The sequence below is a fragment of the Canis aureus genome, chromosome 29, assembly GCF_053574225.1.
Source record: "Canis aureus isolate CA01 chromosome 29, VMU_Caureus_v.1.0, whole genome shotgun sequence".
Taxonomy (NCBI): domain Eukaryota; kingdom Metazoa; phylum Chordata; class Mammalia; order Carnivora; family Canidae; genus Canis; species Canis aureus.
The window spans coordinates 39,368,263-39,919,714 of record NC_135639.1 but is presented as its reverse complement, the minus strand read 5'-3'; the positions used below and the strand labels follow the sequence as shown (position 1 = coordinate 39,919,714).

The window sequence follows — 551,452 nt, the reverse complement described above, 5'->3', positions numbered from 1 at the left end:
GCAGCATAAATAAAACTAGAGGTTTTAATTAAAACTAGTGAATGAGTGAGTGGAGACCAGCCTGGCCGCTTTGCTCTGAGCCTTGAAGCAGTAAATAATGAAAGTGTCACACAGCAAGTGATGGGTTTTAGCAGAAGTGTAGGGCCAACAGAAATGAGGCCACAGAGAGCTCCTCCCCCCCAGGTGCAATTTCCAAGTCGGTAGAATCCCCATTTTAGTGTTAACGAATTCTGCAGGAACTGCCCAGTTTTCTGGACATTCCAGAAAAAAAAAAAGGCAAGATCAGAGTAGCATGCAGGATGCCCATTCTTTGCATATCCTTGGCATGCTTTCACAGGGCACTACTTAATGTCCTGGTCCTCGCAGAGGGGAGCAGGGGACACCACAGACATTTCTTGGGCCAGAATCTGGAAATCTGACATTCTCAATGTGTAGGATATAAAAAGATTTGTTCTACATCCCACTTGACTTTCAAATGCTCTGTAGAGATGTATATAGATTTTTTTAAAAAAACTATAATTATCTGGGATCATACCTGAACTCCATGTAATCATAAAGTCCCTTTTGCACAATTTTACTAAGGACATGTAACTACCATGTGGGCAAGATAAGCCAGGAGTTTCCTTGACAGCATTTTAAACTCCTGACCCAGTGGCAACAGCCCTCTTGGTATCCACATCTCGAGTATAACACCTGCATCAATCCTCACTGTAGCTTGTCAATTTTAAGGTGATTCCACATACAGGTACAAGCATGGTACTATTTGTTTGCATCTGAGTGTGGGTCTGCCCAGGTACTTGCATGTTGAAATGAATACGATTTTATTATGAATAATAATAATTTCCCTTTTATTTTACTCAGTAGGGCATTATACCAATTTTTTAAAAACTATGTATAGGAGATATGAAGAAATATTTGTTATAGAAATGGGTGCATTGTATCAAATGAGTTGGAAAGCCACTGTTTGTGCCAACATGTGAGTATGACAATCATTGAGAGAACTTTGGAGAACGTACTCTCTCACTTCTCTTCTCTGTCCCCACTGCTTCATCAGCTCTGATTCACGTTTAAGGGGACTCCCAGAAGCCATTTCCAAGCCCCTGAAGCAGCTCCTCAGCCTGAGCAAGTTGTGCCAGGTCTAAACAATCCGTCTGGCTAGCTGCCATGCTCACTTCTTTCCCCAGCTCTCTCCCCACACACCGTACACCCCTCCAGCTCCCATGAGTCTTGCAGAAGCCCGTAAGTGTTCCTTATTTGGTTTTCCTTATTCTTCCCACTCACTATTATGTCCAGGGGTTTGAGGCTATGAAGGTAGGGATCCCAGACCTGGCCTGGACACCAGGACAATGTGATGGTTTTCCCAACACATTTCTGAAGTATGCTGGTTTATACCCGTGTGAGCAGGTTATGTTATATGGCACCACTAACATTAAAGCAGGGAGATGTTTTATATGGGCCTGATAAAATCAGCTGAACCCTTTAAAGGTAGAGTATTTTCTTTGGCTGGTGGCAGAAGGAAAAGTCAAAGATTTGCAATGTGCCACTGCTGTATTGAAGATGGACAGGGCCATATGGCAAGGAATGCAGGTGATCTCCAGGAGCTGGGAGCTGCCCCCAGCTGACTTTTAGCAAGGAAACAGGGACTCTAGTCCTAGAACCACAAGGAGCTGAACTCTGCCAACAATAATAACATTCATGGAAGTAGATGTTTGCCCCAGCGCTTCCAGACAAGAACTCAGACCTGCTGACACCTTGATTTCAGCCTATGATACTATGCACAGAGTCATACTCTCTTGGTCATGCTGGGCCAGACTTCTGACCTACAGAGCTGGGGGCTGATGGTGGGTGCTGTTTAAGCTTCTAGAAATTCAGAAATTGGTTTTGCAGTGATAGGAAATTAATGCAGACAGGCACTATTTTCCTGAGGGCAAGAGAGCGAGATATTTGGAAAGGAATCTGAGAAGTAGTACCTGTAAGGAGTTCAAGCCAATGCCTGGCAGAGATAGAAAGGACAGGGCAGGGACACAGTCAGAGACCAAAGGCCAGCAAGATTGAAGGTCTAAGTGGTGGTGGCAGGGGGAGCCAGCTTAGTGTGTACTGCATTGACAGGGTACGAGTAGCAGTGTCAGTTCTCTTTAAAATGTATGTATATACACACACATACATATGTTACATATTATATATAATAAATAAACATTTTTATTCTTAACTATATTATGATACATATATCAGCTTTGTTATAGAAAACTCACCACCAAAACTGTAGTAAGAGAAACCCAGGGGATCCCTGGGTGGCTCAGCGGTTTAGCACCCGCCTTCCGCACAAGGCATGGTCCTGGAATCGCGGGATTGAGTCCTACACCAGGCTCCCTGCATGGAGCCTGCTTCTCCCTCTCTCTGCCTGTGTCTCTGCCTCTCTCTCTCTCTCTCTCATGACTAAATAAATAAAATCTTAAAAAAAAAAAAAGAAAACCTCAGGAATCCCAACATTGACAGACAACCATTGTGAACTTTGGTTTACATCATTTGGGTATCTATGCCATATGGAGGTAAATAATTTGACATAATAATTATAACTAATTTTAATCAATGGCTTACCATAGGTCAATACTCTGCAATTAGTTACACATGGTAACATTTAATTTCCACAACACAGGAGTACTTATGTATTCATATGTACTGATGAGGTAAATATAGTTCTTATCCCCATTTTACAGCACATTCACTGAGGCCCAGAGAAACTGACTCATTTTCCTGTGCTTACCCCACCATAAGCCCGGATTGGAACTCAGGCCATTGGACTCCAGAAGCTGTACTCTTGACTGTTACCTCTCTACTGCCTCGTGTGAACAGGATTTTATGATGGATGTGATTTTACAAACTGCTTTTCTTGGTAACAAGTCATGGGCAGTATCCTAAGTTGGGTCCCACTGGAAACAGATGCTAAGGCAGATTTGTGTGCAGGAGACTTACAGGGGATGGAGGAAGTGAGACTGAGCAGAGGGGGAAACTGGACCACAGTGCACTGTCAACACAGGCCTTGGTTTATTCTATGTGGAGCCTTGGAATTGGGATAGCCTTACAGATTGAGGCACAGGGGCACTACATTTTGCCTTTTCCCAAGGATGCAACACTATTTGTGATTCACTATCTTGACTGGAGATGGGAGGCAGCAGTTTCAGAAACTCCTACTTGGCCCCCTCCTGTTGGAATAGCTCTTACTCCACAGGCCAAGAGACCACTGTGGGCATTTCATCAACCACCAAGTATGTGTCTCCCAATTGCCCATTTGGGGGTTGGAGAAGTAACCATGGGGTGGGTCTGTGAGGCTTCCACAAAAGTTGTTAGTTCAGCTGACAGAAGCTACTTTATCTAATGTCTAATGACCAATTCATATACAGGCACAGAGAAGAGCCTCCATGCCACAGCTTAAACATCTACAAAGGTCCGGTCTATCCCCAGAACTCTTGGGGATTATTTCTGCCTTTCCTGCAACTGCATTTTCATTTGATCTGCTTCCCTCTGCCCCGTTCCACTTTCCTCAGTTCCACACTGTGCAGTTACCCAGAGCACTTCCCAATAAACTCCCTCTGACTGAGAGTCATGGAATCACAACCTAAAACACTCGTATTCAGCAGTGGTTCAAGGAAGCAGACTCTAAAATGGTATTTTAGGATTATATCACCCACAGGCTGATGAGGAGGGACCCATAACTGAGTTAGGAATAGACAGCTCCTAGCAGGCCAAAGCAGTGCAATTGTTAAAACTTACACCAGTCATGCACTGGAATAGGGCAATGGGAAAAGGATATTACAGGTGCAATGTCTCAGGCTTCTGGAAAGGTCAAGAGAAGTAATGGTCATAAAGACAATGAAATTGGTTGGCTCTTACTAGGCACTCAGATCACATGCTCACTTGCTGGCCTATGGCTAAGTGTACAGTCTCTACTAAGACCCCATAATAGGCCAAGGGCTGTTTCTTAAAAGGAGAGTAGTTATCTCTGGAGGGTTGGCAGGGCTTTGACCCCAAATCCCAAGGGTCTACATTTAAATTCACCTATAGGGACCTGCCAAAGTCTCCAAACCACATTCCTATCTGCCACTGACATTTCAGTTATTTTAAAGACTGGATTTTAGGAAACAGAGTAGATAAGCATGGCACTTTTTAAAAAAATTTGATTCATAGCTTCTCCCATGCTCCATAAATAATACTTTAAAAATACAGCTTTTATCAGTGTGAGCATGGATCACACCATGTTATAAGGCCTGCATATGTGTTCCATTCTTACCCGGCCTGAAGACAGGGATAGAAAGAGTCCATTAAACCCTCATATCCTCCCTGCCAAACAAAATGCCTCAGACATGATTCTGTTTGGTGTTTGTGAGATGGATGGGAGGCTGGCACATAGGGTCCCTACGGGATCTGCCAGGGTTTCCTTCTACCTCCTGGCTCTAGCACACTCTTCTCGCTCTCTCTCTTTTTTTTTAGCACACTCTTCTTAGATTGGAGCAGCAGTTCAGTTCTCAAATACACATCAGTATCATGGATGTGGTCATTAAAAGCAGATTCCCGGACTCGCTTCTGACCACCGGAACTGGGATCCCCAGGAGTGGGCTGGGAACAGGCCTGTCTCCCAGCTCCTCGGCACCTGCCACATACTGAGTGGCAGCATCCGGAGCTCCAGACCAGAGGAGGCATTTCTGAGTCCTCCACCCTCAGGGAAACTCCTCCCCACCTTCATTCTCATTCTCACTGTGACCTCTTCCACATTTGGTTATTTTCTTTCCTCACACTTATCTTCCTTTTTTCACAGCAGAATGACTATTGTGAAGTCCAGTGGTAATATTTTTCATAGTTACACTGTCTCACATTTCCCACTCAGGAAATGTGGTATTTTATTGGTAGCTGGCTGTTCTAGCCTGAGGTGGGACAGAACTGATATAGGTAAGGATCACAGCACAAAGGTATAGAAGTCGGCAAAGGTCCCAGGATAAATCCTAACTTCACAAAATAATATTCAAGAAAAGAATGTGAAACCCTCTCAAACAATTAATGCCTTGGGATTGCAACTTTAATCTAAATTTTTCAAGTTCTTATTGACGATAGGAGTTGGGAATCACGGCCAGTGTGATATGTGTTGTTTTCTGACTGATAGAGGTGTGAGGCCTTTGGTCCAGGGGAGAAAATGCCAGCTCAGCAAGATTCCAAAGTGGAAGCAATTTGGAAATGGTTTGGAAATCAGTTCCCTGCCCAAATGGGCTAAACAAACCCAAACCAGAGCTTTTTACACAAATGATTAGAAATGAAAGCAAAAATTTCATCAAAGCAAAGGTGTGCATGCAACATATTGGCCCCTTGGTGTCATTTGAAGGAAATTAATAGGAGGGCCAAAGAGATGGAGTCTGCAATATGTAATGCTCCAGAGACCTGCTCGTGATTTTGTTCCTAGTGTAGCAGAAATAAATGCTCCCAGCAAACTTTCAGGGAAAAATAAGACATGTGCATAAGTAAGATTCATCAGACCTAATGAGTCATCTTTGACGTCATAAAACTTGAAAAATATAAGGTTGTAGCCTGTCAGATCTTTGCATGCTCAGAAGAAGCAAAATGAGGGCTGCCCAAGTACACAGCTGTGGGCAGCTCTTGAGCACATTGGGCCTAGCAGAGCAGAAGAAACAGAAACATGGCTCCATTGGGGGATTATTGAGCTACTGCAGGGACTTGGGGTGGGGTGCTGGGGTGGAGAAAATTGAAAGTGTGGGGGCTCATGTACCTTCTATAGTCAGGAACCACTTTTCTTCTATTCAAATGGAGTTCCTGGGGAGACTGTGTTTCCATCCAAACACACCATCCACCAGGATTTCCTGGAATGCAGCGGCTCTTTCTGAGAGACTAAGGAAAGAAGGGTCACAGAGCATGGCCAGGACAGGACCTCCATGGGGCAGGACCTTCAGAAGTCTTCAGACCCCGAAGAACAGTGTTTGGTGTGGTCTTATGTCTGCCTGAGCTGCCAAGAATTGGAGAATCCGCTTCCATTTGGCATCAGATCCTGCTGGCTGCCCCCACTTAGATTAGCCCTGTCTCTCTGCGATGCACCCATACCTGCTCACGCACAGCCGCAGCCACAGCTGTTACTTCCCCCGGGCCTGAAAATCTCTTCATGTCTCTCCCTTTGCAGCTCTGATTATGCCCAGACTCAATCAGGGAGAGGCTGAGGGCCATGTCCTTATAAATTACAGGCCCTTCTGGGGGCCTCAGGTATCCCACCTCTGCCACCTTTAGCCCTCAAAATACCAAACCTCCTCTTCAGGGAATCATGGTTGCATGGCAAGCCAAACCATGGCTTCTTGACGATACACTCCCCCAGGTACTTCCTGGGTTTGAAAGCTTTCTCTAAACGCCCAGAAAACTGAGATCCTCCCTCCCTCTGTTGACCCATTCCATGTCAACGATGGACAACACCCCTCCATCAGTCCTTGAGAGTCCCTCATGGTGAGAACCTCTTGAAAGAACAGCCAATCCCCTCCACAGTGTACAGCCAGGTTCTTTGGGAGCAGTGTCCTCCCTTCAGGGATCACACCACATCACGTCAGCACTGGCATCTGACCAGCATCTAGACCTCTCCAGTCCTCTGCACACACTGCCAGTCCTGCAAGGTGCAGCTAGATGTCTGGCTTATTCCATAAGTCTTAGCTGCAGGACTCAATGTTCTGGGCACACAGCACCCCCCCACACACACACCTCGAGTGGTGGATCCCGGAAATCCTTGGCAAGGGCATCAAATATGGCCCACTTTCCTAGGTATGTGCATAGTCCCTGCCCATGCATACACCTAGAGGAGAGGTTTCTGGGATCCTTCCTCATGACAGCCATTGAATATATGAAAAGACATAGACTTTGAGGCCATGACAACCAGCTTGGCCTGGTATCCTGGCTCAGCCACTTATATGTATCCTGGGAAATGAGTTAATATATCAGAACTTTGGTTTCCTCACCTTTTACTCATTCAATGATTATTTACCATTCCTATTGTGTACTTGCTCCATTCTAGGCACTGAGGAGACAGCAGCAAGTAACAAAGTTGCAATATCTGCCCCTCTGGAGCTGAGCAGAGAGGTCTAAGGTAGAAAAATAAGTTTGGAAGTCTTCAGGACAGGATGCCTAGGTGGCTCAGTCAGCCAAATGTCTGCCTTTGGCTCAAGTCATGATCTCAGGGTCCTGGGATAGAGCTCCACATCAGGCTCCCTGCTTTGCAGGGAGTCTGCCTCTCCCACTCCCCCTCTGCTTGTGCTCTCTCTTTTGTTCTCAAATAAATAAATAAAATATGTTTTTTAAAAAAGAAAGTCTTCAGGATGTGGATGGAATATGAAGCCATGAGATCAGATGAGAGCTCCTGGAAGTAATGTATAAATAGAAGAAGATGAATCCAGCTCTAGAACATCCAACATTTACAGGTCAAGCAAGAGAAATCAGCAAAGACGACTGAGAAACTGGGGAGAAAAAATGGGAAAGAGAAAATGTCACAAAAGCCAGGAAAGAGAGTATCTCAAGAATCAGGGAGTAGTCCTTTGTGTTTATAGCACACACTTCATAGGGCCAAATGGTAGAGTATATGCAATAGCACCTATGGGCCATGCCTTGAATGTCTACCTTTTACTATTAAAAGTAAATTGTTGTCTACCTCTTGAGCCTGCTTCTCTCATGAGGCTCTTGTGGGCCACTGTGACCCAAACTGCTTTTATAATGATTTTATGATTTTATAAAAGGAAGAGCAATCACAGCACTGTTTCCCTTGGGAAGTCCACTATAAATTACAGTGATCATTGGGTAGCAAGAAATTTTCAATGGAATGGACCCAGAAGGATTAAATGAGAGAGAAGAATGGAGAGAGGAATGAATAGTCTGTAAACATCATGCCTGAGAACCAGAATTTTCACCAAGGATGCAGAAAACAAGTTTTGCCAAAGAAAAAGTAAAGGATTATTCTAAACCTCATTAAGACACTGAGACTAAACATTAGTCCTGGTTGCACATTGGTTGATAAAACAAGTTATCTATAAAGCAATTGGGTTGACAAGAGATGTAACTTTCAGACCTTTTGTAACAGAGCATACAACCTGAAACCACTATTTCAAAAAGTAAAATAGCCCAGTAGTTTCCAAACATCTCTATTGCTTCTCCATGTCTTGAACAAACCACAAGAAAAGGCTCACAATAACCATAAGCTTAAAATGCTTGACTTGTGCGTGTGTGTGTTTGTGTGTGTGTGAAAAAGAGAGAGATAGGGAAATGCAAAAAAGGAGTCAAATTGGGGGATAAATTAACCTTTTGAAGATCATATTTCTATGTGAAATACTGTATAAGATGTTTCTGTTCAAATCTTTCTTCCTTCTCTCAATCCCTCTTTCTATCTCCCGCTCTCTTTCTCTTATGTCTCTCTCTCTCTCCCTCTCTCTCCTTCTCTTCCTTAAAGTACTATTGGCCTTGAAATTTGACATTACAAATACAGCTCCACTTTGACCAAGCAAAGTCCTACATTCTATCCCTTAAACTAAGTAAAAAGAAAAGCCAAATAAATTGTGCAGATTATTTTGGATTCTCATAGATCCCAAGCTTACCCCAAGTATCTGATCTGTTTAAAAGAGCCAAGGCCAGGGATGATTGGCTGGCTCAGTCAGAAGAGCATGATTCTTATCTCAGGGCCGTGAGTTTGAGCCCCACATTGGTTGCAGAAATTACTAAAACAATAAAAAAAAAACTCTTAAAAATAAATGAATAAATAAATAAAAATAAAAATAAAATAAATAAATAAAAGAGCCAAGGCCAAAGACAAAAATTAGTAGCTGGTTTCTACCTCTTGCTGATGCTAATCTAACTACCACCCTGGGAGGAAGCACAGAGGTGCCTGTGGAGCAGCCCCACCATATCAGGACTTCACACAGACCTTACACTCTCATGGCCTTGCTCCTTTGTTTTGCTTCTTTATTAAATACCATAGAGCTGCCTGGTTAGTTCCTATGCCCGTGTCAACTCTCTGACTGGGTCTAGATTAGCTCTTTCTCTTTCTCTGCCATTACACTGGACTCTAGTGACTGTCCAGTGTCCTCTAGCCTTTTCCTAGTCTTTGGTTTTCAGCTTTGTCACCCTGTATTGGTCCTCAACTCAGTTGTACCATGTTCTGCTTTTAGTCAACCAATTATTCACTAACCTACACACAGCACACCATCCATCCACCACCCCTGCCCATTTGGTGAACATTTATTGATGACCTTCTGTTCCAGATCCTATACTTGATGCTGAGAAGTCAGAAATAATGAGGAAATAATAATAAAACAAAACCAGATTTTGAGAGGAAGTAATAAAGACCTTATTTATCTTCCCATATGGAACAACCAAAAATCCAGTCAAAATATATGAAACAATGGATTTCAGCACACTGGACACCAGGCCATGAAATATAGAGGTGGAAAAAAAATCAAGATGAGCCCTAATATTGCCTCAGCTTTCCACTTGAGAGCATTTCCAGGCTGTGATACAAACAGGAGGAACCAAAACAGAACCAGAAGACATTTGAGAACATGGAGCTGAGAGTCTTGGACAACCAAGGTAACTAAAGTTTAGAGGGCAGAATACCAGAAAAGAGTCAGGACCACAGAGACTTACAGACTTAGAGAGTCTCCCTTGAATATTTAGCAGAGTATTGATCAGCATGTTTATGTAAGGAAATTACTCAGGTCTGGGAAACGAGCCATCTAAAAAGATTAGAGGTAACAATGCCTATGCTTACACAGTGGCTTGAATATGCTTGTTCCTACCAGGCAGACTGGAAAACCTCGTAATTCACAATAGAAGTACTCAGAAAGTCTTGTCTCATAATGTCAAATAATTTACCCAAGACTGGATACTGCTCCAGACCCACCAAACAAAATAAATCAAAATTTAAAGAATCAAACTGTCTCTAAGTAAATTATACTGCATCCCAGGACAAAGCTCAGGAAGATTTATAATAATAAAATATATTCACATTCAACAAGGCAAACTCATAATGTCTGACATTCAAAGATTACCAGACATCCAAGAAGCAGGAAGACATGATCCATAATGAGGATAAGGAACTTATAAAAATACCCAAGTTAAATTCCGGAGATGAAAATTGCAACGTATAAAATGAAAAATACAATGGATAAGATTAATGGTAGAATATAAATTGTAGGGGGCAAAAGATTGATGAAGTTGTAAACATTTTAATAAAAGCTATCCAAAATGAAACAGAGAAAAATACATTTTAAAAATGAACAGAGCAGCAGTGAGTTATAGCACAACTTTAAGCAACCTAATGTGTGTGAATTGAGTACCTGAAAGAACAGGAGTAGAAAACATTTGAACATTTGTAGTAGAAAACATTTGAAAAATAATGGCTAAAAAAAAAGGAAGAAGAAAAATAATGGCTAACGTGCAGAAGAATGAAACTAGACCATTCTCTTACACCAGACACATAGCCAACAAGCACATGAGAAAATGCTCCGCATCACAGGCCATCAGGGTAATACACATCAAAGCCACAATGAGATGTCACCTCACACCAGTGAGAATGGGGAAAATTAACAAGACAGGAAACAACAAATGTTGCAGAGGATGCAGAGAAAGGGGAACCCTCTTGCACTGTTGGTGGGAATGTGAACTGGTGCTGCCATTCTGGAAAACTGTGTGGAGGTTCCTCAAAGAGTTAAAAATAGAACTGCCCTACAACCCAGCAATTGCACTACCAGGGATTTACCCCAAAGATAAGATGCAGTGAAAGGGCAGGATACCTGCACCCCAATGTTTATAGCAGCAATGTGCACAATAGCCAAACTGTGGAAAGAGCCTTGGTGTCCATTGAAAGATGAATGGATAAAGAAGATGTGGTTTATGTATACAATGGAATATTACTCAGCCATTAGAAATGACAAATACCCACCATTTGCTTCAATGTGGATAGAACTGGTGGGTATTATGCTGAGTGAAGCAAGCCAATCGGAGAAGGACAAACATTATATGGTCTCATTCATTTGGGGAATATAAAAGATAGTGAGGGATCCCTGGGTGGCGCAGCGGTTTGGCGCCTGCCTTTGGCCCGGGGCACGATCCTGGAGACCCAGGATCGAATCCCACGTCGGGCTCCCTGCATGGAGCCTGCTTCTCCCTCTACCTGTGTCTCTGCCTCTCTGTCTCTCTCTGTGTAACTATCATGAATAAATAAATAAAATCTTTAAAAAAAAAAAAAAAAAAAAAAAATAAAAGATAGTGAAAGGGATTATAAGGGAAAGGAGAGAAAATGAGTGGGAAAAATCAGAGAGGGTGACAAAGCATGACAGACTCCTAACTCTGGGAAATGAACAAGGGGTAGTGGAAAGGGAGGTGGGCAGGGGTCCCATCTCCCTTTCCTGACTGGGTGATGGGCGCCTAGGGGGGCACTTGACAGGATGAGCACTGGGTGTTATGCTATATGTTGGCAAATCAAACTCCAATTAAAAAAAATGTACAAAGAAAACAAATAAAGAAAAATAATGGCTGAAAAGTTTCCAAACTTAATGAAAACAGTGAGCCCACAGATCCATGAATCCTATCAAACCCCAAGCATAAGAAATATGAAGAAAACAACACCAAGGTATATCATAATCAGATTGCTCAAAACCAGTGTAAAAGGGAGACTCTTAAAAGGGAAAAACTTGTTATGTACAGAGGAACAAAGATGACTGAAGATTTCTCTTTGGAAACAACGAAAGCAGGAGCACAGTGGAGGAATATCTTTAAAGTACTGATAGAGGGGATCCCTGGGTGGCACAGCGGTTTGGCGCTTGCCTTTGGCCCAGGGTGCAATCCTGGAGATCCAGGATCAAATCCCACATCGGGCTCCTGGTGCATGGAGCCTGCTTCCCTCTCTGCCTCTTTCTCTCTTTCTCTCTCTCTCTCTCTCTCTCTCTCTCTCTCTCTGTGACTATCATAAAAAAAATAAAACAAAATAAAATAAAGTATTGATAGGAAAAACATCAATCTAGATTTTTATACCCAACACAAACATCTTTCAAAGACAAAAGTGAAATCCTTTTTCTGACATAAGGAAACTTAAAGAATAGAATCATGAATAGAGCTGCAGTGTAAGAAATGTTAAAGGAAATCCTTCAAACAGAAATAAAATAATACCAGATAGAAATATGGATTTATAAGGGCACTTGAGTGGCTCATTCAATTAAGCATCTGACTCTGGATTTCAGCTCAGGTCATGATCTCAGAGTCATGAGATCAAGCCCCGCCTTGGGCTCTGGGCTGAGCATGGAGCCTGCTTAGGATTCTCTCTCTCCTTCTTCCTCTGACCCTCCAATCGCTCACTTCCATGTACACACTCTCTTTATCAATCTTAAGAAAATAATAATTAATTGATTAAAAATGTAAAAATGAAATCTGGATCTATACAAAGAAACAAAGAATATCATAAAAGGTAATTTTATGGGTAAGTGTGTAAGACTTTTTATTATTTAAATTGATTTAAAAGATAGCATAGTTTAAACAGAAATAATGATAATGTATTATAACACATGTAAATTAAAGTGTATGATAATAGCACAAAGCTAGGTGAGAGTAGGTACACTTATAAGGTTCTTTATCTTACATGTCAAGGTTTCTCAATCCCTCCAATGTTGACATTTTGGACCAGATAATTTTTCATTGTGAGGTGCTGTCCTGTGCATTGAAGGGTTTTTAGCAACATCTCTGTCTTCTACCCACTAAAGGCCTCTAGTGTCTAGACATTCATTGCCAACTGTCCTCTCGAGCACAAAATAGCTCCAAGTTCAAAACCAGTGCTCTGTGTGAAATGGCTTAATATCACTTGAAGGTAGACTATGATGATTTAAAGATATATACTATAAACCCTAGAGCAACTACTAAAATCACAAAACAATAAGTTAATAGGCCAACAGAGAATATAAAATTGCATATTAGAAAGCACTCAATCCAAAGAAAACATGAAAAGAGTTAAAATGGAACAAAGATAGAATTCACAGAAAACAAATTATAAGATGATAGATTTTAACTTAACCATATAAAAGAATCATATGAAATGTAGGTAGTTTAAACAGTTAGAAGACAGAAATTGTCAGAATAGGTGAAAAAGCAATAGAAAAAAATACATACTAAAAGAAATACACCTTAAATATAAAGACGGAAAAAGATTAAACATCAGAGTAGGAAAAAAAAAACATATCCCAAAATAACACAAGTCAAAAGAAAACTTGAGTGGCTGTGTCAACATTAGACAAGACTCCAGGGCATGTAATATCAGGGGTGGAAAAAAAAATCAGGGGTGGAGAAGGTCATTTAATAAAGATAAAGGGGACAATTTATGAAAAGACCAAAATGACCACAAAATTCATGACCCTAATAAGACAGCTTTAAAATATATGGAATAAAACTAACAGAACTTTATTGAAAAATAGATAAATCCACATTATACTCAGAAATTTTAATACTGAGAAATTTTAATATCCCTCCTTCAAAATTATAGAACTGGGGCCCCTGAGTGGGTCAGTAAATTAAGTGTCTGCCTTTGGCTCAGATCATGATCTCAAGATCCTGGGATCGATCCCCACATCAGGATCCCCACTCAGCGGGGAGTCTGCTTGTCCCTCTCCCTCTGCCCACTCCCTCCCTCATTCTCTCTCTCTCTCTCTCATAAATAAATAAATAAATAGATAGATAAATAAATAAAATATTTTTTAAAGACTTATAGAACAAGCAGACAGAAAACCAGTGAAGATACAGTAGACTTAAACATTCTCAACCAATTTGATCTAGTTGGCATTTATAGAATGCTCCACAGCAAAGTATTCATTCTTCTTGAGTGCTCATGGAACACTTACCAAGACATTCAGGTCTATAAAATAAGTCTTAGTGGAATAATCATATTTCTTTTTTATTTTTATTTTTTTAAAGATTATTTATTTATTTATTCATGAGAGAAAGAGAGAGAGAGAGAGGTTGAGACACAGGCAGAGGGAGAAGCAGGCTCCATGCCAGGAGCCAGACCGGGAACCGATCCTGGGACTCCAGGATCGCGCCCCAGGCCAAAGGCAGGTGCCATACCGCTGAGCCACCCAGAGATCCCTGGAATAATCATATTTATAAAGTCATACAATTTAAAACTACCTTCTACCTTAGTCCCTACCTGTTCCAGACTACAAACTTCCAGGAAGCCTGGAAGATGAGGTAGGTATAAAGAACATACCTTCAATATCTTCTAGTTCTTTACTCACTACCACCAATAGCTAGACTATGTTGAACCAAGAGGGATAGATAATTAACGTAAGGCACAAAATGCCTGGTCATCTAGTAAAAGAGGCCCCTGGATACCAGCTATATAATTGCCAATGTGTTCTCTCACTGGGGTTTGTGTAGGTTCATTGATGGTACCTTTTTGGGGAGGATCATCCTTTTAAGAGCCCAACAAGGGTATGAAGAATTATGGCAAAAAGAAAAAGAAAAAAGACCAGAGCCTTGGAATCAGGGATGGCATCTCCTTTTTACCTTCCTACAGACTGGGAACCCAGATGAGACGGGGACCAAACTTCAATTATGAAACTAGGGCATTCATTCTCAAAGTGTGGTCCCAGACCAGCAGCTTCAGTATCACCTGGAAATTTGTTAGCAACTAAGTTTTGGAGTGCATAGCAGACAGAACTGGAAACCCTGAGAGTGGGGCCCAAGTCTGAACTCAGGGAAACTGTCCATGATTCGGTCATATTGCAATAGCTGTCCTTTCCTGGGTACTCAGAACAATTCATACTCTCCACATCTGAGCACCTATCCCACAGCTTCTGAGCGCCATAGCCAGGATCTGGACCATAGGAGATCCAACATGATACCAAGGGCTCTTGGTCAGTAACAGTGCTTCCTGTCATACCTCCAAGGACCCACAGGGAGTAGGGTTTAGCACCTCCCTCCACACCATTCTGCTTAAAATCAACCAGCTCAGCCGCTTACAGCAAAAAGCATTTGTTTCTCCTTTCAGGTGGTGAGCAACTGGGATTGGCTAGGGTTGACTCCAGACTAGGACCAATGCCAAGGGGGCACAATCTTATCAAGGAAAAAGCAGAAGCAGAAGATTCTAAACTACATGATGCAAGCATATGAAAGCTTCTGACCACAGTTCCGTTGGCCAAACCTCACCCAGGAGGGGCAGAGAAGTACCCTCCTACAGTGAGCCATGACAAGACAGGCGCATAAATAGCACCATGTAATACAGAATTCAACTAAGAGTTAGTCTTGTCAACCCCACTAAATTTTGGGACTATGTGAACAGACTGTATATCACATACTTTTATTGACCTTCACTCTCACCCCCGGCACTTAACTCAGTGGTCTGCTCATGGTGTGTTAGTGAAGGTAAAAGATACTTTCAGACAAAGACAAATGAAATCCTGCTTCTTTATTTGGGAGACTCACTTCCTCATGGGCCTTCAGGTACATCTGTGCTCTGAAGCCCAACCTCTGACCTTTTCTAGTAGCATTAGACCCTCCCAACACCTCATGGTGTAGGCTGGGGATGACCTATGAATGATCGTGGATCAAAGTGGAAACCTCCGAACACAGAAGGGTCCCAGAGCAACAATCCCCAAGTCATTTTTTTTTTTTTATCATACTGACACTTTACACAACACTTAATCCCTTAAAATAATCCTCAATAAAAATAAAAGGGCTTAGTCATCAAATAAGTATAGAAGACACTAAATTCACTCATTAAGGTTTCCAAGAAGTTCTACCATCCAAATCCAAACTTGTTTAGCTTTGTTTAATGTAGCGCAGGACCCTGTTCCTCATCCTCAATCTGAAATATCTTCAAAAAATGATGTACCCACTGCCACAAATTGAAGCACTTAAGGAATTAGAAATTAAGGAAACCAAAGTCAAATTTCAATAACTAAATAGTTAGGCATTGGGTGGGGGTGAATGGGTGACAGGCACTGAGGGGGGCACTTGACGGATGAGCACTGGGTGTTATTCTGTATGTTGGCAAATTGAACACCAATAAAAAATAAATTTATTATAAAAAATAGTTGGGCATTTAGCATCAGCATTTCCCCAAGCCCAAATAAAACAATGATACTTCTTGCTATGATAGGCCATAGGAAATGCCTTGGGTGGACTAAGCACAGCTGGGAAATGATTCTTCCTTTCCCGGATAAAGATGGACCATAGACTATACCTTTTTCTTAAGCAAGGCAGGCCAAGACCTCTATGTGTCTTCTGAAAGAAAAGTAGTCTATGAATCTGCTCTGAGAGAGGACATGTATCTTCTGTTTCAGATATTTGAAAGCCCCTTTCCTTAAAATCCCTACTTGTTTTGTTTAAAGAACAGCTTGAATGAGTTATGTATCACAAAGACATGATTCATTTTTGAAAACTTGCTTGTTTACTCTTTTGATACATTTCTTAAATAAATTGAGGGAAAGAACTTACTTCTTTATGCCCAAATAGAACTAAGGAGATAGATATCAATCTTACAGCTGTCCCCATGAACCTACAATTTTGCCTCAGAGACAGTGTTGCTGGTCAGAACAATCCCCACCTTTTGCTAAAACAGCTGCCTAATTTTCCTTAGAGTGGTTTGACTAAGGCAGCAGGAAAACCCAATAGGTCCCTCGACCCCATCTCATTGAAAAACAAACCCTACCAGCTTCACAGACCAGTGCCAAGTGTGTAGATTGTCTCTGAATCCCAGCCGTCCCCACAGATAATGCCTGAATGTTATATGGTGCTGTGTAGATCTGGGCACACAGGAGTGAAAACCTCAGATGACACTTGGTCTCCAGATGGTCTGCTATTTCCATTTCAAGGAGAATGAAGCATCAAAGTATAGTCTAGCCTGGAAAGAAACAGATACAGCCAAGGTCTTTGCAGATCCTAAAACACCTAATATGTGCCAGGGGCTTTACAGACCTTATCTCACTAAATCATCAGGAAATGGAATATCAGTAACTTGCCCAAGATCACACCACAAGTGGAGAATTCTGAATTCAAATCTAGGTTTTCCAACTCTGATGATTTCAGATTTCTTGGCTCATTTTAGAAAGAGGCCATTTGGGATGCCTGGGTGGCTCAGCAGTTGAGGGTCTGCCTTCAGCTCAAGGGCATGATCTTGGGATCTGGGATGGAGTCCCACACCAGGCTCCTTGCAGGGAGCCTGCTTCTCCCTCTGCCTATGTCTCTGCATCTGTGTGTGTGTGTGTGTGTGTGTGTGTGTGTGTGTATGTCCTCATGAATAAATAAATAAAATCCTTAAAAAAAAAAAAGAAAAAGAAAGAGGTCATTTCATAATTCAGAAATTACCTACACAAAGCAGAATATTTTGACCCCATCCATTTACCTTCAGCTACATTTTGGTCAAATGTCCTTGTGGGGGAGATTATTATAAATAGTCAACACAAAATACAACAGGTAAAAAAGCATAGACAAAAAATTTAACTGATTAAGTAATTGATTAACCCTCTCCCAAAGAAAATTCATGGAGGTAGAAGTTATATTGATGAAATTTTATATGATTGGTAAAGCCCCATGGATAAGTAAAATCTTCACTGAAGAATTTACAAGGAAAAGGCTTCATCTCTGAAATACTTTCAGTGAAATAAACATTAAAACCAAGAGCCAGATGAATGGATGCATAATTGACACATCAGAGACAGAGCATGTCATTCTCAAGAGTAGCCAGACAGTGGCAGCAAAGACCAGTAATGGAATCAAACCGGCCAGTGGCTCTTCAGGTATGGTTTCAGAACCAGTTTCCCATTTGGGAAAGGGATAAGATAATTTCAGGCAAGGGCAAACAAAGTCATGCTGGGAATTTGTTAAAAATGCAGATTCCCACACCCACTGAATCAGAAACTGGTGGGGCCCAGTACTCTGCATGTTAACAAGCACTCCAGGTAACTGATGCCCACTCAGGAAAACTGTAGCCAAACATGAGTCAGTATTCCCCTTTCCATGTGCCCTCCTGGCACATCCTTTCAAGGGAGGGAAGACAGTAAACATAATCTGTAAACTATGCATATGGGGATTCACAATGGAAAAGAATAAAAGCAGCCAAGAGGGTTAAGTGCCGTGGGCAATTTTAAGCAGAATGGTCTGGGAAGACTTCCTTAACAAGTGCAGATCAGAGGGAAATGAGGAAATAGGATGTGCAAGTGGGTTACTTTCCAAGTAGGGAGTGAACTCATGCAGAGTGGAACAGCCATGCAGAGGACCTGCCAACTGGTAGTGAGGGTGAGAGCTAGACCTCAGGGCCCAGAGGCCACTGGGAGGACATGGTGCTGATGTCTAATCTTCAGAGGGTAATAATTAAACAGATGTGGTTCCTCTATTAGATTGTTGGTTTTTAAAGGTAATGACTCTGGTTGCTGTCAGTTGGAAAGAGGCACCTCATCATGGGAATGGAATCAGGCATCATGCTTTTAGAAACCCATTGGCTTTATGTATTAAGAGATGTAGAAATGGTTCTACCATTTGGACCAGTCATTCCACATCTGGAACTGTATCCTTTTTTTAATAATAATTTTATTTTTATTGGTGTTCAATTTGCCAACATACAGAATAACACCCAGTGCTCATCCCGTCAAGTGCCCCCCTCAGTGCCCGTCACCCATTCACCCCCACCCCCTGCCCTGCTCCCCTTCCACCACCCCTAGTTCATTTCCCAGAGTTAGGAGTCTTCATGTTCTGTCTCCTTTTCTGATATTTCCTACCCATTTCTTCTCCCTTCCCTTCTATTCCCTTTCACTATTATTTATATTCCCCAAATGAATGAGACCATATAATGTTTGTCCTTCTCCGATTGACTTATTTCACTCAGCATAATACCCTCCAGTGGAACTGTATCCTTAAAAAAAATATAGATTCTTATTTTGTTCCTTTCAGTTTGCTACAGAAAACTAGTTGGCTCCCAGGGCCTTGGCACACAGCAAGCACCTCCAGCCCCAGGGCTTTGCATTTCAGCGTTTCACTCCCACAGCCAGCCCTCACACACCAGTCCCCACCTATAGCATCTCCTTTCAGAGTAGCCTCCATCTTCTCCCTGAACAGCATTTGTCAGGGTGTGCCTCTCTCCTCTAACCTCTGGCCTGGGACAGCCCACTGACACTCCATCTCCTCTTACTTAGGAAAGAGTTCTCTTCCTCTCTCTTTCCAAAATGCCTGGGGACTGATCCTGCAACAGATGCCTCTCTCCACCCCTCCTACAAGAGTCTGAAGCTGAGCCTCTTGGGGGGCAGGGGGACAACTTGAGCATCTCTCACTCCCACCATGAGCAGAGGTCTTATCTAGTGGTCCTCCATGTGGGGTACAGCCTGGACCCTTCCTGAGCCTCTTAGGAGTATTCATTGGGTCCCACGTCTCACTAGGGATGGCTGAGGAGGGCTACTCAGGTGAATGCTTGGCCCTGCTGTTCTCTCTCTTTCTGGCCACTAGAGGAAGAACAGCCCATCAACCCTTCACACTAACTCACAAGGTAAGCTGAAATTTGCTCACTATCTGGGGTCAGAGAAGAATTACATTCCAGGTCATGTAATCTGCTATCAGATGGCATCTGGGAAGTTCAAGTGAGGAAATGGCACCTGTCCTCCTGTCACTTGTTCATTTAGAAACCACAGACTGTCCACTCTTTGTTAGTTTGGCCCAGCCTGGAGCCTGCATGGGAGACAGGTGCAGTACTTATGAGAGATCTGTGCATGTGTTATCAAGAATTAGTGGGTGATTCAGTGGTTGAGTGTCTGCCTTCGGCTCAGGGCATGATCCCAGAGTCCTGGGATGGAGTCCCCAGCGGGCTCCCCACAGGGAGCCTGCTTCTCCCTCTGCCTATGTCTCTGCCTTTCTCTGTGTGTCTCTTGTGAATAAATCAATACAATCTTAAAGAAAATTAGTGTGAAATGGGTGTGGCACAGTCAGTTGGGAATCCTACTCTTGGTATCAGCTGAGGTCATGATCTCAGGATCATGATCTCACAGTTGTGGGATGGAGCCCCACATCAGGCTCCCCACTTGGTGTGGAGTGTGTTTGGGATTCTCTCACCCTCTTCCTCTGCCCCTCCCACTCTTGGTCTCTCTCTCTCTCAAATACATAAATCTTTTTAAAAAATTAGCTTGAAATTAGCATTTTAATTACCTGAGGAAACAATGTTCTGGTTAGTCGTCCTGAGCAAAGTTGATCGTGTTTTCAACTCAGAGTGCCCCTCACAGTTGCCACCCCAGTGTCCCAGTCCCCACACACATGTGGAGAGAGGGAAGCCACACCTGCATTCATATCCGCAGCTATAAAATCTTTGTGTCCCTGCCCATGTCACCAACTGGAGCTCCAGGACTAGTCAAGGGATCCCCTCTCCACTCAGACAACCCTAAGTCAAGCTTCACTGTAGAATTAGACTCATGTAGCCAATACGGTCAGAGGTAGGGTCAATCAGGGGTGTCCTTGGCCACTGCCCACACCCCATGGGACCATTTCTTTACATCAAGATATCGTTTTTTTCCTGAAGAAACTCCCATGACATCACCAGAAGTTTGAAGGTTGGAATACCCAACTCTCCAGCTCAGACTTGCTCTCTTAGGAAGAATCCTCTCAGCGCCTCATCTTGCCACATGGCCACAGACAGGCCTCTGAGTTTCTTCAAATGTGTTTTAATGTCTTCTTACCTCAACAAGACGGGGCTCAGAACTCTGGTCACTTTCCTCCCTGCAAACATCTCCAGAAAAAGCCACTTTTTATTAATTTTTCCAAATGTGCCAGACATGGTGCCAGCTCTTGGGGATACAGTGGTGACAGATCTGAAGGGGTTATAGCTCTTGTATATGAAGCATGGGCTATGATCAATCTTCTCCAACATCCCATCCCTGCTCTACCTGGTCCCAGCCTCATTCCCTAAGCATGGACCACAGGCGAGAAGAGGATCCCATTATCCCTAATTTTGGCACAAGCTAACTATCTTCTCACTTCCAGAGGTATGAGAGTAGCACTTTGGGCAGAGTCACCCTGCAGCTGTAGCTCAACCCTAGAGCGGAAGCGATGCTCCAGCTCTTCCTTTCCTGTTGGCCACTTCCCAGGGGTGTGCAGGGAGCTGGAAGCCACCCCTGCAGGAGGCTCAGTACAGCCTCCTATCTACAAAGCCACATTTGTGCAACTTGCAAACATGGGTTTGCCTGAGTTAAAATCCTGGCTCTTGCTTTCCAGCTGTATGATATGCCTTTTTCTATCTCTGTTTCATCAAATATAAAATGGAAGACAATAATGGCATCAACATGATAGAGTTGTTGTGAGGAATAAGTGAGGCAGTGCAAGCTTTTCAACCCATAGGTCACCAACCATTTGCTGGTTATAAACCCAAGTTAGTGGGTTATGACCAGCCTTTAACATAAGTATAGTAGAAACAAGAGTATGCCACAATTGGGATAGGTCAGTATACATATCTACATAAATGTGTGGCAGAAACCATTTCTAGATGCTTTTCTTCCTGTGAGGCCCCATTGTGGGCTTGAGAGATGTTAGATGGATTAAATACAGGCCAAAGTGGGGAGAAGACATGCAATCAAATCCTAGAATCCCTCCTGGCAGTGCCAAGGTAAAGGTATGTGCACATGGGCCAGGATGCTTCTCATGGTTAATAACCCATTCTAATGGGAAAGAGAACATGGACAACAGTGGAACCAGGCATGGCAGGACCCAGATGCAGGCATGTGGGATCAGGCAGGCAGCCATGTGCGCATGGCAGGGAGTACTAGTATAAGCAGCATGGGGAGGAGCTGGAGACATATACCAAAGGCCCTGAAAGCCAATTATTAGCTTGTGAACTTAGCCCTGGCAGTGGGAATTTAAAGCTGAGCATGTAGAGGTGCTGGGATGGCTCAGTTGGTTAAGCATTTTGGCTCAGGTCATGATATCAGGGTTGTAAGATCAAGCCCTATATCAGGTTCCACACTCAATGCAGACTCTGCTTGAGGTTCTCTCTCTCCTTCTGCCCCTTCCCCTGCTTGTGCTCTCTCTTTTTTTTTTTTGAAGATTTATTTATTTATTCATGATAGGCGCAGACTGAGAGAGAGAGAGGCAGAGACATAGGCAGAGGGAGAAGCAGGCTCCTCGCAGGGAGCCTGTTGTGGGACTCGATCCCGCATCCTGGGATCAGACCTGAACCAAAGGCAAGCGCCCAACCGCTGAGCTACCCAGGCGTCCCTTGTGCTCTTTCTCTATCTCTCTCTAAAATAAATAAATAAAATCTTTTTTAAATAGAAAAAATAAAATAAAGCTGAGCTTATGAACTTGACCCTAGGCAATGAGGATTTAAAGCAGGAGGATGACTGATTTAACAAATATCTATTAAGTGCCTACTGTGGGGAGAGTTTATGTTTTAAAAAGTTGACTGTGGAGGATCAGGAGCTGGTGGTAATACCAGAGCAGAGTGATCTATCAAGAAGCTACGGCAATAGTCCTAGTAAGAGATAACAAGTACAGAGGTCAGAATGCCTAAAGAAGGAACAGATATAGCCTCTATGCCTGGAGTTGAATGGTCCCCAATACCCAGAGGATTATGGCAGCCATGGGTCTACACATGGGTTGTGGGGAAGAGCAGTGCTTTGAAGGCCACAGAAAAATTCCACAGACCTCCGGAGAATGGAAGCCATGTGGCCAAATGGATAAACCCATGGACATGAATCAGACGGCCAGGTGACCTTGGCATATTACTCAACCCCCTACACTGCCAATTTATAAAACAGGGCCAGAAGATTTAACTCATAGGAATTTTATGAGATTGAAAGCCAATAATGGTAAAAGCCTTTCACAGCATCTGGCATACGACCAGGGCTTGCACTAGGGCTGCTTGCTGACCTCTCTCTTACATCATAGACATGCCTGGAGAAGGCCCTGGCAGACAGCCTGAGAAAGCACCAACTTCTGGCTACTCAGACACAAGTCAAAGGAACAGAGCTGACTTCATAGTGTCCCTGCTCCCTCCAGGCTCATGTTTGAAACTCAGACCCATCCATCCACAAAGACTTGGAGGCTCAGGATGGTAAATAGTAGGCAGTCCCTGCAGTGACAGCCTTCTAACCAGAAGGGCCAACTCCTTGCATCTCCACTGTGTACACCTGGGTCCCCCCTGAGAAGGAATTTATTTTCAGAGACTTCAAGACAGATGATCTTGAACCCATGGTCACACTGAGTACAGAGGATTTCCACAGTTCTCAGTGAAGATGGTCACTACATACCCATTCAGAACAATTTACTCCCAAACATGTATCTCCCCTAGATTTTCAGAGCCCTTCTAAGTATAGAGACTGTGCTAGATGCTGGGCATATACTGATGCACTCAAGCCTGGTGCAGCAAGCATCTGCAAGAGACATCCTCTGGAGTAGCCCTTTGTCCTCCCTTTGTGCAGGGCTCTGAGATTTTCCTATCCCAAACTTACACTTTTCCAGTCTGAAAATGGGAATGACTCTGACTAATCAGTGCTTGCATTTCCAATCAAGACAAGCCTCTAAAAATGAAAAGAGATGGCTGGCAGCCTTCATCTATCTTCCTGATTTTCCCAACCTAGCCAACTCTGACTGTAAAATGTAGTTTCCCTTAAATATCTTTGCACCTACCCAACTAGTCAATTATAGGGGAGCTTTTCAGCTAGGCTGCAGTGTCAATGTGCCTTAAGGCAAATCTGTTTCCTGGATCTCTCCAAGATACATCTTGGACTTTTTTTCAGGTAAACTTTAGGTTTTCTCTAAGTGTCCCTCTGTCCATTTCAGGTTCAACAAAATTTTAACAAAACAAGGAAGTTCTATTCTTTTTCAAAAGAGACACACAGCTTAATTCTGCCATTGCACAGTCATCTACTGGGGTACTGTATACCAGGTACTGACTGCAACCCACCCACCTCAGACCCTACCCTCTGGTAGAAGAAAGAGACAGGTGAAGTGAACACACCTTCATAACACAGTGTGACAAACACAGTGATAGATACATGGTCTTGGCATATGGAAAGAGAAATCAGTTTTATTTGGGGAATAGGACAAAGAGACTTGATTTGACCACAAAAGACGTGTGGAATAATCTAGGCAGACAGGAGGGAGAAGAGTTAACGGCATCAACCAACTTCACAAGGAATCTCATTCCAAGCCCTGTGAGGCATTGTCAATGTACCCATTTATAGACATATTAGTAAGGTCTGAGGAGGTTAAGTAACTGCACAAGGTCATGGAGTTAGAAAATTGCAAAGAAGGGTCATCTGTATGCTTTTTTAAATGACAAAAGCTAGATCCAGAGCATTTAAGTAAATGTGCTCAAAGTTAGACAGGTAGAAAGTGATGGAATCGGCAATCAAATCTGGGTATCATATTGAGACCATAGAGGTAGATGGATTATAGAGACCCTATTATGTCAAGCTAAAGAATTTGGAGTCTCCCCAATTGACGATGAAGAGGCTTTGAAGGTTTTTTTTTAATTTTTTATTTATGATAGTCACACAGAAAAAAAGAGAGAGAGGCAGAGACACAGGCAGAGGGAGAAGCAGGCTCCATGCACCGGGAGCCCGACGTGGGATTCAATCCCAGGTCTCCAGGATCGCACCCTGGGCCAAAGGCAGGCGCTAAACTGCTGCGCCACCCAGGGATCCTGGCTCTGAAGGGTTTTAATTGATGTTGCAATTTCACATCCACTCCAATCTATCCTATCCCATATGCATAAACCATAAATTCTAGTAGTGAAGAAGTAACAATGTTTTTCAGCCACAGTGGACATGTCCAAGGAAAATATTTTATTTAATGAAGTTATTCTATATAATAATGACATTCTATATAATGAACATTCCTACAACTCAAGAAGAAAAGAACAAACAGCCTAATAGAAAAACGGGGAAAGAAGGTAACAGGCAATTTATAAAAAAGGAAACACAAATGGCCAATAAACATAAGAAAAGATACTCAGCCAATTAAAATAATTACCTAATTAAAATAATATTGAATGCCATTTTTCTCCTGTCAGATTGACAAAAGGGAAAAGGGCAGAAAAGAACAAATGTTGCTAGGGTGTTGGAAGTTGTGTACTCTTATATACTACTTGCAGGGATATTCATTTATGCAGCCATTTTGGTTTTTAAAATTTTTTATTTAAATTCAATTAACTTATAATGTATTATTGGATTCAGAGGTAGAGGTCAGTGATTCATCAGTCTTATGTAACACCCAGTGCTCACTACATCACGTGCCCTCCTTAATGCCCATCACCCAGTTACCCCATCCCCTCACCCCCGTCCCCTCAAGCGACCCTCAGTTTGTTCCTATGATTAAGAATGTCTTATGATTTGTCTCCCTCTCTGATTTCCTCTTGTTTTTATTTTTTCCTCCCTTCCCCTATGATCCTCTGTTTTGTTTCTTAAATTCCACATATGAGTGAGATCATATGATAATTGCGTTTCTCTGATTGACTTATTTCACTTAGCATAATAGCCTCTAGTTCCATCCATGTTATGCAGCCACTTTGAAGGGCAATTTGGAAATTTCTTTTAAAATTTAAAGCACACACAGATTGCTGAGATCAACTAAGGTGTTCATATATCTCCTGAGAAAATGCTTCCACCCAAGCACAAGGAGATCCATTACATCATCATTGTGTCTAAACATTAGAAATAATCCAAATGCCTATCATAGGGAAATAGCTGTAAATACTGGGGTATGTTCATAACAAAAAATACTATGCAGCAGCTAAGAAAATTGAGCTATTTTTTTACAGACTAAAGCGGATATATTCTTGAATGAAAAAGGAGACAACTGCAGAATGATACATATATAACAACCTTTATGTTAAAAAATATATATATTTAAACATAAAGGTTGCTTATGTTATATTTTATATGGGTTCATAGATATGTCTGGAAAAGGGCTTAGAAAGATCTTGGAAAGTATATGTAAAAACAGTAACAGTGGTAGCTTCTGAGAGGGGGCAGAGAGGATCAGGGCTGGGGACCACAAACAAATATTCATAATGTTCTAATTTCTATGAGCATTTCAATAACCAATTCTATTCACATATACTTTCATGATTTTCATTTTAATAAATGTAGAGATAGATTTAAAAACCAACGTCATATCCATTCCCATGCAAAGTGCTGTGGCTGGTGCTCTGAATGCATGACAAGCAAATCTTGTTATTAGACACACTAGGCTGATATTGCCTTCAAGGAGCTCTCAGGCTGGCAGGGGGGAACAGGTCCAACATGGTGTGAGATGAATTCCTGAAGAGGGGTAGAAAAATGCAGTCGGAGTCATGGTGGGGGTAAGGGGTGTCCACAATATTTTAGGAACCAGGGAAGTATTTATGGCAATCAAGGAAAGGCAAAGCTGAGAGAACTTCAGGTTCAAAGGTGCAGAGGCGGGAGCTCCAGGAGTCTGTTAGGGAAGACAAGGAAGACAGGAAAAGTTGGGGACTCATTGTGAAAAGTCACAAAGCTTGAATAAGAAGCCGGACAGCAGCAGCAGAGTGCCCTGTGAGGTCTGTAATCACATGGGAACTTGCCTGAAAGTTTACAGAAAAGAAGTTTGGCATCCATGCAGGGATGGATTGGCCAGATCAGGAAGCAAGGGACAAGTTTGGGAGGCTATTGACTGTCCCAGTGTGAGGTAAGATTAGCTTTAAGGGAAGATAAGGGGTCTGGGCAGGGATGATCTCAATGGAGGAGAGAGATGAACCTGAGAAACTCATTGGATTGGTTGAGAAGAGTGGAGGAAGCATAAATCAAGTGATTATGAGGCCCTGCTTCCACTTCGTGAGAAATGTCAGGAATCAGAAGAAAAGCAGGTAAGAGCAGCTTCTTCTCTGAGATCTGCAGAGAGTTGTTCCAAGTCCTGCCCACAGTACAGGAATTTCAGTCCCCTTATTCCCCCACTGGAGCCCAGCTATGCAGCGCACAAGACAGGTCTGCATCCTGAGGATGTACTAGCCAAGGGCAGGCAGGCAGGCACGTAGTCCTTCTGGCTTTCAGCCACCAGACTCACAGGCTTCCAGGAAAAGCTGACAGGGGATGCTCTGTTCCTTTGAATCTGAGAATATGTGACTGAAGACCTAAATTAATTAAGTGATTCTGAGGCCCCGAGGCCTTCCTGAGGAAGCACACAGGGTGAGTAGTGAGACCAGCGTAAATGGTACCCCCTCCCCTAGTATTGGAATCCAAAGAGGCTTTTGAGCTTCATTGGAACTAAGCCTGCACTTAAGTGCTTCCAGGGAGACAAAGAAACAATAAATCAGGAGCAGGTGCCCCGCCCACACACTGCCACTACCGCTATCAACCTGCTTCTCTACAGAAACATGGTCATTTTGAGTCTCTGAGACCATATGTCTCAGTGAAGCAACAAATGACACAACCTCAGAATTAACTTGGCCCACAACCTTCTAGAAAAGAGTCCAGGGTGGGCTGATACCTTCTTTCAAAGCAGCACCCATACATACAACTCCTTCAAGATGCACCCTGGGGTATACACACCATACCTCATCTAGGCATAGCCACAGGAAGGCTATCCTTCCACACCTTCCTCAAGCTCCCATATACCAGGACTCCCCAAGGCCACAGCAAGTAATCCAAGCTTGAGGAAAAGACTTTGTTCTAGCAGATGAAGGCCACAATTGTATTCAATGGATAAATGAGAAGAAAAGTTGTCAGCATGAAATGACCAGCTGTCTCTGTCCATACAAAACAATAATAATTAAGCTCCTACTAAGTATCAGGCATTGAGCTAGATACTTTCAAATAAGTCGATTCATAATCTTCAGCCATCCTGGAGCAGGACAGTATGGTTGTTGAGAGCCGGGTTGCTGGGGCTAAACAGTCTGCATTTGAATTTTGTCTCCACCACCTATGAACTCTGACTGTGGATAAATTACTGTCCTTCACTGTCCTTGCCTGTAAAAAGGTAATATGAAGGTTGGTAAGAGGATTACATGAGTTAATGTTTGTAAGTTGCCTAGAGAGAGAACAGTGCCTAGAAATTGTAGGCACTTCTATGTGCTTAAAAAATACATTCCTTCCTTCCTTTATTCATTTGACTTACCTTGAGTAACAGATATGTACTCTGTAGCAACAGTTCCTATACCTACTTGAGAAAGCAGAGAAGAAAATGCTGCCATTTTCTCCAGCACGATTGGATGGGAAGTTCTATTCTTCCTGTAACTTATGATCAGAAAGAGAAATCTCTGGAAAGGAATTTGCCAGAGTTGAAGAGGAAGCCAAAGACACAGGAAGACAGGAGGCGCAGGGCCGTTTTGCAAGGCTGTTTGGCAATCCAAGAACCAGCTGCCAAGCTGGACCAGCACCCTGGACAGCTCCCGACAGGCCTGCGCAGGAACTGGGATGGTTCCCATGTTCTGCCAAGGATCAGGCCCTAGCCTTTATCTGAGACAGGGGGTCGGTCCTCAGCTCCCTGAGACTCCTGCACCCGAGTCCTTGGGGCTGATGATTGACGGGGTAGAGGACTGCCTCTGAGCTGGATGCTGGAGGCTGTGTCCCAGAAGCTTCTTTAGGGAGGCTTCTTTCCAAGAACCTTCCTCCTCCCACCGATCTTCATCTGTCACTCTCCCTTACACTGCCAAGAAGTGACCACCTTGCAGATGGAGTAGCGGAGGTACAGTGAAGCACAGGGAATAGGGAAGTATCACAGGGACCACAAGGAAGGTCCCACCGCCTTGGTTTAAATCCAGGCTCTACTGTTGGGATCTCAGGCAAGTGACCCAGTTTCTCTATGCCCAACTTCCTCATCAGTATTCCAGGGGAAAGGACACCTAACCTCCGCCAGGATTGAGTAAGATTAGATGAAACAGCACACATAACACCCTTGACATACAGTGCTTAATATATGAGTCTGTTTCCTGCCATTGGTGAGTGGAGGACTGAAGAGTTGAGCATGATCTCAGAAATAACTTGACTCCATGCTCAAGTGCAGTCATGAATTATGAGGGCTAGCCAGCTGGGAGAGAAGTCTGCACCTTGAAGTTCCTGGGAAAATTTCTTTTCTCTAAAATTCCACTAAGTTCTAAATTCTTCAGCCACTAGGCAGAAAAACATCTGCTTTAAATCTCACCTCCCTTTTAAAATCAGGCAGGGCAAACAATATATGCATAAATAACAAATGCTCTGCAGGCTGGAAGACTGCCTCTTTAAAGGTCTCACAAAGGGAGCATCAGAAGAGGCTGGAGGTCTGCGCTGGGAAGCTGGAGCTAGTGTACTGAATCAAGAATATGCAGATTATGGGCAGCCCAGGTGGCTTAGTGGTTTAGTGCTGCCTTCAGCTGAGGGCGTGATCTTGGAGACCCGGAATCCAGTCCCATGTCAGGCTCTCTGCATGGAGCCTGCTTCTCCCTCTGCCCCTTTCTCTCTCTCTCTCTCTCTCTCTCTCTCTGTCTCTCTCTGTCTCTCCCTCTCCTCTCTGTGTGTCTCATGAATAAATAAAATATTTTTTAAAACCATTAAAAAAAAGAATATGCAGATTATGATGAGCTGAAAGAGGAAGCATAAGCCACCCACACCCCAGCATCTGAGCTCCCACTCTGGGAAAGTGAAATCCATGGGGTCACTTCAATTGAAAGTGTAGTTTCAATACAACCATACAAAGGAAGTAGACTCACAGATTTACTTGTTATAGATCCCAGAAGTGGGAGGGGGTGCTTGGGGGGTGGCTACAATGAGCAGGCGGAAGGGCAGTCCTCTGTCCCAGATCACCAGTGAAGAATAGACAGCAGGGTAGCAAGCACTTATTACTCATAAGATGGTTGGGATGGAGGTCATCAACATTTTGTGGGCTTAACTCCTAAGTAGTTATTTTTAAAGGTACCCCAGGAAAAGCCAAATGAGAACTTAAGTTAGAAATCCTAAACTCGGGATCCCTGGGTGGCTCAGCAGTTTGGCGTCTGCCTTCAGCCCAGGGCATGATCCTGGAAACCCGGGATTGAGTCTCATGTCAGGCTCCTTGCATGGAGCCTGCTTCTCTCTCTCTCTCTCTCTCTCTCTCTGTGTGTCATGAATAAATAAATAAAATCTTAAAAAAAAAAAAGAAAGAAAGAAATCCTAAACTCGGAGTGCCTGGGTGGCTCAGTCGATTAAGCATCTGCCTTCAGCTCAGGTCATCACCTCGGGGTCCTGGAATCAAGCACCGCATCAGGCTCCCTGTTCAACAGGGAGTCTGCTTCTCCCTCTCCTTCTCCCTCTGCCCCTTGTGCATGTGTGAGAGCTCTCTCTCTCTCTCTCTCTCTCAAATAAATAAATAAAAATCTTTTTAAAAAATCCTAAACTCAAGCCCTTATCTAAATGTTCATACTCTGGGTGTGTGTAGGGCTATCAAACTGTAAAATGCCTAGGCAGCAACTTAGAAAAACAAAAGTTGTTTTTTCTTGAAAGTTATTTTCCTCATCACAAGGTTTCAAACTCAAATGACTGGAAAGCTAGGCAGGTGACATAAATGTGCAAATGTCCCTCAGTTGGAGGGACACTGTGGTAAGCTGAAGAGTGAGTGTGTGCTGACTCAAGGCCTTCAAATAACATTTAAAATAGTTCTGTCACCCTGAAGAGCCTCTTTCCAGTACCCACTTCCTCAGGCGGAATGTAGTGAGTGGGCTTTTCCCTCACCCTTTACTTAACAGAAACAAAGGCTGGAGACTGAGAGAGGCTGTGACTTGCCAAAGGTCAGTCAGAGGCAGATCTGTCCCCATACTGGGGCTCTTTCCCTCTCTCAGAGGGCAGTTTGGCCACCACAGAGCAGGTGCTGGGAACTCTTTAGTGGAAGAGTTTCTCCTCCTTCTTGGGATGCCTGGGTGGGTGGAGAGATTAAGTAACAGGTACCAAAGCCTCTGTCTCTCACCCTGACACCCTGGTCCTATCACCTCATCCCACAGCCATTTCAGGGGCAGCAACTTGCCAATGCCTCCCACCAGCTAGGACAGAGGCTGGAATCTCAATGCCCACCTAACCACAGGGACTAGCCCGGAAGCCAAGATGCCCCTGTACCTTTTACCTGCTCTTCACAAGACCCATTACTGTGAAAGGAAGCTAAAGAACACATTTTACAGACAACAACAAGCACTTCTATCACTCTTACTTTGTTATGTGCCAAGTACCCTAAGCACCAGTTACTCTTATTACATCATTTTACAAATAAGGACACTGGAGGACAAAGAGGTGAAGTAATTCCCTGGCACCCTAACTAGAAAGTGTCAGAGCTGGGAGCCGCCTCGGTCGTCTGTCTCTAAAGCCCAAGTCTGTATACTGCGTCACCCCTGCCTCGTTCTGGGTGGGAGCACACGTATAGAAAGAAGCTGGATTTATGCTAATTTACTTTTGAGACCAAAAGAATGGGAAAATTCTTTCTGACTCTGGAAAAGGGAAACTGTAATCTTAAAGACACAAGTCTCTCAATCTCCACTGCCTTTCTCCTGCCAGCCGGCCGACTGGGAACACAGGCTGGTTGTGCCATCCAGGGTCATTGTTCTTCGGGGGACACATTAGGCCCAGCTCACCGCCAGGGCAGCTCAGGCAGTGTGCAGAGAACGGGGTGTCTGGGCGGTGGGGGCCCTCTCGGAAGGTGAGCTTCCCTTGAGCCTCGGGTCAGAGGAAAGCTGCCGGATCCTGCCGTGGGAGTGGGCGCGGCGCCCACTCGGGCTCTCTTACAACTGCGAGAGAGGACCCCGGCCACGTCACGCCCGGAGCCCACCGGAGACTTGGAGGCAGCTTTGTAGATTTAGGGGCAGGGGTCTGGGGAGGAGGGGGTGTGAATGGGGGCGGGGGCTCGCTGAAGCGGGTGGAGGGCTAGTTCCAGTGCCCAGAGCACCTGGAAGGAGTTACGGCGGGGCGGGGGTCAGGAGGAGGGCGAGGAGGAGAGGCGGAGCTGGGGGACCCGGACGGCTGAAGCAGAAAGGGGGAGGACCTGCCGAGAGAAGGTGGCGGAGCAGTACCGGAGCGGGGGCGGGGCCGGGCTGACATTTAGGGCCCTGGGGGGAGCGAGGCGACTTCTCCCCTCGGTCCCCAGAAGCTCGTAGTCAGGGATTCTCTGCCGTGACATTCTCCCGAAGGGCCGGTCTGTCGGAACCCGGCCCAGCAGTCTCTGCGTCTCCCCCTCCCTTCCTGGGGGTGAAGGGGCCAGGGGGTGGGGCCAGAGAAAGGGCTGGGGGATCCGTACCGGCCCCCCACCAAGCGCCGCCCCGCCATGCAGCTGCGAGAACAGAGGGACGCAGCCACCGCTCACCTCGGGGGCTCTTTGCCCGCTGTGCGCGGAGATCCAGGCTGAGGCGGAGATCTGCAGCCCTCGGCGCCCTCCTCCAGCCGGGCGGGGGAGAGCGGCCGCTGCGCGACCCCTGGGGAGGGGGGCAGAGAGGGCGCCCCCCGCCCCCCGTCCCCCGGGTCCTAGAACTGGGCAGGGGCCGGGGAACAGACAGCCCGCTCCTAGCGCGGCGCATCCATCCTCTGGGGCTTGGCCAAGACCAAGGGGTCTTCTTACCAAGACCCTTCTCTAGGGTTCCCAGTCCCGGCGCCTCCGGGAAGGGGACCCCGGCCCGGCCGCGCCCCGCCCCCGGCCCCCGGCCCCCGCCCCGCCGACGTCGCATTAGCATGAGCGACGCAAGTGGCCCGGGCACCACTTGGGGGCCGAGACTCGCCGCGTCACAGCCCCGAGTGGAAAGGAAAGAAAGGAGGCGGCGGCGGAGGAGGCAAGAGCGCACGCGAGGGGAGGGAGAGCGGCGGCGGGCGGCGGGCGGCGGCATCATGCCCCTCGGCCCGCGCGGGCGGCCCTGCAACGCCTCGGGGACGGCTCCCCGCGAGCCAGAGGCGCGGCGTGCTCGGTCGCTGGCCCCGGCCCCTCGGCTCGCCCGCCTTCCCTGAGCGCCCTGAGGCCAGCGGCGGCCGGTCCCGGCTCGGCTCGCAACAGCCGCGGCGTCTCGAGGGGCAGGGTCTTCGCCTTTCCCGGGACACAGGGCCATGAGCCCCGCAGCCACCTGAGACTCCGGGGGCGCCGCGCCGCGCGGACCGCGCCCGCGAACTTCCGTGCCCGGGTCTCCGCGCTGCAGGGCGCCCGCGCTCGGCCCGGCGAAGGCGTCCCGGGAAGAGCGGCGGAGCAGAGGCGATGGAACCCGCAGCGTCCGCGGGCCGGGGCCGGGGCCGGGGCCGGGGCCGGGGTCCCCTCCGAGCTGCCCGGGCGGCCGCCGTCAAGCTGTCCGAGGCGGCGGGCGCGGCGCTGCAGGATCCCCGGCGGCATCGGCGCCTGGTGCTGGTCATCGTGTGCGTGGCGCTGTTCCTGGACAACATGCTGTACATGGTCATCGTGCCCATCGTGCCCGACTACATTGCCGGCATGCAAAAGGCCCGCAGGCCCACCCCGGGCACCGAAGTGTCCACTCCGGCCAGCGTCAGCGCCAACAGGGGCAACACCTCAGAGTCCCCGACGGCGGCGACGGAGAATGAGGACGTGAAGATCGGGGTGCTGTTTGCCTCCAAGGCCATCCTGCAGCTGCTGGTGAACCCCCTGAGCGGACCCTTCATCGACCGGATGAGCTACGATGTGCCGCTGCTCATCGGCCTGGGGGTCCTGTTCGCTTCCACCTTGCTGTTCGCGTTCGCCGAGGACTACGCTACGCTCTTCGCTGCGCGCAGCTTGCAGGGCCTGGGCTCGGCCTTTGCGGATACGTCCGGCATTGCCATGATCGCCGACAAGTATCCCGAGGAGCCCGAGCGCAGTCGCGCGCTGGGCGTGGCTCTGGCCTTCATCAGCTTCGGCAGTCTAGTGGCGCCACCCTTCGGGGGCTTCCTCTACCAGTTCGCGGGCAAGCACACGCCCTTTCTGGTGCTGGCCGCTGTCTCGCTGCTCGACGCGCTTTTGCTGCTGGTGGTGGCCAAGCCCTTCTCCGCCGCGACGAGGGCGCGGGCCAACCTGCCGGTGGGCACACCCATCCACCGCCTCATGCTGGACCCTTACATCGCGGTGGTGGCCGGGGCACTCACCACCTGCAACATCCCTCTTGCCTTCCTCGAACCTACCATCGCCACGTGGATGGAGCACACGATGGCGGCATCTGAATGGGAGACCGGCATGGCCTGGCTGCCAGCCTTTGTGCCGCACGTGCTAGGCGTCTACCTCACCGTGCGCCTGGCGGCGCGCTACCCGCACCTGCAGTGGCTGTATGGAGCACTCGGGCTGGCAGTGATCGGAGCCAGCTCCTGCGTGGTGCCTGCCTGCCGCTCCTTCGCTCCGCTAGTGGTCTCGCTCTGTGGCCTCTGCTTTGGCATTGCGCTCGTTGACACGGCGCTGCTGCCCACCCTCGCCTTTCTCGTGGACGTGCGCCACGTCTCGGTCTACGGCAGCGTCTATGCCATCGCTGACATCTCCTATTCCGTGGCCTATGCGCTCGGGCCTATCGTGGCGGGCCACATAGTGCATTCGCTCGGTTTTGCGCAACTTAGCCTTGGCATGGGCCTGGCCAACCTGCTCTACGCGCCCGTCCTGCTGCTGCTGCGCAACGTGGGCCTCCTGAGGCGCTCCCGCTCGGAGCGCGACGTGCTGCTGGAGGAGCCACCGCAGGGTCTGTATGATGCTGTGCGCCTGCGTGAGCGCCCGGTGTCGGACCCGGACGGCGCACCCCGAAGCCCTTCGGGCCCCTTTGACGAATGCGAGGACGTCTACAACAATTACTACACCCGCAGCTAGCAGCCCCGCTACTCCTCCAGGCCACCCCCCCACCCGCCCACCCGCCCACCTCTTGGGTCAAGGTGGCTTCAGGCTCAGGGCCGGCCCCTTCCAACGAGTATTCCACAGCCTCCACAGCCTCGCCCGTCTTGACTTCCTCGTCGGGGTCCCCCGTCTATGACCCTTTCTGTGTCACCCTCCCTCCCGTCCAGTGGGGCATAGAGCACAGAGGCATGCGATGCGATACTGGTCCTGCGGAGACAAAGAGGTGCGCGAGGCGCCACCTCGGGGCTCCTCTGTGTAGAACCGTGCGTCTGTCTGTCTTTCCTCCCATTTCTCTCAGTGCCAAGTTGGCGCCCTGCACCGCGGTGCTTCCGGCCCGAATCAATAAACTATATCTGTTCGAGACCGAGTCTCTTTACTGATGAGGGTGGGCGGCCGGGCACAGGGCCAGGGCAGAGGGGAGGGTGAGCTGGGTCTAGCCCTAACACAGGTCTGGGCCTGGCAAGCACTAGGGACGCCTGTGGCTCTTTTGCTACCTAGTAGAGGAGGTAGAAATAAAGCAAATCCAGCAAAGGCTCCCACCTTCGGACACCACTTCCTTTTAGCCCGCGACAGCCCCTCCCTCCCAGCCCCAACGCAGCGCCCCAGGGTGCCGCCCGGGGGAGCCTGAGGACCCGCTATCTCCGGGTGCGCTAGGCACCGCCCCTTGAGGACACTCCCTGTGTCAGTCACTGGGCTTTGAAGCGTCAGGGGTGGGCCTCCCTTTAGCGTGGCATCCTGCCGGGTCCAGGCTCGGTGAGGAGTAGGGGCCGACCTGTTCCTGGCAGAGGTCGATCTCTGTCATGTGTGTTTGTCAGAGAGCTAGGCTCTATCCTGCGAGGAGTGGGGGAGAGGTTGGTGTGTCTGCTATGACCTGGCTGTGCGGGTCTGAGTCGTAAGGGAAGAGGGTGCCAATGTGGGAGCTGGCGCCACCCCCTTTACCCCCACCCTTACCCCTGCCTTGGTGGAAGCATCTGGCCAAGGCTGTCAGAAGTCTCCCCACCTTGAGTGCTGGTCTCTGGAGCTGCAGGCCCCGGTTTGCAGGCCACTCCCAGTCCTGGAGTCTGCGGCCTGATTGAAGGCCGAGGAGCCCTACAATTCTGGCATGGAGAGGCAGCAGAGTTGGGGTACACCTATGTATTAATCAATGCCTCTGAGAGTCCTCACTACTGGTGTGTGCACATCTGTCCTCTGATCGCGTGTTGGGCTGGGTGTGTGTTTGGGCAGGGTCTGTCTTTGTGGGTCTGTCTGTGTGTGTTGCTGTGTAAGGATCTTTATCTGGGGTGGGGTGGGGGAGGAGTGCTTTGTCTGGGAGGACTGTATGCCTCTGGCTGCGTGTCTGTAAGCATCCCCAGGTCTGTATCTCCACTCCTCCCCACCCCCTCCTCCCCATAGTGCCAGCAAGGAAGGAGGACCTCCAGTGATCAACAAACAGAATGATGATGATGATGATGATGATGATGATGATTATCATTTTGAAAGGATTTGTAGTATGATTTGAGCCTGGCCTAGACGGCGGGGAGGGGACAGATTTCCCCAGACCCAACCCTTCCCCCAGGATTGTGCGGACGCAGCCGGGGCTAGGATAATGGAGTTGGGAGAGCACAGGGACTGGGGAAGGCTGGGCAGGGGGCAATGAGCACGGGCCGGGCAATGTTCTGCACCCCGTTTTCCTGCCTGGATTCCGCTGCCTTGACACAAACTCGTTCGGGGAGCCGTCCGAGCCGGGGCAGGGGGCCTGGAGGTGGGATCGCCGCAGGCGGCGGGGGTGGGGGCGAGGACGGAGGAGCGGGAGAAACGGGGTGGGGCTGAGGGAGGGAAGAAAAAGAGACGGGAGGGAGGAGGAACAGGACGCAGGAGAAGGCAGGCGCGGCCGGTCCGCTGGCATCCAGTGGGGAGGCCGCGGGGACGGCGACGTCGGAGGCTCGACCGCGGACCGAGGCCCCCACCCCCGGACTGCTGACGCGCCCCTGGATCCCTTCCGGCCGACACTCCCGCGCCCAGTCTTGCCTGGTGCCCGGGTACGGTGGCCAACGCGGCGGCACCGGGAGCACAGGTGAGAGGGGCTGGGCGGGAGAGCGCCGCGCCGGGAGCGGAGCGCGGGGAGCCGAGGGCGGTGGAGGAGGGCTCCGTCCAGGGAAGGCGCCGGGGCCCGGAGGCCCCAGGATCCGCGGCATTTGCCGAGGGCTGAACCCAAGTGGCCGTCGGGGAAGCGCCGGGAGATTGTGGGATTCCGCGGCTCTGGCGCTTCCCCACGGATTGTGGAGGCAGAAGGACCGGGAGCAGGACCGGGAGCAGGACGGCGAGAAGTTCGGGGGAAAGGGCTTGGAGAGGCTTGGTCATCATGCTCCGCGCCTCCACGTGCGTGTCCTCACTTCTCTATTCTGGATCCCCATCTGCTAAATGCCAAGGTCTGCATTTTGTGTGCCCAGTCAGGGCGTCTGCAGGCCTCACCGGGACCCCTCTGATTTGCGGGTACGCACCCGACTGGCGCGGAGGTGGGAGGTGGGGAGCAGCCTCAGGTGGCAAGTGTGAGCTAGGTCCCAGGGAGTCCCTACATGGTGCCTGTGTTGAGGAGGCCGAGCTCCGATTGGGCCTCAAGTTCAGAGGAGAGACCCCCCCACCCCCTTCCCGGCAGCCTTGGGAAGCCAGGCTGGTGGCAGCATGGATTGGAGGGCATCAGAGGCAAAAAGATACGCATACATATCCGCATTCACCGCCTAATTCCTGGCCCTGGGGGGGGGGGGGGGAAGCAGCCCCCTGCCCAGCAGGGACCAGGCCCTCCCATTTGGTCCCCAGGAAGCCATAGTGCTCCAACCTCACACCTCTCCAAGATATGGGGTGTCCAGTCACACTAGGACCTTTACCAACTTGACCTTGCCCTCACTGACCTTTCCAAATTCTACAGCCCTGCTGTGGACCCTAACTTGTATACCACTGTTTCCATTTTGCTGGGTGTAGGGGCAATGACAATGCTGTTCAGCAGGTCTGGGGACCACCTAGTGCACAGCATCCTGGCATGGAGTTCATGTAGGTTCTGTATTCTCTGCTAGTACTGCCAGGCAGCCCCAGGCTTCTCCATTCCTGAGCCTGATTCATCATCTTTCTGGAAGCTCTGTCCTTGGGTCAGCTGCGCCTAGAGCCTAGCCCCCACCTGGGCTATGCTTGCCTGGGGTGGGGTGGGGTGGGGGTGGGGGATAAAATGGACTAAACATCAGCTTTAGGCTCTTGGGAGAGAATAGGGGATGGATGAGTAGAAATCATGAGTGTGTCACTCTGAGGCTCTGCTTTGGGAATATGCTGAGGGTAGAGGGTAGTCTTAAATAGGCCTTTGCCCCTCTTGTCTTGGGTCACTTCTACTGCAAATAAAAAAATTAATCCATTTCTCTCCAGGCTGAGTCAGGTGACCCCTAGAGTCCTGGACTGCCCAGCTGCCCTGTAGCATCTCCTCAGTGTTCCCATGCCACCTTCACTAGGGGCCTGCAAACCAGAGATTGCCTAAGTCACAGTCCATCCAGCAGGCCCCAGGGACCTCCACCACAACCCCTGTCTTGGCCACAGGCCAGGCTCCCGGTCAGCCCAGAGAGCCTCCTGGAGCCCACAGCCTCAGAGGACATGTATTCATTTACCCGTGCATTCATGCAAGCATGCGGTCCTTCAATTCAGCTGCCCAACACTGATCCTACTCCATGCTAGTCACTGGCTAGGTCCCAGAGGTGAAGCCCTGAACACAACAGGAGAAGCTCGCAGTCTAGTAGGAGAGATCTTAATCAGCAAAACATGTATCTGTTGAGTCCTAGGCAGGAACAAAGCAAGTGCTCTGCCAATGACCCCTTTATGATTTGGAGTGAGCAAGCCCAACAGGCTCCTTCCCATTCTGGCCTAGGGTGGTCAGTTGAGTCTGGGTGACAGTCTTATGGAATAGGTATCAGCTAAAGACTTGCTTTAGACCCCACTCTAACTTCTTTGGGGACTCGGAAAGGACACGTGGTTAGGGAGGCTGGTCTGGAGGTTGGGAGATTGGGACCTGCAGTGAGGTCCTGTGTGACTGGGGCCCATGTCTAGCTCTGGCTTCCTTACAGGGTAGGGGTGGAGGGTTAGACTATGGAAGGTAAAAGGGTCCATGACAACTCTATGTGGCTATTGTACTGATGTCTCCCTGCTTCTTGGTCCTCAGGTCTGCACCTCTGCTTCCCCAGCCAGGAGTCACCAAGATGCCTATACTGGAAAAAGCTCCCCATAAGACAGCAACAAAAACTCCCAGCAGTGAGGAGGAGCCTGTGAGTGACTTTTAGAGTCCTGTCTCTCATCCCTGCCCTCCCCACTTACATACCCCTGCTTCCAGAATAGTCCTGTATGGGACTGGCCTCAGCACTTGCCTGGCCACTAGCCCTGTCCTCTCTTGGGCATGAAGCCCAGGCTGCAGTCTTGCCCTGAGGCTGCTGAGGATCCTGGGAGAGCCTGGAGGGCCTAGGAGTGGCTTCAGGCAATGTTGAAGAAATGCTAATAGCCACATCCTTATTCCTAAGGCCAGGAAGAGCCCCTGACCTGGGCTAGATACTCTTCTCCCTAGGCTTTTCCTTTCCCCAGGTTTCACTTCCAAAGGCTTTGATTCTGGTGGAGTTGTTAGGGTAAGACTGAACTCTCTAAGCCTTGTCACATCCCAGCCTCAGCTGCTGGCTCAGTCCTGGAGCCTTAGGCACCATCTTCCCCACTGGCCTAAGACACTGCCACTCTCCTTAGGTAGGCATCCTCCTTCCCCACCTTCTTAAGCGATGGAGCAGCACATCTGATCTCCAGATTGTTGAAGCATCGGCCCCTCTGCTACATTTGTCTTCTTGCCACCTCTTTACCCGGGGCTTCATTTGAAACCCTAATCAGAATTTTTTGGATTCTCCCCATGAAATTGCTCACCATGTTGCCCTGACTTTTACAGCTCACGAACGTGTCTGTTGTTGAGTCTGGTCCATGGCATGCCCTTTCCTTGAGAGCAGGCGTTCTCTCTCCATTGTCCCTAAGTACAGTCCAGGGCTTGGTTCACATGAAGTGCCTGTGAAATGTGTACTGACCTGAGACCCTAGGGTCCAAAGATTCTCAGTACATGTCCCTGTCTCCAGCCCCAGGCCTCGGCTAGAAGCCCAGGAGAATCTAGAGAGAAGCCCCATGGGACTGAGATGTATGAGCCAAGATTTCCTGCCTCATTCCATTTTACCCATCACTGATTCCCTATGACTGAGCCCCAGAACACTATCAGAGCCCTGAGGAAAGGTACCCTGTCTCTAGCACAGACTCCAGACAGGCCTGCTGACACTCTTGGCAAGGCCACCATCTGGGCTGTGCTTGCCCACTCCCCCACCACACAGACCCCCAGACCCCAAGAGAAGGAAAAGGGAAACAGAATGGCTGGTTGGGGGGCCTGAACCTGGCTTTCTTGAAGTGGACTAAACAACCTAGAATGCTGCCCAGACCACCCTCATCCTTGAGCATTCGCTGGGGCAGGAGCAGCCCATAACTGGCAATGACCTCTCCCTTCCTCCCTCTAGGGCAGTGAGCCCTAAAGACAAGATCGGGCAGGCAAGGACTCCCATTCTTTCATCAGCACAGGCTCCCATACTGGTCCCTGTCTGCTCAGGGCTGCTGCAGCAGGAGCCAAGCAGAGGCAAGCATTCAATGGGTCCCTTTACTCCACAGCCTGGCCCCACCACCCCAAGGAGAAAAACCCCTGAAAGAAGGTGGCCCCTACCACCAATTTTGTAAACTTGAATCTGTAATATGAAAAGTTGTGGTTTCTGACTGTGACTAGCTCAGTGAGGAAGAAGGAAAAGGAGGAGATGTAAAAGAGCCAGTCTCTCCTTGAGTATAACACCCTTTGTGTCCAGAGATAAACTAGCTTCTGAAGCCCCAGCTGGGAACAATTCCTAAATTAACAGTGACCAACAGCCAATATCAAGACCTATTCTTTGTGGTTTAAAAGCATTTTCATATAGGATCTCTTTGATCCTATGAGAAGTAGAGGCTATTAACACCCATTTTACAAGGGAGGAAACTGAGGCACAGAAGGGAGGTGGTTTGCTTAAGATCACGCAGCTTGTCAGCATCAGGGTCAGTGCATGAACTCAGTACAAACATCAAGGTCTTCTCCTCTACACTTTATCCCCTCTTGGGGGCAGGGCTAAGGTACCAGAAAAAATGACAGGAGCTTCTTAAAGTCAGAATTCTGCTGAGCTGAGCCCTGGAAATAGGCAAGACTCAAGATAGGGAACAAGGATGGGGACTGATGGAGACACCAACTGGAGACCAACTTGGGGACAGGCATGGTCTAATGCCCACTGATGGGCCCCACATAAGAACAGGCATAGAAGGTGCCTATGAACTTTCTCTTCCAGAAGTTGCCAAAACTTCCAGTGCCCCCACTGCAGCAGACCCTGGCCACTTATCTGCGATGCATGCAGCACCTAGTACCTGAGGAGCAGTTCAGGAGGAGCCAGGCCATCGTGCAGCAGTTTGGGGCCCCTGGTGGCCTTGGTGAGACCCTACAGCAGAAGCTCCTGGAACGACAGGAGAAGACTGCCAATTGGGTAAGAGTTATTGAGAGGGGCAGACTGCAGGGAGCTGGCAAGGGTGCAGTGCAGACAAGGGACCCACAGGGTGGGGGACAGGGAGTAGACTTAAAGACAGGGATTTGGATGAAGGGCAGGTAAGCAACAAAGATGGGACAGATTGGGGGAGAGGGAAGAGAAGAGAAACAAGGGTATTGCAAGGGGCAAAAATGAAGGACAGACAGGATGGGGACCAAGAAGGGACAGATGGGAATAGAGTTGAAGTGATGGAGAGAGACAGGGTATAGAGGTGGAAGACAATGGGGGTCAGGGATGGGGGAATGGATAGGAGAGCGTAAGAGATAGAAATGGGGCAACAAGGTAAGACAAGGGACAGAGATGGAGACAGACGGGGGACAGAGATGGGACAGCAGAAGATGGGGATTAGCTCAGGGAAGCAAAGAAGAGGGCAAAGCAGGAATAGAGCACACGTAGGATGGGCAGGGGACAGGGATGAAGTACCAAACACCCAGAATAGGAAACTGGGATGGAAGAGAGAAATGGCATGGGGCAAAGATGAAGGTCAGTCATGGTGGACCAGAGAGCACACAGTTCCCCTAGCACATACCTGGGGCACAGTGTGTGTTTGTAGAGCGAATGAATGAGGTGTATGATCCAACAAAGTGTCCCAATTGTCTCGTGGGGCTGCCAGGATGGGACTGGCACTCTTCACAGGCAAGGTGATCTTGTTCAGAGGGGTGTGTATGACCGCTGGGAGTAATGGCGCCCCTCTCATTCTCCCCAACAGGTGTCTGAATACTGGCTGAATGACATGTATCTCAATAACCGCCTGGCCCTGCCTGTAAACTCCAGCCCAGCAGTGATCTTTGCCCGGCAGCACTTCCAAGATACAAGTGACCAGCTAAGGTGAGGCCACCATGCTCCTAGGTTCACAGCTTGAGAGTCTGCCTGGGGCCTAGCCCCAGCACCAGGAAGAAAAGATCGAGGCTTGTGCCTTGGCTGAGCTTTCTAAGGCCAAATGCCCCTGAGACAGAGGCTGTCCAGGCTGTGGTCCAGGAAATAGGTTAGATGAGGTTGCTATGTGAGTGACAAACACCCAGTCTTTCTCAGAACATATTTATTTGGGGTGGGGTGGGCACTAGAGGAGGTCATGGGCTCCCAGGTGTTCCCATAGCATTCTCCACCTGGCTGAGGCTCTGGAAGGAGGTGTGTATCCTCTGACCCCACCAATACTTGAGGCTCGGACTTGTCCCTTGGATGCACTGCCCCAGGCTGTCTGAGACGACCTCTGCTGTGCCCCCACCAGCCCACAGCTCTCAACAGAGGCTCCAAGGGGGTGGAAATGGTTCTTTCCTGCCAGCTGCCGCCACCAGAGCCTCTGCCATCTGCTGCAATTTCAGGGCTCACTGAGCCACTGGAATGGCCTCTGGGCCCACTGATGTTGACTGGGGGGTTGCGGGGGAGCAGGAGGGGCGATGAACATATACACAGGGATGTGGCAGGGAGGAAGGGTCTTCCTACAGTGGTCTCGCAGATCCAAACCCAATGGCACAGCACAGGGACAGCTCAGAGAAGAAAAGAAAAACAAAAACAAACAAAAGAGGAGGGGCCTACATTGGCCTATGAGCAGGACTCAGCTGTGCCAGGAAAACCCTCATCCCCTCCTTCCTCATGGGGACTAGCCCAACCCAGCTGCTGGTCAGACAGCCTGCAGCCTGGACCTCCCATGGGCAAAAGGAAGTGTGCAGATAGATGGATGAACAGCTTCTGAAAACAATTGTCAAGCTGCATCCAAGGGGTCAGGGTCATCATCCATGGACAGTTAAGATGACACAGTCCTATGGCACAGTCCTGTGGTGACTTTTCTTTCCCCTAGCACCCACTTTCATTTTCATTAGCACTAAGGGGACCAAATTATTGACTTTTCCTAGGAGGCTGGATTTCCCCAAACCTGGGTTCCCGGTCTAGCTCAGCCCCAGCACAGGCCTTTCCTAGGGACAACCCCCACCCCTGACCATCCAGCCTTCTCCTGCCTGCTCTGTGGCCTCTCCCAGCTTCCTCTCCTAACTCTTCTCCTCCTCCCCATTTACCCTCCAGGGCCCCCTCCTCCTAGTTATCTCCACAAGACCATTTTAATCCAAGGCTTGTGAAAGACTGGCAGCATGCCTGCAGCAGGGTCGGGGAGGGATGGTTGAGCTTGAGAGAGGGATGTGGAGTAGAAGGAGAGGAGAGTGGGAGAGAGGGAAGGAGCCTGAGCCCTGATCTCTCTCTGCAGGTTTGCAGCCAGCCTGATCTCTGGTGTGCTCCACTACAAGACGATGCTGGACAGGTAGGTTGGGGCCAGCCTGGGAAGGGTAGTGCCTGAATTTGGCACAGCCTGTTGAGTCATCTGTCTCCCTGCCACACTAGCCACAGAGCTCCCAGAAGGCAAAGACCTTGTCTTTTTCCAGCCCTGGATTCCCGGGTCCTGTCACAGGGCAGGTAGACTCCTCACCCCTTCCCCATCCCAACTCCTCCAGCATCAGGATAATGTTAACCCCAGCTAACATGACTGAACATTAATGGTTCCTTTTCCTAGGGTGATCACTGTCCTTCCTTGATCTCTTTAAAATGCTATGTGCCTCAGGAATTTAGGGGATGCATGAGAAGGCAGAGAAGGAGTCATGGGAGTGAGGTGATGGTGGATTCATCCTTGCTAGTTGCCAATTGAGGGGAATGATCTCCCCACGCTGAGCCTATGTACCAGGCTTCAACCTCTCTGGTTTCCTCTCCAGCTTGGACAGGTGTTCCTCAGATGATCTGTGGTGAAGGACCAATGTATTTTTTAACTTTATGAAATGTAAAACACTACAAAAATGAATTCACAGTAAAATGGTACAAAGGCATAGAATACACAACCACATATTTTGTTTTTATTTTAGATTTAACACACATAGAATTCCTCAGTTAACTTGCTATAAAAGTTTCTGAGAACTGCTTCTGCTTCTTAGAGTTCTGAGCGGCATCTGCACTTTGAGCAGCAGGGCCAGGGACACCATACCCTCACTCTGCCCCAGCTAATCTCAGGGCTGCCTCTTATCCTCAGGGCTCAGTTCCCACCTGGTCCTTGTCACCCTGTCTCACTACCTGAAACCCTCTCATTTATCAGCTTGCTGCTTGTTGTCTACGCCCCACTTACACATCCCAGGATCTGTGTCCCATCACTCATGTTTTGTTTGCCACTATAACCCCAGATCATAGAAATAAATGTGCCTGGCACAGAGGAGTGCTCAATAAAATGTGTTGCCTGAGAGGGAGGGAAGGAGAGAGAGTGGAGAGACAGAGGGAGAAGGAGAAGGAGCAGGGAGGGAGGAAGGGGAGAGAGCTAGAGGGAGAAAGAAGGAGAAGAGAGAGGAGGAAGTGGCAGATCAGAAGGGAAGGGAGCGAGTAAAGAACACAAGAGATGCTGAGACCTCAGAAGAAAGAACTTTCTACCTTGAACTCAGAGAAGGCTTCTAGAAGAGATGATGGAAGAGTAGGCTCCTGAAAAAGTAGGAGTTTTCTGAACACGTTCGTTGAGCACAGGGGTGGGGTGAAGGCATGCCAAGCAAAGATCAGCACGAGTGAAGTCATGAGGGCAAATATGAAAGTTCTGTACATGTAGTGCCCGAGGCAGTGATGAGGAGACTCCCAGAGGCTTGAGAAAACCCTGAGGACCCCTCCATGGGCTGTGGAAACACAGGACTCCACCACTTCAGAAAGTGGCTCTTTGACTGCCATCCTAATGCAGTTCTGGTGTTTGTGCCCTGCTTTGCCTAATCAAGTCAAGTAGACCCAATTCTGATCCCCTGCTTCCCTCGCTGCTCTCCAGCCACTCCATCCCTCCTGACTGTGCTAAGGGCCAGCTGTCAGGGCAGCCACTTTGTATGAAGCAATACTACGGGCTTTTTTCCTCCTACCGGCTCCCCGGCCACACCCAGGACACACTGGTGGCCCAGAAGAGCAGTGTCATGCCCGAGCCAGAGCACATCATCGTGGCCTGCTGTAACCAGGTAAGTGGCCTGGCCCTCTCTGCTGCAGCCTCTCCGCCCTGGGGAGGATGCATGAATACATATCAGTTCCTGTTTCACCAGGGATGCTCAGCCTCCCCTTGGAGGCACTCAGTGAGTTAGGATAGAGTAGGTTCTCTCAACTCCTGGTCAGTCCCATTTATCTCCCATGAGTACAAGGAGAGTCATCGATTGAGAATGACTTCAGTGGGCTCCCATTTTGGCCCTGACCAGCCAGGTCAGCGGGTCTGAATGGATGGTGGGCTTTTAATGAGACCCAGCGTGGCCTCAGCAACTCCTCATGAATAACCCAGGTGGCGGCCTTCCTGGAGACCACACACAGAAGATGGACACCTTTACGGACTGACTGTCCAGACCTCCATGTCCAGGTGCTAGGCTCAGCACTTACTCATCCCTCCTGATTCAGTAGTGACCTGCAGAGGTGCTTGGAATCCCCATCTGACAGAAGAGGAAATGAGGCCTCAAACAAGTTGAGTGGCCTGTCCAAGGCTGAGAAGGCCTTATAGGCCTGGCCAGTACCGCCTGCTCATACCCTGCCTCCTGCAGCTCAGGTCTTCACACTGGCTTCCAGGAGCCCACAAGGGCCCGTGAGGACCCAGGAGACAGGCTAAGCATGTAGGTTCCTGACCCCTTAGCAGCACTCATCAGACTATAGATTCTCTATATTGAGCTTCCACCTAATTATTTCATCTGACAAGAAGCTGTTTTGGGGGTTCTTTGTTTTGTTTTGTTTTGGTTTTTGTTTTTGTTTTGGTTTGGTTTGGCTTTGGGTTTTAGTGGGGTTTTTTTGTTTGATGTTGTTTTTGTTTCTTTTTTTTTTCTTCTAAAACCCAAGTTTGACACCTACTCTAGAGATTCCCCTGCTATTTGTGCTACCATGTTTTCTTCTTGGGTTCACCTGGCACTTTCAGTCTAAGATAGAAGCTCAGTGAAAGTCTGCCATCCTAGGTTGGCTATTCCCACCAGAAGCCTCCCTGATGCAGTTTGGCCACAAATAAGAACTTTTCTCCATCTTCATTAAAAAGTCAAACTCAGAATTTCCCAGCTCCTGGATGCTGTACTATTCATCCATTCCAGAAATACTCTCAGGGCTCCTGCTCTGGACCAGGCCATGTATCTGCTGCTCAGGGCATGAGACCAGGCACTCATATCAACTGGCAGAAAAGGGATCTTGACTTGGGGCTAGGGATAAGACTTTTCACGAAGCCCAAGACCTTAGCTTCAAAGCTCCTGAATGACAGACAGCTCACAGGCCTCATTTGGAACACACACATGCACACATGTATATGCGCACACATAAGGATAGAGCATTTTGCATGTTTTCCATTTTAATCTTCCTCTGCATATTATTTGCTAACTTGCTTTTTTTCTCCACTCACCATTGTGTTTGATGTCTATCCCTGTAGCTGTATCTAGAACTAGTTTATTCCTATTTATTGCTGAGTGGATGTGCACTAGATGAATACACTACATCTAACTTAGCTGTTCCTCTGCTGAAAAATATTTGGTCTCTCTCTACTGTTTTGCTATTGCAAATACAGCCTAAATGCACACTCCTTCACATGTCTTCTGGGCATGAGAGTATATGTTTCTTCAAGCCTTAGGTTAAAGTATGTATTTATAAGAGTAGTTGCTGCTGAATCATAAGGTATGCACAATTTAGCTGGACAGACATTGCCCTCCAATAGTAGTTGTAGCAATTTATACTTAATTCCCCACAAACATAATAGTTTTACATGAAGTGAGAACCACAGAAGAAAGTTTTATTTTAGCTAAGTTTAATCTGGCCTTCTTTGATTTGGGGAAGCCTGGAGTCCAGCACAGTCAACAGCATTGGGTAGGTCCCCAACTTGTGACTGTTCAGAACCATCACATACCTTAAGATCCGGGGCCTGAGTATCCCCCACCTGTGCTCACAGGTGAAGGCTCAGTGAAGGCCCTTCACCTTGGGCCAGCTGCTATGAGTGACGTGTTTGACCTGTTTCCCCCACAGTTCTTTGTCTTGGATGTTGTCATTAATTTCCGCCGTCTCAGTGAGGGGGATCTGTTCACTCAGTTGAGAAAGATAGTCAAAATGGCTTCCAACGAGGATGAACGCTTGCCTCCAATCGGCCTGCTGACGTCAGAAGGGAGGAGCGAGTGGGCTGAGGCCAGGACGGTCCTCGTGAAAGGTTAGCAGCAGTGCCCAGCACGTCTCCACGCTCATCTCATCATCATGCCCATTGGCTTTCCTTCCTCTACAGTCGGGCACCATGCCTCATCCCCATTTGCCATAGCATGGGGCGCTCAGGCCTCCCTCCAACTCAGGACCTGACAACAAGTCAGCTGAGGATCCTGGAAGCTGACGGCACATTTTGTACCCTCATATTTCATTGGGAAATATTCTAGCTTCCTGGGTGAGACTGGTGAGAGCTTCCGGGTGAGACTGACTAGCACTGGAATCTTGGGATGTCTGGGAATATTGAGGGAGGAAAGATTTTGAGCTGGAGGAAGGCTGGCTACAATTAAGCAGTTGTGCTTTACTGGTGGGCAGGGATGGTACTCGTTTTAGGGGTCCGAGTCACTGGGAGAGCTGTCACATGGAGATATGGGATAGAGCCCAGATCTGGGAGGGTGGCTCACTGCCTTCTTCACGTGATTTCTCAGTCCTCAAACTTTTCATCTTCAAACTGACCTATCCTTCTGGATGGCTGCTGCTCTTATGAAAGTTTCTAAGCATTCTCATAAGAAAGCTGATAATAGTCTTAAATCTTTTAAATCATCCTTCTGGAAACTAATTTTCAATTCCAAAGCCAGTTCTATTCCCAGGAATTGGATGGAATGCTTTCCTTTCTTGTCTACATTAGAGATTCCAGGATAAAGGTGAGGCTTCCATGTTCCTCCAGAGGTGGACCTCCATCTGCACCTTGGGCTCTCATTTGACCAAGTGTCCATTCAGACTTCCTGAGGACCTGGGCTAGGCCTGGAAAATATAAGAGGCAGAGAGGATGAAGCCACTGCCCCTGAGCAGCTCCCTGGACAGTGAAAGGAAAGGCATGGGAATCAGATTCAAGTACACAGTAATGCAGCATCTACCCATGTAAAGCAATAAGATAGCAAGTACCAATAAGTGTTCCAGGACTTCATCAAGAGGAGGGAGCCCTCCTACTTGGGAGGCTTTTGAAAGGTTTCATTTGAAAAAGTGGGAATTATGCAAAGCTCTGAGACATGAGTGAGAGGGGCAGGAAGGAGGGGTAGCATCCAGGTAGGCAGACGGTCTATGAGCAAAGCTAATTGGCCCCAAGGACGTGCCTGCCCTGCCTGGTTCTGCAAGGAGAGCAACCAGCAGACAAAGATGGCCATGCTGGATGTATGGAAAGAATAAAAAGGTGGTAGAGTCTGGTTCTCTGGCAATAGGCACTTGCATTTTCTGATCCCTCTCCTTAGAAAATTATTTCATCAAAGGTAACTAGCTCCTTGCACCATCCAGTGCTCAGCTCAGGTGTCACTGCCTCAGGTCCCCTAGAGCATCCCCCACTCAACACACTGTCACCTTGTCCTGCTTTCTTACAATGATTGAATTTGTCACTCTGAATTTAGCTTCTCATTTGTTTATTATGCGTGCTGATTATCTGCCTCCCTTCCCTAGTCTCTAAATTCTAGGAGAACAGGGGCCTTATTTGTTTGGATTAACTTTTTAATCTACTTTGCCAAACACAGTGGGGCCCCAGTTATATTTGTTAAATAGAAGAACGAATGGTTACTAATGATAGTAGGTCCCAGGCTTCTTGCCTACCTACCAGTTAATTATTTCTTTATTCAATCATGGGGCACTTACAGAATGCTCAGTCCTAAATCAAGGGCTGCAGGGGCCACAAGGGGGAATGAGAGCTGACCCTGTTCTCACAGACCCAACTACCAAGTTGGAAAATTAATAACTTACCATTAGAAAGTGAGTTAATTCCCTCAGGAGATCATGGTGTAATCAAATCCCACTGTTCTCCCCTCCAGGGACAGAGACAGGCATCAAACAATCGCCTCTGCTTCCAATACAGTTTCCACTTTATTAGCCAGCCAAGCTATCTCCCTGTAGGACTGACAGGGATTGCCTTGAGGTTTAAGTGCTTGGGTTGTGCTAATCGGAATTAATTTGTTAATGGCACTTGATCTGGCTTTCTGAATGGAAGTGCTGTTTCTGAAGGAAGCGTGACAGAGAGGAAGGGCCCACACGCCTCTCCTTCAGAGATCTGATTAATCTGTGTCATCTGCACAGCAGGAAACCAGTCCTTCACAGAGCCCTCCTCCCCAGAGCCTCCCCTACTCATGGAGGGGAAACCATTTAGGAAAGGATTTCAGTATAGATGGCAGCTTGGACTAAGTTTGATAGTAAAGATGAAAAGACATGGGTGGGGTCCAGATATACCGCTAAGTAGAAGTACAAGGAGGAAAAGAGAAGTGAGGAAGATTCCTAGATTTTTAATTTAAGCAACCTAGTAGATGGTGGTACCATTCACTGTGATGGGAACCAGGTTGGCAAAGTGGCTACAGAATGAAGCCCTTTCTAAGTATGTCAGGTTTGAGATGCCTTGAGTCATCTAAGTGGAGATGTCAAATTAGATCTATGTGTCTGGAGCTCAAGAGAGAGGTCAGTGCGGAGACATAAATTTGAGAGCTATCAGCACATAAGTGATATTTAGTCATGGACCTGCGTGAGATCATCTAGAAATAGCAGAATGGGTCCTTGGAGGTCAGGTAGAGAAAGATGCAAAGGGGATTGAGAAAGAGCAGCCCATGAAGTCAAGAGCAAACCAGATGAGTCATGAAGATCCAAAGGGAAAGAGGAAGCAGCCAACCACTTGGAATGTTACTGGGAGCTTAGGGAAGAGCTGGACAGAGATGAGACACAGAGCTTGGCAACCCCAAGTAATTGCTGACCTTCACTGAGATCATACTGGGGAGTAGGAAGAATGAATGGTTGTATGCTAGTAAGTATGATCCAACAGCAGGAAGAAATTGATGAAACTGTCAATGAGTAGAATCAGTTAAGCATGGATGACTGTTTTCAGATATTTTGGTATTAAAATAGTAGAAAAATGGGGCAGTTGCTGTGAGAAGATGAGGGTCAAGAAAAGCATCTTTAGTAGGAGAGACAAGTGCATAGTTGTATGTAGACAACTATATTGGAAGTACTCCAGTAAGAGAAATCATTAATGAGGACAAAGGAGAGGAATGGAGGCATGAGATTCTTGCAAAGGCAAAAAGAAATGGAACCCAGAGAATAAGAAGCCTTTGCTTGGTACAGGGGAAACTGAAACCTGGGCCTGCAGTCCATGGGCCTATGGCTGTGGTAGTGGGGATGTGAGGAGGTTCCTGACTGATGGCTTCTGGGTCTCAGATCAGCAGAGCCATGGCCCTGGGTGGAGAGAGGTGGGGGTAGGATTCTCAAGACAAAAGAGAACAATGAAATGGTCTCTTGGAAAACTTGATGAGATTTAAGGATTCTGCTGAGCTCTTATTTAAGGGCTTAGGGGTCATACATTTTAGAAATCAATTTGCTTTGTTTTGCAATTTTTTGCCTCACAATGTACATCTTCTCAGGTTCAGGCAAAGAAAAATGGGTCACTAGGTTCAGCCTTGGTTAGAGAAAATAACCGAGGGAAAGAGGTGTAAGTATGGCAAGGGAATGGTTATAAAGTTAGAGTCTGAAATGAGTAAGGAAGTGTAGTAGCCTGCTTGGTCCACCATATCAAAGTACCACAGACTGAGTGGCTTAAACAGCAGAAATTTATTTTCTCACCATTCTGAAGGCTAAAAGTCTGAGATCAAGGTGTGGACATGGTTGGTTTCTTCTGAGGCCTCTCTCCCTGGCTTGTAGATGACTGTCTTCTCCCCGTGTTTCCCGTGGTCTCCCATCTGTGCATATCTCTGTCCCAATTTCTTCTCACAAGGTCACCAGTTATGTTGGATTAGGGCCTCCCTCATTTTACCTTAATTACCTCAATAAAGATCTCACCTCCAAATACAGTCCTATTCTGAGATACTGGGGAGTTAGGACTTCAACTTGGGGACTTTGAGAGGACACAACTCAGCCCATGACTGGAGGGAAATGAAAGATGGAGGTGGATGATAGATAGGGGGAAGAGGTAGTGATGTCAATGGTTTTGAGGAGTCAATGAGATGAGACATGTTACAGAGGAGGGACAACAGTGTGTGAATCAGAAGGTTGGAAGTGTGGTCAGAGTATGGGATGCTTGAATCTGACACTTCAGAGGAGGTCAGTTCTTGGTAGTGATGAGATCCCAGGTGTGACTGTGGGAGTGGAGGCTAAGGTTAGACAGTCAAAGGTGGGAGATCAAGGGGCTGAGAGAAGAGGGCGAGTGTGGGCTGGGTCCCCCACACAGACATTCCGGCTGCAGGAATGATGGCTGGATTGGTGATGGAGAAGAAGGAGGTGAACCAGGAATCCAGATTGGCATGATGGGGAGCTGTGAGGAAATCAGGGGAATGTAGAGACAAGGGGGACAATGATGATGGGGGTGGGAAGGTAGAAGTCTAATACCTGGAGCTCCAAAGGGAAAACAGGGAGGAGCCATGTAGGATCAGGGACAGGGAAAAATACCATCTACCCCACCTGGCCCTTGGGGGCATGAGTGTGAAGGAAAATATTCTCCTGGAGAGGGCACAGGGAAGTGTGTCCCTCAGGGAGGGCCTCCCTCCTGTTGAGGCAGAGGGTGAACAGAATACTCGCTGAAGAGATTAACACTACAAGGGGACCCTCCATCACTACTCAGATGTCATGAAAGGTTCGAGAAGGGGAAAAGGTGAGGAGTGAGGGATGAGCCCATGCAGGGGACACTGGAGCAGCAAGCATGGGAGTGCTAGCCAGAGACCCAGGGATGGTGGTCATCATTGCAAACAATGCTTCCAAATCCTCAGCCTCTAGGGAGGTACTCTCCTGGTTCTGGGTGTGGTTGTAGGGGCTGGGGTAGGGTTCTGACTAGCCCACAACAGTATCACAGTTAACACCATGGAAAGCTGAAGTCCCAAGGTCTCCACCTTCCTTCCTGGGCACTGGGCCCAGGCAAGTACTGTCCAGCAGGAGGCTTCGACCAAGCTGAGCTCCTATTGTCCTGGTAGAGGTCTGGACCAAGGCACCTGAGCTCACACAAAATCTGAATTCTCACAGGGTCAACTGACAACCAGTGGGGCAATTGATTTTATCAACCCTTTCTTTTTAGAGGGACTGTCTCTGATCCTTCACTCTGCTCCTCAACCAAAACAGCTCTCTCGTCACCCACAGGCTCCTCAGCCTAACCTTCTGCTGTGACAGTGAGAGGGTGGAGCTCACAGAACTGGAGCCAGCTGTCTGCCATAAAGCCTGTGCTCCCCGTCTGTACCCAGGGTCCCCATGCCCCCTAGAGCTCCTGACACAGCACTTTTAACACAGAGCTCTCTGAGACTATGGTGCAGGATAAGTGAGTGTATTGTCATCTCTACCTGCAGCCTAAACACCCACAGCCAACACAGAATAGCCTCCGGGGGATCCAAGGGCTCAGAGACCCGGCAGGACCATCACTGCTCCCCAGAAGACCGTGGTCTTGTTGGGGACACCAGAACAAGCAGAATTGTTAGGACAAGAGCAGACAGGATAAAACCAAAGGAGCGTCTCCACTCCAGGAGTCCTGAGGGAATTTGGGGACCTCATAGCCCAACCTGTCATAGCTTAGGAGGGCTTCCTGTGCCAGGTGCAACATGAGGCTAAGCCCAGGTGGGTTGAGGTGGATGTGACTGGGGCTGGCTGACAACATCAGGATCATCTAGAGAGCCCCTTAAAATAAAGATTCTGGGTTTCCAGGGATTTTCCAGTGGGATAGGAATGAGGCCAAAGAATCTGTATTTTTAAAGTACCTTCATATGTGCAGCCCACGTGCAGCACAGATTGGGACCAACCGAAGCAGATATTAGCAGCTCTGGTGTATGGAGGTACCCCATGATGCTGGCCTTATCCTGGGCCCTGTTGCTCTGAGTCTTCAGTATAGCCCATGAGCTGGGGATTTTTGAACTAGAGGTGCTGAGTGGTGGAATCAGGGCATCTGTCTCCCAAGCCCGAGATCCTCAGGGCCCGGCAGGTGGGGTGGGGCTTCCGGCCTTAGGAAGGGCACAAGTAACCCCTCAGGACCTTCCCTCCCCACAGAGCCTTGGAGCTGCGGCCTTCCTGAACCCAGGAGGACCGACACTGTCATCCTGGCCTGGAAATTTGATTAGACATTCAGCCCCGAGTCTGGAAGACTACAGCGCTTGTCAATTTGTAGGAAAAGGATAGCCAGCTCAGAGAGCCCCCACCCCCACCCTGGAGCCCGCTGGCTTTCCTGGGTGCTGCACCGAGATCCTGTGGGCAGACTTCAGGCAGATGCTTCTGTTTACACAGCGCCGGCAATATTTATCTCCAGCAGCCAATTAGAGCTGAGCCACTGCTTCAAGGTGGGAACTGACAGAAGGCCCCTGAGTCTGGAGAAGGCCTCGGTCATGGTTTACAAGAACCACTCAGGATGCGCATTTTGCTGCTTAAATATTGCCATCCAGAGATAGACAAGTCTGCTGATTTTAAAACCAATTACACATTAGCAATAACAGCCTCTCCTCATTTAATTGGCCCAGAAATACCTCCTGGGCTGCCAAGGCTGACTGCTGTTTTCTTTCCTCGGGGTGGGGGGTGGGGGGTGGGGGTAGGGGGTTGGGGGGGTGCGAGGGGGGGCTGGAGGCTTGGGGGGCGGGCATTGTCTCCCTCTCACAGTGGCAGCAGGAAGGCTCTCCTGTATGCGGGCATCCAGGCCGGAGAGGCCGGTTGCCTGCCTCAGAGGCCTGGGCTTGACCTGGCTGTCCTTGTATGCCCTGGAGCTGGCTTCCTAGGCTAGGACACGGAGGTGATGGACCTGGCCTGTGGCCAGGACAGGGAGGGTGTGGAGGAGCTGCAAAGCAGGTGGTCTGGTGCCTGGCTCACAGAGGCTGTTTGCTAAATAATAACTCTTATTAAATTTGAGGAAACATTGTGGGGATGGTTTGTCCAAGTCTCACAACCTCTCTGGAAAAATCTGGTGAGCTGCAAACGGGCACCTGTTGAATATCCATTCCATCAGTGACAGTGACTCGTGGACTCAGACTGAATGGCCTGCACTCCTTGTCCCAGAGCCCTAACCCTCATTAACTCTGGGGTGCTCTTTTGCTTCCCCTGGGCTCCCCACATGCCACATGCTCCAAGTGTGCACACTGTTTTCTTTCATTTCTCCCCAGTAGCCGTCTCTCTGGCCCTCACTTTCCATTTTATGATATTTGGGGTAAAAAGTGGGTGGAAAGTTTTTTGGTTTTTAATCTCATGCCCCTTTCTACTCACCACCCTTCTCCTAATTCTGGAAGTAAGATATCACTTGAAATCTGCCCCTGTGGGAAGGGTGTTTCAAACCCAGAAGAAAGAGTAATACTTAGTTCTTGAATTTTTTTTTCATTAAATTAAACTTATTTGGGTATAATTGTAGATGCACATGCACTTACAGGAAATAATCTCACCTGTACCCCTTTCCTACCATGCTAACATCTTGTAAAATACACAAATACAGTATCACAACAATATTGACATTGACATTAATACAGTCAAGATAGAGAACATTCCCATCCCTGCAAGGATCCCTTATGTTGCCATTTATGGCCACACCCACTTCCGTTCCAACCCCATCCCTCCTTAACCCCTGGCAACCAGGAATCTGTCTTCACTTTCTATACCGTTACTGTTCTAAGAACATTGTATAAATGGAATCGTACAGTATGTACTCTTCCGAGACTGGCTTTTTTCACTTGGCATAATTCTCTGGAGGCTCATCCACCTTGTCCCATGTGTCAATAGTTCTTTCCTTTTTATTTATTCCTTGGTATGAATCACAATGGTTGATACCATTTATCTGTTGAGGGACACCTGAGTGGTTCCTACTTTTTGGCTATTATAAATAAAACTACTATGAACATTACACACACACACACATATAGATGACTTGTGTGATCATAACTTTTTATTTTAGGAAAAATTCCAGGAATAATATTGATAGTGGCATGTTTAGTTTTTAAATAAACCATTAAAATGTTTTCCAGCTTGGCAGCTGTGCCACTTCACATTCCCATGAGCAATGTATGAGTGATCCAGTTTCTCTGCATCCTCGTCAGCATTTGCTGTTGTTCCTTTTGTTTTGTTTTGTTTTAGCTATTCTGATCGGTGTGTAGTAAAATCTTATTGTAGTTTTAATTTACATTTTGCTAGTGACTAATGATGTGGAGTATCTTTTCATAGCTGATTTGCCACCTATATATCCTTTTTGGTGAAATGTCATTTCCTGTCTTTTGCTCATTTTCTAATTAGATTGTTTGGGTTTGGGTTTTTGTTGTTTTTTTACTGTGAGTCTGAGAGTTGTTTATATACATATACTTTTTTAAGATTTTATATATTTATTCATGAGAGACCCAGAGAGAGAGGCAGAGACACAGGCAGAGGGAGAAGCAGGCTCCCTGTAGAGCCAAATATGGGACTTGATCCCAGTACCCTGGGATCATGACCTGAGCTGAAGGTAGATGCTCAACCACTGAGCCACCCAGGCGTCCCATATATATTCTTTACTAGCCCTTTTTTGGCTGTGGTTCTAGATTTTCTCCCAATCTGTAACTTATGGTTTCATCTTCTTAACATGATGTTACAAATTAAGTAAATGTTTTCAGTTTTGATGAAGTCGTTTGTCAATTTTTCTGTTAATGAATCATGCATTTGGTGTCAAGTCTAAGAATTCTTTGCCTAGCCCTAGATTCCAAAGATTTTCTCGTGTATTTTTTCTAAAAGTTGATATTACATCAGTACATTTAAGTTTATGATCCATTCTGAATTAAATTTTTTATAACGTGTGAGGATTTAAAGCCAGGTTTTCTTTTTTTCTTTTTTAAAATTTTATTTGTTTATTTTGTCCATAGGTTTCCAACTGTTCCAGCAACATGTGTTGAAAAGGTCATCCTTCCTCCACTGTATTACTTTCATGCCTTTGTCAAAATCAATTAGGCCTATTTATATGAGTCTATTTTGGGGTTTTCTATTCTCTTCCATTAATCTCTATGCTCATCTCTCTGCCAATAGCACATAATCTTGGTTATAGGCTATATAATAAGTCTTAAAGTTGGATATACTGATTCCTTCAACTTTATTCTTTTTCAAAATTGTTTTAGCCATTCTAGTTCCTTTGCCTTTTCCTATAAATTTTAAAATTATCTTGTCTGCATCTACAAAAAATTTGCTGAGATTTGGATGGAAGCTGTGCTAAACCTGTATATCAAATTGGGAAGAATTGACATCTACAATATGTTGAGTCTTCCTATGCATGAACATAATACATCCTTCCATTTCCTTAGATCTTCTTTGATTCCTTTTATTAGTGTTTTGTAGTTTCAGCATACAAGTCTTTTCTTTTTCAGCATACAAGTCTTATACATTTTTGTTAGATACACTCAAGTGTTTCATTGTTTTGCATCATTGTAAGTGGTATTACATTTTTAATTTTAGTGTTCATGTGCTTGTCACTAATATACAGAAATACAATAGATTTTTGTATGTTTATCTTATATCTTTCAAACTTGCTGAACTAGTTTATTAGTTCTAGGAGGTTTGGGGTTTTTTTGGGGGGTATATTCCTTAGAATTTCTACATAAACAATCATGTCATGTGAAAATAAGGATTTTTGCCCCTTCTGATCTGTATCCCTTTTATTCCCTTTTATTGCCTTACTGCTCTGAGCAGAACTTCCGGTACTATGTTGAATAACAGTGATAAGAGTGGGTATCCTTTCTTTTTCCTGATTTTAGGGGAAAGGCATGCAGTTTTTCACCCTTAAAATGATATTAGCAATAGCATTTTTTGAGATGTTTTTTATGAAGTTGAGGAAGTTCCCCCCAATTTTTATTTTTCTGAGATATTATCATGAATAGATGTTGAATTTTAAAAGTATTGTCAAATCTATTGACTGCATCAATTGACATAATCATGATTTTTCTATAATATGTTAATATCGTGGATTATATAGATTGATTTTCAGATATTGAACCAGGCTTGCATTCCTTTAATAAGCTCTACTTCCTATATAATTCTTTTTATGTGTCGCTTAATTCTATTTGCTTATATGTTGTTCAATATTTTTGTATCTATATTCATGAGGATTGTTGGTTTATAGTTGGTTAGGTGTTGTGGCTTTTTTTCCCCTTATACTGTTTTCATCTTGTTTTGGTATAAGAGTAACGCTGGATTCATAAAATGAATTAGGAAGTGTTCTTTCCTCTTATGTTATATGGAAGAAATGGTATGGATGGCTTTTAATTCTTCTTTAAGTATTTGGTACAATTCTCCAGTGAAAACTTCTGGGCCTAGAGATTTCTTTTTCTGGAGTTTTAAACTTATAAATTCAATTTTCTTAATAGTTATAGGGCTATCCAAAGTATTTATTTAGATATGGTACATTGTGGTAGTTCATATTTCTCAAGAGATTGCTCTATTTCATCTAAGTTGTCAAACTTGTGTCTGTAGAGTTGTTCATAGTATTTCTTTATAATCCTTTTGATGTCTGCAGGGTCTGTGGTGCTACCCCTATTTCATCCTTAATAGTGTTCCCTTCCTCTCTGTCTCTCTCTCTCTTTCTTTTGCAAGACTTGCTAGAGATTTGATTGATCTTCTGAAGAAACTAGCTTTCTTTTTATTGTTTTTGTCTTGTTTTCAATTCTATTGGTTTCCAATTCTTGTTATTTCCTACCTCCTGATAGCTTTATTTTGCTCTTCCTTTTCTAGGTTTTCAGGTAACAGCTTATAGAATTCATTTAAAAATTTTCTTCTTGTCTATGTAAGCAATTGTGCTATACGTTTCTTAGTGCTTTAATTGTGCCCACAAATCTGGGTAAAATGTATTTTTATTTTCACTCATTGCAATGTGGTTTTCTTAATTTCCCTTAAGACTTTCCCTTTCTCCTGTGGATTACTTGGAAGAGTATTGTTTGGTTTCCAAATGTTTGGAACTTTTCTTGTTATTTTTCTGTTATTTATTTTTACTTTGCTTTCATACGTTAGAGAATACATTTTATATGATTTCAATTCAATTTGAAGGTGTTTTATAGCCTAGAACATGGTCTACCTTGGCGTATATATTCCATGGGCACTTGAAAATAATGTGCATTCTGCTATTGTTGGGTGGAGTGTTCTATAAATGTCAATTAGATCCTGTTAATTGATAGTGTTGTTGATTTTTTCTATATTCTTGCTTTCTGTCTAGTTGGTCTATCAATTATTGAAAAAGGGGTGTTTAAGTCCCCAAGTATAATTGTGAATTTGTCTATTCTCCCTTCAGTTCTGTCGGTTTCTTCTTCACATATTTTGTGGTATGTTTGTTACATACACACTTAGGATTGCTATGTCTTCCTGGTAGGCTGATCATTTTGTTTTATGTAATGCCCCTCAATGTCTCTGGTAATTTTCTTTGCTCTGAAGCTTACTTAATCTGATATTAATAAAGTGACTCCTACTTTCTTTTGATTAATGTTTGCTTGATGCATCTTTTTCCTATCTTTTACTTTCAAGCAATCTGCATCATTTTATTTGATGTGAGTTTCTTGTACATGGAATATAACTAGGATGTGTTTTTATAATCTACCTTGTCAATTTCTATCACTGAAATTATTGATATGCTGGGATTTAATGCTGCCATTTTGTTTTTTGTTATCTCTGTTTTTCAAGTCGTGCTTTCTTTTTCCTGCCTTCCTATGAGTTACCTGAACATTTTTTAGAATTCCATTTTGATTTATCATAAGGTTTTTAGTATATCTGTATATGTTCTCTAGTGGCTTCTAAAGGTGTTACTATATATATATTATATATATAGTATATGTGTGTATATATATGATTTATATATAGTATATATAGTATATGTGTATATATATGATATATATAGTATACAGTATATATATATATATGTATGATTTATCACTGTCTACTGGTGTTGAAGTTTTGCCAGCTTTAATGAAATGTAGAAAGTTTACCATCCCTTACATCCCTTAACTCTCCCATATTTATAATATAATTCTTTTAACTATTTCCTCTAATATAAATTTAGAGCCACATCAGGCAGTGTTATAATTTTGCTTCAATGCTGAAATATAATTTTTAAAAACTCAAAAATAGAATGAAAATTAATTCACTAAAATATTTACTCTTTCTGTTGTTCCTTCTTCCTTCTTGATGTTTCAATGTTCCTTTCTTTATAAAACTTACTTTTGTGTGTGGGGGGAGGGGAGCGGAATTCCTTTAGCTTTTCTTTTAGGGCAGATACTGGAGACAAACTCTCTTAGTTTTTCCTCATCTAAGAATGTCTTGATTTCCCTTCCTTCCTGAAGGATATCTTTGCTAAATATAGAATTCTGGGTGGACAGTACTTTTCTTTCAGCACTTAAAAAAGTTGTGCCACTTTCTACCAGTCTTCATGGTTTCTGATGAGAAATATACCATAATTTGAATTGTTTTTTCTCCTATAGATAAAGCATTTTTCTCTCTCTCTGTGCTTTCAAGATTTTTTTCTTTGTCTTTAGTTTTCAGTAGTTTGACTATGATAATGTCTTGATGTGGATTTCTTTGAATTTACCCTGTGTGGAATTAATGAATCGTGAATCTTTAAGTTTATGTCTTTTGCCAAATTTAGGAAATTTTTGCCATTATTTCTCTGAGTACTTTCTTGCTTTATTCTACTGATGCTATCTGTGGAGCAACTGAGGTGGTGATTACTACCCAATGCAGATGGATATCCCAGCTTCTATCTGAGACCATGCCTTCTCTGATACCATCAGAGACTGACATGCTTCATTACAGACTTGTTACAAGTCTAGGCCCCACTCTGCCTTTGCTGGCATGGAGGAAGGATATTACCTAAAATTTCCTTTCTTGCTAGTTATTCTTTTCCCGGGCCCTTTGACTGAAGAAAGCAGGCTTTTGTTGGATTTTTTTTTTTTTTTTTTTTTGTCTACATTTGTTTGTGTTTTATTTTACTGGCTATTTGAGCTCTGGGATATTTTACATAAAACAGAAAACCCGGTGTATTTGTTTGTTAGGACTACTACAACAAAATACCACAGACTGAGTGACTTAAACAACAGATATTTATTTCTCACTGTTCTGGCAGCTGGAAATCCAAAGTCAAGGTGTTGGCATATTAGTTTCTCCTAAGGCCTTTCTCTGTTGCTTGCAGATGACCAATGGTCTTTTCTCTGTGCACACATGCGTCTCTTCCTCTTCTTATAAGAACAATGGTCATATTGGTTTAGAGCCTCACCTTTATGACCTCATTTAACCTTAACTACCTCTTTAAAGGGCTCACCTTTAAATACAGTTAAAGCTTCAACAGGTAAATATTGAGGATTAAAGCTTCAACAAATGAATTTCAAGGTGGAGGAGACACAATTCAGTCTAGAACAACCAAGGAACTCACCATCATTTTGTTCCTTGGGTCCTGAAGTCCGTAGCCCCTCTCTCTCCATCTTTCAGAGTCTTCTTATGTTTGTTTTAAATATAATGTCCAGGGGTTTTAGTGGAAGTGATAGAGAAAAGTCTACTTGATGTTCTTGGAAGCAGAAGTTCCTCCTTTTTGAGCTCTTTAAAGAGGTTTTTGTGACTCAGATAAAAGCAGTTCTGATTTGCAAGAACCAGATTTCACTGGGCAAGAAATACTTTTGCTGAAAGTATTTCCCCATAGCCTCTGAGGACTGGGAGCATAAAGATTATTCCATAAACCATAGAGTAGTAGAGCGGAACATGGGATGTGTGATGGCAGTTTCCCATCCCAAAAGGAGATACAATCCCTTCATCTGGGGAAGAAAAATCCTCAGATGGAATTGACAAAGGTTTAAAAGATCTAAACCTCAGAAGAGGAGCCTAGTGTTTCCATTTCCTTAGACCATGTGAGGCAGGACAGTAAGAATCTGACTTGAGCCAAACTCCCAGGTGATCAACTGGAGAAGGCAAGTGTCCAAGACAGAGCTGTGTGTGTGTGCTCATGGTCATAGTCTGTAAGCTTTCAGTCTTTAACGGAAGCTCCAGGGTCCTCCAAGGCCTTGTGGCCTCTGGAATTTCCGCATCACCAAAGCTATCAACTCTCCAGGCATGGGTGGCAGAGCAAGCTCCTCCTATTACTCAACTCCAAATTCTCACTATTAAGCAGGGGCTCCTTGAGGAAGATTGATTTACTACATTAAACGAGCCTCTGTGTGCTCGATGAGAATGTCACAAGACAAACGGCTCCTGCTGCATGCCTCCAGCCCACCGCCCCCTGTTTCCATTATATTTGGGCCAGAGTCATGGTGGATGAGTTTGGTGTAGTTCATTTTCTGCCTTACATGATAAACTTGTCAGCCTTTGACCGATCAGCTACTTGTATGCAGGGAGTTCATTTGCAAGGCCACCTGGCATCCCAGCTCGGCTGTCCTGCTCCCATTTCATCCTGCCTAATGAGCCAGGACCTGGTTACTATTGGTTGGTGCTGAGCTCTGGGGCCCTGCACAACCTGCATGTGATGATGATGGCTCAGTCCCTCCTTGGAGGGCCTTCTCTCCTGCCTGGAGGCGGCTGGGGCACAGATGCCTAGGAAGCTGTCCTTGTTTGCTGTCAGCTTTGTTTGTCCAGCTGGGAGGGAGTGTGCCAAGCCTTCACTCTCCTGCCCAAAGGATGTGTTAGGTCTATTCCCCAGCATCCTGACTAGACAGGCCTGCTATGGGTTTCCTGGAGGAGCTATAGCCTGCCCACTCCACATTGGCCTTGAAGCTGTTACTAAGGAAATTTTAGTTAGGCAGATACTCAGCCAGGGGTCTCAGAGCTCACTGAGACCTGATCAACAGGGCCTAGATGTGCAGCACTGGGGCTGCCAATGATCCCTTAACTGCCCACAAGGCCCACATCCTCCCCAAACTGCTAGGCATCCTAGACTGCTCTGACCACATCAGCCCCTGCCCAAGATACTTTGGTGGCTTCTTGTCATTGCTCATGAAGTCCACTTCCTGATCCTGCTATTCACAGCCCTTGATGATCTGTCCCCAGCCTGGGCATTGAGGTTGCATATCTGGGATCAAGTCTAACTCCCTCAATTTGCTGGATGCAAGGTGTTTAGCTTCTCTGTGAATGGGGATGATAAAAATTATTATATCGTGTTCATCAATATGAGGACTTAGATTGATGCCAGGCATGTAGTAGATGGTCGACAAAGGTTAACTAATAGCATCACTTCACTGCATTCTTCAACCTCACCTAAATCCTTTATGCCTTCACCTATAATGAACTGCAGCCAGGGGTGGTCTTCTCACCCACAAGCTCTATCCACAAGCCCGGGTGTCTACACCTTAGCCCTCAGAACCTTTTCCAGCATTGTTATCTCCTGACATGCTTCTCCCTTCCTCTCTTCCCATTTGAATTTGATCCCAGCCTGGCCAAGGACTTCTCATGCTCTGAAGTCACCAGCCAGCCTGGGAGCCCAGAGGAACCCCCAGAATAGCACACAGGGCAGGATCAGGCACCAGAACCATTGGCAGGGACTCCTATTGGAGCAAAGAGGACCAGGGCTGGGAGCCTCACAAAGGATAAGGAATCCCTTCTCTATCTCCATCCTCTCCCAACCTCTCGCCATCCCCCCATCCTATGAGACTCCATGCCCCAAAGCCTCAAGCCCACTGGACTCCAAGATTCCTTCTCTGAGCGTGGACACAAGTCTCAGCCTCACCTGTCCATGGACACTTTCCTGTACCCACGTGGGCAACTGAGGCGCCACCCTCTGCAAGTTCACAGACATGGGGGAGGAGACTAGATCAGGGCTTCTGGGGCTGGACTGGCAGTGTTTGAAACATGGGGATGTCTGAAGTCAGCAACAGGGTCATGTGCTGTAGGAGCATGCACAATGTAGTAGGAGACAATGGGTACAGAGGGGACTGGTCCAGCCCTGGCCCCAGGTGCTGTACGAGGCCAGCCTGATGAACAGAGCAGAGGTTCCTTGTCTGCATTGAATAAGCAACTGGCATGCTCTGGATGTGAGGAGTTCTGGAGGGCAAGAGCTCTGTCTGGGCTGTTCCTACCTACATCAAACATAGGGTCAGCCCTGTTAGAGGATCGAGGAGCTTGGGAGGGGTTTATGAGTGGAACTTTGATAGGCAGAGAAAGAGAAGAGCCCCTATCCAGGAGACATCCTATGCTACGATGAAGAGGTGAATGAGCCCAGGTGTCCAGAGAATGGTAGGAAGCATGAGATCCCTGCAGAGATTCAGGGGAGATGACCCTGAAGGGGCAGCATGGTGAGCCATGGAGCCCAAAGGGCCCTATTTAGACACAACCTCATGGGGAGTAGAAGTTATTTCAGATTGAAGATGGTGACACAGTGATTACACCACACTTGAGCAGAGGGAAGGGGAATTTCCCTAGAGCATCAACCAGGTTACCTTTACCTTTAGATCCTGAAGTCATGGCCTAAAGCCTTGGAGTTGATCAGACTCCAGGAAAGCACAAGAGGCCATGCAGAAGATAATGAGTCATCCTGGCCCCATCAGGATCAAGGAGGGTGTGTCTTGAAAATATAGTGCTCTCCAAGCCCTCATTCTACACAGGAAATGGGGAACAGATGACCCAATGCTGGGCTGGCTTGCTCTTCATTCTCCTCAGAGCAGAAGGCTTTCTGTGAGAGGGATTTGCAAGAAGTGGGAGGAAGGATATGGGTGGGGACTAGAGATTTTGTTCACATGAGATTACGCATGGATACCTCTCATGAACTGGAGAAACCACATGGGCAGAGCAGGGACCAGCAGAGGTGGGCTTAGCATTGTGTGCCTAGCACATGTTGAGGAGGCCCAGGGAAGGGTCTTAGGGACTGCCCCACTCAAGGCTGACTGCACTGGGAGGGGGAAGTCACCACATACCCCAGGGAGGGTCAATGTGAGGCCAAGAGCAGAGAGGAACAGACAGGACCTCATCGAAGGCCACCCTGGGTCCCTAGCTAGACATAAGGAAGGACAGGCTCCCATTGGCAGTGTCAGACTATGTATGGACTTGGCCTCTCACTGCCTGAGGAAGGTAGTGTTGTGCCTGGCTCTAGCCCACAGGCAAGACCAACACTGATGCTGGGGGTGTGGAAGCCACACCTGCTCCCACATGTTCCCTGGACTTCAGGAAAGCAGATTTCAGATGGCTGTGAGAGATTATGGGCTTTTTTTTTTTTTTTTTTTTTTTTTCCCTTTGGCTTGAGGCTCTGGAAGAAGAGAAGCCTCCAGAGCCAGGGACTCTGACAGAGGCAGTTCTGACTCAGCAGGAAGTGGGATCCCAGTCAGGAGGGGAAGGGCAGGAGCAGGGCGGTGGGGGGGCGGGGGGGTGCCTGGGCTTGGGCTGACTACAGTAAATAGAAGGGTCAGCACTCAGGACCAGGGCCTGCCCAAGTGCCTGCCTTGATGGGACAAGAGGGAGCAGGGAGGGTCCTGACTGTCATCTTGGGGGACTCCTCAGCCTGAAGAATGTTTCTCTCTGACAAATGGCCTCCTGGACAGGGACCTTGAATTTCAATACCTACAGGGACCAAGGGGGTTGAATGAATGAGAGAAGACTATGGTAAACCAAGGATGCAGCTTCTCAGCTCCAGCTAAGTCTTGCGGTAGGAGAACGTGCACCCAACATCACCAGATGGGTCAGTTAGGATTACATTTGGCCACATATGACAGAGGACACAAAATAATAGTGGCTTAAGGAAAACAGAGGTTTTTCTCTCTCTCTCTCATGTGTACCAGAAGTAAGTCACCCAGAGCTGATACATGGTGGCTAGGATTCTTCTATCTCCCTGCAAGGGTGTGGCCCACATCCATATGATCCAAAATGGAGGCTAGAGGTCCAGCCATCACACCTGTGTCCCAGCAATGAATAGAGGAAAGTGGGAAGGGCAAAGAAGACATGCTAGTTATTTTTAAGTAAGTCTCTTGGAAGCTGTCATATAGTGTTTCTAAATTTTGTTAGCAGAATTTCTATGTGTGGCTTCCCCCTAAGGGAAGCTGGGCAATGCAGCTTTAGTTCTGGTTCCCCTGTGCCAAGCTAAAACTGAGCACTCCATGACTCAAGGGAGAATGGGTATTGCCATATGCAGCTAGCAGTCTCTTCCCCACAGTGCACCCTTGCTTCCAAATACTTTGCACCCCATCTTCCATGCATAGGATGCTCTGAGACTTGGCAGGGACTTGGTAACCCTGCACCTCATCCTGTAACAGCATCCAGCCCTAAAGTCTGGTAGAGGAGGTGATGGAGGTGGAGGAGGCTGCCCATCTGGCTGGCCCAGCTCTCTTCAGGGAGGAACCCTGTACCCAATTGTCCCCCATGGAGAAATCAAGCAGCCTTGGTGGCACATCTCTGGCACAACTCAGTGGCTCCTAGCCTATTTGTCCTGAGGAGTTCCACATGCCTGAAATGACCCAAATGGGCTCACGTGGATATGGCTTTGGGGCAGCCTGGCCCTTCCATCTGCACTCTGCATTGAAATAGTTGCTGAGGTGGCAGGAGGCTGGGAGAGCAAGACTTTGACTCCTTTACTTCAGCTTTTCATATGAAGAGGACTGATTTTTAAATTTCAGCACCTAATATTTAAAAATTTTAGTTCAGGACCCAGATGCAGCTCTCAACTGGTGCAGTGGTAGGGGTGGGGGGGTATCAGGGAGCAGTACTGTTGGATGGAGGAATTGGAGCTCCTCCCCTGGCAAAGGCTGGCCTGAGGGTCTAATGTCCATGCAGAAGGCCCCCCATGAGTCCCTTCATCCTGGAAGGCAGGTCCAGCGACCATCCATCTGGGGAAGATCTGGCCACAGCTAAAGAGTGAGTGGGATTCTTGCAGAGACCATGACAGTAAGCTGGCTGCTGGGATTAACACAGAAGTTCAGGACAGTCTGTCTGATTTCATGGCCCACCCACTGGATTTGGGAGAGAAGTCAGGTCAGGACTGACTCAAGGGCTGGGTGTCCATGTGTGTGCCTGCCTGTGCTGTGTGAGGTTCTGTGGAGGGGACCTCAGACCTGGTTTGGAGGGTAGGTGCTAAGGCCTTGTTTGCCTGGCCTGCAGACTCCACCAACCGGGACGCCCTGGATATGATTGAACGCTGCATCTGCCTCGTGTGCCTGGACGCCCCAGGAGGTGTGGATCTCAACGACACCAACAGGGCGCTCCAGCTCCTTCATGGTGGAGGCTGCAGCAAGAATGGGGCAAACCGCTGGTATGACAAATCCCTACAGGTAAGCTTCCCCAGTGGCTTGGCCAGGGGCCTGAGTCAGCAGATGCTCACTCCCTGGCCTATGCTGCATCTGGGGCCAAGGGAGCTGAAGGCACTGGAAATGTGCCACTGGTATCAGCCTCTGGACTGGCCGGAACTCTTCTCAGGAGCAAGTGACCAAACCCAACTCAAACTCCCAACCTTCCTGTAGCCTGGGCCAGGAGTGTGGACCTCTGGGTCAGAGCTGGGGCTCATTCCCCATCTCCCAGCACACACTGTAAGGTGGGGGTATCCTGGGGGCCCGCTCAACACTTCCTCAACACATTCAGCAAGAATCATGTCTGATGCCCAGAGAGGCCAGCTTTTCTGAATCTCCATCGCTCCTACCTGCTGGCCATTTCAACACACTACATTCCATCCCTGAGAAGTAGGACAGTCCAGCATCTCCATACAAGGAAAGTCATAAAATGAAATAAAGCAATTCATATATTTTTCATTCTCATGACATCAATTCAGAAACATGACACTCAGTTTGACCTGGAGAAAAATACTCCAGCAGGTGCAGGTGAGGTCGAGGTTGGGTCCATTCTTTTCTGTTCCTCCAACCTTTTTTCTCCCGTGTCAATCCTGAATTGAACCTTGTTTATTTTTAAAGCCACCCCACTTTCACAATGACCACATTAAATAGCCAACGATCGCTATGCTTTGGGCTAGTATCTCTCCCACCAATAAGCAACATTTCATTTTTCTCTTTCTCTGGCCCCTATATGCTTTTTATTGGTTTGCATATTGATTCTACTATTTCTGATGAGTTCTCTTGCTGCTGTGCTGGCTATTTTAGCCTCCACAGTGGTGCTAATGGCTTGTTATCTTTCATGGAGCAGCTATGGGAATGAAATGATATAATGGAAGTACAGAACCAGAAACATAGCAAGCCAGGGTAGTGGTTTTCTTTTCCTCCCTTTTGTTGCAGTGGCAAGAACAGAAAAGCACTAATGCATGAGTGGGCACAGTCTTCCCCTCCTGCCTCACATGGGTGACTGTGCCCACCCCTGGACTCTTTTCAGAGGCAGGACAGATGATCAGATGAGCTGGGAAAGCCAAACAGGCTCCATGGACCTGAACTGAAAAGATCAGGAGCTAGTCTCAGGATGGAGAAGCAGAGGACATTGGGGAAAAAGAGAAAAGAACCTGCAAGGATCAGCCTTGAGAAAGACCATGTGGGGAGGTCGTTTAAAGAGTAGGAGTAGGGATCCCTGGGTGGCGCAGCGGTTTAGCGCCTGCCTTTGGCCCGGGGCGCGATCCTGGAGACCCGGGATCGAATCCCACGTCGGGCTCCCGGTGCATGGAGCCTGCTTCTCCCTCTGCCTGTGTCTCTGCCTCTCTCTCTCTCTCTCTGTGTGACTATCATAAATAAAAAAAAAAAATAATAAAAAAAAAAAAGAGTAGGAGTAAAGATTCGGGCACACTATATACACTGGCACGTGAGGGACCGGAGAAGACATCAGGGGAGTCAGCTCACATGTGTTTGACTGTGCCAGTGCCCTAGAAGAGCATCAGTAAGAATGCCAATAGCTTGTTTGTTTGCTGGTTTGTTTGCGGATGGTGGACTAGACTCTCTTGCATGTGACGCTGTGCTGAGCTGAACTATGGGCAGCCTCACCTTATCCAGGTCATACATTAACAATCAAATCTCACATTCTCATTATTTTTTCCCAGCATTTCTGTATGTGCTGAGTATGTCCCTTTTTGAAGTTAGCTAAGTACAAAGGCCGTGGACCTTTCCTATACCTTCTCTCCAATCCTCCTATCAATCCTGTGAACTGGGTTTTATTGGATCCATTTTCAGTGGGATCACACTGAAGCCAGAGAGCTGAGATGTCTTGTTGAAGATTTCCCAGCTGCCGGGGTGTGTGGCAGACCTGGAGTCCAGGTCCCTGAAGGGAAGCCCAGGCAGCAGTTAGTGGAGCATCCTCAGAACACCTTTCCTTCACTCCCTTCAAATGACAGTTCATTTCTCCCTAGGAATCTGCACACCATCCAACTTGGATCATTACCTCTCATTCACTCATTCAACCAAGTTACTGAGCACCTACTACCAGGTAGACCCTGGTCTAGATCCTGGGAATAAAATCAATGGTGGCTAAATGCACAGGTTCCATTTAGACACATGATCACACAAGGCTGTGTAGGATTGTGGCCCTGTTACACACCATGAGGGGGAAACAGTACTTAAGCCAAAGGAACTTGCCCATGAGCTAAGGAAAGTGTGCACAGCTTCAGTGTGAGCTCTTAGGAGTCACTGGGCTCCTTTAGTCACAGAACTTTGGCCTCCGGCCTCACTGCCCAGATCATGTCTGGGAAGGCGGTGACATCATAGAGCTATCTTGAGGCCATATTCTCAGGTCATGGCAATTTCATATAGCATTCTTTTCCAGAGATAACATGCTTTGGTATCCTTGGAGGAGAGATCCCCTTTAGAGGCCTGGAAGACCTGGCCTGGAACCAAGGGGCTAGTCTGAAATGCAGACTCTACCTGAGATCCACTCACCTTTTTCTTCCTTGTTGCAGTTTGTGGTGGGACGAGATGGCACTTGTGGCGTAGTGTGTGAACACTCCCCATTTGACGGCATCGTCCTGGTTCAGTGCACAGAGCATCTGCTGAAGCACATGTGAGTCTGGGGGCAGGGCCCCTCAGCAGCAGCCATGGGAGGCAAAACCAGACTGCCAAGGGGCCTCCAAGCTGACCAAGAAAAATGTGGGTGGCCACCGGGGGGCTGCATTAGTCTGGAAAGTGTCTTAGCAAAAGATGGATTTGAAAACCAATTTGACATCATATACTTTTATCTGCCACAGACAGAAGGGGCAGACAGGACCACAGTGAAGGCAGTGAGGGGAAGCATGGCCAAGAATTCTCAGCCAAAAAGGAACGTCTGCTTTGGCCCAGGGAAGCCCAGATCCATACCTAGCACTTGTTCTGAGTCAGAGCTGGGCCGATTGTTGATCCAGCACAAAGGAGGGGAGGTCTCTGAGCTGCACCTCCTCCATCTCCTTGGGCTGGACCTTCCTCCCTAGCTTCCAAGCTGGCTGGACTGAGTGCTTCTTATCCCTTAAACACACTGGGTTCCTTCCAACAATTTGTGTTTTGCTCATTCCCTCCTGTCCAGAATCTTCTCCCTGAATCTAAGTTCTAAATCTCTTCCATGCTTTAGGAACTCTTTAGAATCCCTAAAAGCCCATACCAGCCCTCATAGACAAAACAACACAGTTTGCTTCTTCAATTTTTCTCCAACTGTTTCCTAAGTGTCAGTTGTAGAATGTGGTGGAGCAGGAAACGTGAAAGTAAACACCAGGCTCTGGAGTCAGGTGGAACTGGCCGGAATCCTGGCTGTGCCATGTGCTTATTTGGGTGGCATCTCCGACCAAGCGTCAGTCTATTTATCTGTGCAGTCGATCCAGGGGGGCAGCTCACTGAAGCTCCACCAGCTAGGAGGACTGCAGAGGGCAGGAACTGCTGCCTGCAGCCCCCAGCTCCGGCTTCAGGTGGTCGCCTCTTTGTGCCAGCAGGGTGAAGAGTGGCAAGAAGCTGGTCCGAGCCGACTCTGTCAGTGAGCTCCCGGCCCCTAGGAGGCTGCGTTGGAAATGCTCCCCAGAAATTCAAGGCCTCTTAGCCTCCTCGGCGGAAAAACTTCAACGGTAGAAAGTGCAAGTCTCTTTGAGGGTGATGCTCTGGGGTCACCCCATGTCCACCCCCACCCCAGGCCCCTCCAGTGGGGATGATGAGGCACCCTGGAAGCTTCCCAAGACCCCAGCTCTTCTGCCTCCCCTCGCCTGCCCCCTCATGGAAATGTTAGTCAAACTAAAGGGGAGTTTAACTCTTGGGGAAATAACATTGCAGAGGTCTCCATCATTTCCATAAAATGCAAACATGGAGCTATTTTTTCATGGGTTTCACCTGCCTGAGCAGAGTCAAGGTGAGGAAATCATTCCCTTGCTTTCGGGGGGAGTAATAAACAACTGGTTTGAATAGGTCATTTGAATCCAAGCTATTTCAATTTGCTTGAACTTATACCGCAACTAGACAAGGGGGCCTTTCTCCCCAAGGGCTGAGAGGCAGTTCAGACCCCCGCGCAGGAGAAGGGGACCTGCAGGAGCACAGTGGCAGCTGCAGGCTGGCAACTAGATTAGATCTGGCCCTTGGTTGTTCATTCCCTCATTCAGTCAGCGAACAGCATTCATTCATTCATTCATTCACTCATCAAACATGTGAGTGTGCCAGGACTATAATAGAAAGGCTGAGGACACAGAAACGAATATGCCACGGAGCCTGCCCTCCACACTGCAGTCCCCCAAACTAAAACATGTGTGACACAGTAAGCGCCCAAACCAGAGAGAAAGGCATACAGGCCCGAACCCACAGAGGACACAGGAGTGGAATTCCACCAGGACACTGTGGGAAGGCTTGGCAGTAATGGGCTTTGAGGGATGATAGTTCACGGTGCGGGCAGCTGGAGAAGAGGCAGAAAGGCAGCTTGTTCAAGCTTGTCCAGGTTCATAGAGGATCCAGGCTGTTTTTGAAACCAGCATGTGAGAGAATGGCCGGAACAGAGGCACTAAAGGGAAGTTGAGGCCACGTTGTGAAGAGCTGTGCTGGTCTTGTGTTATGGGGAGGAGCCCCTGCGGGAGCTTCAGGGAGCCAGTGAGGAGACTGTGGGAAGAGCACGGGTGAGCGGGAGCGATCATGGTCAGGCTCGGAGGGCAGGGAGGACAAGTCTGCTGCAAGCTGCTGTGGGGGCTGGCTGGCTGTGGCAGGAAAGTCGGAGAGACCTTGGCTGTTCATCTACAAATCGTGCTAATATCCAACCTTACAGGGCTATTCTTGGGATGAGCAGCCCTCTAGGAGAGTGGGTTGGTGGGCGGGCCAGCCCGGGATGGAGAAAGGTGCCCACTCTACTTTCAGAGATCTGAGTCGGGCCCCTAAGGTTCTCTTTCCAGAGCTGGAGAGCCAAGAGAAGCCTGAAAGTGGGAAAGCAGGAGGAGCTGCCTGAAGGGGCTGAGTGCACAGTCTGAGCAAGAGGTTTCCAGGTGTCTGTGTGACCATGAGCTCAGCCTGTCCAGGGACAGTCAGCTAGAAGGCTGGGGACTGAGGGATGAGTCTCCCTAGGTCCCCTGAACCTGGCACGGCCCCCTGAGAGCTCAGCTCCCATGAGGCAGGGGGAATAATTCAAGGAGAGCATCTGAGTCCTGAGGAAGTATGTGAGTGGAGGGTTGGGGTTGCCTACCCAGGGCTCTGCATTCACATACAGCCAGTGGACAGATAGTGTGGACCCTGCCAAATGTTGCCCCAGTGGACAGTCAGCCCAGAGCCCAGCCTCATCATGGGGGAGAGACCGGTCAATATTGGTAGGGGGAGATCAGTGCTCAGGGGTCTCAGTGGAGACTCAGGGAATCGACCTATTATTCTGACAGTGACTCATGGGCAGTAAAGACCTGGGAAGCTCAACAGTAGTTTCCAGGTAAAATGGGTTCACAGTTACCAGCAAAGCCCAAATGAGCAGCCCTTGCAGTGGTGACCTTGACCACCAGGGAGGCTCCAGGCATTTCTTCTCATAGAACAACAGGGAGGACTCTTCTGAAGAGATAAGGCTTATCTGAGAAATGGGCTTTTCCTTGGGCAAAAGTGGTGTGTCAAGTCTGCAGAATGGCCAGGATGCCAAAAGAATCAGGATGTGAGACAAACACCTTCCTAAACAGATGCATTGCCTCTTTCAGGCCCACTTCTGTGAGCAATGGGCTTCTAGGATTTTGTTTGTGGGCAGTGTTCTCCCTGCCCATGCAAATGTTTCCCAGGCCCCAGTGCCCCCAGGCCCCTCCCTGCCCCCAGCCACCCCCACCCCCTACCCCCAGAAGCAGGGCCACTGCCCTGCCCAACGAAGCCTCCTCTTCAGCTCAGAGGAACCCTGATCTGGCATGCCATCTGCCACTTCCGTATGTCAAGGCCTGTCTCTGACACCTGCTATGTTCCTGGTGGGCAAGGACCGTGTCCTCGAGAGTCATAGATCAAGCTTGAGCAACTTGGTTAGACTTTGCAGTGTGTGCATTCTATTTTGCATGTAGTAGCATCTCTTCTGTTTCTTCCACAGAATAGTAAAGAATCTCGACTTCACTGTTTACAAGTTTGACATCTTCGGGAAAACATTCATTAAGAAGCAGAAATGCAGTCCTGATGCCTTCATCCAGGTGGCCCTCCAGCTGGCCTTCTACAGGTGAGCAAAGCCTGCCAGCAGAATGACTCTGCTCAGGTGGGCTGCCTGACAAACTGCTCTAGACTCTAGAGACTAGAAGCATCCTGGAGGGAGGAACGACTTTCTGTGAGCTTAGAAGATGGGACAACCAGGGCAGGCTGCATGGAAAGAGGTGCCACCTGAACTGGGATTCAAAGTGTGAATTCAATCCCAGAAAAGAGAAGGAAGGACTCACAGTCAGGAAATTGCCCAAGCAAAGGCCCATGTGCACAGAGCTCAAAAAGCCGGAAAACTGAGCTAACAAGGTGGGCAATGGAGACTGCTCCTGCTCCTGTCCTCACCCAGCCCACGTTGGCCCCTGTAGCTGTGCCCTGTTTCTTGATAAGGACATGGAACCACCATCCCCCTGTGGGTCAAGTCAGAGAATGTGAACTCATCCTTGATTCATCCCTGTCTCTCCTCTCTCACCCATGCCACCCCCATGTTCTTCCTCCAGATGTCTCTCAGACCCACCCTCTATCTTCCAGCTCCATGGCTACTGGCCCTCTTCCTAATCAACTCATGCTTGCTTAGCTGCAGCATGTTCCCCCAGGGAGCTCTGCTTCCCATGCTCAGCTTCATGAATCATAGCCTTTGAAATATGCAAATCAGATTCTATCACTTACCACTTTGAACCTTCCCAGTGGCTTCCCACCCTGTGCAGAACAAAGTCCAGGTTTAGAAAGGCTCCCTGTGAACTAGTCTCTGCTGGGCCCTGCTCCCAAGCTCTCTCCTGCCTCCAGCCCTTTACTCTGGCTATGCCTCGGTGCACCCACCCACCTGCTGCCACCACCACTCTTCACATGCCAGCTCCTCCCATCCCTCAGGTCTTTGCCCAGAGGGTGTCAGCCCTCAGAGGCCTTCCATGACCCATTTACCTAAAGCAGCCACCTCAGACCCCCTCACCACCCAGCTTTCTGGCCTATCACATTGTTCTCTCTTTTTCTTTCATGGCAGTTGTTGTTCATGTGAGCTACCTTGTTCATTGATTTGTCAATTTTGTTTTCTAGACCATTTCTCCCAAACCTGACCCTCTGGGTATCTCACACACCAGGCATAGAGTAGGTATCAGGGACTGAGTCACAGACCTGAGAAGACACTACAGGAGTATTATCTGGGGGTGACACAGTCCGGTCTGTGCTTTAGAAAAATCTCTCTAGTGGTAGCTCTGTGTTGGGGGAGAGAAAAAAGTAGAGATTGAAGACAAGGCAGGAAGGCCAAATGGTCTTTTATAGGAGACTTAAACTAAAATGCACAGTAGATCATCCTCAAGACAAGGCTGATCCTGTTGGTTCCACTGTTCCCAAAGCAACAGCTCATACACTGGCACAGGACCCCACCAGGACCTGTTTTTATTTTGCATATATGGGGGCAGAGGGAGCATAGAGTGACCTTGCAATAAGGCCAGGGCAAGGAGGTCTCACTAGTGAGCAGATAGCACCCATGTGGGCACAGCCACTCTGAGCACTGGGACTCCTTGGAGAAGATTGATGTCACTCCACCTGATCTGTTCTTGTGGTGGAGACACAGTGATCCCACTGACATTGAGCTGTGGCAGCACCTGGTGTCTAGAACCATGGTCTCCATTCTCATACTGGCATGTGGCTGAGATGGGCCATGACGTCCAGGTCCTGCTGGAACCTGTTCCTTCAGAGAGCATTTCAGTTCCAGAGATAGGAGGGGCTAGTGGACCTGACTCAGAGCACCGCCTCCTCCACCCTCAAGTGATCTCTGTGGCACTCGACTTGGCCAACAGTGGACATGGCCAGAGGCTCCTGGGCTCAGCCAACAGCCAAAATAGGATCTGCTTTCATTAGAGAACATTCTTCAGAGTCCAAGCCATAACAAAAAAAAAAAAAATTTTTTTAATCTGCCCCTAGATTCAGCAGAAACCTGAAAGCTGCCTAAATTGAGGTTGATCAGTGACTGGCCAATGATTTCCTCTACTTTTGTGCTCAGCATGGCATTTGCCTCCAGGGGCCATAGAGATACAAGAAGTGAGCTCCTTGCCAGAGTCCTTCCTGGAGGAGGAAGGAGACAGAGGTGTACAGAAAGTTATTCACGTTCTCACCAAGATACAATGTCAAGCACTGTGCTGAACCACACTTGGCCCTCCTCCTCCTAGAGCTGACCCAACATGGGAGATACATGCCCCAATGAGGCCAGCATGCAGGACCATGACTTGTGTGTGATGTTACGCTGTCACTACCCCTCTGTGATTCTGTGTCTTTCTCCTGCCCACCACTAACACCAAAGACTTTACTGACTGATAAGAAAGATGTGTGCCAGGCAGGTGTGCAAGCCTTGGAGTGCTCACTTGGTTCACATGCCTAAGCAACGGACTCTCCCTAGCTGGTGTGGGGAGCCTGTCACAGACAACGGGGAGGAGAGGCACAGCCATGGCACCCATGGGTCTGTTGGAAGCTCAGCTGCCCCGGGTCAGGCTGGTCTATGCAGCATTCTCCACTCATGATCACTAAAGCCCCCTCCCTGCCTCAATCCACAGGTCATGCTTGAATTATTCTAAATAAAACAAGATTCCCTCAAGGGTATGAATGATTAATTACACAAGTATTCCATTCTGTGCTTTCAATCAAACACTCATCAGGTCTCAAAGAAAATTCTAGGTTTCCCACCAGACTGGGATTTTTTGAAAAGTTGCCAGTCACTTATTTATTTTATATCCACACAGTGTCAGGAGTATATGAAAGCATACATAGCTCTTCATATTACTGACTCCCTGACACTCATCTTTAGGAAATCTCCTCTAGAATTCTATTAACATTAAAATGAAATACTATGCCAAGTAGAGTCAGAACTGTAAAAATAAAGCCTGCAGAGGCTATTTTTCTTTCAGCGTTTATGGTTTCCTGAGACTGCAACACCATTTGCCATTCATCTTTCATCTTATGCAGGCTCCACAGGAGACTCGTGCCCACCTATGAGAGTGCATCCATCCGCCGATTCCAGGAGGGCCGTGTGGACAACATTCGATCCGCGACTCCAGAGGCACTGAGTTTTGTGAAAGCCATTACTGACCACAAAGCTGCTGTGCCCGTGAGTCCTGCTCCGCCTGAGGAGTCTCTAGGAGGCCAGCAAGGCAGCTGTGGGCTGCCTGTCAGCTGGACTCCGTGACAGCCAGTTCCTGTAGCTTGTTTGTCACTGAGTAGCTCCTTAAAGCCTTATTTCTGGTCTGTTGACAGGATTCAGAGAAGCTGCAGCTCCTAAAGGATGCCATCCGAGCCCAGACTGAGTACACAGTCATGGTGAGTGATGCAGTGCCTCTTCTTGGGGGAGCTCATGACTGTAGGCTGAGCCCAAAGCTGGATCTGCAGGCATAGGGCCATGGCACAGGACCCGGGTGGGAGCTGGGCCACCAACTAAACAGCAACTTAGCCAAAGCCATGTGTCTCAGAGTCTTTTTCTTATTTTTAGAAACTGGGTAACACAGCACTCATTTTTACATGGATTTTATAAGAATACAATGAATGGGGGCAGCCCCGGTGGTGCAGCGGTTTAGCGCCGCCTGCGGCCGAGGGTGTGATCCTGGAGACCCGGGATCGAGTCGCACGTCAGGCTCTCTGTATGGTGCCTGCTTCTCCCTCTGCCTGTGTCTCTGCCTCTCTCTCTCTCTCTCTGTCTCTATGAATAAATAAATAAAATCTTTAAAAAAAAAGAATACAATGAATGGTCTTTGAAAAGACAATAATGATAATAATAGCACCATATATGTATAGCACCTTACAGTTTATACAACAGGAGAAGTCAAATGTGAGGGATGGTGGCCAAGCCTGGCAAACTGTAGTGGTTTGTACACCTTTCATCTTTGCAGGTGAGGCAGTATTTATTGCCACCTAGGGCTTGTTTCGCTTTCTTATTTTTTTAATTTATATTGCTTATGAATAAAAATTCTTTGCTCAAGATTAATAGTGAAATCAAAATTTTATTTATTTTTACTTTTGTTTCTTTTTAGAGAGAGAGAGAGCAGAGGAGGAGGGGTAGAAGAAGAGGGAAAGAGAGGGAATCTTATGCAGGCTCCATGCCCAGCATAGAGCCCGGCACAGGGCTCAGTCTCACAACCCTGAGATCATGACCTAAGCTGAAATCAACAGTTAGAAGCCTAACCCACTGAGCCACTGAGGCAACCCAAAATCAAAATTTTAAAGGAAATGGTTTGTTTAGGGAAATAGTTTGTTTTCTAGCATGGCAGAGCCATAATTTCCATACAAACAACAGAGAATAAGCTACTACTTGGACTGGTGATCAGTATATTAATTGAAAATCATTCTGATATAGCCATTGAAGGATCACATAACCTATGAAAAGGGGTTGACTGGGATGCCTGGGTGGCTCAGCAGAATGATCCTGGGGTCCTGGGATTGAGTCCCGAATCGGGCTCTGTATGGGGAGCCTGCTTCTCCTTCTGCCTATGTCTCTGCCTCTCTCTGTGTCTCATGAATAAATAAATAAAATCTTTTAAAAAACAAAGAAAGAAAGAAAAGAAAAGAAAAGAAGAAAAGAAAAGAAAAGAAAAGAAAGAAAAGAAAAGAAAAGAAAAGGGGTTGACTGATTTTCACTCTATATACTTGAAAATAAGTACAATGCATTATCTGGGTTGTAGAACTAGCCAATGTAGACTTCTTTCCAATTCAGTTACCAGGTTCCTAATTCATCTGAAGAGTTAAGTGTTCATTCTGTTTGGGGAAAAAATCAAGCTCACTCTCATGTATTTTTGGCTTTCCTGCTTTATGCCAGACAAACACTGGGTTGTAGGAATTAAAGGTGAAGTCCATAAATCCTGTCCTTAGGGAATAACTGGGAGGAAAAGCCCTTAAATGATAAATTTCATCCCATGTGAAAAGAATTCTCAGGAAGTAGAAGAGAGCATAGAGGGGCAAGCTAGTTCCTCTGCTTGGGAAATCTAAGAAGACTTCCCAGAAGAAGTGGTACTTGATATGAGACTTGAAGGTTGAAGAGGTGCTTGTCAGGTGGACATAGAAGAGAAGAATGGCCCCAGAAGGGAACATTATGTGCAAAGGCAAAGAATCTTGAAAGCATAAGACACATTGGAGGAAAAGCAAGTAGTTCAGTGTGTGCAGCTTGCAAAGGACAGAGGAGCAGAGGAGTTTATGATATGGGATATTTCTGTCACAAGGTTTACTCTGGTGACCAGGTAGAAGAAAGAAAAGTTGGAGCAGGGACGGTCTGTCAACACTCAGTGACACTAATTAGGAACCTATGTAATATTTTGGTAGAGCTAAGGACTGACATAGAGCAGGGGCAAGAGATTGAAGAGGAAGACACCAACTTCTGTTTAAACACAGTGGACATTAAAAATAAAAAAAAAAAAAGAGGGATCCCTGGGTGGCGCAGCGGTTTGGCGCCTGCCTTTGGCCCAGGGCACGATCCTGGAGACCCGGGATCGAATCCCACATCAGGCTCCCGGTGCATGGAGCCTGCTTCTCCCTCTGCCTATGTCTCTGCCTCTCTCTCTCTCTCTGGCTATCATAAATAAATAAAAATTAAAAAATTAAAAAATAAATAAACACAGTGGACACGGGTTTACTGTCACTCCCTCTGAAATGCTCAAAAATATCAGCGAAGGAGTTTTCTTAAGTCATGAATACACTAGGCAAAGAGAATGGGAAAAGAGGGAACAGCAAAATTTTAGAGTTGGAAAGTAGAAGAGATGACAAGTAACTTAGCAAACCAGAGGAAGCTGAAACCCAAGAAAATAGTAAGGGAGACCCAGGAGCCCAATGAATCGTACTGCAGAACCTCAGAATGGCTCAGTCATTGGAGGTACCCACCAAAAATACAAGTGCATATAGGGCTGAAGAGGATTGGTTGATGATCTATTTAAGAAGCAGTTAGAACCTCAGCTCCTTTCTACTACCCCATGCAGCCAGGCCCACTACCTTCCTCTTTCTCAATGGTAGGCTAGAAGCTCTGGAAAAGTTGAAGACAGAGGACTCTAGATTTGGGAACACCAGCTTGAGCTCAGGGAAAGTTAATCAAACTAAACAGGGTGATTAATCAAAGTCTACATATTCAGCTCCAGGTATACCAGGAAGCACTTTTATTACCACCTCTCCCCAAACATGAGGTTAGAGGATTTCTCAGTGGTGAGACTAACCAGGCCAAGAGAAGAAAGTCACAGACACTGATAGTTAGGGTGCCCAATGAAACAGCCTGGCTGGCTCACCTCCCAGTAAAGTCTACCAGATGGCAAACACAGGCTTACACATGTATCTTCTAATCATCCTTCTTGTGCTTTATTCTGAGATATAAACAAATAGCCAAAAATCATCAGACATTGAGGAGATCTGCTAATATAAAACATGGAAACCAGTACAAACATTTCTGTGTAATTTTTAAAATTTTGTTTAATTTTTAAAAATAATTTAAGAAAAAAACTAAAACTAAAAATAAAAATAATTTAAGAGAAGCTTCAAGGAAATTAAAACAAGGCAGGAAGCAGGAGAACATTTTTAAAAACTATAATTGAGATCCTCTGAAGGATAATGAACTTGTTGCATTCATTAATAAGGACATGAAAATAAAAAAATCTTTCTGGAGGAAATAAAAATAACTTTGGGGAGAAATACAGTAGAAAAAGATGCAATGGGGGCATTGGGAGATAAAAATGAAATAATCTTCCCAAAATATCAACAAAACAAAGAAATGAAATACAGGACAGGAAAAAAGGCTCAGTACCGGAGGATCAAAACCCCAGTAATAAATGTCCAGGAAGAAAAAATGGGCGAAGAGAGAAACAACAAAATAATTCAGGAAAATTTCTCAGAATTGGCAAGACATGAGCTTGAGTCTCATTGAGAGTCTCAAGACATTGAGAAACTCTGCCATGTACCTTGCATAATAGATTAAAATATTCATACCAAGGAAATTTCACAACACAAAGGTCAAAGAGAAGATCCTAAAATCTCTCAGAAAAAAATCAAGGTCAAAGATCAGGAATAACAGTGTAACTGACTTGATGGGATGAGCACTGGGTGTTATGCTATATGTTGGCTAATCGAACTCCAATAAAAAATATACTAAATAAATAAATAAATAAATAAATAAATAAATAAATAAAAGTGTAACTGGACTTCTCAGCAGCATCAGTGGAAGGTGGAAGATAATGGAGTAATGTCTTCAAACTCTGAGGCTAAGTGATTTTTAATGCATATTCTATACCCAGCTAAACTATAATCAGCTTTGAAGACAGAAGAAAGTTTCAGACAGACAAGTTCTCAAAAGTTTTACTTATTAAGCGTTCTTTCTTGTAAAACTATTGAACGATATAGACCTAAAGTAAGAGATAAAATATAAAAGAAATCATGGGCTCCAAAAATCAGAAGGTTCAACACAAGAAAGAGAGAAAGAGGATGAAAGTAAAGGGAGATCCCAAGTTGACATTTGTTCAGCAGACATAGGGACCATAGAGAAGCAAGAAGTGAGAGGTGGGATGAAATTGATAAGCTATCTGATTTATTTGAATGTATTAAGAAAAGTTTTACACTTCTGACTGACAGCTTAGGAACCAATTAGTTATAGATACATAGAAAGCTAAGCAAGTGAGGGAAATCATAATTTAATCATTTAAAAATTGTCAATTCCAAGGAAAACCAAAGATGAGTAAGAAAGGAAATCTAATCATAATACACCATGAGACTCCCCTGTGAATACTTGCATAATTATAATCATGTCAACACTGAACACCGATCAAACAATGAAGAGTTAAATGTAATTCTATTGAGAGAATGGGAGAATGGAAGAATATTTGGGGAGCAAGAGTATAAAAGAGGCAGAGTTTCATCTTCTATAACAAGAAGATATAGATAAAGCTGGAAAATGTAGTGATGGCAGCCTAAGACTGTTACTTAGAACTAAGAAAATTAAATAGCTAAAAATGGTTGCCTCTGTGGAGTAGGAATCAGACCTGGCAAATTGACAGAATTCTTTAGCTTCTTTGGGGTTTTAAACTATATAAATATATAATTTTGGTAATAATTTAAATGCTTATGAAAGATTTAGAAAAATATCTTGTAAAGCCCTAGGGTTCGACTGTATTAACAATTTTAAGTTGACGAGAACAGCTAAATAAAAGAGATGGGGGTGGAAAGGGCAGGGCTATAAAAATGCTTTGTGCTGAGTCTGGTGCCTGGTTGGCTGAGTCTGGTGCCTGGTTGGCTGAGTGGAGTAAGGGACAGGGGAAAGAAGCAAGGAAAGCTTTTGCTCTCTGACAGCTATATTTGGTTGTGGTAGTGGGAGAAGGACATCCCAGTGAAGAAGCAAGTGTGTTTCAGAGACTCCATCACAGATTCTCACAGCACCTTATGCTTTTCCTTCATGACACCCTCCACCCCCAGCACCCAGAAGCATTGGGCACATAGTGTGATGCTCAAGTAAGATTCCCTGAATGAATGAAGGACTGAACGATGAATCATTTTACTCATTACTACTCATGGCCTTAATCCAAACAATCTGTTAAATCAACCCCAGTTGCTACAGCGAGCTCCAGGTGGGGAAGGCAGGGAGATGGCTGCTGCACAGAGCAGCTGCTTCTATAGATCTACACAAATCAGCAATTAAGCAGAGGTCACCAGAGAAATTAGAAGTCCACTCACTTTGTAGACAGATTCTGAGTTCATCCCCCCTGTCCTAACAGGGCACGTCTAAAAGTGAGCTGTGGTTGTATAACATGGCTTTTCAGCCTATAATTAAGTGCATCTGAAGAGACTGGGGCCTCTGAATCATCTTTATGCATTCATTCTCCACTGAAAAAGAACAGCTGTCAAATCCCAAAACGTGCCTTGTAAACTTGAACAACGTTCATCGTGATGAAGGCTTCCTCCTAAGTGGGGCTTTAACAGCTTAAGTGGCCACCTTACATAACTGTGAACCTCCCAAGATTTACAATTACCCTGATGTGGAACAGAGATTACGACTGTAGACCAGAGGTAGTCAAATCTCCATCAGCTCCCAAAACTGCCCCAAATAAACATGTAATCCAAGCAAAACCAATTTGTGTGTACACATGCAGCCTCAAGTGGGAAAGAAATGAAATGAGTACCATGGCCCCACTGCCCAACTTCCAGCCACACCACCACCTCTGAGCTCCACCCACATATTCATTCTGGAGTCTCCACTGCTATTATCTTATCCTTTGATAAGTGTTCAAGTAGCTTGTGATAAAAAGAAAAAAATCTTTATTCATTCAATAAGCTTTCCCCTTGCAAACATCAGCAGAGCCTCTGCTGAAATGTCTAGTTCCTGTCTCAGAATGATTACTTTGATTGTAAATCCAGTTTAGTTGAACTGATTTTGAGCCCATGAAATAGGAACCAAGATTTAGGAACAGACCTTAATGTTCTCTATCCCTCATTCCTTGGACTCCTGCTGGAGGATTAAGTGTTGGTTGTGGTAAGAGTGCCCAGGGACAGCCTGAGCAGCCCTCTCCTTGCTTCACCAGGGCCCACACTCATCTTCCTCCCCAGACTCCTCCTCTACCTAACAAGTAAGTAGGGGTGCCCACCCCACCCCTTCCATGTGAGTGGTCATACGCAGTGTATGGTCAGCAATGACCGTGCGGGGGTTGAGAGGCAGGGGATACTGAGACTCATAGACCTTTAACTCAGGCATGCTCATTTTAGAACCCAGCCTGCTCTGGATTTGCCTTGTGCACATAGGAAGGGTCTGAGTAGTAGAGTGGTCAGTCCTGGGCGGCCACTCACACATATTATCTGCAGCAAGCACTGGGTAAGTGCAAGCTGTGGCCCTAGCAGTAGCTATTAGCATTGTGGACTAGAGAAGGGGTGGGGGCAAGGGAAGAGGGCACAGGAGCCTCTGTCTCATTTCCTGTCCTTTGTCCCCAACTACCCAGGCCATAACAGGGATGGCCATCGACAACCACTTGCTGGCGCTGCGGGAGCTGGCCCGGGACACATGCAAGGAGTTGCCTGAGATGTTCACAGATGAAACATACCTGATGAGCAACCGGTTCATCCTCTCAACCAGCCAGGTACAGCCCTACTGCAGCTGTCACCCAAGGGGCCACTTAGTGCAACCAGTGGCCTTTCTAAAAGACCGTTTAGCATAAGTCAGTGACTACAGCCCACTGGCTGGAGGCAGGCAAGTCCCAGCTCTGCTTCTCACAAGCTGCGTTACCTTTGGTAAAATGACCTAAGTGACCTAAATGCTCAGAGTGCTGGTTTCCCAACCATTTAAATGGGTGTAATCACGGATGCCACCTTAATAGAGGTGGACTGGATGGGAACGGGTGTCCTAACTATTGTACTACCTTTCTGTTACTTGAGGGGTGGTGTTCCACCATGATGGCCACAGGCTCAGAAGCCCAACAGGTCTAGAGTGAAGTCGTGGCTCAACTAAAGTGACAATTTGAGTAGAAAGCCTAGCCCAGTACCTGGCATGGACAGGACTCTCCAAACAGGTCATGGTCATTATTGTGAAGGGCTGCACCACCAACGGCAGGTGGATTAGCTGCCAGCCCCACGGTCTCCTAAACAATGCTACAGGCCCATCCTGTGGGAGGACCATTGTGACAAAGAATAAAATCCACCAGAGAAGGGCAGGCAGTTTAGGAAAGAACCCTCGAACATCAGCTCCCTAAAGCTTCATCTGCTAAAGGATGAACCTGGGCAATGAGAAGGATTGATAAAAGCCCACTCAGTGATTTGATTTTGACATCACGGCAGCGAGCTCACAGAAGCGAATAAACGAGAACAGTACACACAATATAAATTCTTCAGGAAACCATCCATGGGCAAAAAGTGCTTTGGAACGGTTTTACAGCCTTCAGCTATCGCACGGCAAATTTATCTGACAAAGAGGTGACTCTATTAGCAAGACTAATGGTTTGTTCTGCCCCATTAAAATGGCCAGTGTCAGTTCTGAAGGCCCGACTACACAGTGCCCTGGTGTAAAAACAAGCTCCACCCTGCAACCACCCAAGAATGTGTTCTATTTTTCCCCCTAAGACTCGTTAATAAGATTAGCCGGTATGGTAGTTTGGTGTTTGTTTGTTTGTTTGTTTGTTTTCTTTCTCCCACCTGGAAATGAACATATTTATGGCTTGAATGCCATCCGAGACATATTTCCCTGATTTGTGATCCTGATTACAAAATTTCAGCTCTCTGAATTCAAAATGTATTAGGTGCATAACTAAAACTCCAGTTGATGGCAATCCCTGAAATGCCCAACGCTGGGTAATTGTGCATGGCCAGGCTGTGGGGAGAAAATCAGACCAGCCAGGCAATACTGACAGTAATTAAGGATGTGGGGAAAATCGACAGAGAAGACAGGCCAGATTTCCTTCTGTTCATAAATTACTCCCTCTGGGAAGCCATCCAACCGTTGGGTGCCACCAGGGTGCCATTGAGTAAATTACCTTGATTGCCTCGATGCCTCCAACAGCCCCCAGGTGAAGGAGAGACTCAGCCTGAGACCCAGCACAGGTCACTCTGGGAGATTCTAACCCCACATGTAGAGCAGTTTTCCCACCAGGGAGTGGCTTATGGACCCTCTTCTTGTGATATTGTGCAGTTAGTTGGGTTTGTTATTATGACTCTGGCTATGACCATCCATGCTGAAGTAATTGGTTCATTTGGTTCAGTCAAATGCCCAGGTGGAAAATAGAGATGTAAATATCCCATTGAGGCCTCAGGGTCATTGAAAATGCCCTGTATTCTAGCAAGTTCACAGGTTACGTTTCAGAACCAGCAGCTTCTGACCTGTCCTCTCCTCCAGGTGCCCACAACCATGGAGATGTTTTGCTGCTATGGTCCTGTGGTACCCAACGGGTACGGTGCCTGTTACAACCCCCAGCCAGAGAGCATCCTTTTCTGCATCTCCAGTTTTCATGGCTGCAAAGACACCTCTTCTACCAAGTTTGCAAAAGCAGTGGAAGAAAGCCTCATTGAAATGAGGGACCTCTGCAGTCTGCCACAGTCTACAGTGGGCAAGCCACTGGCAACAAAAGAAAAAGCTACGAGGCCCATCCAGGGGCACCAACCTTGACTCCTGCCATGATGTTTCATTTCCCCAAACCCAATATTCTTCAGCTGCTAGACCCTACCAAACCCCTGCTCCCAACCCTCTCCCTAGCTTTTGGTAGCTCCCCTGTCCTCAGGGCCCAACACAGAGACCACACTGAGGCATCACGCAAAGCAGGAGTCTTGGGAGGAAAGTGTCCCTCATTAGACATTGAGACTATCCTTATTTGTCACACTGTCCTTTGGCCTGTGTACTGGGAAATAGACCAGCCTGGCTCTGAGGCAACCTTGGTGAGATGGGGAAGTCTACACCACCTTCCCTCCATAGCCTCAGAAGCTTAATGGTGGTGTTTTCTTCTCTAGCAAGAACTGAGGGTCCAGGTGATGTTTTGCCCAAAAAAAGAATGAGTCACCCTATTACATTCAATGTACCAATGTACCTACATGAATCATGAAGAAAGAGGTTAACTCAGGTCATTACCTCTTTTCTCTTGTGGAGGAGTAGGGAGTATTGTTTTCAGATTCAAAGCAGTGCAATCATGGCATTCAGGGTGGCCTGCAGTGAGCCATATAGTGCTGTAAACACCCCATCCCCTATACACACACACACACACACACACACACAGAGTTAATTTAAAATATAGTGACCCAGGCCCCAGAACGCATTTCTCCTTTCGTCTCCCAGGGGCAGCCTTCCATTGAGTTCGGAAAGTCTTGTCCTGCTATTCTGATAGGGGGGAAAGACTCATCCGCCATTACACTGGAGTAGTGTTGCTCTGCTTCGCTGGGGCCACCAGCAAGTCCTGGATGAGTAAACAGCACAATGCCTGCCAAGCAGCAGAGATGGAGGAAGGAGCAGTCTGCTTCCCCAAGAATCCTGCCACTCACATTTTTCCTGGTTGCTTCACCACTCCCCTTCACAGAATCATACCCTTACAGGTGATCTGATTTCTAGAGGAGAAGAGAGAGGGTTGCTTTGGGGATTTTCTGTTGCTGTTTATTTGTTTTGTCTTATTCATTCTTAAGGGAGGCTTTAAAAAAAAAAACACTGTGACATTAACTTCAGAAAACGATCTCAGTGGCCCAAGCATCCACCTGCAGACAGCTGGGCTCCTTTATGTGGAGGATGTTATCTAGGGATTCTAACCAAATCTCACATGGAGGAACACAGAGCAGGGCTCTCCCTGGCCTGGCAGTGGGTGGGTAGGTAGGGTGCAGTTATGGAGCAGTTTGAAGAGACCGCTGGAGGGGAGCAGGGCCAGTAGGAGAGAAAGACTATGTCCAGAGTCAGCCTTGAGAGGCAGATCATGCACAGAGCCAAAGTTAAGTTTGTCCTGAGAGGCTGTGATCATCCAGGACATATGAGAGGCACTCCCCATTGCAAAATATTTTTATGGTAAATCTAAAAAGTCAAGGAAGTCAGAAAGCAACCAGAAAATCAAAACTGCAAATAGCTGAGGCAGTCTGTCTCTGTCCAGAGGAGGTACAGAGCTTGGCTCTCACCACACTGAGTTCTGCTGTGCAACCTACTGGGGGTTCCTGAAAAAGCCCCCTCGCCCCATTTTCACTGTGCTCTGCAGCACTCTAAGCACTGCACTCTGGCCCAGGGACCCTGCACATGTCCCTTTGGGCCACTGAGTAAGCTTTCTGCACTTTGACCTGTATTGAAGGCAGGGCTGAGATGGGGGCAGCTGGCATTATGACCTTTGCTCAACTCTTCGAAAACACAAACAACCCCAAGCAGTCAATTTTTTGAGCCCTGGTTTTAGATTCAGGATCCCTATTGGATGATCTGGAAGATTTTGGCACTGTCTGTAGGTCCATAGTTCTTCCACAGACATCCACCTTCCTGCTCTCCTTGGGAAGTTGCAGACCAAGAATCCTAGGAATATCTGCGGAACTACTGTCCACCTGCTGTAAGTTGACCCAAAGCCACTTGTCTGTTCTCACCAAATGGCCACAGTACAGATCTGAGTTCTCTTCTGGTTCCCTCCATGGATTTGAGGGCAGGCAGAGAGATCTCTGATTTGGGGGTCAGGCAACCCCATGGATCTTAACCAAGAGACTTAAATGCCCAGAGACTCAATTCCCTCTGTCATCAGATGGAGACAAGAATGTTCCAAACTTGCAAGGCTTTGAGGATTGTAGAGCACATGTGTAAGGGGCCTTGCGCAAGCAAGTGGGCATTCATGTTCACTGTCAGGAAGATGTTACCCCAGTGGGCACTGTTTGGATGAATTTGTTTCAGACTTTTTACACTGATTTGAAAGAACCAAACACATCTATCATTCTCTGAGCATAGGGAAAGGAAACTGACTCTGTATATTCAGATATCAACCATACACTGCGAGGGCTTCAAGAAGTGTAGGATTGTGGACATTTGGCAGGAGGGAACACCTCCTCTTTCTGAGGAAGAATCTGGAAGCTGGTCTTCCCCCTCCAAGAACAGGTGAATGCACTGAGTCTTTATGCAAAGGCAATGCTAAGCCATGGCCATGGGCATCCCTCTGGGGGATCCTGGTAATAGATATTGTTCCAAGTGTCCCCAAAGAGATGGAAAATGATATCTGAAGAGAGTCACACTGGGGTTGTGATGCATAATAAAAATGCTTGTGGCCACCTTACAATACTGCTAAGTTGCCAAAATATACAAAGTTGACATTTTAGTTCTATTTTTATAAAATTATTCTAGATTTATGGCAATATATACATGTGTATTTATAGCCTTTCAATTTTAAGTTATAGTTCTTTGTGCTTTAAAGAAATATATGTATGACTAAAGAACCGTAAATTGAAAGCACTATATTCAAAATATTTCAAGACTGTAAATCTGTATTCAATAAAAAGTAATGCCAAGAAAGATGGTGTTAGCCATTGTTTCTACCCAGAAATGCTATAGATTTTGTGAATTCTGTGAACTGGGTCAACGATTCCTTTGGCATTGTCTGAGGTCTGTCAGCAGCAGTGATGGATGTGTGAAAGATACAGGGGCCAGGAGAGAAAGGGAGGAAGGAATGTAATCTCTCCTAGTGTGTGGCATGGGGAAAGAGTGAGGGGCAGAGAGGTTCACAGGCTGTTTGTGATCAGGTTGGCAGAGACCTGGGTGTAGAGATGGGTGTCTCCACTTAAACCTGCACAAACATGCACAGACAGAATGGAATGGAGGGAATAGCACCAGGCTCAGAGGTAGGATGCCTGAAGTATAAAACCAGTTCTTTTTTTTTTTTTAAAGATTTATTTATTTATGAGAGAGAGAGAGAGAGAGAGAGGCAAGAGACACAGGCAGAGGGAGAAGCAGACTCCATGCAGGGAGCCCGACATGGGACTCGATCCCGGGACTCCAGGATCACACCCTGGGCCAAAGGCAGGCGCTAAACCGCTGAGCCACCCAGGGATACCCTATAAATCCAGTTCTATCTCTAACTTTGGGGATGTCACTTCACCTCTCTAGCCATATTTCTTCATCTGTAAAATGGTGATGTTGACATCAGCACTATCCACTTCCAGGGTTGTGATGAGATGACATAGATTGTCCTTGTTTGAAAACTTAGAAAATGATGTAAAAGTCTCTTACTGAAGACTCAGGTACATGGCACACAAGTTCCTTCACTCTGCACAGCCCAGAGATATATTCCAAGCTGCAAGATACATTCCTCTGCAGCCACAAAGATCCACAGAACCAGAACTGAGATTCCTCCAAAAAGAAGCCCAAATGCTTTCCAATCAGAGCCTAAAGGAACCTTAAAGTTGTATGAATTTTTGTAATTGGAATGCAGAAAAGGCAGTATCCAAAAAGATAATGGCTAAGAACATTCCAAGAGGAATGGTGGGATTAGGAAGGAACAGGATCCAAGTAATGTGGGTTTGCTCTTATTCATCATGTATATACATGTGGCCCTAAAATAACAAGATGAAGACAATATAGGATTCCAAACAGGCAAACCAGCCCCCAACATACAAAATAATGCAACACCCTCCTTGTCGTCTCCGGAGGTCCTGTAGGGTGGAATTTGGCATATTTAGCTAAAAATGCAGAAAAGAGTCCCTCCCAGGTTCACGAAAACAACCAAAAGTTCCCCAATTAATCCTAAGCAGTTCTCCTTGGTAGTGGGAGGGGGGGTGTAGAACCAGTGCCTTGAGTTCCCTTTATAAATTCAGCTGATCCTCCTCCTTTTATATTTCTTTTATATTTCTCTGAGTTTTCCTTCCAAAGAGGCCTTCTGAGTCTGCAGGATGAACGATATGCTATCCCTGGGAAAAGCTGGCCTCACATCACATAAGAGCCTTACTAAAAGCTGTTCTCCCTGTTTCCTAAAGACCAGCCCTTTCCTTGTTCTATTTCTACTGTTTCTCCCATCTCCTTGTGGGATTTCACTTCCTATTTCTGTCCCTCATCTGTCACTGGACCCCAGGGTTCTGTCCTTGACCTCTATTTCTTATATTAAGGAGCAGCAAAATGGGAGACTGAAATGATCAGAAGGGTTTCCTCCACCTATAGAAACATATGCACAGGGGCACCTGGGTAGCTCAGTGGTTGAGCTTCTGCCTTTGGCTTGGTCATAATCCCGAGTTCCTGGGATTGAGTCCCGCATGGGGCTTCCCACAGGGAGCCTGCTTCTCCCTCTGCCTGTGTCTCTGCCTCTTTCTCTGTGTCTCTCACGAATAAATGAATAAAATCTAAAACAAAACAAAACAAAACACATAAGCACAAAGAGAAAATTCTTTAAATATATAACCAAGGTCAAAGAAAGAAAATAAATCCTCACATTACAGAGAAAAGAATATCCAAAATCAAGCAGCAAACAGGAGCTAAAGGTATGTCAGACCAGACACAAACTCAGTGGCTGACCTCAGGGTTTACCACCCCTGCAAGCTGAGAGAACATGACCTCAGTCTACGCATGGTGGTAGATGCAGCTCAACTCTCTGCACAAAACCAGACCCTCATAGAGGTGTCCCAATCCTAAAAAGAGACTGGAAATACTCTTCCCATCAGCCCAGGGAAGTTTGGAAGAATAAATTTATAAATTTGTGCCATATGTAGATGTGGAATCTGGGTTTATACAACTTATTTGTAAAGCAAGAATTCTAAGCCAATGGTTTAAAAAAAAAATCAGTAAGATTCGAAGGGCCTCAGCAGAATCAAACAGAAAACCACCACTTTCCACAACCCTGGAAACACCAAACACCCAGAGAGGGAAAACACTCTATGGAAGATGAACCCATGGTCAAAAAATACAAGTAGCACAAGAAATGACTCACAGGTGTGTATTAAGTAAAGCAGCAGATAAGACAAATAGGAGAATCAATATCACAAAGGCTGGAGAGAATAGATGACTCATAGAGAAGCTGTAAAATTGATCATTATAACAAAATAAAAATACAGGGAAGATACATGTAAAAGTTCAGGAAGAAGAGATAATAGAGAATAGGGGGAGAGCATTATTCGGTGAGAAAATCATTAGGGATATTCCAGAATCAAAGAACTACATTATTCTAAAATTCTTGGGTCAAAAAAGAAATAATGCTGGAAATTTGGAAATTTAGATACACTTCAATCAGAATGATAATAAAGTTACCTGATATCAAAACCTCTGGGATAGAGCAAAACTGATGCTTTGAGGAAAAAATTTACCTTAAAATACATCAGAAAAGAAGATAGACTAAAAATTGATGAGGTAAGTATAACTTACGAAGCAAGTGAAAGAGTCCTATGGTAAACTCAAAAAAAGTAGAAAGAACAGTAAACTCGAAGAAAGTAATAAGACAAATATCAATGAAAGGGAAAATAAAACATAAGAGAGAAGCTAAACAAAAGAAACATGGGTTCTTTGACAGTGCACACGGTGGAGGCTGGGGAGCCGAGCCAGAGACATGGCCTGTACAGTGGTAGCAGTTGGATTGACTGTTGCTACTGCAGGATTTGCAGAGCATTATGTTTTGCAAGCCATAAAACAAATGGAGCCTCAAATAAAACAAGTTTTTCAAAATCTATCAAAATCTGCCTTCAGTGATGGCTATGATAGAGATGAATTTGAACCCAAAATGACAAAACAAGAAGCAGCATTGATACTAGACATAAGCCTTACAGCCAATAAAGGAAAAATAGAAGATGTTCATTGATGAATTATGCTTTTAAGTCACCCAGAAAAGGGAGGATCTCCTTATATAGCAGCCAAAATCACTGAAGCTAAAGATTTACCCAAAGGCCAAGCTAAAAAATGAAGTAAATGTGTGATGAATTTTAAGTTCTTGTTAGTTTATGTGTACAAGTGTCAGGTTTTTATAATAAAATGCCCCAAAGCTACAAATTTTAAAAATGATTTAGCACAGGCTAAAACAAAGCTTTGGTATAAGTCTCTTCTTTGAATTTGAGTATTTTTAAATCAGCTTATAGACTATTTAGAGATTTAACCCTCAGAAATAATGGATAAATACATATTATTTGAATAAAAATATTGTTCATTATTCATTTAGCAAATAATTTGTTACCTATTTCCAGGCAAAATGTGACAGTCCCTGGCTTTCAAGGAGCCTCCAATCTAAGGGGATATTGATAAACTCATAACTAAAATGTAATGTGATAAATATATTTTTTTAAAGTTGGTTCTTTGAAAAAGAATAACAAAATAGACAAGCCTCTGGTAAAACCAATTTAAAAAAGAGAGAAATTCTGAAATAAATAGTATAATGAATAAAAAGTCGATACAACTACAGTAGACATTATAATGATAACCAGAGAATATATCAACTACTTCATAACAATAAATTTGAAAACTTAGATAAAAATTCTTAGGAAAATATAACTTACTAAAACTAATGAAAGAAGAAATAAAATTTCTGGACCGTCTTATAAATCTTAAATGAACTGAAGCACTAGTTTAAAATCTTCCCACTTAGGAAAGAACGAAGGGAGGGAATGTAAAATTTTGTAGACATACCCTTGAAAACATTCAAAGAAGTGGTGATTTCAATTGTGTATAAAAATCAACAAGGGGATATTCCCTCTTGCATATACTCCTTTATTTATTATTCTCTGAAGCTAGTATAACTTTAATATCCAAATCAGATTTGGAAATCCAAAATGAAAAACTTGGGGCACCTGGGTGGCTCAGTGATTGAGTGTCTGCCTTTGGCTCAGGTCGTGATCCTGGGGTCCTGGGATCAAGTCCCATATCAGGCTCCCCACAAAGAGCCTACTTCTCCCTCTGCCTGTGTCTCTGCCTCTCTCTTTGTGTCTCTCATAAATAAACTAATAAAATCCTTAAAAAAAAAAAAAAAGATGGGATCCCTGGGTGACGCAGAGGTTTGGCGCCTGCCTTTGGCCCAGGGCGTGATCCTGGAAACCCAGGATCGAATCCCACGTCGGGCTCCCGGTGCATGGAGCCTGCTTCTCCCTCTGCCTATGTCTCTGCCTCTCTCTCTCTCTCTCTCTCTGTGTAACTATCATAAATAAGTAAAAATTAAAAAAAAAAAAAGAAAAACTAAAGATCCATTTTACTCACGCATAAATATCCAGAAATCCTAAATGAAACAGTAGCAAACAGATTCTAACAGTATATAAAAAACATAATACACCCACCACTAAGTCAGGTTTAACAGTAGCTAGTATTAATAGTAGTTTAATAGTAGAAGGTAACGAGCACTGTGATGTATGGAAATGATGAATCACTATATTGTACACCTGAAACTAATATGACACTGTATGTTAAGTAACTGAAATTAAAATAATAGCTTAAAAAAAAAGAAAATAGCTAAATGTCATTTACTCATGAACAGCTTAAAGAATAAAAATATAGGACTGCTCTAAGAGATCATGAAAATGCATTAAGTAAAATTCAACAGTCATTCAGAATTTTTTTAAAAAACTCATTATAAAAGGAATTAGAAATCAGCTTGACATAGAACATCTGCATAAAACATGCACTATATACCATAACAGAAATCAATTAAAAAGATCAAAGTCACATATAAAATCAATATATAAAAGTCAATTTTATTCTATACACCAGTGGCAAACAATAAAATCACAATACAAAATACATGATTTATAATAGAACCTAGCAATAAATCTAGCAAAAGACATGAAGACCTATACACAGATAATTATAAACTGTATTGAAAGACACTGAAGAAGATCTAAATAAAGGAGAGGTTCTTCAAGGTCATGAATATGAAGGCCTCAGAAAGATGTTAATTTTCCCCAAAGTGATCTCTAGATTCAATCTCCAATCTTCAATCTGTGTCTCTGCCTCCCTCTCTCTGCCTCTCTCATGAGTAAATAAATAAAATCTTTTTTAAAAATCCTAAAAGAGCCAACTAGATCAATATCAGAGAAAGGATGAGAGTAAGTAAGCATAACACTGGCGATGCTTTTACTCTGGGGCTATCTAGTGATCTTGAATAAACAACCTAGAAGATAAGATGCAATTTTGAGTCTTTGCGGGGTTAGGCATACAAAAATGGGACTCCAGCACTACCCAGGGGGAGTCCTGGCAAGCCACCACCCTCTTTGGGGCTAGGAATGAGGATAAAATACAAATGAATCAACCTCCTCATAGACTGCAGCCCAGTTTCAAGCCATCTGGATGGCTCAGATAATCTCAATCCCTGAAACTGTATTAAGATAATCTATTAAAATAATCCTGGCTTGCTGGTGTTACCAGGAACTGGCAAGCAGTGGGACGGTGGGGTGGGGGGGGTCTTCTATTGAGAAAGATAACATCACCCTTGGCCTCAAATTGTTCCTACAAAGAATTTTTTGTAAGGCAATGTCCATCCAGTACACAATTAAAATAAACCAAGAACTATAGACAAAATAAGCAGACACCAGCAGAAATAACAACAGAAAAAGACACATGGGGTCTCCAGATAGTGAATTCTCAAGCAGACTATAAAATAAGTATCTTTACTATGATCAAGAAGATAACCTCAAACCTAAAAACTCAGCAAGAAATCAAAAACTATAGAAGATGGCATGGCAGATTTGAAAAAGGATCAAACTAAATTCTAGAATTAAAAAATTAATACCCGAAAAAAACCCAACCATATTGATGGCTTTAATAGCAGTTTAGACATGGCTACAGAGAAAATTATCAAACTAGATTACATGTAAAAACGAATGAATGTATGCACACATATATACATACAATGCAAAAGAAGAATGAAAAGAGGAAAAACACAGAGGAGACATAAAGAATATAGTCAGAAGGTCTAACACATATTTATCTGATGTCCCTGAAAAGTGAGAAAATACAACCAGAAGCAACATGTGAAGAGATAATGACTCACATTTTTCCAAAAACAGAAGGACTTAAATTCGTTTCATGAATCTCAGCAAATCCAAGGCAAGATAAATAAAAAGAAACCAATAGGGACTCGGTCTGCTCAGGTCCTGATGTCAGAGTTCTGAGATGGAGCCGAGGGTGGAGCCTGGCGTTGGGCTCCAAGCTAGCAAGGAGTTGGCTTCTCCCACTCCCTCTGGCACTCTTCCTGCTGGTCATGCTCTCTCAAATAAAAAAAGATTTTTCAAAAAAGTCTGTACACAGGCACCTTACAAGAGTTTCCGATCTATCCTACACCTGTGGCTTACCTGGGAAGGTTACGCGGCCCCTCTGATCCACAGTTTTGTAAATACAAAGTACGAAATACAACCTCCTTCATAAGGATGGTAAAATAATGAAATGAGATAATACATGGAAAGTATTCAGCATGTCATCTGATACATAATTTCTGTAACCGGCTATAAATGTTGGCTATTGTTATCTATCATTGATACTTGCCCTACCGGGCAGAAATGTCCTGTTTACCTGACTGTGAGGGTGAGAAAGCAAGTCGCCTCCGACTACCACCACCCGTTTCTTGCACTTGGTAGTGGTGGCAGTACAGGTACCCGGGAAGGGACCTCCCTGCGCTCAGCAGGGGACAAGGCTCCTCAAGCCCCACCCCTTCCCGCCCTGGCCCCGCCCACCCCGCGGGGCTGCACCCACTCCCAAGGGCCTGTCGCCGGTTGCCAGGCAGTGTGTGTTGCGCCTTAGCCCACGCTGGCGGCGGGCCATGCCGAAGGACGCCGTGGTCATCGTGCGCTACGGGCCATACAGCGCGGTCGGGCTGCCTGTGGAGTACCACCTCTTCCGCCTAGAGGGCCTGCAAGGTGGGCAGCCGAGAGCCAGAGGCCACCCACCTGCATGCGCCCGGGTGCACCCCAGCCCCTGAGCACCAGTGCAAGCTATGCTCTCGGCCCATACCTCCTCCCTCCTCAGACCCAGACCGAGTGCCTTAACCTCTGGAAAGTCTTCCCACTGGGGAAACAGGCAGTTTACACAAGTTCTTTGGGTGGGATGGCTTATGTACCCAGCTTTATACATTGGGAAACTGAAAATCAAGAATATTAAGTGACTTTTCCAAGGTCATATGGCTGGAAAATGGTGGAGAGTCCTTACCTTCAGCATTCAATTGTGCAACAAACCTTTCCTGAGCACCTAATATGTGTTGGACATTCTTCCAGGTACCAAGGACTCACTGGTGAACAAAGATACATGTCCTTAAAGTGACCTTCTCATTGCTGACTACTAGTTGACAGTGGTGCCAGGCCTCCAACAGAAGAACGTAAGCATAGTGGGACCAGTCACTGGTCATAATTAGAGGGGAGAGGGGGAAGTCTGGAAAGGTTTATTCACTGGAGTTGAACTTTAACGAGTAAGGAGAAAATAACCAGGTAAGGAGAAGGAAGAACATGACAGACAGAGGAGCTGCAAAGGCCAGAAGCATGGGCAAGTGACGTATTTGTTTAACTGTTGGGAGGATGAGACCAAAATGGCAGGGACAGATCCTGCAGGGCCATATGAAAGTTTCTAGCAGGGGGGCTGAAACTGGCTGCCGTGAGGAGAACAGATCAGAAGGGACCAAGAATGGAAGCAAAGAGACAAGTCAAGAGGCTTTGGGGCGCTCCAGGGGAGAGATGAGAGTAGTCTGGACCAGCCATCGAGGGGGTGGATTCAAGTAAAAGCAATGGTACTTCCTAAGATGTTGGAGGTGGGAAGCAAGGGTCAGGAGGACATCCTCCGGATGTCCGGATCCAGTCTGCGTCTGGCTTGAGTGAAGTGCTGATGTGTGGAAGTACTCTACACTAAAACTGACAACACCACGGATGGACTGCAATTTGGAAGAACATGTTCCTTTTTGGCCATATCAAACTCCATGTGTTTTCAGCTACATACATGGAGGTGTACTGAGCTCCACAGTTCTAGAGTTCAGAGAAAAAGTCTGAGCTAGAGATAGAAAGGTCTGAGTCATGGATCTGGGGACGACAAAGGGAATGAGAACAGAACCCAGGTTTGAGTCTTCAGTGCTTTTAAATGCTCTAATTTCCCAATGCAACCTTCTCATCGGCTTTCTTTTTCAGGCTTCATGAGGTTTATTGTATGTCTCAACAGGCTTTTGCCCAGACAGCTATGCATTTTTCATTTGCCCTCATGCTACACACGGCTTTTCCACCCTGTGTGAGCTCTGCATCAGGTGAAACAGAGACAAGGGCCTTGTACCAGTCCCTCAGGTAGCCCCCAGACAGTGCCGCACAAACACAGGAATTTGCAAACAAATCCCTTTAGACACAGGAACCAGGGCCCACATGGGGGACAGGGGCCACTGTCTTCAAGGCTGTCAGCAAGCTGGGGATGAGGCAAGTTAAGGTGCCACAAAGTTTTCTTACTACTTTAAAATTGCCTTTACTCTTTTTGCCAACTCTATTTTCCAGAATTCTGACAAAGTGGCTTCTCACAGTTTCAGGTTGTTCTGTTAATGTCTCTGCGAAGGAATGGGAGTTTGGAGTGCCTGCTCCATCATTTTGCTGATGTCTGCAGATGCTTTTTAAGTGTTTCTTGCCATAATCAGCATGACTGAGTTCAATTAGATCATTTACATACCAAGCATTGTATTAAAGGAGAATGCATAAGGACTTTGTTGTAATGTACAATTTATAATTTACAAATATTGAGGCTGGGGGGACTTCCCATCTAGTTTGTTCACAAATCCCATTGACTCAACTGGTCACCTTTGGTCACTTGTCTCCTACTTGCCTTCTCGGCACTCTTGGCAGAGCAGAGATTAAGCACAAGGACTCTGAAGTCCAACCAATGTAGTTTTGAATTTTCTCCACCATTTAGTAGCTGTGTGGCCGAAGTCAAGATCAAGTTATTTACCTTTCTGAGCCTCAGTTTACTTACTGGCAAAATGGGAGCAGAACCCTACCTCCCTGATGTGAGATTCTAATGAAAAATGCACACAGAGTCCTAAATACTATTCCTTCACATAGTAAATGCTCAACAAACATTATTTCTTATTATTGCAGGACAGGCATATTACTAGGAAGGGGATGAGGGAGCAGCCTGGGGCACACTGGAGAGCAGCAAGCAGTCAGGTCTGGCTGAAGGATGCTATGTAATGAGTCAGGCCTGTTTTACCCTTGACAACAGGGAGCCAGCAACATATCTTGAGCTAAAGAATGATGAGATAAAGGATGTGCCCTAAGAGGCCAATTCTAAAGGAAGAGATTTGGGTAGGGGAAGTGAAAGAAGATGAATTATTGAGAAGTATCAAGAAATTGGGGTGCTTGGTGGCTCAGCCAGTTAAGTGTCTGCCTTCGGCTCAGATCATGATCTCATGGTCCTGGATGGAGGCCATGCCAGGCTCCCTGCTCAGCGGGGAGTCTGCTTCTCCCACTCCTTCTGCTGCTCCTCCCACTTGGGTATTCTCTCTCTCTCAAATAAATAAATAAAATATTTTTTTAAAAAGAAATATTAAGAGATTAGAATCTCTAGATTAGATCCCCACCTAGGGGATCCCTGGGTGGCTCAGCGGTTTAGTGCCTGCCTTTGACCCAGGGTGTGATCCTGGAGTCCCAGGACTGAATCACACATCAGGCTCCCTCAATGGAGCCTGCTTCTCCCTCTGTCTGTGTCTGTGTCTGTCTGTCTGTCTGTCTCTCTCTCTCTCTCTGTCTCTCATGAATAAATAAATAAAATCTTAAAAAAAAAAAAAAAGAAATTATGTCCTGAAGTTCAAGGGAAAGACAAAGACTACCTGAGTCAGAAGTACTTGTGACCTACCAGTGGATGATACAAATTTCTCTCTCCAAACAGGACCTCTCATTGTCATTGGGCTAGTTAGTAGGCATCTCAGACTAGTATGTCCAAAATTTCTAAACTGGCCTCCTCATACCCAGCCCACCCCAGCCCATCCTGCATTCTTCCCATCTCAGTGCACACAGCTCCATTTTTTCAATTACGCAAGCCAAAAAGCTCACAGGCTTCTTTCTTTTTTAAAAAAAAATAAAATTATTTGAATTCTATTTACTTAACACATAGTGTTTATTAGTTTCAGGGGTAGAATTTAGTGATTCATCAGTTGCATACAATACCCAAGTGTTCATTACATCACGTGCCCTCTTTAATGCCCATCACTCAGTTACCTCATTCCCCCATCTCTCTTCCAGCAACCCTCAGTTTGCTTCCTAGAGTTAAGTCTCCCTCTCCGTTTTCATCTTCTTTTATTTTTCCTTCCCTCCCCCATGTTCATCTGTTTTGTTTTTTAAATTCCACATACAAGCGAGGTCATATGGTAATTGTTTTTCCCAACTGACTTATTTTGCTCAGCATGATACCCTCTAGTTCCATTCGTGTTGTTGCAAATGGCAAGATTTCATTCTTTTTGATGACTGAGTATATATTGTCTATATATATTGCATCTTCTTTTATCCATTCATCTGTCGATGGAAATCCGGGCTCTTTCCATAATTTGCCTATTGTGGACATTGCTGCTATAAACATTGTGGTGCAGGTGCCGCTTCCCATCACTACATTAGTATCTTCGGGGTAAATACCCAGTAGTGCAATTGCTGGATTGTAGGGTAGCTCTACTTTTAACTTTTTGAGGAAACTCCATACTATTTTCCAGACTGGCTGTACCAACTTGAATTCCCCCCACAGTATAAAAGGTTCCCCTTTCTCCACATCTTCACCAATATCTGTTGTTTCCTGAGTTGTTCATTTTAGGCATTCTGACCAGTGTGAGATGGTATCTCATTGTGGTTTTGATTTGTATTTCCCTGATGCTGAGCGAGGCTGAGTATGTTTTAATGTGTCTGTTGGCCATGTGTAAGTCTTCTTTGGAGAAATGTCTGTTCGTGTCGCAGGTGTCTTTTTGTGCTTCTTCTGCCTCACATCATCACAGCCACCATCATATCCTGCCTGGACCTCCTCACTGAGCTCCTTGTGATCACCTTTGTCCCCTTCAGTCTGTCCTCAGCACCAACGCCAGGTGATACCTTTAAACTGAGTCAGAGCATGGCTTGTGCCTCCAAGAACATCCTGGCAACTCCTAGCTCCTTCAAAGGAGAAGCCAAGGCCTTACACTGGCCCCTCAGGCTCCTGGTGTCCTCCCTAACCTCATTTCCTCCACCACAACCCACTCCTGCCCCTCACTCACTCCACTGAGGCCACAATGGCCTTCTCCCTGGCCTTTGAACACCCCTGGTGTACTTTGACCTCAGGGCTTGGCAGTTCTCCACATGGAATGCTCTTTCTCCAGATTCCTGCCTGGCCCTCACTCTTCACTCTCTCACAACATGGCACGGAGGTGTTTCTCAAAAGTGACCTTCGTCCACAGGCGCTCCTTGAGGAAACCCATTGAAAATGTCAACACCTCCCTCTGCCTCCCTTTTCCCTGTCTCCCTTCCTTCCTTGTCTATTTCTTCTTAGTACTAATTCTGTCTAATTCTTCTTAGTACTCATAGAATTCTGTCTAATTCTTCTTAGTACTCATACATTTGAGCACACTCTTTTTCTATACTCTCATCCATCATGAATTTATCTTTTTCTAGGCGAAACATACACTTCACAGATTTACCTCGTTATCCTTCTCTTCTCCTGGATGTATACTTCAGGGAAGCAGGCATTCTTGTCTGGTCTATTCTCTGCTGTGTCCCCGGGTCCAGGACTGTGCCAATTTGTTTGTTTGTTAGATTTTATTTATTTTGGAGAGAGAGAGCACTTATGCAGGTGTGCATAAGCAGGGGGAGGTACAGAGGGGAGGGAGAGGGGCAGGCAGACTTCCTGCTGAGTGCAGAGCCTAAGTCCTGGGTCTTAGTCTCAGGACCCTGAGATCATGACCTGGTCTGAAACCAAGAGTTGGATACTTAACTGACTCAGCCACCCAGGCTCCCCTGTGCCAGGTCTATCTTAAGGGTTGATAAACATTAGTTAAACCTGAATAGAGCTGAACACTGGATCCACAGGAGGTGAGACTTTAGGAGAAAGCAAGGAAAGACAGAATTGGAAGACAGCAGGACCTTGGTAGTGGCCCCTCTGGGAGACACAGAGGTAGGAGAGAACCCAGAGGCATTTCACCCAGTGAAATGAAGATTTCAAAAAGAAAATGGCTAATGGGCACCAAACTGTTAAGTAGGAGTCATTTCTAGAAAAAGATGAATTCATGGTTGATGAAGGACATAGAAAAAAATAGTCTTCAAAGACTGGCGATGAGCCTCTCGGTCGTCTCCGCTCTGGGAGCAGCTCTCCTGCTACAGCCCCTCATCCCCTGAAAATGTAGGCCTGTGCAAAGTTCGTCTCCACCCCCTTCTTGGTCCGGAGCACCTCTCAGCTGTTGAGCCGATCACTGTCTGCAGTGGTGCTAAAACCACCAGAGACACTGACAGATAAGAGCCTCAGCAGCCTGACAGCCCCACATCCCCTGACCTCACTTATTCCTAGCCACAGCTTCCAAACCAGCGCCATTTCAAGGGACATTGACACGGCAGCCAAGTTCATTGGGGCTGGGGCTGCCACTGTAGGGGTGGCTGGCTCTGGGGCTGGAATTGGGACTGTGTTTGGGAGCCTCATCATTGGTTATGCCAGGAATCCCTCTCTGAAGCAACAGCTCTTCTCCTACGCCATTCTGGGCTTTGCCCTCTCGGAGGCCATGGGGCTCTTTTGCCTGATGGTGGCCTTTCTCATCCTCTTCGCCATGTGAAGGAGTCGTCTCCACTTCCCATAGGTCTTTCTCCCATGTCTTGTCTGCCCTGTATGCCCTGTATGTTCCTTTTCCTATACCTCCCCAGGCAGCCTGGGGAAAGTGGTTGGCTCAGGGTTTGACAGAGGAAAGACAAATAAATACTGTATTAATAATAATAAAATAAAATAAGAAAAATAATAAGACAAACAAATACTGTAATAATAATAAGAAAAAAAGACTGGCGATGAGAAGGTAAAATGGCACAGAAACTTTAGAGAGCAACTCGGCTGTGTCTTAAAATTTAACCATATACTATAGAATCCAGCTATTCCATTGCTGAATCTTTATCATATATATATATATATGATAGATGATAGATAGATAAATAGATAGACTCACACGTGTACATGGAGGCATCCCAGGAATGTTTTCTGCAATGTTCTTGCTGATAATGAAGAATTGAAAACAACCAGTCCTTTCTCTGAATAAATTGTAGTATGTGATGTAGGAAAAGACTTTAGAATTCAAAGCTGACAGCCAAGAAAGAATTCTTGAGATGTCTTTGGTGCAAAAAGGTGATTTTATTAAAGAATGGGGACAGGACCCAAGGGCAGAAAGAGTTGCCCTGAGGTCATGAGGAATGGCCCATTATACACCTTCAAGTTGGAAGGGGATTGGGGATAGCCTAAGTATCTAAGGAATTTTGGAAGCAAGGTTTCCAGGACCTTCAGGGGGCTAGCTATTGTTGGGAAAAGGTCATTTATTACCTTCTAATAAAACCTTAGTCATGAGACCCTTTAGATGTATATTGGTGGGTCATATATTGGAGGAGGATTGTCAAAATATATCTTGGGGAGTAGAGATAAAGGAAATTTCTAAAGGAATTTTTAAAAATATTTAATTTATTTATTCATGAGAGACACAGAGAGAGGCAGAGAGAGAGAGAGAGAGGCAGACAGGAGAAGCAGGCTCCCTGCAAGGAGCATCCAAGGAGCCCTATTTGGGACTCCATCCCAGGACTCCTGGATCACGCCCTGAGCCAAAGGCAGATGCTCACTCAACAACTGGGTCACCCAGGTGTCCCTCTAAAGGAATTTTTGTATGTTAAAGTAGACTTACAGGATTCTGGGGGGTCGGGCTAAGATTGCCTTTTGCTCTAGGCAAGGTATTAACACGGAGGCAGTTGAGTCCCTAGAGGAAGGTCACTCTGCCTGTTTCAAAGATTTGTGAATGGGCTGTGGGTAGCAAGGAAATTTAATAATTTCTCTTCTGCCTTTGGTTCCCACATCAGTATATCCATCCCATATAAATGTAGGGCAGCAGGTCCATGTGTATTGAAAGGGCTGGATCACCACAGCTAGAGGTAAGGGAAGGGGGTGTGTTTCTGAATTCTGCCTACAGTGCCTACACTTCCACTAAAAACAGCAAAGAAAGGAGGGGGATGAATTCCTGGTGATTTAAAATCTTTGTCCTATAATTTCAAGGTTTTTAAACACTCGTGGGTCTGCATTACCTTTATAATCTGATAAAATTTTAGAGTTTAAAATAGTTTGGGATTGTTGTCGTTGTTGTTTAACCAGCAAAAGTATTTTAAAGAAGTAAGAAAGGAGATAAGTCAGAGTGTCGATCTACTAAGAGGGGTGGGGAGAACTGAGTGAGCCACTGACCGTGCTGATGGCGCTCCACCTCAGAGAGCACAGGGTCAAGAGAAGGTGGGCTGGAGCTTCAATCCGCAAGAGGTAAAGAAGCAGGGAGAGATGAGGAAGGCAGGGGCACATGCTGCTCTTCCCACAGTAGGGGAGGGGAAAGAGTATCTTGAGAAGATCAAGGGGAGAATTTTTATGGGGGAAGGAGAAGAGCATTGCAAGGTATCAGCAGGTGGTTGATTTTTAAAGTTAGTGTATCCCTGAATGATAGTTCATATAATACCAGCAGCCAACACTTACTGAGCACTGGTGACAAATGCTAAGGTATTAACAAAAGCTAAGCGGGAAGTATCTGCACCCCCTTCTCAGTCTCCTACTCCCCTCCTCCCTGCCACTTTAGAGTCCATACTAACATCACACCAAGCACAGAGTGGTGCATTTGCAGATCCTCCTCTGTAAAATCTGCATCTGAATTCTTTGAAAATCATAGCCCTTTATCACTTCCTGAAGCCCTGCTGGCTTTGGAAATTTGTCTGATATTTCCTGAACTTACTGTGCCTTAAGAAACCTGAAAATTGAAAGAAAAAAATCTGAAAATTATTCTTTCTTTATTAATGACAAATTATAATGGTTCAGCAAAAATGTGTCTACTATGGCCTCAATATTGTTGAAATTAAACTAATGCTAAACAACAAGTCTTAAGTAATTCCCTGGCCATGGTTGCTCCTGCTCTGCTGTCCCTAATGAAGTCTGCCAAATAACCTGCTGCTAAAAGGAACTAAAAGGGATTGAATCCGACCCCATAAAAATAGGATCCACCCTTATTTAGCTAAGATGCTCCCTGTACCACTCTCATCCTAGCTATGCATTAGCCGCACACGTTATGGTCATCAGCATTGCAACTGTGCCTAGCGCGGAGGAGGGGGAGTTGCCCGTCTGTCCGTTTGCCTTCACTTCCTGACTAGCAGCATTTAAATCTCTCCCAGATGGTGCACAATTCCGCCAGCACTGAGAACAGGGAGGCTTTTCCGTGTTCCTTCAGTTTACCCTGATCCCCCTTGAAGAATGAGGTGCCACTTCAAAGAGGCAGGCATTCTGCAGGTGGCCTTACAGCTTCTGGTTGATTTATGCTGGAGTTTAGCCACTGCCGTTGGAAAGACTTTGTTGCATGGAGTATATTTATCTGACCTTTCTTTGAATAGACAACCCCATAGCAGCTCCTAGGGAAAAAAATGGGTCCTCCATGTAGAGAGGTGGCATTTGGATGAGCTGCAAGAGGAATTCTGGTGCTTAAGTTTGATCCCTTAAGCCTGCCCTGACCACCCTATAGCTGGGCTCAATACATCCTGGGCTGATGAGAAGGGGACAGGCTTCCTAAGGGTGAATATATGACACGGACTCTGAAGTGGCTCATCACTTTAATAAGAATCAGACTTAGGTCACTCAGTGTCCAAAAGAGTCATTGGAGGTGCCCAGCACCATTAAATTGAGCTTGTTTATTTAACAAGCTATATTAACACTGGGCACACTGGGCAGGGGTGGGGGGATTGTGGTCACTGAGGGAGACATGTACCCTTAAAGGCCCTGAGACCCCATGTTTTATATAGAAGGTGAAGTGAGGAGTGATATGTTCTCTTAAGAGGGTTGCTTCTTGTCAGGCTTCATTGGCTTCAGGATAAGACAGATTCTCATCATTTGGCATCACTGATTTCTATAGGGTAGGCTATTTGGTGAATCAAATCCTGTTTCTTAGATATTCTTTGCCATAAAAGAGTGCTGCTGTTCTCATAAAACAAACCCCAAACCCAGGTGCTCCATGAGACTCCATCAGACAGAGCCCTGCCTTGTAGGGAAAGAAAACACCATGGTGGGCTGTGGGGTGCACACCTTCTTAGGGGCTCCTTCTGCAGAACCCCTCCTCACTTACACTGCAGTCACAGTGAGCAGCTCCACACAGAGCCTATACCTCCTTCTCTCCAGAACTCCCAGGCCTTAGAGAGTGGGTGTTGTGTGTTAGAAGGATAGAGGTAATACCGTGTCTCCAGAGATAGGGTGGGAATGGAGAAGCTGTTTTGTTCCTGATTTTTTCCTATCACATTGAAGTACATTTCCCAGGAACATCTTCTAACAATGCAAAAAGGTCCTGGAGGCCAAATTGCCTCCTACCCACTCACTTGTAGCTTTTCCCTCTGGAGCTACATGTCCCCACTCCAGAGGGGGTTCCACTGAGAGGGTGTATGATCCCCAGAAATCTCCTCCTATAGGCTGCCTTTATGTTTCTTAGACTATCCACTGGCCATCCCAAACTGCATGGACTGCTTCATTTAAACAAGTCATTGGTCCAAGCTGAGTGCCTTCCTCCAAAGATGTTTTAAGACAAGACACTTAAATAGGAAACAATAACATAAATATGTCAAAAGAAAAGATGCGGGTGTCCCATTGAGAGAGGCATTAGCTGGTGCAGGGTCAATTAGGGCCACCACTGGTGCCTGAGGAGTGCTATCTTGTTAATGGAGATCCTCACTGAGTTACTCTCTGAAGTTCCTTTTAGAAGTGAAATTAAAATCACGCAATTAAAATGTTCACAGTTGGGGCTGGATGTTCTTGAACTGATTGAAAGATGAAGAAGTGGACACGTCAACATTTTGAAACAGCAATTGTCTCTAATTAAATGCAATTAACTGACATAACTGTCTGCTTTTCTGCACGTAAGACTGATTGAAATGCTAAGACTTAAAAAAAAAAAAAAAAACATAACCTTCCTCTGATTCCTCTTCGCATCCTAACCATAATTCTCACCAATGTATGAAGACCGCCAAAGATGGTGATTTGGCACACCAACTCCATCACTAATATTGCAGGGTAAACATATTAAAAAAACTGGAGAGAGAGAGACATTTTAGAGAAAACAGAACTCCATGATGTTCAATGCAAATCATTTCTCTTACATGCATATATTTCTGAATTTCCACAATGGAGGATACATCTAACAACTTTTGATACCACTTCCACTAGAGATCAAATGCAGCTTCCACAGTTTAGTTCATTAGCTTTTTATTTTAAAAAAAAAGCATTTTGTTTTTTATTATAAAAAATCTGGAAAATGCTGAAAGAAAAAGAGAAACAGGTTTCACATAGAATTGCCACAGAGAGATACCCACTGAGTATTTCTTTTTCTTTTCCTATGACATATACATAATTTAATTCGTTTGAAAATGTATTTTCATAGATACTGTATATGTACCTCAATTGTTTGCTAACGTTACAAATATTTTTCTTGCTATTTAAAAAACTCATAAACATTTTTTGAAATGTTTGAATAAAACCTCATCATACGGACCTATCATCAATTGCTTGACCATCCTCTTCTGATTAGGACAGTACGTTATTCAAAGTATTTTCTATTATAATGCTACAGATAGGAACATCTTGTTACCAAACTCTGCCTGAATTTCTGATTTTTTTCCTGGAGAAGCTTTTTATAAGTGCAATTTCCCAGGCCAGAGTTCATTTTATAATTCTAAATTTTCTTGAGGCTTTTGAGGCTTTTGGTATGTACTGCCAAATTACCTAAATTTGATAACCAATTTATATTTCTACCTGCAGCATAAGAAGTTACTTGATTTCCCACATGCCCTCCAACATTGAGTATCCTCTCTGTAAGAAAAGTTCAAAAACTCTTCTTAGAGGCATCTCCTATTTTTATATATCCTATGGGTCTGGGGCAGATTGTAACCAAAATCTGAATTACTCAGGTCCCTGGCTGCACTTTCCAGCCAAAGTGATGGCATATCTGGGCCAGCACCAGGTAGGTACCCACCACAGCAGTTGAGTCACGGCCAGAAGCAACTGGAGAATAAGCCAGCTGCTCCATCCATGAGGACATCTACATATTAGGTTAATCTAGAGCCTGTTCGCACATTACCCACATCCCTCTCCATCTTTTCCAGCTGTGTTGGCCAGAGATGGACACAAAGTCATCCTAGAGAAGATAGAAGACTGGAATGTGGTTGAACTCATGGTAAATGAAGAAATCATTTTCCACTGTAACATCAAAGATTTGGAGTTTGGTAAGTCCCTCAGCGCTGCTCCCAAACAGCATTTTTCCTCTTGGAGGTATGCTCAATTTCGAGTTGAAGTGGCCAGTGGGTTATGCCCAGATTCAAGTTGAATTTTTTTCTGAGTCTTAAATTCTTACTCAAAACCCTGTGCTCTGTGTTACATGAAAGAACATATCCTAAATCACACCGAATAAAGTGCTTGTTGCTCTGGACTTCTCCCCAGGACACGGGGAACGAAAGAAGGACAGAAAGAAAAATGAAGTTTTAGCCTTAGATTTCAAATGATATCATGGGAATTACGGGGTAACAGTTTTGGGGTTTTTCTTTTTCTTTTCACATTTTAACAATGTGTGTTTTATTATGATTTGCCTTCAAAACAGCTTTTGTTCCATTTGATTATTCTACCTAGACTCGCTAAGACAATGAGAGTTCTAAACCAGCGGTGCATGACGTTATTAGTGATGTTCTAGAGATCTCTTTGACCTGGAGACCTTCCCACCTGGCAGGCTGGCATCATGCATACCACACTCCACTCAGAAATAAAAGCTTTTGCAATCCACTAGTACTCCGTTAAAGGCTAGTTAACAATTTACATGCCTGTGTACTTTGAGACTTGTCTTCTAGTAGAAGCCCATACATGTCTTCTAAGACATGACATTGTATCAAAAACTGGCCAAAAGAAGGGCACTTGAGAGGCCCAGCGGTTGAGCATCTGCCTTTGGCTCAGGTCATGATCCTGGGGTCCTGGGATCAGGACTCCTGCATGGAGCCTTCTTCTCCCTCTGCCTGTCTCTGCCTCTCTCTCTGTGTCTCTCATGAATAAATAATAAAATCTTTAAAAAAAAACTGGCCAAAAGAAAATTATATCTCTTTCCCTAGGAGGTGATGGCAAACTAGACCCGCTGTGTGAAGAGGCCAGGATAGCTGTCCTAAATGCCTACTGATCTCATCCAAACAGGCATCTGAAGTCAACAGAACAGCAGCTGCCTCTGGCCCTTCTGTGCAGCAAACAAAAGCAGCCACTCCAGGCCATGGATGCTGGGCTCTAGCAATCAAAGGTAATGCCAGCCCGTCCTTCAGCCTGCTCAGCATAGTGTCTCTCACCTGGCTGCAAGGAAACAGGGCCCACAAAAATAATAAAAGTACATCATCTGCAGCATCTTTCAATCTCAACCCATAGGGAAAGCCCTCTAATATCAGGTACATGTTGAGGAGAAGGAAATAATAAAATGCAATCTAATAACAAAGCGCCATCCCATACTAATAATACAGAGTTTGCCAGAAGCATCTGAGATTCCATTCTATAGTAAGAAAAGAGCTAGAAACAGGTAAAATTAAAGATTAGGGGGAAAGGGGAGCAGGGAGGGAGAATAGTGGCCCTTGGAAATCTGAACCAAAAGTTAATGTTGGTATTTGGAAATGTGGCTATTTCCACAAATTGATTTCCTGCTCCCTGGCTATTTCTACAGGTTAATTTCTTGCTCCCAATGCAATATCACTTTAAATGTTCAGATGCAAGTATCTAAAGTCAAATCATCAGTTATTCTTTAAAACAAGAAAATCATCTGCCTTCTTCTGCATTAGCCAGTCCAACAAGCCGTTCTGAAAAGGGTCTGAAAGAGCCCAGGGCAGAAGGCTCCTTATCCCTCTGGAAGAAAACAGCCCTGCAGAGTTGAGGAAGTATTTTAGTTATGGTCAGTGTAGAAATCAGCCGTGTCAAAATTATATTCTTTGTACTTTCAGCTCCTACGCACCCAATGATAGCCTACATTCTTAGCTATAGAGAAAGGCAGGTATTGATCTAATGACGTTAAATGTGAGGTCATGGTAAAAGGCATCACACCTTGTAGGAAAAATAGGAGAAAGATGGGTTCCTTCACAAAAGACTCTGGGAGCCCTGGTGCAAGAGAAGAGCTTTCAGGGCTTCCACAGGACCACCGGATGGCTCGGAGCTCACATCCCACAGGCAGCCACACGGCTCCCTGTGGCGTCACTGCACCTGAGGAGCCATCCTTTCCATCACTCCAGGTGGCCTCAAACACTCTGCCCCCAGAACTTCAAAGGCATCTGTGAGGCAATGAAACTACTTGTACAAGTTCTTTCTTGCATGTGAGGAGATGGGGGATATAATTTTCATTTTCAGCCCAAGGTTCACTTAGCAGATTTTATTCAGAGATTACAATCATTTGGGACTCTGGAAATATTTAATCCTCTTCACTGTGAACCCAAGGCTGAAAAACTTTCCTCCTGGTGTCTGGTGCCAGTTTCACACGTCTTTTGTAACCTAGATTTAGTCTGTCTTCCTCAAAGACCAGTTTATTATAGGTGTAGCATTCTGCTTTCATAGAAACACTTTAAGAGAAATACATTTTCATTACAGTATAATGGAAAAATATAGGTAAGGATAAAGTATAAATTTGATAACATTTTGGAATTTTTCAATTTGAGTGTCTTTTATTTATGTCTGATTATTCATTAAGAGATAGATATATAGGGCAGCCCTGGTGGCTTAGTGGTTTAGCACCGCCTTCGATCCAGGGTGTGATCCTGGAGACCCAGGATCGAGTCCCACGTTGGGCTCCCTGCATGGAGCCTGCTTCTCCCTCTGCCTGTGTCTCTGCCTCTCTCTCTCTCTCTAATAAATAAATAATCTTTTTTTAAAAAAGAGATAGATATATAGAAAAATTGATTTCACTAACTCAGGATCACATTGTATGTACCCAATTATGTGTCTATTTTTTTTAACTTAACATTGTATGTTGACCCTCTTCCCATGTGACGAAAACGTTTGTCTAAGCATTCTATTGTAAATCAGGACGCTTCTTCCTCCTCGAACAGTATTTTCATTGCCGTAACTTTTTCTGCTAAGAAATAAAATTGCAAGCTCTCCTATCTGCATTCACTACAGCAACTTCAGCTCCAAAAACTGTGGCCCCTCCTCAGGCTCTACAGCGCCTCCCAACCCTCCATCCCCCTACTCCCCCACTCCCCCACCTTCCCCCTATGTTGAGAAAGCGCTCCACCAGGCAGCTAGCTGCCTTGCCCTCCCCTGATGTGCCCCATCCCAGCCTGTATTTGTGCCCTCAGAGCCACCCCAGCCACCCTTCCACCCATGCTCACTGCTCTCTGCTCTCCTTCCCTCCCTGACCGGAGCAGAAGGGTAGGGAAGGCAAGATTGCACTTGATGCTAAGACAAACTGCAGTGCACGGTGCTCCTGGGAGATGCCTGTGCCCAGGGGGCTGTGTTCCCGTTTCAATCAGAGCTAAGTGAGGTATGAATCAGCATTACCAGAAAATGTCACGGGGTTACCTCTGGATGGTAGGCTTGGGGGGCGGAGGGCTGCAGGACTTTCATTTCTTCCATATTGTAAATGTTTTCAGTGGTGGGATTTTTACTTTGTACAGTGTGAGTGTGTGTGTGTTGAGCTTGTGAGTGCTTTTCAAATAAACATTTAAAATAAAATTAGGCCCCTGAATGGGTTGGTTGGTTAAGCATCTGTCTTCAGTTCAAGTCATGATCTCAGGGTCCTGGGATGGAGGCCATGCCAGGCTCCCTGCTCAGCGGGGAGCCTGCTTCTCCCTCTCCCTCTGCCACTCCTGCTTGTGCTTGCTCTCTCTCACTCTCCCTCTCTCATATAAATGAATTTTTAAAGTCTTAAAAGAAATAAAATCAAGAATTTGATATAGAGCTCATCTGTCCCTATAACCTAGCCCTTCTCCGTCATTAATTAAGAAGAGCTTTCTCTTTGGAAATGTAATCATTTTTCAGTCTAAAGAAATTTGCCCAAATCCTCCTTCATCTTCTTCTGTCTTATGTCTTCTTGAACATCTGTCTCCCTGCAAAGAAACAGGAAACATGGCTTGCTCCTGATTGAAGGCAAGAGCCCTCTGCACTTCAATAAGCTAGACATTCAGGTGCCTTTTAATGCTTTTAAAATGCCACTTAATTAACTCATATTTTAAGCTCATTAAGATGCCAAATCAATTTCATTGTGTAACATGAAAATGTGTAAAGAAAGTGTCTCTTTAGGAAAAGACATCTTTATTTTTAATAAAATTAGAAAGACAGCTCTAACTTACTATTTTGAGTGAAATTCAGAATCTCTAAGCCTATTTCTTCTAATTTTAAAATTTAAAAAGAATGAAGTTTTTAGGAGCCTCCCTGGGCTTGCTGCCTGGGGCCTCACTGGCTAAACCTACTTTCTTGGTGGTTTCACCCTTAAAACCTTAACAAATAATATGCGACAAGTCCATATGTAAGAGAACTGTGTTAAAAATCAGTTCCCAAGGTAAGCTGCCTGGACATTTGAGCAGTCGGTGTACAGGGATGCCCCAAAGGACTTTGCATACCCTCGCTAGCAAAGGCTGCTCCCATGCATGCATATCCCAAAGTAATCCTGGGACTTGATCCACAAAATTTCCCCTAGAATTTCCCCACAGGAGGAAATTCTCGGGGGACATAGGACACCCTGGGGGTGCCATGCTTCCAGGAGGAATACATCGTTGACCAAATACCGGTGAAAGACAAGAAAATGCTAGCCCAGGTGGCTGACATAAAGCCTAAAGAAATTCTCATCCAAATTCTTTGACCATTTCAAGGGAAATAGTCGATTTGTGGGTATTTGGACAGCACTGTGACCAGGTGCTCCAGTCCTGGTGGTAAGCTGATGTTTGGAAAGGAAGGGAGACCTGAAGTGTCCTCCAAGGGGTCACCCCGCAGCCCAGGAGCCACAGAGTCAGGACAGCACAGGCTGAGTGGCACTAACGCAGGTGAAAAGAAACCAGAGGACCGTGGGCATGATGACAACCTTGGACACTGGCCACAAGAGGGATGCTGAGGGAAGTAGGGACCACTGTGTTGCTGTACAGGAGGAGGCAGGCCCCATGGCATTAAGGCATTAATGGTCTGAGTTTCCTCGGTAGAGTGGAAATCTAGATTTTTAAAAAATATTTTTTTTATTTATTTATTCATGAGAGACACAGAGAGAGAGAGAGAGAGGCAGAGACACAGGCAGAGGGAGAAGCAGGCTCCCTGCAGAGGGACTCCATCCTAGACCCCAGGATCACAACTTGAGCCAAAGGCAGATGCTCAACTGCTAAGCCACCCAGGTGCCCCAGAAATCTAGATTTTTATTTGAAATTTTGTTTTTAAAGTGTGGGTTCAATTTTTTGAAAACCACAGGGCCAACCAAAAGGCAAAATGAAAACTATGACATCTGGCCCACTAGCAGGATAATCATCTGTTCCTGGTTGCCTGCAACTGCTCCACGTTACACCTTCCAACGGGCTGTAATTATCCCATAAACAACCAGGGCACCCTTCCCCTGAGGCCCACGGGCCCTCCCGTCCTGGTGAAACCACTTGACTCTGCTATTTGATTATGCAAATGAAAAGCAAAGACTCTGTTTTTGGATCTCTAAAAGGAAGACATTTGAGAAGCCAAGCCCCTAAAAAGCCTTCTTGTTCTCTGTGATCAGGTACTAGGGGGCCCAGTTGTAGGTAGAGCTGCCTCCCACAGATCACATTTTCTGAGGGGAAATGCTCCTTCTCTAAGTGAGGTAGGTATTGGACTGTTTGCCTGCATCACTACAGACCTTTTTCAAAGGCTCCTGTACAGAAGAGGTCAAGAGTGGAGATCCAGAAGCCTAAGAGGAATGGTGAGTCCCAACCTTTATTTCGCATGAGAGTATCAGGTTGGGGGAAGCTCAGTCCAGGCTGTATTACTCATGTACCCCAATATCAATATTTAGGATCCAAACCTTCTGACTCCTTAAAGGACTGCACTGATGTTCTCCTATGCTCTGAGTTAATGAATCTGGGAGATTAACATTTGAATCTGTCGACTGAGTAAACCAGACTGCTCTCCCCAAGGTAGGTGGGCCTCATCTATCTGTTGAAGTCCTGAATAGAACAAAAAGCAGGATGAAGGAGCATTCACTCTCTCTGCCTGATTCCCTTTGACCTGGGACATCAGTCTTCTGCTGCACCTCAGTTAGAACTTAAACCACTGGTTCTTCTGGTTCTCAGGCCTTCACCCTAGAACTGAAACTACACCACTGGCTCTCCTGGGTTTCTAGCTTGCCAATAGCAGACTGTGGAACTTCTCAGCCTCCATAATCATATGAGCCAATTATAATAAGTTTCTCTCTCTATATATATTTTTTGTATATATGTATGTGTAATATATATATATATACACACACACACACACACACACACACACACACACACAAATGCATACATATCTCCTTTTGGTCCTGTGTCTCTGGAGAACTCTAATACAGTAGTCCAGGCTGTGGTTACTCCTCCATCACCAGAAACCCCGACTCCATCTTGCTCACCACTTCACCATCTTAGCATTAAGTCTCCTGTCCATTATGGCTACTGAATTGCAGCCATCAGGTTTATGTTGCAGGCAGCCAGAAAGAGGAAGGGACAAGAAGAAGGGTTTTCCCCTTCTTGAGCAGGAGCAGAGGGAAGGGTCAGAGGGAGAGGGAGAAGCAGACTCCCCACTGAACAGCAAGCCCAATCTGGGGCTCCATCCCAGGACTTTGAAATCATGACCTAAGCCCAAGGCAGACACTTAATGGACTGAGCCACCTAGCCCCACTCCCCTTCCTTTTAAGCAGAATTCTCAGAAGCCCCACATGATCCTCCGTTCACATGGCCAAACCTTGCTGCAAAAGGAACAGGGAAATAGGGATGTTCAGCCAAGCAGTAGCATGTGCTAAAACAACTTATTAAGAAGATGGAAAGAACAGCTAATGTGAGGTCTCAGGCACACATGGGCACAAAGTAGAGGCTCACAGGATGTCTGCTATAAGCATTAAAGGGGTAATCACTGAAGGCTTATCATGTCTGGTCTCTGACAAGCTGAGTGTCGTAGGTCTGGGAATATTTCTAGGCAGTTCAAAAGCCTCTCTCCTCATACTGCCCATCTCCTCCTAGACATTATAGGTAGGCTCATCATAAAACATCAACTTTCCCTAAATTAATCTATATATGTCATGTTAAATAAAAATGCCAACAGGCCTTTTTAAAAACAAGAAAAACTGATTATAAAGTTTATATTGAAATATAAAAAAGCAGTAGTGAAAAATACAATAGAAATCTGAAACTGACAGAGGAATGTAGGGTATGATAAAGGGCTTTTCCAGTCAGTGGAAAAGAGTGTTTCTTCTAGAATTGTTATCATAGACACCTGGGTGGCCATCTGGAGGAAAGCTGGATTCCTATTGAGCGCTATTTAGAATAAGTTCCAGATGGATCAAATATTTAAAGGTAGGAAATAAAATCACAAACTTGAAATATTTTTTAAACTTGGAATCCAGAAGACCTTTTTAAGTATGGCTCAAGACCCAAAGACGGAGAAAAACACATAAAATAAATTCAACTTCATAAGAATAAAAATGATTTTGTGGTTTTTAAAAAATGCAAATAACATTGAAGTTAAAATACAGATAGTGAAAAGCATTTTCAATTGTATCTTCAATCTAAACAGAGCTCCCACAAATCAATGAGAAAAGACCAGAAACCCAACAGAAAAAAGGCAAAGAACATGAAGAGGCAATTCACAGAAAAGGAAATATGAAGGGTCCTTAAACATAGGAAAAGATGTTTAACCTACTTAATAGATTCTTCAGATCCTAAAGATACATATTCACACATGTGAGTTACTATATGTATAAAAATCAGTTACAGGATGGCTTATAATATTAAACTGCCCCATGTCCACTAACAAGGGAACTGAGTCAATTAACCATAGTTCATTCATACAGTGGAGTCCTGTATGTCCTAGGAGAAGACAGATCTTTGGACTACTGTTATGGAAGGATCTCCAACATATATTGTGTAAGTCAAAAAATCATGAAAACAATGACTCATAAGAGTGTATGTACTATGCAACAATATGTGAAAAACAGAGAAAGAACACATGTATAAACATATATGTACATATGCATATAAATATGTACATAAAACACCCAGAAGCAAGAAGTAGCTACCTGTGGATCAGGAGGCCTGGGGTAGCACAGGGACAGCAGTGAAAGGGAGATCTTTTCACTATACAGCCTTCTTATCTATTAAATTTGTATTTAAATTTAAATTTTTATATGTCATATTACCTATTCAAAAATAGCATTTTTTTCAAAAATTACATTAAAAAAAATAAAGCACTTGGGATTAGATCAACAGAGGTACCAGATCCTAGGAAAGCAGAGGGTTAATAGAGACATAAAAAACAAGAATTAACTGGGAAAAAAGATCAACTGAAAGATTGGACTAAAGAGAGAATTCGGTATGTGGAGAAAGATCCAAAAGTCCATTCCCTTAAGAAATGATGCTGGGACTACTAGATAGCCACATGCAAAAGAATGAGATTTGTTTTTCTTTTTTTTAAAGATTTTATTTATTTATTCATGAGAGACACAGAGAGAGAGAGAGAGGCAGAGACACAGGCAGAGGGAGAAGCAGGCTCCACACAGGGAGTCCGACATGGGACTTGATCCTGGGTCTCCAGGATCAGGCCCTGGGCTGAAGGCGGCGCTAAACCGCTGAGCCACCCGGGCTGCCCAAGAATGAGATTTGATCCCCTAACCTCATACCATGTACAAAAATTAACTCAAAATGGATGAAAGACTGTATGTTAAAGCCAAAACTATAAACCTCTTAGAAGAAAACATAGGAGTAAATCTTCATGACCCTGGATATGGCAATGGTGTCTTAGATACAACACCAAAAGCACAAGCAACTAAGGAAAAAAACATGGACTTCATCAAAATAAAAAACTTGTCTGTTGAAGGATACCATCAAGAAAGTGAAAAAACAACCTACAGAATGGGAAAACCTTTTTTAAAATCATAAATCTGTTAAAGGATTTGTATATTGAATACATAAAAGAATTCTTACAATTCAGTAATAATAAGACAACCCAATTTTTAAATGGGGAGAGAATCTGAGTTAACAGTTCTTCAAAGAAGATATACAAATGGCTGACAGCACATACACACACTTGCTCAAATCATTAGTAATCAAGGAAATGCAAATCAAAACCACCATGTGATATCATTCACACCCATTAGGATGGCTATTATCAAAAAGTCAAGGGGTGCCTGAGTGGCTCAATTCTGCCTTCCGCTCAGGTCATGGTCCCAGAGTTCTGGGATGGAGCCCATTGAATGGGCTTCCTGCTCAGCGGAGAGTCTGCTTCTCCCTCTGCCCCTCCCCTGCTCATACTCTCTCCTGCTCGCTCGCTTTCTCTCTCAAATAAATAATTAAAAATCTTTAAAAATAAAAAAAAAATTTAAAAGGAAACAAGTATTTGTGAGGATACAGAGAAATCAGAATTCTCATACATGTGGTGGGAATATAAAGTGGTGTAGCCACTTTGGAAAAAAATCTGACAGTTCCTAAAAAAATAAAACAGACTTACCCAGCAATTCTACTCCTAGTCAATGTCCAAGAGAAATGAAAACACAAAAAGTTGTACCTGAATGATCATAGCATATTTATGCATAACAGCCAAAAAGTTAGAAATAACCCAAACGTCCAACTGATAAACAGATAAACAAAATGTGGCTTATCCATACAATAGAGTATTGTTTGGCCATGAAAAGGAATAAAGTGCTGATAAATGATACAAAATGGATGAACTTTGAAAACATTATGCTAAGTTGATTATAAAATTATTAATATTATATATATTATTACAAAATTACTTAATTATATTATTCCTCTCATATGAAATGTCCATGTAGGCAAATAAAGAAATAGAAAGTAGTTTAGCGGTTCATAGGGCTGCAGGTTGGAGGATTAAGGGTGTGATAGAGTATGGGGTTTCTTTTTGACATAATGCAAATTTCTGTAATTGTGGTAGTGGCTATACAAGTCTGTGAAAATACTGAAAACCATTGAATGGTACACCTGAAATGGGTGAATTGTATGACATGTGAATTATATAGCTATGAAACTGTTAACAACAAAAAAAAAGTTAATTGCCTCTTACCTCCAAACTATTTGTAGAATTTTAAAAAGAACAAGACACTGTGTATATCTACCTATAGGGGCTGGTGTTGCAAAGATGTGCATATCATATGGCCTCATGTGAACAATTGTGCCCTGTGTGTATAGTGTGTACACACACACTTGCACAAGTAAAAATAAGTCAGGACCCTTGACCAGGTTTACCTAAGAAAGGCAAATAAGTAGGAGGGAAAGTTTCCTTTTTACTTTATATACTTCTATGTTGCTTGAATTTTTTACAACGAGCACTGGCTATTTTGTTAGTAAACAATAAAAATAAGAAAAGGCAACAAGTGAGTTCCTTTACAGACATCTATCAATTACTCAGTCCTTGCTATGTGCCATTCACTGCTCTGATCTCCTGGTCTGCTGATCCTCAAAGGACCCTTACAAAGCCCTACACGGTAAGCACCCACTCTTAATGGGTGGGAAGACTGAGTCCCAGCAGAGTGAGGGACTCTGCCAGGCTCCCTTACACAGGCAAGAGGTGGTCGTGTGGGGAGCAGAGAGCTCACCCACAGGACCCCAAGGCTGAGCATTCCACCTCCACCCTCTTTACTGGAATGGAATTCAGGCTATTTTTATAATTTCCCCAAAACAGACCTCCTGGGAGTCTACTTCAACAACAGTGCATGACAACAATAACCCAGTTAAAGTGCACACATGAGGGATCCCTGGGTGGCGCAGCGGTTTGGCGCCTGCCTTTGGCCCAGGGCGCGATCCTGGAGACTCGGGATCGAATCCCACGTCGGGCTCCCGGTGCATGGAGCCTGCTTCTCCCTCTGCCTGTGTCTCTGCCCCCCCTCCCCTCTCTCTCTCTCTCTCTCTGTGTGACTATCATAAATAAATAAAATTTTTTAAAAAAAGACATAAAAAAAAGAACTTAAAAAAAAAAGTGCACACATGAAATCAACCAGGTTGGAGCAACAAATTTCAAAGTTCACCAAAATTAAGTAACAGCCTAAATAACACCAAAGGATGCTCAGAGCAGCTGGTGATCAGGCTTCAAAGCTTGACTAATTCTTGTCTTTAAAATGTTCCAGTCATTTAAATATTCATTAGGAATTCAGCATCGCTGGGGAAATGGAGTAAATGAGCTAAATACCTAAGTCATAGTGGAAAAATATCCAAACTACTTGTTGATTGATGTCCTTTCTGAAACAAGCAGTGGAGTGGCACTAAAGCCAGGCAGCCCACTGGCATTGAAGTAGAGTGTACTTTCTTGGAAAGTGTCCTTGGAGAGACCTCTATTTTACCTCAGTTTGAAAAAAAATGTCTCCAAAGTGTCTCTGTTTTTCTGTAGAAATTAAAAAAACAAAATAAAACAAAAACCACTTGCCTTGGTGAAAAGTGTTTAGTATGAATGGTTGCTGAATTTCTTGGCATCTCCCTTCGTACATCAGTTGACCTACTGGAGAAAACTGTCTCCCCAGGTTCCTGGTAGCTGGAAAAATCTCTAAAACTGTGGAGCAGAGAAAAATTGGCTCTCTCCTTTGTAGTGAAGAGTGGTTTTTTACTTTCGTTGCCTCCCTTCCACCTTCCTCCAGCTAAAAGCCCTGTTGTTTTAGGAACCCACCTCTCCCCTACTCTTAGTCTATGTGGTCCCACTGAGATGCCACTCTTTGCCCTGTGGCAGCTGAAACTCATGCCCAGCTAATCAGAGCACACCCCACCCCCCACCCCAGGCGACAGTGATTGGCTTTTCACAGGCCAGTGTGAGTTTGGTTTCCTATCACTTGGAACCAAAATGGTTTACACTAGATCAGCCACCAAACACAATAGGGTGTTCAGAAAAATTAAATAGCCACTGCTTTAGCAGTTAAGAGCAGCTGAGGGGCCTGGGCCACCTCTCACACAGGAACTGGAGCAGCTCCCTACACCTCCCAGCAGCTTCTAGCACACAGCACTCCAGTGTGGGACTTAACCTTCCTGCCTTTGCCTTTCACTTTATCTTTCTCTTAGGGCATCCTCAAATAACCCCACTCACCCAGAGGTAACCATGCACAGAGTAGAATTTAAAGAAGCTTTCCTGGGAAAGAGGGGACAGCTTCTATCTCATACCCCACAGCAATGACTTTAGAGGTCTTCATCACATGTCTGTACTCCCCAAGGCTCTTCTCTGTCTCCCCTGGCCAGGCACATCCTCCTCCTCCTCCTTCCCATTCTCCCAGGGGCTCTGCAACCTCCCCCTTGCAGAAGCAAACACTTTCCTATTTTCTCAGGCACCAAACTCCTCCTTTTTCCTAATTCCAGGCAAAAATGGACCTTAGGTCATGAAGCTTCACTGTGGTACCTGTTTTGAGTGAGGAAACCATATCATGCTCATCACATATGTTAATGAGCTCTCAGAAACCTGTGAGCTAATGAGCCTTGCTCTCCAGATTTTTTTTTAAACACTGTTTCACAGAGTGAAGCAACTTGCTCCTGGCACAAGGCTGGCAGGGGGCAGAGTCAGGATTCAAATTTACTCTGCCTTTGCAATCCAGATTAAGCTAAGTAACTGGTGTGGACAAGCCATGTGCTGATGATGGAAAAGGGAGAGAGGCAGCAGAGGTGGCCAAGAGCACTTGGATTCTCTTCACTAGGTGTGAAGGTGCCCAGATATGTTAGTTTTGGGCAAAGGTACAGAAGTATATGTTGTGGAGCTTTTCCTGTGAAAATTTATTGTAACGTTGATTTGTTTGGGAAAATTGCACATTTCCCAATTTGTTGTTCAGTTTGTCACAGTGATTGCTGCTATTTTCCAGACAGCTTGATTTGCTCAAAGCATGAGTTATGCCCGCCCTAGCACGCAGGCTTACAGCATGGATGGTACCCTTATTGTGTAAACCACACATTTCAACAGGCTGTAAGGTCTCAGCAAAAAGTGTCCCCCAATCCCCATGTAGGCAGCCATCTCCAGACCATGGACTTCCCCCAACTTCAGAGACAGACTTATTGCCAAATCTCCTTTCGACTGGAACATCCTCTGCACAACCCAGGGAGCCCCATCTAAGAGTGTCAGAACTGGTCTTCAAGGAAAGCAGTTGGGGGTTACCCCCTGGTTATAGATCCCCCACTGTCCCAGCTCTAATTGGGCTCTAAGTGGCTGCTATGTAAATTCAATCTCCCCTGCAAAAATAAAAAGCCCCCTCATTCCTTTCCCTGAACAAGAAAATCCTGGGCACACATGTTTGAGAAAATGTTTTGATGGTATGCATATCATGTCACAGACTGGGGGCACTTAGGAAAAAGAAAAGATGGCTTTTTCTTTGTCAGCAACACCATAGGCATAGTTCAGGGTGGAAATTCAGAGCCTGGGTGTGAATGCTAGCCCTCTCTTAGAATCTGTATGGATAAAAAAAATTACTCCCCCTCACAATCCTCAGTTTTTTCATCAATAACACAGGCATGGTAATGGCACCTTCCTGATGGGACTATTTTAAGGATAAAAATGTAAGACTATAAGGAGCAGAGCCCGGATCCCGACACACTGCTAAGCTATCAATAAACATAAGAGATTATTATTCCTTATTATTATCCTGAGTGTCCATTTTTGTTCCAAGGATATATATTCTTTTTCTCGTCGGGAAAAGGATGAAGCTTGGTTTTTAAGATCCTCTGCAACAAAGCAGCAGCATTTATTCTCTTTGGCCTTCTTTTTGGGCCCAGTGATTCTGAAAAGGATGTGACTGCAGGGTATTTTCATTTTGCACTTCAGCTAGAAATAAAGGCTGCGAACAGCATGGGAAACAGACAATTTGTAACACAGTTCAACTCTGGCCTCCAGTGTTTAAGAATTCCCTCTTATAACAAAACTTTCCTGGGGTATTCAAAATAAAAATAGCTCACGTTATCATCTCTCACTCTCCACATATGGAGGAAACCTAGTGAGTCCCATTGACCTACATTGGCCAACTTGGTCAGACACTGAACAAGCACCATAGACCAAGTATTGTTAGGTGCTCTCCCTGTACCGTCTTAATTTTCAATCAAGTGTATGAAGACGTGCTTAAGTCCAGAGGCAGTATGACTCAGTGTCTCAGAATATTAGACCCTTCCAGTTGGATGCAAATCCCAGCTATGTGACCTTAGGAAACTTGGTCAGCTTCTCTGAGCCTCAACATCTTCATCAGTAGCATGAAAGTAGTACATGTCTCATGGGGTGTAGGGAGGATTTAGAGATGTTATTAGATGGAAAAGACAAACAACAATGACCTGCACATAAGTACTTGAAAGTACTTGATAAATATTAGCCATTATTGTTCTTCCCCTACTTAGTGGCAGAGTAAGTAGAATGGGCATCTGTACAACATCTATATTCCTGTCTTCTAGAAACCACACCCAATTTTATTTTGAGTTTCCTCCTCCATTCATTGCACATAGCCTTGGATAGGCCGTCAATCAAATTAATCCAAGAAAGATATGGATGGCCCAAGAAATGCCAGTCAGACATTCTTTTCCAGAATTTGACTCAAGGATAGTAACAAAATGAACATGATTAGAAATCTAGGAATTCATCTTAGTAACAACATGGACTAGGAGCTCTATTCGTTTCTTCTGCCCAAATCAACATATCTATTCTGGTCATATCCTGCTACCCCATGTGCAGGTCTCCTATGTGCAAATTCCAGATGTAATTTCTGTGGCTTGCAATGAAAGCACTCTAAAACATCCTTCAAGATTCTATATTAGCACAGCCCTCTGCTCCAATACATAACAATGACAGATAAAACTTTAAAAAGAGAAGCACTCTAGGATAAACTTTTGGGACCAGAAACAAGGCAGGAATGCAACACTGTAGATGATACAGAAGGTAGAGCCTGCTAAGCACTGGATCCCAAAGTAGGCAAGGTACCTGGGAGCGTGGCTTTTTTTTTTTTTTTTTTTTTTTTTAACCAGTAAGGGAACTAAAAATTTTTCATGTGAAATGGAGAACTGGCTCTAATTCCTCTGCTTAAAGTCAGGTGTTGGGATGTAGATCCCCTGGTGGGGAAATAAGGCTGAAAAAAACTCTGACCTACTTCATGGAGCACAGATTTATTTGAGGTTCTGGGTCTCAAGAGAAGCTGGACAAAGAACATAGAATTAATCAAGGTTGCTGCTGGCTTTTGTCTGGGTCTAGGATTCATCTAGCATTACTAAAGAATAGAATCTGTAGAAAACTGATATCGTTCAAACACAAAGAAAAAAAAACTAGAGTAGTTTTATTAATTTTACACGAGGTAGAATTCAGAAGAAGGAATAGAGCAAGAATAAAGAAAGATATGATGATTCAAGACTCAGTTCATTAAGAAAGAAATCCAGGAGTGCCTGGGTGGCTCAGTTAGTTAAGCATATGACTCTTGATCTCAGCTCAGGTCTTGATCTCAGGGTCATGAGTCCAAGTACCATTTTGGGCTATATGCTGGGCATGGAGCCTACATAAGAGAAAAGAAAAAAAAAAAAGAAAAGAGAGAAAAGAAGAAAAGAGGGGAGGAGAGGGAAGGGAAAAGAAAAGAGATCCAAATATGTATGCATCTAGTAACAGAGTTCTAAAACATAGAGGAAAAACAGAGCTAAAAGGAAAAATAAACTAAACCACAATTGTATTTGGACATTTTGACACCCATGCATTAACTGATAGACCAAAAAAAAAAAAAAAAAAATCAGTAAGGATATAAAACTCTTAAAAAAAAAAACAAAACTCAACACTAGCAACCAACCTGTCCTAATTGGTATTTCTGAAAGAGTCTACTCAACAATAGAATAAACATTCTTTTTGAGTTTATGTGGAACATCACCAAAATATACTGCATTCTGGACATAAAACAAGTCTCAACAAATCTGAAAAGGATTGAAATAATACAGATATGTTCTCTGACCAAAACAGAAGAACAGAAGTAACCTAAAAATCGGGAACAAAAAATTATGAAAAGAATCCAAACATTTGAAAATTAAATCATATATTCCTAATTAACCAATGGGTCAAATTAAAAATCACAAGGAAATTAGAAAATATTTTGCACTAAATCAAAATAAAAATACAGTAATTAAAAATTTATGGGGGGATCCCTGGGTGGCTCAGCGGTTTAGCACCCTCCCGGGATCAATTCCCACGTCAGGCTCCCTGCGTGACGGGCTCCTTGCAGGGAATCTGCTTCTCCCTCTGCTTGTGTCTCTGCCTCTCTCTGTCTCTCATGAATAAATAAATAAAATATTTTTTAATTAAAAAAATTGTGGGATACAAATAAAGTATTGCTTAGAGAGAAATGTATACCATTAGCTATTTATATTAGAAAAACAATAAAGGTCTAAAATCAGTGATCTAAACATGTACCTGAAGGAACTAAAAAAAAAAAAAAAGGAGCAAATCAATCTTTTTTTTTGCAGTTTTCCATTTGTTTTTTTTATAATAAATTTATTTTTTATTGGTGTTCAATTTGCCAACATACAGAATAACACCCAGTGCTCATCCCGTCAAGTGTCCCCCTCAGTGCCTGTCACCCATTCACCCCCACCCCCACCCCTCACTCTCCTCCCCTTCCACCACCCCTAGTTCGTTTCCCAGAGTTAGGAGTCTTTATGTTCTGTCTCCCTTTCTGATATTTCCCACACATTTCTTCTCCCTTCCCTTATATTCCCTTTCACTATGGAAAATAAATCTGAAAGCAGAAACATCAATGACATAGAAAATGGAAAAAAATAAAATCAGTAAGAAGCACCTGGGTGGCTCAGTCAGTTGAGCAAAAACAGACTCTTCGTTTTGGCTCAGGTCATGATCTTGGGGTTGTGGGACTGAGCCTTATGTAGGTTCCGGGCTTGGCAGGGATTCTGCTTGGCATTCTCTCTCTCTTCCTCTTCCTCTGACCCTCCCCCCACTCATGCTCATTCACTTTCTCTCACACTCTCAAATAAATAAATATTTTTAAAAATAAAATCAATAAAACCAAAGTACATTTTTCGAAAAGTGTTTTTTTAATTGAACAACTCTACACAGATTTGCCAGAAGAAAAAAAAATTGCCAAAATCAGGAATGAAAGAGCCTGCAGACAAAAAAGAAAGAATATTAAAAGAATACTGTGAACAATTTCTTCCCACTTGTTAAATTGTAGCAAAATACATAAAAATTCACTATCTTAATCATTTGTAAGTCTACACTTCAGTCATATTTGAATACATTTATAATATTGTACAACCATCAAAATCATCCATCTACAGAACTCTTTTTTTTTTTAAGATTTTTTTTTTTTTAAGTGATCTCCACACCCAGCATGGGGCTCAAACTCACAACCCTGAGATCGAGTTACACTCTCCAACTGAGCCAGCCCAGAGTCTCTCTTTTTCATCATAAAACTGAAACTCTATATGCATTAAATTATAACTCCCCATTTCCCATTCCTGCAGCCTCTAGCAAACACGATTTTACTTCTGTCTCTATGATTTGGGCTACTCTAAGAACCTCATTTAAGTGAAATCATACAGCATTTGCCTTTTGTGACTTGCTTATTTCATTTAGCATAATGTCTTCATGGTTCATCCATGTTTAGTGTATGTCAGAATTTCCTCCCTTTTTAAGGTCAAATATTCCATTGCGCATACACACACACACACACACACACATTCTTTTATTTTTTTAATTCCAGTTAACATAAAGTGTTACATTAGTTTCAGATGTATAATGCAGTGATTTGACAATTCCGTACATCACCTGATGCTCATCACAAGTGCACTCCCTGGGACGACTGGGTGGCTTAGTGGTTGGGTGTCTGCCTTTGGCCCAGGGCGTGATCCCAGGATCCAGGATTGAGTCTCACATCGGGCTTATTGCAGGGAGCCTACTTCTCCCTCAGCCTGTGTCTCTGCTTCTCTCCCTCACTGTCTTTCACGAATAAATAAATAAATCTTTAAAAAAAAAAAGTGCACTTTTTTATTTATCCACCCACCAATTGACATCTGGGCTCCTGTCACATTTTTAGATTTTGTGAACAATGCTCTTATGAACATGGGTGTACAAATATCTCTGAGACCCTGATTTCATTGAGTATATAACCAGAAACTGAATTACTGAATCATATGGCAATTCTATTTTAAATTTTTTGGGACAGGAACCTGGGTGGCTCAGTTAAGCATCTGCTTTCAATTCAGGTCATGATCCCAAGGTCCTGGGATGGAGCCCCACATCAGTCTTCCTCTTCCTCTCCCTCCCCCTGCTCTCTCTCAAATAAATAAATCTGTAATTTTTTTAATAACTGTAATTTAACAATGTATTCTTTAAATTTTATTTAAATTCAATTTGCTATATATAGTATAACACCCAATGCTCATCTCATCATGTATCCTCAATTCCCATCACCCAGTCACTGCATCCCCCACCCTCCTCCCTTTTAGCAACCCTCTGTTTCCCAGAGTTAGGAGTCTCTTATAGTCTTCCTCTAATTTTTCCCCACTCAGTTTCTCCCTTCCCTTATAGTCCCTTTCACTATTTCTTATATTCCACATATGAGGAAGCCATATGATAACTGACTTTCTCCAATTGACTTATTTCACTCAGCATAATGCCCTATAGTTCCATCCAGGTCAATGTAAGTAGTAGGTATTCATTCATTCTTTCTGATGGCTAATATTATATTGTGTATATATATCACATCTTCTTTATCCAATCTTTAAATCTTTTGAGGAACTGTCATACTATTTTTTTTAAGATTTTATTTATCTATTCATGAGAGACAGAGGAGAGAGAGAGAGAGAGAGAGAGAGAGAGAGAGAGGCAGAGACACAGGCAGAGGGAGAAGCAGGCTCCATGCAGGGAGCCCACCGTGGGACTCGATCCTGGGTCTCCAGGATCAGGCCCTGAGCTGAAGGCAGCACTAAACCACTGAGCCACCCGGGCTACCCTGTCACACTATTTTCACATTGGCTATACCATTTTACATTCCTACCAAAAATGCACACGTGTTCTAATTTCTGCACACCCCTGCCAACACTTGTTATTTTCTTTTTTCTTTTTAAATATTTATTTATTTAAAGGGATGGGCAGAGGGAGAGGGAGAGTCTTGAGCAGATTCCACACTTAGCACAAAGCCCAACATGGGGCTTGACTTCATGATCCTCAGATCACAACCTGAGCTGAAGCCAAGAATTGAATGCTTAACTGACTGTGCCACCTAGGTGCCCCTTTCTGTTCTTAATAATAGCCATTCTGATGAGTGTGAGGTAGTATCTCTTGTAGTTTTGCTTTGCATTTTGATCAACAATTTTATGCTAATAAATTCAACAACTTGGTGAAATGGACAAATTCCTTGAAACACCTAGCATTGCTTTGCTAGTACTGCCATAACAAAGTACTAAGACTGGAGGTCTTAAACAATATGTTTATTTTCTCATAATTCTGGAGGCTAGAAGTCCAAGATCAAGGTGTCAACAGGGTTGGTTTTTTCTGAGGCCTCTCTCCTTGGCCTGTAGATGGTCAACTTCTCCCTGTGTTTTCAATTGGTCTTCCTCTGTACCAGTCTCTGTCCTAATCTCTATTTTTTAAGGCTTATTTGTTTATTTGAGAGAGAGAGAGAGAGAGAGAGAGAGAACAAGCAGGAGGGACAGAGGGAGAGGGAGAAAGAATCCCAAACTCCTCACTGAGCTTGAGCCTGATGTGGGGCTTGATCTCAGAACCCCAAGATCACAGTCTGAGCTGAAATCAAGAGTCAGATGCTCAATCAACTGTGCCACCTAGGCACCCCCTATTCTCTTCTTATAAGGACACCAGTCATATTTGATTAGGGCCCACTCTAATGTCTCATTTTAACTTAATTACCTCATCAAAGGCCAGATCTCTAAATACAGTCATATTCTCAAGTTCTGAGGGTTAGAACTTCAACATTTTAATTTGGGGAGAACACAATTCAGCCCATAACAAACTACCCAAAACTCACTCATGAGAAAACAGATAATGTGAGTAGCCCTAAATGTATTAAAGAAATTGAATTCATGGGGTACCTGGGTGGCTCAGTTGGTTAAATATATATGATCTCAATAAATGAGGGAAGAATTGCTAATATCCTATATTCATCCCTTATAAAAACTGTCAGCAAACCAAAATAGAAGCAATTTTGCTAACCTGATAAAAAGCATCCAAGAAAATACTTTGGTTGATATCATGCTTAATGATGAAAGACTAAATGCTTTCTAAAAAAAGGAATAAGGCAACTTCTTACAACTTTCATTCAACATATTACAGGAGGCCCTAGCCAGTGCAAGAAGGCAAGAAAAATAAGTAAAATGTGCCAAGATTGCAAAGGAAAATATAAGACTCTATTTGCAGATGATATGATTGTCTTTGTAGAAATCCAAGGAGATCTATTTTTAAAAAGCCATTAGAACTAATAAGCATGATCACATCCTATAAAAATAAATTGCATTCCAATATAAACAATGAAAAAGTACAAATTAAAAAATTTTAATACCATTTATGATGGCTAAAAAATAGCATTTATAATGGCTAAAAAATTAATTCATATGTGATATACCTGTACTGAAAACTACAAAACATTGCTGAGTAAAAACTAAAGATATAAATAAATGGGATATAGATATAGAACACATTCATAAATATAGAACACATTCATGGATTGGAAGGTTTTTTTCCTGAAATTGATACATACATTCAACAAAATCCTATTCAGAGTCCCAGTAGACTTCTAGTATATTTTATAACAAGTCTTAAAATTAGGTAGTGTTCTAATTTTAGTGTTTTTCCTTTAGTGTCCTTCCTTTTCAATGTTTCCTTGACTAAGTGTTTACATATAAATTTTAGAATCAACTTGTCAATTTCTACAGTTGAATTATAAAACAGCTTAATATAATTTAGATGGGGATTTTACAGACTATAGATCAATTTGGGGAGGACTGATTCTTAACAACATTAAAATATCTAATCTATGAACATGGTATAACTCAATTTATTATATCTTCTTTATCAGTAATATGTTATACATTCAGTAAGTCTTACCTTTCCATATTCTTGATGCTATGTAATTGACTATATACATGCCAAAAGTGCAAAGTTAAATCAATGAATAAAGGATAGTCTTTTAAACAGATGATACAGGATCAATTTGGTATCATATAGAAAATACTAAAGCTTGACCCTTACACCTCATACAACCTGCAAAGTAAGTAAAAATTATATTTATAGACTTAAATTTAAAACTACGAACTGTCTAGGAGAAAATCTTTTGGACATCCGGTTAAGGAACAATTTTTTACTTAGTATATAAAAAATGGAAACCATTAAAAATGATAAATTGGACAACATGAAATAAAAATCTTTCACTATTAGAGAAAATTTAAATACCAGCCATAGACTGATGATATTTGTAAAACATCTATCTGATAAAGGACTCATATCCAAATCATATAAGGAGTTCTCACAACTTGAAAACTGGGAGCAAATAATTCATTTTTTAGTGAAATTTTTATATTTGTTATAATTGTACAATTGCATGTAGTTGTAAGAACTATATCCCATGTAGTCTTTATCCCGTTTCCATGATAACATTTTGCAAAACTATAGTATAATGTCATAACACAACTGACATTGTACTGTCAAAGAACATTTCCATCACAAGACTCCCTCATGCTTTCTCCTGAGATTCCTATTACATGCATGTCAGAACTGTGGAATCGTATTCCATATCTCCTTAAAGCGTCATTTAAATCTTTGTTCATAGTTCTACTTTTTTTGGAGAACTTCTTGACCTTATCTCCAAATGCATTGTTTTGCATTTCAAAATAGTTATTTTTTAAATAGTCTGTTATTATTTCATAGTAGCAATAGCCCCCTTGCCCTCTGAAATTATTACAGTTCATATAAAGCTTTTGTTTGTTCTATGAGCTCCATTTTACTCCCCAGCATTATTAGTTCTTACTTTTATTTATAGAGTTTGGACCCCTCATCTCATGAGGCAGATTTTCCTCAGTTCAGTGATCTTGGCAGTTGATCTCATCAGCCTGTGTGTGGCCTTTCCACACTGAGAGTGAGGAAGGGGCAATGTGTGCTACAGGCAGGACACCCCAACCATCCATGTCCTGAGCATGACGACTCCTGCTCAGCCCAACTGGGCTGGTCACAGCCCAACTGCAAGGAGAGCCAAAACCACTGGATCTCCATGGAGCCAGAAACACATGATATGGGAAGAGCTTATTTCCCAAAGGAAGCAGTGTGATCTTATGGAAGAGGCCAAGTCCACTTGGTATGTGACCCTCGGCAAATCAACTTCACGTGAACCTCAATTTCTTCACCTATAAAATGGGCATATTTCCAGCATGCAAAGTCAAGGTGAAGGTTTAGCAGTATTAAGTAACGTATGCAAAATGCCCAGCAAAGGGCCCAGGACACAACAGACACGTGATAAAGGCAGGTGTAATTATTTATACTTTATGTCACATAGACTATTCCTGTGTTGTGGTTCAAAGCATATCCCAATAAGCTGTTTTTGAACCTGATGGAACTTAATACACTGTTATCCAATTTCAGGATGATGGTTCCTTGAGGTTCCCCCACCCCAACCCTGTGGTCTGTATTTCTAGGTCTGCTCTATGGGAGATCCATCTCTCCCAGTTCTCAGGTAGGACTCTTCTTCCTTTGAATCCCATCTCCTCCAGGAAGCCCTCCTTGACTCCCACAACCCTCTGCACTTATCTCCAACATAATTCTCTTACCCAGGCCCCAGCATCTAGCATAGAGAAAGTACTCTAAGAAAGATAAATGAACAAATGCTTTGCAGAAAGCAAAACATCCCTCCTGTGCTGCAGCTTCCCCAGCATCTTTGCGGGGAAGCAAAACCAACCAAAGGCTAAAGAGTGGACATGCCAATAGATTTTGAAAATACTGCCTAGGGCTCAAAAGAAAATCTGTCCAATGGAGGCAGATATTTTACCCTCTACATGTTTAGTTTTTTTCTTCTTCCCCATTCTCTACCCTCTCTAGACCATAAGCCTCTTCCCCAATTTTACAACAAAACAGAAACAGAAAACCTCTCTTAAGCATTTTTTTATTTCTCTGTTATTTAGTTTTCTACTTTGGTACATATGAGCTGCGGTTATATTTCACACAGAAGCTGACATATCTCATTATGACACACCCCATAAAACAGAGCACATATAAATCACCTGGCACGGTTTTGCTTCACCTGGTTGTTATTGCTGAAATCTTTATTTCTAAGAGCACAAAAGGGAACATTCCTTGAATCTACAGATGAACAAGGACAGGGTAAGCAGCAGCCAGATTTGCCAGGATGAGAGAGAGGGACTAAAGACATGGACTCCCACATGGCTGTCTGCAGAGACATGAACAGTACAGATGGAGAAGACAGACAAAAATTTCAGAAAGACCAGGACAGTTCCAAACAACTCTTCTGAATGACAGCCCATATATCAGACCTCTCTGGCTCGCTCAGTCCTAAGAGATTCTGACATAAACACAAAAGCTCAAGGTGGCATAATCCCGAAGCCAGCAGTGCCTACTCTTTGGCCTTAAACACTTACGTGAGTATTGTTTTATCCTGGAGCTCTAGACAGCCCCTCCCCTGGGCAGGAACACCATCCATCCCTCTCCTTATGAGCCCCCATGTCCCCAGCCAGTCCCACAAGACCCAGCTAGGCCTTGCCAGCTCTAAAATGTCTTGCCCTCAAAGACCTGGAGATTAAAGGCGGTATCCAGAAACTTCTTCAGAGAAACCAGGTGAGTGTTCCTGTTTCCTGTGGCTGGTGCAGCTGCTGGGTCACGGCCAACGTACCTAGAGGAGAAGAGACAAGTTAAGGGTAGGTCTGGGCCTGGCCTAGCCACTAGGAATGCATCGGGTCTAATCCTGATCATCATCCCGCTATAGAGATGAAGAGCCTAAGGCTCCTCCAAGACGCTAAGTGACTGGCCTAAGATCAAAGGACATTCTCTCATTCAGTTCTGGCTGCCAAACAAAGGTTTACTCTCCATACGGCAGAACTGATGGGGTCTATGATCTGTCACCAACAGTCACAAAGCCATTAAGAACTAGGGGACCCATTCCCTCAATTTCCAGTGTGGTCCACAGAAGGGCAGAAGTTCTGGCTCACACAGCAAATGGGGCAGGCAGAGCCAGAATGATGCCTCAGGCCCCCAGAGTCCCCTGGGTCCAGAGGAGGCCAGGCACAGATGGCAGGTACCCCCACACTCAGCCTCATACCATATGGGCCGTGCCCGGCTCAGGATGGTCATGAAGCGCGGGCTGATGTAGTCATAGTAGCCCATGTTCTTGTGCTCTTCCTGGCACCACACCAGTTCTGCGCCTGGGTACTTCTCTGCCTCTGTCTTGATCAAGTCGAAGGGGAATGGAGAGATCTGGGGCAGGCAAAGAGAAAACGGAGTATAGCCAGGGGACGGGGGGGTGGGTGCCATGCCAATGGCCAGCGCCCCAGGAGAGCAACCTGTGATGCCCATCCTGGCCCTGCCTGGCATGTTGCCCAGAGCCAGGGGGCTGGCGATTTGACCCTGTCCATGACTCTGACTAGGCAAGAGGTTAGGGTGCACCTGTTCCAGGCGGGTGATGGCCACTTGTTCCTCCAGGCCCTGGCTGCTCCGCTCCTTCACCAGGTCATAGTACACCTTTCCAGTGCAGAAGATGAGCCTCCGTACCTGCTCAGGAGCCTGTGCTGCAGGCCCATCCTCAGAAATCACCCGCTGGAAGCTGGTCCCTAAAGGTCCGACAGAGTATGGCAAGGGCATCAGCTCCCAGAGGTGCATCAACTTGGCCAGATCAGCTTGAGAACCAGATCCACATCCCTGCCTGCCCCAGACTCTCCCTGGCCACTGAGACTAACCCCAAGATTGGATCTGTGGCTGCACTGGATACCTCTTGAGCCAAACCTTGGCAGGGGACAGATGACTCCCTGAAATGTCACAGGGAGAGAGGTAGACATGGGCTAGAGTCAAGGACAGAGCCCTGGGAACATGAACATTTAAGATGACAGGCTGGGGTTGGGGGGCACTGTGATGGGGACAGCTTCTGGAGGAGACAGAGAAGGTGGCATTAAATCCCCATCTGATGGCATCAATGTGTGTCCCAAACCTGCTCCCCATCCTGCATGTGCGCCAACCACCGGATCACCAAGCGAGAAGGTGAGCAGATGTCTGGGAGGCTGCTGCACATTCCTCCCTCCTCTCTCACCCCTGAAGCCAAGCCCCCATCTCAGACAGCCCTCACAGGCTCACACCACATGCCAGGCACCAGACTAAGCATACTGCAGAGAACCTCTAAGGAAGCCACCCCAATGTCCCCAAATCTCAGGTGCAGACACTGAAGCAGAGAGAAACTGGCTGCCAGTCCCCACCAGAGAGAAGCTCGCACCAGGTGTCAAGGCCAAGAGGTCCACAAGCCGATGTCAGAGCTCAGTCACCTGCGTACCCAGAGGGGGTGCCCAAACATACATGGGTAAAAACCCCTGTCCACGCTGTGGGCCCCTTCCCTGCCAGCAACTGCTGGCTTTCCTCGTAGTACCCAGGACTGTTTTCCCAGGTGGCTCTGCTCTAAGCCTCAGGGCCCCACATTATCAGCCCCTCCGCAATCCTCCCCCGGATCACAACTCAATTCTAACACTGGTCCTTCAGATATTTTATCTGACCCTCAATGCCTGAAAGCTCCTGGAGGGGCACCGGGTCCCTAGGGCCAGCAATGTCTATTTGGTTCAGGAGTAAAAAAAAACCTGGATGAGTAAATGACGACTCTCAGTGCTCCTGTTATCCTAGGCAGACTCCTGCCAGGTCTCCCACCTCTCGGCTCCCCGAGAACAGCCAGGGAGCCCTGCTGCTTGGCTCACATGACCCAAGCCGGACCATATCTGAGGGATCCCAGGCTAGCTTCTCAACCTGGCCACAGGTGGGGACTGAGCCAGGAGCTACTACAGGGGCACAGACACAGGAGAGGACAAGGGTCCTAGAAGCAGAGGGCCAGGAGCCACCAGGCCCCCCAACAGCCACCTCCCCAGCACACTTGAGCACTTACCAGATACCATCTGGTCAAAGCTGGACTTGGCCTCAGGGTGCCTCAGTAGAGATTTGGGTGTGAAGATGATCAGCTGGAAGGGAAACATGTGGCCGGCTGCCAGCTGCCCCACCTGGCCAGGGCTCTGCACCTGGGCCCAGCACTGCTATGCTGACCAGAGCGGGCAGCTCACCGGTTTCCGGAAGGGCAGCAGGACCTGGCGACGCAGCACATGGAAGTAGTTGGCTGGTGTGGAGCAGTTGACCACAATCCAGTTGCAGTCGTAGAGCTGGCTCACTTCAAAGTCCTCAGTGAACACCTGGGAGACCAGGGTAGGGCTGGGAGGTGGCCTGCCTGTGTCACCCGTGCCCTGACCTTACCCTGGTGGGGGAGGGCCACACTTACAGGGTAGGCGTCGGAATCATCATTGCTCATCTGCAGGAACCTCTCAGGCCTTGCTGAGGAATGCTCTGGTCCCTGAAACCAAGTGCCAGACAGCACAGACTGGCCTAAGTGTCCCACAGGACAGACACCTGGCTCTGCAGGGGCCCAGGGCCCAGGGGGAAGTCTGGGTGGCTCCTTAGAGGAGCCAGAACCACAGTAAAGACCCAGGAATGTGGGAGAAGAAATAGAGAGGATATCCTCAGAGGAGGGTCTGGTCAAAGCCAGCACATGTGAACCGGTAAAAAGGCCAAGGTGAGATGGTTTTTCCAGAGTGTTCTGGACTTGGCAGTTGTCATTCACTGAGTACCTGCTGTGTGCCCAGCAGAGCTCTATAGACCCCATTGACATTGTTTACTAATCTTGAAAGCAGCTCCATGGTGTAGACATTTGTTACCTCACTTCATAGATGAAGGTGAGTAGCAGCGAGATTAAGAAACAACCCCACGGTCACTAAGCCACAGGGGGCAGCCTGGAACCCATGACTGACTCCTACTCCTGCCCTCACCCATGTGGGCAGCAAGACAACACCACACCGACCTCCAGGGTGGCTCCCCGTGAGATGAGGGTGATCTGTCCCATAGCCCTAAGGACCCAGAGCTATAAGCACCCGTCAGACCACACCAACCTTCCCACTCCACCCTGTGCCTTTCCAGCTACATGATCTTGGGCAGATCACTCCATTCCTTTCTTCCCGTGTGAACTGGGAAACAGGACTGACCGCCCAGTCCAGCTGCAAGAATTCCACAGGATCACACACACTGTGTAAGATGCCCAGGAAGGCCAATCCTGGCTCTGAACAGCCAACTGGTGACAACAGTAGTGATTAGTCCCTGACTGGATGACCAGTCCAGGCTGAGTAGGCCCTCAGGGACATTCATTGATTCGTAGCCCAATCATCCAGGGTGGGGAAGGCCTTTGCCCCAGGTCACAGAGCCAGGCAGAGGCTGAGCACACCCTGCTCCTAGCTGCCCCTGCAGCTGGCACAGTCCCACTCATGCCCCACCTGGTCAGGCTACAGACCCACCAAGGTGTCTCATGGGCTCTCCCTAGCCCTTCCCTCCCTCACTGGCCTGCACACCCTCCATCCTCCCTCTGTGTGGCCACTCTCAGAAGACCAGAGGACAGGCAGTACTACACAGCATTACATTCAGATCTCAGCTGCTAGCTGTGTGACTTTGGACAAGCCACTCTACTTCTCTGCCTCAGTTTCCTGTATCTGGAAAGTGGGTATACAGGACCTACTCCATTAATTTGTTGTAAGGACTGGAAGCGTTAACAGAGAGTTTTAAACAGGACCTGGCACAGAGCAAACCCTCAGACATATTGGCTACTTCTATTGCTAGTGATAGCAGTGCCATCACAGCAGCAGCAACACAGATGTATGCAGGCCCCGCTCTGAGCAGATCCATGTGTTCCAGGGGCCTGAAGGAAAACACCCCCCACCCCTGCAAGCAGCCAAAGGTCTACCCACCCTCTCCCAAGCACACCAGAGCCTTTCCGGGCCCCAGCCACCATGCAGCCCTCACCATGCCCTCCATGCCGTGGGGCAGCAGCAGTACGATGCCATTGTGCCGCACCCACTTGGCCTGGCCAGTGCTGATGAACTGGTCGATGATGCACTGGGCCGTGTTGTGGAAGTCACCAAACTGAGCCTCCCAGAGGACCAGGGCATTGGGGCTGGCCATGGCATAGCCCAACTCAAAGCCTAAACAGAAGACACAAAGAGCACACCGCATACTGTCACCAAGGGGCAATGGCTCCACTCAAACCCAGTCCTTGTTCATTCACTCTCCCTGTCCTCACCCCCTTCCCAGCAGGCCAGCAAGAGCCAGGGGACTCCCTGGGGCCCAAAGGCCAGAACCTCCCTGCCAGGGAGCTGACAATATGCTCAGAGATGCCACCCTCAGCCCTAACTTCACGTATGGCCACCTTCTAGACCAGGAGCCAAGTCCCAAGATGCCCTGGGGAGGCAGCAGGAGCCGTCTGCCAAGAATAACCCCTCAAAATATGTGCAGTACTGCTGAGGGGAAGGGGCGGGGTGGGGGCTGCTCTCTGCAGGGTCCTGCTTCTGGGAGGGGGCAGTCAGGGAGGAAGCAGGCCAGCTAAAGGTCAAACCAAGGAAGAAAGAATAACAGGGGACACAGTCCTGGGAGCCCAGAGACTGGGGAGGGGCTCTAGAGATAGAGCTGCTGAGTACTGTGCAGGAGTGGTCATAGTCAAAACAATAAAACAATAGGACAGCTTGGGGTGCAAGACCCTCTCTGGTCCCCAGGCATCTCAGGGCCTGCCTGACTTGCAGGCAGAGTTCTGACCCACCCAGGACTCCATACTCTGAGAGTGAGCTGTTGCACACAGTGTAGGGGGCCTGGTCAGGCCAAAGGTGGTTCATGGGGACACACGTCCTCCGGTCAACTTCCTGGTCATGGAGAACGTGGTGCCGGTGACTGGAGAGAGACAGATAAGGAAGGGATGGAGGGCGGCGGATTACCACCTGTTCACCCAGAGCAGGTGCACCAGGTAGCAGGAGGCAGGCAAGCCTGTCACGGTGCGAGAATTCCATAGGATGGCGACACCAAGAAGGCCCTGGGAAACCAGAGCAATCCAGGGAGCCTCCCTTCCCAGTGGTAATCCCACAGGGTCAGAGAGGTGGCCCAGCAGCCCTCTGATGTCCTGACCCAAGAGCAGGGGCTGGAGATGCTGACGGGTTACCTGTGACTACCTCAGCCATATAAGGGCTCCCCAAACGTGGGCCAGGGAAAGGAAGAAGAGCCAGTTACACTCCAGAGCTCTTGGGCTGATTCTGATAGACCCCAAGCACAGATGAGCTCTCAGCAATCCTGTGGGGTCAGGGATGACCAGGCTAATGCTCACCCAGGGCCGAGAGACCACTCTCACATCCTCACCTAAATGTGCCCCTCTCCACATCCTGCCCACTGAGCCGCACGTGGATGCCCTCCTTAAGCAAGGAGCCAAAGGCCATGTACTCCGCCAGGGCCCAGTCCACTGTCTGTTTCTTGGTCATGTCCGCACGGCCCCGTAGGATTCGAGAGAGGCCTGCAGGGATGAAGAGCCACCCTGAGGGACGCAGAGGCCTGCAGGACGGCCCCAGCCAGGACGGCCATAGCACCAGGGCTCTAGCCCAGCTGTGCATGTGTTCATTGTATACCCACCCCCCACCCCACCCACACACACACACACGCAGCACAGGGCCTGGCAGGCTACAGGAGCCCCAGGGCCAGGCAGCCCTCCACCAGCACCCCCACTCCAAGAGCAGGTCTGAGCCCCCCTAACTTCCCTCCCTTGGGGAAGAAGGAGCAGGCATCACTAGGTGAGCCTCTGTCATATGCAGACACTGTATACCCTTGAGTCAGAACCATTCCTCACAGGTCTCCTGCCAGAGAGTGCTGCTGACTGTCCCCATTCTCCAGAAGAGGAGACTGAGGCTCAGGAGAGGGAACTAATTTACAAATGACCACACCCCCATAAAGATGTCTGGATCTGAGCCTTGGCACCCAGCCCAGGTGGGGCTCCTATTGACCCTACACCTGTACCAGTCCCATGTGATGTGCACACAGAGTGGGCACCCCAACACACCCGGGCCACTATGCACATTGTGGAGGAATCCCTTTGGATTCGAAGGGTCCATAGGCATCCAGTGGAGCCCTCCAGACTGCCCAACCAGGATGGCCACAGCCAAGAGGTATAGCCAGCGACCACCAACTGGCCTAGGCTCACCCAGGAGTGGCAGGCTTGCCCTCTCTCATCCATCCAGGCTACCATAGGCACCGCACTCCTGCCCTTTCCCAACATTTCAGACTCAACCGCCCCCTCCACAGAACCCTTGCTCCCCTGCCCTCCTTCTGTGTGAGCCATGGACAACCCCAGCAAAGGCACTGGGAAAATCCAAGATGCCTGGCATAAGCCTTGTGACTGGCACCCAGTAGAGAACATGGCTTCCACATCTGCCCACCCTGAAAGGAACCTGTTATTATGGGCTCTGCACAAGAGTGCAAAAGAGGCTCCAAGAGCTCAGCTGACCTGCCAGCAAGCCAGGACACAAACCAGGCTTCCCTGACCCCTGAACACCATCTCCCGCAGGGCACATGCTAGAGCCTGCACAGCAACCTCACCGGTGTGGATCTTAAAGTCCTCCAGGGGCACGGAGCTAGCCACTTCACCGATGTGGGTCAGTACGTCCTCAGGAATGCCTGTGGCTGGGCATGTCATGCTCTTGGGCTCCCCGTCCACATTAAAGAAGCCTGAGAGGGCAGAGATTCTGTGTACTTCTGTGTGGTCAGGCCTCAGATCCCCTGGTCGGCTGCCTTCCCAAGACTCAGGGGCCCCTCTCTTTCTTAACCCCACCTGCACTCAAACCCTGACTCACACTTGGGATCTGTGACACCCAATAGCCACAGCTGGGCCCCTGTGGGGGCTACTCCCTGTGCCCCAGGTCACAGCCATCTAGCTCCATCCCACGGAGGCCCTCTGAGCACCCCTCCCCCAGGCTCTCTCCACTTTGATGTGCACCTGCTTTAGCTCAGCCCTCCCCTTCCAGAAAACAGCTGGTCACACAAGCTCACAGGGTGATACCATCTCTCCTGAACCCCGACCCATCCCCACATGTAGAAATCAGTGCCCCCAGCCTCAGGAGTCTCAGGGATAGAACACTCAGCCTCTGGACTGGGCAACGACCGCCCTCACCCAGGACCACTGCAGTCCGGTCCCAGGCCCAGGCGAATCACTCTCAGTCACAGACCTCTCACTTACCGGGCCATGGGGAATCCAGCCAGTGCTTTATATGCAAGATCTTTTTATCCTTGGACCTGCCATATGCCTCCTCACAGATCCGGTCATATTTGGCTATTTCTTCCTGAAATCAGGGTGAATGCAAGGACTGACACAGTAAGCCCTGGAGAGCCAAAGGCTGTATCAACCTGGATTTGTAAGCCCTGGTGCCCTTTGCTACATTATAGAACTGTCGGCTGGCCTGCAGGGACCCTGTGGCCAGAGGCCAAAGTCTCAGAGTTAAGGGGGATCCCCCCGCTCAGCAAAGGACTTAGAGGAAGCTGAGAAAAGACTCAGAGTGCTTGCTCTCAGAGCTCCCTCAAGGCAGGAAGCCCAAGGCATCCATAAAGAACTGTGGGAACAAACCAGGCTCAGGGCTGCCTCCTGCAGGAAGCCTTCCTGGACTCCTGCCTGAGGCTGAGCTTTCCTCACATGGCAGCATTCACTATCCCACCAAGCTGTAAATGTCTTTGGTTCTCTGTCCACCTTGACAACTAGGATCTGTTGGGGACAAAGACCATAATGGCTACTTCTTGAAATCACTGCAACATCAACAACTACCCCAGGGTCCCAAGCTGTATTGGAAGCTTGTCCTAGGCAGCCACGTGGCCTGCCTGCCCACCTCAAACTCCTGCAGGGTGACTGTGCCCTCAGTAATGAGCTTGTCTGCATACTTCTTCAGCACAGGCACTTGTCTGTGGATCTGCTTGTACATGAGCGGCTGCGTGAACATGGGCTCGTCCATCTCATTGTGGCCACGCCGGCGGTAACAGACCTGCAAGGACAGCGTGGGGAGGGGCTCAGCCCCTGCCCTCAGGCAGTGCAGGCATAGTCACTGCACAGCGGGGGCACAGCAGGCATGATAGGCCCCTGAAAGCCCCCCACTACCACCTACCACTAAATGCCCCGCATCCAAGCCTGTGCACAGAATGTTCTTGGTGGCCCTAAACCCTCCATCTGGAAAGCACTCCCAGCCCTCCCTGCCAAAGATACTACAGACCTGGCCCACTTGGCACAGCAGGAACAGGTCACACACACACCCTACCACAGCCCCAAACCCACCAAGTCCACCACCACATCTTTATTGAAGGTGTTCCTCCACTCAGCTGCCACACTGCACACATATATCACGGCCTCTGGGTCATCTGCATTCACGTGGAAGATAGGTGCATTGACCACACGGGCCACATCGGTGGGATAAGGTGATGACCGGGCCATGCGAGGGTCTGTGGTGAAGCCAATCTGCAGAAGCAGGAAGAATGGACAGAGCCTCTGTAGAGCCAGACAGGTGGTACCTGCCCTGGAGACTAGTGGATCAAGGGAATGAGGGAGATCTTTGCCTCAAGCTTCATTAGGTGTGACCAGGAGGTATGTGGCACAGAAAGGGATGAGGGTAAACGGCCCCTACAGGCACAGTGGCGGGTCCTATAGTGATGGCAGCATCACCAAGGAAATCATGCCTGCTCTTGTTCTGCATGTCATACTGTGGTAGGAAGAGCGCAGGCCTGGCTCACTGCCAGCCCCAACAACGGCTCTGTGTGTGATGCTGAGCCAAGTACTTAAATTCCCAAAGCCTTGGTTTCCTCATCTATGAAAAGGACTCATTAAATACTACCTCACAGGGTTATTCTGTGAAGATTAAATGACTTAATACAAATAAGGCAATTAACTTAGGGCTTTTTAGGCTCAGAAGAGCTATTAGTAAGCACAGCTGCCTAAAGAGCAAAGGCCTGTGACAGCTGTGTTCTAAGACTGGTTCCTACAGAACTAAAAGTAGCATCTAGTTTATGTCCAGCCTCTGTGGTAGTTACACCTGTCTTCCTCTGTCCTTACAATGTTCTCCATGGGACCTGTGTGTGCATGTGTGTGTATTTACATGTATATGTATACGTACAGGCACACACCAATTTCACAGACCAGGCTGGGGAGAGAGCAGGGATCCTGCCTGAAGTCATACACTGGGGAGTGGCAAAGCAGTGGGATCAAAAACAGAATCATCTCAGGGCACCTGGGTGGCTCAGTGGGTTAAATGTCCTATTCTTGGTTTCGGCTCATGTCATGATCTCAGGATTCTGGGATGGAGCCCCACTTCTGGCTCCACACTCAACAGGGAGTCTGCTGGGCCTTCTGTTCCTCCCCGCACCTTCTCTCGCATGTTCTCTCGCTCTCTCATAAATAAAATCTTTAAAAAAAAAATCTAAAAAAAAAAAACAAAAAAACACCCCAAAACCAGGATCATCTCACACTTCCCCCAAAAGTTCCTGGAATTCAGAAATGGGAGACATTGACAAAGCCCACCAGGCAGCCCAGGTCCTCACCTGGTTGTTGACGACCACATGCACAGTACCATTGGTGGTGTAAGAGGGCAGGTCACTCAGGTGGAAGGTCTCATACACCACACCTTGGCCAGCAAAGGCAGCATCCCCATGAACCAGGATGGACATGACCTGCAGGGCAGGATGTGAGGCAGGAGGAGCCTGAGCCTGTGCAGCCCAGCTCTGTGCCCTACAGTGCAAAGATCCAGGCCCTATGCCTCAGAACCCAGTCCCTCAGAACCCTGTCCTCCCAGCCCACCCCTCAGAAACCATTACTGTCTCAGAGTTCAGCCCTCAAGAGCCCATCACTCAGAAACCAGCCCTCAAAGCCAGTCCCTCTTTTACCATTCCTCAGAGCCCAGCCTTCAGATCCAGCCCCTCTGGGAGCACCCTTTAGGAACCAGATGAGTTTACCTTCTTGCCCTGGGCATCCCCTCGGTAGAACTGTTCTGCCTTTGTCTTTCCCTGCACCACGGGGTCCACAGCTTCCAGGTGGGAGGGATTGGCCACAAGGGACAAAGTGATATTTCTGTTGGTGACCCGGTTGATTCTCTCATGGTACATGCCAAGGTGATATTTGACATCTCCAGAGCCCTGAAGATTAAGGTGGGCCATGGTGAACCCACCCCTCTCACCACAGACAGGCAGACAAGTAGATATGCAAGCTCACAGTAGGGCTGGGACATTTCCCTGGATTCCGCTCCCTGAGAAGGCTGTGCTATCCCTGACCCACATCCTCTTCCTGCCCTCCCATCACCACACACAACCCCTCCTTGAGGAAGGCAGGTAGGTTCCCCTGCGCCTTGGCTCAGAGGACAGATAAGCCTCCTCATCAGAGCCCCTCCGCATTATCACCTATTGTCTTCAGCATTAATGACAGTGCAAGCAGGGAAACAGAAGGTGGTGTTAATAAGACCACGGCATGGCCTCTGGGCAAATTTTGGAGCTGAACCCCTACCTAATTCCTAACACCAAACTAACCAATAATGTATAGACGGCAGATGAAGCCACAATACAGCAGAGAAAAATATCATGTATTTTATGATCTTAGAGCAGGGAAGGCCCTTCCAAACAATGTACAGAGCTCTGAAGCTATAAAAGACAAGGCAGCTAAAATTTAACAAACTTGCCAGAGGGAAGCAAATCCATGGCAGTGTTAGGGAGGAAAAATCAAGCAGAGAAAAATATTTATAAGACGAATATAGGCAAAGGGCTAACATCCTCAATATATAAGACTCTTTAACAAATTAGTAAGACAAAGTCCCAAATCCCATAGCAAAAAATGAGCAAAAGCCATGAGAAGAATTTATAGAAAAAGAAATAGACATGGCCTAAAAACATGTGAAAAGATACTCAATTAAATTTTTGCATCAATCATATTGACAAAGACAGAGAGATTCGACAGAGTAAGGGAGGACAAGAGCCTGGGATCCTCACACATGCTGGGGGTGGGCTCACTATATCCTCAAGCTCTCTGGAGGGAAGTGAGTCTGGCCACTGCATCTCTCAGACACCATCTAACAGAGTACTCACACACGTGTGCAAAGAAACTTAGTCAGCAACGTAACACCCATCATCTGGAGAGGCAAAAACCAGAGCACATTCAAAGCTCAGGGAGCTCCCGTGTGCCGCATGAAGCAGTGACAACTCCTTAAGTGAAAATAGCAAGGTGCCAAGTGGCATCATGAGCTACTCCCCTGGCCTTTTACAAAGAAGACTGTACCGAGTAGATAGGTGTGTTTGTACCTGCATGGAACATTTCTGGAAGTACACACCTTAACACAAACAAAAACTGGCCACAGTGGAGCCTCTGAAGAGCAGGCTAGGGGTCTCATGAGGGAAACTTATTCTCATTGCATATGCTTTTTTTTTTAAACAATGCTCATACTTTTTTTTAAATAAAAAGAACTAGTAAATACTTTTTAAAAAAATATCCTTTGGCCAGGCTTTACACAGTTTACACGCATCATCTCTTTGATTCTTCACAAGCATTTTGGGGGCAGGGAGTTTCATCCCCATTTTACAGAAGAACAAACTGAGCCTTGGAGAGATGAAAGTGCCTTTAGAGCAAGTGCTATGATCTTTGGTAAGCAAATGAACAGCATCTTGGGAAGATTCTGGGCTATAAGCCAACAGATGCAGATTCTAGTCCCTGCTCTGCCTTTTGTACTGGATGACCTTGGAGCAGCCATTTAATGGGATTCATTTTAACAAACCAAGCACTTTTGCTGGGGGCTGGAGCTTCGGGGATGAGGTCCCTTCTCTATCCTGCTACCAGCCTAGAGAGGAAAACAGATATACACACACGTGCAAAGGCTGGAAAAAGCCAGAAGAGTACCGAGGGAACAGAGGGACAGAGGAGGGAGTGATGCAATGGCTGCCTAGAGGACCAGGAGAGCCACCCAAGGGGAGACAAGCAGGGCTGTGCAAGAGGCAGAGAGCAGTGGAGAGAGGAAGCCTGTCTACATTCAGGCCCAGCGTGGGTGAAGGCATCAGGGGACAAGGCATGCTTAACATACATGCATACCAGCAACAGGGGTGTGAGCAGAGAACTGTTTCCTCTGCTCACCAATGAGCACAAGAAGCTATCCTGGCCTCCCCGGGCTGTTCTGGGCAAAAAATGAGTGAAGAAACCCTCTGGGCTGGTAGACAGGACCCTGTGCAGAGTCAGGCCACACAGCTGAAGTAAATGCCTTTTAGGTCACTTCTCTCCAGGCCTCACTTTACCTAGCTGAAAGCAAGAAGGTTGGTCCAGATTACCTGACGGCTCTCTCAGCTCTCAGAGATCACAGCACTCACTCTAAAACACCTTAGTGGCCTCACACAAACACACCCATTCTCTCCCCCACTCTTCTGCATAGCCATCCACATCCAGGTCTGTTTGAGCCTAGATGCTTCTGGCCCAGCTCCTTCCTAGTTCACACCCCAAATATCTGGGACAGGGCTTGGCACTTACCTCGTCTGCTGCCTCCAGCTTGGGGTCAAATTGGCAGAAGATCTGCTCCAGGTCCTTGCGGATCACATTGGCCAGCACATTCAGCCTGCCCCTGGAGCCACAGGTGGTGGGACTCTCACCTGGCACAGAGGCCACCTCCCCCATTAGGCCCCAACATCCCCACACTCCTGCCCACCTGGGTCTATCAGAATTAGCATGGGGGTCAGGGAAACCCTCCCCATACAAACCACAGGAGGCCCAACCCTCTCATCCTGTCTCAATCTACAAGGCATGTGAGTGGTTCTAGCTGGCCAGCTCCCCCAGAAACTCTGTACATCTCACTAGGACTCTGGAGGCCCTCATAAGCAGGAGCCACCCAGCCTCACTCATGGCCCTCATAAGCAGGAGCCACCCAGCCTCACTCATGGCAGGATGCACACACACCCATTCCCCCCCACCCACCCCTGCCTCCCTGTCAGACCCCATCCCCTCCCCCCCACCTCACCAGCAAAAGTTGAGCCTAACCCAGTACCTCAACCCCAATCTGCTAATGCATCACAGTCACTCATATGTGATCCCAGCTCAGCCAGCAGTGTCTTGCAGCAGAAGACGGGACTGAACTAATCCTAAGGTCAGGAGTTACCAGGGGACCTGTCCAGGGAAGCTGAGGTCTCAGGTTAGGGGTAGGAAAGCAGCCAGAGACCAGGGACTCTAGTCGAGGCCAGACTTCCCATCAGGATGCAGTTTATTCAGGGGTGGGTACCAGGCTGATCTGGGCACAGGGGAGGACTCAGCCCACCCAGCCCACCAGCAGATACTAGCCCCAGGCCTGCACACCCTCTGATCCAATCTCTAGCCCCACGTGGCCCTGTGACAGAGGGCAGCCCTCTTCCAGGTGGGCCTCTCCTACGTTCTGCAGAGGCAGAGCTAGAGGCCAAAGGAACCACATGAACAACCCTCAGTTCCTCTGGGCAAAGCCCTCCAGTCTTATACCACTCCCACCCCCAACTATGGAGACCTGGCCTAGAACAGCCCTTCAGCTCCCAGAGCCCTCCTCAGGCTGGGAGCCGGCCCAGTACCACCACACAGTCCCAGAACTACCCCTGGCTGCCCAAGGCCATCCTTCCCAAGAGATCCACTGAAGCCACGAATGTGGGATCTCTGACAACTGGGCCAGCTCTGCTTGACCCTCTAACGAGACACTGGGCATTTCTGGGCCCTCAGAGCAAGGAGCTGTAAGAGACAAATCCCAGGCTCCTGGCAGGCCAGCCCGCAGGATGGGGGCCCTCCCACACTGCATCTGGATGCCTTGACACCCCTCCTGTTAGTGCATCCAACACTGGCCCACCCGTGAGCAGATGGAAACTGTCACAGAAAATGCTGGGGCTTTGCCTCCAAGACCACTCCCGTTCCGCAGGACCCCTGGCCACCTTGTCTCTGTCCCCAGGCTGTACTCTTCACCAGTCCATGGGCTCCAGTTCAGAGGTCAATGCCCAGCTGCCAGGCCAGCCTTCTAAGTCTATCAAGGTCTCAAGAAAACGTGTAGTCAGCTTGTAGCCAGGGGGAAAAACTCTCAGCTCACCTCCAGAGACCACCCTCCTCCAGGAGATGGCATCACAAAGCCACCTGCCCAGGCCCTGTCCTCACTTCCCTGGAATGTACCCCTCCACAGGAACCTCAAGAGGCATAGTACATCCCTTTTCTGAAATATTGACCTTCCTGGGGACAGCGGCAACATGGAAAAGAGAAACTGAGTCTGAGGAAAGATGGTTAGTCCCTGCCTCCATGTGGCTTTGGGCCTAGGGCCCAGGGACTGAGAACTTTCTAGGTCATCCTACCTTTACCCCCAGATTCCACCAAAACCCCTGCTCTGATTTTCATCCCCTCCCTTCTATCTCATTCTGCTGGGCCTGGAGAACAGATAGGCTATGGAGGAGCAAGAAGGGGGCCCACCTGTGTGGCATCCCCAGGATGACATTCTCGATCCCCATTTCACTGGATTTGTCGATGATGGTCTTGAGGGCGGGAATCATGACCTCACAGCCCTCCAGGCCAAATCGCTTCTCGGAGGACCACTTCCGGGCCAGGAAGTCTTCAAATCTGCTTGGTGTGAGGAGAAGGGAAAAGACAGAGAGGCTGGGGCTCACAGGGACTATCCATGAGGACCACAGCTAGATGCCTGAGAGAGAGCAAGCTGCGAAGTCACCTCCCTTTGCACAGACAGGCCCTGCTATTAACATACAGCAACAAGGAGCATAGAAAGGCCAGAGAGGCTGGGCACCCTCCCAACCTAACCAAAGACCTCTGCCTGCACCCAAACCCAGTTATCACCCTCTCTCCCCCTTCTAATCAAACTGCTCCAACAAGCCACCTCCCGCAGCTTCCAGCTCACCATCCTGCACACACACACTGCACAGGGCTCCCTCTCCATGTCCCAGAGACCCCTTCACCATTCAACTCAAATTCCAGCCTACACCTCACCACCAGGGATCCATTCTGCACCCAGCAGCTGAGCCCCATGCTCTGCTAGGCCTCTGCAGCCCCTGTATACCCAGCTTCAGATCCCAGTGGCAGAGCCAGGTGGCACCCCACCCGTGGGCAGGCGCTGGTACACTCACTCCTAGAGACGTCTTTCTGTCCACACAGTCCCACAGCCACTTTCTGCCACTTCTGTCCCTGTGGTCATGTTCTCCTGGAACCCAGCCCTGCCCACCTACCCCCCATGCTGCTCCTCCGGGCTTCCCCTAGGCCAGGGGATGAGACCCCCTCCGGGCTTCCCCTAGGCCAGGGGATGAGACCCCCTCCAGTCCCAATTTCCCCTGCCAGTGATCCTAGTTTCAGGAACTAGATGTCCTGGGATATTCTAGACAGCCCTGGAGCAGACCCTGCTACCACTCCAGCCATCCGGGGTGGGGTGGTGCTGAGGGCCTGACCTCATGGAGCGCACCAGCCGGGCCAGCAGCGTCCGCTTCTCCTCACTGGAGAACTGCATCACACCAGGGGTCTCGAATTTCTTCCGGATCCACTGGCACTGCTCCACGTCATTGATGAACATGAACTCCAGGCCGATGTGCTGGCAGTAGGTGCTCTGAGGGAACAGGTAGGGACTCCACCAGGAGCCAGGAAGAGGGAAAACTGTCCTGGCATCTGGAACACAAAGGCAGAACCCTCCTTCCCTCTAGCACACTCCAGAGTGCCAGCAGGTGTGCCTTACATGCCTGCCTGTGCTTACCTCCAGGCGCCGAATGATCTCCCGCAGAGAGAGGGTGTGTTCAGATCCCCCAATGAAGGTGGTGGTGGGCAGCTGGAACTCCTTATCTAGGTCAGCCTCCCGCAGGTCATAGAAGGCTGAGGCGGCACACACGACCGCAGCAGCAGAGGGGAGAGAAAGGGCTCAGGCCCCAGGGGGTGCCCAGCAGTACCCCGGACCTCCTAACAATGCCCCCAGCACCCTCCCACCAGCCTACAGCTGGAACAGGGAGACAGGGAAAGTAAAAGTCAGAGCCCAGCCTGTACCACAAGGTGGGGCTTGGACAAGTCTCTCGAGCTTACGGAGCCTAGTGCACCAGCTAGGGAAGAAGGGGAGACATCACAGTGAGGCAGATGGGCAAAGGTCAGAGGAAAGCCTCTAGGGCTGACTGATGGGCCCCAGGCCTCAGACACATGTCAGTCCCAGAGCCCCTCACCCAGCCACAGGCACCAGCTGGCTCTGGTGCTGCCAAAACAAGAGCTCTCACCCAATTTATCAATGGTTGTGATTAAGTCTGAGGGCACAAAGGAGTCCAGGTCTGCATCCAGAATGCCCAGCGGGTCCAGCTGGGCCACATGGTGGCCCCGGATCTGGGAGAAAGGGAAAGAGGTCAGGGCCAGGCTGAAACACAGATAGACAAATACTCCCCGAAAGCCAAGTTCTGGGCCCTGGCCCCTCATTTCCCACTTCAGAATTCCAACTTTCCACATGTCTACAGTACCAGCCACTGCACAGTTGCCTATACCATAACCACTAAGTTGGCAGGAGCTCAATTCTCTTTAAAAGTACAACATGCAGGGATCCCTGGGTGGCGCAGTGGTTTAGCGCCTGCCTTTGGCCCAGGGCGCGATCCTGGAGACCTGGGATCGAATCCCACGTCAGGCTCCCGGTGCATGGAGCCTGCTTCTCCCTCTGCCTGTGTCTCTGCCTCTCTCTCTCTCTCTCTGTGACTATCATAAATAAATAAAAATTAAAAAAAAATTAAAAAAAAAAAAGTACAACATGCAGCTTTCAGAAATAAGGATGCACACACAAAAGTATTAACTACAGTATAATTGGCAGTCATAAAATTCTAGAAACTTCCCAAATGTCCATCAATAGAAGACCGGAATATGGATATGGAAAATCCACACAGGGGAGTACAAAGAACTGTTAAGAATAAAAAAAATCCCTATCCGCTGCTGTGCAGTAGTCCCCACAAAACAGTCCCCCCCAAAACAGTGTTAAGCAAAATAGCAAACTGTAGAAGAGTATGTGTGACAAACTATCCATTATCTAAGAAAGAGGAGATTCAAATAAATACATGCATTTGCATATATTCATATACACACAAATAAATATATGCATTAGAAAAATACATCATAAACAAGAAAAAGTATTATCTGTGGAAAAAGAACAAAACAGGGTATAATGCCAGAGATAGAAGCTAGACTTTTAAGAATACATTTTGCTTTGAAGATTTGATTTTGGAATCTTGTAAATATTTTATATCACTATCAAGCAAAATTAAGTTTCAAAAATTAAAATAAAACAAATGAATTCATACATTCATTTGATCACAGTACTACCCAAATGAATAACAGAATATCAAAAAATAAAATAAAATAACAGAATATCCCCAAAAGACAAATAGAACTCCAGGAAAAAAATATTATAAATTCATTTCTATTACCAATCAGTAGTGGTAGTATTAGAATTATACTGTAAAGCTATAGTATGTAGACTGTGGGAAAATCAAGTAAGTCATTGTACTGATGTCTTCGGGAATCTCTACTTTTGGCATCTTTAAAAGATGACAATGACATTGAGATTAATGAGGTCAAGGGATCCCTGGGTGGCTCAGTGGTTTAGCACTTGCCTTCGGCCCAGGGAGTACCAGGATCGAGTCCCATGTCAGGCTCCCTGCATGGAGCCTGCTTCTCCTTCTGCCTGTGTCTCTGCCTCCCTCTCGGTGTCTCTCATGAATAAATAAATGAAATCAAATAAATAAATAAATAAATAAGATCAAGAACAAACCCTAAGTCTTGCATCTGAAGTATGTGGAAGCATCAGTATAAACCCATAAATGTGTTATCTTTAAAAAAAAAAAACATATTTCCCAGCTCTAACCACTGAAAGAGCCCAGAAGTCCTGATCAGACCATAGCAGTGACTCTTCCAGCACTCCTTGAGGAACTGGTTGGTCCAGATATGTACAAGATGAGCTCAGAGCATCTTGTCATACCAGATAGCAAAGGGGTGCTCAAACACTGCGGGGGCAAGGAATAAGGACACATTTGGACAATGAGAAGGACGGTATCTGTAACAGATGAAAAATCATCAAATAGGTTTAAATTCATCCATTCATATCATACTAAATAGGAAGAAAAGTCTTCATTGACCATCTTTGGAGGGGACTAGGGAACCACACCACACTTCTGAAAATCAGTCAATAAAAAGGAAAATCAAGCACTGATCCTGCCTTTCCTACACAATTTACACCAGGATAAATGGAGTTAACAAAGTGAGCTTTTCAAAAAAACAAAAAACAAAAAACAAAAACAAAAAAAAACAAAGTGAGCTTTTCCTGATAGAAGTATTTCAGATAATAAAGAAAGAGAGGTAGAAATAGAATACTGTCACCATTTTTACCACTCTTAATGAATTAATGTGTCCAGGAAATAATCATCCAGAGCTGCTAGCTGCTAACCATCACCCCTAGGAAGCTGATTATGAAACAAAAAAAATCAAATCTATGGTGGATAAAGCTTCTAGATGTAAATTACCAATTTACAGAAATTAAATGGGACAAAGGAACAGATGAAGACACCACGGGGATGCAATCAGCAAAATCCAGACTCAGGAAAACTCTACACCACAAAACAACCTGTTTTTTTCCACAAACATACACACATACAGACACACACACACAGAGAAATCTGTAACATACAAGAGACTTAAGACCTGGATCAACTTATCACAACCTGTGGATCCTGATTCAAACAGGCAGTAAAATTATAAGGCAAACAGGTAAACATGAACACCAACTGGTTGTCTGATGACCTTAAGGATTACTGCTAACATTCCCACATGTGACAGTGCTCTTACGGCACATTTTTAAAGAGCCTTTATCTACAGAAATACATGCTAAAAAGTTCGATGAATGAAATACTATGTCTGGGATTTGCTTCAAAATAATCAGTGGCCAACAGGTAAGGGATGGAGGTGGTAATAAATGAATCAAGACTGGCCCCACGGGTGTTGGGATTTGCTGCACAACTCTTCTACCTCTTATGTGTCTATAACAATAAGTGTGAGGATTTTTCAGTACTGTGTGTAGATGAGTTAAACAAGAACTCTTGCTCCTACAAGGCTGCAAGGAGCCGCAGCCTGCCTGGTGAGAGCTTATTCACATCAGGCACAACCTTTGGCAGATTTTTACCCTACAGATCCACAGGAACATGCCTGAATCCAGACACTAGGCCACTCTAAGGACTCTCTGGTGCTTCATGTTGGCTAAAGAACTAAATAGCAGCCGAAGAGCTGAGAACCGTGGGACAAGGCCCTCAGGCAGCACCATGAATGTTACCTTTATTTAACATGGAGTTTTATGTTCTTTGTTCTTGGTTTTCAAAGTAAATTGTTAGATCATTTTTCTGACTCAGCCACCAAGAAAAATTACTACTGTTTGCTTGCAGGTGGCCCACAAATCACTGGTCCTCAGGCCAGTAAGGAAGCCCAGTCTGCTCACCTTCTCTCATCCACCCCAGCATAATTGGTCCCCAGAAAGTACAGCTGCCACCCAAAGAGTGCCTCATTCAGAGGCAAGGCATTGTTTCCATTTGCTAAGGCCTCCCCCAGACCCCATACTCCCACAGGCTCCTGCTGTGGCTTGCTGCTTGGTCCCATGGAGTCTCTGCCAAGAGCCCTGGAATGCCCTGCATTCTGTCTGACAAGTTTCTCTTACAAAATACTTTCTGCCACTGATTCCCAGAGAGATCCCAAACGATTACACTTGTTATGAAGGGAACACCCAGAAAAGCCTTCCAATTAGTCCTGTTCAGTCAAGACCAAGAAGGCAACTTCATCAAGATGCTCTGTCAGAGCAGGGGCCCAGCCTGGAGACCCAGCAGGGGAAGAGCCTAAGTCTCCAGAACAGAGCAGCTGGTAGAGAAAGAGCTGTTTACTGAACTATCCACTAATTCATTCCGTAAACCCTAATTAAGCACCTGCTATGTATCAGTCCCAGTCCTCTTGGAACGCTTAGTCAAGAAGAGATAACAGACATTAACAAAGGTCAATCTACTCAATTTTCATCCAACATTTACTGAAATCGATTATTTAGTACTCCTCTAGATGCTTGGAGCATAGTGGTGTGTGAGACAGACAGCACTCGGTGAGAAAGACCACAGACAAACAAAATACCAACATGTACACAAAAATACCAGGGGGCAGTTAGTGATATGAACAGTTATGTGACAAGTAAGAGGAGAAGCAAGAGCCACCCATGGAGGACTTAGAGAAGGGCTGAGCCAGATCCCTTCCCATCAGCACCTGGCTGCATGCCAGAAGACATTTCAGCCTACAAGCCCAGGCCCTGCCAGCCACTCACCTGGTAGGCCCGGATCAGGGACTGCACAGCCAGGTGGTCCTCTACCAGCTTGCTGGTCTCAGTCCGGCTCGACACTGCTGGCCTGGTCTCGGGGAACGGTGGCTGAGCCGGGTCACAGGTGGCTTCCTCATTGGCTTTTCGGAAGAAGCTGTCCCAGGACTGGGCAGAGGCAGAAGCAAGAAAACAGTCAGCAAGTCAGGGCCTGAGGGGAGGAGGAGGTGGTCCTGCCCAGGGGGTCCCAGTGGGTACTGGGTGTTCCTTCACCACTACAGCTCTTAGGACCTGCCCAGGCCCCTGCCGAGATCTCTTACAACCAGCCCAGGACACCCAACCCCAAGCCTAGATCTCTTCAGTTCCCAGCTTTGAAGGGTTTTGGGGGAAGGCTCTAACTTGTGACCCAGGGGCTTCAGCTGTGAACCGGGCTTCTACCCTAGGGGAAACATGCCCTCAAACACATGAGGGAGACGTTGCTTTTGTGTAAATGGGGGAACTGAGTTATGTTTGCAACAAATTTACCTAAAGAAACTCTGAACAGATACAGAAGAAACTAAGAAAAAACTGGAGGACAGGCAGGTGGGAGCTGAGCAGATAGGAGATGGATTGGGAGGGAGATGTTTTACTGTGTAACTCCACATTCTGTTTTTGAATCATGTTATCTCTTTCCTCTGAGAGTGAGTGAAGAAGGTGAGGGCAGCTTCATTTCTCACTTTTTGCCCCGTCATCTGATTTATTTATTATTTTTTTTTATTTTTTATTTTTTTTTTACCATCAGCAGGCATTTATTTTATCAGCTCAGTATGTATATAAACACTTATGCCCCGAACTACATAACAAAGAGCCACCTGGAAGCAGCATAGCATGAAAAAGCGGGCAGGGGCAAGTCTGAGACCAAGTGCAGGAGCAGGACATGATTAGGGCTTCTCGGGCCAGGCCACCACCCACTGGCTGGTTCAGCAACAAGAAAGCAAGAGGCTCTCTTCACCCACAATGAGGACAAGGCTTTATAAATAGGGACGATGGAGGACCTGAGAAAAGAAACCTGTCCAAGATCACATAGCAGGCAAGCTACTTCTCTCCACTCTCCCTCCACAGCCTGGCTCCAAGAGGTAGGGAGGAGGCGCCAACCTTGTGGACACTCTGGGGATTTTCCAACCAGGCGAAGTACATCTCCTCCATGTAACTGGAGCTGCCTCCACGTTTGCCACTTGGGAAGGTGGCCGGTGGCCCAGATGACCTGCTGGGCCGGTTGAACATCTGGACATCGTGTGGGGCCAGGAGCCTCGAGGCCCGTGCTCCAAGCCAGGATGGCAACAGCCTCAGCTGACTCATTCTGGACACAGGCAGAGAGAAGAAATGTAAATCATGGGACCAGAACAAAGGCTCTGGAAGCCACTATTCCCTCATTTGGCATTTGCTGGTTCTACTGGGCAGGTGGCCCGGAGCTAGACACTGATGAGACAGAGGAGAATGGGACAGTCGGCTAGCCCTCCCAGGGTCACTGCCTAAGTGGGAGATCCCAGCTCAGGAAACTTCAGCAACAGCTATTTAGCATCCCTGAGCTCCCTTCCTGCTGTGCCCCACCACCCCAGCCCACACTCCTTCTCTGCTGTCTCCCTAAGCCTGATCTAGAGACAAGTACCACCCAGGCCCTGCCTCGGGCAGCATTCAGCCTAGGTGCTGGAGCCCACCCGGAAGGTCACAGGGCACGTGGAGGCAGTATACCCAAGAAAGAGTGGGCCACGCAGCTGGCCACCACAAGACTCAGGCCACAGTCCTCCAGGGGCTGGGATGTGCTGTGCCTGGTCAAGAAAAAGCCTGAAGAAAGGGTCTGACTGAGCTGCACTATCTCAGGAGTCCTACGGCACTGCTGGGTTTCTGGTCACTGTGACCAGAAATGACCACTGACTTCCTCTGACTGCAAAACCAGCACAAAGCACTCTCCCAGGCCAGAAAGCCAATGACACAGGCCTCAATGAGCCCACTTCACCGTAGGGAAGACAGAGGCCCAGAGAAGGGAAGGGCACTGGGGAACAGTGAGAGGCAGACCAGAAGCCTAGCCCCATGCCCAGCCCAGCCCCCTCAGCTCCCAGCTGGAGCTACCCTCTCTTGCTCCACGACCCTCCCCAGAGTTTACACTCAGAACCAACAATACTCAGGACAACCAACAGCTCAGGGGGGTACATCCAGACTGGAAGCCCACCCAGGCTGGAGGGGAACAAAAACCTGTAGCTCATCTCACCCCCATCATGTCACCTGCCCTTGGCCAGGGAAAATTTCTGAATGACCAGTTTTAAATACTGCTTCCTCCTCCCCATTCCCCTCCCACCCCCGCCCCACCAGAGGACAGGTTCTGAGAACCTCCTCGAATCCTGGCAAGCCCTGGGGCTCCCTATCCAGGCAAGATGGGGGTTGACAGGGCCCACTAAGGCCACCTCCTCCTACACAGGATTTGTAAAGTAGGACCTCTGTGCCCCTACCCCCAGTCACACAACTAGGAGCAGAGCCCCCTCCTCTGCTCCAGCCCAGCTCTGCCTGGACACAGAATAGCTTCCACTGAATCCTCATTAACGCCCTTCTGCCCAGAGAATCCCAGTATAAGTGGGGTGCAGCACCAGAGCCAACCCACCAGAGGCCATGCAAGCAGGAGCATATGTCCCCTGGTACAACTCAGCCCTAGAAAACATGTCCTCTGGGGTACAAAGGGTTTCCAGGTCCCACCTGGCCCTGAGCCAACGCCCCTAGACAGGGTCCCCGACCCTACCCATGCCCTTTAGCTCAACCAAGTCACCGGAACTATCTGTCTGGCCTCCTACAAGCCCTTCCAGCCTGCCTCCTCTCCTCTCCCTCCAAACTCACATGAGGCAAAGAGAAGGAGGTAGTCTTCTCAAAGGAGGAAAGTAGGCTCCTCAGCGCAATCAGCAGGAAGTCTAAAGAGAGTAAAATTAAAAAGCAAAAATATAGTGCAGTGAAGGGAGGAAGAGCGTGGGTTCTGTTGGAACCTAAGCTCACAATGCCCCAAGTTTCCCACATGCTCAACCCCTGAAGCTTCCGGCTGCAAGCCGAGCCCCACCAGCCGATGATTCCAGGCTCCACAGCAAGGGCCTCTAGGGGCTGGATCTCCCTAGAAGGGTGCCCCAGCTCTGAGGTCAGAGTACAGGGTCCCAACCCCTGCTCTACCTCTGACTGTTCTAGGCAAATATAAGTATACGGCTGACCTCGACCATATGGCCATAAGAGAGACAAAGGATATACTGGCCTAGAACATCAGAAGACTCTGAACAAGCCAGGGAGCTCTATCATCCCCATTCTAAAGCAAAGGAAATCAGACATCAAGACCGTCCATTGAGAGAATAAAAATAGGAGCACACAGTCTGTGAGCAATGATTCTGCAGTAGACATTATGTTCATTTAACCCTCTCCACAATCTTATGTGGTAGGCACTTAGAGTAGCCCAGTATAAAAAGGAAGAGAGACGAAGCTGGTGACAGGGCTCTGGGTGGCTCCAGAACCTGTGCCCTCCTCACTGTAGAGTCAAGATGTAAACCTAGTCTTTTCTTAACAACATGCACTTTCCAATAGACGCAACCACCCTCACAGGGGAATGGGATAGCTCAGGGTGGCAGTGAGAAAACCTGGCTCTGTCCAGAGCAGTCTAGTACAGGAACACTGTGTTTTACAAACACTGAATGATCTGGAGTGGCTGCTGGACACTGCTGTGGGCTTCACCCTGCCCCTAGTAGGAGGGCAGCCGGTTAGCCACCCCTGCTCCCATTCCAGCAGGGCTTGAGAATCCAGGAGCCCTGGATGGGTGGAAACAGAACCAACCTCAGCCAGGCCCCAGCCAGCCCTGCCAAGTCCTGGCCACACAAGGAAAGACAGCAGTAAAGAGTTAGTCAGGCATCCTATGAACCACCTGCCCAGCCCAGTCCCTAGTGGACTAACAGGTAGGTTGCTCTGGGCAGCTCTTAGAAGTCTCCCCTCTAGGGACAATGAGAGTACCATCCCCACCACCACTCCCACAACCAGATCAACTGCAGACATGCTGTCCAGGAAGCCTCCCATATACAAGGCCCTGTCTGGGCTGCCCCAGTGAGGATTGCTCTACAGCATGTCCATTGTAGAGGTCAGTTAACCGAGGTCCAAAAAGAGGCAGGGCCCTCCTCAAGACCTTGAGGCCAGGCAGCAATGAAGGCTGGACTTACACTGCTACAGGCCTACTCTGGTCCCACATTCTGAGAACTGAGTTGACTTTTCTCGGGAATAAACCCAACTCTAGTTTGCTGAACCCAAGAGACAGCAGACTCCAAGGAAAAGAGCAGAGCAGGGAGGGGCGTGCTTATTGCACTGGCAGAGAGGCCTAGGGCCTGAGCTCAAGCCCAGAGGTTAATAAAAGTAAAAAGGTAGTCGGGTCCTGTTCCAAGCGGCTAGTGTAGTGCGTGTGTGGGGAGGACTTGCAGAGCAGGGGCTGCAAGGGCAGGCTTGGGCCCCTTGGGGAAGGGGCTATCGGAGTGAGGCCCTTGGAGTCCAGCTTATGCCCGCTGCACCCCACTGCACCTTCTCCTCTCCTCTAACATCTCCCTGGGGCTGGGAGAAGCACCTCCCAGGCTGACTGCAACCTCGGGTCCATCCTGCCTCTCCCACGGCCTCAGTTTCCTCATCTTGGTTAAAGCAGTCTATAAGGGCATTGCCCCCAAGAGGTTCTGAGACTTGGAAACGTATTGGGTGTCCCGCCAGGCACGTAACGCTGGACGCCCCCATCCCCAGCTCCACGGCAGTCCAGTCCCAGCCGGGCGGTCCACGGGTCGCCTCCTTGAGAGGGCGAGGGGCAGAGCCCGCACACACCCCCGCCCCCGCCCCCGCCCCACGGCCACTAGAGGCCTCCTGGGCAGTCTGTAGTCTTCGCTGACGCCTGAAATCCCACCGTCCACGAGACGCGCCTTCACGCACAACACTGCATTCACCCAACACGCGCGAAGGGCTGGGGGTCCCCCAGGGCCGCAGCCGAACAAGGGCGGGGCCAAGGTCACGCTCACTTCCCCTCCCCGCCCCCCCGACCCGGCCGGCTGAGGACCCCGGGCAGCGGCTCCCGGGACCCGAGAGCAGAGGGCCGCCGCCGTGACGGCAGGGCAGGAGGTGCGCGGACCCGAGTGGCGAGGCCGCCGCGCTCACCGGGCCGGCGGGTCCGCGCAGCAGCGCAGTCCGGGAGGCCGCAGGTCAGGGGCCGCGCGCAGGGGGTGCGCGGCTCGCCCAGCCCGGTACCCGGGTCACGTGACGCGGCGGCGCCGGCCGCTCCGGAGCGCGCGCCCCGGAGACCCCGCGCGTCGTGACGTGTCCGTGTACGCCCCGCCCCGCCCCGCCCCGCCTCGCCCCGCCCCGCGACCCGCCGGCGCTGTCCGCGGTGCTGTCCGCGGTGCTGACCGCCCAGGCCGCCCAAGCCTCTGGGGCCTGCAAAGAGTGAAGATCCCAAAGACCGCCGGACCACACAACTGCGTATGGCCGGGACACCTGCTATACTGCTGAGCCCCTGAATCCCAGTGTCCAAAAACGAACACTAAGGAAAACGTACCAGAAAATGACGAGCCATTTGTGTGCGTGGGAGGATAGTTTCCGTTTTACTTCCTGTAAAACTGCACGCTACTAAAACGATCATTGTCTTAGAGTTGTTTTGAAAAGTCGAGATAATCCATAGAAAGTGCTTATCACAAAGCCTGATACACATTTTACCCTTCTCCCTATTGCCACAAACAATGCTTCAGTGAACATCTTCCTATATATTGTTTTACGAACCTATGTGAACATTTCTCTGGAATATAACCAGAAGTTGAATGGCTCCGTCATGGGTATGTGTAACAACTCAGCAGTGTCACATTGGTGTTCAATTCTATATTCTCATTAACAGTGTAAGAGAACTTTTAAGTCCTTATATCCCAGCCAACACCAGGCAGCACACAGTTGTAAACAGATGTCATATAGTTGTTTTCATCTGCATGTCTCTGAATATCAATGATTTGCCTCTCATGTTTTCTGTTAGTTTTGAGGGTTTCCTGCTATACTTTTCTTGGTTTTTGTTCTTGTTTATACAGAGGAAGTTTAAACCACCTCCTGTGTAGGTGGTTTAACCACCATCAACTCTTCCATGGATAATTGCCAATGCCCTCTAACTGGCATCCTTGCTTTTACACTTGCAACCCTGAATTTCATTCTCAACACAGTAGAGTTTTCCTTATAAAACACCAATTCAAATAGTGTTTGAAGGAAACACCTCTGCTCCAAACCCTCAAATGACTTCCCATTTTACTAGAAATAAAAGTCAAAATAGATTTACTTGTAAGGTCCATTATGTCATCTCAAACACTACAGGCATGCTACCATACTTAATGAAGAAAATTGGAAAACTACAAAAATATATGACATAATATTCTTTGTGTTTATTAAAAGCACATGCTCATAAAACTACACTATACTTTTCACAAGAATGCATTTATATATATATTAAACACGTGAATATACTTGCCCGTTGTGGGATATGTATATGAGGTAATTAATGGATTGCCCATACCAATACTGAAAAGATACCATGAAAGGAGGAATATGATTAACTCTACCCTCTATATGTGAAGTCCCACAAAAGTTGTTTATTTGGAGATATTTTAAGGTCTATGTGGCCAAAGACCATACCTGTCCAATTTACTATTATATCCCCAAATGGACACTTAATTTGGATCCTGAAGGATAAGGAAGAGTTTGCTCCAGAAGGTCAGAGTTCATTGGGATTTCTTTGATTAAAGCCTTAGAAAATTACCTGGCTAGCTTATGCCAAAAAAGAAAAAGAGTTGATAGGAAGATTGCCAATTCATATAACCAAAGGTAAACTGAATAATTTGTCTCAAGAAGCAGGGCTGAACCAGGAATGGATGGTCTTTTCAAGGCTGTTATGATTTTCAAAACTCAAAATCCAGGAACAGAGAATCTAAAAGATCTGGTGTGGCCTGAAATGAAGTCACTCATCTGAAACACATGTGGGTTAAGAAACAAAGCAGATAGTTCTTGGGATGCTAGTACAACAAGAAATAGGAATGGATGCTGGGGAGGAAAAATCAATACATGTGCACTAATGACCTTTAGCAGGCAAGCATCTATGCAAAGGCAGAACTGTATGAAGAGCTAGGGGAATGGGAATTGCCTACATGCATGCAAGGACTGATGGCCTAAGCCAGTGGGATGGGTCTTTGTATATCATGTCAAGCATTTGAACTCTATCCAGTAGGCCATGGGACATCAGCAACATTTTAAGCTATAAAGGACATGGTCAGATTTTATTTTTACAAAGCTTTTCTGGCAACTGGAGAGAGGATAGAGTGGTAAAAGGTGAGAGTGAAAATATATCCAGGTGAGAGACAACAATGCACTGGCAGCAGAAATAGAGAAAGCGATATCAGTGTGAGAGACATTTAGGAATCAGCTCTGCAGGGATGCCTGGATGGCTTAGCGGTTGAGCATCTGCCTTTGGCTCAGGGAATGATCCTGGAGTCCCAGGATCAAGTCCCATATCAAGCTTCCTGCATGAAGCCTGCTTTTCCCTCTGCCTGTGTCTCCATCTCTCTCTGTGTGTCTCTCATGAATAAATAAATAAAATCTTAAAAAAAAAAAAAAGAATCAGCTCTGCAGGACTTAGTAGTTGATGAAGCTTGAGTGGTGGGGGCAATGATAACTCATAGATTTCTGGCTTTGGTGAGGTATGAGGGTGGGTGGGAATGGAACCTCTCAGTAAACTGGGAATCTGAAGGAGATGCAGGTTGGGGAGAATAACAGAAAAGTTTACAAGTTGGATCCATCAATGAGTCTCTTAAGAAAGATAGAGTGTGATGTGGATCAACAGGCAGGAACAAAGCCCTAGCAAATCAAAGGTCTCCAGAGTCTCCCATTTGCCCACAGTGGTCTTTAGAGTTCATGAGAGAAAAATAAAAAGCCATGGATGGAGAGAGAACCACACTAGGGAGGGAAGCAGAGTCACCAAAGAGGCTGGGCAGGGCAGCCAAGAACAGAAGACACTGCTGTGGAAGACTGCAGGGCTGCCAGGTCTTCCAGCCTAATTGATGTTCTGCTAATTACACTGATTAAAGCAAACATTTGGGGCAATCAGGGCTCCCATGAGGATAACTGCCATTCTCAGAAGACTGAGAAGCTTTGAGGCATGGCCACAGTGTGGTAAACATTTTTACAAAACTGTCTGTGTATTACGACTACTATACAAATACACATTTATGAAAACATTAAACAGATCCATGAAAATATAGCTCTGCAATTTACTTCTTTTTCCTCCCTTGTCCTAAAGATCTTTTTAATCTCAGTATGCGTAGGGCTACTTCATTCATTTTAATGGATATGTTGTATTCATTGTAGGGGTGTATAAAGATTGTATTTAATTTCTCTTCCATTGAAAGGACATTTATATTGTTTTTTATAAATATTGTATTCATTTATTTATTTGAGAGAGTGAGACAGGGCAAGTGAGCACAAGCTGGGGGTGGAGGTGAAGGGGCAGAGGGAGAAGCAGACTCCCCACTGAGCAGGGAGCCCTATGTGGGGCCCAATTCCATGACCCTGAGATCATGACCTGAGCCAAAATCAAGAGTCAGGTGCTTAACTGACTGAGCCACCCAGGTGCCCCGACATTTACATTGTTTTTGACATTTACAGGAATAAAAGTCCTCCTACATGTATCCTTCAGCATATGTGCAATTTTTTTTGATAACATTGATTCCTAGAAGTTTAACATTTGGGCTAAAATATATGCATGTTTTCCATTTTGATACATACCGTGTTCAGTAACACCACACCTATTTATGTTTCCCATCAACATTGGAGAGTTCCTACTTCCTTACATCCTTGCCAAGACTTGCTATTATCAGCATTTTCAATGTGTGCCAATCTAATAGATGAAAAAAACATCAGTTTGTTTAGTTTGCATAAAACTGATATCTTATATGTTGATAATCTTTTATTCCCTTCCCATGAATTTCCTATTTGTGTTCTTTGTCCATTATTCTATTGGATTGTTTACATTTTTTATTGATTCACATATACTCTATATTTTCTGAATAAGAACTTTTTGTAGGTTATAGATGTTGCAAATATTTATCTCTCCTCTGCCACTTGTCTTTTAACTTTGTTTACAGATGCTTTAGCCATATGGCAATTTGTGCTTGCCATGGGTTGAATTGCATCCCACCCCCCAAATTCATACTTTGGTATCCTAACCCTCAGTACTTCACAATGTAATCTTATTTGAAGATAAGGTCATCGAAGGTAATCAAGTTAAAATGAGGTCTTTACATGAACAGACATTTCTCCAAAGAAAACCTACACATGGCCAACAAGCACATGAAAAAATGCTCCGCATCACTTGCTATCAGGGAAATACAAATCAAAACCACAATGAGATACTCCTGTACACCAGTAAGAATGGCTAAAATTAACAAGACGGAACAACAAATGTTGGCAAAGATGCAGAGAAAGAGGAACCCTCTTGCACTGTTGGTGGGAATGCAAGCTAGTGCAGCCACTATGGAAAACAGTGTGAAGGTTCCCCAAGAAGTTAAAAATAGAGCTACCCTATGACCCAGCAATTGCACTGCTCGATATTTACACAGCAGATGTAGTGAAATATCAGGACACCTGTACCCCAATGTTCATAACAGCAATGTCCACAATAGCCAAACTGTGGAAAGAGCCACGATATCCTGCGACAGATGAATGGATAAAGAAGATGTGGTCTATATGTAGAATGCAATATCATCAGTAAGTTTGAATACCTACAATTTATAACTGCATGGGTGGAACTGGAATGTATTATGCTGAATGGAATAAGTCAATTGGAGAAAGACAATCATCATTAGTTTGACTCGTATGTAGAATATAAGAAATAGTGAAAGAGACCATAAGGGAAGGGGGGAAACTGAGTGGGGGAAAAATTAGAGAGGAAGACAAACCATGAGAGACTTCTGACTCTGGAAAACAAAGGATTGCAGAAGGAGAGGTGGGTGAGGGGATAGGGTAACTGGGTGATGGGAATTAAGAAGGGCACATGATATGACGAGCACTGAGTGCTATACTATATGTTGGCAAATCGAAGTTTAATTAATTAAGTAATTAAAATGAGGTCTTGGGGTAACTAGGTGGCTCAGTGGTTGAGCGTCTGTCTGCCTTTGGCTCAGGGCATGATCCTGGGATCCGGGATCGAATCTCCCATTGGGCTCCCTGAAGGGAGCCTGTTTCTCCCTCTGCCTGTGTCTCGGCCTCTCTCTGTGTGTATCTCATGAATAAATAAATAAATAAAATCTTTTCTAAAAATAAAAATAGAATAAAATAAAATAAAATAAAATAAAATGAGGTCTTTACGTGGGTTCTAATTAAATATGACTGGTGTCCATGTAAGAAGAGAAAATGTGGACACAGATGTCTGCAAACATATGGGGAAGACTATGTGAGAACAGAGAGAGGAGGCAGCCATCTGCAAGCCAAGGAAAGAAGCCTCAGAAGAAACCAACTTGATATTGGTTTTCTGGCCTCCAGAACTGAGAAAATAAATAAATTTCTGTTGTTTAAGCCCTCTAGTCTGTGACACTTTGTTATGGTGGCCTGAGAAAATGAATACAGTGCTAATGTTGGTGGCCCCATTCCTTAATTTGAGAACCACTCAGAACTCCAGGGTTTACCCTTAATTCCATCTTCTCCTGGGGTAGAGTCCCTTCTATCCTCAGGCAGGATAGGGATAGTCCCATTTTACCCTCTCTGTTAGCTCCCCACTAAAGTCTGCTTATAGTTTATGAGTAAATTTCTTTTGTTCTTTTCCTCTCCCATCTCATTATATTATTATTTTGAAGAGAGAGACAAAGGGAACAGGTCATCAGCAAGAGGCAAATACTGTTAGCTTCTGGGCAGATTTTATACTCATTTTAAAAATGTATCTTTTATACATACAGTTGAGATCATACTTCACTTATTTAGGATAACAAGCATTTCCTATGTGATTAAACATTTATAAACCTGATTTTAATTACTGCAAGCATATAATAATATATCATTTTTGGTGCTTCCTACAATACAATTTTTTTTTAAATTTCAACATGAGTCATTCTCTGTGGCCTCTGGCCAGACTTCACACTCTTTGCTTTGTTACCACTGTGATTACTGCTCCCCACCAGACAGCTGGGTTAGATGTCACAATGAATCTTTACATTTAAGAGATGAAGAAACTGCCATTTGCAGAGGTCATTTACAAACAACCACATAGGTGGAGGCAGAGTGATGTTCTATGTATTAATGAAGAAATATCAGGTTAGAACTCTGAGACTTCCAGTTCTAGTCTCAACATTCATTTACTGGAGCTGGCAGCTGAGAACCCACTGAGGTTCTGTATTTGCATAGGATCACAGAACATGGCCGGGGGCAGATGCCTGGCCTCCTGCCTCCTCATCCTGGCTGTTTCCATGAGACAGCATGACTGTCACATGCTTCACACCCTCACCTAGAGAGGGCACAACCCAAGAGGTACCAGGCTGTTCAGGACTTCTCTGGACAAGCCTCTGCCCCAGAGGAGTCCAATTTCCTACTTCTCCAAACTCTCTCCTTTTAGTGCTTGGTGGATGGTGAACTATGCATGAAAGAAAGCTTCATTAATTCAGATCCCAGTAGCTCAGAACCAATCTATCATCCTTTAATTTCAAGATATGTTCAAATTAAGCTTAATCTATGCACATGGTTGTCTTAAAGCATATTTATTAAATTTAGAGATATGGATAGGGGAAACTAAACTTCTTGTTTTGACTTGCAGATTCACTTGTAGTTGTAAGAAATAATACAGAGAAATCCTGTGTACTCTTTACCCAGTTTCTCCCAGTGATAGTGTCTTGCAAACCTATGGTACAATATCACAAACAGGATACTGACATGGATACAGTCAAGACACAACACATTTCTGTAACAGGAGAACCCCTCGTGTTGCCTGAAACTACATTTGATGAGGTCACTATTTTTTTTTTAATTTTAGCCTTTCCAATGACTATACAGTAATTTTATGACTTTACTTTGCATTTCCCTAATGGCTAATGAACATCTTTTTGGAGCTTGTCATCTGTTTATCTTCTTCAGTGAATTGTGTCTTTTATCCCCTTTTCTAATTGGATGCTTTTTTTTTTTTTTACTGTTGAGTTTTGAGAGTTCTTTATACAGTCTAGATACTAGTCACTGGTCAGCTCTGTGATTTGCAAATATTTCCCCAGTCTACAGCTTGTCTTTTCATTCTCTTAACAGGGTCTTACACTGAACAAAAGTTTTCAATTCTGGTGGAGTCCCATTTTTTTTATTTTTAACTTTATGGTTCATATTTTTGGTTTCCAGTATAAGAATTTTTTTTGCCTACCCCTAGATCCTGAAGATTTTCTCATTCCCCCCCCCCAAAGTTTTCTATTTTTACATTTATATTTAAACTCCTCATCCATTTTGAATTTTTGTATAAGGTGTGAGACTTAGGTTGAGATTCTTTTTGTTTGTTTTGCCGATGGACAGGCAATTGCTCCAGCACAATTGGTTGAAAAGACAATCCTTCTGATGTAGGCTGACCAGGTCTGAGGACCCAGAGGGGCTCCCAAAGGACAAGTCAAGAGGGTTTGTGGCTTTGCATAGAGTAGGAATCAGACAAAAGCTGAGAGAAAGTGAGAGCCAAGGTTATTTAATAGTGATACAGTATAACAGATCGAGTGTCTGGGAGATTCAGAAAGGAAAGGAGAGAGAGTCTCATCTTTGCTTGGGTCCTGGGGTTTTTATTGAGGATGGTGGCTTGCTGTATGTGTACTCTCAAGCATCCAAGAACTGGTCAGAACAAGGATGAGTGTTCAGGTGTCCTCCATAAGTCATTTATGCCTGGAGCCAGGGTCTTGGCATCAAGGTGTGTAGAGTTGGTGATCTGGACAAGACAACCTAGGCACTCTTATGGTATATTAATGAAATATCACTAATTGCTTGACTTTTATAAGGAGGACATAGACTATCTGTGCTATAAGGCTGGTATAAGGTGAGGAAGCAGGTCCTAGCAAGAGTAAAGGCAGGAAAAGGAGCAAAAGCAGTCCTTCATGGGGTCCCTTTAGTTTCCCTATCTCACTTCCTCCATTGAATTACTTCTAACCCTTGTCAAAACTCAACTGGGCATATTTGTGTGGCTTTATTTCTGGGCTGAGTTTGATTGCTATATACCATACAATTCACCAGTTTAAAATGGTTTTTAGTATATTCCTACAGTTGCACAAAGCATCATCACAATCAGTTTTAGAATGTTTCATCACCCCAAAAAGGGAACTAAAAAGGGAACTTTTACCATCTTAAGAAAAACAAGTTGTTCCAAAACATAAAGCAGGGATGCCTGGGTCGCTCAGTGGTTGAGCATTTGCCTTTGGCTCAGGGCATGATCCTGGAGTCCTGGGATCAAGTCCCGCATGGCGTTCCCCACGGGGAGCCTGCTTCTCCTTCTGCCTGTGTCTCTGCCTCTCTCTCTGTGTCTCTCATGTATAAATAAATAAAATATTAAAAAAACATGAAGCATATTAAAAATTATCTGCATGTGCCCCAAAGTGGAGAATAGGCTCTCTTTGATAAACCTGCAATGTAACATCAATCTGGGCACAAGCCTGGAAGTGGTCAGCTCCACAGGAAGGCCCCAGAAACACTTTGACTATTTCCCCACAGACAGCTGCCTCCCACAGGTTTCAACTGCCTCCAACATAGGGCCTTGGCCTCCAACCTCCCAGAATCTTCATCCCTGGAAGATGGAACCCCTGCTGCCAAGAATCTGCATCAAGTCTCTATCTCAAGTGCTAGCTCTCCCTCTATCATAAAGTGCTTTATACTCTGTGTCAGGGCAGAGGGAGCTGACACAAAGCCTGCAGTGACTGTGGGTACTGTTTTGAGCAGCAGAGTACAGATGCAAGGTTAGCCTCCAACCCTCTGCAGCCTCCTCCCCTGCAGCAGCTAAGGCCTCCCACCTCTCAGAGCAAGACCCCAGGGCCAAAGAAACAAACAATCCAATCATGAAATGGGCAAAAGACATGAACAGAAATCTCACAGAGGAAGACATAGACATGGCCAACATGCACATGAGAAAATGCTCCGCATCACTTGCTATCAGGGAAATACAAATCAAAACCACAATGAGATACCACCTCACACCAGTGAGCATGGGGAAAATTAACAAGGCAGGAAACAACAAATATGGGAGAGGATGTGGAGAAAGGGGAACCCTCTTGCACTGTTGGTGGGAATGTGAACTGGTGCAGCCACTCTGGAAAACTGTGTGGAGGTTCCTCAAAGAGTTAAAAATAGATCTGCCCTATGACCCAGCAATTGCACTGCTGGGGATTTACCCCAAAGATATAGATGCAATGAAACGCCGGGACACCTGCACCCCGATGTTTCTAGCAGCAATGGCCACGATAGCCAAACTGTGGAAGGAGCCTCGGTGTCCAACGAAAGATGAATGGATAAAGAAGATGTGGTCTATGTATACAATGGAATATTCCTCAGCCATTAGAAACACAAATACCCACCATTTGCTTTGAAGTGGATGGAACTGGAGGGTATTATGCTGAGTGAAGTAAGTCAATCGGAGAAGGACAGTGTATGTTCTCATTCATCTGGGGAATATAAATAACAGTGAAAGGGAATATAAGGGAAGGGAGAAGAAAAAGACTCCTAACTCGGGGAAATGAACTAAGGGGGGTGGAAGGGGAGGAGGGTGGGGGGTGGGGGTGACTGGGTGACGGGCACTGAGGGGGGCACTTGACCGGATGAGCACTGGGTGTTATTCTGTATGTTGGTAAATTGAACACCAATAAAAAATTAATTAATTAAAAAAAAAAAAAAAAAGACCCCAGAGGAGGTCACAGCCAGGCACTGGAATGAAGGAAACAGCAATCCAGGCCTTTCTCTGCCTCCAGGCTCTGGCACCTGCCACAGTGCCCTCGCAGGCAGCTGCACCTCTTGGTCTGGTGGGCTTCTGCTCCTCTGTGTCGTCTTCACCAAGTGAAGGATTTCTCTGAGGAGGCCTGTGGCAGTTCCCTCCTTGGGAGTCCAGAGGCAGGTAGAGAGCAGGTGGCCAGCATCTGGGCTCCCAGCCAAATAGCTCATCACCACCACCACCAGCAGCGTCTTCCTTGTTTGCTATTCCGGGTGTGGACTCCGCGTGGCAGGCATCCCGCCGGTGAACCAGCGTGGTCGCAGAGGAGCTCTTGGACGCCGCCGGAGCGCTGACCTCGGGTGGGCTAGGTGACATCAGTCGGCGGAACTAGGAGCTCCGGGAAGCCCTCCTGGGGTAGAGTGGGCAGGGATGGGGAAGTAGGAGGGCCTTGGGGCTGGAGCCCTGAGTCATGAGTTAGACTTTTACAGGCTGTGTCCTGGCGACCGCGGGCAGAAGCAGCGGGAAGGAAAGCCCTAAGGAGGCCACCTTGCCTAGCTGTTTAAGGGATGCGGGGTCGTTTCCTAGAGCGTCGGTTCGGGAAGAGGTAGAGAAAGGAGGGGAGGCTGCAAACGCCGGCTGCGGCCAGACGTCCTCCCCGCGTGTGAGCACGGGCAGGCGATCCGGGGACACGGCACGCGAGGCGAGCTGAGCCAGTCTGGGTGGGAGCTCCGCGCGGCCGCGGGGTCGCGCTCCGGGGTCGGCTTCGAGCGGCCCCTGGCGCGGACGCCTCCCATTGCACTCGGGCCGCCGAGCCTCGCGCCCCGTAAAGACCTTCCCACTTTCTCCGGCGGCCGCGCTTCACTCCCGGGCGCTCGACAGCCCTTCAGCCTCGCAGCTCGCCCGCCTGCGCCTACTGCCCGACGGCCCTGCCCTGCGCCGGAGCGGGCTACCCTGTTGAGAGTGGGGGCAAGAGGCCGCGGACCGATTGTGGAAATGGGCGCCCGGGAGGCGGGCCCGCGCCCCCTCTGATGACTTCCCCAGGGAGTACCTGGAAAGGTCCAGCGCAGGCTCCCGATGTGATGTGCGAGACTCTGCCTGCGCCTTGGGAAAGCCACATCTCTCTGAAGAGGGGCCCGAGTTCCCTGTGAAATGGAGACAGGCAGCTCGAAATCCCACACACCTTATGAGCCCTGGGTATGAGGACGCTCCCAGGCAGGGCCAGGCAGCCTGACCCCTAAGCTTGCCCTCTTGGGGCCTGGGGAAGAGAACAGATGTATCAGAGGCAGCTTCCAAGACAAGAAGGAAAGAATGTTGGCATGAAGACAAGGGGGAGTGTTGTGGACAAAGGCCTGGAGAGCAAGCGAAGGCCAGACGAGTCTGGGCAGGAGTGAGAGGAAGGGGCAAGGTGGCTCTCTGTGGCCCAGCATCCAGTGCTCTGGAGCAGGGCTGGCGGTTGGAATGGAGACATCAACCCGGCCCAACAAAGGGCCTCACTGGTTCCATCTGACATTCGGATCAAAAGTATAGCATAGGGAATACAGTCAATCATATTGTAATGACCTTGTGTGGTGACAGACGGTGACTACACTCACTATGGAGAGCACGGAGTAATGTATAGAATTGTCCATTCACTACCTTATACACCCGAAACTAATATAACATTGTATGCTAATCCTACTTCAATAAAAGGAAAGCAAAACACAAAGGTCTGTGGAGCCGCTTTAGGGTTTAAGTACGGGACATTGTCAGATTTTATTTTAAAAAGATCATTCCGAGGGATGGTGAAGGGCTGGCAGGAAACAAGGCAGAGGCACGGGGGTTGGGGGCCCTCAGTGGAGGCCTGTGTGAACTGAGTGTCCCAGCCGAGACCTCCTCAGAGGTCAACCTAGCACAGTAACACGCAGGTCGGACAGTTTGGCTCTGGGTCCTGAGGGAGAGAGAGCCAAGGGTCCAGGCCCCTGGTGGTTTACCCAAGACCTCTCATGCCTCTCAGGAAGAGGATTCTCATAGTTAGGGAGAGCCCTGCAAGGCTGGGCCTTATTACTTGTTTCCTCACTACCCTTGGAAAACTACTCTGAACTCAAGAGGAGAGAGACCCAAGCAATCCCGGCTTTCAGGGTGGTTCCAGGATATAGATCATTCTCAGGAGGTTCAGTAAGAGCCCACAGCCCTGAATATTCAGAGAAGGCAGGACAGAGACCTAAAGAATAAAATGAAAGGGAAAAACACTGAGGTGATTAACAAATCAGAAAGAAAGCAGACACTCTGAACTGAGTTGCTTTTTGGAGTTGAGATTTTTTTAATTGCAATGCTAATACCTGCTCATTATAGAAACATTTAAAAGCATCAAAAAATGTTAAGAGGAAAAATATTCATATCCTCCCACTCAAACTCTCCTACTAGTTGAGTTTATCATTTAATGTTTTCCTTAGTTTTCAAACTTTTAACACAGTTGTTATATTGCCTTCTCAATTTGCAGAGTCCCTCTTCACTTAACGATATCAAAAGTACTCTCGTTATGTAATACATTTTCCTGGGTCATCTTAAAATTTGCAGCATTGAACAAATCACCTTAATACTGGTATGCCAGGTTCAAGCTAATCCCTGACCCCAAATTCCAATTAATTTACAAATTAGGAATGCAAGTACTATTGGTTTACTTGCCTTTTACATTATAACAGAAGTTAAGAATCCTAGCTTCCTGATTCTTTTATTTTTTTAGATTTTATTTTTTTTAACTAATCTTAAAAACACCCAACATGGGGCTCAAACCCACAAGTCCAAGATCAAGAGTTGCATGCTTCACCAGCGGTTCCAGGCAACCCTCATCTCCTGATTCTTATTAACCCCCTTTTTTTGTTTTCCTGAAAAATATTTAGGCAACTCTAAGCACAGTGACTTAGAAATAAATTATAGTGGTATAGTTAACTTCCAGTAGAAGCAAGGAGGAAGTGTGAGCTGAGGTTGGTTAATAAGATTGGGATAGTCTCCTGTATTATATGAAGCATGTGAGCTAGAGTAATAGCCTTAGGAAATAATCAATGCCATTTTTGTTGGGTTCAGATTGATTTCATAAGGAAGAACTGAGCTACTGAAACATAGTCACATAGAAACATTGCCTCATTATTTAAAGTCCACCACCCAAAAAAAGAGTTTGCAGCATCTTCTCAGTGGTTGACCTGGGAGCAGGAAGGAGATATTTGTCATTCTTCACACTGTGAATTACAGCTAGAAAGAGGATCTCTGCTGACCTTAAAGGAAACCTTAGGGAATAGGCCTTATGTTTTGAGGTCAGAGACAAGGAACATGAGTACTCAGCATCTTATAGGAATTGGGTTCCATCATTGACATGCCCTTGCTCTTCAGGTTGGGGTCTACAAACAAGAGACATTAACCTCAGATCTCCTGAATAAGGATCTATATTTAATAGCATCCCTCCGGGTGGGGGCAGGGGCGGGGGGGGGGCACGTGGGTGACTCAGTCAGTTGAGTGTCAGACTCCTGATTCAGCTTGGGTTGTGATCTCAGGATCATGAGATTGGGCCCCACTTTGGGTTCTAAGCTGGCTGTGGAGTCTGCTTGGGATTCTCTCCCTCTCCCTCTTCCTTCCCTCGGCTTGCATGTTCTCTCTCTCTCTCTCTCTGTCCCTCAAAAACAAATAAATGAATGGCATCCCTAGGGCACCAGGGTGGCTCAGTCAGTTAAGCTGTGGACTCTTGATTTAAACTCAGATCATGGGGCAGCCCCGGTGGCGCAGTGGTTTAGCGCTGCCTGCAGCCCAGGGCGTGATCCTGGAGACCCTGGATCGAGTCCCACGTCAGGCTCTCTGCATGGAGCCTGCTTCTCCCTCTGCCTGTGTCTCTGCCTCTCATTCTCTCTCTGTGTTTCTATGAATAAATAAATAAAATCTTTAAAAAAAATAAAATAAAATAAACTCAGATCATGATCTCAGGTTCATGATATCAAGCCCTGAGGTGGGCTCCATGCTCAGTGGGGAATCTACTTGAAATTCTCCATCTCCCATAGCCCCTCCCCTCAACTTCATGCTCTCTCTCTAAGATAATAAATAAACAAATCTTAAAGAGCATCCCCAAGTTATATGCACATTACATTTGGGAAGCACTCCTCTTTGTAACATCATGAATTCTTTTTTTTTTTTTTTTAAGATTTATTTATTTATTCAGAGAGAGAGAGAGGCAGAGACACAGGCAGAGGGAGAAGCAGGCTCCCTGCAGGAAGCCCGACATGGGACTTGATCCCGGGTCTCCAGGATCACACCCTGGGCTGCAGGCAGCGCTAAACTGCTGCGCCACTGGGGCTGCCCACATCATGAATTCTTTAGCCCTTTTCCTTCAGAAAAGGTATGACTACATGTTCAGGAATTCCAATCTTTGGGAATATTTTTCTTTTTCCTCTTTCCAGGAAGCAATTATTTTTCTTCCAAGTGCCACTGGGTAGTGTTTTCTACTATGACAGTTATGCAAGATTCCACAGGAATATGAAATATAAGGACCTTGCCAGTGTATGATTCACAGATAGAGCATGTCTTCCCAAAAAAGGTTTGCATTGTACTTTTAGTATACACATTTTATAAAAAGATTTTATTTATTTATTTGAGAGAGAATCATGAGCAGATGGGAGAGACAGAGGGAGAGGGAAAAGTAGACTCCTCGCTAAGCAGGGAGCCCAATGTGGGGCTTGATCCCAGGACCCTGAGATCATGACCTGAGCCCAAGGCAGATCCCCAATAGACTGAGCCACCCAGGCACCCCTTTAGTAATTATGGCTGGCTCTGTTTCTTCTCTTTGGTTTATCATCTTTCCATGGTCACATCATGGACCAGGTCCCAACTCAAAGGAAGGGTCAGATTGCTGCTAAAGGTACACAATCTCCTTGTTGAGAGCATAGCTAAAGAAGCAAGTCTCTGGGAGACTGATGAACTGTGCTCTTTATTCCTTGGTAATTTAGGAGATGCTGAACTCATCACTTCCAACCTGTTAGAAGCCCCACTCCTTTGCCACAATTAATCAGTTGTTATTGCTTTATCATAGAGGAAAACCCATGATACAGGGGGTGATTGGGGACTTAAATGTAAACTGTAGATCTGCCACCAAGTCATTTTGTCCAATCACAATCTCCAGCGTGTAAGTTATGTGATGAAATAACCCAATGTGACATATTGGGTGGGCCTAGGGAATGGAATAAACAGTCTGATAACATACTACTTTTAGTTACTAAGAGCTGAACATTTCTGAGGGTCCCTGGGTGTCACAGTTGGTTAAGTGTACGACTCTTGGCTTCAGCTCAGGTTGCAATCTCAGGGTTGTGAGATGGAGTCCTGTGTTGGGCTCCATGCTCAATGGGGAGTTGGCTTGGGACTCTCTCTCTCTCTCTCTCTCCCTCTGCTCCTCCCCTCCCCATGCTCCCTTGGGCACTTGTACACACCCACTCTCTCTCTCTCTCTCTAAAGTAAATAAATAAATCTTTAAAAAAAAAAAGACCCAAACACTTCTATTGTGAATAGATGGCAGATGTACAATGGCTTTTGCTTTGATGAATTATAGTTTTCTTTGCTGTTTCTGAGAATATTGTAGCTTAGCTGCTTCTGAACACTAACACCAATTTACAAAATAACATGAGTCATGATGAAAGAGACCCGAAAAGGGAAAACAGGGCTTAATAAACTAGTCTCTGGGTCAGAGCACAATCACATCCTTCTCCAAAGAGCTGACCTAAGCCTGTAGCCAGACATTAGTCAGTGAGTATCAAAGAGGTCTGCACGGAAAATGTGAGTGCCAACTGAATGTATTAAGGCTCTCCTTTTCTTGACAAGTAAATTCTCACTTTCCTGAGACTTCACTGTGTGCCAGATACTGTGCTGGGGACAGTGAACATGATATTATCCCTGCCCTCAAGAGGCTTACAGTCTGTGCTAAAGAAACAGATAAGTAAACAGGAAATTGTGAGCCAGCATAAGTCATGTCTGATGGCAAGTGCATGGCTGGGAGCCAGAGATGAGAAAAGTTAAAGCTGGAGTTAAAACACATAATATGAAACACACACACACACACACACACACACACACACACACACACACAACATGAGTCAAGAGGAAGAACAACAGAAATCTTGAGTAGTGATGCACCTGGAACCTATAAAAGAAAAAAAAAAGAAAAATTACTTTGCAGAGGCCAAAAGGGGCTCCAGAGTCCCCCATACACAGAAAGTGTATTCAGGGAGCTGGCCCTTCATGTCAGGTTCAGGAGCAAAAGAGGAGTTAGGTTTGTCAGGTTTCCACATGCAAAAGAGGAGTTATTGGGGGGTCCTCATTTTTGGTCCTGGCTTGAATTCTTTCTCTGCCTGGTATTTCTGGGCTCAATTTCCCTGTGTGAAAATAGAGTTAGACCAGATTATCTCTGCAAGTTTCTTTCCAGGTAGAATATCTTATAGCTGATTAATATTTTAAAGTTGTACCATCTCAAATGCTCACTGTAAGTCATCTCCATGTGTACATTGTATTGCTTTATTATTTAATTTTGTTCCATTTGTTACAACCCATTAAGAAAACTAGAGAAGTGTAGATGTAAAAAACAAAACAAAACAAAAAAGACAATCCAGTGAGAGAAGGAAAAAGAGAATGGCTTAGAGAGGTGACCTTGTTGAAAAAATGAGACCCTTTTCACTCCTGAGTGCTCAGCCTGCAAAGAGAACCCCAGACTGTCCCAGGATGAGATGCATGGAGCCACTCATCCTTCACAAACTTTGTTCTTCTTCCACCATCCTCATACTACATGTAAAACTAGGATATTCATTAGATAACTGGAACCTAAGGAGGATGAAATCCAAGCCCACCTTCATTGGATCTGAGCCACACTCAAAAGATATGAAGCACATAGAGTGAGATTGAGCACTGGAATCCTCAAGAAACTCAGCAAGATGCCAGACCCTTTATCTTAATGAAGCTGCAGGACCACATGGTTTGTATCTTTCTTTTAAGAAACTGTTTCCTGAGTTAAAAAGCAATTAATAGCCCATGTATGCCTTAAAAGTAAAAACACCAAAATTGGGCAGCCCCGGTGGCACAACGGTTTAGCGCCGCCTGCAGCCCGGGGTGTGATCCTGGAGACCCGGGATCGAGTCCCACATGGGGCTTCCTGCATGGAGCCTGCTTCTCCCTCTGCCTGTGTCTCTGCCTCTCTCTCGCTCTCTCTGAATAAATAAAATAAAATAAAATAAAATAAAATAAAATACCAAAATTAAGACCCCTGCAATAAAGAAGAAAAAAAATAGGAGCATAAAAGTCTATATAATGGTTAAAAAGATGGGGAGGGGAAGCTAATGTTAGCAAGTGTGGCAGGGGAGGGGTCATCATCATTCAACAAATATTCAGGGTTTTCCTCGTGGCTCTGTGTTCAGTCAGTGCTGGGCACTCAAAGATGAAACAGCCAGTCGCTGTTCTGCTCAAGCAGAAAGAGGAGACAGATAGATACACACAAATAAGAACAAAACCCTGTGCTAAGAATTCTACATTCTTACCACTCAAAAATGTTGCCCTGGATCAATCAACAGCATCAGTGTCACCTGAGAGATTGCTAGAAACACTTAAGTCTTTGGCTCCAGAGTCAGAATCTGCATGTCAACAGGAATACCCAAGTTTTAGTAGCACTGTTCTGTATAGTGAGGGCCCATGGGTACCATGCAGTTGGAAAGAGAAGGGCTGACTCTGCCTGAGAAAGTTTAGAGATGGCTTCCCCAAGAAAGTCACTTTGGGGCTGGATTTGCAAAGATGAATAGGAACTTACTGGTTTGGAAAGAGAGGAAGGAAATTCCAGCAAAAAGAAGGGGTTAGGATGAACAGGTAGCCTACTAAGACAGATGAAGCCAAATTGGAAACATAGGCTGGAATCTGATTTTGAAGATAACTTATCCACCATATGAAGGAATTTATGGGTTTTTTTGTTTGTTTGTTTCCAAAGGATGGAAATCAAGTAAGAAAGGAGAACATTCTCCAGGCACCATACTGATGTTTAATCAGTGCCAAGGTGTTCAATGCACATTAGAGGCACTGATGACCTTGTTCACAGTGAGAATATATTTTCAGAAGGAAAAAAATCAGAACAGATTAGTGTCCTCCAGGTTTGCTCAGAGAGAATGAGTGTCCGTGAATTTGAAGGAAAATTGAAAAGAAAATTTCCATCTAAAGACTTTTTTTTCTGAAGGCAATAAAGGCAAGGAAATTATGAATTCCTCTAAATGGTATTAAACTGAAACACGGTGCCAAGAGACTTGGAAATTAATTATTCTTAGAGGGAAAGTAGCAGCTGTTTAATCTTTTAAACAACCTCATGAGGGCAGCCCGGGTGGCTCAGTGGTTTAGTGCGGCCTTCAGACCAGGGTGTGGTCCTATAGACCTGGGATTGAGTCTCACATCAGGCTCCTTGCATGGAGCCTGCTTATCCCTCAGCCTGTGTCTGTGCCTCTCTCTCTCTGTGTGTGTCTCATGAATAAATAAATAAAATCTTTACAAAAAAAAACTTCATGAAAAGCTAAAGTATATAGAGAATACTTAACCTCACTTCAGCTGAAATTTAGTTCTAGCTCAGGACTCAAAAGTCTGGTGTTCTGATAAGTATGAGCCAGATCAATTGGATGTTGAATAGTTGCCCAGGATTCTGGCTCTGGGTGTGATTATCATCCCTATGTAGGACCAGGCTTTTCTTCATCTTCCAACTGGCTGGATCCTCTCAATGATGAGCTGGAGAAAGCCATAGGGCTTTTAAAAGTGGCAGAAGTCATTTGTCCTACTCACTATTATAATGATTATTGATTTCTTAACTGTCCTATATGTGTGGAATAAGATACTGTGTCAAATCTAGCAGGGATAATTCAGACAGCTCCCACTTTTAGGGATAAATTTGTCCTGGTACCTGAAAGTGACTTATTGTAGCAAAAGTCCTTGGGCTATTGGGGCTGTTAATTGGAGGGTAAAGTGTGTGAGAAGTAAAAAGCAGAGCATTAGTAGGTAGGACAAAATCATGCTGCAATGTGTACAACTGGCAGAAAAGGTGAGGCACCCACTAAATGCTGTCACTAAATGAATGCTTCACAGTGTTCACCTTTAATTAATTTCATACAAGATAGCTGTCATTAGCTCCAATTTCAAATGATGAACCTGCGGCTCAGTGAGGATGATTGTTAGGTCCCCATAGCCAGGCTGTGCAGAGCTGGGATTCAAATCTGGGTCAGACTTATTGTGACAATCGTTAACTACCCTTGTCTTCATGGAGTGCACTGCACTGCCACTCAGAATTCTGTCTCTGAAAGCCTGCAAGTTTGCTGCCCGTTTGTCTAGTCTTCAGAAAATTCACCAAAACAGCAGAACAGACAAGAACCACAGGGATAAAAGAAGTTATTGAACAGTGACCATTAAATTATATAAAATATATAAAGCATATGTAATCATATATAATAATGATTGTTTTGCTTTAAAAACTTCCCTTTACAAAAGGCTTCAGCATAGATTTTACATATCCAGCTTCTAAATACACTTAAGATAATCTGTTTATAGATATTGAGTTTGTAGTTTCTCCAGAACACAGTTATCATGTACAGATGAATGAATATTTCACATAAGTGCAAATTTACCCATCCATTTGGTTCCTTGAGATACTAGTAATAGTAAATCAATAAGCATTTATTTATCATTTATTCCTTGCCAAAGATGCTGTACTAAATCCTAGAAGAGAAACAATCAGGCACACAGTCCTGCTCTCTTTAGAGACTTCTTTAAGTCTCTCACCAGCAGGAGAGATGAATCAAACAAATGCAGAATTAAGTCTAAGAAGTTTTTTTTTTTTTCAGTGTTAGTGACAATAGGGGAAAAATTATAAAGAGAGAAAGGTTTTACCAGACTGAAAAGTATTCAGATGATACTCCTTATAGAGACTCAGAACGAAGTAATACAATCAGGTTCAGGAGGGCTAGGGAAAGCTTTGCAGAGCCAATTCTTGTTACTGGGTTTAGAAAGGAGATAAATATGGAAAGGCGAAAAGCAAATGTACTTGTCAGGCCCAAACAAACATTTAGAGGAAGATGTTAGTTAGGGAAGAATAAGTGGACTGATTTGAATTTGAAGAAACATGTGCAAATGGACTCTGGACTATTAAATCAGAAAAGGCAAGCTGGAACCAAATTATGAAGAAAGCCTTGAAAGACACATGCAGTCATTTGGATGGCTCTTTTTAGGTATGGCAGCCACCAAAGATTTTCAGTCCCATTAAAATTCTTCCTTCTTTTTCAGTAATTGGTGCTGGACAACTGAATATCAACATGCAAAAAAATGAAGTTGACTCTCCGACCTACACACCATATGCAAAAATTAACTCAAGATGGATCACAGACCTAAATGTAAAGGATAAAACTCTTAGAAGAATACATAGGAGTAAATCTTTGTGATCAGGGTTAAGCAATTCTTTCTTTCTTTTTTTTAAAGGTTTTATTTATTTATTTGGGAGAGAGAGAGAGAGAGAGAGAGCACAGAGGGAGAAGCAGACTTCCCACTGAGCAGAAAGCCTGATGTAGGGCTCAATCCCTGGACCCTGAGATCATGACCTGAGCTGAAGGCAGATGCTTAATGGACTTAACCACCCAGGAAGCCCTAAGCAATTATTTCTTAGGTGCTACACCAAAAGTACAAATGATAAAAGAATACAAAGCTGTGTATCCCCTAAGATCAGGAACACAACAGGGATGTCCACTCTCACTGCTATTCAACATAGTACTAGAAGCCTTAGCCTCAGCAATCAGGCAACAAAAAGAAATAAAAGGCATTCAAATTGGCAACGAAGAAGTCAAACTCTCCCTCTTCGCAGATGACAGGATACTGCACGTAGAAAACCCAAAGGACTGCACCCCAAGATTGCTAGAACTCCTGCAGCTATTCGGCAGTGTGGCAGGATACAAAATCAATGCCCAGAAATCAGTGGCATTTCTATACACTAACAATGAGACTGAAGAAAGAGAAATTAAGGTGTCAATCCCATTTACAATTGCACCCAAAAGCATAAGATACCTAGGAATAAACCTAACCAAAGAGGTAAAGGATCTATACCCTGAAAACTACAGAACACTTCTGAAAGAAATTGAGGAAGACACAAAGAGATGGAAAATATTCCATGCTCATGGATTGAAGAATTAATATTGTGAAAATGTCAATGCTACCCAGGGAAATTTACACATTTAATGCAATCCCTATCAAAATACCATGGACTTTCTTCACAGAGTTGGAACAAATCATCCTAAGATTTGTATGGAATCAGAAAAGACCCCGAATAGCCAGGGGAATATTAAAAAAGAAAACCAGAGCTGGGGGCATCACAATGTCAGATTTCAGGTTGTACTACAAAGCTGTGGTCATCAAGACAGTGTGGTACTGGCACAAAAACAGACACATAGATCAGTGGAACAGAATAGAGAATCCAGAAGTGGACCCTGAACTTTATGGGCAACTAATATTCGATAAAGGAGGAAAGACTATCCATTGGAAGAAAGACAGTCTCTTCAATAAATGGTGCTGGGAAAATTGGACATCCACATGCAGAGAATGAAACTAGACCACTCTCTTTCACCATACACAAAGATAAACTCCAAATGGATGAAAGATCTAAAGGTGAGACAAGATTCCATCAAAATCCTAGAGAAGAACACAGGCAACACCCTTTTTGAACTCGGCCATAGTAACTTCTTGCAAGATACATCCACGAAGGCAAAAGAAACAAAAGCAAAAATGAACTATTGGGACTTCATCAAGATAAGAAGCTTTTGCACAGCAAAGGATACAGTCAACAAAACTCAAAGACAACCTACAGAATGGGAGAAGATATTTGCAAATGACATATCAGATAAAGGGCTAGTTTCCAAGATCTATAAAGAACTTATTAAACTCAACACCAAAGAAACAAACAATCCAATCATGAAATGGGCAAAAGACATGAACAGAAATCTCACAGAGGAAGACATAGACATGGCCAACATGCATATGAGAAAATGCTCTGCATCACTTGCCATCAGGGAAATACAAATCAAAACCACAATGAGATACCACCTCACACCGGTGAGAATGGGGCAAATTAACAAGGCAGGAAACAACAAATGTTGGAGAGGATGCGGAGAAAAGGGAACCCTCTTACACTGTTGGTGGGAATGTGAACTGGTGCAGCCACTCTGGAAAACTGTGTGGAGGTTCCTCAAACAGTTAAAAATAGATCTGCCCTACGACCCAGCAATTGCACTGTTGGGGATTTACCCCAAAGATACAAATGCAATGAAACGCCGGGACACCTGCACCCCGATGTTTCTAGCAGCAATGGCCACGATAGCCAAACTGTGGAAGGAGCCTCGGTGTCCAACGAAAGATGAATGGATAAAGAAGATGTGGTTTATGTATACAATGGAATATTACTCAGCTATTAGAAATGACAAATACCCACCATTTGCTTCAACGTGGATGGAACTGGAGGGTAGTATGCTGAGTGAAGTAAGTCAGTCGGAGACGGACAAACATTATATGTTCTCATTCATTTGGGGAATATAAATAATAGTGAAAGGGAAAATAAGGGAAGGGGGAAGAAATGTGTGGGAAATATCAGAAAGGGAGACAGAACGTAAAGACTGCTAACTCTGGGAAACGAACTAGGGGTGGTAGAAGGGGAGGAGGGCGGGGGGTGGGAGTGAATGGGTGATGGGCACTGGGTGTTATTCTGTATGTTAGCAAATTGAACACCAATAAAAAAATAAATTAAAAAAAAAGTAAATTAAAAAAAATGATAAAAGAAAAAGCTGAATTTAATAAAAACAATTTTAATTTTAAACTTCAAAGAACACTGTTAAGAAATGGAAAAGATGACCTAAAGGCTAGGAGAAAATATTTATATGTATGTCATATATCTAATGACAGACTTATACCTAAAATATTTTTAAAAACTCAATTTTTACAACTCAAAAATAAAAAAAAATTTAAACACCCAAAAGATTAAAGTTGAGTATTTTTTCAGAGAAGGAATACGAATGGACAGTAAGCACCTAAATAGATGTTCGACATCACTGGTCATTAGAGAGCAGCAAATCAAAATCACAGCGAGATGCCATCACATCACACACACTGAGATGTCTATAATAAAAAGAAAATTGGGGCACCTGAGTGGTTCAGTCAGTTAAGCATCAGACTCTTGATTTTGGATCAGGTCATGATCTCATGATTGTGAGAGAGAGCCACACGTGTGGCTCTTCTCTCAGTGCAGAGTCTGCTTGAGATGCTCTTTCCCTGTCTCTGCATCGCCTCCTGCTCACATGCACTCATTCTCTCTCTCTCATAAATAAATACAATCTTTAAAAAAAAAAAAAAGAAAAAATTTAAAAAGCCAATAACAAGTGTGGGTGAGCACGTAGAAAAACGAATCTCCATATGCTGGGAATGTAAAATGGTGTGGCCACGATGGAAAACAGTTTGGCTGTTCCCCAAAATGTTAACCATAGATTTACCATTGACCCCGAAATTCCTTTTTAAAAAAAATCTTCCAACAGAAAAAGAAAATGGTCCTGCAATGACTTGAATGTGATTGTTCATAGCAGCGTTATTCACAATAGCCAAAATAGCGAAAATAACCCAAATGGCCACCAACTGGTGAAAAGATAAACAAAATGTTGTATATACATACAATGGAATATTATTCAGCCACAAAAGGGAAATTAGTACTATGCATGCTACAGCATAAATGAACCTCAAAAATATAATGCACAATAAAAGAAGCCGACATAAAAGACCATATATTGTATGATTCCATTTATATGAAATGTCCAGAAAAGGCACATATCTAGAGACAGAGGACTAGAGGTGGGTGTGAGGATTCATGAAATCATAACATTTCTTTTGAAGTTATGAAAATATTCTAAAAATTAGATTGCAGTTATGGTGCACACCTCTGTAAATATACTAAAAATAATTGAAATAAACTCTTAAAACTGAATTTTATGGTATGTCAATTATACCTCAATAAAGCTGTTTTATTTTTTAAAAAACCTATCCTTCATTCCTTCTTTTCTCCCTTCCCCCATCCTGCCTTTCTTTTCTTCCTTTCTCCTCCTTTCTTTTTTGTTATTCCTTACTCTTTGTTCAAACTCTTAAACACAGATAAGCATTTAAAACATAAATGTTCAGCAAGCATCCATACTACCACTATTCTGGTAAATTAACTGAACATTTCTAGCTCAATCACCACTCCCTCCTTCACCTCTAAATACCATATTCTAGCTTTTATGAAAACTGCTTTCTCATTTTTCTTTATAGTTTTTAACAGTAAGTATGGACCTCTAAAATATGTGATGTTAGTTTTGCTTGTTTTTGAAATTGACAGAGAAATAGAACCTTAACCCTTATTTCACCCCATTTATAAAAATTAGCTTGAAATGGATTATAGACTTTTGTGTAAAACTTAAAATTCCAAAACTTTTAGAAAGAAACATAAGAGAAAAATCTTTGTGAATGTTGGTCAGGCAAAATTTTCCTAGATAGGATACAAATAGCACAAACCATTAAAAAAAATTTTTTTTTGATATATTGGATTCTGTTACACCTTAAAACTGCTCTCTAAAAGCACTACTAAGAAAATGAAAAAACAGAGCAGCCCCGGTGGCTCAGCGGTTTAATGCTGCCTACAGCCAGGGACATGATCCTGGAGACCCAGGATTGAGTCCCATGTTGGGCTCCCTGCATGGAGCCTGCTTCTCCCTCTGCCTGTGTCTCTACCTCTACCTCTATCTCTCCTGTGTATTTTCATGAATAAATAAATAAAATCTTAAAAAAAAAAAAGAAAATGAAAAAACAAGCCACAGACTGGAAGGAAATATTTTCAAAATACATATCTGATTTAAAGAACATAAATCCAGAATACATAAAGAATTCTCAAAATTCAATAATACCAAGTAGCATGGCTAAAATTAAGAATCCTGACAATACCAAGTGTTGGGGAGTATGCAGAGCAAATGTCACTCTCATATATTGCTGGTAGGAGGACAAACCAACACAGATATTTTGGAAAATAGTGTGGCAGTTTTTTATAGAGTTGAACATACATTTACCATGGAACCCAGTGATCACATTCACATATGCCCAAGAAAATTGAAAACACATACCCACGCAAAATCCAAATGTTTATAGGAACCTTATTCATAATCACCCAAAACTAGAAACAACCCAGTGTTCATCAACTAGTGAATGAATACACAAATATGGTACCTCCATACAAGGGACTACTACTCATCAATAAGAAGGAATGAGCTATTGGTACACATGCTACAATATGGTTGAATCTGAAAAACATACTAAGTGGAAGATGTCAGATAAAAAAGGCTATACACCAAAGGATTACATCTCATTCTGGAAAAAGTAAAACTATAGGAGTAGAAGTCAGGCTACAGTTTGCCAGGGTCTGGAGTGAAGTTAGGGGATTGACTTTTAAGGGGCGAGGGAGAATTTTGGGGGAGGTCACTAAAATATTCTATATATTCTAATATTCTCTTGATTATGGTGGCAATTGTTTACATTTGTCAAACATTCAACTATACACCTTTTTAAGGGTGAATTTTATATACCTCCAGAAACTTAACTTTTAAAAAATATTCATTCATGTTGTTTTGTGTAGCTATCACTCTTAAATTATTGCTCTGGATGATTATGATTATTATTATTATTATTGCCTTTATATGAGTATACAATTTATTATGATGGGCACTGAAGCATTTGTCATTTTGGGGTATTACAAATAATCATGCAGTGGACATTCCTTTAGGTATATCCATTTCCCAGGTACACGTGCATGCAATTCTGTTGAGTAAATACTTAGGAGTAGAGTGCTGGGTCATGAAGTGTGCTGGCTTCAACTTTATTAGATAATGCCAAACTCACTTTATGAAGTGATTGTAAAAATTTACACTCTCATCAGCAGTGAATGAGAGTATTCCTTGTTGTACATTGCCAGCAGTTGGTATTGTTAGTCTTTTTTCTCCTGAAGAGCCAATGTAATGGATGTGTAATGATAGTTCATGGAGGTTTTATTTTGCATTTCCCTGATAACGAATGTTATTTAGCACCTTTTCTTGAGTTTATTGGCCATTTTTGTTTCACCTTTTGTAAATTGCCTGTAGGGGGTTTCTTGCTCATTTTTCTCCTGGGGTTTGTCAGTCTTTTCCTTACTGATTTGTAGTAGTCCTTTATAGTCTGTCTCTTTGTTGACTATATGTGCTACAAACATCTCAGGGGTTTGCTCTTTCACATGTAATAGGTGTCCTTTGATAAAGCTAAGTCCATAATTTTAATGTAATTCAATTTATCATTCTCTTTCATTATGTTTGCTGCTTTCTCAGGACTTAAAAAACTTTTTTTTTTTAATTTATTTATTTATTCGTGAGAGACACAGAGAGAGAAAGAGAGAGAGGCAGAAACATAGGCAGAGGGAGAAGCAGGCTCCATGCAGGGAGCCAGAGGTGGGACTCGATCATGGGTCTCCAGGATCAGGCCCTGGGCTTAAGGCGGCGCTAAATCGCTGAGCCACTGGGGCTGCCCTTAAAAAACTTTAAAAAAAGATTTTATTGATTTATTTGAGAGAGAGTGTGTGAGAGGAGTGGCGGGTGGGGGTGGGGGGCGGCACGAGGGAGAGGAAGAGGCAGACTTCTGGCAGAGCAAAGAGCCCCACGCAGGGCTCAATCCCAGGACCAGGATCATGATCTTAACCAACTGTGCCATCCAGGCGCCCATGTTTGCTGCTATTTATTTATTTATTTATTTAGCTGCTTTTTAAAGAAGTTTTCTTCTAATCTAAAGTCAAAAAGTTACTCTCCTTTCCTGAATTCTAAATGCTTCATAATTTTCACTTTAACATTTGTGTTTAAAATCCACCTTAAATTGATTTTTTTTCTGTATAATGTAAGGTATGGGTTAAGATTAGTTTTTATCTATATGTCTATTCCAAGCACCACTTACTCAAAAAACAACATTTTCCCTTTTATTTATAAACCAAGTGCCCATGTGCATATAAGCCTAGGTTATTGCGTATTTAAAACTGCTTATCTATAGCATTAATTCTTGAAAGATAGATTGGCTAGATATAAAGATGGTTCTGCTTGTTTATTTACATTTAGGGTGGTCTACCTTTTTGTGACTTAGGTGAGCTCTGAGCTTATTTTTAATTACTGCTGCACTCACAACTTGCTTTGTATGTTTCTTTTGGAAAGTCTAATGTCAGTCTAATTCCCTTGCTCTTATAAGTTGTTTGTTCTTTCCAGACCTGGAGGCTCTAAACAATATTTCATTTTAAAGTCTAATACTTTCACTAAAATTTATCTTAGAGAGGACCATTGTAAATCAATATTACATGGTGCCCAGTGGGCCTTTTCAACATGTTAATTCAAGCTTTAATTTATCTCTAGAAAGTTTTCTTGGATTATAGTTCAAATGTTAGTTCTGTTCTCTCTCTCTCTTTTTTTTTTTTTTTTTTTTTTGTTGTTGTTGTTGTTGTGGTTGTTTTCTCCTTCATGGATTCCTAATATAGGTATTTTGGCATTTTTTGGCCTGTCTTCAATTTAAACCATTTTCTCTCTGTTCTTTTTTTTTTTTTTATTCTCTTAACCTCATTTTAAATGTTCTTGGTTATAGTATGTCACTAAAGAAAGCCAACAAACATGGGAAAGAAAGCAAGGGAAGAAAGAACAGAGCAGATCTATAAAAACAACCATAAAACAAATAAGAAAATGGCAATAAGTACATATCTATAATAATTACTTTGAATATAAATGTACTAAATGTTCCAATCAAAAGACACAGGGTGATGGAATGGTATAAAAAGCACGATATCTATATGCTGCCTACAAGAAACTCATTTTAGACCTAAAGACACATGTAGATTGAAAGCGAAGGACAGAAAGGTATTTATCATGTATATGGAAGTGAAAAGAAAGCCAGGGTAGCAATACTTATATTGGACAAAGTAGACTTTAAAACAAAGACTGTAACAAGAGACAAAGAAGGACACTACATAATTATAAAGGGAGCAAGCCAACAAAAAGATATAACAATGGTAAATATTTATGCACCCAACATAGGAGCACCCAAATACATAAAGCAACTAATAATAAACATGAAGGAATTATTTGGTAGTAATACAATAATAGTAGGTGACGTTACCACAGAACTTACATCAACAAATAGATCACCCAAACAAAATCAGAAGGGAAACATGATTTTTAATGACACATTGGACCAGATGGATCTATCAGATATATTCAGAACATCCCATCCTAAAGCAGCAGAATACACATTCTTTTCAAATGTACATGGAACATTCATGGAACAGAATAGATCATATGTTAGGCTACAAAATAAATCTCAGCAAATTCAAGAAGATTGAAGTCATACCATGCATCTTTTCCAACTACAACATTATGAAACTAGAAATCAACCACAAGAAAAAATTCTGGAAAGAACACAAATACATGTAGGTTAAATAACATGGCATTAAACAATGAGTGGGTTAACCAAGAAATCAAATAGGAAATAAAAAGAAATTCATGGAGACAAATGAAAATGAAAATAAAATGGCCCCAAATCTTTGGGAGGCAACAGAAGCTGTTCTAAGGGGGAAGTTCATAGCAATACAGGCCTACAAGAAGAAGCAAGAAAAATCTCAAATAAACAATCTAGACTTACATCTGAAGGAGCTAAAAAAACAAACAAACAAACAAACAAACAAAGCCCAAAACCAGTAGAAGAAAAGAAATAATAAAGGTTAGAGAAGAAAAACAGTGAAATAGAAACTAAAAACAACAACAAACAATAGGACAGATCAATGAAACCAGGAGCTGGTTCTTTGAAAAGATCAACAAAATTGATAAACCGTTAGCCAGATTCATAAAACAAAAGAGAGAGTCAGAGACAGGACTCAAATAAACAAAATCAGAAATGAAAGAGGAAAAGTAACTGACAACACAGAAATACAAAGGATTATAAGAGAATATTATGAAAATTTATATACCAACAAATTGAACAACCTAGAAGAAATAGACAAATTCCTAGAAACATAGGACCTCCAAAACCAGAATCAGAAATAAGTAGAACATTTGAACAGTCCAACTGCCAGCAAAGAAATTGACTCAGTAATAAAAAAACTTCCAACAATCAAAGGTTCAGAACCAGATGACTTCATAGGCAAATTCTATCAAACATTTAGAGATGAATTAATATCTATCTTCTCAAACTATTCCAAAAACTAGAAAAGGAAGGAAAGTTTCTAATTTTGTTCTAGGAGGCCAGCATTACCCTGATACCAAAAATAGATAAAGACACTACAAAAAAAGAGAAATACAGGCCAATATCTCTAATGAACTTAGATGCAAAAATCTTCAACAAAATATTAACAAACTGAATCCAACAATACATTTAAAAAAATCATTCACCACAATCAAGTGAATTTATTTCTGGATACAAGCAAATGTGGTTCAGTATTCACAAATCAATCAATATGATGAAAGAATAAAAACCATATGATCATTTCAATAGATGCATATAAAGCATTTGACAAAGTACAACATCCATTCATGACAAAAGCTCGCAACAAAGTAGGCTTAGAGGGAACATACCTTAACATAATAAAGGCTATATGTGAAAAACCCACAGTGAACATCATACTCAATGGGGAAAAACTGAGAGCTTTTCCCCTCAGGTCAGGAACAAGACAAAGATGTTCATTCTCGCCACTTTAATTCAACATAGTACTGGAAGTCCTATCACAGCAATTGGACAACACTGAAAAAAATAAAAGGCATCCAAATTAGTAAGGAAGAAGTAAAACTTTCACTATTTGCAGATGACATGATACTATGTATAGAAAACCCGAAAGACTCCACCAAAAAACTACTAGAACTAATAAATGAATTCAGTAAAGTTACAGGATACAAAATCAATGTACAGAAATTGGTTCCATTTCTATACACTAATAGTGAAGTAGCAGAAAGAGAAATTAAGAAAACAATCCCACTTATAATTGCATGAAAAATAATAAAATGCCAAGTTACAAATTTAACCATGGTGTGGGTGGATATCCTTGTACTCTGAAAACTGTAAAACATTGATGAAAGAAATTGCAGACAACACAAACTAATGGAAAGATATTCCATGCTTATGAATTAGAAGAACAATTATCATTAAAATATCCATACCACCCAAAGCAATCTACAGATTTAATGCAACCCTTATCAAAATACCAACAGCATTTTTTACAGAACCATAACAAATAATCCTAAAATTTGTATGGGACCACAAAAGACCTTGAATATCCAAAGCAATCTTGAAAAAGAAGAACAAAACTGGAGGTGTCACAATCCCAGATATCAAGATATAGGTACTGGATTAAAAACAGACACTTAGGTCAACAGAACAGAGAGCCCAGAGATAAATCCATGAATATATATGGTCAATAATGTACAGCAAAGGAAGCAAGAATATGCAATGGGGTAAACAGTTTCTTCAACAAATGGCATTGGGAATATGGGACAGCTGTGTGCAAAAGAAAAAAACTGGGTCACTTTCTCACAACATACACAAGAATAAACTCAAAATAAATTAAAGACCTAATGTGAGACATAAAACCATATTTCTCTGACATTGATCATAGCAATATCTTTCTAGAAATGTCTCCTGAGGCAAGAGAAATACCAAAAATAAACTATTGGGACTACATTAAAGTGAAAAAAGGTTCTGCACAGCAAAGGAAACAATTAACAAAACTAAAAGACAACATACTTATTGGGAGAAGATATTTGCAAGTGACATATCGAATAAAGGGTTAGTATCCAAAATATATAAAGAACTTTTACAACTCAACACCAAAAAATTAATAATAATAATCCAATTAAAAGTAGGCAGAAGACATGAACAGACATTTCTCCAAATAAGACATACAGATGGCCAACAGACACATGGAAAGATATCGAACATCACTCACCATAAAGAAAATGAAAATTAAAACCGTAATGAGACGTCACCTCACAATTGTCTGAAAAGCTAAAATTAAAAACAACAAACAACAAGTGTTGGTAAAAATGTGGAGAAAAAGGAACCTTTGTACATTGTTGGTGGGAATGGAAACTGGTGCAGCCACTCTGGAAAACAGTATGGAGGTGCCTTAAAAAGTTAAAAATAGAATTAACCCTATGATCCGGTCATTCCACTACTGGTTATTTACCCAAAGAATATGAAAACACTAATTCAGAGTAATATATACTTACATGCACCCGTATGTTTATTGCAGGATTACTTCCAACAGCAAAAATATGGAAGCAACCCAAGGGGCCATCGATAGATGAATGGATAAAAAACATGTGGTATATATGCAATGGAATATCTCTCAACCATAAAAAGAATAATGTTTCAACATTGGCAACAAGATGGTTGGATCTAGAGGATATAATGCTAAGTGAAATAAGTCAATGAAAGACAAATACTCTATGATTTCACTCATATTTGGAATTTAAGAAACAAAGAAAAAAAAAGAGACGAGCCAAAAAACAGACTTAACTGTAGAGAACAAACAGATGTTTACCAGAGGGGAGATGGGTGGGGGGATGGAAGAAATAGGTGAAGGGGATTAATGGTACACTTATCATGTTGAGCACTGAATAATGTATAGAATTGTTGAATCACTATATTGTATCCCAGAAACTAACATAACATTGTATGTTAGCTATACTGGAATTAAGATTTTTAAAAATTCTTTTTAAAAAAAGTATTTTACTTATTTATTTCAGAGAGAGAGAAACAGTGAGAGAGTGAGCAAGAGACAGCATGAGCAGTGGGGAGGGGCAGAAGGAAAAGGAGAAGCAGACTCCCCACCAAGCAGGGAGCCTGATTCAAGGCTCAGTCCCAGGACTCTGGGACCATGACCTGAGCTGATGGCAGATGCTTAACCAACTGAGCCACCAGGTGTCCGTTTCATGGTTTTAGAGAGGTTTTCATCAATTGAAATATTCTGATTCTCCTTTTCTGTTTTCTTCTCATTGTAGCTTTGTATAGATGAAAACTACGTATATATATATGCATTCCACAAATAGGACTGGTAGGTGTGGGTGGATTCTTAACTCAAGAATCCTCTCCCTCTATTGTCAATGTTGCTAAGAGTATTTTTCTTAATAGATGGCTTGGGGGAAGGATACATGTGAGGGGGAATTTAATAAACTTTTGACTTTTTGGCTCTTTTGTCTTCCAAGATCCTAATTTCCCCTTCTGTTTATTTATTTTCTTTTTACTATTCAGACTTCAAAAGTCATTCTTCCTCTTTTTTCTAGCATTTTTGTGAGGATGTTAAAATACACAGAAAAGTTTAAATAATTTTCCTGCCAACAATCATATATTTATCACTTAGATTCTACAACTAACATTTTATAATTCTTGCCTACTACATATTGATGAAATTATCCATCCATTAATCCATTTTATTTTTGATAAATTTCAAAGTAAATTGTCCACATTACTCCTTAAATATTTTATCATGTATCATGTACAACTATTTGGTATACATTTGCTAAATTTTAATAATTGGCGGATGCCTGGGTGGCTCAGCGGTTGAGCATCTGCATTCAGCTCAGGGCATGATCCCGTGGTCCTGGGATCGAGTCCCACATCAGGCTCCCTGCATGGAGCCTGCTTCTCCCTCTATCTCTGCCTCTCTCTGTGTGTCTCTCATGAATAAATAAATTATTTTTAAAAAATTGCATACATCTGTGCAACCCAAACTGCTACCTAAATATAGAACATCACCATCATCCTTTGACAGTTTTCTTATGCCCCTTTCCAGTAAATCCTCTACCCCTTTACTCACAGACAACATTGTCCTGATTTTTCACCATGGACTGGTTTTGCCTGTTCTAGAATTTTCTATAATGGAAACACATGGTATGTCCTCTTTTGTGTAGGTTTATTTCACTCAGCATGTTTTTGAGAGTCATCCATGTTGTTTTTACCAGTAATTCATTCCTTTTTGTTTCTGAGTAGTATTCTGTTGTATGAATACGACAGAGATTATATATTCTTCTGCTCATGAACTTTAGGGTTGTTTCCAATTTGAGGGCATTAGGGAAAAGTTGCTATGAATATTTTTGTGAAGATATTTTTGCATACATGTGGTTCTTTCAACTAGGTAAATAGGAGTGGAATTATTTGCTGCAGTATATAAAAATACAATTGATTTTTAGAAAATATTAACCTTATATACTATGACTGCAAAATTCACTTACTGGTTTTGTTAGGGTTTTTTTTGTTGATTCCTTAGGATTTTCTCTGTAAATAATCATGCCATTTGAAAATTGACAGTTTTACTTTTTCCTTTCTTATCTTTATTTTTGAAAGATTTTATTTATTTATTTTATTTAGAGAGAGAAAGTACACACAAGGTGTTGAAGGGCAGAGTGAAAAGGAGAGAATCTCAAGCCCCCCAGGTGTAGGCCTCCATCTCACATCCTTGAGTTCATGACCCCAGCCAAAACCAAGAGTTTCACACTCAATCAAATGAGGCACTCCTCCTTTCTGATCTTCGTATCTTTCATTTCATTTTCTTGCCTTAGTAGAATAGCTAGGATTTCCAGTACAATGTTGAATAGAAGTAGAAGTAAGCATCTTTGCCTTGTTCCTGGTCTTAGGGGAAATATTAAATATTTCATCATTAATATTAGTTGCCAGTTATTCAGACATGTCTTTGATCACTTGGAGTAAGTGCCCTCTATTTCTATCTTGCTAAGAGTTTTTGTCAGAGAAGGATATTGTATTTCTTCTTAAAAAAATATTTAATTTATTTATTAATGAGAGACACAGAGAGGGGTGGGGGCGAGGCAGAGACACAGGCAGAGGGAGAAGCTGGCTACCTGTGGGGAGCCTAATGCAGGACTTGATCCAGCAATCCTGGGATCATGCCCTGAGACACTCAACCACTGAACCACCCAAGTGCTCCTCCTTTCTAAAATATAACCCTCCTCTCCTAGAAGCAATGCCCTTCAAAGCTGCCACCTAGAGTCCCATAAACTACAACGTCCCTTCCCTTTATAGTGCTCTCTGACCTGATGAGACAGTTTTTCAGAATTTAAAAAATTTAAATGGCCTCAATGACATGTAATTTACATATCATACAATTCATCCATTTAAATTGTACAATTCAATGGTCATTAGGGTATTCACAGATAAATGCAACTATCACCTCAATTTTAGAACATTTTCAGCACTTCAAGAAGAAATCCAGTATCTTAACTATTATCCTGTTACTTTTCCATTCCTTGTCCTCAGCCCTAAACAACAACTAATTGACCTTCTATCTTTATAGATATTCCTATTCTGGATTTTCTCATAAATGGAACAGAATGTGGGCATTTGTGATTTCTTTCACTTGACATAATGTTTCTTTTTTTTGACATAATGTTTCTATATATCAGTATGCAACATATATGACCACTTCATTTCTTTTTATGGCCAATAATATTCAATTGTATGGAATATACTACATTTTGTTAATCCAATCATTCATTGATGGATGATGGAACTACTGTGAATAATGCTGCTATAAATATTCAAGTACAAGTTTCTGTGTGAACATGTGTTTTTATTTTTCTTGATTTATTCCTTAGAAGTAGAATCCTGTGTCATATAGTGACCTTCTGTTTAATTGTTTGAGGAACTGTTTTCCAAAGTGGCTGGACTATTCTTACATTGCCAGCAGCAGAGTGTCAGGGTTCCAATCTCTCCACAAGCTCATCAACCATTGCTATGTGACTTTTCAATTCTAGCCCTCCTACAGGGTGTGAAATGGTTTCATTGTGGTTTTGATTTGCATTTTCTTGATGACTAATGATGTTGAGAATTGTTTCATGTTTGCCATTTTTGTATCTTCTTTGAGAAATGTCACTCAGATCCTTTGCCAATTTTTAACTGGGTCATTTTTCTTGTTATTATTGTGTTCTAAGAATTACTTGTATATTCTAGATACAATTCCCTTATCAGGTATGATTTGCAAAAATGTTCTTCCATTCTGTGAGTTGTCTTTTCACTTTCTTGAAACCCCCAAATTTTAAAATTTTGATGAGGTCGAGCCTATATTCTTCTCTTACTGTTTGTACTTTCGGTGTCATTTAAAAATGCTTCATCAAATCCCAGGTCATGAGAAGAATTTTTTAATTTTACCTTTTTTATTGAGGTAAAATATATATAAGTTTAGCATCTCAACCTTTTAAAGTGTACATTTCAGTGGCATTAAGTACATTCACGTTATTGTGCAACCATCACCACTATCCACCTACAAAACTTTTCACCATTCCAAATTGAAACTGTCTGCATTAAACAATAACTCTCTAGTCCTTCCTCTCCTAGTGCCTGGTAAACACTTGTACTTTCTGTCTCTATGCATTTGACTACTCTAGGTACCTCATATAAGTAGAACCAGACAATATTTGTCCTTTTTATCTGGCTTATTTCACACAGCATTATCCATGCTGTAGCATATATTACAATTTCCTTATTTCTGAAAGCTAGACAATATTCCACTATAGGCATATACATTTTGTTGATTAATTCATCTATTGAACATTTGGGTTATTCCCACCTTTTGGGAATTTTGAATACTGTTACTATGAACATTATTGTAAAAATATCTGTTCAAGTGCCTTTTTTCAACTCTTGTGTCTGAACACAAGTAGAATTTCTGGATCAAATGGCAAATCAATGTTTACTTTTTTGAGGAACTGTAAGATCATTATGGTTTACTCCTATATTTCCCTTTCAGAGTTTTTACAGCTTTTGCTTTTATGTTTAGGTCTTTGATCCACTGAGGTAAGGTTTCAACTTCATTCTTTCGCATGTGACTATCCAGTTGTCCCATCACCATTGTTGAAAAGGCTATCTTTCCCCACTGAGTGGTGTTAGAACCCTTGAAGATAATCAGTTGACCATAGATGTATGAAATTATTTCTGGACTCCCTATCCATTACACTGATCTATGTATCTGTCTTGGTGCTAGTAAGTTTTAAAACTGGGAAGTGTGAATTCCTCTACTTTATTCAAGATTTTTCAGGATTGGCTATTCTGATTCCCTCGAAATTCCATGTGAATTAGAATCAGCTCATCAAAAAAAAAAAAAAAAAGAATCAGCTCATCAATTTGTATGAAGAAGTCAGCTGGGATTCTGATAGTGATTACACTGAATCTGTAGATCAGTTTGGTAAGTACTGTTGTTATCTTAACAATATTAAGTCTTTTGATCCACGAACAAGTGCTTATCTTTTTGGTTTTTATCTTAAGAGTTAATTAAGTTATTTATGAGTGAGACAACAAGCAAGAGAGAGAGTATAATGCAAGTGAGGAGAGGAACAGAGGGAGAGGGACAAGCAGACTCCGAGCTGAGCTCAGAGCCCAATCTCATGATCTTGAGATCATGACCTGAGCCAAAATCAAGAGTCGGACAAAACTGACTGAGCCATCCAGGTGCCCCAGTGGTTAGTTTTATAAAATTATTTAATCTTTTTGTTATAGGTCTATTCAGACAGTTGGTTTCTAGCTTGAGTCAGTTTTAGTAGGTTGTGTCTTTCTGTAGTTTGTGTGCCACCACATTCCGAAACACATTCCCCTTTACACTGTTTGTTGGCAAAAGATTGCTCATAGCATTCCTTTATAATCCTTTTTATATCTGTAAGATTGGTAGTAATGTCCCACTTTCATTTCTGATTCTAGTAATTTGAGGCTTCTCTTTTTCCTTTGTTCACTAAAGATTCATCAGTTACATTGATTTTATTTTTAAAAAAAGGTTTTTTATTTATTTGTTCATGAGAGAACATAGAGAGAGGCAGAGACATAGGCAGAGGGAGAAGCAGGCTCCCTGTGGAGAGCTTGATGTGGGACTCGATCCCAGGACCCCGGGATCATGACCTGAGCCAAAGGCAGACGCTCAACCACTGAGCTACCCAGGCATCCAGGTATGCTGATCTTTACAAAAAGCCAGATTTTTGTTTCAGATTCTTATTGTTTTTCTACTCTTTATTTCGTTTTTTTCTGCTCTAATCTTTAGTATTTCCTTCCTTCTGCTTATAGCTTTAGTTTGTTTTGCTTTCTCCCATGTCTTAAGGTTGAGGGTTAGATTATTGATTTGAGATCTTACCCCTCATCCCCTGCCCTGTAGTATAGGCATTTACAGATACAGATTTGTCTCTGAGCACTGCTTTAGCTCATCTCATGTGTTTTGGTACATTGTGTCTTGATTTTTATTTAGTACCAAGTATTTTATGATTTTCCATTTGATTTCTTCTTTGACCTCTGTTATTTAGGACCACTAAATCATTTAGAATATATATACTTATGTTTTCATTGCTATTTCCATACTTTGATTACTCCTGAAATTCTTAACATGCATATTAAACATTCGTGTGCAACAGTGTCTCATACTATCACTTGAAAAATATAAGAATATCAGAACATTATTCTTGACTATTTTTCTCCAAAATTCCATGCTATTGCTATTCAATATTTTTATTTTTCTATCTTATTTTTAATTTCACAAATTGGGCACTAATGTTCTTATTTTTTTTAAAGATTTTATTTATTATTTATTCATGATAGACAGAGAGAGAGAGAAAGAGAGAGAGAGAGAGGCAGAGACACAGACAGAAGGAGAAGCAGGCTCCATGCAGGGAGCCCGACGTGGGACTTGATCCCAGGACTCCACGATTGCGCCCTGGGCCAAAGGCAGGCGCCAAACCGCTGAGCCACCCAGGGATCCCCTGTTGTTCTTATTATACCAACAACTTTTAGAACTATATTTACATTTATATTCCCTCTTTGCCTATGTCTTTGCTCCTCTCTGTGTGTCTCTCATGAATAAGTAAAATCTTTTAAAAAATGGTATTGCTTTAATTTCACATTCCAAATGTTTATTACTGGTATATAGCAAAGTAATTGATGTTTGTATATTTACTTTCTATCCTGCAACCTTATAATAGTTTATTAGATCCAGGAGGTTTTCTGTGTTTGTGTGTGTGTTTTGTTGGTTGGTTGGTCTGTCATTTCTTTGGGATTTTCTACGTAGATAATCATGTTATTGGGAATAAAATGTTTTATATTTTCCTTCCCGACATATATATGTACCTTTTACTGTCACATTGAATTAGCTAGGACTTACAGTATGATGTGGTATACAAGTGGTGAGAGAGATCCTTGCCTTGTTCTGATCTTAGCAAGAAAGTTCCTCAACATTACGTTATTAATTGTAGATTTTTAAAAAGATTTTATTTAATTATTCATGAGAAACAGAGAGAGAGAGAGAGAGAGAGAGAGGCAAGCAGAGGGAGAAGCAGGCTCCATACAGGGAGCCTGACGTGGGACTCGATTCTGGGACTCCAGGATCAGGCCCTGGGCCGAAGGCAGGCGCTCAATTGCTGAGCCACTAGGGCTGCCCTATAGGCATGGTGTTAATTCATCCTCAAACAGTTGGTAGAATTCTCTAGTTACACCATCTAGACTTTAAGATTGCTTTGTTGGAGATGTAAAATTAAACAATTCAACTCCCTTAATAGTTATATGGTTATTCAAATAATGTATTTCATATTGAGTGAGTTCTTGTAATTTGCATTTTTTGAGGAACTGTTTCATTTAAGCTAAGTTGTCAAATATATGTGTAGATTGTTTGCAGTATTCTATTATTATCCTTTTAATGTTTGCGGGGTCTATAGTGATATCCCTTAATTCATTTTTTTTTAAAGATTTTATTTATTTGTTTGAGAGAGAAAGAACAAGCAGTAGAGAGGGCTGACAGATAGAAGCAGATTCCTTGCTGAGCAGGAAGCCTGATGTAGGGCTGGATTCCAGGACCCTGGGATCATGACCTGAGCTGAATGAATGAAGGTAGATGCTCAATCAATTGAGCCACAAGGTGTCCCATTTCTTTTTTCGTATTAGTAATTTGAGTATTCTCTATTTTTTCCTTTCAGTTTTGTGAGAGGATTGTCAATTTTATTGATCATTTCAAAGAATCAGCTTTTTGAGTTCCTCTATTGATTTTTCTTATTTCATTCAATTCTGCTCTTTATTAATTTTTGCATTGTTTGAGTTTACTGGGTTTTCCCTTAATTCCTTCAAGCTTAGTTTGAGATCTTTCCCTTTTTCTAATGTATACAATTAATGACTTGAATTTTCCTATCAGTACTGCTTTAGTTGTGTCCCACAAATTTCGATGTTTTTGTTTTTTCCAGTTCAACATATTTTTCTTTTTAAATTTCCCTTGAGACCTGAACCCATGTATCATTTAGAAGTGTGTTTAGTTTCTAAGTATTGGGAAATTTTCCTTTTATCTTTGTTATTGATTTCTAGTCGATCCCATTGCATTAAGAGGACACATTTTATGTGATTTCAATTCTTTTAAATTCCTTGAGGTTTGATTTATGATCTAGGAATGTTCTTAGTTTATGTTCCATAGGTACTTGAAAAGATTTTGTATCTGTGGCATTTAGATGTTGATTGATGGGATAATGTAGTTGAGTTCTATATCTTTGGGGATTTTCTTTCAAATTGTTCTAAGAATTGTGGAAGTCACTAAATTGTAGATTTGTCTATTTCCCTTCATTTCCTTTTTTAAAAAGATTTATTTGAGAAAGAGAGCAAGCAAGTGAGCTGCAGGGAGGGGCTGAGGGAAAGGGAGAGAGAATCCCAAGCAGACTCCCCACTAAGTGCAGAGCCTGACATGAGTCTTGATCCCACAACCCTGAGATCATGACCTGAACTGAAATCAAGAATCAGATGCTTAAAAAAAAAAAAAAATCAGATGCTTAACTGACTGAGCTATCCATATGTCTCTATTTCCCTTCATTTATATCAGGATTTTTTTTTTTTTTTTACATATTTTGTGCATAAATGTTTAGGATTGCAGTCTTCTTGGATTGGCATTTTTATCATTATGTAATATCCCTCTATGTCCCTAATATTCTTTCCTCTAACGTCAACTTTATTTGCTATTAATATAGCCACATCTGCTTTCTTTTGTTTGCACGGTGTCTTGTATTCCATCCTTTTATCTTTCAACCTACCTATATCATAATATGTGAAGTGAGTTTCTTATAGACAGCACATCATTCATACTGTTGGTCATACATTTTAAAATCCACTCTGCCAATCTGGTTTATATTTAATGTCTTTACAGTTAATGTAATCATAATGTATTAGTGTTTAAGTCTACCATTTTTAAAAAAAATTTCTGGTAGTTCTCTATGTTTAACATTTTCTCCCCCTTTCCTATCTGTAGGTTAATTGAACATTTTAAAAAAATTCCAGTTTGATTTATCTATAGTGTTTTTGAGTGTACTTCTTTAGTCTTTAGAGTAGTTGCTCTGCTATTACATTATAAATATGTAACTTATCCAAGTTTTTCATGTCAACATTTTACCAGTTTGAATTAACTATAAAAACTTTATACTCTTTTACCCTTCCATTTCTACCTACAGTGAACATCACAACAGGTAGGGTTTTTTGTTTTGCTTTAACAAACCAGAGAAATCTCAAGAAAACTGTGTTCTATTTATCCATATTTTTACTTCTTTTCTTCCTTCCTGATGTTCCAAGATCATTCTTTTATCATTTCCTTTTTGTCTCAAGAACTTCCTTTAGTCATTCTTTGAGGGCAGTTCTGCTGGAGACCAGTTCTCTTAGTTTGCCTTCATCCGAGAATATCTTGGTTTCTCCTTCATTACTGTAGCGTATTTTGTTGGATATAGAATTCAGCATTGATAGTTTTCTTTCAGTACTTGAAAAGTGTGCACTTCCTTCTGGCTTTTGTTGCACCTCATGAGAAATTCATGGTCATTTGAATTGTGTATGTTATGTGTCATTTGTTGCTGCTTTCAAGACTGTTTTTCTTTGGTTTTCAGACGTTTCACTATGACGTTTTGGTGTGGGTTTGGAGGTTTTATCCTATTTGGAATTCACTGAGCTTCTTGGATCTATTGCAAAATCTGGGATATATTTAGAGATTATTTCTCCAAATATTTTTTTTCCAGCCCTCATCTTCTCTTTTTTTATTTTTATTTTTTAATTTTTTTCAGCCCCCATCTTCTCCTTCTGGAACTCCAATGTCATGAATGTTAGATCATTTTTTTATAGTCTCAGTTGTCCCTGGGGCTCTATTTATTATTTTTCAGTATACTTTCTGTTATTCAGATTGGCTAATTTCTATAGCTATATCATCAAATTCATTGATTCTTCCTTCTAGTCTGCTGTTGAGCTCACCCGTGGAGTGTTTTCTTTAATTTTGTTTTTTTTTGGGGGGGGAGGGGGGTGTTCTAAAATTTCCATTTAATTTTTCTTTATCTTCTATTTCTTTGTTGTGACTATTTCCTTGCTGATTCTTTTTCATTTATATCAAAAGGGTTTATAATTATTTGTTAGAGCATTTTTATGAGAACTGCTTCAAATCCTTACCAGAATATTCTAAAGATTTATTTATTTTAGAAAGAAAGAGCATGAGCAGGGGGAGGGGCAAAGGGAGAGGATCTTAAGCAGACTCTCCACTAAGCATGAGCCTGATGTAGGGCTCAATTTCATGACCCTGAGATTATAACATGAGCAAAAGTCAAGAATCAGATGCTTAACCAACTGAGCCACCCAGGTACCCCTTTACCAGAAAATTCTAACATCTGTATGATCTTAGTGCTGCAGTTGTCTTTTGCTATTCAAGTTGAGATCTTCCTAGTCTTTGGAATGGTTAAGTGATATTTCATTTAAAGCTGAACATTTTGGATATTATGAGATTCTGGATCTGATTAAAAATCTTTTATTTCAGCACTCCTCCTCAGATACCTTTTGTAGCTAGCCTCCATTACCACTCCAATTGAGGAAGGGTGCCTCATTAGAGCAAAGTGAAGATGGAATTTCAGGGTCTCCTCTTTGTTTTGAATGACATACAAGAGCAGGGAGGCTCCTTCACACTGCTGGGTAGAAGTTGAAGTTGAGGCTCCACCTTGCTCCTCTTCCCCATATATCCTCCATTGACAATGCAGGATGGTAGATGGAAGTTTGAGAGTGGCCTCAGTTCTGCTGAGCAGGAATGAAAAGTCCTGACTCCGTTACGCTCATTTGATCCACTTAATGTGAAGGGGGAGGCCAGCTACAGCAAAGAGGAAAAAACCTCTGTGCAACCCACATTACTGAGACACTTTGTTATAACCTAGAAAGGGTGGAAGTCTAGGCTCTACACATTATCACTGCTGGTGTTGGCTGTTTTTTTCTGTGGTGTTTGGTTAGAGTAAAGCAGTTATTACATCAAAATTTTCAGTCTTGTTAGGCTGCCTCTTTCCTGATCCTTTGGCTAGAGAGAGCAGGCTTTTCTCAGCATCCCCCCCCCCCTTTTTTAAGACTTTATTTATTTATTCATGAGAGACACACAGAGAGGCAGAGACATAAGGGGAGGGAGAAGCAGGCTCCATGTAGGAATCCTGATGTGGGACTTGATGCCAGGACTCTGGGATCTTGCCCTGTGCCAAAGGCAGATGCTCAACCGATGAGCCACCCAGGTGTCCCAGCCCTTTCTTTACCTGCACTAAGAATTTCCAGATTGCTGTTTTCTCCAGTAATCAGTATGGGATGTATGAGAGAATAAGACATTCCAGGGAATTCACCACTGTATTGTTTCTTGGTTCCAGGACTCCCCTAGCCAGTCCGACTTCTCTTTCATGTTTCAGATTCTTCTTATGTCAGTTTTATGTATCACATTCAGGGTTTTTAGCTGTACTTAGTAGGAAGAATAGGGCAAAGTCTGTGATTCCATCTTTTGGAATAAGAAATCCTTTCTCTATTATTTGTGTGTGCGGTGAAACTGTGGTAATGACTTTTAAAAACAATGATTTATAGATGGAACAATGTCTGGGATGAACTTCAAAATAATTTGGGGTGGGTAATGCATAGAAAGACAAAGCAAGTGAGATTAGCTATGAATTGGTAATTGTTGAAGATGGATGATGTGTGTATGGTAATTCATTACTCTATTTTATTTTTGTGTACGTCTGAACTTCTTAAAAAGAACATCATTTCCTGATTACCCAGTCTAAGTCATATAACAGGCTGTCTGTATTCTCCAATACAGTATAAATTTGGTAACAAGGACTCAGTCTATCTTGGTCATAATTATAGCTCCAAAGCTTAAAAGGGACTGGCATGGAGTTGGCACTGAAACTACCATGTTTCCTCAAATATAAGATGCCACAGATTATAAAGTACCTTTATTTTATGTATTATTTTTTTAAAAAATGCCATAGGGGCACGGGGGTGGCTCAGTCAGTTGAGCATCAAACTCTTGATTTCAGCTTAGGGTCATGAAATCGAGCCCCACATAGGGATCCACGCTCAGTGCAGAATCTGCTTGAGATTCTCTCTCTTCTCCCAGCGCTCCTCACCACCCTCTCATGCTCTCTATTTTAAAAATAAATAAAATCTTTTAAAAAACAAATTACATTATGGAATAACATCGACTTAGAAGTACTTGAATTTCAGATGCTACAATGTGGGGAAAAATGTTCATTTTATAATTAATGAAATATGGTATTTGCAAACGGTTTTAAAAACATTATGAGCAGCTATATGTCAATAAATTAGGCAATCTAGAAGAAATGGATGCATTTCTGGAAAACCACAAACTACAAAATCGGAACGGGAAGAAACAGAAACCTGAACAGGCCAATAACCAGGGAGGAAATTGAAGCAGTCATCAAAAACCTCCTAATAAAAAAGTCCAGGGTCAGATGGCTTCCCAGGGAAATTCTATCAAACATTTATAGAAGAAACAATACCTAGTCTACTAAAGCTGTTCCAAAAGATAGAAAGGGATGGAATACTTCCAAACTTGTTCTATGAGGCCAGCATCACCTTAATTCCAAAACCAGACAAAGACCCCACCAAAAAGGAGAATTATAGACCAATATCCCTGAGAAACACAGATGCAAAAATTGTCAACAAGATACTAGCCAATAGGATCCAACAATACATTAAGAAGATTATTCAGGGATCCCTGGGTGGCACAGCGGTTTGGCGCCTGCCTTTGGCCCAGGGCGCGATCCTGGAGACCCGGGATCGAATCCCACATCGGGCTCCCGGTGCATGGAGCCTGCTTCTCCCTCTGCCTATGTCTCTGCCTCTCTCTCTCTCTCTCTCTGTGACTATCATAAATAAATAAAAATTAAAAAAAAAAATTAAAAAAAAAGAAGATTATTCCCCATGACCAAGTGGGATTTATCCCCAGGATGCAAGGCTGGTTCAACACTCGTAAAGGAATCAACGTGATAGATCATATCCACAAGAGAAAAAACAAGAACCATGTGATCCTCTCAATAGATGCAGAAAAAGCATTTGACAAAATACATCATCCATTCCTGATCAAAACTCTTCAGAGTGTAGGGATAGAGGGAATATTCCTTAGCATCTTAAAAGCCATCTACGAAAAGCTCACAGCAAATATCATTCTCAATGGGGAAACACTGGGAGCCTTTCCCCTAAGATCAGGAACACAACAGGGATGTCCACTCTCACTGCTATTCAACATAGTACTAGAAGCCTTAGCCTCAGCAATCAGGCAACAAAAAGAAATAAAAGGCATTCAAATTGGCAACGAAGAAGTCAAACTCTCCCTCTTCGCAGATGACAGGATACTGCACGTAGAAAACCCAAAGGACTGCACCCCAAGATTGCTAGAACTCCTGCAGCTATTCGGCAGTGTGGCAGGATACAAAATCAATGCCCAGAAATCAGTGGCATTTCTATACACTAACAATGAGACTGAAGAAAGAGAAATTAAGGTGTCAATCCCATTTACAATTGCACCCAAAAGCATAAGATACCTAGGAATAAACCTAACCAAAGAGGTAAAGGATCTATACCCTGAAAACTACAGAACACTTCTGAAAGAAATTGAGGAAGACACAAAGAGATGGAAAATATTCCATGCTCATGGATTGAAGAATTAATATTGTGAAAATGTCAATGCTACCCAGGGAAATTTACACATTTAATGCAATCCCTATCAAAATACCATGGACTTTCTTCACAGAGTTGGAACAAATCATCCTAAGATTTGTATGGAATCAGAAAAGACCCCGAATAGCCAGGGGAATATTAAAAAAGAAAACCAGAGCTGGGGGCATCACAATGTCAGATTTCAGGTTGTACTACAAAGCTGTGGTCATCAAGACAGTGTGGTACTGGCACAAAAACAGACACATAGATCAGTGGAACAGAATAGAGAATCCAGAAGTGAACCCTCAATTCTATGGTCAACTAATATTCAACAAAGCAGGAAAGACTATCCACTGGAAAAAAGACAGTCTCTTCAATAAATGGTGCTGGGAAAATTGGACAGCCACATGCAGAAGAATGAAACTAGACCATACTCTTACACCAGACACAAAGATAAACTCAAAATGGATGAAAGATCTAAATGTGAGGTAAGAATCTATCAAAATCCTAGAGGAGAACACAGGCAACACCCTTTTTGAACTTGGCCACAGCAACTTCTTGCAAGATACATATACATCTATGAAGGCAAGGGAAACAAAAGCAAAAATGAATTATTGGGACTTCATCAAGATTAAAAGCTTCTGCACAGCAAAAGAAACAGTCAACAAAACTAAAAGACAACCTACAGAATGGGAGAAGACATTTGCAAATGAAATATCAGAAAAAGGGCTAGTATCCAAGATCTATAAAGAACTTATTAAACTCAACACCAAAGAAACAAACAATCCAATCATGAAATGGGCAAAAGACATGAACAGAAATTTCACAAAGGAAGACATAGACATGGCCAACAAGCACATGAGAAAATGCTCCGCCTCACTAGCCATCAGGGAAATACACATCAAAACCACAATGAGATACCACCTCACACCAGTGAGGATGGTGAAAATGAACAAGACAGGAAACAACAAATGTTAGAGAGGATGTGGAGAAAGGGGAACCCTCTTGCACTGTTGGTGGGAATGGGAATTGGTACAGCCACTCTGGAAAACTGTGTGGAGGTTCCTCCAAGACTTAAAATTAGAGCTACCCTATGACCCAGCAGTTATACTGCTGGGGATTTACCCCAAAGATACAGATGCAATGAAACGCCGGGACACCTGCATCCCAATGTTTATAGCAGCAATGTCCACAATAGCCAAACTGTGGAAGGAGCCTCGGTGTCCATCGAAAGATGAATGGAGCTGAGTGAAGTAAGTCAATCGGAGAAGGACAAACATTATATGTTCTCATTCATTAGAGGAATATAAATAATAGTGAAAGGGAATATAAGGGAAGGGAGAAGAAATGTGTGGGAAATATCAGAAAGGGAGACAGAACATAAAGACTCCTAAGTCTGGGAAACGAACTAAGGGTGGTAGAAGGGGAGGAGGGCAGGGGGTGGGAGTGAATGGGTGAAGGGCACTGGAGGTTATTCTGTATGTTGGTAAATTGAACACCAATAAAAAATAAATTAAAAAAAAAGAAAGATGAATGGATAAAGAAGATGTGGTCTATGTATACAATGGAATATTACTCAGCCATTAGAAATGACAAATACCCACCATTTTCTTCGATGTGGATGGAACTGGAGGGTATTATGCTGAGTGAAATAAGTCAATTGGAGAAGGACAAACATTCTATGGTCTCATTCATTTGGGGAATATAAAAAATAGTGAAAGGGAATAAAGGGGAAAAGAGAGAAAATGAGTGAAAATATCAGTGAGGGTGACAGAAAATGAGACTCCTAACTCTGGGAAATGAATAAAGGGGTAGTGGAAGGGGGAGGTAGGCAGGGGGTTAGGGTGACTGGGTGACGGGCACTGAGGGGGGCACTTGACAGGATGAGCACTGGGTGATATGCTATATGTTGGCAAATTGAACTCCAATAAAAAAAAAAGAAATATGGTATTTGTAGAATAAATGAATACTCTATGAGGTCAAGATCATGATGAAAATGCTTCACACACGTTCAAGATCAGGGTTTAACCAATTTTACAGTGAATGTATTTCTTTCCAAATATAGAAAATTTATGTCCTTGTTTATAGGTTACTGTTACAAACCTTAACAGAAAATGCAAGATTATGTCTGACATGATGGTATCCACCTTTACTACCAAGGTCACTGTATTTGGAAATATTTCGTTATTAAGTAAAATTCATTTTTACACTAATTTTTTTTCATTTTTCATAGATTAAAAGGCAGTATTAAATACACAGTATCTAATTTCATAGATTAAATATATAGTATTTGAATATATAACTGACAATATAATGCCAGCTAAAATAAAACTTGACTTTTTACCTACTTTACCTGGACTCACTAAAAGTAAAAGTACATTTCCATTAGGAAATCTACCTTCTAGCTTCCAGTGCTACTTTCTCAGAATCTAGGAACCAGTGGAATCGAGATGGCAGGAATCAAGATGGCAGGCCCTGGATGCCAGCTCCAAATTAAGTCAAGAAAGGGCATGAAGGTAGCCTATCTTAATGTTACATTATAAGTTAGCCCATTTGTTTACACAAATCTCCAACAGAGGAAATTGTGTAAGGGAGTTCGACATTATGGTGAACTGACATGGTGAAGGTGTCTATTCAAGTTTCTAAATTGACAGCACATAAATTCAATTTTTTTTTTTTTTTTTTTTGTAGGTTTAACTGGAACAGAGTAGTGGAAAGAAAATACTATTTGTGGAGTTTTAGGTCACTTACCCTGTGTGTCAGTTTAGATCTGAGTACAGAGGATAAATCATTCATCTTTGAATCCCTGAGCAGAAAGTTTCAGTGCATACCCACAGAAGACACCTGTGTCTATGAAAATGTGAATGGATGGAAGGAGAGTGGTCCTCAGAACTTCAAGACATCTTTCCTGTCCCTGATTTGAGATGTCTTGCCAATGGAAATTAGGAAAAGGGAATGAACACCAGGAAACATGACCTTAGGAACCCAGCTGAAATGAATAACTAATAGAGCCAGAAATTCTCTTTACCTTTGGAAAGTTCCTCATGCCAGTGACCAGCATCTCTATATGCCTAACTCCTAACATGGAATAACAAATCTACATGTATAGACTTTCAGCAAATGCCTAGGACATACTCTATAGTTTATGCACATGAACATCTCAAAAGTGGCATAATTATTTGAGAAAAAAGAGGGGGTGACATGGAATCAGAATTTCTTTATTCTCATCCTACAAAAATCATGTAAACATTAGCATAGACTTTTCCTTAACCCTAAGTTCAAAATCGTCAGGAGATAGTGACCCTACATTTAAAATAAATAGTCAGGAAAAATAAAACCAGTCCTGTAGGGGAAACCTGCTCTGGAAGCTCAGTAGATCTGTGTGAAAATCTGATGAGGAGAGACAAAGGGCACTCTGTCACAGGTACAGAGAACAGCAGTGTGTCTGTGGATTTTAGCAGTTTGTTCCAATAAGTATCACACTGGGGCCTCCTTCCAGCCCCCAAACAAGAACAGGATTAAATATTTGGGCTCAAGGGCCAGCCAACAGCTGGTCTTTCCCTTACCTCCAAAAACGAAGGATTGAGGCTGATCCACAAAATTAAAAAAGGACAGACCTTAAAAATTTTACTTATTTTTAAAGCAGACATACTAGGATTCAGGTTTTCCTTACATCAGAAAAAAGCCATGAACATTAGCCACACAGATTGGAAAAGACAGAAAAAAATCAGGTGAGAATCCATACACAATTGCTTCTCTTCCTGTTTAAGTTTTAAAGAATACAACCCAGCTACTTCTTTGTTCTATCATATTCTTGCATTGGGACAGCTTAATCAATATTTGGTTTCTAAAGCAATAAACATTGGTTAGCTACCTGGCATAGCAATCATGAAGACTCGTTAGATCCTTTTCAATCTCCCCATTAAGTATCAGTTTGGGTCGGGTCGGCTTGCTCTTTTTTTTTTTTTTTGGGGGGTCTGCTTGCTCTTAATGTCACTTCAACCAGCAAGAAAGAAATAATTCTTTCAGAGACATTTTAATGAACCTCACTGATAACTAGTCATTCATTATGAAGAATAACTTATAGTAGGTACTTGGTAGAGAATAACAGTGTCACAGCCTTTGCTCTATCAGATCTCCTCCAGAGATGTTAGAGTATAAGTCTCCTTTCACAATGAGCTTTTGGAGGTTCAGATGGTATTCCCTAACCTCTGGGCATCTGTTAGGCCATAGAAAAAATGGGCTAAAATATGCAAAGTACCTAATAAACAGTAGGTGTTCTATAAATGTTTCCTGGCCAACTATAATAGTTGACATTTATTGAGCACCAACTATGTGCCAGACCCCATGAGCACTTCTTTATATATAGTATTTCCTAATAACTGTTAATAGTCCGTTTTCTAGATGAGTTAAATAAGGCTTAGAAATTCAGTTTATTTAAAGGATTAGCAAGGGATGTGGCCAGCATTTGAGCCCAGTTTGTCTGATTTAAAATCTCATATCCTGTCCATTACTCCACATTGCTTCCTAAACTGTTTGTTATGGCATTTGAGTGAGCTAGACAGAAAGTATAAAGCAAGTGAGCTATATTAACCACATAAGAATTCTAAACTAAAAATATCATTTCATGCCTCAACAGATGAAAGGGAAAGGTAAACAACATGAAATGAAACAATAAACCCCTAATGGAAAAGAATAAAAAGATGCTATTAATTGTTTTAGAATAGACAAATGTTAAATAGATGTCTGATTTTTTCCCCCCTCTTTTTACAGAGGGCATTCCTCCTGCCTCAAAAAATGGAGATCGGTTCTCTTTATGTTCCATCTGATTAAAATTGTCCCAATCCTGGAATGTACTGGGACAAAGCAGGCAGGTTTTATCCTTGGAAAAGCCTCAAAAGAGAGAGGCACTCAGGTAGATGGCCGGGCACTAAGAGTTCAGTCTTAGATCCTATGTTCTGGAATATTAGGCTAGGTGCTTTTCTTACCTGGATTTAATGATTTTTCTATCACATAAACCATCCTATGTTCATGTAATGTTTTACAGAACTACTCACTTAGTTTTGGGGCTGGGTAAAAGGAAAAGCTATAAAGACAGAAAAAGAAATGAAATCTAACTATGAATGTGTAACCAAAGCTCAGAAAGGGTTGAGATGGAAACAGAAGGCTTTAGTATCACAGAAATAAAGCCAGGCACCTTGGATTTAGGGAGATGATTAAAAATCTTAGTTACTATGGTAAAAGACTTCGTTAACTTTGTTAATGGCAAGTAGCTGCCATTATTCTCTCAATCTCTATGCAAATAAAAATCTCAATCTTTATACAAATAAAAAGAGTTGCAGACATTGGCCATAGTCTCAGTTTTTCTTGCCACTACCGACAGCAGGAGTTTGGACCATCTACCAAAATTTCTTATTACTAGGATTTGACCTCCAATAGCATTTTCTGACTGCTGACCATAAACTAGAGCTTCAATAGTGTACTTGAGGATTATTTTAGAAATATGAATAAATGCTTTGCGATTAAACTCTACTCTCAATTAATGCAGAACTGGCTTTCATTTTAACCTCCAAAAGACATTATTATTTATATTTGACACCAGTTTTAAATGGACACAATTTTAAATAAATGATTTTAAACAGAGCCTCCAATTAAGCCTAAACCTAATCATTTTCCATAACTCCAGTTTTATTTGGTTTATATATTTCTGCTTGCACACAGACACACTTAAAATGTATATATATATATATATATATGTGTGTATATATATATATATATAGATGATATAGGAGTTTCTGACAGATGATTTGTTAATGAAAATTTATTAACTAAAAAAAAAAAAAAGAAACTTTATTAACTATATAACCTTTGAATACCAGAGAAACTGCAATATGTACAAATCAACATGAGTTCCCAGTTCCTAAACTTTGGTTATATGAAATATGCACCTCAAGCACCAGAGAACAGACAATAATTCTAATTTGGAAAGAAAAAAATCCCCAGAAACGATAAATCCTGCAACTCTCTTGCATCTTTTTTAAAAAACACATTTGGGGAAACTCTTTTATTGTACATTTCCTTCCATCTTGGTCAGTTTCCAAAAATAGTATTAATAAAAATTGATCAGGGAAGAAAGGACTGACAAACCATTACAGATCAAAGTGATGTCTCAAAAGAACTATACCCGGAAATAATTCTGTCTGAAATACAAAATTGTTTTAACCTAGGAGATTTGCATTATGTAACATGTACGAAAAAAATCCCCAACTCTTAATTTTCAAAATTCAAAAACCCCAACAACACAATCAGAGCAAGAGTTGGGGGTGAAGGCTTACAGGGAAATCTTTAGCAAATTCAGTGAAAAAGTTCTTGGTTTTCAATTTCTTCCCTGGCATCCTTGGCAACTGCTAACTGCAGAGGCAATGTGCATAATATACAGATATCAAAAGAGACCTGACAGGCTGAGCACAACCTCTCATGGGTTTTCACCGGAAATCTGATGAGCAAAGGAAAGAAAAACCAAAGAATGAAGACTGAAATAGAAAAAAAAAATGCAAACAAAATATATCTATTTAAGCCCATGTAAGTTGGGATGGAGAGGGCTTACATGTACAAACTGACAAATGCATGTGTGTGGAAGGGATTGCATCCTTGCCCACAAACTGGATTATATACACATTTATATTAAGTCAGTTCGTATATTACACCTGACAATTCAAACAGGATGTTTCTGGTGAGAGGTGGAAGGAGGTTCTGGTTACTCAGCTCCTCAGGCCCCAGTCCTTTGACCTGGCTGGTTGCTGGTCTCTGCACAGGATTCAACAGCATGATATATGAATGGATAAAGCTTGATGTCTGGTCCAGGGGTGGAACAGTTTCTGCATTCTTCATTGTAATACCGGAGCAACAGCTTATATATTTCTCCTGGAAGTAAAAGGCCAGACCAATACCCACATTAAGGCATGTACATGGATAGAACTACTAAAGAACACTGCAGTTTTATCTTAATCTAACTAACATGTACTCACTTTTGACTTTTGAAAATAGAGCATGAATGCCATAACCCTGGAAGGCTTTCCTGATATGAAGTTAAAAATTTTTTTTTAAGTACCTTAAAGAAACTACTTGTAAGTTCATGATGACAACAGGCTATACACCGTACATCAGCCAAGTATCATTTTGGGAGTTTGTGGCAACTTTATTTCTACATTCAGCTCCCAGGGTGGCAAAGCCTTTCAGGTCAAGCTGAAATATAGCAAATGAGCAGGCTGTTATATCTGATAAATATGACTCAGAATGAGGCCTCTTAGACTTGAACTTACCCTCCTATACCATCCCTCTTATAGTTTTCTGTATGCATACATGTAAAAATGGATATTAAACTCCAGCTTCTTAGCCTTACTTTAATAAGCTGACATACTCATTCAAGATAGATGAAACTTAGTCAGAAAAAAGATTCTGCAGATGTTCTTCAACTAAGATTTTGTCCACTATTCTTAAAGTCACACTTTCATTTTTTCTTATCCACTTGATCCATCCAGATTTAGCAAGTGTTTGTCCTGGATGGTGGACAATCTATCTAGATACCAAATGTCAAGACTATTTCCTACTTACCAACAGTTAGTTTCCTTTCAGTAAGGAAAGTGTGCACACTGTAAATGTCTCTCATCAATTCTGAGTCCCCAAAGGTGAAATAAACCACATCACGGTCAGCTACAGCAGCTGCCAGTATCTGTATTAAGGCTGTAGGCAAAGAAAAAAAACAAAACACAACATAGCTATATGATGACACTTCCATCAAGACACTTTTAGTTCTTGCAACCAGCTAAATTATAGCTGGTGTGCCATAGCTTTATCCTGGATTAAAGATTTATAAACCTAACATATGTGTTATTAGAAATGGCAAATACAGATGGGTATAAATCATCTACTCGTGTGACTTTACACGCATGCTCTGAGAAGATCATTAAGACACAGAATTCCCACACAAGGGAATTTTTTTCCTTTGTGGGAAAATAAAGGAAGCTACATCTGAGGTAGTGCAGTCAAGGCACTAAGGTGGTATTTTCTTTTACTTATATTAATTTGGAACTAAACTTTTTGTTTGCTTGCTGTATTAATTACTTTGTCTTATTATATAGTCACTGATCTTCTGTATCACAGGAGTCTTTGTGATGTTTCCTGAACAATGCACTTGGGAGACTCTAATGCTCTCATTAACCCTATAGCAAGCATTTTCAAAATGGGTTAGAGACTATACCTTCATCCCTCCTGTACTCCCACTTCCACCCAATTGCTGTAGTATGGAGTGGGAAAATCACTGAGAATCAATTTCCCCAAGAATCAAAGTTACAAATCACTGAGCCTGAAAAATATGTTTCCAAAAATGAAGGTCCTTTATAACTTTAATCTCAAGACAATATTTATTTCATTTTTAAAATTTTTTGAAGATTTTAAAATTTTAATTTCATTGTATTTAATATATAGTACACAATGTAGTGATTCATCAGTTCCATATATTACTCAATGCTCATCAAGTGTACTCAATCCCCTTCACCTATTTCAACCATCCCCTCATTCACCTGCCCTCTGGTAACCATCTATTTATTCTCTATAGTTAAGAGTCTGTTGGTTTGCTTCTCCTTTTTATCCCTTTGTTTTGCTTCTTAAATTCCACACATGAATGAAATTTTACAGTATCTATCTTTCTTGACTGACTTATTTTGCCTAGCATTTATATACTATAGCTCTAACCATGTGGTGGCAAATGGCAAAACTGTGTATTCTTTTATATGACTAATACTATACACACACACACATACACACACATACGTGGAATATATATACCACATCTTCTTTAGCCATTCATCTTTGGATGGACACTTGGGCTGCTTCCATAGTTTGGCTACTGTAAATAATGCTACAGTAAACACAAGGGTGCATATATCCTTTTGAATTAGTGTTTTCATAGTGTGATTAGTGGATCATGGGTAATTCTATTTTTAATTTTTTGAGGAACCTCCATACTGTCTTCTACAGTGGCTGCACCAGTTTTCATTCCCACCAACAATACAGGAGTGTTTCTTTTACTCCACATCCTTGCCAACACTTGTTTCTTGAGTCTTTTATTTTAGCCATTCTGATAGGTGTAAGGTGATGTCTCATTATGGTTTTTTTTTTTTCATTATGGTTTTGATTTCCCCAATGATTAGTTTATGTTGAGCAACTTTTATATGTCTGTTGGTCATTTGTATGTCTTCTTTGGAGAAAGGTCAATAAATACAATTTATTTTAAATAACAACAACAAAACACCACAGGTATAAACTGAACAAAACAACATAGGTATAATTCTTTTCTAGTTACATATCTTTTCCTTTATAAAAAAGGAGGTGGGAATCTAAAACATTATGGGAAATAAATAACTTCAATATAGTTTTGATTTTTCAAGCATGTTAAAACTCTACATACTATAAAAAATTAAAACAATAAGAATGGGGATGGAAAGGAAGCTATAATAGAAAGCAAACAAAAACAAATTAACCTAATTTGTTATCTAACTTTTACCAAATCTAAAGGAAATTTCGTCTTAAAGTGTCTTTTCACAAATGGCTTATTAGCTACAAGGGAGGAAAAAAACTCAGGATCTGTATGGTGGAGAAATCAGACAACACCTTGACTGAGTGATCAAAATTAACATCATCAATGGGGCAGATGGCCATCAAGTGCCTCTAGATACTATCACCTCTAGCTACTAAGAATGCATCACCTCAACCTAATTATGAGGAAACAGCTTACAAACTCAAGGAATACTGTATCCTTTAAACATGCCAATGTCATTAAAAAAAAAAAAAAAGGCTATGGAAATACTCCAAATTCAAAAGGAGGCTAAAAGACAGGACAACTAGGGGCAATACCTGACCCTGAACCCTATATTGGAGGGCAAAATGGCTATAAACAGTTTTATTAGAGTACTTCACAAAATTGGAACATAGATGATAGAATAGACAAAAATATTCCATCAATGTACATTTATGAGTTTATTAGTAATCGTAATGTGTTTCTGTAGAATATTTTATTCTTGGGAAACACACACTGAAGTATTAGGAAAAGGAGTAGAACGTATATAACTTAAGCTCAAATTGTATACACACACAGGTGTTTACTTTTTCTTTCGTAACTTTTTGTAAATTTGAAACTATGTCCAATAAAAAGTTTTATTTTTTAAAGATTTTATTTATTTATTCACCAGAGACACAGAGAGAGGCAGAGACATAGGCAAAGGGAGAAGCAGGCTCCCCACAGTGAGCCCAATGCAGGACTTGAGTGGAAGGCAGACAATCACTGAGCCACCCAGACATCCAAATAAAAAGTTTTAAAAAATTATGTAAGAAGGAAAAATATTTTTAGGTTGAACATTTGATATAGTTGAGAGTCCTCAAATTTCAGAAAGAATCTAAGACTATAAATTATAATACATGTGAGATTCTAAAATACCAAAGTATTTCTTAATTTCCAAACTGGTATTTATTGAGTATCCACAACATGTGAGGTACCATGACTAGGCCTCATTAATCTCAGAGTGTTGAAAGTAATTAATCTCAAAATAGAGGTAGGTTTTAATTAAAACTATTCAACCAACTTATACATACATGAAAGCTTCAGTACACTCAATTTTAAAAGGTTCCTAATTAACCTAAACTACAAATAAAAATGAAAAAATGAATTGTCATTTTCCTTTACTAATAAGTATGATTTCTTACCTTTTAGTCTGAATAAAAATTTGGCTTTAAGTTTTTCTATTTAAAAAAGAGAAACTCGGGCAGCCCCGGTGGCGCCGGGATTTAGCGCTAAATCACTGCGCCACCTGCAGCCCAGGGTGTGATCCTGGGGACCCCGAATAGAGTCCCCCGTTGCGCTCCTTGCATGGAGCCTGCTTCTCCCTCTGCCTGTGTCTCTGCCTCTCTCTCTCTCTCTCTCTCTGTCTCTCATGAATAAATAAAATATTTTTTAAAAAATTTTAAAAAATAAATAAATAAAAAAGAGAAACTCAAAGAAAAGTCCTTTCAGTCCTATCTCCTTATATACAGAAATACTAGATCACTGGTCATTTGCCACTTATGAAAATGAAATATGAATAAACATTCAGAATTTATCTCCTCATAGAATTTATTTTAAAAATGTTTCAAGGCCATCACATTCCTATGGATAAGCTCTTGGAACTAAGCTTGACAAAGCTACCAAAAAGAGGCTGGATGATAATAAGCATGTATCAGACAGGTTGGGACTAGAAACAGCAGACCAGAGTTCAGTCCTCACCCATCTGCTGGCTCTTTAGATCTGTAACTTTGGCCAAGTTACTTAACTCTCTTTGCTACATTTTTCCCAGGGATGCTATGAAGGGAGTTAGATCAGATGATCCCTAAAGATTCTTTCAGAGTGTAGAATTCCATAATCCTTGATATAATTTTTCTCCTTGCATTGGATATTAGACTATAAATATACAAGTGAAATTTTCAGAAATACAAATTAATCTTGACTCTCTACATGTTAGTAATCACAACAAAAATTCACTTTAAACAGAACTGTCTTCAGACCTCACTATCAACAACATCCTCAAGACCTTTGCAAATCCAAGGAATTAAGTCTCAGGATTTAGGTGAATTCTCTTGCATGAGAATAAATCACAAATCTAATAGGGTATGTGGACTGAGTCCAAGTATGACATAAAAGCATCAAATTCTAACTTCAAGCACAACTAGGTGCCAAAATAATCACTTAAATTAACCGGCAGGGAGCTTGGTTTTAATTTTCTTTTTGGCATCAATGTTAAGCTATAAAGCAAATTCAAATAAGTATAAATAATATCAAAAAACAATTCATAGTGTCCTCTTGCAACAAATATACCACACCAAATATGAGTAAGATGATGGCTATTCATACCACAGTATGGTTTGAGGCCATCAGCATGTAATATTAGTAACAACTGCTAACACCAAGTTCTCACAGCATGCTGAATGGTTCTAGCAGCTTTAAAAGCACAAACTCAAGATTTACATGAATTAACTCAGTTAATCCTTACAAAAACTGAATAATATAAGTATTATCTCCATTTTGAAACCAAGGCACTATGGGAGCCAAAGTTTAAGTAATTTGTCTAGGGTCACAGGCCAGAAAGCAGTGGAGCTGAGGTTTGAACTCTGGCAGTCTGACTCAAGGACATGCTCCCTCCCTCACTATTCTGCAAAGGTGTCATGCCAAGTCATTCTGCTCTATTCAAAGCAAACATACCTTATGTCAGCCAGAAGAATTTCTTCAAGTAGTTTGTTTACATTATTTTAATGCATGCTGGCAAGAAGACCAAATAGTATAGATTTGAAGTACTACTGATGTCCTTCTAATGAAAACCAAGTTGTTTTGTGAGCTCCTACACCCTGGTTACCCTAAAAGCTCCAGCCTTTTTTGCTCACTCTTCTCAGCCAATTCTTATTCTATAACTGGTCTTGTCCTCTGGCTACTGTTTTTTTTTTTTTTTTTAAGACTTTATTTATTTATTCATAGACAGAGAGAGAGAGGCAGAGATACAGGCAGAGGAAGAAGCAGGCTCCACGCAGGGAGCCCAACATGGGACTTGATCCCAGGTCTGCAGGATCACACCCCAGGCTGCAGGCGGCGCCAAACCGCTGTGCCACCAGGGCTGCCCTGGCTACTGTTTTTAATCAATACCACCTGGACTCTCTCTCTCTCTCTCTCTCTCTCTCTCTCTCTCTCTCTCTCACACACACACACACACACAGAACACAAGCAGAGAGAGTGGCAGGCAGAGGGAGAAGGAGAAGCAGGCTCCCCACCGAGCAGGGAGCCCAACGTGGGGCTTGATCCCAGGACCCTCAGATTATGACATGAGCCAAAGGCAGATGCTTAACCAACTGAGCCACCTAGGCGCCCTCACCTGCCTTGTTTTTTGTTTTGTTTTGTTTTTTTAATTTTCATTTATTTATGATATCACAGAGAGAGAGAGAGAGGCAGAGACACAGGCAGAGGGAGAAGCAGGCTCCATGCACCGGGAGCCCGACGTGGGACTCGATCCCGGGTCTCCAGGATCGCGCCCTGGGCCAAAGGCAGGCGCTAAACCGCTGCGCCACCCAGGGATCCCTGTTTTCTGTTTTTTAAGATTTGTTTATTGATTTGAAAAAGAGAAAGAAAGAGAGTCGGGGATAAGGACAGAAGGAGAAAATCTTCAAGCAGACTCCCTGATAAGCACAGAGCCCAGCTACCTGGGACTTGAGCTTTCAACCCTGAGATCACAGCCTGAGTCAAAACCAAGAGTTGGATGTTTAAGTGACTGAGCCATCCAGGTGCCCTGATCCTTTCACTGGCTTTAGATGTACTCTCTCTTTAAGAACTCAGTCATCTCTAGAATGGCAAATCCCAAATCCAGATCCAGATCCAAAATCTGTGGCCAATAAAGATTAAACAGCAGGAGTACAGACACTGGGCTCTTGGGCATCAATTCTAGTTTGTATCCTAACATGGCTGCATGCTATTCTTCTGACTTTGGGCTAGTTACTTACCTCTTTATGCCTTGGTTATTTCATCTATAAAGATAAAAATAAAACTTAACCTAATACATTGTTCTAAACTAATACATGTAAGGAAAGCACCTAGTACAATATTTGGAATACAGAATGCACTCAACATGCTCTCAACTAACAACAATAATAAAAACACTGGTTTTTGAGAAAGGCCAAATGTGAATTTTGGTTCTGACACTTACTAGCTCTCTCTCTTTGGGCAAGTTTATTAGCCTCTCTTCGAGAGAAACTTGGGTTCTTCATCTTAAAAATGTGGCTACAAATTGAAGGATAACTATTCAAACTAAAGGAGAAAATGAAATCTTTCTTAAAACTGGCTGATCATTAGTAACCCCCAGAGAGTTAAAATTTCCCAAAGCCATTTCCCAGATTCACTAAGCGGCATCTCTGAGGTTCTGATAACAACCATTACACTCACTCTAGACACCTTGAATTATCATGTATAAGACCCCACTGTAGGCAGTGGGCCCACAGAAGAAAACAATGTGGAAGTGTTAAGGAAGGAATATTCTTACTTAAGTGTGTAACAGCAAGACTGGGAGAGAAATGGAGCCTGGTGTGTTCTGACAGAAATAAACAAAGTGATAAGGAGCCTGTGGTAAGACAAACTGAACTCAACTGGCCCATATTTCTATTCTACCCTTCCATTTTTAATTGATTCACCCCTTCCCCACTTCCACAAATGGACCTCCCACAAACCCCAGCCAAAGGGATAGGTGAGGCCAATGATAGCATGGTAGAAAATGATTTATCAGAACTGTTCAGGTTTCCATTTTTTCTACATCAATGATTTTTTTGGAGTTTGGCTATCTTGATTCCAAAATAGCAAAACAACCAGTACAGACATTATTTAAGTTTGATGTCAATGGGATATATGGTATGAAGGAAAATAAATTTATAAAATGTTGCTATAATCTCAAAGAATTTTTCACTTAATATAAATATGCAATAAAAGTAAACTGAAAAGCTTTTTTTTTTTTTTTTTTAAGATTTCATGTATTTATTCATGAGAGGGAGAGAGAGAGAGAGAGGCAGAGACACAGGCAGAGGGAGAAGCAGGCTCCCTGCAGGGAGCCCGCTGTGGGACTCAATCCTGGGACTTCAGGGTCACCCCGGGCCAAAGGCTGGCACCAAACTGCTGAGCCACCCAGAGATCCCCCTGAAAAGCTTCCTAATCTCACTGGAGATGTAGCCAGTTTGATGACTTCCTGGCTATAATGATTTGGCCCAAGAGATGGGAAAGTGATCTAAGTTGGTCCAAGGAGTATTTCCATAAAATTTTTATTTTAAAAAAATTTTAAAAAGATTTTTTAGATTTATTTATTTGAGAGAGTGAGAGAGAGAGGGCATGAGCAGGGCGAGAGGGAGAGACAGAAGCAGACTCCCTGCTGAGCAGAGTGTCCCAAGCTGGGCTGAATCCCAGGACCCCAGGATCATGACCTGAGCCAAAGGCAGCATTTAACCAACTAAACCACCCACTCATTCTTCCATAAAATTTCTAAATTAAGGATTTCTCCTTCCCTCTAGGATTACCCAATTACAGTACTATAAGCCTGGAACTATTTGGTCCCCAGCTCCTGCCATGGAGAGATAACCAATGGAAGGAGAAGAGAACAAAGCCATCATCGTGAGACAAGCAGATAGAGAGGGAACCAATTCACAAAAGGGAGCATCTGATCCTAGGATCCAGTCATCCCTGAGGCCAAACTTACTCTGCCTTTCTCATCCACATCAGCCAATAATCCTCCTTCAGACTTAAGTGATTAGGCAGATTAGTGTCACTTAAAAATAAAAATCCTACTACAAAACTTTGTTACAGTGTTGGCGAGTTGGAGATGGGTGGTGGGAGAGGAATAGGGATCTTTGTGCAACAGTTAACACTAGAGTGGAGTCTTAAGGGAACACAGGGAATTAGCCAGATACTAATAGGCAATTTCAGAAAAATGTGCAAAACCCTAGAATAGTGAAAGGCACACAGGGTTGTTGAATAAATTTGTTAAAGAGAAGTTCATTGAGCATATTTTATTTGCAAATCGACTTTTAGGTAATGAAAGTAGGGAATGGATAGAAAATACATAAGACTACAACATCAAGATAGCTTTTAATTACAGTAAACTAGAAATGGCATAATATTCCCAAGTCAGGTAACACAGTATGGAGAGGTATAAAAAATAAACACTGAAGGACATGGAAAGAGGAATTGGCAAAAATATAATAGAACTTTAGAGTACCACTCAATCCCTTCGCAAAGCAAGTAGACAAAATAAGAGTGATATAGGGTGATCTAATAAGTATAGAATCTAACAGACAGAATAAGTTCTACACACACCCTTCTGAGACATCTGAGCCATGCCAATATAGTATCTACAACAATGGACTGTTAGGCCATCAAGAAGCTTAAAAAACTCCGAAAAGTAGAAATAATACTATCTACACTCTTTGATTATGATGTAATAAAATTTAGAAATAAAAGATAAGGGTAGCCCAGGTGGCTCAGTGGTTTAGTGCCACCTTCAGCCCAGGGCCTGATCCTGGGGACCTGGGATCGAGTCCCACATCGGGCTCCCTGCATGGAGCCTGCTTCTCCCTCTGCCTGTGTCTCTGCCTGTCTCTCCCTCTCTCTCTGCCTGTGTCTCTCATGAATAAATAAATTTAAAAAAAAAGAAATAAAAGATAAAAGAAACCATTTTATTTTTAAAACATTTTAAAAAGTTTAAAATTATATCCTAAAAATCTCATGGGTGTCTGGTGGTATTCTTAGGGCAGTAGCCTACTTCACAGTCTCTGAGACAGGATGAATAAAGCTGCAAAAAGAAGTTGCTTCCATCCTAACAATGAAAAAAGGCTAAGTAATCTACAGAATCATAAATTCTTCCTGAGTCGACCAGAGAGTTGTGGTGTTGCAAGGCAACCAAAGTATGACAACCCTAAAAAGATATGAAACACATACTCTATTATCTTTGAAAGAGTGTAAGAGACAGAGGTGACCATCATACAAATGGATAAGAATAAATCAGCTAAAACATAAATATAATTTTAAAAGCCAAGCATAGACTGGGGGTTTACTCTGGAATAACCAGGAGCCCCAGAAATAGAGTTCACACTCACTCAAAAGCTTTTTTTCATAGGCCCTCACAAGGTCTTCAGAAAGATAAGGGGCTAGGCAGAAGGACAGAGAGAGTCCATGTGATAGCACAGGCAGGCAGGAAATGACTGGCTGCTGGTGGGGGACAGGCAGCAAGTCCCTCCCTCTTCTCCACGTCCCTTCTTTTCTACCCTCTGGCTCCTAAGGCCATTGGCAGAAAGTTGTTAGTAAATGTCTGTTGAATTAATGACTTTATGAAAAATACTATCTTAACAGTTGTCAGCAGAATGCACAATAAAAACAGCTCAAAAATTATAAATTGCAACTCATGTACAGTTAGCAAGCATACTAACAAACATTTAACCTTATTGCTAATAAACGAAACACAATTTTAAGTTTAAATGCCCATGTTCTCTCTCCATGATTTTTTTTTTATATCCTTCCTTCCTTCTTTCTCTTGTAAGATAGGGATAGTATCTGATAGTTCAAAGAATCTTGCTAGTAGGTTTAGTAAGACCTAGGGACAGATAAAGATGGCCAATTGAGAAAAAGTTAATACTGGCCCTGTTTTTATCTGTTCTCAAAAAGTTTTAGTTTTCCAACCTTGTATTTCCATCTATTGATACTCTGAATTGTACCATAGTCTCTTGATTCTTTTCCATGCACCTGCTCTATCTCCCTAATATTGGATCATTAGCAAACATCTCTTTCTTGGTACTCTCTCCTCTTAGGGATTCACCAAGGATTTTTAAATGCCCCCTTCTTCATGTCTACCATGTGACTAATGAGAAGGCAAGTTTGTGAAAGAGAGGCTTATTCTCTCCTGATAACTGACTTTTTAAAAAATTGAGGTATAACTGACATATAAAGCTATACTGGTTTTCACATATGCAATATAATGATTTGATATTTGTATATATTGAGAAATAATCACCACAGTAAGTACAGTTAACACTCATCATCATACATGGTTACAACATTTTTTTCTTGTGATGAGAACTTTTAAGATCTACTCTTTTAGCAACTTTCCAATACACTATACAGTTATTATTAACTATAGTCACCATGTTGTACATAACATCCCTATGACTTATTAATTTTATAATTCCAAGTTTGTTCATTCTGATCCCTTTCACCAATTTCACCTACCTCCACACTCCATTTCTGGAAATCTATTTTCTATATCTGAGCTTGGGTTGGTGTTTGTTTGTTTGTTTGTTTAACATTCCACACATAGGTGAGACATACAGTATTTGCCTTTCTCTGTCTCACTCATTCAGTTAGCATAAAAATGCCCTTAAGGTCTATCCATGTTATCAGAAAATTTTATGATACTTTCTCACAAAAACATTATATACTTACAACAGAAAAACACAAATTAAAAAAAAATCATCTATATCACTCAGAAACAACCACAGTTAATCTTTGCATATAAACAGATAAACATAGAGAATCTCAAATTTGTGAGATACTTTATATTCATAATTCAATTTTTAAAATGGTTGATTATGCATATAGTATGCATTTCCCTTAATTTGGCAGTATTCCAAAAACATCCTTCCATGTCAGGAGTTGTATTTCTGCAATAATTATAATGTCTACATAATATTTCATTACATAGATGTACCATAATATCTTTCTTTTCAAAATGAGTATTAGTAAGTAATTCCCCACTAAAGGATAAACAACTACTTCAATTTTTTTTTAATTCTTTTTTTTTTAATTTATTTTTTATTGGTGTTCAATTTACTAACATACAGAATAACCCCCAGTGCCCGTCACCCATTCACTCCCACCCCCCCGCCCTCCTCCCCTTCTACCACCCCTAGTTCATTTCCCAGAGTTAGCAGTCTTTACGTTCTGTCTCCCTTTCTGATATTTCCCACACATTTCTTCTCCCTTCCCTTATATTCCTTTTCACTATTATTTATATTCCCCAAATGAATGAGAACATATTCAAGTGAATGAAGAGGAGGGAATTGTCAAAAAGTCACTCTAAAATTTAAATCTCAGAGGATCCCTGGGTGGCTCAGCGGTTTAGCGCCTGCCTTTGGCCCAGGGTTCCGCGTCGGGCTCCTGGCTCGGAGCCTGCTTCTCCCTCCTCCTGTGTCTCTGCCTCTCTCTCACTCTATGTCTATCATAAATAAATAAATAAATCTTAAAAAAAATAATAAAATTTAAATTTCAATAATTGAGAAGATGAACTACATAATGAAAATCTTTGAGTACTATGCTTGATACTCACCAGGGGAAACAAAACTATAATCTGAGAAAAAGATTTTTATGCAATAAGGAAAAGAAAGGAAATGAACACATATATAAAGCTTTTCAAATTGTCTATCACAGATGACCAAGGCTTAAGGCAGATGTGGTCTTCTGGATTGATGTTGTATAAATCTACTCATTCATCTTACATAAGAGAAAAACAGGAAAAAAAAATCTGTCATAAGATCAATGAGCCGAGTCAAAAATAGGCTTCCTCAAATAAATTGAGGATGATAAAGAATTTCATAAAATCCAGAAATTTCTTCTACAGATTTTCAAAACCCTGAAAATAATAACATGCAGTTTTTGTTTCTGAATATGAAAAAAAAATATGGGTGAAAGTCTTTAGAATGAAAAGATTTTTCTAAGCATGCTGCAAATATGTGAACACAAAAATTAACTCCACATGACAATAGGTTGAAATAAATGAAAAAACTGAGAAAAATACCTGTAACATATGACAAATAATTAACATTTAATATACAAAGAGTTATTAATAGTCAATGAAAAGTCAAAACTATTCCCAAAGAGCTAAATGGGCAGAAGAGTGAAAAAGCAATTCACAAAGCAAATAAAAATGGGCAATAAACATGAGAAATGTTGAACCTCAGAGAAATGTTAAAAATTGACTAAAACCCATGTTGGTAAGGTTTCTTATGTAAGAAGACAATATAAATTAGCCTTTCAGAAGGACGGTCTGCAACAAGTATCAAAATATAAAGTATATATGGCCTTTGAGTCATTAATCTCACTTCTAGGAATTAACACTATGGAAATAATTATATAGAACATACATTTATATACTGCAGTTGTGGAGGCCGAGAAAATTAAGGCCATTCCACTTTTAAGTTCAGCCTTAGCCCAAGTACAGCCATCCCAGGCCCCTGGGAATAAGAGCTGAAATTTACATTACTTCAGTTACAGGAAGAAAATAGCTTACAGCTTAACGTCCTAGAAAGCCCCATATTAGAATAAAAACAGAGCCGAAGCCAAGGGCAGGAAGCCCCTATTAGAAAGAGAACAGAGCTCAATGCCCTTGAAGGCCCCATATCAAAATGTAAACAGAACTTGAGGAATTCTTCCACCCTTTCTGGAGGTCCCCTAGACCAGCCCTTAAAACTAAGCTAAAACCCACCTCAGGGTCCAAGTCCCTGCTCCGCTGTGTCGGGTATACTTGGACCCAAGCTCGAGCTTGTAAATAAACCCTTGTGTGCGTTTGCATCGGTGTCGGCTCCTTGGTGGTTTCTCGGATTCGCAATCTTGGGCACAACAGCAGTATTGTTTATAAAATATAAAAATAAACCAACGGTCTAAAAATGGGAGAACCAGTGAAATAAAGTATGGTACACAGAGGTATGTACAACAGAATGTTATGTGTAGCTATTAAAAATGTTGACAGTACATTTACATTTGTTGATGTTGAAAGCCATCCATGAGAGGGTTTTCAAAAAGAGGTTAGAGCATAGACAATATGGTGTCATGTTATTGTCAAGTTGTTACACAGATTGTTACGTGGGAATGTCTGAAAGGATGGTCACCAAAACACTATGACTTCTGATGATTTTTACATACTTCATAATACTTTCCTGGATTAAAAAAATAATAAATGTGTCACTTTTACAAAAATAACACTCATAAATTATGACAGACTCAACTGTTTCATTCCCAGCAAGACAGACTCTAGTATATCTAGTTTGGCTATCAAGGCCAGCTGGTTGTTTATGTTTGCTTTGTTTTCTCGTTACTTTAATAACAAAGTTTCAAAAATCCTTGGAATTTCCTGAGCCATACTGTCATTGTTATGCTAAGGAGGGGACTCTGGGTGGGCCCAGAGATAGCTACAAAATTGGGATTTTCAGCCATTGACCTCCAGGAAGTGGAAGGAGGGCTGAAACTGAGTTCAGTGTGTGCCTACACAGTGAGGCCCCCATAAAAACCTTAGACAAAGGTGAGTGGAGCCTCCAGGTTGGCAAACACAGTGATGTGTGAGGAGAGTGATATGCCCTGACACCACAGGGAGAAGGCATGGAAGCTCTGTATTCCCTCCCAGATCTCACTCACCTTATGTGTATCCTTTATGATAAAACTGTAGTAGCACCTTCCAGAGTTCTCTGAGTCATTCTAGTGAATTATCAAAACTGAAGGGGGTTGTTAAGAACCTCCTAGATTGGCAGCCAGTTGGTCAGAGGTGTGGGGAGCCTGGGGATATCCCACCCAAGACTTTCAGCTAGAGTCTGAAGTAGGGGTGGTCTTATGGAGGACTCTGCCCTTAACCTGTGGGATTTGTACTAACTCCAGGTAGTTAATGGCAGGATTATATAGCAGCACACCTAGCTGGTGCCAGATCAGTCAGGCTGACACAGAACAATAACCTTCCTAAGTAATGATATATTATTTTCTATAATGGATACTTTTGAAAGTAAAGAAAATGTCGTAATTTGGTAAATGGCAATAGTTTTGTTGATCAGATTTTGTGATTTTTCTACCATAAACTATAAAATGCAAGAAATGTTTATCCTTCGTGGATACCCAAACGGCTCCTCAAATAAGTTATTTAGGCAGCTCTCCCAAGCTATACTCCCACATATGTGTACCTCTATTCACTACTATACTGCATTTGTCTATGCCTCTCATATGCTGGACTGTGAATTCCAAAGCAAGGAACACATCTTATTCACCTCTGCATTCTCAGAATCTACCCCAGTGCCTAAAATATGGCAGATGCCTCACAAGTTTGGTGAATACATGAGTCAACAAAATAGCTCTGTCTAAAAAAAAAAAAAAAACAAAAACAAAGGTTCTGTCTATCAAAATCACTTTTGCCAAGGAAGGTGCTTAGTGGGTGCTTTCGTTTGAAAACTAAATACCGTGTATGGTAGATCAAAGAGGTAAGTAACCTCTGCAGGAAAATAGTAAGTAAAAATAAGAATTCCTTTATTTATTTATTTATTTTAAAGATTCGTTTATTTATTCATGCAGAGAGAGAGAGACAGACAGACAGACAGAGACACAGGCAGAGGGAGCCCGACGTGGACTCGATCTTGGGTCTCCGGGATCACACCCTGGGCTGCAGGCGGCGCTAAACCGCTGCGCCACCGGGGCTGCCCAAGAATTCCTTTAAATACAGGAAGAAAAAAAAAGGGGATGATGTTAAATATTGTTTTTCTCTTCTCTTTGACTTTTGTGGTCTCTTATTACAACAGAACATTAGAAATCCAAGTTTGAAGGACTTTTTTTCCTAGTCAGAATGCTATTATCCTTCTTACAACAATTTATTTACTCACCTTTTAATCTAGCATCACCACCAAAAGCACCACAGCCCCAGTTTCCTGTAGCCACTGCAGAAAGATTCTCTGAAGAAACTCCAGGACGGAGAAATCCACAGTAAGCCTGCAGGATGAAAGAAACATCACAATATGTGAGGGACTAGACACTACCAGCATTTCAGACTGATGTATTAGGATTAGGATCAGGAACTATTATCAAGCTTATGTCTTTTTTTTTTTTTCCATTCTTTTTTTTTTTCTTAGGGGCCAAAGTAGAGGGAAAAGCAGAAAATCCTCGGATTATACAAGAGGGGAATAAGAAACGATCAGTTCTAATATTTGATTTGATGCTGGACAAATCAAAGCCGTTAAACCAATACAGGTCTCAGTTTCTTCATCTGATTCAAATATAAATTGAAAGATCAGAGATATTTCAAGAACTGATGGGATCCCAATTACAAACTACCAGGATTTAAAGGGAGGAAAGGCACTCAACACATGGTTTTATTTGAAGGCTTCTAATCACCATTTTTTTCATTTCGCTTCCTCAATACTCATTCTCTGAATTATTGGGACTAGATTAATAACTGTGATTTCGCTTTTAAATGTGCTTCCTGCCACTGAAATGCTTAATAATGAAAAAACAATCATTTATTTAAAAGGGATTCCTACACCTGGTTATCAAGTAACCTTTAAGATCCCCTCCAGCTCTAAAATTCTCTGGTTTCACAGCTCTGTTTACACCAGAATATTTTAAAATTTGCTGGTCACCCGAGAAAAGTACAATATATCTTAAGGATGCTGGCTAAGTATTAATTAGAGGAATGGCTAATTTGGTATATGAGAAGACTGCCATTTAAAGTCCCAGAGTTGGGATCTCTGGGTGGCGCAGCGGTTTGGCGCCTGCCTTTGGCCCAGGGCGCGATCCTGGAGACCCGGGATCAAATCCCACATCGGGCTCCCGGTGCATGGAGCCTGCTTCTCCCTCTGCCTGTGTCTCTGCGCCTCTCTCTCTCTCTGTGACTATCATAAATAAATAAAAATTAAAAAAAAAAAATAAATAAAGTCCCAGAGTTTTTGTTTCCTATTCTTTGCTGTCAGCCCAGTTGGTCTTTCTGCCTCCTAAGGGTTCTTAGTTTTCTGGAACTATCAGACTATATTAAGAGGTTTAATTATAATAGCAAATCAAATCTCCCCTGGGTTCTCTCAAGTACCAAACAAAGCCTAAAATATAGCTTATGTATAATAGTAAATAAAATAAAAAGAATGATGTGTGACAAATGTTCCCAGAGAAAAACCAAGGATAAAGAAAGATGTTTCTATGAAACCCACACATAGAAATATAGTAAATTGTTCTCTGAAGTTTCCACAAAGGTATAAAAATTTATCTTACACACTGTCTGGATAGATTAACAAGGCTATTTCTTCCACCCCCTCCTAAACTGTAAATCCTGACAGATATTAATTATAAGTTGGTACCAGAGCATTATTCAATGCTGTGGTATAGAGCTTACACTAGAACTCACAAATTACCTGTATAATCAGATACATGGAGCTTCTGAAAATCTTTTTCAGATCAAAAATATCAGAGTTCAATTTTTTTTTTTTTTAGTAGGTTCTTAAAAGATATAGAGTCTGGGGATCCCTGGGTGGCTCAGCAGTTTAACACCTGCCTTTGGCCCAGGGTGTGATCCTGGAGTCCCGGTATCAAGTCCTATATTGGGCTCTCTTGCATGGAGCTTGCTTCTCTCTCTCTTTCTCTGTGTCTCTTATGAATAAATAAATAAAATCTTAAAAAAAAAATAGAGTCTCTGTTTTATGGCAACAAGGGGCCAACAAAGTGTCAGAATAGACATAACTTTGCCACTTGGTTTCCTGTCAAATTCTCCTTAACAAGTCTAGATGAAGAAGATGATTTCTTAGGTTCCTATTGGTGCCGCCTCTCTTTTATCCTGTCAGAATGTCTTTAGCCTCTTCCTACACCAGTCTTTGGGGAGACTCATCTTTAATGAGCAAACATAGCTTGGTGAAACTAGAGCCTAACAATAGAGAATTTGAACCTATTATTTGTCCTATTATTAGGACAAAATCTAAGGTAAAGTGCTAATCAATTGTATGAAAAAACAAAACAAAAAAACTCCACAACTACCCTGAAAAATGGCCATAACAAAAACAAACTATAAAACTGACATTAATCTGCATTTAATGTTTTGATCAAAACAAATCAAACTTTAAAAAGTTAATCAGAAATTAAAGTATATAAAACAATTACAAAGTAATTAGGTATAAAGAATAACTTTATAATGTTTAAATACAAAATTCTTTTATTCTGTGTAAACAAAGCATATCTAAGGTCAGAAATAAGAGAGAGGCAGCAAGGTGCTCTGAGTTCCCTTTAGAGGGACAACTTATGCTTTTCCCTTCTGCAGTAAGGAGAGGGAGATCCCTTAAATGCTAGACCAGAGCAGGGTCACTAATCAGGGAATCACTTTCTTTTACAATGTAATGAGACCCTTTAATAACAAATAAAGATCAGATAAGGATAGAGACCTCAAAGGAGTTGCCGAGTTCTTACTTCATAGGGAAAGGTACTAGGAGTTCTCAAGAGCTTCCTGCTGGCAACAAATATATTTCATACCCACAGCTAGGGCACTTGAGGAGATTAATCAGAGCAGTAAGAATAAAAAGAAAGTCAGTTTGAACTCTATAGTCACATCCTGACCTAACATTCAACAGTGACAGAGCTATTTATTTTTACTAATAAACAACTTAAAAGAGAAAAAGAGGACACATTCATACCTCAGGACAGTAAGTAGAGGATACCAATGAATACTCATTATCTCAGAATGAATTCTGATGGGAAGGGAAGAGAGGAAGATAAAAGTAATTTTGGAGTCCTGAAAGTCACACAAAGGGGAGCTTTGAAAAGCAAGAGACAGGGAGAAAATACTGGTATCTACAGTTAAAAACTAGAGCCCAACTGGGAAGTGATGAGATAAAGACAGAAATGTAGGCTAGAAGCAAAGAAAGTGAAAAATAAAACAGGAAAACAGTTGTAAAAACCTATAGGCTCAGAACTAGACCCAGGAAATAGATGGTACTCACAGGAATAGTTGGTCACAAACACCCAGGCACAGGCATGCATGAACACACACACTGAATAGAACTCAGGCTTCAAGTTTAGCAGGCCCAAGTAGATTTAGCTAAACTGTCTTTCATTATAATGTAAACACATTATATTGTTTGCTAGATTAATAAATTAACAATTATTGTTCCAAAAGGGTTGCTTATTTGAAGACAATCTTTTCAAATCTGCACTTGTTTAACTTAAATTAATACATAGCTGGTACCAATACTGATTTTCTGAGATCTTAAAATACTGCGATCTCTTAAAAACAAACATAATATAAAAAGATCCTTAAGAATCTTTTGGAAGAGGGGCACCTGGGTGGCTCAGTCAGTTGAGTGGCTGGCTCTTGATTTCAGTTCAGGTCATGAGCTCAGGGTCCTGGGATTGAGCCCCAAGTCAGGCTCATACTCAGCAGGGAGTCGGCTTGAGGATTTTTCTCCCTCTCCCTCTGTCCCTTCCCCCTGTGCTCTCTCTAAAATAAATTAATTTAAAAATATCTTTTGGAAGACAATAAAATAATATTAATCAAGAGTCTTAAAATATCCTTAGGGAGGGTGCCAGGAGGTTCAGTTGGTAGAGATAAGACTCTTGATCTCAGGGTTGTGAGTTCAAGCCCTGTATTGGGCATGGAGCCTATATTAAAAAATATATATTATCCTTAGATAAAGTAATAACAATTTTGTAAATCTCTTTTATTATTTGGTTAAATAACAAAGAAGTTTATTACTCATTATGTATAATGAGAAACTTAGGATCACCTAATTGTTCAAAAATAGTACTTTACTCATAGTATGTCATTTCAACCAGTTTTATGGACATTAAACATACTGTTATGAAAATATTAGAATGTGTGAAAAATATTTATAATATATTGTTAAATAGGTAAAATACAAAGTTATAGGTAACTTCTGAACACATTTTTATGAAACTATTCATGTGGAAAGACCTATAAAAATGAAAACAATTAATTGAAAGGTAAGATCATGAATGACTTTTTTTTCTGTTTAAAATAACTGTAACATTAGTAAACTTATTTTGCTTTTGTTTAAAATGTTATGTAAAATGAAAGAATTATGAAGACCTTAGTTTCCTTGTGTGTGAAACAAAGATTTGGTTAGGTATCTATTGTTATTAAGAGACTTGACGCTTGATGAGATGAGCACTGGGTGTTACACTATTGTTGGCAAATTGAATTTAAATAAAAGAAAAATAAAAAATAAATAAATAAATAAATAAATAAATAAATAAATAAATAAATAAAAGAAAAATAAATTAAAACAAAAATAAAGAGACTGAAGTAAAAATTCACTAAAAATGACACATTTTAGTCTAATATTCCTGAAAAATAAAGTGACCCTTGAAAGAGATGAGTTTGAAGTGCGTAGTCCACTTACATGCAGATTTTTTTGGATTATAGTATAGTACTATAAATGTATTTTTCTCTTCCCAATGATTTTTTTTAGTAACATTTTCTTTAATTTACTTTAAGAATACAGTATATAGTACATATACAAACCACATGTTAATCAACTGTTTATGTTGTTAGTAAGGCTTCCATTCAATAGTAGGTTACTAATAATTAAGTTTGGGGGGAGTTCAAACGATTTATGTAGATTTTTGACCATGTAGAGGGTTGGTATCTCTAATCTCCAAGTTGTTCGAGAGTCAACTGTACTTTAAGAAAGTATTATAGGGCAGCCCCGGTGGCGCAGTGGTTTAGTGCCGCTTGCAGCTCAGGATGTGATCCTGGGGACCTGGGGTTGAGTCCCCCATCAGGCTCCTTGCAGGGAGCCTGCTTCTCCCTCTGCCTGTGTCTCTGCCTCTCTTTGTGTGTGTCTCTCATGAATAAATAAATAAAATCTTAAAAAAAAAAAAAAGGAAGTATTATAAATGATCAGATGTTGAACTTCTCCTTCATTCTGACACTTTTTCAACTAACTGAGCTATCTCAGCTACCTTAGATGTTGAACTCCTTAGAAATACCAGCAGCTACTTTTGAATGGTTTTGTTATTCATGCTCTGGCTTAATAACAATCTCTTTCCAAATTTGTTGATGAGTAATATTAAAAAAATCAATAAACAAATCAATTTAAAAAGGTTGTGATTTCCTATTGGGGTGGTCAGTTTGCTTTATTCAATTTCTTATCCAGAAGCCTCTATGAAATATTTTCATTACCTAATCTTACTTGAATGCATCTAACATGGTTAAATACAACTTTTCATAGATGATTTCTTTTTTCCCTTGCTGAGCTATTTGCCACTTTTGCAAGCCAGAGTCATAAATCTTTGCAACTACAAAGATAATTCTTCTCTAGAATGTCATCCAGCTTATCTCTCACAGGATTTAACATTGCTTCACAGTACCAGTTAGATAAAAGGAGACAGTCTTCCTTTTAAAAACCAACTCTGCAGGTCACAATGTGGGTCCAATAGGACAAGTGGAGCCTGGATGGAGTAAACTGTTTCCAGAGGGAATAAAGCACTTTGTGGGATTGCGCTTTCAATTATAATCTGATGACTAATACCTAAAAGTAGCAAACAAGCCCCTAGAGTTCAGAGATCCACATTGAATTCTGATGGTGAAAACATGTCTTATGCTCTATTATTCCCTAGCAATAGAGGAGTTTTTCTATTCCTGTCCACTTTCTCTCTGGTACAGAGAGAAGTAGAATTGCATAAGACATCTTTAAAGTGTTTTAATATAGACTTCTGCTTTAAACCTAAGTTTACAAAACACAGTGAGATATAAAATATTTAATTTAAATTCTCTTCAACTTGTGCTGTCAGTTTATGTAAAACCCTCCATTGCTGTACTAAAGTTCATGACTATTTTAATAGGTAAATATAACCAATAAATGATGCAATGCTTTTATTTAGAAGGACAAAGTTATCTGGATTAGTTCTCTAAATTGTCAACATTTAACAAAATCATTTATTGCTTTCTTCTTTTTCAAGGAAAGAATTAGAAAACTAATCCTCAGCTAAAAAAGCAAATATTTTGGAATACAGCAGTGAATGAAAGAACATACATTCATCAAGTGCCTTTGCATGGTGCCAAACCCTGAAATAGGTGCTTCCTCACTGTTGGCCCATGCGTTTGATGGGCTACTCTACATCTGTGGTATTTCCTTGTCTTACAGGAATTTAATAAGTGTGCTGGGGAGGAAAACCCTCAAATTTCTTAAAAAAGTATATCAAACAAAAAAGGGTATTGAGAAGGGCAATCAAATGGAAACTTGCTCACAGTATAGGATTACGATTAAAAAAGAAGAGGTAACCAAAACATATATGCTCATAGGCGATGGTTAACAAAACACAGGGATTGTTCTTCATGATATAAGACTGAACTAGGTAAGAAGTCTGGAAAGACAGATCTAGTAATAGTAATCTCTATGTGGGAGGAGTTACATTTTTATTTTATTTATTTATTTTTAGATTTTATTCATTTATTAGATTTTATTTATTTATTCATGAGACACACACACACACACACACACAGAGAGAGAGAGAGAGAGAGAGAGGCAGAGACACAGGCAGAGAGAGAAGCAGGCTCCATGCAGGGAGCCGGACTCGATCCTGGGTCTCCAGGATCACGCCCTGGGCTGAAGGCGGCGCTAAACTGCTGAGCCACTTGGGCTGCTCAGAATTACATTTTTAAAAAGTGATTTGAAGTCATGGAAACCTGGATTCAAGTCCTGACTTCATCACTGCCCATCTGTGTGATGTGGGGCAAGTTATCCAACTTCTTGAGGCTTGGTTTATGATCTCTAAATTGGAGACAAGACTATTTACGTCTCCCTGGGTGGTTCTGATTAAATCAGACATTACATTTAAAGTGCTGAGTCCCTAGAGTATCATAAGCAATCATTTAACGTTCACTATTATTTTTACTATTGTTACCTATATAACTTAAGAAAACTTCTACCTGCATTTGACAGAAAAGAATCTTTTATGAACTATAAATTAGATTTAATTGCATATTAACACAAATAATGGCAGATTGAAACAGAAGTACAGAACTATCAACCTATCTGCTTCATATGGTTTCATCTATTCCATATTTGAATCAACACTGGACTTATGTGACTTTAGCACATAAAGAGTATTTGGGAAATACCTATAAATTTGTAACATTTTAAGTGATTTAAGATAATGTATTTATATCTAAAAAGTTTATCTCAAAAAAACTGTGTTAGTAATATCTAAGAAGTTTAATTAGTTACCAATGCACTTAACAAATATTTTGAGAAGTTTTCATAACCAAGATAGAGTGCTTGGCACTGACTGACTTGAATAAAACAAAACTTTGTCTGTTGCCAGGTTATTTAAAGACTCACTCTTTTTTGCGTAAGTGTGTTTCCTAAGGATTACATTCTACAAATAAATGTTTCTAATACTTACAACTAACTTAACCTATTCACATACACCAAGGTTTCACAACTTTAAAATTTCTGGTGTCTTTGAGGATAGGTAAACTGTTAGTGCTCTATCAGTAAATATAGAGAACATCAATAGGCCATGGACAGTTTAAAAAAGAAAAGATTTATTTATGCCCAGGGTTAACATTCAAAAATATCACATTTGCTGATAATTTCCAAAACTGAATGATCTAGCTCCTACAGAAAAGTATTTATGGGAATATAAATTTTATCCATAAGAAAAAGAACCTTTAAATTTGTGTTAATGTATGATTATGATTAAACACACTTCTGTTTCATGTATTTCTCTTCAAATACCTACTGCTTACATAAATGTCTTCTAGTATCAATGACCATGAGCATGTGACAAATTCATGTAGTATGTGTTTAATAAAGAAGGAACATCTAATGAAAATCTAAAGATAAATTTCATCCTATTTGATATGCTATATAATAAAAACATCATGTACTTGGAAATAGTTGCTTCAAGGTAAGAGTTTGGAACAGTGGAAGGCTTAAATTTAAAATGTACCTAGTATAATAAAGTATATTCTTTGTTATAGAATCCCTGGTTTTCAGCGTCAGGTATACCTGTTGATTTACCAAAGAACAGTCTTTCTGCATGGCTTTTCTGAGGAATTGCTTAAAAAAAATTTATAAGTGATACCTGTTACGTAAGTTCAACTTTGGAAAATAGTGCATTTACTCTTCAAAAATTTTAAGAGATCTCTTTGAGAACTCTAAATATTAAAATCAGTAAAATAATCTAATAGATCCGTATAAGAAAACACATTCAACAATTAGATTCTAAAGTAGATCAGAATATAAGATAATATATGCAATTACACTCAAAATACATATGAAGTTGTAAGAGTAGTAAAAGCTTTCTGAATTATTTGGTTGTTTATTTTACTAACTATGTGAAAGGCAAGGTGTTTGTGCTAAGATCTGCAGAGCACCATAAGAGAGACCATTTCTATGGTGAGACCAGGGGGAAGCTATGAGGATGATATACTTAATACCAGATGTGCCAATCCAAGGACACTCCCAACACCCTTGCAACAGTACACCTAGTCTGCTGTCATTATTAAAAGTCTACATAGGCACTGGTACATGAGTAGCCATGTAATTATCTTAATAAACAATCTCACAATCAAATGTGACTCATGTGAGTTAAACAATGGTTTTCAGGATTGGGTCAGTTTTCATGGATATAAAAGTAAGATCTAAATAAATTATCAACTGTTTTGGTAAAGCTCTAAGTATAGAGAATAGAATCAGCACTCTACTATATTATAAGGGTTTATTATGATTAACAGTGAAAATCTGAATAGGTAGGTTCATTTTCATATTTCTGATACAATCAGAAAAATGATTATAGTAGTCAGCACTAAGCATCACAGAAAATCATAGAATACATCATAAATATGCCAAATTACCTAATCGATAAATAATTTACATATGATTCTTACCTATAATAGAACTTAACTTTTACTGTTTATCTGTATTAACTCTGATAGCATACCTTGTAGAGTCAACACTGAAAGGTATGAAAAAAAATTTAAGTGCTCATTCATTACTATATGGTTTTATAATAATGTTCCAAAGTAAGTAAAAGTACTTGATGAGCTAAATGCATATGTGGAGCTTAATATCAAGCAACAGTCTATCTGGCATCAGTAACCAAGCAATTACGAAATGGAAAGTACATCTTGTACAAGCTGACAGACCCATTAAATCAGGAGAGCTGTGGGCAGACATACTGACACTGCAAGAATTACCAGAAAGCATTAATTTCAGCATTAATAAAATGGCAGTAAATAGATGACAGCTGCCAGATGAAGTAAGAAATGAGGTTACTGGCCTTGTTAAGCTCGCGTCTGATTTTCTCAGGCACAAACTGATCGAGGTAGCGTCTGAAGTGAAGGGCATCGATGGCGACAATTTCAGTGCCTCGCCGCTGCCAGGCATCCCTAGGGCAGGACAGAAAGGGTAGGATGATGACTAGGGAAAGACACTCACAAAATAGAATCCTTGTGAGGTGGGGTTTCTGAGACTTTGGCAGGGTTAAAATATTAAAAACAAACCAACAAACCAGTAGCTATAGGTCTTGGCAAAATAAGAGAGCAGAAAACACCATTTTATTTTTAGATTTCAAGGCATACATATTATGGACTACTAGACATTAAACAGTAAAATGAATAATTATCAAGTGATGACAAAAATGACATATTGTAAACAGGTACATCATATACATTGAGTCTCAGAAATTAAAGGATTTGGGGGCAAACAAAAGGAACTTAGTTCTTTCTTGGTTCTCTCATACTAAAGACATGGTATTTGTATCCTGACAAAAACCAAAAAGACCTCACTCCTCCCTTGCTTTCGAAGACCTGCTCTTTGGGTCCTGGGCTTATAATATTGCCATCTATCATCCAAAACATAATCCCAAGAACTGTTACAAAAAATGTGTCATAAAAAAAAAAAATGTGTCATGATTCAGAAAACATTCTACCTACTATGCTCAATTGCTGACAGTGTGAAACTATTTTTAAAAAGACTAAGACAGTAAAGCAGACAGTAACACATTGCCTGTGGAAATGGGAAAGACTGGGTAAGATGGTTTTAGAAATGTGAAATTCCAAATATTCCAATATTCCCTTTATAGACTTCGATAAATTCGATAAATTGACATGCCAAACAACTTTGCACACTGAAGAATAGCAACAGAAACCTCATGCTAGTCTGTAAATAATTATCAAGAATTAAATATTCACATAGGTAATTGTTGCAACCAAATATTTTAACCAAAACAAAGGGAAAGAGACCAGGGCTGGACTTGAGATATGACAAAAAATAAGTTTGCATGGGTAAATAGGCAATAGCTGATTCTAACACAATGGCTCTTTTTCATTAATGCATGCACACACACATGCAAGTACTTTCAGGGATCATTTCTTTTTGTATTTTTTCTCCAAATTTTAATTTAAATTCCAGTTACTTAAATATAGTATAATATTAGGTTTAAGATGTAGAATTTAGTGCTTCATTACTCACATACAACACCCTGTGCTCATCACCACAAGTGCACTCCTTAATCCCCAACACTTGTTTAACCTATCCTCCCTTCTCTCCCCTCCAGTAACCCTCCGTTTATTCTCCATAATTAAGAGTCTGTTTCCTAGGGTGCCTGGGTGGCTTAGTTGGTTAAGCATCTGCTTTTGCTCAGGTCATGATCTCAGGGTCCTGCAACTGAGCCCCATTTGGGCTCCCTGCTCAGCAGGGAGTCTGTATCTCCCTCTCCTGCCCCTCCTACTGCTTGTGCACTTGAGTTTTCTCTCTCTCTAATAAATAAAAAAATAAATTTTTTTAAAAAAGAGTGTTTTCTTTTTTTCCCAAGATTTTTATTTATTTTTTTCATGATAGAGAGGGAGGCAGAGATGCAGAGGGAGAAGCAGGCTCCCTGTGAGGAGCCCAATGTGGGACTTGATCCTAGGATCCCAGGATCACAACCTGAGCCAAAGGCAGACACTCAACCACTGAGCCACCCAGGTGCCCCAAAGAGTCTGTTTTCTGGTTTGCCTTTCTCATCTCCTCATGTTCATTTGTTTTGTTTCTTCAATTACACCTATGAGTGAAATCATATGGTATTTGTCTTTCTCTGGCTGACTTATTTCACTTAGTATCATATTCTCTAGCTTTATCTATGTCATTGCAAATGTCAAGATTTCATTCTTTTTATATGTCACATCTTCTTCATCCTATGATTCAGCAATTGCACTACTAGGTATTTACCCAAAGGATACAAAAATACGGATTCAAAGGGATAAGTGCACCCTGATGTTTATAGCAGCATTATCAACAATAGCCAAATTATGGAAAAAGCCCATGTGTCCAATGACTGATGAATGGATAAAGAAGAAGAATGGATAAACAATGGAATGTTACTCAGGCATCATTTCTATAAAAGTTTATCCCTGGCAAACCAATTTCATGAGGAAGCAAATAGGTCAAAGTATCAAAATATTTTTCAGTAAGAAATAGGGAGACAGGAACAGCAAAGTTTATTGTCGATCCTGCTGTTAATCATTCTATGGCACTAGGCAAACTGTCCTAATATATTTCCCCACCTACTTAATCTCACAGAAAAATTAAGGATAAATAAGCTGGCTAAAGGCTTTCAGCTCTAATAAGAACCTATCTAAATAAGCTGGGCCGGGATCCCTGGGTGGCGCAGCGGTTTGGTGCCTGCCTTTGGCCCAGGGCGTGATCCTGGGGACCCGGGATCGAATCCCACATCGGGCTCCCGGTGCATGGAGCCTGCTTCTCCTTCTGCCTGTGTCTCTGCCTCTCTGTCTCTCTCTGTGTGACTATCATGAATAAATAAATAAAATCTTTTAAAAAAATAAATAAATAAATAAATAAATAAATAAATAAATAAGCTGGGCCTTGGAAGTTAACTTCCACTGACTGTTTATATTTGCTGGCAGGTAAAGAGCAAGAGTTCTGCCCTTCTTCTTGTCTTAGACTTATGGCTTTTATTTTTCTGTTTTTCCCTTTTGTGTATGGAGATGGTATTACTAGTATTACTAGTATTACCTATAGTATACTAATATATATACTATATTAGTATACTAATGAACCTGTTATACTGAATAATTAACAGCAGGATCTGAAATAATAGATGGGAGACAGAATGTACTAGGTCAAGCCCACATTCCTTAGCTTTTGGTCATGCAATACTCAAGTCAGAAACGAACTCACCTTTCACTCCCATCTTCATGACTTCGGGCCCAACGATACGTTTCAGCATAGCCTGTGTATTCACTGTACTGTTCAGTACCTGAAACAAACAAATCTGCCATTATTCTTCAGAGGGATTTATCTTAAAAGCTGCATGTTCTAAAGGGTATTTTTAAAAGATTTTATTTAATTGAGAGAGAGAGAGAGAGAGAGAGACAGAGAGAGAGACAGGTAGCAAGAGAGAGCACAAATGGGGAGGAAAGGGAGAAGCAGGCTCCCCAGGACTCTGGGATCATGACCTGAGCCAAAGGCCGACGTTTGGTCAACAATTCCTATGACCAACTGAGCCATCCAGGCACCCCTAAAGGGTCTTCTAAAAAAAAAAAAAAGAAAAAAGAAAAAGATATTACTATTTGAAGAGGGAGAGAGAGAGATGGGGGAGGAGGTGGAAGAACGAGAGCGGGGGGGGGGGGGGAGAGAGAGAGAGCACAACAGAGTGCACACAAGAGGTGGGAAGGGCAGAAGCAGACTCCTCATTGAGCAGGGAGCCTTACGTGGCCCATCCCAGGACCCCAGATCATGACCTGAGTGGGAGGGAGATGCTTAACCAACTGATCCACCAGGCGCTCCCTAAAGGGGCTTTGTTAATAAACATCTATCTGGAAATACCTATCGGCAAATGTCAGTTGAAAAAAAACCTCACCGGTCTTAATGACTTATTTTCCATAAAGAAAAAGATGACACCTATAAAAGCCACTGCAATATTTATCATAATAAGGGAATAAATGTCTCAATAGAGAGAATGAAATATGCTCTGTCATATTAATGTCTTTCATGAATAGTGCACAGATTGTTTTATAAAGGTCCAATGTCTTCAGTATCAGTAATCTGATGGTAATATTTAGTTTGTATTGTTGAGAAAGCAATTTAACATAAAAACATTCACTGCTAAGAAAGGTATCATTAAAATTAAATCTAGGACTTGCCTATTAACATGCAAGTTACTTCAAGGGGCTTTGTAAAACCAGAATATTGTGACATGAAAGGGGGGAGGGGGAAAAAGCATAATTAAAATACATCTGATAAGAACATGTACCAAGCTTACCATATAACAAAGATTTCTACCTTTTTAAAAGTTTTTATTTATCTAAGTGATTTCTACACCCAGTGTGGGGCTTGAACTCCCAACCGGGGATCAAGAATCACATGCTCCTCAGACTGAGCCTGTCAGGTGCCTCCAGAGATTTCTACTTCATCAGACCTGGGCATACCAGGAGGGATGGTACCAGATGTGTTCCACTACTTAACTAAATAAAATCATTCCAATTCCTATGGTCAACTCAATAATCACTTAACTTTTCAAGAATCAACAAAACAGTAAAATGAAAACCTGAAAACCCTGAGCAAGATAATACTTTTCACATATAAAAAGAAATTTAAAAAAAAGAATAAACATGATAACATTGACAATAAAGATTAGTGACTTTTTTTCACTGCAATTGCTCTAATTTTGCCAGTAAATAAAATACAAGCAGACTCACTTTTTTCAGACAGCTGGAACACTATTAAAATGACCACTCATGCAGTAAAGGTCCAATACTGAAGATATTTGTGACAAAGACTTAATATTTTGGGGGAAAATGATACTAGAATATATACAGTATTTAGAAAAAATGTAAATTTAGAGAAACAGAAAACAGGAGCACCTGGCTGGGCTCAGTCTGAGAAGCATATGATTCTTGATCTCAGGGTTGTAAGTTCAAGCCCCACCTTGGGTGTAAAGATCACTTAAACTTTAAAAAAAAAAAAAGTAAAAAAAAAAAGTTTAATAAAAATAAAAAGAACACAAAATCAAATCATGACATGCTGAATATGAACAGTCAATTCTTCATCCAAAAGCAAACTAATTTCGGTTTTAGGGTCAGAATAACTTCTTACATGTTACTTAAACAACTTGAAACTATTATACACAAAGATACTAAATGTAATGAACAAGACTGCAAATGGCCTCTACATTTTAACTATTAATTCACAGATGGACAACAAAGAAACATGTCAAATACTACATAAAGTTATAATCAGCAACATTCACACTATGGGAAACTCTGCAAGACCAACAGTCTGGGCTGCTTACAAAAAAACTTATAAGGAATGAAAAAGAGAGAGGAACCTATAAATTAAAAGAAACAAACATGAAAACACTAATAAGAAAGTAAAAATAGTTATATTAATACTGGATAAAATAGACTTTAAGTCAAGGAGTATTATGAAAGATAAAGAGGAACACTTCAAAATGATAAAAGGGGGAAAAACAAAAACAAAACAAAACAAAAAAAATGATCAAAGGGGCGCAGCCCCGGTGGCCCAGCGGTTTAGCGCTGCCTTCGGCCTGGGGTGTGATTCTGGAGACCCGAGATCGAGTTCTGCACTGGGCTCCCTGCATGGGGCCTGCTTCTCCCTCTGTCTGTGTCTCTGCCTCTCTCTCTCTCTCTCTCTCTCTCTCTGTGTCTCTCATGAATAAATAAATAAAATCTTTAAAAAAATCAAAATGATAAAAGGGTCAATTCATCAGAAAGACATAGTAATTATGCTTTTATTTTGATTTCACATTTGAAAAATTAAGTAGTGAAATCCATCACACTAACAGATTAAAGAACCCCATGTAATCATAATAAAAGTTGCAGAAAAGATAAAATTCAACCCACCATGATTAATACTCTCAGCAAAGCTGAGAATAATAAAAGGAACTTTCACAATCTGATTAAGGACCACACATAAATGGGATCCCTGGGTGGCGCAATGGTTTAGCGCCTGCCTTTGGCCTAGGGCGTGATCCTGGAGACCCAGGATCAAATCCCACGTCAGGCTCCCGGTGCATGGAGTCTGCTTCTCCCTCTGCCTGTGTCTCTGCCTCTCTCTCTCTCACTGTGTGCCTATCATAAATAAATAAAAATTAAAAAAAAAAAATTTAAAAAAAAAAAAAAAGGACCACACATAAAAACTTACAACTAACTTCATACTCAGTGATGAAAACATTCCACCTAATTCAACACTGTAGTGAAGTTCTTGCCACTGCAATAATGAGAAAGAAAGAAAAGAAAAGAAAAGAAAAGAAGAAAAGAAAAGAAAAGAAAAGAAAAGAAAAGAAAAGAAAAGAAAAGAAAAGAGAAAAGGAAAGGAAAGGAAAGGAAAGGAAAGGAAAGGAAAGGAAAGGAAAGGAAAGGAAAGAAAAGGGAAAGACAGGAAAAGAAGAAAAGAGGCATAAAGAGTATAAACTTGGCAGATCCTACCTTAACCAGGTCATGATACTTAATATCACAAACACTGGGACAAAGTGGTATTACTATTCTCCTCAAAAGATAAACTAGAGCAGGACACATAGATTCGGTGGGATTCCTGCCAAAATGAATAAACTGTATCTAGTTACAAAGAAACATTCAGAAAAAAAGTCAGTTATATTTCTACACTGTAGCAATGAATGATCAGAAACTGGAATTTAAAGAATAAATTTACAATTACAACAAAAAATATTGGGATCCCTGGGTGGCGCAGCGGTTTGGCGCCTGCCTTTGGCCCAGGGCGCGATCCTGGAGACCCGGGATCGAATCCCACGTCGGGCTCCCGGTGCATGGAGCCTGCTTCTCCCTCTGCCTGTGTCTCTGCCTCTCTCTCTCTCTCTCTCTCTCTCTGTGACTATCATAAATAAATACAAAATTTAAAAAAAAAATATATCAAATACTTAGGGATAGGGACCCCTGCGTGGCTCAGCGGTTGAGCCTCTGCCTTTGGTTCAGGGCAGGATCCCAGGTGAGGGTCCCATCAGGCTCCCTGCATAGAGGCTGCTTCTCCCTCTACCTATGCTTCTGCTTCTCTCTGTGTGTCTCTCATGAATAAATAAATAAAATCTTTAAAAAAAATATTTAGGGATAGACCTAAGCAAATATAAAAGAAATATACAGTAAAAAGTATAACATATTACTGTGAGAAATTAAAGATGACTTCCATAAACAGAGATCTCTCATTCATGTGTCAAAGACTAAATACGGTTAAGATGTTAATTCTCCCCAAATTGATCTATAGATTCAAAGCAGTCTTAATTAAAATTCCAGCAAGCTTTTTGGAGGTATTGACAAACTGATTCTAAAATTCACCAAAACAGCTCTGAAGAACAAAGTTGGAGGGCTCACACTACCTGATTTCAAGAATCATTATAAAGCTACAATTAACAAAACAAAGAATAAAAACAAGTCACTGTTAAGATCATGAAAAGATGTACCACATATGATAAAAAGATACACCACATCTGATAAAAGACCTGTATCCAAAGTACATAAAACATTTTCAAAACTCAATAATAATAAAAAAATAACCCAATTAAAACATTGGCAAAAGATGGTTTCATGTATGTAGTCACATGTCAAAACTTACCTAACTATACACTTTAAATATACAGTTTATGATGTCAATTAAATCTCAATAAAGCTGTTTTAAAAACGTAACTATCTCACTAGACTGCCAGCTTCTCAAGAAAGGGATTATAAGTCATTAACATATGTGCCTACATCAGCATTTTCTAACACAAGAATACAGATGCAGGGGGTGCCTGGTGGCTCAGTTGGTAGGGCATGCAACTGTTGATCTCTGGGTCATAAGCTCAAGCCCCACATTGGATGTGGAGCCTACTGAAAACAAAAGACTGTAGAAGCAATTAAGTACTTGCTGCATAAACATAATAATTAACAAGCGAAACAGGGAGAACATTGTATTAACTGAGGTTAAAATTATAATTCCAGAAAGACTTAATCTGAAAGTACTATGTGGCTGACACATAAAAAAAATTCACATTTATAAAGACAGCCTGGCATGGTAAAAAGGAGCACCATACTGAGATTAGGAGACATGAGGGACCCAAAGTGAATCCTTAAATAACCAAATCTCTCAGTGGACTTTATTTCATCATCTGAAAATCAGGCTTGTTAATAATTCTTATCTTGTTAACTTCATAGAATTACTCGGAAAGCCACAGAAAAAGAATTTAAAAGTCTTCAAAACCATAAAGTGGTTAGTATTGGTGTCATCAGACTTACCTTAAAGGGAGGTGGAGAAACCAAAGATACATGATTTCATTTATGTGAGGTTTAAAAGCAACCTGGTCTAGTGACCTGACTAGAAATAAAGATAGTCAGGAATAGTCCTGTTCCTTTCTATTTTCTGCCAGCAGTGGACAAGCTTCATTTTAATTATTTATAAAAAAGCAAAACAAAACAAAACTGCCTACTCTGATCTCTTAACTATGAAAACAAATATCTTTTCAGAGAAAAGTGGTTGAAAAATAAAAAATAGCAATGATCATGTTTCTATTTTAGCTTAGGATGGTTTTAGTCTTTCCTAAGAGAAATGAGATTAATTTCCTCAAGTATGGGAAATCTAAAATGCACACACAGATGCTTTTGCTCTAAACAAATTAAATCCTGGGTTTTCGGGATCCCTGGGTGGCACAGTGGTTTGGCGCCTGCCTTTGGCCTGGGGCGCGATCCTGGAGACCCGGGATCGAATCCCACGTCGGGCTCCCTGCATGGAGCCTGCTTCTCCCTCTGCCTGTGTCTCTGCCTCTCTCTGTGTGTGTGTGACTATCATGAATAAATAAATAAAATCTTTAAAAAAAAAAAAAATCCTGGGTTTTCAGAGTAGATATCTTTCAAAAGTACGTCAAACTGGCTCTTCTGAAAAAGATATTCTTGTTTTAAATTAAAATATATTGGGATGCCTGGGTGGCTCAGCGGTTAAGTGTCTGCCTTCAGCTCAGGGCGTGATTCTGGGATCCAGGATCCAGTTCCACATAGGGCTCCTTGTGGGAAGCCTGCTTTTCCCTCTCCCTGTGTCTCTACCTCTCTCTCTCTTTCTGTGTCTCTCATGAATAAATCAATAAAATCTTTACAAATAAATAAATAAATAAATTCAAATATATTGATAAACTATGATGAAAATACAAAGGTTAATAGTGGTAATAGCAAACAAGAGACAGAAGACTGAATGACCTTTGTGATACCTCTCTGTAAGTACAGCCTATAAGATTTCATACTCAAAGACAAATCTTCCCTTAAGGGAAAAACTAGAAGGAACCCATTAAAATCTTTGCAAAAGTTTGTGACACATTAATGAGTTTTTAGATTTAGTGATAAGAAATGTTCCTATTTTCTCTTACTAGTAATGAAAGTTTATGATGAATTTAGGAAAAAATATTTGGGGATTAAAAAAATTCTATGTACAAAAAAAAAATTTCTATGTACCAATGGGTTGTACCCTTGGAAATAAGGTTTGTATAAAAGCAAAGCCATCTACTCTCCTTTTATTAGTAGCATTCATACTACTGATGATTATTCATAAGATAGAACACTCTTGACTTTCATTCCCATGATTAAGTAAATGGAGAAAAGCTAAACTCCAATTGAATTTGGGTATTCCCCAGTGAGCTGGTATCATTTAGTTGGCAATGGGTTGTTTTTTTGGAGTGATGAACCTTTAGTGTTTTTGCACTATAAAAATTATCAATACCATAAGCAGTGGTGTCTGTCCACTTTTTAATTTTTATCTGATCTGCTGACATTCACAAAAGATATAAGGATCTATGATGTCTGGGATGATCTGATTCACTGGAGGGCAGGTTTTAATTTTTTTTTATTTTTAATTTTTTACTTATGATAGTCACACAGAGAGACAGAGAGAGGCAGAGACACAGGCAGAGGGAGAAGCAGGCTCCATGCACTGGGAGCCCGATGTGGGATTCTATCCCGGGTCTCCAGGATCACGCCCTGGGCCAAAGGCAGGCACCAAACCACTGCGCCACCCAGGGATCCCAGAGGGCAGGTTTTATATTAAATTCAGCAACATTTTGCTCAGTAAGTTTCATGTCTAGGCATCGCTTTAAGTGATCACCACACAGAAACAATAAAACTCCTAGAACCATGGTAACACCCCTTGGTATTAAAGTTTTTTCCTAGATGATGTAGAAAAACATGAGAAGGGGGGGGAGGATGAGGAAGACTGGAGTTTCTTTCTATCTATATATACCAAGAGGTTTTACCACATGGCTCTGCCTCCAGGGAGGATCACAACAAATAGAGGGATGACACTATCTGGATAAAAGTATTTGCCTTTTCCATGACCTGTTTCATATTAATTTCAAAGTTTGATGCCAACCAGATGTCCCACAATGATGATAAATTTAATTTATTTCTAATTTCTCAAACTCTTCTACAGATTCAGGCAGCATAGTCACAGCCATTAGCTCATTGAGCCTGGATGAATCATTGAAGGAATGGAATTGATCAGGCAGATAGATTGCACTGCATGGTTAAGAGTCTCCTAAGAAGGGAGATGGCAGAAATCCAACAGCAAACAGATGATGAAATGGCCATTTCCATTAAGGGAACATCACATCACAGATATTAATTAGAAGGCACTATTACAGAGTTAAGTGCATGTGGGGAAAAATGTAGAGTTAAAAGTCACCCCGGATGTCCCTAGCCTGAAGTAATTATAGAAGTGAAGGTGAGTCATGGATTTACAATTTTTCATTCATTTTACAATAACATAGGTAAGGTAGAGAACAGACATAACTCCATAGTGATCTTTTTTTTTTTAGACTGGGGATAAGCTATCTTTAAAAAAAGAAAAAAATCCTCATGTTTTCCTTTCACTATTCCCAGGAAAATTACATCTTTTATTTACAGAAAAACTAATGGCACACAATAAGAGACCTGCTACTTTCCTAGTAAAAATGAAATGAAACAGATGAAACAAATTAGTTTTGAGTTTAAATGCTCAGCATTCTACCAAGTTTTTTATTTTAAGGATATAAACTCATCTTTAAAACTCATGAGATATTCTGTTCTGAGTTTTTAGTTCAAATCTAGCTTTAGCTACTAAAAATTAAAAATCTGGGATCCCTGGGTGGCACAGCGGTTTGGCGCCTGCCTTTGGCCCAGGGCGCGATCCCGGAGACCCGGGATCGAATCCCACATCGGGTTCCCGGTGCATGGAGCCTGCTTCTCCCTCTGCCTGTGTCTCTGCCTCTCTCTCTCTCTCTGTGACTATCATAAATAAATAAAAATTAAAAAAAAATAAAATAAAATAAAAAAATAAAAATCTTCTGAAGTATTGTTTGATAACACCCAAATGCTGGAAACAGTCACATTCCAGACCTTTAGAGCTCTCTAAAACATTATAAAACTCCTATTCAAAGTATCTATTGGCCCAACAACGGATATGACCATTTAATTTATTTTATTCTGCAATCCCTGGCACTTTCTTTTCCCCTAATATCTTCTAATGGCATCCTTCCTATCTGCACACATAACAAATAATAACTGCAAACAGATGACCAATAAGTGAGTTGAGACAACAGTGAAAATAGAAGGGTTTTATCTTTATATTTTGTTATAATCTGGATCACAACCTCAGAATTCTGGATGAAATATTTCAGTTATTAACTTCAAATAGGTGAGGCTCTATCCAAGAGGAAATTTCTTTGCTGGGGTTCCATTCTTAATTTCCTACATAAACTTAGAAAATTAACAACTTGTCTTACATCACCAGAAGAGCAGAATCACAGGGATATTATAAGAAATAATAAGATATCCAAATAATGTGGAATGACTTGTTGAAAATCTTTTTTTTTTTTTTTTTTTTAAACCAACAAGCAGGGCAGCCCCAGTGGCTCAGCGGTTTAGCGCTGCCTTCAGCCCAGGGTGTGATCCTGGAGACCCGGGATCGAGTCCCACATTGGGCTCCCTGCATGGAGCCTGCTTCTTCCTCTGCCTGTGTCTCTGCCTCTCTTTCTCTCTCTCTGTATCTCAGGAATAAATAAATAAAATCTTAAAAAAATAAAATAAAAAAAAAATAAACCAACAAGCACTTACAAAAGATAAGGGTGCATTAGTAAAAATGATTAAGTAAAAACCTCTGAAAATTTTCTGTTCCATAAAAGCAATGAGAACACTGGCAAAAATTGTGAGAATCAACTTCTTCTGAACTGTGGGAATTAACCAAAGGCTTGAGCAGTCTGAAGAGAGTTCATTAAGGAAAAATTGGCTGAATCTTGGTAAAAATAGTTTTGTAACATTTTAACTCTCCCTAATCTTATTCCACTCTCCTGAACTCTAGAGTAGCCTTAAAAACCAAGTTTGCAATCACAGTAAAAACCACAAAAGGGGTCAAAAGAGAAATGAAGCTCCTTCAAAGCCCCAATTCTTTGAGAACTGTCATCATTTGACCTGCCTGGTGGCTCCCTAAAAGACCTCCCTTGTAAGGCTGTCTTTATTTGACCTGACTTGGAGCTTAACCCAAGCAAAAAGCTTAATCCTCAAGGGTGTTTGTTGAAAACAATTGCAGGCAATTGCTTAGTATAGCTACCTAAGGCAGTTGACATCAATTAGGGCAAATGATAGGCCAACCAAAAAGTTTCTTTTCTTTTTTTTTTTTTAAAGATTTTTATTATTATTTTTTTATTCATGAGAGACACAGAGAGAAGGCAGAGACATAGGCAGAGGGAGAAGCAAGCTCCCCACAGGGAGCCCGATGTGGAACTTGATCCTGGAACTCTGGGATCACACCCTGAGTTGAAGGCAGACCTCCAACTGCTGAGCAACCCAGGCATTCCAAACCAAAAGGTTTCAAAGGAAAAGGTGAGGAATGAGGTATCTATAAGGGGCTTTAAAAAGTTCTTAGTGGAAAAAAAAAAAAAAAATTCTTAGTGTCTCCAAGAATCCAAAAGACTACATGTGTGACCATGGCTGTATACATACTCACCAAAGACCTTTAGAATGTCTTAAGCTCACTCCTGACCTTGAGGCTCTGTGCAAGCAAGAAATAAAGTGTCAAGTGCAAGCAGAAAGCAAGTGTCAATGGCCTGGTAGAGTGCTGAAGGTGAGCCCCAATGTGTATATAGAGCTCTTCAGAAAAGACTGACTTGTTGGTTCCAAGCATTTAAAGTAATCACAGTTCAATCATTAGCTAACCACCAACCTAACTAAGCAGAGACTTTAATGGCTATATACGAAAAAGAATACAGACTTTACAGAATTAGTTTAGGAAAGTCATTAAATAACAATAGCAAACAGCAACAAAAACAAACTCTGGGGGAAGGGGAAAATCTGATTCTGAGAGTTGCTACATTTATTAAAATACCCAGTTTTCAACAAAAAAATTGAGATATGCAAAGAAAAGAGAATGTAGGGCCATACTCAGGGGAAAAAAAAGTAGTCAGCTATAACTGTACCTGAGGAGTCCAGATGTTAGACTTACTAAATAAAGACATTATATTAGGTATTTTAAAGATGTTCAAAGAACTAAAGAAAATTATATCTAAAGAACTAAATTAAAGTATGCAAACAATGCCTCACAAATAGAAAATCTCAAAAAAGAGAAATTATCTGGGGATCCCTGGGTGGCGCAGCGGTTTAGCGCCTGCCTTTGGCCCAGGGCACGATCCTGGAGACCCAGGATCGAATCCCACATTGGGCTCCCAGTGCATGGAGCCTGCTTCTCCCTCTGCCTGTGTCTCTGCCTCTCTCTCTCTCTCTGTGTGACTATCATAAATAAATAAAATTTAAAAAAAAAAAAAAGAAATTATCTAAAAAAAAAAAAAGAAGAACCAGAGGTGCCTAGGTGGCTCAGTCAGCTAAGCGGCTGCCTTTGGCTCACACTGTCATCTCAGGGTCCTGGAACTGAGCCCCAAGTTATGGGCTCCCTGCTCAGCAGGAAGTCTGCTTCTCTCTATGCCTCTCCCCCAACTCTGCTCATGTGTGTGCTTTCTCTCTCTCTCTCAAATGAATACAAAAAAATCTTAAAAAAAAAAAAAAAAAAAAGAACCAAACAAATTCTGGAGTTGAAAAGTATAGTAATTGAAATAAAAATTTCAGTAGAGGGATTCAAAAGCAGATTAGAGCAAGCAGAAGAAAGAATCAGTACACTTGAAGATAGGTCAATTGAGATTATCCTGTCCAAAGAACAGAAAGAATAGAGAATGAAGAAAAATGAACAGAGCTTCAGAGACCAATAGGACATCATCAAATGTATCAACATATGTATAATGGAATTCCCAGAAGAAGCAGAAAAAAAAAAGGGACTAAGAATATTTAAAGAAATACTGGTCAAAAATTTACCAAATTTATCTAAACATTCAAGCAGCTCAATGAACTCCAAATAGGATAAAATCAAAGAGATCCTAAACACATCATAATCAAACTATTCAAAGACAAAGAGAAAATCTTAAAAGTAAAACATAAGCAACAAAATTTAGATACTCTCCTGAAGGTTGCCTACAAATATAACTGAAGCAAAGACAGTGGCTTCAAGATTAGATCTCAGAGTCTTAGTCCTGGCATGTACCTCTTTGGAGGTTAAATTAGTATAAATTTGATATAACTTATAAGGGATGGTTTTTCTCTCATTGTAATCTTTTAGAATAACAATCAACCAAATTCTCCAACCGAGGTGAGTGTCTAGTCTTCTACACTAATCTCAAAGTAGCAACAGATTCAAAAAGGAAATAAATCGTCCTTTGGAGAAAGAAAAAAGTATCAGCAGCAGATGACTGATTATGGCTTTTATGTGGGAATGTTACCTGAATAAAAGGCTTAACTTTCCTATGGTGGCTGATTAAGAATTTCTTAAGAGCTATGTGTTAATTACTAGTTTTTGGTAGCTCATTCACAAAAAATACAGTGACAGAGTATTATCTCAAGCGACAAAAAAACTTAAATAAACAATTAAACCTCAAAAATAGACCTAAAATATAAATTTGACTATATTTCCCTCTCTCTTCATCCCATATTAATTTAAATCAAGAAAAGCCACTCAGATCATCATACTATTTCTCTTAGGATTAGAAATTAGGGTAAACATAAAGTTACTGATTTACTTCTCTTCTATAAAAGCTCTCTGTTATACTGATGGACTACTGTAACTGTGCTTTTTTACTTATATAGGTCTTCATATTGAAGTATAATGAAGCACTATGGAAACATGATAGAAGAATAATAATAGAATACATGCTCAAAGACATATCATTATCCTCTTCTTATAGGCATTATGTCATAAAATTTCAAACTGGGAGGTAAATAAATAGTTTTAACCCTTGTTCCTCAGATAAAGAAGCCAAGAAAGAAAAGGTGGGAATAAAATGTCTTACTCAAGATTAGAAAATAGAACTGTAACAATTTGAAAAAAACAAGAATAAATTAATCACTAAAAATACCAGGACTATGGGCAGCCCAGGTGGCTCAGTGGTTTAGCGCCACCTTCAGCCCAGGGCGTGACCCTGGAGACCGGAGATCAAGTCCCACATCCGGCTCCGTGCATGGAGCCTGCTTCTCCCTCTGCCTGTGACTCTGCCTTTCTCTGTCTCTGTGTCTCTCATGAATAAATGAAATCTTTAAAAAAAAAAAAAAAAAAAACAAAACCAGGACTAATGCCCATGGTGGAAAATAGCTATATCTGGGTAGCCTGTAGTCTTCATGATAGATACTCATAGATAGGAAAACTACTCTATCATACAGACTTCCAAAACTAACCTGTAATGATAAGACATTCATTGTGATCCAGCACCTCAGTGAAGAGCCGTGAAACAATTAACTCAGGGTTGATTAAAAAGCGGATTTCTTCTTGCACAAGTCCTGCACCGGTTACACCACCTCCAACAAAACGGTTTGCAAAATCCACCTGTTTGGGTTAAAATATGGCATGTCAAATGATGATCTAATACCCACATATGTGATAAAGAAGTGCTCTCCCTCTTCCTTTCATTTTCCATATAAATCAATCCCCAAATTAGTAATCTTCCCAGGAAGAAAAGATTGTGGTTGACTGCACTCTTTCCATCTCACTGTAATTAACAAACTTGTAGTTTACAAACCTTGTATGTACTGCAAGGACCACAAATCAAAGGAAACTTTATTTGGAAAGGTTTCAAGATCATTTCTACACCATTCACTATTCAATTTCCATTTATGGATTTCTTATGATTTTAATATAATCTTATCTTTCGTATAGAATATAGCAACCAAACACTTATCCTAAAAGAACTGAAAAACTTAGTAACTGCTCTTTTTTGGGTAATCTTTTTCTTCTGTGAAAGACTACAGAGATGGAAATTTCACCCTAAATTCAGTTGCAAATCCCAAACTGTGTAAACATTATAGACTATTTTTTAAATATATCTAAAGAAAAAAATGAAAACAGAAAACCTTTTTGAACAACAAAGATTCATAATTTGGCTATTGCTGATAATGCTGCTATATAAACATCAGAGGACATGTTTATGGAAAGAGCTCAAATGTCCATCAACTGATAAATGGATAAAGAAGAGTGGGGTGTGTATGTGTGTGTATATAAACAAACTGGAACACTACCCAGCCATAAAAAAAGAATGAAATCTTGCCATTTGCAACAATGTAGATGGAACTAGACAGTATTATGCTAAGCAAAATAAGTCAGAAAAAGACCCATACCGTATGATTTCACTCATGTGGAATTTAAGAAACAAAACAATCATAGGGGGTAAAAAGAAAGCAGTAAACCAAGAAACAGACTCTTAACTATAGAGAACAAACTGATGACTACCAGAGGGGAGGTGGTGGTGGTGGTGGTGGGGTGGGAATAGGTTACATAGGTGATGCGGATTAAGGAGTGCACTTGTTAAAAAAAAAAAAGAAAAAAAAAGGAGTGCACTTGTGATGAGCATCGGGTGTTGTACTTAAGGGTTGAAACACTAAATTGTACACTTAAAAGTAACATTCCACTGTATGTTAACTGGAATTTTAATAAAAACTTAAAGATTCAACTAATATTTCAAATTTAGTTAAAATTATGCATAAGCTTTCTGAGGAGTACTATATTATAATGGGATCCTCAAATTCCTATTAATGAAGATGAATCACACAATCCTCAAGAAAAAGCAAACTCAGCATCATTTGTCTTAAACCTACTAACCACTCCAATGTGTTCAACACTATGCTAAGCTCTATGGAACAATATGTAAGAAATAGATTCCAGCTTTGCCATAGATTTTTGTATTCAAGGAGTTAGATTACACACATGCACAACACCTTGTATACATACATAGCCATATATACATAAAAAGAATTTAGCAAGTAATGTAAGAGAGGCTTATATACTGTATATAAAGAAATACTCTTGTGTCTCTCCTTTACTCTTACACTACCACACTCATAATACTTCTACACCAGACATGTGGGTTTCCACATATCAAGCAATTCTGAAACACCAGGTGGGTGTCCTATATATAATTCAATTCAGTTCTGACACTATCTACCGGGAATTCGCATCAGATCCCACAGGCTAAGGATTCAGTCCCACAAGACTGTCCCACTTCAGTCAGCAACTGCAAGTCCCAAATTGTCAACTATACTTCTAGTTGACCAGCTATAAGTTGAAATTCCTATGACCTGCTCCTGTGGCTTGATAGAACAGCTCACAAAACTCAGGGTAACACTTAAGTTTACTGATTTCTTAAAAAGGATATAATAAAGGATATAGATGAACAAACAAATGAAGTGATATATAGGGCATGGTAAGTAGGAAGAGGTATAGAGCTTCCACACCTTTCTGGACAAGGCACTTTCTTAACACTTCCACATGCTCACCAACCTGGAAGCTCTCTGAATCCTGCACTTTTGAGGTTTTGTAGAAGCTTCATCACTTAAGGATGATCAATCATTAACACAGTTTTCAGTCCCTCTCCCTTTCTCAGAAGTTGGGGATTATGGTAGAAAGTTCCAAACCTCTAATCATGGCTCAATCCTTTTGGTGATCAGTCCCCATCCTGAAGCTATGCAGGAACTCCACCAAGAGTCATCTCATCAGAATAAAACATTCCTGTAACCTAGGAAATTCCAAGGAATTTAGGAGCTCTGTTTCAGGAATCAGGGTCAAAGACCAAATATTAAAACAAAAGATGCTCCCAGTACACCTATCAGTTAGGATATTACAAGGGTTTTAGGACCTCTGTGCAAAGAACCAGGGGCAGAGACTAATATATATTTTTTTCTATTATTTTACATATACTTTCAGACTATTGTCAAATACAAGATTCCTTAAAACTTGTGTTCTCTAAAGCAATTATGATACTAAATGGTAATTTGAGGCATATTTTACAGAAGAGTAAAACAAGAATACGAATCTTTTGATATAGTCTTCTTTCATTAGAGAAGAACTTCAAAAACACTGAATATATGACTGGACAAGTTCTTGAAATGAGTTATCACAGAGAATCATATATATTTTATACTCTGGCATACTAAATCACATTTAAAAAAAGAGTAACTCGGGCAGCCCGAGTGGCTTAGCGGTTTAGCGCCGCCTTCAGCCCAGGGCCTGATCCTGGAGACCCGGGATCAAGTTCCACATCAGGCTTCCTGCATGGAGCCTGCTTCTCCCTCTGCCTGTGTCTCTGCCTCTTTCTCTCTCTCTGTGTCTCTCATGAATAGATAAATAAAATCTTTAAAAAAAAAAAAATAAATAAATAAATAAAAATTAAAAAAAGAGTAACTCTTTAGTAGATATAGAAAAATAATTTTAGGGATGCCTGGGGGTAGTTCAGCAGTTGAGCATCTGCCTTTGGCTCAGGGGCATGATCCCGGTCTGGGGATTGAGTCCCATATCGGGCTCCCTGTGAGGAGCCTGTTTCTCTGTCTGTGTCTCTGCCTCTCTTTCTGTGTCTCTCATGAATAAACAAGTAAAATCTTAAAAAAAAAGAAAAAAAGAAAAAGAATTTTGGCTAACCTAGTCCATTGATTAGAATTAGTTGCTTACAATATATAAGTTCATTATGCACTGGGTGATTCATGGCTTAAAATGTTCAACAAAGATCAACTGAATATTGTGCTGAGAACCATGTGATACAAAGATGAATATGAAGTGAGCCTTGACTTCACAGCATCTGTAATCTTGAGATCCCAGCACATAAGCAGAATAAGATGATTATTAAATAACCCACTAGAATGTATTAGATCATTCCCAAATAATACAATTAACTAAAACTGGAGCAACGGGACATGGCATTCATTTAAGATTTTGCTGACATTCAGGCAGAGGAAATAACTGCACAAGGACATGGCAAAAAAAAACAACAACTGTGCAGAGCTATATGAAAGACAGTGGTAGGTAGATACCTCATGCCTGTCTGCAATGTAGAGTATGTAAAGGATTATAGTTGCTGATGAGGTATTCTGGGGTCAAGGAAAGTTTTACTTAATTTTGAAGGTTCTTGGAATTCTAAAAAGAAAAGTTACAACTAGACCTGTGTTTTAGAACGATAATTTAGGCTAGAGTTGAAAGAATGAGTTGGAGAGGAGTAAAATTGAAAGCACAGAGTCTGGTTAGGTGACTATTGTATAGTTCAGAGAAGAACTACTAGGGCCTCAAACAGGTCAGTGGGGGAAAAAGTGAAGGAATGAGAGACCTAGCAAAAAATCAAAATGGACAGCACTTGAAAATCAAAAGATTAGCTAAGCATAACAGTATTGTGAACACAAATGAGAAACAAACAAGGTTTAAGATCAATGAAACTTAATTTTTACTGGAACATGGTACACAACTAAAATAAAAAGGTAAGTTCTATCCAACTTAGGTACAACTTGGTAATGATAAATGAAATATATTCAATGTGCATACTATTATTCATTCTTTGAATAAAAGGCCAAAATTTATTATTTGAAAGGTATGCATAGAAATAAATACATTATACTAAACTCAATACGCCTCTGGAGGCGGGGGTCTTTTAGAAAAAACTGTCTACTACTTTAAAAAGTTCTTAATAAAAGGCTCTCTATTACAGGTAAGAAACCTGTTCTAGCACATGAAAACAAGCATATGAGGGCTTCTATATTTTTAGCCATTTTCAACTTACTTTACTTTAAAGCTACTTGTTCAGATTGCTCAGTTTCTGAATTATAACTTTACGAAAAGGAGAAATGGTAACAATCCTTAGAGAGGTTTTGTTGTTGCCATTCAGCATAATGTAATTTATATGCTACACAAGGAGCTTTGTAATACTGCAATATAATATTCCCCGATCTCCTGGGGATACGTGGCATGGATAGGGAGAATAATTAATAGAAGCCTTTATGGTATTCTTTTAATCTATTGAGGTTTCACATTTCGTCTATAATATATTCCAGAAAAGTGGGAAGAATCTCAATCTTGAATGTTGCTAAATAATTACTTGCTGATTGTATTGTGATGAAAGGTCAGCATTCCTGTGGTGCTAACTAGCAGTAGCTTTGTTTATTTCACGTGTATTAAGACTCCCTCAGTTAATCTAAGACTTTAATGTAGAAAAGAACGTCATCAAGATAGAAATGTGGGGAAAAAAGTAACATTCATTTAGAACAGATTTTAAGCATATTTCAAAATTACTGTTTATTTAAGAAAAAGTAATGATTAAATACAAATTTTAAAAAATTTAAGAAAAAAAAAATTTAAGTACCACATGTTAATCCAGTATCTAAATGTTTATAATCTCAAAAAATTAGTGAGAGAGAATGATTTAAAACAAAACATGGTTTGCCCCTTTGAAGATTTTAAATATGTCTTTTAAGAGGCCATTTTAAAAAGAATCTGTTTCATTAAGCACTGAGAGCATAAATATATAATAACTAGCCAAACGCAAGTCAGTCTAGTTATTTTACAGTATACATAGTTATTCAAACAGTTAGTCCAATCTCAGGAAACTGATTTAGCTTCTGACCCAATATAAGCATCAAATAAGGATCTAAGAAGAAAAATCAGCAATTTCCAGTATAAGTGAAATGATGTACAACATCTTTCAAAGAAAACTGAGATTACAATGCTCTTATAAACTGGATAAGAACACAAATCACTACATTTTGTCTCTGATTAGTGATTTTTCAAAGAAATCAGTATAAAGAAAAAGAAAAGCATGTATTCAGGTTAAGTGCCACAACAATTTAGCTAGATACATAGGGTGTTTTATTTGTTAACTCCTTTTTCCAAAAATATATATATTTAAAATAAAGGTAGTAACACAGATTAATAACAAAGATCAAGACATGGACAAAATTACCTGCTCTGAAACAGGTAAAGGACACCAAGCAGAGTTGGCTCATGTGCCTAAAGCTGTTATATATGGGAGAGAGGACTTTCTTATCAATCTTTTAGACATCTGCCTCCTAAGACCTATACAAGGTTGGTGGCAGAAAAACATTTCAAGCTGGTCATCATTTGGAGCAGAGAAAGAGCCTTTAAAGAAAAAGAACAAAACTGCTTGGTGATAGCTGTCAAGACCATACCCAGGGAACTTCCTCCACTGTCAATCTACAATCAATGTCTGAACTAAGAAACCTGATGTTGCCCAGATCTTAAAATTTTCCGTCAAAGGCTTTTTAAAGAGGCGCACGTTAAGAAACAGCATACACTGGCAAATAACAGTATTACCAAGACTGTCAAAATGATCTGTTTGGCGTTTTTCTCCATTCTGCTATCATGCTTCTTTGCATTAAATCAGTTTAGGAGAGAAATAAACAGGTTTTCAAACTTCCTTTGCTGTCAGAAGCTTGACAAGAGTAAGTCCCAAACAGCACTCTGTTGTGATTCACCTACCTGTAGCATGCCTTGACCATTTCCTTCTATGGTACCTTCATAAGTGACATGCAATCGAGTCAGGGGTTTTTCACATCTACAATTTAAAAGATAATCCTTTACTTTTAATGAACTTCACTAAGGAAAAATGTGGAAAATATACATAACTACAGAAGAAATATTAAAACCATTACGAATCTTAAAAGCCAGAAACATATGCCTGGTTAACGTTTTTGATATAGATTCTCCCAAACTTTTTCTTATTCAAATACTAAACATACATATTTAAATTAAAATGAGATAACATGCTGTTTTGAAATCCATATTTTTTTCTACAAAATATTTCTCTTCAAGAGTTGAAAAAGTCGGGCAGCCCCGGTGGCGCAGCGGTTTAGCGCCGCCTGCAGCCCAGGGTGTGATCTAGAGACCCTGGATCGAGTCCCATGTCAGGCTCTCTGCATGGAGCCTGCTTCTCCCTCTGCCTGTGTCTCTGCCTCTCTCTTTCTTTCTCTCTCTCTCTCTCTCTCTGCATCTCTATGAATAAATAAAATCTTTTTAAAAAAAAGTTGAAAAAGTCTCAAAATATAAAAACAAAATTAAGATCTATGCAATTTTATTGTTATCCTACAGTTGGCAACCTGAAGAAAAATAAAAAAAAACTTTGGCAATAAATCATATATGATATTGAGATGGGGTCTATTTTCAGTAGTTTGATAAAAATGAGTGTATGAGTGTATGTGGTGGTAATATCTTGATGAAAATACAGGCCACAGAAATCTGATCTATGGTACTTTTATGTTAATAAAACTGATGAATTAATCTAGTACCTGTTAAGTCACAATTATTTTCTTTCGCTTTCATATACCATGGTCACTAACGTGCTACCGCAAAATGTGGCACCATGGGATATCAAATACCTTAAGATTAATTAAGTTTGAGAAAACGGCAGAAGCAGCAGGGTCACTATGACCTCCTCCCCTCCGCACAGTTCTTCCCTACATGTAATAAGACCCTCATGTGCAAGGTGTCCACTCTGTATTTGGAGGAAAGGAATATTCCTATCTCTGAAGAAGGAAGGATGCCAAGAATTCTAACAAACAGGCCTTGCTAAGTTTTTCCCCGATAACTACAATTACCTCATACTTCTTAATCTGTCATATTCCACAAAGATGTCCACTCTTCACTGAATCTGACATAAAAGTATGTGGGTCTATTTCTTTGGGCCTTCATTTCCTTAAGAAGGCTCCTGTGACATGTAAAATTTACATCAAATAAATCTGTGTGCTGGGATGCCTGGGCGGCTCAGTGGTTAAGTGCATCTGCCTTCGGCTCAGGGTGTAATCCTGGAGTCCCAGGATTGAATCTCACATCGGCCTTCCTGCATGGAGCCAGCTTCTCCCTCTGCCTATGTCTATGCCTCTCTCTTTCTGTGTCTCTCATGAATAAATAAATAAAATCTTAAAAAAATAATAAGTTTGTGTTTGTCTCCTGTTAATCAGTCTTTGTCCTTTTAATTTTCAGATCCTGACTGGTTTGAGAAAAAAGTTTTTCCTCCCTTACAGTGTTTACCTGGCTTTCATTATATTTAAAAACCAATTCCATTTTATTAACAGTATTTGGTGAGGGCATTTTTCAGTAATAGATTTTTCCCGATTACTTATTTAATAAAAAATATAAATTATAATAAAATATAACAGATGAGATCCAAATACCTAACTTATATAAGGGTTGCATTCATTTTTGGGGAGGGAATTATATATTTTTTAAAACAATTATATATACATATATATATATATATATATACACATTTTTAAAGATTTTATTTATTCATTTGAAAGAGAGAGTGTGCACACAGAGTGAGAGAGGGAGAAGCAGATCCCCTGCTGAGCAGAGCCTGATACAGGGCTAGATCCCAGCACATTTGAGATCATGACCTGAGGCTAAGGCAGATACTTAGCTGACTGAGCCACCCAGGTGACCCAATTATATATTTTTTAAAACAATTTAACTGGGGAAGCGCTATTTACCTTATTGGGATTTACTTTCTTCCTAATTTCAGTAAGTCCAAATACCTTTCTGGAGAAACTCCTGTCCAATAGACTGACAGCCTTAAACAGAAGGCAATTCAGTATATGTTCTAAGAGCTTCATTTGCATTAACTCATGTAACCCTCACAACAACCCTATTACTACTATCTCTTTTTAACAGATGGGAAAACAATGCACAGAAAACATTTAAGTAACCTGCCCAAGCAATAAAGCATCAAGAATTTGAAGTTAAAGACTTAACATGCTTTACCTTTAGAAAAATTACTTTCAAAATCTCTTATAGAAAGTTATGACACAAGTTGGATTTTTTTTAACTTCTTTTTGTTTGTTTGTTTTTTGATCCTACTTTCCTAGCCATTTTATGCTAAGGGAGACCACCCATGAGGACACTACTGAAAAGATAAAGAAGCATGATCCAGAAATCTCTAGTTTGTCATTCAGGACTTCAAAACAGAAATCTCATCTGTTCTTCAACTATTCTTCCTAACTAAAGCTGTCAACATACAGTATAATACTCAATAAAATTATGAAATTGCTAGACAGCTTTCTTAAAGTATCCTCCACCTTCTTGATAGGTCTCCCCTTTTGGCTCCAGCAAATCTTTCATACCAGTCATAATCAAAGACACAGACGATAATGAATCTCTGTGATTAACTAAGCCTAGCTAAGATATTTGCTGATAATCACTGGGTTAACTGTAACATGGCAGAAACTTGGAAATCAGAAAAACCTCTAACTTCCTGGCACCCATTTAGCCCCATACTCTTGGGAACACCAACAATTTTCATCTCTTCTTTATCCTCCCTCTTTAAGTGAATGCATGTTCTGGTTCTGTGGGTCTGAGAAATTGATTAATTACATTCTCCAACTTATGAAGCACTAAAACAGAACAGAACAGAAGTCAATAAAATAAAACAAGTTAGAAAAGTTACCAAGTTAAATTGTGCCTATCAAAGTTAAGGGGAATATCTTGATCTTCTACATTGAGGTGAAATGGTGCATTTCCCATTACTGAAGCTGTCTGTCACCTATCACAGGTATTATAGAGTTGATTGATATTTTTAGGATACAGTTAGAGCAGATGATTTCCTGGGGTCCCTTTCATCTCTAATATGCCAAGAGTCCAAACTGCTATACATGTTCCCTTCCTTTCTACTCAATTTTGTTTTTGTTTTTATATTCCAGTTGTTTAATCTTTTACCTACTTCCTTCTACTGATAATCATCTCAGCCATGCAGTTAGCCTCCTAAAGTAAGTTTTTCTTTCTCCTCGCGAACATCTTTGATGGATAAAAAAACACCACAGGAAAGCCACCTAAGTAGATGTGCTTCCTCAAGTTAACTCCCGTAAATAAAAATTAAGAGAAAGTAAAAATAAGACTTAACATGAATGCATACACAAATATGCACAGTACATTTGATCATGTTCTCATATGCGATGAAAAAGTTGATCTATTCTTAAGTGCTTTGGGGATCTGCTCTGGATTAGGAAATGTATTAACTAGTTCAGGGCATGAAGGAATTTACAAATCTGCATGAACTCAGATTGGTTACTATTCTTCTCAGTTATTTGCAGATAAATAATAAGGAAAAAACCTCAGTAAATTAGCAACTTCCACGAAATCTGCCAATAGTACACATGAACAGTCAAACTTCAAAATTCTGGTCACTCAGACAAATTCTAGAAAATTACTATTAACACTTTAGATTAACAAAAAAAATTTTCCTCCATCTTGTCCTCCAGAATGAAAAGCCATAAAATACAAACATGCTAACCAAGAGGAGTATAAGGATGAATATTAAATATTGGTGTTCCAGTTAATAGTAGTGTCTTCACACAAAACTCCTTAATTCTAAACAGGACTTTGTTTCAGAAGAAAAAAACTAAGGCAAAGAGTAGAAGTCAAAGGCTTGCAGACTTTGAATCATACAGCATGACCTTTCCAACAATGAGAGCTCAAAATGAGAGCTATCAATGGATCATTTATAGGAAATTCCCTAGCAATTAAGAGTCTGGGAAACCATCTTTCCAGGAGTTGCAAAATAGAATCCTAGTACAGTAAAAGAGCCCTTCTAAGATTCCCAATTATTTTTATTACTATTACCTTTCCCACTCTGGAAAATCTTCAAGACTCTGTCTTGTAAATGTCACCAAGCCAGTAGGTTCTACAAAAGCAATAAAAGAAAAAGAAACCCAAAGGAAGTTTTGATTTTGGAAAGATTATATACATTTGGTAAAATAATAGATCTAACAATGGTTATAAAACTAATTGGAAAATATCAAGTTTAGTATTGGAATACAACAGAAAACCGATTTAAAACAGTATTATCCTTACAGTAGGAACTCCTTTTTTATAAAATAGTAAGCCCTCACTAAAACAAAACTATACAAACAACAGCACAATGGTACTTATTGGTTAAGTTTTCTAAACTGAATACATTTGTAAAAACTCAACCAAAAAAAGGGGTGCATTAATGAGTGTAGCTTATACAATAAAGACAAATTTGAATTTGAATTTTAATGTTTACTCCTTCTCTGAGAAAGGCCTTAAACTTACATCTAAAGACTGGTGAATATATACACATTTATATGTTTTATAATAAAATAAAATGTCTGTCATTAAAAAAGAAAATTGTTGACAGGCCCTTTGGAGTCGACAAAGCTAAATCCAGGGCTTAGATGATATGCAATTGTTCTACTTACAAGTCATCTTAGCTGGAAGGAAGAATCACTGTGCTCTAAGAGGTTAGAAAAGAAAGATGACATAGTTTTTAAGGAGGAGTAGATATAAGGGGATCAAAATGCAGTATGTTTTAGAGGAATGTGATCCTTTTTTGTTAGATTTACTTTTTTTTTTTCTAATTAGGGGCAAAAGCAACAAATAAATCAGCAGGCCAAAAGTAATTTGATTCAAATCAAAGAACAAACTAAAAAGGCCAGGCCACTTCTGTTTAAAAAAAAAAAAAAAGAAAGAAAGAAAGAAAGCAAAAAGCTCTTAAGCAAAGAGATATGTCAGAAACTATTAGTGATAATGCTGGTAGAGTCCCATTGAAAGCCTGACAATCATTTCATTTTTCTGGATGATTCCACATTTCTCCGCTCTCAGTCACAAGTAGTAACAACTCAAAAAATAGTATGGAAGAATTACAGTAGAACATTAATGGATGGATTTTGTTAATATGGGTTATAAAATATTCTTAAGATTTCCTTAAGAAATTTCTCTAAGGCAAAAGGATAACATATATAAAACTCACAAGAGATTAAACAATTCAAACACCAGAGAAGCAATTCTATTAATAAGAAACTAATGTCAGTATCATCATTCAGCAAATTAACAGATTAGTAGGAATATTAAATGTCTTTCATATATACTAGGAGATCCCAAAAGAAATTCATAAGTGAATATCACTAGCAAAGCTAGAAAAAAGACAGAACATGGCTCTTTAGATATAATTAAAACAAAAAGAACTTGAGGGCATTCTTATTGCCTTTCTTCCATAAAAAGGTAACTTTTATACTAGAATAGATTATTTTATTTTGGTTAATCAAATATTTCCCTTAATAAAATCACAGTATGTGCTGCATATGAATTATCAATTTTTAAATACTCCATCTATAAGTATTTTATCTAAAACTATACTAAAAATAATTCAAAAAGCCCTTAAAAATCAACCTCAAGATCCTCATTAAAAATACAAAATAAAGACATTTGACAACATCGAAAAGTTGGTCTTGATGGAATTACATTTTATCATTTTATCAATTCTAAAAGGCACATTTTTTTTTCATGTGGTAATAAGCCTCTGAAACTGGAATACATCTTTCATAATGGAAGGTATCTAGCTATTGCCACTAGTCTAAATTAACGTTGAATTTTTCCAGAGATGTGCATCTGCTTCTGCAGTCATCTGGGAGCACCACCAACCTGAGATCATTGTGAATTAAATCCACTGTTGCAGGCTTTTGTGGATCACACTGGTAATAGGACTTTAGACTCCAAACTTGAGGCTAGTGGTTCAAATTCTCAGAGGAGATTTTTTGTATCTTCTCTAGCCAGTGCCAAGATTGACACTTGCAGTTTCTTTTTTGTCCCTTTTTTGCAGAGCCAGGTTAATTTCTCATCTGTCCTTAGACTGAAGGTACAGACCTCTGGTATATCAGCTATGTAAAAGAGGTCTCCTAAAATCCTTCAACCTGAGTGTTTTTTCCTTCTTTGCAGTATATAACATAATGACACTTTTTACACTCTACAATGTCCTGGATTTGATGTAATATGGTTTAAATAGGTTTCTGTAGTTTCTATTAAGTAGACTTTAGACTTTCTATATAAATTCATCATTAGCTTGTTAATGTCTTTTATTCCACTATTTCCTCTTTAAGCCTGTAACTTTACATCCTAAAAACTTATAACATGTGTCATTATATTTCATAATGAACTAAATTACCATGTACAATGAAAAAGCCAGAAAATAAAATGTCTAGTTATAATTTTTTTCAGCCTAATTCCTAGTATTTATGATGGTTTATAAATTTTTAGTTGAAAAAACAAAACAAAACAAAACAAAACAAAAAAAAAGAAAAAAAAAGAAAAAACAAAACATTAGCATTTTCCCTCAAAGTAAACAAAATCCTAAAACTTAAGCAAGTTAGCTCTTAGAGAACTAAGACTCCAAGGACAGAAAAGTAAGCTCTGAATTACTTAGGTATAATAACAGAATTCATCCTATTTAGCAAAGCAAATTTAAGGTAGCAAAAAAAAAAAAAAATTCTAATTTTTCCAACAAATTATTACAAATCCTAATTTGGCTTTATGTCTCATAAACTCAAATGAGACTTCATTTCCTTTATTATTTCATTCAGTATAGAAAACAAAACTAAAAATAAATAAGCTAACAAGTAAGTAGCCCTCTATCAAAGAAGCATGGTTTTTCTGTTAAATATCAAAATTCTGATAACAGACTTCTTTCCAAAACTCTGAACAATGTTCAATGCCAATAACTTCAAAAGGAAAAAAATGCCAAGTGTAATGTGAGATTACACACTAAAGGAAGACTATGAGAAAACTGACCTTAGAATGAACCAATGATGTACTTAAGACAATCTGACAACCTGAATGATCAGAATTGAAAGGAATTCATTTCACTTGACCAGAGTTGATCTGCTCTATTTAGCAAAAGCAAACTTTAAGAAGTTCTGGTTTCCCTTATAAATTGACTTGGAGGAAAGGCCACTCGTGTAACTTCTCCCTTAACATTTACAACTATCCTATGAGGTAGTTGGTCATTATTCTCTTATTTTACTGATGAGGATACTGAGGCTTGAAAGTGTTAAGAAGCTTGTCTGTGGGCACCCAGCTCTTAGGGTAGGAGTAGCAGTACCAATCTATTATTATTAGCTGGTAATTTCTAGCCCTGGTTAGACCTCTACTACCACTGCCTCAGGTGTTACAATTAGTCTCTGGGAAAACAGTATGGTCAAGGTCCAAAAGAAAAAAGACAAACTTGTAAACACTAAGTATAACACTATTTCATAAGAACTCTACAAAGTGTGTAAAGGGGCTACAAAAGAGAAGGATGGTAGGAAGGCAACAAACTGGCTGTCCTCCGCAAATAAACTGTTAGTAGTCAATGCTTCTTAAAATAAAGAACACCCAAAACATATTTCCTGGACAATATACCTTCTTTTCAGAGTATTAATTTACTGTTTTTCACTCATGAAAACCTATTAAAGTATGTTCTGCTGATCTAATTTCAGAGTATATACAACTCATATGTATTTATAGCACACATTTAATGTATATAACATGCATAAAATCTAGATTATAATACTGAATTATTTGGTTTGGGCAGGAAGATGTACTTTGAACACAAAATGTTTCTGACCTGACACTTGATCTGAACCATCCCAATTAGTGATAAAAATTATATTAAGAATGAAAGGAATTTACTTTTCTCCGTGACTCTTCTAAAGTAGCAGAAGAGTGTTTTAAGCTTCTCTGGTTTTCTTGATGAACGTCCTTCGAACAACCTGAAGAAAAACAAAATAAAGAAAATAAAAAAGGGGTTTAAAATGCCTTAATGACTGACATTAAGGCAATAAAATATATTTAGCAACGAAATATATTGCTATCAAGGGAAGGCAATTCTATAATAACAGAGACCTGGAAAACTGGGTTCGAACGGCATCTGGAGAGGACTAAAACCAACTAGAACCAGGCTTCTTAGAAGTTGTTTGAGTCAGATGGCACTCTCTAACAACCACATTTCTCCCCTCTATCTTCCTCCAGGGAAAATGCACCATCTGGTCCTCCAAAGTCAATTAGGCTGGCGAGTTAATGCTCAATCATTTTCCCAATGGAAAATACTAATAATTCATAATATTACTGGGTAGTTAAATGGCTGAACAAAAATAGTCCCTGAAAAAAATCCACACGATTATACTGGGGGACGGAGGGTAGTGGGCAGTTATGACAATAACAAGCAGGTATGACAAAGTATTTGGGCACGGACCAATCTTTGGTAGTTAAACAGATACACACTTTGCACAGTAACCAAAACAGTGCCTTCATTTAGTTTCCAGAAACCTGGACTTGCACTACTTAGTCTTCTTCAAAATGACATAGCATTGTTAACGGTAACACATAATGCAATTTATCCTGAGGAAAGAAAAGCAGGGCTTTGGAAGCATATGACCTAAATAAGGAGTTTGCTAAAAGATTTCAAACATAAAAACATGCTTTGGGCATGAGATCTAGCTCTCCAAAGGCATTTGAAAATTATAAAGAAATTCTGCAGCTATAAATGATGAGGTATTATTTATCTGCCTCTAGTCATATGCTCTGGCATTACAACCAGAAACCCTTCAAGTAAAAGTTCTTTTTAATAAGTGCCAAAATGGGTAAAAGTTTTCATGATTAGAAAAGCAAGCTTATGTAACTATGCAGAGAGGGAAGAGTTAATTCCATAAGAAAATCCTACTGGCAAATTGAAATGAATTAGGAAAAGGGAAGTAAATGTAGATATCAAATGATCCTGTTTTTGATGATCTGAAATTCTATATTCAGGGTCATTTTCTGAGAAAACGATTTGTGTGAATATTTATTTCCTGAGAAGAATACTAATGTCAGAAAAGTATTTTAAACAAATTTAAAATCGAACTGATTTTTTAAAAAAAGGTAAAATTGAACTGATTTTTAAAAATAGTTTGAGTGTCTGTATGGGGGTGCCTGGGTGGCTCAGTTGGTTAAGCATCTGACTCTTGATTTTGGCTCAGGTCATGATCTCAGGGTTGTGAGACCAAGCTCTGAGTTGGCTCCACACTGGGCATAGAGTCTGCTTAAGATTTTCTCTCCCTTTGCCCACCCTGCCTCTTCGACCTCCTCTCTCTCTAAAAAAAAAAAGAAAGAAAAAGAAAGAAAGAAAGAAAGAAAGAAAGAAAGAAAGAAAGAAAGAAAGAAAGAAAGAAAGAAAGAAAGAAAGAAAGAAGAAAAAAGAAAAAAAAAGAAGACTGTGTGATAATTTTTAGTCATCTAAAAGAACATACTTATCTAAAATGTTTATCACAAATACTCCTAAAATCCAGCTGCCTGCTAAAAGAAAGGATCTTTGAGAGTACAGGTTTTAGCTTGGTTTCTTCTATCTATCCTGTCAACCAGGATGGAGTTTATTTAAATCAAAATGATAGTCAAAATGAAGAAGGCACTTGGCAGTTTAATTAAACATCCAGTATCAAATAAATATAATTTACTAAATTAATGTCTTGGGAACCATTGCAAAATCCCTTTCCAGGTTTACTACTTGGTAGAGAGAAACAGTATAAATATAAAGGCAGCCACCATCTTTTCTTAGAGATGAACTGATGTACTACATAACACAATTAAAGTTCCTCTTCCACAGAACTGTTGTGTAGTAAGGGAAAAAAATGGCTGCTGTCCTTAAGAAATAATTCTCCCAAACATAAAAAGTGTCCCTAGCTTCCATTTGTGGTCAGTTGTTTGTAAAATTGCACTTAAGTTCACATATTTCATAACCACGATGACAAATTAGTAAACCTAAGAGCCTTTTGGGACTACAGATTTTATTACCCTACCAATATTGACTTTCTTGGAAGATTATATGGCAGTAACTATCACACACTACAAATGAGCACCCATTGTTAATCTTGTAGGTCCTAACTGTATAGGTACAAAGTCGAGCAAAATCGCAATGTATTGTTAATTTGTCGGGCTAATTTCAAATCACTATGTAACCAAATATGCTTTCCCATTTTCCTGATGGAGCAGGAAGTGCCAAGTGAGGTGGAAGGAAGGAGAGACAAGGAGGTAGAAAGTCAAGGAAGATGAAGCAGGTTTGAAACCCTTGCATGAAATCTAAAATTCCACAACAGTGAAGTCTGAAAGTACTATGCATAGCCACCCAAATAAAATAAATTATCCTGATATTAAAACAAGTGAAAATAACATAAAAACACTGGCAAATCACATGAGTGAAAGTCACAAGAGAGACATAATATCTAAGAAGACAGTATCTAGGGGGAGGAGGGAGACAAAGAGACTGCGAAAGGAGTTCAAGAAAAGAGGAACACAAAAAGATGAGTCTCAGAGGGCAGAGACAAAGGGACTAAGAGAGATGGGGCTGGACAGAGGGAAGGAAGAGACAGAAATGCACCCAGAGAGACAGAGACTCAGAGAGAATGAGACCTTTTTATAATAATCAAGCACCATCTGATTTTTTAACTTCTCAACATCTATTTTTTTTAAATTTAGGTTTTCAACTACTGCCTGTGGTTTGTATTTGAAGGCCTTTTTGAGTCAGCAGGCATGTATATGTGCCTGCACTTAAACTAGACCACAGGGCAGCCCAGGTGGCTCAGCGGTTTAGCAACACCTTCAGCCCAGGGTGTGATCCTGGAGACCCGGGGTTGAGTCCCACATCAGGCTCCCGGCATGGAGCCTGCTTCTCCCTCTGCCTGTGTCTCTGCCTCTCTCTCTCTCTCTCTCTCTCTCTCTCTCTCTCTGTCCCACATCAGGCTCCCGGCATGGAGCCTGCTTCTCCCTCTGCCTGTGTCTCTGCCTCTCTCTCTCTCTCTCTCTCTCTCTGTCTCTCATGGATAAATAAATAAAATCTTGAAAAAAAAAATAGACCACAAAAACCCCTCTGCATGTAGGATGGACTTTTTGGCATTTAACTGAATATTAGAGAGTATTGAGAAAAGCAAACAGAAAAAGCCATTCAGGCAACTTTACTTTCATTCTAAACAAAACTTTTTATTTTTAAGGAAATAAGGCAATCAAAGGTCAGATACTTATTAACTCGTGTTTTCCTTTCCATATGTATAAATAAAATCACAGTTTAATAAAATCTTTCCCTGAATAGAATATTGGTAATATTACTGGAATTGAATTCTAGTCACACACACACGTCCCCTCATGTGATTTCAAGTTAAGGACTAATCCCATTAGTACACAGTAAATCAAACTCAACGCAGTATAACCTCCACTTTAAAATGGATGCAAATGATAATCTGGAACCTAGCCACAAAGTCATTTTTGGCTTTTCTGTGAAGCAATCTGCCATATGGCCCCAACAGCACTTTCAATCCAGGGAAGAGGCAGATGTAAAAGCCTCCTGGGCTGACCACTGCTGCAACCCACAATTAATCTCTGACCATCAGTTTCTAAGCAATCTCAAAAGCATCAATGCTAATCACATTGGAAGCCTTTATATGGATGTTTAGGCCCTGAAAGGCAAGCAGGGGAAAAGGTCAAGGATATTTAACATAACTAAGCAGGGCTGGAAGAACACAACAATAAATAAAAACAGGAAGACTTATTCAATTTGTTGACGTCAGCCTCCCACCACGTACTCTTAACCATTTTTATTATTCAATCAACTAGCTAGCCATAGCCCCTTTGAGGCTAAATACACTCACACACACATAACTCCCAACTGCCAGAAACTATAACCATAAATAGCAACTAGGCAAAAAAGAAAACACCACCACAACAAAATCCTCCATAATCAGCTTACCAAATGGCTCACCAAATTAGGTACTTGATCTTTCATAAGTCACATGAAAAAGGGGAACTTTGGGTCGTTTTCCATTTCTGGAGCACGGTCAGAGCATTTTGCTCGAGTGGAAGTAAGATATAATGAAAGAGCACCAAGTTTGAACAGAAGAACAGTATCCAAGTCTCAGTTTTGCTGACAAGTCACTTACTCTCACTGAACCTTAGTACAGAAGCTTCCCTACCTAGAAACCTCCGTAGACAGAATCAAAGTAAGCTGTCAACAGACAGCATCAATGATCATGTACAGTCATAATTTCTGTTTTTCTTTTTTGCTAGTTTAGGCTTATTAAACACATACCATCTCAGTGCAGCCAAATGCTGACATCCTGGCTGCTAGGATTCCCTAAATCAATTGTGGAGACTACCATAGGCTTTACCTGCCCTTAATTAATTTTCAACATTCTGGTGATCAAAAGAACATCCATCAGCCAGAATATAAGAATATACCTAATTTCAAATCTTCAACAGATTAAACTCTCATTTGGTGAAATGCTATTGAGATAGTATGAGTTTAAATCCCTTATGGTCATCCCTTATGATCACTCCGGGCTGATGAATGACTTTGGTTCATTTTACAGATCAAGAATTGTTTCCAAGGATAGTTCTAGTTTCTGATTAGCTATGATGTAAGAAGTACTAATCTGGTTTACTCAAAGGGAGGGCAGATAGCAGAATGGTTAAGGGACACAGATTCTAGAAGCCAACTTTATTCTGAGTTTGAATCCGAATTATACCGCTAACTTGGTGAAGTAATCAATCCTCTCTAAGCCTTCATCTTCTCAACTGAAAAATGAAAAAAACAATACCTAATTTATAAATTTGAAATATTAGGTAAAAAATAACAGTATGGTGATTCATACATAGTTAAGTATTTAATAAATATTAGGTATTATTATTATTATTATTAAGGATTATTCTTATGCAAAAAATTTCTCATGCCCAGCAAAGAAATCAACATTTGTTTACATAAAATGCTTATATTGTTCAAATCCATATTAAGAAAAATAGCTCAGCCTCTTTTCCTGTCAAACCTAACATGCTGTCACTCAGAGCCAACCAGCTCAGACTTCAGGATAAATGACCAAGCACAATGAAAAAGACAAATGCTCTTTCTTAAGATGTGCCAGCATTCCCGTCAGATGTTTAGCTGAAAAAAATGATGCTTTAAAATTAACACATGTATTAAAATTAATGCAGGTTCTGGTAATTGTGGCAGGAAATGGGAAATCACAAAAGCTAAGCCTTCTCAAGACTTCTTGACTATTACCTGTCAGCCACTCCAAACCTGAGGTCCATTTTACTATTGAGAAAAGAAGGCTGTTGGTGTAACAGGTGCCCAGTCCTTAGAGGACCCTGTGGATTTGTTTCTCTTACAGGCTGAATGGACAGTGAAGGGGAGGTTATGATACTGTGTCTATGGGGCTATAATTAGGAAGGAAGAAGCTACTACCCACACTAGTTGTTTGAAAAAGACTGAAAAAAATCTGTGGGATTCCAACCTCAAAATCAAATTACAAAAATCATCTACTCTTTTTATTAACTTTGTCTTCTGCTCCATTTCTGATCATTGACTTGTAACTACTTTTCTTCTGATTATAAAAGTAATATGTACTTATTATAAACAATTTCAAAAACACAGAAAAGGATGAAATAAAAGCATTAAATGTATTTATCTCACTACCCAATGGTAATCATACTTTTATTCATTTTTTTTGTCAGTCCATTTTCCATGTTCATACATGTTCCGATGTGAACATAGACGTGTATTAACAGATACAGATATTTTAACGTAAATGAGATCATGTTCTACATATAACTTTTTATTCCTTATTAAAGCCAACAATTGCTAATTCTATTTTTAAAGATTTCATTTATTTGAGAGAGAGAAAGAGCACGCTCCTGTGTGTAAGCAGGGGGAGGAGCAGAGGGAAAGGTATAAGGAGACTACATGCTGAGCTTGAAGCTGGGTGCAGGGTTTGATCCCAGGACCACAACCTGAGCTGAAATCAAGAGTCCTCAACCGACTGAGCCACCCAGGCGCCCCTATAATTGCTAATTCTAATCATGCTTAATCGGCTCCCTTTATGTGCTTTTTCTTGTTTTATGTGATGAGGAATGTATATGTGTAATTATCCACAGAGAGCTTTAATCTTTTCTGAGCAAAGGGCTATTAACATTTAACTAAGATATCAGACTGTTATTTGTGAAGAGTTTAAATACTGAATTCTTTTTTTTTTTTTCTCTTTAAGTAAACTCTATGCCCAACACGGGGCTGAAACTCACAATCCAGAGAGCAAAAATGGCATGCTCTATAAATTGAGCCAGCCAGGAGTCCTGAAATACCGAATTTTTCTTGGGTGAAATTTACCATCTGAAATTTGTTTTTTGTTTTTTTTTTCAATTTTTTATTTATTTATGATAGTCACACACAGAGAGAGAGAGAGAGGCAGAGACACAGGCAGAGGGAGGAGCAGGCTCCATGCACCGGGAGCCCGATGTGGGATTCGATCCTGGGTCTCCAGGATCGCGCCCTGGGCCAAAGACAGGCGCTAAACCGCTGCGCCACCCAGGGATCCCTGAAATTTGTTTCAAAATAGTTTTTGTTTGTTTGTTTTTTAAAGAAAAGGTGGGGTTGGATAAGTGAAAAAAGAACAAAATAAAAGATTCTGGTAAGTACTGAAGCTGGCTAAATAAACATGGGTTCATAATATTGTTTCCTTTATTTTTTAGTATGTTTGAAAATATCCCTAACAATTTTGAAAATAACTTTTTTGGAGAAGAGGCTCTCTGCTACAACCTTAACTTAGTAAGAGAATGCAAAGTTTTTATCTAAAAAATAAATTTAAAATGTCTATAATCAAGTCAAAGAATCAATTTAAGAAAGCTTGTAACTAAGACATCTGAGGGACTATCAAGATACATTCATTAGCTGACTACTCATCCCATGGAAACAAACTGTAAGTGGCTATGGAAACACTAATTTTAAAGCATTATTAATTAGAGCTACTGCTTACCAAAATCCAAAACCAGGAAAACATAAAACCACTGGGACTATCTTGAGAATTCTGGATAGAAATTTTATAATTTATAGTATCCCTGGTGATCCTGGAGCTAATCAAACATTTATTCCAAAAACCAGAAAGACTACTACTCTATGGAGATCCTTATTATTAATATAACTAATACTCTTCATGGAAACAGATAATTACATTTCTACAAAATCAAATTTCCACTGTTTACTTACATACAAAATTTGACCATTTCCTTTACTATATTAAAAAGAAAACCTGCAAGAGATGCATTGTCCTTAACTACGAATAGAAATAAATTCTTATTAATTTCTTAACTAAGACAAAAATTATAGTTAATAAACAGGTTCTTACAATTACAACTGCAGATACCAATGCTCTGTTTTCTCTCAGTCTTACCCCAAATACTAAATAAGTCAAAGGCAAAAACTTTAATTATACATAGCTTAAAAATAAAACATCTCCTAAATGCTAAGGATAAGATGCAGTTTGAAAAATAAAAAACAGCAGACTAAGAACAAAGGGTCTACGTTTTAGTCTTAGCACTCTGCCACTAATCAACTCTTTAAATGTTCCATCTGCAAAATTTATTTTCATTCACTCAATGTGGATTTATTGAATGCCTACAATGCATGAAATTTAATGAAAGGTAAGATCCCTATCCACACTCCCCACTAATGGGGCACATGAGTCGCTCAGTCCGTTATGTGACTGACTCTTGAGTGACTGACTCTTGATTTCGGCTCAGGTCATGATCTCAGTGTTGTAAGATCAAGCACTACATCAGGGTTTGTCCTCAGGGGGGGAGTTTGCTTGAGATTCTCTCTCTCTCCCTCTGCCCCTCCCCAGCTCTCTCTCTAACAAATAAATATTAAAAAAAAAAAAAAAAAAAAATCCCGGTCCCCACTGAAAGGATGAAACCCACAATTTTAACAAAGTAGGGTAGGCGGTACAGCAGGAAAAGTAGAGAACACTAAAGGCACGTGCCTGGTTGTAAAAACCTAGGTAGTGCCCTGGATGCCTCTCTTTACCCACTCATTGATCCAATCTGTCTGACTTGCCCTTCAAATGTCACCATACCTCCACCCCCACTACTCACAATCCCAGCTATCATCCTCTCCTTCTTGGTGCATTGCAATCGCCTCTCTAACTGGGTAAACTCATTGTACTATGGCCCCTTTCCACTCAGCACCCACACTGTAGTCAGAACAAACTTTTGAAAATGTAAATTTGATCAAGTGCATCAGCTTCCCCCTCTTCCCATACCAAATGACTTTCTATTGCCTTAGGAAGGCCTAGTAGGCATAGTAGGATCGCCTACTGGTTGTCATCTCCTTCTGCAACTTGTCCTCTCTGCTGCAACTGTACTGGTCTTCTTTCAATCCCTGAGGATGTCCTGCCACTTTTACCACAATGCCTTTTTATGTACCATACTCCCTGCCCAGAATATAATCATTTCTCCTTTTCTCCTGGGTAAAAACTCCTACTTACCCTTTCATACTTAGTTCAAACGTTATTTCCTCAGGAAAGGTTTCCTTTATTAAACTATACCCTTTCTAATTAAGCATCATAATTCTGTATACCTCCTCTTCCACATAACAGAGGTTCGTACAGACCTTCCTAAGAACCCAGAGGAATAGCAAACCTATCCTGGCAGGATCAGAGCTATCAGAAGTGCACTGATACATAAACTGATGCTCAAAGAAGAAATAAAAGCCTTGTGGATGAGAGAAGGCACAGAAGACAGAAACTGGTCTACCCCTTCTCTTGTGACCTGAAGGAACTTAAACTGTAGAGAATACTGGAATTGCTCCCTGTATATTTGAACTAAATGACTAATACTATTCTCTTAAACTTAGCTTAACATACTGACTCAAAATTAGGTTAACAACATGTTCCTCACAACTAGTATTTATACAAAGAGAATATGGTATCTCTTGTTGGGATTTTAAATAAATTATTTTATACAGATGACATTATTTTTCATTGTTTCCCCACTCCTTCTTAGTGTTGATAATGGAGAGAAACTGTACCATAACAAAAATTTTCATTGAACTTTATCTTGCCTGCAAAATAGCAAAAAAACCACTTAACTTACTGCATTGTAAAGGTTAAATTAGATAACTGGACATAAAATGTTTGGCCTATGGCAAATCACTGGACAAATATTAGTTCCTTCCACCCTTCTCTATTTCACTTTTAAAGAGGTGTTCTCTGAAAACATACCGATTGAAGTTAATATCTGGGTAGCTAGAATACTCAGATTTCATCTTAGCATTTCGCCGTGGAAATGTGCAGAAGAAAGCATTAGCTAAAAGACTGGCAATCTGTTCCTGTGACATTGTGATGGAATGATTCATCTTCTGTTTCAGGAGTGGTATTGGCTGAGAGAGGAAACAAAATATACAGACAAGAAGGGCAATAATTAGTTTAGCAATTTCAAAAGCAGAGGCACCAAATTGCATTTGCTAAATTAAGGCAGGAATAATTTCAGGCCACTCCTGAATCCTTAAATCAGCAGTACTGAAGTCAAGGGCAGTTCATCAAGGATGATTGGAAAAGTGTACTTGTTTGACAAACTGCAGATTTCTAATCAATAATAATGATAGTAAAGAGAACATAAACATTACTTATTAGGGGAAAACAAGATTGCTTTAGCAAGTAAGAAATAAAAACACATTATCCGTGTAATGAAAAACTAAACAATAAAAGAGAAAAATGCATCACTGAGTTTAGCCATTACTACATATGCTAAATTTTATTCTCACTTATATTTAAGATTGCTGGATAGAGCAATTTTTCTATTAGTCCTAAATAAAATGACCTAAGGAAATTCAATAAATAAATCTTTTCCTTCTAATTCTGAACCAACCTTCACTTTGACAATTTCTTTGAGACCTAAATCTAATTTTATTACAGCAATTAATAGGACATGTATAGACAGACATATGTATAAACTGTAAGAAGACAGGCATTTCCCTACATCATCACTTTAAGCCAAGAAGATATAGGACATTTTTTCTTCAGATTTTTTATGATGGAAATGTCTTCTAGTTGTACCAAATCCAAATCCACTGAGCTTTTCTTTTCAGGATAATCCACGGGACCTTATGTTCAGTGGGTTTTATTCTATTTTAAATGTTAAAACTACATGTTTTTAAAGACATGGTGGTAAAGCCAAAGACCAACTGCCAGTTTATAATATCAGTTGTAAAGTTTTAAAATGTTCCAACATAATATTTAAGATGCTTTTCCTTCTGCCTTTCAATAAGACCCAGAACTAGGAATCCTGGATATCTGCATTCATTTCAAACCAACTGTCCTGATCATATCTCAGGAATCAACATCAAAAATGAAACCTAGGAGAGGTAGGCAAGGCAAATCAAAACTGCAATGATGTAACAATTAACTTTTTTCTAAGTATCAGAAAATGTACATCAGTGCTAGAATAAGAGTGTGCTAGGAAAAAAAAGGTTAAATTTGCAGTTTAACTGTTTCTCTTGGGAAAATACAAAGACAAACAGAGAAAATGGAAAGAATCACTACAGTATCCAAATGCTGTCCTTTTAGGCCTTAGCAATTACCATTCCTAAGAAAGACGGAACAGAGAGCTCATATCGATTTCCATTTTCCCATCCTATACATTTATTTACAACCCAGCAAGAAGTTTAGAAAAGGTGACAATGGCAAACTGGTACTTAGTTTTAGTTAAAAATGAGCTTTTAACTACCATTTATTAAGTTATTCATAAAAATAACTTTAAAAATTAATGGTGGCATTTTAGGCTTAATGAAAGATAAACACAAACATTTCTTAACCCCCAAATAACCAAATAGTAGGATTTTATTTTTATTTTAATAGTACGATTTAAATAGAATAATTGATTTGTTTTCTTGGAGGAGAAATGTCTGAAAGCTCATACTTGGGGAAAACGAGAAGATGTAAATCTTATCAAGTGTTCAGCTAGATAAAATAAGGGACTGGTTTAACATGAACCAAGATCTTTCAAGAAGCTCATGTCCAAAATTCGTTTCCTTCCTTGAAGTTCCTTTTTATAAATCTAAATTTACCTTTTGGATTTGGACTAGAGAATGTTAATGTAATAAATTGTGAAGTAACCACATATACAATTTAATTTGCCAAAAATATCTTGATATCAAAGTGAAATATTAACTTTCACAGCAGAGATTTACTTTTCAGTAGAGTATATAAAAAACAGACTTAAAATGTTCTCCCCATTAATGGAAGAACAGAATTTTTTTGTTTTTAGCCAGGCCAAAATATAGAGGAGCCACAAGTCTGATTTTGTTCTACCAAGTGCTTTGTTATAGCTTATAAATTTAGATGTTTTTGAATATATATCTCATTACATAAAATACAGAAATGCTCTTGCCTAAGTGCAAGGGGAAGAGAAGATGATTAAGTGATTCATGTCTAAAAGGCTATATACTTATCAAGTATAAGTTCAATTATGAACTACACATTGAATTAAAAAACCATTTAACGGGGAACCCTGGGTGGCGCAACGGTTTAGCGCCTGCCTTTGGCCCAGGGCGCGATCCTGGAGACCCGGGATCGAATCCCACGTCGGGCTCCCGGTGCATGGAGCCTGCTTCTCCCTCTGCCTATGTCTCTGCCTCTCTCTCTCTCTCTCTGTGACTACCATACATAAATAAAAAAAAAAATTAAAAAAAAAAAAAACATTTAACTAAGCACATGAAACTTGGGGACACAAAGATGATTTCCCTTCAAAAAGAATATACTATAGTAGGGGTAGATATATAAAGATAAATTACAAAATAATGTTCTAAGTGTGACTTGAGTGCTACAGGAGGGATTAACTTTGGCCAGGAGAGGTAGGGAAGGTTTCGCAGGGGGATGTAAAAGTTAAGCAGAACCTAAGATGTAGTGAGATATTTTACTAGGTAAGGAAAAAAGCAAGGAAAGAAAAAAAGAGTGAACATGACACAGAAGCAAGCAAAAAAACTTCAAAAAAGACAACAAGAAGAATATTAATATGTATTTTCTGTGCCCAACAGAAAAGCTTATTTTGCACACAATGCATTAGTGATGTGAAATTAAAGTTACATAAAATTAGAAATACCACAGTAAAAAGCTAACAACTATGGCACATCAAAAACATAGAGTGGTTCTCAACTGAAGATAGAATGGCCCTCAGGTATTTGGTCATGTTTTTAGATTGTCTCAATGATTATGCTTGTGGTTTGGGGGATACCCCAAAGACAAACTGCAGTGTCACACACTACAGTGTGTGAAAACATCTCACACGTTTGTACACTGTTTCACCTAAAATGTCCCTAGGGCCTCTGTGAGGCAAAAGCATCAACAGAATCTTGGCTAGCATCCATGCAGCAAGGGGGTTGGCTCTAGAAACAAAAGACAGGCAAATTCAAGCCACTGTTTTCAGAAACATAGGAAGAAAACTAAAAAGAACAAACCAATAGCGTTTTATGGTAATTTGAAAATATGTCCACGAATTCTGATATTTCCTCCTTTTTAGAGATTTATTTTTATTGATTTTATTTTAGAGAGAGAGAGAGAGAGAGAAAGAGAGTAAGCATGCACACAAGCAGGAAGGGCAGAGGAAGAGTGAGGGAGAATCTCAAGCAGACTCTGCACTGAGTGAGGAGCAGATGCAGGGCTTGATCTCACAACCCTGAGATCACAACCTGAGCTGAAACCAAGAGTCAGGTGCTCAACCAACTGTGCCACCCAGGCGCCCAGGTATCTCCTCCTTTTAAGAGAGTCTAATTACCATCTCCTTGAGTGCAGGTTAGATTTAGTGACTAATTTGTAATCAACAGAAAGATAGCAGAAATGATGGTAGATGTCTTAAAAAACAAGGTCAAAAAAAGCACTGCCAATTTCTTGTTGTCTCCCTTAGGTGGCTTGTTCCCAGGAAGTTAGCGACCACATTGTGAGGACAACTCAATCAACCTATGGAGAGGGCTATCACAAGAAATTGAGGGCTTCTGCCAAAAGCCATGTGAGTAAATCAACTTAGAGGCAGCTCCTCCAGTCTCAGTGAAACCTTGAGATGACTACAGCCCTGACCAACACCCTGACTACAACCAGAAGAGAGATCCTGGGCCAGAACCACTCAGCAAAGCTGCTCCTAAATTGCTGACAGAGACTGTGAGATAATAAATGTTTGCTGCTTTAAGCCATGAAATTTTGAGGTAATTTCTTATGTAGCAATTAATTAATATACTCCCTCCAAAAAGAAATAATATTGGATTCTTTCCTTCATTTTTAAAAGCTAAAAAAGCACTATGAGCTCATTTGTTATATAACAACATCACTGTGTGGGGAAAGGAGAGTGAGGTAGTAGGCCATTTTGAAGATAAAATATTCTAACTCCATTAGTGTGTTTTGGAATAATAACTTTTTTAAGTTAGAGATTGTTTAAACAAAAACAGAATAGGAAGTCTCAGTAAGCAAACTTCAACAGTGTAAACTGAAGCTCAGAAATTGAATGCTGCATTTTTAATGTTCTTTTGCAGTATTCCCTCTAGCCTCTAACCTTTTCTTCAGTATAGCAAAATCCTTATAAAAAAAAAAACAAAACTGTTTCTCATTTCTCTCTTCTTTCTCTTTGACCCTGGCCATTAGAGTTTAAAAGAAATTCAATTTGTGAATCTCAAGAAAGCTACTGAGGAAGAAGTTATTTCGACTAACCTGGGTGCAAATATTTGGCAGACACAGTGCAATTTTCACCATATCAGGCAAAATGGACTGATACAAATGTTGAGCTTCTGCTTCTTCAAGTACCTGAAAACCAGTAAAATATATTAGTGAATAATAACCAATGAATAAATGTTTGTAATGAAATTATATACCTGCTCTTCATAAAATCCCATAATATGTGAGACATTATCAGTCTCATCAAATACATATAAAAGTACACCAATACATGTACTTAAGGTGAACTCAAGTGAACTTAAAAATTCATTTTCAAACTTACCTGACTTACCTGAATACTCTGTGAAAACTAATTAAGTATTCAAAATACCAAATATCTCTCATATCACACTTCATAATTAAATAAAACATCTGCAAATAAAAAACAGCACATTCTGCCCTTGGTTACTGCTAGACGACTAGGGACTCTCTCAGAAACCTTCAAGAATCCATCCAGCTTCAACAGTCTAAAACGTAAAGAAATTGCCATAAAAGCCATACTAATTATTTCACAGCACAGTGTATTTTTCAAATCTAACCTATGGGTAGTAAACAACAAGGTTTCTGATGACCTTAGAATTTTTCTTTTCTAGGCACCCTAGGGAAGTTAAAACTACAATTCCCACATCATAATTTGAAGCACAACAAAGGCAACATTCATAGCCCATTTTTGTCTTTTATAATTTCCTATCTCTGCAGGCTTTAAAATTTACTTTAGGTCTTTTGATCTAATTTCTCTCTAAAAAATAAGGGTATGTTTTTAAAAGTTCTGAAAATGAAAACACTATTGATTTGGAAATTAACTCATTTGGAATTAACCAATTAACCATTTGGAAATTAATTTGTTAAGTCAGGGTTAAATAAAGACATTTATCAACTTAAAATTACACTTGAACTAAAGGAGCTCTCACTTATAATCCAGTCTGATTCTGTCATTATTACAAAGAAAAGAAAACTGAGGCCAAGGAGGTTACCTGATTATCCTAGCTTGAGAAAGTCAATTAGCAACTAAATTAAAACTAGAACCCAAGTGTTCCCAACTCTACTACATTGCTCTCCCCACTTCTCATGGGATTAATGGGGATGCAGATGATTCACAAACCAACAGACTTTCTTCGTTATAAACTAGAATAAAGGAATATTCACTTGTCTCTCTGCAACTGCACAAAGTATGTGTGTAAATAGAAAAAGTAACGATTTACAGGGAATTTCTAACACTAAGAACTGTCTTTATACCAATGCTCTAAAATCCAACCTACGTTTACCTCTCTCTTTAAACTGGAACAGTGGGAAAACTAACATTGAGAATGAACAGAAAGGTATTTGCAACTCAGGGAGTTTGGGATTCAATCACAGATATATAGAAAACTATGTAAGTGAACAACACAAGACAATTATTAATTCTGGGGAAAACAAAAAAGTTGGCAAGAGTGGAAAAGCAATATCTTAGATATGTATAGTGTTTTTACTATTCTTCTTTAAAAAACAGAATATTGATCTTAACTGAAACAAATTTGATAACTATGGTGGGAAAATGGGAAGTAGAAATAAGGTTTTTTAAATTTTTTTTTAATTTTTTAAAAAAATTTATTTATGATAGAGAGAGAGAGAGAGAGAGAGGCAGAGACACAGGCAGAGGGAGAAGCAGGCTCCATGCACCGGGAGCCCGACATGGGATTCGATCCCGGGTCTCCAGGATCACGCCCTGGGCCAAAGGCAGGCGCCAAACCGCTGTGCCACCCAGGGATCCCAAGAAATAAGGTTTATGTTAGTGGTGAAGGGGGAAGTGAACAATAGCTAAATTCTAATCCTCTATAATGGGAAGTTAACACATTAAAAAAAAAAAAAGGTATAGGAAGTTAAAACTGGTATACTGTGTATCGTTCTATGCTATTTTTATTACATATACATTTGTGTAACTAACACCAAAATTAAGATACAAAACTATTTCACTATAATCTCTCTCCTGCTATCCATTTAGTTACACTCTCCTTCCTCCAAGCGTTCCTAAGCTCTAGCAACCATGTATGTTTTCCATCTCTGTAATTTTGTCATGTTACATAAATGGAATCAAATAGTATATTTTACAATTGACTTTTTCATCCAGTTTTAATACGTTTAAGATCAACTCAAGTTGATACAAGTACCAATAGTTATACCTTGTTATTGCTGAGTAGTCGTCCATGGTATGAATATACTATAGTTTGGGTTTTTTTTTTTTTTTAAAGATTTTATTTATTTATTCATGAGACAGAGACAAAGACAGAGACACAGGCAGAGGGAGAAGCAGGCTCCAGGCAGGGAGCCCGACCCAGTCTCCAGGATCATGCCGTGGGCCGAAGGCGGCACTAAACTACTGAGCCACCAGGGCTGCCCTAGTTTGTTTAACCATTACCTTACTGAGGGACATTTTGTTTGATTCCAGTTTTTGGCCACCACAAATAAATCTGCCTTTTACTTTCAACCTGCTTATATCATTATATCTGAAATGATTTCTTATAAACAAGCATCACTTTTTTATTCACTTTGTCTCTTTCAACTAGCAGATTTAGACCATTTACACTTAATCATGAATATGTTAGTGAATACTCATTTTTTATTTTCCATTTCTTTAATCAGTTATCTTTTTCCTTCCTTGTGGGTTATTTAAACATATTTTAGAATTCTAATTTTATTAATCTAAAATGTTTTTGAGTACATCTCTGAATAGATTTTATTGCCTGCTCTAGGCATTACATTATAGGTAAGTTACCAGTTTACTGGTGTCAACAGCGAGAGAAATTTTACCTTTGTTCAAGACCCTTTACCCTATCTCATTTATAATCTAATTGTCTTCAATATTTCCCTACATATATTGAGAACCACAGTGTTATAATTATTGAAAAGCAGTTAAAGAGAAAATGTCAAACACAATTTAGAACACAATCTATTTTATTTACATTTCCTCTTTCTGTTGTTCTTTCTTCATGATGTTCCATCTTTTATCATTTCCTTTCTGTTTCAAGAAATTCTTTTAGACATTTTTTAGGATAGGTGTAATAATGACAGTCTCTTCCTTTTTCTTCACCTGGGAATCATGGTTTCCCCTTTATTTCTGAGGAATATTTTCATTGAATATAGAATTCTGGGTTGATAGTTCTTTCCCTTTAGTCTTTTGAAAATACTGTATCATTTCCTTTGGTCTCTATGCTTCCTGATGAGAAATTCACTATCATTCGAATTGTTTTTCTCCTATAGGCAATGCATCACTTCTCTCCTAATACTTTCAAAATGTTTTCTTTGCCTTCTAAAAAGTTTGACTCTATGCCTTGGCATGGATTTTTGGGGTATATTCTGTTTGGGGTTCACTTGGCTTCTTCAAGCTACAGGTTTATGTCTTTTGTAAAATTTGGGAAAATTTCAGCTATTATTTCTATATTTCAGCTACTATTTCTTCTATATTTTTCAGCCCTGACTTCTTTCCCATTTCCCTCTAGTACTAAAATGATGTTAGATCTTTTGTTATAGCGCCAAAGGTCCTTCTGTTTTTTTTTTTTTTTTTTTGCCAGTCTGTTTCCTTTGTGTTGTTCAAAATGAGTAATTCTTTTGTTCTTTTTTTGAAGTTTACCATTTCTTTTTTCTGTCATCCCATTTCTTCACTGAGCTCATCCATTGCATATCTTTAAAAATTTCAGTTTTTGTATTTTTCAGTTCTAAACTTTCTATTTGGTTTTTCTTTATGGCTACTATTTCTTTGCTGGAACTATTTTTTTCATTGTTTTAAGCCGGTTTGTAATTGCTCATTGAAGCCTTTTGTGATGGCTGCTTTAAATTTCTTGCCACATAATTCTAACATCTGTTTTAGGGTTGGGATGCACTGGTTGTCTTCTCATTTCAACTCAGAATTTCCTGATTCTTGTTGAGAAGTCATTTTTTTATTGGGGATATCTTGGGTATTATGTTATGAGATTCTGGATCTTATTTAAATCTTGTTTTAGGGACACCTGGGTGGCTCAGCAGTTGAGCGTCTGCCTTTTGGCCCAGGGCGTGATCCCAGGATCTAGGATTGAGTCCCGCATCGGGCTCCTTGCAGGGAGCTGCTTCTCACTCAGCCTGTGTCTCTCATGAATAAATAAATAAAATCTTTTTTTAAAATCTTGTTTTAAAGATTTTATTTATTTATTTGAGAGCTAGAGAGAGCGAGCAGGGGGGATGGGCAGAGAGAGAGGGAGAAGCAGGCTTCCCAATGAGCAGGGAGCCCAATGCAGGATTCGATTCCAGGGCCCCGAGATTATGACCTGAGCTGAAGGCAGACACCCAAACGACTGAGCCACACAGGTGCCCCAAATCTTGTTTTAGCAGGACTTCTGTAACAGGGGAAGGCAAGAGCCGCATCATTACTGCCAATTTAGAGTAGAAACTCAAGTCCTCTATCTGTGAAGAGTGGGGGAGGCACCTTGTGCTCCTCGGGGGAGTGGCGTGGGGACCATGAGACTTTGAGCTTCCTTCTAGGACTTTATTGTATCTTTTCTAGGGCCCCACAAACCCTAGCTGGACAGTCTTTTCTCCACCTTTCAGATTTTTCTTATGTTTATATAGTGTCCAAGGTTTTTGGCTGCATTTAACAGGAGGGACGGGAAAAATGTCTACCCAAACATTTTTAACCTAAAGACATTTAACCTTATGTGTCTAAATGGGCTGACAGCTTCTTCTCCTTTGGGTACCTGTCCTTGTCTTTTAAAATTGACATACAAGTAGTTGCTGCCATGCTTTGTTGACTGTCACAAGCTTTAAAATATCATTTATTTATCTGATAAAACATTACTGCACTGGACTTCTTCAAACTGTCAACACTTCAGAGCTATGTCTAAATGCTGCTTTGGAAACACAAATGAGAACATAAAAAAAAAGCCATTTGAGAACATAACCAACCCAACTACAGTTTGAGATAGAATGCATAATTTAAAAAGCTACCATGATCTTAAGCCTGCTCACATATTATTAGTATTTTTATGCGAGTGTTACCTTTTATAAATTATTATTAACCTATACAACGTAAGCCAAGATATAAGTAATGAAAGGTTTGCAAAATATAAACCATTTCTTTACTACAGAGCAAGAGCCTCAAACAATAGTAGAGGTTTATTTATAATATATCATATATTCTGTTTATTTATAATAATGGCAATGATGATTATAAGGAAAATAAACATACGATGGTAAAAAGGAGAGCTTCATTAAATTTTCCACAAGCAAAGCCCTGCTTTCTGTTGGACAGTCTGCATAGATAATTATATGTAGCAGGTGCTTCTGTGTTTATTGTATTTTTATTCTAGTCCCACAAATCCATCATGTGTATGTCTCATTTAGAATTGACACGGTGAGTTTCAAAATTATTATTATTATTATTATTTGAGTTTCAAAATTATAATACTGTTTTGCTCTTCTCTTTAAACTATAAATCTGTTAATTTAACTGGTCAATAAACAAATATTTTGAGTATTTTTTTAATATTTTGAGTATTTATTATGTACCAGTCTCTTGCCAGGATGAAGACAGAACTGTAAACAATAACAGAGATGATCGCTGACCTCATGAGTCTCACAGCTGAAAGCCGTATGCTCTTTTTGTGACCTCCCTCAATAGGTCAGCCCTAACCCTGATGGATAATCATGGGTCATACTACAAGCTCACCACTGTGACTGAAGAAAGGCTTTCTTTCTTCCTTTAGCAGATAGAAACATGGACAAACTGCGAAAAAAGAGTAACTGATTTGCCAAATGTCAAAACATTCTGAATGATTTAAATCTCTAGAAGCATGCAAATGAAGAGATGTTTACTTATTTCTTCTTTCTTAGAATACTTGACCAATTAAAACTAAATCTGTGAACTGTGCTCTAATACTATAGACATATTCATACATGACTAAGTACAGTGTCTGTCACACAGAAAGTATTAAATAATTACTGAACTTTGAGAGAATAAATGAAATCTGTAGCTGATAAAATCAGAAAACTACCATTATTTTATTAAAAGAGTAAGTTTCCATAGATCTACTTCTTCAAACAGTTCATAGCAAACAACTTTTAAAAAGTGACCAGTCATGGGACGCCTGGGTGGTTCAGCGGTTTGGCACCTGCCTTCGGCCCAGGGCATAATCCTGGAGACCCAGGATCGAGTCCCAAGTCAGGTTTCCTGCATGGAGCCTGCTTCTCTCTCTCTCTCTGTGTCTCCGCCTCTCTCTCTGTATCTCTCATGAATAAATAAATAAGATCTTTAGAAAAAAAAGTGACCAATCACAAATCAATGAATATGATAAACATCTAATCATTCCATTTTATATCTATTAGTCTGTGCCTCATTAGATCCCTGTAAAAAACTTTGAAGTTACTAATAATCTCTTTTCATGAAAATTTTCAAAATAAACTTTATATACAAGGTCTAGACTATTAAATTTTATTAAATAATTTTTCCAAAAAAAGTATATCACACCCCAAAAACCGAAGATGAAAAAACTCATAATCCTATGATTCTGAAATTAAAATAACTCAACTTTGTTATGTTAATTTTTTAACTAAATGGTATACTGTATTTTTCTGCGACTTATACCCATATACTCAATAATTTTTGTAATTAAATTGCATTTCTATATTTACTTTTGTCACATATCTACCTGTCCATCAATCCATTTTCCAATGCATTTTGGAATAATTGAGGACATGAATATACACTCATGACTTCAGCCTGTATATCAATTAATATAGTTTAATATTTAATATTTATATATTTTTTCATTTAAGGTCAAGTTTAAATTCAATGAAATAAATTAATCTTAAGTGGTATACTTAAGTGGCATATTATCACTTAACAAATTTGTAACAAATGTATATACCTGTATAACCTAGATCCTTCTCAAGATATAAGACATTATGAAAACCTTAAGTCTCTCATGCCCCTTTCCCAGGAAACTCCTGCCCCCACACCTGAGGGACTACCATTGTTCTAAATTTGTTCTATTACAGATTAGTTCTGCTTCTTGTAAAACTTTATGCATTGGAAACAAAGGACCTGCACTGCTTTATGTAAGGTGCTTTTTTTTTTTTTTTAAGGTAAGGTGCTTTTTATCTCAACACAATGTTTTTGAGACATATCTATGTTTAATTAGTGACTTTGTTTCTTTTTATTATTTTATTCCATTGTATGAATACATCACCATCTGTTTATTCATTCTCCTGTTGATAGACAACTAGGTTGTTATAGGTTTTGGCTATTAGATTAAAGATACTATAACATTCTTCTATAAATACAGGAGTTTTTTGTACACTTTCATTTTTTGTGGGTGTAGAAAGGAACAGAATTATTGTCTCAGGGTTGTGTGGGATTGAGTCCACTTTGCTGGGCAATAAGCCTACTGAAGATTTTCTCTCTCCCTATGGCCTTTCCCAGTCCCTCCCTTCTCTAAAAAAACAAAAACAGAATTAATGAATTAATGGATAATAGGGTACAGAAATGTTTAGTTTTCTTTTTTTTTTAACGTTTAGTTTTCTAAAGAACTCCCAGACCCCTCCCCAATATAGTAGTACCATTGTACACTCCCAAAAACAAAGTATGCAAGTTTCACTTGCTCCATATCTCTACCTACACTTGGTCATATTAGCCTCAGCCTTTCCAGTGTTTGTGTACTAATATCTCATTCCAATTTTATTTTATTTTTTTTGAAAGATTTTATTTATTCATTAATGAGAGGCACACAGAGAGAGGCAGAGACATAGGCAGAGGGAGAAGCAGGTTCCCTGCAGAGAGCCCTATGTGGAACTCGATCCCAGGACCCTGAGCCAAAGGCAGATGCTTAACCAGTGAGCCACCCCAGCTTCCCTCATTCCAATTTTTTTTTCCTCATTCCAATTTTAATTGGCATTTCCCCAATGACAAATGATATTGAGCACTTTTTAATGTGCTAATCGGTCATTTGTATGCCTTTCTTTGTGATGTCTTATAAATCTTTTGCTCAATTTTTAAGAAGACTATTTAATTTTGAATTGTAGTTATTTATATATTTTAAATACAAGTCCTTTGTTGGAGAAACTTTTTGCAAACATTTTCTCCCTATGTTTAGTTTGTCTACTCATTTTCTTAATGTCCTTAGATGACGAGTATTCATTAATTTTTTTTTCTTTTATGGCTAATGCTTTCTGTGTCCTACGAAATTTTTGCCTAAGTGACAAAGATGCTTTCTTCTAGAAGCTTTATGTTTTAGCTTTTGTATTTAGAATTTATTTTCTATGTATGCTGTGTAGAAAGAGCTGAAGTTCATTTCCCCCCCGTATGTACATCCAGTTCTTCAAGCACTATTTGTTAAAAGGATGTTTCTTTTCTGCATTAGACTGCTTTTGCTGAAAATCAAACGATTGTATAATCATGGATCTATTTCTGGGTTTTCTTGATTTACCAATAATCAACTTGAATCTTTGTTTCATTTTGTTTTTATTGAAGTATATTAACATACAATGTTATATTAGTTTCAGATGTATAATATAATGATTCAACAATTCTGTTTATTACTCAGTGCTCATCACAATTTGATTCTTATGCCACTACTACACCATATTATTTTCCTTAGGCTGCCATAATGAAGTATCACAAACCATGTGGCTTAAAACAACAAAAATTTATTCTCACACAGTTGTGAAGGCTAAAAGTCTGAAACCAAGGTCCTGGGCAGGGTTATCCTCCCTCTGAAGGTTCTAGGGAAGAATCCCTCCATGTTTCTTCCTAGTTTTGGTATCTACTAGCAATCCTTGGAGTTTGTTGGCTTTTAGAAGCTTTCAACAAATAGTAGTTACTATTATAATGGTACATATTTTACCCTCTGCCTTGTTTAACATTTTACTACAGTTAAATGACTATGGGACAAGACTTGGTTCACATTTCCCTGACATTCTTAATTGCTCCCTCCCTCTGTGACTCTATAGCATACGCACACACCTGTAGTACAGCACTTATTACAGCTTATTATAAGTACTTATTTACATGTTTGCTTCCTCTCCTCTAATCTGTGAAACATTTCAACAGCAGGGATTACATCTCTTGTATCTTGTATTCTAGTATCAAGCATAGTATTTTGTACTCAGTATTATTTGCTGAATAAAGAGTTAGAGAAAATGAAAACATTACAATTTATCTTGAGAGTATCCCTAAAAAATAAAAAGCATAAAGACATCCAAAGAAACCACAGCTCAAAGGATAAAGCAATTTCCCACATTCACACTTAGTGTAATAAATTAGGACTTGATGCCAGCGTTTTTCTTGTCAGGTTTTAGAGAACGCACTGGCCAAGAAACTGGAAGACTACAGTCAGAGGCATAGATCTGCATTTACTTTCCGTATTAACAAAAAATTCCTGAATTCTTTATTTCCTTATCCATAATAAGGATAATTCTAACTCTGTTTAACTTACAGAGTTATGAAGGCTCAGATGTAACTGTGTTTTATGAATTCTAAAGCCCCATATACAAATGCAAAGTAATAACAATAATAAAAATAATCTAATGGGCCAATAATTCACCACCTTTCTGGAGCCTCCCCCTTTCTTCACCCCCACATCAATTAACTGCCAAGTCCTACTGATTGATCCAGCAGGAACTTACATATTCATTACCTCCTCTTAATCACTGCTACAAAGCTACCCTGACTCAGCCCCTTATCCAATTTCCCCAAGAGTGCTACAGTAATCCAACTGCTGCCCTACTGCTAGCCCACCTTCAGTTTCCGCACAAGTACATCCCAGTATTTCCCTGCTCCACTTGAAAGCTTTCAATGGCTTTTCATTGCCTTTATGATACAGTACAACTGTTTGAACAAATAACTATCTGGCCTTAGATGCTTGTCTAGTCTTCTTTAGCACACATACACACCACCTTCTGTTCATTTTATATACTAGGCAACTCAGCAATCCACTCTTCTTTAGCACCTACCTGTGCTGCCACAGATAGAATTTGTGCTACACCTATCTTTCCTACTCAACTTTAAAACTCATGTAACTTTTTGAGGTCTTGCTCAAACAACGTGTTGCTTCAAAGTCTACCCAAATTGATTTGTCAGCTAGAAGGTAACTGTCCCTTTTGCAATTTATCTCTACATTTTTTCACAAGACACTTAAGATTTCCTGCTTTAGGGATCCCTGGGTGGTGCAGCGGTTTGGCGCCTGCCTTTGGCCCAGGGCGCGATCCTGGAGACCCAGGATCGAATCCCACATCGGGCTCCCGGTGCATGGAGCCTGCTTCTCCCTCTGCCTATATGTCTCTGCCTCTCTCTCTTTCTCTCTCTGTGACTATCATAAATAAATAAAATAAATAAATAAATAAATAATTTTAAAAAAAATTAAAGATTTCCTGCTTTATATTGTAATTATTTATGGATATGCCGACTAGTGCTTACTAGAAGTTCCTTTAAGACAGGATTTATGCCTAGAACAGTGATATTCATACGTAACATTCTCAATAAAAATATCTGTTCAATTAACTGACATTTTCTATCACAGGTAATTTTTTTTAAATTTTTATTTATTTATGATAGTCACAGAGAGAGAGAGAGAGAGAGAGAGAGAGAGAGGCAGAGACATAGGCAGAGGGAGAAGCAGGCTCCATGCACTGAGAGCCCGACGTGGGATTCGATCCCGGATCTCCAAGATCGCGCCCTGGGCCAAAGGCAGGCACCAAACAGCTGCGCCACCCAGGGATCCCTATCACAGGTAATTTTACAAGGACATCCTCCACCTCCTCTCCTCTCTACTGCCTATGAGAATCTCCATTGCTTAGGCCAAATACTAGGGTTTCTTTCCTTCGTTTTTTTTCCTTTTTAAGGAAAAGTAAATTAAATGCAAATGGAGTGAGCTTTCTTTTTTATTTTTAAATATTTTATTTATTTATTCACTCATGAGAGAGAGAGAGAGAGAGAGAGAGGCAGAGACACAGGCAGAGGGAGAAGCAGGCTCCATGCAGTGAGCCCGACGTGGGACTCGACCCCAGATCTCCAGGATCACATCCTGGGCCAAAGGGGGCGCTAAACCGCTGAGCCACCCAGGCTGCCTGTGGAGTGAGCTTTCTATACCTAAAACTTAATGGAATTACCTCTAGAAATCCCGAGTCTGAGAGGTTCATATTTTAAAAATTAAAAAGAGGGACACATAAATGGCACAGTCAGTTAAGCAACCAGCCAACTCTCGGTTTCAGCTTAGGCTGTGATCTCTGGATTCTGATATCGAGCCCATGTCAGGCTCTGCGCTTAGTGTGGAATCTGCTTAGGACTCTCTCCCTATCCCTCCCCTGTTCCCTATGCACGTATTTTCTCTCTTTCTCTCTCTCTCAAAATAAATAAATAAATCTTTAAAAAATTAAAAAGACATAAGTCAGAATTACCAAGATCTTTCAGATCCACCGATTCTCAAGCATGTTTTCAAACTACAAAATTAAACGTTAGAGAGGGAAAAAAAAACAATTATAGCACTAAATTATGTAAGAGTAAAAAAATCAACTGGAGAAGGTAAATGTTTCTAACACTTATTTGTGCGTGACTCAGGCTGACACTTTGGAGAGAAGAATGTGACAGCTTACAAGAAAACAAACTCACTCACTCCCCCTTAATTTCTGAAGGCTCATGCAAGTCTGACAGGCCAACCACAGGGTGATCTCTCATGTGTATCATCCATGACAATTACAGCCTCAATAAAAATGTTCCCAAATTTTAATAAAGCCAATTGGTTTTCAGGAAATAGCTAGCTTAACATTTTCATATTTAAGAAAGCATATTTCAGAAATTAGTGAACTATTTTGTGCACCTAATTAAGACTGTCTAAATACTTATCTTAAGGCATCAAAAGAGGTACAAAATGAATGTTGTAGAGGATGACAACGTGAAATGAAAGGCTGGGTGCTAACAGTGGTTAGTGTTGGTGGCACAGGGAAAATGGCTGTGCTGAGCATCCTGCCTCTCTATCATCTTTTCTTTGGTTTGGTTTTCCTCTTCAAACAGCTATTAAGAGTTCCTTATGAATTTTCAAAATGCTATGACTAAATCTGAGAAGGACTGATAAAAATCACAGCTCATTATAAGCATTTGAAATGATTTAAGGAAAATACAAGAGGCTTCAAAATATTTATCTTTCAACTTACACTGGAAATAATCTGTACCTGTCATTATATTAATTTGATAGTTGTCTAATATAGGGTAAATCAGACTACTATAGACACTTTCTCTTCTTCCCCATCATTGATTGTCACAAACAGAAGAAAAAAAAAGGAGAGTGCTAAGCAAGGAAATCTCTTTTTATTCTGAATCTCTAACCCCTAGCCAAGCTCACATAAGCCAGAGAAAGCAGGAGGGAGGTGAAAAAGGGCTCTCCTGGGGGCTCCTCACAATTCCATTTCTAGCCAGTCCCAATCACTGTTTTGTTGCTCATGACACAACCCTGTACTAGTTTCTCTCTTCATTCAGAAAACCAATCACAATTACCTTAAAATTCACAGGTTTTTGTAGATGGGTATGGATATTTCACTATCATGTACTCCTAAATTGAAATAATTAACAACTAATCTGGGAACACAACCAATTTAAGAAGAGTATCTTCATCCAGTTCTTAAAACAAACTGTGCCTCTAATCAACAACAGTCATACTATCTCCTACATGAATTTCATTATATTAAACATGAATAGAATTGTGTAGGTTTAGGAAATGTGAAGGAAGCTCTTCTCTAAACAGTATTTACTGATAATGACAATCTTTTTTCATGCTAATAATAAAACACACAGAGTATTCTTACCTTAGGACAAAGCATAATAACGCATCCTCATTATCCTCTGTCTCCAAAGAAGAATTTACTTCTCGATATTGTTATGGTAAATAATTATCCTTTAGGGAACAATCCCACTAGCACAAGATGCTCTGATAGGTCTTTCTCATCTCTCACTGCTATTACCGTATGACTACATGGCCATATCCATCAATCATGTTAGCAAACACCACCAAACCACAACGCTATTACATACAGCCAACAGATATTCTCAGTACTTTATAGTCACACTATTATCCATCTTTTATAGCCAGGCAATCAAACTGAACATGACAAGATTTCAGAGAGGGAGCTAATGATAATGTAAGTTTTCTAGTGCTAGAGGCAAGATGAACTTAATTCATTCAAGAAATGTTGGTAACTTCAATCTTTTACTATAGTTTATATGTTCAAATTCAATGAGAATATTTTTAAACTATAAGAAATACTTTTAAATTACTTATTTTTACTTTTAAAGTAACTTTTAAGTTAGTTTGATAGCTTCTCACACACCATTAGAAAAATAATTTGCCATATAAACCAAGTAATGTGCATACATACATATTATAGGGCTTAATTCTTATTTCTTAAATTATACAGCATGAATTAAAAATCAATATTCTTAGATCAAACTTCACTCAAATTAACAAGACTGAAATACACATAATTTTCCCAAAGGTTTGAGGGCACCCCCTGGTGGCAGATTCTTTGGAGAAAAAAAAATGCATTAGTAGAAAACAAGTACTATTACAAGGAAAATATCTTTTTAAAAAATTGACCAAGTTCTACTTACTCAAAAACTCAGTTATTTCAGGCAATATCCAATGTAGAAAAAATTCAAAATGTGATCAAAGAATGTTGAGATATCTCTGAAGTTCCCTGTGAAAAGATCTGACCAGCAGCAGCTTCCAGGTAGCAAGACCAGCCAACATGTCCATCGCAGAAGGAACCTGAGAGATGACCTTGTTCAGTAGAGAAGAAAACCTTCTAACCACCAGGCACACATATTGACTAAGCATTTGAAATGTGGCCAGTGTGATTGAGCAACTGAATTTCATATTTTATTTTACTTTAAATAGCCATATATGGCTTTGGCTATGGTTTGGACAACACAGATCAAGTCCTACTTGCTATTGCTACTCCACTGCAGAGAAAGTCACCAGAGCAATCTAAGGGAGATTCAAAAGTTTCCAGACATGTAGAACTGGATGGTATAAATATATATGACTAAATCTGTATCTTTTTGGGAATTTTTAGTGCAGCTAATTTAATTCAACTGCACTGAACTACTTTTGGTAACTGCAATTCATTTTACAATACAGATGAATTTGGAAATGGTCAGATATTCCTTTTGAAATAATTTTTACTTTATAGCGTATTATTTTAGGTTGTTAATATTCTTTATTCATCCCTTTCTTGTTATCTCAAAGGAAAAGCAGAAGATAGTAACAACTGCTATAGCATTTAGCCACACCAAATAAAATGGATTAAGAGTTCAGGCACAGTTATCACCTGAGGGGGCATTCATTCTTCTCTTACATGTAGAAAATAAAAAGGTAAATGGGTCCCTGAACTGCAGATTAGCTGAGCTCAGGAATCCAAGAAAGAGAACAGCCCAGGAGGCCCCATCTCTACTTTATGCTTAACTTTAGTAGTATCTTGCTATTTAGTTCAAACACCTAATGAGCACTCAGTTTGTCTGGGACATCATATTGAGCACTGCAAGGAATAAGAAGACAGACAATGCAAAGTCTCTATCCTCTAGAAATTCACTACCTTTTGGGGTAAAAACGTCATATAAATAACTATAAGGGTTGTGTGTGCTGGCCTCACCTTTTCTAACACCAACTGCCAATCTCAAATGGTCAAGTATCATTTTACACAATAATTCCTATTCTGTTAAGAAATTGTGGCTTAAGACCTTACATTTGTGTGTTGATCTACTTTCCTTGAGTATCTTTGAAGTTAGTTCAAGAAACATTTTTTGAGTGCCAGTCATAAGCTAGAAAACACTAAGATGCCCTGAAGAAGTTTGGCATCTGAACAATGTAGACATTTTATAGACAGATCATGTATTACATGACAAGTACATGGAGGTACCACTGTGAGCACAGAGAGGAGTTTTTAGTAGATACTGTGAAGACAGGAAAGAGTTCCTGAAGGAGATAAAGATTGCTGAGTCTGGACAGGTGGATTAAGAGTAAGTTAACAGCGTGTCAGAGAATCATAACCAACAGTCATCAGAGTATCAGGTTTGGAGCAGGAAAGTGGCCAGAAATGATGCTGGAGAAGTGGCAGAGGCAAGGCCATGGAATACTATAAATATCACTCAAGAGAGCTGAGAATAGATGAGGTGCCACATAAGGTTTGAAGATATATGCTTCAGAGAGCTCAATGTGTGTGAGCACCGTGACGGATGGATTCGAAGGGAGCAACACTGAACATGAGTGTCAGCTGGACGACTGCCAATAATATACTGTCTGGGCCATTAAGACGGTACGTATTAGACAAGTCTAGTAGAAATAGAGGCGAGGCTCAAGAAGTGTTTAGGAAGTAAATTATGGTATCTCAATATAAGACACTGACAGAGAAAAAGAGCTGAAGATTCAAGTGTACTCCGCATTAAGTGGTACTGAAAGCTCTTGGCACTAGGCTAAGTGATAGGGACATAACAAAGAACAAATCAAATCATGGCTGAGGGAGATGAACAAGGAAAAAGTCCGTAACAGAAGTGACAGCTAGGCTGGACACTAAAGGATGAACAAGTATTAATCAGGTCTTTGGGAGAAGGGTGAGACCAGAAAAGATAGAGTAACATCTGTATCCTAAAGTACAATTCTATTTTGGAATTTAAGGAACAGAATAAAACTAGCTTTGAGATAACAAGAAAGAGATGAATAAAGAATATTGAAAACCTAAAATAAAGGAACTGAAAAAAATTTACCTTTTAGATGATCTTAAATCCCTCTGAGGTGTGAAGTAGGAATAGACAAACAGAGTACACGTGAAGATTAGAAAACACTGTGAAGGTACAGAACCAAAGAGTAATGCGGAAATATATACAAGATGGCAAAAAGAACCAAAGGCCAAGGTAAGATCCAATAACAGGCACTCTCAGTAAGGCCTATCAAAAAAATTTATGATTTATCTCCTGCTTTCCTTCCTCTTTCCCTCCCTTCCTTTTTTTTTTTTTTTTCCTTTTTTCAGTTAAGAGCAAAGCAAACAGGTAGCCAGATGCTATCAGAGTTGGAAACTAGCAGATACTAAAGATGAAGGAGAATCAGATGAAAAAATAGACTACAGGTACCAGGCTGGGCAGGAAGAGAAAGGCAGGAGAGAGCCAACTGACTGCAACTGTTTTGCAAGGTGTGTTCTATGGAATACCAGCTATAAGGGAAATCCTAAGGGAAACAGAAAAAGATCTTGTTTATAAGTAAGTTTGGGGAAAATGTTTAATTAACCAAAAACTAAGCAGTTTCTTTCCTGTAAGACTCCTCAGAACTATTCCCAGTAGGAGGATATACTATGCAGCATAACAAGTTGACCAGTCAACCTTTTATTCATAAAGAATGTGAGCAACACAATCTGGGAAAACAGTGGCCTAGAAGAAAAGAGACAAGAGCAGCAGACTTAAACGGAGTACAGTAGGAATTCATGAATAGAAATCCAGGAGGCTATGGTAAGAGAGAAGTTCTACTCAGAGAAGGCACTGGCCCTGGGGATAACCAGATCCAAACCGTGATCATACATGGTCATACAGGTTGACACAAGAGCGGGTCTCAAATACAGACTTGAATCAGACTAGTACTAGTTGATAACTAGTATCATCAATGTGACTATCAACACCAAAGTTGCTCAAGTTGATGTCAGTAACAGTGCTGAGAGAAAAAGAGGTGTCAAAGATGGACAGATAACAAAGGAAGAGTGGACATAACCAGATGGCAAAGGATTCAAAGGAACAAAGGTTGTTAAAACATTGTATGTGCCCCCATGAAGTCAGTGTATTTAACTGATGCCAGATCTAAGGCCAGAGGCCACTATAGGCATCTTTTTTCTGGAGAATTTTTCTTAGTTTCTCTTCTTTTTACCTAACTTCAAATCTTTGAACTTACTGAGCCTCCCTAGCTTTATTCAACTGGTTTGTATGATGATTCTGCCCCTTTCCCTAATCATTTCTAGCTAACCTTATGTCTGGGTGGTATGTTTGACTTGGTTCCTCTCTACGTACTTTAAGTCAAGGCTGACTACAATGGCATGCACCACAATGCACAGGTTAAAAATGAGACCCACTTCAGCCCAGGTCTACAAGTATCATCCTGGGTTTTCACAGATCTAGGACAGGGTTAAACAATTCAACAATGTAGTAAGGATGAGCACTGGGTGCTGGGGAGAAAACCCATTCCTTAACTTCAGAGGAGGAAAAACTACCACTCAGAAAAGCTCCTTCAGCTAAGATAAAAGGTTGAGGGCCAGCTACTATTCAAGATGTTTAAATAAATGTTAGAGTAGAGCAGTCATTCTCAAACTTTCAGATACATCAGAATTAACTGAGGGCTTGTAAAAACACAGACCACTGGGCCTCACCCCAGCAGTTTCTAATTCAGTAGGTCTAGGATGGGGCAGGAGAATTTACATTTTTAACAAGTTCCAGGTGATGCTGTCTGCTGGCTGAATCAGGGACTATACCTTGAACCACTGCAGTAGAGTAGGGTTTCTTGATCTTGGCAATACCGACCTTTTGGGGTAGATAATTCTGTTATGAGGAGGGTCATCCTATTCACTGTAGGATGTCTAGAGCCTCTACCTACCAGAGACCACTAGTACCTCCCTCTCAGTTGTGAGAACGAAAAATTGCCAAATGTCCCCTGGGAAGCAGAATCACTCTTAAATGATAACTATTGCAACCCACTATAGTAGTTAAGAGCTAAAACTGGAGTGAGAGGCATCTGGGTTGAAATCCTGTCTTTATCACTTGAGCAAGTTACTTAAACTCCTAATTCTTGGTTTTCAATTATTTGTAAAATGGAAATGTTAATGGTGTTTACCTAATAGGGTGATAATTAAATAAGATAGAACATACCACTTACACCTTACTTAGTACATAGTCCCAATTACAAGGACCACCACTGTCACTACCACAGATAACCAAATAGGGTGTTACAGCAAACACTGAGGAGATGAAGTACCTGGGGGACCTTGGAGAAGAGGTTAAGTTTAAGAGGAGACAGGGCTAAGCCTGGAATGGGTAAGAGTTTGCAAGTGAACTGAAACTGAAACATCTGCAACTTAAGCTGTCTAAGCTATCGGCCAGAAGGAAAGGATTATAAAGGAAGAAGACAGATGTCAACTATATGTCAACTATGTCAACAGTGAGCTGTGAGGTAAGTACTTTTAACAACCCATTCCCAAAGGAAGATGCCTTTGTGCTACAGACTGAATGCCTATGTCCTCCCTAAATTTGTATGTGTTAAAACTTTTTCTTATGTGATGGTATTTGGATGTGGAAACTTAGGAAGGTTATTCAGGTCATGAAGGTGAAGATGCCATGAATGGGATTAGTGCCTTAAAAAAGTTCTTTCTGCTTTGTGAGGACATAGCAAAAAGTCAGCCATCTATGAATCAGCAAACACAGTCTCACCAAACACCAAACCTGCCACCCCTTGATCTTGGACTTGATAGCCTGCAGAACTATGAGAAATACATTTCTGTTGCTTATAAGCCACCCAATCTATTGTATTCTGTTCCTAGCAGCCTGAATGGACTGAACCACCTTGTTTATCTCTTAGCTGGGCTTCCCAGGGCTGAGGTGGATTAGACCAATATCATTACTTGGGACTTCATTTGAAAATATTCCATATTTCACTATACTAGAAATAGTTCTTGTTGCAGAACATGACTTTTTATAGTGCTTTTAAAGTAATCAAAGAGCATCTGAGGCAACAAGGTACTATGCCACTAAGCTTACTAAAAGCTTCTTTAACATTATAAAGAATAATTGCTCGGACAGCTTAGACCCTGACTGCTTCATGCAGTTAATCATTACCTGTCATTGCCATAGCAATAAGTTATGGGTATGTACTTTTCACAACTCGTACCAACAGTAAAATATGGAGAAGATTATTATTAGCTCAGTTCTCATTAGATGCAGCTACGATGCAACACTGGCACTAATGAAATACTCCCTGCATCAAGAGGACAATGGATCTATCTATCTATCTAGCAATTTTAAAGATTTTTATTTATTTATTCATGAGAGACACAGAGAGAGGCAGAGACATAGGCAGAGGGAGAAACCGGCTCCCTGCAAGGAGCCTGATGCGGAACTCAATCCTAGGATCCTGATCATGACCTGAGCCAACGGCAGATACTCAACCACTGAGTCACCCAGGTGCCCCGACAATGGGACCTATTTAGCCCTCATTACCTAGTTTATTGCATTGATGATAAAGACTACACATTGAAAACAGTACATAAATTTGAAAAACAGATTTACATTCTATTTTATTTCCTCTTATTTTTATCTCAGATACTATATACCACAAAAATCCTTCTGGTTGTTAAATATGAGATCTTACATGTAAATAAAAGCGTGAGCAGGTTACCTAAAAGAAATATAGTAGGAGCATAAGAAGAGTAAATGTAAATTAATTTAGCAGGAATTACAAATAAATTACAAATTCAATTTCAACCAATTGAATAAAAACAAAGCAAAATAAAAAACACTTCAAACTAGTTGATAGAAATTTAATCACAAAAGATTAAAACACGAAATTATTATCACCCCTCTAACAGAGTAAATTTCTGTATAAGAAAATCAATGCCACAGCAACATTTAAAAGTAACGGTTTCCATAGCTATTTGAACCAAATGATTAAGGTTGGAATTACAGGACACTAATGTATTAGCTTTATTTCATTATTGGAATAAAGAATTCTACTGAATGGATTTTCGCTTTTGGCTATCTATATTTTCCATCCTCCTTGTCCTCTACATACATAAATACAACACATACAGTGTTTCACAAACACAAAATAACATCACTAACTTCATCAATGACCCACTCCATGGAAGGCTCAATTAAGACGGATTAGTAAGTTTATAAAGCAAGATGCCTAGTTCCAACTGGAGCAATTAGCCCTATGGAATATGAGCTATTTAAAATAAATCATGAATCTGATACTCTCAAGATATGCTCTAATCCAAAAGTGTATCTTAACCAAACTAGGAGGGAAAGCCCACATATTTCATATGAGTCTAAAATTTAATATTTTAGTGACTATGATTAGCTAGCTCTCTTTTGGCTCCTACAGTTCTCATGAATTAAATTTAGTCAAAAGCTGTAAAGTAATGCAGACTTTATTGTTTCTAGAGACTTTGAGTCTCTAAGTCCAAAAAGGCTAAATTTCCACCGAACTCCAAAATCAGAGGTTTGAAAGCTAGAGAGATAAAGACATTAGCTGTAGTCTTATGAAGCATTCAAGGCTGCTTTCATTTGATTAGGAATTTGCTACAGGCTCTTTGTGACAAATATAACAAGGACACTTTAAATCTTTTAAGCTTTGAAGAAAGATCCAGAAAACAGATTAGCTATGAAGAATCGCATTTAGAATCAGAACCTAATGAGTAATGTGTTTGTATACATTCAGAAACTTATTTCTGCATTATTAAAAAAAAAAAAAGGCTATTGTGGTCGCAATCTTTTTTTTTTTTTTTAAAGATTTTATTTATTTATTCATAGACACACAGAGAGAGAGAGGCAGAGACATAGGCAGAGGGAGAAGCAGGCTCCATGCAGGGAACCCGAGGTGGGACTCGATGCCGGGTCTCCAGGATCACACCCCAGGCTGCAGGCGGCGCGCCAAACCACTGCGCCACTGGGGCTGCACTGTGGTCGCAATCTTACTGGTTATTAGTTAAGGACATTTGCTCTGATTTGAAATGCTGATTACAACAACTTGTTGCCTTATATCACCATTTCCCAAACTCTTCTAGAAAACACTAATGTTCCATGAAATGTTTATAGAGATGGGAGGTGGGCAATGGGGGGGGGGGGGGAGGAGGGAATGTGTAGAGATAAAGAAGAAAAAAATCCTGTAATATTTTTGTTCTAAAATTTTTAACAGAGAAAAACATACTAAACACATGTGACATAGTTACTATTAGATAAGTTGCCCTTAAGAGTATGTCCTGCTCCAGAAAGCCAGGAGTCCACAAGATACCCCTTATACACAAATGTATTGATGTTCAAGTGATACACAAACATGCTGTTATATTTTAGGCTATTTAATGAGAACTGATTTATGCTATGATTTTTGCCTAATAATTTTAACATACTTTAACTTTTTGTCACATAATAAACATATGAATCAAAACTTAACAATTTTTTCCCGCTAACAATTTTTCTTATGTATACATGATATATGTAAGATGAACTTTTTCTATGCTATAATCTATTCAAATACAAGCTTATATTTGTTTTTCTACTGTTATATCAATCATTATAATTTTTAAAGTTCCTAATAATTAAATTTTAAGGTAGTGCTCACACGAGTTCAAAATATTATTTTCATTAAACTCAAGTATAACAGTATATCCTTCAATTTTTGAGGCAATAAATTCTGGTGTACTTATCTTTACATTTTTTAATTACTTATGAAGAACTGTGAAGGAAAAGACAATTAGGCATAATTTGCTCCATTTAGTTTACATCCTTCAAAACTCAGTAAGACCCCCATTTATCTTTTAAAATTAAGTAGCACAGGGATCCCTGGGTGGCGCAGCGGTTTGGCGCCTGCCTTTGGCCCAGGGCGCGATCCTGGAGACCCGGGATCGAATCCCACATCGGGCTCCCGGTGCATGGAGTCTGCTTCTCTCTCTGCCTGTGTCTCTGCCTCTCTCTCTCTCTCTGTGACTATCATGAATAAATAAATAAAATCTTTAAAAAAAAAAAAAATAAATAAAATTAAGTAGCACATAAGCAAAAATGCAAGTTCATTACCGATGGATGTAATTTTACACATCCACATTTATGGGGAAAAAGGCATCCAGCCTTTCTCTGACAAGTCATAGGATACCAGCTGATAGGAAAAAGCACATATATTTCAATAACTACAGCAAAAGTAAAAGATGCACAATCTCTGAGATATAATAAATAATTTATTTCATATGCATGACTTGAGGTATATACTTCATGCTGTATTTACTTAAAACCAAAACAAATACAAAAAACTGCGGTATCCAAAGAGGATTACTAGCCTAATCACAGCAACAAAACCTTTCTACTTTAAAATGTTTCTCCAGGGCAGCCCCGGTGGCACAGCGGTTTAGCGCCACCTGCAGCCCAGGGCGTGATCCTGGAGACCCTGGATCGAGTCCCACGTCAGGCTCTCTGCATGGAGCCCGCTTAACCCTCTGCCTGCGTGTCTGCCTCTCTTTCTCTCTGCATCTCTATGAATAAATAAATAAAATCTTTAAAAATAAATAAATAAAATGTTTTTCCATGTTTTATTTGTAAATGTCTTCTTTCTTGTATCCTCTCATTCTCTTTTAGAAGTCACAGATGTAATAATAATAAAAAAACTCTCATTTTGTTATTTATGGCAGCCTTTATAAACCAACAGAAGTAAGAAATTAAAAGGCCTAGTCATTCCTATCTTTTCTATTCCAGACATAAAACTAAACATGGAAATGAAAATAAAATGGTCACTAAAAACTTTAGGTTTCCTTTCAACCAGCTAATCCATTTGCTGAAAAAGCTTGCTACACAAATCAGTTTTAGAATTTAAAATTTTTATACTGAATAAATTAACATTCACATTTATTGTGAAGTACATATTCAACAAATACTACGGTTTAATGAATATTTATAAAGCAAACATCCATTTTTTTTAACTACCACCCAAGTCCAGACCCAGAAGTCAGGATCACAGAAACAGAAGTAATCTCTCTGAACACACCATCCCATCCCCACAGGAGCTTTAATATGTCCTGTGAATTACACAAGTTAACTCACTGATGATGAAAAGAAATAGTGCCATAGGTGTTGCAATATAGAAATATTTAAACCAGCTCTAAAATGCATTAATAGAGGACCTTTTTTAAATATATAAGATGTTTTTGTTAAACTTTCCTAAGGAAAAAATCACTAGTAATAACAATCCATTTAGAATATAAATTATTGAAGTGCTTGAATTTAATTTTGTGGAACACTACACAGAAGGGCCATAAAACACAGATTATTTGTTCCTAGCACTTCCAACATCTGGCAACAAGGAAGATCAATATTAGCACTCAAGATGCAAAATATACTAAGTAAAGGCCATTTCAACTCACTAGCATCCAAATATTTAAGTACAAATTACAAAATAACAGATTGACCTCTGTGATCTTCACTAGGCTCTGACAAAAGTAAAAATTTACTTTCATCCAAAGTAAGTCTGTTCACATAGCAGGATTAGCAGGATTCTGGATCTCTTACCTCTTGTACTAGATACTAGTATATAAGTACTATATCATGGCACGACATTAAACAACTGTGGATATTGGGATCCCTGGGTGGCGCAGCGGTTTGGCGCCTGCCTTTGGCCCAGGGCGCGATCCTGGAGACCCCGGATCGAATCCCACGGCGGGCTCCCAGTGCATGGAGCCTGCTTCTCCCTCTGCCTATGTCTCTGCCTCTCTCTCTCTCTCTCTCTCTCTATGTGACTATCATAAATAAATAAAATTTAAAAAATTTAAAAAAAAATAAAACAACTGTGGATATTAATACCTCCTGTTCTAAAAGTTCAGTTACAATACTAATACGCATAGAACTAGCCAAAGCAAGGTTTTAAGGAGATAAATTTAAACAGCCCCAAAATAAACTTAACTTTTGCAGTTAAAAATAAAATTGATATGATGTTAAATTTGAACTTCATTTTTTACCTTAGCAAAGCAAGGCATGCAGAGTTCAATGTGACATTTTAGTAAACAATTTCCAAATACTGCAAATAAGCAATATTTAAGAATCCCTTTTAAAGAACCACTCCTACTCTAAAATGTTTTTTTTTTTAATTTTTATTTATTTATGATAGTCACACAGAGAGAGAGAGAGAGAGGCAGAGACACAGGCAGAGGGAGAAGCAGGCTCCATGCACCGGGAGCCCGATGTGGGACTCGATCCGGGGTCTCCAGGATCGCGCCCCGGGCCAAAGGCAGGCGCTAAACCGCTGCGCCACCCAGGGATCCCTCCTACTCTAAAATGTGAACACAGATAATGCAAAGCAAATAATTTATCATTTCAAACCTAGCCAAACAATTGTTTCCCTTGCAGTAAAGATCTCCATTTCCTCCTCCAATCCCACTAACACACACATCTTTAACCACTGTGAACCTGGCCAGTGTTATCCTTGTGGGCTGTGAAGTGGTAAAGATTTGTATTAATATCCTTGGAGATTTGATGGACAGAAAAACACACAACTGTATTAAACATCCAAGGACTTCCATTAAATACACTGATGACAATGGAATAACAGTCACAGGGAAGAATATCCTTGAGTCTCTAGATATGCTTTCCACGAACAGATGTCCTTAAATCTCTAACAAATGATTTATCAGTTTGATGGAATATTATATAACCATTAATATTAAAGATGATAAAGCTATGGAACAGTCTTATATCCTAAAACATCTTAAGTACACATTTACACCTAGATATGACTATAAAATACTAAATATAAGTGCAAAGACTTGAAGAAAATAAGAAATGAATATTTGGTACAATATTATGGACTCCTCCAACCATCTGTATGTTTACAAAGTAAATAAAAATCAGAAGGTCAAAAATAGAATGCCTCCTCTCTCTAAAGAACTATAAAACTATCATCAGCACCTTGGTAATCACTTCATATTTATGGTCTATCCTAAACACACCAAAATTTGCTATATATTACCTTTCTGGGCAAGGTCACCTGATAAAGGGGAAACAAGGTCCTGTCTGAGTAGTTTAAGACAGAAAAAAATGACTATTTTACCTCACAGCAAGGTGTCAGAGGTATTTTAACCAATAGCATGTTTTACTGCCATTGTCAAGTGTCAAATTTAACATTACTTTTTACCAAAATCAACAATTGTGTCCGATTTAAACCCAGAAAAATCATAAAATGCAAATAGACCATGTATAAATTACAATTTAAGTGACAAAGATGATACCAGTTTGGTCAACTTTGAATAAAAAATTTTATCTCTCTAAGAGGAAGAGATATAGATTCAAGGATATTCTGATACAGGCATAAGCCTTCTATTACTTACTTTATGCCTGCCATTGAGCAATATATGGGTCAAAAGCTTGATAAGAGAACTCTGAAATTACTGGTCCTACCTCAAAATCCAAAACTGGTTTGGATTCTGTTAATATGATTATAAAAATTGCCCTTCACATTTAACTCCTTGCAGAAATTAATAAGCTGACCCTAAAATTCACAAGGAAATGCATAAGATCCAAAATGGCCAAAACAAACCAGAAAAAGAACAAACTTGGAGGACTCACACTTCCCAGGTTAAAAGTTACTTCAAAGTTTAGTAATCAAGACTGTGTGATAGTGGCATAAAGATAAACATATAGATGAATGAAACAGAATTGAGAGGATAGATAAATGTTTATAGACAACAGGTTTTTCAAAGAATGCCAAGAAAAGTCAATAGGGATAGAAGAGTCTTTTCAACAAATTGTTCCAGGACAACCAGATATCCACATACAAAATAATGAAATCAGATCTCTACCTTGTACAATATATGAAAATTAACACAAAATTGGTACTCATTTGCAAAACAATACAAGTGGACCCCTAATTCATACCATATACATAAATTAATTTGAAATGGGTCATGGACCTACATATAAGAGCTAAAACCATAAAATTCTTAGAAGTAAGCAACAGAGTGCATCCTTGTGACCTCAGATTAGCATCTTAGATATGACAAAAATAGAAACAAAAAAATTAGAATTTATCAAAATTAAAAATTTATTTGCTTCAAAGGACCTTCAAGAAAATGAAGAGACAACTATATATAAATTAGGAGAAAATATCTGCAAAAACATATATCTGACAAGGAACTTATGACTTAAAGGACACACAACTCAATTAAAAAAAACCCAATTTTTAAAAAGATTTGAATGACTATTTCTCAAAAGAAGATACACAGATGGCCAATAACCATATGAAAAGATGTTCAACATCATTAGTCATTAGAGAAATGCAAATCAAATCACAATGAGATACTTCTTCACACCAACTAGAATGGCTAAAATCAAAAGGAGACACATTAAAAAAAATAATAATTTAAAAAAAGGAGACACATTAACAAGAAGGGTGGGCTGTGGAAAAAAGTGGAATCCTTGTGTAATTCTGGTAAGATGGTAAAATAAGCCAGGCACTTTTTTTTTTTTTTTTTTTTTAGCCAGGCACTTTAATAAACAGTTTGACGGTTCCTTAAGATATGAAGTTACCACATAACCAAGCAATTCCTAGGTATACATTCAAGGGAAGTGAAAAAATATGCCTGTATAAAAACCTATAAATAAATGTTCACATCAACATTAATGGTAATAGCCAAAAGGTGGAAACAACACAAATATCCATCAACTGATGAACAGATAAACAATATGTGGCATAGTCATACAATGGATTATTATTCAGCAATAAAAAGGTATAAAGTATTGACACATGCTGCAACACAGATGAACCTTACAACATTGTGCTAAGTGAAAGTAGTGCATTTAATATGTATGTGCATATTTCCTTTATCTATTTCTCCTCTATACATTTTACACTCAACCACCCAAATACTATGTCCTCTGTAATATCTGCTCCATGACTGAAAATAAAAATCTTTTCCCCTTCCATGACATACTAGACTCTATCAGACCATTTCTTCCACTCTGCCTAATTATTACAATCATCTATGGACATGTTCAGGGTTCCCTGCTTTCTGATGATAAGACTGTTGATCAATTCTGCATCTTTAATAAAAAGATGGCTTAATATATAAGGGTGTTCAGTGTTCTTTAAGGAATAAACATCATTACAATAAAAAGAACACAGACTTTACATCCATCCGACTCTTGATCTCAGCTCAGGTCTTGATCTCGGGGTTGTGGGTTTAAGCCCCACACTGGGCATGGAGCCTACTTAAAAAAAAAAAAAAAAAACACACACACACACAAAATTTAAAGTCTAAGAGTCCTTCATGTATTCAATGAATGGTTACTGGTCACCTATTTTGTGCTGGAACTCAACTAAGCTCAAATATAGATCTCCCAACACCTCACTGGTAAATTCATTCAATATCTGTATAATGTTGACCAAGTTACTTAAGCTCTAAATCTACTTCCCTTTCTAAATTGAATGTGCTATCTACACAAGTGTTTGAGGACTAAATTTAATATTATATTCCTTTTCATACATATCTTCAATAAATGCAATTTCCTTTTTTACTCCTTTCCTCAAAAAAATAGCTGAACACATTGCTTTTGGTCTATGAAAAAATGTAGTAGAGGATATATCCAGGAAAAAAAATGATCTCAAACTTTAAAGCAAGTTAATTTCAAATTCATAACATATTATAAACCTCATGTTTTATTAGTAAAATTACCTAGAGTCTGAAAAGTAATGTTACTTAAATTGCAGGGCTCTCATTCTCACACTACAGTTGCTAGAAAATTACTTTATCCTAACCAAATCTGTTTTTCCAAGAAGCTTAAATATCTTACAGGAACACTTTCTTAGGCAACAAATTTAGCAAACATAGTAAGTCCTTATTCTCTGCAGAAGATACCGTACAGAAGATAATGCTTTACGTGTTAATTACAGTTTCCAAATGAGATGTCCTCTATCTTTGAATTTCCATGCAAATTTTCAATTAATTAATTGATTGATTACTTAATTAATTTATTTATTTTAAGGTTTATTTATTTATTCTAGAGAAAGAGCGAGAGCATGGAGATAGAACAGAGGGAGAGGGACAAGCAGACTCCACGCTGAGGATGGAGCCCAAAGCAGGTTTTATCTCTGGATCCTGAGACCATGATCTGAGCTGAAACCAAGAACCTGAGACTTAAACAACTGAGCCACCCAGGCGCCTCTCCATGCAAATTTTTTAATTTATCTTGTGGCACTCCCTCTTTGCCTTGCTTTATTCTTCTAAAACTACTATGAATGTGGAATTCTTGCCCATAGAAAATGGTATACTAAATGACTACAATCCCGAGGAAAATGATTTTACAGCATAAACCCAGGACTATAATTTTGTGCCCACTGACCTAACCATCTGATTTCTGGGAATCACTTAAAGAAACAGTATCAAATCTGGGAAAACACACACACACACACACACGTATATGTGTATATATATGTGTGTGTATATGTATACATACATATACATACAAGATGTTACTACAGTGTAAATGAGAACAGAGTAAAACTGGATGTGACCTAGATTTTTTTTTAATATATTTTTTAAAGATTTTATTTATTTATTCATGAGAGATACAGAGAGAGAGAGAGAGGCAGAGACACAGGCAGAGGGAAAGCAGGCTCCACGCAGGGAGCCCGACATGGGACCCGATCCCAGGTCTCCAGGATCACACCCCAGGCTGCAGGCAGCACTAAACCGCTGCGCCACCAGGGCTGCCCGACCTAGATGTTTCTAGTCATAAAATATCATATAGCTATTAATAATGTTGACGATGGTACAAAAATTTAACAAGGTATTATGAGAGATTAAAGCCAAATCAAAATTAGTTCCTAAAACATAAATATAAGAGGAAATATTTTTTGCAAAGTAGAAGGTAATAATCATGTTAGTGTGACAGATTCATGGGTATTTTTCTTTCAATTTTTATACACATATTATTTTCATAGTTAAAGAAATAAGCATACTTTTACCTTATCCCAGAAATCAACCAAAGCTGTAAAGTCCCATTTCTTAGAATATGCCACATTGTATTTCAGAATAGCATCCTATGGAAAAAGCATAAACAAAACCTCATGATATAATCAAGTAAATTATCTGTGAATAGCCTTTCTCCTTTATGAACTACTTCCAATAAACTTCTTAATCAGCATTAAGCTTCCTCCTGCCATTGGCTACTCCACATCAGTAGCGATGAACAAACAGAATACACACTAATTTATTATTCACTTAAGAAAAATGAGATTAGGAAGGTCAAGCAATAGGAAAAAAAAATCCTAACTCTTAACAGTTGCATTATAAACAGAGGTGATACACTCTCAAAACTGGATCTTGGAGATAAAAAAATTTAAATATCATAATGATTATTGGCTATCAATAGGTTCATACTATACATGCAAATATATAGTGTTTTTGCAGTATTAAAATTTCATGGGAAGAGTAAATTAGGAAAAAATGTCTAAAAGGCTTCCCAGGAGAGATGGAAATAATGAAAAAGAGATTGATAAACACTGCCCTAAGGCATAAAATGGTCTTTTTCCCCTTATTTTCAGCTATTGTTATAAGCTACATATAAAAAGTTATCTTCCCCCAGCGGTTCACATAAATTATACATTTATGAAGGCAAGAAAAGTCAAAATAGCACGCCATCTACTGGTATAATATTTAACTGACTAGGCAGTACCGTATTCTTGGTTAACAGTGATAAAAACAAAACAGGCCCCAAATGGAGTCACTTATGCTAAGCCGTACTTCACCAGAGACTTATTTTAATTACAATTTCAGCCTATCTCAAAAATGGAATCTTAAACCAGTCAATGAGGTATCACTTGGTCAGCACTAGTTAGTTCATCAGCCTGATAGAACTCTCCCATCCCCTAAAGGAAAATGACTGCCACAACCAATCTATTTTTTCCTAGTGTAAAAAATAGGAAACATCCTTAGTGTTGCTTCCACTCCCTTCTGCCTATTAAAGTCTTTTGTTTTGTATAGCAGCTTAGAATGCCTTTCCTTCTGCTAGATAAGACCCTGCCTAATTCATAAATTGTTGAATAGAGCCAGTAAGATCTTTAAAATTTACTCAGATGAATTTTATTTAATACCTGAGTGGGGGTATGCATAAGACAATCTATTAGATATGCAGAAAGAACTATTACAGTTGACCCAGGAACAACACAAGGATTGAAAATCTGCGTGTAACTTTTGATTCCCAAAAAACTTACCTACTAATAGCCTCCTACTGACCAGAGCCTGATAACATAGTCGATTAACACATATTTTGTATGTTAAATGTATTATATACTGTATTCTTACAATCAAGTAAGCTAGGTAAAAGAAAATATTAATAAGTTATAAAGAAAATACATTTATAGTACTGTATTATCTAAAAAAGTCTGCATAGGAGACTGGCGCAGTTCAAACTGGTGTTGTTCAAGGGTCAATTGTATTTAAATTTTATCTCATCCTTTTAAATTTCTATTTTGGTTATATTTTATGATGTATATGTTATATTACTAAAGCAATAAATATAGAATTCACAAGCAACTATCTATATTTATAATATACATCTTCAATTTATTTTACTCAAGGTGTAAGTTGAAAAAACACTGTTAGATTACTATAAACCTTCCAAATTTCCTCATAATTGAATAAGTTTTTTTTAATTGAATAAGTTTTTAAAAATTAACTCTTGTCTGAAAAATCCTTTGTGCCACATAACAATCACCAAGCACCTAGATTAAAAAGTAAACCAACAATGTATGCTATTTACTTGGATATCCAAGTTCCTTCAAAAATGAAAAGCATCAATCATAAAATAATATGGCAAAAAAAACCCTGTTATTTTTCTCACAGCCACAATATAAAATTTTCCATTAAGAGAGAAATTATTTTAAGGATTTTTTTTTCTAATTACTGGTATGTGATTTCAGAACCTCATAAGAAGTATTAAATAGCAACATCAATAGGTAAAAGGACAAACAATGCATACACTGCAACATACTGCTGATACACTCAACAACATTGATGAATCTCAAAAATGTTCATTCTGAGCAAAAGAACCCAGATACACTAACATACATACTAGGTGATTCCATTCATGTAAAATGTAAACTAATCTACAGTTAAAGAAAAACAAGAAAGAAAAAGAAAAAAGCAAGTCAATAGTTAGTTGCCTGGGGACAGTGCAGAAAAGAGGAATCAGTCAATTGTAAAGGAGTTAAGAGGAAGCTCTGAAGGTGACAGAAATGTTCTGTACCTTGATTGTAGGGAGGCTTCATGGGTATATGCAAATGTTGAACTTCATTAAATTATATACTTTAAAAGCCTGCGTTTTCTTTTTTTACATGTAAATCATTCCTCAAAGTTGGTAAGGAAGAACATTTTACAGTCTAACCTTTACACTCTAATTCTTTAAGTGGATTTTATAATGAGCATTAATTCCTAACTAACATTCATTCACTTTTACTTTATCTTCAAGTCTGAAAAGTAGCCTACCACAAGGTCTCCTATCATTAGAAAAACTGGATGCTATTCTGTATTCTCAGCTATCAACTTTAATTCATTATTCATAGTAAGCACAATTAGTTAAAGCACAAAGAAGTACATTCTTTGCAAATTACCAGACACATCAATTATAGAAATATTACTGTATAAATGGACTTTAGGGGACACTATTCCTTTTTTAAACTTTTAACATCTCTAATCCCGCTTAACTCAATATCAAATAAAAGCACCAAAAGGATTATTATATTCAGTAAGAGGGACTTAACGTTCCCCCCCATAGTGTTCTTTCAGCCAAAGAAACAATTACCAAAAGCAGAAAGAAGAAAATCTCTGATGGATTATCCTGTTCTGTTGAACCTACCATAAATTAAACAAGAAAAGGAAATTCAGAGTAAAACAATTACCCCTTCTTAGTCACTGGCTCACTAAGGAATTGCTAAAAGGGTGAGTAGACAGGGTAATTTAGAACACTGATTATTCTGTGTTTATGTTTAAGAAAAAATATGAAAAATTTCAATAATCCTGCTTATAAGGCCATAGAACCTTAGACAGTGTTTCTCAAAAGGAGTATAGATAGTATTCTTGGGTGTCCTGCTTCCGTTTTTTTAAGTTTTAATTGTGGTTTTGGATACAAAGGACAAAAGACAACACAGTGTAGGAATGAAGCCTGGTGCTTTAAACAGATAAAAATGGTGAAAATTTTGAGCCACCATAAGATATACCGCAGTACAAGGCTGTCAAATTCTGCAGAACCTGAATCAAAGTGCTCATTATCATATTTATTTGCAAGCTGATGTTCTCCATACAGATTCCATCTTTGCATCCACAAACATCCACCATATGTGATTAATAAGTAGTAAAAATAAAATGAAGAATTTTTTTTCTTTATATTCTTTAAAGTTTTTCAGCATACTACCTTGAGGGTCAGATCAGTGATTAAAAAACTTTTATGCAAAAAAGGGATACTGAATGTAAATTGTTTCCACTGTAAAAATGAACACAATTCAAATGATGGTTCATAATGCTTAAAATGGAAAAAAATCAAATTGATATAGCTATAAATATAAAGAGTTTAGTTTTGTTTGTACATATACTACTATACTAAAAATAAGCAAATTCTAGCAGACCCTGAGAATTTCTTCCATTTAAGAGGAGTACATTACAAGATTGAGAAATACTGTCTTTAAAGAATGAAATTTCAAAATACATTATGGCACAACATACTAATGTTTTTCATATAGAGGAAAAAAAGACAAATGGGAGCTATAGAAATATATAGAGCTTAAGAATAACTTAAGTATAAATAGAAAAAGAGTATAAAACCTGAGACACTAACACAACAACTTAAGTCTCTCAAAGCAAATGAAACTCATTTTCACCCAAATATAGAAAAATCTGTTATTGTTATAAAAGTTCACACGGCTATAATGCCAAAAATAAACATATACTCACCCATATTTTAGATATTAGAAAAACAATCTAATGATTGTTCTTATATTCTTAAGTGAAATATTCTTTAAAAAAATCAAAAAATAAATTGCCAAAATGTAAGATTAATAAATAATTAGACTGCTAGAAGCTATATTAACAGCAATACAAAACAGCATGTTTAATGTATATTTTAATCATTAGGAAACTCTGTTCCCTTTGGGCAAATATTGCTAGTCATAATTCTTTCCTCATTTACTTTTAAAGACATTTCAGAAACATGATAATTCTAAAAAATAAAGGAGAAGCTTGCTCTGAAGGCAATTGGATGGGGAAATAAAGAAACAAAGGTTTTATTCCAGGTTCTCCAAATTATTCTGTGTGGCTCCAGGCAAGTCATTTACAACTCTCAATTCTTCTACTCTTTTGCTAGTGATGGAGTGGAAACCAGGAATGTCTCTTAAGAAAGTTCCTCAGGAAGCAAGCACTTTGCATGCAAATAATGCTGTTAACCTGTGTTAAAGATCAAAAAATGTCTTTAGGGAGACACAAGGCCCCCATCTAAGAACTACAAACCAGAAGCAACAATAGCAAAATCAACTACCTTCAGGTTTTGAGGTCGTGTAAATTTGTTGAGAAGTGCAGTCTGAATGAGCTCCCACCGGCTCCCTGCAGTTCGCTCACCATTCTTTAAGGGAAAGGAAAAACAAATGAAATTATGCTAAGCTTTTTTGGATCACAGAATCAGAAGTCAAACAAGCACATACTAAATTTTCAGAGACTAAAAGAACATCTATTTTATGCTTACCTCATCTTCCACAGGGTACAAGTTTTGTTCTGAACAAGGCATCTTAACATGCTTGTTGTCCCACAAATCTTTGAAATGTGTTGGAAAAGGTTTAGGAACTTCTCCTGCTCGCAAAAGGTCTACCTGAAAGAGAGGGAAACAAGGAAACTGTAAGTGCATAAACCCTAAGCATACCTTCTACAAAATAATACAAAGAAAGCAGCCAAAACAAATGGTATTAAAATGCAGACCAGCTCTTCCATAAGAAATCTCAGAAGTTTTCTCCAGCTGTTTCTGCTCCTTATCTCCAGTTGATCAGTTTCCCAGTAATCATGTTTGCTCATTCCACCTTCATCATCATCACATCTAGGTCCACCTTACTGCTTGCCTTCTATTCCTCCCATAACTCCCGCGGTCCCCAGACACAATCATCCTCCATAAAGCCCTTATCCCTACTTGGGAACAATCTTAATCTTTCTAATGTATTCCCAGGCTCCTAATCCAATAATGGCTCCCCTCTGCCTATAGTCATCCCAAATGATGTTCCCAGTTTTTAACATCCTCTCTTACCCAAACACTATCTGGTTAAACATCTATTCTGACCTTCAACACTTGGCTTAATTTTCATTTCCTCTAAGAAGTCTTCAAAAACTTTAGGGTAGTTTATTCCCTCGTTTTATTAAATCATTATCACATCAGAGCTCACCTGTTTTTCCTTCTCCCACTAGACTCTAAATTTCTTGAGAATAAAACCCATATTAATTGTGGATTTTCAATATTTATGACAGAGCCTGGCTTATATTTTTGAATGTTTATATGTACTTATACATAAATAAAAATATATACATATACTGCTTACAATAGACATTAAATAAATGAGGAAGAGGATATTTAAAACATGGAAGTTTTACCTTTTGCCTATTCTGGACATTTTCTAGAAATGGAATCATACAACATATCAAACTCAACACCCAAAAAACAATCCAGTACAGAAATGGACAGAAGACCTGATCAGACATTTCTCCAAAGAAGACCTACACAGAGCCAATAAGCACATGAAAAAATGCTCCATATCACTTCTCATCAGGGAAATACAAATCAAAACAACAATGAAATATCCCTCTACACCAGTAAGAATGGCTACAATTAACAAGACAGGAAACAAAAAATGCTGGCAAGGATGTAGAGAAAGGGGAACCCCCTTGTACTGTTGGTAGGAATGCAAGCTGGTGCAGCCTCTCTGGAAAACAGTGTGGAGGTTCCTCAAGAAGTTAAAAATAGAGCTACCCTATGACCCAGCAATTGAATTGTTGGGTATTTACCCCAAAGATACAGAAGTAGTGAAATGGCAGGACACCTGTACCCCAATGTTCATAGCACAATGTCCACAATAGCCAAACTGTGGAAGGAGCCAAGATGTCCTTCAACAGATGAATGGATTAAGAAGATGTGGTCTAACATATACAATGGAATATTACTCAGCCATCAGAAAGGATGAATACCTACCATTTACAACGACGTGGATGGAACTAAGGGGTATTATGCTGAGTGAAATAAGTCAATTGGAGAAAGACAATTATCCTTTGGTTTTACTCATGTGTGAAATATAAGAAATAGTGAAAGGGACTATAGGGAAGGGGGAGAGGAGCTGGGTGGGGAAAAATTAAAGAAGACAAACCATAAGAGACTCCTGACTCTGGAAAACAAAGGGTTGCAGACGAGGAGTTGGGAAGGGGGATGGGTGACGGGCATTAAGGAGAGCATGAGATGTGATGAGCATAGGGTGTTATACTGTATGTTGGCAAACTGAATATAAATAAATAAATAAATAAATAAATAAATAAATAAATAAATAAATAAAATGAGGTCTTTAGGTGGGTTCTAATCCAGTATGACTGGTGTGCATGTAAGAAGAGAAAATGTGGACATAGGTATCTGCACAATTTAAAGTTTCAAAAAAAGAAAAAAAAAGTTTTCTCTCTATGCTCATGAGTGAAAAAATTTTTTAAACAAATTAATTGGGCAGCCCGGGTGGCTCAGTGGTATAATTTTACTTATTCTAACATCAATAAATGACAATGAGATTATAAATACAAAATCTGAAACTGGGAATTAAGAATGACAGCTAAAGCTTATACAACCTCCTACTTAATCTACATTTATAGCTCTTACACAGTATTAAGAAAATCCTACTCCGACACCTAAATACTTGCAAATGATGATGTTTTTTGTTTTTATTAGTTTCAGAGGTAGAAGTTAGTGATTCATCAATTGCATATAACACCCAGTGCTCATTACATCAAGTGCCTTCCTTAATGGCCATCCCCAATTATCCCTTCCCCCAACCCACCTCCCCTCCAGTAATCTTCAGTTTATTTCCTAGAGTCTAGTGTCTCTTATGATTTGAGCCTCTCGCGATTTTCATCTTATTTTTCCTTCCCTTCCCTTTTGTTCCTCTGTTTTGTTTCTTAAATTTCACATGAGTGAAATCGTATGGTATTTGTCCTTCTCTGACTTATTTTGCTTATCATAATACCCTCTAGTTCCATCCATGTGGTTGTAAATGGCAAGATTTTGCTCTTTTTGGTGATTGAGTAATATTCTTCTGTGTGTTTTCGTGTGTGTGTGTGTGTGTGTGTGTGTGTAGCACATCTTCTTTATCCATTAACTGTTGATGGACAATAATGTTTTTAAACTGTTATTTTAAGTTTAAGTATATTCTTCAGTGTTTTTAAACAGCAGTGGTGAGAGAACCTTAGTGCTATGGTCTGCACTAAAATGAGTTCTCTTGGTAAAATCTGCTGGTTAAAATATATTAAGCATTTTCATATTTGTGTTAGTTCTTTTATTACAGGCTTTTCACAGTTAAAAATATACTTTAGAAAAGCAAGATGAGTCAAATTTCCTAAGAACCCCTGAACCACTTCCACATAGCACAAATTGATCATTACTGTGTCCTTTTTTTCATCTCTTATCTGAGCTCTTACATTACTTTTCTCTGTTGTCAGTGGATCCTCACTTCCACAAGGCTGTCTGATTAATCCTGCTACAGCATAACCATTGTGTAGACAGACATTTTAACAATTTCCAATACCTATAGACTTAAGTCCAATTCCAAACACCTGAAGTCCTCTATGATATAGATCCAATTTACTTGTCAAGTCTTGTCTTCCACCATTCCCCATCCAAATTCTAAGCAAACTATTTTCCATAGTAACTCCCCCTTAGAGTTAGCTCATCTTTTTTTCTTTTTAAGATTTGTTTATTTATTTGAGAGATAAAGAGCAAGTAAGCATGGGGGTGGGAGAGCAGAGGGAGAGAGAGGAAGAGAGAGAATCTCAAACATATTCCCTCCTGAGCACAGAGCCCAATTGAGGGCTCAATCTCACAACTCTGAGATCATGATCTGAGCCAAAATCAAGAGTTGGACAGTTAAGTGACTGAGCCATCCAGGCACCCCTGTGCTCATCTTTTAGAGCTCAGCTCAAACCCCACCCTGTTCCATGTTGCTTCTACCTCTAACTATGATAAAGAATTCTATAATTAGGGTAGCCCGGGTGGCTCAGTGGTTTAGCGCTGTCTTCAGCCCAGGCATGATCCTGGAGACCTGGGATCGAGTCCCACGTCGGGCTCCTCAGCGTGGAGCCAGCTTCTCCCTCTACCTGTGTCTCTGCCCCTCTCTCTCTCTCTCTCTGTCTCTGTGTCTCTCATGAATAAATAAATAAAATCTTTAAAAAATAAATAAACAGAATTCTATAGTTAAAAAAATAATCACATCTAGACTAAGTTGTACAATAAAAGATTTTAAGTAATTCCTGTGAAATCTAATACAGAGACTAAAAAATGAGATGACTATTTAAAACTACTACCCAATGAAGGAAAGAAATCTAAAATAGGATTATGAGGGGTGCCTGGCTGGGTCAGTTGGTGGAACATGGGACTCTTGATCTCAGGGTCATGAGTTCAAGCTCCATGTTGGGTACAGAGATTATCTTTAAAAAAATCTTTAAAACTGGATTATGGTGGGGTACTGGGTGGCTCAGTCAGTTAAGCATCTGCCTTTGGCTCAAGTCATGATTCCACAGTTCTGGGATCGAACTCCGCATCAGACTGCCTGCTCAATGGGGAGCTGGTTTCTCCTTCTCTCTCTGCCTATGTCTCTGCCTGTCTCTCTGTGTCTCTCATGAAAAAATAAATAAAATCTTAAATAAAAAAATAAAAAAGAATTTTAAAAAAATTGGATATGGTGATAGTTGCCTAACTCAGTAAATTAATTAAATATCACTGAATTAAGTGAGCACTTAAAATGGGTAAACTTTATACACTTCAATAAAGTTGTTTCTGCAAAAAAGAAGCTACAGAAAGTATAAAATGATTACCAGGGGCTATTAAGAAATGGAGAGTTATAGTTTCTGTGTGAGATGATGAAAATTTTCTGGAAATGAACAGTGGTAATAATTGTACAATATTGTGACCGTACTTACTGCAATTGAAATGTATGCTGAAAAATGATTATACAATAGCAAACTTTATATTTTGGATATTTAACCACAATTTTTAAAAATGAGGTTTAGAGATGTTAAGCTTGAGACACCTTTGGGACAGTAATGGTGATGTCTAAAGAATCTGAAAAGCTCAGAAAAGAGGGCAAAATTGGAGAACAATTTCAGGATATCGAACTATACACAACTTTGAACTTTAGGGACTAATCACTACCTAATACGTAGTGCATACTCAACAAACACTATTACTTGACTATAAAACAAAACAAAAAAAAAACTAGTAAGTTTTTAGAAAAATGCTAAAAAAGTCAATTTCCTTATCAGCTGACAACGATTCATCTTATGGATATATTAAGTGCTATATTAAGTAAGCTATCATTATTTTTCTCCAACCTATAGACTTCTTAGTACTTTATATATCAGAAAAGAGAAGGAGTTTCTATATCTTGGTGTGTTTTTCATGTTAATAAGTATCATAATAAATCAAGACATAAGAGTCCTCTCTCTTTATAGGTAAGAAGTAATAACTACCCGAATAGTTACTGTGTGATTGGCAGATGGTCTCAGGAGAGGGAGCCGAATCCCACACCTAGGCATTCTTCTCATCTCCTCAATAGGAGTTCCAAGCCATTTCTTATCTGGAGAAAGGTGAGGTGGAATGTATTTAAGTATCTTCCTTTCTGTCCTTTGATGCTTGAATTCACATTGTTCTTTTCTAAGATTAAAACAAATGTTTAAGTCACAAATCACTTACTACTTAAGTTTCATTAGATATACAAGTACAAAACTTACCCAGAATATTATTGTTTAAAATGTGCTAAGGGACATTTTACCTGGGTGGCTCAGTCTGTTAAGCATCTGGTTTCGGCTCAGGTCATGATCCTGGGATCAAGCCCCGTTTTGGGCTCCCTACTCAGTGGGGAGTCTGCTTCTCCTCTCCCTCTGCCCCTCACCCCACTCTAGTGTGTGTGCACGCTCTCTCTCACTCTCAAGTAAACAAATAAAATCTTTAAAAAAAAAAAAAATGTACCAGGCTTCTCTTTCTCCTTGGTGTTTATAATCAAAAGAAAAATTTATAAAACTTATGGTAAAGCTAAAAAGCTTACTTTCAAGTCTGTGGAAGGAATTTCTAAACACAGATATCACCTTCCAAAAAACAGGCCATGTAAAAATATGAGCAGTGCCAAGTTAAGTCATGATTCATAGTATCAGCTACTTCCCAGGTTTCTAGACAATAATTTTTGACAAAGTGAACTTGTTATGGCACACATGATAGAAATTATGGAGAGTAAGCTTTAAGATTCCACATGGGATAACTGCAAAAATGTAAGCTTTATAATCAGACAGACTGGGGTTTAAATCCCAGCATTACCACCCACAAGTTATATTTTCAGTGAATTCTTACTTAAACTTCAGTTTTCCCATTTTTAAAGTGAGTACAGTAACGCCTGCCTGTGCATCAGAGCATTAGAGAAAATGCAGTATACAAAGGCCTAGAAAAATGGATAAACAGAAGCCACTGTCAACCTAGTATTTTTATATTCTGATAATCCCCGCAAACTTCAGAAGGAAGATCATAAAACTAAAAAAAAAAGCCAATTAACAATATTTATTCAATCCTTGTTTTCTGTTTCTGGTCTTTTTGAACCTAGGTTTAAATTCACCATAAACAGTTAACAGGCAATACAACTATTTCTTTGCTTCAGTATAAACCGTAACTTTGTTAAACTCTCTTACAAAATTATGAAAGATACATCACACTATTGGAGATATTCTTGTTGAAAAACATTACCTTTTGTCCTCTGCTTTGGGCATTCTCATGAAATGATCTGTGATTTTAGAATCCTTTTTCCCATGTTGCTTGGAATTCCTGCATTCTACATTCAGGCTAGAAGTACTTCCAGATGGTTTGGCATTTAAATCATTCATTCCACTGTGAGTCTCTCCTCCTTCAAATTGAAAATGTAATCGAATTTCACCTCCTTTAGAAGACCGTCTCCTCAACTCAGTGTCGGCTTCTCTTGCTTGGAACCTTGAAGGTTTACTTGCTGTTTGAGAGGAATTGCTATCTTCTTGCTCATCAAAACCTGGGCTTGTCTCTTCATCTGCTTCTGAGTCCTGACAACTATTTTTGGAATTATCTACATCCATTGGTGATTCAGGTTCACTTTCTTTCTCAAATGGAGAAGAATTCCCTAAAGTACTTTCTTGTCTACTCAATTTGTTGGCATTTTTCAGTTCAGTAGCAACATCCTCAGAGCCGATGTCTGACAAGGGACTCTCTGGCACCACATCTATCTCTTCCTGCTGACAACCTGCACAGTCCTCTACTGGATGGCAAGACTTGCTGCACTTCTGGTGGCTTCTGGTTTCTCTGGCCTGTTCACCTTCTGTGGTCTGCTTTGCATTTTTAAAATTTACAGGTGTCAAAAATTTTTGGTTATCTCTACTTTCCTCACTATCTGTATCACTGTGATCATCATTTTGGGGTGACTGAGCAACGTTAGCATTACTGAACCGCTCTGGTACCAGAGTTACTGTCGAAGGTTCACTTTCTAAAAGCAGCTCTGTATGTTTCCCTTCATTTTGCCACTTACACATAGCTGCAGTCTGATGCTGGCTCAAATATTGTGTACTTTTTTCAACAGGTGATTTATCAAGACTTAGCTGAGAAACATTTTCTAATTTTTCCACACTATGTTGATAAAAGTTATCTTTTTGTACAGAACTCATCATGGATTCTACTCTTGTATTGTTGTTTTCTTTACTATGTAAACTACAACAGAATAGAAAGAACTAATGAGACAATAGAATTTATGATACAATAGAAAGAACTTATGGTATAAAAAATATCACTTATTCAACCCCTTTCCCACAGTGTTAGAGCAATAATTAAACTACTTGCAATTACCTAAACACAGTCTTTCATGACTCCATGACTTTGCACATATGCCTATTATCCCCGTTCCCCAACTCTATGCCTGGGAAACACCTGCCCTTCCTTTAAATGTTAAACTTCACTCACCTCCTGGCAGGCCTTCCTGCAATGGTAAAGCTAATTCTTTGTTCTATATGCTAACCACCACTGTTCTCTGTTTATACCTTTATTGTCCTATTTATCACACTATGTAATAATCATGTGTTTTTGCATCTGCCATCAGTATACTATAAGCATCTTAGAGACTCTGTAAGTCTCTTTCATATCTGTAGGTCAAGTATATAGAACAGACTCTAGCATTTGAGAGACTAAAAAATTATTATTTATAAACTGAAAGAATAAATAAATAAAAATGAGAAAGCAAGGAGAAAAAGTAGCATGAAGCAAGATAAAACATTCATATATCATGTTACTCATTTTTCTATATAGGCATGTATACCTCTATACCTTTCTGATTCAGTTGTCTTGATTCCTTTAATGTCCATCCAACTGGTAATAGTCTTTTGTTTGAAAACTGTAAAAAAAAAAAGACACATACCAAAACAATTATGTTTATGCATACCTGCCTTCAAAGAAAAAAATACCTATAGCAGCATTTATACATGTAAGGCATTGTGCTAGGTTCTGTGAATTAAAGAGATTAATCAATCATTCCTTCCACACTCAAGCATTAAGAGATTAAACAGAAATACAAATATAAATGCATTTGGCACACAATGGAAAGTGACAGGCCCCTGAAAGAGCTGGTACGACCAATGGATACAGGCTCTGAAATCAAATCACCTAGTTTCTAATCCTAGTTCTCCCAATGGATTCCTATGTGTCTTTGTGAGGGCTCATTTTTCTGTTTCTCAGATTCCTTATTTGTAAACCTGCAAGTTAACAGTATCTATCCTGGGGTTATTATGAGGTGTTTAAGGCCCAATTTGGTATATACTAAGTAAATGTTGATTCATAACTATGTTTAGTATTAAAAAGGATCCTGATAAGGAATTAGGTATTTCCAAGAAAATACTATTTTAGGGAATTGGAGTAAGTGGGACAATCTTATAAACAGACTGAACTGTTCCTTGAAAATAAACATGTAGTCACATAAAGGGAAAATTGTAAGGCACCAATGGCAGGGAAATATAAAGAACTTAAAAAGAAAGCAATAGGGGACGCCTAGGTGGCTCAGTGGTTGAGCAACTGCCTTCGGCTCAGGTTGTGATCCCAGAGTCCTAGGATTGAGTCCCACACTGGACTCCCCACAGGGAGCCTGCTTCTCCCTCTGTCTATGTCTCTGCCTCTCTGTCTGTGCCTCTCATGAATAAATAAATAAAATCTTAAAAAAAAAAAAAAAAGCAACCGAAACTATGATTGAAAAGTCAGCTAGGACCATATCACAGAGGTTCTTGAATAACCCACAAAAAGAGGTACAAAAAAAGTTTCAGGTCACACTCAGAGCTGTACCCCAGAACTCAAATCTAGGAGGGTCCCAGTCATACAGGATACATACCCTGGAGGGCAAATCTGAAGGGGCAAGAAGGAAGATTCTAATGGTAGAAACTAGAAAGGAAGTTACTGGTCTAGGTCAGTGGTTTCCAAACCAGCTGAATCATTAGGGGCCTGGTAATTAATGGATCCTAGGGCCAGGCCCCAGACCCACTGAATCAATGTATGTGTGATGATGGGAGTCACTAGGGAAGCTGGAATCTGTATTTTTTCAAAAAGTTATTTTGATGATCATCAACCAGGTTGGAGAACTAATGGCCAAGGACCAAAACTAGTCATTGTAAGAACAGAAAATAAAAGTTGAGAAATGAGTCATTACAGACTTTACAATGATAGAAGTTAAGGGTGACACTAGGCTTTAAGTCTGAGACTTGAAAGATGGTCACAGCATTAACTAAAAATGTAGACTATATATAAGACAACTGGATTTAGGGGAAAATATGATTAGATCAATTGTGAACATACCAAATTTGAGAAGCCAAAGAGAAAATTCTATCTATCTATCTAATTAGGTAGATAATTTGTATCTAAAATGACCAGCAGACAATAGCAAAAGTAGAATTGATGGCTCAGTAAAGATGCAATATAAATAAATGCAATCCACAATTTACAAAATCATTAAAAACAAGCATGCTTTTAACTGTACTGCCTATGGATTAAATGTATATAATATCTTAGTATAAAAATATAAAATTTTAAAGATTCTCTACTATTCTCCAAGCTGCAATGTAAAAACCTATGCACCTTAAGTCACAGACTTACTCTACTCTTATTTATGTCTCCTCAAACACCATAACATGAGCAAAACAGATGCTGTTCCAAATACACGAAAATCAACAGCTTTATCACTCTATTTGAGCACCATATAATTCCTTACATTCCTTACATAAAATGCAAAGAATTGCATTTTTAAAAACATTCCAACTAGTAAAAATTTTTGATCAGTATTTTCAAAATAGTTTCTATCACAAAAAAGTAATTATATTTGATATTTCTTGTTAAATACCACTATTTCAGTGACTTAATTAAGTTAATAGAAAATCAGGCTTGAGAAAAAATTAGCTTCAATCAGAAGAGGGTGAACCACTTAATTTCAAGGCTTTTCAGTAGTTCTTTCTCTAATTTCATTACCTCAAACACAAGAGAAAATCCTCAAATTACAAACCAGCAAGGAACCAAAAATTCACTTTTTGAGTCAGTGTGGCGTTCAAAACACCTTTCTCCATAAATATAAGGATTAGTGGTATCCAATCCAATAATGCACATGAAGCATAGCACTACAAAGGCAAGTGTACAGAATCGAAAGACTGCATACAACATTATTTCATAAGAAATTATGTAGCGTTCTCCTGCAGTTCTGACACTGAGAATGTGTTCTCTCGCCAGCTTCAAGTTCCCTACTATAATTCCCGAAGCCTCTGAAAAGGATAAAGAAGGAGGAACCAGAAATAAGGAACTGGTATTTCCTGATAACAAGACATTCTTCTGAGAGTCCTATTTTTCTTTTCAATACCACTATTTCTGGCTTTCAAAGGTTTCTTTTGCAACACGCCACAAGACTGCTTAGAACTTTACCCCCTTATTCCCGAAATGAACATAAAACTATGCTTCCCATGTTACCTGGTAACTTCTTTCTTTTTTACTAGAAATAATCACAGCAAACAAAAAGAAGAGCAATAAGAGGTGATAAAAATGATACAAGATCTGGAGTCAAACCAGATCTTGGACCAAAATCTTCACTCGGTCGCTTACTAGTATTTTTATTCTTTGAGCTTCTATTTCCTCACATATAAAATAGGTTTAACAATAAATATCTCCTGCAAGACTTATGTAGATCAATGAGAAAAAATAGCAGTGTTCAGTTTCACAAAGCAGAAACTCAACAAATGTATCCTCTCCAACACTTCCATCCAATCTCTTTTTCACTGAGATTAGTTCTCCAATTTTATTTTAATTTCACATCATTTACACGTAATCTCATTAGTAATATCACTCAGTAACCAGTGCATCTCAATGTTCAATGAGCAAATCAATTAGGGCTATTGATACACGCAAATGACACAAAAAGCTTTGAAATTCACCTGCATTACAAAGGAAAACCTAAATTTCACAAAAAGTCCCGCCCCTCCCCCCCCAGCAAGATAAGGTATGGGAAGGGTATGGTGAGATCAAAGAGTGACGGACAGTGGGAGTTTTGAGATGAAGAAAGAGGTCTGAAAATGCTTTTGACAGCTTTGAGGCTGAAGGAAAGATATGGAGGAAGGAGGACAAACTGGATCCCCCACCACCACTGTAATCACCACCACCCATCCTACACTTGGACCATGCCTGGAGCAGGGAGAGAAACTCTAGGTAGTCATAAAAAGCAGAAGAGGAGCTCCCATCAGAATGTGAATAGCACCTTGAATTTTGCCTGTATGCAGATTTGCAGATTTCAACCAATATAAGAAATATACCCAGGAATGCAAATAACACAAAATTTGAAGATCTTGAATGAATGAATGAATGCCCATTTCCTTTTCTCCCTACTCTAACTATACATGAAAAATTTAAGTACAAAGTTCCTAATTTTTACCTGAGTAGTACTAATTACAAGAATTCCAATTTTTAAAAAAATTTTTAAAAATTTATTTATTTATGATAGTCAGAGAGAGAGAGAGTGAGAGAGAGAGAGGCAGAGACACAGGCAGAGGGAGAAGCAGGCTCCATGCACCGGGAGCCCGATGTGGGATTTGATCCCGGGTCTCCAGGATCGCGCCCTGGGCCAAAGGCAGGCGCCAAACCGCTGCGCCACCCAGGGATCCCAAGAATTCCAAATTTGAAACAATAGTTTTTGTTTAGACTTGAACATTCTAATTGCTGTCCTGTGCCCAGTATACAAAAACATTTACACATGTAAAGTACAGCCCAAGTACTCATTTTGTTCCTCTTCTGCAAAAATCTGCAGAAAATAAAAAGATCCAACCATGAGGATTGGTTGCTCTCCTCCAATAGAAACTAATTCTTCCACCTTTATATGCAAATAAAGTTAATGGGCCCACAGATTAGCCTCTCGCATAAGTCAGATACAGGACTTGGAGGTCACTCTCAGTTGCCCCTCTCCTCCACTCTCCTTCGCCAAGTTCTCTGAGATCTACGGCCTAAATCTTAAATCCATTCCTTCTTTTCCATCTTCAAAAGAGCACCAACATCAAAAGAACAGGAACATCACTTTTTAAACAACGGCATTCGTTTCCTGCAACTGGTCTCCTTGTCCAGTCTTGACTTTCTCTAACCTAATGTTAAACAAAGGACTTTCTTAAGTGAGATACAGACAACATAAGAAAGTCTCCTACATTATAGGTATTTCATGAAACATGTTTGTAATAAAAATGGCATATTTACCCAGTTTATAGATTTCTTATTCTGTGTACCAAGTGAAATTTATACGGTGGACTGCAGTCAGAGAAGTCCAAAGGCCACTAAGCCATCTTTTCTAAAATATTAACTGAATGCTATTTCCATTTTTAGAGGCTTTCAGTGGCTCCTCATTAACACAGAATAAAGTCTAAACTCTTTGAAATGGAACTAGTTTGTCCATAAGAAGTTCCGCCCTTCTTCCTGGCCTCATGTCCTGGCGCTCCTGTCAGTCCTGTCATTTTATACTCCAGTCCTACCACCTTTGCACATGCCATCCCTCTGCATATTTTTTCCTCTCCTTGATCTATACAGCAAATCCTGCTCATCCTTCAATATTTAGTTGAGATCTACTCCCCACTGCCTCTAAGTCCTGACAGAACTAAGTTCACACCATTCACCCAAAGACTGACCTCTGTGCAGCCTCTTACACTGTTGACCAAAGCATCCTTTTGGAAATGCTCTCTTCCCTGTGTGACACAATAAAAGCCAGGCTTTCATCCTACTCTTCTGGCTGCTTCTCTTCAGTCTACTCTTAGATGATGATGTTCCTAAAGTTTCTGTCCTAGGTCTCCTTTATTTTCTCTACGTGCTTTAAATAATCTAATTTACTTCTATAGCATCAATTATCACATTTATGCCAAGGATCCTCAAATCTACATCCAGCACAAACAATATTTATGAGGTACAAACCCATTCTCTCTGAAACCATCCACTTCTTTCCTACTGCCCACAACCAGGTATAAACCATCATTATCTCCCACCTACACTAACTCCTTTAGCCTTGGGCCTACACTTCTGCTCCCTTTCAATCCATTCTTCATTTTCTACACACTAGCCAGAGGCCTTGGGGGGGGGGGGGGGGACACGTGTCTGTGTGTGTGTGCATGTACATGAAGTCACTTCCCTATCGAAAAGACATTAAAAGCTTCTCATTGTCCTTAAAGTTCAAAATCCTCAGCATTGCCCGTTATTTTCCAGTATGATCTGATCTTTGCCTACCTCCCTTCAGCCCCACCTCTCATTACACTCTCCTGCTGACAGTATGCACCAGCTGCATTTTAGGAACACTTCCTTACTTCCTCTTTTCTAGTCCTCAAAATAAACTCTCTCATCCTTTCTCAGTCCTCAAAATAAACTCTCTCATCTTCTGGGAGATTATCTTTAATCCCACAGATTGTATTAAAACTCCGGACTCCTACCATAATGATGTATGTCCCTCACCTGTCAGCATATCCATTACCCTTAATTATGTGGACTTGTAATTGTTTAATCTCTCTTGATAGATTTTAGGATCTGAAAACAGAGGCCAAATTACTCTTATTCAACACTGTATGCCAAAAAAAAAAAAAGTACAATGCCAGCTAGTACTAACAGCTCTGCACCCCCAGGACAAAGAATCTGAATCAAGAGAAGTTGTGACCTTTGTAGCTTTCCTTCCATCTAGAGGCTGAAGTTTCACATACACAATTAGACTTCCTTAACAACTAAGGCAACTTCTCAGCAAACCCGAGGAAACCAAACAGGTGGAGTCTACTGCCATTTTCCTTCTTGTGAGTGACTACTCATTAGGGTTTCTCACACCACCAATCCCAACGGGGAAAACGCGGCCGCATTCCCCTACTAGTGGCCTTAGTGGCTTAGCAAGAGGACCTCAGACTGGCAGACACAAGACCAGAAAGGGATGTTGTCCCTGTGTCCCCTACAAAGACCAAGATGAGGTTTGGGCCGAAGCGAAGGACAAAGTTCTTTATTTCCCCACGTACCAAGCGAGGTGGAGCTGCCTCTGTGCGGTCCCGCCCGCCCCGGGACGCAGCCTGAGGAGGACGGTGGGACCCTGAACTGCACGGGAGCGTCCTTGGGATCGAGGACGCGTCTCTGCCTGCTGGGGAAGCTCCGGGCGTCCGAGGCGGCCGGCGGAGAAGTTGCAGCGGCGCCCCAGCGGGGTCGCTTGGTGCAGGGCTCACAGCCGGGGCCCGCACTCATGCTTGGGACCCGCAGCGCACAGTCCCCGGGCCGGCCGCGGGGAGAGCCTCATTCACTAACCCTGAGAGGGACGGACTGCGCCTCCTCGCCGGCGCCTCCAGGCACCATTCCCTCTCTGCCGCTGCCTGCTTCTGCAGTTGCTACTCCGCCGGCCTCCCGAGCCAAGCCCTAGCCAGTCGCCTGCCTTCCCTCTTCCACAGGCACCCCCACCTGCCTCAGGATGCGCCGCTTTGATTCCGGCTCGGCTCACTTTCCCACCACCGGAAGGCTGCCATCAGGCGCTTCCGGCTTCCGGGACGTACAGTGTCGCAAAGCGGAACTGCAAGGATTAGCGGGTGCCGGCTCCCGGAAGGTCACCGTGTGGAGGAGGAAGGGGTAACCCGGGTCGCCCTGCTGTTTCGGGGGAGCAACGGCCGAGCAGACGAACCCGGCCTAAGGCGGTGGTGATAAGCAGACGGGCAGTTTCCTGCGACACCATGGAGAGCGGCGGGGGAAGCGGGAACAAAACCACCGGGGGCTTGGCCGGCTTTTTCGGCGCCGGCGGGGCAAGTTACTCGCACGCGGATTTGGCCGGAGTCCCGCGTAAGTATCAGGCCTAGCTTGTGAACGAACATTTCTTACTGGTCCTTGCGACTCTTCCGGACGAATAGCGTCCTCTGTCCTTTTTTTGGCTGGCGTTCACTCCTTTCGGTACCACTGATGGAGTTCGTGTGTTTGCGCTGCCGCTCGTTCAACGTCGAACGAGTTTTTGCAGCCGTGGATCCCCGAGCAGGTCTGTCCGACCTGGACTCGGGAGACGTTGCCTCTTTTCTTCCTTTGATATCCAAGCCTGGTCCACAAATTCCTCTCTTTCCTCTCACACATTGCTTGTGCTTTGGGCTGTGTGCTCGACTCTAGATTAAGAGGTGAGCCTCGCTCTGCAAGTAAATACAGTCCAAATAGCTTGGAAATAACTTTTAAGCACAAAGTCTCGTGTTTCGAAGCTGAAAGGTAGCCGTCAGGTCAAAGCATTTAATATTGAATATAGGCAAGAAAGAAATTTGAATCGTGCCACCTGGAGGAGCTGAGAAGTGAGCTGCACTTTAAAGGTCGTTTATGGACTTGAAAAAAGAAGCCAGGTAAGAAAGGAAAAATACAAGATCAAAAGTGCAGAAGCATGAATACCCTGCCTGTACCCTCGATCCTGTGAATACATCTTCCACGAGTTTCAGATTTTATAGGTATTCACCTGGATGAATAGAACTTCTCCAGGTCTTTTATGCTCAAGAACAAAAGAGCCCTAGTGTCATTTCTGTCAAAACTGAATCTGGAACACATTTTTCATCTAACAAGTCCCCTGAGGTCTGGGTTTTGGAGCGCAAAGGGCACTCACTTCCTTAATGTGATAAGCATTGTTACATTAATTTGATTACGATTTTAAGGTAAATTAAGAGGTCGAGGGTGAACACCATTCATTGAGCACCTGGAATGGGCCAGTGACTTTTCTGGGTGCGGGACTACCGATGGTTAAAGGAGATGATTGCTGCATTCGTGGAGTTTACATCGTATTGAAGTGAGCCAAGTAACACAAACACTTCAGTTAGTGATAAGTTTATGTAAAGGCATCAAAACAAGATCGAGAAATGATGAAAGCAGCACACCATTTTAGAATGGGTCAGGGAAAGCAGCTAGAGGATGTTGACGTTTGAACTATGACCTGAGTACAGTACAAATGCTAGGAATGGGGGGCAGGTGTACAAGGGAAAGGTTAGTCCAAATGCCCTGAGGAAAAAAAAACACTTGACACGTTTAAAGGACAACTGATAGTCCTGTGTATCTACAAAGTTGCAAGGAAATTGGAGCTGTAGGAGGTCATGAGATCAGGAGGACAAGGAATGGCCATTAATGCAGTGTTTTATAAGCCATGGTAAGGATTTTGGATTTGATCGCAAGTGTGAATGGAAGTCATTCGCCCTGTTTTCTTTTCTTTAAAAAAAAAAAAAAAAATTCACTTTAGTTGTTACATAGGAAATGAATCAAAGGGACTAGAGCAAGTTAAGGAGTCTGTTTAAGTAGATTCTTACTGTAGCCTAGGTGAGATTTAGTGATTGGACTAAAACGATAGCAGTAAGGGTGGTGGTAAGGAACAGTTCAGGATGAATATTGAATATAGAATTAGTAGGGCTTTCAATTGATGAAAAGACTATAGTCATGGGTATTTCACAGATTTGTGAACAATCAACAGATGTGCAGGAATTCAAGAGTTAAATTTAGAATGTGAGAAAGTTATTTTCCCGGGTAGATTTTTCCATTTTCAAAGTTAGTGGGATTCAAATCTGGCTCTCTGAGAGTTTCCATTTTCTTTTGTCCTTACCCACATTCCTTTGGTGATAACCCAAGAATGCTCTGCACTGACACAGCAAATGACCTTTGTCAGCAGCCGTCCATACTAAGATTTGAAGGAAGTACCTTAAAATATTTCTGTATAATACATAACCTGAGCACTGTTTTTCCCATGGAATTGATTGGTCTCTTATCAGTCTTATTTTGCAGTTTGTATAGATGTCAAGCATCCTTGTGACAGAGTAGAGGAAATTAGCTTTATAATTAACTTGAGCTATGCTTCCTGCTGCTTTATTTGATCCACATTATTGCCAGTATCTTTTTGGTATGAGAGCCTGAGCCACTCATGCAAGACCTGGTTTGAGGACCTCAGGAGGAGACAACCCTAAAACTGCCACGCAAGACAGGAGAAGCATAGAAAAGCAGAGAATTTCATATTCAGTGACCCTGAAAATCAAAATTGCAAAACACAAGAAACAGCATAATTAACACTGAATGAAATAACTTTTTAAAATTTCATTGCAATGTGATGTTTTCTTTCTAGTGACTGGTATGAACCCTCTGTCTCCTTATTTAAATGTGGATCCACGATACCTGGTGCAGGTAAGATTAAGGCTAGTCCCTTTATGAATTTATTAGTTTGGTCATGTATCTTACCGCTAAAAAAAAAAAAAAAAAAAAACAGGTTCTTAGACTGACCAGATCTATGATACAGATTTCTGGAGGCATTAACTCTGGTCTCCATTCACCCTTTTTCATTTCCTTGGAAACTCTGGAGATTTGACTTGCATCTCCCTGATACTAATTAATTAATTCCCTTTAAAGGTTTTTTGGGGTCTCAGGTGGGTTTTTTTCTTTCCCATTTAAAGGTATTAAATATTTTCCCATTAAAAATTAAAATATACTAACAAAATTTACCATCTTACCTATTTTTCAGTGTACTGTTCAGCTTTATTAACTACATTTATAATATTATGGAAGAATTACCACCTCCCATATCCAAAACTCATTTCATGATGTAAAACAAACTGTACCTATTAAAAAATAACTTCATTCTACCATTCCATTCACCTATCCCATGGCAACCACCCTTCTGTTTCCTCTAATTTTGATAACTAAATACCTCAAATAGGTGGAATCATACTGTATTTTTCCTTTGTGATTGGCTTATTTCATTTAGCATACTGTTCTCAAGTTTCATCTATGTTATAGCATGTGTCAGAATTTCCTTCTTTTTAAGGCTGGAGAAAATTAATCGAATAATATTCCATTTTGCTTATCCATTCCTCAGTCCCTAGATTGCTTCCATATTTTAGCTTTATGAATACTATTATGAACATTAGTGTACAAATGTCTCTTCCTGATCCTCCTTTTGATTCTTTTAATTATATATCCAGAAGTGAAATTACTGGATCGTAGGGAAATTTTATATTATTAATTGTCTGAGGAACTACCATTCTGTATTCCATAGCACTGTACCATTTTACATTCCCAAGAACTGCACAAAGGTTGCAATCCTCACCAACACTTGTTATTTTCTGTTTTTGTTTTTTAATCATAGCTATGCTAATGGGTAATGAGGGTGGTGGTCATTGTGATGTTGAGCATTTTTTTATAAGCTTATTGCCCGTTTTATACTTTGGAGAAATGTTTATATAAATCCATTATCCATTTTTTAATTGAGTCTTTATTGTTGTTGAATCTAAGTTTTCCATATGTTCTGAATGTTAACTCCTTATCAGATCCATGATTTGCAAATATTTTCTCCCATCCTGTGGGTTACCTTTTTACTATTCTGATACTGTCTTTTGAGGCACAAAATTCTTTAAATTTTACAGAGGTCAGTTTTTCTATTTTTTTCTTTTGTTGCCTGTGCCTTTATGGTCAGATCCAAGAAGTCATTGCCAAATCCAGTGTCACAAAACTTTTCCCCTATGTTATCTTCTAAGAGTTTTATGGTCTTAGATGTTACATTTAGTTCAGATCCATTTAATTTTTGTATTAGGTTTTAGGTAATGATCTAAATTCATTTGATTACATAGATATCCAATTTTTAAAGCACTATTTGTTAAAAAGAGTGTCTTTTTCTCTTGGAATGGTCTTAGCCCTCTTGTTCAAAATCATTGGATCAGGGACGCCTGGTGACTCAGCAGTTGAGCATCTGCCTTTGGCTTAGGGCATCATCCTGGAGTCCCACATCAGGCTTCCTGCATGGAGCCTGCTTCTCCCTCTGCCTATGTCTCTGCATCTCTTTCTGTGTCTCATGAATAAATAAATAAAATCTTTAAAAACAAAACAAAATCATTGGACCATATATGTGAGGATTTATTTCCAGGTTCTGTAATTTGTTTCATTGGTCTATATATCTGTCTTTGTGTCAGCATCACACTTTTGATTACAGTAACCTTACGGTAAGTTTTGAAATCAGGAACATGATGATTGTTCTTTTTCTTTTCTTCTTTCTTTCTTTTTTTTTTTTTTTTTTTTTGTTCTTTTTCAAGATTGTTTTGGCTATTAGGGATTCATTGAGATTCTGGGATGGGTTTTTCTATTTGCAGAAATATCATTGGTATTTTGATAGGGATTGCATTGAATCTATAGATTCTTTTGAATAGTATTGACATCTTAACAGAATAAAGTCTTCCAACCCACAGACATGGGATATGTTTCCATATATTCAAGTCTTTAATTTCTTTTAAGAGGTTTTATGGTTTTCATTGTGTAAGACTTTCACCTCCTTGGTTAAGTTCATTCCCAAGTATTATTCCTTTTGGTGCTATTATAAAAGGAATTGCTTTTGTAATTTCTTTTTCAAATTGTTCGTTATTAACACATGGAAATCCTTTTAATTTTTTGTGTTGATTTTTTTGTATCCTGCTACTTTGCTAAATATATTAGATCTAATATATTTTCTTAGTGCCATGTGTAGGATTTTCTATGTATAAGATCATTTTATCTACAAAAATAAGAAATTTTGCTTCTTCCTTTCTGATTTGGATACTGTTTATTTCTTCTTGCCCAATTGCTGTGGCTAGAACATTTAGTACAAGTATCCTTCACTTTTTTGAAATTCACATCGTTCCACTTTTATGAGAGACCTACATTATGTAGATCTGAATCTAGTACCTGTTTACACTGGCCAAAAGAAATCAGAAGAGGATTTTTGCTTTTACCAAAAAAGTGAAAAGCAAAAATAGCATTCAGCATTTGCTCTGCAGTGAACTCTTCTAATGGCACCTTTCAGGCTCCTTCCTGGGGGGTCTACACTCAGCATTTCAGCATTAAGAGATCGCAGCTTTGAACTATGTGAGCGTCTGTGCTTTATCTTTGTGCGTCTGATAGCAAGCTGTGTCCTAAAGTATGAGAAAAGCCTGAGAGGTTATCTTTTGGGTCTGGGAATAATCCATTTTTCCATGTAAGTTGATGAGAATTGCTTCTTCACTTTATGCCATTTTGACTCACAGAAGGTTTCATGGGAATGCTCTACTCATAGATATCAGGGGAGGCTTGTAGTATCTCGAACACGAGACAGAAATGGTCGTCCTTGCCTTTTCCTGATCTTGGAGGGAAAGTTTTTATCTTTTACCTTGGAATAAGATGTTCATTCTGGGCTTTCCTTATATGGCTTTTATTATGTTGCATTAGTTTTCTTCCTAGTCCTAGTTTGTTGAATTTTTTTAGTCATAAAAGTGTGTAGGATTTTGTTAGATGCTTTTTTTTTTGTTTTTTTTTGTTTTTTTTTTTTTGTGCAGTAGTTGAGGTGATCATGTGCTTTTTTTTTTTTTTTTTTCCTTCTTTCAGAGCGTTGTATTATGTTGATCAGTTTTCATGTATTGGACCATCCTGCATAACATTAATAAATCCCGCATGGTCATAGTTTGTAATCCTTTTAGTATGCTACTGAATTTGGTTTCCTAGTATTTTATTGAGAATTTTGTATCAGTGTTGATAGGATATAGTGTTGATAGGTCTGTAGTTTTCTTGTAGTGTCCTTGTCTGGCTTTGGTATAAGAGTAATGCTGGCCTTAAACAAAGTATTGCCTCCACTTTAATTTTTGGAAAAGTTTAAAAAGAATTAGTGTTTTTTCAATGTCTGGTAGACTTCACTAGTGAAGTCATTAGGTCCAGGGCTTTTCTTTGTTTCTTTTTTGAGAGAGAGAGAGAACACAGGGTGGAGGTGGGGCAGAGGGAAAGGAGAGAAAATCTAAAGCAGGCTCCAAACCCCGCACAGAGTCTATGTGGGATTTAATCTCAACCCTAAAGTCATGATGAGCCAAAATCAAAAGTTGGACCCTTAACCAACTAAGCCACCCAAGTGCCTCTGTTGTGACAGTTTTTATTCCTGATTTCAGTCTTCTTATTAGTTAGTTTTGGTGTATTTGGATATTCTGTGTCTTGGTGAGTTTTGTATCTCTAGGAATTTATGTATTTCATCAAGATTATCTAATTTGTTGGCATGCAGTCTTTCATGGTATTTTTAATTCTATAGAATCAATAGTGACTTTCATGTCTGATGTTAATATTTTGAGTTTTTTTTTTCTTGTTCATTTAGCTAAAGGTTTTTCAATTTTGTTTCTCTTCAAAGAACCAACTTTTAGGTTCATTGATTTTTTTTTTTTCTCTACTGTTTACTTTTTTATTTTTATCTTCTCTAATCTTTATTATGTCCTGCTAGCTTTAGGTTTAGTTTCCTCTTTTTCTAGTTCCTTATGTTGCAAAGTTAGGTGTTTTTTTTTTTTTTTTAAGTTAGGTGGTTTATTTGAGATCTCTGATTTTTTTTTAAGATTTTATTTATTTATTCATAAAAGACACAGGAGAGAGGCAGAGACACAGGTAGAGGGAGAAGCAGGCTCCCTGCGGGGGCCCGATGCAGGACTCGATCCCAGGACCTGGGATCATGACCTAAGTTGAAGGCAAACGCTAAACCACTGAGCAACCCAAGCGTCCCTCTTTGATTTTTTTTTAATAAGCATTTATAGCTCTGAATTTTCCCCTTAGCACTGCTTTGACTGGATCTTATAAGTTTTGATGTATTTTCTTTTTTATTCATAATTATTTTCTAATATCTCTTATGATTTCTTTGATCTTTTAGTGGTGTACAGTTGTATTTAATTTCCATGAATTTGTGAATTTTTCATTTTATTTCTGTTACTGATTTCTAACTCATACTGTTGTGGTTGGAGAAGATACTTTGTATGGTATCTTTTAAAATGTATTGAGACTTAATTTGTGTCTTAACATATAATCTGTCCTGGAAAACGTCCCACATGAATTTGAGAATAAGGTTTATGCTATTATTGTTAGGTAGAGTGTCTTGTATATGTCTCTTAGATCCGTTTGTTCTTTTTTTTATTGTGTTAAGTCCTCATTTTTATTATCTTCGGTCTGGTTATGATAGTTATTCATTATTGAGAAGAGAGTATTGAAGTTTCTAATTCTTACTGTAGAAATTTTGATTTCTACCTTTAATTCTACTATTTTATACTTAATATATATTAATGATCTATTACTAGGAATGTAAATGTTTATGATTGAATCTTTCTGTTGTATTAAACCTTTTATTAATATTCTCTGTCTTTTGTGACTTATTGGATTTAAAATCTATATTTTCTGATATTAGTATGGCCACACTACTGTCTTTGGTTATTATTTGCATGGAATATCTTTTGCTGTCATTTCACTTTGAATCTTTTTGTATCTTTGGAATTAAAGTAAACCTCAGCGTAGTTGGATCCTGGTATTTTATCTATTGTGTCCATCTTATATCTTCAGTTAGAGAGTTTGATCAATTTATATTTCAAGTGATTGTCTATAAGGAAGGATTTCTATCATTTTGCTGTTTGTTTTCTAGCTTTTTTGTCCCTCATTTCTTGCATTACTATCTTTTCTGTTTACTTGATTTTTTTTCCAGTGCAATGTTTAAATTTCTTAATTTCCTTTTGTATATATTCTATAGCTATATTCTTTGTAGTTACCAAAGGGATATCCTGAAATTTTAAAACTAATTTAAAATCTAATTAAATCTAATTTGATCTAATCTTAAATTTGAATTTTTACTAGTTTAGCTTTAATAACATACAAAAACACTACTTCTATAACAAGTGTGTACCCCTTCTCTCAGTTGTTAATTTCATAGATTTACATCTTTATACATTGTGTGCCCCAAGACATAAACTATTCTTTTTTTTTTTTTTTCTTAAGATTTTATTTGTCCCTTCATGAGAGAGACAGAGAGATAGGCAGAGAGAGAAGCAGGCTCCCTGCAGGGATCCCAAAGTGGAACTCAGTCCTAGGACCCAAATATCATGCCTGAGCCAAAGGCAGATGCTCAGCCACTGAGCCACCCAGGTTTTCCCTAATGATTCTTTTATATATTTTAATATCCAAAATTTTGTGGAAAAGAAAATGTAGAGTTTGAAACCAAAGTTACAGTAGTGCTCTTTTTATAATTGCCCATGTATTTGCCTTTATTGAAATCTTTCTCTCTCCATAAGGGTTTGAATTGTGATCATATCTTGCAGGACAGGTCTAGTAGTCAAACTTCCTCAGCATCTGCTAATGTCTGAATATTTCCTTCACTTTTGAAGGGCAGTTTTGGTGGATGTAGCATTCTTGGTTGACAGGTTTTTTTCTTTTAACATTTTAAATGTATTGGCACCTTGCCTTGTGGCCTCCAAACTGTCTCTCTCAAGAAATCTGATAGTCTTATTGAGGATCTCTTATATGTGACAAATTGCTTCTTTCTTGCTGCTTTCAAGATTCTTTCTTTTTCTTAGGCTTTTAAATTTTTACTTTTAATGTGTCTCAATGTGAGTATCTGATTTTATCTTGAATATTCATTGAGCTTCTTGGATGTTCATATTCATCTCTTTCATCAAATTCCGCAAGTTTTCAGCCATTATTTCTTCAAACATTCTCTCCTTCTTCTGGGACTCTCACAGTCTGTGTTACTCAAGTTTGTGGTATTTCACCAGTACCTTAGGTTCTGTTTGCCATTTTTCAATCATTTTCTTCCTGTTGCTAAGACTCAGTAGTTTATATTGTCCTGTCTTGAAGTTTGGTAATTCTTTCCGCCTACCTAAATCTGCCTATGAATCCCTCTAGTGAATCTTTCAGTTACTGTACTTCTCACCTCCAGAATTTTTTTGTTTTTTTTTTTTGTTTGTTTGCTTGGTTTTTGTTTTTTTAGATTTTCTTTTTCTTTATTAATATTTCCTTTCCATTCTATTCATACATTGTTTTGACATTCTCTATATCTTCTTTAGTTCTTCAACCATCTTTAAGACAGTTGTTTTAAAGTCTTTGCCTAGTAGATCCACCATCCGGACATGCAGGTGGTACGTTTTTGTTGATTTTTTTGTTTTTCCTTTGGATGTCACACTTTTCTATTTTTCTGTATGCCTAGTGGTTTTTGTTGTTGAAAATTGACATTTGAATCTAATAATGTGCTTCTGGAAATAAGATGTTCTACATTCCCCAGGATTTGCTCTTTAATTATTACTTTTGTTTACTCTTTTGAGGTTTTTTTTTATTAATGTGGTATGTCTTTGTGCCAAGGACCAGCGTATTTCTTAGTTCTTTTCTGAGCTTGCACTTTTCCAGGTCCTGTGTTATTACTTTATTTTACCTTTATGCACAGTTGCTTTTGAATGTCCAGTCTTTAATATCTGGCTCCCAACAATGGGGAAAAGAGAGCTTGAAAGGGAAACAAAAAGGGGAGTAGCTCTTATTCAAATTCCCTGGAAGTCTGTGGGGGTTGGAGGACATGCAACAATAGCTTTGTATCTCTGTGATCAGAGCACAAATTAAAGGTTTATTTTTTAAAACAACAGGAACTAATTTTTAAAGCACACCAATAGGGCAGCCCTGGTGGCTTAATGGTTTAGCGCCCTTCGGCCCAGGGCATGATCCTGGAGTCCCGGGATCGAGTTCCACATCGGGCTCCCTGCATGGAGCCTGCTTCTCCCTCTGCCTGTGTCTCTGCCTCTCTCTCTCTCTCTCTTTCTCTCTCTCTCTGTCTCTAATAAATAAAATCTTTTTTTTAAAAAAAAGCACCCCAATAAAAATATTGGAGTGTATAGTTGCAAAGTTCTAAAAAATTGTTAATGGTAAGTTATTTAAGTGGGAAATAGTGACATAAATAGTAATTAAATTCTATAAATGAGAATGTAAAATCTGGCAATCTTAACGAAATCTTGAACCAGATATTTACGTTAAAAAACATGTATTGGGGCAGCCTGGGTGGTTCTTCGGTTTAGTGCCGCCTTCAGCCCGGGGTGTGATCCTGGAGCCCTGGGATCGAGTCCCTCATCGGGCACCCTGCATGGAGCCTGTTTCTCCCTCTTCCTGTTTCTCTGCCTCTCTCTGTGTGTCTCTTATGAATAAATAAATAAATAAATAACCTTTAAAAAATGTATATTTCTATTTAAATTCATTTTGCTTTATATTAGATTATTAATCTAATATATTAATATTAACTAATAATATGTTATGATATATAATATATTACATATAATAATATATTAAACTATTAATCTTTCTATTAGATTATGAATTTATTTATTTGAGATATAAGGGAGAGGGGCAGAAGGAGAGCGAACCTCAGACTCCTCACTGAGTGCAGAGCCTGACAAGGGGCTCCATCCCAGGATCCTGAGATCATGTCTTATGCCAAAACCAAGAGTTGGAGATCCCTGGGTGGCTTAGCGGTTTAGCGCCTGCCTTTGGCCCAGGGCACGGTCCTGGAGTCCCGGGATCGAGTCCCGCATCTGGCTCCGGCATGGAGCCTGCTTCTTCCTTTGCCTGTGTCTCTGCCTCTCTCTCTCTCTCTCTCTCTCTCTGTCTCATGAATAAATAAATAAAATCTTAAAACAAAACCAAGAGTCAGAAACTTAACTGACTATACCACCCAGATGCTCCCTATATTTTAAGGTTTACATTTGCTTCAGCCTCTCTTTTTTGTTATTTGGAGAAGATGGTAATTCAGCGCAGGTTAAGTTGCAAATTGCAGTGTTTTTTTAAAGCTCAATTATAACAACAGGATATTAGACTAAACTGATCAAGACACTACAAAGAGTATTGGATATCTCAGGAATGCAAGATTAATTTAACATCTGAAAATCAACATGCTAAGTTATATCAGGAAAGAATAAAAGAAGAAACTCAATAGACATAGAAAAACATCTGACTAAATTCAGTGTTCCTTTGTGATAAAAACATTCATTAAGCTAAGAATAGGGACATCTGGGTGGCTCAGCAGTTTAGTGCCTGGCTTCAGCCCAGGGCATGGTCCCAGAGTCCCAGGATCTAGTCCTGCATCAGGCTTCCTACATGGAGCCTGCTTCTCCCTCTGCCTATGTCTCTGCCTCTCTCTATATATGTCTCATGAATAAATAAATAAAATCTTAAAAAAAAAAGCTAGGAATAGAGGGAAACTTCTTCAAACTGACAAATGGCATTTGTAAAGTAACCAAAGCTAACATCAAATGTAATGATGAAAGACTGAATACCAGTAATTAGGAACAAGACTCTTATCTACTATCTTCATTTCTGTTCAGTATTTTTTTTTTAAACATTTTATTTATTTATTCATAGAGACACAGAGAGAGAGAGAGAGGCAGAGACACAGGCAGAGGGAGAAGCAGGCTCCATGCAGGGAGCCCGATGTGGGACTCGATCCCGGGTCTCCGGGATCACGCCCTGGGCTGGAGGCAGCGCTAAACCCGCTGAGCCACCTGGGCTGCCCTGTTCAGTATTTTTTACCCAGGGCAGTTAGGCAAGAAAATGAAGCGGCATTCAGATTGATAAAAGTAGAAGTAAAACTAGATAGATATTTGCAGATGGCATGGTCTTATCTATAGAAAATTTTCAGTGTGCTCAGTCAGTTAAGCCTCCGACTCTTGACTTTGGCTCAGGTCATGATCTTCAGGGTCCTGAGTTGAGCCCTGTGTCAGGCTCCATAATCAGTGTGGAGTCTGCTTATCTCTCTCCCTCTGCTCCTCCTACATGTGCTCATGTGTGCACTCTCTCAAATAAATAAATAAAATCTTTAGGAAAAAAAGGAAGAAAGAAAATTTTTACAGAAACCACAAAATACTATTAGAAATAATAACTTCAACAAAGCTTCAAGTTAGAAGATCAATGTACATACTCAAGTTATTTTTTAACCAGTAATAATAGACGCTACAAAAATGAAAGTACAAAAACAATTTGATTTACAACATCATCAAAAAGAATAAAAAATTTAGGAATAAATTCAAGGAAATACAAAAGTTATACTCTGAAAAATATGAAACATTGAAAAAACCTGAAAGAAGACTTAAATAGAAAAATCAGAAGGTTGCATTTTTTGGGTAGAGAATATTATTAAAATTACAATAATCTACAAATTTCTATGCAGGTTCAGCACAGTTCCTTTAGAAATCTCAGCTGACTTTCTAGAAAAGTCAGTCAATTTCCTTTCCAGAAATTGACTGGCTGACCCTAAAATTCATATGGAAATTCAAGGAATGCAGAATAACCACTAATCTTGAAAATAATTCCACACTTCTCCCTTATAATCTACGAAAATTAAGACATTATTGTACTAGTATGAGGATAGCTCCACTGATCAACAATATAAAATTAGGGGCCCAGAAATAAGCTCTCACATTTATAGTCCGTTTTCAAGGAAAGTACTAAGACTGTTAAGTAGGGGGAAAATGGTCTTTTCAACAAACTGTGTTGGGACAACTGAATCTGTACACAAAAGAATGAACTCAGACCCCTGCCTCATATCATATTCAAATATTAACTCAGAATGGGTCAAAGACATAAATATGAGAGTTACAAAACTGTGAACTCTTAGAAAAAATTATAGGTATAAATATTTGTGACTTTAATTTAGGTGCTGATTTCTTAGATATGACACCAAAAGCACAAGTGATTAAAAATAATTAGTAATTGGATTTAATAAAAACTTAGAACTTTTCTGCTGCAGACTACAAAGTCAAGAAAAGGAAAAGACAGTCCACAAATTGGGAGAACATAATTATAAATCATATTTGATAAGGACTTACATCAAGAATATTTAATTTGGGCAGCCCGGTGGCTCAGCGGTTTAGCACCGCCTTTGGCCCAGGGCCTGATCCTGGAGACTCGGTATTGAGTCCCCACGTCAGGCTCCCTGCATGGAGCCTGCTTCTCCCTCTGCCTGTGTCTCTGCCTCTCTCTCTCTCTGTGTCTCTCATGAATAAATAAATAAAGTCTTTTTAAAAAGAATATTTAATTTTGGGGATACCTGGGTGACTCAGTGGTTGATCATCTGCCTTTGAGTCAGGACATGACCCCAGGATTCTGAGATTGAGTGCCACATCAGTTTCCCCATGGGGAACCTGCTTCTCCCTCTGTCTATGTCTCTGCCTCTTTTTCTCTGTCTCATGAATAAATAAAACTTATCTTTAAAAAAAAGAATATATAATATTTTAGGAAACTCTTAAAACTCAATTTAAAAACGGATAAAAGATTTGAATAGACATCTCTCCAAAAAGATACAGTAATGTTCGATAATCACATAAAAGACATTCAACATCACTTACTAGGGAGATGCAAATTACAAAACCAAAGTGAGATACCACTTCACCCTTGGTACAGCAATAATCAGAAACACGCACTAACTGGTTTTGGTGAGGACGTGCGGAAATTGGACCTTCATGCACTGCTGGTGGAAATGTAAATTGAAACAGCTGCTTTGGAAATAGTCTGACAGTTTCTCAAAATATTAAAAATAGAGTTACCATATGACCCAGTAATTCTACTCAGAGATATACCCAAGAGAATTAGAAACATATGTCCACAAAACAAATTGTACATGAATGTTCATATCAGGTTTATTCTAACGAGCCAAAAAGTAGACACAACCCAAATGTCTTATCAACTTAAGAATAAACAAAATGTGGCTTCTCGTGCAGTGAGATATTTAGCAGTAAAAAAAGGATGAAGTAATGATACATGCTGCATCATGGGTGAACCTTGTAAACTTACTACATAAAAGAAACCAAATCATAAAAGACTCTATATTATATTATTCTACTTATATGAAATGTCCAGAATTGACAAATGAATGAGACAGAAAACAGATTGATGAGTAGCTGCCAAGGGTAGGGGATAAATGGAGAACTGACTATTGCTCCCAGGTACCAGGTTCTTTTTGTGGGATAAAGTATAGTCTTTGTTGTAGAATTCTGAATATACTAAAAACTATTGAATTGTGCACTTTAAATAGGTGAATTATATGATGTGTGAATTATATATCAGTAAATTGAGTGGGGTTTTGGTTGTTTTTTTGTTTTTGTTTTTTTGTTTTTAAGAGTGATGGTTAGGACTTTTTGTTTCAAGTTGAATCACTAACAATATTTGACTACCTGCATTTCTTGAGTGTGTTTCAATAAAGGCAAGTTGTTTAGGACTTGTATAAAACTTGTTTTTGCAGGAAATGTTTGCCAAATGTTTGTCAAATGTCAGTGTTATCTACACTGTATGTTTATTGATTTATTTCAAAAGTACCTCGTTAGTATTTTACTCAAAATTTTGAAACTATGTTTGCTTAAATGTTGATCTTAAGCTTAAAGGGTGTACTGTAGCTCCATTAAAAATACATTTTGAGGGATCCCTGGTTTTGGTCCCTGCCTTTGGCCCAGGGCGTGATCCTGGAGTCCCTGGATGGAGTCCCGCATCAGGCTCCCTGCATGAAGCCTGCTTCTCCCTCTGCCTAGGTCTCTCTCTGGGTCTCTCATGAATAAATAAATAAAATTTTTAAAAAACTAAAAATTAAAAAAATAAATAAAGATACATTTTGACCCTACATTGGTAGGTGAGGCCTGGTAAGGTTAGATATCAAAGAAAACTCTGCGTTTTTAAAAAAATTAGGATTCCTAAAAAAAAGAAAAGAAAAGAAAAATTAGGATTCCTGCTTAAGCACAAACATTTGTGGTAACCTTTTCCATTCAAATGCAAAAGGGACTTCAGAATTAAAAAGTTTCTCTCATCTCATTGTTAAAAAAAACCATGGGAAGTCTAAATTTAAAGACTACCTTAATCAGAGTTGTACTTTGAGGAATAATTTTCCGTACTTTTGAAGGGCAAAGACATCTTAAATACTACCTGTGAGCTCACTGTATACTAATTTTTGGCAACAACTTTTATCCAAGGTACTATTTGTGGTTTCTCTCTCTCTTGATTTGTTTATTTTAAAGAGAGAGAGAGGGCATAAGCAGGAGGGGCTGAGGGAGAAAGAGAATCTCAAGCAGACTCCATACTGAGTGCAGAACCAGACACAGGGCTCATTCTCAGGACTCTTGAGATATGAGATAGTGACCTGAGCAAAACCAAGAGTTAGACGTTTAACTGCACTGCCCAGACACCCCTTTGGTTTCTCTTACTGTTGTTTTGTGTTGTCACCATATTTGCATCCTCACTGGTACATTAAAAATTATATTAAGTAAATCTTCCACTTTTTAGGCCAGATGAACATCCAATATAAACAACAGTATGAATTTGAATATTTCTAACATCCAGTGTCATCCAGTTGAAATATAAATATTTAACATAATTTCAGCCTTCATACTATTTTATCAAGTACAATGGTGCCCATCCTTGGATGCATTTCTCTTCTATAGTAGCAAACAATGGTATTGGTGATCTTCTAGTGACACTAGTGTCCTACAGTGTCAGCACATAAGAATTTTTCATTGTACAGTGTTTGTTAACGTGAGCTTTACAGTGTATCTTCCCTAGATGTGTAAGGATACTTCAAGATCAACCTTGCTAAGTGTTTATTTCTTAGAATTCAAATTTGGTTAATAAGCTGTTAATCATATTTTTGTTAGAAACCAAAAGCTATAGTGTTATGAAGGTTTTCTCCCCAGGATTAATTTAGCCAGTGTCTGCTCCCTCAAAAATCTTTGCAAATTTTTGTTATATGAAACAGTACATTTTAGGGGCACCTGGGTGGCTCAGTTGTTAAAGCATCTGCCTTCAGCTCAGGTCATGGTCCCAGGATCCTGGAATTGAGCCCCCTGTCAGGCTCCCTGCTCAATGGGGGTCTGCTTCTCCCTCTCTCCGTTCATGCTGTCACTCCCTCTGTCTCTGTCTCAAATACATAAGTAAAATCTTAAGAAAAAATTTAAAATGAGGGTACATTTTAATTGCATTTAAGATTAAGCCCACGCCAAAAAATAAAGGATTAAGCCCTAATGACAGCTAACGATGAAATTGTTTTCTTTTTTTTTTTTTTAATGAAATTGTTTTCAGTTGATGTACATTTGCCTTCAGTCCTCGTAGTGCTTTTATTATGGTTGAACCTAGCAAAGAGTAAGTACATGCACTTGTGTTTATTAATATTCATCTTGATCATTTTTAAAAATTTCCTATTTGTGAGCCCTGGGTGGCTCAGTTGATTAAGCATCTGCCTTCAGCTTAGGTCATGATCCTGAGGTTCTGGGATTGAGTCCCACATTGGTATCCCTGCTCTGGGGAGCTTGCTTCTCCCTCTCCCTCTCCCACTCACTCACTCCCCTTGCTTGTTCTCTCTCTCTCTCTCTTTGTGTCAAATAAATAAAATCTTTTTTAAAAAGAAATCAATTTCCTTTTGAAGTCAGTGATCCATTTCTAGTTTGAAAAACTATACACCTCATTAATTCAAATACAACATTTCTAAAATCCTCAAGCCAGAAGCATAATTTAAAACTAAGTCATTAATTTAAAAGTCAGGAAGCAGGGTGCCTGCGTGGCTCAGTTCATTGAGCCTTTGATTCTTGGTTTTGGCTCAGGTCATGATTTCATGGGATCAACCGACTCCGTGCTCAGCTGGGAGTCTCCTGAAGATTTTCTCTCTCTCTCCTCCCTCTGCCCCTCCCCCCACTTTCTCCTTTCTCTCTAAAATAAATAAAATCTTTTTTTTTTTTTTTAATAAATAAAATCTTTAAAAAAAAGTTAGGAAGCATCCAAAATTTGCAAAACTATATATAATATAATATGGGATCTCTTCAGAATTTGCTTATTATTGCCCAATAGACCATTTCTGAGTGATGAAAGTAAATGTGCTTGCTTTGAGTAAATTTATGACTTTTTGGTGAGAAAGTATGCAAACGCTAGAAATCAAGAACCAATGCAGAGCTACAGTTTTCCTAATCAGGAATGCGTTTACCAAAGTTCTATATTTGGTGAAGGGATGTTTATTAGTTAGCAAATTGCCAGCCATGTGTGCTTCTAGCTTATTTTAACCAGTTTTTATGGAAAGCTTGGCAAATGTGTACTGAATGTGTTCTTTATAAGAGTGTATTGTATTATAGAACAATCATTGTGCTCTTACAGTAGCATTTTCAACTAAGGATTTTTGGGTGGCCTTCATGGCCATATTTACTGATATATATAGTTCACATACCATATTTACTGTTTCCAGTAAATATCAAATTTACTGGAAAGAGAGACTATATAGCTTTCTAAGATTATCAAAAGAATATATGCGCCCCCAAACAGTTGAGAATTAAGAAGGTAATTTTGCTTTTGCATAATTAATCCAAACTGTTGTACTTCTGTAGTTTCTGCTTTTTTTTTAATTGAGCAGATTGATAAATAAATAGCTATAGAATGAAAGTTTTCTTTTTCCACAGTTATGTTTCAGTTGAGTAAACTATTACTTCTTATGCTTTTCCATTTACCTTTTTCTTTAGCTGTCCTTCCTAAACATTCTTGCACTGTTGTTTCATATTTAACATTAAGTAAGGCAAATTACATACCCGTAGAATCTATCAAACTTAATATTGAGAAGCAAAGTTCTGATGAGAATGCCTCCTAAGAACTAGTGAGTATAACTACATATGTAGCACATTTTATTTCACTTTGATTTAGGTGTTAGTATTGTTGTAGAAACTTAATTTTATTTGACCAAGTGTAATTGAGTTTTAGTTGACTTAAGGTTTTACTTTTTGTGAAAAACTAGTTTGACAAATTAAAAAACACTTTGCAACTCTTGGGTCTTGAGGGGAGCTCAGCTTGGATTTTGTTATTACCCCTTTAGGATACTGATGAGTTTATTTTACCCACTGGAGCTAATAAAACCCGGGGCAGATTTGAACTGGCCTTCTTTACCATTGGAGGATGTTGTATGACAGGTGGGTATGATCACTTTTTTCACTGTCCTCAATCCAAGTAATCAAAAGTGTGTAAAATCAAAAGTAATTCAGATATTGGTTCCAGAGTTTTAAAAAATCATTTAGGGGTACCTGGCTGACTCAGTCCGTTGAGCATGTGACAGTTGATCTTGGGGTTGTAGGTTTGAGCCCCACGTTGGGTGTAGAGATTACTTAAAAATAAAATCTTTTAAAAAATTATAAATAATTATTATATACATCTTTCATTTTCTCCTACTAAAATTAAAAAGAATTCGAAGTGCAGGTTTTTAATGGAAAGCTGTATTATTTGGTTGAATCATTACTGTGAATCACTAGGGGCTGCATTTGGAGCAATGAACGGTCTACGGCTAGGATTGAAGGAAACCCAGAACATGTCCTGGTCCAAACCAAGAAATGTACAGTAAGTCTTATAATCATCTGATGTAGTGATGTTTCAATATTAACCTCTACTTTGTTGGCTTGATGAGCACAACCTTGAGATTACAAATGTTTAGGGTATTGACATACATTTTGATTGATTTTTTTTTCTTAAAATAAAAGTAATTAAGGAGTCAGGTTACTGAGGCTTAGATTTTAAAAGGAGTGATTTTTGTCAGTGTCCCTCAATTAGCTGTTGCTTCCCCGACCTAACTTCTCTACTTTTTCATTCTATAGGTCTCTGTGACTTGCTTTTCTAGTGGTTGAATTGCTAATACATTAGTTAGATTGTTCAAGGGTGTGCAAAACCATAGGACATGATAGTAAAGAAAGAAGCATGTAAGAGTGATTACTGGATCTGCTGTCATTTGAATTGAACTACTTAACTGACTTCACTCACTGTTTCTGAAAGGAGAAGGCTAAAAAAAATTTATCACGGAGTCCCTAGAACTTAGGGATAGTTCCCTGAGTCTTCTCTTAGGAAATTGAAGTTTGTGGAGAAGGAAAGTAGACATCTTCACCCTGCCCAAGAAATAAACATGATTGGTCCATGTAGATATTCTCTAAATAATATGATGTTTAGTTTTGGATGTTTTTACACTTTTTTTTTTTTTTAAAGATTTTATTTATTTATTCATGATAGTCACAGAGAGAGAGAGAGGCAGAGACACAGGCAGAGGGAGAAGCAGGCTCCATGCATCGGGAGCCCGACGTGGGACTCGATCCCGGGTCTCCAGGATCGCGCCCTGGACCAAAGGCAGGCGCCAAACCGCTGCGCCACCCAGGGATCCCTGTTTTTACACTTTATATGGGTGAAGTCACACAGTATATATTTATACAATGGCTCATCATCATTTTTTTTTAAAGATTTTATTTATTCATTAGAGACACACACAGAGAGAGACGGGGGCAGATATAGGCAGAAAGAGAAACAGGCTCCATGTAGGGATCCCAGTGTGGGACTCCATCCCGGGACTCCAGGATCACGCCCTGGGCGGAACGCAGGAGCCCAACCGCTGAGCCACCCAGGCATCCCTGTCATCATCTTTATATGTAGTTTAGCCAGCAGGTGGCAGCAGGTTTGCTAAATTAGACCTTGGGAATCCTGTCAAGTTTTTCATATTCTTGTTACTATGTGGATCTTGCTTTACTAGGCCAGATCCTTGCATATTTTTACATTTTTATTAATGCTTGTCCCTTACTCCAGAGCATCTGCATGGGGATACTTAGCCGAAGTATCTGCCTTCTGCTCAGGTCATGATCCCAGCGTCCTGGGATTGAAACACCTTCCTTCCATCCCCCTGTCAGGCTCCCTGCTCTTCCCTCTCCCTCTGCTTGCCGTTCCCCCTGCTTGTGCTCTCAAGTGCACCCATGTTGTCTCTCTCTCTCTCTCAAATAAATAAAATCTTTTTAAAAAATTTGTCCCTTACTCCAGTACTTTTTTTTACTTTTTTGTGTTATGCAGAATTTTGAAGATGTACAAAAGTAGACAGAATAGTACAGTGAAGACCCATGAACCATAACCCATCCTCAGCAGTCGGCCAAGATTGGGACCAAATGTGCCCCATCTTATTCTCCGCTCGCATGTTACTTTAAAGCAAATCCCTAACATCACATCATTTAATACCAATTTGAAAGTGGAGGATATGCTAGAAAAGACAACCTTTGTTGCTTAAAAGTGATAATTATTAGTGTTTTAGAGAGAGTAAAATTGATTTATATTTTTTTAGGTAAGATTTCTAAAATATATATTCTTAAAATATATATAATTTTTTATATGACCATTCTAATCTTATTGGATAGGAAGCATTTAAAACAGGAGACAACCGGGGTAATAGGTGGCTCAATTGGTTAAGGTCCGCCTTTGGCTCAGTTTATAATCCCAGCTTCCTGGGATTGAGCCCTGTGTCAAACTCCCTGTTCAATGAGGAGTCTGCTTCTCCCTCTCTCTTTGCCTGCCCCCCACCCTGCCCCTCTTATGCTCTCTCAAATAAATAAATAAAATCTTTGAAAAATAAAATGAATAAAGTAGGAGGCAGCCTCTAAAAAAATGGAAAGAAAGTAAGGTTTGGGGCCAGTCAGATCTAGTAGCTTCAAAGCCTAGTTTCTTACTTACTGTTTTGTGATTTTAGGTAAGTTTTTTTTCTACACTGAAGGGTTGTTGAGAGGTGATTAAGGTAGCTAAATAGGGGCTCAGTAAGTGGAGATATATTTCCCAATCATATCCCAGACAATTTCACTAACTTGCAGTGCTTCCAGCGGTATAATAAAAGTAATAGTTTTAAAAACTTGTTACAAATGACAGTATACTGAACTTAAAATAAGTTAGTAAATATGTAACAATTAGTTAGAAACAATATACTTCATTACTAATTTTTAAACAGCTTTTTAGAGATAAATAGAAATTTTTGTTATTTGGACATTACATGAGTTTTTTAATTGCATTAAATGAGTTTTTTCACTTTGTTACTGGAATTACATAATTTCCAGCAGTAGTCAGCTGTCCGGATAGACCCATTCCTGTGATGGTGTTACACTGCTGGGAGAGGAATGTCTTCTTCCTCCAGTTGCCTCTGTCACTGTTTTGGTGGCGCCTGGCACTGGTACAAGGCAGAACTATGCTTCCTTGAGAGTATGCTGAGCGTTCACTCTGGCCGCTTGGTTCTAGTCAGGGAGCAGACATAGTATGTTTTCTGTGTGTATTCTACTGAGACAGCTTTTTCCTTCTCTTTGAGTATTTCCCCTTATTTCTGCTTTTTTTTTTTTTTTTTTTAAGATTTTATTTATTTGACAGCACAAGCAGGGGGAACAGCAGTGGGAGAGGGAGAAGCAGGCTCCCCACTGAGCAGGGAACCCAATGTGGGGCTCAATCTCAGGACACTGGGACCATGACTTGATACTTTAACTGACTAAGCCACCCATGCACCTCTATGTTACTTCTTTTATGTAAATCAATTACTATAAACTTTTTTTTTAGTAAAACACATTCTAGGCTGTCAAATCCTTTGTGTATTTGATTTATATTTAATAATAAGAACTTTCCTTACTGCCCAAAAATGTTAGAGGTTTAACCTTCATTTATATTTATATACAGTAAAAGTCATCCTTACTAAATTCTGAGGAGATACTAAGGTAAGTCTTAAAATTAAGAAAACTTCAGGGGGTGCCTGGGTTGCTCATTCGATTGGACATCTGACTCTTGATTTTAGTTCAGGTCATGATCTGGGGGTCCTGATACCAAGTCCTGCCTCAGGCTGTGCACTCAGCGGGGTGTCTGCTTCTCTCCATCGGGTCTCTGCTCGTGTTCTCTTTCTTTCTAAAATAAATCAATAAATCTTTTTAAAAATAAATAAATTAAAAAAATAAAAATAAATTAAGAAAACTTCGGGTATTGGCTTTATACATTATAAATAGCTACAGTAATGGTTTTTCAAATTACTAGAGAAATGGTAATTCTAAGTACAAATTCTTTCTCTCTCTGCCCTGGTAGGATTTTGAACATGGTGACTAGGCAAGGGGCACTTTGGGCTAATACTCTAGGTTCTCTAGGTAAGTAGAGATCTCACTTAATAAATCATTAATGCAACAAAAGAATGTGTATGTATCATGAACAATTTGGTCAACCAAAGTTCTGGCCCTAGGATATTAAACATTTTATTTAAATCTACTCTGATGAGTAGTGTAGACAATACTTAGGAAAAGACCATGAACAACATAAAGTAATTCCAGATGTTAAAGCCTTTTCTCAATGTTTTAAGTCTTTTTAAATATTATATACTCCCCTGTCCAAGCAAGATACCAAATCATGTTTTAAGTAGATATGAAATCCAGGTAACTTAGATCTAAGTCCAGTGCCTCTTTATGTTAAGAAAGGTTCAGGGTCCTGTAGTAAGATACGGTAGATTAATTCATCCCTCTTGCTCTAGTTTCCTAATAGCCCATTCAGCATTCTATTTACTTCAGTAGATTTCTCAGACCCTATTTCCAGAGTTATAATAGGACCTTTGTAGATAATGAAAACATTTGTTGTTCTAAGCAAAGGGTAAGTTAGTAGGACTTAGGACCAAATTCTTTCATATTATGTTGTTTATAAATGATTGACTCTTTTGGTTACTCATAGCTTATAATAAATGTACCAGTGGTATTTATACTGTAACAGCCAAGAATGTCTTTGTAACTTAGTTGAAAGTCTGAAAATCTTTTAATTGTGGCAGATTAACTAAAGGAAAATGTAATCATCTCATTGAAAAAACATAGAAAAGGCGTCTGTTGTGAAAGAATAATACCCTAGCTTTGTCATGGGATTTGGAAGCAGTACATTTTCACACCATGAAGTCAAATTGACATTTGAGATTCTAGGAAATGACTGCTTCAATGTGCTGCTCATATACAGTCACCCTTCTTTGTTTCTGTTTGGTTGCTTATGTAACTAGAGTAATCTGCCATCCTGGTCTGCCCAGGGGACTGTCTTTGTTTTAGCATTGCAAATCTCATGTTCCAGGAAACTCTCTTCCTGAGTGAACTGAGATGCTGACCAATTACCTTGTGTGTTCCTAGTATCATATGATCAATCACAATGTTTTGCTCAAGTTCAGTTTCAGTTAAAGAAGTTGAAATGGCAAGAAGAGCCTTTACAGAAGTATAAGAATATCACAACAGAGGTGTTGTAAGGCAGTTTGGTGTAATATTGAAGGGTCAAATAATGGCATAATTTTGAGAAATGATAAAAGGATTAATCGGAATCTTTACAGGAATAGGAGAAAGGTAGTTTGGGGGATGATTTTGTTACAACTATATCATGCTAGTGTTAATAGTTTTTTACATGTGAGGGAACCAAACCTCAAATTTTTTTAAGTTAACATCTTTGTTAAAATAGAAATGCGTGTGTCTTAGTTTCTAAATCCAAAGTATATAGCTGTTATGAATAAGATATAAGTGAACATTAAAAATATTTTTCCTGGGACTCCCCAGCGGGACTTTTTATTAGTAGCTACTATTCTTGTTGCTTCTGAAGCTTTCCACAGAATTTCTTTGCATATCCCCAGTTGTACACACATGTGCCTGCTTTTACATGCTAGTGATACGGTTTTTCCTGCTTTTTCTTTGGAGTGTGTAGTGTTCCAGTATATGGAAAGTCCACTTCTTGGTCTATACCCTTTGATGGGCATTTGATTTGGTGCCAGGCTTTTGCAATTACAAATAGTGTTCCAGTAGTCATTCTTTATATATCTTTGAATGCTTGTAGAATGTCTGTAAGATATATTTATCTAAACATAATTGCTATACTGACTTTTAATCACTTTTTTATTACTGATCAGTTCCATTTCCCCTTTAGCTTTGCTCTATAGTGCATTTGGTGTCATCATTGAGAAAACACGAGGTGCAGAAGATGACCTTAACACAGTAGCAGCTGGAACCATGACAGGCATGTTGTATAAATGTACAGGTAGGTACTACTGAGTGAAGAGGAGCTCTCAGTAGTTTTAAAACTAAGTAGCCACAGTTTTCAAAGGATACTTGACACATTTTTTGCAGTATAATGGAGAGCTGAACAAAACTCCTGGTTGTTTTGTATTTTTCTTTTTTTTTTAAGATTTTATTTATTCATGAGAGGCAGAGACACAGGCAGAGGAAGAAGCAGGCTCCATGCAGGGAGCCCGATGTGGGGCTAGATCCTGGGACTCTAGGATCACACCCTGGGCCAAAGGCAAGTGCTAAACTGCTGAACCACCTAGAGATCCCCTGGGTTTGGGTTTTTATTTGTTTTTTTATTAAGTGTACATTCAGTAATATTAAGTGTATTTACATTATTGTGGAATATCACCACCATCTAACTCCAGAACATCTCTTCATCTTGAAAACTAAAACTGTGTATCCATTAAACAATTTTCCCCTTCCTTTTTATTTTCTAACTATGAATTTAAACTCTTAGGTACTTTAGGGTACCTCATATAAGCAGAATCGTACAATATTTGGTCTTCTTATGACTGGCTTGTTTCGTTTAGCATACTATCCTCAAGTTCATGTTGTAGCATGTTTCAGAATTTCCTTTTCAAGGCTGAATAAAAACTCCCTTGTACATATCTACATTTTATTTATCCATTCATCTGTCAGTGGATATTTGGATTGCTTCCACCTTTGACTACTTTGAATAATGCTCCTGTGAACATGGGTGAACTAAATACCTTTCAACTTTGAAAAAATAAACAGAACCGTAAGAGTTGAACCAAAATGACCTGACTGGAGATCAAATACCAAATTCTCCTCTAAGATGGAAAAGAAATTAACATTCACTGCATTATGATTATGCCCTCAGCTATAAGCACTTAATGTAACTTACTTAAAACTGTGAAGTCATCATCATCACACCCCAATTTTATAGATGAATGCAGTATTAAGAGGACTTTTCAAAAGGTCACATAACTGGTGATAGGCCCAAGTTTTTCATCACATTTCTGCTTGAAATAGCTTAAGCTACATATGTACTCTACTTATACCTCTGAAAATTACATTTGTTTCATTGTTTTACTATGCATTAGAAATGATTAATGGAGTAATTTTGTTTTTTGGAAATTCCTCCACCACAAATATCAGGTAGCACTTTTGCTTCATTTTTAATAGAAGAAAGAAAAGCTTCAGTGGGATCATGAAATCCAAGATTTCCTGATACATCTGAGAGTGAGGGGTTTTTTTTCCTATATTGAAAATGGATTGAGGGTTCCTGGGTATTCAGTTGGTTGAGCATCCTACTCTTGGTTTTGGCTCAAGTCGTGATTTCAGTGTCATGTGATCAAGTCCACCACCCCTCTCTCTTCCTTCAAAATAAATAAATTTGTAAATCTTTTTAAAAAAGAAGAAAATGGATCATATTTGGAATTTTATTCCTAAGAGTTCACAGTATTTCTTGCACCACATGCACATGTATGTACTCAAATAAACAGAGCTCCAGGTAGATTGAGACGATAAATGCCTTTTATGTCTATGAAGATGTTACCTTAGCTAGAAAAACTTTCTTAAAAAATCTAAAAATACTTCAAGTTGAAGATCTTTAGGATCAGACAAAAGAATTTAAAACTTTAATTGGCAGCACAAGGGTGCATTTAGCAAGAGTTTACTTGGCCCAACCTGTGTTTAAAAAGATCAAATTAATATTTAAAAAACAAGAGATTTCACATAGAAATCTGGAATTCCAGCTTCTTTTGAATAAATGGAAGACAAAAAGCTTACATTATTCAAGTTGACATATGGCTAGGGCTGAGTGGGAGCTGTTTCTGTACCAGTACATGGGCACTAAAGCTCCAGTTCAAAGAATACATTAGGGGTTGGAAAGTCCCGGTCTTATTCAGGGTAAGCCACTGTGGGATTTCCCAAGCTCTAGGCAGGCTTGAATATAAGAATGTACTGAATTATTCATCTTAGAACATATTATACATATTTAAAAGGGAAAGGAAAAGGCTGAATTCTTGATTTTGGAGGAAATGGGAGCCTAGCTTTCTGTGTCAAGGACTTCCTTGCAGTAATAGCATTTATGACACAGGCTGAGACACCTCCTGCATAAATTATAAAAGAGAAAGGTCTTGGTTCAGAAGAGAAGAAGCAAAAAAAGAATATCCATAATTCTATGTCAGGTGACTGCAGATTTCATTTTCCATTACAGTGTGAAACATAGAGGAAGTTAATAATCTGCTGACCAAGAATTCCAACGTCGGCTCATAGTTTCTGGCTGAACAATTTAAATTTAGCTCAACACATTGAAATCAGTCTACAGAGGAGTCTTGTTGATTTCTGGTTTAGAATGAATTTAATAAGTACAGAATTACAAATTTTGTGTGATAGGAATACAAATACAACTTCAACTTCTAGATTCAGGGATTTGGAAAAGAGTTGAGGCACTCTTGGTCTAGAGCCAGCATAGACTCTTAAGGACAGAAGTTTACATTTAGGGAATAGCTGATTCTTGCTGACATAAAACATTTCCAACCCCCAATGTATTCTTCGACAACAGAAATGAAAATTAAAAAGGTTAAAGTAGTATAACTCAACTTAGGTATGGAGCTCCTTTAGTGGAAAGAAAACTCATGAGGAAAAACACATGAGAAAATGGGTAGTTATCAAACTAAAAGCTTAGAGACTAATTTAAATGAATAATTCTCTTGAGTGATTTTAGTTCATATCTGTTTATTTAATGAATTTATGTAAATATTTTTCAAAGGGTATGAAATGTCATTATTAGATTTTCTATGGCATATGAAAATCTGTTTAATAATGATCCATATTGGGGCGCCTGGATGGCTCCGTCCATTAGATGCCTGCCTTAGGCTCAGTCGTGATCTCAGGGTCTTGGGATTGAGCTTCCTCTTAGACTCCTTGCTCAGCAAGGATCTGCTTCTCCCTCTGCCCTTCCCCCTTGCTCGTGCTCTCTCTCTCTCAAATAAGTAAATAAAACCTTGGAAAAAAAATATTGACCAGTATTCTACCAGAAGAGGAACAGCTGTAGTTTTGCTATTGTTCATAAGCTTAGGACTAATGTTTAAAAGGCTTGGCTTGGTCACTTATCTGAAATCAGGAACAAGGCATCAGAGACTAAAAGATATGGGCACCCTTTTCTCCCCTCACAAAAAATCCCTGACCTGTTCATTCTGTGCCTTCCATAAGATTGTATTAGAGAAGCAGACTAAATAAAATTAAGGATATTCAAATACATTTCTTCATATTAAGCAAATATTATCAGGGTTATTGTTAAAAGGGGTACTTTTATCAATGAGTGCCAGGCCTTCAAAATTAAACTTTGAAGATTGTATTAGAGAAGCAGACTAAATAAAATTAAAGGATATTCAAATACATTTCTTCATATTAAGCAAATATTATCAGGGTTATTGTTAAAAGAGGTACTTTTATCAATGAGTGCCAGGCCTAACAAAATTAAACAAAGACTTTCTTGATGACTTTCTATTAGTGGCAGCAATATTCTTCCAGTAAATTAAAATACACATATAATAGGCAGAGGGTTAGCTGCTGTAATATACAGAACATTTTGACAGATCACTTAAACCAACAGTCCAATAAAAAAAAACAGAGTAAGGATTGACAGAGCGCTTCAGGGAAAAATACAAACTACTAACCAATAGAAGCTATTCGGTGTCCCAAGCAACCAGGGCAAAGCAAAATAAAACATTAAGTTAATATTTTTCACCAACTGCCTTTAAAAAAAGTGATGACAAGTAACTAACTGATGGTCACCATAGGGGAGTTGGGTGGGCGGATGCGTTGAAATAGGAGTAAGGAGTGCACTTGTGATGAGCATCAGGTGGCTAAAATAAAAACTTAAAGTGATGGTAGGTGATACTTAATATTGGCAAAGGGAAGCAAACAACTGGCATTAGTATTAGTATTTTGAATATGTAGATCCTTTGCTGAAGTAATCTTTCAGCAATTTATCCTCCAGCAAACTAAGGCATACACACAAAACTGTATGCACCAAAGTTTAAGACTGGCTTCAAGGAGAGGGCATATTTGAACAAAGATGAGGGAGCATGTGAGATGGCTGTCTGGAAAGAGTGATTTAGGTAAAGGCTAACAACAAAGTCCCATGGGGATTAAAAGGCGGCCGGGGTGGGGGGGGGGGGGGACTGCGGGGTGGAGAGCAGTAGACTCTGGAGTTATCGTAAAAGTGGCAAGGGACTAAATCATATAGAAAATAGAGCAGCTTCATAGGCCACTGAAAGAATCTGACTTCACTGGACTTTGATTCTTATATTCTAAATATTAGCATTTCCATTTACTTACAAGCCTTAAATTGTTGATCATAATTATCAGGTAAACTTTCACTGTTCTGGGTCCAGAGTTTTCATGGGAGATGTTAAGTCAGTGTTGATAAACCCTCTTAAACTTGCCTAAGATTCTCAAAGGGGACTGGGCTACCATACCACCACAGGAAAGCAACCTCCAAAATGACTAAGAATCTGATGAGAAGAAGAAAAAAAGTCCTAAAACGATAGTAATGTGGGGAGTCAAAAACTATTGAGAAAATTTAATAAGTGTAGTCTTGTACAAGAGAACTGGGATTGCTGGGGAGGGACTGGTGGTGGTGGGAGGGACTCCCTCACCATGGGAAGCCCGAAAGGCAGCTGCTCTGCTGCTAAGAGTCACACATACTGCTTCCACTCTGTAACAGAGAAAGTGAAGGGGGGGGTGGTGGAAGGGAAGCAGGAAACAGCATCTTGTAGTGTTCCAGTTGCCATTGATAACCCACTTTCTCTCACCATCCCCTCATTTCATCATCCATGAACTTCTGTACCTACTTCTATACTATAAAGTATTTTTATTTTTCATTGACCATTTTGACTTTAGACTTCTACCTTCAGTATGTCTTGTCTAATCACTATTTCTGGCTTAATCTTCCTCAAGTATGGTACTAATTCTAATACTCCCTGTCCAAAAACTTTTGATGATGACATACTGCTTTTCAACTTAAATTTCTCATCCTAGCCTTCCATGCTCTAATCCTAGCCTACATTTTCAGACTTTTCCCATACCTTCCTTGCATATATCATATGACCAAACACATAAATTTGAAATCCAGTCCTTCTATAAGGCCTAGATCAACTGTTATTACCCCTTTCAATAGATTTATCTATCTATCCTGGAGGCAGTTAAATGTGGTGTAAAAAACAAAGGGCTTTGGAGTCAGACTGGGTTTGACTTGACTAGCATTAGATCCCTAAACAGCTACATGTGCAGAGAAGAACTTGTCTGAATTTGTTACACAAGGGTATATTCCCTTCACAGACTTGTAAATGAGATAACTTACATAAAGTAAGTTACTTACATCCCACCATAAGCACATTTTATGTAATTTTTACAAGGCTTAACAGTTTTCCTGGTAGGAAGTCAGTAGATAAAAAGATTGAAAAATCGAGAACTAGCAAAGTAGTTGTGTTATTTAGAAACATGAAGGTAAAAAGCAAAGAATGAAATGGTTGCCTTTGGGAACTAGGAATTAAGGTGAAGATGGTGTGTGTACTACATTGTTCATCACTAAAATCTTGGTACTATTTTGACTTGAAATTTTTCATATGGACTATAATAAAATAAAATTTAAAGTGAGCAAAAACCTATGTATCAATTAGGCATTAGAAGAGAGGAGTGAGGAGTTACTATTTAATGGGTACATAGTTTCAGTTTGCAAGATGAAAAATGTTCTCTGGAGATGGATGGAGGTGATAGTAGCATGATGCCATTATACTTGATGCTACTGTACTGTGTTGTCAAAAATGATAAAAAAAATTTTTTATAGTATTTAGTAGTAGCCATGTCAGTGTTGTAGGTAAGGCTGGAGGGGCCAGCATCATCTGCTGGCCAGATGCCTATCCACTATCCGGAGGCTGAGAATGTTTTATATTTTTAAAAATGGTTGACCCTTGAACAACGTGAAGTTGAACTGCATGGGTCAACTTATATATAATTTTTCTTCAATCAGTACAGTACTGATTTTGTATTTTCTCTTATGATTTTCTTAGTGATCCTTTCTGCTTCATTCTAAGAATACAATATATAATACAGTACATACAAGGTATGAAATATGTGTTTATCAACTATATATGTTTTCAGTAAGGCTTCCAGTCAACAGTAGGCTATTAGTGAAGTTTTTGGAGAGTCAGAAGTTGTACATGGATTTTTGACTGTGCAGGGGGTGGGGTGGCATCCTGTAACCCCACTCATTGTTCAAGGGTCAACTGTAATTACATTTCAAGTGGTTATGTAAATACCTACATAATAGCTTTTGGGACCTGAAAGTCTAAAATATTTACTTTCTGGCCATTCTAAGAAAAATTTGCTGGTTCCCCAGCTCTAAAGTAATTGTCAGTTCAGTGTATTAGCTCTGCCACTGTCCAGCTCTATACCCCCACAAACAAGGTACTTTAGTATTCTGGGCCTCATCTTCCTATGATCAGAAGATTTGCCCTTTCTGGCAAGAGTTGTGTAAGGACCAAAAGATAGAAGGTAAAACTGAAACACATGTCTGGTGTTTGTTTTCCTTTATAGAGATTGACCATTGACCTTATTTGGTTACTTTGTTCAAAGCAAGAATATTTGCTGTCAACTTCCTGTGCTTAGTTGGGCAGAAGTTCTTTACAGAAAGTCTAAAGCCAAGGCCTTCAAACGTTTAATAGAATAAGTTAGAAAATGCTGGAATTAATGGAAAGTTACAACTAAAACCTGGCTTGGTATGTGATAAGAGGCTACGCTTAAATCAGGATTAGCTGTGCTTAGTAAATCAAGCACTGCCAATGTTTAGTGTCTGCTTGCTGCAAATAACTGTTGTCCAACCTTCAAAGAAGTGACTTGTTTGAATTAAGTTGGTTTCATTTTGGTCAGAAAGTAGAAAGCTTTCTAGGAGACAAATTGTTGTTAAGGGACACTTAAAATGCCACTGGTGTCCCAAAAATCTGAGTCTTGCAATTCTGTTTCATTGTTACCCCTAGTGCACCTGCCCAAGGAGGCTTGTTATTTGATAGCTGAGAACTAATAGGAGTCTTTCAAAAAAGTGGCTAAAGAGAAACCATGTTCTTAGGCACACTCAAAGCAAAGGGCCAAGTGTAAGGAACAGTTTGCCGGTATTTCCAGACCAGTGTGCAGAGTTCAGAGCTCTGTAGATCCAGGGGAGTTCATCTGAAGTTGAATTTTGGTCCCAGGAAAACATCTGCAAATGTAGTGCGCTTCCAGGTACCTGCCCTCCATCATTTTTCTGCTAATAAACAGCAGTGAGGCCACCTTTCGTTTTTTGTTGAGTCAGAATGGAGTACTGTATGTTTGTAACCTGCTTGAAAGAGCCCTCATTATACTCAGTTTAGATCTAAAGCAGCATGTTGATGCTGTTGCAAGTAGTAGTTATTCTCCTGTACTTCATAGTTTGTTTTTTTCATCTTAGTAATTTGGTCTAATTATAATTCACCTTTAGTCCCTAGAACTTTTTGTTGATTTACTAAAGACATGAGAGGGAAGTCATTATTGGGCAGACTGTTTTAACTAAGGTTGAATTTTTCAACCTCATTGGATACAGTTGCAAAGTCAACTGCTATACTTGGTCTAAATGTAGCAAGATGATATAGAGATGATATGGGCTTCAAGGAGAAATCTTCATTGAATTTTTTTCTGATTCCTGCTTCCCACATATTTGATGATGTTTATAAGTGATGCCTGCAGTTTCTGTTTCAGTCTGTTTGAGAGAGATAATTAGGGCACTTCATGGTGAAAACCTACGCAGGTCAGCTATCAGACCTCTTCAGACCAGAGAGGCTCCTGGAGGGGGTGGCTTTTTAATCAGCTGAAGCCATCTGGCAGGACAGGACATTCATTGCAGAAATGGTAGTCTGAAGTGTTCTAACTTGGCAGTGTTACTGAATTTCACAGAGTTTCCTGGTTTGTAGCCAAAGGGCCTCTGGTAAGGTAATCACTGGACCACAGCTCCATTCCAACTTTGCCTTCCTAACAAATATGTAACTTGGAATGACTATTCCATAGGTATAGACTCCCTGAGGTTTATGGTATCTACTCGTTTGTGAAACCATAAGAACATTGAGTTATTTCCTAAAAGCTTATTTGGGTACCCCTTAGTCCTCTTGGTAGACTCCGGGGATTTTCAGGTAACTGATTAAAACATTTTTGTTTTTACGTTTCAGGTGAAATATATATTGCTACTTGTTTGTCACATGAAAAACTTGTTCAAAGTTTAATCTTTCAATGTTTTTCAGTGAGGATGATGAAGCTGTGTGCCTTGTTTCTCATTAGTTATACTAGATTGGCAGATGTGTCAGTGTAGGAATGGACAGGGAGGAGGGTGGGGACAGGTGGTCCTTTATCAGCACTTAACACAAAAATTTGATTATAGCTATCTTATCACCACTACTTCTTGAGTCTTCAAAGTTAATAGAGGACCTGTCCAGAGTCCAAAGGTTAATATTGTTTCCAAAGAGGGTGTCACCTTGTTTATATTATAGCCCTGAATCAATTTGCAGTGCCTATGAGGTCCTAAACAGTAGGACTGGCAGGAAATTATTCATCTGTTTGGGACTTCAATAATAATATGCATAAGATCTTGTCTGAATTATTGTAGGAACAAGTGAGATGGAGAAAAATCAAGAAATTATTAATGCTTATGATCTTAGCTATAAATTATTAAATTAAAAGCGAAAAGATTGTGAATGAGAATACAATATATGTATTAAACAAGTGATTTAAGGGAATCTCTTGAACCTCTCTTGGTTTCTTGTATTATTTTTAGGACTTAATCTGTTTGAGGTGGAATATTGATAAACATGAATTATGTCTTAATTTCGTGATAATGTTACTTAATCCTTTGATGCTAGGACACTATGCAATACAAGGCTGTTTCTCCCCCTCCTACTCTTTTCCAGGTGGTCTACGAGGGGTAGCACGAGGTGGGCTAGCAGGACTAACGCTTACCAGCCTCTATGCACTATATAACAACTGGGAGCACATGAAAGGCTCCTTACTCCAACAGTCACTCTGAAGATTTCGCCAACTTATGAGTGGAGGACACTTTAGTAGTCATCCAGATCAATGTATATGTCAGTCTGGAGTTGCTCTCTCTTCCTACAATTAGTTTGAAAAATCGGAGATTCCAGTTTGCTGTGGTAAAGATCACGTGTGGTTGACCAGGACTGGCATCCTGCTAGCCAGAGTGGAAGCCCAAACTCCTCTGGTGGCTGAGTAATGTGGTTCTTCCCTACCCCCTCTGAACTGAAAAACTACTTAGAGGATTCAGGTCATGATTGTTGTCTATACCGTATCCCCACATTTATTTAATGATCTGAAACTGTAATGTTGCCTTGTATTTCCAATAAAGGGTGAAAATAGAACCGAAGTGTAAACACAGTGTTTCTATTTAAAAGCATTTTTCTGGATATAAAGTGAAAGTTATTCTTAGCATTTTTGTCTGCCCCAACTGGCCAACTCATTTTCTTGGTTGTGTTGAAATAAAGGGTTACTTGACATCATTAACATCTAGGTTACAAATTTTCTTCAACAGAATTGACACTAAACCTCAGGATACTTGATATAAACCATCATGCTAAATTCTCACTAACTCACCTCCCTATGGAGGATAATTACAGGATAGAAACAAGCTACAGGGTTTAAGGAAGCCTTGGGAAAGCTAAAGGTGAGGGCAAGTTATTTGTTTTCTCACCTATGAAATGAAGTTAAATAAAACTGCACTGCAGGTCACACATATACATAATACATACTAAAACAACTGGTGTTTATTATGAAGGGAAAGGGTAAAGTAGGGCCTTCCTGCATGCACCCAGTAAGGACTCAGAGAGAGAGGAAAGCACTGAACCTTAGCTGAAGGCCTCTAGTTTTTTTAAAAAGAGAGTTTAATATATTTCATAAAAATTAAAAGAGCAGATCTGAAGTCTGCAGGAAAAGACTCAAAATGAAACTGGTAATATACCTAGCTTTTGCTATATTAAGATTCATAAGATACACTTGATATTTAAGTTAATATAAAAGTTCTTAGCTGTACTCCTACCCAAAGGTCACTGTGGTAGAACAGTCTGTGATAAGGCAGTTTTACAGATACACACAACTATGCCTGTTTGTGCTTTTAATGAAGGGAGGTACAAAATGCTTCAACACAAAAGAATGTTTTACATACTTATTAGCATGATGATGAATATAAAATTAGGAACACATCATTAAACTTCAAAACTACAAAGTTTCCTGCAACATAAGATAATGGAAAAGGCTCCTTAAATTTTTACCTGCCACCTTTATTATTAAAGTTCTAAGTGGTATTGGGGGAGGAGCGACGACCAAAAAATAGGTTCTTTTCAGCTGTGTTCAAGAAGTCAAATGAAGCTGTATGGCAAGGACTGTAGGACTCTGAAGTTTCTCCAAAAGGGCTTTTAGATGACCACATCACAAACTTCAAAAGTAACAGGAAAGCTGAATTTAAAACTTGTCTGAAAGCCCAGAAAGCAGCTAAGATATCTCACCTTTGAGAAGTTAAAAACATTATAAATCGCATTTCCTACAGAGATACTTTTTAAAGCATGGACGGGACTTTTAAGGATACTGGTAAAACATCAAAGTTTTCATAAAGCTTCAGTAAACACCCCAAGGCACAAGTGTTCAAAACAGCCTATTCACTAAAATGTCACTGCATTCTGAAACTTCCAAAGGTATAGGTACATTATGCTTGCAGTGAGAACATTTCATTTATTCCTAATTAAAAGCACCAGGTGTCAGACTCAGCTTCCCTTTACACAGGATGCACCAATAACCCTTAGGATAGCTAACAGTTCAAATACTACGTTTCCAACATGTCTTGCCTTTCGCTCTTTGATTGATTACTCAGCAGGAGGGCTCTTTTACCTGTGTTCAGAATATTATGAAAGTGGCTAGGACTACCCTGGATATAATCTTGAAACAATACGGAGCTCTTCTAAAAGCTCATTAGCTACTTCAATAACATTTAGATAACAGACCAAATTTGCAGTAGCTGAATCTCTTTCAAAAGAAGAAAAATAATGTAGAATCTAACATGTAAGTTAAAATGTTTTGTATAATCAATGTCAAAAATTGCCAAGATTGTTAATACATGTTGTGGTAAGAAAAAAAAATCACTATGTTGGCAAGGTTAACTATTTGTGTGAAATACACTAAACAGAAGAATCATTATTTCCACCACCAATGGAAGAAAACCCACAGCACGGGGAGCATCTAAAGGAGGACAATCAAAAGATTAGAGAAGCTTACTAGCTTTCAAATATATCAACACACTTTGATTACAGAACTATTTCATTTTTAAAACTACAGTGTTTTAATGTACTTCTAGTAACAATTCAATCTAAGGAGCTGTAGAGGCTTATGAAAAAGACCTATCCACCAAGATGCTGTTTGTTTCTAGTGTAGGGCTGAGTTAATACTTTTGTAGAAAGGAACTGAAATCACCTCAGCATCAACAGTCTTTTTCTTTTATGCAGTAACTTATAATTCGATGACTTATTTCTCTTCACTAGCTCAACTAGGCAGGAAAGGAACTAAGCTGACTGGTCAGACCCAGAAACACAATGATTTGGCAAGCTGCACAGTCACTCGGCCCATGGATATGGGATAATTTGCAGAAAAGTTGCTTGACTTGGGTTCCATTGCTTCACATCTGTAAAGAAACGTCCACAGATTAGAGTCCCTTCACTATAGGATAAAAGCAAATCTTCCCCGCCTTAAAGCTCAGACTTGTTTCTCAAGCTAATAGAATCCACAACAGGCTCTGAAAATTCCCGATAGTTATATCATCTTAAAAGGTCACTTTCAAGTATGTCCTAGTTATTTTATAAAGCAAGTTCAAGTGAAAATACCTGAAACTGTTACGATCCCCCAGCCATCATCACTTGCCTAGCACACACACCATTAACAGGACTATAGTTCAGTAAGCCAAGTGTGAATTCATATAGAAGACAAAACATTAAAAAAAAAAAAAAAAAATTGACAAGCAGCTAAAATCTTTTTTTTTTACACTAGAGACATGTACGCACCTGTAGAGGAGTTCGATACAACCACTTTTCTTTGTCTACTTTAAGCTGCATACAGGCAAAGAGGTCACAAACTGCTGGGAGGCCATAACGGTCTTGGGGAAAGTTACATTCCTCCTGTAGCGGTGAATTAAGTAATACTTCCTGCAAGAAGACAAAAGCGGTGGGTTGCTACATGACAACTGGGAGGCAAGACACCAACTTAACTCATCTGCCCAACAGTGTAGTGTCTCTAAAGAATGTGTACATGTTGGCCATTCTCTCAAATAAGCAAGAGAAAAGGTAAAATTGTTTATTAATCTTTCCCCAAAACAACCACTAAAACTGAGGTGGTGTTTTTCTTTCCTGCAGGATGGGGCCTGAAAGCCTGGAAAATGTACAAAAATTTCAGTCTGAATCAGATGTTCCAGCAAGATTAATATGCCAAATAACATTTAACATATTTCAGGATCTGGCCCATCTGCAAGATTTGGGATTAAGAAAGTATCTATCTACTAAGTATAGTTCAGATTCTGTGCTCACCTTGGCCTTCTTTCGAAGTAGCCACTTGTCTTCTCCTGAGGATAATTGGCTGAGGTTTCCTATCTGCTTTCCTGGCAAGACCCAGTCAGCTGTATTAAAAGGATGGCAGAAAGTGGCCACTGGGTTCATAGGCTTTTGCTTGCTAGCTCTGTCTTCAGTACCAAGCATTTCCTTGGGACAACCTTCTTTGCATGAGGGTGTGATGAGCCACTCTGACAAAGGGCTGTTCCTTATGACTTGGAAGGAATCCGCAATTCTAGAAGGAGCCACTGCCTTTGACATCTTAGCTTGTTGTGCTGCCTCTTTTCTGGAAGGACAGAGCCACACACTCAGGGAATCTATACACTTCTCAGACTCAGGATTTGGTTCCACAGGCATACCATTTTTGTCTTTTCCTTCTTTCTTCAGAAGCCATTTACACAGAGCTTCCTTCTCACAGTTCTCATCACACACACACTCTGCAAAGCTCGTACAGGGCTCATTGGCTTTGCACACCTCCTCCACTTTATATGGGTCCTGATGATTCTGGACAAGCCAATCCTCATTAATCATGCTGGGAATGGACAAGGGTTTCTTGGCCTCTAAGTGGTCGTTCAGGCACTTCAGATTGCCCAGGTTTTCAATCTCCACACCCTTGGGCTGGTTGCCCCGACAATTGGTACAGGAATCGGGCTTGACAAGCCAATCATTCACACTGTATGGCTCCTGGAACACCTGCAACAGGAGCTTAAACTTCCCACTGGTTTCACAGCTGCCATTCCCAGGCTTCTCCAGCTTATGGGATTCCTGAGGAGTCACCAGCCAATCAGAAAGGTCCATCTCGTCCTGCTCAAGAAGGTCCAGATCTCCAATCTTTTCAATTTCAACAGAGTACGAACTGGTAGTAGAATGGCTGTTACACTTCTGGTAAGTTGGTTTTTCGGGAACCTCTTGTTGCTGACTCTGGTGGAGCCAGTTTTCTAAGCCCTTTAGGTTGCCCCAGACTTTACCGAAGAAATTGCAGGCTCTGGCAGAAGTCTACACAAGAAGTATGCAGTATTAGTCCATAGAACATTATGGCTGCTTTGGGGTTCAATGATAAGAGTTCATTTATTTACACTCCCTAGAATTTCTAAATTTAAGTATATAAAGCCAAGGAAAGGATTTCTCTGTTGGGATATTAAAATATGTATTGAATAACAAACAAATTTCTGCAGTTTTAAAAAAACTTAAAAATACTAAAGACAAACTAAGAGAAAGCTTTTGTAGCCTATCTGATAGAAAAGAGGCTGGTAGTTCTACATAATCAGCCTTCACAAATAAAGACAAAAATGAACAAAGGATATGATTAGGCAAGTCATCCAAGAAGGCTAATTAACCTAAAAAATATTCAACCTCCATAATCAAACTTCAAAACAAAAGTAAAATTGTTCTTTGTATCAAATTCAGAGGAAAAAAGGAACTTATAAATGATTGCCACTATTTGAGAAGTTTCAGGGAAAGATACACCTCAATATTCTGCCAAATATTCTGAATATAAATTGGTATCAACTTCCTAGAAAGCCAAACTGGCGATATGTATCAAAAGTCTTAAGGGGTATGCAGAATTATAATCTAGAAATCAATTTCTAGGATTTTACTGCTAAGGAATTAACGTGCACACACTAACTCCTGGCTGTTTAGGGGAACTGTGTTCATACCCAGAAAAACTGGAATTTCAATTATAGCCAATCAATGAAATATAGTATTATAGATTTTATGGAAGAAATTAAATGAAAGAGAAATATATTTATGCTCTACTTAGAAAAAAAATTGCTAGTCAAAACAGGATTTACAGAATCATGTTTCTGAAGTGTATGTATGCATACAAAAATGGAAGTATGTAAGTAAGAACGTTACAGTAGTTAGCTCTGCATGTTGGGGTTCTAGGTTTATATTTCTTTATAGTTCTCTGTTTTCTAAACTATCTAGAATAAAGACGCATCACTGGTGTAATAAAAGTTGCAAAAATATTTTCAGCCTAATAGCAAAAACTAATGACATAAACTAAAACCATCTACTACTCCATCTACCTCAGAAATAATAAGGCAGCAACATACCTGACTATTCTCCAAGGTCTGCTTTTGGGTGAGCCAGTCCTGGAGGTTGGTGCTGGGTATGTAAGGAGCCTGTCGAACACTGGCAGGTTTGCTTCCAAGGAGCCATTCGCTGAGAGAGACAGCGGTAGTGCTGGATGCTGACTTCTGCTAATTACATAATACTCTGCTGCTTAACAAGGCAATGCCAAATGCCATAGAAAGTTCACCCGTAAAGCAAGGGACCCAAGCTTTCTAATTTCACTGACTCTGCACAATTCACATGACTTCCCTAAGCCTCCATCTTCACAATTATAAAATAAGAAGTATAGTTCACCTCCAGGGTTGCTTTCAACTCAAAACATCTAGCATTCTATATTCACATTGCCTTAAGAATTATGAGAAGGTTGCCAAAGAGAGCTACCCCCAGGGAGCTAATGATAATGTCCTATGAACTAATTGGTAACAATCACTTTCTCTCTTAATACCCATAAAATCTCTAAATTTCTGACATTCAGTCTCAAAGGGAGTGTTTAATTGCATAAATTAACTCATTCCACTGCTGCCATTTTGCAAAAAAAATAGTAGCCAAAAAAAAAAAAAACAACCCAAAGTGATTTAGTCAAAACCCAAAAGAGGGAAGCCTGGGTGGCTCAGCGGTTTAGCGCTTGCCTTCGGCCAAGGGCATGATCCTGGAGTCCCGGGATTGAATCCCACATCAGGCTCCCTGCATGGAGCCTGCTTCTCCCTCTGCCTGTGTCTCTGCCCGTCTCTGTCGCTCATGAATAAATAAATAAAATATTTAAAAAACAATAAACATATAAACCAAGTAATAATTTAGTTACCAAAAACGAAATGACATTTACCTGTTCTGGCAATGGGATATAACCTCTTTTCTCCAGGAAAGACCCAATATTTGATGAATTAGCATGAGCAATAAGATGCTCAGGAATTTGCTATAAAATGAAAGCAAATTAATCATGTTTATTAATGTTATGCTTTCATTCCAAAAAAGTAAAATTGTAATTCCTAAATTTCAAAAATAGCAATGCATTACTATTTTACTAGAATATTCTTTACACTAAATTCGATGCCTACACAAGTAGTTATGAAATCTGAGAATTCTCTACTATATAAATATCATAAAAGAGAATTTTTTACCATAACTGGTAGTATTACTGTTTTTAACAAGGCCCAAATCAGATCATGTTTAATTTTTTATCTTAAATACCATTCAACCCATAGACTTTATAAGAACTATGTCAAGGTATCAAGAGATACAAGATGAATTCAGAAATTATTAGTGAATCAATACCATATTCCAAGAACTACCAGCCTAATGCTCTATCAGCTTAATCAGAACATGAAATTCTGTAGTTTACCAAATTTTCAAGAAAGCCACTATTCATAGTAAAATATTTTAAGACCATTTGTGAGTCCACAGGTCTGAGAAGTGCACTATGAATTATCTGAGATCAACACTACTCACGATGGTCTTAAGGGATCCAAATGTGGTGATGGCCTGGCGCAGAGCAGTTGTGTCTGCTTCAAACAGTAGGATAGTCGAATCTTCAGGTTTGAGGGTCAAATTGCCCAGTCTGGAGAAAAAATAAACAATATCTGACTACTTTTAAGGAATAACTGTTTTAATCTAAAACAAAAGCCAGGGATCCCTGGGTGGCACAGCGGTTTAGCGCCTGCCTTTGGCCCAGGGCACGATCCTGGAGACCCAGGATCGAATCCCACATCGGGCTCCCGGTGCATGGAGCCTGCTTCTCCCTCTGCCTGTGTCTCTGCCTCTCTCTCTCTCTCTCTGTGACTATCATAAATAAATAAAAATTAATAAATAAATAAATAAATAAATAAATAAAACAAAAGCCAAATTGTGAATAATCTGAAATGACTGTACTTTTCTAAGGAACTCATCAAAGGTAGAGGACTTCATTATGAACCACCAGGTATAATATTAAGCATATACATAGACTTAGGATGATCTTATTACTGGAAAACTCAAGTTAAATCCAAGACATAAAAGGAGTTACAAAATTGACTTGTTTTTGTTTTGTTTTTTTTTAAAGAATTTTTATTTATTTATTCAGAGAGACAGAGAGAGAGAGGCAGAGACACAGGCAGAGGGAGAAGTAAGCTCCACGCAGGGAGCCTGATATGGGACTCGATCCCAAAATTGACTTGTTTTTAAAAATACATCAAAAGTCAAAACAAGTAAAAAGTATCTTTACCTCTCCAGGCACACAGACACTTGATTAGCTAGATCTTTGTTTTGGGTGCACTCCAGTTGATGAATAAGACAATTGAACTGGCCCAGTAACTGTAAGAAAAAAATGAAACTATCTAGCCACAAGGTTACTAAAAGCACCAAATATATCCAAGTAAACAAACAATACTTGGTACTAAGCTTTTACCTGATCTATATTAATGGTACATTATAGGAAAGACATTCTCTGGAAAACCATACTCAAACCAATTATAGCCTTACAGCCACCTTACCCAGTAGAGCTGTTGGGCCTGCTGCTGAAGTGTCTCCTCTTTAAGCTGATAGATGAGATCTACCTGTTCATACAGCCACACCTCACGGCTTCGGAGGCATTCCAGATGACGGCTTATGCAGCTGTGAATCTGGGCTTTGACCTAGTAAACACATACCTATTAGCTTCACTACTGTTATAAGCCTAAAGAATGGTGAGTTTCTTTCTTTCTTTTTTTTTTTTTTTTTTTAAGATTTTATTTATTTATTCATGAGAGACAAGGAGAGAGAGAAAGAAAGAGGCAGAGACATAGGCAGAGGGAGAAGCAGGCTCCATGCAGGGAGCCCGACGTGGGACTCGATCCGGGGTCTCCAGAATCACACACCCTGGGCTGCAGGCGGCGCCAAACCGCTGAGCCACCCGGGCTGCCCAAGAATGGTGAGTTTCTTAAACTTCTGAGGGTCACAAATCCTTTTGATTATCCAATCATATATATGGAACCTCTCTCCAGAAAAAATACGTATCATATACTCAAAATTTTGCCTGTAATTTCGGGGTTGCAGGTCCCGGTAGCACACCCATGGAACCACCAAAGGCCCACAGACCCAGTTTAAGAATTTCAGCCACAAAAGCTCTAAATCCTCCTTCCATACCCCATCCATCCAAAGAGGAGCGGGTTTATTTGGGTGGCCTGAAATAATCAAGAAAAAAATAAAAAGGATATGTAATACTGATCCCCTAAGTTTTTCATAGAATTTGAAAACATATATAGTCTTACAAATTTGTCAGTGGAGTAAGATAGAAGTATTAACTTAATGGCTAGCTAGCCCTTGTCTCTTTTCTCACTCTATGAATGAGCAAGCCAGTTATATTAGGCCAATTAAATAAAGAGATGTGCCACTACATGTCAACAGCCAGAAGACCGGTGGGGCAGAGTTTAAGTAAACCTGTAAACTAAATGTTTCTGAAAGCAGAAGTAGTGATTCAAAAAAGAACAAAAATAAAAAATCCAAAGGAGAGTGCTCATTTCAGCAACATATATACTAAAAATCCAAAGGAGAGAAGTCAAAACACCTATAATTATCCATGAGAATCCGCATGAGAAACTATTTTAAAACAAAATTTTTCTATAATAAAGTTGTATTTCAAAATCATGTAATACTTGGTCTTCCCACTCACCAACAGAATATTAGGCCAAGGGAACAAAGAGATTTCATTTTGACTTGATTCAACAGATAAAGTGATTTACATTACATGCCACCAACAAAGCCATGCCACCACGAAGTTAAAAGCTGGTAGAGGCCATGATGCAGCACCATCCTTTATGCATCAAGGACACAGCTGAGCAGAATACTCATTCATTTTGTTATTTTTTTATTGATGGCAGTGCTTGGCACAGGGACCACAAAGAGGAGCAATTAAAAAATGCATGCTGAACTGAAATCTTTGAGGTGGCACAAGGTTTTCCAGACTCTTCTACCATCTGTTTAATTTCCTTTGGGAATCAAAGGCACCAACATTTCAGGCATACCAAACAAGACATGGGGTGTAACCTGGTTAGCACAGAGAAGCAAAGTCCTTAGCCATGCTCTAACCAGCCCTGTGCTAAAAACCCAGACAAGAGAAGAAAAAAGCGCACATCACACCTCTTGTAAGTTATCTTTAATTTGCTGTTCAGCCCGGAGAACTCCACCAATAGCAAGCTCCAAGTCCCTCCGTGCATCACAACACCTCAAAAGGGGTTCTCTATTACTGGAGCGGCCACTCTGGTCCTGTGAGGTACTCATTCTGCTCACTGTTCCTGTGAGAGGAAAAAAAGAAAAATCTAAATTGCACTGTAATTTCAACCAAAAACCACCTTTCAAACATGCCCCAAATGATCATTCCAATGAGCTCTCAATTACTAACTTACTTAGATCACTTCCAAAACAGGACCTGGCACATAGTGTACTCTTAATAAATACTGCTTCTTCTTCCCTGCCCACCACTACTGCATTCCTCCATACAATTCTATGCATCTACTTTAGTGATACTTTACATGTAAACAGATTATTCCTAAAAAACAAACAACCCACTAATTTTCCAGAACTGATAGGGCATATAGCCTCCAGAAAGTTAAAAGAACACTACAGTGTAAGTTTCTGTTTATGAAACACATGAAGTCATAGGGGGCATATGTTCTTGTTTTACAGATTTAGAGGTGAAGACTTAAAAGGTCTAGAAGGATCCATAATCACTCTGAAAAGCAGCTACAAACCAATAACTTGGTAAACAGTTTAGAACACTGTTTAGATCTAGCATTTACCTGGACTGGGAAATGGAAATTTTAAATTATTTTCTTTTAGGTAGAACTTTGTTTTTTTAAACTTAGGAAGAATTCAGGAATGGTTTCAGAGCTAGGAAGCTCTCAAGAGTGTAAATCTAACAAAATAATTTCATAGTATTCTAATATAAGGGAGATGCTCACAGACATTGGTGTGGGAAACTACAAAGTTTTCTAATAATCTTGGGCTTACAAGAGATAAGAAATAGAATTGGAAAGAACAGCACACAACCAATGATATACTGAGACTGAGAAGAATGTAAGAAAAACCATGAAACCAAGCTTGATAATAACTGTTGGAAGAGGGACATCTGGGTGGCTCAGTGGTTGAGCATCTGCTTTTGGCTCAGGTCATGATCCCAGAGTCGGAGTCGTGGGATCAAGTTCCATACGGGGCTCCCTGCAGAGAGCCTGCTTCTCCCTTGGCCTGTGTCTCTGTCTCTGTGTCTCTCAAAAATAAATAAAATATTTTTTAAAACACTAGAAGAAGTCTGGTGTCTATCTTGGATAGATCTAGAATCAGAGATGGTTTCTCAACATTTAGAAAAAAACAGTAATCAATGTAGCTCAGCATGTGTTCACATAGCCCTATGACACCAGAGTTATTTCCTTCTTGGACAGTTTTACTAAACTGGCCATTCAATGCAATCCTGTGGCCACAGTCTATCTGGATGCTCAACACATGATCTGTGACAAGGATATATCCTATCTTTGGGGATAAAGTGAATATGAGCTAAAAAGAAGTACAACTAAATGGAATCCGAAGATTATTTTTTACAAACAACTCAAAAAGTCACAGACTGGGGATCCCTGGGTGGCACAGCGGTTTGGCGCCTGCCTTTGGCCCAGGGCGCGATCCTGGAGACCCAGGATCAAATCCCACGTCGGGCTCCCGGTGCATGGAGCCTGCTTCTCCCTCTGCCTATGTCTCTGCCTCTCTCTCTCTCTGTGTGTGTGACTATCATAAATAAATAAATAAATAAATAAATAAATAAATAAATAATTTTTTAAAAATTTTAAAAAAAAGTCACAGACTGAAGCCCATCTGTAAAGTTTTGAGGTATGTTTTCCCTAATTACTCACCTGTTTTCCCTAATTACATGGATAAAAACAGAAAGCAGATACGACAGTCACAGTTAACAAAGGACTTTGATAAAAACATTCTACATACCTGTAAAATGAAAATGTAAATGTTTAAAACTTGAATGGGGGATGACAAGGTGGAAGAGAATAAAGTGTATTTTAAAAGGATGAAGACTTAGTTGAAAGTAACCTCTATATGAGTTAGCACTGTGCTGGGTCTGAGAGAAAAATAACACCATTTGCATTTACAACATATAGCATATATGTATAGTATATACATATAGTATAGCATTTGTCATAGGACTAACCTGTTCCATGTCTATTAAACTAAATTTGAAATTTCTTTCTGAATAACACACTTTAGAATAGACATTTAGAAAAGGAAAAGGGACTTTAAAACCATGAAAAATTACTCCAGAAGGGAAGCTGTTTAGCCTAGATAAGAGAAGTCTCTGGGAGGACATGATTACAACAAGTAACCTATCAAAAGATTTGTTCAGGATCACCCAAAGAGGGTAGAGGAGGATTAACAGGAGACATCTGAGGCAGTATGTGAAAGAACTTCCTATCAGTTCTGGAGGCACCGACCTCCTCTGAGAAGCCAGCTTTTGGCTAAACAGCAGCCTAGCCAGTGTAGTGTGGAGAGTCCCCCAGATGGCTGACTCCTCCTCTGAGAGGACGCGAACTCTGGCCTAGACTGCATATTCAAGCCTAGGTTTAGGACCAGACAGCTAGCTAGAAGCTGGAAAGGAATAAAGGCGGTATCATCCTCACCCTCAGAAATAAAATGATGGGAGGAAGAAGCCTAACAGGCTCCACAGTGAGGAACTAGAGATCCTCTAGGAATCTTAAAGATTTGGGAAACTGTAATTTCTGTTATTTTGTTACGTCAGTCTGTTTCCCCATAATGACCTCTAGAAAGGAAAGGCCTCCTTAACTAAATTTGATAGGAATCCCTGTGGAAATTTTTCCTAACACATATGTTAACACTTGGTGCACTCTGTAGGAACTTTGAAAAATACCTGTACAACACAAGTGAAGTGTTGCCTTATACTTGAGAGCTGGAGTGTCACCTCATTACAAGTTGCTTCACTTTGCACTTAAAAGTTATACGTAAAGCATGTTTAGCTGTCTTTCTAATTATTAACCAACTTTCACCTATGCCAAGTTTCCCATTCTTAAGTCCTCACCATTTGTGTGGCATTCCACAATATCTGGCACAGTGTAAATGTAATCAATAAAATTAAATTAAAATGCACTTCACAATGTCAAACCCCAGAGCTCTAGATCACACAGGTGGCAAATTCAAATGCATATAAGTGCTGACTGTTATTATTAAATCCCTAAAGTAGGTCTTCTAAACTCAATCACAAGTACTATACAAACTGTCTAACAAGAACAATGGGCAGCCAGGGTGGCTCAGCGGTTTAGTGCCGCCTTCAGCCCAGGGCGTGATCCTGGAGACCCAGGATGAGTTCCGTGTGGGGCTTCCTGCATGGAGCCTGTTCCTCCCTGTGCCTGTATCTCTGCCTCTATCTCTCTCTGTGTGTCTCTCATGAATAAATAAATAAAGTCTTTTAAAAAAAAAAAACTGTCTAACAAGAACAAAATATGGCAAAACTATACAAACTGGGTTTGCTCCTTATCAGCTATGGACAGAAGCAGGATGAGATTTAAGTTACAAAACTCATTTCCCCCCATATTTATCACATTTTCAAATTAAAATAAGTGTTATCCTTCAAAACAGTAATCTTGTTAAGAATAAGGATCTTTAGAGCCCATCCGTTCAGCCACTAAGAAATCCTTTTTTTTTTTTTTTTAAAGACTTTGTTTATTTATTCATGAGAGACACACAGAGAGAGGCAGAGACACAGGCAGAGGGAGAAGCAGGCTCCATGCAGGGAGGCCGACGTGGGACTCGATCCCGGGTCTCCAGGACCATGCCCTGAGCCAAAGGCAGACGCTTAACCACTAAGCTACCCTCAACTGCTGAGCTACCGAGGCGTCCCAGAAATCCTGTTTCATTTCTTTATGATCAATCCCCGGATGCTTGTCTCTGCTGCCTTTGGCTGTGCCCCTTTGCCTCCCTGTGGGGCAGTGGAGGGGCAGTCAGCTTCTCTAGCCTAGATCCCAAGAAAGCAGTTATGCAAACACTTGCCTTTTTGTACTGCAGTGAGGAGGAAGCCCTCAGAACTAGAATTAAGAATCCACTATAGGAGTGAACTCAAATCACAATGAGGTGAAGCCTGACCTACCTTTATGAAATACCACGTCCAAAGAGACTTGTGGGAGGTAAATAGTTCACACAGCCATTTTCAACAATTTACCATTTATTTCAGGTTCCAGAGCCAGTGCAGCAAGCATGACAGTTAAGAGGTTACCCTGGAAGCGGGGGTGGGGGTGGGGTGAGCAGTGGCGAGGCGTTTAACAAATGGAGTTCTTCATCTGCCAACATAAAACCCATGGGCTGGTTGCTTACTTCTCTAAACCTCCACTTCCTCTGGAAACACGGAGACAGCGACAGTAGCTACAAATGGCTACAGAGAAGCTGAAGTGAGACATTATCAGCCTGCGGCACTTAATCCAACCCCTGCACTCTGCACTTTTTAACACTATTGTTAGGTTTAGTTGAGTTATTGGGACTTTAGGAACCATCACCCCTGGATTAGAGACAGCAGCACTGAAGCTAGAAAAGGCTTTGAAGTGAAGAGGCCTTGACTCAGAATCATTAGGCCATTTATCAATGCTATGACCTTGGGCCATTTGCCCTTTTAGAACCTAAACCCTAATTCCTAAATCAAGATAATACCCACCTTGCAGATTTAGGGGTAAGGATGTGGTACTTGTTTAACAGATAGTAGTTCCCTATCGAATCTTTCACTATACAATATAGCAAAAGGCAAACAGTTTTTATGGCAAAAACTCAATAGTCTAAACCCTGTACTTACCAAGTATGCACACTATTGTCTGGTTTCTTACCTGTAAAAGGACTGGACCAAATCAGCTCTAATTCCAAAATTCAAATCAATGAAAGACTATTTAAAAATGTCTTTTCCTCTTCATCTTTGTAATCCAAACCACTGCCCCCACCTTCAAAAGAAGACTGCTTAAATGTGTATCTTTTGAGACAAAGTAAAAAGTTTAAATGCTTCTGAAACTTCCCTACCTCTAGGATTCCTGTCCTAAATTTAGGGCAGGAGGAAGAAAGAGGGAGAGACACATGCACTCCTCAAATAAAGCTCCAGGAAAACCTAGAGCTTTCCCCAAAGAGGAGTTCCATAAACTATATATGCAATCTTTGCATAGTGTTTTACACAAATCTAGTTATGAAATCCAAAGATCATGAAACCAGAATTAAGTAACTAACCACAAATGAAGCTCTATCGTTATCGTGTGCTTTAACCATAAAATTTCGAAAAAGCTATAACCCTCTTGTGACCCACATAAAACCACAACTTAAAGTACAAAAATTTAGCCATCTCTTTAGTAGACTATTCTCATTTTATAGATAAAGCCACTAAGGCCCAGACAGTTTAAACCACTCATTTAAAGGGCCACAGCCATAACAGGTTTGAGTTTAGAACTAAGGTTTCTAAGGTCTAGTCCTGGATGCTCTCTGACCAGCTTGTTCTTCCTTTTTTTAGTGTATTATCACCCACAAATTACTTGTATTTGCCAATACTATAGTTTGAAATTAACATTCAAAAAAAAAATTCCAATGGAGTACTATTGGAATAATTTCCATTAAGATTCTGTGCATTTTCATAGTCCTCGATAAAGTAAGACAATTTCTTAGAATTTTCTTCCTTGGATAATGCTAACAAAATAAATAGTACCCGTGCATGTCAAGACAGTTTCAGAATAATCTAAACACTGCCAAATGCCAGTGCCAAGTACGAAGGACAAGAGCAAGAGTCCTGGATTCTGACCCCACATCTGTATCATAATCACGCAAAGTTCCATTTGTCTGTCTGAATGAAAGCTTAAACCATGTCAAGGCCTTTCAGGTTTCACTGTTTTGCCACCTTTCCCACCTGCCCCTTTCCAAAAAAAAAAAAAAAAAGGTTTTCCACTTCTCAGTTATTTTCCTGGCTTCCAAGTCATTGCTAGAAGCCGATGTTCTAAAAAGCAACCCAAAGCATACATCTATGTTCTCTGGATTACTAAATTTGAAATATTGCCAATGTGGTTATCTTTGATGAGACATCTATTAGACTGTACAAATTTTCAGGAAAAAAAATGATAAAGTAATTAATATTCCACATCACCTTGAGACATTCCTTCACACGTTCTTTATTATCAAAAAAAAAAAAAAAAGCTTATTTCACAATTCATTAACTCAAAGGCTATACATATCTTACCCTAGCCCCAAAACACTTTTAATTCCTTATCAACACAAGTATTTTTGAAATTCAGGATGATTCTCCATAATTTTTTTCACACCTCGCAATAAAGGCTAATACCTGAAGAGACTTAAAATACGATAACAATGAAATCACGGTATCATATTCTAAGATGAACACTTCAGAGTTTACTGCGCTATTTGTCTACCTTTACAGCACATCAACTTTCCGAAGCAGTAACTGCAAACTGACCACAAAATTCCCCACCTAATGCCAAATAAGACTTTTCTAGCTCAAAAGCAACGATGATTCATGCAACTTTCCAGGTCCCCAACACTTTGTAAGAGCACAGCTGCTCCACGAAGCCGCAGTCCGCAGGGCGACCGCTCCGCACGCAGGCGCCAGCCCGGGCCGCAGCGCCCCTTCCCCAGCCCAGCGTGGCGAGCCGACTCCGAGCGCCCCTGCCGCGGTCCGGGGCTGCCCACGTACCTGCAGGCTGGGCCTGCGCCGCACGACCTCCTGGGCGCGCCGAAGACCGCTTTATCCCCAACTGGGCTGGCGAAGGTCCCCGAGCCCACGCGCCGCGCGCCCCCGCGCCCGCGTCTGGCGGCCCCGGCGGCCGGGAGCGCGCACGTCGGCGCCCGGGACGCTCGGGAGGTTCCGCCCACTCGGGCACCTCCCCCCGCCCCCCGCCCCGCCCCCCGCCCCCCGCCCCCCAGGAGCTCCCGCCCCGCCCTGCCGCTTGCCGAAGCCAGCTCCCGGAGCCCCCAGAAGCCAGGGCTCCCCTCCACCTCCCCTCGGCCCTTCTGCCCCAGCTCTTGGCCTGTATCCACCCTGTTCCGCGCCCCAAGTCGTCAAGACGGCTACGACTTCAGGGTTTTGCTGCTTATCACTACAGAGAAGTAACAACCGTGGGGCTTCTGAAGGCTCACCGCGTTATTCCTGGAATGTCCCTGCCGGGTAGTTTATGCCTCCTGAGATCACCATTGTCAGCCCCGCTGGGGTTCAGCCCTCGCCTCTTGTTCCAAGTGTCCATTATTACTGTCTCCAACTCAATTGTTGTCTCCAACAATTATATGTAAAATGTTTAGGGCAGTACCTGCCATATACAGTATTCCTATCTGATTATCGTGATCATGGTACAGTACATTTAGTTTGGTGCCCTTTTCTGCAAAATCACCCTTATTGCCTGCATATCCAATCAGGCCAGCAGACAAAATCTAGACAGCGCTAGTCATTGCCTTTCAATCAATTTTATTAATGTAAAATACTTGCTCTTGTCTATTCACAAACTATTTTTGTAAATAGTAAGAGTAAAGCAAAACCACACAACAAAAAGCAAAAGACACTCCAGGCCATCACCTCCAATTAAGCATCCCTCAGATTTCAGATGAATAGTCTGTGGAGGCGCCTGTCTTATCTATGCTGCACAAGGTTTCTGGGATCCCATTTCAGATAGTCATTACCAAACATTTCAGACAGTCACTACCAAAAGTTATGAGAAAACAATTTCTTCTCTATCGGATAACACATTTTGTAAAGATTTAAAAAAAAAAAAAAAACAACACAGGACATCCCGGGTGGCTCAGTGGTTTAGCGCCACCTTTGGCCCAGGGCGTCATCGTGGAGTCCTGGGATCGAGTCCCTGCATGGAGTCTGCTTCTCCCTCTACCTGTGCCTCTGCCTCTCTCTCTGTCTCTCATGAATAAAAAAAAAAATATTAAAAAACAAACAAACAAACAAACAAACAGGGGCTCCTGGGTGGCTTAGTCAGTTAAGCCTGCCTTCTGCTTATGCCATGATCTCAGGGTCCTGGGATGGAGTCCCTCATTGGGCTCCCTGCTAGGCAGAAAGCCTGCTTCTCCCTCTCCACCCTGACCATGCTCTCTCTTGCTACCTCTGTTGCTATCTCTGTCTCTCTCAAATAAATAAAATCTAAAAAAAAAAAAAAAAAAAAAAAAAGACATACTTCTAAATGATGGAAGTTTAAATTTTGTGGACTTTTGTACTTTAAACGGCTAGAAAAGAGGAATTTTCAGTCTATTAAAACATAACTGATGTCAAGAAGAACTTTCATCTTTAGGTGCCCCTACAAAATACTCACAATGTAAATAAATACAATAGAAACTGTGTTGACCATCACCTACATAACCAATTGTCTCTACGCCCTCTCTAAAAGATCCTGACCCACACCTCCACACACTAAATAATCCAGCTCTCCCTCACTTGAATTCCTGAGTTACTGAGAGTCAGTGTTTGTTCTATCAGCTTATTCCAGCTGTAGTTGTCACTACAATGATGTGATTTATTCCAAATTACGTAAAGACTGGAGGAAAAAATAATAAAAATCTAGAAGAATTCTACATTCAAACCACTTTGCATGCTCCTCTTTTCTCCCTTAGGCTTCATTATTTGCCCTTATATCTTTATGTTTACATTCTAAGGGGGATTTTACCTCTCTTCTGCTTCAAGATTTCTATGCTGTCTCAGAACGAGAACCATCCACTCCTAGTAGGTCATCTCATTTAAAGAGGATGTAAACTCCCCACTTGCCTGTAGGATAAAGTCCAAATTTCTTATAAAAGGAATAAAGTTCTCTATTTTCTCACTCCAACATGATTTTCCTGCCATCTCCTCAGAGCAGCCCCCACACTGTAACCTGCTACACAGCTCTTCCATTCACAGCCTAGGCTGGTTTACCTGTCCAGCTTGGCTCTCCCAGTTCTCGCTGCCAGCAATACCAGTTCCCTTCTCCTTACCTGTCCACTTTTCTAACTATGCTCAAGTCACCACCACTATGAAGACTTTCTGGCCAAGCACCCCTCTCCTCAATAGTTTTGGCCAACAGAGTTTGCTGCTCCTTCCTCTGGACCCACTCTAATCTATACAGGTTTCCAGCGTGAGACCTGTAACATGTTACTCTAATTACACAGTACATGTCTGCCTCCTTAGCTTGAGATTCTCAAGAGAAGGTACAATGACTTATTTGGCTTTGTACACTCTAATGCTGAACAGAGTCTGGTAAGGGTATTTTGGCTTACCAAACCCCTTCACACTCTACGTGCTCTATTGAATTGACAAAGAATGGTGTCCCTAAAGTTGTGCAATGCTGTAACCCTAAATTCAACAGAGACTTAATGTGTATGTTTGAGAAATGAATAAATGATAAACAGACGTTCAAGTTCAGACTAGCCACGATAAGAATAGTATAGTTCTTCTTTAAACATAGATAATCAACTTGATGTCACAGTAAGGCCTGCATTCAGGATGGTTTTTCAGAGGTGGAAATGTTTCTAGTGTTACTATTTTTAGTTTTCTTTCAAACAAGACAAAACTGGCAAGGGTACTGCCACTGAAACCATGATCCCAGGACAGGCACTGAGACAAAGCATCTTTCCTCAGGCAAACCCGTCAAAGTTTAGCTATGCAGATTCACAAACATCAGGAAGTCTGTAAGTTAAAGAGGAAATATTAACTTATCTACAGCCAACTCAGGATTTTTTTTCCTTCAGATTTGCAGTACCACAGAAATTCTAGCTGACATCACAAAAGATTGGTAGGCTTTCAGAACTGGGACTCTGTCCTATTTTCAACTTGAAACTTCTGGTCATAATACAGTAAATGATAGGAAAACATACTGCTTATCTACCATCCCAGTGATAATACTATTTTAGAGGATCCCTGGGTGGCTTAGTGGTTTAGCGCCTGCCTTCGGCCCAGGGCGTGATCCTGGAGTCCCAGGATCGAGTCCCACATTGGGCTCCCTGCATGGAACCTGCTTCTCCCTCTGCCTGTGTCTCTGCCTCTCTCTCTGTGTGTGCCTCTCATGAATAAATAAATAAATAAAATCTTTTTTAAAAAATACTATTTTATCTCTGATTTTATAGTAAGTATCTTACGGTTTTTCCCATAGGAAGTGAACAAGTAATATAATATTATCCCTTCTCTAAAGCCTGGGGTACTAGCAATAATGCTAAAATTAAATTCAAAATATACCTTAGATTATGTTCTTATGAAATCAGTAATTGTCCTAGTATTAAAAGACTTAACTTCTTATCTATGATCAAACTGACAATCAAAAACTTTTTAACCTATTATTCATTCCTACACTGAACCAAATTGTCACATTTGTAGAGCACTGTAGGAAAGGCTGGATAAGAGGAATAGTGAGGCTCAAAAGGGTTCCCAAACATTTTTCCAGCACCAGAGAGGAACATCTTGATTCCACTGAATAATTAAGCCAGGTAAAATCAGGGAGGATGACTTGGGATAAGTATGGTTAACAGAATTAGACTGAATCATTCACATCAGGAGCAAAAAGAGCACCCTCAAAATGACTATTTTATGGGTGCCTGGGTGGCTCAGTCAGTTAAGCATCTGCCTTCAGGTCAGGTCATGATCCCAGGGTCCTGGGATGGAGCCCCATGTCTTTGGGCTCAGCGGGAAGCCTGCTTCTTCCTCTTCCCTCTGCCCCTCCCCCGCCGCTTGTGCTCCTATTCTGTCAAATAAATAAATAAAATCTTTTTTTAAAAAAGGTGAAACATTGTTCAAAAAAAATAACTATTTTATTCACTTGCCTGTGAATCTACCTAATTCAAAGAGGGTGAATACCATGTCAGGCTCTGAGGTATTGTAGGTTAGGTGGGATATTTATAAGTTATGATTGAATGTTATAATTTAATAAGCAAAGACAAGCTGAGAACTATATGGCAGCTCCTCCAACAAGCATACTATTTAAAAACACTATTTAAAGCTACTCACCAGAAGAAAAGTACTCAACTTTGCCCCCATATGAGCCTAGGCCACTCAACTTGTCTGTGTGCTATATGTTGAAACAAAGTATCAAGACATATCCATAATGAAAACAAAGCCAAAAGGAAAGTTGTGGACAAGTCTTTATTCTCTGAGGCTCAATATACTTCCTTTGAAAAAGTCCAAGATTGATAGTTTTTTAATTTATTATGTTAATTCTAGTATAGTTAACATATGGTGTTATGTTAGTTTCCAGTGTACAATATGATTTAACAATTCCATATATTACCTAGTGCTCATTATGATAAGTATACTCTTAGTCTCCCAAAAATTAATATATGTAAAGCACTGAGAATAATTCCTGACACATAGTAAGAGGTATATCCCCCATTATCCAAAAGTAGAGCATTTCTATGAGGATTTCTGATTACCTGACGATCTATCTTTCTAACAGATGCACAAAATACATTGAGATAAAGCACTAATCCTCAGAAACACAGTTCAAAGCTATGGTGGCTTGATGTTGAGATGCTAAGTGTAGCTTCCAGGGAAGGACCTTGGTGGAGCCACTCTAGCTGCTGGGGTGCATAATGCCTCTAATAATGACTCACTGCAAAACAAATGCTGAACACCACTTTTGCTTTTTGCCCTTTTTTGTAAAAGTAAAAATCCTCTTTGGAAACAGATACAAATGCAGGTCTTTCATAAAAGTAAAGTGACGTAACAAAAGCTTTAAAAAAGCAGGAGGGGGGCGTTTGGGTGGCTCAGTTGGTTAAACATCTGCCTTTGGCTCAGGTCATGATCCCAGGGTCCTGGGATGGAGCCTTATGTCAGGCTCCCTCCTCAGTGGGGAGCCTCCTTCTTCCTCTCCCTCTGCTGCTCCCCCTGCTGGTGCTCTCTCTCTCTCTCTCTCTCAAAGAAATAAATTAAATCTTTTTAAAAAAAAAAAAAAAAAAGCAGTGGATACGTGTAGCTATTTTTAATAAAAACCTTTTAGAAAAAGCAGTGGATACATGTAGCTATTTTTACTACTTTTGGTCAGATAATGGGTACCATAATAAAGGAAGACATTTTATTACGTAGCTCATCAATTTAATAAGTCACCATTATCTCTCCCAGTTTCCTGACTGCTGCCCACTCCTCCCTCCTCACCTACTCTTTCTTCTCTTTGCTTGCTCAGTTCAGTCACAATTGTCTCCTTGTGGCTCCTACAGCATTCCAAGGATGCTTCTACCTCAGGGCCCTTGCACTCTCCTCCAGATATGCTTATGCCCACTTGTTCACTTGCTTAGAGTGTCTTTTCAGTGAAGCCATTCCTCACAATCCTATACAAAATAAATCTTCCTTCCACAAACTCCCCCTTAATATATTTTATTTTTCTCCATAGTACTTATCACCATCTGACATGTAGAAACCATTTATTTTCTGAACCCACTTCAGAAAACACACTAGAAAGTAAGTTCCCCAGAGGAAGGAACTTTGTCATTTTGTTCACTGTTATATAGTAGATGTTCCATAAATATTTGTTGAATGAATTCAACAAATATTTAATGTATCTATGTGCCAAGGGCTTTTTTTTTTTTTACACATTATTTCATTTTAGTCTCCCAAACATTTAAAGATTTTATTTATTCATTCATGAGACACACACAGAGAGAGGTAGAGACATAGGCAGAGGGAGAAGCAGGCTCCCCATGGGGAGCCTGATGTGATACTCCATCCCAGGACCCCAGGATCACCACCTGAGCCAAAGGCAGATGCTCAACCACTGAGCCACCCAAGTGCCCCCAAACATTGATTTTTTTTTAAAGATTTTATTTATTGGGCAGCCCTGGTGGCACAGCAGTTTAGCACCGCCTGCAGCCCGGGGTGTGATCCTGGAGACCTGGGATCGAGTCCCACATCGGGGTCCCTGCATGGAGCCTGCTTCTTCCTCTGCCTGTGTCTCTGCCTCTGTCTCTCTGAATAAATAAATAAATAAATCTTTAAAAAAAGATTTTATTTATTTATGAGAGTGCGTGCACACAGAGGGAGAGGAAGAAGCAGACTCCTTGCTAAGCAGGGAGCCCAATGCAGGGCTAGATCCCAGGACCCTGAGATGAGGAGTCGAAAGATGACCTGAGCTGAAGGCAGATGCTTAACCAACTGAGCCACCCAGGCGTTCCCCCCGCCCCCCCCCACCTCAAACATTTAAAGTACATATTATCACCACAATTTAAAAAATAAAGAACCTAACGCCTGATGAAGTTAAATATATATTACCTATAATCACAGGCTTCCAAGTAGCGGGGTCAAGATTTAATCCCAGGTCTGAGTCTAAAGTCCTTAGCCACATAAGTTAAAGGGATCACTTGGGTACTAAGATTTTACGTATTCATTCAACAAATATTTATAGAGTTCCTATGCTGACACATACTTATGATAGTCCCTGAGGGCACAACAATGAATTGCTACCTGGAGAATCTGTGCCATTGATTCACCAAAAATTCAGCAGAAAATAGTAATTCTTTGAAATACGACATTGAGAGTCAAAAATCCATCAGCAGCAATGACTGGCTCTCAGTGTTTTCCAGTATGCTAACCCTTACTCTAGTAGGGAAATTATTATGAAACAGTAGCCAAGAGGCTTTCAGATGGGCGTAGGGATGTATAAGAATATCCTGCAGTTTTCTAAAGCTCCCCCCCCCCACAGGTTCCTGAAATTCTGGCACAGCTCAGCTGATTTTAAAAAATGGGGTGAGGGGGCAGGTCCTATGTAATTCTAAAATAAGACATTTTCTTCCCCTCTGAGAATCACATTTTCCTTGCCTTACATAGCTCACCGTGCTTTGCCACTTCTGAAATGCCTGTTTGCCCAACAGTAAGAATGTAATTGTAGAGGTTTATTCAGACACAAAATATCATGAAACTTTAGACCCTATAGGATTTTCCCTAAGGACCCAAGGCTAAAAGTCCCATAGAAAAGGGGGAAGGAGAAATAAAATGCAAGGAATATTACTGGGCTAGAGCTTACATGTATTATCTCACTTATCTGAACAAACAGGCAAGCTAGCAAACATTCCAAAGAGCAAGCCAAGTAACTTCCCTAAGCCACACGGTCCATCCACCACACCCACCTCCACGGCAGCACCTGGGTAAGTTCCTCAAGGGTCCGATAGTCTTTACAGCTCAGACGCGGCACGTAGGACCCAGTACAGAGACGAGCCCATCAGGATGACCGGTCTCGTCCTCACCCCAGGAGATAATTCAAGAGTCCTCGCAGCCACATTTCCAAATCAACAAATGGGCGGTGGAAAACTAAATCTACCCAAGAGAGTCGCGCTGCGGTGAACCTTACCCTGACCTGACTAGAAAACACTGGAAAATGGGGGGGGGGGGGGGGGGGGGCTGCTTTTTCCATCTGACAGACTCTGCGGCCTGCCCGCTGTCATTCCTGACCGCGTCATCCCGTGTGTCACACGGCGGGCGCCTGAGGCTGTCTTACTGCGGCCCGTCTCGGGGACTTGCCTTCACAGTAGTAAGGACCGTCCCACTGCCTCTCACTGCCGTGGCCTCCACAGCCTGGACTCACGGGCACTGAACAATGACTGCTGCTAGGGGTGAAGCCGGGCCTGGGCAGCCCTTGCTCCTCTCGGTAAGGGAGCGGCCAAGCCAGCTCGCGGGAGAGCGGGAGTCGGGCGCGAGGCGGCGGGGGACGCTGTGCTGGCGGCCACAGGCCGAAGACACGATCTTCCTCGCGTTTTCACCCAACAGTTGGGAACAGATACACTCTGGGCCCGTTCTGGGAAAGGAAGCCTCCTCGGCGCCCTGAGGCCCTGGCGACGAGCAAGCAGAGCCGTGCGGCCGTCACTCCCGGGGTCGGGAGACGGAGACGGAGACGGCGGCGGGCGGCGGGCGGCGGGCGGCGGGGGGCGGGCCGAGGGCCGCGGAGGGGACCGGCCCAGGCGGCCGACAGCCAGGAAAGGGTGACCCGGGCCGGACAGGTCGAGGGAGACGCCGGCGGGAAGGGCAGACCTAGGCTGGGCGGGCCAGCGGCCACGGCGCCCCGGGCCACCCGCGACCCGCAGGCAGGAGGACCCAGCGAGCCACCGCGGTGCTTACCAGCTCCGAGGGCCGCGCCGGGCGAAGCGAGCGGGAGCTTCCTCGGGGAGAGGCCCGCAGGGTCAAGTAGAGGGCCGAAAGGAAGACTTCTCGCGAGAGCGCCGCCTTCCTCCCACGCCTCACGCCACACATCTGACAGTCTCGCGAGACCTCGGCTCGGGTCAGCCCTCGCCCTCGCCCTCGCCCGCGCCCGCGCCCTGTCCGCCTCCCCCGAGTCGCTCACGTTAAGTAAAGCAAGCTTGTTGAAGGCAGACTCCGCCGAGGATTCTCTCTGTGCTACGTGATGGTCTCACAAATGTCCTCGTAAACAGATTTTAGCTTTAATGTACACATGCAAAAATAGACGTCAGAAGACGCAAAAGGGCAAATCCTGTGTGAATCCAATTACATAAGGTCGCTGGAATAAGTCAGATTCATAGAAGCAGAAGACACAACAGTAGGGCGCCTGGGTGGCTCGGCTGGTCCGGCCTCCGCCTTGGGCTGCGGCCAAGGTCCCGGAGTCGAGGGTGGAGCCCCCAGGCGGGCACTTGCTCTGGGGCAGTCGGCTCCTCCCTTTGCCCTTCATCCAGCTCTTGCTCTCTCTCTCTCTCTCTCTCTCTCTCAAATATATAAATAAAATATTGTTTTTTTAAAAAAGGAATAAAAAGAGAACACAAGGTGCTTTCCACAGGCTGGGGGGAGGAGTAATTGTATGATTACGGACTTTGAGGTTAAGATGATGGAAAGTTATGGAGATGCATGTAGTGATGACTGTACAACAGTGTGAATATTTGTAATTCCACTCAACTGTAAACTTAAAAAAATGGTTAAAGTGGTAGCTTTTACGACCTGGATATTTTGCTACAGTTTTTTAAATTTTAGCGAATTTAGAGGTCAGAGTCCAGATTCCAAGCCCCATCATGATTCCAAAGCATGTGTTCATTTGCACCACATCATACCACTTGCCACATCCCACAGCTCTGTACTTCTCAAAATTTGCCCCGTGTGGCATTACCCACATTAGAACATTGTTGTTTATTTGTGATCAGATATTAATACAGGAATCTTAATGTCTCAGTTTTGACAGAGGTCCCCAGTACTCAGCTATCTGCTCTCCATATTTCCTGCAAGGTGAAAGACCATCTAAGTAGGTCCCACCAAAGAGTGACAAGGAGCAAGGCAATCTCAGGAAAAAGCAATGGGAAATGTGAGTTCAAATGCAGAAGCTAAAAGGCAGTCATAGCCTGTATTGGAAGGTGAGCTGTGGAGAAGGAGGAGCAGCAGGGCATGTTGGAGAAGCCCACAAAAGCCCGAAGGGGAAGAAAATCACTCTAAACACTGCCACTAGCCAAGGAAGCCAACCAAGCCTGTACCTGACCCTTAATTATCTTGTCCTCCACTGCAATTCAGTTGTAGACTCTAGATTGACACTTTTTTTTTGTAACTAAAGATGACCAAAACACTTTTTAATTATCTTCGGACCAAAAACACCAAAAGACTTGCCTAGATTGCTCAACTAGTCCACATAGTATGTTTAAACAGGTAGAGTTCAAGGGCAGAGGAAAAATAAAGCTCTTCACTGATTGCCCACAAATTGTTCAACAAAGGACTATTTGCTTGTGATCTGTCACGTACACACGCAACTCTAAACTGGTCAGGACTGCCAGACCTTACTTCTCTGGTTCATGGCTTAGCCCCAGGCCCAGAACATTACCTGGTCCAGGCACTCAGTAGAGACCTGGAGTGAACAAATGTTCTCTAACACAGAAACAGCAACAGGTAATCAACATTGTTACTGTTTTAAGTTCCTAAGTTTTGAGGTGATCTGTATGCTGCAAAAGATATTAGAGTCCTGCACCCAAGCCATTTCCATTTACCAGACAGAGTCCGCGGCCTTTTAATACCCCCATCAGGTTGTGTGTGATCTTTGAGGCGCTTTTCCCAGGCTGTCCTGCTCTAAACTGCTCTAACCTTAGGGTGCCTAGCAGGCTCAGTTGATAGAACATGGGACTCTTGATCTTGGGGTCATGATTTCAAGCCTCACATTGGGCCTAGAGCTTACTTTAAAAACAAATAGCAACAACAACAACAACAACAACAACAACAAAAAACCCCTGCCCTAACCTCAAGAAAACACAAAGGTGTGTGTGGGACACAGTGCTCTCTAAAGAAGACGAAGGAAGAGTAAACATGGAAACCTCAAAGAATTGGGATCCCTGGGTGGCTCAGCAGTTGGGCAACTGCCTTCAGCCCAGGACATGATCCCGGAGTCCCAGGATCAAGTCCCACATTGGGCTCCCTGCATGGAGCCTGCTTCTCCCTCTGCCTGTGTCTCCACCTCTCTCTCATTCTATCATAAATAAACAAAATCCTTAAAAAAAAAAAAAAAGAAAAAGAAAGAAAGAAAGAAAGAAAGAAAGAAAGAAAGAAAGAAAGAAAGAAAAAGAAAACCTCAAAGAAAAAGAGGGATCTGATTTTATCTTGAAGACACATGTATTTTTTGGATTGTTCACCAGATAGCTGGACAGCAGGGCACCAGACTGCAGACATATCAAAAGTGACATAAGCAGCAGTGGTCCCTAAGTAGGAGACATATAATGATCTCTTGTAGTATATACTATAAAAACATTATAACTTTTATTCATTTTTTTTGTCTCCTTTCAGTGTTTGCATGCTTTGTAATACACACATAATTTATAAACTAATGTATAATAATTGATAAACTAAAAGCATACAGAGATTCAAGTGTTTGCTCAAAAACTTTTTTACTGTTAGGTAGGGTTACACAATCATAGATTGTCAGAGGCCAAAGAAAAACAAGACCTGGCCTGGGGCAACCTGGGCCCTCTCAGGCTGGGAGCCCTAGGCCCACCACCAGCACATTACATTATCCATTCAACTGACAATACAGGTCCTTTCTGGGTCACTCTGCCACCACTTCATAGCTGCAGGTCTCCTTTTTGAGGATTGTCTGGCACTTGGTTTTTGTCATAATATAGGGGTGTAGCAGGGCTGTCACTGAGACAAGAACAAGGCCTATTCAAAGGGATAGGATGCCCATCCTCTCCAGGACTAGCTCTATGAAGCTCTATGATGGAAGCAGCCCATCCTCCAACTCTCTAGGATGCCCCTCACCAACTTAAGGCCATTCTTTGGCAACACCAAAGTGCCACCTTCAGGAACATAGACCTGAACACATGGAACCTGAACTATCAGCATGTAGGCCATCCCTGGCATCATTCCTAAATTCCATCCTGCCCTGCATGCACAGAAAGATAACAGTAGGTTCTGACAGGCCCAGAAGCAGATCTGGGCTCCTGTCGGGCCAGGAAACTTGTTCCAGCCTGATTCTTCTTTTTTTTTTTTTTTTAATTTTTATTTATTTATGATAGTCAGAGAGAGAGAGAGAGAGAGAGAGAGAGAGAGAGAGACAGGCTCCATGCACCGGAAACCCAACGTGGGATTCGATCCTGGGTCTCCAGGATCGTGCCCTGGGCCAAAGGCAGGCGCTAAACCGCTGCGCCACCCAGGGATCCCAGCCTGATTCTTCTTGCTCTCCCTACTTGGGATGTGCCATCAGTAGTGCTGCTTGAAGATAGAAAAGGAACTGTTGTTCCATCCCTGGCGTGGAGGCTAGTTAGATAGGAGATGGCTTGGCCAACAGATAAAAAGACTCACTCCAGGTGGGGATCATGGAGCTCAGAAAGAATCTCTGTGATACCAGAGAGAGAACCAGTTCCGAACTCAGGTTCGACTGCTTGCTGCTCTAAAATCAACACTTAAGAAACAAGTGATGGTGGGAAAGGTTGCTTTATTCAGGAAACTGGCAACCTGGGAAGATGGTGGACTGACGTCCCAAAGACCATCTTCCCCATTGAGATGACACCAGAGGGAACCCTGGAAGAGGGTTGTATGGCATAGCTACAGTGATGTGGCACTGACCAGGGTGGGAGAGTGCCAACTCTGGGGGACATGGATGTCTTCATCTCTTTGGAAATGCACTCTTATGTCAGAAGAGAAACACTTTACTAGCCCTTAATCTGGTCCACTCCAGAGCCACACTGACATTTTATACAAAGACAGTGTCAAATTTCTAGAACCCCAAAATCAAGGTTCAACTCTAACATGTGGTGGCCCAACCAAGGCAATGCCTGGAAACCTGCTTCAGCCAGCCAGCCAGCCAGCCAGTCTCCCAATCCAATATCCCTCTTTTTCCATTAAGCACTTAGCATGGGGAACACTCAATAAATATATTTGGAATTTTCCAGACACTTAAAATCTGTAGCACTTGGGTGTTTAAGTCAAGTGCTCATTCCTCTAGTCACTGATAGTGTCTTAAGTCTCTCTGAGGCACTTGTTAAAACTCAGATTCCTTTGCCCCTGTAGATTCTGATTTAGTAGGTTCTGGGATAGGCCCCAGAAATTTGTATTTCATCAAAATTCCCAGCTGAGTCTGTGATCAGGCAAATTTGGGAAACACTATGTATGCCAATGCTTCTGTCATTAGAGCAGCTCCTGTTCTTGCAAACACTATATGGGCCAAGGCTGGCTTGAAGACATCAGATGGACTGTGGGGGAGGGGTGCACAGAGTGGCTCTTATGGACATAGTTGCTAAGGAAACAGGACAATTAGGGCCACAGTTTGGGTACTCTCTGTTTTATCACCCCAACCACTAGACTTTTGGCGTCCACAGTAATCCAGCAGAATACACCTACACAACCTTTGTGCTAACTTGAGTTAAACTGAGCAGTGAAGCAACATGGAGTTTAGAGTATAAAGCACACTACAGATCTGCACCTTCACATCCAATCCCTTTGCTATGCTCACAGCCACTCCTGTTCTCGCAAATGGCTACAAGCCAAGGCTGAAGTGACACTGGCTAACTTATACAATACCTTCAGATGATTGGTTATTATTTCCTACACTGAGCAACTCATGTGGATGTAGGTATTTAGTAATAAAATATTTATCAAGTTCCAAAACCTACTTAAAGGAAATAAGCCTGGGGTGGAAGTAACCTAAATGTATGGAACATAATTCAGCCTTAAAAAGGAAGGAAATTCTGAGACATGCTACAACACGGATGATCCCTGAGGACATTATATTGAAATAAGTCAGTCACAAAAAGACAAATACTGTACAATAGCACTTATAGGATGTACCTAAGGTTATCAAATTCATAGACACAGAGTAGAATGGGGGTTGCCAGGGATGGGGTAGAGAAAAGAACAGATAGTTGTTTAATGAGTGTGGAGTTTCAGTTTGGGAAGATGAAAAAGTTCTGGAGATGGTTACACAGAAATATGAATGTACTTTAATGCCACTGAATTCCACACCTAAAAATGGTTAAAATAATAAATTTTATGTTTTATATATTTTACAGTAAAAGCAAGCAAGCAAGCAAGCAATCTTTGAAAAACTAAATCCCCTTTGGGATGGAAATTTCAAAGAAGGGAGTAGCTATTCCTCAGAGAGCAGCCCAACAGAACTGAATCCCCTGTTTGCCCTACTGGCTCGAGACTTCCTTGTTGCAACACTTAATTCCATCTTGGTCACAAAAACGCTCCTCACCAATCTTGGTTTTCCACTTTGAGTTTAGCAAGTGTGTGACTCCATCAAGATCCTTGCCTTCTAAAATAATACATGTAGCATTGTGACAACGTCATTGGAGTCCCCAAGGCGTGCAACATGGGCCAGCCATTGCCATCTGCACCTCTCTCAGAGAGGGACAATCTCATCAATATTAAGGGCGTCTAAGAAAAGTGCTTCTGAGTCCATGCACAGCTAAATTCCAGTACTCCCAACTGATCATATTTTCTTACAGCAAGCTTAAATCCTTCCAAATTTTATTTAAGAACAGATGTTTCAAGAAAAAATAAGGCCTTCCTCTTTAATCAGATAGCTGTTGTGAGCCTAAGGGTACCTGGGGCCAAGGGTTTTGTTTGTTTGTTTGTTTGTTTGTTTGTTTTCTGTTGGATTATCTCCAGGTAAATGCTCCATTTCTCTTTTTTGGTTCTGAACCCCAAATGTACGTGTAAAACATCTCAAGTATTTTTAAATTTACACCTAGGTCCCACCTCAGAACAATGCAATCAGAATCTCTGAACACAGGGTCGAGCTTGCCATAGTTTTAGAAAACTCTGCAAGTGATTCAAATGTTCAACTAAGGTTGAGAGCCACTGCTTTAGATCCTTGGTGATCCAAGTGTGCTTGAAGAACTAGCAGCATCAGTACTACCTGAGGCCGTATTAGGCAGGGAGACTCTTACTCCCATTCCAGGCCCACAGAATCAGACCTGTATTTTATTTTACTTTTTAAGATTTATTTATTTATTCATGAGAGAGACAGAGAGAGGCAGAGACAGAGACAGTCCCACTGCAGGGAGCCTGCTGTGGGACTCGATCCCAGAACTCTGGGATCACGCCCTGAGCTGAAGGCAGACGCTTAACCGCTGAGCCACCCAGGCATCCCAGAATCTGTATTTTAATAAGATTCCCAGAGGGTCTGCATGCACATTAAAGTTTGTGAAGTACTGCTTTGGAACAATTGATGGTTTTCAACCTTGGCTGTATGTAGGAGTTGTTCAAGAAACTTTTAAGCTGTGTAGTTCCTACCCTGGAGATTCTGATTTACCTGGTCTAGGATGGGACCTAAGCATTGCTAAGTTTCAAAAACCCTCCACGAAATTCTCAAATAGCTAGGGTTGAGAACTACTGCCTTATATAAATGGCATATTAAAGTTCCTCACTTTATTCCATTTATATATTTGCCCTAGCCCTCCTTCTCATCTAGATTCAAAGGCCTTCATCCACCAATAGGCTGCAATAATATAATACATTGAGGAGCCAGGACCTACCATTAGATAAATCACATGGAGTGTTCTTATTAGGTATAGCATTGAGCATTGCATAAAGACACAAAGGTGGTCAAAACCCTGAGGCTGCCAGAACATTATGTAATGTAAAGCAGGATCCGAAAGGAGAACCAATGAATTCAGATGTAATTACTGAGTAAAGTCCTATAGCAGGATCTCTGCTGGCTTCTGGTAGATAGTTTAAAGATGGAGCTTTGGGGCGTGTGGGTGGCTCAGTCAGTTAAGCATCTGCCTTCAGCTGGGGTCATGATCCCAGGGTCCTGGGATTGAGCCCCATGTTGGGCTCCCTGCTCAGTAGGGAGCCTAGTTCTCCCTCTCTTCCCCACTCCTGTTCCCTCTCACTATCTCTGTCTCTCTCTCTCAAATAAATAAATACAATCTTTTAAAAAAATAAAATAAAGATGGGGCTTCTACCATCAGGTAATCTAGCAAAGTAGCAAGACATACACCATAACGCTTAGTAAATTGCAAAGAGTGGGCAGCCCTGGTTGCCCAATGGTTTAGTGCCGCCTTCCGCCCAGGGTGTGATCCTGGAGACCCGGGATCCAGACCTGGGATCCAGACCCGGGATCAAGACTCGCGTTGGGCTCCCCGCAGGGAGTCTGCTTCTCCCTCTGCCTGTGTCTCTGCCCCTCTCTCTCTCTGTGTCTCTCATGAATGAATAAATAAAATCTTAAAAAAAAAAATTGCAGAGAGAGCTAAATGTGAGTCCCAAGTCATAGAGCAATGAGTGTGCTATTTTATTACAAAGGAAGTTCAAGAAACCCTTGTGGAGGGATCCCTGGGTGGCGCAGCAGTTTGGCGCCTGCCTTTGGCCCAGGGCGCGATCCTGGAGACCCAGGATCGAATCCCACATCAGGCTCCCGGTGCATGGAGCCTGCTTCTCCCTCTGCCTATGTCTCTGCCTCTCTCTCTCTCTCTGTGACTATCATAAATAAATAAATAAAGAAAGAAAGAAAGAAAGAAAGAAAGAAAGAAAGAAAGAAAGAAAGAAACCCTTGTGGATAGGTGATTTTTAGCTGCTTTTTCAGAGCATGTATAATTCAAAGGACAGAAATGAGGCAGTAAAGGGACTTTCAGGAAGATAATAAAACACTGATAAAGATACAGACACACAAAAAAACACAATAGGAGACTTGATGAGGCAACTGGGTTAGTCCAAATTCTCAGACCACAAGGCTAAGAACCTTGTTTCCAGATGACTATGGCATCTTGAGTGCTACATGAATATATCAGTTCATCTAGGCTAATACTAGATCTGTAGGACAAAGAAAAGTATCAAGTTGGTTTTTTTTTTAAAGGATTTTATTTATCTATTTTGAGAAAGAGAGAAAGAGAGCATGAGACTGGGGCGAGCGGCAGAGGGAGATGTGGACTCCCTGCTCAGCAGGGCTCCATCCTGGGACTCCCGGATCATGACCTGAGCTGAAGGCAGACGCTCAACCAAATGAGCCACCCAGGTGCCCCATTATCAAGTTGTTTTGTCAACGTTTTGAGATAAGCAAGCTAGATAAATAAACTTTAACATAAAAATTTAGGGATCCCTGGGTGGCGCAGCGGTTTGGCGCCTGCCTTTGGCCCAGGGCGCAATCCTGGAGAGCTGGGATCGAATCCCACATCGGGCTCCCGGTGCATGGAGCCTGCTTCTCCCTCTGCCTATGTCTCTGCCTCTCTCTCTCTCTCTCTCTGTGACTATCATTAATAAATAAAAATTAAAAAACAAAACAAAACAAACAAAATTTATAGGAACCTTTTAAAAAGGAAGATGGGCTGAGTGTTCTTGTTCTGTAAGATGTCTAAAATTAATCACAAATGGATGCTTCTTGGAGTAGTGTGTTATTGATATAAGAATAAAAAGACATAGGTGACAAAAATAGAAAACCCAGAAAATATGTATAAAAATTTATATAAAATAAGCTTAGCCTTTGAAATCTGTAAAGAATGATCATTCAATAAATGGTATTAGAACAAGTGGTAGACTATTTGGGAAAAAACAAAATTATTTTCTTTAGTTCCCACAACAAAATAAATTCTAAAAGGATTCAAAGGCTAAATTTTTACAATAATATCACAAATTCATCATGGGAAATATAGATAAATATTTATCTTATTCTAAGCAGAAAGGAAAAATAAAAGAAAGAGGTTTGAATGTGCAAAAGCTGTGAGTCCATCAACAAAACTAAAAAACAGGGCAGCCCCCGGTGGCGCAGCGGTTTGGCGCTGCCTGCAGCCCAGGGCGTGATCCTGGAGAACCTGGAGACCCTGGAGACCCTGGATCGAGTCCCACGTCAGGCTCTCTGTATGATGCTTGCTTCTCCCTCTGCCTGTGTCACTGCCTCTCTCTCTCTGTCTCTATGAATAAATAAATAAAATCTTTAAAAACTAAAATAGATAGATAGATAGATAGATAAATAAATAAATAAATAAATAAATAAATAAATAAATAAATAATAAATAAATCAAACTAAACTAAATAACAATGACCAAATTTGGAAAACATTTTCGTTATATGCAGACTTACTTTCTAAATATCAGTGGGATAAAGAAAAACATCCTAGCGGAAAAATAGCAAAGGAAATAAAGGGGCATTTCACACACATGCATGGACCCAAATAGAAATGATAAGCAAACGTATGAAAAGTTTCAACCTACTGATAACACAAGAAATGTAAATACAGGGCAGCCCGGGTGGCTCAGCGGTTTAGCGCCACCTTCAGTCCAGGCGTGATCCTGGAGACCAGGGATTGAGTCCCACGTCCGGCTCCCTGCATGGAGCCTTCTTCTTCCTCTGCCTCTCTCTCTCTCTCTCTCTCTGTCTCTCATGAATAAATAAATAAAATCTTAAAAAAAAAAAGAAATGTAAATACATTGATAACATATAACCATAACAGAATAGCAAGAATAATTATTTAATTTCTAATACCCAGGAGAAAATGGAGGCATATGTGGGAAGTGAAATGCACAGGATGGTTTATGTTAGAGCAATTTTTAAGGAAAGGGATGTGGTAAAACATCTCCATATTCTTAAATTGTTTACAATGTTTGACTTCATCTTCTCACCTTGAGGACTTGATTCTAAGAAGGGTGGCACAGAGGAGGAGACAGACACTTCTCAACAATGCTCACTGCAGTAAGAAAATGGGGTGGGGGGCATAACAACAACCCAAATGCCCAATAACAGCGCTGGTTGAGAACATGGTTATTCAGGGGAAAAAGAAAAACAAAACCAAAAATAAAACAAAACAAACAAACAAAAAACCTGGTAAACCAAGGAGGTAAGAGAATATGAAATGCCATGAGCAAATGATCACTACATATCATTAAGTGAAACATTGTGGGTTACATCACAATTACCTACCGTTGTGATAAACAGGAATCTTTACAGGCCTGTGCACCCGAAAGTCACACCAAACTTATGCAAGAGAAAGTAACCATCCATTTGGCACTACTCACAAAGACAACTCACCAGGAACACATTCAGTGTTTACAGAAGGTTGACTACCAACAAGAAACTATGTTTTTAGATGACTTACAAATTGTTCATAAATCAGGTCTCTACCCTAATTATACATTTACTTTTGCCATTTGCCCCCCTACATTTGCCCTAGATGCTAAAGAGCAGAGGAGAGAATTCTGCTTTCCTGAGCCTTCATCCTATGCTGTGTAGATGGCTACGCACATGATTCACAGATGCCAATCACACAGCCAGATGGCTAAGCCCAACGTCAAGAAGGCATCAGAATAGCTCAGCTGGGGATGCCTGGGTGGCTCCGGGGTTGAGCATCTGCTTTTGGCTCAGGGGTGCTCCTGTGGTTCTGGGATTGAGTCCCTCATTGGGCTCCCTGCATGGAGCCTGCTTCTCCCTCTGCCTGTGTCTCTGCCTCTCTCTCTCTCTGTGTCTCTCATGAATAAATAAATAAAATCCCCCCCTCAAAAAAAAGGATAGCTCAGTGGGTCAGCTCAGCAGAGCCACGAGGGCACTGCTCTTAGAGTCTATGGTGAGAGAGGAAGAATGCCCCAAGCCCAGTGTCCAGGCATAAGGGAGCAGCACTATGCAGCCCAGGTTTTCCCTTGACAAGTCACTTGGGCTGGAACAGCTCAAACTTCCTAGAATTCTTCTTGAATCTTAAGTCTTTACTCTCTGCTGCATCAAGCAAGACTTCCTTCTCTTTGTTCAACAGTGATCTTCCAAAAACCCCTGCTTCCTCTCATGATGCCACGAATGGCTTTTAGGGGGTAGCAACAAGCAGAGCCTCCTGGTATATTTGAGGGACTATTTCTATGAGTTTGCTTAGGCTGCCATAACAAAATATCTCAGACCTGAGGGCTTAAACAACAGAAATTTATTTTCTCACAGTTCTGGATGCTACAAGTCTGAGATCCAGGTGTCGGCTGGATTAGTTCCTTCTGAGGCTCTCTCCTTGGTTTACAGATGGCCTTGGGCTCCCTGAGTCTTCACATGGTCTTTTCTCTATGCACATCTGTTTCCTAATCTCCTCCTCATAAGGACACAAGTCCTTACGAATCCAGGAGGAATCCAGTCCTCCTGGATTCCGGCTCATCCTCATTTTACCTCAACCACCTCTTTAAAGGCCCCATCTCCAGGGGCAACTGGGAGGCTCAAGCGGTTAAGCTTCTGCTTCTTGATTTCAGCTCAGGTCATGAACTCAGGGTTGTGAGATTAGGCTTCAGGCTTAGGACCTGTGTCTTGGGTCTTTGGGCTCCGCACTCAGCAGGGAGTCTGCTTGAGGTTCTCTCTCTCCCCTCCTCTCTCTGCCCCTCCCCCCACTGTATACACATGTGCTCTCTCAAATAAATAAATCTTTGAAAATAAATAAATAATGGCCCTATCTTCAATAGAGTCACATTCTGAGGTACTAGGGCTTAGAACTTCAATGTATGAATTTTCGGGGAACACAATTCAACCCCACAACACCATTTTGTCCCTAATTGCTCCCCCCACAGCTTGCTACAGTGCCTAGAACTCCACCCTGGGTTTTCCTCTACTCGTAGGGGATTGCTCAAGCCTCTTAACCAATTGGCTCTCCAGGGGCTTCAGAGTTGACCACAGTGATCCTTCCTAGTGCCATCCTCTACCAGCCCTAAAGTCAGTCTTGCTATCCCCCAACACTGCTAGGGGGACTCTCCTACCCCCTTGAAGTCCTGCCTCCCCACTCACCAGGGAAACCACAGACTCCTGCACACTTCTGCTTTCACCTGCATATGTTTAAACCACATCAACTCTAAGTTCCTGGAAATTAAGAGCATATTTCTCATGGTGTGTAGCCCCTCAGTTTCTTCTGAAACACCAAGTTTGAAGAATTTCCTAGGGTACGAGTCCTATTATACATAGGTAGCAGGTAGGACTTGCTGTCCTAGCATACTTGTCACAGGCATGTGACCTCAGTGCCACCATCAAACACACTGAGGACTCCCTTAAAGAGGATGCATGGGAACCGCTTACTAGGAGCAATGGTGGTGGAGGAAGCAGCTCCTAGCACAAGGGTTTATGGAGTTCAGCATGCAGTGCCAGTGGCATGAGCAGCTGTGACTCTGACCAGTGACAGTGAGGTATTTCAGCAGCCATACGCAGTGGGGTTTGGAGTTTCTATCTGATAAACCAAGCCTACATCTCTGGCCTCCCACAAAGCCTGCAAGTTGACCGTTAGCTTTAATAAATACCTTTCCTGCTCACACAGACTGGAGGCGGTTCTGTTGTTTACAGCTGAGAACTCTCTGACCAAGACTGTGACCATAACTTCTCTCTGTTGATGTCTTTTCCAATGACTGGCACAGTGTCTGGCACAGAGCAGCCATGCAGGATAGAATCAGCTGGATTAATGCAGGTATTCCAGAGCAGGAGAAAGATCCTGATATTGTCATTCAGTGCCACAGTTAGAAAGAGCTCATTTGACACTTGTTGGGAGCTAGCAGGAAGGTGATTCTGCCTTCCCACCCCCTCATACCTCTGCCCCTCACCCTCAGGAGACTGAGTGATGGGGAAAGGACCTCGTGAGCAGCAGTGAGGGCTGCCTACAGGGAGGGGGCAGAAAGGAAACCAAAATGAGCAGCCCTCCCCAGATGTCTCACAGCCAGCTCTACTGAAACCTGCCAGATTGATTTTCAGTGTTTGCTCCCGCTTCAATTTTCATCTTTATGGACTGAATGAGCCTTATTTTTCCCCTTATTTTATTTTTTTAAATATTTTATTTATTTATTCATGAGAGACAGAATGAGAGAAACAGAGAGAGGCAGAGACACAGGCAGAGGGAGAAGCAGGCTCCATGCAGGGACCTGATCCCAGGTCCCCAGGATCATATCCCGGGCTGCAGGCAGCACTAAACCGCTGTGCCACCAGGGCTGCCCTCCCCTTATTTTAAAATTTACTTTAGATACACACATGCACGCATGCACACACACATACACTCCACACACGTGATAGAAAAAAGGAAAGGTAGAGATAAGCAAAAGAAAAAGTTCTGTGGGATGCCTGGGTGGCTCAGCAGTTAAGTGTCTTCGGCTCAGGTCCTGATCCCAGGATCCGGGATGGAGATCCGCATCCGGCTCCTTGCGGGGAGCCTGCTTCTTCCTCTGCCTATGTCTCTGCCTCTCTCTCTCTCTCTGTGTCTCTCATGAATAAATAAAATAAAATCTTAAAAAAACAAAGTTCTGTGGTTGTACTGTGCAAAGACAGCTAATGTGAGCATCTTGAAGGATTTCCATGAAGAGCTTCCTAGGTATATTTTCATATAGGAGAGGCAAAAATCATATGCATGTTTCCCCAGGCTGAGACATCATATATAATGTTATACATAGACTAGAGCATATTGTTATAGAACCTGCTTTTCTCATTGAGCTATGCTATGGCTGTCTTTGCATATCAATAAATAGAGGTCTGATCACCATTTCAGTGGATACATTTTATTTCCATGGAATGGCTGAGCCCACATTTATTAGGTCAATGTATTGTTGAACACTCATGTTGTTTCTGACATTTGAAAAAGTTTTGGAACATTAAATTAGGAATTTTCTCCCTTAGATTTTATCCTTTAAATGAAAATTTCCCCCACACTTATGCTAATTTCCTTAGGACAAATTCATAGAGGTAGAATTTCTGGGTTAAAGGTATTATTATTTCATTATTTGCTAAACAAATAGGTAGAAATGTTATTTAGTTTTATTTTTCTTTGATGATTGACAAGACTAGACATTTTTTGGTATACTTATTGGCCAACTGTATTTCTTCTTTTGTGTATAGCCTATTCACGTGGGTATTTTACCTACTTTTCTGTTCTAAGGTGCTTATTTTCTTTTTCTGGATTTTAACTAAACAGGCTCTTAATGTTTTAAAGATATTTAATTTTCAACTGTTACAAATGTTATCAATAATGTCCTCAGTTATTCATAGTCAGAACACTGACTCCCGAGTTAAACCTAAGGAATGAGAAATTTTCCTTGCTTTTATTTTTACCTTTAAAATGATATATTTTGGGAGTCTGGGTGGCTCAATTGCTTAAGCATCTGCCTTTGGCTCAGGTCATGATCCTGAGTTTTGGGATCAAGCCCCATGTTGGGCTCTCTGCTCAATGGGGAGCCTACTTCTCTTTCTCTCCCCAGCTCTTGCTCTCTCTCTCGCTATGTCTTTCTCTCAAATAAGTAAATAAAATCTTCTAAGAAAAAAAAGATATGTTTTGACATATGGAAATTTTAAATCTTTATTTAGATTTGTAAAATATCAGGGTGCCTGCGTGGCTCAGTGGTTGAGTGTCTGCCTTTAGCTCAGGTCATGATCCTGGGGTCCTGGAATTGAGTCCTGCATCAGGCTCCCTGCAAGGAGTCTGCTTCTCCCTCTGCCTATGTCTCTGCCTCTCCATGTGTCTCTTATGAATAAATAAGTAAAATCTTTAAAAAAAAGGTTTGTAGAATATCTAGTATGGTTCCTGCCTTTATTTACATATAGTTAATAGAAGGTCTTAAGGCCTCTTTTGGGGGTTCATCACATTTTGAAACATTTTAATTCTAAATAAGTAATTCATGCACATGATAAAAACATTTTTAAAAAAGCCTCTTTTCCACCTGTCTCCCAGTCTCTCAGTTCCTCTATGTCAAGCTATTACTGATTCAGCCTTACTAGAGATGGTCTGTACATACATGGTTTTATTCCTAACAACTCGAAAAGTGCCAGGTACATAGTAGGGGCTTAACATATATTTGTTGAATGAATGAATGAACGAATGACCAAAAAAGTGCTTAGCACAGTTCCTGACACCCAACAAGTGCACTGTAAATGGGAGCCACAGCTGCACGGCTGCTATTGCATAAACTGAGCAGAATAACAACCCCCAGGCCTGCAGTGAGATTTAAATTAAGCCACATATGTGGAAGGGGCTGTTGAAACTGTAATGGGCCATGCAAATAGGGGCTGAGAATTATTACTGCAAGGCTGTTTATTGATAACCTTTGTATTCACTACAGACTTGGCTCATTTTTTGGACCAGTCCTGGGGACTCAACCGAGCTTGTGGCCTATCACAGAGTAACTATAAGCTTGCCCCTGACAGGATGCAAAGCTTGTGCTCCATGTTCTGGTCTATCTCACTGCTTCAAATGCTCATGAAGGAGCACACACTCTCTGCACTTGCCACAGGATGTTCTCTCTAAGCCAGCGTCTTCCTTAGTCACTGCTGGCCCTGGGGCATTTGCCATGCCACCCTAGGCTCCAGCTGTCAGGAGAGAAAACATTCTGTTACTCTCTTTTGCAATGGATTTTCAAGGCTGCTGTTGGTGGTGTGACAATATATTTAATATCGCTATAGTTAAAAAGAATAAAGTAGGGCCACCAGATCCTCCCCACACCCCTACCTCCCGGAGTCTGGTGGCCCAAGCCTCCTCTATTCTGGGAAATGTTGGCAATGCTCTGCTGGATCTTGTCTCTGTGATATGACATCTGCTTTCACACTGAGGACAGTGCCACAAGCCACAAGAATGAGGCCACACTTCACTGGGAGCACACCCTTTCCGTCACGAGGTCTGTCTGCACTGGTGCTTCTGGGGAAGAGGGAAGGTGGGGAAAGCTACCTTCGGTAAGTGGATGATCTTGGTACATGTAGGTTTTTACTTGCTAATTTCCTCTCAGAAGTAGCCTCAAATCCACATTTTGTAAGATACCTTGTGATATCTTTCATATCTACTGAGTAAATTACTTTCCTGATGATCCCCAAACATTGCTTCCCTGTAGTTTGGTCCTTTTCTGTTAAGTTCACAGATACGCCTTTGAGATAAAGGTGGGCAAAGTATTGGCAAATGCAAGAGTTTTGATGCATTGGTTTGATAAATATTCGAGTGCCCATTCAGTGCCTTCTTAATCACACAAGCAAATTCTTCCTTTCAAGGACCAATCCAGGATTATTTTATTTTCAGAAATACAACTTTCGTTACTGTAACCCAGGGGGACTCATGTTTGCTAAATTGATAGGTTCCTGGTCTTTTAATTTAGTTAACATAGATTTCTCCCTCCCATGGGAGACAGACTATACGAAAACAAACAAACAAACAAACAAACAAAAAACAAAAAAACATTGCTTGGCCCTTTACATGTATCTGTTCTTTTTGCCAACTCCATTTTACAAGTGAGCCTTTAAATTGTTTATTGGAACAAACTGTATTACAGCTTTTAAGCAGCAATGATTGTAAAGTAGCACCTCAGCTGGAGCAGCTCTAGGATTGTATGCTCTGGCTCTACAGACAAGGAGTGAGGCTGGTGGGGGCGGGGGGTGGGAAATCCAGTGACTAGTTTAGTAAATTGTAGACTGTCAGAGGGAAATGACTACAGTCTCAGGGAGCAGGGCAAAGAAGGAAGACTGAGGGTGGATGTACCTCACATCATCTGAAGTATAGAAATAGTGGGACCGGCCTGCTTACCCCCTAGGGCTATTTTGAAGACTCAGGGAAGTAACAGATGGTAAAGAGTGAACATAAAACACCCTATAAACTAGGCTTTCCTTTTCTTGCTATAATTATAACAATGAATGTTCAGGAGTTTTCTAGTGGACAACTATTGGTCTAATTTTTTTTTTAATCGTTCAAATTTTTATTTTGATGCACAGTATGAGAAACAAACTTTTAAATCATCTGAATCTTATGGAAAATGAAACAGCAAATAAATTAGACCCATGTTAAAATAGAAGGTCAGTTATACGTCCAAACTTAAGGATATAAGAGCCACAGATAAACTTCGATTCCACAGTCTTCTTTGAGAGGTCGAAGTCTTTCAAACACAAAAATATGGAACGCTTCACGAATTTGCGTGTCATCCTTGCGCAGGGGCCATGCTAATCTTCTCTGTATCGTTCCAATTTTAGTATATGTGCTGCCGAAGCGAGCACTGGTCTAATTTTTAATCTCCTGGGATAAGCTGTCTTTGGAATAGGAAATACTGTTTTGGGGATCCCTGGGTGGCGCAGCGGTTTGGCGCCTGCCCTTGGCCCAGGGCACGATCCTGGAGACCCGGGATCGAATCCCACGTCAGGCTCCCGGTGCATGGAGCCTGCTTCTCCCTCTGCCTATGTCTCTGCCTCTCTCTCCCTCTCTCTCTGTATGACTATCATAAATAAATTAAAAAAAAAAAAAAAGGAAATACTGTTTTGCCAGCAGAGGCTCAATCCTGTTGACATCTTATTGATCAGGTGGCAATGGGAGAGAACATGCTGTTCTCTATTACCACCTAAAACCTAAAAGCTGTTTACAAGCCAGGTTTTGAAATGTAATCTTTTTTTTTTTTAAGATTTTATCATTCATGAGAGAGAGAGAGAAAGAGAGAGAGAGAGAGAGAGGTGGAGACATAGGCAGAGGGAGAAGCAGGCTCCCTGCAGGAGCCCGACATGGCACTCGATCCCGGCTCTCCAGGATCTCGCCCTGGCAGAAGGAGGCACCAAATCGCTGAGCCACCCGGGCTGTCCTGAAATGTAATCTTCATAATGGACATTGTTCCTGGACAATTTTTTTTTCCTGGACAATTTCTTATGGAGCTTATAAAGCCAGACAAGAATGGTCAAGACATATTTCCCCCCTTTGTCTCAGGTATACTCATATCTTTTCAGTTGTTGTTTCTGGGAATTCAGGCGACTGCGGGAAGAAGTGCTATCTTATGTGACTGCAGTTTCCCATACAAAGGAGGGTGGACTACAATAGGATGTCAGCTAGAGTGCGAGCACCATTTCCCACTGTGCCCACACTATCCCTACCTGTCCATCAGCCTCCAAGCCCCCTGCCCTAGCTCTGCCCCACAGAGTTGCTCAGCATCTAGACAGCCATACAGCCAGCCGGCCCTCCCTGGATTAGAGTTGAGTTCCTAGGATTAGTAGAACAAGGTTCCACCCCAACCAGTCTTCAAATCGAGTACTTGTTTCCTGTCCGTCACTCTCTCACCCTGTTCTAGAGCCTTCCCAGACTGATATCACTTCTCTTAAACTTCCCATCCACTCGTGCTTCCTTTACACTAGCAGATAACCTCACTTATCTCACAGAGACCAGACATGAGAACCGCCCCACCCATCTATTCCTTCAGCTTTCTCTCCAGGTCCCTTGCTCTACCAGATGTGCTATTTGGATCCCATTCACTCCTACATATCTTCCTTTTTTTTTTTTTTTAAGATTTTATTTATTTATTCATGAGAGACACACAGAGAGAGGCAGAGACAGAGGCAGAGGGAGAAACAGGCTCCATGCAGGGAGCTCGATGGTGGAACTTGATCCCGGGACCACGGGATCACACCCAGAGCCAAAGGCAGATGCTCAACCACTGAGCCACCCAGGCATCCTACTCCTACACATCTTCCAAGGGATTTTCTCTAGCCTCCCTTGTGACAAGTGGGCTTGAAGGGGCAGATGGAAAAATATCCAGTATGTGAGAATTGTGGAGTTCCCAGCCAGGAAATAATAATCTTCTCTGAAGGTCCACCTGACCCTGTCAGTTTTTCATTTTGGAGTCTGTGGCGATATCCCATGGCAAGACCAATTTCTGCATTAGTTAAGATCTTGTCAGCTGTGTTAGAAAAATTAACTCATATGAGTACCAGCAAAAGGAAATGTTGTGGTTTCAAGTGTTCAGTCCAGAGGTGAAGAGGCTTCTGGATTTAGAACACTGAGATTGTGTTCAGGCCTTATAGCTTTCACTCTCCAGAAACCAGAAAGATGGAGGCCAACCCTATTCCATGGAGTAATTTATGCAAAATGAATACTTCCATTTACTTCTATAAGATAATAAGGCAAATTCACTTCTTTGTGCCCAAAGATGCAACAGAGGGCGTTTTATAGTATCAGGAATACTGTAGGGTGAACCCCTCTCTACACTGGGCAAGGGTAGCAGTGGGACGGAGATTCTGCAGTTCCACGGGAAACTTCACAGTATGAGTGTGAATCCACTGGAAGAACAGTGAAAACTGTCACTAGTGTGGGTTTCTGGGGGACACTAAATGCCCTGAGCCATGTCTACTGTGGGTAACTGTCAGAAGAACTGTGTGAAGCTAACAAGCCTGAAACCAAAAAGACTGGTGGTAAATGATCCCTCCTCCCCCCAAGGCAATTAGAAAGCTTACCAGAGGAGTGTGAAAACAACAGATAAAACTCTGAAGCAAAGAGGTGGAGCTAAAGCAAAAAAGTCTGAGAAACCAGGCTTTGTTCCAGACAAGAGGGTGCCCCAGGCATTCGCTGGGAGCCTCAGAAGTCTTGTTTGTCAAGTGCATTAAAGGCTATTTAGTCAAGGATCATGTGTTTACAGTTTAGAGCAACTACACAAAGACCCTAGGAGCCACTGCCTCCCTGACTTCTGAGTGGTGTTGTCCCAAACACAGCACCCTTTGTGAAGTTGGTGCTTGCCTTCTTCTGAAGATAAGGTGGGGACAATAAGGCTTTGGTGACAAGGAAGTTTGTTCCTTCTTTCTGGGGTGCTATTCAAAATGTTGAACAACCAGCATTACTCAACCAGTAACCTATCAGTGCAGTTGCCAGTAGTCTGTGTGGGGGACCCTGCTGTGCCAGGTGTTACCTCTTCCTTTTCTGTGTCTGGTGAGGTGTGGAGGGACCAAGATACTGTGCCTGGTGAGTGGAGCCCCTCCAGGGCCTTAGGGAAGTGGCCTTTTATCCACCAGTACATCTGAAGGGACGCATGCCAGGATCACCAGCCCTGATCCTCTTTTGTCAAAGAACACCTACCTGCAAAGCATATGTGGCCACTAGCACACAGAGAGAAGAAAGTCACCAGTAGCTTTCCCAGTTTCCCTGTGAGTAGTGCTGTCCATAGAGGGCTAAGAGGTAGGTGCAGAGCAGAACCAACACATCAGGCCTCTGACAACCACCCGCACGCATCACCTCTCTGAGTTTTCATTGCAACACAGTAAAACAGGCATTTTCACTTCCATTTTGTTGTTGGGATGATTGAGGTTTAGAAGGATGAAGAAATCTCTCTAGGTTTTTCAGGTGGTAAAAAAGAGGCAGCATTTTTCAAGTGTTTAGAACATCCAGGCCTGTTGACTCAAAGCCTCTGCTCCTTCTATAGCCTGGCACTGCATCCTGCACACACCTACTTGGAGGGCTTGCAACAGCTGGAATCAAGTGAAAAGAACGAAAGCACCTGGTGCTCGAGCTGGAGCTCCAGGATGGCACTGCCACGCGGATGGGGCCTTCAGGCCAGGCTGTCCATCCACCACCCTCCTTCTCTCCCATCGTCCTTCCTTGACAATGTGTGTGAACCTCCCATGACCTTTGGCATTAGGGAATTCCAACAGACGCTAACCAGCCTAATGACTTAGGATGACTTAGGACACAGCTCACCTGTTTTTCAAACCACCCTCCTTTAATAGGTGTTCACTGGGGAAATAAATGCCTGTTACACAGTTACTGATCTTTGCCATGGTGGACAAGGTAAAAAAAAAGGAGAGTATTGCTATATCCATGTGAGACCTAGCCAAGTTGCCTGCCCTCCCCACGTCTTGTTACCAGGCAGAGAATGGGTTCTGAACTCAGGCTCTGCTGTTTGTCATTTGAAAATCAATACTCAAGAGATATATGATATTGGGAAAGGAAAGGCTGCTTTATTCAGGAAGCTGGCAACCTGGGAAGATAGTGGACTGACATCTCCAAGACCATCTTCCCCATCTAGGAGAAGCTGAGGTTCTTAAAGGGGAAGGTACAGGAAATGGGGAAGAGGGGTGAGGGCCTCCATGCAGGACAAACAGTGCCCCGGCAGTTCGTCCTATGTGGACATGACCCTGATCAGACCCGCCAGCATCAGTGGCAGCTGTTTTCCAAGGTGGTCAGGCTTTACCTTCTGGGAAGGGCCTTCACTCCTCAAGGACAGTGGCCTGCAAATCTCAAGGAAAGTAGGTTAGTTTTGCTATAGACCAAGAGACTTAGGTCAGTAAGCGGGGCATGCAGAAGCTTGAACTCCGGGTTGGAGTGCTATTTTACTTTTTTTTTTTTTAAGATTTTATTTATTTATTCATGAGATACACAGAGAGAGAGAGGTAGAGACACAGGCAGAGGGAGAAGCAGGCTCCATGTGGGGAGCCCAACGTGGGACTCAGTCCCAGGTTTCCAAGATCAGGCCCCGGGGCTGAAGGCGGTGCTAAACTGCTGAGCCATCCGGGCTGCCCTGGAGCGCTATTTTACTTTCAGATTTCTCTTTGGCAAATGAGGGAATCAGCTCTCTATTGAGGCAGCAAGCTCAAATGCTTACAGGAGCCAGACAGGCAACATAACAAGTGAAGAAGAGACCACTTCCCCAGGCAAATTTGTATCTTTCTCTCATTTTTCTTGAAATGCATATCATCTCTAGTCTATTTCACTTTATCTCAATTTTGACAGAGTCATATGTATAACAAATACATTTTTGATGACCTTAAAAATAAAGTTATTTTACCAGCAAAGACAGGTTTATTAAAATTGCAACTTGGGATAAGCAAGCTTTGGCAAAAACCATACGCTAGTCCAACAAAGGAAAGGAATGTTATTTTATGGAGAAGGAAGAGGAGTTGGGAGGGGTTGTTTTAAAGGAAAGTCCATTGAAGAAAAGCAAAAGGGACACCCGGGTGGCTCAGCAGTTAAGCATCTGCCTTTGGCTCAGGGCATGGTCCTGGAGTCCTGGGATCAAGTCCCACATTGGGCTTCCTGCATGGAGCCTGCTTCTCCTGCCTGTGTCTCTGTCTCTCTCTCTGTGTGTTTCTCGTGAATAAATAAATAAAATCTTAAAAAAGAAGAAGAAGAAGAAGAAGAAGAAGAAGAAGAAGAAGAAGAAGAAGAAGAAAAGCAAGAGTACAGGGTGATGATGGTTTCTCCTTGGCTTTCTTGCTGAAGTAGAAGATGTGAGGTATGTTTTTTCCACTGGTGCTTGTAACTGATAATTCTTTCTTGTTGACAATTTTGCGGGGGTCTGGATTGGCAATATTTTCCAGTAATTGATGCAGAGTGGTAGGGCTGGAGAGCTCCCCCTTCTGGTCTCCTGGCTCCATTATAGTGAGGTTTTCCTTTACTAATTTTCAGTTTTTACCATACGAAGGAACTGGGTGAATGTGATGATAAATGCCTGCTGTCACTCAGCACAGTTTCCAAAGATAATAGGGATGGTGGACACTGTGCTAGTCCAGGAAGAGAACTCCCACCCCTAGATTGTGTTCTTATGCTCTCTCTTTCTAGAATGCTCTTCCCCCAGATATTCAAAGCCTCGCACCATCACTGCAGATCATAGTTCAGAATGGTCCTCTGCTTGGAACGCTCTCCTTTCTTCCACACTGCTTTTTAGTCACAATATTTACCATTACCTGATACTATTTTATGTATTTGTCTATTGCCTACTTTGTTCACTGAAGTGCAAGTGCCATGAAGTAAAAACTTGACATATCTTGCTCACCACTGTAATCCCAGCACCCAGAACAGTACTCAGCACAAAGCAGGTCCTCAACAATTATTTTTTAAAAAATACTGAGCCCCAAGTAGGGATCCCCACTCGGTGGGGAGCCTGCTTCTCCCTCTGCCCCTCCCCTTGCTTATGCTTTCTCTTGCTCATGAATAAATAAAATATATTTTTTAAAGATTTTATTCATTTATTCATGAGAGACACACACAGAGAAAGAGAGAGAGAGAGAGAGAGAGAGGTAGAGACATAGGCAGAGGGAGAAGCAGGCTCCATGCAGGGAGCCCGACGTGGGACTCCATCCCGTCTCCAGGATCAGGCCCTGGACTGAAGGAGGCGCTAAACCGCTGAGCCACCGGGCTGCCCATAAAATCTTTCTAAAAAAGATTTATTTATTTGAGAGAGAGTGGGGGGTGGGGGGGTGCAGAGAGAGAATCCTTTTTTTAAAAAAAGATTTTACTTATTTATTCATGAGAGAGAGAGAGAGATAGGCAGAGAGAGAAGCAGGCTCCATGCAGGGAGCCCAACATGGGACTTGATCCAGGGTCTCCAGGATCACTGCCTGGGCCAAAGGCAGCACGAAACCACTGAGCCACCAGGGCTGCCCAAGTGAGAGAATCTTAAGCTGAGTGTGGAGCCTGACTTGGGGCTCCATCCCACGACTCTGAGATCACGACCCCAGCTGAAATCAAGAATCTGACACTTAACTGACTGAGCCACCCAGGTGCCCCTCAACAAGCATTTTATTTATTTATTTATTTATTTATTTATTTATTTATTTATTTATTCATTCATTCATTCATTTAAAATCTTTTTAAAAAATATTTTATTTATTTATTTATTTATTTATTCATGAGAGGCACACACACAGAGAAACATAGGCAGAGGGAGAAACAGGCTTCCTGTGGGGATTCTGATGCAGCATTTGATTCCAGGACCCTGGGGATCACAACCTGAGCCAAAGGCAGCCAATCAACCAAGAAGCCATCCAGGTGCCCCTCAACAAGTATTTTAAATCAATCAATCAGTGAATATTAATAAGTTACTGTTGGGGTGAAGGGTTGGAACAGTGAGGGATGGAGGGTTTACTTTTCATTTTATACTTTCTGTACTATCTAAAATTTTTGAATATCTTATATATATTACTTTTTAAAAATACCAAAATTGGGGACACCTGGCTGGCTCAGTCAGTAGAGCATGTGACTTTTGATCTCAGGGTCATCAGTTTGAGCCCCATGGTGGGTGTAGAGATTATTTAAAAAATATATATATAGGGACGCCTGGGTGGCTCAGCGGTTTAGTGCCTGCCTTCGGGCCCAGGGCATGATCTTGGAGTCCCGGGATCGAGTCCCACATCTGGCTCCCTGCGTGGAGCCTGCTTCTCCCCCTCTGCCTATGTATCCGCCTCTCTCTCTCCCTCTCTGTGCATCTCTCATGAATAAATAAAAATAAAATCTTTAAATAAATATATAGATAGACTATTGGAAAGTGGGATTTGGGACTAAATACTTTTGTGTATTTCTATGCTTTTAAGACTGTTAATAAACAGTATTTTTAAAAATGGGATAATAGGACTTGTAGTTTAAATGCTGCCTTCTGGGGGGCACAGCTCAGTCAAGTAGAGCATATGACTCTTGACCTTAGGATCATGAGTTTGAGCCCCACACTGGACATGGAGCCTACTTTAAAAGAAAATAAATAAATGCTGTCTTCTGTCTTTCCAACAAAGTTCCTTATGCAGAACTTTTTTTGGAGAATACTGGTATCTATGGAAGGGTCTAGGGCACTAGAAATGAGAGGGAGAAAACTGTGTCAAGATATAACTAAAGCTTCTTCCCACTGTCTTTTGCTATTGAGATGCCCAAAAGCAGTTTAGATTTTTTTTTTTTAAAGATTTTATTTATTTATGATAGAGAAAGAGAGAGAGAAAGGCAGAGACACAGGAGAGAGAAGCAGGCTCCATGCCCGGAGCCTGACGCGGGACTCGATCCCGGGACTCCAGGATCGCGCCCTGGGCCAAAGGCAGGCGCCAAACCGCTGAGCCACCCAGGGATCCCAGATTTCTTAAAGCTTTTTGTAAACTCCAATAGTAGGAGGGCTACACATGGCCACACCTTTTTGCAAATACTGGGAAATCATAGCTGGGGGAGGGTATCCTATTGGAAAACAAAAAGGACTCGTTTTAGACAAGTGCTATGAATTGAATGTGCCTCCTCTTCCCCTCCAATATATACTAAACTCCTATCCCTAAATGTAATTATATTTGGAGATAGGGCCTTTATGGAAGTAATTAAAATTAAATTAAGTCATGAGGATGGGAATTCCAAGATGGGATTGATGTCTTTACAGAAACACCAGAGAGTTCCCCTCTCTTTGAAAAAGCTCACAAAGAGGTCGTGTGAGCACACATCAAAAAGGCTGCTGTCTGCAAGCTGAAGGAAGAGGCTTTGGAATTGTGGGGGCCAAGGGCAGGCTTCCCCAAGATGGGACATTTTGGCACTTGGATTATTTTGAGCTGAAGGCATTTGAGACCCTGTGGGCTCACGAGAAAATTTTGCTCCTCCCTTAATCATGTAGAAGAATCTAAATTGGATCTTTCCTTCCTATTAGAATAGGGGTTATTAGCAAAGATAAATTTTATCAAGTGATCCTTCTGTATAGCAGACCAAACAACTAATTATCAAACATCTGCTCTTCTTCTTACTGTCCTGTAAATTGTGTTCTTTTTCTCTTAAGTCCTAGACCCCTACCCCATTCTCCTTAGTTCAGAATGATATATATATACCTCATTTTGCCTATCTTTGGAATTTCCATGTCTATGTAGATTTGCTACAAATATGCTGTTAAATTTTGTTTTCTCTTGTTAATCTGCTTTGCATCAATTTGATTCTTAGTCCAGCTAGAAGGACCTTTGAAGAGGACAGGAATTCTTGCTCCCTTACAGAAATAGAATCCACCCTGCCAGCACCTTGATCTTGAACTTCTTAGCCTCCAGAACTGTGAGAAATAAAGTTTCATTGTTTAAGCCACCAGTTTATGGTATTTTATTTATTTATTTATTTATTTATTTATTTTTAATTTTTATTTATTTATGATAGTCACAGAGAGAGAGAGAGGCGCAGAGACACAGGCAGAGGGAGAAGCAGGCTCCATGCACCGGGAGCCCGATGTGGGATTCGATCCCGGGTCTACCAGGATCGCGCCCTGGGCCAAAGGCAGGCGCCAAACCGCTGCGCCACCCAGGGATCCCTATGGTATTTTTTTTAATGGCCGCCCAAGCAGACTAATATAACAGAAAAGAAAACAGTAAGTTCATTGTTAAGTTCCACTCATGGTTGAAGTAATTAGCAATAAGTACACTATCCATAAAATTCTAGGGGAAGTGAAAATGGTATTAGATCTGTTATGTATTTATAAACATATTTATTGCACAGTAAACACACTTAGGTTGAGATGATATTTGAGGACATGGTCCCCTTTCCTCCTCAGTTAACTGTGCACACTGGTTGGTCAGCACATGTGCTATCTTCCCAACTGCTTGGCAAGGCACCTCTCCCTTCAGGCTCATGTTCTCTGTTCCACAAAGTCCATGCTCACATCCCATTACAGAATCTAATACATATTGCTGGGCAGCCCGGGTGGCTCAGTGGTTTAGCGTTGCCTTCAGCCCAGGGCCTGATCCTGGAGACCCGGGATCGAGTCCCACGTCGGGCTCCCTGCATGGAGCCTGTATCTCTCCTGAGTAAATAAATAAAATCTTTAGGGTAGCCCTGGTGGCCCAGCGGTTTAGCGCCACCTACAGCCCGGGGTGTGGTCCTGGAGACCCGGGATCGAGTCCCACATCGGGCTTCCTGCATGGAGCCTGCTTCTCCCTCTGCCTGTGTCTCTGCCTCTCTCTCGCTCTCTCTTAATGAATAAATAAACAAATAAACAAATAAATAAATAAAATCTTTAAAAAACAATAATCCCTATTGCTTTCCCCAGTCATCTTCACTTACCTTTATCTCCCTTCCCACCTGCTATACTACCAGAAAAGAAAAATAAATAGTAAATAGTGAGATTTCCTGGGGCACCTGGGTGGCTCAGTGGTTGAGCATCTGCCTTTGGCTCAGGGCGTGATCCCAGGGTTCCAAGATCGAGTCCCACATTGGGCTTTCTGCATGGAGCCTGCTTCTCCCTCTGCCTATGTTTCTGCCTCTCTTTCGGTGTCTCTCATGAATAAATAAATAAAGCCTTAAAAAAAAAAAGTCTTAAAAAATTTCCTTATTCGGTTTGTCCTGAAGTTAAAAGGAGGAGGGATTAATGTAGATAAAAATGAAAATATTTAAAATAAACAGGAAGTCCTGTGTCTATTTCCCTCAAATCAACTGCACAATAATGGGATGGTATGGACAAATCCTAGCCAATAAGGCTTGTCCCTTCCTCCCACCCTACTCTACTCCCTGGTACACCAAGGCTGAGTGTAGGGTACTTCCTACAGTAATTCAGAAGGAAGTGACTCAACGTTCAACTGTTAATTTCAAAATGGACTTTCACAGCCTATGGCAGAGATGATAGCTTTAGGAGAAAAAGGCTTTGGTGGCATTAACAAATCCAATTCTTAGCCTGAACACTAGGCATAGAAAAATACCTAAAACCAGGCAGACTAGATGAAGATCTCTTAGGCCTAGGAAAAGAGAGAGTTGGAGAAGGGAGCAATTGATTGAGTCACTGATGGGCATCCCTGAAAGGGAGCTCTTGTTCTACCCATTATCCCACCCAGAATAGGCAGCCTTAGGAAAGGGTGTGGGCCATAGAGCCTCAAGGTAAGTGGGACAGGTCTTTGAGCAGGAAAGGAAAGTTGTACTCAATTCTTGTGGGGCCCAAGGAGAGCAAGCCAGGTCTTCAAGCGTCCCCACACCACTGTACATGGTGACAGTGGCATTTTGGAGCAACAACAGCTCTGTCTCCTGGGCTCTCAGGGCAGTGAGGGAACACATCTAAAAGTGCCTTTGTGTCCTCTGAGAGGACATTGGGCCTGCAAGAGCCTTGCAATGAAGACAAACAAAACTCCTACTGAATGGAGGGATATTTTTGGAAACATTTCCAATATGTTTTCATGCTCTGTATGACCTGCTGCCTTGTAGCTTCCCACCTATAATGTTAAGGACAAAGTGTTTTGAGTTCCTACCAAGACGATGATCTTGAGGGTCAGGCCTGGTTCAGAAAAGAAATTCAAGGTTCTTTAAGATCAGGACAGAACACATCTGGGTTTTTTTTTTTATATAAATTTTTATTTATTTATGATAGTCTCACAGAGAGAGAGAGAGAGAGAGGCAGAGGCACAGGCAGAGGGAGAAGCAGGCTCCATGCACCGGGAGCCCGACGTGGGATTCGATCCCGGGTCTCCAGGATCGCGCCCTGGGCCAAAGGCAGGCGCCAAACCGCTGCGCCACCCAGGGATCCCCACATCTGGGTTTATATCTATTGTCTCACAGTATTAAGAAGAGTCCCTTTGACATTCATGTTCTAAATTTTTATTGTAGTGGCTATATGACTACTCATTTGTCATCCAACTGACCACTCAAAATAGGTGAATTTTACTGTATATAAATTATATCTCTGAACTTATTTTTTTAAAATATTTATTTATTTATTTTGGAGAGAGAGAGAGAGTATACAAGAGGAAAGAGGGAAGGCAGTGGGAGAGAGAGAGAAGCAAACTCCCCGCTGAACACAAAGCCCTACTCTGTCCTTCATCTAATGACTCTGAGATCATGACCTGAGCCTAAATCAAGAGTCAGATGCTTAACTAACTGAGCCACTGAGGTGCCCCTCAGAACTGATTTTTTTTTATACAGACACAGGATGTTGAAACTAGTGAATGGAAATTTGATGAGCAACAGAATATTACATTAACTCAAAGTAATTAAGTCTTCCAGATTGCTTATTAATCACAGAAGAAAAAAGAGCAATTTCTATTGAGACTAAGTGATACTACGTAACCATAGAATCAAATCTAATTGCCAACATCAGGGTTAAAATGAGCCTCCTCCTATGATGCCTTGAGGACATTCTTTTGTGGAATTCCTGCCAAAACTGCATATCTTTATCTCATCACAAGGAAACCTCATGTGAACATGTTCTACACAATAGCTGGCCCATACTCTTCAAAATATCAAGGCCATGAAAGATGAAGAAAGGTGGAGGAGCTGTTCCAGATTAAAGGTAACTAAATAAATATTACCCTAGATTGGATCCTGGACTCAAATCTAGAATATCTGGACAATTGGTGAAGTTCAAATATAGAGTGGACCAGATAATTATTTTATTTATGTTAAATTTTCAGGATTTTGGGGTACCTAGCTAGCTCAGTTGGTGTAGCCTGAGCTACAAATTTACTACTCTTGATCTCAGCGTAGTAAATTTGGGCCCCATGTAGGGTGTAGAGATTACTTTAAAATAAAATCTTTAAAAAAAAGTTTCAGGGGCAGCCCAAGTAGCTCAGCGGTTTAGTGCTGCCTTTGGCCCAGGGCATGATCCTGGAGACCCGGGACAAGTCCCGCGTCAGGCTCCCTGCGTGGAGCCTGCTTCTCCTTCTGCCTGTGTCTCTGCCTCTCTCTCTCTCTCTCTTTCTGTGTCTCTCATGAATAAATAAAAACCTAAAAAATAAAAAAAAGTTTTTTTTTTTTTTTTTAAAGGAAATGCTCTTTATTTTTTTTTTTTAATTTTTATTTATTTATGATAGTCACACAGAGAGAGAGAGAGAGAGAGAGAGAGGCAGAGACATAGGCAGAGGGAGAAGCAGGCTCCATGCACCGGGAGCCCGACGTGGGATTCGATCCCGGGTCTCCAGGATCGCGCCCTGGGCCAAAGGCAGGCGCTAAACCACTGCGCCACCCAGGGATCCCTAAAAAAAAAGTTTTAAAAAGTTTCAGGGTTTTGATAAATGTATTGAGGTTAAATTTAAGAAAAAAGCCATTGTTCTCAGGAAGTTCCCACAACTATCCATGGATATAGGGACACGATGAATACACGTTACTTTCAGATCGTTCAGATAGAGACAGGAAATGGTAACTTGAATGTGACATAATGTTAACCGTTGGTGATTCTGGGTGAAGGGTCTACAGGACTTTTTTCAACTATTCTGGAACTTTTCTGTGAATGTGAAACTAAATCAAAATTAAAAATTTTAAAAAGAGTCCTCTGTGATGGTCAATAAGTACCTGACAAGATGCTCAACATCTTTAGTCATTAAGGAAATGTAAATCAAACCACAGTGAGATACCACTTTATACTCATTAGGATGGCTCTAATCAAAAAGACAGATCAATTTTTTTTTTTAAATTTATGATAGTCACAGAGAGAGAGAGAGAGAGAGGCAGAGACACAGGCAGAGGGAGAAGCAGGCTCCATGCACTGGGAGCCCGACGTGGGATTCGATCCCGGGTCTCCAGGATCACGCCCTGGGCCAACAAAAAGACAGATCAAAGCAAGTGCTGCCAAGAATAAAGAGATATAGAAACTGAATGAAGTTCCTTAAAAAGTGAAAGACAGGGCAGCCCCAGTGGCACAGCGGTTTAGGGCCGCCTGCGGCCCGGGGTGTGATCCTGGAGACCCGGGATCGGGTCCCACATCGGGCTCCTGGTGCATGGATCCCGCTTCTCCCTCTGCCTGTGTCTCTGCCTCTCTCTCTGTGTCTCTGTTAATAAATAAATAAGAAAAAAATTTAAAAAAAAATTTTTTATGATAGTCACAGAGAGGGATCCCTGGGTGGCGCAGCGGTTTAGTGCCTGCCTTTCACCCAGGGCGCGATCCTGGAAAACCGGGATCGAATCCCATGTCGGGCTCCCTGTGCATGGAGCTTGCTTCTTCCTCTGCCTCTCTGTGTGTGTGTGACTATCATAAATAGATAAAAATTAAAAAAAAATTCTTATGATAGTCACAGAGAGAGAGAGAGGCAGAGACACAGGCAGAGGGAGAAGCAGGCTCCATGCACCGGGAGCCCGATGTGGGACCGGATCCCGGGTCTCCAGGATCGCACCCTGGGACAAAGGCAGGCACCAACCGCTGCGCCACCCAGGGATCCCAAGAAAAATCTTTAAAAAAAAAAACAGTCAAAGACAGAATTACTATTTAACTTAGCAATTCCACTCGTAGGTATATACCCAAGAGCACTGAAAACAGGTACTCAAATATGTACTTATACATTAATGTTTATAGTAGCATTATTCACAACAGCCAATAGGAAAAAAAAGATAGGTAAAAACAAGCCAAATGTACATAAAAATGAATGGATAAACAAAATATGATCTATCCATACAATGGAATATTATTCAGCTGTAAAAATAATGAAGTATTAAAAGAGGACTCCAGCTAACTTCATTTTGACCTCAGTCAAGTACTTTCTAATTCATTGAGTTCTCTTCAGCTTATCTCTTAGCTCAGACAAAAAACCTTGTGGGCAAAGCATCCCCGATGCTAACTGAAACTACTCACACAAGCAATAAGGACTGCCCCGAGCCAGCAAGATCCTGCTTGTTTGACTCCAAGGCAACCTGATCAACTTGAACTCAGATGGGCCAGCTGCATGTACCCACCAACCTTTGTCCCATATTTCCCTTATATAAACCTGAAGTATACTCGGCACTTTGGAGATAGTCTTAGAGACACTAGTCTGCTGTCTTCCTGGTGTTGGCCTCGCTGAAATAAACTTGTTTCTTGTTTCACCATTGTTCATCTCTGCCTGTGGATTTTATCAGTGGCAGTTGGCCGAACTTGGTCTGTTTGGGACCCCTGGAACCAGGGGCTTTTGTACCCCATGCACCAGCTATAGATCCAAAGAGACCACATGACCAGAGACAATGAATGTCTCCCCAGAAACATGAGGAGACAGGAGACTGAAGACCACATGGGCACCCCCTCCAAAATCTTGATTCTGTGTAATCCTTAAAACCTAGGCATGCCCTGGCGAGCAGGAGAAAATTCCCCAAAAAAGCTGAGATGAAATTGTCTGCCATCCCAGTGGGATGGGGGCTTGAAATCAAAATTAAGTTGATGTGTGCAAAGTAACAAGATGCAGTTTCTTTTGCTCATTTGGGGCACTGTAATACTGTGATTTATAAGAAATATATATATGGTCTTTATCCTCATTCCTAGCAGAGTTCCTAAAACCCTTGGGATTTCCTAAATGATAGGAGCAATGAAGGTGTCTTTTGTTATTCATAACAAGCCCCTTTCCACTACATCTATATTTATGTTAATGACGGGAATTTGAAAGCCTCTAAGTGTGGGGATTAATTGCTAGGGGAACCATCCCTGTTATTAGAGGTTATTGGAGGCTTCATCTCAGCAGAAGGGAAGGGGTGGAGGTTGATCAATCACTAATGGCCATGACTTAATCAACTATGCCTATGTAATAATGAAGCTTCCATAAAAGCCCAGGAGGGTGGGGTTCTGAAGCTTCTGGGTTGGTGAACAATGGGAGGTGCTAGGAGAGTGGCACCCAGAGAGGAGGGTATGAAAACTCCACGCCCTTCCTCACATACCTGCCATATGCATCTCTTCTATCTGGCAGATTCTGAATTATATCCTTTTATAATAAATCAGTAATCCAGGGATCCCTGGGTGGCGCAGTGGTTTGGCGCCTGCCTTTGGCCCAGGGCGCGATCCTGGAGACCCAGGATCGAATCCCACGTCAGGCTCCCGGTGCATGGAGCCTGCTTCTCCCTCTGCCTGTGTCTCTGCCTCTCTCTCTCTCTCACTGTGTACCTATCATAAAAAAAAAAAAAAAAAAAAAAAAAAAAGTTAAAAAAAAATAAATCAGTAATCCAGTAGGTTAAATATTTGCCTGTGTTCTGGCAGTGCTCTAGCAAATCAATCAAACCTGAAGAGAGGGTGGTGGGAACCTCCAATTTATACCCAGTAGTCAAAAGCACAGATAACAATCTAGATTTGAGATTGACATTTGAATTGGGTGGGGGGGGAGTCTTGTGGGCGTAACCCCCTAACCTTAGGATCAGATGCTATCTCCAAGTGGAAACTATCAGAGTTGAGTTAAACTGTAGGACACCTAGCTGGTGTCTGGAATCAGGAAATTGCTTGGTGAGTGGAAACTCCTACCCAAACATGCACACATTTGGTGACCAGAAGGGAAATTAAAAGATCAAGGGCTCTGTTAGCCCTGGAAAAAAATCTATTAAGGAAGTATCTGTTCTTCCTAGTTACCTATATCTTCCTAGTTTTACTATGCTTTTTTAAAATAAAAAATAGATTTTGTAAATTTTTAAAAAATTATTTATTTATGATAGTCACACACACACAGAGAGAGAGAGAGAGAGAGGCAGAGACAGGCACCCAGAGATCCCGATTTTGTAATTTTTATACATCCTTTCCGGCAGCTATTGAGATGATCATATGGTTTTTCTTTTTTGACTTTCTTCTTTTTTTTATCCTCTTTTACACATTTTGCCCACCCACACCACTCTCCATCTCTGGCTACTGGCAATCTAATCTGTTTTCTGTACCTATGAGCTCATTGTTTTTTTGATTGCACATACAAGTGAGGTCATATGGTATTTGTCTTTTCCTGTTTGCCTTATTTCATTTAGCGTAATGCCCTTAGGATTCATCCACATTGTTGCATAATAAAATCCCATTTCTTTATTCATTCATCCATCAATGGACACTTAGGTTGTTTCCATATCTTGGCTATTATAAATAATGCTGTAATTATAACCAAATCAACATGACTTTGCCCCTTGACAGAAACTATACCAGGTAAGCTGTTGGACAAAGGAAACTATTTCCAGCAAATAAGGAATATCTTCCAAAGTCCTGTCTCCTGGACAAGGGTAAATGGGCTTTTATTTAAGGTTAGGATGAATATTTAGATAGGGAAGCCTTGTCATGGTAGAGAGAGAGGGAGGCATAAAGTTGTGCATGCGCCTTTAGGAAACATGTCTCTGTACACACTGTATGTTAGGTAAATGAGGCTTGTGTTCCTCCTTGGGTGGAAATTTTAATATTAGAATGAGGTAAAGGTAGTTGTGGGTCATTCTGTACTTGAGGTCATTCCCTGGTCTGCCTCTGCAGGTATGAGTCAGGGGTTATGCTCAAACTGGTTTGGGTGATTTGGGCAGTCTGGGCCAGCAGGAAGTCTTGTCTGGGTAGTCACTATTGCTTGAAGGGGTGCTTTGGTTTTCATTTGTCTGAATTAAAAGATAAGTGGAAAGAAGAGCTTAAGGAAAAATGTGGACAAAGGTCAGTGAGTATAATAAGCAGGTGGGCAGTAAAGGTCAGGTCTTAGGATCTATCTGGTGACACAATGAATGTCAGGGTGGATACATCTTTATGAATTAGGGTTCACATTTTCTTCAGATAAATACTGAAATGTGGAATTGCTGGATATGGTGGCTCTATTTTTAGTTTTTGAGGAAACTCCATACTTTTTTCCATAGTGGCTGCACCAGTTTATAGTCCAACCAATAGTGAACAAGAGTTCCCATTTCTCTACATACTCACCAACACTTTTTTCTTGTTTTTTTTTTTTTTTTTTTTTTTAAAGGATTTTATTTATTTATTCATGAGAGACAGAGAGAGAGAGGCAGAGACACAGGCAGAGGGAGAAGCAGGCTCTATGCAGGGAGGCTCTGGGCTGAAGGTGGCGCTAAACCGCTGAGCCACCAGGGCTGCCCTCTTTTTTTTTTTTTTTAATAGGTGAGGTGATATCTCGTAGTTTTGATTTGAATTTTTCTGATGATTAGTGATGTTGAGCACCTTGTCATGTACCCCATTGCCCATAAGTATGTCCCTGGAAAAATGTCAATTTAGATCTGCCCATTTTTTAATTGGATTGTTTGGGTTGTTTTTGTTGTTGTTTTTTTACTATTGAGTTGTGTGAGTTCTTTATATATTTTGAATATTCACCTCTTATCAGATATGTCAGTTTTGCAAATTTTTCCCATCCTGTAGGTTGCCTTTTCATTTCATCGATATTTTCCTTCCTGTGCAAATCCTTTTTAGTTTGATATAGTCCCACTTGTTTACTTTTGCTTTTGGTGCCTTTGTTTTCGTGTCTTTAATCTATTTTGAGTTAATTTTTGTGTATGGTATAAGACAGTGGATCACTTTCTTTGGCCTTTTAAGATGGCAACTTATTTATCAAATTCCCTTTTATTGGAAGACTGTTGCATACTTGGGAAAAAAAACCTGTTACGGCCTATTGTTACTGCAATGAGTTTCTGGATTCTGCTGGCTAATAGTAATTTAAGATATTTGCTTTAATATTCTCAAAGGCTGCCCTCTGATAATTTGTTGCTGCTATTGTCATCTCTGTGCTGCATTCCTCTGGGGGATATTCCTCCAGAGGATGAAATCCTGGTTGTTCTCCTCCAGGGGGAGATATGGAAGAATGTGACTAGAAGGAATCCAGTCTAGACAAGGAAGGGCTGGCATAGATTTGCCTTGAAATGAAGTCATGATGGAAGAGCAGCCAGGCAGAGAGCATAGGTCATTGCATGTATTTAAAAACTATGAAGATCAATGAAAAAAGGCAGCAGCAAGCTTCATGGTAAAAAAAAAAAAAGAAAGAAAGAATATCCACTTAAGTCAGGAATAATACAAGAATGCTATTTCTTACTACTTAAAATGGCTTTGGAGGCATTTAAATAAGAAGAGGTTTAACATTGGTTAATTAGTTATTAGTTAATAGTTTGTTGCAGTTGTTGTTGTTTTGGACTTGTTTAGTGACTTTCCTGTACTAATTTTGTAGTCTGTTTTCTTTGTCATGTATGGCCACTGAAGTCTCTGCTCACTTAACTTAGTGGTCCAGCCAATGACTGGAAAGAGATTCCTTAAATGTCTGGCATCAGTAAGTCTCCCAGCCTTTGCCAAGAGGTCTGTGTCTATGTGTTAGGGCATACTTAAATTTGGCAATTTACAGCTCAGGCTTAGCCTTCACTTCTTGCTTATACAGAGCCTCAACACTAACAGGAGGGGAGAGATTAGGGCCTTCTCAAGTCTTAACTGGGCACATGCACTGGCTTATACGTCAACTGGCCTCTAGCTCCCCAGGAATATGTTGGAACTTTTCAAAGTCTTCTATGGACATCTCATTCTCCAAACTTCCTTTTCAGTTTTTGGGCAGTTTCTTTTTCAGTTCTACAACTGTTACCCTTTTTCATGTACCCGCTATGTTAAACAGTCACTACAGATTTTTTCTTTCTTTTTCTTTTTTCCCTTTCTTTCTTTTTCTTTCTTTCTAAGGATTTTTATTTACTTATTTGACAGAGAGAGAGAGAGAAAGAGCAGAGAGAGAGCAAGCAAGCACACAAACAGGGAGAGCAGCAGGCAGAGGGAGAGAGGGAGCCTGATTGGGGGGGCTCAATCCCAGGACCCTGGGATCATGACCTGAGCTGAAGGCAGACACTTAACTGACTGAGCCACCCAGGTGCCCCTGATTTTCTTTTTTTAAACAAATGTTCCAAGAGAAGGTTATTCACAGTGAGTAAGCTCTGAATGAGGTCAAATAAAGATAAACTTTGTGAGTGGGAATTTCCAGGAGACTCTAAACAGGTCAGCCTATATAATTATCTGGGAATAGGGCTCTTTCAGGAGCCCCAAACTTGTCTGGTCTCTCCAGTGGTTGTTGCTGATTGGGTTCTACAGCTACCATGTTGTGCAGCCGTTGGCTTTCAAAGAAGGAAACCAGAATTGTGCAGCTGTGCAGCTACCATGTTGTGCAGCTACCATGTTGTGCAGCTGTTGGTTTCCAAAGAAGGAAACCAGAATAGGGCAAGCATAATTCTGAAAAGCTCCCTGTTCTTACCGTGATTCAGCTATTTTTCTTGAATAAATTGTTCCTTGGATTGTTGTCTTTGGTTCATCTTCATAGTTCTAAGAAAGTTGATTTTGAATTTTTTTGCCAGAGTTTTCATTGCTTTTATGGAGGAATGGATTTTTGGATTCTTAGTCTGCCATTCCATTCTCTAGTGGAATTTTGATGTTTCCTTTCTTACATTTCTGAAGTTTATTCCTAGGGTATTTTTGTTGCTATTTTAAATATAACATTTTCTTTTTTAAAAAGATTTATTTATTTATTCATGAGAGATAGAGAGAGAGAGGCAGAGACATAGGCAGAGGGAGAGGCAGGCTCCCTTAATGGACCTGATGTAGAATTTAATCCCAGGACCCCAGGATCACAACCTGAGCCAAAGGCAGATGCTCAACCACTGAGCCACCCAGACTTCCCTATAACATTTTCTTCCACTATATTTTCTAATTGGCTTTTGTTTTTATTTAAGAAACCTCTTTAAAAAAAAAATTTCAGTATAATTGATATACAGTGTTATATTAGTTTCAGATATACAATATAGCAATTCAACAATTCCATACATTACTCAGTGTTCATCATAAGTGTTCTCTTAATCCCCTTCACTTATTTTACCCATCCCCTCACCCACATCCTTTTGGTAACCATCTGTCTATTCTCTATTATTAAGAGTTTGATTTGGGGGTACCTGGGTGGCTCAGTGGTTGAGCGTCTGCTTTTGGCTCAAGGTGTGATCCCAGGGTCCTGGGATCAAAGTCCTGCATCAGGCTCCCCATGGGGAGCCTGTGTGTGTCTCTCATGAATAAATAAATAAAATCTTGGGCAGCCCGGGTGGCTCAGAGGTTTAGCGCTGCCTTCAGCTCAGAACCTGATCCTGGAGACCCGGGATCGAGTCCCACGTCAGGGTCCCTGCATGGAGCCTGCTTCTCACTCTGCCTGTGCCTCTGCCTTTCTCTCTCTCTCTCTCTGTGTCTCATGAATAAATAAATAAAATCTTTAAAAAAATAAATAAAATCTTTTTTAAAAAAAAGAGTGTTTTTTTGGTTCATCTTTCTATTTTCCTTTGTTTCTTAAATTCCACATATAAGTGAAATCATACAGTATTTGTCTTTCTCTGACTTATTTCACTTAGCATTATATTCTCTAGATCCATCCATGTTATTGCAGATGGGAAAATTACATTCTTTTTTTTATGGCTGAGTAACCTTCCATTATATATACATGCCACATATTTTTTATCCATTCATCTATCAATGGACACTTGAGTTGCTTCCATATCTTAACTATTATAAATTATGCTGCAATAAACATAGGGTGCGCATGTCCCTTTGAATTAGTGTTTTCAATTCTTCAGGTATCTAGCACTGGAATTACTGGATTATATGGTAATACTATTTTTAATTTTTTGAGGAATCTCCATATTGTTTTTAATGATAGTTGCACCAATTTACATTCCCACCAACAGTGTAGGAGGCTGCTTTCTTCTCACATACTCACCTTGTGTTTTTTAATTTTAGCCATTCTGACAGGTGTGAGGTGATATCTTGCTGTGTTTTTGATTTGCATCTTCCTGATGATGAGTGATGTTGAGCATCTTCTCATGTGTCTGCTGGCATTCTGAACGTATTCTTTGGGGAAATGTCTGTATGTGTCTTCTGCCCATTTTAAAATCAGATTATTTGGTTTTCTGTGTGTTGAGTTGTATCAGTTCTTTACTTTGGATACCAACCCCTTATCAGCTACAACATTTGCAAATATCTTCACCTATCCAGTAGATTATCTTTTAGTTTTGTGTGTTGTTGTCTTTGCTATGCAGAAGCTTTTCATTTTTGATGTAGTTTTAATAGTTTATTTTGGCTTTTGTTTCCCTTGCCTCAGGAGGCGGATCTAGAAGGATGCTGCTACAACAATGTCAGAGAAATTACTGCCTGTGCTATTCTAGGATTTTCATGGTTTCAGGCCTCACATTTTGAGGTTTTGTGTGTGTGTGTGTGTGTGTGTGTGTGTGTGTGGTGTAAGAAAGTGGTCCAGCTTCATTCTTTTGCATATAGCTGTCCAATTTCCCCAATACCATTTGTTGAAGAGACTGTTTCTGATGGCATATTCTTCCCTCTTTTGTCAAAGATTAGTTGGCTATATAATTGTGGGTTTATTTCTAGGTTTTCTATTCTGTTCCATTGATCTATGTGTCTATTTTTATGCCAGTGGTATACTGGCTTGAATAATACAGCTTTATAACATAATTTGAAGGCTGGAATTGTGATACCTCTAGTATTGTTTTTCTTTCTCATTGCTTTAGCTATTTGGGGTCTTTTGAGGCTCCAAACAAATTTTAGCATTTTTCTAGTTCTGTGAAAATTGCTGTTGGTATTTTGATAGGCGTTGCCTTAAGTCTGTAGGTTGCTTTGGGTAGTACAGATGTTTTAACAATATTTTTTCTTCCAACCCATAACCATGGACTGTCTTTCCATTCCTTTTTTTTTTTAAGAATTAATTAATTAATTAATTTATTTATTTATTGGAGAGAGAGAATGAGAGAGCACACAAGCAAGGGTAGCAACAGAGGGAGAGGGAGAAGCAGGCTCCCTGCTCATCAGGGAGCCTGATGCAAGGCTTGATCCTAGGACCCTGGGATCATGACACGAGCCAAAGGCTTAACCAACTGAGTCCCCCAGGAGCCTCTGTCTTTCCATTTTTTTGTGTTGTCTTCAATTTCTTTCATCAGTATCTTATAGTTTTCAGAATACAGGGCTTTTACAACTTTAAGTTTATTCCTAGGTATTTTATTATTTTTAGTGTAATTGTAAATGGGACTGTTTTCTTAATTTTTTTCTCCTGCTTCATAGCAGAATTAGTGAATAAAAATGAAAGAGCTTTTTGTACATTGATTTTGTATCCTGTAACTTTACTGAATTCATTTATCAGTTCTAGTAGTAGTCTCTCAGATTTTCTATATATAGTAGCATTTCATTTGCAAATAGTGAAAGTTTTACTTTTTCATTACTAATTTGGATGCCTTTTCTTTCTTTTTGTTGTCTGATTGCTGTGGCTAGGACTTCCAGACTATGCTGAAGTAAAGTGGTGAAAGTGGGCATGCCTGTCTTGTTCCTGATCTTCAGGGAAAAGCTCTTAGTTTTTCCCCACTGAGTATGATGTTTGCTGTGGGTTTTTCACATATGGCCTTTTTATGCTGAGGTATGTTCCCTCTAGAACTACCTTGTTGAGGGCTTTTTATCATGAATGGATCTTGTACTCTGTCAACATTTTTTCTGCATTTATTGAGATGATCATGTGGGTTTTATCGTTTCTCTTATTGATATGATGTAACATGTTGATTGATTTGTGAATATTAAAACACCCTTATATTCTGGGAACACATCCCACTTGACTGTGATGAATGATTTTTTGATTGTATTGTTGGATTTGGTTTGTTAAATATTCTGTTGAGGAAACTGGCAGTTGATTCTCCTTTTTTTTGTAGTGTCTTGCGATTTAATTTTTAAGAGTTCTTTATTTATTTATTTTTTTATTTTATTTTATTTTATTTTTTTATTTATGATAGGCACGCAGTGAGAGAGAGAGAGAGGCAGAGACACAGGCAGAGGGAGAAGCAGGCTCCATGCACCAGGAGCCCGACGTGGGATTCGATCCCGGGTCTCCAGGATCGCGCCCTGGGCCAAAGGCAGGCGCCAAACCGCTGCGCCACCCAGGGATCCCATAATTTTTAAGAGTTCTTTAATATCTTCCTAGTATATTAGAGATATTAGCTATTTGTCTGTTATATACATCGCAAATATTTTCTTTTGGTTTGCCAATTGTTGTTTGACTTTATGATGGCTTTGACCATGAGAAATGTTTTATTTTTATGCATTCAAATTTATCATTTTTTTTTATTATTACAGATTTCAAGTCATAGTTAGACTCTACTTATACTGAGGCTAAAGAGGAAGTCATTTGTCATGTCACTTGCATGATTTCGGTTTTTGCATTTAGATCTTTAATCCAGTTGGAATTTATTTTTACGTGAAATGATAGTTACGGTTCTACTTTTATCTTATCCCAAATAGCTACTCAGTTGTTTCAGCAGTATTTTTTTTAAGTCCATTTTTTGGGGTGCCTGGGTAGCCTTTGGTTCAGAGAGTGATCCTGGAGTCCTGGCATTGAGTCCCACATTGAGTCTCAATTGCATTGAGCAGTCCCATGGGGAGCTGCTTCTCTCTCTGCCTATGTCTTTGCCTCTCTCTCTGTGTCTCTCATGAATAAACAGATAAAATCTTTTTTTAAAAAAGGAATGAAGCAAATGGGTGAGCAAAATTATCATGATGCAGGAGCATTTCTTAGTGGTTTAGCTTTCATTAAACAGTCAGTGTAGGAACTGGACTCCTAGGAGGGTTACAAAGTCTCCTGGTAAGACTTGCCAACCACTTCTGGGAATGATGATGGCATTACTTGAGGCTGCCTTCTGATGTATTTGGGCATTACTTGAGGCCTGCCTTCTGATGTATGTGGGCAATTAGCAGAGTCAAGGGGAGGTTGGATAAACACGGGGAAGGGTTATTTAATGTCATATAGTATCAAAGCTCTAAAGACTTGCAGCTGATTTAAAATTCCAACTCTTGAATCTTTATCAGGCCACCCTAGAGTTAAAGCCTTGACTCACTCTCAAATTCAGAAAAAGAGAGCTCAATGATTAACAGAGGCAGGGAAAGGGCTGTGGGAGAAATGCATCCCTGACAGCCCAAAAAGTGCTGCTTGTTGACATATAAAGTCAGAGTTTAGAATCAGTAAGTAAAGCTGCTTGATTCCCATAACTCATCAGACTCTATTACTCTGTATATGGATCAGCTTTTCTACCAAGGTCAGAGAGCAGAGATCTGTTAGAGGAGCATGTTGTACTTACTGTGGGGTGCCTGGTTTCTGGGTTGTTTTATAGGGAAGCATTTCTGAGTCACCTCATGTGGAGCCTCTGAATTGCCCATTCTTGTAGAAAATCTTTTCTTAGGCACTTTAAATGACTCTTAGAAGAACTATGGCTTACCCACGTTGGAGTTTCTGTAAAATAAAGCAGGGTGGCTAGACTTATTTTCAAGAAAGTAGAGTTAGAAAAATCAGTCCTTACGTTACATATAATACATTTGATGGTCAACCTCAAACATTGATATTTTAGATCTGTAGGTATTTCAGTGCAACATCTGAGAGCTATGCATTATGAAAGCATAAAATGTATTATTCCCCAGTTTTCTCAGCCTGTGATGCTGTAAAGATGTAAAATTAATCCTATGGAACAGAAAAAGCATTACAAGTTATTTAATACCTTTGACTTGAATTCTACCTTTATTGAAAAGGCAAGCAGCTAGTGGTCTACATTATTGTGTGTACCTTTTCTTTTTTAAAGATTTTTATTTATTTATTCATGAGAGACTTCTAGAGAGAGGCAGAGACACAGGCAGAGGGAGAAGCAGGCTCCATGCAGGGAGCCTGATGTGGGACTCGATCCCGGGTCTCAAGCCCCGGGCTGAAGGCGGCGCTAAACCGCTGAGCCACCTGGGCTGCCCTATTGTGTGTACCTTAAGTTAGGAACTGTTATAAAATGGAAGGAGATTTTTGTGATCATCAGTATTTCAAAAACACTTCAGATAAAGGTCACCTAGAATAATGACATTTTAAGAGTTGTAAACCCACCTTGCGGGTAGTAGTTTGTTGAAATAAGGGTTTTACCAGAAAGGAGGAACAATGTCATAAATAAATTTGTGAGTCTTATTAAAAAGAATTTGGTGGCCTGGGTGGTGAAGTCAGTTAAGCATCTAACTCTTGGTTTCAGCTCATGTTGTGATCTCGGGGTCCTGGAATTGGGCCTTGGATCAGTCTCTGTGCTCAGCGCAGTCTGAGATTCTCCCTCTCCCTCTGCCCCTCCTGCTTATGCTCTCTCTCTCAAGTAAACCACCAAATCTTAAAAAAAATTTTGGTGAGCAGGGTGATTGGCAAACTGTATCTTGTAGTTAAGAAATCTAACTTCAAGACTGTAGAGCTTGACAGTTTTGGGATATAGTTGCACACATTTGCTGCTCATGTTTCATATACTAGTGCAAAATGATAACTGGTAGTAATTTTGAGGCCGTCCATTTGGCCAAACTACCAGATACATAATTAATAAAGTACTATAATAATATTTTAAAAACAACCGCCATTTAAAAAAATTTTTTTTTTCAATTTTTATTTATTTATGATAGTCACAGAGAGAGAGAGGCAGAGACATCGGCAGAGGGAGAAGCAGGCTCCATGCACCAGGAGCCCGACGTGGGATTTGATCCTGGGTCTCCAGGATCGCGCCCTGGGCCAAAGGCAGGCGCCAAACCACTGCACCACCCAGGGATCCTACAACTGCCATTTTTTAAAAAAGCACATAACTTACAGTTAGTAGACTTATTAAAATGGGTCAGAACTATATTATTGGATTTTTAGGTTTGTGGGTTCTCATAAAACAAAATGCACAAGTCCTATTATCAGAACCACAGAGGGCTAGCAATACATACAAAGGAACTAGCTAGCAATACATGCAAATCAACTACCTCTAACCAAATTGGGGGTTTGGTTAGAGATGGTTGGTTACAATTCTAAACTCTAATGCTATAATCACACCATTTGGACCACATAATTACTTAGAAAATCAGCTGGATTTGAGCACTCTTAGTCACAGGTCCAAATTCATTTGCATATGTTAATACTAAGGCTATAGCATTGGTCATTTTATAAATACTGTGCTTCACACTGTAATGTAAAATGTGTATATTTAACACTGCTTGTATAAATTATATAAATGATAGCAAATTTGGATAAATTAAAGCTTTTAAAATTATTATTATTGTTACTTTTCCATTAGTACCTGTAGCTTCAGCAATGACTTTGTAAAACCCTGTCTTAACAATGACCAATTTTGTAGCTTTTAACATTCTGGATTTTCATTTGTTTTTGAGAGAGAGAGAGAGAGAGAGAGAGAGAGAGAGAGAGAGAAGCACACGCAGGCTAGTGCAGGAAGGGGCAGAGAGGGAGAGAGAGAGGAAAAATCTTTTTTTTTTTTTTAATTTTTATTTATTTATGATAGTCACACACACACACACAGAGAGAGAGAGAGAGAGAGAGAGAGAGGCAGAGACACAGGCGGAGGGAGAAGCAGGCTCCATGCACCGGGAGCCCGACGTGGGATTCGATCCCGAGTCTCCAGGATCACGCCCTGGGCCAAAGGCAGGCGCTAAACCGCTGCGCCACCCAGGGATCCCGAGAAAAAATCTTAAGCAGACTCCAAGCCAGCATGGAGCTGAGGCAGGGCTGGATCTCTTGATTCTTTCATGACCTGAGCTGACATCAAGAGTTGATTGCTTAACTGACTGAGCTACCCAGGCGCCCCTGGATTTTCAGTTGTAAGGCAGATTTTGGCAGTGGCTTTTCTCTTATTAAATCCTCTAATATTAATGAACAATGAAACATCCATTAAACTATTAGGAAATACTACATATTACATCGGATTGTGTAATGCTGAGAAGTTTATATCTTCAACAAAATTGTTAGACCTGTCCCTGACTTTGAGCAATAGCCACATTATAGTCATAAGTGAAAATAAAGACGAGAATATGCCATTGTTTCCACGATGTGAAAATTAAAATCCTGTAAATCATAAAACACCCCAATTCCTATCATAACTATTTAAAAGATTGTGCACTTACCAAAATGCACATGAAGTAAGTTTTTTGTTTTTTTCTAAAGTAGGCTCCGCATCCGATGTGGGGTATAACTAATGACCCTGAGACCATGAGTCGCATACTGCACTGAGCGAGTCAGCCAGGCACCTCCAAACAAGAATATTACATATTTGATACCATGTCCCTGCAAGATATGTTTCTTCCTTTTTCTGAGGAGGAAGCTAGCAGAGGTTAAATAACTTGCCCTTGGGCACAAAGGAACGAAAAGAAACTGGGATATTTAATTAGAGAAGTAAATTGGTCTGGCACAAGAGGGATTAAAATCTGGATCACGGAGCGCTAGTAGGGAGCGGGGAGAGTCGAAGATATATTCGCAGCGGGGACCAGATCACAAAGGATTTTTGCTTGTCTTATGAGAAGTCTGAGCTTGCATCTGTGGACTCACTGTCGAGCGAATCCGAGCGAAGGATCTTAAGCAGGCCCTGCCTACACACGGAGTCGAAAGCGAGCAAACTGATGGTCAGGCTGCTCCGCCCTTCGCCACTTACTGAGCACCGGCGTGAAGGCCCAGCGAGAGGCAGCAGAGCGCCCCGGCGGGGCCAGCTTTCCGTCCGCCCGCGTGACTCGACGGCGAAGGCCCTAGCCGGGTGGTCCCACCGGCTACCTCGCCGCTCCCCCGAGGCCACTCGGCAGCCACCGCGTCGGGCCCCACGCTCCCTCTAGTGCAACCTTGCGGAGTGCGCCCCGCCAGCGCCCCCTAGCGTCGTCACCCTTCCCGCCAGCTCCCACCTTAGCCCAGCCGCAAGCCGCCTGACGACTCCCTAGCTGGTGGCCGCCTCTTTTTTCCGGCGCCATGCACATCCGGTCACGTGTGAGCCCAGTCACGTGAGAGCCGGTCACGTGCCGCGCCCCGCAGGGCTCCGGACTCGGCGCTCGGCTTCCGCAGACCTGCGGGCCTCGGCGGGTGGGGTCGTGGCTGCCTGCCTCGGAGCCTGCCGGACTGCACGACCGGGATGGTGAGGGCGGCGGGCCGGGCCGGGCCGGGCCGGGGCGGGGCGGGGCGGGGCCGGGGCGGGCAGGAGCTGGCCGGGCCGGGCCGGGCCGTCGCCTCTCCGAAGCTCAGCCTCTCTGGTCTTGCCGCTGCAGATGAACCGGACGACCCCGGACCAGGAGCGGGCGCCGGCGTCCGAGCCCGTGTGGGAGCGACCCTGGTCGGTGGAGGAGATCCGTAGGAGCAGCCAGAGCTGGTCGCTGGCGGCTGATGCGGGCGTGAGAGGCGGGCCCCGGGACCGGGAGGGGAAGGCGGGGCCGCCTGGGGTGGCGCGCGGCCTGCGGGCAGAACAGGAGCCCCAATTCCTTCTCCACCCGATCTATCCCGCTGCCATTTTTTTTAAAAGACTTTATTTATTTATTCGTGAGACACACACACACACACACACACACACACACACACACACAGGCAGAGACACAGGCAGGGACCATGCAGGGAGCCCGATATGGACTCGATCCCGGGACTCCAGGATCACGTCCTGGGCCGAAGGCAGGCGCTGAACAGCTGAGCCACCCAGGGATCCCCTGCCTCTGCTATTCTTAATAACATAACCCTCTCGCCTTCAAAGACACCGCGGCTGCAGTTCTAGGCCCCCGGGCAGGGGAGGGCGGGTCGTCCTTAGCCGGCTGAGTGCCCCCACTGGGCCTACAGCCCACACGCGGGGTTCTCTTCCTGGTTTGAGTTTTGTAGCAGCGCACCCATATCCATCCTGAGGGAGGCAGATAGGTTTTCTCTGCGCTGCTGGATTGCTAGGTCCCTAGTGAGGCCCTTCCACGTTGAGACCCAGACCGTATGGGGAGGTAGACAAGCCTGTAAATGGATATCCCGGAGTGGGACTTTGAAAGCGGGGGCTAGAAGCCCAGAGCTGTGATTCCAAAGTCCCATATGAATGCCATTTTTTTTTAAAATAAGAGTAGTGGTTTGTTAGTTTGCCCTTCTTCTGGGATTTCTGAAGAGTGATAACCAAACAGGACTTTCAAATTTCACCAGAAATGAGATAGCAAGTGTCCACCGACTCCTTGGCACTGTTTTGATGAACTTCTTTAATGTTTTTCAGGGCTACTTGGTCCTGGGTATTGTCAAAAGCAGCATCCCTTACATTCCAGCACACATACACTTACACAAAGGTGAAAAGAAATGGGTTCTTCTTTTATTTTTTTTTTATGATAGTCACACACAGAGAGAGAGAGGCAGAGACATAGGCAGAGGGAGAAGCAGGCTCCATGCACCGGGAGCCCGACGTGGGACTCGATCCCGGGTCTCCAGGATCACACCCTGGGCCAAAGGCAGGCGCCAAACCCCTGCACCACCCAGGGATCCCTATCTTTTGATACATAGGATAGTCTCATGTGATATTGATACCGCTTTATGTTTATTTTTAATATAGCTACTACAGTTTCTACAGGAATTCTCACAGCAGACTATCTCTAGAACCCATGAGATCAAGAAACAAGTGGATGGTCTAATCCGGGAAACTAAAGCAACAGATTGTCGCCTGCATAATGTCTTCAATGATTTCCTTATGCTGTCTAATACCCAGTTCATTGAGAATGTGAGTTATTTCGTTGTATCTGACTTATAAATAATGCTTTTTAGAGAGATAATCTGTTGTGATATTAAGTGCTTCATTATTAGGTACCCTCCTCAATTTTGATGAATGTAGAGGTTCTTGGTAATTGAAGCTTCTTTCTTTAGGATTAATGGCTTTTTTTAATTAGTAAAGTTTATTTTTTCAAGCCTTTAAAAAATATAATGACACAATTTTCTTACTTTCTAGTTTTTCCATCCATTTTTAGTTTTAGTTGTGCTGACTTGGATGGCATTCCAACGAACTTTATTGTGGACATGTTCTGTAAGGAAAGCTGTACACTTCGTCTTGATCCTCTAGGCTCGAGAATGTGGCTGCAGTATTGACTGTGCCCACCATGTTCTGATAAATTATTTTAAAGGCATGTGTGCCTACTTGGAATGATCTTTTTTTTTTCAATATTCTTGATTAATATTTTGTTACGATGGCTGAACCTGTGATATAGAATCAACTCTAAACAGTACTGAGCTTTGACCCATGTGTGATTTTTACCTGTGTATGTATTGACTTTCTTTTTTTTAGTATTTATTTATTATTTATGATAGACATAGAGAGAGAGAGAGAGGCAGAGACACAGGAGGAGGGAGAAGCAGCTCTATGCCAGGAGCCTGACGCGGGACTCGATCCCGGGTCTCCAGGATTGCACCCTGAGCCAAAGGCAGGCGCTAAACCACTGAGCCACCCAGGGATCCCCTGTATTGACTTTCTAAGTGTACTTTTACCACATGGTACTGGCTGGATTGGTACCTGATTGAATTTTCAGGGGTGGGGGGCATCATAAACTATTTTTTCTGAATCACAGTCTTCTTGTCTTATTTATCTTTTATTCAGCCAAGGTTTTTTGCATTTGAGTTTTCCTTGATCTAGTGGGGTTTTGTTCTTTTTGATTTTTTTTTTTATTTCTTTATTTCTGTTCTCTTCTTGAATTCCCTGTTTTCCATCCATCTTTCCATTCCCTTACTCCTTATGCCTCTTCACCTCCCATTCTGCAGCCAGAATCCCCTCTCTTGAAAGGGACTGTTGGCCACTTTCAAGTTTTACTGCTGCTCACACCTCCCTGTAACGGCACATGTTACATAGGCTTCTCATTTGTGGCAGAACATGATGATGTTAAGAGTACAGCTGATGCTTAATAAAACTGTGGAAAAGATCTACATGCTGTTAATACATTTGCAAGTGATTTGGCTTTTTAGTTTTTTTTTCCTTCAAATCCTAGTCTTGGTACTCATATATTACAATGCTGGCTTGAATGATGGTGCCATTTAGTTTCATGATAGATTATTGGAAAGGTATCCAAAGTCATATGGGTTTCTTGGTTTTAGTAATTAACTTCAGAAACAATCCCCAAGTTGAAAAATGTATTATAGACTTAGTGAAACTAAAGAGCAATCAGGACTTTCTGGGGCAAGAGAAATCAGTACCTTTAGTAAAGGCTCAAGAGGGGACTCTGAAGGAGGAGAAATACTAATTAACAGTGGCCTGTGCCTCAGTGTGTCCTCAGAAGGGAACAGAATTCTTAAAGTTTCATGAATCTATTAATTTAGGAAGTTTTGTCCTGAAACATTAAGTGACCTAGAAATGATTTATTTTTTTTTCTAAAGTTTATTTTTTTAGTATCTCTACCCCCAGAGTGGAGCTTGAACTCATGACCCCAAGGTTGAGTTGCATGCACTTCTGACTGAGCCAGCCAGGCACCCCAGAAATGACTTTCATAGCATTTCTCGTGATTGTAATTTCACATTTACTAACATGATTTGATGTGCCAAACTACTAAATCAAGTCCTACATTTTTTTCTAAATATCGTATTCCTTGGGCCCAGCACACTCCTGGTTTGTAGGATCCTAGTGAATATTTGCATGAATAAACAAGAGAACACATAAATGAAAGGGATCAGAGCTGTGTATAATCTGTTAAGAGGTCCTCAGCCTCTGGTCCCTTTTCTCTACCTCATTTCTTTCCTTGTTTCCTCACGTGAAGAAAATATCCTTTGAGGGAAAATACTAAAGATATTTGACAATTCTAGGAATGGCTACCTGATTTTAAAATTATCAAAAAACACATGAAGCTGTGAGGTTAGCCTGGTAAGAGTGAAGGTAGTTAGCATTGGTTATCTGGTGTGTGCTGAGTACTTGAGATACAGAATTCTCATCACTCAAAAGATATATGGGTTTTATGTATTTGCTGAATGGTTTCATAGAGGTCATGTTTGGCTTCTCAGGCATAGTCTGCTGATACCTTATGATGTGGGTTTTTTTGTTTTTGTTAAGATTTTATTTATTTGAGTGAGGTAATTTTTAATGTCAAGCAGGAGAAAAAGTAGGATGTTGGTGCTTTTCAGACTTGAGTGTGAAGCTCAACCTTTTAGGTTAAATGATCTTAGTATTTAAAATCTGAAGTGACCTTGGTAGCTGCCATGCCTGAAAGCCTTAATTTTAAGATTTATTTACTTTTCTGTTCCTGTCTTTGAAAATTACCCTCCAAGTTTCTGATCTTTATAGAATTTTTCTTTAAGATATTATTTATTTGAGAGAGCAAGAACATGAGCAGGGGGGAGGATCAGAGAGAGAGGGAGAAGCAGACACCCCACTGAGCAAGGAGCCTGATACAGGGCTGGATCCTAGTACTCTGAGATCACAACCTGAGCTGAACGCAGATGCTTAACTGAGCCATGCAGGTGCCCCAGAACAATTATTTTTTAAAATTATGGAAGAAGAGGAAGTATCTGAAATTTCAGATAGTAGAGAGTGCCTTTCAGCATTCTGGTATATGTATTCTAAGTCCATTTCTCATGCAGACCTTGGCCTTTAAGCTTTTTCTTTCTTGTTGTAAAGATAACGAACACTTGTTGAAGAGATCAACATAGATAAACGATATTGAGGTGTAAAAATATTAAAGCCACAAAAAATTAACTATAACTCTACCTCCCCAAATTAACTAGGCATTGAACACTTTGCCACATTTCTTTCTAGTCTTTTTTTAACTTTAACTTTTTCTGCATGTATATATTTGCATGCTGTATTTTTCTTAGTAGTAGTTTATTATTTTATAAGTCCTTTAACAATATTTCAATATAAAACTTCTTAATGAAGTCTTTTAACTGTCTAGAAAAGAACGGATAATAACCACAAGTGCTAATATGTACCACTCTGCATTAACAGACTAGTATTTTTCCATATTTGCTTCAAAGCCATCAACTTCCCATTTACTTTAACTCTAAATGTTTTGGGTAAAGGCCTCGTTGTATATCTACATTTTTATTCTTATCTGGAGAGTATATACTTGCATGAATGTGTATGAGTGTTTATATGTGTGGTGTGAGATAGGAATGTTACTTTTTTTTCCTCACATGGTAAGCTTTATTGTAAGTTCTTTTCCTCACTTCTGTATGAAAGTATGTATATATACATTTGTGATTTTGTGAAAATAAAATTAGGTTTACAGGAATTATGGATCATTTTCTTGCATTTGTATTTTATTTTGATTACCTATATGCCAGTATCCCAATCTTAAATACTGCAAATTTCTAATAAGTCTTACCAGACTATGTTTTCATGTCTTCTTTTTAATAATTAAATAGTTAAAAAGTAAAAGGCATCACGACGAGTTATTGGAGCCAAAGCTCTGTTTTGGAACAGAGATGCCTGCCTGCCTATGCTGTACAGGTCAGTCAGATGCCTGGCCTTCTGGCAAATCTTTGGTGGGCTTGGCTTACCTGCTTTCACATAAATGAGATAATAAAAGTTTATCAACTGTTTGGTAATGAAAAGGACTTCTACCATTTCCATTGCTTACAATGTTAAAGCTCTTGTTACCTAGTAGGTAAGTTCTTCCAGTTGACATATTCAGTACTTGTAGCATTGCCCTGCCAGCATCAAGTATTAGGTTAAACCAAAGGTCTGAAAATGGTATTTTAATTGTTTTTGTAATTCTTTGGTCAACAGTGAGATTGAACTTTTTTTCACATTTCCTAGTCATTTCTATCTTTTTAAATTTAAGTTTAAATTTAAACTTAACTACTGCTTTTTGCTTTTAGTTCTCAACCAATGACCTCAACCATTTTTTGAATAATCATTTCTTCTCTTTTTAAAAATTATGTGTTGAATTTGTATATTACAGTGTATTCCGAATGATATTTTGACCATTTAAAAATGAATTTGCTTCCATATGTAGCGTGTATATGATGAAGAGGTGGAGGAGCCGGTGCTCAAAGCTGAGACAGAAAAAGCAGAACAGGTACTTGCATTAAATTACTCTTCTGTTGAGTGTTGACTTAGAGAAGGAAGGTGGTGGAAGTTTGTAATGTGGCTGGTGGGGGCTTGTGAGCAGGAAGATGGTTACTGGGGGAAATAGGAAAGACTGCTTCTGATAGTCCAAGAATCGAACTCTTTGGTTTGTTTCTGAAATGTAGTATAGTAAGAAATATATAAAGTTTTTGAATTCTGGCTTCAGAGTAGAGTACTGGAGAATTTCTGTAAAAGGCCAGATAGTCAATGTTTTAGGTTTGGTTGCTGGCTACATTGATCTCTGTCTCTTTTTCCTTCTTTTTGCTCTTTCTCCTCCTTCCCTTTATCCCCTTAAAAAATGTAAAAACCATTCTTACCTTGAGGGTTATGCAAAAGCTGGTCACAGACTGGGCTGTAAGTGTGAGTTCTTTGAACTTTCCCTATTCTTTCATGACAGCTTTGATTCCCGCCAGTTGGAAATTACAGTCCGCACACATTTGAGTGCCTCCTGCAGGTCACAGGATGTTAGTACAGAGGACATGAAATGTGCAGTCAGCACTTACTGACTCTACTAAGATTGCAGGGAGCTGGTGACTTAAAGACTTTACCCTCAGGAGCTTATGGTCTTGGTTTGCCAGTAGAGCATAACATGTCAGAACTGCTAATTGTTCTGGAAGTTCAGATGAGAAGAGCTGAGTGATGTAAGCAGGGAACACCTCCAAGGGTAAGATGTTAAGTGAAGAAAGAAGGGCCAGATTTTAAGGCCATTTCAGTGGGAGAGAATGCCAGCCCCTGAGGTTTAATGTTGGGGGATGTGCCTGGTATCTTATAGACTATGTTAGTGGAAGATACTTGTGGCTAGGCAGGAAGAACGGAAAGAGAATGAGAAGTGGGTGCTGGAGGGCTTCATAAGCAAGGCTAAGGAGTCTAGGGGTAGTAGTTTCTATCTTTTTACCCTTCTGTGGCTTCACGTGTTCTAGATGCATAAACATTCTTCCATGTTGTCACATCATGGGGCGAAGCATAGATAAGACATTTTGGACTTACCTTCTGGCAGAAGTTGTACCCTTTTTCTCCCACTCAGGGAAGCACTGGAATATAAGTTTATAATGGGAGGAGCCTTGGCTCAGCTCTAACTTACTGAGAAAATATAAATCACTTGCAAATTTGGTACTTTATCAGTAGCTGTTGCTTAGATGAAACTGTTAGGATATTAGAAACCAGCTCCAGTTCTACCTATTCCCAGCTAAAAAAAAAAAAAAAAAAAAAAGTTATTTTTAATGATCCTCAAAAGATTTGCCAGCAGTATATGGTTACACCACATCAGGGTTCAATTTTAAGTGATGAGTGTGAGGTGAACTATTTTTTTCAAAAGCTACTATGTATTTATTATTTGTTTCGCAAACATATTTTCATACACCTAGTGCATATTAACTATTTGACTAGAACCAAGCATTCCAGCTTGGAAAAAAGATGCAGCCAGAACAAAAAATCCACATTAGAAAGACATCCATACTTAAGGTAAAAGTATAAGACACTCATAGGGCTTTTCCTTTGACCCTCACAATAGCACTGTGTGATTTAGTTCTTTATATAATTATGTATTGGCTTCTAGAATATTTCTGAAGAGGGGAAATGACACTACGTTTTTTTTTTCAATATTTCTCACAACTGATGACACAGTTGAATGAGTGAGGGGACTGTCATTGAGAGCTGCTGTTGTAGGAAATGGAGGCCTGTGGAGTATTTTCAGCAGGTTGGTGATAAGTACAGACTTGGGGGGCATTGTTCTAAGATGATGTACAGGATAAGTCATAATGGAACTGACCCTCTCTTGGTTTGAAACAAATGTATAAAATACCCATAATTACTAGGCTTTTGTTTTTGTATTTTAACTAATTGAAAAATGACATCTCTGGCTGGAGTATTTCTTCTAAGTCTTAACTTCTGAAATTGTCCAAGGACCCATTAACCAAGGTTTAGTGGTATCCAGTCATGATGAACTTGAAAGTCTAAGCCCTTCATTCTTCCAGTGGCAGGGAAGTGAAGTGCTGCTTGAGGGCTTGTGATTGTGGACAGGGGATTTTTACATAGGTTATCTGGCTGAACCATTATACCATAATTGTACTTTTGTTTTCTATAAATGGTGAACTGGGAACTCTGGGACCTTAGGTAGTTTGATCCACATCTGGAATGTGACCAACCTGAAGTTCAAAACTTACTCCAAAGTCTGTTGAGCAGTCAGCAGAATCTGACTTTTGTTAACATTTTTAATTGATTTCTTTTTGTTTTATTAGGGTGGTATCAATACTTTGGACATCCATACTGAATGTCATTTTCTCTGTAGGAGAAGACCCGGGAACAGAAAGAAGTAGATCTGATTCCTAAAGTTCAGGAGGCTGTGAACTATGGTTTACAAGTACTAGACAGTGCATTTGAGCAACTAGATATAAAAGCAGGAAACTCAGACTCCGAAGAAGAAGATGCCAATGAACGAGTGGAACTGATCCTTGAACCAAAGGTAAAGACAGTTCATATATTTATTGTTAGACTTGTTGTGTTTGGGGTACTTTACTTGGGCACAAAATTAGTAAGACATGGGCTTTACTTTTAGAAAGTGAGCATGGCACTTAACAATCTCATATTGACTCTGTTGGAAAGACTTGCTTTACCTGAACATTGGTAGAAGGCAGCACACCAAGGTAGGTAGGGGAGCACAAAGGTACAGGGCATGGTTCCTACTCTCACAGCGCTTATTACAGCATTACTAGCTGGTGGGAGAGAGGAGAAGTTCATATGAGTCCCCATCATAAGTGCTCTGAGAGAGAACTGACTTTTACCCAGGGCAATGAGGGTACAGATGTGACTTGAATTGGGTTCCGAAGTATGAGGAGGCTTGTGTGAGAGAGATTGTTGGGAACCTGAAGTTCTGTAGTTTATGTTAAGGGAGACTGCAGAAGTGTTGAAAGAATTTAAAAAAAAAAAAAAGTGTTGAAAGACATTTGGGTTGATTTCAGGTTTTGGCTGGGATGAGTAAGGCTGTTAGGAGTGTTCATGAATTAGACTATAAGCCTCAGAAGTAGTTATTGCTTTACTATTACTTTCTCTCAGATCTGCAGAGGAGACGTTTGGGGCAGCACAGCCACGCAGAAGTAAGCAACAAAAGGTTGCTGTATTGATTTTGAGAAAGAGTCCTTGTGACACGCAAGTGCTTTTTATGAATTGAAACATGCCACAGAGCTGAGCTCTTCTGGTCATTCGTTTTGCTGCACACTTCTTCCAGTTTGACCTTCCAGTGTTGTACCATGTTGGGGCTCCTCCTTTTGCACTGGTACACTTGTTAGCCTGCCTTCCCCCGTAGGGATTTGCAGTCGGCAGTGGATCCCAGGCAAGTATATTGCCTGGCCCACACTTGTTAGTTGGAGGTCCTACACTGCTTTCTCTTCTACTGGAGGATGTGGGAATACTTTCTAAATCCTGATTAGCCCCATTCACTCTTTCTTTTGTTTGCACTGAATTGGTTGCTTTGTATCTTTTTTTTTTTTTTTTTTTAAGTTAAACAAGTAAGTTTATGTAATCTCTACACTCAACATCGAACTCAAATTCACAACCTTGAGATCAAGAGTTGCACATTCTACTGACTAAACCTGCCAGGCATCTGGGTTGCTGTGGTCTTTAACTTTTTATTTTCTTCCTTTCTTTCTTTCTTTCTTTCTTTCTTTCTTTCTTTCTTTCTTTCTTTCTTTCTTTCTTCTTTCTTTTTTTTTTTTTTTAAGATTTTGTTCTTTTATTTGAGAGAGAGAGCAAGCAGAGTAAACAAGAACATGAGTAGGGAAGGGAGGGGCAGAGAGAGATGAGGAATCAGACTCCCTGCTGAGCAGGGAGCCCAGTGCCCTGGCTCAAGCCTGGGACGATGGGATCATGACCTGAGCTGACAGCAGATAGATAGATGCTTAACCGGCTGAACCACCCAGGCACCCTTGTGGTGTCTTTAACCTTTACATTAACCTTCTCAAATTCTCTCTTGTGTTAAGCATCAGAATTATTTTCTCCTGCACCTCTAGGGTCTTTCCAATACAGAAAAGAGATTATGGCCAAACATCCTACCTTGCAAAGGACAAATCTGCTTTTACTGTGGATATAGGAAGTTGTCCTGGGGTGGAGTGCTTTCTTGAACTTAAATTTTTAATACATGTGTGTTGAGTGGGACTCAGAAGTAGAGGACTGGGATGGAAGGATGTCCAGTAGGTATTCTCTTATATATGGTGTCCTTTTTTCCATTTTGTTATTTTATAATCTTAGTCTTATTTTACCAACTTCATTTTTCTAAATTATCCAGTGGGTGCTGCTGGGGGATATTATTATTTTCTTCTATGGGTCATTTTTTTCTCCCAGACAAGTTCTCATCAGTCTTTTGGATGTGTATCTTTGGTTCATTATGTTGACTATAGATACTTCCATCATTGCCCTCTGTTTCTTCTCATCTAGCCCTTGCTTTGGGTGCCCTGCCCAGCCTTCTCATTGCTCCAATGCAGTGTGAGGGAATCCCCTGTTGGTTCCCTCCTGTTCTCACACCCGAACCTGGACACACCCACCTGCCTCCCAGAGTCCTACAAAACCATTTGAGTTATTTCCTCAGTGTGTTTCTTTCAAAATTTTAGAACTATTATTGATGATTCTCAAAGTAGATTCTCAGCTTGAGCAGCTGATTTTTGCTTACCAGTGCTGCTTTTTGGGGAGGAAGGCAGGGCTAGGACTCATCAAAGCTAGCCAGAACTTCAGTTTCTTACCTTGGCCCTCCTTTTGAACATGTTACTGTGAAGTTGTGATCCTTATTTGGTTACTTCTGGTAAACTTTGTGCATGCCTTTGCCATTTTTAGTATATGTAGGCATATACATGGGAAGGAAGATTGGGAAGGAAGATTGTGTGATTTAGTTTTTCTTTGCTATTTTTTACATAGGATTTGACTTTTTAAAAAGTCAGTGATTTTATTATTATTATTTTTTTGTACTTTGAATCCTGCTGTGTTTGTTATTGTCCACTCTCATTATGTAACTTGTTTGGGGTAGTCAGATGGAACAAGATGTCAAATGGAAAACTTATTTTTCAGCTTGAATATTTAATAATGGCTGTTATCTTTCATTATTTACAGGATCTATACATTGATCGTCCTTTACCTTATTTAATTGGGTCAAAGCTATTCATGGAGCAGGAAGATGTAGGTCTCGGAGAGCTGTCTAGTGAAGGTATTCTTTTGTGCCAAATATTTTTGTTACTTTTAATGTTTATATCTTTTTATTTTTAAATAAATTCAAACTTTACCTTAATGTTATCAGAGTGGTACAAAGAAAGAACTCCTCTATACCCTTTGCTCTGGTTTACTGGTTGTTAATATTCTATCACATTTGTTTGATTTTTTTTCTCCCTGTATACACATATTTTTTTTCTGAATCTGTTTGAGAGAAGCAGACATGCCTTATTACTCCAAAATATTTGTTTGTGTTTTCTAAGATCAAGGACAGTCTCATATGTAGCTACAATATGTTATCAAAGTAAGGAAATTATACTGGACGTAATTCTATTAGCTAATCCTCTGTCATATTTCAGATTTTGCCAGTTGTCCCAGTTATGTCCTTTATAGGTTCTTTTTCCCTCTGGTCTAGGCTCCAGTTCGGGATTACTCACTACATTTAGTTGTCAAATCTCTGGTCTTCTTTTAGTCTGATATAATTTCTCAGGCTTTCTTTGCGTTTCACAGCTTTAACATTTTTGAAGAGTATAGGCCAGTTTTTTCCCTTGGTAATTAACTTTTTTTGTAGTTAGTAAGTATCTTGTGGGGAGATCCTATAAGGCTATGTAAATCTTGTATTCCTCACTATAGTGAAGATACTTTTAGTTCTAATTAATGTATATAGATAATTTTATCAAAATCTCTGTGATGCTGGTATATGGTGGTTTGTGATTTTGAGAAGGAACTAAGGATGTTTTATTATGAATGTTGGCAATAATGCTTTATTTTTCTTCTAACCAGAGGGGTCAGTAGGCAGTGACCGTGGCAGTATTGCAGACAGTGAAGAGAATGAAGAAGGGGTAAGAGCTGTTTGTATCTCCAGGTCGTGGTGGGCAGGAACCTGAGGGTGTATTTAACAGACTAAGTAAATATTTGTGAATTAGCACTATCTTTTTACACATTTTTTTTTTAAAGATTTTATTTATCCATTCATGAGAGACACACACAGAGAGAAAGAGAGACGCAGAGATATAGGCAGAGGGAGAAGCAGACTCTATGCAGGGAGCCTGATGTGGGACCCGATCCTGGGTCTCCAGGATCAGACCCTGGGCTGAAGGCGGCACTAAACCTCTGAGCCACCTGGGCTGCCCTTTTCACAAATTTTTTAACAGTGTTACTAGTCATAGTCTTAGTTTTTTTTTCCTTTTTTTTTTTTAAGGTATTATTTATTTATTCAGGAGAGACACAGAGAAAGAGGCAAAGACATAAGCAGAGGGAGAGAAACGGGCTCCCCAAGAGGAGCCCGATTTGGGACTCGATCCCAGGACCCAGGGATCATGCCCTGAGCCAAAGGCAGACACACTCAACCACTGAGCCACCCGGGCGTTCCAGCCTGAGGTTTTTTTCCTGTGGGATTGAGTTTTCTTTTTGTCTTATGTACAAAAACAAGGAAAACTGCTTTAATCCCTTTTACGCTTCCCCGATCTCCTACCTTCCCACCAAGACTTCCTCTTACCAATATATTCTGAGGGGAGCAGCTTAGATGTTTTGGTAGAGTCTGCCTGCAATTCAGTCTTTGAGTAAGTTCTGTCTTAGAATAATTTGGGGGAAAAAGTCCATACTAAGAGAGTGGAGTTCAAGATGTAAAATCACACAAACCAACTTTTGATAATTAAATGTGCAACTCTTAACTTTAAATTCAGAAGTTAGCAATGATAGTGCAGATAGGTATGAGCAAATTATTAGAGTTGTCTAAATTAACCACAAAAATTACATGTTAGCATGAACAACTTTTGGTGATACTGCCAACTGTCCACCTTATCTGCATCTTGACACTCCAGGTAACCAGTAGTCAATACAAAGAGTCTGAGTATAGATGTGCCCCAAGAGACTTAGACCTGAAATCATTTTTGTGCTTGTGAGTAAATCCTGTTTTAACAACAAAGCCTTTTTTTCCCCTAAAGGAGTCGGATGAAGATTTTGCTAATCATAGTGACAATGATCAAAACCGGGTGAGTCTTATGTACTAAAGTGACTTTGCTTTTAAATTTTAATTGAAGTATAGCATATATACTAAATATATGCAAAAATTACTTTTGAGAGGTGCTGGCCTGGGGGATGAGTGAAATAGATAAAGTGGATTGCACTAAGTAACATAGAATTGTTGAATTAGTATATTGTATACCTGAAACTAGTATAATACTGTATGTTAGTTATATTGGAATTAAGAAAATAAAAGTTATATAAAAATTATTTTAGAATGACTTATGAGAAAATAAGGATTTACTCATTTTTATAGCTAATTTTCCTTCAATCATTACATGTTTTTAAGTTAACTGACTTGGTTTTTTGTATGTTTGTTTTTCCAGTTTTGCTTTATATTTTATCTTAATTTTTCTTAGAAAACAAAGAAGTGAAAAACAAAATTGGGAAACAGAGCATCTAAATGAAGGCCTTGTTACTCAAGCTGAACTATTTCACATAAATCCCCCTCCCCTATTTTAAAATTTGAGACAATATAGCAGTAGGGTTAACTGACAGAGAGGTTCGCTCAAAAGGTACAAATCTAATTCTACTGTCTTAGTATAGCAGTCTTAATTTTTGTATACCTTTCTAAGGATGTATTCTTTTCCTAATATACATAGTATATTTTCTGCTCTTTTATGTTAACAGATTATTTTAAAAATTATTTTGAATCGTGTTAGTAATACACTTTGGGCACTCTGTATTTTAAGCATAGTGATACAATGATACTTTCATAGTCTCTAAATTTATATGGGAAATAGTTTATTTCCAGAATTTTGTTTTTGAGATAATGCTGCATTTAATATTTCCATGCACAAAACTCCTTTGCTTATGTGAGCTATTTCTTTAGGAATGAGATGGTGTAGAGTTAGAGCAAAGGCTCTTGATATTATGGTCTCATTACAGATCATGCCTGATGATATTCTTATAATCTTATTGGCATTAGAATTATGATTTTTGCTACCATAATATATACAGTGGTATATTGAGATAGTCCCATTTTGCATTTCAGTTTCCTAATTGGGAAATCTTTTTTTCACAAAAATTTTCAACTGCCAAATGAAGGATTTAAGTACTTTGTGGTTGGTCCTTGAATTTTCCCAGTTGTATTCACAGAGGCAATTTAATAATCAGTCTTTAGAGGATATATATTTCTATGGAACTTACTAGTAAGATTAATAAATTCAGACTTTTAAATCATACAATACAGTGATTAAAAGCATTGGCCTAACCATTTATTTGTATTGTTAAAGAGCCTCAGGGTTCTAAAGATTAAAGTAGCTAATAAAGTGCTTTTAGCATAGTGCCTCGCATGGTTTATATAAATGATATCTACCAGTAGCCCCTTTTATAAAAATTAGAATTTCATAGATAAAGCTTAGTTTGAGTCCTCCACCCCTCATTATCCCACACTCTTTCAGAGGTAATTGGTGTTGTGATCTGGGAGTGTAAGTACTTTTTTTTGCCTTTTTTTTTTTTTTTTTTTTTTATTTATTTATGATAGTCACAGAGAGAGAGAGAGAGAGAGGCAGAGACACAGGCAGAGGGAGAAGCAGGCTCCATGCACCGGGAGCCCGATGTGGGATTCGATCCGGGGTCTCCAGGATCGCGCCCTGGGCCAAAGGCAGGCGCCAAACCGCTGCGCCACCCAGGGATCCCTTTTTTTTGCTTTTTCAAATATCTTTGTGTCCCTAGAAATGAAGTAGGTGTTTGGGTGGGGGTAGGCAAGGTATCATACTGGGTTTCTCATTCAGCATTTTTTTCACTTGATACCTTGGACAGCCTCTGCAATTGTTATAGCTTATTCCTTTTAATTATTAGTATTATCAAGATAAGGCTGTACTTATTTATCATTTTTCCAGTGATGGACGTCTTACATAAATCAGTGTCTGCTATTCTGTGCATAGTACTTGCACTGGAAGGAAATCTTGTATGTTATTTGTTCTAGCACATTTATTGCTTTAGGACTTTCCCTGCATCACCATCGTCATCCTCCCTGTTTGACAAGCTATCTCCATTTTGCCTAAAGTCTAAGTGGCAGTATCACTTTTTCAGCTTGTTGACCTTACTTCCTAGTTCTAATCTCAAGGTTTATATTCTTAGCCTACTGCACAAATGAGTGATGAAGAAGAGGATGATGATGGTTGTGACATTTTTGCTGATTCTGAGAAGGAGGAGGAAGATATTGAGGACACTGAAGAAAATACTAGACCTGTAAGAAAGACTACAGTGACTCTCTTGACAAAGTTTTAGAAATGGCACCAAGAACTCATTACTTTGATTGTCATTTATATTTGTAACCATCTCATTTTGCATCATATTTGTACATTTACACTTTTGAAAGTAATGGTTGAGCATCACTAGTTGCCTTACAAATACCACTTTCTCTTGTTCCAGTCAGAGCATTCAAAATCTATTCATTTCCAAAGTTTTAAGACTTTAATATTCCTCTCCTTTTCCCACACTCAGTGCCTCATGGTGGTTTTCTTATTTGGATTTTTCAGGATTAAAGTGAAGTATTTTTTTTTTTTTTTTTTTAAAGTGAAGTATTTAAACAAAATAAGCAAATAAGGAACTTATTCCCTTCTCCCTATGAAGGGAGTCCTGTTTCTCAAGTGGTCTGTATATAGGGTGCATATGTTTAAGTTCATTTAGTTAAATTTTTAATCAGTTCAGTTCTTTACCTTTGGTTACGTAATTTTGTCGGGTATCAAAAGTAAACTGTGCCAGTTTGTCATAAAAAAAGTGATACTTTTGATCTTTTCTGCTCATAGAAAAAAAGTAGACCTACATCATTTGCTGATGAGCTGGCAGCTCGAATCAAAGGGGAAGCTACAAGCCAGGTGGAAGAGGAGCGAACAAGTAAGCATTGAGATGAATTAACAGGGTTGGGGGGAAGTGCAGGACCCTCTGCTGGGCTTCACTGAGAGCATATTTCCCTGTTAATTTCACTAAGGCATTGAGAGGCTTTTTTTTTTTTTTTTTTTTTTGGTTTATAGACTCTTTATTAATTGAATATTGTGGAACCCCCAAGAAAAATTCACATCTGTATAATAGTTTATACGCAGTTTCAGAGGATTCCCCAGAGAATCACAGGCCTCAGATTAGAAATCTCTTGATTAATATTTACTCCTATATTGTGACTAAACACAAATGTATTGTATAGTATATTCTAGTGATTTAACAGGATGGAATAATTCTTTCAGTTTGAGTGAGGTACTGAGTGAAGTACTAAGGTAGGGCTGAGACCCAAAGTTGAATGTCTTGCTCTTAGCTTAGAAGCCTCAAGGATGACAGTCATAAGGGTAAAAATGAAAAGTCAGTATATAAATACTGTGTAACATAGACTGTGTATGGTGAAAAATTGTAAAATACTCTTCAAGCCTTGTCCCCAGGAGAAGCAAAACCTTGGAAGACATTGAAGGAGAAGAAGGAAAGGAGAACTCCCTCAGATGGTAGGCCTTTCCCCTCAATTCTGTTATTTTAAGATGCTCTTGGTTCAGGAGTAGCATTTTCGTAATTCACAGAACTCCACTTTAAACGCTGACAAATGGGGTCTGTCTCTATTCTTATTTCCAAAGCATTTAAAAATGGAATGCTGAGATGCTGGGAGAAGAGTTGGGTGTGCAATCACAATGCTGTAAAGATTTGAATTATTAAGTTTTATAAGTGATCATTTGTAGAATTCTCTAGAGGTATACAAACTAGGGACTCTAGCATTTATTTTCAATAAAGAATATATCAGACCCTTTCATATTTAACAGTATCATCCATTATATTCCTACTTGTGACTGTGTCAATTTCCAGATCTTTTTCAGTCTGTTCTTCCTTCCCCCAAATTCTTGATGGGATAGGTCTTAAAGGTAATTGAGAAGAAACAAATCTAGATGAGAGGGATCGCCTAGAAAATCCACCTTGCTTCAGACATACACAGAGTTAATGGTGGGATCCCAGAGAGCCTTTTAAGGGATTCAGTGGACAGTTTAATGAATTTTATTTGAAATTCCTCAGACTGTCGGCACTCAAGTATTCCTTATATATAGTTAGATACTCTCCATGCCGGTCTTGGATATGTTGTAAAGGCTAACTCTAGAAATTTGATTTTTAAGCTCCTCTTTAACTCTCCCTACAAAACATTCCCTTTCTGTTTGTTAGATGAAGAGGACAACTTATTTGCACCCCCCAAGCTGACAGATGAAGATTTCTCCCCATTTGGCTCTCGAGGTGGCTTGTTCAGTGGAGGAAAAGGACTTTTTGATGATGAGGATGAGGAGGTGAGTTCTGTGGTAGTTAGTGAAACTCTCTATAGTTGTGTCATGGGCCCACAGTTAGTAGGGAAAAATGGCTTCTTACTTGCAAGTTGCTTCTACTTTCTCATATTTTGGGAGATTTTGAAGTAAGAATCACAAAATGAGAAAATACTGTATCCTGATGCCCTTTGTTAGGTGGAGAGAGGATGTGAGTAATTTACAGTGAATAATTTGGTCAGGCAGTCATTTCTTACCTTACCTGTTGTCTTCTTCCATGTTGGTATTTAATAGACCTAAACTATTTAAGGGTCTGGTTTTGCCATAGTTTTCACTTTGGAACTAACTTTTTGGCAGAAAAATAAATCTGTATTTTTAAACTTATAAGGTACTTTTTTTAGAAATTATCAAATGCAGCTACATTTTCCTCTGCTTTTTTGAAATGTCATGTCCTGTACTTTATTACAAGCAGAGTGACCTCTTCACAGAAGCCCCTCAAGATCGGGAAGCCCAAACCTCAGTTACTGCAGGTAAGTTTGAGACTGACTCCTCTTGTTCCTGAACACATTTCCGAAACTGTTTACTTCTCAGTAGGAGATGGAAGCCCTAACGTTGTCTCCACACACCTTGCTTTTTTGTTAGGCAGGAAGCTGTTTAGCTCACCTTGATCTAGTTAAGAGCAGCTCATTTTTCACTCATTTTTCACTCATTCACGGCTTGGAAAAGGCAAAAGTACCATTGTAAACCTACATCTCAGCTTTGTCGCTTTCTTAGGTTATAGGAACAGGAATAGTACTCTGTAGCTGTGTTGAGAATATTTTAATTTAATCATGTTTAATTCAAAGAAACACTTGTAGAATTCTGCATTTAAATTGGAGGTCAGTAATTCCATAGTCTGGTGTGTGTGCATCAGAATCATATGTGGAGTACACACAAAAAAGAAAAAAAAAATCTTAACAAATTATATTCCATGAGGTGTCTGGTAGCTCTTGAGAATTGGGGATTAGTTATTTGAAGTGAGTGGTGTCCATGAGCCATCAGTTATCAGAACTCGGCTTGCAGTGATATTGGCTGGCTTGCTGCCCTGCTGTCTCCACTCTCTTGCTTTTTGGTAGTAGCGGATGCTGGTTTCCCTCCTTAACTATGACTCTTCATTTTTGTTGTCATCGATAATCTCACTTTTTTTTTTGCTCTTCTTTACTACTTGTTTGTTCTCCAATTGGAATACATAGAGCCAGAACTGTTACGGAGCCCTGCTTGCTCTGCCTCTGGTTTTACTTTTGTGCTTTACCCCTTCCTTGGCCTCTTCAGTCAACCCCACTGTTGTTTGACCAGACCCAGAGTCATCGGCCATCGGAACTGCAGCTTAGATTATATTAGTACCAAGAAAAAACTGCTATGGGTAGAGAAGACTGAGTTAAAGCTAAGGCGTTTTAAAATGGCTCTTTTAGGAAAAATATGTTGCTTTTTAAAAAAAAACCTTATTTGTTGATTTGAGAGAGAGAAAGCACAAGCAGTGGGAGGAGGAAGAAGGAGAGGGAGGAGCAGGATTCCTGCTGAGCAGGAAGCCTAGTGTGGGACTGGATCCCAGGACCTGGGGATCATAACCTGAGCTGAAGATGGATGCTTGACTGACTGAGCCACCCAGGCGCCCTGGAAAAATTAGTTTTAAAAGGTTTCCAAGTAGCTCTGTATTGTGTTATACATATTTCAGTAAGGTCATTTTTTTCTGATATGGTTATTCTTTCTCATTTTTAGTGTCTTCATCCTCCAAACCTGGAAAGAAAATCCCAGCAGGAGCTGTTTCTTTGTTTTTAGGTATCATGACTTAGGGTTTGTTTTTTAAAGACCAAATAAGTACTGTTTTGTCATTTTTTTCAGTTGTCATCTAAGTGCTGGCTGGAGAGTAGGAGGAGCTTCAAAGGGCAAGAATAGCTCATTTACTGCTGTTAACTCATATTCTCTTAGAAATCAATGGCTGTGGACTTCTTTGTCTTCCTTCCTTCCTTCCTTATGGGATGTTCTATAGCAGTGAAGGATGGAGATTATTGGGTCCTGTTAATGTGTTCTGTGGATGAACTGAAACTAAATGTTCTTGGTGGGTGGTCCTTTTTTTTTTTTTTTTTGTTCTGTAGAGTCAGGAAACCTACCCACACTGGGGCACAGCTGTGATTGTCCTGTCTGTCCACCCACAGGGGACACTGATGTGTTTGGCACCACCTCTGTTCCATCATTGAAGGAGCCCCAGAAGCCCAAGGAGCCCCAGAAGCCTGAGCAGCCCACTCTAGGGAAAAGCTCTTACCCTCCAGCACCCTCTGGCCTCTTTGATGATGATGATGATGATGATGATGATGACTTTTTTGCGGCATCTTGCAGCAAACCTTCCAAAACAGGTACCTATTTCAGCTTTTCCTGGGAATTGAGGCAGGGAGAGAATGTTGACCTGTGAAGGACATAAATTTTGTCAGGTTCTGTCTTCCAGTAACAGATCCCTCCTCAAGCATTACTGTCGAGTGTTATCTCCGCTTCAGTAGTTGTGGTGCCTTAGAGGTCTGCGGTGCCTTAGAGGTCTGTTTTCTGAACCAACCTTTCCTGCTTTGGAAACTACTAGGATTATTTGTCCTATGGAGATCTGAAATCTTCCCCTCTAATACCTGCTGAAGATTTCTGGTTGTGACCTTTGGAGTTACAGAGGAAGTTTTAATTACTTTCTTCTGGCAGAGCTTAGTAAATTATATGAGCAGAATGCCATGTTAGCTATTCAATTCCCAGCTTCTCTTCTCTCTGCCAGAAAGCCCACATAACCCTTTTTTTTTTTTATAAAGATTTTATTTATTTATTCATGAGAGACACACACACACAGAGAGGCAGAGACAGAAGGCAGAGGGAGAAGCAGGCTCCATGCAAGGAGCCCGACGTGGGACTTGATCCCAGGTCTCCGGTATCACCCCCTGGGCCTATGGCGACACTAAGCCACTGGGGCTGCCCAAGCCCCACATAACCTTGACCTTTTTTTTATATGGTGGGGATTTTTGGCCCCTTGGCTACGTGGGTACTCCCCTTTCTTCTTCTCTCAAATTTAAGCGCATATGTTCATGAAGTTACTCTTCTTAAATTAGTTGTTTGTTTATATGCAGATGACTCTAGTGGGACTCTTGTCAGGTGAGGCTTGTGATTCTGCATTTCTAACAGGCTCCGTGGTGGGCAGAGATTGCTGGTCTGTGGAAAACTTGGTGTTTTTCCACAAAAGAAGGGTAGACTACTAGGTGAACAGTTTCCAGCAACATGAGACAAGGACCCATCCTCCTAAATAGTAGATGGACCAGGATCCAGTGAGAAGCACATTCTGTGAACTTAGCGCCTCTTCCAGTGATAGATGTGGAAGTAAGGATAGAGGCAGAAACCTGAGGGAAGTTATCACCTGGGTACTTTAGAAAGTGTGTAGAAAGTGTGCAAATGTGGGTGGCTGAGCGGTTTCGCACTGCCTTTGGCCCAGGTCGTGATCCTGGTGTCCCGGGATCGAGTCCCATGTCGGGCTCCTTCTATGGAGCCTGCTTCTCCCTCTGCCTGTGTCTCTGCCTGTCTCTCTCTCTCTCTCTGTCTCTCATGAATGAGTAAATAAAATCTTTAAAAAAACAAAAACAAGAAAGTGTGCAAATGGATGCATAAAATACTCAGATCTGGGCTGACTAAAATGACAGTAAATAAAGGTGGTGGTGCCTCTCTTGGCCTGGTAGGCCTCTTACCTAGTGGGTATTGTTGAGAACTGGTATAGAATCACAAATGAGTTGACAGCTGCTGCTCTTCTGGGTCATTCACAAGTCAGTGTTCTTATTTCGTGACACACACCTCATTCTGCACAGCAGTGCATGTAGTAATGAAAGGCTGGAAACCACCTTGGTACTCATCAGTAGGGTCAATTATTGCTCTCTTGTTCAGTGGAATTTGATGAAGTGTTACAAAGAATGAGGTCTATGTTGACATGAGAAAGATTCTCTAGGTACATTGGGTGAAAAACATAAATCATAAGAAATATTATTAGAATTATATTATCATTCATAGCCTTATTTGTGAATCACCAAAGTGAGTATGGGAGTATATCCTTTGAGGTAATTAGATACATGTGTATTAAACTATTCCAAAAAAAAAAAAAACCAAAAAAAAACTATTCCATATGGCTGTCTTGTTTGGGTGGGCAGGTGGAGTTATGGGAGAGATTTCAGTATTTTTATTTATTTATTTATTTATTTATTTATTTATTTATTTATTTATTTAATTAATTTATGATAGTCACAGAGAGAGAGAGAGGCAGAGACACAGGCAGAGGGAGAGGCAGGCTCCATGCACCGGGATCCCAACGTGGGACTCGATCCCGGGCCTCCAGGATCACGCCCCGGGCCAAAGGCAGGCGCTAAACTGCTGCGCCACCCAGGAATCCCAGTATTTCCTCTTATATGCCTCTGTTGATTGACTTCTAATTTTTACTTATTACTTTTTTTTTTTTTAAGATTTTTATTTATTTATTTACGAGAGATACAGAGGCAGAAACATAGATAGAGGGAGAAGCAGGCTCCCTGTAGGGAACCTGATCTGGGATTCGATCCCAGGACCCTAGGATCACAGCCTGTGCCAAAGGCAGACACTCAATCGCTGAGCCACCCAGATGCCCCTCTTTATTACTTTTTGAAAAATATTTTATTTTTAAGTAATCTCTACACTTAACGTGGAGCTTGAACTCAAGACCCTGAGATCAAGAGTCACATGTTCTACTAACTGAGCCAGCCAGGCACCCCAGTAGTTTGACTTTTTAAAAGGAAGAGCCAACCCTCACTTCTCAGATTTCCTAGGGTGGTTGCTTCTTAAATAATCTTTTTTCTTTAGGTCTCTATTTACCTTTGATGCCAGTCCAAGCTAGTCTAAAGCACAGGACTCTGCTGCTTGGATGAGTGTGTAAGCCAGGTAGTTAATCCACTGGTCCTGTGTTTCATTTGAGCTACTCTTGTGTTCTTTGACAAATACCAATGTAGTCCACTTAATACTGCTTCATAACTAATCAAAAAATAGTATTGTTTTTCTATTCCTCAGGGGGGAAGAATTTTTAATTTATGAATTTAGTGGTGGGAGTTTTGACTTTAGTATAATTTTGTCCTGTGGTATCTTTTCTAATGACAAAGTCAAATCCACTGCCAGTATCTTTGATGATGAGGAAGGAGATCTGTTCAAAGAAAAAGCAGCTGCTTTGCCAGAAGCCACAGTGAATCAAACAGATGAAAATAAAGCAAAGGCAGAGAAAAAGGTGAGCAGGAAGGAAACAACATAGTTAAGCCTTGTTATGTATTGATTTGGGGCATCTTGTTAATTCATCTGGAACCCAGAGGAAAGTGATGATTCCTTTCAAGCATACAGCAAAGTGAAAGAAGAATACAGTAAACACCCAAATACCTGCCACCTAGATTGAGCAATTGTTGAATTTTGCCTTGCTTAGTGGTATTTACCTCCATTGATGACCTGTTCCTGAACCAGTTATTGTGTTAAGGGGTACAAAGAATGTTTTCCCAATTCTCTCGTTTATTCTGTTAGCTCACATTCTTCTAATCGGAACACAAGAGCTTTCTCTTCTCTTTCTTTTCTGCTTTTTAAGTTATCACTATAGGATTCTCTGTTCTACCTATTTAAAACCATTAGTATTATTGTTTTTGTTTGAAATGAACCTGTATTTGGCCAGCAGGATGCATCCCCATCAGCCTTTAAGCTTTTCTGGCTGTTGTCCCTTTCCTTGGTATCCTACATAGCTTGATCCATCTTCTTTCTTTCTCTCTTTTTAAAAGTTTATTTATTTAAAGATTAATTTATTTTATAAAACGTGTGTATATACACATGATTGCATGTGGGGATGGGGTAGAGGGAGAGAGAGGATCTCAAGCAGAGTCCCACTAGGCATGGAGACCGATGTCGGGCTTGATCCCAGGACCCTGAGCTCATGACCCGAGCCAAAATTAAGTTGGATGCTTAACTGATTGAGCCACCCAGGAGCCCCTATTTATTTAAGTAATTTCTACACCTACTGTGGGGCTTGAAATGACCCTGAGATCAAGAGTTGCATGCTCTTCCAACTGAGCCAGCTAGGTGCCCTGATCCATCCTCTTTTCTAAAGCACATACTTTCTGTGAAACCCTGACCATCCCACTGCCGACCCTACAGGTAGCTGGTCTTCCTGTGTTGGCTCCAACTGTGCATATCTCATTTGTGTACTGAATACTCTGATCCACCAGATGTGCCCTCTGGCTGAACTTGTTTTTCTCTTCTCATGAGGTTCCCTCTGCCTGGAGAGTCCTTGCTTCTATTCTACCATTTCCTGTGTCCAGGCTTTGTCCTGAGAAATTTACTTTATCAAAGAATTGCTTCTTTTTTCCTAACTTATGCCAGTTTTAAAATTCTTTCTCATGATTCTTTTTTAAGATTTTATTTATTGACAGAGGGAGAGAGCACACAAGTAAGGGAAGCAGCAGGCAGAAGGAGAGGGAGAAACAGATTCCCCACTGAGCAGGGAGCCCGATGCAGGGCTCAATCCCAGGACTCTGAGATCATGACCTGAGCAGAAGGCAGATGCTTAACTGACTGAGCTGCCTAGGCGCCCCTCTCATGATTCTTCTTTTGCATTAATTCTCTTTACATGTTTAAGGTCCACAGCATCTTTATTTCCGTGGCACATGGCTTAGTGGCTTATCCTAGCAGAGACTCCGTGTATTTTCTAAATGAATGTTTGAGCACTGGGTGTTATGTAATACTGATAAATCACTGACCTCCAGCTCTGAAACCAACAATACATTATATGTTAATTGAATTCAAGTAAAATTAAAAAATTTTATAAACCCCCTCATTTATAGTTATCTTATTTGTTAAATTCTCAGTTTTTTGTTTTTATTTTTTTCCAATGAAGGTTACCCTTCCTTCCAGCAAAAATTCCAAGCTCTTGCCAGAAACAAAGACTCAAAAAGGTTTATTTTCAGACGAAGATGACTCTGAGGTAAGGAATTCTCTTTATTAGTTCTGGGAGTTAGTCTTTGGATATAACAGAAAGTATTCCTTTCTTTTTTTTTTTTTTTTTTTTTTTTTTAAGATTTTATTCATGAGAGAGGCAGAGACGTAGGCAGAGGGAGAAGCAGGCTCCCTGCTGGAAGCTGATCCCCGGACCCTGGGTTCACAACCCAAGCCAAAGGCAGACACTCAACCACTGAGCCACCCAGTATCCCAACAGAAAGTATTTCTAAATCAAGGTTTTATTAGTAGAGGTAGAAGACCTTTTATTAAATATTTCTTTCTTTGAAATTAATGTGTTGGGAACACCTGGTGTTTAGAAAGCAGTATGTGTAGTAATATTTCTCACTGTTGGTTTTTAATCTGGCGCATCTCTTGGGAAGAAAATACCCTCTTCAGGATGCTCAAATTTAAGGCTCTTTGTTGATCCACAATGCAGTGAGGTACTTGTACCAGAACAGAAATCAACACAGTTTCCTTTTTCAGTAGTCTCATTGGATAGTAGGCTTAGTGCCAGAGTGATATGTATTCTGGCATAGCCATTTATCTTGTGACCAGTAACAGTTTATGGGCTGGCAGTGCTTGCAGACAGCCTCAGTCCTTGAAGGCTCCTGTCTGGAAACCTCTTTCCATTGTGCTTTCCACAGCACCTGTCTCAGAACTGTCATTGCTTTATCTCTCACAGGCCTAGGTCCTTTTAGAACTTATTTCAGTCTGAGCCTTTAGGGGATCAGAGACCTGTCTGAGAATAATGGGCAATTATAAATCCCCTTCACAGAAAATTATATGAACATGGCAGAAATTTACTTGTAACTTCAAGAAATTATGAACTCTGGATTAAGCTTTTGTGGTTACTTTACACTAACAGCCAGGATGGACATATAACTCTTTGGAAGTGGAGTGATTGCTCCTGATGTAAATAAAACCTGTGAGGCTTATATTTCATTGACAGCTAGTGTACAGAAGATAGGAATTAGCCAAACTCCAGTTAAGCCAAACTCCTGACAATATGAACACAGCATGGTGGGGCCTCGCACTCTGGTCTCATCCCATGCTCCCAGCTTCCTTATCATCAAGCACACCTGCACGGACTCCAGCCTTCTAGGAGTGCTCTTCCCAGAATCTGGATACCTTGCTTCCTTACTTTTTACAGTTTTTTTGACGCCTCCCCTGATGATCCTTTGCATGATTGCGAACCTGCTAGCACACACCACGCTGCATTCCTTGCCTTCTCTTCTGCTCTTTTCTCTACCATGTATGTTGCCATGTGACATATCATGTGTACTTGTTCATTATCTCAATCCCAACTAGTGTAAGTTCCATGAGGACAGGATGTGTTATTTTTTTTTTTATTTTTTTATTTTTTTTAAATTTTTTTAAAGATTTTATTTATTCATGATAGATACAGAGTGAGAGAGAGGCAGAGACACAGGCAGAGGGAGAAGCAGGCTCCATGCAGGGAGCCCAATGTGGGACTCGATCCCGGGTCTCCAGGATCACAACCTGGGCCGAAGGTGGCGTTAAACCACTGAGCCACCCAGGCTGCCCAGGACAGGATGTTTTATTTCCTCCTCATATCTTGCACACTTAGGCTAGTGCGTGGCACTTGATAAGCCAATAATAGTTGTCGACTACACGCAAAAACCAAATGTGAACAATTTTAATGACTTAAAAGGTGTTTCAGTTCCTTATTACTATGAAATAAATTCCTCTCAAACTCAGTAACTTCAAACACCAGTAGGATTTCTTATTTCTTTTATGGTTCTATAAATGGACTGGGTTCAGCCAGGGACTTGTCAGTTAGGGTCTCTTGTATCGTTCCAGTCTGAAGGTGGCTGGGTGGGAAAGACTGAAACAACTGGGGCTCTAGGGGCACCCCTCCATCTTTATGTGGTCTCCCAGCACCTGCAGGGAAGGAGGGTTCTTAATATGGTGGCGCAGGGCTTCGAAGTGAGATTCCCCAGAGAGCTGTGCAGAGGCTATCTTGCCCTTTGTAATCTAGCCTTGGAAGTCAGTGTTGTTGAGGCAATCACAAAGGCCTGCATTCCAGGGTGGGGATGCAGACTCTAGTTCTTGATGATAGGAGTGTATAACAATTTGCAGACAGGTTTCACAGCTACTACAAAAGACTTTGTCCTGTGTGCATTGTCATAGAGTGTTTTTATCAGATAATTGTTGGGGTGCTTAGACAAGGAAAAGTATAAGAGTGAAATCTTGGCAATGTGTAAAATTCAGGAGAGGCATGGGAGCCTGTGGTTCCCCCTTTGTGGCCTCTTTACCTCAGAAGACCTGTGGGACTCCATGGAGCCCAGGCGAATCCACTGGGCGGAGGAAACCTCTTCGCAGTTAAGGAATTCATTAGGTCTATGTTTGAGAGTAGGCATTGATGCCATAATAAAAAGAAATTCTCTAGAGAGGTCTCAGAAACTATGTTCTTGTCCTATTCAATTGTCTGGCCCTTGGCTATTGATGTTTCTGTCCTAAGGGGATAGGTGTCCCAATTTTATGTTTCTGGTTCATGTAGCTCAATTTGCATCATAGGCTGACACTGTCACATTTTGAGTTTCTTCAGAGTCTACCAGATTTTTTGCTAACAACTCTTAGCTATAGTTCAAGTAGAATACTCTTAGCTATAATTCAAGTAGATAAATATAATTAAAGTAGTAAATAAAACATAGTGCAGTAATTGGGAATCTAGTGTCCTCTTCCATTATTGGATCTTTTTTTTTTAATTTTATTTATTAATGAGAGATACAGAGAGAGAGAAGGAGGCAGAGACACAGGCAGAGGGAGAAGCAGGATCCATGCAGGGAGCCCAACGTGGGACTCGATCCTGGGTCTCCAGGATCAGGCCCTGGGCTGAAGGAGGTGGCGCTAAACCGCTGAGCCACCGGGGCTGGCCACTATTGGATCTTTTTAATCTCTCTGATTCTTTGGACAAAGAAGTCATTTTACTTTTCTAGCACAATAAGAGATTGATTGGAAATTGTTTTCCACTTGGGAGTTTAGAAACCTCAGAGTTCCAGTGAAGCCTCTTGGAGTTCCACGTGGGCCTCTTCTTACATGTGGGCATCCGTACTGCACCCACTAGGACAAACTGACACATGGTCTCAGCCAGCTTCCCTCTCACAAAGAGACCCAGACTCATGCAACCATCATGTCATAGTCTTCAATGTTTTATATTTAACTGGCACTTTAAAAGCTGATCTGTCTTGTTAACCAGGAACTTTAATCTTGATCCAACAGGATTTGTTTTCTTCTCAAAATGTGAGTAAGTCAAAAGATGCATCTCTGCTGCCTAGCAAACTCCCCACGTCGGTCTCGCTTTTTGATGATGATGATGAAGAGGTAAACACTTATTGCAATGTAAGATAAATAAGTTTTTGAAGAGTTGAAAACCATTGCTGGTGTAGCTTTATAGGTGGAGGCTCATACAGTGATACAAGGTCATAGGGAGGCAGTCCAACCATCTGAGGTTTACATAACAAAAATATTTTAGTTTTTCTCTCTCAGTGACTCCTTTGACTCCTAGCTGTACAATAGGCAGGACATTAGATTATTATTATTTTAAATATTTTCTTTATTTGAGAGAAGATGAGAGAGAGGGAGAGACAGAGTGAGTGTACACGAGCTGGGGGTTGTGCAGAAGGAGAGGGAGAAACAGACTCCCTCCTGAGCAGGGAGCCCGATGTGGGGTCGATCCCAGGACCCCAGGATCATGACCTGAGCCAAAGGCAGATGCTTAACCGACTGAGTCACCCAGGCACCCCAGGGACATTAAATTCTTGACCCAGCTGTTATGGAAGGCTTTGCAGATTTCATTTTAAAAATCTGCCTTTAAGAAACACTTTTCAGGGGATGGATCTTTGTTATACCCAATGACTGACGAGAATGTCTTGGATAAAGTGTAAATAAAGAGACAACAACAGCCATGTCCTTACCTTGTTTTTCTTTTCTACCAAGGATTAGAGAGCAAGGTGGGGGAAGGCAATAAGAGGGAAGACAAACTAAACCTTCCTTCTTGTGCACTACTCTGCAGTGGCCAACCTCATGGGCTTTGGCACCAGACCCTGCATTCACTTGCAGATCAGGACCTTGGGCAAATAACTTAAACTTTCAAATATTTTTTTTTTAATTTTTTTTTTATTAGAGTTCAATTTGCCAACATATAGCATAATACCCAGTGCTCATCCCATCAAGTGCCCCCCTCAGTGCGTGTCACCCAGTCACCCCAACTCCCCGCCCACCTCCCCTTCCACTACCCCTTGTTAATTTCCCAGAGTTAGGTGTCTCTCATGTTCTGTCATCCTCTCTGATATTTCCCACTCATTTTCTCTTTTTCTCTCCTTTCCCTTTTATACCCTTTCAATATTTTTTATATTCCCCAAATGAATGAGACCATATAATGTTTGTCCTTCTCCAATTGACTTATTTCACTCAGCATAATACCCTCCAGTTCCATCCACATCGAAGCAAATGGTGGGTATTTGTCGTTTCTAATGGCTGAGTAATATTCCATTGTATACATATACCACAGCTTCTTTATCCATTCATCTTTCGGTGGACACCGAGGCTCCTTCCACAGTTTGGCTATTGTGGACATTGCTGCTAGACACATTGGGGTGCAGGTGTTCCGGCATTTCACTGCATCTGTATGTTTGGGGTAAATCCCCAGCAGTGCAATTGCTGGGTTGTAGGACAGTTCTATTTTTAGATAAAGGGCTAAGATCTATAAAGTATCCAAGATCTATAAAGAACTTCTTAAACTCAACAGCAAAGAAACAAACAATCCAATCATGAAATGGGCAGAAGACATGAACAGAAATCTCACAGAGGAAGACATAGACATGGCCAACACGCACATGAGAAAATGCTCCGCATCATTGGCCATCAGGGAAATACACATCAAAACCACAATGAGATACCACCTCACACCAGTGAGAATGGTGACAATTAACAAGGCAGGAAACAACAAATGTTGGAGAGGATGTGGAGAAAGGGGAACCCTCTTGCACTGTTGGTGGGAATGTGAACTGGTACAGCCATTCTGGAAAACTGTGTGGAGTTAAAAAGAGTTAAAAAATTTCAAATCTTATATGGCTTAATAGTATATAGAGTCATTTTGGCAGCTGAAACAACTCATGTACAGCTCTTGGCACTGTGTCTGGCACATAGTAAGTGCATAGGAAATATTTATTCTTGTCATTAGAGTCTTTATAAATGCCAGTTCATTTTTCTCATGGCCTTTCCTACCTTCCCACACTCTGCTTGAGGGCTCCCTTTATCGAATTTTTACATTTCAGGACTATTCATCTGCTGTAGTATTTTGTTAAGAGTGTTTTTCTGTCTAACTCGGGTTCAGGCTTTCTGATAAATTTGTTTCTATTACCTTAAAGAAAATACTTTAATAGTAACTTTTGGAATGTTTGACTATAATAAAAATCAACAAATGTCTTTGAACCTATGAGAATCGGCTTTTTAGGAGGCCATTGATTTTATTTTGTAAACTGTTTTTTATGTTCATATTATCTTTCTAAAATTAACCAGAAACATGCCTTTGCTCTATCCCAGTGTGTGTCTTTTTAAGTGTGAAAGAGTGGAGAAAACTCCCAATTTCTGTTAAACCAGTCCTCTGGTTTCTAATTTATAGAAAGGTGTGTGAATTGTTGGCTGCCACACAAGCTGGACTGCTCTCTGTGATGAAGACAAGGGTCCACCCACAGCAGGCCTGAGTGGGGCCAGGTTTCCTCCTTTTCTGTGACTTGGTCCTTAAGTTACCCTCCTCCTGCTCACTCCCAGGACTTTGCCTTTGAGTTCCATGTGGTCTGTTTACCTTCTGTGAGTGGAGAATACAGTTAGAGAAGATTACATACTGTTGCTTTAGGATTATACATAAGAGAGAAGTGGGATTACTGGCATTTTGTGATTTTTTTTTTTTCCCTCTTGTATATATTCTGTCCTTGACCAGAGACTTACTCTTTAACAGTTTGACATGGAAAATTGTCTTGTTTTTTGTTTTATGTGTATGAAGTTGTCATACTCTTCTGCCATTTGTTTTCCCAGGATAATCTTTTTGGGGCAACAACTGCTAAGAAGCAGTCATCATTTCTTCTAACTCAGAGCCAAGAGAAAGCTAAACCATCTGAGCCTTCCAGGAAGAAAGCATCTGCCTTGCTGTTCAGCAGTGATGAGGAGGTGGGTTGAAAGCCTCCCCTAGAGAAGAGCAGGAGGTGGTTTGATGGGATTGAGGAGTTATGGCTATCCCAAACATTTTCTTTTCCTACCTGTTTTCTGTCCACTGTTTAGTCACAAAAGACTGTTTTCATGAAATTGTCTCTTTTTTCTCTGGAAGAAAGATATTTAGTATAGTATATTAACTTAAAGATTAATGTTTTCAGAACAGTTGAGAACAAACTAAGTATGCCCCTCAAATTATATGCTAATACAAATGAGTTAGGTTTTATATTGTTAAATGATCATTACATTTAATTAATAAAGAAGTATAGCTATACATGGTAGGAATAGCCTATGCAAGTTTAACTCTCCCCCCCTTTTTTTAAAAATTTTATTTATTTATTCATGACAGATACAGAGAGAGAGTCAGAGACATAGGTAGAGGGAGAAGCAGGTTCCATTCAGGGAGCCTGACATGGGACTCGATTCCAGGTCTCCAGGATCACGCCCTGGACCGAAGGCGGTGCTAAACCACTGGGCCACCGGGGCTGCCCCTTAACTCCCTTTCTAATGAGTCTTTTTTCTTTTTTAAAAGAGAAAGAGAGGGCAGCCCAGGTGGCTCAGAGTTTAGCACCTGCCTTCGGCCCAGGGCATGATCCTGGAGTCCTGGGATTGAGTTCCGCATCAGGCTCCCTGCATAGAGCCTGCTTCTCCCTCTGCCTGTGTCTCTGCCTCTCTCTCTCTCTCTCTTTCTCTCTCTCTCTCTCTCAGTATCTTTCATGAATAAATAAATAAAATACTAAAAAAAATAAAAGAGAAAGAGAGCACGCATGTGCACATGCACAATCATGAGCAGGGAGAGGTGTAGGGGGAGAGATAACGACTCACTACTGAGCAGGGAGCCCAATGCAGGGCTTGATGAGATTATGACCTGAGCCAAAGGCAGATACTTAACTGACTAAGCCACCCAGGTGCCCCCTGTTTGTTTGTTTTTTAATGAGTTTTAATAATATTTCTATTTACTATCTAGATACAAATTAGCAAAGCCAGTAGTGAATATGGCTTAGCTGCTGATTTAGCTGTACAGAAAAAGACCTTAAATATAACATTACAAACCCTGAGCATTAAAAACCTTCCTGCATTGTAGTAATTGCTTTTCTTTATTTTAACATTGTAGGCAAGTTATGAAGGTATGATATGGATAGAGAAATTATAGACATATTAATTTTTTTGTTGGAAGCAACTTATGATACAATACAATTTGCTTTTTCCTACTCAAACATCCGAGTTGATGGATTGTCCTTTTTTTTTTTTTTTTATTCTAGCATTGTTAGTGGTTGTTCTTGCTGTAATAATGGCCAACGATCTGTGGAATATTTCCTGCACAGTATTATAGTGGTTCAGGGAAAATAAAAATACAGTTGACTTTTTTGACAGTGTGGGAATTAGAGGCACTGACCTCCTGTGTAGTTGAAAATTTTAAAGATTTTACTTTAATTTATTTATTCATAAGAGACGCAGAGAGAGAGAGAGACAGAGACATAGGCAGAGGGAGAAGCAGGCTCCCTGTGAGAACCTGATACGGGACTTGATCCCAGGACTCTGGGATCATGACCGGAGCCTAAGGCAGGTGCTCAGTTACTGAGCCACCCAGGAGTCCCTGTAGTTGAAAATTGACGTATAACTTCAGACTCTCCAAAAACTATCAATAGCCTACTGTTGACTGGAAGCCTTACCAATAACATAAACAGTTTTTAACACATATTTTATAGGTTACATGTATTATGCACTGTATTCTAATACGTTACCTGTATTATGCACTGTATTCTTACAATAAAGCAAGTTAAAGAAAAGAAAATGTTAAGATCATAAGGAAGGGATAATACCTTTATAGTACTGTACATATATTTATTGAAAAAATCCATATGCAGTTCAAAGTCGTGTTGTTCAAGGGTCAATCATATTAGCTAAAGTTGGGAACAACAGCACAGGCTGAATAAAGATAACTAGGATTCTAGACCAGTGACTCTCAACCTTGGCTACCCATTGGAATCACCTGGAAAACTTTAAAGAGTACTTTTACTTAATTCTGCTGTAGATTTTCCATTAAGTGGTTTGGTGTATGGCTTGTCCCTGGAATTTCCTAAAGGTTTCCTGGGATTGTCTCACTACACTAGAGGAGCACTTCCCAAACCACGACATGTGAAGAAATCACCTGGGCATCCTGTTATGAATGTAGGCTCTGATTTAGAAAGTCTGGGGTAGAACCAGAATTCTGTATCATAATATGTACTGCTTATGGACCTCACTGTGATTTGTGAAACTAGTCTCTAGAGACCAAAGGACCACTTAAGGAAGTGTAACTATAAATTACACTTCTAGTGTATAAGTGTATGAGGAATTCCTATATTTGAAGAAGTGAGAGTATAGCCAGGTGGGGTTCCCTTAAATGCTTTCCAAAGGTCAGATTCAGACTTTTGTGGTAAAAGGGTCACTAGCAGCTTTCATTGTGTTTTGTTTATATGTACATTGCTTGAGCTTTTTATACATTTTTCCAGCCTGTTTTAGGATCGTTAAAATATCATTTTCCTCCAAAGTTGAGTGTTACTGATTTTCTTTTTTGACATTCCTTTTTCTTCTCATTCTCCTCCATAAATAAGTTTGAATCTGCTAAGCTAGACAATTTCCCTTGTCCTAACCCAAAACAGAACCATAGAGGGGAGAGAAACATAATGTGATGGAGGAGGGCAGAAGGTCTGTGAGGTCAAAGAACTTAGCTGTCTAAATTTGAGTTCAAAGAAAAGTCCCAGAAATGAACATTTTCAAGAATGATGCACTTAGTTTAATAATATAAATAATAGTGAAAGAGAATAGAAGGGAAGGGAGAAGAAATGGGTAGGAAATATCAGAAAGGGAGACAGAACATGAAGACTCCTAACTCTGGGAAACGAACTAGGGGTGGTGGAAGGGGAGGAGGGCGGGGGGGTGGGGGTGAATGAGTGACGGGCAATGAGGGGGGCACTTGATGGGATGAGCACTGGGTGTTATTCTGTATGTTGGCAAATTGAACACCAATAGAAAATAAATTTATTATTAAAAAAATACTTAGTTTAAATATAGTTTAATGAGTATAAATTTCATTTTACTTCCAGGTTCCTTGGTCTGAATTGCCACTGGATTTTAATGTGTGTTTTATATTTTAAGGACCAGTGGAATATTACTGATTCACAGAGGAACTCCGCGTCTGATAACAGGTCTAAACATAAGGACTCTGGCACCACTCAGGAACAGGATGCCAAGGCTCTCAAAAAGACCAGCCTCTTTGAGGAGGATGATGAAGATGATCTGTTTGCTGTTGCAAAGGATAGGTGAGATAGTCATTGTAAGAAATCCTTTAACCAGTGTCTGTGTTAACAAGTAAATGTATTTGATTTGCAGGATGTCAGTTACTTGGGGTGACATGATAATCATTCATTATAGTCATACAAGGGAGAACATCTTTGATTTTCACTTGTAAGATATTTCCCCCCCACCATACTGGTTAATGTTTTTCTTAGTGGATTTACCTAATTTCTTCTACTTATTATTTTTTTAACCCCTAAATATTATTTTTGTTTGCTAGGGATTTAAGTGCAGTTTGTTGTCTTTTGTTTTTGTTTTTCTTCTGGGATACCCTATAGAATATAAAGTTTGGTCTGAGTTAAATTTTGCATGTGAATGGAAATATACTCAGCATTGAAAATATCCTATTAGAAGGATGGTTCTCTGCAGGGTAGTGCTGTGTCACACTTGCTGATCTGGGTGGTCCTCCACATGAATACTTGGACTAAAGTTGAGGACATTTTGTAGACTGAACATGAGCGGTGTTAGTGGTGTAAACATGCTGCTTTTACAGACAATAGCAAGTGTAGGAGAGCATGTGGAAGAATTGGAGCCCTTACACAGTGGTGACAATGTAAAATAGTGCCACTTTGGAAATCAGCAGTTCCTTAAAAAGTTAAATGTGGAGTTACTATATGATTTAATTTCACTCTTAGGTAGATGCTCAAGAGGAATGAAAAATAGGTCTACCCCAAAACTTGTGTATGATGTTCTTTGCAGCATTATTCATAGTAGCCAAAAATGGAAACAAGCCAAACATCCCATCAACTGATGACAGGATTAAAAAAATGTGTTATCTCCATACGATGGACTCTTAACAATAAGAAGGAATAAAATATTGATACGTGCTACAACATGGATGAACCTTAAGTATTTTTGTTAATCGAAAGCAGCCAGTCGGGATCCCTGGGTGGCTCAGCGGTTTGGCGCCTGCCTTTGGCCCAGGGCGCGATCCTGGAGACTCGGAATCGAATCCCACATCGGGCTCCCGGTGCATGGAGCCTGCTTCTCCCTCTGCCTGTGTCTCTGCCTCTCTCTCTCTCTCTGTGTGACTATCATAAATAAAAAAAAAAAAAAAAAAAAAAAAGCAGCCAGTCACAGAGGACCACATGTATGGTTCCATATAATGTCCAGAACAGATATATCTGTAGAGACAGAAAGTAAATTAGTGTTTGCCTGGGGCTGAGGAGCCAGGAAAATTGGGAGAGACTTTTAACAGGCATGGGGGTTCGTTCTGAGTTGATGGAAATAGTGAGAAATTATTATTATTATTTTTAAAGATTTTCTTTATTTATTCATGAGAGGCAGAGACACAGGCAGAGGGAGAAGCAGGCTCCATGCAGGGAGCCAGACATGGGACTGGATCCGGGGTCTCCAGGATCAGGCCCCGGGCTGAAGGTGGCGCTAAACTGCTAAACCACTGGGGTTGCCCAATACTGGGAAATTAGATCATAGTGATAGTTGCACAATTCCAGCTATACTAAAAACCAGTGATTTGTGTATTATATTGTAAAGAGTAAATTTTATGGTGTGTAAATTGTATCTCAAAACCATTCTAAAGAAAGAAGCTCTATGACTCTAACAAAGTTGTGAAATGCTGCCTTGTGAGCAGGGCACTCAAGTGTCCTGACATACCTGCACAGTCTTGCTTTGTACCTATCATTCTAGCATGACTATTAATTTCTCTGTCACTCTCAGAAGTGTCCTGGTTTTGGGACGCCTGGGTGGCTCAGTGGGTGGGCGTCTGCCTTCAGCTCAGGGCATGATTCTGGGGTCCCGGGATCAAGTCCTGCATGAGGCTCCCTGCATGGAGCCTGCTTATCCTTTTGCCTATGTCTCTGCCTCTATGTGTCTCTCATGAATAAATAAATAAAATCTTTAAAAAAAAAATGAAGTGTCCTGGTTTAGGCCATAGGCTCTGTGTTTATCTTTATGCTTGCTGATGTCTGTACCTTTCAAGTCAAAAAATGTAACTTGTTATTTATGGTGAGAAATACCTTAGTTGACTGAGCAGCATTTTTCTTCTGAGGACAGAGCTCCACAAGGAAACCCAAATTAATTAGTTAATCAGTTAATTTTAAGATTTTGTTTATTCATGAGAAACACAGAGAGACAGAGACACAGGCAGAGGGAGAAAGAAGCAGGCTTCCCAGATGCCCTAGGAGGCCTAAATTTAACCAGCAGCTGCTCAGTGTGTGGAATGAGGGCCAAGGTTAGGACCCTTTTGTTTTTTGTTGTAGTCCTGTTCAGAATCTGTCATCACATATTTTTTGTGGGTTGGTTTGGTGTTTTGTTTTGTTTTTAGAAATAACTTGTTCAGAAAATCATGCATAAGATGTTCTGCTGTAGCTATTTAATGAGGTTTCTGGTATTCTTTTGGCATCTGATAGAGTTTTTTTTTTTTTTTTTTTTTAATTGGAGTTCATTTTGTCAACATATAGCATAACACCCAGTGCTCTTCCCGCCAAGTGCCCCCCTCAGTGCCATCACCCAGTCACCCCAACCCCCCGCCCACCTCCCTTTCCACTCACTACCCCTCGTTCATTTCCCAGAGTTAGGTATCTCTTGTGTTCTGTCACCCTCACTGATATTTTCACTCATTTTCTCTCCTTTCCCCTTTATTCTCTTTCACTAATTTTTATGTTCCCCAAATGAATGAGACATAGAATGTTTGTCCTTCTCTGATTGAGTTATTTCACTCAGCATAATACTCTCCAGTTCCATCCATGTTGAAGCAAACGGTGGGTATTTGTCATTTCTAATGGCTGAGGAATATTCCATTGTATACATAGACCACATCTTCTTTATCCATTCATCTTTCGATGGACCCGAGGCTCCGTACATGGTTTGGCTATTGTGGACATTGCTGCTATAAACACTGGGGTGCAGGTGTTCCGGTGTTTCACTACATCTGTATCTTTGGGGTAAATCCCCAGCAGTGCAATTGCTGGGTTGTAGGGCAGTTCTGTTTTTAACTCTTTGAGGAACCTCCACACAGTTTTCCAGAGTGGCTGCACCAGTTCACATTCCCACCAACAGTGCAAGAGGGTTCTCCTTTCTCCACATCCTCTTCAACATTTGTGGTTTGCTGTCTTGTTAATTTTCCCCATTCTCACTGGTGTGAGGTGGTATCTCATTGTGGTTTTGATTTGTATTTCCCTGACCGGGCAGCGCTGGAAAGCTCCAGGGGAAGTCGAGGGACTTACAGAGAGTTAGAATCAGAGAGTTGTTAGTTCCTTATGGTTACTCATCACTTGGTAGTCAAGTATTTTGGTTATAATTTGTAGAAATTTTATTAAAATTTTTTTAAAATTTTATTTATTTGAGAGAGAGCACACTGGCAAGGAGGAGGGGCAGAGAGAGAGGGAGACATAGACTCCCCGCTGAGTGGGGAGTCTGACATAGGACTTGATTCCAGGACCCTGAAATCATGACCTGAGCTGAAGACAGATGCTTAACCAACTGAGCCACCTTGGGACTCTATAATTTGTGTAAATTTTAATTAGGTATATATGCATAAAGGCATATTAGATACCACCTTACTATGTCATTACAAATTGCCTTTTTGCTTTTATAACTTCTTTAAGGTATAGTCTTTAAAAAATTTATTTTTTATTTTTTATTTATTTTTTAAGGTATAGTCTTAATGTATAACCATTCTTAATTGTATATGTCTAATTAAGTACACTCAACCATTTGGTCAGTTCTCTAGTCTGTGATCCTTAGGTTTGGTTTTCTTTTCTTTTTTTTTTTTAAGAGATAAGCAGGAGTCAGTTTTAAACTAATGAATAAGCTACATATATTGTGTCTTGCTAGTAATTAATTTTACGAAAAGATTATGATACATATACTTGTGTATGTATTATGTTCTAATGTAAGTAGTTATATATGGTGAACAATTTATTGAAATGACGTGTTACTCTGATTTTTACCTAGCTAAGATTGAATTTAAAGTTTTTGTTACTTTGGTAATTCTGTAGTGTGCTACTTGGATGACTCCTTATCATATAGTAAAAACTGGAACTTGACCTTTCAGTAGTTAGAACGCTTTCTGTTCTGGCTTCCCCATGTGTGGTGCTAAACCTCCACGTGGCTCTCCACTTTCATATTCCTGTCCCTTAAAAGTCCTGATCAGTATTTGCTCTAGCAGATGTTTATTGGCCACCTTCTCTGCAGGGGCCAGGGCAGAATCCTAGGTGAGGAGGCAGGTGAAGATAGGCTAGAGGAAAGTGATGAGGAGACCTGTGGGAAAGCACCTAGTATATTCTCTCTCTCTTTATATTTTAACTTCACACTGTTTTTTGTGTTTTTTTTTCCCCCCCGAGTTGGCTCTACATGCAACATGGGGCTTGAACTCATGACCCTGGGATCAAGAGTTGCATTCTCTATCAACTTAGCCAGCCAGGCACCCCCCAGTATATTCTTTATTGAAAACAAATGTTAGAGATCCTTAGTTTCTGTACTTTTTGGAGAATTCTAGATACTAACAGTTGCTATAAAAATGTAGTAACTCAGATCTTTTTTTTTTTTTTTTAAAGATTTTATTTTATTTATTCATAGAGACAGAGAGAGAGAGAGAGAGAGGCAGAGACACAGGCAGAGGGAGAAGCAGGCACCAGACAGAGAGCCTGACGTGGGACTCGATCCCGGGTCTCCAGGATCACACCCTGGGCTGCAGGCGGCGCTAAACCGCTGCGCCACCGGGGCTGCCCAACTCAGATCTTTATAGGATTTTTACTCCAAACCCACCTCTCCTCCAAGCATCCCAAAACATGCTTTTAAATCCTTCGCAAAGCTAACATAGTGCACCTACAGTGAGTCAAAGGAACAAGATGAGAAGGCCCCCAAACTCTCCTATATGAGGATGGAGGGACAAAGGCTGATGATTTGCTTGGCACAAATTGCACCTATTTCAAAGGTTTTTCTGGTTTGCTTTTAACTATATAAGGTCAGCAGATGGCTTGGCTGTTTGGTGGTAGGTGGGTTCTTTGAAGTATAGCCTAGAGGGAATATTGTATATATTTTTAAGTCACGTTTGCCTTTAATTTGATCTTTTGTTTGATTGTATAGCCAAAAGAAGACCCAGAGAGTGTCACTTCTCTTTGAAGACGACGCTGATAGCGGAAGCTCTCTCTTTGGCTCTCCTGCATCTGTTCCTCCTACAACGGTATTCTTAAGCTTCTAAGCCCAGGAAATATCCTTGAGGTGATGTTACATGCATAGTGATACTTCCCTGAATCAGCTCTTAAAACCTGACCTTGGAGGCTGAGTCAATGGAAAAACCCATTTGTCTAGTTTTAGAGATCTTCTGGTTAGTGGTATTTTACAGATGAAGCACAAGTACAAAGTGTGGAGGAAAGGATTCCTCCATGTCATGTATCCTATTAGCATCAGGATTAGGTCTCTAGAGTCTTAGGGGAGACTGCTGCTACAGTTCCAGTGGAGGTTGCCAGGCTCAGCGATGGCAGCATGGAATTGTACTAACATTAGATCAGGTCTGTAAGGCACACGTTATTCCTTTTAGGAGCACGTTTTAAGTACTAATACTTTGGTCCTGGTTTATGTGAGTAGCCAGTCAGTAAAAGGGAAGGAAATTCTACACATGTTACAACACATGCTACAACATGGATGGACCTGGAAGACTTCACATTGAGTGAAATAAGCCAGTCAGAAGAGGGCAGATAGTATAGGATTCTACTTAACATGAGGTGCCTGGAGGAATCAACTTGATACAAACTGAGAGTAGAATCATGGTTGCCAGGGGTCAGGGGGAGAGAGAAATGGGGAGTCTTTTAATGAATACAGAGTTTCAGTTTTACAAGATGGAAAAATTCTGGAGATTGGTTTTATAACAATATGAATATTCTTAACACTATGTAACTCTGTCCATAGTTAAGATGGTAAATTTTATGTTTTTTACCATAGTTAAATTTTCTAAAAATTAAAGGATGTGATTTAAAAAAAAGACCAATCAATGGCTTTCTGGTGTAAATGATTCCAGTGATTACATCTAAATGACATCACTACCACAATCACCTAAGCCAAAATATTTAGCCAATTTTGATGTTAGTTATATCAAAAAGGAGTATTAAAGAATGAAAGGCAGATGGGATTATGATATTTGTCCAGGGAACCCAAGCATACTAGAATCCTGCTCTGGCCTGTCATTCATCCCTTGCCAAATCCTCCCCTTAGTGGGCATATGTGTGTGTGCACATAGAACAAAGTAAGGCCAAGCTGGTAGCTTGATACTTTATTGCCAGCTGGTAGTTGCTGATAGCCCCGAAGGGAAATGTAGAACTTTTTAGGCTAGACCCCACAGAGACATCCGTTATCTGACCTGAGTTAGCCTAAAAGGCCAACTCACAGCCTGTTGTCAGGCCTTCAGCTTAGCTTCAGGCCATTTGAATTTGGCATCTAATAGAGGCAAAAAGACATACGAGACAGAGAAGAAGGGATGAGCCCCTGGGATTCCTCCCATATGGGAGCAGCCATATGGCAGCTCCTCCACTGATGCTTGATGTGGGAGATCCTCCTTCCATCATGGTGAGGGGTGACCAAGTCCCTGATACCTGTACAGGTATAGTGAAAGAGAGGGATGGCTCTAGAGGAGCCTGGGATTTCCTGTTTTCTAGAAGCTGATCCATGGTTCTTCCATACTTCCTATATATTTTTTGTTTAGAGTTTACTTTAAATTATGCAGTAATATATGGGTGCCTTCTTTAAAAAGATTAGAAAGTGCATAGAGAATATGAAGTCCTTATGTTCTTCCCAGAGGAATCACCAGTAACACTATGTTGTCAGCTGTTTAGGCCTGCTTCCATGCGCCCTGTGTCTGTATACTATCATTTAAATGAGATCATGTTATATGTTTTTATGCATCTTTTTTCTTGTTCTGTAGCATGTGTTTCATTTCCATGAGTTTCAGTTTGTTCTTTTTCGCCATTCTTGGTATTCCCTGTAACTGTACCAGGACTGACTTCACCTTAGATGGAGTAATCGTCAGTATTTCCTGCTAGATTATTAGAGATGTTTCTTCCCATCCCTACTGCCTTGTCATTTTTAGCCTTGATTATTGAGATAATTTTTTATCTGGCCTCTCTGCGAATGCTCCTTCCTTTGATCTGCTCTCCTTGCTGTTGTCCTGGTTCTGTTTCTAAAGGGAACCTGGTCCTATCTTGTCCTTGTCACAAATGCCTTAGTTGAGCCTACTGTGCCACTGGTACGGTAATCTCGTTCAAACTGGACTCCTCTTTTCCAGCCTCACTCACCATGGGATCTAGGTGACTCATCCTGTCCCACAGTACTCCAGAGGACGTTGTTGTCTTTCTGATCTGGAAATAGTCTTCATGTTTTCAGACATAGTACAAATGTTAACTTGTCCTGTGAAAGCTTCCCAGACCAGGCACATGTCAGACTTTTTTTTTCCCCACCACATTCCCAGTAAGTGGGTTTGCATGGCTTATACCAGAAGCTTTCAGCATTGGGAGGAGTATGCTGCCTTCCCTACTGCTGCTTCTGAGGTGCTCATAATCTTTTCCCGAATCACTCATATTTAGATCTCTCTAAAAAAGACGTCAAGTGGAAAAAAAAAAAAAATCAAGTGGCTCCATGGTTAAAAGAGTCAGGAGATCTGAGTGGTTTTTCTTTTTAGATCATAAATAAATAATAACTTCTACCCTGGATAACTGAACAATAATTTAATAAATTTTAAAGGTTCCTGAAATGGAAAACAGCTTCTGCCTATAGTAATTATGGATGTTAAATGAGACAAAAGATCAAAGATCTACATCTTAAGTAGCTGAACAAACTGCACACAGAATTTTACCATTTGTGTAAATACCTTTAGACAACAGTATACAAGATATTTTTTGTTTTTGATATCCTAGACTATTTTAAAGTGTGATGTGACTAAGTTATAAACCTACCAGTGAAATTAATTTCATGATAAAGTCAGCTTATTATTAGAAACATTTACAACCAATAGTTTGGGTGGCATTTTCTTTGGTTTAAGGGACCATGTTTAAGTTTCCTTTTTCACCCTAACCAGCTTGCATTGATGTTACATGTAGTTTGCAGTGAGACCAGCACATTCCACAAAAATTTTTTCTTTTAATCACTTCAGTGATTGCCTTATCACTTCTGAAACTGTTTTTTGGATTTCCAGTCTTTTATTTAAGCTTCAAATGATTATGCATTTTAAGGGACCTTGTCCTAACAATAACTAGACATCTTACCCTACTTTTTACTTCATTTGTAATTTTTTCCCTCGTACTTAGTAGGAATCTTGATTTCACAAATTTGTCTTCCTAACTTGATTCAGATATTGCTCCAGAGCTTACTTCCTCATAACATCTAGTCTAGTTGGTATGATAAGAGTTACAGTTTTTTCTCAAGATGTTTTGATTAATCATTTGCTCCAAGGATGCTGATAACTCTAGACAAGACACATAACCTCAGTTTTTCTAATCTCTGAAATCCCTGCCTCCCATGTAAGGAGCAGATGAGAGATGGGGCAAAGTGCTTGCAAACTTGCTTTGGCTACCTGTTTGGTATAAAGCACTGTGGTTGGCTGTGGGAATATATGATCCTTTCAAGAGAATGGACAAACAGATAGCTAGTAATGTAAATTAGGGAGCAAGTGAAGAAAGGCTAGGTAGGGGAAAAAAGAATTTTATCAATGTAGCAACTGGTACTTGCTGAAGAGGACAGGGGAACCTTTTTGGGTGACCTTGAGCTGGACCATGCTCGAAAGATGAGGAGGATTTGCTTCTACAGACAGGAACAAACAAGGAAGTGTGAAAGTTTACAGTAGGTTTGAGAAATAATGAGGATGGATAAGATGCAGATGAGTAAAGGGAGAAAATGAAGTGTCAGTTGATTTTAATGCATAGCATTTGCTTAATGCAAACAGTGCAGGTGTGGGGTGAGAGCGGAAGTCATCTGGTGGGTATTTTATTTTAGCAAGGCAGCTCTGGCTGACATCACTGAGCTGAAAAGTGAGAGGAGGGAGGCAGAGGGGAGAGACTAGTAGTTGTCTGGATGACGGAGGTAAGGGTCTAAGTAATGGCAGTATCTGTGAAGTGAACATGTACAGAGACAGGTGCAGGTGTTGTAGTGGCAGAAGTCGTAAAGTGCTGTGTCTGTAAGTCTGAGGTGGTGGCGTTTATTCCTGCTCCCTCTTTGGGCCCCCCCTTCCGTGTCCCCCACTTGCTCGCCTCCCATATTTCACTAACTCAAGAGGACTGTGGTTCCGCCTTGTTCCATACATTGCCATGCTAGTCAGGCACATTTGTGTTTTTAAGAATGTCATCTGCTCTTCTTTTGGTAGAAAAAGGAGACTGGCCCTGAGGTGCCTTCTTTGCTGTTCAGCAATGAAGAAGAGAAGGGGGCACCATTTGGAGTGAAACCTGTGGATAAGAAGGTTGAGGGTGCCGTAGAATCGTCAGAATTGGGGAGCACTCCTGTGGTTGAGGAGTCAGAAAAGGTAGACATTTTTTTGGCCTGTATATTCTGATATGTTTGTTTCTTGTGTCTTGTGAAACACACACACACACACACACACACACACACACACACACAAATACACACACCTTTTTCTTCCATAGAAAATAAGTGCTTAATTGAAAAATTTGAAGACACTGAAAAACGTGAAGAAGAAGATCTGATGTCACTATTGAGGGAAGTCTTCAACATTGTTCATGCTGTTCAGTCTCCTTTCTAGGCATATGTGCCCCCAGCGATGTGCATCTCTCCCATTTTACACTTTTAGTCATCTCTTGTCCATGTCTCACCAGGGTGTTCTTCCACATCTTGTTTTTCATTTAGGTTTCTCTCTCTCTCTCTTTCTCTTTTCGTATATTTTTTTAATTGGAGTTCAATTTGCCAACATACAGTATAACCCCCAGTGCTCATCCTGCCAAGTGCCCCCCCCCCCCCAGTGCCCGTCACCCAGTCACTCTTCCACTACCCCTTGTTCATTTCCCAGAGTTAGGTGTCTCTCATGTTCTGTCACCCTCACTGATATTTTCACTCATTTTCTCTCCTTTCCCCTATGATCCCTTCTCTCTCAATGTCTACTCTTTCTGACTTGCTCTCTTTGTAGCGTTTCTGCTACCCCTGGTTCTCATCTCCTTCCACCTGTCCTTGAATTAAAAGGACTGTTTTAAGAAGATCTTAATTTCCTATTCTTTTACATTTCGTTGATGTTGTTGGCTCTTAATTAGAGATTAAAGGGAAATTTCTCTCTGTTCTAAAATGTTTGCTGTCCTCTCCAGGGTGGTCTGTCATCTGCAGGAGCCTGTGGCTGCTGGCTGCTCCTGGGGTCAGTTATGGCCTTCAGTATCTGTATACTTTTTCTTTTTTTCTGACTTTTCTTGATCTCTGTGTGTTCCACTATTTACATTTAATCTCTTTTTCAGGGCCTATGTGAAGACTATCACATATATTTTTCCTGGCTCCTTGGAGCTATAGCAATAGAAATATTTTGTTTTTACTTGAAACATTGTGTGCCATTCTCTACTTTGAGTTTCTATGTCGTCCTTTTCACAGTTACTAAATTAACGAGGAGTTTGGGAAGCCCCACAGTGTAATTTGTATTTCTGGATGTCACTTATTTTTTTGTTGTTTCCATTTTCAGGGAGGACCTTTGATTGTATCTACTCAAGAAGTAGTCAGGCATTCTGATTTATTTTCTTCATCATCTCCTTTGGACAAAGGAACCAAAAGTAGAACCAAAACTGTTCTTAGTTTATTTGATGAGGAAGAGAATAAAACAGAGGATCAAAACAGCATCCAAGCTCCAAAGAAAGAAGTAGGAAAGGTAAGCAAAAAGCAATGAAGTTAGCTTCAGGTTTTTGAAAGGATAAAAGAATCTTACTGTGTCAGTTCTGTCATGTGAGTTAAATGAAGAATTGAGAGCTTTAGTTTCTCTACATCTTCACCAACACTTGTTGACTTTTTCTGTAATAGCCTAGTGGTGGTGGTGTAGGGAAACTGGAACCCTCCTTGCGTGACTGTTGGGAATGTAAATTTGGGTAGCTGCTTCAGAAAACAATTGAATAGTTCCTGAAATTGTTAAACATGAGTCATCACCAAGCCCTAGCAGTTCCACCCCTAGGTTTATATCCAAGAGTAATGAAAACATATATTTATTCACACAAACTAGAATGTAATCTTCTCAACCGCATTATTTATTATACTCAAAAGATGGAAGGATGGAAGGAGCTGAGTCCATTAACTGATGAATGGGTAAACAATGTACTGGAATATTATTTGACAATAAAAAGAATGAGTTACTCATATATGCTACAACATGGATGAACCTTGAAAGCATTCTGAAAGAAAGAAGCCAGTGATTTCCTTGGGTAAATCTTTAGAACTTCCCTCCTTTTTTTCCAGAGTCCTGATCCTGGTGCTCGCCCAAAGAGCACAGGCGTCTTTCAGGATGAAGAGCTCCTTTTCAGTCACAAGCTCCAGAAGGACAATGACCCAGATGTTGACCTTTTTTCCGGCACCAAGAAAACCAGGGTCAGTTTCAAAACGTTTTTCACATCATGACTTTGTTATCGTATTAGATGTTATGTCAGCAGCTCACCTAGTTCTCTTTTTAATTGGCTTTTGTTTTGGATATTGAATTTAAGTTTTGTCTATTCCAGTTATTAGAGCCAAGTGTTGGGAGCCTGTTTGGGGATGATGAAGATGATGATCTTTTCAGCCCTGCCAAGTCACAGCCTTTGGTACCAGCCTTTTGTTTTCAATATTGGGGTATGGGGGAAGGCATCTGGGAAGGAAATTAACATCTAGTTAAAAGAGTAAGGAAAATACAGGACTGCTTGGTTGGCTTAGTTAGTTAAGCATCTGCCTTTAGCTCTGGTTATGATCCCCTGCTTGGGCTCCCTGCTCAGAGGGGAATCTGTTTCTCTCTCTCCCTCTGCCCTTTCCCCGTACCCCTCTCCCTGCTTCCTGCCCTACACACATTCTCTCTCTCTCAAATAAATAAATAAAATCTTAAAAAAAAAAAAGAGTAAGGAAAATACACAGAGAATTGTGGTGCTTACTAGTAAAGGAATGGCAAATGGTGTGCTGATGAAGTGTGTATTGTGTCCCCATCTTGTATTCCCTAACTAACATGAGAGCATTAACCAGCCTAGGCTCTTACTGTGTTACAGGTTTTTTAAAAAAATTTATTTCTTCACACAGAGAGAAAGGCAGAGACACAGGCAGAGGGAGAGGCAGGGTCTGTGCAGGGAGCCCAATCATGACATGAGCAGAAGGCAGACGCTCAACCACTGAGCCAGCCAGGTGTCCTGTTTAAGACTTTTTTTTTTTTTTTTTTTTTTTTTTTTGAGAGAGAGCGAGTGCACAGAGGGGAGGGGCAGAGGTAAAAGGAGAGGGAGAATCTTAAGCAGGCTCCATGCTTAACAAGGAGCCTAACATAGAGTGAGCCAACATTAAGAGTCAGACATAGCCGACAGCCTCCAGAAGCCCCCAGATTTGTTTGATTTTTAAGTTGTTTATTGAAAGACCCATGCATGCAACATGGTGACTAGGTATTTGTGCCTTTCAGGTGCACAGCCTTAAATCTGAGTATTAGCCTGTTTGTGTTATTTTTCCCCCACTCCAGTAGATTTGTTAGGTACTCTCTGTTTTCTGTTTAGCATAGTGAAGACTCCTGAGAAGGTCAGTCTTTAGAATGCCATTTTTGAAAATGCTGCCTTCATATTAGTTCAACGCTCATTTGAGAAATGACTCAAAACTCAAGCCAGATTATTTTTATGAGTTATGACTTTTCTTTAAAATTTCTAAGCTACATAACAGGTGTTTGGTATTCTTTTTCTTTTGAAGATATCAGAAAAGAAGAGGTTAGTGAAAAAAGACCACTCTGTATCCTCTTTCAAGAACCAGAAACATCCTGAATCCACTCAGGGTATCAAAGAAAAAAGCACATTGAAACCGGAAACACCTCAGGTTAGAACTGCTTAAGGACTTTCAGCTCTTGTTTGCATCCCAGACAGAGGGACTCCATCACACAGACCCAAGAGTATTCAGAGTTCTCTTGATTAGGGAGGAAACAGCAACTAGGACAACCTCTCTTTACTGTGTGGTATGTGTGTGTGTTTTTAGTTTTTAAAAAATTTAAAATTTCACAATTAAAAATAGTTTTTAAAGTAAAGCTCTATGCCCATTGTGGGGATTGAACTCACAACCTGCAGATCAAGAATCATGTGCTCTTTTGACTGAGCCAGCTAGGTGCCCTTCTCGTGTTTTTTTTTTTTTTTTTTTTAAACACATCTCCCTGCTGCCTCATTTCTTCTCACTCTACAGTCCAGTTCCATGAAGCTATACTTATGATTACTGTTTTTGGACGACCTTCAAATTCAATTCCAAGATAGAGTTAATATAGGGTGAAGAATCTTTTTCCCATTAGAGCCCCCTCCCCCATTTCTCCCTTTGGGCTACATTGGAGTAGAATTACATTAGAATTAAATATAGATTCTGTCCCATTCCCTGATTCCCCCATTTTCTTGGCTACCTCTCCTGAGGTTACTGCTGATAGGTCTTTGTCCTCAGCAGTCTTTTCCCTGGAGCTCGTTCTGGAAACAGGCTAGAACTGGAGAGTGAGATATAGTTCTGGCTTACAGCTGTCTCTGGATGTCTCCCTGAGGTTCAGTGACCTGAGCTATGAAAACAAACCATTAGGGATAGCACATCTCCAATGACTTGCCCCATGTTTCAGCTTCCCTTGCTTCTAGAACCTCAGTGCATTAGGTTGTGGGTGAATTTCTGTGTGCTTTGTGATAATTTGCTGTGTGGGATAACCAGCATGGTAATTTTTCCAACTGGTTAGGTTTTGGTGCTCTGATAGAGTGTGATTCTTATGAATCTAACTCATGATCTTTGTGTGCCTTTATTCCATATATGATCTGACAGCATTCCACCTACACGTTGGATGAGGAGGCATAAGTGAAGTAATGTTAGTGCAAGGTTTCAAGGCCCCAGAAGAGATTTGAATGCCTTTCCCATTATAGAATTACAGAAAGTGACAGCTTTGCTCCATCAATTTAATGGGCATAAGTGTAATCCAAGAGACACTTTTCTATTTCCCCAATGGATTTTTAACTGAATGTAATTTCACACAGGACTCACCAGGTCCCGCTCCATTTAAAACCAAAGAGCCATCCCCTCGGATCTGGAAAATACAAGTAATTATAACATGTCTGGAATCTTCATTGCCTGCCTTGTGGCATCTATAAACTTTTTTGGATATTTACTTTTGTCAGCTGCTGCCAGGCATTTTCTTACCTCTTCCCCACCCTCTAGTTGTTGCTTCTTGTGTGCTGCATCTGTAACATCTTTTCTTTGGTCCCAATGGTGGGCACAGGTATATCATCCTCTGTTTTAATTCTAAGACTAGATCAGGAGACCTCCCTGCATTTTTCTTTCTCTTGTCGTATTATACATTATATATACCATGTCTCTTGTCATGTGTCAAGTAGTGATAATAGATTGCTGTGTTTAAGAAAACATGCAGAGTTAAGTTTCATTTTTCTTTTTTAGGCAAATTTAGCGATTAATCCAGCAGCCTTGCTGCCTGCAGTGGCTCCCCAGATCTCTGGAATAAAGCCTGTTTTGCCAGAATTGGCTTTTCCTTCTTCTGAACCTGAGAGGATCCACAGTCTGGAAAGTATGCCCACTCTTCCCAGTAGTGGGGAGGCCGGTGTGAGTTTTGATCTTCCAGCTCAGGCAGACACGTTACACAGTGCAAACAAGGTGATGAAACCACCTTTGCTTACTTCTCTCTTTTTTTTTTTTTTTTTTTGTCCAGAATAACTTGTGCATTTCTTCCTCTTCCATCAGTTACACATCATAGGCTGCCTGCCATTCCCCATTTGAAGGAGGCAGCTCCTCCTTCCTTCAGCCTCTCCACCCCTCTTTACACCTTCCTAATTCTGCCTTCCACTGCCTCTGTTTGTTACATTTGTATTCTGCTCAGTAGCCACAGTGAAGTCCCAGTTCCTCTAGGCTCTCCTACATTGCCATCCAAAGGTCTTCTAACACAGAGCAGATCGCTTCCCTCCTCTGCTGGCCTCCTTACTGCCCATCGGAGGACATTAAAGCTCCTTGGTTTGGTGTTTTAAAGCCTTTTATAAACCATGCTAACCAAAGCTTCCAGCTTGCCCACCAACCACACTATCAGCCTAAACTCGTCATATCATGCACCATTCCTTGAATATACACACTCCGACCCTCTGCCGCCAACAGCTTGTGCTGATTCCTCTGTCAGTAATGTTCCTCATCACTGACAGTTTACTCAGACTTTACTGCTTCTGTGATATTTCCTGTCCTGCCCCCTTGTCCTGCTCCCTCCGCTGAGACCCAATGGCAGTTACTTCCTGGCTGGTATGAATCTGTCACACCATTCCACAGGACTGCTGGATGGACTGAACTCTGAGGTTTTGCTTTCATTTTAGTTGGTTCTCTTTTCTGTGCAGTCTCCCTTCTCTAGAAAATCTTAGCTGATCTCTGAGTAAGCAACCTACCTAGGATAACCCTGGCAAATACATTCATTTTAACTACTTCCAAACCTATCTTCCTAATGAAAAATAAAATATCCTTCTTTTTGTTCTGTTTTTTTTTTTTTTTTTTTTTTTTTTGTTAGCCTTTGGTGAGGTGGGGAGGGTAAATACCTTGGCTACTTATTAAAATTATTTGTGAAATTTCTTTGAAATAAGCACACACAGCCAAGTACTTTGGCCAAGGTAGCTTGTACCTTCTTAAAACTCTTGATTGTGTGTTTTGGAAAATATCACAAATACTGCTTTATTACTAATAAGTAACTCATATTTTGTGATTATATTAAAAGTCTGCTTTCTAAGCCATATTTTTTATGTGAAATATTTAGCATTTGAATTTAGAGTTTGTTGGCTTGAAGAAAAGAGCCCTTTAGATTACTTCTCTTTCTTTATTGTCTTTCATCTTCCTGGTCTTGGAGCCTGATTTTAGGCTAGTCTCTGGCAAAGATTAGCACTAGAATTCCCTGATTTTTTGTTTTGAAAGGTACCCATACATAAACTGAGGACAGAGTAAAGGCTAAGGAGGTTGTGGAACACAAGAGTACCAACATGCCTACTTTGCAGGGTTCCAGCAGCAGATGAAGCCTTTTGTATGAAATTGAACAGATATTGCCCTCCAAAGAATCAAAAATGGGGAATATTAAAAGATTAAGAGTAATGCAGTCTTGGAGCAGCTACCATATGTCTTTGGAAATCTTTAGGAAATAATCTCTTCTCTGTCTTATATAATATCTTGATTGAGATAGACCAGACAGCCTTAAAATATTTTGAGTCACTGATTATTTGCTATGTTAGCTTTGAACACTTTTTTTTTCTTTCTAATCATTAGATCAATACGTGTTTTTTTGCTATTACAGAGCCGCGTCAAAGTGAGAGGGAAGCGCAGACCGCAGACACGTGCGGCTCGGAGATTGGCTGCCCAGGAGTCCAGTGAGGCTGAAAATGTGAGTGTGTCCAGAAGATCCATTGCATACTTGGCAGATGGCGACGTTTCACCAGGTGATCTTCAGCCACAGCCCAGGGCAGCTGGCAGACAAGACATCTCTGAGGCAATTGCCACTCCAACTTGGGCAGGTGGTCCTTTGTCTGTAGTGGACAGAAGCCCCTTTGCAAAATCTCTGGGTCAGCCTCTTGAGGATGACCTTTTTGATTCTGGAGATATCTTCTCCAAGGATACTGGATCTCAGTCTACGGGGAGAAGAAAAGCCAAGGCAAAGGCAGCAGAGAGCCTGGCCAACACACCAGGGGGAAGTAAAGAAAAAAGCCTCATGTTTCCTGCCTTAGATGAGGCAGGCAGTGATGATGACCTGTTCCAGTCTATTAAACCAAAACCAGCAAAGAAAACGAATCCTTTTCCCCTCCTGGAAGAGGAAGATGATCTCTTTACAAATCAGAAAGGCAAGAAGAATGAGTCAAAATCCAACAGTCAACAGGATGTCCTCTCAAAAGCACAAGATATTTTTGAGGTAATAGGACATAGTGGTACTTTTTTGGGCCTGGTTCTTTGTTAAGACAAATACCGAATTGGTATATTTGAGCCATACACTATAGTAAGTTTGTTTCATTGCTGCTTGTTATCTACTTGTGTAGTACTTATAATTAGGTTCTTTTATTAGTTATTTTGAAATTTACTCAGAAGTAGTTTTTTGTTTTGTTTCATGGTGGGGTGTTTCTTGGCTGGCCATAATTACTGATAAAAATCTTGATTTTTATAATTTTTATCAGCATGTGGTTGTAGTCTGTTTCCTTGGCATGTCACTCTGTGACATACACAAAGCCCCACCAGTACAGCTTAAGTGTTCAGCCTCTGGTTCTTGGGGAAAGAGTCCCTGGCTGGAGCTGACAACTTAGTGCAGGCAGGAAGGCCTTCATTGCCATTCTTTGAGCATATGTTTCTTGAGCATCTGGTACTGGAGGCCCAAAGTGAACTAGGACCAGTATGTTAGGGGAATTGGATACAGATGGGGCAACAGATAAATCACTTGTTTTCAGATAATGTTTAAGTACCGTAAAGAAAACGCCTCAGGGCAGTGGGACAGAGTGATGGAGGGGGTGGGAGACACTGCATCTAGGACTGGTAGAGAAAACCTCTCTGCAGAGCTGGTACTTGAGCTGGGACCAGAAGAAAGACAAGGACTGGGCCAGGAAGAGATCCAGAGCAGGGCATTGCAGGCGGAGAGCAGGTCACGTGGCTGTCCCAGGGTATGGTGGCAGTTTGCATTTCTACAACTTGGTTTAAAATTGTTTTACTTTTTTTTTTTTTTTTTTTTGCTCAACAAGGATGATATATTTGCTACAGAAGCAATTAAACCTTCACAGAAAATAAGAGACAAGGAAAGAACATTTGAATCCAACCTATTTGATGATAAAATTGATATCTTTGCTGACCTAACTGTAAAACCAAAAGGAAAGTCCAAAAAGAAAGTGGAAGCTAAGTCTATATTTGATGATGATATGGGTAAGTTTGACTTTCTATGTATGGCACAGAGAGTGATTACCATTCAGTGACTATGATTTCTCTGGCCAGCTTTGTTTTGGCTCTTTCCTGAAAAATGCTTCCTGGTGGGTTGCCTTTGGCTTTCTATGTAATTCTGAGTTAGGCTGAGGATGGATGAGTAAATGGACTGGTTATTTTGGTGAGACAAGTTTTTTTGCTCTGATGGTCATCAAGGAATTTGAAAGAGCCCAGAATTTGACCTTTAAATATAATTTAGTGACGTGGATGGAACTGGAGGGTATTATGCTGAGTGAAATAAGTCAATCAGAGAAAGACAAACATTATATGGTCTCATTCATGTGGGGAATATAAATAATAGTGAAAGGGAATAAAGGGGAAAGGAGAAAAAATGAGTGGGAAATATCAGAAAGGGAGACAGAACATGAAAGACTCCTAACTCTGGGAAACGAACTAGGGGTGGTGGAAGGGGAGGTGGGCGGGGGGTGGGGGTAACTGGGTGACGGGCACTGATGGGGGGCACTTGATGGGGTGAGCACTGGGTGTTATTCTATAGGTTGGCAAATTGAACACCAATAAAAAATAAATTTATAAAAATAAAAAAATGAATATAATCTAACTTGTATTTTAGAATTTGACCTTTAAGTATAATTTAACTTGTATTTTTGTATTGACACCCCCTACCAATCATCTGTGATAACTCCGAACATTCTCCTCTTCTGAAGGGAAGATCAGAAACTGGCCTACAGGCTCCAGTAGGCTGAGGTGGCTGCCTCAGGTGGGGTGCAGTCATTTGAGTCCATTCTGACTGAAGAATGAGTGTCAGTAGTTCAGAGAACGCAGAGGGAGTGCAGGAGGAGAGCAGGATTATATATGAAAGCAGATTATAACTCAGACTTACTGTCTCATCAGAGATCCTGTGTATTTATAAACATGGTCATTTTTCCCCTGGGTATAACATCTGCTTTATTAATGGGCCAGCTGAATGCCTGATCTTAAATGTTAAATGTTATGTCTTGTGGATGTCAGTGGATGGGACTTGAGCTGAGGCCAAAAACACTTTCTCCTCCCTCCCTTCCCCCTCTACTCCCCCCTCCCAGGCCTAGGCTTTGGGGTTAACTGGGAGAAAGCAGCTGCTGCAGTGCCACATGGGGGCTATTCCAGGAGTAAGCTATGTGCTTTATCTCCACCTGCTTCCCACCACAGGGGATGCAGAAGAGACCTCATTTTGTTTTGTTTTTAATTCAACAAAAATAACGCATAGCTGTTGTAATAGGTTATTACTATTTGGGAAGTATAAACTGTGAAAAACAATCCCTAGAAGTAAACGTTATTGAGAGTTTGATGTGTATTCTTTCAGCCATGGTGGTGTTCGTAGAGCTTCATATACATAGAAATATATACTTATTTTTTCCAAAAAAGGAATATATTTTCCCTGTTCTGCTGTTCCTTTTAGTCACTTAATGTCTTCTTATGTCAGTACATAGAGATCTAGGTACTTCCTTGTTTTTGGTGGTTGAATAGTATTCCTTTGTATTCAGCCAGTGGCATATTGAAGGTTATTTAGATTGTGACCAAGTTTTCTTTATTAAAATTAACACCATGGTCTTTAACATTTGTGTATACATATCTTTATGTACACATGCTAAAATGTAGGATAGAATCCTAGCAGTAACATTACAGGTGAGTAGGATGAGTCATGAAACATTAGAGTCCGTTGAGTCAAACATGAATATGGTCATAAAGACTTTTATCTTTAGCATTGACATGCCTCAGATAGGTACATTTATTCTGAAAGGGGGTGACTTCTATGTTGGATTTCCCCTTACTTTTTGTATTTCCCTTTCCTTTTAAAATCCAGTGGAACTGGAGGGTATTATGCTGAGTGAAATAAGTCAATCGGAGAAGGACAAACATTATATGGTCTCATTCATTTGGGGAATATAATAGTGAAAGGGAATAAAGGGGAAAGGAGAAAAAATGAGTGGGAAATATCAGAAAGGGAGACAGAACATGAGAGACTCGTAACTCTGGGAAACAAACTAGGGAGGGTGGAAGGGGAGGTGGGCAGGGGGTGGGGGTGACTGGTGACGGGCACTGAGGGGGGCACTTGATGGGATGAGCACTGGGTGTTATTCTATATGTTGGCAAATTGAACACCAATAAAAAATAAATTTATAAAAAAAAATCATAAAATCCAGTGGGAAGAGAACATAGAAGTAGGTATAATGTCACAGATAGTAAAGTCAGGGGCAGAATTAGTGTTGTTATCCTTCCCTTTTTTCTCTTGTCCTTGTGTACACACGTACCTGTGTAGCTAAGAAAACTGGTCAGAGAGAACCTATGACTTGTATGTGATCATAAAACTTAATTAGTAGCAAAGCCAGAACCACAATCTTAAGAGGCTTGGCTCTTAGTGTTTTTCTTGTCCCATACTGTTACCAGACTTGACTGTTTGGTGATTTAATGTAGATGTCTCTCAAAAGCACCTATTTTCTTGCCTAATCAGTGAATCTTTTTCTTTTTTTTTCTTTTTAAAGATGATATTTTCTCCTCTGGTATCCAGGCTAAGACAACCAAAGCAAAAAGTCGATCTGCACAGGCAATGCCTGAACCAAGATCTGAACAGAAGGTGTCCGACATATTTGATGATCCCCTGAACGCCTTTGGGGGCCAGTAGAGCATACAGGGTATCAACATCTCACCCTTCAGTTACATCCTTGAGTTAATGATGCTGTCTTACGTACTCATTGTCTTAATTGGGTTAGAAAAAGCAAATACTGAAACAACCTCACCTCTTTCTCACCCAACATGCTTAATTTTTTTCTGCCTTGGTTTTAATCATGCTTAGTACTGCAAAACAAAAATAAATATTTCACAATGTTTTTTTTTTTTAAACTATATTTTTATTTAATTAGCCCTGATGGAGCCACAGTATGATTTAGGGCATGTTGGAGGAGAAACCTCTGTGTGCCTTTAATGGATGGGCAAGGAATTCCAGAGGAAGCAATGCTAGACAGATGACCAGGAGTATTCCTTTCATGGATATCATCCCTAGCTTAGAGCCTAGGGAGGTGATAAAGGAAGAGGATGAGAGATTATATACTTCTCATGACTCTTTACAGTAGGTAAGGAGGTTTCCTTGGATTCCACTGAATTCTAAATGCTTCTATAGGTCAATTAATGTAAGGTTTGGCAAACTGTGGCCCTCTGGTCTGTTTTTGTAAATAAAGTTTTATTGGAACACAACCATACCCATTCATTTACATATTGTCTATGGCTGATTTCACCCTACCTACAATGCCAGATTTCAGTAGCTGTGACAGAAACTGGATGGTCTACAAAGCCTAAGATACTTCCTTCTGTCTGAAAACAGTTTTTTGATCCTTGTTCTAAGGCATCTGTTTCCATTCATATGGAGCTTTGCATTTTGTGAATGAGGCAGAATGAATCCAGATAAATGGAAGGAAAAGTGCTGAGGTTGGAAATGTCCTTCTGTAGAGCAGCACTGTTGCATAGAACTCTGCACTGATGGGAATATTCTATAACTATGTTGTCCAATGTGGTAGCCACTAGCCACATGGATAGCTGACCCCTCCTCCAGTCCATGTGTTCTTGTGCTGTGCCCTGTTGGTGCTAACTATTCAAACTGTAACTATGGCACAGTCTTATAGGCAGGTTCAGTTTGTTTCCTCAATCCTGAAACCACTAACTTCTTCCTTGGGCACTTTTAAGATTGAACTTGGAATTGCTGATACCAAATCAGAGATTTTGTACAGTTCTCACAGATCAGCTGTGTGTGCTCCTCTGCTCTGAGAGTGACTTGATGGCAAAAGAGGGTGCTTATACCTTCTGTTCCTTAGGTTGTATGTGTTTATAATTACCTGCTCCTGTGCCTGACTCAGTAAGCATTTGTTAAACATGTTGTTTTCCTTTGGGAATGATTACAACTGATCCATCATTAGGATTGATCCAAGGAATTTCATGAGAAATTAGATTTAGAAAATATGCAAATTGCTGTTTTGAGAGGCTTGAAAAGGGGAAGGAATTTATACTTCTTGGTCCTCTGGTAGGCACTTTCCATGTTCTTTTTTTCAGTCTCCATAAGTCTACTAGATAGTAATGTCCTTATTTTATAGATGAGGCTAAAATCTGGAAGCAGAGTATAATAGTTGGAAAAAAAGCCAAAGTTTGGCTTTTTGTAGTGAGACCTAGACTTAAATCTGGTTCTAGAATGGCTTGAGTGTAGGCAAATTGTTTTACCTCTCTTAGCTTCTGTCTCCTTCCTTGTCAACTTTGTCAAGTGTTCAGTACCAACTGTGTAGGATTGTGATGAGAGAGAATATACAAAGACCCTTGTTGACTACATAGCACTTGAAAAATGGTGGTAGATGATAAGAAAGACTGATTTTGGCCAATAAAAGAGAGCTTCTGTGTTGGAACCCAAGGCTACAAGCTCATCTACCTGATTCCACAAAGCCTGTGATCTTAGTTCTTCCTGACTGAAGTGAGGAGGCAGGTTGAAAATAAATTTTTGATTCAGTACGATTCAGTCCATCCCAGTCACTATTTTAGAATTGGTTTACAAAGATAATAATATCTCTGTCCCTAAGGGGCTCCAGTCTATTCAGTATTGAAGTTTAAGAAGGAACCAGGGTTGAGAGCCTGAAGATGGAGATCTTTAAACTCATCATAAACCCCAGTGTATGCAGAATGTTGGATTGTGGAAAATGGTAGCTGGGGTCTCAGGGGAGACCTACGAGAAAGGATAGAGATTAGATGTTGGGGTTCATCTTAGATTTATTTCTCGGATTCAAGAGGAGGATGCTGCTGCTGCATTTGGAGTGGGATTACTGTTCATTATCATTTTGGTAATCCACCTAGTGTAATAGGCCAGTTCAGTTGGAAAATCTTATAAGGGTTGGATGTAGAACATGCGTGGGGAATGGAGGGAAAAAGGAGTGGGGGCCCATTTCAGGTTGGAGGGTTCATGTTGTCATCGTGTACACTTGAGTTCACTTTGAGAATTAGAGTAGAAAAAAAGTGTGGCTGTGTTTACCCAAGCCTAAGATTTAACAACTCAGGGTGCTCCCGCTAACACCTGGCATACACCTATCGGTAAATTGGATAAGGAATAAACGGAGGAGACCAACAGAGACAATTGACTTTTGCCCTTGTTTTCAACCAAGTACGGCAATAGCCCCATACTTCGGATGAGACCGTTGAGGCCGGAACGTTAGGGAACAGCGAAGCACGGGAATGGGGATCTGTTAGAGACAGACAGGACGGCCGTGAAGGCGCTAGGAGTGCAGGAGGTCCGGATGGACCCGCTGGAGGGCGGCTGCACGGTACCCTCCTCGCTCCGGCACGCAGGGGGCGGGGGCTCTAAGGTGCAGTCCACACCCTCGGGCCAGAGGCCGATGCGGCCGCTCCGACCGGGGCGCGCGGCAAGTCTCCCGCCTGCCCAACAGGGCGCCAGGCAGGGGCCTAGTCAGTCAGAAAGGGCCGACATCCGGGCCCTGCTAACTGCCACCCGCCCCGAACGCACGGGCAGCTCCGGCGGCCAAGCGACCGCGGCGTCGGCGGCCAGGCCCCGCCCGCCCCCTCGCTGATTGGACGGCGACGTGAGCGCCGGCGAGCGATTGGTACGCGGCGTCACAAAGGGGCGGGGCCGCGGCGGCCGGAGCCTTGCTCGTCGGTGCCGGCCTCGGCGTTGCCCGCGGGGCCGTCCGCCTCGGTAGGCCTGCGGGCCGGCCAGCGAGTGGACGAGACTGCAGGGAGGGCGCGGCGCGGGCGCCCGGGGCTGCGGGCCGCTGAGCCGGGCCGCGCGGCCGCCGCGGTCCTCGGCGGGCGGGAGAGGAGCGCCGGGCCCGGCCCCTCCGCCGCGGCGGTCCGGAGACGGCGCGGCGCGACGCCTTTGTCGAGGACGCAGCGCCTCCGGCCGTCGCTCGGCCGTCGCTCGGCCGTCCCTCGGCCGGCGCCCCGCCCCGCCCCGCCCCGCCGCGGGTGCCCCGCCGCGGCCGGAGGGCGTTGAGCTGCCCGTCGCCGGTTCTGACGCGGAGGCTGAGCGCTGCCGCCGTCCCGGTCGGCCCGGGCGTGTGGGCGCCGGAGCTTATCCCGGAGGAGCACGGGCTGCGCAGGTGACTCTGGGCTTCGCGTGTGCACGGGAGGCCCGCGTAGACGTTGGCTTCGAGGGGTTCCCAGCGCTGCTGGAAAGTCGGGGCCAGGCGCGAGGGGTGGGCAGTGTTCTGTAGCTCACGTTGGAAACAGGAATGTGTTCACATAGTCCGTAAAAGCGGGTCATTAGGAGCTAGTGTGGAGTGTTGTTAATGGTCGCGCAGCATTCTGGATCTTTTCATATTGGGGGAAAACGTTAAAGAAAAAGAAAACTACCCTTATATGGCTGATATTCTTTGCAACAGGCTAAAGCTGATTCCTAGTGAAGTGACTTACTGAGTGGTATTACTGCCTTTCCTATCCTTGACTTCTCTTCCATCTTTGATTGTGTATTTAGAACTTTATCAGAAGAAAGTAATGTTTCTGGGTATTGATTTAGGAACGTGTTTTGATGCCACTCTTCGTAATCTTAAGTATGTTTTTTAAAATTATTGGTAAAAATTCTGGAAGCGTTTTTTTTTTTTTTTTCTCTCTACCTGCCTCTTCCTTTGCACTTGGTCTTGTATAATTTAGCTGTTGATGTTGCAACATTTCCCATCCCGTCTTTGAGTCTTCATTGCATCAGCATCAGAGGGTTCCATAATATGCTTACTGGAGAGCGGAGGTCCTTGGCCTGCTGGAACTTTGATTTGCTCCTCTGCCATCATCTAGTCTACCAGTCTGGTTTAACCAGATTTCACAGCCTCATTTCATCCTCTCTTACTGTGTATTTTACTGAGGAGCAGTGTAACGATTTTTTTTTAGAGGCTTACATTTCAGTTTTGAATTTGGTTACAAACCTCAACTTTATGACTTTGGGAGATTACACCATTTATTAGGTGCTAAGCCTTTGTTGGGTGTTCCAGTGCAATTTAGTTCTGAACTGGGTTGCTGTTTTTCTTTTAGCCCATAGTGGTTTTATCCTTTCTTGATATGGATGAAGGACTTCCAAATCTGCTACCTTCTCCCACCCCCGCTGATTTATTGATATTTCAGGTATTGTTGTAGAGAGTACTGTGGTGAAGGAAATGCTCCTTATATCTTCTGTTAGTGGTCATTTATGCCTTTACTTTCAGCATTCCTGGCCTCTGTTGCTAGAGCTGCTACTATATTGGTAGGAGTGCTGTTGACTTTGGGGAAACAGACATAATTCATTAGTATATTCTTACTTGATGTGGCATGATAAGTATTTTATAAGAATCCACATGTTAGCCAGAATCATGTTCTAAAAGCAGTTACTTCAGTGATGGGGATAACAGGGGTTAGGGAGGGCAGCCCAGGTGGCTCAGTGGTTTAACACCACCTTTGACCCAGGGCATGATCCTGGAGACCCGGGATCGAGTCCAACGTCGGGCTTCCCTCATAGAGCCTGCTTCTCCCTCTGCCTGTGTCTCTGCCTCTCTTTCTCTCTCTCCTCTTTCTTTCTCTGTGTGTCTCATGAATAAATAAATAAAATCTTAAAAAACAAGAGGGTTAGGGATTAGCTGCATTAAAAAGACATTTTTCCTACAGGCATTTCAATATATTAAACCTATAAAATACAAAACCTGAGCAAGACATTACTGTATTGTTATTATATTTGTTACTTATTGTTTTTGATAAATATAAAATAGCGTTTTTTAAAAAAGATTTTATTCATGAGAGAGAGAGAGATGTTGTCAGTGTTCCAGAAATGTTCCAGTAGGTGAATGGATAGATTGTGGAACATATGGATAATTTAGATAATTGAATATTATTCAGCCAATCTGAAAAGGCTACATACTGTATGATTGCAACTATATGATATTCTGGAAAAGGCAAAACTATGGGGATGGTAAAAATATCAGTGTTTGCCAGGGATTTGGGAGGGAAGGTGGGATGAATAGGTGAACTGCAAAGGACAACTATTCTGTGTGATAGTGTAATAGTGGGTACATGTCATTATATGTTTATGAAAGGTAGTATACATGAAAATTAAACTAAATTATGGATGTTGGGTGATAATGAGGTATCATTGCAGTTTCTACAGTTGTAATAAATAACACCTCTCTGGTGTAGGATGTTGACAGTGGGGGAGGTCATACATGTGTGGGAGCAGGGAGTATATGAGAACTATGTAAATTTTTTCCCAGTGTATTTCCCAGTGTATAAATCCTCAAAAAATACTAACAAACCAAATCTAGCAACATATGTAAGGATTATACACCATATACAAATAAGATTTATTTTAGGAATGCAAGGTTGGTTCAACCTATCAGAATCACTTTCTTTTTTTTTTTTTTTAGATTTATTTATTGAGAGAGAAAGCACATGGGGGCAGAGAGGGACAGAGGGAGAAGAGAGAGAATCTCAGACTCCCTACTGAGCCCAGAGCCCAACATAAGGCTTGGTCTCACGACCCTGAGATTGTGACCTGAGCTGAAATAGTTGGTTGCTTAACTGACTGAGCCACCCAGGTGCCCCCCATCAGTGTTCTTTTAAACACCATATTATTTTTTAAAAAAATATTTATTCATGAGAGACACACAGAGAGAGGCAGAGACACAGGCAGAGGGAGAAGCAGGCTCCCTGCAGGGAGCTGGATATGGGATTCAGTCCCAGGACCCCAGGATTACGCCCTGAGCCAAAGGCAGACGCTCAACACTGAGCCATCCAGGTGTCCCTAAACACCATATTGATAGAATAAGAGACAAAAACCATATGATTATCCCACTAGACACTGTACAGAAAAGCATCTGACAAAATACAACACCCTTTATGGTTTAAAAAAAAAAAAAAGATACTTAAAGTAGAAGGGAATCCCCTCAGTGTGATTCAGATTATGTAGGAAAACCCCACAGTCCAAATCAGTACCATGTAGTGAAAGATTGAATGCTTACCCCTTAGAGTCAGGAGTAAGACAATAATGTCTGCTCTTACCACCAATACTCAACCTTGTATTTAGGTAAGAAAAGGAAATAAAGAGCATCTTATTAGAATGTTGAAGATTGGAAATAAAGAAGTAAAAATCTCCGTTTGCCAATGACATGAACTTTGATGGAGAAAATCCTAAGGAATCCACTGAAAAACTACTAGAACTAAGAATTCTGCAGTGTTACAAGTGTACAATATCATTATATTAAGATCAGTTGTATTTCTCTTCACTAACAATGAACAAATTGAATATGACACAATTTCATTTATAGTATCAGAATATAATTCTTAGGAATACTTCTTTTTAAAGCAAAATTTGTACTCTAAACACTATAAAACATTGTTGAAAGCAATTTAAGAAGTTTTAAATAAACCGAAGGGCATTACATGTTCATAAATCATAAAACTTAATATTGTCAAGGTGGTGATTTCCAAATTAATCTGCATACTCAACAAGTCCTTATTCAAAAGCCCAACTAGTGTTTTTGCAAAATAGACCATCTGATTCTAAAATTAATATGGAAATTCAAAGGACCCAGAGTAACCAGGAGTCCTAGAAGAAGAAATTAGAGAACTCACACTGATTTCAAAACTTACTACAAAGGTAAAAAGGTATTGTACTATTATAAGGACAGGCATGTAGATGAATAGAATTGAAGGACTGGTATTAAACCCTCATTTTGTGGTCAATTGGTTTTTGACAAGGGTGCCAAGACAATTCAATGGGAATAGAATAGTTTTTATGACAAATGCTGCTGGGACAATTGGGTTTTTACTTGGCAAAGTATAAAGCTGGACCCTTCTTTCATACCACAAACGTGAATTCAGAACAGGCCTACATGTAAGGCTAAAACTACAATTCTGGGCAGCCTGGGTGGCTCAGCGGTTTACCGCCTGCCTTCAGTCCAGGGTGTGATCCTGGAGACTTAGGATCGAGTCCCTCGTTGGGCTCCCTGCATGGAGCCTGCTTCTCCCTCTGCCTGTGTCTCTGCCTCTCTCTCTCTCTCTGTCTCTCATGAATAAATAAAATTAAAAAAAAACTATACAATTCTTAGAAAAATATATGTAAATATTACTTTGGATGAGGTCAAGTTTTTGGAACATTGACAAAAGCACAAGCAACAAAAGAAAAATAGCCAAATTGGAGGTCATTAAAATACAGTCTTATGTTTGAAGGACACTGTCAAGAAAGCTAAATGACAACCCATGGGGGAAATATTTGAGAATCCTAGATCTTTAAGAGGCTTGTATCTAAAAAACATTTAAAAAAAATCCCTTTTGAATATAAGGGAAGGGAGAAGAAATGTGTGGGAAATATCAGAAAGGGAGACAGAACGTAAAGACTGCTAACTCTGGGAAACGAACTAGGGGTGGTAGAAGGGGAGGAGGGTGGGGGGTGGGAGTGAATGGGTGATGGGCACTGGGGGTTATTCTGTATGTTAGTAAATTGAACACCAATAAAAAATAAATTAAAAAAAGAATCCCTTTTACAACTAGTAATGAGACAACTAGTAAAAATTGACAAAGGGTATGAATATTATCTTCTGAATCCACATTTCTGTAAAGAAGATATACAAATAGCCAATAAACACCTAAAGATATGCTCAATGTCATTAATCAATAGAGAAAGAAAATTGCAACCACAGTAAAATACTACTTCACACCCACTAGGATGGCTTTAATCACCAAAATAATAAAAAGTATTGGCAAGGGTGTGGAGCAATCGTCACTCTCTTTCATTGTTGGTGGGAATGTAAGATGGTTCTGACCACTTCTGAAAACAGTTGGTAATAACACAAGTTGCTGAATGTGTTACCACCTAACCCAATAATTCCAATCCTAGGTATATGTACGAGAGAAAGGAAAACATGTCCACACAAACACTTGTAATCAAATGTTCTTGTAGCATTATTCATAATAACCCCAAATTGGAAACAACTCAACATGCCCATCAACTGATGACTGCATAAACAATGTGTATTAATACAATGGACTATTATTCAGCAATAAAAAAGAATGAAATACTGATACACCTAAGAATCATGAATGAACTTTGAGAATGTTATGCTAAGTGAAAGAAGCCATTTATAAAAGATTACATATTGTATGATTATGGGAAATGACAAGACTAAGCAAAATGGCAAAGTAGATTGGGGTGCCTAGGGCTGAGAGGGGAAGGGAGAATTTGGGAGTGATATTTAAAGAGTATGGGGTTCCTTTTTTGGGGGTGATGAAAATGTTCTAAAGATGATTGTGATGGTTGTACAATTCTGTAAACATAATAAAAACCAGTCAATTTTAGATTTTAAATAGGTGAATTTTATGGTATGTAAATAACATTTCACTAAAGCCATAATAAAGATTTACCTATGCCTCCAGGAAGATGTGTATCACCTGTCCTACTTTAAGTTCAAGACATTCCCTTTAGGGGATCCCTGGGTGGCTCAGCGGTTTGGCGCCTACCTTTGGTGCTGGGTGCGATCCTGGAGTCCCGCGTCGGGCTCCCGGCATGAAGACTGCTTCTCCCTCCTCCTGTGTCTCTGCCTCTCTCCTCTCTCTGTCTATGTCTATCATAAATAAATAAACAAATATTTAAAAACAAAGTTTTCACTGATTAGCAATTTATCAGTTCCTATTGTAATCATATGCTTGTAATTTATCTTAGGACTTTTGTCTGTTGTGTTTGCCTGTCATAAGTCATTGCGTGTTTGTGTGTAGAGATTATGTCTAATGTCTGTTACCAATATAAGTGTTATCTTAGTGCAGTAATGATAACTTCTGGAATGCTAATTATTATTTAGTGAGTCATTTATATTTTTAGTGAGTCTTATTTTTAAGGAACCTGTTAACCTATCAAAAAACCCTATTTTTTTATTCAGTGTGATTTAAATGTACAATGGCTATAACATTTTGTGTGGGTTAGAAAACATAATTTACATGGTTTAGTAAAGGATATGCATAAAGTTTTCAGAATCTTGCAAATCTCTGTTGAGTTTATTGGGTTAAATGACGTTAACAAAAATATATTTGAGTATGTACTGTAAGTAAATAAATAAATGTGTTGAGCTCTAGTAAGATATAGAAAAGTATTGTAAATACAGCTGTTCTTAATCTTTTTTTAAAAAAAATATTTATTTGAGAGAGACAGCATGCGTGAACATGAGCAGGGAAAGGGGTAGAGGGAGAAGGAGAAATAGACTCTCCGCTGAGCAGGGAGCCTGATGTGGGGCTTGATCCCAGGACCCTGGGATCATGACCTGAGCCAAAGGTAGATGTTTAACCAACTGAGCCATCCTGTTCTTAATAATAATCTTATGGTCTAATTGGGAGAGTGGTTCCGGAAACAAATGTGAAAGATTAATGATTAGACCAATTAAGTACTGGAAAGAATTCTAGGGCTGTCTGGAAGATTGATGTAGGCCAGAGTGATTGAGAAAGTCTTTATAACAGAATGAGACATTCAGATAGGCTTGTTAAAAAAAAAAAAATTATTCTTGTTTTTTAGGTATAAAACTCAAAACATGAACAACGATATATATTACCAATGTTCAAAAGTGATTTGGCTAGAACTGGAATACAGTTGCCTACAACATATTCCAGAGGAATTAGAAAAGTCAAAGTAATGGATAACAGAAAAGATCCTCCATTCTTCAATGAAGATAACGTGGGACCGTTTTACTACAAACTTCCTTTCTATGATACCATGGAGCTCTTCATTGAAACATTGACTGGAACATGTTTTGAGCTGAGAGTTTCACCCTTTGAAGCTGTTATTTCTGTGAAAGCAAAAATTCAAAGACTGGAAGGTACTAGTTTACATTTGTTCATCTGGAGTGTGTAATAATTCTAACTTTTCTTTCTGTTTTTTTTTTTTTTTAATTTCTTATTCATTTATGATAGTCACAGAGAGAGAGAGAGAGAGAGAGGCAGAGACATAGGCAGAGGGAGAAGCAGGCTCCATGCACCGGGAGCCTGATGTGGGATTCGATCCCGGGTCTCCAGGATCGCGCCCTGGGCCAAAGGCAGGCGCCAAACCGCTGCGCCACCCAGGGATCCCAATTCTAACTTTTCTTATGGATAAAATGTCAAACCTATATAGAAGTAGGAAGAATAGAGTAATGCACTCTTTAGACCCCTTCCTCAGCTTCAACAGTTATTAACTCATGAACTGTCATGTTTCTATTTCTGCATTCCTCCCACCCCTTTCCACTTCTACTAGGTTCTTTTGAAGGAAATCTCTGACATTGTGGTAATAGTATATGAAATAATATTTTAAAATAATTTTTCAACAGGTTATGATGACATGCAAAATCTTCCATAAGTACCTTACAGTTATTTTCAATGGGAAATCATGATTGAGTTCCGTTTTAGTGACCTTCTTTACCTATTTATACTACTTTGCAGATATTTTTATTTTTTTTATTACGTATATATGTATTTATTTAAAATATAGAATGCTTCATGAATTTGCTTGTCATCCCTGCATGCAGGGCCAGGTGAATCTTCTCTATATCATTCCAGTTTTAATTTTTAAATTTTTAAAAAATTTTAAATTTTTGTATGTTTTTTTATTGGAGTTCGATTTGCCAACATAGAGTATAACACCCAGTGCTCATCCCACTCATTCCAGTTTTAGTATACATGCTGCTGAAGCGAGCATACTTTTCTTTTTTAATGTGGAGATTTACTAAGAGTTCTGGCTTACATTTACATATATTTGAAGTTTCCTCGGTACAGCAGGAATGCTGAATATTGAACAATATTGAATAAGTTCAGTGTCTTTGTGGCTTACATGTGTGTGAAGGGGTCATAAATTATTTTGTGTTAAAATTAGAATCTTTTTCTTTGTACTTTACAAATTTCTGAAATAAGTCGTATTTGCCATTATAGTTGTTAGAACCCAGTATGTACTTAAAAATTAAATTGTTCTATATAACACTAAATGGATGTTGCTGTAATTTAGCGGTAATAACGAGCATTGCCCTCTAGTTTAAGTTCAGAGTTGTAGAAGGATGATTAGTGTTGGAATCTTTTGTCTATTAAAGTCGAGAATCCTGGTGTCTGAACTAAATAGTTGCTGTTTCTCTACTAACTATTCTGTTAAGTTAGTGGCCAGCTGAGTCCAGTGGCCATATTAGTACATCCAGTAATGGCACATGAAACATCTTTCCCTCAAGTGATTTGCTGAGACACAGAGGCAGAAGAGGGTATTTTGACATTGTTCTGCTTTTTTATTAATATGATGGTATAATTATATCTTTTTAGGAGCAGGAAGATAAAACCATCTTGTGTTCTAAATAATCTCTGTATTTTTCCCCCTTTCATGCATTTTGAATAATCTTCATGCAGCAAAAACATTTTAGAGAGTATCTTGCTTAGGTATCTTAATGTCAGAAGATTAAAATTGGCTTACAGAAGGTTAGGGACTCATCCTAGGAAAATGTCATTCCTTTTTTTTTTTTTTTAATTGGAGTTCAATTTGCCAACATATAGCATAACACCCAGTGCTCATCCCATCAAGTGCCCCACTCAGTGCCCGTCACCCAGTCACCCCCCCACCCCCGCCCACCTCCCTTTCCACCACCCCTTGTTTGTTTCCCAGAGTTAGGAGTCTCTCATGTTCTGTCTCCCTTTCTGATATTTCCCACTCATTTTTCTCCTTTCCCCTTTAAAGGAAAATGTCATTACTGACAGAATTGGTTTCACAGCCAAGATGTAGACTTCTTGAAAGTCCGAGATCAGTGTACTAGCATGGTCAGATTCTACTAAGGGCTTTTTTCTTTTTTTTTTTTAAAGATTTATTTATTTATTTATTTATTTATTTATTTATTTATTTATTTATTTATTTATTTATGATAGACACAGAGAGAGAGAGAGGCAGAGACACAGGAGGAGGGAGAAGCAGGCTCCACACCGGGAGCCCGACGTGGGACTCGATCCCGGGACTCCAGGATCGCACCCTGGGCCAAAGGCAGGCGCTAAACCGCTGAGCCACCCAGGGATCCCCTAAGGGCTTTCTTCTTGACTTAAAGACTGCCTTTTCTTGCCGTATCCTCATCTGGCAGACAGGAAGAGAGTGGGCCCTCTGGCATCTCTTCTTATATGCCACCGTGAGGGACACTCCATCACATTGGAGTTTGGGCTTCAAGATACAAATTGAGGGTAGGGATACAGTTCAGTGCATAGCATTCCTTTTCCCATTGCTGATCCTCATATCCCTCATCTTTTCTTTTATCCTGTTCCATACTTTCTTATAATTTCTTCCAGCCATGGGCACTGACATTCTGTTTTTCAGGAGGCTTCAAGAAGGCATCTTTCCTGAAAAATGAATTTTGACTTTTTTCTGGGGTGATCTTTTTATTTCTTTTCTTTTCCTTTCTGCCTTTTCTTTTTTGTCTTATCTTTTCTTTTGAGAGAGAGAGCATGCAAGCAGGGAGGCATAGAGGCAGAGGGAAAGAATCCCAAGCAGGCTCCACACCTAGGTTGGAACCGGGAGCAGTACTTGATCTCACAACCCTGAGATCATGACTCAAGCTGAAATCAAGAATCGGATCCTTACTTGATTGAGCCACTCAGGCACTCTTGATCTTTGTATTTCTACCTAGGAAGACATTTGGGGCTAAATCTCCAAGATAGATAATGTAGCGGGGAGGATAGGAAGGCAGAGGTGACACTGCTCAGTTAATCCTTCAGGGAAGTGCTTGCTCTGCCAGACTGCGTTTCCTTTTCCAGTAAATTCAGAACTGGAGCCTAGTAAGAGATAGGGGGGTAGATGGAGGGAACTGTGGACAAAGAGTTGAAGAAATGTGTTGGTTAGTAATGATAAGGCTGTAGCAAGAAAGGAGCAGAACCTACAAGGGAACTTTAAATGGGTGTTGAAGGCACAGTAGCACTAGAGCCAGACAGTCTGATTGCATATTTCTAGCCAAGCAGATTACTTAATCTCTATTTACCTCAGGTGTGCTCATTTAAAATAGGAATAATAATAGTTCCAATCTCAAAAAGTGATTCTTAGGATTCTTAGTTAATAAATGTAGAACATTTAGCAGAGCATCTGTGTTCTTTATCAGGGGAAAATTGTTACTCTGTGGAAAGAGTACAGCATGTACCCATGGATATAAGAATGATGACCTTGGGAAGAGATGTAATTTAGCTCTCTGAGTTTTCCAGAGAAGGCAATTTTTTTGGAGTTTATCATTACCTAGAACATTGGCCTGTAAAGGAGAGTACATACTATGCAGAGGTTATGAAAAGTAATCCAGTGGAAATTGGAAAGAGAAAATATGCCAAGAAATGTAAGGGATTATTATCATTTGGTTCATGATTGCCATGGGCAGTGGATTTCCTAAGACATCCAGTCCTTGGGATTACTGCTGCCTGTAAAGATTTCTCTTCTATGCATGGTATAGGACTTTTTTTCTTGCCCTTTTTATGGGTAGATGGAACCATGTTATTAGTTCTGGTCAATGAACTATGAATAGAAGTTTCTATTAGCCTATGCCCCCAACCTCCCCCATCTCCACTGACATGCAGTGAACATGTAACATGAGCAATAAATCAATTTTTGTCTTAAGCCATTAACGTCTTTGGGGTCATTTGAAGATTCAGCATAACCTACTTAATTCTAACTAATACAGTATGAAATGGGGATCCTTTTTTTCCCATTACATAGATAACTGGTCTTTTAAATACCATTTATTGAAATACTCTTAACTTTTCTCACCAAATTTCATACCTGTCATGTATGGTATTTGTGATATTCATGTATGATATACAACTCTTGATCACCTCATCTATGTCTGTGTCTTCATAAGCCAATATTTATTATACATTCTTATTTATCGTGATATGACTTAACAATTTTTTTTAAAGATTTTATTTGTGTATTCATGAGAGAGAGAGAGAGAGGCAAGAGACACATGCAGAGGGAGAAGCAGGCTCCTGGAGGGAGCCTGATGTGGGACTTGATCCTGGGACTTCAGGATCATGCCCTGAGCTGAAGGCAGACGCTTAACCACTGAGCCGCCCAGGAATTCCTAACTTAACAAGTTTTGATAGTTGATGATGTGCATTCACATTAAGGATTGTTATGTTTTCTTAGAGAATTAACCAATTTATCATTATGTAATGCCTTCTCTTTACCCCCAATAACTTTCCTTATCCTGAGTTCTGTGCTGTCTGCAATTAATATAGCTACTCCAGCTTCCTTTTGATTATTATTGGCATGATGTATCTTTCTCCATCCCTTTACTTTTCCCTCCAGCTTTCTTAATTAACAAATAAAATTGTATATATCCCTATACTTTTAATCTCTAACTTTATGTTTAAAGTGGAGTTTTTAGAGACTACATGTAGTTGGGTCTTGGTTTTTGATCAAGTCTGATGATCTCTGTCTTTTATTTTTTATTTTTATTTTTTTAAATAATAGATTGATCTCTGTCTTTTTTAATTGATAATTTAGGCAGTCGATGTTTAAAATTATCTATATTGTTGAATTAATAACTATTGTATTTGTTACTTTTTTCTATTCATCCTCCTTGTTCTTTGTTCCTTTGTTTCTTTTCTGCATTTTGTGGTTTTAATTAAAAACTCTCTTCTTGCTTACAGGATTTGTAATAAAAAGTTCCCTATAATTATTGTCTAGTTTTTTCCTCTGCCTTCTTTAAAGATTTTCTCTTTGTTTTTGCTCTTCTGCAGTTTGATAAGATATGCCTAGGTATAAATTTTAAAATTTTAATCCTCTTTGGTGGTCTCTGAGCTTCCTGTTGTATGCTTTGGTATATCTTGTTAATTTTGGAAAATTCTGGGCCATTATTACTTAAAATATTTCATCTGTACTATTTGTTCTGTTTCTTCTAGTATTCCAGTTACACCTTTTGAAAATTTTCCACGGTTCTTGAAGTACTGGTTTTTTTTTTTTTATTGTTTTTTTTCTCTTAATGTTTCAATTTGGGAAGTTTCTGTCAACATTTCTTTAAGCTTTAAGCTCACTGATTCTTTCCTTGCAATTTCCAGTCTACTAATAAGCAGGCCAATCAAAGTCTTTTTAAATTTCTGTTATTGTTTTTTACTTCCAACATTTACTTTTAATTCTTTTGTATACTTTCATTCTGTCTGTCTTTTCTTTTTCTTTTTTTTTTTAATTTTTTTATTGGACTTCAATTTGCCAACATATAGCATAACACCCAGTGCTCATCCCAACAAGTGCCTCCCTCAGTGCCCATCACACAGTCACCCAAACCCCCCGCCCACCTCTCCTTCCACTACGCCTTGTTCATTTCCCAGAGTTAGGTGTCTCTCATGTTTTGTCACCCTCACTGATATTTTCACTCATTTTCTCTCCTTTCCCTTTATTCCCTTTCACTAATTTTTATATTCCCCAAATGAATGAGACCATATATAGTGTTTGTCCTTCTCCGATTGACTTATATTTCACTCAGCATAATATCCTAGATGGACACCGAGACTCCTTCCACAGTTTGGCTATTGTGGACATTGCTGCTGGAAACACCGGGGTGTAGGTGTCCTGGCGTTTCACTGCATCTGTATCTTTGGGGTAAGTACCCAGCAGTGCAATTGCTGGGTTGTAGGGCAGATCTATTTTTAACTCTTTGAGGAACCTCCACACAGTTTTCCAGAGTGGCTGCACCAGTTCACATTCCCACCAACAGTGAAGGAGGGTTCCCCTTTCTCCACATCCTCTCCCACATTTGTTGTTACCTGCCTTGTTAATTTTCCCCATTCTCACTGGTGTGAGGTGGTATCTCATTGTGGTTTTGATGTGTATTTCCCTGATGGCAAGTGATGCAGAGCATTTTCTCACGTGCTTGTTGGCCATGTCTATGTCTTCCTCTGGGAGATTTCTGTTCATGTCTTTTTCCCATTTTATGATTGAATTGTTTGTTTCTTTGCTGTTAAGTTGAATAAGTTCTTTATAGATCTTGGATACCAGCCCTTTATCTGATAGGTCATTTGCAAATATCTTCTCCCATTCTGTAGGGTTGTCTTTTAGTTTTGTTGACTGTATCCTTTGCTGTGCAAAAGCTTCTTATCTTGATGAAGTCCCAATAGTTCATTTTTGCTTTTGTTTCTTTTGCCTTCATGGATGTATCTTGCAAGAAGTTACTGTGGCCGAGTTCAAAAAGGGTGTTGCCTGTGTTCTCCTCTAGGATTTTGATGGAATGAATCTTGTCTCACATGATTAAACTTATTTGTAGGTATTTCATTCCTTTTGATGCAATTGTAAATTGGGCTTTTAAAATTTCTCTTTTTGGTAGTTCATTATTAGTGTATGGAAACATACATTAGTATTTTGTATTGATCTTGTATCTTGCAACTTTACTGACTTTGTTTTATTAGTTCTAACAGGGGTTGTTTTTTTTTTTTTTTTGGTGGAATTTTTAGAGTTTTTTTTTTTTTTGTTTTTTGTTTTTTTGTTTTTTTTAAACTTATGATAGTCACAGAGAGAGAGAGAGAGAGAGAGAGAGAGAGAGAGGCAGAGACATAGGCAGAGGGAGAAGCAGGCTCCATGCACCCGGAGCCTGACGTGGGATTCGATCCCGGGTCTCCAGGATCGCGCCCTGGGCCAAAGGCAGGCGCCAAACCGCAGCGCCACCCAGGGATCCCTAGAGTTTTTTAATATATGTCATCTGCAAATAGAAATAGTTATACTTGTTTCATTCTGCATTGGATACCTTTTCATTTTCTTGCCTAATTGCTCTTTCTAGGACTTTCAGTACTATGTTGAATAAATGTGGCAAGAATGGGCATCTTTATTTTGTTACTCACCTTAGAGGAAAAACCTTCCATTTTTCCCCATTCAGTATGATGGTTATCGTGAACTTGTCGTATATGGCCTTTATTATGTTGAGGTATGTTTTCTCTATACCCAGTTTTTTGACAGTTTGTACCATGAATGGATATTGAATTTTGTTAAATGCTTTCTCTGCATCTGTTGAAATGATCCTATTTTTATCCTTCATTTTTAAAAAATATTTTATTTATTAAAAAGAGGGAGAGCAAGCATGGGCAGTGCAGATGGAGAGGGACAGGCGACAGGCAGACTTCCAGCTGAGCAGGGAACCCAACTTGGGGCTTGATTACAGGACTCTGGGATCATGACCTGAACTGAAGGCAGATGCTTAACTGCCTGAGCCACCCAGGCACCCTATCCTTAATTTTTTAATGTGGTATATCATATTGATCTGTGGATGTTGAACCATCTTTGGATTTCTGGAATAGTTCATGGTATATGATCCTTTTAATGTTCTGTTCTATTCTATTCTATTCTATTGTATTCTATTCTAGTTTTATGTGTTTTGTTGTTGAATGTAGTTTGCTAATATTTTATGAGGATATTTGCATCTTTGTTTATCAGGAATATTGTCTTGTAATTTTCTTTTCTTGTAGTATCTTTGTCTAGTTTTGGTGTTAGGGTAATGGTGGACTTGTAACATGAGTTATGGAAATGTTCCCTCTTCTCTTTTTGAAAGAATTTGAGAAGGATTGGTATTCATTGTTCTTTACATGTTTCATAGAATTCACAAGTGAAGCCAGTTGGTCCTGCACTGTTGTTTCTTGGTAGATTTTTGACTGCTGATTTATTTCCTTACTAATTGGTCTGTTTTGAATTTTTCTTTTTTTATGATTCAGTCTTGGTAGGTTGTGTGTTTATGAATTTATCTATTTCTTCTAGGTTTTCCAATTTGTTGGCTTGTAATTGTTCATAGTAGTCTCTAATCTTTTATATTTATGTGGTATCAATTGCAGCTTCCCATTTTTGATTTGATTTAATTTATTTGGAGTCTTCTCTTCTTGATGAGTCTGACTAAAGGTTTTCTCATCTCTTAAAAGTAATTGGCTCTTAGTTTCTTTGATCTTTTCTATTGCCCTTTTAGCCTCTATTTCATTTATTTCTGCTCTGGATCTTTGTTATTTCATTGATTCTGCTAACTTTAGGTTTAGTTTATCCTTATTTTTTTCCATATTCCTTGAGTTGTAAAGTTAGGTTGTGTGAAATACTATTGTTTCTTAATGTAATTGTTTATTGCTATGAATGTCTCTCTTAGAACTAATTTTGCTGTACCTCCTGAGTTTTGGTATGTTGTATTTCCATTTTCATTTGTCTCCAGGTATTATTAATTTTCTTTTTTATTTGTTCTTTATCTCATTATTTATCAATAGCATGTTGTTTAATCTTTACATATTTGTGAATTTTGCAGTTTTCTTTTTGTAGATAATTTCTAGTTTTATAACATTATGTTTGGAAAAGAGACTTGATAGAAGACTGAAGATTTCAGTCTTCTTAAATTTATTAAGTCTTATTTTGTGACCTGACATATGATCTATCCTAGAATACATTCTATTTTTACTTGAGAAGAGTGTATATCCTGCTTTTGGATGGAATGTTCCGTAAATGTTAAAGCCAGTTGGTCTAATGTGTCATTTAAATCTAACGTTTCTTTATAGATTTTCTATCCGGATGATTTGTTGGTAAAGGTGGGATATTGAAGTACTCTACTATTATTGTATTGCAGATTCTTTCTACCCTTAGGTCTATTAATATTTGTTTTATGTATTTAGGTGCATAGATATTTATAAATGTAATATCCTCTTGTGGGATTAACACTTTTATCATTCTATAATGACGTTTTTTTGTCTCCTGTTATAGTCTTTGTCTTGAAGTTCCTTTTGTCTGATATAAGTATAGTTGCTACCTACTTTTTTTGGTTTCTTTTGGCATGGAATGCTTTTTTCCATCCCTTTCTGTCTGAGTGTGTCCTTAAAGCAGAAGTGAGTCTTTTCTAAGCAGAATATAGTTAGGTCTTATGATTATTATTATCATTTGCCGTTCAGCCACTCTCTTGATTGGAGAATTTGGTCCATTTACATTAAGGTAATTACAGATAAGGTATAGGCATTATTTCCGTTTTGTTAATTGTTTTCTTGCTGCTCTATAATTCATTTGTTTTCCGTTTCTCTTGCCCTCTTCCTTTGTGATTTGATGATTTTTGGTAGTGGTATGCTTAGATTTTTTTTTTCTGTTTATCTTTTACAGATCTACTATAGGTTTTTGCTTTGTGGTTAAAACCAGGAAACTTATATAAAACATCTTGTTTATACAGTTTATTTTAAGCACGTAACAACTTAATTTCAAATGCACTCTAAAGCTCTGTATTATTACTCTTCTTCCTACATCTTACATTTTTAATGCCGCAATTTATCTTGTATTCATTAACAAATTATTGTAGTTATATTTATTTTTACTACTTTTGTCCTTTAGTCTTCATACTTGATTTATAAGTGATTAACACACTGTCATTACTTTAGATTACTCTGAATTTAACCATGTATTTTTAACAGTGAGATTTATACTTTCAGATGTTTTCCTGTTACTAGTTATAGTATTTTATTGCAGTTTAAAGATGTTCTTTTCACATTTCTTGTAATTCTGGTCTATTGTTGCTGAACTCCTTCAGCTTTCGCTTTTTTGGAAAACTTTGTCTTATCTGTAATTCTGAAAGATCACTTTGCTAGGTAAAGTATTCTTAGCAGTGTTTTCTTTTAGCACTTTGAATATGTTGTACCACTCTTTTTGGGCCTGGAAAGTTTCTGCTGAAATATCTTTTTGTAGTCTTATGTGAGATTTCTTGTTCTTAAGAAGCTGTTTTTCTCTTGCTGCTTTAGAAGGATGCTCTCCTTATCTTTAACTTATGACAGTTAAATTATAATGTGTCTTAGCTTGGGCCTCTGTGGATTCATTTAAGTTTTATGTCTGTTTTTCTCTGACTTTACCTTTTGGGACCTCTATAATGCAAATATTGGTCTATTTAATATTGTTCCATAAATCCATTAATCGGACTTTTCTCTTTTATCTTTTTGCTCCTTTGACTGGATGAATTCCACTGTCCTTTCAGTTTGCTGACCTTTTCTTCTGCTTTGTATGGTTGGCTGTTTTACCTCTGTATTTAATTTTTCAATTCAGTTATTTTATTCTTCAGCTTTGTGATTTATTTGATACTTTCATACATTTTCTCTTTGTTGAAATTCTTACTTTGTTCGTGCATTATCCTTCTGACATTGGCAAATATCTTCATGATCATTATTTTGAACTCTTTATCAGGTAGATCACTTATCTCCATTTCATCAAGAGGTTTTATCTTGTTCTTTTGTTTGGAACATATTTGTCTCTTTACTTTTCTTGACTCTCCGTGATGGTTTCTGTGCTTTAGTTAAAACAGCCATTTCTTCCAATCTTGATGTAGTGGTCTTATATTTGATATGAACCTTCTCATTCAACCCTGCTTATCTCTCAGATCTTTGTGATTATCCAAACAGTGCATTTTTGTGGCTTGCAGTAGTTGTTGCAGTGGGAAGGATCTCAGCACGTAGATACAGGCTGTTTGGAATCTGTCCCCTAGGCTACCATCTTTAAAGTATGCAAATATATCTCTTTTAGGGAAAGGCTGCTAGATGATTGTTTCTATTTGCCTCTTCTGCGCTGTACCGTAGTTAGCCAGTTAAGAATTGTTTCTCTGTTTTTCAATTTTTCCTCTCCTCCAAAGATTGTATTTATTTATTTATTTGACAGAGAGAGAGAGAGAGAGAGAGAGATAACAAGCAGGGGGAGCAACAGAGGGAGAAGGAGAAGCAAATTCCCCACTGAGCAGGGAGCCTAATGCAAGGATGGATCTCATGACTTGAGCCAAAGTAAAGCAGATGCTTAAGCGACTGAACCACCCAGGCGCCCTTCTTTTCTTTCTTTTTTTAAAAGAATATTTATTTTGACACATGAGGTGGGGCAAGATGGCAGAAGAGTAGGGTCCCCAAGTCACCTGTCCCCACCAACTTACATAGATAACTTTCAAATCATCCTGAAAACCTACAAATTCGGCTTGATTTAAAGAGAGAAAAGCTGGAATGCTACAGTGAGAAGAGTTTGAGCTATCAAGGTAGGAAGAATGCAAAATAAATAAAAAAGCATTCAAGGGGGAGGGGCCCCCGTGAGAGGCTGGGCTAAGGCCAGGCGGTGAGAGCCTCCAGGACAGGAAAGCCCAAGCCCGGAGAAGCAGGAGCTTTACCAATCTTCCCGGATGGAAAGGCACTCGCAGGGAGCTCGGGCAGGATCCCAGGAGGGGCAGTGATGCCCCCCAGGTTCCCGGGGTCACTAACAGAAGAGGTGCACCCTGGGGAGAGCACACCACACCACAGGCCGAGCTACCTAAAGGGCTGGAGGGCACGCCCAGCGGGGCCTCGGGAGCAGCTCCGCGGTGGCTCTGCGGGGAGGGGGCTGCGCGGCTGGGGAGTATGATTCCAGCAGCACAGGTCCCAGAGGCCAAGGAGCCGGGGGACACAACCAAGATCTGGCACTCCCCCCAGGACAGGCGGGGGCCGAGAAGGCACGGGACAGCGGGGACACTCCTGCCGCTGGGTGGCCCTGAGCTGTGCAGATCAGCGCCCCCCCACCCCCAGAGCATCCAGGCCCCTGCGGACTGGGAGATGTGGTAGTTACTGAGGGAGCTGACTCTAGGGCTGGAGAGCTGGCCTCCGCCACTGTTGTTGTTCCTCCTGGTGTCACCTGGTACATGGGGTTGAGCAGGGCTGCCAGGGAGCAGGGTCCTCACAGGATAAACAGCTCCTACTGAGCCATGCACCTGGCAGGGGCAGGACAACTCCCCCAGATGCATACAACTGAGAATCAGCAGAGCAGGCCCCTCCCCCAGAACACCAGCTGGAAGGACAGGGGAAGGGCAAGTTCTTGACCAAGCAATGCTGGAAAGTTCCAGGGGAAGTCGAGGGACTTACAGTATATAGAATCAGAGGATGACCCTCCTTGTTTATTGTTTCTTGTTTGTCCCACTCCCCCTTTTTTTCTCTTTTTCTCCGTTTTTCAGTACAACTTGTTTTTAGCCACTCTATACGGAGCAAAATGACTAGAAGGAAGAACTCATCACAAAAGAATCAGAAACAGTACTCTCTCTCCCACATAATTATAGAATTTGGATTACAATTAGATGTCAGAAAGCCAATTTAGAAGCACGATTATAAAGTTACTGGTGGCTCTGGAAAAAGCATAAAGGATTCAAGAGACTTCATGACTGCAGAATTTAGATCCAATCAGGCCGAAATTAAAAATCAATTCAGTGAGATGCAATCCAAACTGGAGGTCCTAACGACAAGGGTTAATGAGGTAGAAAAACGAGTGAGTGACAGAGAAGACAAGTTGATGGCAAGGAGGGAAGCTGAGGGAAAAAGAGAAAAACAAAAGATCATGAGGTTAGGTTAAGGGAAATAAATGACAGCCTAAGAAGGAAAATTCTACTTGTAATTGGGGTTCCAGAGGGCGCCGAAAGGGACAGAGGACCAGAAGGTGTATTTGAACAAATCATAGCTGAGAACTTCCCTAACTTAGGAAGGGAAACAGGCATTCAGATCCAGGAGATAGGTCCCTCCCTAAAATCACTAAAAACCGTTCAACACCCTCAACACCCTCGACATTTAATAGTGAAACTTGCAAATTCCAAAGATAAAGAGAAGATCCTTAAAGCAGCAAGAGACAAGAAATCCCTAACCTTTATGGGGAGAAGTATTAGGTTAACAGCAGACCTCTCCACAGAGACCTGGCAGGCCAGAAAGGGTTGGCAGGATATATTCAAGGTCCTAAATGAGAAGAACATGCAGCCATGAATACTCTATCCAGCAAGGCTCTCATTCAGAATAGAAGGAGAGATAAAGAGCTTCCAAGATAGGCAGAAACTGAAAGAATATGGGACCACCAAACCAGCTCTGCAAGAAATATTAAGGGGGACTCCGTAAAAGAAAGAGGAAGTCCGGGGATCCCTGGGTGGCTCAGCGGTTTAGCGCCTGCCTTTGGCCCAGGGCACGATCCTGGAGTCCCGGGATCAGCTCCCACATCGGGCTCCCAGCATGGAGCCTGCTTCTCCCTCCTCCTGTGTCTCTGCCTCTCTCTCTCTCTCCCTATGTGTATCATAAATAAATAAATAAATAAATAAATAAATAAATAAATAAATAAATCTTTAAAAAAAAAAAAAGAAAGAGGAAGTCCAAGGAAACAATCCACAAAAACAGGGACTGAATAGGTATCAATGATGACACTAAATTCATATCTTTCAGTAGTAACTCTGAACATGAGTGGGCTTATTGATCCCATCAAAAGACACAGGGTTTCAAACTGGATAGAAAGCAAGACCCATCTTTTCCTGTCTACAGGGACTCATTTTAGACCTAAGGACACCTACAGCCTGAAAATGAAAGGTTGGAGAACCATGTACCATTCAAATGGTTCTCAAAAGAAAGCAGGGGTAGCCATCCTTATATCAGATAAATTAAAGTTTATCCCAAAGACTGTAGTAAGAGATGAAGAGGGACACTATATCATACTTAAAGGATCTATCCAACAAGAGAACCTAACAGTCATGAATATTTTGCCCTGAATGCTGTGGGAGCTGCCAAGTCTATCAATCAATTAATAACCAAAGTTAAGACATACTTAGATAATAATACACTAATACTGGGAGACTTCAACAAGGCCTTTTCTATAAATGACAGAGCTTCTAAGCACAACATCTCCAAAGAAACAAGAGCTTTAAATGATACACTGGACCAGATCGATTTCACAAATATTTACAGAAATTTACATCCAAATGCAACTGAATACACATTCTTCTCAAGTGCACATGGAACTTTCTCCAGAATAGACCACATACTGGGTCACAAATCAGGTTTTCACTGATATCAAAAGATTGGGATCGTCCCCTGCATATTTTCAGACCATAATGCTTTGAAACTAGAACTAAATCACAAGAAGAAGTTTGGAAGGATTTCAAGAACGTGGAGGTTAAAGACCATCCTTCTAAAAGATGAAAGTGTCAAGCAAGAAATTAGAGAAGAATTAAAAAGATTCATGGAAAAAAAAAAGATTCATGGAAACTAATGAGAATGAATATACAACCATTCAAAATCTTTGGGATACAACAAAAGCAGTCCTGAGGGGGAAATACATCACAATAATAGCATCCCTCAAAAAACTGGAAAGAACTCCTATACAAAAGCTAACCTTGCACCTAAAGGAGCTAGAGAAGCAACAGCAAATGAAACCTTCACCCAGCAGAAGAAGAGAGTTAATAAAGATTCGAGCAGAACTCCATGAAATCGAGACCAGAAGAACTGTGGAACAAAACCAGGAGTTGGTTCTTTGAAAGAATTCATAAGATAGATAAACCATTAGCCATCCTTATTAAAAGGAAGAGAGAAAAGACTCAAATTAATAAAATCATGAATGAGAAAGGAGAGATCACGACCAACACCAAGGAAATACAAACGATTTTAAAAACTTATTATAAGCAGCTGTTATACCAATAATTTAGGCAATCTAGAAGAAATAGACACATTTCTGGAAAACCACAAACTACCAAAACTGGAACAGGAAGAAATAGAAAACCTGAACAGGCCAATAACCAGGAAGGAAATGGAAGCAGTCATCAAAAACCTCCCAAGACACAAAAGTCCAGGGCCAGATGGCTTCCCAGGGGAATTCTATCAAATATTTAAAGAAGAAACAATATCTATTCTACTACAATTATTGTTCCAAAAGATAGCAAGGGATGGAATACCTACACCAAACTCGTTCTGTGAGGTCATCATCACCTTAATTCCAAAACCAGACAAAGACCCCACCAAAAAGGAGAATTATAGACCAATATTCCTGATGAACACAGATGCAAAAATTCTCAACAAGATACTAGCCAATAGGATCCAACAGTACATTAAGAAGATTTTTCACCATGACCAAGTGGGATTTATCCCCAGGATGCATTTGGATGTAAAGTTCTGTAAATATCTGTGAAATCCATCTGGTCCAGCGTATCATTTAAAGCTCTTGTTTCTTTGGAGATGTTGTGCTTAGAAGATCTGTCATTTATAGAAAGGGCCGTGTTGAAGTCTCCCAGTATTAGTGTATTATTATCTAAGTATGTCTTAACTTTGGTTATTAATTGATTGATAGACTTGGCAGCTCCCGCATTCGGGGCATAAATATACATGACTGTTAGGTCCTCTTGTTGGATAGATCCTTTAAGTATGATATAGTGTCCCTCTTCATCTCTTACTACAGTCTTTGGGATAAACTTTAGTTTATCTGATATGAACACTGCTACTCCTGCTTTCTTTTGAGGACCATTTGAATGGTAAATGGTTCTCCATTCTTTCATTTTCAGGCTGTAGGTTTCCTTAGGTCTAAAATGAGTCTCTTGTAGACAGCAAATAGATGGCTCTTCCTTTTTTCTCCAGTGTGAACCCTGCGCCTTTTAATGGGATCATTAAGCCCATTCATGTTCAGAATTCTTATCTTATTGAAAGATAAGAATTTAGTGTCATCATTGATACCTATTCAGTCCCTGTTTTTGTGGATTGTTTCATTGGACCTCCTCTTTCTTTTACGGAGTCCCCCTTAATATTTCCTGCAGAGTTGGTTTGGTGGTCATATATTCTTTCAGTTTCTGCCTATTTTGGAAGCTCTTTATCTCTCCTTCTATTCTGAATGAGAGTCATTCTGGATAGAGTATTCTTGGCTGCTTGTTCTTCTCATTTAGGACCTTGAATATATCTTGCCAGCCCTTTCTGGTTTGCCAGGTCTCTGTGGAGAGGTCTACTGTTAACCTAATACTTCTCCCCATAAAGGTTAGGGATCTCTTGTCTCTTGCTGCTTTAAGTATCTTCTCTTTATCTTTGCAATTTGCAAGTTTCACTATTAAATGTCGGGGTGTTGAATGGTTTTTATTGATTTTAGGGAGGGACCTCTCTCCTGGATCTGAATGCCTGTTTCCTTTCCCAAGTTAGGTAAGTTCTCAGCTATTATTTGTTCAAATACACTTTCTGGTCCTCTGTCCCTTTTGGCGCCCTCTGGAACCCCAATTACAAGTAGAATTTTCCTTCTTAGGCTGCCATTTATTTCCCTTAACCTTTCCTCATGATCTTTTGTTTTTCTCTTTTTCCTTAGCTTCCTTCCTTTTTATCAACTTGTCTTCTGTGTCACTCACTCATTCTTCTAGTGCATTAACTCTCATTGTTAGGACCTCCAGTTTGGATTGCATCTCATTTAATTGATTTTTAATTTTGGCCTGATTGGATCTAAATTCTGCAGTCATGAAGTCTCTTGAATCCTTTATGCTTTTTCCAGAGCTACCAGTAGCTTTATAATTCTGCTTCTAAATTGACTTTCTGACATTTAATTGTAATCCAAATTCTGTAACTCTGTGGGAGAGAGTTCTATTTCTGATTCTTTCTTTTGTGGTGAGTTTTTTTTTTCCTAGTCATTTTGCTCAGTGCAGAATGGCTAAAAACAAGTTGTAATGAAAAGGAAGGAAAAAAAAGAGAAAAAAAAGAAAAGGAAAAAACCACAAAGAATAACAACAACAAAACAACAATAAAAAACCAAGGAGGAGTATACTCTGATTCTATAAACTGTGAGTCCCTCGACTTACCCTGACGCTTTCCAGCACTGCTTGGTCAAGAACTTACTCTTCCCCTGTCCTTCCAGTTGGTCTTCTGGGGGAGCAGCCTGCTGTGCTGATTCTCAGGTGTGTGCACCTGGGGGAGCTGCTCAGCCCCCTGCCAGGTGCACAGCTCAGTTGGAGCTATTTATCTTGTGAGGCCCTTGCTCCCTTGCTGCTTCGCTCAGTCCCAGGCATAAGGTGACAGCATGAGGAACGACAACAGTGGCAGGGGCCAGCTCTCCAACCCTGGAGTCAGCTCCCACAGTAACCACCACAGTCTCTCAGTCTGCACTGGCCTGGATGCTCTGGGGGCGGGGGCCGCTGATCTGCACAGCTCAGGCCGCCCAGTGGCAGGAGCATTCTTGCTGTCCTGTGCCATCCTGGCCTTTGCCTGTACCAAGGGGAGCACAGGATCCTGGGCTGTGTGTGTCCCCTGACACCCTAGGCTCGGGGGCCTGCGCTGCTGGAATCGCACTCCTCAGGTGGCGCAGCCCCCTCCACGCGGAGCCACCACCTGAGCTGCTCCGGAGGCCCCACCAGGCAGGTGCTCTAGCCCTTTAGGGAGCTCAGCCCGGGGTGTGTGGCACACTCCCCCCCCCCGCACACTTCCTCTGTTAGTGACTCTGGGAACCTGGGATCTCCACTGCCCCTCCTGGGATCCTGCCTGAGCTCCCTGTGAGCTCCTTTCAGTCCAGTAAGATTGGTAAAGGTCCTTCTTCTCTGGGACTGGGCCTTCCTGTACTGGAGGCACTAGCCTCAGGGCCTTAGCCTGGCTCCTTGTGGGGTCCCGTCCCCCTTGGATGCTTTTTTATTTATTTATTTTTCTGTCTTCCTACCTTGATAGAAGTGTGAACTCTTCTCATTGTAGCATTCCAGCTGTTCTCTCTTTAAATCTCAGGCCAAATTTGTAGGTTTTCAGGATGATTTGAAAGTTATCTAGGTAAGTTGGTGGGGACAGGTGACTTGGGGACCCTACTCCTATGCCATCTTGCCCCGCCCTCTAGTTACTCGCTTATAATAATAAACAGTAGCATACATACCACTGTTATTATTTTTTTAAGATTTTATTTATTTATTTGAAAGAGAGACAAACAGAGGGATGAGCAGGAGGAGAGGGACGAGTAGATTCCATCCTGAGCTTAGAGCTGGATGCAGGACTTGATCTCATGATGCTGAGATCATGACCTGATCCAAAATCAAAAGTTGAACACTTAACCAACAGAGCCACCCAGGCACCCCACCACTATTATTATTCTAGGCAGCTTTAGTATCCTAAGAAAAGTAATTTGAGAGGGCTAAGTATATGAGATATTCAAGAAAGATTTTCATCAATATCGGTATTCATTAAATGTTCTATAGTGTAGATAATACTCTCTGGCGAGTATAGTCCAAATATTCTTTGGGTATTCTTTTTTTTTTTTTTTTAAGATTTTATTTATTCATGAGATACACACACACACACACACACACACACACACACAGAAAGAGAGAGGCAGAGACATAGGCAGAGGGAGAAGCAGGCTCCATGCAGGGACTCACTTGATCTGGGGTCTCCAGGATCAGGCCCTGGGCTGAAGGTGGCGCTAAACCACTGAGCCACCTGGACTGCTTCTTTGGGCATTCTAATGTACACTTTGGAAAAAAACAAAGAAATGCACAAAAAAGATTATATTAGTCTGTAGAATCTTCCTTAATATTTCTTTAATATCACAGGAATGCAAATAACTGTGTTCTAGAGTATAATTTTCAGCATTGAAAATTACGCACAACATAATTTTTTTTGCGCCAAATATTGAATTATTCTGTGATTAGTGTTTAGGGTCTACAGAAGAACGTGTTAATATACGATCACATATAAATACTAAGTTGGAAAGAATTTTCTAGTACATTAATGTTTATATTCAAAATGATATTTTCTACCGTTTTTCAAGATTTCTGACTTTTTCATTCAGAAGAGTTATGAAAGATGCCATGTTAATCAGTAGATAATACTACTCTAGGAACACATTTTAGGAATAACCGCCTCCCCACAAAAACAGTAAACTAAGTTAAATGTTCTATATATTTGAACTTAGATATAATTGGACATACTTGTTTTGAGTGTACAATATAATGATTCAGTATTTGTATTTATTGCGAAGTGGTTACTGTAATGGGTCTTTTTAACATCCATCACCATACAGAGTTATAAACTTGTTTTCTTGTGATGAAGAAATTTTCTTCTACTCTCTTAGCAACTTTCAGGTATACAATATTATGATTATTATTATTTTAATAATAAATTTATTTTTTATTGGTGTTCAATTTGCCAACATACAGAATAACACCCACTGTGCATCCCGTCAAGTGCCCCCCTCAGTGCCCGCTTCCCAGTCACCCCCACCCCCCGCCCTCCTCCCCTTCCACCACCCCTAGTTCATTTCCCAGAGTTAGGAGTCTTCCATGTTCTGTCTCCCCTTTCTGATATTTCCTACCCATTTCTTCTCTATTCCCCTCTATTCCCTTTCACTATTTATATTCCTCAAATGAGTGAGACCATATAATGTTTGTCCTTCTCCGATTGACTTATTTCACTCAGTATAATACCCTCCAGTTCCATCCACGTTGAAGCAAATGGTGGGTATTTGTCATTTCTAATGGCTGAGTAATGTTCCATTGGGATACAATATTATTAACTATATAGTCCCCATGTTCTACTTTATTTTATATATTTTATTACATAATTATTTTATAGCTGAGATTTGTACATTCTAACCCCCTTCACCCATTTCACACCTCCCCTACCCCCAACAAGATACTTTTAACAATCTGCAAATAACTGAATGAAGACTGTACTTCATAGCACTGAGAACTGCCTTTTAGGCCTTAAATCTTAAATTCTTCAGGGCTGATTTCATGATATTTGTCTTTAAAGGGCTCCTAATGTCTTACTTCACTTCTCGGATAGAGAGTTACTAAAATTACTGTTCTAAAGTGTGTAGATTGGACTCCATCTACTTTTAACCATACCTTTTACGTATGATTCTGGCAATTTTAGCTAAGCACCTAGCATTCAATTTAGAAACGTGTTTAATTTATTATTAATAGTAATTCTTAATAGCTTTCTATCCTACTCTTTTGAATATTCTATTGAATTTGTAACCATATTTTTATAACATTTCCCTAAGGTATTTCCATCTGTCAGCAGCACTTAATTTGGAATAACATGGAACTTGAAGATGAATTTTGCTTGAATGATTACAAGTGAGTTTAATTACATATTGGCTGTTTTATAGATGCTCAGCATTACGACTCGATGTATCAGTATTTTCCTTCTGAATCCTTGGATCATGTCTTCTGAATAGTTGTGACCCCTAGATTTAAGGGTAAATCCTGAACCGTAAGATATGTTGGTTCAGTACTCCATACTGCCTGATCCTTATCCTTTGATTCTTTATATTTTCATTTTTCACACCAATTACGTATCCCCTGCCTTTTTATTTTTTATTTTTTATTTTTTTTTTTAATTTATTTATGATAGTCACAGAGAGAGAGAGAGAGAGAGGCAGAGACACAGGCAGAGGGAGAAGCAGGCTCCATGCACCGGGAGCCCGACGTGGGATTCGATCCCGGGTCTCCAGGATCGCGCCCTGGGCCAAAGGCAGGCGCCAAACCGCTGCGCCACCCAGGGATCCCTATTTTTTAATCTTTCTCTTTTGACCTTGCCTTGTGCTCTTTTTAATATTGACCCGTTCCCACTTGGCTACTTTATTTTTCTTTTCATTTTTACAAGAGTATTGGGTAAGAATAAAAATCCTAGAAGAGAGCACATGTAGTAATTTCTCTGACACCAGCTATAGCAACATTTTTCTAATGTATATCTCCTGAGGCAAGGGAAATAAAGGCAAAAATAAACTATTGGGACTACATCAAAATGAAAAGCTTCTGCACAGCAAAGGACAGAACTAAAAGCAATCTACTGAATGGGAGATGTTTGCAAATGACATATCCAAGAAAGGGTTAGGGTTAGTATCCAAAAAAATAAAAACAATACAACTCAACACCCCAAAACCAAATGATCCAATTAAAAAACAGGCATTTCTGCAAAGAAGACATCTAGATGGCCAACAAACATATGAAAAGATGCTCAGTATCACTAATCATCAGGGAAATGCAAATCAAAACTACAGTGATATGTTACCTCACACCTGTTGGAATGGCTAAAAGTAACAACACAAGATAGAACAGGCGTTGATGAGATTGCTGGGGGCGGGGTGGGGGGGAAGGAATCTTCTTGTAGTGGTGGTGGGAATGCAAATTGGTGCAGCCACTGTGGAAGATAGTGTGGAGGTTCATCAAAAAATTTAAAATAGAAGTACCCTACAATCTAATAATTGCACTATTGGGTATTTACCCAACACTAATTCAAAGGGATACATGCAACCCTCTGTTTATAGAGGCATTATTTACAATAGCCAAATTATGGAAGCAGCCCAATGTCCACTGGTAGATGAATGAATGAAATATTTTTCAGCCATGAAAAAATGAAATCTTGCATTTGCAATGACATGGAAGGAGCTAGAGAGTATAATGCTAAGTGGAGTAAGTCAGAACAAGGTAAATACCATCGAGTTTCACTCATATGTGGAATTTAAAAACAAAACATATAAGCAAAGGAAAAACATAGACAAACCAAGAAACACTCTTAACTATAGAGAACAAAGTGATGGTTACCAGAGGCAGGGAGATGGATGGAGGATGGGTGAACTAGGTGAAGGAGATTAAGAGGACACTAATCATGATAAACACTGAGTAATGCATACAATTGTTGAATCACTGTATTGTACACCTGGAACTAATATAATAACACTGTTAACTATACTAGAATTAAAATAAAAAACTTAATAAAAAAATAAAAAATAGGGGTGTCTGGGTGGCACAATCAGGCAGCTGCCTTCGGTTCAGATCATGATTTTGAGGTCCCGAGATTGAGCTCCACATCAAACTCCTTTCTCAGTGGGGAGTCTGCTGCTCCCCCTACTTGTGTTCTCCCACTTGCACTCTGTCTCTCTCAAATAAATAAATAAGATCTTTAAAAAAATAAAAAAAGTAAAACAAATACACTTGATAGAGACAAAAAAAGAGTATTGGGTAAGAGAGTTTTGCTCTTCACCAAGTCTTTCATTTTTTTCATCAAGCTTTTCTTCTGTTACTAAGTGCACCAGTGATTGCAGATACACTATTTGGCTTTTGTCTTTTTTTCTCCTTTCTCTCATTCATACACTTCTTCACTCTTTTCGTAATAAAAAAAAAGAGACAGAGGTGATGTGAAATATCTGGAAGAGCACAGGGATTCAAGAGATCTTGTAGATTTTATAGATTTGCTATTTTTCTATTTTCTATTTTACTAACTGGATCTTTTTTCTAACCTTTTGAACCTTGGACAAACTTCTTTTCTTCTTAGAGCCTCTTTGTGTGAAACGAAGAGACTAAATTGAGATGACGTGTCATATTTAAAGCCTATGAGAACTTACTTTTCCCTTTTTATACAAGTAATTAAGTTAACATTTTATATTAACGTATATTGCTGTATCTTTTTTTATTATAGAGGGTAAGTACTATACCTGATAAACTAGCACTTAATTGTGTATATGTCTAACACCAAGAACACTTTAATTATGGTGGTTTATTTTTGTGTTCACAGTATATCAGAAGGTTGTACCTTGAAGCTGGTATTGGCTATGCGTGGGGGACCTATAAATACTAGAAGAGGTAGGCATTTGTGAAAATTCTGTATATTAAAACAATTAAATAATTTTCAAGCCAGTTGGTATTTTTATAGTCTCAAGTTTTAGTCAGATTTTCTTCCTTAGAAAAATGATGATTGTTTTTCTAAGCATTGTTCTTTAAAGCCCAAATACACAGAAGGAACTCATGTTTCAGGAAAATCTCCTGATTCTTGATTTAATACTAGGATATTTAAAAGTAAACCTCACCAGTAGAGGGAAAGGAAATGATAGCATTGTATAAATATATGGTTATCACTGTGTTTAGGTTCATACCAGTTTGTTGCTTTCTTTTACCCAGAATCTTCAACTCTGGGTATAATGATTTTTACAGAGAATTCTAAAGTTGCCCGTTAGCCTGGTTCGTGATGCATTTGGGTTTCATGGGTATTATTTTGGCACTGTTGAATCCTTTTTCAGAATGTGGGCAATCTCTGGAAGTCATTCGTTTAACGAGTATATTTTATGCATCTACTAGATGTTCAATACACTGTTCCATGGAAGAAAAAAGTTTCTGCTTACTGACATTGCCCATAATAAAGGTGTAAAGATTTGATGTCAGGCAGTTGCAAGTGCAGTGGAGGAATTTGGGGAGTGTGACAGTGTGGAAATAGGATTCTAGGAGGATGATTGTGGAAGGGCCCTTGGAAAAGTTGATGTGAGCAATTTCTATTTGATTAAGAAGAGAGTTCTAAGCATGGGGAAATTTGGAAATGTTCTCATTGGTTCCTGATTCAGGTGTGTCACATGATTCCCCACCAAGAAGAGGGATCCTTAGACTGCTCAGAGCAGTTCTGTTTTGTGGGCCTTATTTGAAAGGGAAGACCTTCATACTTGTTTGATCCTTTACTGACCAGAAGACTAAGGTTAAGTATTGATTCCAGTGCTAGTTTATTTCTTCCACAAGTCAAATCTTGTCTCTCTGTTTCATAATTTTAGTTAGAAAATGGGGGTATTTATCATCTTTTTCCTAGCTACTTCAGGAGGATTTTGTAAGATATGTTGAACTGTTTTGGATAGGTTAGAAAAATGTAAAGGTAGTAATGTTAGAGTTGGCTACTAGCACTCCTAGTATTAGGAATTCTATAAACTGGGCTTATAAAATTGTCCTTTGTGACATAAGATGTTTATAGTACCAAGTCTGAGAATAGTGTAAGAACTCTAACGTGTTTATGGAGCCATTGTAAGATAGAATTATATAGTGTTTAATGACATGTGAATTCCACTGTTAGAAAATTTTGAAAGTTGGTTATCTGTGTATAGTATTGTCTTTAAACCAGTGTGTTTTTGATTATTGATCTGACAAATTTGGAAAATATAGGAAATAGATGTGTGAAGTGAAAATAGTCATAGGTAATTATGTCATGGAATCAGCAGACTCTAGTGGCACAGAAAAATACTGATGTATTTGGTTAAGCCCTGTCTTTGTATGTAACAACATAATAATGCATTTCATTTCTTTCATGTTAGTACAACATATGGAATGCTAAATTAAACTATAAAAAGACCAGAAACTTATTTAAAGACTATCACGTATATGTTGTATGCACAGTGTTATTTCAATTTAACACATTATATCCTGTCACTGTACCAACATGCATAAAACTTGATATAAATTGAAAGCTTGTTTATCAATTTTTCCATTTGTAGTTCCTATGGAAGATCCACTTAGGGAGATGGCTGAGTACATGGATTCCATTCGAGATGAGGTCTGGGAGAAGACCTCCTGCAACAAACAAGTTACATTTTTGGTATACCGAGAAGGAGATCAACTGAATTTCTTTCGTGTAGTAGATAGGGGAGATGGCACTTTAACACCATTATCTGAATCTTTAAGGTAAATATGTTTTCATTTGCATGTCTCACTTAGAAGAGGAGGACCCTGTGTGATATACTCCATAAACCTTAATGTTTACTATGTGTTGTCAAAACAATCTCATATTCACAAGACTAAATTTCATGCATTCTCTCCACCCCACTGCCCTAGGTATATAATTCTAAAATTGTCCTTTATGTGTTTGATACTTAGTAATTTATAAAACTGAAATTTATTTATTGAGAAAGGTTTTCTTATAAAAGATTTATTTCAAAAAAACTTTATTTCTGTCCTTTGTGAAACTCTAAGATACTGACTATAGTCTTTTTATAATAGTCTATTATATTATTTTACAGCCTTAGCATTATAGGGTTAAACCTAGAGTTGCTGGGTTTTTTCAAAAATTAACTCTACTGCATAAAGGTAAATAAATCTCTTTACTTCTCTGGTCTTGTTTTTCTACTCTGTAAAAGGGGGAGGAATTATTATATTGATTCTAAACTCAGAAGGAAACAACTTAAAGGTATTTAGCTAGGCAGTAGAACAAGTAGGAAATCAGACAAGGTAAGCTGTAAGTTTCTGTGAACTCTGTCTTACTTTGATTCTTATTGCCTTTTACTTTAAGTCAGTAAACATTTAATGAACTTTTTAAAAGCCAGTCTGTACACTAGTACTGACTTACAAAGATGATTGTCCCTCCCTTCATGGAGCTTGCAGTCTGCTCTAACTAGTGTCTATAGTATATTCTTGCCAGTTGTTACAAAAAGATGCCAAAGTCTCTGGAAAACCAGATAAGAGGGCCTTCATTTTGCCTGAAAGGTGGGGAGTTAGGGACAAACTCTGAGAAGAAGGGATCTTAAAAAAGGAGTAGGAGTTTCCCAAGAAAACCAAGGAAGGAAAGGTATTACAGATAACTAAATTTAATTAACTAAATTTAATCAGATTAGTTGTGGGTTGTTTCTTTTGGTGTTGAATGTTATAAGTTCTTTATATATTTTGGATACTAATTCCTTATTGGTTATATCTTTTGCAAATACCTTCTCTCATTAAGTAGGTTGCCTTTTCATTTTGCTGTGCAAAAGCTTTTTATTTTAGTATAGTCCCAATAGTTTATTTTTGCTTTTGTTTCCCTTATTAGAGGAGAGATATTTAGAAAAATTTTGCTAAGGGTGGTGTCAAAGAAATTACTGCCTGTGTGTTCTTCTAGGAGTTTTATGATTTCAGGTCTCACATTTAGGTCTTTAACCCATTTTGAGTTTTTGTGTGTGGCATAAGAAAGTGGTCTAGTTTCTTTTTTTTTTTTTGGGCATATAGCTGTCCAGTTTTCCTAGTACCACCTATTGAAGAGACTATGTTTTCCTCCATTGTATATTTTTCTCTCATTTGTTGTAGATTAACGGACCATAAAAGCATGGGTTTATTTCTGGGCTCTCTATTCTATTTCATTGATCTGTATGTCTTTGTGTCAGGACTATTCTGTTTTGATTATTAGAGTTTTGTAGTATATCTTGAAATCTGAGATTGTGTTACCTCCTGCTTTGTTGTTCTTTCTCAAGATTGCTTTGGCTCTTTGGGTTTTTTTTGGTGGGACAAGTACCTAAATTGAATCCCAAAATAAAAAAACTAGAAGACAAAATTGTAGAAAAAATAACTTGTAGTCTGGAAACACAGGTTCTATGACCCAGGAGCCTAGGCACAGTTTAGCTGGGTATTCTGCTCTGGGTCTCCCAAAGCTGCAGTCGAAATGTTGGCAAAGATGCACTCTTACCTAGAGGCTTGATAGAATCTACTTCCAAGTTCATTCACGTTGTTGGCATAATTTATTTTCTGGCAAGTTGTCTGACTTAGGGCCCTGGGGTTTTTTGTTTGTTTGTTTTTTTCTGGTTTTGGGTAGCGGCTGCCCTCAGATCCCTTTGGATTAACTCAAAATTAACTGATTTGGAGTCTAAATTATACGTGGAAAATCGCTTTTGCCATATTGTGTTGACTAGAAACAAGTCCTAGGTCATTTTCACACTCAAGTTTAGGGCAGTATACAGAGTATGAGAACCAGGGATTGGGAATCATGGGGATTCCTTTAGATTCTTCTCACTACAAGTTATGTGGAAGAAGGATTAGACTCTGATTTTGTTTTTGTTATTTATTTTTTATTGGAGTTCGATTTGCCAACATACAGTATAATACCCAGTGCTCATCCCATCAAGTGCCCCTGACAGTGTCCATCACCAAGTCACCCCATTCCCTCACCCACCTTCCCTTCCACTACCCCTTGTTCGTTTCCCAGAGTCTCTCTTGCTTTGTCACCCGCTCTGATTTTTCCCATTCATTTTCTCTCCTTTCCCCTTTAATCCCTTTCACTATTTCTTAAATTCCCTGTATGAGTGAAACCAAATGATGATTGTCCTTCTCTGACTGACTTAGTTCACTCAGCATAATACCCTCCAGTTCCATCCACATTGAAGCAAATGTTGGGTATTCATCTCTTCTGATGTCTGAATAATATTCCATTGTACATATAGACCACATCTTCTTTATCCATTCATCTGTTGCAGGACAGCGTAGCTCTTTCCACAGTATGGCTATTGTGGACATTGCTGCTATGAACATTGGGGTGCAGGTGTCTCGGTTTTTCACTGCATCTGTATTTTTGGGGTAAATTCCCAGCAGTGCAATTGCTGGTTCATAGGGTAGCTCTATTGAGGTAACTCTTTGAGGAACCTCCACACAGTTTTCCAGAGGGGCTGTACCGGTTCACATTCTCACCAACAGTGCAAGAGGGTTCCCCTTTCTCCACATCCTCTCTAACATTTGTTGTTTCTTGTCTTGTTAATTTTCCCCATTCTCACTGGTGTGAGGTGGTATTTCATTGTGGTTTTGATTTGTATTTCCCTGATGGCAAGTGTTGCGGAGCATTTTCTCATATGCTTGTTGGCCATGTGTATGTCTTCTTTGGTGAAATGTCTGTTCATGTCTTCTGCCCATTTCATGAATGGATTTTTTGTTTCTTGGGTGTTAAGTTTAATAAGTTCTTTATAGATCTTGGACACTAGCCCTTTATCTGATATGTCATTTGCAAATATCTTTTCCCATTGTAGGTTGTCTTTTAGTTTTGTTGATAGACTCTGATTTTGAGAGCTGACCGACAAACGGGTGTTGACTGTTGACTCTAACTTGTTAGGATCTGGTTACTACAAAATATAGTAGTAACCATGTAGTAACCACAACCATCTAGAGCAGAAGTAGAGAAGAGGGAGTATTGAGCACTACAGCCTTAATCCAGTGCCTCTTATTTGGGCCAGGAATAGAATTTTTTCATACCAGTCTTTCCATGTGCTAGCTCACTGTTGTTTTGACTTCTTTCAAACATCCTCTTTTGGTTCTCTTTTCCTAAAGGAGAAAAATCTAAGTTCCTTAGCTTAGCATATAAGGCTCTTTACAACTGTCATTTATTTTTCAGCTCTCCTTCATTATGCCATGTTTTTTGTACATTTTTACCCTTTGCTTGAAATGTCATTTTCTCCTATTACCTCAGTTTCTTCTTAGCCAGCTTCTTTGTGTTTAAGATATAGCCCAAATGTTGCTGAGGATTTTAATTAAAATTGTATTATTTTTCCTCTGAGGATATTTTTAAAATTTCTTTTCCTTTCTATTCACCTGCCAGAATTGGACAAGCGATAAAGGTGGGTGAAAAAGAAGGGTAGAAAACTTTCTGGTCATACCTTGCAAGACATTTATCTTGACTGTAGAAGGAGAAGCTTTCTTACTCTATAATAGGGGAGAGCAAAATTTTTTTGTGAAAGGCCAAATAGTTATTATTTTAGGATTTTCAGGCCAAGAGATAAAATCAAAGGTACTTTATAGGTACTTACATAACAAAAGAGAAGAATTTCCACAAAATTTTTACTGACAAAGTTCAAATTACAATAATAATAATTGAGGAGCGCCTGGGTGGCTCAGTTGGTTAAGTGTCCAACTCTTGATTTGGGCTCAGGTCATGATCTCAGGATTGTGAGATCAAGTCCAGTGTTAGGTCCAGGCTGGTGTGGAGGCTGCTTGAGATTCACTCTCTTCCTTTCCCTTTGCCCTTCCCACCATCTTGTGTGCATGTGTGCTCTCTCTCTCTCTTAAAAAAATTAAAAAATAATTGAGTAGTTGGGTGTGTGTATATTTTGGGTCCATGAAAGAACAACTTGAATGTTTTTCAGAAGGGTGGGTTATATTTTACTTAATTGAGGTTGCAAGCTAATGTTGCCTATCAAATTTGCAAAATGAGTTGCAAAAGTTACTCTGTTAATATGGATCTGTAATGAGATTTTATGTATTTTATCTTTGAAAAAAAATTTTTATACAGACAGATATTGCCAAGTACTGTTATCAGTCCATAAGCATGATTTTGATATTGAGCATTTTCATTGCTTGGAAGGCATTTATAGAATTCTCTTATAATGTTCTCGTGCTGTTTGCATTTAGCATAGCATTACACTGCATATTAATCATATCAAGATAGGTGGAGCTCCTCAATTGCACATTTAAATAGATTTTGAAGTATGGAAATTTCCTTTAACTTGCAACAAGGTATGAAAACACTGCTGGGAATTTAGAAAGCATGTCCCCTGTAAATTTGTGTGGGAAGGTTCTTACTTCTGAAAGCATGCTGTTATGTGTGATTCAGAGTAATATTGGTATTGTCAGAATGACATTACTGCAGTATAAGTTTTGTATAGAACGTTGTTTTGGCTTGTAATTTTAGGTGGAATTCAATAAGAAACATTATTAAGTCCACAGCAAAAACTAATTTTCAAAGGCATTCAGTGTTTTATCTTAGCAGGTGAAGGTGATTCTTCTTGTCAGAAAAATTCAGTGTTAGCCCTGAGCTTAAAAGAATCCTAATAAAGGGATCCCTGGGTGGCGCAGCGGTTTAGCGCCTGCCTTTGGCTCAGGGCGCGATCCTGGAGACCCGGGATCGAATCCCACGTCGGGCTCCCGCTGCATGGAGCCTGCTTCTCCCTCTGCCTATGTCTCTGCCTCTCTCTCTCTCTCTCTGTGACTATCATAAATAAATAAAAATTAAAAAAAAAAGAATCCTAATAAAATTACTACAGTTAAGACATTGAACTGATGGCTAAGTCTATGAACCAAAAAAGTTTACTGTTGATACTACTAGTTCAAGAATACATAATAGATTGAAATACTTACTTCTGAATACCTGCTGGTGAATAATACAGTGAGTAACATAGCCTTCAAACACCTCAGGTTTTCATTAGCTTTGTAAATTTGTACAACTTATTTTTTTTCTGTTCCATACATATTTTTACTCCATCAATTGTAGCAGATTTGACTTCAAGTTGTACTGAATTACTGTTATAGCAGATTCTTTGAAAATCTTCTTACCTGCAGTTGTTTCATGCATACTATTCATAGGGACTTCATTCTTCAGTAACTTTAAAGTTGATATTGATGCCTTATAAGCAAAAACAACTGAACAGTACTTATACCTTATGTCAACTCATCAAAAGCAAAGGAACAGAACTCCAAATCATTGCCTTATTGTTGACTGTTGCTTCCATAGTTGTCAATTCTTTAAGAACTTGTTCTTGCCAAAGCGATAGTCTTTATTTAAACAAGTTTATTGTCTCTGGACACATTTCTTCAATTGCTGTGATCAAGCATAGTTTAATTAATTCACTGTTGGCAAACAGCTTTTCTTGCTTAGCTAGTTAACCAGTTACATTCTGACCAGTTCTGTGTCAGTTTCTTTTTTCATTATGGTTAAATGGAATTCTGATCAGCCTGTGGTCTAGGTTTCACAATTACCAGCCTTGGCTGATAAAATGAAATCAGTGTATTTTTGTGAAGATGGATTTTGCTTTTGTGGGAATGAGGTAGTAGGTGCCAAAAGACCTTCACCTGTTGTATACTGACTTCAGAAAAGCTTAGCTGGGCTAGATTGTCGGTAATGCTGGATCATGGTATTTCTCCTTATTTTTTAAATTTCTTCTAAGAAATATATTTTTTGAAATACATTTGCCTTGAATTTACGTTGATTAGACTTATTCTCTTATCATTAGCAGCATATGTATAGTTTCGATTGCATATAAAGTATTTTTAGTCATTGAGCAGGCATCAGAAACATCTCAGTGGTAATTATTGCTTTCTTTACAGTGGTGGTTCTGTGTATAATTTGTATACGGATGAGGATGAAGAAATTGAGCCTTCTCCTTCTGGGCAACAGATAATTGAAAATTCAATAACTATGAATAAGATGAAGCTGCTGAAGGCTAAGTTGGAGAACATGAATCTCAGCAAAAAGGTGAAGCTGTCGGCATTTGGCCAGGCTTTTCTCTAGTTTATCCCTGCAAGACTCACAGCATTGAGATCTGCTGACAATTGTGAAAACAAATTATTTATAAAATATTCATTTCAAGTTTCTGGCCTCAGTTACTTATTGAGATATTGAAAGTGATTAATTGTTTTTTTAGGCCACCAGTACATCTACTATGATATAGTGTACTTAAAATAATTCATTATTTTTAAAAATTTTGTAGCACTACTGCTAAGAAGGATAATAAAAAATAGCCTAATCTTAATCTTGCAATAATAATTTTTTAAGTGGTCTGTTAATATTTGCTTATATGGATGTCTCCTCTATTTGGGCTTTGATAAGGAATATACCTACATTTAGCCTTACTAGATACTGTCAGTTTTCCAAAGTGATTCCAAAGTAATTGAACCAGTTTACATTCTGTCCAGTAGTGAATGAGAGTTGCAGTTTCCATGTATTCTTACCAGCATTTGGTATTTTTGTCATTCTGGTTGATGCGTAGTGGCCTCACAGTGTGGTTTTAATTTAAATTCCTCTGACTAATGAAGTTGAGCATCTTTCACATGTTTATTGGGTATTTGGATATCCCTTTTTGTAAAATGCTTATTCATCTTGGGCATTTTTCTGTTGAGTGATACGTTTTTTCTTCTTGATATTTTTTATCTTTATATATTCTGGGTATAAGTCCTTTATCATATACACACACACAGACATGCACACACACATATCACTACTCTGTTACTTTACTTCTCACTGTATTAATAGTTAATCCCTTTTGCTTTCTTGAAATATAATATATACATAAAATAAGGTTCACAGATCTTTAATGTATGGCTTGATGACTTTTTACATTTCTATACACTCATATAGGTTCAACCCAGATTAAAATAGGATCCATCTTTCTCTCCAGGTTTAATTATAACCTTTCCCTACTCCCAGAAATAACTACTGTTCTTACACTTGCCACCATAAATTAGTTTTGCCAGTTGTTGAACTTTGTATAAATGAATATACTTTTTTGGGGGGGGGGGATCTGGTTTCTTTTGCCCAACATATACTTTTGTAAATTGTCCATGTTGCAGGTATCAGTTCATTCTTTTTTACTGCTATGGTACTTTTCTATTGTATCACTATACTTCAGTTTTGTTTCTCTCCTTTTGATAGGTTGGGTTGTTTGTAGTGTTGGACTTTCATCAGTAAAGATGCTTTCAACATCCTTATACACGTTTTTGGTGGACATATGCACTCTTTTCTTTGGGGCATAATAAGCCTAGGAATGGACTTGTCATAGGGTAGGTGTATGTGTAGCTTTAGTCACTATGCCAAACAATTCTGCAAAAGCTCTGTAATTGTTCCTTTCTCATCTAGATGTACAATCCATCTGAAAAAAAAAAAAACCTGAAAAAAAGAAAAAAAGGTGTAATGTGAAGTAGGGTAAAGATAATTTCTTCCAGGTGGAGAACAGTTGACCTTGCTCTCCTGGAAAAAATTTCTTTCTCCACAATCTAAATGTTTATGCACCTAGTAACACAACTTCAAAGTATACTAAGCAAAAGCTACAAAGAGAAAGAGACAAATCCGTCGTTATTTTAGAAGAATTCTACACTCACTCAGCCTCTCAAAAAAATGATATAAAAGCTAACGAATCAGAAAAGATGTAAGAAGACTTGAATAACACTATCAAACTACTTGTTCCAGGTGACATTTACAGAATGTTCCATGTGAAAACAGCAGAATATACATTGTTGTTAAGTGCACTCAGAACATTTAGTAAGATAAACTGTGTTGTTTGCTATCAAACAAGTCCCAATAAATTTTAAAAGATTCAAATCCTACAAAAAGGCTCTCTTATTATAATGTGATAAAGTTAGTAATTAATAACAGATATCTGGAAAGTCTAATATTTTGGAAATAACACACTTCTAATCGATGAGTCAAAGAAATCCAAAGAGAAATTAAAAACCATTTTGCACTGAATATAAATATTCTGATAATGTGGTAAGTTACTATTTTTAATATAAAATCATTCTTAAATTCTTAGGATGAGCCATTATTAGTTGTGATGAATTTTCCTTTTTATACCTTTATATTTCATTTGCTAATATTGTATTTAGCACTTGTTTATCAGAGAAATTGGTCTGTAATTTTTTTTAACATCAAAATTGAATTTTACAGTTAATACCCATTTATCTACCACCTAGATTTTACAGTTAACATTTTAAAAATTGTTTTTAATTGTGATAAAATATATATAAAATTTACTATCTTAATCATTTTTTTAAAGATTTTATTCATTTATTCATGAGAGACAGAGAGGCAGAGACATAGGCAGAGGGAGAAGCAGGTTCCTTGTAGGGAGCCCGATGTGCAATACTCTATTCTGGGCCCTGATAGTACTCTATCACACCCTGAGCTAAAGGCAGACGCTCAACCACTGAGCCACCCAGGTGTCCTATCTTAATCATTTTTAAGTTACATACTGTTCAGTAGTGTTAAAGTATATTCATACTATTGCACAATCTATCTTTAGAACTTCATCATGCAAACTGAAACTCTATATTTGTTAAACAATTCCCTATTTCCCTGCTCCCCCTACAGTCCTTGGCAAACACAATTCTACTCTGTTTCTATGAGTTTGACTCTCTAGATACCTTGTATAAGTGGAGTCATACAATTTTTTGTTTTTGTTTTATTTTGTGAATGACTTATTTAGTAATGTCCTCAAAGTTTATCCATGTTGTATAGCATGTCACAATTTCCATACTTTTTAAGGTTGAGTAATATTCCATTATATGTATATACAACATTTTATTTATCTATGCATCTGTTGATGGAGACTTGTGTTGCTTCCATCTTTTGGCTGCTGTGAAGAATGCTGCTATGAACATGGGCATACAAATATCTCTTTTGAGAACAGCCTTTTGGATATATATACCTAAGATTTCAAGATCATATGGTAATTCTATTGTTAATTTTTTTTGAGGAGTTGCCATATTGTTTTCTACAGCAGTTGTACCATTTTACAATCTACTGGTTGGTACACAGAATTTCCAGTTTTTCCACATCCTCACCAATACTTGCTGTTTTGTTATTTTTTAAAGAGTAGTCACCTGATTGGTGTGAGGTAATATTTCAATGTAGGTTTGATTTGCATTTTTCTAAAGATATTGAGCATCTTTTCATGTGCTAGTTGGTCATTTATGTATTTTCTTTGGAGAAATGTCTAGTTAAGTCTTTGGCCCATTTTTTAATTGGGTTATTATTATTATTTTTTTATGATAGTCACACACAGAGAGAGAGAGAGGCAGAGACATAGAGGGAGAAGCAGGCTCCATGCACCGGGAGCCTGACGTGGGATTCGACCCCGGGTCTCCAGGATCGCGCCCTGGGCCAAAGGCAGGCGCCAAACCACTGCGCCACCCAGGGATCCCCTAATTGGGTTATTTCTGTTGTTGTTTAGGCTTAAGAGTTCTTTAGAAATATATTCTGAATATTAACTTCTTATGAGATATATAATTTTCAAATATTTTCTCCTATACGTTGCCTTTTTACTCTGATGGTGTTGTCTGATGGTGATGTTTGATACACCAAAGTTTCAAATTTTGATGTAGTCCAGTTTATCTATTTTTACTTTTGTTGCCCATACTTTTGGCGTCAAATCCAAAAAATCATTGCCGAATCCAATGTCACGAAGCTTTTCCTCCTGTTTCTTCTGAGAGTTTTATAATTTTAGGTCTTACATTAGATCTTTGGTGCATTTTAGGTTAAATTTTGTATAGGCTATAAGACTCCAACTTCATTCTTTCATATGTGGATATCCAATTTTCCCTGTTCGTTTGTTGAAGAAACTGTCTTTTCCCCACTGGGTGGTCTTGACACTTTGTTGAAAGTCATTTGACCCCTACATGTGTTGGTGTATTTCTGGGCTGTTTACTCTGTTCCATTGGTTGATATGTCTGTCTTTATGCCAGTACCATGTCTTTATTTTCTTCTTAAAATATGATTGACATATAATATCCTATTAATTTTAGGTATACATCATAGTGACTCAATATTTTTATGTATTATTAATTGATGCTCACAGTAAGTCTAGTTACCATGTCACCACACAGTTATTACAATATTACTAACTGTATTTCCTGTGCTGTAGATTACATCACCATTACTTCTTTTATAAATGGAAGTTTGTACCTCTTAATCCTCTTCACCTGCTTTGTCCTGCCCCAGTCCCTCCCCATTCTGGTAACCAGCAGTTTGTTTCCAGTATCAAGGAGTTTGTTTCTACTTTGTTTTGTTTGATTGTTTTGTTTTTTAGAGCATATGTATGTGTGAAATCATATGGTATTTGTCTTTCTCTGACTTATTCCACTTAGCGTAATACCCTCAGAGTCTAAAAATGTTGTCACAAACGGCAAGATTTTATTTATTTATTTATTTTTGGCTAATATTCCATTGTTTATATATACCACATCTCTATCCATCCATCAACGACCACTTAGGTAGCTTCCATTCTTAACTATTGTAAATAATGTGACACTGAAAATAGGGACGTACATATCTCTTTTAATTGGTCTTTAAATTTTCTTCAGGTCAATACCCAGAAGTGCAATTGCTGGATTTTTTTTTAATTTATTTTTTATTGGTGTTCAACTTGCCAACATATAGAATAACACCCAGTGCTCATCCCATCAAGTGCCCCCCTCAGTGCCCGTCACCCAGTCACCCCCAGAGTTAGGAGTCTCTCATGTTCTGTCTCCCTCCCTGATATTTCCCACTCACATTTTCTCCTTCTCCTTTATTCCCTTTCACTATGTTTTATATTCCCCAATTGAATGAGACCATATAATGTTTGTCCTTCTCCGATTGACTTATTCAACTCCGCAAAATACCCTCCAGTTCCATCCACAGTGAAGCAAATGGTGGGTATTTGTCATTTCTAATGGCTGAGTAATATCCCATTGTATACATAGACCACAGCTTCTAGACCACAGCTTCTTTATCCATTCATCTTTCCATGGACACCGAGGCTCCTTCCACAGTTTGGCTATTGTGGACATTGCTGCTAGAAACATTGGGGTGCAGGTGTCCTGCCGTTTCATTGCATCTGTATCTTGGGGTCAATCCCCAGCAGTGCAATTGCTGGGTCATAGGGCAGATCTATTTTTAACTCTTTGAGGAACCTCCACACAGTTTTCCAGAGTGGCTGCACCAGTTCACATTCCCACCAACAGTGCAAGAGGGTTCCCCTTTCTCCACATCCTCTCCAACATTTGTTGTTTCCTGCCTTGTTAATTTTCCCCATTCTCACTGGTGTGAGGTGGTATCTCATTGTGGTTTTGATTTGTATTTCCCTGATGGACAGTGATGTGCAGAGCATTTTCTCATGTGCTTGATGGCCATGTGTAGGTCTTCCTCTGTGAGATTTCTGTTCATGACTTTTGCCCATTTCATAATTGGATTGTCTGTTTCTTTGCTGTTGAGTTTAATAAGTTCTTTTTTTTTTTAATTTTTAAATTTTTATTTATTTATGATAGTCACAGAGAGAGAGAGAGAGGCAGAGACACAGGCAGAGGGAGAAGCAGGCTCCATGCACCGAGAGCCCGACGTGGGATTCGATCCCGGGTCTCCAGGATCGCGCCCTGGGCCAAAGGCAGGCGCCAAACCACTGCACCACCCAGGGATCCCGAGTTTAATAAGTTCTTTATAGATCTTAGGTACTAGCCCTTTATCTGATAGGTCATTTGTAAATATCTTCTCCCATTCTGTAGGTTGTGTTTTAGTTTTGTTGACTGTTTCTTTTGCTGTGCATAAGCTTTTTATCTTGATGAAGTCCCAATAGTTCATTTTTGCTTTTGTTTCCCTTGCCTTCATAGGTGTATCTTGCAAGAAGTTGCTGTGGCCAAGTTCAAAAACAGTGTTACCTGTGTTCTCCTCTAGGATTCCTATGGAATCTTGACTCACATTTAGATCTTTCATCCATTTTGAGTTTATCTTTGTGTCTGGTGTAAGAGAATGCCCTAGTTTCATTCTTCTGCACGTGGCTGTCCAATTTTCCCAGCACCATTTATTGAAGAGACTGTCCTTTGGCCAGTGGATAGTCTTTCCTGCTTTGTCGAATATTAGTTGACAATAAGGTTGAGGGTCCATTTCTGAGTTCTCTATTCTGTTCCATTGATCTGTGTGTCTGTTTTTTTGCCAGTACCACACTGTCTTGATGATCACAGCTGTGTAATACAACTTGAAATCCAGCATTGTGATGCCCCCAGCTATGGTTTTCTTATTCAGTATTCCCCTGGATATTTGGGGACTTTTCTGATTCCAAAAAAATCTTAAGATGATTTGTTCCAACTCTCTGAAGAAAGTCCATGGTATTTGATAGGGATTGCATTAAATGTGTAAATTTCCCTGGGTAGCTTAGACATTTTCACAATATTAATTCTTCCAATCCATGAGCATGGAATATTTTTCCATCTCTTTGTGTCTTCCTCAATTTCTTTCAGAAGTGTTCTGTAGTTTTTAGGATATGGATCCTTTACCTGTTTGATTAGGTTTATTCCTAGGTATTTTCATGCTTTTGGGTGCAATTGTAAATGGGATTGACTCCTTAATTTCTCTTTCTTCAGTCTCATTGTTAGTGTATGGAAATGCCACTGATTTCTGGGCATTGATTTTCTATCCTGCCACAGTGCCGAATAGTTGTATGATTTCTAGCAATCTTGGGGTGGAGGCTTTTGGGTTTTCTATGTACAGTATCATGTCATCTGCGAAGAGGGAGAGTTTGACTTCCTCTTTGCCAATTTGAATGCCTTTTATTTCTTTTGTTGCCTGATTGCTGAGGCTGGGACTTCTAGTACTATGTTGAATAGCAGTGGTGAGAGTGGACATCCCTGTCGTGTTCCTGATCTTAAGGGAAAGACTCCCAGTGTTTCCCCATTGAGAATGCTATTTGCTGTGGGCTTTTTGTGGATGGCTTGGAAGATGCTGAGGAATCTTCCCTCTATCCCTACACTCTAAAGAGTTTTGATCAGGAATGGATGCTATATTTTGTCAAATGCTTTCTCTTCATCTATTGAGAGGATCGTGTGGTTCTTGTTTTTTCTCGTTGATATGATCTATCACATTGATTGCAATCAATGAGTGTTGATCCAGCCTTGCATCCCAGGGATCCCACTTGGTCATGGTGAATAATCTTTTTAATATACTGTCGAATCCTATTGGATAGTACCTTGTTGAGAAATTTTGCATCCATGTTCATCAGGGATATTGGTCTATAATTCTCCTTTTTGGTGAGGTGATGCTGGCCTCATAAAACAAGTTTGGAAGTATTCCATCTCTTTCCATCTTTTGGAACAGCTTTAGTAGAATAGGTATTGTTTCTTCCTTAAGCGTTTGATAGAATTCCCGTAGGAAGCCATATGACCCTGGAGTTTTGTGTCTTGGGAGGTTTTTGATGACTGCTTCCATTTCCTCCCTGGTTAGTGGCCTGTTCAGGTTTTCTATTTCTTCCTGTTCCAGTTCTGGCAGTTTGTGTTTTTCAATAATGTGTCCATTTCTTCTATATTATCTAACTTATTGGCATATAGCTGCTCATAATAAGTTTTTAAAATTGTTTTTATTTCCTTGGTATTGGTTGTGATCTCTCCTTATTCATTTGTGATTTTATTATTTGAGTCTTTTTAGTTTTTAATAAGGTTGGCTAATGGTTTATCTATTTTATTAATTATTTCAAAGAACCAATTCCTGGTTTTGTTGATCTGTTCTACAGTTCTTCTGGTCTCTATTTCATTGAGTTCTGCTCAAATCTTTATTAACTCTCTTCTTCTGCTGGGTGTAGGTTGTATATGCTATTCTTTCTCCATTTGCTTTAGGTGCGAGGTTAGCGTGTGTATTTGAGTTTATTGCAATTTTTTGAGGGATGCTTGTATTGTAATGTATTTACCTAATAGAACTGTTTTTGCTGTATCCCAAAGATTTTGAATGGTTGTATCTTCATTCTCATTAGTTTCCATGAATCTTTTTAAATCTTCTCTAATTTCCTGGTTGACCCTTTCATCTTTTAGCAGGATGCTCTTTAATCTCTTAATTGAGTTTGAGTTTGAGTTTCTTCCAAATTTCTTCTTGTGATTTAAGTTCAAGTTTCAAAGCATTATGGTCTGAAAATATGAAAATATACAATCCCAATCTTTTGGTATCGGTTGAGACCTGATTTGTGAATCAGTATGTGCCCTGTTCTGGAGAAAGTTCCTTGTGCATTTGAGAAAAATGTGTATTCAGTTGCATTTGGATGTAAAGTTCTGTTAATATCTCTGAAATCCATCTGGTCCAGTGTATCATTTAAAGCTCTTGTTTCTTTGGAGATGTTGTGCTTAGAAGATCTGTCATTTACAGAAAGCATCATGTTGAAGTCTCCCAGTATTAGTGTATTATTATCTAAGTATGTCTTAACTTTGGTTATTAATTGATTGATAGACTTTGCAGCTCCCGCATTCGGGGCATAAATATATATGACTGTTAGGTCCTCTTGTTGGATAGATCCTTTAAGTATGATATAGTGTCCCTCTTCATCTCTTACTACAGTCTTTGGGATAAAGTTTAATTTATCTGATATGAAGATTGCTACCCCTGCTTTCTTTTGAGGAGCATTTTAAGGATAAATGGTTCTCCAACCTTTCATTTTCAGGCTGTAGGTGTCCTTAGGTCTAAAATGAGTCTCTCGTAGACAGCAAATAGATGGGTCTTGCTTTTCATCCAATTTTGAAACCCTGTGTCTTTTGATGGGATCATTAAGCCCACTCATGTTCAGAGTTACAATTGAAAGACATGAATTTAGTGTCATCATAATACCTATTCAGTCCCTGTTTTTGTGGCTTATTTTCTTGGGCTTCTTTTTTCTTTAACAGAGTTCCCCTTAATATTTTTTGCAGAGCTGGTTTGGTGGTCAGATATTCTTTCATTTTCTGCCTATCTTTGAAGCTCTTTATCTCTCCTCCTATTCTGAATGAGAGTCTTGCTGGGTAAAGTATTCTTGGCTGCATGTTCTTCTTATTTAGGGCCCTGAATATATCCTGCCAGCCCTTACTGGCCTGCCAGGTCTCTGTGGAGAGGTCTGCTGTTAATCTAATAGTTCTCCCCATGTAGTTTAGGGATCTTTTGTCTCTTGCTGCTTTAAGGATTTTCTCTTTATCTTTGGAATTTGCAAGTTTCACTATTAAATGTCGAGGTGTTGAGAGGTTTTTATTGATTTTGGGGGGGAGGCTTTCTATCTCCTGGATCTGAATGCCTGTTTCCCTCTCCAAATAAGGGAAGTTCTCAGCTATGATTTGTTCAAATACACTTTCTGGTCCTCTGTCCCTTTTGGCGCCCTCTGGAGCCCCAATTAAAAGTAGAATTTCCTTCTTAGGCTGTTATTTATTTCCCTTAGCCTTTTCTCATGATCTTTTAATTGTTTTCTCTTTTTTCCTCAGCTTCCTTCCTTGCCATCAACTTGTCTTCTATATCACTCACTCGTTCTTCTGCCTCATTAACCCTCATCGTTAGGGCCTCCAGTTCGTATTGCATCTCATTTAATTGATTTTTAATTTCGACTTGATTGGATCTAAATTTTGCAGTCATGAAGTCTTTTGAATCCTTTATGCTTTTTTCTAGAGCCACCGGTAGCTTTGTAATTGTGCTTCTGAATTGGCTTTATGACATTGTATTGTAATCTAAATTCTGTAACTCTGGGAGAGAGTACTGTTTCTGATTCTTTTGTGGTGAGTTCTTTTTTTAGTCATTTTGCTCCGTGCAGCGTGGTTAAAAATGAGTTGTACTGGAAAAAAGGAATAAAAGAAAGAGAAAATATGGATATCCTCTGGTTCTATATACTGTAAATACCTTGGCTTCCCCTGGATCTTTCCACTGCTGCTCGGTGAAGAACTTGCTCTTCTGGTGTCCTTCCAGCTGGTCTTCGGGGGGAGGGGCCTGCTGTGCTGATTCTCCAGTGTGTGCACCTAGGGGAGCTTCCAGCTCCCTGTCAGGTTCATGGCTCAGTGGTAGCTGTTTATCCTGTGAGGCCCCTATTCCCTGGTGGCCCCACTGTGTCCCAGGCTCAGGGTGACACCAGGAGGAACAGCAACTCTGGCATCGGCCAGCTCTCCAGCTCTGGAGTCAGCTGCTGCAGTAACTGCTGCAGTCTCCCAGTCCACACAGTCCTGATGCTCCGGGGGTGGGGGTGCTGATCTGCACAGCTTGAGGGTGCTGGCGGCAGGAGAGTCTTTGTCCTCTGTCCTCCTTGCCTCTGCCTGTTCTGGTCGGAGTGTAGGACCCTGGGGTGTGTCTGCTCGGTGCCCTGGGATTCGGGCCCTGCACTGCTGGAATCGCACTCCCAGGTCTGTGGCTCCCAAAGGCAGCAGGGCACAGGCCCTCCGTTTGGAGCCGCTGCCTGAGCTTCTCCCAAGGCCCTGCTCGGTGCATGCTCCAGCCCTTTACCAAGCTTGGCCACGGTTTGTGTTGTGCTCTCCCTTGGGTGCACTTCCTCTGTTAGTGACTCCGGGAACCTGGAGGCTCCACTGCCCCTCCTGTGGTTCTGACCAGTTTTCTTGTGTTGTGCCCAAGATTGCGTATCCGAGAAACCACCAAGGTGCCAACACCAATGCAAGTACATGAGGGTTTATTAACAAGCTCGAGCTTGGGTCCAAGTATACCCGACACAGCAGAGCAGGGACTTGGACCCTGAGGTTAAGAGGCGTAGCAGTTTTATAGAGGCCACTTTATGAGATTGTAACACACACAGAAATTTGCATAGTCATGTCGGTCCACACACAGGTGGCCAATTGAATTACAATTTACCCTATAGTGACCGTTTGAACTAGCCTATCACTCTGGTCAGAAATGGTGTGCAGGTTTGGTGGGCACAAGGCGAGGTTTACATTCCTTGGTGGTTAAGGATTCTGCATTCCTATATGAGCCGGTTTCGGTAAGGGTGTGCTCAGGGGCTTGACGAGGGTGGGGGAGTGCCTTAAGCAATAAGCAGGTCATGTGGGGGTTATACATGAGATGGTGGGTGTAGCACAAAATGGAGTTAGCCCTGCTCTGCTTGTCCAGGGGTAGGGGAATTTTGTTAAATTCCTTGGGTCCCACACCCTGCTAAGTGCCTTTCCGTCCGGGAAGAATCTGGTGGCCTGGGTGGCTCAGCAGTTTAGGGCCGCCTTCAGCCCAGGTTGTCAATTTGGAGTCCTGGAATCGAGTCTCGCATCGGGCCCCCTGCATGGAGCCTGCTTCTCCCTCTGCCTGTGTCTCTGCCTCTCTCTGTGTGTCTCTCACAAATAAATAAATAAATAAAAAATCTTAAAAATATATTTTGTGTACCAGGGAATTAGGGAGGCCCAAGGAGAGGGAGAGAGTCGGGGGAATGGTCTGTTTTTGGAGCAGTCAGAACACAGAACATTTATCAGTGAAGTTCAGCATCTTATATGGGTGGAATTCATGCACCCTAAAACAATTATGGTAAAAGATCATTGATCACAGATCACCATAATAAATATAATAATGAAAAAAAACAAAAAAATATAAAAATGAAAAAGTTTAAAATATTCTGAGAATTATCAAAATGTGACACAGAGACACAAAATAAGCAAATGCTGTTGGAAAAATGGCTTTGGTAGACTTTCTTGATGCGGGGTTGCCACAAAACCTCCAATTTGTAAAGAATGTAATTATCTGTGAAGTGCCTTAGAGCAAAGTATAATAAAATGAGGTATACCTGTAATTTTTATTTACCCAAAGGAATATTAAGAGTTACATGTGGACAAAAGTGAGGATTTCGTTTGGCAAAGTAAGTTTCTTATTTTAAGAACATCTTCTTGGTATAGTGAAACGCAGTTTTTAAAATCCATAGTACCCTTTCAGTGGAGGGTTGAATTGTTGTGTCTTCTGATTTTTGTGACTCCCTTTTGTGTCTATGGGTCCTTACTTTAACTTTCTTGCTGCCTTCTTTATTTTTTTACTTTTTATTTTATTTAAATTCAGTTAGCCAACATATAGTACATCATTAATATCAGATGTAATTTTTAATAATTCATCGGTTCATATAACACCCATCACTGCCTTCTTTACCTTCACTATCAGGTTCTCAGTAGATAACTTTCAATTTACTCCTCCTTCCCCCAGAAGCCATGTCTTCTTGAAGCTTACATCTTGAACAGTTTCAAGTCACTTGCTTTTGGTTTCCTGTTGGCTTGTCAGTATCCTAGATCTTAAATCTCTTTTCAGCATTTTCATAATCAAGTGGGATTTTCTCTTTTAAGGGTTTATTTTATCTTTGTTCCATCAGCCCTAGATTATCCACACCTCTTTTTCTTCCTTTCTTCTTTCCCTCCCTCTTGCCCTCTCTCTCCCTCCTCCTTCCCCGCCTTCCTCCCTCTCTGCCTGCCTGCCTTCCTTCCATCCTTCCTTCCTCTCTAGCTTAACACTTTTGCTTGTCTCTCACCACAGGCTTTGCAAATGAATCTCCTAGATTTGGGTATTTTTCTCCTTGAGAGGTAATTTGAAGTTAATTTTATCCATCCCCTAGTTTTGAAGGTATGAGTTACGGGTTATTTTGTTTATGTTGTTAATGTGTATGGTGTTTTGGAGGATGCATGGAGAAACTTAGATTTAGGCAACCACTGTGAATCTCTACAGCCCAGAAGTTAAACCTTCATTTTCAAAGAATAGTTTTGTTGATTAGAGAATTGAAGTTTGGCAAGACAGTGGCCCCAGGATAAAAGCAGCTACACTAGCCAGCATATCTTTCCAAGGTTCTTCTTTCTTCACAGCTTTAAGCTCCTCTACTTCTTGCCTCTACTAGTGTCCACTAAGTTATCTGGCTCTTCTTCTATATCTAGGTTGGAAGTGTTGTTTAGATCATCACATGTTCTCTTCCATCCTGTTGCATGTTTCAGCTGATACCTTGAAGGAGCTGAGGCTTCATATTCTTAATTTTTAAGTTTATCCAAAATAGTATGAAATAAAAAAATCATGATCTTTCATGATTTCATGAAATCAAAGATCATGAAACCAAAACTTACAATATTGAGGACCCCTATATCACTCCCCAGTTTGCTAGGAAGACTCAGTACTAGCCCATAGTTGCAACCATGTCTAAGATTTATTGCAGCAAAAGAGTATGAAGTAAATTATCAAAGGAAAAGTCTCATGGTTCAAATCCAGGGGAAACTAAGGACAAACTTCTCAGCATTCTTCCCCAATAGAGTCTCATAGGACATGCTTTATTCCTCTATCAATGAACTGTGTCAATACAACTGTGAGATATTGTCTACCGAGGAAGTGTATTAGAGACTCTTTGCTCGGGAATTCTATGAGAGGCTGTTCCTGTAGATAGCATGTACCAAAATTCCAAACTCCCAGAAGGAAAGCTGGTATTTAGCATAAACCATATTGTTTGCACAAACAGGGTAGGTACTTTTCAGTTAGGGTGATAGGAACTCTCTTGAAATACAAGTTCCCAGAAGCTAGCCAAGGGCCAACCTCACAAGCAGGCCTTTATGGCACTATTTTCTGTAGTACATATATAGCCAACACTTACTCATCTATCTTACTAGGGAAAATTGTTGGGGACCTAGAATAGGTCAGCAGTATCATATATACTATAATGTTTTCTTTTCAGCAAAACTGACAAATAATCAGTAGGGAGGAAAATAAAATAAAATTCATTTTCTTTAACATTCTCAGGAAATCATCCTCAATGGAGAAAGCAAAATTCTTCTCAGTTGTAAGCTTAAGATTTTAATCTTCTAAGACATTTTTAATTGAAGTTATCAAAATGCCAGTGTTATGTTAAATAACATTTTCTTCCTTCATTAATTTGTGTTAATGGGTAGACAAAATGACTGTGAGAAATTATATATTCACTTTTTTTTTTTTTTTTTAGCCTAAGAAAGCTGTCAAGGTAAAACCTCGTCCACCTATAGCTCCTCGACCTTCTAGTAGTTCCACGGCAGCTGCTCGCCACAGATTGTTAAAGGCTCTCCCCCACATTGGGCAGTCTTGTTTACCTTCTCCTGGGAATGCCTGTCTACCTGAAACTTCCAGCAATGCGGTTTCAAGTTTGGCAACTCTGCCCTCTGCTGATACACCAATATCATCTATCACTAGCAATTTTCTTAAGGAAGATGATAACTGGGAAAGTAACACACTGTCTCATTCCAATAGTAGCATCAAACTACCACCTCAGATACCCCATATGGAATTAGAAAATGACAAAGAGCTTGCTGATTCTGTTCTCCATCTTGGATCATCCTTGCCTAGGCAGAAAAAAAATCTTTCAGGAAACTTGTCATCTAATAATGAAGATGACACTGTTTTATTTTCAACTTCAAAAGAATGCATAACTGAGGAATCACTTCTACCTGAAGTGGGCTCATTTGCTACATTTACAGAAGGAAACACTGATGAACAGAGCAGTGGCTTAGAAATCACACAGAAGGTAAATCCAGAGTTCTTACTCACTAATGATGATAAAGGGTTGAAAGCTGCAGAGCAGCATCTTAAACATGTTGCAAGAATGTTGAGTGGTGAATCAGTAGAAACTACAGTTCTCAACCACCGTGAATTAAGTCCTCACAAGAACAGACTCTTGTCACCTCTTCACTGTTCTACACCAGTGTCACTCCATAATTCTCTGGTGAAATCACAAAGACAGCCCAAATGTTTTGAATCTGGGAATCTTCAATCTTCTGCATCACAGAATGTGCTTCAGTCATTGGATGTTCGAAATATAATGGATTCTTCTTTCTCTAGGACTACTCGCTTTCGAGCTGTTAAAGTCGATTCACCCGGGAAAAGATCTGATATTATTTCTAAAGTTGAGGCTCGAGATATCACAGAAATGGCTAACAAGGCTTCCAAAGAGCCTGTTGGTTGTGTAAATAATATAGGTTTTCTTACTTCGCTGGCCCGGAGTGCAAGCAGAGATAGCTTACAGAGCACACGTGGAGCAGGCAGGCTTCGGACCTCTGGAATCGGGCTGTCTACAAGCCAGCATTTTAAGGAGGAAAATCTTAGGAAAAATTCTCCCCAGTTAGAACCTACAGATTTTTTTCTAGTAAGTATTTACCTTTCAATATGTTCTAATAGTTATCCTTAGAGTCATTCAACATATTTAAAGTTTGTTTTTTGTTTATATAAGTAAGGAGGCCTAAGGTTGAATTCTTTTCATAAGATTCTCTTAAAATGTTTATCTAGTTTGTAGAAAATATTTTTGACAGTTGAATTTTATTTTTTTATTTTTATTTTTTTACTTTGACAGTTGAATTTTATTTTATTTTATTTTTTATTTTTTATTTTTTAAATTTTTATTTATTTATGATAGGCACACAGTGAGAGAGAGAGAGAGGCAGAGACACAGGCAGAGGGAGAAGCAGGCTCCACGCACCGGGAGCCTGACGTGGGATTCGATCCCGGTTCTCCAGGATCGCGCCCCAGGCCAAAGGCAGGCGCTAAACTGCTGCGCCACCCAGGGATCCTGACAGTTGAATTTTAAATAATGTTTTAGTCCTAAGTTGAGAACTGTAATTTGAAAGTAATTTTGTGTAAACAATTTATGATATATGCTATTTTTATTATTTTTTCCTAAATAAGAACTTTTATTTGTACTATCAAATTTTATTCTCTTAATGAAAAATATTAAGTACAATACTGCTGAATGTGAGAATCAGATTCTAAGTTAGTTTGGTTAAAAATTTGATTAAATGAAAGCCCTACAGCATTTCCATAATAAAATACAACCATAAGAGATTCTTAACTATAGGAAGCAAACTAAGGGTTGCTGGAAAGGGGATGGGTGGGGGGATGGGGTAACTGGTGATGGGCATTAAGGAGAGCACTTAATGTAAATAAGCACTGGGTGTTATATGCAACTAAATTCTACCCCTGAAACTAATAATACACTGTATGTTAACTAACTTGAATTTAAGTAAAATCTAAAAAAAATACAAGTATCATGTTTAGTGATCTTTTCCTCTGATCTTCATTAGCTTACCTCTCTAGATGTTTTGTGTTTTTATTATAGTCTGCCCGTGGTATTGGAATGAATGGAAATAACACAGCAGCAGGGAAGAGAGTAGGTAAGCTGGCAGTAATTTTGAAAATATAAGCCTAACAATCATTTCATTATGCATATTGTTATATTTTCAGAGAGAAATAAGAACACTCTTTGTGGTATGTATGGAGTAAACTCTCCCTAAACTTTGTTCCGCTTAAGAAAATTTTTATGAGAACTGACTGTAGGACATATTTGAAGAATAAAACAAAAATTGAAATTGAGGTCTCTGTTGCCTGGGAAAAGATATGGTCTATGTGAAAAGACGAGAAGAATGAAGAATTAACATGTAGTTCCCAACCCTCTCAGTCACTGGCCACTCTGGAGCCTTGCTGGGCTGCTGGATGGGTTTGGCCAAAGTATCTAAAGAGGTATTTCTCAATATCATGATCCATTATCAAGGATGAACTCCTTTTGATGAACTGATTATTTCTGGATAAAAAAAGGACAATCCTTGAATTAGCCCTTTCCAACGCATAGTAGCAGAAGTGGCTATGACATTAGCACTCCTTTCTACCAGTAACGCCTTAAAAGTGCACTGACTAATCCCTATTTCAAGGGAAGTAGTTGTTATCTTTTATGGTTTAATACCCAGACTAGGGATGAGAACTCGTTACCAAAGATGTACTGTGTTTGTAGCCCCGGGGTTCTCAAGAATACTTTATAGAAGTTATAAAATGGATGTGACAACCAATATAGTATATATTATGGTTATCCCATGATTTTTATCCTTTGAAGAGTTATTTAGGGTTTATTTTACACTGCTGCTATCTATATAAGGCCCAAAGTTTTTTTTTTTAATTTTTATTTACAGAGAGAGAGAGAGAGGCAGAGACACAGGCAGAGGGAGAAGCAGGCTCCATGCACCGGGAGCCCGATGTGGGATTCGATCCGGGGCTCCAGGATCGCGCCCTGGGCCAAAGGCAGGCGCCAAACCGCTGCGCCACCCAGGGATCCCGGCCCAAAGTTTTAAAGTCTTACTATATCTACTTTTTTTTTTCAATTTTTTATTGTGGTAAATAGCCATAACAGAAAATTTACTGTCTTAACCATTTTTAAACATATAACTCCGTGGCATTAAGTACATTCACATTATTGGGCAACCATCACCACCATTCATCTTTAGAACTCTTTTTATCTTGAAAAACTTGAAACTCTATACCCATTAACACTAACTCCTCAACCCCCCTCACCCCAGCCTCTAGCAGCCACCATTCTACTCTCTGTCTCAGTGATTTTAATTACTCTAAGTATCTTATATAAGTGGAATCATACAGCATTGTCTTTTTGTGTCTGGCTTACTTCACTTACCATAGTGTCCTCAAGGCTCATCTATGTTGTAGCATGTGTTAGAATTTTCCATACTTTTTTAAGGCTAAATAATACTCCATTGTGTGTATATAAGCAGTTTGCTCATTCATGTATCTCTGAATGGAGATCTGTGTTTCTTCCACATTTTAGCTCTTGTGAATAATGCTGTTATGAACATGGGGCCCAAATATGTCTTTGAGACCTTCCTTTTAATTCTTTTGAGTATGTACTCAAAAGTGAAATTGCTGGCTCATATTGGTAATTCTATTTTTAATTTTTTGAGGAACTGCCGTGCAGTTTTGCATAGTGGCTGCACTGTTTTTACATTACTACTAGCAATGTGCAAAATTTCCAGTTTCTCCACATTCTTACCAACACTTTTATCTTCTGGGCTTTTTTTGTTTTTGGTAATGGATATCCTAACATGTATGAGGTAGTATATCGTGGTTTTGGTTTGTATTTCCTTGGTGATTAGTGATATTGTTTTGATGTTTATACATCCTTGGAGAAATATCTATTCAAATATTTTACCCATTTTTAAATTGAGTTGTTTTGAGTTTTTGTTGTTGAGTTTTAGATATTTTACATATATTATGGATACTGATCCTTTATCAGATATATGATTGGCAAATATTTTCTTCCATTCTGTAGGTTGCCATTTCACTCTACTGACAGTCCTTATGGACAGTAGTTTTTAATTTTCATGAAGTGCACTTTGTCTATTTTTTCCTTTGTTTGTGCATTTGATGTTGTGTCTAATAAGTTATTGCCAAATCCAATGTCATGAAGCTTTCCCACTATATTCTAGGAATTTTATAGTTTTAGGTCTTACAGGTTGGTCTTTGATGCATTTTGAGTTAATTTTTTTAATGTATATACTTTTGTATGTGGTGTAATGTAAGGGTCCAACTTTACTCTTTCTCATGTGTTTATCCGGTTTTCCCAGTGCCATGGGCACCCTTATCAAAAACCTTTTGGAATATTACTCAGCCATTAGAAATGACAGATACCCACCATTTGCTTCGACGTGGATGGAACTGGAGGGTATTTCCTGAGTGAAATAAGTCAATCGGAGAAGGACAAACATTATATGATCTCATTCATTTGGGGAATATAAAAAATAGTGAAAGGGAATAAAGGGGAAAGGAGAAAAAATGAGTGGGAAATATCAGGGAGAGAGACAGAACATGAGAGACTCCTAACTCTGGGAAACGAACTAGGGGTGGTGGAAGGGGAGGTGGACGGGGGGTGAGGGTGACTGGGTGACGGGCACTGCGGGGAGCACTTGATGGGACGAGCACTGGGTGTTATTCTATATGTTGGCAAATTGAACAAATTGAATAAACAAATTGAATAAAAAATAAATTTATTAAAAAAACAAACAAACAAAAAAACCTTTTGGCCCTATATGTGGAGGTTTATTTCTGGGTTCTTTGTTGCCTGTCTTTATGCCAGTACCTCACTTTTTCTGTAATATATTTAACCCTAACTTGGGCTTTGGTGCTTTTTCACTTCTCTTCTCATTCTTTATCTGAAATTGCTGTTGCTGAGGTCACCAAAGATGTCCACAGTTTCAAATCCAGTGGATGCTTCTGTATTCTTATCTTGTTTGGTTGTTGTTGCCCTCCTTCTTGAAATAGTTTCTTTTCCTTTGTTTCTCATCTTTTCATTTCTTCTTCTTTTTTTTATTCTGGACTATTACATTGCTTTATTTTTTTATTTTTTATTTTTTTAGATTTTATTTAGCTATTCATTTTTAAAATTTTTTTATTGGAGTTCAATTTGCCAACATATAGCGTAACACCCAGTGCTTATCCCGCCAAGTGCCCCCCTTGGTGCTCATCACCCAGTCACCCCAACCCCCCGCCCACTTCTCCTTCCACTACCCCTTGTTCATTTCCCAGAGTTAGGTATCTCTCATGTTTTGTCACCCTCACTGATATTTTCACTCATTTTCTCTCCTTTCCTTTATTCCTTTATTCCTTTATTCCTTTTCATTAATTTTTATATTCCCCAAATGAATGAAATCATATAATGTTTCTCCTTTTCCGATTGACTTATTACACTCAGCATAATACCCTCCAGGTCCATTCACGTCAAAGCAAATGGTGGGTATTTGTCGTTTCTAATGGCTGAGTAATATTCCATTGTATACATAGACCACAGCTTCTTTATCCATTCATCTTTCGATGGACACCGAGGCTCCTTCCACAGTTTGGCTATTGTGGACATTGCTGCTAGAAACATCGGGGTGCTGTGGACATTGCTGCTATAAACATCGGGGTACAGGTGTCCTGGCGTTTCACTGCATCTGTATCTTTGGGGTAAATCCCCAGCAGTGCAATTGCTGGGTCATAGGGCAGATCTATTTTTAACTCTGAGGAACCTCCACACAGTTTTCCAGAGTGGCTGTACCAGGTCACATTCCCACCAACATTGCAAGAGGGTTCCCCTTTCTCCACATCCTCTCCAACATTTGTTGTTTCCTGTCTTGTTAATTTCCCCATTCTCACTGGTGTGAGGTGGTATCTCATTGTGGTTTTGCTAATATGTTGTTTTAGATTTTTGCTTTTTTTTTAAACCTGAGTTTTCTTCTTTTCACTTGTTTTACCCTTTACTTGTCCCCAGGTGTATACACTTTTTTGGTTGATTTCATTTAAGTCAAGGCATCAACTGCTACCTGCAGTGATCATCACCTAAACTAGAGTTGTGTAACTTGCTGCCATTTCCTTTCAGTAATAACTATATCATACTGAATTTGCTAAGTTCTTCCATTGGTCTTCTTTGCTTTTAACTTACAGGGTCTCCCTTGGAAATCTTATCCATCTTCATAGTTTAGTCATCATTTTTAGGCAAATGATTACCAAACTTGCATCTAGCATACTACTCTTTGCTTTGTTGGCTGTCTTCTGTTGGGTAATTATAGATCATTGTCTTTGATCAATTATTGGACTAGGAAATGCCAAACAAATGAGTTAATCCACATATCTTTAATCTTGTTTGGAAAAGCAACTTTTCACATTGGAATTATTTTGTTGACCTTTTCTTTGTTCATATGTCCAATGCACATTTGAGAGAAGGCTTCAAGGAGGAACTGATGATTGATGATATGTTCTTACAAGATGAGTAGAATTTTACTAGGTTGACAAGCTGGAATGAGCATTTTAAAAGAAATTTCACCTGTAATGGGTCTGGTGCTTTATTGAGAGTGGGTATGATGTGGTAAATGACAGAAAATGACTTTAGAAGTTAGAAAGGTATCATATTAGATGTATAAGACCCTGAATGCCAGTCTAAAGAAGAGTAGGAAACCTATATGCTAATGATGGGTCCTATCCTGGAGTGAGTAACTAATAAATGTTTTTTTTCTGATGGATAGAAGTGTATGTGGGAGCCATTCTCATAGGCGAAGACTGCATTTGTATTTCTGTGCCAAATCATTCTTGTCACTACTGTGTTGCATGTTTCTGCACATTCACAAGAGTTCTTGAATGAAAAAAGTTTGGGAAACATTAAGCAATTCCAAGGAAAAAAAAATGAAAATATAACTACTGAACTAGGTTATTATTAACAGATTATTCCATTGGGGAAGAATATCCTAAATCTGAATTTCAAAGATAATAACAATTAGATGAGTTTCCAGGGGATATCTGGTACTGTATGCCTTTCGTATGTGTCCTTTGCAAATGCTTATCTAATTTTCATTTTTTAAGAAGTGGAAAGTACCTTATTATCTTGTTCTTGATAACTCTAGGTGCACTTGAAGAAGAAAGTGTTTATTAACACAGTTGGTGCCCAGGCAACATTGGAAGTCATTCACTTAGTTGTTTTCAGTTTTGTTTCTACCATTATGAGTCATTCAGTTAGTTTCCAATTTGGTTTACAGTTTTGGGCAAGATCTAGGAGAGTATTTCAGACTGGTAATGAAGCAGACTTAATGTTACTGAGTTTGTATATCCAGCACCCAATCTGGGTGGCAAAAGGTATAGCACCGTTTCACTGTAATTCCAATTTTTTGAACTCTTGAAGGATTTTCAGAGACTTTTAGCTGCCAGGTAAACATTAAGCCCAGGCCTCCCAAACCTTTTTCAGTAGTGGGGTACCAGTACTGTTCAGACTCTAACACTTTTCTTCTCATTCCTTCATAAAAATGATTTTGGGGATCCCTGGGTGGCGCAGCGGTTTGGCGCCTGCCTTTGGCCCAGGGCGTGATCCCGGAGACCCGGGATCGAATCCCACGTTGGGCTCCCGGTGCATGGAGCCTGCTTCTCCCTCTGCCTGTGTCTCTGCCTCCCTCTCTCTCTCTGTAACTATCATAAATAAATAAAAAAAAAAAATTAAAAAAAAATGATTTTGATCCAGACATTTTTCTTGATTCTCTGTCAAAGATTTGTGTACTTTACAATTACTGATTGCTCTTGGACACAACCAGAAAAATGCCAGTGTGTACAAAAGTCCTAAAAATATAAAAGTCTTAGTCATTAGAAGGCTACAGAATCTTTAAAAATAGAACAGTTTTGCATCTGTAGTTTATGTAAATAATTTCGGATATAAAAATAGCACAAATTGGGGATCCCTGGGTGGCGCAGCGGTTTGGCGCCTGCCTTTGGCCCAGGGCGTGATCCTGGAGACCCGGGATCGAATCCCACATCGGGCTCCCGGTGCATGGAGCCTGCTTCTCCCTCTGCCTGTGTCTCTGCCTCTCTCTCTCTCTCTCTGTAACTATCATAAATAAATAAAAATTAAAAAAAAATTATAAAAAAAAAATAAAATAAAAATAGCACAAATTGATTTTTTATAGCAAGGAAGTTTCCTGGGACAGGCATTTGTTTTATGTTTTGCTTAATACTATTTCACATTTAAAATATTGTGCCAGTTATTAATCAACATATACTTTCTTTAAACAGGAGAATGTACTCATCACCTGCCACCTGTGAAAGCCCCTATTCAAACAAAGAAGAAAGCAGCAAAGCATTGTTTCCTTTGTGGGAAGAAAACTGGACTGGCTACTAGCTACGAATGCAGGCAGGTTGGCTGGCTGGAAAAGCTGAGATGCTCTCTTTGTGGTGACCCAGCATAGGGATACAATATAAAACATTCTTTAAATTGGCTATTCATCACATAATTAGGATGATCTTCAAATAGCAGCCCTCACTTGAGCTCCTAATTGGTTAAAGTAAAGAGAAAGTAGACAGCTCCTGAATTTATAAATCATGAGATCTTGCCATTCAAGTTAGGAGACTACTTGGGAGAATGTATTTTCTTTGTCTTTTTTTTTTCTTTCTTTGTCTTATGATAGATGTGCTTATTGGTTTTTGTTTGAACACAACTTGGAAGAACTCTTCCTCCAAGATTGTTTTAAATTGAACCAATTTTAACTATTCAAAACAGATGAATAGGGCAGCCCTGGTGGCTCAGCAGTTTGGCACCACCTTCAGCCCAGGGCCTGATCCTGGAGACATGGGATCGAGTCCCACGTCGAGCTCCCTGCATGGAGCCTGCTTCTCCCTCTGCCTATGTCTCTGCCTCTCTCTCTCCTCTCTGCGTATTCTCATGAATAAATAAATAAAATAAAATAAAATAAACAGATGAATAATACATTCACAAAAAATAATGAACTTTCTCATAATTATTTCTTTTGTTAGCATTGATTAATATGTCCTGAGGACAGTGTCTACCCTTTGAGTCCAGGCATTAAAAGCAACTGCTGCTTTTTAGAGTACTTTCTATTCAAATAGGAACAGCTCATCTTGTTTGAGATATATATATATATTTTTTTAAAGATTATTTATTTATTTATTTATTTATTTATTATTTATTTATTTATTTATTTATTTAGAGAGGCAGAGACACAGGCAGAGGGAGAAGCAGGCTCCATGCAGGAAGCCCGACGTGGGACTCAATCCCTGGTCTCCAGGATCACACTCCGGGCTGCAGGTGGCGCTAAACCGCTGCTGCCCTGATAGAGATATTTTTGAAATCCTTTCATGGCATAGTTAGGTTTATGTGCTTTTCTTTCCAGACTGAATTTCTCACAAATTGAGTTCACCCAGGTTTACTAAATATGAGAGAAGCAATAAACACATTTTTCAGTTTTTGCAATTTTACTACTTTATAAAGATCTGTATCTTTTTTCATTTGAAATAGAGTCTCTATTATAAACTCTCATATTCATGGACAGTTAACTTTTTCTTTTTGGGAATGCGTGTACTGGTTTATGAGCACCAGGAAAATGTAGCGCTGAAAATTGCTAAGAGAACCAGAGGGCTCCTGTTGGATACCTGAAGTCAAGCTCTGATCTCCCAAAGAGATGAGCCTTTGTAGAAATGTGACTATTCACATGAACTTTTTTTGTGCTTTAGATGTGGAAACAACTTCTGTGCATCTCATCGCTATGCAGAAACTCACGGCTGCACCTATGATTACAAGAGTGCAGGGAGGAGATATTTACAGGAGGCAAATCCTGTGGTTAACGCACCCAAACTTCCAAAAATCTAGCTCCTGCTCTGCGCCTAGGAATCGTATTACAATGACAGAAGAAATATTGTTTAGACTGCATTATTTTTGTTCGACTCCCAAAAGATTTGCCAAATGACAAAAACATACAATGCATACTGTTGGAGAAAGAATGCTACTGTATTTGACATCTTTATCCTTTGGGGAATCAAAAGTTTTAAAAGTAGTTTTAAAAACTTTATAATGATTTAGCTTTGTTATTGCATGTCTTGTGTTAACTATTTTCTATTTGATACTGCAATTTAATAGACAAGTCTTCAAAAGATGCACTTTAGGAAGTTATCACTGACTATGTAACCAGCTTCCACATTGTACAGAAATGTGTTGTCCTGAAACGGCTCTACTCAAATCCACCACTTCTTTGAGGGGTGAGGGTTGGGAGGTGGAGATTGGTTTTGTATTTTTTTTAAATCCCATGTGTGAAAATTTATTGAATTTACTAGAAAGTTCCTTTTTATCTCAAGCTACTTTTTATAAAAAAGAACATTTCATGTCCCCCTGTGGTTTTAACACATATATATTTCTTCCATATTCAGATTGGCATTCAGATACGTCCCATTCTATAAAACACATCATGTTAATCATACTATATATATTTCTTAAAATACTACTTTTTGAATGGTAGTTTGCAATAGAAAGGGTCTCAGTTGCCATTAAATACAGAATTCTAACTTTTCACTTTTTGAAAAATGGCTACATTTAAAACAAAATCTCACAGCTTGGTTTGTTTTTCTTATAAGTTGAATGCTATTATTACCAGGAGAAATTCAAATAAATATTCAATTTCATTATAAGTTTGATTATTTACAATAATTTTATAAATAATTTAAAATTTTTTATTCAATTCAATTAATATATACTGTATTATTAGTTTCAGAGGTAGAATTCAGTGATTTATGAATTGTATATAATACCCAAAGCTCATCACTTCCAAATGTCCTCCTTAATGCCCATCACCCAGTTTGGTAAACTAAAAACTGAACTACTTGACACAAATGTAAATATTTTCCTTAGTCTGTATAGCTCCCCTTAGAAAGTATACCATTAAATGTATCACTCTTCCACTAATATCTTTCCCACTTGTAAATATATAGTTCAGTACCCCCCTCCTTTATCAAGACAACATGTGCTTTAGACATTTAAAAATCCAAGAACTCTATTACCTGGATAGGCTGCTGGAAAATGGACCAAAACATATTTATTCTATAATAAATATGAGTGGTTAGGGTATTGATATGTGCTTAGCACATGCTTTTTAAACCAAGACCATGTAGAAATAACTCTTGTTTTAAGTTTACCAAAGATTTTGGTCAAAGTTGAGTTTTTTATTGTTATTGTTTTACTAGTTCCTAAGTTACTGAGAGAGAAACCAGTTGAATTCAAGAAATATTATTACTGGAAAGCATTTCTTTATGCTTTAAATTCTTATAGGGATGGATCCTAATTTTAAAGATCTCAGATATATCTCTTCATCCCCAGTAATTATCAGAGTGCTTTGATGTAGGCACTGGATACACATTAGTTAATTAAATTAATTATACTGTACATCTTAACTGTGATGAAAAATGAAGGTGTTTATGTCGTTTCATATGCTAAACTAATTTTATGTGATAAAATTCAGTTTCTGGAATTTATTTTATTTTATTTTTTGTTGAGGGGAAGGAGAAAGAATCTTAACCAGGCTCCACACGGGGCCTAGAGCCCTACACAGGACTCGATCTCACAACTCTGAGATCATGACCTGAAGTAAAGTCAAGAGTTGGACGCTTAACCAACTGAGCCATCCAGGCACCCTCTGGATTTTATTTTTAAACAGTAAATATTTGGTTTTAGCAACATTAGAAGTTAAAATGTTTAACTTTTAGCTTTGTGAAATATTTTTCAAGTTAAGTTTAGTATATTTTAGTCATTCTAACGAGAATTTAAAATATATACTCAGAGGATCCCTGGGTGGCGCAGCGATATAGTGCCTGCCTTTGGCCCAGGGCGCGATCCTGGAGACCTGGGATCGAATCCCACGTCGGGCTCCCGGTGCATGGAGCCGGCTTCTCCCTCTGCCTGTGTCTCTGTCTCTCTCTCTCTCTCTCTGTGTGACTATCATAAATAAATAAAAAATTAAAAAAATAAAATAAAATATATACTCAGATGTTTTAAAATTTTACCCATGTTGTTACTTGTGGAGGGATTTAATCATAATAGAGAATACAGGAATTAATTTCCTGGCATATGTTTAATGTAGTTTTAAGCCATCAGGATAGGTAATCCAATCTTCTTTCTAGTGGGGTTTTCCAAAATATGACCCCTAAGCTGTCTAGAAACATAAGACTTTAAGTGATGCATGAATAAACATTTAAAAAATAATTACATATGTTTAATGTTTATCAGAAAATAACTCAAGTAGCTTAAGTTGAAAATAAACTGATGTAGATTAAAAAGTTGATTGAAAATTGACAAGCAAAGGAATATATAACAAATCAAAAAAGTACATGTGAATGACTGAAATTTAGGAATAAAGGTATGTCGTGTTTCTTTGAAAATTATGTTAAATTTTAAAAATGGTTGATGAAGGATCCCTGGGTGGCGCAGCGGTTTGGCGCCTGCCTTTGGCCCAGGGCGCGATCCTGGAGACCCAGGATCAAATCCCACGTTGGGCTCCTGGTGCATGGAGCCTGCTTCTCCCTCTGCCTATGTCTCTGCCTCTCTCTCTCTCTCTCTCTCTCTGTATGACTATCATAAATAATAAATAAATAAATAAATAAATAAATAAATAAATAAATAAATAAAATGGTTGATGAAAGTGAATACATGATTTTAGAAAAACTACATAAGGATAAAAAATGAAAGTAATAATTTCATCATGGTTCCCTTCTCCTGTCCCCCAATCTCTTGTACAAATTTCTATTTTAGTTTTTCTGGTAATTACTATCATAACACTAGGCAATATATTTAGACATTATTTTTTGACACTCCATCATTACAGATAAGGAATTTAGTATGATAACATCATACCTCCATACTCCCCAGTTTTTATTAGTGTGTTAGTCTGATGAGGCTGCCATTATAAAGTATCATTGACTAAGTGGCTTAAAAAACAGAAATTAATTTTCTCACCATTCTGCAGGCTAGCAGTCCGAGGTCAAGGTCCAGCAGGGTGGTGGTTTTCTGGTAAGATATCTCTTCCAGGCTTTCTTCTCATTGTGTCTTCATGGCCTTCCCTCATGTGTGCATCCATGGAGCTCTCTAGTGTCTCTTCTTAGAAGGAAGTGTCCTTCTAAGCTCCATCCATGGAGCTCTCTAGTGTCCTTCTTAGAAGGACACTAATCCTCTAGGACCAGGGTCCCCCTCTTTTGACCTCACTTTTTTTTTTTAAGATTTTATTTATTCATGAGAGACACACACACACATACACACACAAAGAGGCAGAGACACAAGCAGAGGGAGAAGCAGGCTCCATGCAGGGAGCCCGACTTGGGACTCGATCCGGGGTCTCCAGGATCACACCCTGGGCCTAAGGTGGCACTAAACCACTGAGCCACTCGGGCTGCCTTCTTTTGACCTCACTTAATCTCAATTACTTCCTTAATCCAGAAATAGCCACACTGGGGGTTAGAGTTTAACATAGGAGTTTGAAGAACACACATATATTTAGTCCATACCAATCAGTTCTTTATAGTTATAGTGTTTATTTCAAATTCACCCATTTCTCTGCAGTTACCCTTGTCCATAGCACCATAGCTTTCACCTGAGCGATTGTAACTGCTTCAGCTTCCTAACTGGGCTTCTTGAATTAATTCTGTGTCCTATATATAACTTCATTTTCTACACTTCAGTTGTAGTGAGCTTGAGAACCAAGAAATTGAGCATATCAATGCCTGAAATATATCAGTGACTTCTTGTGTTCTTCGAATAAAGACCCAAGACCTTAATAAGGGCCCTGTGATCCGGTCCCCACCAATTTCTCCAGCCTCAAATTGCACTGTTTCCTCCTGCTGTCTGGAATTTGCTCATGTTGACTTTCTTTTAGTTTTCCCAGCCTATTTCTTTCTCCTTGATACCCACCAGTTTTTCAGATGCTTACTCCATCATTACTTCCTGAAGGAAGCCTTCCCTGATGAATGCTTGTCTAAGCCATCACTCTTCCATTTCCTTCCATATACTTTTCCTTCATGGGCTCTACTGCAGTGTTATATTGATATTTCTGTGATCCTTTGAATTGCACAAGATGGCAGGTCCATCAGAGTAGGAATTGCCTTTCTGTCCATCTATCCAACCTTATTCCGAAGCATTGCAGGTAAGCCCTTAATATTTGTGAATGAATTAAAAAAAAGCTTGTAAGAATGTACTAAATCTTTTTAGTGATCCATCAACTTTAAGTGGTATTATTGCCTTTTCTGCCTGTTTTCAGATTGATTTAAAAATTGAAAGCAGAGACTCCTGGTGGCACAATCGTTCAAGCATCCAACTCTTGGTTTCAGCTCAGGTCATGCTCTCAGGGTTGTAGAATCAAATCTCAGATTGTACTCTGCACTCAAGATGGAGTCTGCGTATGACTTTCTCTCCCTCGTCTTTTTCCCCTCCCTGTGAACTCTCTCTCTTAAAAAAAAATAAATCTTTTTTTAAAAATGAAAGCAATAAGAAGTTAAAATATTACATTTAGAATACTGTTCATTGAAGATTCAAATTGTATGATAGTATATTTTCTAGTGTCACTGTAGAGAGAAAATGAATTTTCCTTTAATTCCTTCATTTGCTTAAAATTATGCCATATTATTTCTTATTCCCTTTTTGTATGGCTTATGCTTTTGTTTCCAATTGCTTTTTTTTTCTTAATGTCATTAAGAAAATGTACTTGTATCTTACCATCAGATTAAGACTGTTCAGATAGGGATCCCTGGGTGGCGCAGCGGTTTGGCGCCTGCCTTTGGCCCAGGGCGTGAT

General features: G+C 40.7%; 9 protein-coding genes, 3 non-coding genes and 2 pseudogenes across 43 annotated transcripts; 9 read left to right on the top strand and 5 right to left on the bottom strand.

The window, feature by feature from the left end:
* Nucleotides 1-33,156: 33,156 nt before the first annotated feature.
* On the top strand, nt 33,157-35,100 carry SLC18A3 (solute carrier family 18 member A3). Its single transcript, XM_077877048.1, has one exon. It carries the CDS (start codon nt 33,157-33,159, stop codon nt 34,732-34,734), a length of 1,578 nt encoding a protein of 525 aa, XP_077733174.1. The 3' UTR covers nt 34,735-35,100.
* CHAT (choline O-acetyltransferase) lies at nt 34,952-87,756 on the top strand. The gene is given in 20 exon segments (XM_077877047.1): nt 34,952-35,013; nt 36,151-36,245; nt 36,471-36,631; nt 36,633-36,716; nt 36,719-36,811; nt 37,903-37,929; nt 38,955-39,035; nt 41,145-41,333; nt 42,103-42,221; nt 43,591-43,644; nt 45,166-45,346; nt 47,358-47,535; nt 66,513-66,682; nt 69,232-69,332; nt 70,228-70,356; nt 72,804-72,926; nt 75,860-76,001; nt 76,148-76,210; nt 82,834-82,971; nt 84,717-87,756. Coding segments are annotated over 20 exon segments (2,460 nt in total). The 3' UTR covers nt 84,987-87,756.
* Nucleotides 87,757-90,807: 3,051 nt separating this feature from the next.
* LOC144300876 (mitochondrial import inner membrane translocase subunit TIM14 pseudogene) lies at nt 90,808-91,251 on the top strand (annotated as a pseudogene).
* Nucleotides 91,252-94,976: 3,725 nt separating this feature from the next.
* C29H10orf53 (chromosome 29 C10orf53 homolog) lies at nt 94,977-107,922 on the top strand. 2 transcript variants are annotated; one of them, XM_077878599.1, is made up of 3 exons: nt 94,977-95,113; nt 106,565-106,684; nt 107,634-107,922. In XM_077878599.1, exons 1-3 carry the CDS (start codon nt 95,017-95,019, stop codon nt 107,639-107,641), a joined length of 225 nt encoding a protein of 74 aa, XP_077734725.1. In that variant the 5' UTR covers nt 94,977-95,016; the 3' UTR covers nt 107,642-107,922. The 2 variants fall into 2 exon arrangements, with proteins under 2 accessions (XP_077734725.1, XP_077734724.1); XM_077878598.1 differs by having other exon boundaries at nt 94,984-95,113; nt 107,555-107,922.
* LOC144300875 (ATP synthase F(0) complex subunit C2, mitochondrial pseudogene) lies at nt 100,561-101,148 on the top strand (annotated as a pseudogene).
* A 21,764-nt stretch (nt 107,923-129,686) lies between the features above and the next one.
* OGDHL (oxoglutarate dehydrogenase L) lies at nt 129,687-156,285 on the bottom strand. 5 transcript variants are annotated; one of them, XM_077878592.1, is made up of 25 exons: nt 156,155-156,285; nt 153,842-153,912; nt 152,111-152,315; nt 150,986-151,144; nt 146,883-146,985; nt 146,378-146,493; nt 146,079-146,233; nt 145,099-145,245; nt 143,167-143,257; nt 140,625-140,804; nt 140,214-140,342; nt 138,958-139,167; nt 138,518-138,670; nt 137,878-137,980; nt 137,241-137,369; nt 136,014-136,164; nt 135,427-135,554; nt 134,637-134,815; nt 133,072-133,143; nt 132,860-132,985; nt 132,688-132,760; nt 131,507-131,575; nt 131,217-131,380; nt 130,873-131,027; nt 129,687-130,446 (listed from the first exon to the last, which is right to left on the bottom strand). In XM_077878592.1, exons 3-25 carry the CDS (start codon nt 152,312-152,314, stop codon nt 130,323-130,325), a joined length of 3,120 nt encoding a protein of 1,039 aa, XP_077734718.1. In that variant the 5' UTR covers nt 152,315; nt 153,842-153,912; nt 156,155-156,285; the 3' UTR covers nt 129,687-130,322. The 5 variants fall into 5 exon arrangements, with proteins under 5 accessions (XP_077734718.1, XP_077734720.1, XP_077734721.1 ...); XM_077878594.1 differs by having other exon boundaries at nt 138,958-139,137; XM_077878595.1 differs by lacking the exon at nt 131,507-131,575.
* A 50,359-nt stretch (nt 156,286-206,644) lies between these two features.
* Nucleotides 206,645-324,057, bottom strand: PARG (poly(ADP-ribose) glycohydrolase). Of its 5 annotated transcripts, none has more exons than XM_077878581.1 (18): nt 323,967-324,057; nt 317,324-317,390; nt 315,731-316,714; nt 314,470-314,653; nt 309,458-309,580; nt 309,254-309,337; nt 304,692-304,766; nt 275,960-276,052; nt 271,487-271,644; nt 262,110-262,189; nt 258,267-258,327; nt 254,136-254,211; nt 248,069-248,216; nt 235,515-235,593; nt 232,615-232,723; nt 223,221-223,326; nt 208,608-208,736; nt 206,645-207,917 (listed from the first exon to the last, which is right to left on the bottom strand). In XM_077878581.1, exons 2-18 carry the CDS (start codon nt 317,359-317,361, stop codon nt 207,763-207,765), a joined length of 2,682 nt encoding a protein of 893 aa, XP_077734707.1. In that variant the 5' UTR covers nt 317,362-317,390; nt 323,967-324,057; the 3' UTR covers nt 206,645-207,762. The 5 variants fall into 5 exon arrangements, with proteins under 5 accessions (XP_077734707.1, XP_077734705.1, XP_077734704.1 ...); XM_077878579.1 differs by having other exon boundaries at nt 323,963-324,047; XM_077878578.1 differs by having other exon boundaries at nt 323,533-324,025.
* An 8-nt stretch (nt 324,058-324,065) lies between these two features.
* Nucleotides 324,066-357,545, top strand: LOC144301476 (mitochondrial import inner membrane translocase subunit Tim23). 3 transcript variants are annotated; one of them, XM_077878589.1, is made up of 7 exons: nt 324,066-324,334; nt 326,619-326,677; nt 342,132-342,225; nt 342,562-342,646; nt 346,154-346,212; nt 347,999-348,109; nt 354,183-357,109. In XM_077878589.1, exons 1-7 carry the CDS (start codon nt 324,229-324,231, stop codon nt 354,203-354,205), a joined length of 537 nt encoding a protein of 178 aa, XP_077734715.1. In that variant the 5' UTR covers nt 324,066-324,228; the 3' UTR covers nt 354,206-357,109. The 3 variants fall into 3 exon arrangements, with proteins under 3 accessions (XP_077734715.1, XP_077734716.1, XP_077734714.1); XM_077878590.1 differs by lacking the exon at nt 354,183-357,109 and adding an exon at nt 348,257-348,746; XM_077878588.1 differs by having other exon boundaries at nt 324,068-324,334; nt 357,081-357,545.
* LOC144301523 (small nucleolar RNA SNORA74) lies at nt 345,149-345,347 on the top strand. The gene has a single exon (XR_013368333.1). It is a non-coding gene; the product is annotated as a small nucleolar RNA SNORA74 (small nucleolar RNA).
* Nucleotides 357,546-358,279: 734 nt separating the features above from the next.
* Nucleotides 358,280-427,065, bottom strand: NCOA4 (nuclear receptor coactivator 4). 5 transcript variants are annotated; one of them, XM_077878583.1, is made up of 12 exons: nt 426,704-426,860; nt 426,180-426,302; nt 423,359-423,510; nt 366,933-367,087; nt 365,309-365,449; nt 365,041-365,129; nt 364,290-364,398; nt 363,667-363,756; nt 362,825-362,971; nt 360,747-361,763; nt 360,228-360,368; nt 358,280-359,851 (listed from the first exon to the last, which is right to left on the bottom strand). In XM_077878583.1, exons 3-12 carry the CDS (start codon nt 423,435-423,437, stop codon nt 359,846-359,848), a joined length of 1,974 nt encoding a protein of 657 aa, XP_077734709.1. In that variant the 5' UTR covers nt 423,438-423,510; nt 426,180-426,302; nt 426,704-426,860; the 3' UTR covers nt 358,280-359,845. The 5 variants fall into 5 exon arrangements, with proteins under 5 accessions (XP_077734709.1, XP_077734711.1, XP_077734710.1 ...); XM_077878585.1 differs by having other exon boundaries at nt 362,825-362,968; nt 426,704-426,859; XM_077878584.1 differs by lacking the exons at nt 426,180-426,302; nt 426,704-426,860 and adding an exon at nt 426,945-427,065.
* LOC144301507 (U6 spliceosomal RNA) lies at nt 399,020-399,126 on the bottom strand. The gene has a single exon (XR_013368319.1). It is a non-coding gene; the product is annotated as a U6 spliceosomal RNA (small nuclear RNA).
* Nucleotides 427,014-482,394, top strand: WASHC2A (WASH complex subunit 2A). 16 transcript variants are annotated; one of them, XM_077878564.1, is made up of 32 exons: nt 427,014-427,171; nt 427,302-427,424; nt 428,594-428,758; nt 432,966-433,028; nt 435,366-435,539; nt 438,173-438,266; nt 439,052-439,110; nt 440,215-440,262; nt 442,379-442,489; nt 443,050-443,137; nt 443,671-443,730; nt 444,431-444,549; nt 444,992-445,052; nt 446,281-446,340; nt 446,718-446,915; nt 448,819-448,926; nt 449,697-449,818; nt 451,463-451,549; nt 454,807-454,908; nt 457,624-457,755; nt 460,939-461,102; nt 466,186-466,282; nt 470,447-470,602; nt 471,755-471,937; nt 472,516-472,644; nt 472,773-472,853; nt 473,962-474,084; nt 475,257-475,319; nt 475,675-475,887; nt 477,548-478,156; nt 478,971-479,148; nt 481,686-482,394. In XM_077878564.1, the coding sequence occupies exons 1-32, from the start codon at nt 427,169-427,171 to the stop codon at nt 481,823-481,825; spliced, it is 4,113 nt and encodes a 1,370-aa protein (XP_077734690.1). In that variant the 5' UTR covers nt 427,014-427,168; the 3' UTR covers nt 481,826-482,394. The 16 variants fall into 16 exon arrangements, with proteins under 16 accessions (XP_077734690.1, XP_077734689.1, XP_077734688.1 ...); XM_077878563.1 differs by having other exon boundaries at nt 443,659-443,730; nt 444,995-445,052; XM_077878562.1 differs by having other exon boundaries at nt 443,659-443,730.
* Nucleotides 482,395-485,130: 2,736 nt separating this feature from the next.
* Nucleotides 485,131-547,302, top strand: ZFAND4 (zinc finger AN1-type containing 4). Of its 2 annotated transcripts, XM_077878545.1 has the most exons (10): nt 485,131-485,285; nt 491,699-491,999; nt 511,874-511,949; nt 514,390-514,457; nt 516,122-516,308; nt 522,450-522,597; nt 536,519-537,691; nt 538,658-538,712; nt 544,906-545,023; nt 546,361-547,302. In XM_077878545.1, exons 2-10 carry the CDS (start codon nt 491,738-491,740, stop codon nt 546,494-546,496), a joined length of 2,223 nt encoding a protein of 740 aa, XP_077734671.1. In that variant the 5' UTR covers nt 485,131-485,285; nt 491,699-491,737; the 3' UTR covers nt 546,497-547,302. The 2 variants fall into 2 exon arrangements, with proteins under 2 accessions (XP_077734671.1, XP_077734672.1); XM_077878546.1 differs by lacking the exon at nt 491,699-491,999 and having other exon boundaries at nt 485,149-485,285.
* On the bottom strand, nt 492,637-492,742 carry LOC144301521 (U6 spliceosomal RNA). The gene has a single exon (XR_013368331.1). It is a non-coding gene; the product is annotated as a U6 spliceosomal RNA (small nuclear RNA).
* Nucleotides 547,303-551,452: the final 4,150 nt, after the last annotated feature.

Coding starts and splice junctions, on each gene's coding strand:
- PARG (XM_077878578.1), bottom strand. CDS start 323,752: ATGAGTGCGGGCCCCGGCTGTGAGCCCTGCACCAAGCGACCCCGCTGG. Junction 314,654..315,730: donor CCCAAAGCAGAGGACAAAAG/GTAATGTTTTTC, acceptor TTTTAATCTTAG/AAAAGAACAATGTGAATTCA. Junction 276,053..304,691: donor TGGTTGATTTCTGGGATAAG/GTAAAAGTATGC, acceptor ACTGGTTTTCAG/GTACTTGAAGAAGCAGAAGC.
- ZFAND4 (XM_077878545.1), top strand. CDS start 491,738: ATGTTCAAAAGTGATTTGGCTAGAACTGGAATACAGTTGCCTACAACA. Junction 522,598..536,518: donor ACATGAATCTCAGCAAAAAG/GTGAAGCTGTCG, acceptor TTTTTTTTTTAG/CCTAAGAAAGCTGTCAAGGT. Junction 538,713..544,905: donor AGCAGCAGGGAAGAGAGTAG/GTAAGCTGGCAG, acceptor TTCTTTAAACAG/GAGAATGTACTCATCACCTG.
- OGDHL (XM_077878592.1), bottom strand. CDS start 152,314: ATGAGTCAGCTGAGGCTGTTGCCATCCTGGCTTGGAGCACGGGCCTCG. Junction 145,246..146,078: donor CGGCTGGTGCGCTCCATGAG/GTCAGGCCCTCA, acceptor CACACCAAGCAG/ATTTGAAGACTTCCTGGCCC. Junction 139,168..140,213: donor ATGTGGTCGTCAACAACCAG/GTGAGGACCTGG, acceptor CTGGCTCTACAG/AGGCTCTGTCCATTCTTCCT.
- WASHC2A (XM_077878562.1), top strand. Junction 449,819..451,462: donor AAGCAAAGGCAGAGAAAAAG/GTGAGCAGGAAG, acceptor TTTCCAATGAAG/GTTACCCTTCCTTCCAGCAA. Junction 472,854..473,961: donor CTGCCAAGTCACAGCCTTTG/GTACCAGCCTTT, acceptor TTTCTTTTGAAG/ATATCAGAAAAGAAGAGGTT.
- SLC18A3 (XM_077877048.1), top strand. CDS start 33,157: ATGGAACCCGCAGCGTCCGCGGGCCGGGGCCGGGGCCGGGGCCGGGGC.
- LOC144301476 (XM_077878588.1), top strand. CDS start 324,229: ATGGAGAGCGGCGGGGGAAGCGGGAACAAAACCACCGGGGGCTTGGCC. Junction 342,226..342,561: donor TGGAGGATGTTGTATGACAG/GTGGGTATGATC, acceptor GTGAATCACTAG/GGGCTGCATTTGGAGCAATG. Junction 348,110..357,080: donor CATGTTGTATAAATGTACAG/GTAGGTACTACT, acceptor ACTCTTTTCCAG/GTGGTCTACGAGGGGTAGCA.
- C29H10orf53 (XM_077878598.1), top strand. CDS start 95,017: ATGCCGAAGGACGCCGTGGTCATCGTGCGCTACGGGCCATACAGCGCG. Junction 95,114..106,564: donor CCGCCTAGAGGGCCTGCAAG/GTGGGCAGCCGA, acceptor CATCTTTTCCAG/CTGTGTTGGCCAGAGATGGA. Junction 106,685..107,554: donor CATCAAAGATTTGGAGTTTG/GTAAGTCCCTCA, acceptor CTCTTTCCCTAG/GAGGTGATGGCAAACTAGAC.
- NCOA4 (XM_077878584.1), bottom strand. CDS start 423,437: ATGGGCAATTCAGAGGCTCCACATGAGGTGACTCAGAAATGCTTCCCT. Junction 365,450..366,932: donor TTAAAGATAACTTACAAGAG/GTGTGATGTGCG, acceptor TGTGTTTACTAG/GTCAAAGCCCAGATTCACAG. Junction 361,764..362,824: donor AGACCTTGGAGAATAGTCAG/GTATGTTGCTGC, acceptor CTTCTTGTGTAG/ACTTCTGCCAGAGCCTGCAA.